The following is a 576,716-nucleotide window of genomic DNA, read 5'->3' as shown; positions in this document are numbered from 1 at the left end:
GTACTGGGATATTGAATTAAAGCCCCCTCAAAAATTATCCCTATGGAGGATAATTGGCCCAAAGACTTAGCCTTGATTAACGATAGCTTGAATGTTTTCTTAGTCATTTGACAGATGTATACCATAAAGTACAGAAAATTGTATATCAGGGAAGTGAAAATTATAAAGTTAATACAAAAATATGAAAAAGTTTTGCTTAATTATTGGACATTTCACCTAAGTCCATAGTAATCCAAAATGTTTGGTTATTACAAATATTTGGAATCTGTGTATGCATTTTGGTTGGCTATCTGATTATATTTTGTAGGAAGGCAAATAACTGCTGACAAACTAAGATTGACCTTTTTTTCCATAAAAATGTCTTAACTATTGGTCTGGGGTTTGACTGTGTTGTGAAGGTGAGTTTCAGTTGACTCCCTTACAGAAATTATAAATATACCTGTATGGCACTTCCCCCTGATCAAGGTATGAAATATATTGATTAATAGTATTGTTTTGTAACTGTGGGTCTGAGGATATTTGGAGTATTTTGTTCTGGCTTGTCAGTGTTTTTTATTGATGGCAGTGAGATTGATAATTTGAATTTGGTTTCAGTGAGATCTGCCTGGAGGAAAGTTTGGCCACTTAGGAATATGCCCACATTACCACTCTGGCTTCCTTGTTATGAGATGTTCTGTCGCATATCTTCTCTCTATTGACCATTGATGGTTTTCTTTTGCTGTAATGTTCTACATACTCGAAGCATAACCCTAGCATCTATTACAGTCCTTCCTTCAGACAAAATTTCTACCCATCCATAATTCAGTGTTTCCTAATCCTGTGGATCCATCTAATCTTGAGATCTTTAACTAGTGTAGCTCCTTTTATAAAGAAAAAATCATATTTCTCATAAAACTAACAACCATAGAGAACAAAACAAAGAACTTTCTCTCTTCTAAGTTTCCAACTGTCCATTTGAAAGAAACCCAAAACTGCTTAAAAGTATCTAGAACTGATCACCGTTGCCATTTTAAAGCAGCTATAGTACTATCACAAATCAGAACTTACAGATTTCTGTTAATTGGAGAAATATGTTTATCTGGAATTTTGGATCATATAATCAATACTGGAAGGGCCAGATTTATTGGTGTTTTCAGAGATATTGATGCTTCATCCTGTAACTAACATCTACAGTTAATTTTTTCTGTGTGGTATTCAAAAGATTGGTCTAAATTTTTATACCTTTGGACTTTATCAAAGTGCTCTAATAATAGTTTGACCTATTAATTAATTCAATAAATAACAGTGTTGTAACATTGGTTCCAATATGTTAAAGTTAACTTTGTTCTAACATCAGATGAATGTATCTCAATTCATGTGAAGGGGTCGTAAAATTGCTCTCATATCCTCAAAATATATTGAATTTAATTTTATCAAAATGAATATATATGTAAGAATATCTAAAAATCATGTTGGGAGTAAATTAATATAAATTATTCAAACAAATGAGAGATGTTTAAATTATGACAAACATTCTTAAGCTGAATAAAATGACAGAAATAAGTTGAATGATTTCATTAAAACAAGCTTAATTATTTCCTTTTGCTATATTTTACTCTCTATTTTTATTAGTTAAAACTTTTAGTAGTTTGATAAAAAAGCAAAATAATTCTTTCGAATTGTGTAATTTAAAATACATTTTCTTGATCAAATCTAAGGATTCAAATCAAATGTAAAGGATTCTTACTGAGGTTTTCAAAGGGAATTGATTCATAAAGTAGAGATTACAAAATAGTTTAGCTTTATTTCAAGTCACTCTTATGAATTAAATTATCTTTTGAAATTACATTTTTTCTTATATTTTTTGGGCTCTTCAAGTTTCTAAATTCTTAGTAATACCAGACTTTAAAAAATATGTCTTTATATATTTTTTAACTCTTTTTGGAAACTTACATCAAAGCCTATAATATAAATTGTGGCTTTCTGATTGACATTTCAAACAACCATATACCCAAAGCACAGGAAGTGCTTGTTAAAGAAATAAAGAAGAAAAAGAAAACAGAAAACAAGTGAGTACACATAAATCAAAGACTGTAAGGGAAGAACATTTTTGACGTTAAAGAGGACTGAAAAGGGAATTCCATATACCTGTATGCTATAACTAGTGTCAAATTCATTTCCTAAAAAATAAACCCATACATATCAATATAGTCTGAATTGCATATTGCACAATTGAAACCAATAATCCTCTAAAAGAAAATTATTTTTTCCCTTGCAGTTAATAAAATGGGCTCTATGGATTTAACACCTATTTGAACCCTCCAAAGAGAATGTCCCAGACTAACTCTTTCCTGATAATGTTATCAGATGAGAGAGAGATCTTCACACCACTCCCAGACAAGCAGACTTCCTAACTGAGAAATTGGTTTTGTAGAGATATATATCTTAGTATCAACAAAATGACTTATATATTTATCATTAAATGGAAATTTGATTCTCTCTACCACCAACTTACTGTGATCCTGGTCTTACCACTTAACTTTTTTGTATAAGAGAGCACTCATAATTTAAGTAAAATTCAAATAAAAATAACAGTATTATTTTTCTATAGCAGTAGCCTGAGCATTTAAGATAAGAAATTTATTAAATTGGTGATTATTTTAAGAAAAGCAATTTATATGAATAATAAGGTACAATTAAGACAACCTTGCAAATTTGCAATTTATAAAAATCCACATTTTGTATAATACAATGTTCATCATCTATATTAATTTAAGCTGAGAGGTGGTTATTGCAAATAACCCCGAATATTCAGACCATCTTTCCTTGATTTTGAAAAAGGTTATAATTGAATGGCTCTTGAAATATAATTATGTTACAAAGCATTTTTCCATATGCATAAGAAACAATGATTCATAGTGAAATCACTTATCCTTAGCCATGTGGCCATAAGTAGCTTGCAGCTGACTATGAATTTTACATTACAATCAGTAAGAGCCCATTTTTAAAACCTCAAGAGGGAAGTTCACTCATGATAAATCATATTTTTGTCATGCATCCAAATCTGTATCTAAGATAAGATGAAGCTTTCATCATATAAATATTACATATAGTACTCTTCAACATGTCTAACGACTAAGAGAAAAAGCTATTATTGAAACAGGGATGATTGAGGGAGAGTAGTAAAGAAAATAAAGTGCATCATAAAATGATTTCAACATTATAATTCATAGAGAAAATAGGTCCTATTTAAAATGTATGTCATCTTATATTCAGATATATCTTATGGTAATGAAAGACACAATGAAAAATTTTATTTTATTTTCTATTTCATTTATTTTATTATTTTTTAAAAAATTATTTTTATTTGGTTATTGTTTTGGCTTTGTTTTGGGGGAGGTTTTGGATTACAAAAGGGTTGCAGCTCTGGCAGGGGAGGATCACTGGTGCAGGTTGTCAGTGATGGAGGGATGTCTAGGGAAGGGTGCACTTGGGGCATGCCTTTATGGAATATGAATATGTTCAAAGGGTTATGTGGTATTATCTCAGTGGATAGAGACCCATACAATAGCTGAAATAATATTGAATTCACTTCCTGTGAAGTCCTGCTACATTCTCTAATAGAACAGCAAGAATCCCTAGAGTACATGGGCAGTATCTAGTGAATAAGGACTGACCAATATGCCAGGACTTGACATTGATGGTTATACTTATGAACCTTGTTTTGTGAAATTTAAACAGCCTAGTTTATATATTGCCTAAGAGTTATCTCCTCAAAGCCTCCTTGTTGCTCAAATATGGCCTCTCTTTTAAGCCAAACTCAGCATATAAACATCCTACCTTTCCCCTAGTGTGGGACATAACTCCTGGGATGAACCTCCCTGGTACCAAGGGATTATTACCAAGTGCCAACTATTTATGCACTGGGAAAAAGACCTTGGCCAAAAGGGGGCAATACTAACTACAAATGAGTTTTTATGGCTAAGAGATTTCAAAGTGAGTAGGGAGGTCATTCCAGATGTTAGGCTTATGGACATCTCAGGAAGATCTCATTGACTTCCACAGTAAACAGTGTCTCAAACAGGGGTCTCCTGAGAGCTCTAGAGACATCTATACACTATAGGCAAGGCAGACAACCCTAGGAAAGCAGCACCCTCTCAGTGAGCCTTACCTTGGAATACATGTTCCCCAATGTAACAGAGTTAGACTCATTTATAATTTCTCTATGCATGGCTCTTCTGCCCCTTTTATTTGAACCGAAGTTAGCACTATACTCATTAAATATATGTCCCAGAGACTTAAATCTTTGGTCTGCCCATATGGTGGTTGAGCCCTGTATCTCAGCAGAGTTTCAACACCTATTCTCCAGTTCATTGGACTCACCCAGGACAACTAGCAAAAGGATGATGATAGACAATGCCTATCCCAAAAAACAGAGTATCTGCAACTGCAAGCAAAACAATTTCATTCATATGCTCCATGGGATCTAAGCCCCTTCTCAATAAGAAACAGAGTGGGCATCACATCCCCAAATTCTCAGGATTGAGGAATGAATAAATAAAAGGGGGAAATGCAACTATGGACTAAAGTAGACATAGTATTATTCTAGCAATGTAAGAACTTATAACATTGATTTAAAGGCAGTGGTCACCAGAGGTTCTGAGGTGGGGGGAAGGAAGAAAAGGGGAGATATGGGGCATTTTTGGGACGTTGGAATCGCTCTGCATGACATTTCAATGATGTCATATATTTGTCAAAACCTATAGTTTACAAAGTGTAAACTATAATGTAAACTATAGAACATGGTTAGTATTAATGCTTCAATATGTGTTCATCAATTGTAACATATACCACACTAATGAAAGATGTTGTTAATGGGGAAAAATGTGGGGGTGGGGTATATGGGAATCCCCTTATATTTTCAATGGAACATTTATGTAATCTAAAGCTTCTTTAAAAAGAAGGATAAAATTTTAAAAATAAAATGTATGTGTATATATCTATATAAACCTTATTGTGTAGGTATAGATTATTGTTTTCCTAAAGGTGACATTCAATAATATATTTCAAGTAATGCTTGTGGCAAAGTACAGCTTTTTTCCTTATTGAAGGAACAGTACATAAATAAAAGTGCTATAATATTTATTTTCTTCTTCATGATAGGTTCCTAGAACTATTATGATTTAAAGAAAATGTTCTAAGTGGGGATTGGGTAGAGAAGGAGACAGTGGTGGTAGGAAGGAAAGAGATTAGAAGTGCCTGGAATTTTCTAAAACAAACACAAAAAACAGTTACAGCAATTTGCCAGATTATTTCATCAAGTGGGTATGTGTTTTGTTGTATATTACTGAGTTCAACTTCAAAATCTTAGTGATTTCTATAACTCTGTGCAATTTCAAAGTACATACACTAAAATAAGCCAACAAGTAACTAAAAAATATATTGAGTAATTAAGTTAGACAAAAAGACTTAAAGGAAATTTCTAGTTATACTGTTTTTGAACAGCTGTACGTGAATCAAGGCAAAAAGAGCTGTTTTTAGTATCATGTTGTTGATGGTAGTATTGGTTTTATTATTCTGAGACTTTATTGTGTTTGTTACAGAGAATAAAGTAAATGAATATTGTGGCAGTTTGAGATTATTTATGAACCCCTGAGAAGGGTTATGTTTGTAAACTGGTCTGTTACTCTGTTGATATCCTTTAATTGTATTAAATTCAAAGGTTTTATGTTTACTTGATTAAATTAATTTAGGGCCTTTGATTTGACCAAGTCAGTAAAATGTGACTCAGGTTAAGTCCCCACTCCATTGGTAGGCTGATACAAAGGAACACTCACATGGAAGAGGAGAGTACTCTGTCATGTTTGATCCTGGGGTGCTATAGAGAGCTGAGCCATTTGCCTGATAGTTAGCAATGAACAGTTGAGAAAGCCTGGAAAGAAATGAACCCTACGCCAGACTGATACAGATAGCCCTGAGAGATGAGACCTATACCAGCCTAGAGCTGAGATCAGAAAAAGCTGGGCCCGTGGAGCTTTAAGAGGAGAAGGAAGCAGAGACAAGTCAGAGATGGCCTGCCATCTTGCTTCAATGCATGGCAACTGACTGGCAAGAAAGCAGCCTTGTGTTGGACTCTTTAGGGCCTTGTAACTGTAAGCTTTTCCCTAAATAAATACTCTTTATAAAAGCCAACATATTTCTGGTACTTTGCATCAGCATCCCTTTGGCTGCTTAATACAAATATATTAGTGTCAAGGAGAAGGAGAATTTTTAGCATTGAAAGGAGGAAATATAAATATAAGATCATTAAGGTTGATTAAGAATAGTTCTGGTTTTGAATAGGAAGTGTCAATATACTTATCTTAAAAATTAAAGTATTTTCCCTAGTTCTACTAAAAAAAGTCCTTAAAACAATGATGAGCACAATAACAATGAGCATTCCTTGTGTCAAGATTGTGCTCTCTAAATACCATTTCTCACAAAAAAGATCCAGAACTCCAGGGATATATATATATATATATAGCTGATTCCATATCTGCCAGAGGAAATGTGCAAGCTAAGTTTAAAAAACTTTAGATAAGGAGTAAATTATAAAAGACTACCCACCCTTTAAAAGTACTCTTGGAGTTAACTTGAAGAGCCTTCCTATGAGTAAGTTTGAAACAATTTATGCATTATAAGATTAATAACTTTGATGGAATGAAACATATCCACTGTATATATGTGTTTATAATATGATTTAAAAAATAAATTCTCAGTGCTCAGCTATAGAAAGAATCCAGTGTTTTACAGCTTTCCTATATGAACTGAGTTTTAGGGTAAACAAACAATTGATTGAAAAAGTTTTTTAGAGAAGTATTTCAGCTAATAAAAGAAGAAGAATTCAAATAGCAGTAATTTATATCCCTAGTGAAGTAATAGATTTAGGCAATGATCATTAATGGCTACTAATAAAAAAAGAGAAGCAACAACTCATCGTGTACCCCCATAAAAACCATTTATGAAACAAATTTGCCATTAAATCAAACCTGATTCCAGATATAACTGAGAATTTAAAGAAAATAATGGAGTTAGAAAAACATTAAACACCACTCAGGGATACAACCAGCAAATTGCAGACTGTGGGAAACCTCCCAAGACAATCTAATTTCTTCAACAAGTGGATTATAAGATAACAAAATATACAAGTGGGAATTTTGGATCTAAAGATACCTAAGTGCTATATTAACAAATTGCAATATGTAGATTTTATTGAATATTGATTTGAACAAACAATATAAAATTATCTGACATTAAGGAATTGCTATCTTTTTTGGTGTGATAATGGTATTGTGTTCCATGTTATGAAAGGATCATTATATTTAAGGGACACAAATATTTATAGAGAACAGGATATGATATCTTGTATTACTTTCAACATAATTAAGGATTAAAGGGTGGATAGAGAAATATAAAAATTACCATGAATTTATAATTGTTGAAACAGGGAGATTTGTGTAGATGAAAGTTCATTATGCTACTCTCTCTACTTTTGTATATTTGCGTGTTTGAAATTTTCCATAAATGAGTTTTAAGAAGGAGCTCTAAAATGGAGTGATTAGTAATTCAAATCAATTTTAAAAATTGAATATAAATATTATTTTCAAAAGTTCTATTTTCCATATTAAGTTAAAATATTTATATAAATTCTCCTTCTAGAACAGAAAGTAAAAACAAGGTTTAAGTCACTTGTTCTTGATAGGTAAGAATCTCCTTGTTGACCTGTTAAATAAAAAATTAGTGGATGTAATGCATAGATTTAGTATCTATATTATATTTAAGTCAGGAGTTGGCAAATTTCTTTGAAGGACCAGATAATAAATATTATAGACTCTCCGGCTGGCCATGTAGTCTCCTGTCACAACTACCAAACTTTGACATTGTCGTGTAAAAGCAGTCATAGAGAATACATAAATGAAGAGTGTGGCTATGTTCCAATAAAATTTTCTTTACATAAATGGGCAGTGGGTCACATTTGCTTGTCAAATCGATTCTTTTCTTTTTAAGATATCAGTCATCACCAAACCAGTCCAATCTTCTTCCCTCTAGATGACTGTAATAGATAGCCGCCTTCCTCATGTATTGAGAGAGCATCTTTTTGAAATATATTAAGATGTTTTATTTTTAAATATCCCTGTATCCCTTCTTTCTGGTTAGGTAATGCCATATATATTTACTATGGAGTAAAAACAGAGTGGGAAGATTAAACTGTTAGGGTAGAAATGCAAAGAGAAAAAGAAGCAGTCAATACTAAGCTTTTATGATCAATGAAAACAAAGTTTTTTGTTTTTGTTTTTAATTCCCTAGTAAGATACTAATAGCCAGCTTGAAAGAGTTTTTCTAAATTTACAAATTTGTTATTAACAAATTATGAGCCAGACCTAGTGTGCTTGTATATCTATTTCACAGTGAACAAGTGGTACAGAGACCTCAAAATATCATGGGAGGGAATCCTTTCCTCAGATCAGAGTGAAGGACAAAGTGTTCAGCATCAACGTGCTCACTTCTAGACCTGGAAGGAGGAACCTCAAGGGTGTGTGTGTGTGTGCGTGCATATGTGTGGTTTTGGTGGGGATGGTGGTATTTCTGGGGATGCGGCAGAAACTTTCAAAAGGTAAGAGGGAGCATGAGAACACTGGAACTACCAGCCAAATTCCCTGGGTGAAATTCATCAGAGGCCCCATCTGGCCTGGGGCCATATCTGTAATAGTACCTATGAATGGAGGCAGTGGCTACACAGATGAATGTGAGGAACACAAGTGATTTCTTATGGGTCACTCATGTTCTGTAGAGGCTCCAGATGATTTCCTATTTCCCAGGTAGGGATGTGGGGGAGGAGATGTTGAGGCGAGAACACAGAGATGAAAGCAATATCTGTGGAATGAGGAACCACAGTGTTCAGGGCTTTCCTGCCAGAGATGGGTGTGTGGGACTATGGATTTAAGAGTGGTTTCTAGCATCATAGAACCATTTACCCCTTACGAGATACGAGGTCAGGGACTTATGAGGAAAAAAAAAAAGCATTCTGCTACAGAGACTGGAGGAGACTCAAAGGACAATGCGAAATCTTGAACCCAGAAACCCTCTGGAGAACAAGGGAAGGGCAAAGGAAACCAAAGAGTAGTCATTTAACCAGGAGAAGCTGTTTGAAAAGGAAAAGAGAAGCTATTAATTAGATAATTGCCAAACCAAAGCCCTCCCCTCTCCACACCCTCCTCCCACCCCACCTACATTGTGGGATATACCACACACTTAAATTATTATCCCTGTTATTGTATTCACTCTGGCTCCTCTCCTGTCATTCATTGCATTACAGTGAGAGCAGTCTTTTCAAATTGCAAAATACTCATGTCCCCTTCACACTTAAAATGCTTATGGTTTTCCAATTGCTCTTATGATAAAAACAAAAATTCTTCCTATTGCCTATTTGGCCCCACGAAGTCCAGCTCTTTCTTTTATACCCAGTTCCATTTTCACCTTGCTCAGCTCCTTCACAATAGTTACAATCAAGTGCTCTTTTCCTACTCCTGACAAGCGGTCTTGTCTGTGACATAATCTCAGTCTGGAATGTTCTTCCTTCTCTGTATGATTACTCATCCATTAAATCTTAATCTCAATCAGTTTAATTGCCCTGATATACAAATTTTATGCATTCTGGGCCATCTTAGTGTGACATGGCCCTGTAGCCCTATATAGCACTTCTAAGATTTGTTTTACTGTGTTTTTTAATTACTCATATTATTTTGTACTTAAAATCCTCCATTTAAATTAAATCAATTTTAGTTAATATACTTATTTCAAAAGGAACTGTTCAACTAATATGAAAAAGGAAAATTGATTAAGTCAAGTCATATCCAGGAAGAGTTTTACACTGTTAAAACCTATTGCAAAAATCTTAGCAATTTCTAGCTAAGACTGTCTCTTTTTATTAAAAAGGGAGACTAGGAAATATTAGAGCATACTAACATCAAACTATGAGTTTCTTCTTGGCATGACAAGAAGTTCTGAAATAAATAAAAGAAAGTTATTGTACTCTGAGGTTAATCAGTATTTAACTTAATAAAAACTTAAACTGTAATTTAATTATAATTTAATTTAAGGTCTATGTACCAAGTGTAATCATCTTCTGTACTTCCAAAAAGAACTTTTTAAAATCACTAACTGATAAAACCTATATAATTTTATTTACTACTTACTTTCCCTATTCATATGATAAATTTTGTAGCATGTATCACAGTTGTAGTTTTATATTTATTTGATGAAATACTATCTTCCTACTATAAACAGCATAATGATGGGGAAAATGTGGAGGGTTTAGCTCACTAAGGTGTCCTCAATTTTTAGCAAAGAATATTTACATAGAAAGCACTCATTATGTACTTGTTTAATTAATTATTGAATAAATTAATAACAGTCATTAGCTTAATCGAGAACAAAGATATAGAATATATAAAGAGTAGAGAAAATAGCTATTGATGGAAACTGGGGAAATTTAACATAAATTTGAGGAATTGTTAGAGAAATAAATGCTTGCAAAAGAAAAGGATCTTGGGATAAGAAAGAAAAATATTGACCAAGATAATGAAAAGGATGATTTCAGGAAAGCTAAGGTTTATGATGGTATAATATTATCTTACATGTTATGCTTACACTAATAATTTCCTTTGTGATATTCCAGACATAGGAGCAAACATTTTCTAAAAGTAAATTAATGGTATCAGGATGACATAGATTCTGAATAATATTTTTGATTAGTAGGTAAGAAGGAAATGCTGTTTTCCACGTATTTGATTTTTCATTTTTTCCAAAGAATTTCAATTAACTGAAGCCAATGAGATTTTAATTATGAATAATTCTGAACATTTAATAGTACCTGTGTATGGTTATTTAATTCTGTTATTCTTCCTGTTACCTGTTATCTCCACTATAACGCCTGACTAGCTCTCCCAGGCCAAAAGGACATTTGCCTTTCCATTTGGAGTTGACGAAGTTGCTGGTTTTTAAATTTTGCTTTCGTTTCTTGCAAATTAGGGAATTGCTTGGCTTTTGGCACTTTTGATTTTGGCTTTGGAAATTACATTATTTCCCAAAGGTTAATGCTGGAGAAGTCACAGACACACCTAGCAGCAATTTTCCAGCCATCATCTTTTTCTATTGTGCGCAAATGTTCTAATATGTTTTCTTTCCGCAGTCCACCCTCCCCACCAAGATGCTAATTCTAAAGAAAAGGCCTGACCTTACCTTAAACGCTAAACCAAAGAGGGGAACAAACAGTTCCAGCTGCGTATCAGGGCAGGAACAATCAATGTCAGGGTCTCTTCCACCTGGATTGTATAAATGCTCCACGCTTGGGCAGCACAGATTTCTCTCTCCTCTCTGATAGCAAGCGCGTAAGCGCAGCTGCCATGCATTGACCCTGACCTGAGTACTTAACGTTCCTGAAAACCGGTTATGATGAGATCTCCCCCCCTCCTCTTTTGGACCGTTTTTGCTGTGTAAGTAACAAAGCAGTCATTTGCTAAATGTCTTTGTTGTGTCTGAGCCTGTGTTCCCACAATGCACTGTGTAGCTAGCGACTCACTCCACAGTTAATGTTTTTGACTGATTCTTAACAATTTTCCTAATCAGTCATGTGCCACTCAAGTCTTTTTCTATATTAAGTTTTCATTCCCTTTAAATGGGTCTAAAATTAATGTTTTATTTGCTAAATAGAGATTTATTACAATAAATGCCTGTGCAGAAACATTTATTTTAAAAGAGATTTATCAAATTGTAAATTCAACTACTACTAGGATATTTAATTTTTAAATATTCAGTTAATATTTAAAGCCTTCTATATCACTTAATCTTCCTATCACTTCTATCAATCCATCCAAAAAAACACTTAGCTTCCGCTATGACCTAGGAACTGAGCTGGAAGCTAGAAATATAAACATATATTCCTTTGGGAGTTCGGAGTCTAACCCAGCACATGATAGGTGATCAGTAAATACTTTAGTCACAAATATTTTCTAATGTCCATTTGCCACTAGTGTAAATGAAAGCTCATTCTTCTCTCTGAATTATGGACAGTCTATATTTAAAAAAATAAATCAGCTTTTCCATTTTTTTTCTAATGGCTTTGACTAGTCAGGTCAGAAATTTAATAAAACCAGTTTAAAAATAGAGATAATCTCTATACGGAAGTAGCTGATACTAAAAAACATTTGAAAAATTATCAGGTTCAGCTGATACTGTTATTGGATTAAGGGTCAAGTGCACTAACTGTAGAAAATGAATCTCTTTTTACATAGTACTTATAAAGGCAATGAAAGCATGTAAAAAATTACCTTTTCTATAGTGAGAAGTTCTCCAATAAAAATTACATCATGGAACTGAAATAAATGATCATTTCAGGTGCAACATACTAATTTTTGTCAGGAAGTAAAAATAGAAGTAATCTGTTTATTATTTTAAACTATATAAAATTAACCCTCAATGATCAATTATGATATTTTTTTGCTTTTTAAATTATTTTAAATATATTTTAAACATTAATTTTTTATAGTTTCTAAATAAACAAATTTAATTTCTATTATTTAGCATGGTGGATCATGAATGTGATTAACTCTTATCTTTCTAGCAATGTAACTTTAATGGCCATGTCAGCTTACACTGTGTTTTAGTATGCCAGAGCTGTGATCACAAGTATTTCACAATGCATTGGCTTAAACAATGGGAAATTACTGAGGCTAGAAGTTCTCCAAAAATCTAGATATTGGCAAGGCTTGCTTTTCCCTGAGACTGTAGCATGCTGGCTCTAGTGCTAGCTGCCAGCAATCCTTGAGTTTCCTTGGCTTTCCTGTCACATGGCCATGTCCTCCCCTTTCTAGCTTCTGTAACTTCCTAGTTCTCTTTTTAAAGTCTTGGTAATGCAGATTAAGATCCAACCTCATTCAGTTGGGCCACACCTTAACTTAAAATAACATCTTTAAAATGTCCTATCTACAAATAAATTCATACCCATAGGAAAGTGGATTAAAAGTAAAAACGTGTTTGTTGGGGGTACATAATTCAACTTGCCACACACCATAAAAATAATATGCTCTTTGCCAAAATCTCTTTAGAAGGTATTATCTATTTCTAGTAGAAGCCAAGTCTCCAGGTGATGTTATCCTCCCATTCAGTTCTAACAAGTTGCTGCTAGCCATCTTATTTTTACACAGATTGAAACCAGATATATATAAATGTTTATCTATTTATTTATATAAACATTATTTTATCCACTTAATTTATGCAGAATTGTTTTTATTGCCTGTTGATTTTAAACAAGCAATGTTGTTCAGATCAATTCAGATCTAATAAATTGATTTAGTTTTATTGAGATTATGTGGTAAATACTGCTTTTAAAATGAAAGTGCCCAAAGTATTTTCATTATACTGAGACTCTATAAATATATTTGTACCAATGAACTTTAGCTTGTATTAAGACAACTAGGTTGGACAGTAGTAATGATAATGAAGAGAAAAATAATGGTGAAATGGATGAAGAATGTCAGTCTGATGGATAAAATATAGTAACCCACAACTTTAAGCAATATGATATTGCATTACTTGGGCATAAAACACAACAGGCCAACCTATGGAGTATACTAAGAAGAAAGTAATATCAACTCTTCTTCCATTTAGAAACACAAACCCATGCAAGTCATCCTAATAAATACCCTGGCCAAGAAACTCATTCCTCTTGCCACTGTAGTTATGTTAATTTACTTGCACAACTCCTATGAAATTATCACATGCAAGTTTTATTAATGATGTTTTTTGCCCTATTTTATTATATCTAATATAACACGTAGTTTATCTTTAGACCTCATATCTCATTTAGTGGTGAAGAACTGTAGATAACACAGTCATTAATAGGTATTTAGTTATTTTAAGTTAAAAAATAAAAATTGCTTTTAGTTTCAGATCTTTTTCAAAAGGGTAAGAAAGTTATTCAAGATAGTAAGAAAATACTGATATTCCTCTATTATTATCCTAACATATTTATATGTTTATAAGTTTATGTATATTTATCTCCCCCAATCATCTCACATGCATGGTGTCTGGAAAATAGTATGTGTTTAATAAACATACCCTTAATGAATTAAAGGCAAATTATTCCCGATTTAAATGGGAAATTTATGCGATGGTTGTTAAGATGACCAAAACAATTTCATGATAAGCAGAAATTATGTCATTCACACAAATGCATGTTAAAAAGAGAAATGATATTTTGAGGACATAATTATAACTGTGACAATACTGATCATACTGATTATTCAAAGTTCAATTTCTAATAACGTTTTCTTAATTTTAATATCATTATCACTCTAGTGACTAATCAACTCGAATTTCCCACATAATATGCATAGTTTTATTGATCAGGCATAATTCTTATTTTTAATAAAATCATACATAGCTAGGAAAATATTTCAGGAAATAATCTCCTGTAGATTGTTTTGTGAAGAAGTCTGATGAATGTCAATACCTTTCTCTTACCAGAAAAAAACAAAGTATTCTAGTAATCTACAGTGCAACCCACCCACTTTTTCATGAATTTTAGCCATAAAAATATTTTAAAAACCTACCTTTGGTAATAGTATAAATCAACATATTAAATGTACCTCCATAAAATCCATAAACACACTTATTATAATTAAACATACATCTTCAGGGACAGAGTTTATTAAATACAAATAGCATAATCTTTCAGTCTCTGTTTTTGTTTATATTTTTCTCTTGCATCATACCAACTTATATAATTATGCCAACACAGCCTTATGAACATATATTGTAAGTGTAATGGAATTTTAGAACATAAAACAAGAAAGATTTTTAAGACATATCACTCTTTAGTGTTAAAAGTATAAGAAACATAATTAGAAAATAAACACCTACTCTTTCATTAAACATTGAAAAAGAGCTTATTCTGAATACTAACTGATTTGTCTCAGAATAGCCCTAGAATGGATCATCCATGTAAACTCTAATTCCTTTTAAAGAAGCCAAATTGAAATAAATAAGTTATTTAAATGACTAAAAATTGAAATCATCTTAGCAATGTGGGTCTTCCTATAAATTCTAGAATTAAAAAAATATATATAATTTACAGAAAAGTTGTACGTGCAATGCAAAAGACTTTTCTCCTCTGAATCATTTGAGACTACATTGCAGAGCTCAACTCCATCATTCTGGAATACTTTCACACTTGCATTCCATTCAGGTCTCACCAAATGCCCCTGAAATGCTTTTTATATAAAAGGAAACCAGTTCAGAATCACAAATTGGCTTTAGTTTCCTATCTCTTTAATCTCATTCAGTCTGTTTCAATTCTTCCATCTTTTCTTGAATTCTTTTGACCTTGACATATTTAAAGATTAGTTTGTAGAGGTCTTTCTGTTGATATATATGTCTGATGTTTCCTCATGTGCGATTAGGTCATTAATCTTGGCAGGAATATTACAAAACTGATGTTATGGTTTCATTGTATCCTGTCAGCTGGCACAGGTTTTTATTTTTTCCACTAGAAATGATGCTGTTTTGATGGGAGTGGGCACTCTTGTCTCATCTTCAAGTTCAGAGCAAAATTTTGCAATATTTATTCATTATGTATGGTATTTGCCCTAGGATTTTGGGAACTGCATGATTTGATATCTTTGTAAGATTATGGAGTTTTCATACTATTGCCTGCATACTGAACTCTTTAATTATGAAAAGATACTGGAGTTTTTCAAAATAATTGTTTTGCATGTATTGAGTTCATCATATGATTCTGCTACTTTATTCTGCTGATATAATGAATGATATTGATCAACCTTTCAAATATTTAACAAGAAAAATTCCAAATGGGTTGTGATGCGTTAACCTGTTTTATGCATTATGAGCTGTGCTAAGAAACAAAGATATGACCCAGTCAAAAGAACAAAGTGGAAATTCAGAAGAAACATAGAATTTGGAATAACCACTGAAAGATGTTCAAACAAATCTAAATCAATTCAAGAAGATGAAGGAAAATATGGCTAAAATGATAAAGGATATTGAGAAGACAATGTGTGAACATCAAGAAGAATTTGGAAGTATAAAAAGAAAGATAACAAACGTTATGGGAATGAAAGGCACAATAGCAGAGATTAAAAATACAGTAGATGGGAAGTGGATGTGGCTAAAGTGATAAGGCCTCCGCCTACCTATGGGAGGACCCGGATTCAATCCCTGAGGCTACCTGGTGCAAAAGAAGTAGAGAAAGCATGCCTGTTTTGAACCAGTGCATACATGGCAAGCTGAGGGCGCGGTGAGCCAAGTGTCCACATGGTGAGCTCAGTGCCCATGCAGTGAACTGAGTGCCCATGTAGGTGCCCACACTGTGAGCCAAGTGTCTGTGCAGAGATCCCAGTGCCCATGTGAGTGCCCATGTGATGAGCCAGGTGCCCACATGAGTGCCTGTGTGGTGAGCCAATGCCAGCGCAAGTGAGTCATACAGCAAGATGATGCAACAAAAGAAAGATGAACGGGAGAGTCAAGGTGAAGTGCAGCAGAGACCAGAACTGAGGTGGCACAATTGACAGGGATCTTCTCTCCACATCAGAGGTCCCCAGGATTGAATTCTGGTGAATCTTAGAGGAGAAAGACTAGAAGAGAAGACCAAAAGAGAAATACAGAAGATCACACAGCAAATGGACACAGACAGCAAAAACAGCTGGGCAGGGGAGGTGGAGGGAGAAAAAATACATATAAAGAAAAACAAAACAAAAGACAAAAAAAGTATAGTAGAGGCATACAGTAGCAGATTTGAATAGGCAGAATAAAGAATCAGTGAACTAGAGACAAGACAAGTGGAATCTTATAGAAAGAAGGATAGGTAGAGAGAAGGAAAGAAAAAATTGAACAGTGTCTCAGGGATTTGAATGACAGAAAGAAACACACAAAAATATGTATCATGGGTGTACCAGAGGAGAAGAGACAGGAAAGGGGCAGAAAGAATATTTGAAGAAGTAGTAGCTGAAAATTTCCCAACTAAATACATATTCAGGAAGTGCAGCTTACTCCAAACAGAATAAATCCTAATAAATTTACTCTGATAAACATACTAATCAATGCCAAATTCCAAAGAAAAAGAGACATTTCTGAAAGAAGCATGAGAAAAGTGATTTATCACATACAAAGGATCTGCAGTAAGGCTAAGTGACAATTTCTTACAGAAACCATGGTGGTGAGAAGGCAGTGGTATGAAAGACTTCCAGCCAAAAATTCTTTATCCAGTACTTCAAAAATGAAGGAGAGTTTAAAATATTCACAGGTAAACAGAAACTGAGGGAGTTCATCAACAAGAGACCTGCCCTACAAGAAATATTAAAGGGGGTTCTGCAGGCTGAAAGGAAGACAGGAGAGAGAGGCTTGGAGTAGTGTGAAGAAATGATTATCATTAAGGATAACTAAAAGGGTAAAAATACAGAAAAAAAGAAAAGATGCAATATATATATATAAAAAAGGATAAAATGACTGAAGTGTAAGTACTGCCTTTAAAGTAATAATATTGAATGTCAATGGATTAAACTCCCCAATCAAAATGCACAGATTAACAGAGTGGCTAAAAAACATGATCTAACTTTATGATGTTTTCAGGCAAATCACCTTAGACCCAAAGATAAAAATGGGTTGAAAGTGAACGGTTGGAAAAAAAATATTCCATGCAAACAGTAATCAATAAAGAGCTGGGGGAGATATACTAATATCATACAAAATAGAACTTTAAATGCAAAATTGTTATTAGAGACAAAGAAGGACAAAATATAGCAATAAAAGAGTAATCTACCAAGAAGAAATAGCAATCATAAATATTTATGCTTTTAACCATGATACCTCAAAATACGTGAGACAAGCACTGGCAAAACTAAAGGGAGAAATAAGACACATGTACAACAAAAGTTGGAGGCTTCAATACACCACTTTCATAATTAGATAGAACATCTCAAAAGTGGATCAATAAGGAAACAGAATTTGAATAATATGACAAATTAAGTAGACCTAACGTACAGAACACTGCAACACAAAAAGCAGGATATACATTTTTCTCAAGTGCACATGGATCATTCTCCAAGATAGATCACATGTTGGGCAACAAAACAGACTTGATAAATTTTAAAAGATTGAAATTATGCAAAGCACTTTAACTATAATGGTATGAAGCAGAAAATTAATAACTTCCAAAATAACCTGGAAAATACACAAATATATGGAAGTTAAACAACACACTCTTTTGTAACTTTATTTTTAAAGAAGTTTGAGATTACAGAAAAGTTACATCAAAATAGAGGGGATTCTCATATACCCCACTCCCTCCCCCATCTCACATTTTCCCCTATTAATAACATCTCATATTATTACAGTACATTTGTTACAACTAATGATTAAATATTGATGCATTCCTGCCCACCATGTTCTATAGTTTACATTATGTTTTACACCTTGCATGGTAAAATTTTATAGGTTTTTACAAAATGTATAGGTCTGTAGCCATCATTGCTATATTATGCGGAACAATTCCAGTGCCCTAAAAATGCTCTATGTTCCACCTATTCCTACCTCTCCCTCTCCTCAAAACATCTGGTAACCACATCTTTGTATCAGTGCTACAAGTTCTTCCATTACTACAATAATAATAGTCTACTCTGGCCCATAGTTGCATTTCCCCCTTATGTTTGTTCATTCCTGAGTCCTGGGAATTTTGAAATGGTGATAACTGCCTGCTTCAGATTGAGAGGAGGCTTAGATCTATGGGGCAGAAGGATGGAACTTTTTTCCTTGAAGTTATAGGTAGTCTTTGCTTTTTGGGATGGGGATTGTCCATTATCATCATTTTATTACTTGTCCTGGCTGAGTCCAATGAACTGGAGAGGAGGTATTGGCTGCAACTCTGCTGATATTCAGGACTCAACTGACATATGAACACACCAAATATTTAAATCTCTGGGAAATATATTTAATGAATATAGTGCTAATTATAGGTTCAAATAAAAGGGGTAGAAGAATTATATGTAGGAAAATTATAAATGAGTTTAACTTTGTTACATTGGGGAAATAGGTTATCATATATTCCAAGGTAGGGCCCACTGACAGGGTTTTGGTTTTTTGGGGTTGTGTCCCTTGCTTATAGTGTCCAGATGTCTCTATAGGTTTTGTTTATTGTGGCAGATAGTGAGATCAATCTGAGACATGCATAAATATAATCTCTGGAATGAATCCCGACTCACTTTCAAATCTCTTACCATAAAAACTCTTTTGTATTTAATTTTTCCCCCTTTGGTCAAGGTTTTTTTCCAAATACATCACTAGTTGGTGCTTAGTAATAATCCCTTGGTGCCAGGGAGGCTCATCCCTGGGAGTTATGTCCCATACTTGGAGAAAGGTAGTGAGCTTATTTGCTGAGTTTGGCTTAGAGAGAGGCCACATTTGAGTAACAAGATTTTCAGGAGGTAACTCTTAGGCAATAGATATTATTAGACTAAGTTTCTATTTTCAAAGAATAAGGTTCATAAGTACAAAGAATAATAATGAAACTTGGGATATTGGTCTGTTTTCTTTTATTAGGCACTGCCTATGTACTCTAGAGATTCTTGCCACTCTATTAGAGAATATAGCAGGACTCTCCAGAATGGGAATTTAATATTTTGTTGGTTATTGTGTGTCTCCACCCACTAAGATAACACCCTGTGACCACATGAATATATTCATATTCCATGGAGTCATGCCCCAGATACAGTCTTTTCCATACATTCTTCCACCACTGACACCCTGCATCAGTGACCCTGTCCTGCCTGTGGTTGCCAAAAGAACACTCCCATAATTTTATTCTCAACCAGTCCTCTACCTCCCCAGAGTTCACCTGTTTCTTCCTCGAGCACCTCCCCTAACTTAATAGATACCCCCTCAACCCTGCTTGTGCTCTCATTCCAGCATTGCCGACCCTACTCACATTGCTGCATCACCATCACCCTTCTCCCTTATAATAAATTCTGCCCAGATTGAGCATTGGCTCACTACTTACTACTCCCTTTCTATCTCCTTGTAACCTATCTTCCAGACTCTACATCTTTGAGTCTGCTCAATATCTGTAGGTCATATCAGTGAGATCATGCAATATTTGCCCTTTTATGACTAGCTTACTTCACTCAACCTAAGATCTTTGAGATCCATCCATGTTGTCACATGTCAGTACTTCATTTTATACACAATATTTTGTTTATCCATTCATCGATTGATGGACACTAAGGTTTTTTCCAACTTTTGGAAAATGTGAATAATACTGTGATGATAATTGGTGTGCAAATGTGTGTTTATGTCTCTGCTTTCAGTTCTTCTAGGAATATCCCTAGTAGTGGGATTACCAGTCTCTTTGGATATTCTATACTTAGCTTACTGAGGTATTGCTAAACTACATTCCTACAGAGGCTGCATCATTCTACATTCCCTCCAGCAGGGAATGAGTGTACCTATTCTTCCTTATCCTCTGTTTTTTACTTAGCAGCCAGTCTAGTACATGTAAGATATCTCATTGCAGTTTTTTCTTTTTTAAAATATTTTTTATTGAAGTATATCACTCATATGTGAACATAAATAAACAATAAATGTTTACTGAAAGTTATGAACTTACAAAATAAACATGCATAACATCATACAGGGGTCCCATACATCACCCCTCCACCAACACCTTGCATTGTTGTGAAAAAAAAGCAACAAACTATGCAAGAGCATTGTCAAAATATTACTACTAACTATAGCCCATATCCTATATTTGGTGTATTTTCCCCCCAACCCTCCCTATTTTTAAAAAAATATGTTTTTATTTCAGTTTATGAACTAACAAAACAATCATGCACATGTGAGAATTCCCATACAACACCCATACAATACCATACCATGGTGGAATATTTGTTACAGATTACAAGATAATATCATCAGACTGTTATCACCAACCATGATCCGTAGCATACATTTGGTTTACTCTTTCTGTACTCCCCCATATCAACATAGTACATATTTGGCATTGATGTAAGAACCTTACAGTATTGCTGTTAACTACAGTCCATAGGTCACACCAATTGTATTTTTCCTATGCTTCTCTACATTCCCACCACCCTGCAATGGTGATGTATATATGCTCTAGCTCACAGGACTGACTCTCTTGCATCTGTATCATGAACCACATTCACATCCACCTCAGGATTCACTGTGTTATTTAGTTCCTAGATTATTCTCTAGCTTTCTTTCAATTGACATGTACATCCCTAAATAACCCTTTCAGCCACAATCCCAGCTGTTATATAAATCAGCTGCTACTCACTATAATGTAATGGTAACTCATTGTAGTTTTGGTTTACATTTGCCTAATAGGTAGTGATTTTGAGCATCTTTTCATGTTCTTTTTAGCCATGTGTACTTCCTCATTGGAAAAATGTCTATTTGAATCCCTTGCCTATTTTTTTAGTGGATTTTTAGCCTTTTTATTATTGAGATATAAGACTTCTTTATATAAGCTATTAGACCCTTATTGGATAAGTAGTTCCCTACTGTTTTCTCCCATTTAGTAGTCTCCCTTTTCACTTTCTTGTCAAACTCCTTTGAAACCCAAAAGTTTTTTAATTTGAAAAGGTCGCATTTATCTTTCTTTTTTGTTCACACTCCGCATGTAAAGTTTATGAACCATTTCCTATTATTAGATCTCATAGATGTTTCCCTACATTATCTTCTAGGAGCTTTATGGTCTTGGCTCTTGTATTTAGGTCTTTTATCCATCTTGAGTTAATTTTTAAAACTATACTTTTAATTTAAAAAAAGATATTTAGATTACATAGATGTTACATTAAAAATATAGAGGGCTCACAAATGTCCTGCTCCCTACCCCTCCCACATTTTCCCACATTAACAACACCCTTCATTATTGTGGTACATTTGTAACAGTTGATGAACATATTTTGGAGCATTGCCACTAAGCATGGATTATAGTTTACCTTGTAGTTTAGATTCTCTCCAGCACAATTTTGTAAGTTATGGCAAGATATATAATGGTCTGTTTATGTCATTGCAGTGTCAATCAGGACAATCTCAAGTTCCAAAAATATCACCATATTACACCTGTTTTTCCCTCTCTCTCTCCTCAGAACCCCCAGTGGCCACTGTCTCCACAACAGTGATATAAATTCTTCTACCAGTAAGTCTACTTAGGCATTCATTCATTCCCCAATCCTGAGGATTCCAGGATGGTGATACCCACTCCACCTCTAATTGAGAGGGGGCTTAGATCCCATGGGGCAGATGGATGAGACTATCTTGCTTGCAGACTCTATTTCTTGGGATGGTCATTGTCCATCATACCTCCTTGTTGTCCTGGGTGACTTGAATGAACTGTAGAGTAGGTGTTGCAATTCTGTTGACATTCAGGGCAAGCTGGCACATGGACAACCCAGAGATTTAAAAGTCTCTTGAACATATATCTATCAACTCTAATACTAGCCATAGGTTTGAATAGAATGGGAGGAAGAGTCATACATAGGGAAGCCACAACTGAGTCCAACTCTGTCACACTGGGGAGCATAAATTCTGAAGAAGGGCCCACTGGCAGGGCACCAAACTCCTGAGCTGTCTGCCCTACCTACAGTGTCTGGATGTCCCCAGAGCCCTCAGAAGCCCTGCTATTTGTGGCAATATTTACTTTGGCAGTCAGTGAGAGCTTGCTGAGACATGCATAAGGTCCTGAATGACCTCCTGACTCACCTGAAGTCTCTCAGTCATATAAACTCATTTGTTATTTACCTTTTCTCCTTTTTGGTCATGATCTTTTCCAGTTGCATTGCTACATGGTGCTTGGTAGTAATCCCTTGGTGCCAGGGACGCTCATCCCTGGGAGTCATGTCCCATGCTGGGAGGAAGGTAATGCATTTATATGCTGAGTTCAGCTTAGAGTGAGGCCACATTTGAGCAACTAGGAGGTTCTGATGAGATAACTCCTAGGCACCCTATAATACTATGCTAAGTATCAACTTCAAAAGTAAAGGTTCATAAGTACAGTCATTAATATCAAGGGCCTGCAAGTGGACCACCCCCCTTCACTAGTCACTGCCTCTGGGATTAATGGGATTCTGGCTGTCCCATTAGAGAATGTGGTAGAGCTCCCCAGGATGAGAATTTAATATTCTTTTGGTTATTGTGTGAATCTCCACTTACTGTGACAATGCCCCATAAACACTTGAATACATTTATATGCCTTATAGGTTTGCCCCAGGTGAACCTCCTCTCATGCATTCCCCCATCACTGACACCCCACACCAATGATCTTCCCCTATCACAGTTGTAACCCTTCTGTGGTCCAAAACTACTTCAAAAAATGAAGTCAAAATAACCAAATACAATTAATAAGAAAATGAAATAATTATGATAGTTTTTAAACTAAGAAATTAAAAAAATTTTTAAATTGGAAGATTATAAAATGAGAAAACTATTTAAAATAATTTTTGACATGGTCCTTTATCACTGTAAGATCTGTTGTATGTACAATGGCATTTTCTTCAGTTTATTCCTCAAGTGTCTTATTAATATTTTTTTCATTTTGTCTTAAAGAAGCTTTAGTTTATCGAAAAATGACATACAGAATATAGGGGAGTCCCATATATCCAAAATCCTCCCCCCTTTTCCATTTCTCCTATTAATATAATTATACATGTGGATGGGATCTTTGTCACAATTGATGTACAAATACTGAAACATTGATACTAACCATGGTCAATGATTTAAATTATGGTTTACATTTACACTTTAGACTCTACACTTTTATATATTTTGATGAAATTTAACTTGGCCTGTATCCATGATTGCAACATTATGTAGTACAATTCTGTCACCCCCCCCAAATGTCCCATGTTCTATCTATTCTAGTCCTTCCTCTCCCCTAAGGATCCATGGCAATCACCAAGCTTCACTCTTTAAAGAACAAGATTCATAATTACTTGCAACAATATTTAGGGCTTGACATACTGGCCTGTGCTCCCTTATTATGCACTGTCTATGCTCTTCTCAAGACTCCCACCCCTCTATTTGGAACATAGCAGAACTCCCCAGGATGGGAGTCTAGTACCTTCCCACTCATTTCGTGGATCTCTATCCAATGATACAACCCACTATGACAAGATGAACACCCACAAACTTCCTAAAGACCTGCCCCAGGTGCACCCTTTCCCACATGTCTTCCACATGTAACACTCTAAACCAGTAACCTTTCCCTGCCATATTTGCCAAAAGAACATTGCCAACATTATAGTTTCTGCCACATAATCACATTTCTCAAGTTCAACTGCTCCCTACCCCATCCTTCCTCCAGTTCCACGAACAGCCCACTGTCCCCACCCTATCCCCCTCACAAACCAGCACCACCCAACCCAATAGCATCACTGCACCACTGTCATGCCCATCCACTGCACAACTATATCCTTCCACCTTATCATAGATTTTGCCCATATGAGCATTGGCTCACAACCTTCTTCTCCCTTTCTGTCTCCTGTAAACCTATCTTCCAGACTCAAGATCTGTGAGTCTGCTCAATTTGCTTAACTCATATTGGTGAGGTCATGTAATTTTTGTCCTTCAGTGCATGGCCTACTTCACTCAATGTAAAGTCTTCAAAATTCATCCATGTTATCCTGCATGTTAATGCTTCATTCTTTCTTACAGCTCAGTAATATTTCACTGTATGCATATACCATAATTTGTTTACCCATTCATCTGTTGATGGACAGTTGGGTTGTTTCCAACTTTTGGCAATAGTGAATAATGCTACTATGAACATTGGTGTGCATATATCTGTTTATGTCCTGCTTTCAATTCTTCTGGGTATATATCCAGCAGTGGGATTGTGGGATCATGTGGCAATTTGATAGTTAGCTTCCTGAAGAACTGCCGAACTGTCCTCCACAATGGCTACACCATTCTACATTCCCCCCAGCAGTGGATAAGTGTTCCCATTTCTCAGCATCCTCTCCAACACTTGTAGTCCTCTGTTTTATTAATGGCCACCAGTCTAATGGGTATAAGATGATATCTCATTGTAGTTTTGAATTTGCCTTTCCCTAATAGCTAGTGATGTTGAGCATCTTTTCTTATGCTTTTTAGCCATTGTGTTTCTTCTTTGGAGAAGTGTCTATTCAAATCACTTGCCTATTTTTGAAATGGGTTGTCTTTTTATTTTCAAGATGTTGGATTTCTTTCTATATGCTGGATATTAGGCCCCTACCAGATATATGGTTACCAAATATTTTCTCGCATTGAGTAGGCTACCTTTTCACTTCTTGACAAACTTAAAAGTTTTTAATTTTGAGGAGGTCCCATTTATCTATTTTTTCTTTCATTGCTGTGCTTTGGCTGTGAAGTTCATGAAACCTTTTACTAATACAAGATTCTGTAGATGCTCTCCTACATTATCTTCCAAGTTCTTTATGGTTTTCGCTCTTATATTTAGATCTTTGATCCATCTTGAGTTAATTTTTGTATAAGGTGTGAGATGGCGTTCCTCTCATCCTTTTAAATATGGATATCCAGTTCTCCAAACACCATTTGTTAAAAAGGCCATTCTTTCCCAATTGAATGGGCTTGGTGGCCTTATTAAATATCAGTTGACTGTGGATGAGAGGATCTATATCAGAACTCTCAATTTGGTTCCATTTGTCAGTATGTCTATCTTTGTGGCAATACCATGCAGTTTTGACCACTGTAGCTTTGTGATATGTTTTAAAGTCAGGTAGTGCAATTCCTCTGATTCCATTTTTCTTTTTCATTATGTCTTTGGCTATATGGGGCCTTCTGCCCTTCCAAATAATTTCAATTAACATTTTCAGTTCAGTATAAAATGCTCTGGTAATTTTTATTGGGAGTGTTAAATATATAAATCAGTTTGGGTAGGGTAGACATCTTAATGATGTTTAGTTTTCCTATCCATGAACAAGGAATATTCTTCCATTTATTTAGGTCCTCTTTGATTTCCTTTAATAGTGTTGTATAATTTTCTGCATACAAGTCATTTACATTTTTAGTTAAATTTATTCCTAGGTATTTGATTCTTTAGTTGCTATTGTAAATGGGATTTTTTTTCTTGATTTCTTCCTCAGATTACTTAGTACAGGAATGCTACTGATTTTTGCACATTGATCTTATAACCTGCCACTTTATTGAACTCATTCATAATTTCTAGAAGCTTTGTCATAGATTTCTCAGGGCTTTTTATGTATAGGATCATGTCATCCACAAATAGTGAAATTTTTACTTCTTCCTTTCCAATGTGGAGGTCCTTTATATTTTTTTTCTTGTCTAAGTGCACAACCAAGTACTTCCAACACAATGTTAAATAAGAGTGACATCCTTGTCCTATTCCAGATCTTAGAGGGAAAGCTTTTAGGATTTCACCATTGAATATGATGTTAGCTGTGGGTTTTTCATATATACCCTTAATTATGTTGAGGAAGTTTCCTTCTATTCCTATCTTTTGTAGTGTTTTTATCAGGAAAGGGTGTTGTATTTTGTAAATGCTTTTTCTGCATCTATAGAGATGATCATTTGATTTTTTTCTTTTGATCTGTTTATGTGGTATATTACATTGATTGATTTTCTTATGTTGAATCATCCTTGCATACCAGGGATGAAACCCACTTGGTCATCATGTATAATTTATTTAATGTGTTGTTGAATATGATTAGCAAGTATTTTGTTGAGGATTTTAGCATCTAAGTTCATTAGAGAGATTGGTCATTAGTTTTCCTTTCTTGTGGGATCTTTGTTTGGCTTTGCTGTTAGGGTGATGTTGGAATGACAGAAGAGTTAGGCAATTTTCCCTCTACTTCTATTTTTCGGAAGAGTTTAAGCAGGATTGATGTTAGTTCTTGAGTTCATCAATTTCTTCTTTTGTCATTGTAGCCTGCTTGTGTGTTTCTAAGGATTTGTCCATTTTTTCTGTTATCCATCTTGTTGGCATGTAATTTTTCAAAGTATCCTCTCATTATACTCTTATTTTTGTGGGATGAGTGGTGATATCCCCTTCCTTGATTCTTATTTTATGTATTTGCATCTTCTCTCTTTTTTTCGTTGTTATTCTAGGTAAGGGTTTTCAATTTAATTAATCTTCTTGAAGAACCAGCTTTTGGCTTTATTATTTTTAGTGCTTTCTTACTTTCAATTTCATTTAATTCTGCTCTAATCTTTGTTATTTCCTTCTTTCTACTTCCTTTGGGGTTAATTTTTCTTTTTCTAATTTCTCCAGGTGTGCAGTTAGGTCCTTGATTTTAGCTCTGCATTCTTTTTTTTTTAAAGGCCCCTCAATACTTTTTTAAAAAGATTTATTTTTTATTTATTTCTCTCCCACCCTGCCCCCTCCAGCTGTCTGCTCTCTTTGTCCATTCACTGTGTGTTCTTCTGATTCTGCCTCTATTCTTGTCTGCAGCACAGGGAATCTATGTCTCTTTTTGTTGCTGCGTCGGCTCTCCATGTATGTGTCGCCACTCCTGGGCAGGCTGCACTTTCTTTCATGCTAGGCAGCTCTCATTGTGCATGGGGCTCCCCTATGTGTGGGACACCCCTGTGTGGCACGGCACTCCTTGAGCGCATCAACACTGCACATGGGACAACTCCACATGGGTCAAGGAGGCCCAGGATTTGAACTGTGGACCTCCCATGTGGTAGACGGACAGACGCCCTATCCACTGGGCCAAGTCCACTTCCCTACATTCTTTTTTAATGTAGGCATTTATGGCTATGAATTTCCTTCTCAGCACTGCTTTTGCTGCACCCCATAGGTTTTGTTTGATGTGGTGTGTTGTCATTTTTGTTTGTTTCAGGGTAGTTACTGATTTCTTTTGCAGTTTACTCCTTGAGCCACTGATTGTCTAAGAGTGTGTTTTTTAACTTCCATATCTTTGTGCCTAATCTGCTTCTCTGCCTCTTACTTATTTCTACCTTCATTTCATTGTGGTCAGAGAAATTACTTTATATAATTTCAGTCTTTCTGAATTTATTGAGTGTTGTTCTGTGGCCTATCATATGGTCTATCCTGGAGAATAATCCATGTGCATTCAAGAAGAATGTATATCCCACTCTATTTGGGTATGAAGTTCTGTATATGCCTATTAGTGCCAGACCCTCTAAGGTATTATTCGAGGTCTCTGTTTCTTTATTGATCCTGTGTCTAGATGTTCTGTCTAATTGTGATAATGGTGTATTAATGTCTCCCACTATAATTGTAGAGGCTTCTATTTCTCCAGTTAATTTTTCTAGTGTTTGCCTCATGTATTTTGAGGCACCCTGATTAGGTGCATAAATGTTTATGATTGGGAAACGGACTTTGGCCCAGTGGTTAGGGCGTCTGTCTACCATATGGGAGGTCCGCGGTTCAAACCCCGGGCCTCCTTGACCTGTGTGGAGCTGGCCATGCGCAGCGCTGATGCGCGCAAGGAGTGCTGTGCCACGCAAGGGTGTCCCCCGCGTGGGGGAGCCCCCACGCACAAGGAGTGCGCCCGTGAGGAAAGCTGCCCAGCGTGAAAAGAAAGTGCAGCCTGCCCAGGAATGGCGCCGCCCACACTTCCTGTGCCGCTGACGACAACAGAAGCGGACAAAGAAACAAAAGCAGACAAAGAAACAAGACGCAGCAAATAGACACCAAGAACAGACAACCAGGGGAGGGGGGGAAATTAAATAATAAATAAATAAATCTTTAAAAAAAAAAAAAAGAAAACAAGAATTAAAAAAAAAATGTTTATGATTGTTCTTTTCCTTGATTGATTACCCCTTTTATTAATATATAGTGTCCTTCTTTGTCTTTTAAAATAGTTATGCATTTAACCTCTATTTTGTCTGATATTAGTATAGCTACTCCTGCCCTTTTCTGATTATTTTTGCATATAAAATTGTTTTCCAACTGTAGCAGTTTGATATGGTTATGAATTCCAAAAATAGATATTGAGTTATGTTTCTAATCTGGTCTATTACTGGGCATGATTGAGTTATGACTAGGGCTTTGATTGTGTCACATCATTTTATCACAGATAAAAGTCATGGTAAAGGGCAGAGTTGGAGCTTTTGATGTAAGGGTTCTTTCTATTTATTTATTTATTTATTTTTTCTTTTGCGGTATCAGGGTTGGGGATTGAACTGGGACCTCATATGTGGGAAGCCAGCATTCAACCACTGAGCCACATTGCTCCCCTGCAAGGGTTCTTAATGTTGGAGTTTTGGTGTTGGAGTTTGATGCTGATGTGTTAAGCTGGAGCCTGGGGAAAGAGACAGAGCCATTCACCTGATAGTCTACAGCTGATCTTGTGGAGAGAGGCAAAGACTAGAGAGCCTCATAGTGTACAGCTGACCTTGTGGAGAAAACAGGAGCTGAGCCCAGAGGAACACAGGAAACCTGAACCCTTAAAGAATTTGGCAGTCATCTTGCTCCAACACTTGAAAATAGACTTGAGTGAGGGAGGTAACTTTTGCTTTATGGCCTGGTATCAGTAAGCTTCTACCCCAAATAAATACCTTTTATAAAAACCAACCAATTTCTGATATTTTGCATTAGCAACCCTTTGGTTAACTAATACACCAACTATTCACTTTCAGCCTCCTTGCGTCCTTGGGTCTAAGATGAGTTTTTCATAGACAGCATATAGATGGGTAATATTTCCTTATCCACTCTGCCAATCTGTGTCTCTTGATTGGAGACTTTAATCCATTAACATTTAATGTTATTACTGTCAAGGAATTACTTACTTTAACCATATTTCTTTAGGTTTATGTGTGCTATATGTCATTTTTATTTCTCTTTTTATCTGTTTAGTTATTCTGACACTCTCCTCCAATTCTCTCTCTCTTGCTTTTTCCTTTCAACTTGCAGAATTCCCTTTAGTATTTCTTGAAAGGCAGGTTACTTATTGACAAACTCTCTTAATTTCTTTTTATCTGGAAATATTTTGAACTCTCCCTCACTTTTGAATGCCAGCTTTGCTGGATACAGAATTCTTGACTGGAAGTTTTTCTTTTAACACCTTAACTATGTCATACCACTGTCTTCTTACTTCTATGGTTTCAGATGAGAAATCAGCATTTAATCTTATCATGTTTCCATTGTATGTGATGGATCTCTTTTCTCTTGCTGCTTTCAGTATTCTCTTTGTCTCAAGTATTAGATAATTTGAGAAGTATATATCTTGGAGTAGGCCTGTTAGGATTTATACTGTTTGGGGTGCACACTGTGCTTCTTGGACAAATGCATTCATGTCCCTCAATAGAGTTGGGAATTTTTCAGCCATTATTTCCTCCAGTACTCCTTCTGTCCCCTTTCCCTTCTCTTCTCCCTCTGGGATGCCTATAATGTGTAAGCTTATGTGTTTTGTGTTGTCATTCAAATTTCTATGTACCTGCTGAATTTTTTCTGTCTTTTTATCTATCTGTTCGTCAGCTGTTCTGTCTTTCCCATCACTGATTCTTTCCTTTGCCTGTTCAAATCTGCTGTTATGTGCTTCCAATGTATTTTTTATTTCTTGAGTTTTGCCATTTATTACCATCAGGTCTGTTATCTTTTTATGTATGTTCATAATTTCTTCAGTATGTTCCCCCAATGTCTTCTTAATATCTTTTATCTCTTCCTTCATTTCATTATGTTGATTCATATTTTTGGGGGCATCCTCTATTAATTGTTCCACATTCTGCAACTCCTCCTGTTTTTTTAGTTTGTTCATTAGAGTGGAACATGTCTTCCTGTTTCTTAGTATGGCTTGTAATTTTTTCTTGGTGTCTGGGCATCTGTTTATCTTGATGGGTTTATTTCTTAGGTTAGCTTCTCCCTCAACTCTAGGGTTTTATTTTGTTGTTTCTTTGTGTATGGTAAGGTTAATTTTTGATACTTGATTCCTCTTATTCTATATCTTTGCAGTTGTCTGTGTTCTCTTGAAAGAAAAATTAGGACCAGAGAAAAAGAAAGAGATAAGAAGAGAAAAAGAATAATAATAAAAACAACAATGCTAAAAGGTAGAGGAGAACTGTGCAAGAGCTAGGCAACTAAGTAATACATGTAAAAATCATAAAAAATACAAAGGAATAAGAATAAAGAAAGATGGAATAGAAAAAATAAAACAAGAAACAAAATTGAGAGTAAAAAAAGAATGAATTAAAAGTCCAGACAGATGAATAGAAAAAAAAACAATAAACAAAGTAGAAAAAAATATATAATGAATTAAAACCCTGTATGGATGAGAACAGAATCAAAGAAAAAAAAAGGAGAGAGAGAAAAAAAAGATAAAATGAAGACCAAACAAGAAGTGGTAGAATGGAAGAAAAACAACAGAAGTCAGAAAACATAAAAAATGAAGGAAAGAAGAGAAATAAAGTAGTTTGGAAAAATGAGCAAAAGAAAAAAAGGAATCAAAGAAAGGGAAAAAAACAAACAAGAAACAAAACAGTAACAGAGAAGTAACTCGGAAAAAACACCCTTCCCTCTTAGGCCTGTAGAGACCCTCTCAGGATGCTGGTGTTCATTAGTTAATCACCCTGCAGCCAGCCCTTCACAGGTGATGTATCCTGTTTTAATGAATAAAATAAAGGAAAAAGAAAAAAATCTGAAACAGTTGAAACTCAGACTATAAATTCCCTATCATAAGGTACTAGTTGCCTTATCTCTCCCTGGATCCTTTTTCATAGAAGGCACTGGTACTTGGACAGCAACCTTATACATGCACATCATGAATTCCCCCACTGCACTACAGCAGCTCTATAGGCTAAGGAGACTTTTGAAAGCTTATTGGGCTCTTCCTGTCCCTGTTTCCTTTAGGTGAGTCAGACTTTTATTAGTTTTCAGTGGCCAGTCTGGTTAATTGCCTGTCTCCATTCCCTCCCTGACCAAGTTTCTCTCTTCCAGGGTAGCTGGGTGTGATTGCTTGCCTCAGCAGATACCCCTCTCACTCTCCCCGGGGTCACCTCAGTGCTGGCAGATATTCTCCCCAAGATTCAAACAGTGCTCCATAGAAAGGGAACCAGTCTCTACCCATAGTCAGGCATTGCTTCCTCCCAGGGAATGCTCCCTCCCACTGAGCTGGCTGGTGACCTTGAAGTTGGGGCTTAGCCACCTAAGTTTCTAGCCACAGGGGCAAGCAACTCATGGTTTTCCCTTGGGTGCTTTATCTCTTTGACCAGCTCCCTCCAGATGGATGCCCTGAAGCTTCTTGCTCTGTGGATTCCCAAAACAGCTCCCTCAGGTGGGATTTTGCCCCTTCTCTGCCATTTTTTTGTGAAAGAGCTGGGCAGTGTCTACCTACATCAATGCCATTTTCCCCTGAGGTAATTTTTATATAAGGCATTAGATATTCATCGTCTTTCATTCTTTTGGATATGGATAACCAATTCTTCCAACACCTTGTTGAAGAGACTGTTCTGCCCCAGTTGAGTAGGCTTGGTGACCTTGTCAAATGTCAGTTGGCTGTACATGCATGGATCTATATCTGAACTCTCAATTCATTTCCATTGGTCAGCATGTCTATCTTTGTGCTAATATGCAATTTTGACCACTATAGCTTTGTATTATATTTTAAAGTCAGGTAGCATAATTCCTCCAATTTCGTTTTTCCTTTTGAAGTTGGCCTTCTTCCTTCCTTCCTTCCTTCCTCACTCCCTCCCTTTTCATGGCCTCTTATCCTTCCAAATAACTTTGAAAATTTGAAAATTTCTTTTTCCATTTCTGTGAAAAATGCTGTTGAACATTTATTAGGATTGCATTGACTCTAAATCAGTTTGTATAAGGTAGATATCTTAATGATATTTAGTCTTCCACTCCATGAACATGGAATATTCTTCCATTAATTTAGATCTACAACAAATTTACTAGAGCTACTAAAGAAATTCAGCACAATGGCAGGGTATAAGATTAACACCCAAAAATCAGTAGTGTTTCTATACACTAGTAATGAATACTCTGAGGAGAAAATCAAGGAAAAAAGGTACTTTTACAATATACACTAAAAGATCCAAATATCTAGGAATAAATTTAACCAAGAATATAAAGAAAGTAAACTCAGAAAACTAAAAATATTGCTAAAAGAAATCAAAATGACCCAAATAAATGGTAGGACATTCTATGTTCATGAATTGGAAGACTAAAAATCATTAGGATGTCAGTTCTACCCACTTTGATCTACATATTCAATGCAATCCCGATCATAATTCCAACAGCCTAATTTTCAGAAATGGAAAAGATAATTATCAAATTTATTTGGAAGTGTAAGGAGCCCTAAAAAGCCAAAAACTTATTGAAAAAGAAGAACTAAGTTGGAGAACTCACATTCCTTATTTTAAAGAATATTACAAAACTACAGTGGCCAAAACAGCATAGAACTGGCATTGATAGTTATATCTGACCATTGGAATTGAACTCAGAGTTCAGAAATAGATCCTCATATTTGTGTTCAATTGATATTTGACAATGCTGCCAAGTCCTCTCAACTAAGACAGAGTAGTCTCTTCAACAAATGGTCCTGAGAGAACTGGATATCCATATCCAAAAGAATGTAATATACCCCTATCTCATAGTTTATACACCGTATAACTCCAAATCGAGCAAAGACTTTAATGTAAGAGCCAGGACCATAAAACTCCTAGAAGAAAATGTAGGCACGCATCCTCAGGATCTTGTGTTAGGTAATGGTTTCTTAGGGTTTACACCCAAAGCACAAGTAGTGAAAGAAAAAATTGATACATGAGATCTCCTCAAAATTAAAACTCTTTTGTGCATCAAAGGACTTTATTATGAAAATGAAAAGACAACCTTCTTAATAGGATAGAATACTTGGAAACCATATATCTGATAAGGGTTTAATATCCAGAATATATGAAGAAATCCTACAACTCAACAATGAATATACAAACAAACCAATTTAAAAATGAGCAAAGGACTTGAATAAGCATTTCTACAAAGAGTAAATATAAATGCCTTAAAAGCACATGAAAAGATGCTTGATATCACTAACTATTAGAGAAATACAAATCAAAACCACAATGAGATATTTCACACCTACTAGACTGGCCATTATTTTTTAAAAAATCAACAAAACTATGAGTGTTGGAGGGGATTTAGAAAAATAGGTACACTCATTCATGGCTGGTGGGAATGTAAAATGGTGCATTCACTGTGGAAGACAGGTTGGCAGTACTCTAGGAAACTAAGTATAGAATTACCATAAGAGCTGGCATTCCCACTACTAGGTATATTCCTACAAGAACTGGAGGCAGCGACTCAATCAGATATTTGTGCACCGATGTTCTTAGTAGCATTATTCACAACTGCCAAAAGACAGAAGCAACCAAAGTATCAATCAACTAAAGATGGATAACAAAATGTGGTAATATGTACAATGGGATATTATTTAGCCATAAAAAAGGAATGAATTCCTGATGCATGTGACAACATGGATGAATTTTGAGGGCATTATGTTGAATGAAATAAGCCTGACACAAAAGGACAAATATTGTGTGATCTCACTATTATTAACTAATTAGAATACAGAAACTCATGGAGTTAGAAGCTAGACTATAGGATACCAAGAGATAAATTGGTGTTTGAGAATGGGGAATTAATGCTTAGCTTGTACAGAATTTCTGTTTAGGCTTACGGTTAAAGGTTTGGAAAGGGATTGTAGTACGTTATTGGGAATGTAATCAAAAGCAATGAACTATATTGGTGGATGTGGTTAGTAAGAAAAATTTCAGGATGTATATATTATAAGAATAAAAATTAAAAGATAAAACGTAGGACTGTACAACACAGTTAACCCTGCGTTGTAGATGATGGACTATAGTTAATAATACAAGTATAAGAATGTTCTTTCGTGACTTAAAACAAATGTATAACTCTAATACATGGTGTTAATAGTAGGATAGTATATGGGAAAAATACACCTAATGTAAATAATGGATAATAGATAGAACTATTTTATCTTTCATTGATTGTAACAAATTATGTTAAAAAATAGTACAATTATTAAAAAGTACTATCTCCAATTGTAACAAATATTCCACACCAATGTAAGATGGTGGTGATTGGGTGGCATATGGGAATCCAGCATTTTATACATAATTGTTTTGTAAACTCACAACTTCTCTAATTAAAAAAAAATTAAAATGGAATTCACCTCAGAATTGTCTGCCTGAGTCCCGGAAGTGAGAAATGTTCATTCATTAGCTTCTATGTACTCTTGGTCAGGTGTTGCCTGGTGAGATGTTAAATCTCTCACACTTGCACTTTTGGGCTATACAAACTTGTGGAGATATTCTGGTTTCTGCAGTGTCCCTAGATGCTATGTTAGAGAACCCTCAGGGTAGAAAGCAAGAGATGGGCTGTGTAGGTGCTTCTGGATGTTAATACCACACAGATGGGTGCAGATGATTAACATAGCAACATCTGTATTAAAGTTCAACCAAGAGTAGGTGATGCAGGACAAAGGGGTTTAAAACAAAGACTGTTCAGTTTTTCTATATCATCTTGTGTCAGTTGTGCTAAGGTAAACCCAAAGAATGAACTTATTTATTTATTTATTACACCCCCCACACCCACTTGCCACTTTGCTCCCTGAGTCCATTCACTGCGTGTTTTTCTGTTTGTTTGACTCTCTTTGTTGCATCATCCCACCGGGCCAGCTGTCTATGGGAGCGGGCTGTCAGTTCTCTGAGGGCACAGACCAGCCTGCCTTCACAAGGAGGCCCCAGGAATTGAACCCAGGGTCTCTCATATGGTAGACAGGAGTCCAGTCACCCGAACTGCATCCACCTCCCAAGAAAGGACTTTTTTTTCTCTTTCCTTCCATCCCCTCCCCCCATTGTCTGTTCTCTCTGTCCATTCGCTGTGTGTTCTTCTGTGTCCACTTGCATTCTTGTCAGTGGCACTGGGAATCTGTGTCTCTTTTTGCTGCATCATTTTGCTGTGTCTGCTTTCCATGTGTGCAGCACCACTCTTGAGTTGGCTGTGCTTTTTCGCATGGGGCAGCTCTCCTTATGGGGAGGCACTCCTTGCGCTTGGGGCTCCCCTATGTGGGGGCACCCCTGTGTGCCATGGCACTCCTTGTGCCTATCAGCGCTGCATGTGGGCCAGATCACCACATGGGTCAGGAGGCCCTGAGTTTGAACCCTGGTCCTCCCATATGGTATGCAAACACTCTATCAGTTGAGCCAAATCTGCTTCCCTAGAATGAACTTTTGATATTGTTCATTTTCTTGGTTGTATTGTACATATATTTGTCATTTCATTAATTTCTGCTATTATTATTTTATCCCTTCTATTTCTTAGTGTTTCCATTTTATTTTTATAAGGTCTTGAAATTGATGCTTAGATCTGATATTCACTTTCTGTTCTTTATAATGTAGTCAGTGTAGGTTATACAATTTACTTTTACCCTAAATTAGCGGCAAACTTTCTGTTTCAATGTGCACTGTTTTCACTACTGTTCTTTCAAAAACTTGCTATTTTCTATTGTAATTTCCTTATTGACCCGTGGCTGCATTTCTCAAAGTGCATAACTTAATGTACAACCATTTGGGTACTTTCTTTTTGTTTTTACGTTCTAGCTTCATACCACTGTGGTGACATAACATCCTCTGTACAATTTCATTTAACATCTGTTGAGGTTTGTATTCTTGCCCAAATTTTGGTCAGTTCCAGAGCTTTTGAAAAGAATATGCATTTTATATTGCTGGGTATAATGTTTTATATGTTGATTAAGTCAAATTGATTAATTTTTCTCAAACCTTTTATAACCTTATTAATTTTGATTCCATAAAAATGTGTTAATATATTCTAATATGAATGTGGGTTTTGGGGTTTTTCTGCTAATTGTAACTATTTTGGAAACTCAAAATCTCTTTGCTGCCTTAAAGGAGAAATAGACTATATATGATATTGATAAATATAGTATGATAGACAGGTGATAGATTTCATTGTTCTCAGGAGATCACTTTGAAACATTTATGCTATCCATGGACTTAGAAAAGGCATTTAAAAAATATTTTCCTTTAGACATATCCAACCCTCAAGGATTCAGTGCAATTCATTATATTGAGAAAATTGTTCAAATTGAATAAAACATTATTATAACTTAGATGTTGATGGACATGTATATTTGTAGGCTGTTATTTATTTTATGATTTACAATGACTGGTACATAATATATCACTGGACAAAGGGGACTATGATTTGATTTAAAGGAGTAAATAAAACATGAAGAAAACTATGATGTAGGGAGCCTGGATATAATCTTCAGTTTAGCAAAACATTGTCCTCTATTTTTGGGAAAGGCCATCTTTCTTGACCAAAAATAGCTTGTAAGGAATTGACTATAGTGAAAGGAAGGGGAGGCTAATCTACTCAGACAAAACAAATGGTAATACTCCTTGATAATTCTTTGCATATCGTTTGATAAAATTGCCTCATCTAATCTAATGGTTAAGATAGGAATTCAGGTTGAATTATTTGTTCAAAAGAGAAATGATGAAAATAAACCTGATGTGTATTGTGAATTATAAATGGATTCCTCATTTTTTTGTTTTATTTGATTACTATAAGGACTTCATTATCATTTTATTTTATTAGCTGCTCCACATCAAAGTGAACTTATCTCACTTAGTATAAAATATAAATGAACTTATATTTTTAATATGAAATCAGAATATACATTAGGTCCTGATCAGCTGGAAGAAAAATATAATCCCAAATTGTACATTATCTTTATGACGTAAATTCCAATTCAGGAATAATCTGCTTAAACTTATAGGTATTAACATTATATTTTACGCAAAGCTTTGCTTTTTAAATTTTCCCTTAAATAATTGAGGCCTAATAATATACCATGTAATAAAAAAAAGAAAGCAGATACTGGAAAAAATGGCCCTTTAAAATCACTTCTGCACCTGTGAATTCTTAGAAATGAAACCTGAATCTCCCCTCTAAACTCAATAAGCATTTTAAATTATTTTCCAAGCAAAATATGAACTCTTTCTAATTTTTTAACATGAAATCTCTTAGAGTTCTGATAAATATCTACATATTGAATCTGGATTCTTTTTAAGATTTGAATGGATTCTGACATATACATTAACAAGACAATAACAATGCAAGCAAATAAACAAGTGCTATACTGACTTCTATTGTAAAAAGTGGAAGTATCTTGGCAGATATAAAAGCAAACAAAATTATGGAAACAATAGCATTTTCTAAAAGGATGAAGAAGAAGAAGAAGAAGACAATATTGCTTCAAAAGATAATGGGTGGTCGCAAAAATTTTAGTAGCACCCATTAAAAAATTTGGCAGAAAGATGTATTATTTGGGAAGTGAGATAGGATTTCAAAAATTATCTTCCAAAATCTGTGTTGGATAAGTGATTGGTAAGGTGAATATTTGACCTCTTTCTGTTCTTTAAGTTTCCTTGTTCAGTGACAGTGATGTGGAAATTGTAATTAAACTAATCAAAAGGCAGTTTGGGATGATGAATTTTGTTTACAGAAAAACTAGTGAAGCTGCACTGGTCAGAAGATGAATCATTGTCTGCTACAAAATTAGTCAAATTATCAGACAAATTTGTCTTCCTTTTATGCAACACATCTTTCAATAATGAAATTTTCCTCCTTCCATTTCAGTAGATTTTACATATTCTGCCATCTGTTTAGAGTGGACATAGTATTGCTGTCTAATCAGCTAATGTACAATATTTTTCAAGTGTAGACCTTCCTGAGTCATAAAATGTCTTTGACCAACAGCATAAGAGGTCACTGGTGTTGATCAGACAGACTTCAGGATAAGTTCCCAGAAAAGAATTTGGTTACTTGTGGTTGTCATAATTGCTGTTAAACAAATATTTCCAGTGCTGCCACCCTGACCAGAAGCATGGTAGGATTGCATTCATGCCTGTTGTGTTTGGAAATGACTTGATACCTAATTCTGTCAAATAAGTCATAAGCATTTAGTTGCTAAAGCCAGATCTGGTAAAGTTACTTACTAGAGTAAGAACTCTTCATGTCTTCCCCTGTCCTCTGACATGGGAGTTAATATCATGTGCGATCTGGTCGTTCCATCATCCTGAGTCCCTAAGTAATTGCCACAAGCAAAGGTCCCCTGGTGGAGGAAAAGCATAAACAAGAAATAATCTATGTTGCTTAAAGCTTCTGAGATGCTGGGAGTTGTTTACCTCCACAAATAGCTCAAGCTCACATTGTCTATGATTTTAAAAGTGGGTTTCTAGGAAAGCAGATGTGGCTTCAGTGATTGGGCTCCCACCTACCACACGGGAGGTCAGTGGTTTGGTTCCTCGTGCCTCCTAAAAGAAGTCAGTGAGCTGGCTCAGTGGGCAGGCATGGCAAGCTGTGGGGAGCCACCCGCTGTAAAACCTATTTGCAGCCTCCTACAACATGGCGGATTTCACAACTACTACAGCCCTGCCCCGCCACTTCCTTCTTCTTCTTCTTCTTTGTTTCTTTGTTCTCCCCTTCCCGCCACAACTTTGGTAACCACAGCAGCACGTATGCACAAGGCGCAAAACTCTGCAAACCTGGCGCAAACTTTCAGCCAATCCCCTCCTTGGATGTCTGCCACCCACAAGACCGGCCTATCACCTATGGACACGTTCCCTTCCCTCAGTATAAATTCCCATGTTCTACCCCCAATAAACGAGGCTTGATCAGAATCCTGTCTTGCCTCCATTCTTCTCGTCTCCTGCCCCCACTTCTTCCCACAGGCCCCTGGAATCCACCCCCCCCCCCCCCCCCCGTTCGGACAGCAAGCTGGCACAACAAGATGATGTGACAAGAGACACAAGAAGAAAAGCATAATGAAAGACTCAACAAAGCAGGGAACAGAGATGGCTTAAGCAATTAGCCATCTCCCTCCCATATCAGAGGTCCTGGATTCAGTTCCCTAAAGAAACAAGATGAACAGACACAGCAAGTGCAAAATGATGAGGAGGTGGGGAGAAATAAATAAATAAATCTTTAAAAAGAAAAGTAGGTTTCTGTCTCTTGGAGTTTAGTGCTTTGTTTTGCAGAGACAGAGGGACATATTGTTTTGGTGGAGAGAGATTTTATGTCAAGGGTTCCAATTTCAGGTAAATTTACTGTTAAAAAAGGCACCTGTATATTTTATCGATTACTTCAGTTGCTTGTTTCCTCGCACCAAATGTGTTCATCAGTTGCAACGAATGTACCACGCTAATGAAAAAAGTTGTTAATGTGGGGAAGGGTGGGAAGTATGAGGAGTGGGGCAGATGGGAATCCCTTATATTTTTGTGTGTAGCAATTTGTGTAATCTAAGTATCTTTTAAAATATACATATTTTAAAAATAATAAAGTTATATGGTTGAATAATAGACTAAGAGCACTGTTGGTTTAAATGTGGCCTACCATCGGCAGCAGCACAGTTGAAGAGTTTGCTTGTTAAAATTGCTTATTTCCCCAAACATTACCTAGAACCTATGGAATCCGAATCACAGAAGAACTGGTTCAGTATAAAATATCAGCATTTTAAACATGTTCTTCAGCTGTTTCTATTATATATCAAAATTTGAACATCAAAGCCTTACAGATATGTTTTATATGAGAAAATTGTCACATTTATTTAGAAGACTAAATTATCAAACCAACTCATGCAATTTCCAGTAGTAAGAGTATTAATGGTTGACAAACATAAAACTGGGACAATAAACTGTATTTTGGATACCAAATGAGTAACCACTTTTTCATAATTCTGAAAGCTTGGAATACTTTTTTGTCTGATTTAAGCTTTTACTTACACACTAAATTGTTAAACAGTTGTTTCTGTGTCTTTTTATATCCAAAGTCTTCAAAACGGTGATTGAGGAGCATTTACATAAAAATACAATCAAATTTGTTATAGAGCCACAGATTCAGGTGTCATGCACCTGGAAGTTGTTAAATTCTCAAGACAATCCTACCATTTTCTTTGTATGAAATGCATCATAATAAGTTGTACCCCAACCTTCCATTCTTTGATGTATTTTAAGGACTACAGTTTGATGACATCACCAAATTGACAGTGGTCTAGCATGGCAAAGTCTGAAAAATTATTGCATTTCTTGAACAAATCAAGTTATGATTTTATCAGAATTCTATCATGCATTTAAAAACAAAATCCACATTTCTGGCACCATTGATATCTATTGCTCTTGTCATTATCAACTAGCATGAGATTGACCAGTGAAATTTTATTGGTGGAGAAAACAAAAGTTAGTACTGATATATTTTTGTAGTTTGGTTTGAATGCTGTGAAGGACACAGATAGTGTCTATTTACATTCATAATATATTGTCATTCTAGGACATTCTAAAAATGAGTAAACAATAACTAAGTAAGTGTACCAGTAAAAAAATCCATATCAATGACAGTGCTTCTGTAAACAGCCCCAAAATAGCCAGTCAGAAGATCCTACCATTATTTTTTTCTAATAAAATAACACTATGTTAACAAAGTTAACACTTTTAAAAATATGTAATAAGTGCTTTACATAGATGGTCTGATTTGTTCCTCATAATGGCTCTGTGAGGTAGGTAGAACCTCTATTTTATACATGGATAAACAGGCTCAGAGAGGCTAAATAAATTTCCCAATAAGTTTATTTTTTCACAATTCAACTTAGTGTGTAACTTTCCCTTGCTAGATTGTAAACTGAAAGAGGAATTATTCAACACCTAGATGATCACTCAAGATTTCCATTGGCAGCTTTAATATCAAGTTATATGCATTGAAACTATAGACCTTAGACACAAGAAAGCTTGCACAGATATATCTTAGATAAAAATAAGTCAAAAGTAATTTTGGCCATGTCCTAGAGGAATTGTGATCATTCAGTACTAATTTGGTGTTTTTTGATGATTTATGGATGATTTTTCTTAATCTTAAGCAAATACATATTGAGTTCCTTGTATGTGATGGGCAATTTTTATGTTTTTGAAATACATCAGTAAACAAAACAAAGATCCTCTTCTTCAAGGAGTTTACAGTTTAAAACGGCAGTGAAAAGTGAAGATAGACATTAACAGGCAGTATAAGTATTAACTTCTATTGAATATTACAAAGTGATAAGAACTAGGGAAAAGAAAAAAAGCAGGTCAGGGTAAACTGAATTGGGAATACTGTGGGGTTGAGGTGAGAACTGAAATTATAAATTAGAGTGCTTGGGGATGAACACTGAGCAAAGCTTGAAACAGGAGAAGAGGAATTAGTTATAGGAGATTTAAAAATATGTGGCCCTATATAAATTAGGAAAGTACATTTAAACATAATTTAAGTACTATTTTCTTTATTTCATTTATTCTCCAATGGACTTTTTTTTCATAATGTAACATAAAATGAGGTGATGTCCTACTAAAGGTTGTGGTTTGCAAGCTTACAATTCCCGTTAGTCAGGGGGAGGGTGGTGTCATAACATGATTGTATAAAAAATTTTGTTGACATTTCGTGATAATTTCAAGAGAACATGAAAGTAGAAATATTGATATGTGAATCTTATCCATGTGAGCTGGTATCACAGCACAGCAGACTGCTGCAGAGGCTCTGCAGGCAGCTAAAAGTGTTTCATTTCTGACTCTCACATTAGTTTGTTTTGGGTTCATTGGCAAGTTGTTTAACCTCTCTGATGTTTTCTTATCAGTAGAATAGAGCTACTAATAACACTTTTGCCATAAGGTTGATATGAGGATTACACTACTTATAGATGTAAAATACACTTTATAGTAAGGCTTTACAGGTGCTGGTTGGACGTGCCCTGTCCCCAAAGGCAAAATATAAAATTTTGCATCAAGCAGATTAGAATTGTGATCTTCTAAAAGTGTTTGCATTTCAACAAAACATCAGTTCTTATCACTGTCTTCTGATGATTTGGGAGATTTTTAGAGAGAAATTTTGTTTTCTGAAATTTCATTTTGGAATTATATGCTTTTATAATTTGTCTGTAGTACGTTTATTTAAAACTTTATGTCTACGCACCTTCTCTCCAAATTGATTGTTTCTTGAAGAAAGGACTGTACCAATGTCATCTGTGGCCTGAAGGATGCATAAAATAGGTACTCATAGCATAAGGTAGTATTTAAGAGGAAGAAAATATTTTATGATTAGAAAACAAAGGACTAGCTGAAAATAAGTTGAAATATTAAAGTCACTATAAAATAAGTGTGGGGAGCCACCCGCTGTAAAACCTATTTACAGCCTCCAACAACATGGCGGATTTCACAACCCTGCCCCACCATTTCCTCCTCCTCCTTCCTCTTTGTTTCTTTGTTCTCCCCTTCCCGCCACAAACTCTGGTGACCACAGCAATACGCATGCGCAAGGCGCGAAACTCTGCAGACCCGGCGTGAACTTTCAGCCAATTCCCTTCCTGGACGTCTGCCACACGCAAGACCAACCTATCACCTGTGGACACGTTCCCTTCCCTCAGTATATATTCCCGTGTTCTACCCCCAATAAACGAGGCTTGATCAGAAACCTGTCTTGCCTCCATTCTTCTTTTGTCCCCTGCCCCGCTCCTTCCCACAGGTCCTAGAACTCGCCCCCGCCGGATTGGGACAAATAAGGTATTTGAAACAAGAGAATAAAGATAAGTTAGGTGAACTTCCTTCTGTGACCTAGATGCAAATATATTTCCTTTAAATAATTCAACCCAAATTATATAAAGCAACTAGAAGATACTCTTGAGAGATTTCTCAATCTCTTAAGGTAGCTTTCATATTTGTGATTCTAAAAATGCATGAATTTCTTGATCAGTCTTGATATGAATCATGTTAAGCAGAATATGCAGGATCAAATTGTAAACTCAACACTAATTCAGATAAGCTGGTCAAATCCTTCTACATTGGTCCCTGTTGCTCTTATGTTATTTTGTCTTATAAAGTAATTTTGTGTATTACATTTACTTTTTGTTTAACCTTAGCTTGGCTACCAAATAGATTATCTAAGGATGCAAGAAGTCTCAGTATTTATAATAGATATTTATATATAGATTTATTTTTTAAAGCTATGATAAGAAAAATATTATTTACATTAGAATATGCCTGTTTGATTAACCACTCTATCTTATTTTATCATGCATCTTATACTTTTTTCTCAGAGAAATTGATAAATGCCTTTATCAGTTGACCATTAAGGGAAGAATTCCTATTGGGAAATTCACAGACATTATATAATAATACCTACATATTAAAAAATTATGCTATACGCTGACCAAGATTATAGTACATTATTTGATGTATTTAAAATGAAGGTAACTTTATTTATAACCTTTAATGCCTACTAGTTTCTGAAACAATAGTAGTTACTTTCAGTCTTAACAGTTAATAATATATACCTTTAACTAAAGGTGAAAATGTTACTCTTATTTCGCTTATATTTAAGATAAGAATTATTGAGCTGGAAAATAAAAGTAAAGGCCAACCAGTAGCAAGAATCTACAGTGAGTGAAAAATGTTTATAATACTTTTTTTAATTTCAAGGAAATAATACTCTCAGCATGACTGTATCAGTAATGGGAAGCTGTATTAGTCGGGATGGCTTGCATTATTTCTTAACCTGAGTGAGATGTCTTTGACAACCCATAAAAATAGAGTAAATAATAAAAGTCCTGAAGAGAGGTATCAGTACTAATTTTACTGATTAGTTTCACCTTATTATATTGTTTTCTCCCAATAAACAAACAGGTAGAATTTGTTACCTACAAAAGTGCCATGAACTATATTCATAAAACAATGCAAGTGATCACTGTATATGAAGTCTGTCTTAGTTTATGAAAATCTGATATGAAAATTATCAATTAGCAAACTGAAATAAGTTAAATTTTTAATTAACAACTTTTCTTTAAGTAAGTGATTTTCTCTTTCAACATTTAAATTAAGGGAAGTGGACTTGGCCCAATGGATAGGGTGTCCGTCAAACCCCGGGCCTCCTTGACCCGTGTGGAGCTGGCCCATGCGTAGTGCTGATGTGCACAAGGAGTCCCCTGCCATGCAGGGGTGTCTCACGCATAGGGGTGTCCCCCACATAGGGAGTCCCATGCACAAGGAGTGTGCCCCGTAAATAGAGCTGCCCAGCACGAAAGAAAGTGCAGCCTGCCCAAGAATGACACCGCACACACGTGGAGACCTGACGCGACAAAAATAAAACACAGATTCCTGGCGCCCACTGATAAGGATAGAGGCGGTCACAGAAGAACACACAGCAAATGGACACAGAGAACAGACAACTGGGGGTGGGGGGAGGGGAAGGGGAGAGAAATAAATAAATCTTTAAAAAAAAACTTTTAAATTAAAACTTATTCTTCCCACTTTCCCAAACCTACCTCAATCAGTTTCTATGCAAATGTTTAGGGACATAATGGATTTTATTAACCGATGTAGATTTCAGAAGCTAATACATGCAGATATAAAATGTAAGTTAAGATCTGATTTTTTTTCTGTTACTCATTAGAAATAACAACAATGAAAAATACATGAAGATTACAAAGTTGCCACAAAGATGCAGAAACCTTTAATAGAAACTTTGTTTCCATCTGACTTTACACAGAGTGCTAATGTAAAGTTTAAAAGCACTCAAAAAATTTAATTAGCCACAAATTTTTAAGATGAACAAAATGATATTTTAAGTGAATATTACAGAAGTACTTAAAAAACAACTTCAAGGGAGGAATTATTTTAAAAGAAAATTATACTATATGTAAATCATATTGAGCCTCAAAGCCTTCTCTATAGACCAATAAAATGTTTAAGCAATAGATTAAGGTTCTTAAAACTGAAGGAACTGGATTGAATTAGGGAGAAATCATAGGGATTTATCAGGGTGTTGAAATAAGAGCCTATGAAGAAAAATTACTCTGTTGTGATTATTCCAGATAAAATATTTGGAAGGTAAACTCTGAATGATATTTTAATATGGGATACAAAGATATATCAACAGTGCTAATTGCTCCATTTTCTTTTGTGGATTTAGTCCTGATACAACATGATTTAATAGTAATGTTTTGGGACTGCTTATGTAAGGACATAGGAGAAAGGAATTATTTATTGGAAGGATTACTGAAAGAAATTAAATCATGCCAGTGTAACTAGGATCCCATTTCAGGTGGTTCTGAAAGCAAGCTTGAGATCAAAATACCTCATTCCCTACAGTTGAAAATGTTAGGCATGGTCAGTAGTTCTAGATTTTAACCTTGAGTTCATGTCAGAGGGAACTTGAGAGATACTAGGTCAAATCTATGTGATACATCCTTCTTGCTGGCTCTGCAAGGAGTAGATATGGAAAACACATACATCATCTTTGAGAGATATTTCACGTAGAGAATATTCCCTGACACCTAATGAAACTATTTTATGTATGTATACACACAAAAGCACAAGAAAAAGTTATATGGGGATTGAACTTCAGTTTTTACTCACTTCATTTCTGCTTTGATTAAGTAATTATTGAATATTCATTTATTTGGTACCTGCTTGATAGGTGAGCCTATCTCTGTTCTGGAACTGAGTGAAATACCAGAAAAATAAAAAGCATGCTTCTGTTAAAAAGCATTTTAAGAGAGCGATATTAAAGAAAAAAATATACAAGAAAAAAAATTGAAAGCAAAATAAATATGAAATGTACAAACACTGCAAAGGTCAGAATAAGAAAGTCTGAGTAGTTTAAATAAGGAAGCAGCTCTATTGTGGTATTAGCAACCTGAATGAGAATTAGAGGAAGTATAAATGAGATGTAGAAGAGAGGAATTACCAGACAAAAAGAAGAGTATATTAAATGACCCATAGGTAGGAACAATCAAGATTTCAACATTAGGTGATAAGAAAATTGGTTGCTGGGGAGGGTAAAATTAGATAAATGATAAGCAGAGATCAAGTTAGATGCTTATATGTTATTGTGGGAGAAACAGCCTGTGGTTGGTTGTTTTCCATCAATATGCTTTCAGTAGTTAAGCATGGATGATTATGATTATGAGGGTGGTGACATGAAAAGGTAATATTAATGGAATTTTCAATTTAAGTTTGAGATTTGAGAAGCAAAATATATTTGGAAATAAAAGCATCAATAGTGTAGCAAGTTAATAGTTTGAGACTATTGCCTTTTAAGGTACTTTTTAATTTGCAGCTGCTAATGTAAGTCTTGATATTAGCAGAACAAGTGGTTAATTATCTTTGGTAAATATTTCTTAATGTTAAATACTACTACATGACAACATAAAATATGCAATGTTTCATAAGTAGAAAATCAGAGTAATACTATGTGTACAACTGAAAACAAGAAACTTATCTGAGGAGATCTTTTCAGAAAAAGGAATTAGTGTAAATGAATTACTAATGAAGTGTTCTTGATTCTTCACTTAAGTTCTGAAAAAATTTATCTAGTTTCTAAAATTCCTTTGGGGGCACAGTTTTTTATATGGAATAAATTAAATCAATAAGAATAAGTGATACTCACACATGTTAAAATAGGATGATATAATTTTATACATATAGGAAGAGCAAGGCAAAGAATATTGCTCAAGAAATCATTTATTTTCTAAATGTTCGTAATCACAGGTAAAGGAAAAAATTAAAATCCTGCTTTAAAGAAAGATACTATTTTTAAAAGGTGGACTAAAACTACTCAAAATACACTGAAGTACATTGTCCCGAAAAGATTACCTGAGATCAGTTGGATTCAAATTGTGTTTCTAGTGAAAGCAAGGATATTATACATTTATTATTAGATCGTATTTATATCTTTGTTCCTTCTCTTCAGGTCCCAAAGTATGAGTAACTGGGGATCCCCAGGATATACCTGGAATAGGCATTTTTAATTGTTAGTTCTGCTTTCATTACATTACAAAAACAGACATAACTTAGGCTACTTTAGATGGTGAGTCTTTATTTTAAGGATATTTGGGGACAGTTAGGAAATCTGGGAAAACATCTCACTGACATACTCTGTTCTCTCTCTCTCACGGCTCCTTCTCACCCCCCTGCTTCCCTTTACATCTGGCCTTCTGCTTGCTTTATTTTTCAGTATTGCTCTGCTTTTGGGGAGTAACTTCTATTAAAAAACTTCAAATATAGAGTGTTCCTTTTGTGCAGAATTATCCGTGCTTACCTAGCAAGCTGCCTTTGGATAAGGACCAATCCCTAGCCACAGCAATCATGCCCAAGCTGGCAGGGTCACAGAGTTCAAAGTCTGAGAGTCTTTAACGCCTGGGCAGTTATTCATAACCTCATGATTTGGTCAAATAGCAGCCCTGAAAGTTTTTTAAAACAAGGTGAATATAGATAAATGCCTCCCCTGTCAATGAAGAAAGTGATTACCAATTTCAGGTCAACAAAAATTGCAAGGAATTCATCATTTATAAATGAAGCAAACTAAAACGTGACATGGTTTTGAAAAATAGACTTTTGTGTAAGAAAGCACACTTTTTCTGTTGATATTTGTAGCACTATCCTTTGAATAAAAGGGTATTTTCTTTTCTTTGCGTTCAATCACATTATTTGGTACTACAATGGATATAATTTTCATTATCATTCAAAAAATGGCTAGTGTTTGTGTTAATATGAGTGGCTGCAAGTATCCTAGGATTTCCTTGGGTTGGATTTAGGCAGATTTCTACATTAACCTTAACAGCTAAAAGAACGGAAAAGCAGGTCTTTTACTTAATGGGCAGCTCTACCATAGGAAGACCAAATATGAATAAGACTAAAAGAAAAAAAAGGACAATTATTTAAATATGAATATCCAGTCATGTAATTATCATAGAGTAAATGAAATTATATTAATATTATATAAATTTTATACATTAAAGTTTATGAACTGTAAATTAAATGTGAATTTTTATTAAAATTTTATACAAAATGTATCTATATTCAGCATATTCACAAATATTTTTCTATTCAAAAGATGTCATATGATCCTATTTCTGTTTTTGGCCTAGTCATTTTTTTTCTTTTTCCAATAATTAATAATTGAAAAACACAATAATTATGGCAAAACAACATTTTATACATTAATCTTAAGAAAAATACTAACTTATTTTATATTTTAAAGTAAATATATTTATTGAACTTGTCAGAAAATATTAGGGCTATGTCGAATTAACATTACACTATTGTTCTACTTCAAATTATATTATAGGAGATCCAATAGAAGTCCAAAATATACAGAGGATCAAGCTGTGGTCAGAATGCTCACATTTTTATTGTCTCCTCTTGCTACAGTAAAGCATTCCATGTGTTTCAATGCTAGTCTAATAATGTTACCTAATGTTAGCTCCTTTAACAAAGCAAATGAAATGCCAATTTTCAAATTATGTTAAGGTCTGTCTTCCGTGAGGAAAAATAACTCACCATAAACAATGGCAATTTCAGGAGTAAAAAATATAAAAATATTTATTATACAAAATCATTTTAGAAGTGTTTTGAAATAAAATATTAATGAATCATAGCTGCTTTTTTCTGCCATCATTGTCTGGGACTGGATTGATAGTTAACTATTTTTGTAATTAAAATTTATAGTGAGTTAATTTCTTTATAATTCATACTATTGAGCTAATTATAATCTTGTAATTAAATTTAAAAATTAAATCAATATTTTGACTTTATACTTACCAAATATGTCACATTTGTATTGCTCTCTTCATTTCCAAGGCATTCCTGAATTTTCAGATGAGTAGTCATATTCATATAAATAATAAATATACTATTGGGAAAATAATATTTGAAATCACAGAAAATGTAATTATAGCCTGAATTACTTAATTTCTCATATTTATTTTAAACCCTAAAAAATAGTTATATAATATCAACTCTAAATCTACGATATCATTACCAGTATCTATAGAGAGCAATTTTTAAATTTTTTCTCAGTGGTAATTCTGTTTCTGATTTTTCTTCCACCAACCCTCAAGGTTGGTTATGGCCAGTTAGGTGGGCCTGAGGCTATTTTCCTGGCAGTACTGCAGGGATCCTTCTACCTCAGCAGCTTCCCTCTTCTATGTTCCTTTAATTTTTTTCTGTGGACACTTAATGGCACCAACTCTGTGCCAGACACCGTACTAGGAACAAGGGTTTCAGAGTAAAGAGATAATGAACTAGCAAACAACTAGATGAGATTACTTCAGATCCTTATGATTGCTGTTAGATACTAACTTCTGTCTTTGAGAAGACTATGGAGTAATGGGCTATAGAATGAATGTTGTGTTGAGGATCTTCTTTAGATAAGATTGTGCCTTTCTGAGCTGTTAATATTTAGGTCAAGACTTGATATTGGGAAACGGACTTTGGCCCAGTGGTTAGGGCGTCCGTCTACCACATGGGAGGTCCGCGGTTCAAACCCCGGGCCTCCTTGACCCGTGTGGAGCTGGCCATGCGCAGTGCTGATGCGCGCAAGGAGTGCCGTGCCACACAAGGGTGTCCCCCGCGTGCGGGAGCCCCACGCGCAAGGAGTGCGCCCGTGAGGAAAGCCGCCCAGCGTGAAAAGAAAGTGCAGCCTGCCCAGGAATGGCGCCGCCCACACTTCCTGTGCTGCTGACGACAACAGAAGCGGACAAAGAAACAATACGCAGCAAATAGACACCAAGAACAGACAACCAGGGGAGGGGGGGAAATTAAATAAATAAATAAATCTTAAAAAAAAAAAAAAAAAAAAAAGACTTGATATTGAAAAGGGACCAGATGAGAAGAGAGCATTCTAGCAGGAGAGAAAAAAGATAAAAAGCTTAAAGCAGAAATGAACTTTGTGGATATGATATTAAAAAAATGCTTTGTGGCTGGTTCACAGGAAAATATTTAGAGCTTTGCAAGTCTTGACTGTAGGAAAATCTTGATTCCTACTTGAACATATGATTCCCTGAAATTCCAGGGTATTTGCTGAGACAGTGATGGAAAGAAATCAATAAACTGGTCATGGATCTACATCCTTTAGTTGCAAGCATCTTCATTTTCCAGAGGAAACAATTACAGGGGCGCACACCACGTCAAGAAGTCTTGCTGATAGACCTTTAACACTGTACCTTCTGTGAGAAACGGTGAGATACTGAATTTGACAATTTAGTCAAATTATTTTCAGTCACAAAAATTACCTGCGGGAATGCCAATTATTTATGTTTCCTTTGTTTATCCCTGTGATTATTCTTCAGTCTGCCTTCTTGCTTGCCTATGATCATGAAACGGATTTTAGGCTTCAACCAAGAGGTTGACAGGGGCAGAAAGATGAAGTGCATTTCAAATTGCTACACTTAAAAAAAACAAAACCTCCTGGAGTCTCCATTAAAAGGTTAGATTGGGAAAGAGAGTTTGGTTATTTGCATAATGAAACATTTAGAATTTATTTTTAGATTCAAGCAGATGATGCTATCTTTGACCCAAATTAACATGACTAATCAAGAGTGGACTACATTCCTTGTACATATCACATTTTACTGACAGTCTTATAAATGACCAGTAGACATCAGTCACTGCCAATCATATTTCTTTGGACTTCAGTAGAAGGAAACTTTTCTTTTTGGCAAGTCCCATGAATTAGAGATATGCTTCTAAATATCGATAAACTGCAGTTGCTATGGAATTAGAGGGGGAGACCAGGAGTATTCAGGCAGTTGGCACCTCTGTGAGGTCTGTTTCTCAATTTCTTTGGTCAGTTCCTAAAAATGTGACTATAGACATTTCACACTAGCTGCACATCAGTGAGATGGACCTGTAAATTAAAACCCAACATACTCAATGATAATTAGGGAAATGCAGTTCTAAGGATGAGAGTATTTGTTTCCTCCATTCAGGAGACATCAAAATCCTGTTTGACTGAAGACTCACAAGGAAAGGGATCTGAAGTTGTTTAAATTGTTTCATTTGAAAATGGTGACACTCAGACTTATTCCTTTTCTTCTACAATGCCCATCTTTGTAGTATCCAGGACACATACGTTCATCAGTCCAGTTAGTGCCCATCACCCTTATGCTTTGCTGCACTAAGCACAAAAATAAATAGAAATTGATGTGCAAAAGAAAATTTCAATATTTTCCATTATCTATAGTTATCTTCTTAGTACAATTAAATTGTATGTTTAGTTTACAGATTATCACTTCATAATTATATTTTTGAATTTAGGATGATGTATATGTGTACAAACTCATGTATAATTTATAAAACTAGAAATACAGGAAATAGAATATGCAAAATCTAAATTCAAGTATATTTGATTTTGTGTGATCTATGTATCTTTAAAAAATAAAAATATTTTTAAAAATATGTAAAAATAAAGACAAAAACAAAAACAAAATGAAATGTATTTGAAATATTCATAACATTTGACATGTCAAAGTCAGCAAAATAAATCTGAGTAATTTTTTAAAAAGTTAATATAATTTAGTTATAATACTGACAAAAATACAATAGCAAAGGAATTATCTTAATAAATATAGCCAGTTTCTTTTCAAATGGAAATTAAAGAATACATTTCCACTTATATTTTCAGTTAAGAAGGAAAGAAAAACGAAAATAATAAAATACCTAAAGCTGAATTATTAGTACTAAATACCAAAGTATATAGAATGGACTAATACAGTTCTCAGAGAAAATATATATTCATAAATTTTATAAGCTTGAAAATAATAACCCAAAAAAGAAAAAAAAACACAAATTAGAAGGAAGGTAATAATAAAGATAAAGGTGACTGGTGATTTGAAAGCTGTGTGTATCCCATAAAAGTATGTTCTTAAAGTTAATCCATTCCTGTGGGTGTGAAGTAGGATCTTTTGATGAGGCTACTCCAGTTAAGGTGTGACCCACCTCAATCAGGAAGTGATTTTTTGTTATACTTATATAACTAAATATATATGTATGTATACACACATATGTATATAACTATCTCTGATATATTATGCATATCTGTTATATTTATATAAATCATATTTATACATATATCTTTATCTCTAGATCATTATATATCTATTACTCTATCTCATATTTTTATGTTTATATCCACCTTTCTTTCTCTGTTACATTTATATATATATATATCTCACTCTGTCTTATATTTATATATATCTCTCTCTCTTCCTCTCTGACATATATATTATTTTATATATACCACTCTCATATATATTTTAATAAAATTTTATTGTATATCATTCATACATAAACATACATAAACAATAAGTGTATAGTAGCATTTGTAGAATTTACAAAACAAACATGCATATCATCATACAAGGATCCCATACTTCTCCCCAGGCCCAACACCTTGCCCTGTTGTGAAACATTTGTTACAAACTGTGAAAGAGCATCTCAAAATATTACTACTAACTATATCTTACATTTGGTATATTTTTACCCCAACCCACCCAATTATTAGCACCCTGTATTAGTATTATATATTTATTATTGTTCATGAGAGAACATTCTCATATTATATGTCCTGTTATTCACAGTCCATCATCCACCTCTGGATTCCCTCAGTTATATAGTCCCATGCTTTGTATAATCCATTCAAAGTGTACATTTCCTTTTGGATTACCAAAACATTCTAAACTTGACTGAGGTGATGATTGCACACCTCTGTGATGAAAATGACTGCCACTGAGGATGGGTCTTAATTCTATCCTGGAGTTCTTTATAAAAGGGTGAAATTCAGACAAAGATGGAGAGGGTCACAGGAAACAAAAAGCTGAAAAGGAACCTGGAAGAGACTAGGTGAGGAACCATGTGCTTTGTCATGTGACAGAGGAACCAAGGATCACCAGCAGCCAGCCCCAGAAGGTTACAGTCTTCAGGGAGAAAGCATCTCTTTGATGAATTGGATACTTTCATAGCCTCAAAATCATGAGTGAATATATTCCTATCATTTAAATCAACCCATTTCATGGTATTTGCTTAAGCAACCTAGGAAACTAAAACAATTACCATTCATTTGCTAAAAGCTGCTGAAAGCTAAATACTAGAAATGGGTCAGCTTTTACAGTGGAATGCATTAGTTTGAAAGTGTACATTTCTGAGGCTGTGAATGTGTCCAAATCAAGGCATCATAAGGAGACCAGTCACCAGTCCTGGAGTCCTCTCTTATATGGCAAGGCACATGAAGACATCTTCTTCTCTTTCAGAATTGGTTGCTTCAGCTTCTGACTCCATATATGACTTCCTCTCTCTCATGTTACTCTCTCCCAGATTCCTTCTCTCCATATCTGTGTCTTTTTCTTTGTCTGCTGCTTTTATTCCTCCATTTATAAATGATTCCAGGAAGAAGATTAAGACCCACCCTGGGTCACACAATATAATCAAAGGCCCTTAACAGAAGTAATTTAATCAAGAGTGCCCACCTACAATAGGTTTACATGCACAGAATTAGCTCTAAGGACACGATCTTTTCTGGGGTCCAAGAAAGCTTCAAACTGTCACATTAACTAATAAAAAATATGGATATTCAATAAAACCAAATGACTGGCAATATTGTATTAACTATCTCAGCCAATACCAAAATTTGGTTGAAATGTTATTTTAAAAAGTTAGCATTCCCTGACACTAAAATCAGGTTAGCACAGCACATGAAAAATATAGACTAATCCCATTTCTGAATATAAAAACAGAAACTAGATGTATTATATGTGTGTATATTTGTGTGTGTACATCTGTGTATGTGCACCTCTGCATATGTGTATTATTAATTAATAAAAGCTATGTATTTAAAAATGGTAAAGTTAAAAGTAGTTGTATCAGTGACCTATATATACAGTAATACTGTGCAACTAACAACCACACATTCTTAGTGGCATACAAGAGGCATGTATTCTCAGATCTGCAGATTGGCTAAGGCTCAATTGACTTTGTGTAGGCTCAGATGGTCTGCTCTGATTTAGGCCATGGTGGCTGGGGTGATTCTGCTCCTCATTGCTAAATTGTGGATAATCTGATGTAACATAATCTTTATTCTCCTTGGAGAAACACGTTAGCCAGGCTGGGTCCCTCTCAAGGCAGAAGCACCTGGGACACTTCTTAAGGTCTATGCTCCAAATAGGCACAGAGTAAATCTACTCACATGCTATCGGTCAAAATTGTCTCATGCCCAGACTAAAGTCAAGAGGTGTAGAAGTACACTCCTCTGGTGAGGGGGCCAGGGCAACTGTGTGGATGTGAGGAGGATTAAAGGACCATGTCAATAATTCTGTTCATCTCAGAACCTTATCATTAGAAAATCTGTCAAGGGATTCCATTACATTAAGAGAGGAAAGTAGAACAGTATACAGCCACCTTAGTAAGTATTCAAAAAGCATATGCTAATCTTTACCATGAACTTATAAGAAAATTATTAAAACATTAAGAATATAACTGATGTGGAATGGGTATAACTCAGTGGTTGAACATGTTCTTCACATGCACAAGGTCCTGGGCTCAGTTGCTGATACCTCCTAAAAAAGAAACAGAACAGAAATATCTTAAATTGACAAATATTGCCTACTAAAAGCTTACTATAAATAAAATATTTTATTCAATGTTGGAATATTAGAAACATTCCTGTTAAAATCAAGATGAAATGGTGCCTGCTATCATGGCTTTTAAAATATTTTACCATGATTTATTACCATAAAAATAGAAAAAGTAAAGAGTTTATAGTATTTTTAAGGTACAGATTTAAAAAAATTTATTGTTAGAGTGGATGTGGTACAAATGGTTGAATGCTCACCTCCCACATTGGGAGGTCCTGGGTTTGGTTCTCGGTGCCTCCTGAAAAAACAAAAGACAGAAGAAAAGCAAAACAAATGAAAAAGCCAACTCAGGGAAGTCAACCTGGCTTAACTGAATGCCAGCTTCCCATGTATGAGGTCCCGGGTTCAATCCTTGGCCCCAGGTATCTAAAAAAAAATTCTCTTGATTTATCATAGAAACCTAACAGATTCAGAGCCAGAGACTATGCAACTTTTCAACACATAGGGTTTATTACAATATAGAGGTATATTATCTGTAATAGATATATAATACATATATAATTTCATGAGAAATTATAAATATTCAGAATATAAATTATGTATTTAATTTCTTGGTGAATCTATTTAGATAGTGTAAGAGAATTAAATGAGAAGTAAGTAATGACAACCTTTAAGAGAGAGTTCAGCAGATTCATTTTATAAATATGCACATCTACAAATAAAAAAGCTTTCCTTAATGCACACAGACATAGAAGATTTGTTAGGATATACAGTCTTTTCAAGATAGAAAAGGATACAAACTTTATGGAGAAAACTATAAAACTAAAAACTATACCAAAAACTTTAGTTAGAATCGTTTGCATTAAATAATAATCTGAGTGTTTTTCTTGCCAAAATCAATTTAGAGAGAAACTAGCCAGTTGAAACTTCAGTTGTGGAATAACTAAAATATAGCTATTATTAATTTCTGAATTTCCAGTTTCTTTTCAGAGACAGAGTATTCTATTATTTGGTCTGGTCTAGAATTAAAATACACTTCCAATTTTCAAATTTATAATCTTCCATATTATCTTCTTCCATTTTAGCACCAGGGGATAAAGGTCAAAAATCATTCAAGAGAGTGCTTTTTAATTAGCCTGAAGTTTGCGTGACTGCTCTTAGTTCAAAATTTTAAGTCTTCTTCCAAGTCACATTAACCCTCAGAGTAAAATATAAGTATAACCTGCTATCTCCTTGAGTAGTTTTCAACAGTCACCAGTGCATTCAATAGTCCGATAGACATTGCATTTATCAATAATGTGTCTAGGGCAACAGCCTAGTACTGACCTTATTCAACCTTGATGTTCCTGACTACTAGTTTCAAAAAACAGTTTATAGTAAACTTCCCTATGAAACAGATCTGGATATGGAATTAGGCAGTCTGAGTCCATATCCCTGCTCTGTTTCTTGGCTAACTCATAGAATCTATGCTTTATTTATATAAATCTGCGCAGTTCTAAAAAGCATTGTCAGTGGCCTACAAAAATATGCACAATAATAAGATAAACCAGAGGTTTAAATAGAACAAGGTTACAGTGATTATTGGAATTACCTTGGTTCCTGTCCCCCAAATAAGGGTTAAGACAAATAAAAGTAGAAGAGTAAGTGAGATTAAAGGAAAACCTAATACATAAAAATAATTTTAATTCATTACTACATTGTTAATGAACATGAAGAATGATGTCATTGAATCTTTCTGTGCCTTTTCAGTACAATTAAAGAAATGGAGAGGGTTATTTCTAGGCTTTCTTCCAACATTCTCGGATTTGTAAATATACACACACACATCCACACACTGTAGGATGATGTGAGAGAAGGTGTTAGATGAGGGAACAGAAAATTGTCCATAGGAGTAAATATACAAAAATTCAGGACAGGGAAGCTACTGATTCTTTCACCAAAAAAACCAAAACAAAACACAGGTGTGTCTTTGTGTAAATGTATATATGTGTATTATACCAGTCCAATTAGACTCTTATAATTTATAATTTAAGGGTATTAAACAAGAGAATATCTATGAATATGTTTCAGATTTCTTTGATGTGTAAATGCTTCTGTGCTAAGTTTTCCCTTTAAGCACTGAGTTGTAAATGATGGGGAGGAACAAAAAAACAAGAAGGTATATATTTTTTTCCATCTAAAAACTTATTAAAGAATATCATTCATATGTGAACATACATAAATAATAAGTGTATAGTAAAAGTTGTGAACCTACAAAGCAAACATGTGTAACATCATAGAGGGCTCCCATACCTCATCCCACCACCAATCCCTTGCAATGTTTTGAAACATTTGTAACAAGTTATGAAAGAACATCATCAGAGTATTACTACTAACTACAGTCCATATCTTACGTTTGCTGTATTTTCACCCTAAACCACCCTATTATTTTTTGTTCATAAACCATACAATTTACCTAAAATTTGTACTATCAGTAGCATTTGGTATAATCACAGAGTTGTGCATTTATCACTTCAATCAATATTTGAGTATTTTCATTACTTGAAAAAGGAAATAAACACACAACTATCATACCCATATGTTAGTTCTATTAATTACAAATCCGATGATGTGCTTTCACCATTTCATTTCATTTCCAAACATTCATTAACCACTTTTCACCAATTCTGTACAAATTAAGCCTCAGTTTTCAATTCTTTAACCACATTATATTCTCAGGTGACTTATATTCTAGCTATTAATTCATTAGTTTGCTCATTATATTTAGTTTGTAGTAGTGAAATCATACAATAATTGTCTTTTTGTGCCTGGCTCGCTTTACTCAACACAATGTCCTCTAGGTTCATTCACTTTGTCATATGCTCCATGACTTTATTTCTTCTGACAGCTACATAATATTCTAATTTTGTGTATGTGCCACAATTTGGTATTGCAGGGTCACATGTTAAATCTATATCTAACTTCCTTAGGAACTGCCAAACTGACTTCCACAATGGCTGTACCATTCCACATTCCCTCAAGCAGCAAATAAGCATTCCTATCTCTCACATCCTCTTGAAAACTTGCAATTTTCTGTTTTTTTTTAAACAAATCAATTTTATTGATATTTATTATTAAGGCATAAATATATCCAAAGAGTAAAATCTGTGGTATTCAGTGTAATTACATATTTGTACATTCATCACCCCAATTATTACCAAAGAACTTTCATTATTCCAATAATAAAATACACAAAAAGCAAACACAAACAAAACTCATTACCTCTCAATCTCTATATACCTTCCCTGCCATACATAGCTGCTATTATGTTTCCTTCTCTAATATGTTTGTATTTATATTTTGTAAAAACAGTCTTATATATGCAATATCACCCATATTCATGTTTTGCACGAAGTTGTACTATCTTATACAGTTCTATGTTGCAGTTTTACCTCTCCTTCTAGTAATATATGTGACCTTAGACCTTCCCTTTTAACCGCTGTTATACCCATGTAATAGGTCTGCTAGTTATAAGCACCATGATATGCTTTAACCGTATGGTGTTTTTTTTTTTTCCTTTCAGGCTGCAGCATCCCTTTAGTAGCTCTCGTAATTGTTTTTTTGGTAACATTCTATCAGTTTTTATTTGTCTGTGATGACTTTGAACTCACCCTCATTTTTGAAGGTCAGTTTTGCCAGATACAGAATTCTTGGCTGTTAGTTTTTTCTCTTTCAGTACCTTAAATATGTCATACCACTTTCTTCTCACCTCCATGGTTTATAATGAGAGGTTGGCACTTAACCTTTTTGAGTTTCCTTTGTATGTGATACCTTGCTTTTCTCTTGCAGCTTTCAGAATCCTCTCTTTAGATCTGATATTTGTCATTTTGAATAGTAGGTGTCTCAGGGTAGGTCTATTTTGATTTATTCTGTTCGGGGTGTGTTGTCCTTCTTGGATTTTGGTATTTATGTCTTTCATAAGGATTGGGAAGTTTTCAGTCATTATCTCCTCAAATATTCTTTCTGCCCTTTTCCCATTCTCTTCTCTTTTTGGGACACCAATAATGCAAATGTGTATTTTGCATTAATTCCCTGAAACTTTGTTCCATTTTTTCCAATCTCTTCCCTTTCTGTTCTCCTGTCTTTTCCAGTTCGGATATTCTGTCTTCAAAAATCACCAATTCTATCTTTGAGCAATTCAGATCTGCTCTTATGTGCCTTTAATGTATTTTTAACCTCATCCATTATATCTTTCATTCCCAGAAGGAATGAAATTTCACATTGTTCTTTATGCTTCCCCAGTGTCTTCTAAATATACTTTATTTCTTTAGTCTCATTTTCTTTAAATTCTTTGAAGTGATTTAGGAAAGTTATGTTATTATCACTGACTAATTTTATTACATCCTGTGTCTCTACAGGATATTTGGTTAGTTGTATTGTGTGGGCCATCTGTTCCTGTTTCCTAGTATGGCTTGAAATTTTTTGTTGATGTCTAGGCATTTGAATAAGTTGGCGAATTTACTCTGAAGGCCAGTTTCTCTCTCTATGACCTATTGATTTGTTTGTTTGTTTGTTTTTTCATTGCTCTTCTTTGATATTTGGTTCAACTTATTCTGTTCCTTAAAATTTCCCAGCATAAGTTATCCAAAATTGGGCTAGGGACTTACTAGTGGGGTACAGATTTTCTCCCAGGGGTAGGATACAAAGAGAACTGAGAATTTTTGTCAAGGCAATTTCCAGACCAGTCAGCAGCTGGTGCTCATCAGTGCACCTTTCCATGGAGGTGTTTCAGTTTGGGCTTTCCTGTGTTCCTGTGTTTGTTTGTTTGTTTCCCTGTGTTCCTGTGTTGAATCTTCAGAGTGGAGGTTCAGAGAAGGCTCTGCTGGCCAAATTCATTGAAGAAAAGCACCATGAGTCCCCTTCTATTTTCCCTTGAAACAGCTGACAGGGAGGAAGATACCTGTTTCCTTTTCGGTTGGCTGCAGTGAGCCAGGGATTTTATCCCAGCTTAATATCTTGGGGTGGGGGAGCCCTTCCCAGCTGCTGTGGGAGCTTGGTAACTCACCTTTGTTGTTTGGGCTTCTTGGTTTCTCTGTTCCTCATCTGCCTGGGAGTTGTGTAGCACTGTCCTGGTCTGCTGATCCCCAAAGCAGGTTCCCTGGACAGCTTTTGGCTTTTTCTCCATTGTTTTTGTGAGAACATTGAGCTCTGCCTGCTAGTTCAATGCCCAAGAAGGTATTTTGGTATTGCCCCAAAGTGTAAGCGTACACACACAGGCATATGTAGCTGCTTGCCAAAGCCCTTATTATTTTTAACTTAAAGAACTTGTGTTAGGGAAAATAATTTCTGGATCCAAGGACAACTTTGTGAAGCCTACTTTCAAATTAGATTCAGCTTTGTGAACAATTTTATTGGCACCAAAAATCCCAAATTCCTGGTAGATCAGCATTTTATCTGTCTTGATATTTCTAAAGGGCTTATGCATTAAGCTATAATTCAACTTGTGCCTACCAGTAATTAAAACGTTTTACCTCAGCCTTCTATCTGTCTATCTATCTATCCACCTATCTATCTATTTTTTATCTAATCTATCATCTATCTTCTATAATATATCCTCTACTATATCATATATCATCTATCAAGAGAATGAACTACTGGAATGTAAAATAAACTGTTGTAATAAAAGGAATGACCCTTTTTGTTTGCAACTTACCAGAAACCAAACTCTCTAGCTCAATAAAAAATAAAATACATTTCCATTGTAATAAATTGACAGAAGCACTGGAAAAAAACTTCACTACTGGACTCACTTGGTCCTTCATCTTTCTTCTCTCTACCTTTTTGCTTCCTTATTGGTGAGTATGGCCACAGAAAACAACATTATACTAACATCCTGAAAGCTCCCTTGCCAGAGAAGTGAAGGACCTCTATACCCAGCTATGGTGTGAAAAAGTTCATGAGTAGGATGCCAGTGTTCCAGCACTTGAAAGTCTTGGCCCAACTTTGTTGCCAAGGGTTTGTTATGAGAGGAAGGGAAGACTGTGTAATAATGGCTGTTTAAGGAATTGTTAAGCAATTTTCCTGTTATACATTTATAGTAGCTGAGCTAAACATCTCTAGGAACCAAAAAGGTGAGTGTTATGTCCATGCACAATAGTGTAGGGATATTACTAAGAATGAAATTTTTGCCATTTAAGAATGATATTTTTGATAAGTATAAACCATGACTACACTAGGAATGCATTCACCTTATAAATGACTGGAAGAGGTGATGATTGTTATGGAGAACTAAAGAAAACATGTTCCATCTCAAGGGACATTTACTCCAAAGCTTCAGCAAGGGCTCGATGTTATTAGATCTTCTAGCATAAAAACTGAAGATTTGATTTTTTATGTAATTCAATCATTTTATTGTTGAATACAGGAATTCCATTTTTTGTAATCAACACTGTGCTGTGTTGACAAATCTCCATTCAGGCTCTGAGCAAGAGATTTCCTATCCCTAATCTAATAAATCAAGCACAATTATTTGGAATATTTCACTGTCCTACTAACAAAAATATATAATATTCCTAGTACTCCTATCTCTATCCTATGTAAATTTCAACTTAAATCATAATGTGCATATTAACTTAATTCACAGTTAGCCATTTATTTATTTTGTAATAAAGCATTATGAAGGTGACATATCTAACAATGCAATTTCCTCCCTTCAGTCAAGCTGTGTTACATGTGCATTCTGAAATACATGAAGCTAAGTACGTATGCTTACAGTAGAGGGAAAGGAAGGTGTGGGCTTAAAACGATAAAGAGGCGGCTCTGATTATAGAAACAGTGGGCCCAAGGTTCCTGATCTTGAGCGCTGGTCTCATCTATCTTTGATGATATAACTGGAGTTGTGGCAATTGAGGAATAAATGAAAGAGAAGGGACTTCAGAATACATAGTCATCCCAGAAAAATATTTTAATTCTGAAGCCTTTAAAATAGCAAAGCATTGGACAAAGCTCTCTTTGTTTTATCCATGATTTGGCTCCTAGAGCAGGTCATTTCACACTCAAGTTAACTCTCAATTTTTCACTCTCAAGTAATAAATCTAACTGACATACTATAAAATATTCTGGAAGGGAAAAGTTAAAGTCCTTTTTATGGATGAGAGGGAGGAATTGAAGGAAGGCAAACCACATACATGGATCATTTCATGAGTTTTAGGAATAACTGTCAAAGCCCTAAGGCTATGGCCTCAAGATAGGAGAATGAGTCCATGAACTGATAAGGCCAAAAATGTTACTGTTGAATGAGAAATTTGTTAAGCATAAAGGGTGTAAATATCACCCATGCGTTAGCTTTTGAATTATGGTCTCTGTATACTTTGATGTATGTCCTCTATGTATTTTCCAAAGAAACAATTATTGCTGATAATAAAAGTTACTGGTATTTGTAGCTCACCTGCTGGTGACCTAGCCCACACTTGTAAGTATAATGTGAAATTCTACTATTTCTGCTACATCTGCTATTTCTGTAAATATAAGAAACTATTTAAAATATTTACATATTTTAGTTGCATGACTTAGTAAATTAAGAAAGTTTATTTTTATGACTATTTTTAGTAGAAATTAATTTTTTGTAATTTACTGTTATCTTTATATTTTTAGTTTTATGCTATATGCATGTAAAATAAACTATTTAAAATTTAGTTTCTATTCATTTGTTCATAGACATATTATGCATTTTGTCAACTTTTCTAACTTGTCTAATATTTAAATATTTTTTTAATTAAAATTATTTATTTTTACAAATTACATAATATTTAAATATTTAAATAGCTTCATTTCCATTTAAAGTGTTCAATTACTCACTGAGTTTCACAAGTTGGGTCTTGCCCATGAAATAACTTAAGTAAATCATGTGTACAATTTAGACTTTGTAGTGTCACACAGTTTTATGTTAATAGTATTAAGTAGAAGAAGAAAGATGGTGATGGATATGCTAAAAGGTGCTCAACACTTGGCTTGTGGTTTCTCTGCCTCAGCAAAGATTTTAGTACCTAAATTAGATGTAGGAACAACTGAATATGTAGACCTTGAGGGGTGTTGAGGACTAGGACAATGAATTTTTCCGAGGCAGCCAGTGATGATAAAGCCTGGATGGAGCTCCCTGAGTTTAGCTGTGATAGGAATTCTAGGAAACTTTTCACAGTTCTGGCCATAGTTGGGTAAGGAGCCCAAGTGAGATGGAGAAGGCATGAAGCATAAGAGTCAGAAATATTTTCCATAAAGGGGAGAAAGTAATGTGGCATTTCTTGCCTACCCAAGCTTGTGGAGTAAGCATCATGCCTTTTGTAATTTCCTGTACATATTTTCCTGAGAGTATCTCCTTTCAGTGTTTCTAATTGAACTTTTTTAGAAGTATGGAGAATTTTTGCTGTTATTTCCAAGCAGAAACGTGTTCTTTTGAAATACCCTGAGTTAAAAGCTACATAAGGGAATTTATAGACCCGGATGCCCAAAAGAAATGTAAAATTTTCAACAGTTTCTCTTTTAATTTAGATACCTCATATTTTTATTTACTCATTTTTTGGTTAACAGGCAAAGTCAGCTCTTTTTCACAAGAAGTAGTTCTCTGTGAAGAGTGCTAGCAAATGGATGATAACCTTAGAGTCACCTTAGCATTCTCAAAACTGATTGCTAACCATCCAAAATATAGTCTGTTCATTACTCAGGGTCACTGGCACTCTTCAATGTAATATTTGCCCTTATGCAGTCTTGCATTGCAATTACAAATGTTGTCACCAAGCTGAAGTAAGCTTTGTTTCTAGTTAGAATAAATACAGGAAGCAATTAGTATTAATTTTAAAGAGTCAGCCAGTTATGTATGAGTTAAATATATTCACTGAGGTTTTAACTAATTTAAAAGAAATTGGAGAAAGCCTGACTAGAGAGGCCTCAGGAGCTAGTGGGGAGAGAGGGGATAGAAAACAGGAATAAACAATATGCAAAGGGGGAAAGAATATTGCAAATATGTACTACACCATCAGGCTCATTTTCTGAACCATTTATGATGACCTTGCCTAACACACCTATTCACATTTTGCAAATGTCTTAATAGCATAAAGTAAGAAAAATAAATTGAAGTATGAAGTATAGAAGCCAAAGCTTAGTTTTAATCATCTTTATTCCCAGATTAATAATTATTTATTAAAAATCCCATAATCTACAAACCTAAAACTACTGAAACAATGACTGAAATAAGCAAGGTCTCTAATAGAAATTAAATATCAATCGTGATTCCATACATAAACAATGAATAATTGAAAATAATATTTAAAAATAATACTTAGACTAAAAGGACCAATGTAACAAAAGATGTGTTGAATGAAATTTTAAAAGACTTACATTAATGAAGAGATATTCTATATTCCTGAATTGGAAAACTCAATATTGTTATATTGACCATTCTCCACAAATTGATAATAGAATCAATGCATTTCTAAGTTCTAAAATGGAGAATAACAAGCTCTATTTTAGATATCAACAAGGTGATTTTAAATTTTATTTAAGGATATACAGGTGATAGAATAGCTAAAACCATCTTGAAAAAGAAGAACAAATTTGGAGAAATGATGCCACCTGATTTAATACTTATCATAAAATTATAGTAATCTAGACAGTGCGATATTAGTGTAAGGAAAGACAAATATACCAATGGAATAGAAGAGAGGCCAGAAACAGAATGTCTCATATATAGCCAATTCATATTCGACAAAGATGACAGAAAAATTCAATGGGAAAAATTCAATGAGAAATGGTTCTGGAACAAGTAGATTATCATCTGAGAAAAAAAAAAATCTTGATCACTACCTCATACCATACACAAAAAATTACACATTAAGAGGCATCATAATCTTAGATGTTAAATCTAAAACAATAAAACTTTTGTGAGAAAATATAGAAGACTATCTTTACGTCCTTGGGTAGGCAAAAATATCTTGGGAATGAAAATCACTAAGCACATTAAAAATCAGTAAGTTGTACTACATCAAATTGAAATTTCTCTTCATCATCAGAAGACCTTAGGAAAATGAAGGCATAGGTGAAATATCTATACAAACACATGTACATGTTTGCATATATACAAGTGTTTATCTGATGTCTACATATATGACAGATATAAATGTCAGTTTATATCTAGAATATATAATGATTCTTACAACTCAAAAAGAAAAGGACACAAAAAATGTACAAGAACACACACTCCACCAAAAAAAGATAAAAATGGCCCATAAGCACATGAAATGAGCTTCAACATTGTCAGTTGAAGGCTTTAAGAGAAAAAAATACATTTTCTCAGAGAAGTAATTCTACCTAAAGACTGCAGCATCATCTTCTGCCTAAGTTTCCAGTTTGCTGACCTGTATACAGATTTCAGACTTGCCAGTCTATACAATCATGTAAGCCAATTCCTTAAAAATCTCTCTCTCTCTCCCTGTCTCCCTGTCTCCATCTATCTGTTTTCTCTCCCTGCCTCCTCATCTATCTCTGTGTAATCTCCTTTTAATTCTGTTTCTCTGGAGAACCTGAACTGACACCATACCCAAAAACACTTAAATAAATATTTTCACAGCAGTCTTAATTGTATTAACCTCATTTTGGAAACAATCCAAATTTCTATCAGGAAGAGGCTGGATAAAGTTGTGATGTAGTCATACAAATCAAACATGACTCAATGATAAAAAGTAATATCCAATATATATAACAAAATGGATGATTCTCAAAAACATAATTTTGAGTGGAAAAAAGCAGACATGAAAGTATTTACTGTATGATTGCATTTATATCATATTCTAAAACAGTCCAACTTATCTAGGCTGATCAAAATTCTATCAGTGTTCAACAACGGTGGGGTTGGGGTGGGGACCTAGATTGAAAAGGGATATTAGGGAATATTTTTCAGTTGGAAGTATCCAATTTTGCTATAAATGTGGGTTACTCAAGTATATGCGTTTGTCCAGACTCATTATACTGGGAACAGAAAATATGTATATTTCATTGTCAATGCACTATCACTAAAATATAAAACTAATAATATCAACTAAAATATAAAAAATTACACTGAAAAGCATGATTCAGTTTTCATAGGTAATAGCCATTTAGAAATCCTATGCAACTAACCAAATAATAATTTTGTTAGACTTCACTGTCACTTTCCAAAATAATTTCTAACAAAACATAATAAACTTTTCTCATTAAAATTAGAAGTAACATATATCAAAAGTATCTATACTATATTATCAGTTACATCCACAACATCTGTTCAGCTTGATAATATATTCTTAAAGACAGAAATAGAAGCAAAATTTTAAAACAAATCCTTACAGTAACATCTGTTGTTAAAATTAACCATATTGTTTTAGTTAATTTACTACAATTTAATTACTTAAAATTTTTTCTTTAGAAGACCTGGATCTCAATATGTTAAATAAAATTGGTGATTCTCTCAGATATGAGGATAGAAATGTATTAAGATAACTTCCTGGACATTTTATGTTCTCCCATGGCCCACTGGGTGGACTGGGGGAGAGTGTAAACTATAATGTGGACCATTGACCATGTGGTGCAGCAGTGCTCAGAGATGTATTCACCAAGTGCAATGAATGTCCCATGATGTTGGAGGAGGTGGTTGTTATGGGAGGAGTGGGGTGAGGGGAGTGGAGGAGTATATGGGGACCTAATAGTTTTTGAATGTAACATTAAAAAAAAATAAAGACAAAGAAATGAAAAAAAAAAAAAAACCAGCATCCTATTTTAAAAAGTTTTCTATACTATGTTTTTAAAAAATTCTAATAAATTGTATTCAGTGCTTATTGCTTTGACCACTTCTCATGGTGTATTTAACAATCTTGCCTTGATAGAATTATTTAACTGGAAAATTCCTATTACAATTAGGTATATGATATAAATGCTCTTAATGTAAAGGAAGTCAACATAGTTCTCAATCATGGATGATATTTTATTATGAACTGGCTCTATGCGGTTGGTTTACACTATCCACTAAAAATAATTGCATTAAAATTAAGTATAATGATTGACACAGAAACATTTTCATTTTAAAACAAGAAATCTCTTAGATAAATGAAGCATTTATTGAAAAAGACAAGTGAACTAATACATTCATTTCAATATTAATAATTAAAACATTTCAATATTTTCAAATATAATGGTAGGCATACACTAATATAAATTAATTACATAATCATACTAACAAACTGACATGACTTTTCATTTTATGGGTCCATCAGCACATATATTCATAGAGCATTCATATTTTGAAATGCTTATAATATTTTAACTATAAACTTATAGCAGCCATATAACAAGATGTTCTTTTTATTATCAAAGTGCACATATGTGTGTGTATATGTGGGTACATGTATAAAACCTTATAGGTGAATGCAAAACTGTCTTAAAATATTGATGGAACTACATCAAGTGAATTATGTTACATTGGAAAAATGATTCTATATCAGAAGTCTCTGGTTCTAGTTCATGCTCTGCTTCATGCACATATAAATCTATCATATAAGCTCTCTGTGCCCTTTTTTGCTTTTTTACCTATAAACGAGGTTAATGACATTATTACAGGATTATTTGAACATTACATATTTTTAGGGTCACACAATAGAATGATTACATTGGTAAGAAGTTTATAAACTCTAATATACTGAATATATGTTAGGTATTATATCAGGTTATATCAGATATAAATAAAAATATGCAATAATGTTATATATGTGATCATAGAGGCAATCACCCTATTTGGTCATTATATATTTCATACTAGAATGAAAAAATGACAGCTATGACTTATTGACTATAAATAATGACAATAACTATAATTGAATGCATGTACCTTGTTAAGCACTATATATACTAAGTAGTTATTAACTAATTCAGACTTAGAAAGGATACTTATTTTATCCAGGGTCACACATCTTTAGTTATATCCTTACCTACAACAATATATACTGTACTGTATACTACAATCCCTTGATTTTCTATGTATCAGTTACAATTTCAAATGCATTTGTTGCAAAAAGATAATTAGCTAGTTTATATCAATTGGATTACTTAAAATATTTCAACTAAAACACCCTGATGCTTTTTCCTTTAATTTATTGAAAGAACCTATTCCTTATATTTCCTCTCCTGGGTTTAAGGTAAGATCAAAGAAATTTTAGTTCTTACTAATTTCTATAATACATCAAGATATTTTCAGTTATGTGAGGATGAACCAAGTGGTATTTGCATATTTTTACAGGAGAAAAGTATCTGCCTCTTTCATTTCTACAGGTCAAGTGTCTACAAATGAAAAAAGCACCAGAAACTCTAAAACCAGCCACAGTAAAGAAATCAATTAGAAAACATCTCAATGGTTGTCATGATGGAATAGCATGATCCAAATTTATCCTCTTACCTCAAACAACTAGAAAACCTGGTAAAATATATGGGAGAGGGGCTTTTCAGACATTGGATATCAAGCAGTACAGGATAATAATCCCAGATATACTAAAATTGAGAAAATCCGTAATCAGTGGGTCAATACTACAAGAACCATTAAAAAAAATTCTTCAGGTGGAAAGGGTAAAAGATGAGGTGAGCTCTATGATTGTACCTCATGACTGGCTATAAAGCCTTCAACAAAAAGGCAGGGAGGCAATTGGAGATTAAAGTTGGGTAAGTCCAAGGGGCTAGAATTTGTGGCAGAGTACTGAAAAGGAGGGAGTCTCAGTGGGAGAGAGAGAAAGAGTGCGCATGGTGGAGGGAGCAGAGAGGCTCCAGCGATTTGCAGAGGGTTCCCTTTGTCATTGGCCAGGGATTGACCAGCACATGCCTATGAGGAAACTGCTGAAGAAGGGGAAGAACAATCAGAAAGCTAATGACCTATCCATGTGAACTTGGAATAAGAAAGTCTTTCCTGCAGAAGGAAAACTATACCAGATAAAAGTTGGCATCGACTAAAAGAATGAAGTGCAATGGAAATTGTAAATATGTAGTAAATATGAAAGACTTGATTTCTACTTGTTTTGCTCTCTTTAAAGATGACTGTATAAAATTAAAAAGTTATATTGCTGGATTTCTAACATAGAAGTAAAGTATATGGCAGAAATAGCACAAAAGACGGAGGAGTGAATAGAGTGTATTTTTAGTAGTTTTTAAATATATGAAATGGTAGAATAGTAATTAATGGAAGACTGTGATAAGTTAAAAATATGTACTGTAAACCTCAGAACAACCACTATAACAAAACATACCAAAATAAGCAGGAATCTGTGACTTACTTCTAATAGAATATAACAGAAGTGATGGAATCTTACTCCCATGATTATATTATCTTCATAAGACTTCATCTTAGCAGGCTGGAGAGAGAGAGAGACTCTTCGGCAGACATTGAAGAAGTAAACTGCCATGTTTTGGAGAGGATCAAGTGACCAGGAACTGTGGGTGCACTCTAGCGGTTGAGGGCCTGTGTCCTGCAGTCACAAGCAGCTCAACTGTGTGAACAACAATATGAACTTGGAGGAAGTCCCAGAGCCTCAGAGACCTCCTTCAAGTTGCAACTGCATCTGACACTTCGATTGGAGCCTCCTGAAACCTGGAGCAAAGGACACAGCTTAGAGTTGTCTAGATACCTGATCAGTAGATACTGTGAGACAATTTATAAATGTGTTGTTTTAAACTACTAAGTTGGTGGTAATTTGTTTTGCAGCAAAAGAAAACTAACACAGACAACAAAAGATATATATAATGAATGTATTTTTTATAAAAAGAAAAAAGGATTCTTATTTGCAGATGACATGATCTATATAAGGAAAAAAATTTAAAGGCTATATAAAAAGCTACTAGAACTAATAAGTACATTTAGCAAGATTGTTCTGTATCCTAGTAACAAATAATTGAAATATGTAATTAAAGGAATAATATCATTTCGAGTAGTTTTTAAAAATATACGAGATACTTAGGCATAAACTTAATGAAATATATGCAAGACCTGTACACTGACAACTACAAAACATGGCTGAGAAAAATTAAAGAATACCTAAATAAATGGGGAAATAAACCATGTTCATATTTCAGAAGATTTACTGTAAAATATATATGGTGTATCATGTTTAGAGTCATTGGCATAGTAAATATATATTGGTTTATAATGTGAAATGAATTAGAGTTTTTTCTGGTCAGAAAGTCTAGTCTTAAAATTGAGTAATTAAATTCTCTACTAAAATTTTTTTAGAAGTTAATAAATGATGAAAGATGCTTGTCTGCCTCCTGTTCACCTAATAGTCTTGGGGAAGATGGAATAGGTAGAAATTAGCCCTGATCTAGTAATGGCCAGAATTAGGGAAAGGTAAGACCAAAACAGACCTTAACCTGGTCACAAATCAAGTCCCCTTCTCCATTATTGGATTTTTTTTTCTTGTAGGGAAACAGTAAGAAAGAATAGGATTTGGGAAAAACAAGTCTTTAAGGCTTCCCCCAACCTTCCTTTAATTCAAGACTTACTAGAGCATGTTCACATAATAATGTGAATGAAACAGGAGTGTGGGAGTATTGGGGGAGCAAAAGAGAGGGAACATAACTGTATGCTTGTAATCCTTGAAAAGGCAAGAAGGGGTGGAAGTCAGAGTACAAGGGTTTGACCTTAAATGAAGCAGGAAGAGTTCACCCATGTTAACAGGAGAAAGTCACGGAGAATGGGTATCGATTTGGGTAAGTTAACAAATTTGGTAAACCAAGGGAGTTTTTATATTATTGTTTTAAATTAAAGTATGAGGAAAGGTCTTCATCTGAGAGTGACAGTCTGAAGGGGTGTAGACACTAAGAGCAAATATATGATGAAATAGTCACTTTAGAGAGTTGGAGAGCAACCCTTATGAAAATGTATGTACAAACTTGAAATATATGGTCACCTATTTAAATCAGACTGATTACATTTCTGAGTTTTTCTCCCAGTTTCTGGGGTGTCTGTATAAGTGCAGAATATAAAAATACTTGTTTAATCTGTATTGATGCTTTGTGAAATGAATAATATGGAAGGCGAATGGGGCAAGAGTAGTGTAGGGTTTGAAAGATACTATTTGTGATGAGCCATGGACTGTCAGCTGGAAAAAAATATGTCAGTGCAGGCAGTGGCAATTGATCATTAAAAAGTTGCATCAGGCGGCGGACTTGGCCCAGTGGTTAGGGCGTCCGTCTGCCACATGGGAGGTCCGCGATTCAAACCCCGGGCCTCCTTGACCCGTGTGCAGCTGGCCCATGCGCAGTCCTGATGCGGGCAAGGAGTGCCCTGCCACGCAGGGATGTCCCCCGCGTAGGGGAGACCCACGCGCAAGGAGTGCGCCCAGTAAGGAGAGCCGCCCAGCACGAAAGAAAGTGCAGCCTGCCCAGGAATGGTGCTGCACACACGGAGAACTGACACAACAAGATGACGCAACAAAAGGAAACACAGATTCCCATGTCGCTGACAACAACAGAAGCGGACAAAGAAGACGACGCAGCAAAAAGACACAGAACAGACAACTGGAGTGGGGGCGGGGAGGGGAGAGAAATAACTAACTAAATCTTAAAAAAAAAAAGTTGCATCACACCTGAATAACAAACTGTATTCAAAGGTGTGAAAAGGTGTAAGAATTGCTGCAATGGTATTGAGGAATTGAGGAACTGAGCTAAAATAATAAAGTGATGGAGGTCAGAACACAGAATGCTTGCAGTCAGGGGGATGAAGGTAAAGTAGATCCTGGGCATAATAAGGTCAAGGTATAGCCAAGGAGTTGGATAACTGAGGTGGGATGAGTTGTTTAGGAATCATAGAAAGGTAGGATATCAGTGAATCATGTGGCCAGTGATTGGATGGATCATCCACTATGGATAGTTTCAGTGTAAGAGTGGAAAGGAAATTGGTGAATTCTGTACTAAAATCTCCAGAATGGATGTGGCTCCAGCAGTTGAGTGCCTGCTTCCCACATGGGAGGTCCCAGTTTGGTCCCTAGTGCCTCCTAAAAACAAAATGAAAAAACAAACAACAAGCAAACAAAGGAAAAACCAGGGGAACTTATGTGGCTCAACATTTAGTGCCAGCTTCCCACATAGGAGGTTCTGGGTTTAATCCCTGGCCCTGGTAAAGAAGCAGAGTAGTACGAGTTCAATGTATAACAATAAAAGGGACAATGGGTGGTAAAGCATGTGGCACGAAAGAACTTTTAAGCAGAAAATATGCATTTTAATGGTGGAGAGAATGAGCCCTATTAATTTTGCAGTCAAAAGATATGTAGACTTTTAAGTAACATTTATGTAATCTAAAGCTTCTTTAAAGATATAAAATAAAATGTGGTATACAAATTTTTAAAAAGATATGTAGAGACTAAGAGTAAAAAAGACTGTGAGAAGTGTGATGAAAGCACAAAGAATGAGAGTTTGGATGGGGATTATCAACTTCATTCAGTACTGTAAAGGGTGGAAAGAGCAAAAGTTTAAAAGAACAAAAGTAAAGTTGGATAGTCCTGCTCTCTGTGTTACATAAATATTCAAATAAAGACAGTCTAAAATTGCATATATATTTTGAATTTCTAACAAAATAAATATTGGGGAGAATCAATTTTAATGTTACTTTCCAAAAAATAACATTAATAAACATTTGAGTAAATATCTCTGTGACATAAATTCTAATTTCTCTCAAGTCATTGTTCAGTCTCACATTTGAATTCAGAAATATGGAACTGGCAGTTTATTTTTCAAAAAGAAGTTTATCACTGCTGACAGAGAGGAAAAATAACCAGAAGAGTATCAAATTATAAAAATAAATGAAAGTTTGGTAAAATATTTAATTAAAAGCATTTAAGGAACATCATCCCAGAAACTGACAAAGAAACATCACACCTTTAATCAACACTAAGTAAGATTATTGTACATCTTTGTTTTGCAATGATATTAAATTGATATTAAGACTTACAAACTCCATTCATCTGAAAGTGTTAGCAATGAGAGTTTAAATAAGCAAATGATAGCGGGAAAAGAAAAGAATGCATAGCCAAAGCCAAGCTTGTAGCAGCTTTGAGTGTTCATAGTGATATTTAATAGGCAATGGCTGTTAGAACATATATTTCATAAAGTTTTAGTATTGCTCTTTGAAGAGACTTCATTGTTGTGACATTACACTTTCTTTAATTCCTTCTTTTGTGCTATGAATGATTTAAATTGCTGTTGGGAATATCTGTACCAAACATGCAAATAAAGTCATGCACATGAAAATACTTACAACGGAGAAAAACTTGGCATACAATGGCATATTTTATAACATATATAAAAAGATGAAAAAATTTCATCTTTTTATTTCCACAATCCCTTTGAGTATTACAGATTAGCAGTTTGTCAAATATTACAAAGTGGTTTGTTTGTAGCAGCACTTTGATTAAGAACCTTCAGGAGCAAAGCTCAGTTTGGCAGTCAGGTCTGTGTATGCCATTTCATTTTCCTTTTGTTATAAAGATGTGTTTACTTATTTAATCCCTTGATCAAAAGTGACAGATTATTTAATATAGGCATTATTCAAATCTTCAATTAAAAACTTCTATTTTTTAATTGTTTTATTTCAAGATATTAAATACTTTAGAAAAACATGAAAGTACTAATTTTTAAAACCTACATACCAAGATTAAAACCCAACCAAGATTAAATATCCTATTAGCTTCAAATATCTTCTTTTAAAATTTAAATAAAAATATGGTTGATGATATAATTACATTTCCACCAGCATCTATCTCTTCCACCTCAGAAGTAGCAATAAGTCTTAAGTTGTTCGTGTAATTCTATTGTGGGTTGAACTGTGTCCCCCTAAAATTTACATTGAAGTCCCAGTCCCTAGTACCTGCTTGGAAATAGGATCATTGCAGATGGAATTAGATACATTAAAACGGGGTCACACTGGATTTGGTTGGTGCTTACTCCAACATGTTTGGTGTCCTTTTGAGAAGGGAGGGGAGACAGACAGTCTCAGAGAAGAGGATCATGTGGTATGGAGGCAGAGATTGCTTTAGGCCACAAGGAGCACCAAGGATTGTCAGCTACCGTCAGAAGTCAGGTGAGCAGTAGGAAACAGATTCTTTCCTACAGAATTCAGAGTGAGTAGGACCCTTCCAATGCCTTGATTTCAGTTATCTAGCTTGTGTAACTGTGAGGCAACAAATTTCCATTGTTTTAAACCACCCAGTTTGTGATACTTTCTTACGGCAGCCCAAGGAAACTAATGCAAATTTCATGCTTTTCCCCCCTAACTTTAAAACATACACACATACACATACACGTATATGATATAGGGTGTGTTTACAATTACATATATATCATACTTAATGTTTGCAACCTACTTTTAGTACTTAACAGTTTTGAGATTTATTCTTCTCAATATACATAAATCCATTTTTAAGTGCTGTAATTAATTCCTTTATAAAAAAACTTAAGTGTCTCCATTCCACTACTAAGGGACAGTTAAGTTTTTCTACTCATCATCATAAGCAGTGTTATAATTTACAGCCTTACAAATATCTCTTTGTGCACATGAGTGAGTTTCTCTGTGTGACATTTAGAAATGGAATTGTGGTATGTGTGCCTCTTCAACTTTATCAGACATTTATTTGCCTGATTGCTTTTCAAGATTTTCTAATTTATGCTTTCATCAGCAGTGTATGAGATTCTAGGCTTCAACGCTTAGTATGATTAGACTAATCCAAAGAGTGTAAAATACTTCATGTTTTATAATTAATTGCTGCCAAACCAATTATTTTCCTTTCCTTTCTCTTTCTCACTGTTTCATTCCCTTTAAGGAACGAGATTTGTTGGGAGTGTGTATTTTGGGGGGTGAGGGTTGAGCTTCTATAATTTCAGTAAAATGGACCTTAGAATGGGTTGATTTTTATTTCTCCTCCTTATGGCTTGTATTTCTTTTATTTGAGCACTTGTATCTTCCAACAAATCTGATGTATTTTTAGCTATTATTGCTTCAAATATCCTCCCTCTCTTCTTCTGGAATTATTAGTAAATGTATATTCAACCTTTGCATTTTACTCTCCATATCTTTTAATCTCTCCTTAAATTTCCTTAGGTCTATCTTCCAGTTCATTGATTTTATCTATCTAACCCTAGTTTAGTATCATAGATTAAATTCTAATCCAATGACTAAATTATGTTTAATTTCTAGATTTTTGCAAATTTGATTATAATTTCATTTATTTTTATGATTTTAATTTCTTTCCATATTTGATCGATTTAAATATATCTATTTTATTTTCTGTATTAGATTGTACTATTTTTTCTGAAAGTCTTGTGGTTTTAAACTTCCTTTTGTTTTTTTTTTAATATATTATTTTTTTAAAAGATACTTAGATTACATAAAATGTTACACACAAAAAATAAGGGATTCCCATATACTCCACTCCCCACACTTCCCATCCTTCCCCACATTAGCAACTTCTTTTATTAGTGTAGTACATTCATTTCAATTGATGAACACATTTGGAACATTACCACTAAGCATGGATTATAGCTTACATTATAGTTTACACTCTCTCCCACTCTATTCTGCAGGTTATGGCAGGATATATAATGGCCTGTATCTGTCATTGCAATGTCATTCAAGAGAATTCCAAGTCCTGAAAATGCCCCCGTATTAAACCTCTTTTTCCCTCTCCCTGCTTTCAGTACCACCAGTGGCCACTGTCTCCACATCAATTATATAATTTCTTCCATTGCTAGAATCACAATAAATCTATAGTAGAATACCAGTAAGTCCAGTTTAGGCCATATTTTATTCCCTAACCCTGAGGATTCTGGATGGTGATGCCCACTCCACCTCTAATTGAGAGGGGGCTTCAATCCCACAAGGCTGATGGAGGGGACTCTCTTTCTTGCAGTTGTAGACTCTCTCAGTTCCTTGATGTGATGGTTGTCCATCCTCACCTCCTTGTTAGATGTCCTGGGTGAGTCCAATGAACTGAAGTGTAAGTGTTGCAACTTCACTGAGGCTCAGGGCCCAGCTGACATATAGACTGCCCAAAGATTCAAGTCTCTTGAACCTACACTTACCAACTCCAGGACCAAAATTTTCCCTTGGGCTTTTTTTCTCTTTGTCCTGTTCCCTCCAGATCGATGCCCTGAAGCCTCCTGCTCTGTGGGTTCTCAAAACAGCTCATTCAGGCAGAATCTTGACTCTTCCCAGCTGTTTTTTTGCAAGAGAGGTGGTGAGTGCCCACTTAAACCAAGGGCCATCTTGCTTCTGGACTTCAACTTCCTTTTGGTTTGACTGCTGATTCTAATGGTAATTGTTACATATTTTGTAGTTTGAGAGATTATGAGTTCATCAAATGAAGTGTCTGGAGGAATTCTGTTCAGCTTTGTATAAGCTTGTTTTCTTTGAAAGTTGTATCTGGCATTTGCCCATTTTCACAGCCCAGGATGGTATAGAAAAGCGTCCCTGTCATTTTTCCATACCAGTAGGCTGCTTGTTTCTAGAATTCTGAGTATACAGCATTAAAGTTCCTGCCTATATATGGGATCTCATTTCCAATTTTCACCATGAATGGACCCAAGGATATTTCTCTTGTGACTGCATGGACCTGAAATGGCAAGTTCAGGGTCTATCAAGTAGAACAAGCACCTAAACACACTCACATACTCACATACACAAACACATATAGACATATACATAAACATGCTACTAAGGCAGCTAGAGTTTCACCTTCTAACTTGTTTCTGGCATCTGAATATAACACTTTATTTTTTTGTGAGTATGTTTTGATATATTTTAGCCAGTATTGTAAGAGTTTTTAAAGAAGAGTTTCCAGATTATTTAGTTCACCTAATTTCTATATTTGAAAAGTACGTATCAAGCAATGTTAAGTTTTAGTACCTGCTCTATCACTTCATGAACAGTTTCTAGTTAGTTCTATAAATATTAGGTGCACCTTATTTATAGTGATTCATCCACTTTTATTTGAGACTTGCAAAAGTTCTACTTTATTATATCAGTGGAGACTCTAGCTCTCATTTTTGGTTACAACGCGATTTTTTTCTCTTACCTCTCCAAAAGTAGACTAATTTGATTTGAGTTCTGTATTGTTGATTCATGCTTCTCTAAAACCCAATTAATGAAGTGTTTGTTATTTGAACTGAGACAAATTTGTAATTCCAAAGGGTGAAGTGATGTCTTTTCATTTGTTAAGTTATCTACAAGAAAGTAGATAAATTAGCAGGTGCAATAAATTTATACATATCTGATTTTGAGTAGAGCAGATGCTTCTTTTGAGTCAATTAGGATATGTCATGGTCTTATCAATGTTTTTACTTACTAATACAAACAATCATCGCTTTGTTTCCCTTTAACGATGCCAAGAAAGGATATTTTGTTAATATTTAATGATTTTTACTCCTATTTAGTGATTTAAATATGTGCTGTTTAGTTAGCATCCTGGACTACATTTCTATCCCTTTCAAATTATTCCTCCTTATCAACAAGAATTTCCAGAAAGAAAGTGGGCTATTTTGTAACATATCTCCTTTGTTCATATAGGGACTGCTGTGCTCTATTGATTTTATGTACTTTTCTTCAAGCATTTACACTACAAAATTAAATTTGCAAAATGCCCTTAGTCATTATAGTGTCACAGAACAGATTAATAGTAGCATTTCATGTTGTCAATGAGAGCAATAAAAGATTAACAAATTAATAGTATTCGCTCTGTATAATTTTCAGAGAGGTCAAGAACAGAGGTGGAACTTTTGATTTTTAAAAGTTGTATTACTTCATGGTATATGTCCTATTTGCCTACATTTGGAATATGTTTATTTCACATACACAGACTCATTACATATGCATATATATCTCCATATATATATATATCTCCACATATACATATCTCCACATGAATTATTGTTCCTCTAGCATAGTTCACAGCTACCCAGATGTTGGGAGAAGTTTTTCTAGTATTTTTCTAGAGAAATAAGAGACAGAAAGTTTCTCAGATACTCTCTAAGTTATTTTCAAGAAAGTGCATACCTGCATGAGCACTTTGCTTGTTTGCACGTCTCTGCTCTACATTATGGTTTATATTTCTTGCTTTTCCAATCAGTCTTCAAGGAGTAAATGGGGTAATCTTCCAAGCAGTAATCTGTGTGAAAGAAGGGTCTTTGCTTAGTGGCTCTAGTGACATTATTCTTCAACTAGTCTTCATACCTGTCAACTTTCCAAATTTAAATATATTCCTATGCAATTCTTCTTCCTTCATTGATCTATTTATATTCAGTTGATTTAAATATGTTTTAATTCTAATCTTTATTGCAATTAAGTATTTTCCATGGATTCTCATAGCTCTGTTTTGTAACCTTGGGCAGGTAACTCAAACTATGTCTCAATATCCTTATTTGTAAAATAGAATGTATTTCATAGAATTATGGAGGGGGTAAATTTTAACACATGTGATCACTTACAGCAGTTCCTCACACAGAGCAGTCACTCAATAGAAGTTATTATTATTTTATATTTGTTACAAAACTAATATCAAATACTTAATCACAGATTATTGTTAACTTCACAGCATCCCCAGTAATTAATGCATTATAGCCTGTCCATTTTATCTCTGCAAGGACTTTTACATCTGTCCTAGACATTTCTATCCCTAGGATCCCTAATTTAATTTAGGTCCTAACCTTTTGCATAGATCATTGCAATAGTTCTCAAAATTATTTTGTGCCTTTAGCCTCTTCTGGAAAGCCAATTATCCACATTACCACTATAATTTATATCTAAAACATGTATCAAATCACATTGTCACTCTCCCAAAATTTCAATGGATAGCTCCAATGATAAACACCAACATTCTTAGCAGGGCACACAGTTTTTAATTGTTTTGTATTAGAGAAATAATTCAAAATAATACCTTCTGCCAACCCCAGAAATCTTCTCCACATATGTGGAAAAGAAAGAATAGTTTTTATCATTGAATGAGCAGTAAACAAGATTGTGATGTACATCACAGGAAATCCAGAGAGGGATTGCAAAAGCAGAAGGAAGTCTTATACTTTTATATAGCCAGGCAGATACAACCAATTATATAGATATTCATTGTCTTTATTCAAAGGAAAAGTAGAACTTTTTGTATCTTTAAACAAGCAAGAAATTACAGCTTGCAGCCATCACCTAGGCTTAACCCCCAAGAGACAGGGAGACAGCATGCCATCCTCCTTGATGTTCACATTTCAAAGCAAGGTTCCCAAGGCCCCCAGAAAAAGCATTCCTTTCAGCAAAAGCCAGCTACAGTCCTATTTAGACATATTTTTATGTATACAGAAAGATCTGCGTACATCTCAAATAGACAAAGATTGGCAATTACAAGTTTTCTAAAGAAATACTCTAAGGAAAGAGAGTAGGAAGAAGTTCTCTTTCCCTTTCAGGATTAAAGAAAATTTAAAAGTTTTTAGATTTTTTTTTCACTCTTACTCTTGTCACAGTCTTCAATTTTAGCTTAATTTCCTGACAGTCCTTTAAACCTCCCTGAAGCACATTGTGTTTCTACTAATCCACACCATATACCAATTTCCCATACTTTTATGTCTTTCTTAATGCAACTTATTCCCTCATCCTGAGATGTCTTTTTTTTGTCTTTCTGAAAATCATCAAGGATCAGGTCAAACATCACTTTATGTATTACAGAAGTCAAAACATCACTGAATTTCATGGGAAATGTAAACAAATAAATAAATGAAAACATATGGTTTGCTAAACAGACATATACCACAACACAAGTAGCTCATTTCCTACAAAAGGGATAAGTTTGACTGTTTTTTTAATTGTGCATATTTTGAGCAAATAAAGTTAACGTGAATAGTTAAATGAGAAAGACATAGATTTTAACACTGATTTTTTTTTTTTTTTTCATTTGGACCTAATGACACTGCTAGTGAATATGCAGATATAATTTTCTGTGCCTTGATACAAGTTCAGGACTTAAGATAATTAGTTAAGTAGTCGCAGAAACAAAATAAGGGAAAATGATATATACATACGGTGTTGTCAATATGCTTCAAAACCTCTATAATTTGGAGGAGGAGAGAGAGTCATGAATCTATGTCAACTGTGAACACAAGAGCACAGGCAGCTGCTTCTAATCCCCACGGTGCCCTTCAAGTTTCCTGCTTCAGGGGCTTCATAAATATAGCAAGATGTATGATGTGGGGACTTTCCTGGTTTTTAGTGAGTCATTATAAAAATGTCTCTAAAATATAATCATAAATTATGGTAAATTTACTGGCAATTCACTTTACAACATAATTAGCTACCTTTTAGCACATACATCTTACTTAGACTTTTCTGGAGTCAATGATTGAAATTGAAGAATCATCATCTAACCTACCCTTCCCTTCAGCTTTAATTAGCATCACACCTAAGTCAGAAAATTGAGAAGAAACCCTAAAGTTAATGTCCTAAGAATAGGATTTCATTGCTTTGATAATATTCTTCAGTTTTTACCAATGTCTAAGAACCCCAGGTATTTAGTTTTTGAGCTCTATGTATGTTAGTAAGTATTAGTTGTTAGCATTTGTATTAGTCAGCCAAAGGTGAGCTGATGCAAAATACCAGAAGCCTGTTGGCATTTATAAAGGGTATTTATTTGGGGTAGGAGCTTACAGATACCAGGCTATAAAGCATAAGTTACTTCCCTCACCAAAGTCTATTTGGAGCAAGACGGCTGCCGACATCTACCAGGGTTCAGGCTTCCTTGGTTCCTTTCTTCCCAGGTCTTGCTTTTCTCTGGGTTCAGGTTTCCTCTCTTCCTGGAGTTCCACTTTAAGGCTTCAGCATCACACTCCAACATCAAAACTCCAACGTTAAAAACCCTCCAACTCTGTTCTTTGCCAACCTTTTATTTGTAAGTCCCCACTCACCAAGGGGCAGGAACTCAATGCCCTACTGACGTGGCCCAATCAAAACCCTAATCATAATTTAATCCATGCCTAGATACAGACCAGTTTATAAACATAATCCAATATCTACTTTTGGAATTCATAACTATATCAAACTGCTACAGCATCAAATGTTAAATTTAAACTGTGGCCAGGCCAAAACCAGATTGTGGGGGATGTCCTCTATTCTTTTAAACTTTACTTCTGAGCTTGTTTACTTGAAGGTCATATGGCCTTTCATGCACAGAAAAAGCTGTCTCTTGTCCTTTGGACAACTTTTGAGACACCAAGAACTGAGGTCTATTCCCTTAGAACAAAGATTACAAGGGCAGGGAGATATCAGAAACAGAACAAATGCAAAGAGAGGTCCTTCAATAAGGAAGATCCAGCCTAAAATCCAGTTTACCACAGATGGGCAACTCTATAATTAACTGATTGAATCATGCCAAGTAAAACCTCCCCCCTTCTGTCCTTATCTCTCACCCTCCATTTTCATAAAATCTTCCTTAGCACTCAGATTGGAGAGACAGATTTGAGCCTTGTCTCCTGTCTCCATACCAGTTGACCTTGAATTAAAGCTTTTGCTTTTCTCAAAATACTGATGTTGTAGTATTGGTCACTGTGCATGACACACAGCAAGCCCTTAGTAACAAAATTGCACATGTATTGCTTTGTATTCTTTCCTGAAGAATGAAACAAATACTTTGTCTTAAAAGACTTTTATAGAACATTGACAAGCAACTGAAAATATAATAATGAAGCAGTATATATAGATATAAAGTTTCAAATATTTGAGCCCAAGAATAAACTATAATATATTTTGGAACACCATAAACAAGGTTTTTAGTGGTTTGAGACTGTGACCTAATACTGAGCAGAAGAGAGAAAAAGGTAACATGTACTCTGAGCACAAAGAAATATGTGATCTGATAAGGTGGTGTGGGAGGACAGGAAGCATCTGTAGACCTGAGTCTAAATCAGGATCCAGCACTGATTACCTGCTTACCTGTGGATGTCCTAAATTTCATCCTTGGTGCACGTCCTCTGAGAAAAACTTGTCTTTAAGAATTGTAAAGAATTGAAATGAGATTGTATGTATCATGTGGTATCTCAATGCCTAGAATGCCTTAAGATATCTACCAAAGTTATTGTCATTTGTCCCTTTATCTGAACCTCCTGCTGGAAGCTAGAAACTTCTCTTGTACTTTGTGCTCTCACAACAGAACAAGGTGGATTTGTTTATGTGAGAACAAGTAGTGATAATATATAATATGGATGATCCATTTTTAATTAATTAGCTAAACTGCAGATTATCCACATTATATATAAAATAGGCCTAATTTCAAATTTTGGCTCTGTCACTGAGGAAGTTCCAATACAAACAGAGTAAAATATAAAGAAGATAAGAAGCAAATGAGTTAATACATATTAAAATAATAAGAGAATAGAATTCTAGTTTTAGAACTGGGATTTGACTGGGATTTGAGTGGGACTTTCATGCTGTTGATAATGACAATAATGATGGTGATGAGTATAGGATGTATTAGTCAGGGTTCTCTGGGGGAAGAGAACCAATAGGAGATATCTGTAAATATTATGAAATTTTATGGAATTGTCTCAGGCAACGTGGAGGTGCACAAGTCCAAGTTCTGTAGGACAGGCTGCAAGCCAGGTACTCTGATGAAGGTCCTTCCCCAGAAGAAGCTGGCTGGCTGAAATAGAAATAGAAATTCTCTCATTTGACTGCTGAAATCATCACTTCTCCTTTTAAAGTTTTCAACTGATTGAATGAAACATCTCTCATTGTTGAAGGCAATCTCCTCAGTTATTGTAGATGTAATCAGCCATAAATGAAATAAACTCATTGAGATTTAAGTCCACAAAACGTCCTCACAGTAACAATTAGGCCAGTGCTTGCTTGACTAAGCACCATTATCTGGTCAAGTTGACACATGAGCCTAACCATCACAGTTCACCCCTTTTTAACTTGGCAGTCACATACGTCTCATCAAACTATACTTGATCTCTTAAAAAAACAACAGATATATTTTTCACCTAACAATACTCAACTGTCCTGCGTACAACTGGATATCCAACTGGATATGCACTAAATCTCTCCAGAATAGGGTGCAAGTCCTTATGAAACTAATACAACTTAAGTGACATGATAAGGAGATAAATAGGGAAGAAAACAAAGATATTTTATGTACATTTACAAACATATTTATAACAAAACAAGGAAGAAATATTCAAAACCATTACAGTCCTCATTTCTGTAACTGGCCACATGGTTGGAGTTCATATTTATCACTACTGTCTTTCATTACCCTTCCAGTTTCCCTTTATCCTCAGCAAGCATTCACCTGGCCATGATTCTTTGCCTGATGGGGTGACCCAAACCTTCATTCCTGAACATTCTGGACCATTGGTAATCCTGCCTGGATTGGGTTGTTGGTTTTCCATTGACTGTAATTGCAGGGCATGGTAGTACTAAGGGACACCCTAGGGATGTCCTGTTTTCCAGGCAAACTCTTCAATACCTGCCTTGTGTAGGTGCAATCCTATTTCCCCTTGATAGTTAGGATCAGTCATCCTCACCAGTACAGTAATTTGCTTCTTTTCCTGTTGATTCAGAGGCCTGAGGAACCCAAAGTAGCCATATGACAGTCCTAAGTTCCAGTTCAATGGAATCATTGTTATGTCTCCTGTTAAAAGCACTCCTCCTTTCAGAACTAAAACCTGTAGGCCAGCAGAGTTTAAGGTTGCAGGGACAGGAAGCAAAAATATTTCTAGTGAATCAATAGGGCTAAAAGTATGCAGTGCCAGTCCCATCTCTACCCCTTGATTTCTGGGCTCATGAATCCTGACTATGGGAGAAACAGTACCAAAGATTGAATGCTGATTTAGATGTTCTCCTGGAGAACATTGCTCCAGCCAAGTAAAGTATAGCCACCTACCTGGCACTATGGTTGAGTCTTCAAAAGGCCATTCTATCATTCTATAATCCAGTTGCTTCAGGTTGATGGGGAGCATGGTGGGACCAATGAATTCCATGAGCATGTACCCATTCCTACACATTAGTTGCTGTGAAGTAGGTTCCTTGATCAGAAAAATGCTGAGTTAAATACCATGACTGTGGATAAGGTGTTCTGTAAATCCCTCAATGGTAGTTTTGGCAGAAGCATCATGTTCAGGGAAGTCAAACCTACATCTGGAGTATGCTTCAATTCCAGTTAGAAAAAAATCCTGCCTCTTGCATGATGGAAGTGGTCCAATGTAATCAACCTGCCACAGAACCTCAGGGAATGCTGCCATATTAGGGGCTGAGTGTGGGTCTCTGATGTTGGCAGGTTGGACATTCAGCAGTGGCTGCAGCCAGGTTGACTTTGGTGAGAAGTCCATGTTGCTGAACTTATGACTTTGTTCATGAGCCCATTGGGCAGTGATAGGGGTAGTTGGGGAAAGAGGGCAACTGGTATCCACAGAACAGGTCATCATATATACTTGATTATAAAATCTTCCTCTGCTGAAGTCACCCTCTAGTGAGCATTCACATGAAACAGAAATATCTTCATATTTTTTTGCTGACTCGGAAAAGTCTATTCATATGCCTCTTACCAAGACCTCTTTGTCATCTATTTTGCAATTATGTTCAAGTCCAGCCAAACCATTGGCAAGAGCCCATGAATCAGTGTACAAATTCACTTATGGCCATTTTTCCTTCCAAGCAAAGTGAACAACCAGGTGCACTGCTTGGAGCTCTGCCCACAGGGAAGATTTTCCACCACTCTCCTTCAGGGACACCCCATAAAGGTGCCAAAGATGTTGCCTCTACCCACTTTTGGATGATACCTACATTTCATGCAGCACCAACTATAAACCAAGCCCAAGTTCTCTCTTCCTCAGTCAACTAACTGTAAGGAACTTCCCAAAAGCCCATAACTATGGACTGGGAAAGAGAAGGCAGTGTAGCAGGAGTAGGGACCATGAGCATTTGGGCCACTTCCTCATGTAAATTACTAAAGTCTTCATGACCTGCTTGAGATGTATTTTGTATATGCTACTTCCATTGATGATGGACTGCTGCTGTTCACGCCCAGCTTTATGGTTGCTTGGTCAGAGAACACCCAGCTCATTATAGGCAATTCAGGTCTCCTGGTAATTTGGTGGACCATGGTTAAGCATTTGGTGTCTACTAAGGCCCATTAGTAGGCTAAAAGCGGTTTCTCAAAAAATGGAGTAGTTATCTGCAAAGGATGGCAGGACTTTGCTCCAAAATCCTAAGGGTTTGCATTGTGATTCTCTTACGGGGCTTGCCAGAGTCTCCAGACAGAATCTCTATTTGCTATTAACACTTCCAGCACCATTGAATCTGCTTGGTCATATGGTCTAAGTGGCAGTGCAGCTTGTATAGCAGACTGGATTTGCCCCAGAACCTTCTCTTGTACTGGTCCCCACTAAAAAGTAGCATCCTTTTCAGGTCACCCAGTAATTGGGCTGGAATAACACAACTAAATGAGAAATACGTTGTCTCCAAAATCCAAAGAGGCCAACTAGGCATTGTGCCTCTTTTATGGTTGCAGGAGGGGCTAGATGAAACAGCTTATCCTTCACTTTAGAAAGGATTTCTCAACATGCCCCACACCACTGGATACCTAGAAATTTCACGGAGGTAGAAAGCCTCTATATTTTTGTTGGGTTTATCTCCCATCCTCTGACACACAAATGCCCTACCAGTAAGTTTAGAATAGTTGCTATTTCTTGCTTACTATGTCCAATCAATGTGATATTATCAATTTAATTGGCCAGTGTGATGTCTTGTAGGTAGGAGAGATAATTGAAGTCCCTGTGGACAATAATATGACATAGGACAGGAGAATTGGTATAACCTTGGGGTAGGACAGTGAAGGTATATTTCTGGCCTTGCCAGCTGAATGCAAACTGTTTCTAGTTGTCCTTACTACCAACAATTGAGATAAAAGCATTTGCCAGATTAATAACTGCATGCCAGTTACCACGAGATGTGTTGATTTGCTAAAGCAATGATATCACATTGCAACAACAGTTGCAAATGGAAATAACACCTGGTTAAGAATACAATGATCCACTGGTATCCTACAAGATCCATCTATTTTCTGCACAGGACAAATTGAGAGTTGAATGGGGATGTGGTGGTAATCATCACTATTGAATCCTTCAAGACCTTGATGATAGCTCTGATGTCTTCAATCCCTCCAAGTATCTGGTTTTAGTTTTGATTTACTATTTTGCTAGGTAGGGGCAATTCTAGTGGCTTCCATTTGGCCTTTCCTAACATAAAAACCCTCACTTCATAAGTCAGGGAATCAGTGTGGGGATTCTGACAGTTAGTGAGTGTGTCTATTCCAATTATGCATTTGGACCTGGGGAAATAACCACCGAATGGGTCCAGGGAAACACTCAACCATTATGAGGCAGACCTGAGCTAAATTTCCATTGATTACCCGACCTCTGTAAGCCCCTATTCTGACTGGTGGAGCACAGTCATACTTTGGTCTCCTGGGATTAATTTCACTTCTGAGCCAGTATTTAATAATCGCCCATATGTCTGACTGTTTCCTTTTCCCCAAAGTAGTTACCCTGGTAAAAGGCTGTAGGTTTCTTTGGGGAAGACTGGGTGGAAGATTAACTGTATTAATTTTTGGCAGTGTAACACGGTCTTTCCCCTAGGGGCCCAACTTTCCCCTTATTCAAGGGGCTCTGGGTCTCTAAACTGTCTGAACTCTGGGAATTGATGAAAGGTCCGTGACCCTGTTTTCTGTAATTCAAGTTATATTTTTGTTCACTTGACCTAGAACTCTTCTGCTTATACAGATCAAGTAGGAACTTAGTAGACTGCCCATCTAGTTTATTCCTAAGTAACCCATGATCTATTAGCCAACACCATAAGTCTCTGTGACTCAGATGATTTTGACTGCTGCTTTGAATCTGCTGTTCTTTGTGGTAGGCACGCCCACCTTGTCTTTAATGATTAAGTGCTGCCATTTGGCTTCTACCAACCTGGAATAAGGTCATTCCCATTGTGAAAGTATCCCAGTTTGGTGACAGCAGTTATGGTATTATCTGGCATACAGAAAATAGCAACCACAGAACTGTTCAGGGAAAATGGAGTTAGTCTTACAAATTTATTCCTCACAGTCCTGGTGAAATGTGTATCCTCCGGATATTCCTGGGGTAGATGAGCAGGACTTACATGGAACATCTACTCTGCTATTCCAATTTCTCTAAGCCTATGGATCCCCTCACCTACAGAATACCAGGGCAGTTCTGGCATTTGGAGCTCAGGTAATATAGGCCATCTTTTGATCCATGTTTCAGCCAGTCACCTGAACAAAGTATTAGAGCCCTTTCTAACCTCTCAAGCTACAACACTGAATCCAGAATCTCTGCTTACTGGGCCCATACACAATAAATTCAACCTGATTCAACTTTATATTCCTTCTACCATTATTCCACACACTTAATATTAAATCTCACATATATTTCCTTGATTCTGTTTATATAAATTGGAAAACTCATGCATGTCTTTTGGAGTACAGTGTACTTCCACATGGCTCATACTTTATACCTCACCCTTGGGGCATGTTGGAGCTTTAGTTTAGTTATAGGTCTGGAAGAAAAGAGGGGTGGTGGGTGTGGGTAACAAGGATTTAAAGTTTTTGCAAACCAATTAACTCAGAGCATTCTTTTGAAGTTTCATGTTGTGAAAAGAGGATTAATCTCTTCAGGCCAAGGTTGAATGGCAAACTCCTTATGGCAAACTGGACATCTGGAAACTTTTTCCTCAGTGCTAGCAGCAGTATGAGTGGCTGTTTCCTCAGGAGAGACAATTACAGGCTTATCTGGCAAAGACTTATCAGAATTTAGGGTTTCAATATCCCCATTGACATAATTATCATCCCATAAGTCTCCATTCCAATTTTCAGGGTCCTATTCCTTTCTTTTTTTTTTTTTAATTTTTATTTTGAAATAATCAGGGCACTTGCAAAAATAATACAAAATCCATACAGAAAACTACAACATAACCCCATTCCATATATCAAGATTCACCAATTTTTAATATTTTGCTACTTTTGGCATATCCATCTATCTGTCTGTTTATTATCTATCCATTTATCTATCTAACTATCTCTATCTGTCTTCTGAACATATGTGAGCAGGATGTACATACTATAATCCTTGAACACAATACTTCCATGTACATTTCCTAAGAACAAAGATATCCACTTATGTAATCACCTTAAGTGCAGTTATCACATTCAAGCAATTTAACATTGATATAAAGCTCACATTCTCTATTACAAATTTTAATTTATTCTGATTAATTTTTTAATTTTTTAATTTTTAAAGAAGCTTTAGATTACATAAATGTTACATGAAAAAATATAGGGGATTTCCATATACCCTATTCTTTCCCCCTCCTACACGCTCCCATATTAACAACATCTTTCATTAGTGTGGTACATTTGTTATAATCAAAGAACATATATTGAAGCATTGTACTAACCAAGGACTATAGTTTACATTATACTTTACACTTTGTCCTAAACAATTTTATAAGTTTTGACAAAATGTAAAATGGCCTGTATCTGTCTTTGCAATGTCATGCGGGACAATTCCAATATTCCCAAAATACCCCCATGTTGTAACTCTTTTTCCTTCTTCCTCCCCTCTGAAACTTTGGTGGACACTAGCTTTATATCACTGATAAAAGTTCTTCCATTGCTAGTATAATCATATGTCTACTTTAGTCCATACTTGCTTTCTCTTTATTGATATTGTTCATTCCTGAATCTTGAGGATTTTGGAACGGTGATGCCCACCCTGTCTCCAACAGAAAGAAGGCTTAGATCCCATGGGGCAGATGGATGAAACTGTATTGCTTGCAGCTGCAGACACTCTTCCCTTCTTGGGATGAGTATTGTCCATTATCATTCTTTTGTTATTTTCCTGGGTGAGTCCAGTGAACTGGAGAGTAGGTGTTACATATCTGCTGAGATTCAGGGCTTAATGGCCATATGAACAGACTGAAGATTTAAGTCTCTGGGACATATATTTAACAAATACGGTGCTAATTATAGATCCAAATAAAAGGGGCAGAAGAGTCATGCGTAGGGAAATTATAAATAAGTCTAACTCTTTACTTATTTATTTGGGGAGCATATATAACAAAGTAAGGTCCATTGACAAATACTGAATTCCTGAGATTGTCTCCCCTGCTTGTAATATCTAGATGTCTCTATAGCCCTCAGGAACCCCACTATTTGAGGTACTGTTTACTGTGGCAGTCAAGGAGATCCTGCTGAGTTGTGCATAAGTGTAACCTCTGAAATAAGTTCTCAACTCTCTTTGAAGTCTCTTAGCCATAAAAACTCATTTGTATTTAATATTTCCCCCTTTTGGTCAAGGTCTTTTTCCAAATTCACTGCTAGTTGGTGCTTGATAATAACCCCTTGGTGCCAGGGAGGCTTATCCTGGGGAGTCATGTCCCACACTGGGGGGTAGGTAGTGCATTTATATGCTGAGCTTGGCTTAGAGAGATCCACGTTTGAGCAATAAGGAGGCCTTCAGGAGGTAACTCTTAGACAATATATAATACTAGTCTGTTTCAGTTTCACTAGAAAAGGTTCATAAGAACAACCATCAATATCAAGGCCTGGAGTAATGGTCTGTCATCCTTTGCTAGGCAACTGCCCATGAACTTGGGGGATTCTTGATACTCTATTAGAGATTGTAACAGGACATCCCAGGATGGAAATTAAATATTCATTTGGTTACTGTATGGGTTTCCACCCACAGAAACAATGTCCCATGACCACTTGAACATATTCATATGCCTTAGAGACATGTCCCAGGTGATGACCTTTCCCCACACTTCCCCCCATCACCAATACCCCACAGCAATGATCCTCCCCTGCCACAGTTGTGACCCTTCTGTGATCCAAAACATCCCCAAAAACAAAGCCAAAAAATAAAAAAATAAAAACAGTAATAAAATAAAATAATAATAAAATAATTTACATTGTGTCTTTTGTCACTCTATGTTATCTTTTATGTACAAGGACAATTTCTTCCCTATGTTCCCCCAGTGTCATATATTTTTTTGCTTTATCTTCAAAGAAGCTTTAAGTTACAGAAAAGTCGTCTAGAAAATATTGAGGATTCCCATATACCCAAACCCCTCCCACTCTCTCCCATTTATAACATAATACATGTTGTATTTGTTTCAGCTGATATACAAATATCAAAGCATTGTTACTCAATGCCCGTGATTTAGTAGCAGATGCCCTGCAAGTCTGAGATTTTAGTTTCTGTTTTAACTCTTACTACTTGCACAATGAGACTCTAGGTCTGGTTTTTCAGAGATCATAAGTCTGGGGCTACATGAAAGGTTTTCTTTCAGGGCACACAAAGGAACTTTCACATCCTTCATGTAATGCCTAAGTTCTAAATTTGAAGACTTCAGCTCATCCCCTTCTTTTATAACTGTATCCAGCATATTTAGGAATAACCAGCCAACATCATTATACTTTTTAACTCCTCAAAATTATATTAAGGTGTCAAAAACACTCTTACCCATAGTCTTGTCTCTGATAAACATCCAAGTAGCTGTATCCAGTCATGATATTTTATGCATCTCTATTGCAAAATCACACCATAGACTATCATTGGCATCTTGATTATTGGAAAAAGTGTCGTTAGTGCCTTTGAATCTAGTCAGAGTAGAGCATCTATTGCAGAAACCCCAGAACCAATTCAGAAATCCCATTTTTACTATTCTGATCCTCAAGGACCACTCCCAATACTAAACTGTATTTGTCAAGGTTCTCTAGGGAAATAGAACCAATTAGGGGATATCTGTAAATATTATGAGATCTTATAGAATTGTCTCATGTGACTATGGGGGTACACAAGTCCAAATTCCATAGGGCAGTCTGCAAGCCAGGAACTTAATGAATTCCCCAGGAGAAGCTGGCTGGCTAAAGCAGAGATAGAAATGATCTCTTCTGACTGCTGAAAACATCACTTTTCCTTTTAAGGTGTTGTCTCCATTGCTGAAGGCAAACTACTCAGTTGATTGTAGACATAGTCAAGCCATAGATGCAATCAACTTACTAATGATTTATGTCCACCAAATGTCCTCACAGTAAAAATTAGGACAGTGTTTGTTTTACCAAACAACCAGGCACCATAATTTGGCCAAGATGACACATGAACTTAACCATCACACATGATAATGAAGAAATTGTCTCGCTCTATATTTAGCACTGAAGCTTATTACAACCTCATTTTATGATGTGTTAACTCTTGCAGGAGTTAAAAAAGCATTTGATCATGTATAAACATTTACACATTTATTAAAGTATCTCAGCAGTTTGCCGTAAGATTCACTTTCTTTTTTATTTTTATGTGAATATAAACAACCCCCCTCTTATCAAGTAGATCAGGACTTTTTGTTGGTAGAGTTAACATGCATACTGAAACTTAGGAGCAAACATCTTCATTAAAAACATTAAATGGAGAAAATAACCTCAAGTGGGTATATTCAGCACTAGTTTTATGCTGCTGGAAAAATTGCTCTGTTTAATTGACTGTTGGGACAGAATGCTACTTATGCAATTTCACTAATAATGATTCCAGTGAAACCCAATGAGTTCTTGTATCATATTAACTCCTCCAAATCAACCCTGCCCCAGTTAACTTCTTTTCTGTTCTCTGGTACCTTTCATCATATTGCATAAAATGTATCTCCATGGAAACAAAAAACATTTCCCTTAGAAGACAAGAGGTGAAAGATTCTTGCCTAATCCTATCATTAATCTTCAGAGACTATTTTATTTTATTACAAGTGAAAAAGCTATAACAGCAGTCTGTACTCTGCAATTAAAAGCAGGGAAGTTTAATCCTTACAATAAGGCTGAACCAACAGCAGCTAAGGACTATTTTTATTAACTTCCTAAAGGATTTGTAGCTGTATAACATTAAAGTGTGCCCCACAGTAAACTAAGTTCCAGGGAACAAAGTATATTTCAACCACACATGAAATATCAGAAAAGTCCCTAAGAGGAAATGCAAAATGTGGTCTTCTTAAGTAGCTATCAACAAAGTGACACCATGTCATATCTATGTTTACTGCAGGCTGACTCTCTACAGCAGTTTCAAAGTTTTAAGATTGATTTTTAAGATTAATAACAATGCTGATAATGATTTATGACTTCAGATTGCTCTGTGCATAAGTTTTATGTATTGGGAGACCACAATCTCTCCTAAAATGCCTGAAACTTTTGCCCATTCCCATTTTCATATATCTCCATTAAAATTATAAATGGCTTAATCATCATGATATAAAATACTATGCTGCTATATCTGTATCCTTTAAATATTTTCATATTGCGGTAGGCTGAATTCTGTACCCACAAAGCACATGCTCTTAATCAGATCCTTGTCCCAGTGGGTGTGACTCCATTGTAAATAGGCTCTTTGAAAAACATTATTAGTTAAGGTGTGGTGAACTGAACCAAGATGAACCTTAATTCAGATTACTGGAGGTTTTATCACCGGAACCCAGAAGACAACGGAAACTAAAAGAAGAGAAGGGAGAGGACATTACATATGTTGGGAAACTATGAACACCCAAAGATTGCCAGCAGCCAGCACCAGATTGCTATAGACTTTGGGGGAGATAACATGGCCTTGCTGATGCCTCAATTTTGGACTTCTAACCTCAAAACTGTCAGTAAATAGATTCCTGTTGCTTAAACCAACCCATGTTGTGTGACATTTGTGGTAACTTTGGAAAGCTAATCCAGTTTTTGTTCTGGAAAGTGGAATGCTTCTACTACTACAAATACCTAAACATGGGGAATTGGTTTTTGAAGTGGATAATGGGTAGAGACTGAAAGAATTATGAAATGCTGGATAGAAAAAGCCTAGATTGCTTTAAAAAGACTATTAGTGGAAATATGAATGCTGAAAGTACTTCTGATAAGACCTTAGGATAAAAATGATGAATGTGTTATGGGAAACTGGAAGAAAAGTGATCCTTGTTATAAAGTGGCAGAGGACTTGGTGAAAGTGCATTGTGATATTGGATGGAAGGCAGAACTTGTAAACAATGACCTTGGAGATTTAGTGAGTGGACTACCAAGCTAAGTGTCTAAGGTGCAGCCCGGTTTCTCCTTGCTGCTTACAGTAAAATGAGAGAGGAACGAGATAAACTGAGGATTGAACTGTGAAGCACAAAAAAAAACAGCAATTGATGATTTGGAAAATTCTCAGGCTATAAGATATCACGTTCTGAGACTAGGACCATTAGTGGCTCTATCAGGATCCCCGGAAGTGAATTCCCAGAGCACAGGGCTTCTCATGTAACCTTGCTAAAGCCTTGGTTTAGGACTTCTAGCCTTAAAACCTTGAGTCAACAAATTCCTGTTGTTTAAGCCAACCCATTGTATGATTTTTATGATAGCATCTCTGGCAAACTAAGACATATACAAAAGTCACCAATGTCCTATTCCAGATACTTTACCAAAATACTTAAGGATTTCTGTTTTTCATAAGCAGTTGCCTATTTTCTGCCTTTCTTTATTGCCTCTTAATGTACAGATAGGTGCACAATATTTACGTTTTGCAGATGTGAGAAATTAAAATACATCCTATCAGAAATAAATCCATTAATGGTGGTTCTTCATGCATAAAGCCATCAAAAACTTCAGAAGATTGGAACATTAAAAAATTATAGTTTTAGAAAGATACAAAGGACTAAGAGTAGAGAAATATGTGATTGTGTACATACAAAGACTTATGTTGGATTAACAACTGATTAGCTACTTTTCTCTGGATTCATGTAATATGATAAATTTTTAATCAAAATTAGAAGGAAAATAACAAAGAAATATTTCTTTGGTTTCTTCCAGTGCAACCATCGGCAACTTAACATATTACATATTCTTATTTGGTAAAAGGAAGCTATTGTATAGCACTTTCTTTTACTTATTTAGTGTCTCAATTCTGTGGTTAGTATTTGTTTCCTCAAAAATCAAAAGTTCACAATCAAGAAAGATTTAAAAAATAAATGATTATAAACATGTGAAAGAACAGAGACTGCTACATTCTCCCTGTCTTCCTTTTGTAATGGAATTTTAAATTTTAGCTGCAAATGCGATCACCTTGAATAAACACTAGTATCCCTCAGTCTGTATTGCAGCAAGCTAAAGACTTGTGACTACTTCTGAACAACAGAGTGCTAATCAAGGTGATGAACACATGCTCTTGAAGTAAAGGGGTGTACCCACACAACGTCTTTTTTCCATTTTTCACTGGCTGGAACACAGCTTTGGTTAAGATGGCTTGTATACCATGTGGTTTTGAGTAAGACCATCTGAAGATGGCAGAGCAACAAATTAGAAGAAGCTGAAATCCCTGACATTTTGATACCTACTGTATCTGGACGTTAAACCTGTTTAAATCATATTTTTTCTGATTCTTTATCCTTTTATGTGGGTGCAAATATTCATTCATTCATTGATTTAACCAATACTTATTGAGAATCAACTATATGCAAGAGCAGATCATTTCATGGTACTAATGTTCTTGGTTAATATGCAGACAATAAGCAAACAAAATACAAATAATATGAAATTAAAAGTGGGTTGTAATAAGAAGGGACTCTTCTTGCCGAAGGCCATCAGAAACTTCACAGATTGGCAAATCATTCAAATGGAAATTTTAAAGATGCAAATGCCTTTAGGAGTAGTAAAGTGCTAATTCTTAATAATAATACATATGCTAGAAAATGGCATGTAAAACTTGAAGGGAAAGTTCTGAAGAGAAAATATTATCAGAAAAGAATACTCATAATGCAAAATGACTGAAGACGATCACCATGAAATAATGATTATAAACATTCAAAACACATTTATAAAAATATGTGACTAAATTTAAAAGGCATATTAGGAGGCAACAAATATATAGTGTAAATGCAAATTAAATCTGTTATATTATTTTAAAACAATAAGATATTCAATAATAAAAATTATTACAATATCAGAAAATATTTTCCTTAATGAAGGAAGGGGAAATTCAAACTAAATGGGCTAGAATGAATAGATATAGTTACTATGTTTTTTTTCTCCAAACTAATATCAAAAGAAGAAATAGAATATACTAAATTCTGATATGCAATACCAAAAATAACTTTTGTATATATCTGTTTAAAATCAATAAGTATCTATTTAATTTTAACTTTTTATTCTGTTCTCATTACCACATGTCATACTGCTTTTATGTAAATAGTGGCTTTATGACATAGATTTAAAAATGTATCTATTTTCTAGAAATATCTGCTTTAATCCTTTGGAAAATAATATATTTGACTGTTATGCCATGGAAAACCATGTGAATATTTTCTGGATCAATTCATAGTATGTACAAAATGCAAAAAATGTATTAAGCTCCTTATAAGAAGCAATAATTACTTTGAATAATAATTTTGATTCATTAATAAATCAGACATTCAGAAAACATATCATGAGTGCTTTCAAACTAAGTTCCTTTAATACCCAAGTATTTATAATTCATGATTTTATTATTATTTTTTTAGTGTAAAAGCACCTTTTTATCAAATTCTTCTCAGTCTAGATGCTGTGAATTGACTCCTTTAGTTTATTGGCAGAGTTCATTAAAAGGAACGTAAAGCAATTACAGACAGATCTGAAATCCAAGGACCTTTGATCAGCCTTATTTTAACTTATGGCCTTGATGAAAAGCAGTGCTCAGGGAAGAATTAAGGAATCCAGTAAAGGTTCAACAAGTATTTGTTGACAGTTATTTTAATGTGTGTGTTATGCCTAAGTATTGGACACAGTTTAATTATATTTACCTAAGTGCTAAATGTTAAGAGGTATGTTCTTGCTATCTTTATAAGGAATATGAGCAAAATATTTTATAGGCAGTTATCAAATTGCATTAAATTAGAATTTTGTTTTAATATATAGAAACCATATTTAAGACCTCTGGGTATACACTTCAATATAGAATTACAAAATACATCGTATAGAGTTTGATCTTATCTAAAGCCAGTCCCTTCACTTGATCACTAGATTCTATTCTGTCTTCCCTATCACAGGATTTTGCTTCTACAATTCTTCTCTCTCGTACATCATCAATTCTCCTTTCTCTGTTGCTTCATCCCCACTGGCATATAAACAGAATGTTATTCATTCCATCTTTAAAAAAAAAACAAAATTTCTTTGTTTCTCTTTGCAGCAAAAGTCCTCCAAATACTCACAGCCTTTATCATAATTTAGTTAAGTAAAGTAAAACCTCTGAATCTAATACAATCTAATATAGAGGTCAGTTTATAAATATACTCCAATATCTATTTTTGGAATTCATAAATAATACCAAACTGCTACATTCTCCCTTCAAGATATACCTCGAATCAGACCTTTTTATTTCCTCTGCTGCTTTGTCCAAGTCACCATCACCTCTTCTCTGAATTAGTTTATCAGCTTCCTTCATCCAGCCTTGACTCCTGCCTTGTATTTTCAATACAACACTCCAGGCAATCCTGATAAAATGTAAACCAGATGATATTATTTTTCTGCTCAAAAATCCTCCATTGGCTCTCTATTTTACTTGCTGCAAACATGGGAAGCCTACAAGGCCTTCAGGAGCCGGTCTCTTGCTTTCTCTCTCACCTCATCTTCTACGGCTCCCTCTGTTGCCCAGTCCTCTTCAGTAACACTGGTCACATTTTTCTTCTTCAAATACAGCAGGCACCCTACCAACTAAGGACCCTTGCTGTCATTGTTTCCCCTACCTACGATTCCCTTCCCTTCTCTGGATATAGTAAGATGATTTACTATCTTAACATATTGAAACTATTGCTCGATCACCTTCTAATTGAAGCATACCCTGGACATGTTATATACATGTGCTATCCAGTATCCCTCCCTCTACCACAATTTTGTCTCCCGTCACTGAACCATCTGAAGCAAAATGCAATAAATCAGAGCCTGCTGGCATCTATGTTATGGTATCCAAATATTCACTATTACTTAGGCTCTCTCTGCTATCTGGATATTGGATGGTTATCCTGCCTTGTTTGAAAATCTCATGAGGAAAGAAAGCTCACTGCCCTTCCATGGACGCCATTACATCTTGGGACTCAAATCTGTGTATTGTTCTATTTACTGACATTTATATCTGTGTGTATTAGTCAGCCAATAGGATACTGATGCACAATACCAGAAATCTGTTAACTTTTCTAAAGAGTATTGTATGTCCTCCCATGGCCCACTGGATGGAATGTGGGAGTGTGTGGGCTATGATGTGGACCATTGACCATGAGGTGCAGCAGTGCTCAGAGATGTATTCACCAAATCCAATGAATGTCTCATGATGATGGAGGAGATTGTTGCTATGGGGGAAGGAATGGGATGAAGGGGATGGGGGGCATATGGGGACCTAATATTTTTTGAATATTTAATTTAATATTAAAAAAATAAATAAAGACAAAAAAAGAGTGTTTATTTTGGATGGAAGCTTACAGTTACCAGGCCATAAAGCATAAATTACTTCCCTTACCAAAATCTATTGCCACATGTTGGGGCAAGATGGCTGCCAACATCTGCTAAGAGTTCAGGCTTCTTGGGTTCCTCTCTTCCTGGGGCTCTATTTCTTTGTGGGCTCAGCTACTGTGCTCTCTCTACAAGGCCAGCTATAAACTATCAGGTGAATGTCTCTTTCTCTCTCCCCAGGGCTTCTTCCATGTGTAAGGAGCTGTCTCTATTCCTCTACATTCTTCTCCTGGGTGTTCACTTCCTGGGCTCCAGCTCAAAACTCCCAACTCTGTCCTTTGCCATGTCTTTTCTCTGTGAGTGGTGTGCCAAAAGGGATGGGGAGTCAATGCCCTACTGACATGGCCCAGTCAAAGTCCTAATCATAATTTAATCAATTAAAAATTATTCCTCTGACAGACCAGTTTACAAACATAATCCAATAACTATTTTTGGAGTTCATAAACAATGCCAAACTTTTACACTGTGTATTATTCTGTTTACTGATATTCATATCACCCTTTGGGAGTTCACAGAATTTACTGACATTCATATCATCCTTTGGAAGTTCACAGAATAAGTCTAATCTCTCCTCCACATCAAAGCCTTGAAGTCTACTCCTCTGGACCCAATGAGTCCTGCCCGTACTCAACTTAAAAAACTCAAATTCTTAAAAAATTGGAGCAATTTGGTATAATTTAATGTCATTTTAATATTATCAACTGGGTATACAATGATGCATCATAATAAATGTACTTTCAGTCTACACTCCTACATTTTGTTCACAATGTTGTCATGGAAATCGCAAAGCTGATCTATGAAATACTTGAAATTTCTGCTTGATGCCACTTATAAAGAGATTATATCAAGCTGAGCGGCTATAATCATCTCCTTCAGCATTTAAGGAAGGGTCTTATTTCCATTACAGGGATTTAGGAGATCAAGATTTTAGCCTTGGGTTATATAAGGGATAACTGTATAACCTCAGGCAAAGAACTATAAAGTATATATCTTACACTTTTGAAATAGAAGAAATGCTTGCCCTGCAATTTTTATAGGGTGGTTGGAAATATTAAGAGAGATTTTTTTAAGGAGAATTTTATAAAGATATTCTTTAGTATGATAAATTATTATAATTAAGTAAATTATATATGTATTTTAGTTTTGATATTGGATTCTGATATGTTGATAATATTGGATTCTGATATATTGATACTTCTCTCTAAATTCAAATGTGTGTTATAACATTATTCAATAATGCTATGAAACTATGATTTATAAAACTTTAGGGACATAGTCTAATACAAAGTATTTTTTATAATCTCATGTAACTTTAAATGATTTTTTTCATCTGAAAATTCCATTTACACTGAACATTATCCCAAAATACAAAAGAAGTGAAGAAAATTTACTGTTAAATTCACTGAAAATGTGTTTATAATAAAAAATGAGTTTCTTTCATTGATACTACAGTAATAGAAAGAAAAACTTTTCATGTAAATTTTGTTTAGCTCTGATTTTAACAGCTATTATTTTAAGAATAGTTCTTGCTAGATTATCAAATGTTTAAATTATAAAATTAAAATGCTAAGGTTTATAATATGTAGTTATATAAACTACAGTTATATAGCCATAGTAATATATAGTTATATAATTTATAGTATCTGTATTTATATAAGTAAGCATAGGTATAATTATGTAGAATAATCTAAAGTCTATTCAACATTCAATATATAATTGTAGAATAATTTTCTACTAACATTTTACAGCAGTCTTCACAATTTCATACAAAGTATCTTTCTACATCCTAACAACTGTTTTTTAAAAAAGTATATATTAATCCTATTTTTTTGGATGAAGATTTTAGTACCATCTCATCGTAGCCAAGTTTATTGATTCTATATATATCCTATATATGTGTGTATATATATGTATATATATATAGTGATTCCTTATTTTTGCATCCTTTTTCATTTTATAAGATTTATATATGTGTTTGTGTTTGTGTGTTGTATATATGTATCTAATCTATATAATTTAGAAAATATATGTATACATATCACACACACTAAATTATTGACAATTATGAGGAAAAAAACTTACTAGTATAGCACTGATGATGAAATCATCAGAAGTATACTTCCACTACTTTTAAAGATTAGAATAAATAAGTAGCTTGTGGAATCTATTAAGAAAATAGGAAAATGTTAAATGAAAAACTATTTTAAACTGTAATATTATTAGAAGTCAAAATAGCATGATATGGTGGAAAGAATACATGTTTGACACCTGACCAATTTAAATTTAAATAATGATGCTACATTTCTAAGTCATGATTTTCTCATGAGCAAATTGAGAAAAATTGTATTTGCTCTATACACCTTTGTATTCTTTGAAAGAGCACATGGAAACTGTGATTGGATGTAATAGTGTAGTACCAAAATTATCATTGCATTATTGTCTTGATACCACACATACACCTCTATACACATGCCTTTACAATTTTCATACTTCTAGATTGTTTGAATGATGATGGCACTAGCTTTACTTTTTGAAATATATCTAAATTGTCAAAAATTGCATTTAACAAATATTTATCCCAAGCACATTTTCTTTGAAAATTGGAGTTTGACATATTTAACTTTCACCATGTTATTATATTTACTAGAACATTCAATTCCCAAAACATTTCAATTAATAGATAATTTTGTATCTTGTATGTTATCTTAAAACTGCATTTACATTTCTAATGTCATTTTTATCCTCAGTAGAACATGTAGGCAACATATTATAAATATCATTGTTAAATGTTACCAAATAGGTTTAAGAAATAGGATGATTTATTTGAGACAAATTATTTTTAATTAAACATTGTGTTCTATACCCTCTTAAATTAAAAAGCAAGTTTAAAAGCAAGGAAAAGATAAACACAGCTTAATAACAGAACTTAGATAATTTCTTTAGTCATTATTTGGTAAATCCAGAACTTCAATGAATTGACATTTCTTGTTAGTCAGATAGAAATAACATTTTTCATTACAAATTTTATGCCACAAATCTTAGCACAAGAGATTCACCTCAAGCTATTCTATTATTCTGTATTTACAGTCTCTTATACTATAAGTTGTGCTAGTAATGATGATATGGAAGTACTGCAGGGTCCTTAGTCATCAGAAATGCCCCAGAATGTTCCATGCAACTTATCCAATAAAGCAGAGATGTGGGGGCAGTCAATTAAATCATTCAACAACCAACTAAAAAGCAATGGATAATCAGATTTTGATTGCAAAAGGGACATTGGAATATTATAGAGATTATTTTAAATAGCAGAATTTCATGTAAAGATATTTTGGTGCATGTCCAAAATGACTCTAAAATAAAAATTGTTGATGCAGTATTTACTTTATAGATTTAGAATGAGGCCTTGTGTTGATGTTAGCGACAATCTATGCAAATAAAAATGGACATACATGGTCTGAAATAAATATAGGCTAGAGGAATGATCAACACCAAAGAAGAATGCAGTGGGAATTTTAGAGGTTATACTACATATTATTTACTAGTTTCTTTTAAAGAAGGACCAAGAACTAAATGAATTTAAAAAAAATCTTCTGCCCCCAATGGCATTACCATGTAGCTATCTCACCTTCAACAGTTTTGAAACATTATTGTGAAAATATTCCATTTCTTATATTTATAGTTTATATTACCTCTACATCAAGAAAGGAATTGAGGCCAATTAACATTATAAATTTAAAACACGTTAGGAGGAGAGGCAAGAAGCAAAGTATTAGCAGTTTGATTTTTATAAATTGTTATGCCTGAAATAATTTTTAAAATAAGAAACTATATATGTAATATTATATTTATGTGACCTTGTTGTAATTCATAAATTATACTGCTTAAAAATTTGCTGCATATAACATATAAAAATCACAATAAAATTTTACTTTTCCCTTTAAGTTTGCGTTTTCATTAAGGTAAAATATATTCACTTTCGTTTTACCATAAAGGAAATACAGGAAGTAAGATGCATAACCCAGATGTACTATATTACAAAATAGTATATCTCTAGGAAAGAGCTAAAATACAAATTCTGAAGCCTTTATCTTCTTTTCTTCATTTATTAGTTGAGTCTTAGAGCAAATTTTGTATACCTTCTAATCCTCAGTTTGCTCATCTGTAAAACCACAATATTGATATTACAACCATATATTAAAGTTCTTAGCCTGATATGTGCACAGGACAGCAACTTAATTTATCATTAATCATTCATTAATTCATAACATGGAGAATTTTGATATCTACATATAAGATTATTGTTCAGGATAAAATTATATGTGTGTGATAGCATTTGTAGAGTGTATATTAGTTCATATTTTAAAAAGTACTAGTATTATAGTTTAGAATATTTAAAACTTCAAATGTTTAATTAATAAAATCCTGTATAGTGAAAATAAAATCCAAAATAAAACTAGACCCATCCCTACATTTTAGTTTGGCATAATGTCAGCACAGCAGCCTAAAACTAAATTCCTCAATGCCACTTGGGACTAATTTAAAAAAGAATCTCAGTTTTTACTTTTACTCTATGCTGAATTAGGTTGTTCTTGTATTTCATATAGAAGCAAACATACTTTAACTGCTGTAAACCTTCAAAAATTAATAGAAATGAGATCATAATGGTTTCTTTCTTATTTTGATTGGAGGAATATTAAATAGCTGCATTTCATAGTAACCCGTTTACATGGCATTCTCAGTTTAGACTGCACAAGAAGAAATACATGTGGTGAAGTGTTAGAACCATTTCTCTCTTGGTCTCTGTTTAATGTTGAAAGGGTGAGCTAATAGGAGGCGATTTCACCTTTACTCCCTCATATCACCTCTACGCCTCTAGACTGTCAGTTTTAAGGATACAAATGCTTTTGCAAAGTCAACGGACTCTTGAAGACTTGGGCCAGTGCACTGTTTTTCTTCCATCTGTTTTGCAGATGGTATTTTGCCTACTGATTGGAAACCCTCAGTGTCAGTTGTTTTGACAAGGGTTCCCATAATCTTAGTCTACTAGAAACCAGTTTGGGATGTGTATGTTGGGGCTTCTGTGCTTTTTCTGGGATTGTAAGAAATATAAAATGCAACTTAAGTGGGAGAAAAAAAATAAAGAAAATATTATTAAATAATAATCATAAAACCTGTGGAGTGGGTATAGCTCAGTGGTTGAGTACTCACTTCACATGTACAAGGTTCCAGATTTAATCCAGTACCTCCTAAAAAATAAAAAAATAAAGCCTAACATTCATTGAATATCCAGAAAGCTAGGAAATTTTGAGAGTTTGTATGCATTATCTTATTCAAACACCAATATCTTTTATCTACTACCGGCTAGAATAGGTATTATTATTAGCTACATTTTACGTTTGAGGAAAATGTGGTCCAAAAATGTTATTTAACTTGCACAAGTTCATGTATCTAGTAGGTAGTGAAGTTTCTACTTGTCACTGATGCCCAGGAACATTCCTTTTGGATTTATTTAAGATTTCCAGTATCCTTATAATGATTCCCGTTCATGCCTAACCAATATATGTTGGTTTTGACCAGTGTCCAAAAGTACACAAATACATTGTGGGGTATTGCTTTTGAGTGGGTTCTGGAGTTTAAATTTACAAGAAACACATGTGATCAGGTTGCTTCAATAAATGGAGATACGGGGTATTTTAAAAGAAAGACCAGGAAATAAGGAAGATAAATTCTCATTCTATCCATCCAGAGCTAGGAGTTATGGAGAGGTGATGTCCCATTCATCCACATTCAGTGTACTCTTCAGATAGTATCTTTAGTGATCCATTCATAATACTAACATCTAATCAAGCCCCTTTTCATTTCTCAGGCAACTCACAGTAACATGGAAATAAAAACTGTCAATGTGTTTAAAGAATTACAATGTCTTATGGCTAGGCTACAAAATCAGGTGGAACATGACATTGTTTGCAGAAAGGAAAAAAAAACTGTTAAAGAGCTGTGGTTGGGGACACAAAAGGTGGGGACGAGCAGTGTAACTAGTAGGTTCTTACAAGACCAGTGTACTATTCTTCTTTTTGACTTCTCCTTTCTTAATCTGCCCTTTAAATACTAATATGCCCTTGCGTTCTATCCTTGGCACCACAGTATATCCACTATATCTGTATGATCACAGGCAATTACATAGCTTATATTATCATCTCAACACTGGCAGTTCTGAAATATGTATCCTCAGGTCAGTCTTCATCAGAGCTGTAGATCTATATATAAAATTTCCTATTGAGTATCTATACCTGGTTATCACATCATTGCAAATTTAATATACTTAATCTTGAGCTAATTCTTTTTAAAACCCAAACTCTTCCTCTTCTTGTATCTTCACCATTTATACAGTCACCACAGCTTGAAACCTGAGGAATATCATAGAAGTCTCCTCCTTCATTTGGGAATTAACAGTTAAGTCCTGTCATTTGAATGTCTCAGGCTTTCCAATCTGTCCACACCATTGCTTCCTGCCATAAGTGGACCTTTCCTTATTTCCCATTTAGGTAACTGAGAATCAATGCATATGGTTCTTAGGAGCGTCATCTCTGAGGCTGGACAAATGAGTTCTAGTTTCTACCTGTTACTTACTACTGCCATAACTTTCATGTCTCTGTGACTTAGTATTCTAGACCATAAAACAGGAAAAAACCACAATAATATGTATATCAAAAGGTCACTTTGACGACTAAAGTGAATATATATAAAATGTTTAGGACAGTGCCTGATGGTTGAGTACTTCTTTAAGTTTGATTTTTATTTTGCATTACTTTTCTCGATTCCATCTCCAGTCTCCCCAGGTCTTCTTCCACTTGCTGCTCTATTTATTAATCAAAGCCAACACCTAACCTTCCTAACACCCTTTAACTGATATCCTTTACATGTGAAACAATATCCTAATGCCATAGTAGCCCTCCATGATTTGGCCCATGCCTGCCAATCCAGCATCTTCTCACAAGAACTGACACTTAGGTATAATAATCTAAGGATTTTTGGATACCCATTGCTTTTTCTGACCTAGTGCTTTCACCTGAAACATTCTCTCCCTGTCTGTTAAATTTTTTCATAATATTGCTAATAAATTAGATTGATATATTTACTATCAATTACACTTTCTTCATTTATTCCTTTGATTTTGTGCTATCTCTTTCCTGAATGTCTGCCCCCAAAGAGGCCATATTCCAAGACTTCCTGGAGTAACTGATTTTTTAGTTTGAACTTGCCTTAGGATTTTGTATTGAGACAGGTCTCTGTAAATGAGAAGGGTTTTGTTTTTTGTTTTTCCCATCATGCTTAATCAGCAGGCAGTAACTGAAGGATTTAGAGCTGCAAAAAATCATAGGGAAATTAAATTTTAGGAAAACTTATCAAGGAAACTCAGAGGTTCCCAAACTTTTTCAGTGTCTCAGTAACTTTTCATGGTTCCTCTAGGCCAAAAGAATACCACATTAACAATTTCATCTATTAAGTAGTTTTTAAGTGTATTTGTTCCAAGCCACAGAATAGTAATAGTTCTTATGATGTCTAACCAGATGTCCCCATCTTTCCCTTGAAATTAAAAATAACCCGAGTACAACTCTGCTCACCTTCAGAATCATAAGGTCGGAAGTATGTAAATAGAAAAACTGGAGACAGGAAGACCATTTATAATAGGTATTGGCAAACTACAATACATGGGCCCAATCTGACCCACTGCCTGTCTTTGTAAATGAAGCTTTATTGGAACACAGCCATATTCATTAATTTATGTACTGCTTCCATGCTAGAGCAGCAGAGTTCAGTAGTTGAACAGAGACTTTTGGCCTGCAAAACTGAAAATATTAACCATCTGACCCTTTGCAGAAAAACCTTGCCAACCCCTGATTTAGAAAGCTTTATTTGATACCAGATTGTGAAATGATAAAGGTTTGAACAACAGAGGGAAGTTTGAAATTCAATATTACTACATTAAATTCACAAACATTTGAACATCCGTGATATGTCAGATACTAGGAAAAAGTATGGGAGATTTGTCGTTAAGATTTAAGTCCTATAGATTAAAAGTTGAAATGCTAACTTCAGGTGTTTTTTTTCCTTTTGCTGTGTTTTTAAAGCATCTTAGGAAATTATATTTTAGTTTCCTAGTTGTCAAATCTAATATGATGCAATTGATTGGTGTAAACAAAGGGAATTAATTGGCTCAGGATTTTGAGCTAGGAGAAGTCCACCGCCAAGGTGATATCAAGGTGCTGTTTTCTCTCAGAAGACTGGGACTGGGGCATTCTGGGGGCAGGCTGCTGGCAATCTTTGGTTCTTGACTTTTCTGTCACATGGCAATGCATGTGATGGCCTCTCCTGCTTTTCCTTTCTCTTCCACATACCATTGACTTTCAGCTTCTGGCTCCATCTGTGGCCTTCACTCTACTTATAAAGGATCCTAGTAATCTGGACTAATGGCGAGTCTGATTCGTTTGGGTCATACCTTCACTGAAGTAACATCTTGAAGTGACCTTATTTATAATGAGTCCATTCCCATAGAATGGATTAAGTTTAAGAACATGTTTTTCTGGGGTACATAGCTCTAAACCACCACATCCACCAAGAGTCAATTCCTTAATCTTTACCATCCTTTTTATAGTAGCTGAATAATGATGGCAATTTTGAAACCCAATCCTTTCAGATATTAAAAGAAAATTTGTGCTGATGTCTTTAGAAAACCTAGATTGTATCCCTCTTTTCACCAACATGATTACAATACAATTTAAAATAATTGCTATACAAAGGTAGCTCAAAATATTTTCTAAATGACTTGTTCCCTGAGCTGTCTGTCATGATATATTAATTATAACCTAGGAGAAATTATCTCTCTCTTTTCCATTAGGAAGTATGTTTACTCCCCATATTCAGGGCTAATTGAAATCATTCATTTTTCCATACTAAAGATAACTTTAGAGATTGCAGATAACAGAGTCGGCCCATAGAGCTGTCATTAGTCTTCTCCCAAAAAGCTTGTGCCATTTAACATTCATAGCTCATTCACCCTCATTTCAGGACTTCTAAGGTACTCTGCAAATACTACATCGAAACTCATAGGTTTAATTGTAGGGGTTTGTCTTTAATATTTTTGTAAAGTTAAGATGACACCTGAGTCAGACATAAATATAAATTAATTGACATGAGAAGAAAAATTCAAGTTTGAACCCTATTCTCTGTTTTGTGGGAAAAGTCTGCATTTGGTAATTGAGAGATATGTCAAAGGCAGATAGAAAACATTTTCTATGAAACTAAATAAAATGAACATTATATTGATTTACAATTTCAATAATTTACTTAAGAAATCAATGACCTCTCTTACAGCATTTTCAGCAAAATATTTTATAATAATTACATAAAGAAAATGTTGTCACTTGAAGGATTTTCTTTGCTTGTTTATTGTGGAATATTTTTTGAACAAATGCTTTAAACGTTGATTTCACCGACAAAAGAGTATTTTCATTTCTTAGGCTTATTAATGGGTACCGTAATACTTCTAAAATGATAACTGCAGTCCAATTACACAATTTCTTATGGGAAATTCCAATACTCCTGGCAAATTGATGGATGTAGGATTTTGAGTTTCTGGATGTCTTGGAGGAGCCAGTACCTCAAACTGCACAGGTACCTTTCTGTTGCCTCATTTCTACTTCTCTAGTCTTCTACATTCCCAGGACATTTTCATTTCTCCTTCCAGGGCAGTCCTGTGTTCTCCTTCCAGTTATTAACACTACCTTATAGGCAATTGTCCTTGCAATTTTCCCATTTCCTCCATCTCTCCAAACATTGAGATATTCAGGATAAATTGTGCCTTAGAATGCTACTTTTCAGCTACAATTGCTTCTTCAACCCCTGCCAGTAACTTTGTCAGCTGTGGTGTCTTTTCAGCATCCCCAAAGCCTTCTCAGCTCTCATTGCCATACCTCAGCCGCTAGGAATTCAACTTCCATTCCCTCTCTGCATCTTCCACCAATGCCCCCCTTTTGATAAATACAACAGAAAAGATCAGTCGTTTCTCTCATTTCCCAGATCCCCTTGGTTCCAGACATTCTTGAAGTTATTTAATTTTTTTTTAACACAGGAACTTATTAGGAAGATATTATATATAGTCTTTGAAGTTCAAGAAATCAGTAACATATGAGCAACAGTTTATATGCTAGGTCATTTCTTAAATATCTTCTGAGGACATACTGTTTGGTCCTAAATCGTAAATTAGTCATTCTTAAAATTGCTGAGTGCCTCTGTCAGTAATGCTCCATTACTATAAACTACATTACTCAATATTTTAAGAACAGACTAGCTAGTATTAAAACACATTTAATTAAAGAGCAAAGTTTCTGTTCAATGAATCATCTTGAAAATTCAGAGCTTTAAGTTTCAAATTAGTAAGTGACCTTGGGTTATATTTTATATGTAATCTATAATATATTTTCATTTAGAGTTCATGTCTTTGAATCAGAAAATTCTGGAATTACAAGATCATGGTACTTATATACCAAAGTAAAAACACTATTAGCTAAAAATTTGTTTCACTTACAAAATTATCTTTCATCTTTGATTCCACAAAATCATGTATTTCTTTAAACATATGGTTTGTAATTATTGTCCCTTTAGTATGGTTCTAAGACATTGATATATTAAAATATAATATGATACTTTTCTGAAAGAGAAAATGCTTTACTACTTTTTATTATATGAAATACATCTGAATTTCAATTTTCAAATGCATTTTAAGATAACTATGCAAATGTGACTGATTCTACTATAGTTGTAGCAGTAGCATCATTTGCAAAACTTCTCAACCAAATCTTTGAATGAAAGAAATGAATCATGACTTCTCTTTTGGGAATAGTTTTTTGATTCGTATTCTGATAGAAGAATGGTGATAGTTTCCACTGAAGTTGCTTGTACAAAATCACACCTGATATTTCTTTTTAGGATAAATCTTTTGAGTTTTTCTCTTTCTTTGCATTCTCTCTGCTGTCTTCCTATTTTTGGTCCCAATCTCTTTTTTACTGCAGTAGTACATCTAGTACATGCACATACTTGTGCACAGACATAAGCTTAACATTTTCTTTTCTAATTATTATAATTCCATGTTCACCGGACACTTTTCAGAGTAATAGAGGGAGCAGAGAGAAGTTGTACTTATTATATAACAAGGGAAATGGTCCTGATTTTAATTACAAAGTACTATCATTTATTATTATTAGGAGACTTCTCAGATACTTAGTTACAAGACTTTATTTACTATTCATTCCTTATTTTCCAGGTAATAAAGGAAAAAAATAGTTTCACAGGTTTGATCTGTCCAATGATTTGGAGAACATTTGCCTTGTATTTCATTTCTTAGAAGCTGTAAGAATGATCTAAACACAGAAATTGTTACTGTTATTATAGTCAGGTAGTATAAATCTGTAAGTCATTTCTAAAGAGAAATTGGCTTGTGCACCTGTTATCTGCTTTACTCTAGAATGATTCTGGATCCTGAACAGCTGAACAATGTCCTAAAGAGATATGAAAGACTTGGGTGATAAATGGGACCCCAAGCTTAGTTAGTCACCATATGCTGAGCTCTTCAAAGATAGATGGTATTTCTATTGTAACAAGTCCTTTTATATGAGAAGCAATTGCTATTGTTTTTCCTTAGTGGAAAAACCAATGATGCAGTAAATAGAATATCAGTCACTTTCTATTTATTTGCACACTTTCTCCCTTTTCTTTACAATTTACCATTCACTGTAATTTTCTTAAATTCTACATATGTCACCCCGCTGAACTCTTTAAGAGCTTTTGATGACTCTCCTTTGCTTATGGAATAATGTCAAAGCCCTTGGTTTAGCATTACAACTCTATGTCTTCAAATCTAAAATTCTTACTTCATAATTTTTCCTCACAAATCTTCTATAAAAATTCTCACTGCATCCAAATTGATCTCCCTTTGTTTTCTTCTAACATTTTATTTTGAAATACTTTAAAACTTACAAGATAGCCACAAAATCCCATACAAAGAATTCCAGCATACTTCTACCCACACTAAAATACCCAGATCAATGAATTTTTACATTTTGCCATATTTACTATATCTTTCTCTCTTCATCCATCTACTATCTACTCTTTTTCTTTCTATATATCATCTAGCTTACCTATTCTCCCCTCATTCCCTCCCTTCCTCCCTTGCTCCCTCTTTCCCTTCTGTCTATCTAGCTAACTAGCTATCCATTTTCTGATCCCTTGAGTGCAGGTTGTATAAATCATGTTTCTTGAACATTTTCTTAACACTGCCATGTGTATTTCCTAAGAACAAGGATATTCACTTACTAGCAACCTAAACTGCAGTTATCAAGGTCAAGAAATTTAACATTGGTATAGAGTTTCAGTCAATATTCCAATTTTCCATATCTACCAATAATGCCTTTTCGAGACTTTCTCCTACCTTTTTAGATCCTATCCAGGATCATATATTGCATTTAACTGTTGTCTCTTTAGTTGCTGTTTCATTTTTTTAAATTGTGAGAACATATGCATAATATAAACTTTCCCATCTTAACTACTCTCAATCGTACCGTTCAATGGAGTTAATTAAAAATATTGTGGTACCCACTCTACTTTCCATTACTAAAAGTTTCCCATCTTACCAAACAGAAAACCTACACCCAGTATGCATTAAAGCCCCACTCCCCCATCCCCCACTCATGGCAATGTCTACTCTAATTTGTTTCATACGAGGGAACCCACTGCTGTCTTGTCTCTATGCTTTCTAGTGAGAAATCTGCACTTAATCTTACCAAGGTTCCCTTGTATGAAAAACATTGCTCTTCCCTTACAGCTTTCATAATTTTATCTTTTGGCATTTGATAATTTGATTATAATATTCCGCAGTGTGGATCTATTTGCTCTTACCCTGTCCAGAGTTTGTTGTGCATCTTGGACGTGTATATTCATGGCTTTCGTTAAATTTGGGAAATTGTATGTCATTATTTCTCTTTTCTTTTTTATATTTTTAATTAATTTACTTTTATGAGTAGAAGAGTTGTGGGGTTACAGAACAATGATGCAAAAAAATACAGGCTACTCATAGACCACCTTATAATTAGCACCTTGCATTGGTGTGGAGAATTTATTAAAATTGATTACAACACATTTTTATAATTGTGCAATTAACTATAGTTCATGGTTTAACTTATTGTTCACTGTGTCGTACAAGTCCATGGATTTTTGTGTGTGTTAATTTTATTTCATTACCAATGTACCATACAAACTGACATTTCCCCTTTTAACCACAGTCAGATATATATTTCGGTGCTGTTGATTATACTTACAATGTTGTGTTACCATCACCACCATTCATTAGCAAAATATCATCATTCCAAATAGAAACCCTGCAAATTTTAAGTCTAAGGGCCCATTTCCTATCCCCAACTTGTCCCCTGGTAACCTACATTCTAGATTCTGACTCTATGAGATTGTTTATTCTAATTATTTCCTACCAGTGAGATCATAAAAAATATTTGTCTATTTGTTTCTGGCTTATTTCACTCAACATGATGTCTCCAGGTTTATCCATGTTGTCACAAGTATCAGAACTTCATTTTTATGGCTGCTTCTGTTGTACATATATACCACATTTTATTTATCCATCTGTTGATGGACACTTGGATTGTTTCTATTTTTTGGCAATTGTGCATAATGCCACTATGAACATCAGCATGCAAATATATGTTCAAGTCCCTACTTTCAATTCTATTGTGAATATACCTAGCAGTGGGATTGCTGGGACATATGATAATTCTATATTTAACTTTCTGAGGAACTGTCAAAATGTCTTCCTCAACAGCTAACAGAAAAATAGAATAATGTCTATTTAAGTCTTTTGCTTAATTTTTAATGGGGTTGTTTGCCTTTTTGTTGTTAAATGGAAGGATTTTTATATATTCTGGCTATTAAACCTTTACCAGATATGTAGTATCCAAATATTTTCTCCCATTCAAAAGGTTGTTTTACTTTCATGATAAATCCTTTTAATCTCAAAGGTTTTTAACTTTGATAAGGTCCCAATTATCTATTTTTTCTTTTGTTGCTTGTGCTTTAAATATAAATTTTAAGAAATCATTGCCTAACACAAGGTTTAATAGTCCTGGATCTTATATTTGTTGATCCATTTTGAGTTTATATTTGTATAAGTTATGAGATAGGGGTCCTCCTCCTTTTTTTTTTTTTAATGGAGTTCCTGGCGTTCCAGTTTTCCCATGACCTTTTGTTAAAGAGACTATTATATCCCAATTGAGTGGTCTTTGCCCTCTTGTAAAAAATGAGTTGGCAGTAAATGTGAGGGTTGATTTCTGAGCTCTCAGTTCAGTTGCTTTGGTCTATATGTCTGTCTTTGTGCCCATGTCATGCTGTTTTGATTACTGTAGATTTGTAATAAGTTTTAGGATTTTGATGCTTTACTCTTCCAACTTTTTTCTTCTTCTTCAAGATGGTTTTGGCTACTCAGGGCCCCTTACACTTCCATATAAATATGATGATTGGATTTTCCATTTCTGCACAGAAGGTTGTTGGAATTTTGACTGGGATTGCTTTGAATCTATAAATTGCTTTGGGTAGGAATGACATCTTAAAAATATTTATTCTTCCAATCCTTGAATAAGAGATAGCCTTCCATTTATTTAGCTCTTTTTAAAATTTTAATAGCAATTGTTTTGCAATTTTCTTTGTGTAAGTATAATCATTGATTAGATTTAGTCCTAGATATTAATATTGGATTCATTGAGCTGCTATTGTACCAGGAGTTTTCTTCCTGATTTCCTCTTCTGGTTGCTTATTGCTGTTATAAAGAAGCACTACTGACTTTTTTTTCATTGATCTAGTACCCTGCCACTTTGCTGAATTCATTTTAGTTTTAGGAGTTTTCTTGTGGATTTTTCAGGATTTTCTCTATATAGGATCATGTCATCTGCCAATAGTGAAAAGTATACTTCTTCCTTTCCAATTCGAATGTCTTTTATTTCCTTTTCTTTACTAACTGCTCTGACAAGAATATCTAGTACACTGTTGAATAACAGTGGTGACAGTGGCTATCCTTGTCTTGTTCCGGATCATAGAGGGAAAGCTTTCAGGCTTTCATCAATAAGAAGGATGTTAGAAGTGGACTTTTCATATATGCCCTTTACCATGTTGAGGAAGTTTCCTTCTATTTCTAATGTTCTATCAAGAAGGGGTGCTGAATTTTGTCAAATGTTTTTTTCATCAATTGAGATGAACATGTGCTTTCCCCCCCCACCATTCTGTTATTGTGGTATATTAGCTCAATTTATTTTCTTATGTTGAACCACCCATGCATACCAGGATAAATCCAACTTGATCAAGGTATATGTGTCTTTTAAGATGCTGTTGGATTCAGTTGGCTAGTATTTCATAAGAATTTTTGTATATATATATATTAACAAAAATATTATTCTGTATTTTCTTTTCTGTGGTCTCTTTTTCTGGCTTTGTATGAGGATAATGTTGGAGGGTGACATCCCTCCTCTTCAAGTATCTGGAAGAGTTTGAGAAGAACTGGTGTTGTGTTTGTAGAATGTTTCGTAAAATTCCTTTGTGAAGTCATCTGGTCCTGGGCCTTTCTTTGTTGGGAGGTTTTTGATTACTGATTCAATCTCTTAATTAGTATTTGTTGTGTTGAGAACTTCTATTTCTTCTTATGTCAGTATAGGCAATTTGTAACTTTCTAAGATTTTGTCCATTTCATCTAGGTTATCTAATTATTGGCATAAAGTTGTTCATAGTATACTCTGATAGTCCTTTCTATTTCAGCTAGGTCAGTAATAATCTCTTGCTTTACATTTCTGATTTTCACTATTTGTAGCCTCTCTTTTTTTGTCACTCTAGCAAAAGGTTTACCAATTTTATTGATCTTTTCAGAGAATCAACTTTTGCTTTTGTTTTCCCCCCCTCTATTCCATTTATCTCCGCTCTAATCTTTGTTATTTTCTTCTTTCTGCTAGCTTTGGCTTTAGTTTGCACTTCTTTTTCTAGTTTTCTCAATTTTGAGGTTAGGTCTCTGATTTGAAGTCTTCTTTTTAATGTAAGTATGAGCTAAAATTTGCCTCTCAGCACTGGCTGTGCTGCATTTCAGAAGTTTTGGCAGGCTGTATTTTCATTTTCATTTGCCTCTAGATATTTCCTAATTTCCCTTGTGATTTCCTCTTTAACCCATGGGTTGTTTAAGAGTATGTTTTTGATTTCCAGTTTCATTCTGTTCTGACAGAGAAGATACATCATATGGTTTCATAGCGGTCAAGCTTGTTTCTCCTGGGGGTGCTTTTCCAAGGATATTTGGGCTTTCTCCTGAGACTCACCATCCTGGGCTGCCGAAAGGTGAGCGACATGCAGATCTTTTTTTTTTGTGGCTGTGGATGCCTTTCAGTACTACCTTCTTGGCTTTCAAAGCTTTTGCTCTGGCTTTGATTTTGGGAGGGGCAGGCGCTTCCTTCTTCGTTTTCATCACCATCATTGTGAAAAGGCTCCCTGATAATTTTTAAGATAACTTTTTGAAAGTGTTTGTTTGGTATGTCCACATTCTGGTCTTCTTCCTTGATATTTTCTGACTTTTATCATTTTCTTTGAATTGGGCCATCATTTCCTATTTCTTTGTTTGTCTTTTACTGTTTTGTTATAAACTGTATATTTTAATAGTTTAAAATGTTAACTCTGGGTTTTATTCCCTGAGATGTCTGTTTCTTCATTTTTGTAACTGGCTGGTGATAAGCCAGATTTTCTTGAGCTTCAGCCCACCCAGGGGCTGAAAGTCTGCCCAAGGAAAATGTAGTGTGCAGAGTGCTTGATGTCTGGTCAGGGGCTTATAGTTGTTAGTTGGTTTGGAGTTCCCCTTTTTACAGGAGTTTGAATGTCCCCTCTATTTTCCAGAAGACAGGCCTCCCTTTCTCAGGTGTTTAACACAGGTAAACCTTTGCCCCAGACTGTCCTCCTCTATATTTCTTATACTTCTTTGTTGCCTGAAGCTGTTTTTTTCCTGAAGGGAAAATTCTGGTAGGGAAGCATGCCAGAGAGGAGTTTACTCAAGTCAGCCTTTTCTAGCCAAATACAGTGTCAGGGACCCATGAAGAGGGTACAGACTGGCTCCAAAGAGCCCTATGGAGGAGATAAGGTAGTGTGTCAAGAGCTTCTTTCATGGCTCCCCAAAGTTGTGCTTTCTTGATTTGCCCAGCAAACGCAGCACTTCAACCAGTTGTCTCCCACAGACCTCAGGAAGCCTAGCATCTTCAAGTCTTCCCCACTGTTGCCTTTGTCCAGTGTGGGTTGGAAAAATGGCTGTCTTCAGAGCCAGGCCCCCAGTGACCCGAAGTCAGTAATTAAAAGCGATGATCAATGATCAGCCGTGTCCACCTCTGAGTTTGGGAAAGAGGAATTTTGTGTCCTTCTCTGTCAGTAGTGAGCTAGTCAGGATCTGGACCCTTCTATGTCCTTCCAAGAGAGTGGGGGATGGGTGTCTCTTGGAAAGAGTAGTGCTTTACTGTATTTAGCAGTGTCTACCTCCCACTTTTCCCTGTAAGCTGTACAGTGTTCTACTGGCCTGTGGAGTTTTAAAATAGTTGTTTCAGATAGTTCCTTCCTGCTTAATACTTGCTCTAATGTAATGATTGAATCCTAGAGCTTCCCTGCACCACCATCTTCCCACAAAACTTGACACATTATTTTGAATAATTGCCAAGAGATGCTAAACATCATGTACAGTCAAACTCAACATGTGGCCAACTTCTGAAGAAAAAAATATGTAAAGAGGTAAATAGTAGTCTTCTAAATTGCAAGTCCTTCAACTTTACTTCTTGGGTAAGTGTTCTTTTGTTTATAATCAGAGGCCAAAAAATTCTTCTTGCTTAAAGATAAAATTAAGTAACTGACCTGGACTTAACCCTTCTTCATCTTCCCTCAATATAGAATGGACTGTGAAACACATACCATGCAGCAATTTGGTGAAATTTGTCACAAGAGCAGTTGGCTTGTTTTTTATAGGTTTTGGTGAATGTTGGAGACTTTTCCCCCCAGTATTTTATTTTGTTTGCATCTATGAATGCAGTAAAAGTTATATTGTGTTTTCAATAATTAAAAAACAGATGTTGAAATTCAATAATGGTTTATAGGCAATTAACAGCATTCATTTACATATGATTTCATTACATCTTCTTTATATACAATTATAGCCTTTAAAAAAGTGCCCATATCACCAAAATAGCTACTCTAATCAAATACTTACTTGAAATAGTACTTTAATATTTGTTTAAAAGAATTGTTTTCTGGTGAGAATATTGCAGTGTCAGGTTAAAAAGATATTAGAATACCTTCTCATTTACTTAAATAAAATTCATTTTTTCTAATGTACTTTAATTTCATGAATACCTCTCAGCTAGTTCCCTTCTTGCTCTTTTAAAAACAGAAGTGAGAATATAATAAATTTTGTTACTTTCTCTAGTCTCGATTATCAGATAAAATTTAGAGTGTCTACATTTGGAAATGAAAGTCCACTAATTGCAAATGATCCTAATTACAAATTTGACTTTCCAAAACATTCCGGGGGATTCTTTATAAAGGCACTGACACCAAATCCCTGCAAGGCAATTTAATCTGGATAAAGGCAGCTGAATTTGGACCCATTAACTTCAGTTGGAGTTGAACAGCCACCTTGGGAATGCTTGCCCAAGACAAAATGAGTATAGTCAAATTTAAATAAAAGTGTATAAGAAGATCTGAAAGTGTAATGTGATACAAAGTATTTCAGTGTTGCCTATTAGTTGCACCTAGAAGCCTGCTTTAAAAGTCTAGAGAGGACAATAAAAATAGCTATCAGAGAAAATGAAGAGAGATTCTGAATGCCACCAGAAATTTCTTTTGGTGGAGAAATGATTTAAACCATAAACCACCCCTTCTACTATCAAATAAATTTAGGATGGGTTAGTTTCTCTGGAGAAATCACATTTAAATATTTTCATTAAGAAATGTTGATATTATTCCTCAAAACCTTAGGGCTTTACCTTGTTTAGACAAAGGGCTATTTAAAAAGTGAACACATAGGCTCCTATTTTAAATACTCTAGGGGAGCTTGTTCTTCAAAGGGACTTTCCAGTATTTTGGAAACAAATTAGTTACTTCACATAAAAACTTCTACAAATCCAAAAGTTTTGTATAAATTTTATTTATTTTTCTTCTTTTTGCCAGAGGTGATACTTGCATTGGGAGATTATATAGCTGTTCCCCTGTATAGGCACGTGTTTATGTATGCATGTGCCTATTAATACATTCATCTTTTTGGGATTGAATCATGTCCCCACAAAAGGCATGTTCATGTCCCAAACCCTGGTTCCATGGTTGTGAACCCATTTGTAAATAGGTCCTTTGAAGATGTTATTAGTTAAGGTGTGCCCAAACTGAATGAGGGTGTGCCTTAATGTGAAATGGCTGATTCCTGATAAGCAAAAGAAATTGGGCACAGAAGAGAAAAATGGGAAGAAACTGGAAGTCACTGGAATCTGAAGTAGAAAAGAGAAGACAATGCCATGTACATTGCCATGTGACAGAAAAGCAAATGACCAAGGATCACCAGCAGTCAGCCCAAAATGCCACAGTCTGGAGGGAGAAAGCATTGCTTTGCTAATACCTCGATTTTGGACTTCTCCTAGTCTCAAATCTGTGAGCCAATAAATTCCCGTTGTTTAAGCCAAACTGTTGTAGCCAGGAATCTAATACCACCCATCTTTATTTGGGAACAAATTCTTAGAAAATATTAGTAGAATAGAAGCAATACTTCCATGCCTATAAACTCCATTTCCTGCCATGTAGTGACCTAGGTCACATCTGGTTCCTCTGCATGGTACAATAGACTCCCTTAGTACAGATTTATTTAACTTCCTTATTTCTACCAAACTCGAGCATATCCAGGACAAAGGGAAATATAATCTGAATCTTGCAGAGGCATGAAATTTAGCTACTTGTGCTATGAGGCTGGAATTTGGGGGCCAGTCTTATAATTGTGAATAAAGCTAACCAACTCTCTTTCATCAGCAGTTCCACCTAACTTGGTGTTTTCTATTTGTGTTTGGGAAAAAAGGACACTCCATGAAGATGAAACTACTGGGAAAACTGAGTGAGATTAGTTTGTGAGGTCAGACTAGGAACACAAAATTTATGGTTCTACCCTTCCTTAAGCTAAAGAATTATCTGGGCTATAAAATTAAGATATTTCAGGACCTATACTATCTATATACTTCATTAAAGGTATCACCTATTCCTCTGGGCCAGAGGGTGTGTGTCTGATACAGTAAGGAAGGTTCTAGGGAGATATCCTTCCTTGATGCCCTAGACATTTCCCTGTTTTGCTTGTGCCAGTTGATTATTTGTATCTTGGAAAGTACTGGTAAATCTTGATATTAAATAAGACTGCTGATTCATGGGATTTTTTTGACAGTTTAATCTTTGTTTTAGACCAATTTGAAATATGATCTAAATTTTTAAAGAGATAATATATTCTTAAACTACCCAATTAATAGTTGAACTCTTTGCGTTTAATTTTATGAAAAATTACTATCGAATATTTTTTCTTCTAATTTATTTGACAGTTGTGAAATAATGTAAACCAAACCTTAACTATTGAAAACAATTTAAAGATAAATTTTTGTGGTTTCATTGGAGAGATGAATCCAATTCCATAATATTAAAAATATTTTGAAATATATTTCAATATTCATGCTAAATAATTTGTCTAAATTTAGTGATATACAAATTATGGAAGATTCAATGTTAAAAAGAGTACAATTTAGGGGAATATTATGATTTTCTAAGATGTCTTATGTTTTGGAATAATGAAGAATTAGTGACTGTTTTCTCTTATGTTACTGAAGTTTAAAAATGCAATCTTTTAAATAAATGATTTGTTAAACACAAATCATATCTCTTATATGATACTATGGTATATGATCTATGAAGATATGTTATAAATTTTTCTAAATATAAAGAATGTGGTGGCATAAGTACTTAATTGGCAGAGTAAAGGTGGGGTGATGCTTTAGATTTTCCATAAGCACCATCATTCCCATCCTTCCTCAGGTATTTGTTGTGACATTTGATAGATATATATTTCAATCTGTTTACACAATGCAATGCAAATGCAGTTCCACAAAAATTCTTCCACTGCTTCTTTCAGTAAGTTTACTACTCCAAAATTCCTTTGGTGTTGAAATTCTTTGATAATTAATAAAAAATAATAGTAAATTGCTAGTTGCACAGTGAAGATGCTCAGAGACTAGTTACAATGAAGGACGACATCATAGATAACTGAAAAAGGAGTATTTCATGAGTCACAATTAGAAATGAAAGTTTTAGGAGAAATGAGAATGAAGCCTGCTAGGCAGCAAATAGGCAGAGGAGAACATATGTATTTGATATACATTTACTAGGACAAGTGAAAAAAATTTTGAATTCTAGCACGTATGATAATCAAACATCTAAAAACTAAATGATACTAAACTAATGAAATAGATAACCTTCCATATCTAATGCTTTAACATGCTGCATGTTATTTATAAAAAAACATAATGGTTTCAACAGCCCTTAATTGAGCTCCTTGGACAAACAGAGCCTTAATAAATATTCTAAATTAGTAGCTGTATTTTATGTGACTAAAATAAATTGGGACCAATATGTTTCATATAATTCCACATACATTTCCACATATGGGTTTTGAATCCTCAAGACATTACTTGCATTATGGAATTCTGGGAAATTTATATACTATGACTAATCATAGAATATTAATTGATTTTATATTCAGAGGAATATTAAATCAAAATTTGATTATTGAAGTTCTCTTTTAACATCCTAATGTGAGGCATATTCTTGGAGAAAATTCTGATACCTTAGATTTTCATAGCACGTTCACATCTAGCTGACTCTGAGGGACTGGCTTCCTATACTAGCATAGGGCTAAGTAAACTATGGCCTGTAGTCCAAATCCAGCTAGGTGTCTGTTTCTGTAGAAAAAGTTTTGTGGGAACACAGCCAACCCCATTCCTATGCCTATAGCTGCTTTCATGCTACAACAGAAGATTTGAATGATTAGGGCAGAGACCATACGGCCAAACCTAAAAAATTTGCTATCTGGTCTTTTCAGAAAATTTTGTGGAGCCCTGCACTATGCAGACACAAGATAAAAATATTCACCAATTAAAAATTTTTCTGCATGATATAGGAAAAAGGCCTAAAACGCCAAAACAAGTTTGCGTGGTATTAGGGTAAGACAGACAGATAAATATGCATTTATTTCTTGAGACACTCTATCCCTTTGAATTCAGAAACACTGCTTTTCTTTCTACCTTTATAACTGCTTCAATTTTGCAGGCTTAGTCTCCTTGCCTTTATATTCAACAAGTCCAGACCTGAACTCATGAGAAACCTGGCCCCATCACAAATTCAGTGTTCCCCATCTCAGTCAGAAGCACCCACATAACATGCTGAACAAATTAGAAATATAGATATCATTCTTGATACTTCCCTCTATCTCAGTTTCAATGGCAGTCTTTCACCAATTCCTATCTATTTTACCTCCTAAATATCTTTCTAATCCTCTCCACTACCATAAACTAGCAAGATCAAGCTACCATTATCTCTTATCCAAATTACTAGCTGTTTTGACTGAATCTTCCTATTGAAATATAAGTGATCTTTTCAAAACAATTTTTTTTTTGAGGTACTGGACCAGGAATTGAATCTGGGACCTGAAAAGTGTGAAGCTGGTGCTCAAGCACTGAGCCACCTTGGCTCTCCTGAGTTGGTTTTTTCATTTGTTTGTTGCTTTTGTTTTTTTAGGAGGCACTGGAACCAAACCCTGGATTTCCCATGTGGGAAGCAGTGCTCAAATGCTTGAGCCACATCTGCTCCCTCAAGCAAACTTTATCATCATTTATGCCCTTTCTTATTCTTAAACCTCTGCTGACTAAACAATAGCATAAGATAAAAATAAAAATATAGACATGGTTTACTGCTATGTATGTGTCCAGCTTTAATCCAAGCATGCTTTCCTTCACTTTCTCCAGTTCAGCATCATTAGTCTCTCTCTTCTTTTTTTTTGGATGCTTCTCCTTATCCCAGGAATTGTTCCTTTTGCTCCTCCAGATTCTGTGAAGATGCTGGAGAAAGGACAAACACATTCAAAAGCCATCTCCCAGCCCTCAGCTACTCCCGTCCTTTTCCCCTCTTGCTTTTTGCATGCTAGTGTTTGTTATGTTTCCGTTTGCACTTGTCTGCCTGCAGGTATTTGGTTTGTTTATATTTTGCAAGAGACTCCAGGTAGCCAGGGGAGACCATAAATTTTAACCAGCTCCAGCTGATTGCCAGGGCACAGGGGTTGCTCCTTGGCAGCCCCGCCCCTCCCCCAAGCCTCTGTAGTGTATAAAAGCCCAGGGGTCCCTTATCACTGATGCAGGGCATGCTGAGCTGCTCTTCATTGAACCTGAACGAAGCAGTTGAACTCCGAGGGAATCCACCATGGTAGATTCTTTTCCTCTGACGTTTTGAACACTTTGTGCTGCTTAAGTTTAAAGCGGTCATTTGTTGGGTGTTTCTGTTGCACCTGAGCTTGTGTTCCCACGGTGCGCCATATAGCAACGTGCTCCATAGAAGAGGAATAGGGCGAATGGTGATCTAGCTGGAGTGGCACATGGTGTTAGGTTTGTTTGCTTGTATTTCCTTCATTTATTAAAGCATGTGTATATGTTAATGAAAATGAGTTCTAGATAAGAGAAGAATTAAGATGCAGAAGAGACATGGTGGGTAACGGGTGCATGAACTCAAAGAGTAAGTTAGTGAATGGCGTTTAGGTAAAAAATTATGTTGGTTTTTGCAAAAAGAATTACTTCTTCCATTGTAACAAAAAAATGGACATAGGACTAAATTGTGGAAGATGGCAGGACAATAAGGTGGTATTTATTTTATTATATCTGTTTTCTTAATGAAATAATAGGAGTCTCATCAATTTCTCAATTGTCTTGCAAGTTTTGGTGTTAGAGATCTAAGGAGAAAAGAATATAAATACCTCCTTTAAAGTCTACTAAATAAAGGTATGTCTGAGTCATTTTTCTTGTTATCAGATTCAGTGCATGAATTTTAAATATTGTCAAATTGCAATGAAAAGATAGAACCTGACTCTGGTCCTGTCATTGTTATTCACTGCCTCACTTTAATCACTTGCTAGATAATCCACACCCTATAGAGACCTAATTTACTTGTTGGTGAAACCAAACATTTGGCCATATCAGTCTAATTCTTTTAAATCCTGTTATTTTCCTCAAAAAAAATTCTTATTCTTGGTAATCTTAAACTGTGTTCTAACAGACAGGAAACAAAAATCACTCAATACAAAGAGAAGTAAAATTACAAAGAAAAGATTACACATAAAATTTTCAGAGAATGGTGAATGGACCGAAGGTTAGTAAGGGCTGTACCATCTGCAAAATTATAGTTCAAAGCCTGGGTGAATTTGTAATAAAGCCTTTACTAGCCTGACAAGGAATCAGCCTAAGGGCATTTAATTAAAAGTAAAAATTTAATAAACAATTCTTTTACAATACTCTTTTGGCATGCACTGTGAATTTTCACTCAAAAGAGAATGGTTGAATTATCCCCTGAGTGTCCCCAAAGTGGTTAATCTTTGAGAACAAAAATAGCATAGCTGATAGAGCATACACTGAAATAACTACAAGATTTACTGGGTATCTATCCTTGTAATAATATTTCAAACACAATTATGCTCATGGAGGTCACATTTATTGATAAAATTAAAAAATCATGATTGCGAACTGTAAACAATTGTGACCATTTCCATAGGTCCCATCTTTGACAAGAACTCTTTCTCCAGATTTTTCTGGGTATTTTATTTCCAGAAAATCTGCAACTATAAGGTAGCTTAGAGCTCTGCCCAAGATGTGGCATCCAATGCACCATTATGGATAATGTAACATATGAAAAAACAGAGATGAAATTGTTTCTTATCAAGGAAACCACTTGTATGTCCCAGGCCCTCTGTACCATTGCTGAAAAAGATCTAAAACATAAAGATAAGTTAAGCCTCAGAGGAGTAATACTTATAGACAAATTAATAAAAAGTTTATTTCAGTTTTAGCAATTGAAATATTAATGCAGATGCTAACACTGAAACTGATTTTATATGAGTTTTTTTTGGTCTGCAATAAAACCTAATTTAGTGGAGTTTGAACTGAATGTATTATTTTGAAATTATTGTTTGATATGCTATGTTCTTCCACATGATACTTCCTGTATGAGATTACATATTTTTATATAATTTGACTACATGCAGTTGATGTACATACCTCTTTTGGACAGATGTAAATTGAGATAAATACATATTTCCTAAATTTTATAAGGAAATAAAAGGGAATAAAAAAGCATATATCATGTGTATTTTTAGAGATTCTATGCTTTAAACTTGCAAACAATATTATCTGAGAAATACATGGATGAGGATGATATGGAAGTTAATTTTGATAGCATCATACCATTCACTTATTGTTGTATGTGTAGAACACTATGTAAGGAAGTTTAAATGGGAATTTTAAAATACTGTATAAGAAAGCTGATGCAGTCCTTTAAAAAATGTCTTAGAAAACTTTATATTCTTATTTGGAAAACCGTATCTGGGAAACACTCAAAGCAGCCAGCTGTGAAGTTTTCCTCAGAAGAGCAAATATAAAATTTTCTTTTCAAATGATTTGAAAAGAATGTACATCCTGAATACTTATAAACCACATAACATTCTGAATACTTATAAACCAAATGGACCAGAAGTTTTAGAAATGTCTAAAATATGAATGTTACTTAAAATTATACTTAAATACTCAAATCTGAGAAAACCAGAGGCATCTGTAGGAATTTTTCCAGAGTCCATGGCTACTATACATCTCATTTTGTACATAAGTTGATATGAAAAATTTTTGGAGGTGCTCTCTAATATTGTACCTGCAATTTGATTTGGAATACATATGAATGCATTTTATATTAATACCTTTTAAAGGCAATGGCTCTATTAAAAATATGTAGGCATTATCTGCCCTTCAAATTTGTTTCTCTTTCATCAAGAAAAGACATAAATGTGATAGTTTTATTTCTAGTAGCACCTGAATAGTTCCATTATTCAGAAACTTCATTATTCATTTAAATCACAAAATAGTGCTTGCTTTCCAGCGTTTGAGAAAAATTACTTTGTAAAATGATTTTTCTCCAGGATATGAAGATATATATTAGGTAAGGTTATAGGATGCAATTAACTTGATAGTCCCTAACTCACTGACTATATCCCACTTTTTTAGTGTAGAAACTCATTTTTATTATAATTATACATAAAGAAATTCTCGATCTTAAATGCACCATGTAATCTATTTTCACAAAATTTTAAAAAATGCATATATTCACATAAATAACACCCCTCCTAGATACAGAAATTTCACCAGCCCAGAAAGTTTTTTTGATGCTTCTTGCCAATCAATCTCCCTACCAATATGATTATTTCAATACTGTCAAATTTAAGATAGACTACTTCTTGGTCTTTTGTCATATTGTCATACAACAGCATTACTAATAGTGATCCACTGGATAACTACTTTTCTGAAATAAGTATAATACAAACAATTCTAATACCAAAGACAAAGCATAAAGTTACAATTTGGTGTGTGGACCAAATGAAATATCTTGTTCAAACTCGATTTACCATTCTATGGAAATAAAGTATCCTTTTTAATGGTAGGATTGACTTGACTGAGAAGTATGATTGCTTTACAAATTTATGGCACACATGTGCACATGCATACACACACACACTTGAATAGGCTAAGTTTTTAAAGGAGGAGGAATTTAGAGACCATTTAGTTCCAAACCATTTCCTAATTCATGAAACCTTGGTACACTAGCAATCTACAACATCCCATATGTCCAGATTACTTCAATACCTCTATGATGTGTATCACCATCCAATAAGTCATTCCATTCAATTACTGGACTCTCAAAATGTTTAAGGTTTTTCTTTCTACTGAGCAGAAATAAGCCTGTTTCCAGTTTTTCTCCATTGATTTTCTTCTTGTCCTCTGGGGTCATACAGAATATTTCTACCCTTATTTCTCTCTATCAGGAAGCTGAAGACCGCTACAATGCTCCACACACCATGCATTTTCAATGTGTGATAATAAATTCAAAATTACTTCAAGCACTTTTTATATAAAACATTTTCAAATGCGCTTCACAACCTATTGCTTTTATTTGGAAATCAACACTCCTTTTAGGAGGTGGCCTCCCAAACTATGCCCATTGTCAAATGTTTGGTATAACTAGTGCAAGTTTACATACCACCCAGCACTCTATGCAGTAGTCCTTAATTTACTGAATATTTCAAATGAACTATAATATAGTGTACATCTCCCATTATTTAGCTGCTTATTTAATCAAAATAAAATTAAATGGGGAATGGATTGGGAAGGCCTGAAAACTTGCTATAATAATCTATGTGGAAAAAGACAGAAAGGGAAAATGGAAACTTGTTAATTAGTCTCTAAAGTTGTGGAGTCATCATAGACATGAACATGAACTGTAACAATAGGGCTTGATATGTGATTGGATGTGGTGATGGCACAGGGAAAGAATCAAGGAAGTTTAGAGTGTTACCACAGTACCAAATGCTGAGTTTTTATGTCACTGACTCTATTACCAACCACAGAATATTTAAGAAACATTTATGACATGCTCCAGAGCCTTTCATGTTCTCTATTTGAATCTATCATGTATGTTTTTAGCTCATACCACATTACCACAAATCAAAGAAAATTCTCTCTTGCATTATATTACTATATATATACAGTGTGTCTGTGTGTATATATATATACACACACACACATACTCTATATATTGTGTATAAACTATATAGTCTTTTCCCTGTCATCCACATTCTCATTCTCTTTCCTTTCATAAGCAATTAAACAATCACATTTTATCTATTTTGTTTTTTATATGTCTTTATAAATACATAGTGCCATTTGAATGTATATTTTAAATTTATATTAATAAAATTGTTCTAGAGGCCTTGTTCTGTTTCTCAGCTGTTGTTTTACTCAGCACCATTCTTTTTAGGATCTTTCCATGTTGTTCTTTGTACGTCTAGTTTATTGTTTCTAACTGCTGCTTATTATGATTTTTTAAATCTTCTCTTTTCTCATGAAGCAATACTTCTACAGGTTAGCAATCAGGAACCCAAATCCATCTTGGCCTTTCTCTTTGCTGCTCAGCATTTCTAAGTGAGTGATTTGTTCTAACAGTTCCAAGATGATTCTTCTACCTTTATATTTTGCACCTTCATTTCATGAAGGAATAACAGGAAATAGAAACTTAAATGTGCATTTGCTGACCTTTGCTATTTATCAAGAAAATTATAACTTTCTCAGAAAACTCAACCAGGAGCTTTCTACTTATGCCTCAATGGCCAGAACTATGTCACATTGCCATGTCTAGCTGCATGGAATCTGTGATGTTATCATAGACCCAGTCTCCTCCTAACTTCTTGCTCTGCCGTCCTTCACATGTGGATTCCATCTCTAAGTTCAAGACAACTTCTATAGCTCCAAACCATGCCCACATTTCCAGACAATAGGAAGGAGGAAAGAGGAATCTGAAGACAACCTTCTTAATGTTAGAGATACAAATTTGAAGTTGCTTTTACTTAAGAGTTTGAGAATTCTCACCTGGCTTTAGGACTCCCCATCTTGCCACACTTCTAACCTCTTTGTGGTTATACTGTGCCTAACATGCATAGCTCTTCCTATCTAAAACAAGCAATAAATTCAAGTTTGTATTTTTATTTCAAATACTGAGTGGTGGTATAATTATCCCTTGACAGTTCTGCAAGTTCCATTGGGATAATTTTAAAGACCCTTGTTTGGGATCATCCAGAGGATCCTTGGTTAAATAAGTGCACTCACTGGATCTCTTTTGCCCAAACCCTATTTGTTCTTTGGATTTGCTGCCAACTGATATGTTTCACTGAGCTCTCATTGCTTAATTTACTTTATTATCAAACTATTTATAACCTAATACGTCTTTGTATGAGGCAATCCAATCTCGTTTGGAGATCATCTATTTGGTAAATAACTGCATCTGGGACTTCTTCTAAGGTAATTAAACCTTTTGATTTACAGATAGACCATTTGGTAAATACATTTGCCTGTAACTGCTTATTTTATTGCTATTTGATTTGATTTAGCTTTTGTTTGTGTATCTGATCAAAGTCTTTTAGGTTTTGTTTGTACTGGACTGTCTTGTTTCTGGTGAATGTGTAAGAGTGTGGTTCATAGGGAATAGATGAAGGCTTAAGCCAAATAAATTCCCTAGCCAATCTAAGCCTGCCTTGTGATATTTTAAAAAAGATTTATTTATTTATTTATTGCTCTCCCCCACCCCCATTTTCTGCTGTGTCCTTTTGCAGTATGTTCTTCTATGTCTATATGTACTTTATTAGGTGGCTTCAGGAACAGATCCTGGGATTCTAGAGTGGGAGAGAAGTGATCATTTTCTTGTACCACCTCAGCTCCCTGATCTGCTGTGTCTCTTACTATCTCTTTTCTGTGTCTCTTTTTGTTGCATCATCTTGCTGTGCCAGCTCTTCACATAGGCCAGCACCCCTGCACGGGCCAGCACTCCTTCACAGGCCAGCACTCCACATGGGCCAGCTTGCTACATGGGCCAGCTTCCTTTCACCAAGAGGCCCTGGGCATCGAACCCTGAACCTCCTATATGGTAGATGGGAGCCCAATTTCTTGAGCCACATCTGCCTCCCTGCCTTGTGATTTAACAGCTGGAAGTCTATGAGACTTTTCAATTTGTGAAAAGTTGATTAATCAAACTTTGTACTGGATGGACTATAAAACCTTTGTGAACGGATTCCCCTATCTTGTTAATTTGTGAAAGAAATTCACTTTATTATGGGGTCACCACATGTCAGACTGCTGATCATTTAAAACACGTATTGTTGACTGAGGATAGTGGTCTCTCTTGATTGTCACAGGTTTTTCCACATCAAGTCCTCAACTTCCTCCTGGGAGAACTTCTTTTCATAAATAGTTCACACTATAGTCCTAACTCTTGCAGTTTTCCTTGGTAAATAATATAAAATATTGATTTAGAATAACAATGGGCATTTAAGAAAACTGTTAACATGTCAAATTAATAAACTACTATAAGAAAAACTAAAACATTAATAGACAATATATCAGGAGTTCAAAAGTCAACCTTTTTAATTTATATGGTATGGCCTCAAAAAAAAAACATTCTAAGATTTTTCTCTCTAAGGCTTTGAATCTCTATTTCTGTCTCGATTCAACTTTATCTGCATAGCTTACATATAATTCTTCTCTTCTATTGACTCCTTCCTTGACTTTGGAAATACGTTATCCTTTCTTCAGGGTTTTCTTGGAAAGAGAACAATCAAAAAACAATATTCCTAGATAAGTAGACATATGTATGGAAGCTGAATTCAGTTGATCTAGAGCTGAATTAGAGGTTATATTTAAGGATTTTTCCCCTCCTAAACACCTTGTAGAAAGATTTGTAAGAGAATTCTGGATTTTGCTATACTTATTTTCCTCAGCTCCCAGGTTTTCAACAATTACTTCACTTAGTTCTTTGCCTCTCAGATTAGAGAAAAATGGTTAAAAGCAGTGGGACAAGAAATAATATTTAAATACCCCAGCTATGATAAAATAATTAAATTGTCTTGAAGTCAAGGAAAATATGAAGTAAAATACATAAATTAATTTTAAAAGACTTTTCCTGAAGCTGTAGAAAAGAAAACAACACTGGAACAAAATAAAAATTAATCATTTGGCATTTTAAAAATTAAACTTTGGGAACTCTTCAAATACTATTCTGGAATAGAGCCAAAGACTGAAATAAAAAGAACTTTGTCTACTCTTTTTGGATGGATAGGACCAAACTAGAATTAAGGGATTTAGACAGAAGGAATAAAATGAAGGTTTAAATTGCCAAATTAGAAAATGGGCAATATGTGGTTAGACACTTTTAGAAATCCCCAAAAAGTGAACACCTAGAAATTAATATAAATTTTGGCTCCCAAGATTAAAAATAAGCTATTTTTTAAGATCAAAAGATCCTTTGTTCCCCAAACTTAAGAGTCTCTGGGTAAGGATACTTTGGGATATGGCAAATGGAAGAGTCACTGAAAACAGCAATGTCCAATATTGGCTAAGAAATAAGGATAAATACCCAACAACCATCCAATGATGCTTTTCTAAGGAAAACATTAGCAGACAGCAGTTTACTCTCCTTCTAAACTTTCAAGGAGAGTTATATGTAATTATAGATGGATAAGAGTTCAGCTTTTTTGATGATATTGATGCTATAATATCTACCACTAATCCCTTTACACAAAAACACTAATTCCTTTAGAGTACAGCTTTATAGTTATCTGAAAATTTAAAAAATGCAAAGTGACTTGTTACTTAAGTAAATAAAAGAATGAGTTGATGGATGTATGGATAGATAGTGATAGGGTAGGAAGGGTGGTGGGGGATAAGCAATAAGAGTCTGAGCATTTTGCCTTAAAAATAATTACTGATTGAAAAAAGAAAAGAAAAGGAAAACTTCAGAGTGACAGTAAGTAGTAGAAGGCTTGACAAGAAATGATATTTATTTGCCTTCGTTGATGAGAACCACTCAAGTAATGAATTTCTAACTATCCTAAATTTGTCATTTCAGATATTATATGTTTATCTCACCACCTTTGTCCCCCTTAACTAATCTATCTCTTGTCCTAGGTGTATTTCCTTTCTAACTGGAACTCTTCTAAGAGTGTTTACAAAGACTGACTTTGTGTGAGAAATTTCTGAAGCCTGAGAATTTATTGCATCCCAGATTTAAAAGATTATTTGGTTTTAAAAATATGTTTTTAAATGCTATTCCTCCAATATTTAAAAGTATCACTGCATTTTCTTTCACCTCTTGATAGAAATTTGCCTGCAAAACCTTTATTTGTTCTGTCTCCTTAAGCTCCTCTTGGTTGTAAGAAATTTAGACTTCACTTGTTTATGATGACTTTGGTAGTTTTGAGAAGTATTGGTTAGGTATTTTCTAGAATGTCTCTTATTGAAATCTGTGTGATATTTTTCTGATGATTATACTAAGCAATAATCATCAGTATAATCATGAGGAAGACCACAGAAGCAAAGTGTCATTCTTATCATATTATATCAGGAGTAGATCCTATTAACATGTTTTCATTTTGATGCTAATCTTGATAAACTGGCTGAGGTAGTGTCTAAGATTCTCTAATGTAATTTGTTCTTTTTCTCCTCCATTCCATTCTTTACTATTTTGAAAGAAGTTATTCTGCACAGTTCATAATTAAGGTGTGGGGAGTTATACTAAGTGCTACTTATGCTGCATCTTGCAAATTTTGCTAGGTTGTAGTTTCATTTCCATGTAGGTCAAAAAGATTTTAAATTTTATTTAAACATTTTCATTAATCCATGAGTTAGAAGTATGTTATACGATTTCTAAATATGTGGAGGTTTTCAAACTATGGTAGTTTGAGTCTTTTTTGAACCCCAGAAAATTACGTTTTTAAATTGGTCCCTTCTTGTGGGTGTGAACCTTTGATTAGGTTACATTTGATTAAGGGACATTGGATTAGATTACTCCAATAAGAAGGATTTTAATCTTCTTACTGGAGTCCTTTGTAAACTGGAATCGGTGGAGCTGCAGAAACAGAGAAATCCCTAGATTCTAAAAGAGAAGGCCCAGGGAGCCAGAAGCTGAAATCAGTGGAACACAGAAGCTGAAAGAAGGTCAGTGAAGCCAGAAGCTGAAAGCAACAAGGCCTGGAGAAGAGGTCAAAGACAAGCTGACACTGATCACCCATAGCTGCAGCACGAGGAGAAAGCATCTCCTGATGATGCCTTGGTGCAGACACTTTCATGGCCTCAGAATTTTATGCTTATAAGTTAATAAATCCCTATTGTGAAAGCCAATCCTATTTCTGGTATATTGGCTTGGCAGCCTCAGCAAATGAAAACTCCAGCTATCCGTCAATTATTGGTTTTTAGTATAATTTCTTTGTCATCTGAGAATTTAATTTGTATGATTTCTATTCTTCTCAATTTATGGTGTTTTATGGTCCAGAATTTGTGCTATTTAGTCAAGTCAATTAGATCAAATTGACTTCTTTACATCACAGAGTTGAAGCCAGAAGTCAACTTGATATAATTAACAGTTATAGAATATTCCATCAAAAAACCCAGAAGAATAAATATTCTTCTCAAGATCACATAAGGGCACCAAACAAATTGTATTATCAATAGTTGGAAAATCTCCCAAGTATTTGGAAATTAAACAGTATACTCCTAAATAACACATAGGTCAAAGAAGAATTCTGAGGAGAAATTTTTAAAGATTTTGAATTAATGAAAACAAAAATACAACTCATCAAAATTTATTGGATACAGTGAAAGCACTGCTTACAGAATAGTTTCTTTGTTGTGTCTTCCTAAATATGACTCTGCTGATTTCAGGGTTTACCCTGGAACCTCACTTCATTCATTACTCAAGTAAACCGTTGATTTTCAGATAGATCAGGATTTTCCTGTTATAAATACAAAAGGAATGACCTCCAAGACTTTACATGTTTGAGCTAAAACCAGAAGTTGTTTCATCTCTATATATTTTCCATTATTATGTTTCATATTCATTATTACCATTTTGTTTTACTTTTTGACTTCTTAATCTTAATTTTTCTTATTATGAATGTTTTATCTGCTTTGTCGAAATATTTATTATCCTTATTTAAATGTATTGATCTGCTTCATTGACTTTTTTTGGCAATATATGTATTTGTTTATTGTCATATTTCCATGGCAGTGATATAAAGAGGTTTGTCCAGGAACTTACTCTCCCTTTATTTAAGGTAAAACTGGGTATGTATTTCATGAGAAGATACTGAAGGTTTCCATTTAGTTTGTAGCCCTATATTGGAGAAAAGGTATGGGTTATGTCCTGGGAAAAAGTGATCTGGGTACTGACATGCCCAAATTGCTTCAACTCTATCATACAACTCCATCCCACAAAGAACTCTCTTAACCTTTAAAATGTATAGCTGTTGAAGGTGACAGTTTCTTTTTATCTGAATTGGCTAGCCCCAGGAACAGATGGATGAAGGAGAAAAAGGAAAGGAGCTTTCTGGTTCAACTCATCTACTTGTACTAGATAGGTACAGATTTTGGCTAGATTTTGGTGCTGTTCTGATGTTACCCCCAATAAAACTTTAATGCTTCATTGGTACAAAAATTCTGTTTGGGGTAATGGAAAAGTTTTGGTAAAGGATGGTGATGATGGCAGAGAAAAATTGTCAATGTAATTAACACTACTGAATTGTATATCTGAAAGTAGATAAATGGAAAAATTTAGGCTGAATACATGTTAACAGAATAATTTTTTTTAAAAAGCTATAGAACTGTACAACAGAGTGATTCCTAATGTAAACTATGGACTATATATAATAGTATAATCATAATACTGCTTCATCAATTATAACAAAGATACCACACTAGTACCAAATGTTAATAATAGGGAAAACTGTATGTGAGTGGGCACAGATGAGAAACTACTTTCCACATGATTTTTCTGTAAACTTAAGTGGTGGTTTTAAGCTACTCAAAATAAAATTACAACAAAACCTGGGTGGCTTGGGCTACAAAAATTGTCATATAGTGGCAAATGGTTAACAACAACAACAATAATAATAATCCCCAAGGCAAAGCAGGAGAAAGAAAGAAACAAGGCTCAAAAGCTGCACCCAGCCTTACTTCAGCGCTCCCCTGCTATAGATTGTCCTTTCTCCCTTATACTAGATCACGACTCACTTTTATTACCAGAAGGGTCTCTTAGTGTTTGGTGTTAATTTTTCAGAAAGCTTCTTTACTCTGTTTTTCTTCTCTACTTTTTCCAGAGTTGAGATTGTACACCTGTACCACATCTACCCCATGTGTCATCTTAAATTTATTGAAATAGAAACTAGACTCATCTAGTCATTCTCAAAAAGGAGCTTTTCCTCTTCTACCAATACTGATTTCTTTTTAAGGCTTTTCTACCTAAACAAAATACCCCTTCAATAACATAACCATATATTAAGGAGATGTCACCTTGCTGTGATAGCCTTTGCCTGATATAGAGAAATGGACAAGGTTCTCTCCAATGTTATCGGTAGGAACAAGTTCAATAATTCTTCCATAAAATAAAGGACAATATATTATAATAATGCTCATTTTAAAAATTATTGTCTTAGAATATTGCCTTCATTGTCCTGTAATGGTAAGTCTAAATTTAGATAATTTGTATGTCTGTTTTCTGATTTATTTCCTAAATATCATGGTATTTTTGAATTCAACATAGCTAATTGAATTCCTCTACTACTTAATATAAAGATTTTAACAAATACCATTTATATTACATTATTACATTAAGGATGTAATAAATTTTGTTTTCTATTGACAAAAATAAGATAAAATATCTCTTTGAATTTCGTAATGGCCTTAACAGTTTTTCAAAGTTTAAGACCCCATGCCCTTTTCATTTTTTACAACTTGTATATCACAACAGACCATAATTAAATATACTGTCACTAATAAATAAGATAAAAGACAACAATTTTACAAGATGTCTGGTATGTACATTTGCATATGTAGTGTTTTTATTGGTAACTAAAAGATGGTGGCCTTGTGATCTAATTCCTAATAATGTCACTATTTTTTTCTTCATTTTAAGATCTGCTGTTGGTCAGGAAATACAAATCTTCCAGTTAGTGGTGGAAAACTATCAAAACAGTCTTCTAAATTCAATAATGCATGAGAGCTACTGGATTAAAAAATTAGTACAGTATGTGAATATCATAGTTTACACATAACTTACAAAGATTTCTCACCTATTTTCTCAGAGCAAGAAACTTCAAAAAATAAATTCACTGCTAATTTTCCCTGACTCTCTGCCAAACTCACTGCTAAAAATATATTCAAGTGTGTCTTATAAATGATCTTACAATATCAAAGACTGATGAACAACTGGCTCATTATCTAACATATGTGAGATAATTTAACAGCTAATTTTCATAATTCAAAGAAGGACAGGTAAGAGAAAAGGAAATAATAATACCAGGGTATCAGAAAACTGTTTTTTTTTAATATAGCTTAATTTTCATGTCAGTAGCACAAAATGTCCACAACTTTCTACATATGAAATGTACACTGTAGATTAATTAGGCTCAATTTTTGTTGTCTTTATGAATTAGTGATAAAATAGATATTGCCTATGATCTTCATTCATCCCTTTTCTTTTCCTTCCCCATAAACATGTATCTATTGAGCTTCTACTGTCTCAGAAAAAGCCCTGGGAATTCAAAAATGAATAAGACAAAGATCTTGAGGTAGAGTGATGAAGGCAACTAAGCAATTGGATACTTGGGAACTAATTTTAACAAGGTGTATTTTATTTTCCTGACTGCTAAAACAAATGCCGTACAGGGGGGTTGGCTTAACAACAGAAGTACATTAACTCTTGGTTTCGGAGGCTAGAAGGCTTGCTTCCTCTGGGGTCAGTATCTTCTGACTGACTGGCAGTCTTTGGGTTTCCTTCGTTTTTCCATCACATGGCTGTGCATGTGGTGACATCTGTTTTCCAGATTCTGGTGACTTCTGGTTTCAATCTGTATCTGGTGTCTCCTCCATATGTGTGGGATTTCCTTTGCTTTTAAGGACTTAAAGCTATATTGGATTAAGACCCATACTCATTTAGTTTGCGCCACCTTCACTAACAACATCTTTAAAAGTCCTATTTACATCCACAGGACCAGGGATTGGGACCTGAACATGCCTTTTGAGGGAGACATGATTCAATCTCCAAAATATGGAGTATAGAAATAAAAATCTTCTCACCATTAATCAGGCTATGATAACTGACACTGAAAGCCAGATGAAAAGTTAACAGGAAAGAGAGAGTATTTCTCCAAAGTTCATGTTGTGACATTAAAAGTTCATGATTATCTTTTTTATTAAAGTGACTGCTACTTTCTTATTAATAACACCTCCAGTTGAACTTGAATAGTTCTCAGTCAAAATTAAGGACATACTCAATACTCACTACTAAGGTATTATGCCTTACCATGGCAACAAATTCAGACTTAATCTCTAAGTAGAACATTGATTGTCAGCCTAGCATTGACAAAAACCCAGATGCTCCATGGTTTTTCTGGTGAATAGTCTCCTTTATTGATACACATTGATAAACTTACTTTTTTGAAGATCCTGATGGTCTTTATTAGATGGGCTTTACTAAAATGCCTACAAAAGATTAAGTTATCTTTATCTCATGGTATTATCCTTTTTTGGGAGAAAATGTTGTTTAATAACATGGTTTGTATTTTATTTTTTTCTTATTTGTTATATATATTTTTAATTATTTTTAATTAATAAGCACACAAACAATACTTTATTGTATATTCCTTACCACGTAGTCAAAAATGCACTTAAATATTAGGAAAAGGAGCTATCTTAGAATGGTGAAAAAATTATTGATAAATGTAAACAGTATGTGAACCAGGAAATCAAAATATCTTTTATTGTTTATAATTCAAATACAGAGTAACTCATGATATTTAAAAGTTAGATACCAAATATAATTGTGACATGAGCAAAAGGAGAAATTAATCATAAACAACTTTTAGTATCTAATAAACATTTATTTTATAGTTTTTCTATTTATCAAAATTATTTACATTTCAGAGAGGCTTTTGTTATATTATGGAATTTTAGCAACTCCAAACTTCAGTAGGGCTGATGGGGCTGTCGTAGGGCATTTCTTCTTAGAAACACCTTCAGCCCTTGTTTGGGGTTCCCATTCTAGTCCAGTCCAACCTAACTTGTCCTGCTGGATTAACTCCTATAAAGTGTCACCTTAATGGTGTGGTGTTCTCTGGCTCAGAACTTATTCACACACAAGCTGTCAGAACACAGCCATGGTGTTCCCTTTAGATTTGAGAGGTTGACTTTTTTCTCCATGGATGGTAGCATCCATTTTTGGGGGTGAGTGAAAAAACTGGCAAATGGTGAAATGTTTTTTCTTAAGATTCCCATCATTTTATGAATTTATGCTTTGTTCTTTTTTCTAACATTTTTAAGCCCTTATTATATGTCAAATCATGACAGAAGCTGAGGATACAACTATGGGCAGTCTACAAATGGTCATAATTTAGTAGGGGGAACCAAGAAATTTTGCAGTACATGATTTTATAGAATACCGACTAGCCATACATGAGTGAGAGACAAATGTTTTTTGAAACTGTTGTGGGGGAAGTCTTTGCTAGTGGGTGATCTATCTAGCTATATTATGTAAAATAATAGTAACAGTGATAGAACTAGTGCTAACAACTGCCAGGTATCAAATGCTTACTCTTTGGCCTGCACTGTTAGATACAAAAAGAGTTTTTTAAAAAAGCATTACCTCATTAAATCCTCAAAGGAATCCTATAAGGCAGTTACTATTATGATAGCCTTTTTATGAATGAAGAAAATAAGGTTTTTATAAGTTAAATATTTGCTGAGTTTACAGAGGTACAGTCAGGTCTTTAAGGAAGCATTTCTCTAATTCCAGAGATACTGTTATTATCAAATTTAAAATACATCCTATCACTTTATCACCTAAAAGAAGCTTTACATTGCTGCATTTGAAAGAATATAGTATTAGTTTTAAAAGAAATTGGATGCTATAGATTTCCTGATCAAGAATGTAAAATTGAAAATGAGAAGATTTTCTTCTTAGTCATAGAAAAGGCTAAAATTACGAACTTCTTAATATAAAGTCTGGAAAAGACATGGAATGCTGAGCATAGGGGTCTAGTGAGGGGGTGTAAGTGTACCTGTATCTGAGTGCATGTGTGTTGCTGGAGGGTTTCATATGCTTTCCTAAGTAAGTTATCAAAACAAAATGAAGGAATAAATGTAACAGAATATCCTTATCTAGGGCAGCATTTCTGCAACTGGTTTCCCAGAATACTCATCCAATGAGATAATGGTTAGAGTGTGGCAAGGAAGTGAAGGTTTTTCTCGACAAATGTATTTGGAAAATCCTGTCAGATTTTTTAATCAGCTATCATAGCAATGCTTTAACAATTAATCTTTTAAAGCAAATTAAAAATAGAAAAATCTCAGCAAAAAATTGATGTATATATAAAACTCCCAAGTGGAAATTATAGATTTGAAAAGGCAAAATGATCAGGAAAACAAAACACAACTTGCTGAATAGTTTCAGTATTAGAGTAGAGACGAAAGAGGATAAGAATCAGGGGATGTGAGGATCAACAGAGTTTATTCAATCTGAACAACAGAGAGAAAACAGAAAAAAAACCGAAGCAAATGAGGAGAGCCTTAGGTATATGTGGGACAATAACAAAATATCATACATTTCTGTTATCAGAATCCCAAGTGGGGATGAGAAAGAAAGTGGGGCTGAAAGAGTATTTAAAAAAAATTGTAACTGAATATTTCTAGGAAAAAAGATATAAACCTACAGATTTGAGAAATCAAATGAACCCCCAAAATGGTTAATGTCAAAGACATACACACAAACACATCTTAATTAAACTTCTGAAGCTAAAGACAAAACGTTTGAGGAGAAACAACAGTTCAAGTAATATATTTCTCATCTGAAATCATGGGAGCCAGAAAAAGTGGCACCTTTTTCAAGTGCTGAAAAAAAAAAAATGGCATTAGTGCTTCTTATACATATTATGTATTAGTTTACAGCAAAACAAGGGTAGAAGAAGGGAAAGCAGTGAGAAGCCTGTTAAAATAATACAGGAGATAAATGGTGAGTCTGGAATCCAGGGTACTTATTTTATTTCTTTAGATCACTATTTTTACTTTTTTACTTTGTATCAACTTATAGATAACCATTAGAATGTGTATTCTTTATTTATTTTGCTTTACACACATAATTAAGGAAAAATAGCATATAAATAGCGACAGAAATGTTTGATATATATTTTAACAGAAAGTATACAAACTTTAGATTAAAGTGATATTCCCGGAAGCCTGAATAGTGAGTGGTTCAGAGAAAAATCATAGAGGCTATTGAATAAGAAGTAAGGATAATTACATCAAAACCTGAGGTAATATGGAAACACATACTTAGGAAGACAGTAGAATTTAGGTTTGTCCGAAATAATATGAAAAGTATTATAATTCTGAGTTAGCAGCCCTTTCTCTAGTTTTACCTAAAAGTAGAAATGTGGTGAGATTTAATGTTCCTAGAATGAAAAGGAGCTAAAATATTAAACTTGTGACAATTTCCTCTTGTGACAAGCTCCATGTGGATATAATATTCTAACACACAATCGAGGTTTTATATAACTTATTTCAAAATGACAAAGACCTAATTTGTTTAGATTTTTAAAATTATGAATAAGATATATTTGTGTCTTGTGTGATTCAGTTAATTCTGCAATTCTTTATTAGTTGAAGCTCTTAGTAACTTTCTGCCTTTAAATTTCCTTAGAAAATATGTACACATTGTTAATAAACAACAAAAACTATAGGGAATTATGGCTGGAGAAAGGATTGCATATTGAGATCATAGAATCATAGGATCCTAAAGGCTAGGAGTACGGTGGCCTATTTGGCTAATTCTTACTTTCAAACAGACAAGGCAATGAAGATGGAAAACTGTTTAGCCCATTTCCATAGACGTTAAGAGGTGAGATTTTGGCAAGTATATTCATGATAGATATTAATGTCCAAACTAAATTAGTAAAGATCCAAAACTAAATTAGTTGATGAATAGCATAATTAAATGTCAATAAGCCTTTGAATCCATCTCATGTTATAGCTCAATGATAAAACAGCTGTATGTCATGTCTCTTAATATGTAACAAAGAAGTATGTATATATGACAGTCTTTAAAGCAGATCACATTAAATTACCCTTACAGCATAGTTATGGAGTTTCAATTAGAATATTTTCTGGAATAATTGGGATAATGTATAAAGAATTGAAATAATTAATGATACATAAAGTGGAAACTATTTATTAAATATTTTACCACTCTTTTCAATTCAAACTAGAAAAGGATCTAATACTAGGTCAAAGGTCTAATGAGGGACAGACATTTATTATTCTGAATTCACATCGTTACTTCCCCTGCAATTTACATTTCTCTTCTACTTTTCTGAACTCGAAAGTCAGTTTAATGGAACTTCCACAATGATTTAAGACCTGCAAATTGTCTCTTATTAGGGAGATTTGAAACCATTCACTGAGTACACAGGTAGAGTTTAGTGCTGATAAAGAACAGTAATGTTTAGTTTTAATTAATTTATTTTTATTATTGTCTTTTCTTTTTTAAAGATAAATAGATCAGACAAAATGTTACATTAAAAAACATACGAGATTCCCATATACCCCACTCCCCAACCCACCCCTGCTCCTCCCACATCAACATCCCCTTCATCAGTAAGGCGCATTCATTGAATTTAGAAGAAATGTCGTTTTTGTCTTTATTTTACTTCTTGCTGTAAAACACATTCTATAATAATATAAAAGCCTTTTAAAAGTTGTTTTGCATTTATATGTAGTTTATAGAACACAAAATTACTATCAACACATTTTGCAATTATTTATGGAAATACTTATATGTGCATTCCATTAAGCATCTACCCAAGTCCATTAGAAACCTACATTAACATACTTTGTAATAATTAAAATTTGTTGTCATAGAATTCTTCTTTGCTTTTCCTACTTCATCAGTCTAATGCTTAAATGGAGAAAGGCTAAAGTTTACAGTATCTGCTACAGTGACTGGGGATTGAGGATGGGACTAAGAAATAATCATCACACAATAATTTGGTAATATTTTCTCAGTTGTCTAAATGTGTCCCTGTCTTTACTTTTTGATTTTTTGAGTATATATGTTGAACGAAAATGTTGTTTTACACTAAAAATGTGACTTTGAATTTCATGCAACTCAATATTTTATCTCATTACGGTCAATTTAGAGCTTTTTTTTTTTTTTAAGATAGAACTCTCTGTTCTCTCTGAGAAGAGAAAAATACTTTATAAGCTTATTTTCTATTATGGGCTGTCTCTTTTAAAATCTGAATCTCTTCACCTATAAGTCCCAGATAACTAAGAATAAAGGAATCATATTACAGAAATATTTAATAAAAATGTCCCCTGATAGTTGTTTTGTTGAAATACATTTGTTGTATGTGGAAGAAAGAAAATATAGGTGAGATCTCATTTATGATTCAATATCTTTTGATTGCATAGGAAAAACAAAACTAATAGGGCAAGATAAGTTAATCATTCATTGTAATTACAATGTCTTGAGTGCTAATACCATGTATTACATTCAATTTTGTGAAATGATGACAATTTTGACACTAATATTGCCCCAAGTACAGGATTTTAGTTTTATTATTGTCATTTTTGAATGACTGTTCTAAGTCCTATATAAATTTACCACAAAGAATATTCAAGAATATTAAAAGCTAATCTTATCTTTTTTAACCTAAAGAAATAAAAGGAAATGTGCTTGTCTCTTCATTAAAATTCACAATCATTAGATCTACCAACTTCACAACATTTCACTGGCCTTAGGCACATATACATGACCTACTATTATATTAACATGTACTAAAATTTCCCTCTTAATTTATATTCAGATGCAAAAATAGTCACAATTTGCTAACAGATTTTTTTTACCAGTAACAGAAAGAGAAATGTGAATGAAAAAAAACAGTCACAACTTGCAAATAGATTTTTTTTTACCAGTACCAGAAAGAGAAATGCAAATTAAAGGTAACTGATGTTACTGTCAGTCCCCAGCACTGACCAGACACCTGTTTCTCACTGGTTGAGTTCTCAACTGAACGGTAGTGACCACATTCTGATTGGTGCCTTCTCCTTGCCCTGGAGACTGTCTTCAGAAGGGAGAGAAAACAGGCTGCTCTTGGGTCGTAACCCAGCTTAGCCTTCTTCAGTTCCCAGAGCAAGAATGGTGTATAGGTTTTCATTTTAAGTGCCCATGTCAAAAACCTTTAATTCAGTTAATTCTCAGAAATCTGAGCATGTTCTACCTCAGTCCCAGATATATGTGAACTAAAGGTCTTATATGGTGATGGCCTAGGCATCCTGAGATAAAAGACTGTCAGCATTAGTGTTTTCCAAAATTAATGCCTTTTTAAATCTTATTTTCCCAAACTTAGTCATGGCAAGAGAATAATTTATGGTTCAAAATCATATACCCCCAGAAGAAAATTATATATTTTGTGTCTATTAATCACTTCCAGGTGTAGACATAAAAATGATTAACAAACACTAAAATATCAATTTGCTTCCTATTTTCCACAAATTTTAAGGGGAAAAAGTGAGTACTAAAATTCTACTTTACTTGGTAATTATTTGAACATAATCTATTCTATTGACATTCACAGATACATTGCAAAAGTATGTTGAATAATTATCAGATTCAACATCCAACTTAAAATTTTAGATAGTTGGAATGTTTTCCTCACACTATTCAATACAATAGTTAGTAAACATTAGAAATTAAATGATAATGGCAAAAGAGAAAAAAATAACCTAGCGCCATTTTTGTATCACTAATCACAATTAAAAACAAAATTATTTTTCTTTTTTGAAATTTTCTTTTTAATAGGAAACTTTTACTGTTTACTGTTCTCTTGAGAGATTAACAATTAATTGAAATTAACAATTTCAATGTCAATCTATTCATAGATATTATTTATGCAAACATACTTGGTTTAAATAGGAAAGTATTCTAACAAACTATTAGCAAGGATCAAAGAATTAAATTATTTACTTCAAAGAGATAATGTGCAATGTTGTTGATACTTTTGAATTCTGAGTATTGTGTTGTTATACTGGGATCTCTAACTTTACACACTGTGTTTATTATTGCTGCTGTAACAAATGACCACACATTTGGTGGCATAAACAATGTACATTTATTATCTTACAGTTCTGGAGATCAGAAGTAACAGTTCTCACTGGACTAAGAATTCATAGAGCTGAATTCTTCCTCAGATTCTGGGAAGAATCCATTTCCTTGCTTTTTCTAGACTAGAGGCCACCCATATTCTCTGGATGGAATCATATCCCCATCTTCTACGACAGCAACATAACATCTCTCTGACCCTGCTTCCATCAACACATTCTTTTTCTGTCCCTTCTTCTGCTTCCCATTTTCACTATTAAGGACCACTGTGATTGCATCGGTCTCATCTAGATATTCCAGGATAATCTTTCTATTTTGAAGTCAGCTGATTAGGAACATTAATTCACCATTGCCACATGACCTGACATATTTATAGGTCCTAGAGATTAGAATGTGGACATTTTTGGAAGCCATTATTCCACCATCATTTAAAGTTCTGATAGAGGAGAAAGGGGTATCTGTAAAATAAGTTAAAAAGAACTTATGAGGTAGTTTAGAAAGTCTCCCCAATAGATGTACAGATTCAACGAAATCTTAAAAATCTCAGTAATTTTGTGGAAAATGACAAGGTGACTTCAAAATTAACATGGAAATATTTTCCAATTAGAATAAAATAAAATGTTGTGTAACAAAATTGTTCAGCAAACTTAGATTACCTAAATATGTTTTTACTATGGTACAAAATAAACAGTTTTTGATATATATTATTCCATGTTCAATATTAAAATGTGGTAGTGTTAAATTTTATGTAACAGTCTGGCATCCATTTCTTTTCTATGAAAAGTAGCTTAATTTTGAATATATTTGCACTTATATACAAGTAATAATTCCTGTACAGAATCATAATCTTCTAGAACTGTGAAATGCATTACAGGTTATTGGTAACATTTTTCTTAGACTGTCCTGTCTGGCAGACTAGTATTATTTAGTGAAGTCTAATAATTGTTCAGTTTTAAGGTCAAATTTATTTAGGAAACAGTGAGTTAACAAAGTTCAATGATATTATTTAATGCAGGACTTTATTTCCTTAATCTGTGAATATGCATTTTACAATCCCAAGAGGGATAAATAATGTATAGTATTTTTGAAACTCATTTGACATTCAAGTATCATATGGATCTAATATTCTAACAACACAATTTGAGAAATGTTGCCTTGGATGGTGTCCAATAAAGCATTTTCATTATCCATTTGAAATTATTCTTCAGAGAAGTATAAAATCAGATTAGTGAGTGATTATTATCTCATCAGGACCTAGCAGAGAATGTAGGGTTGTACTTTCTGTGATACAGTCAAAGTGAGGAAAACTTGTGAAATGGAAAATGTGCCTACAGTATCATCAGTCTTTTCTAATAAGTCATATAAACCAAATACATAACTTTTCAAATCTATGTAACCACTATTAGTCTATTCTTATTATTATTTTTCTGTTTCACAGTCTCTGGTGTTCTTTCTCCTCTCTACTTACACTTTATTTCACACAAGAAATCTCTCATCTACTATATCTCATTACTTATTACAAAATACTTTTATCTCTTTGACCATTTGATTCTGGCTTTTTTATCTGCTATAATTCTGACAGTTGTCAGAAACATTTAGGGGACAGCATTGGGAAGAGCCCAAATCCCTAAGTCAAAAACCATGCCGGCAAAAAGATCTCCATTTACCAGGTAGAGCAGTTCTGCCTTGTTTCACTTCCTAAGTGCATCATTGTTCCCATGCATTTATTTGTTCTCAGGCATTGAACTATGCATTAGGAAGTCTGGTGCCTGTCACATAGTGCATAATAAATATTTGTTGATTGCTGAGTTATAGTAATTAAATTACAGCTGGTATTTCTTTTGGAGATAAGTGAATATACAGTGAAGAACAGACATTACTAATATCTCTTAGAGGCTAATGTCAGAACAATTTTAAACACTAAAGCAACCGAATGAAAAATTGGCATATTTCCCATTCATTTTAGAATGTTTTATAAGCTGCACAGCTTAAAAATGAAAGGATCATTCTGTTAGATACTAAAACTAAGAAACCACAAGTTCCAACAAACCTCCCTTAAGCTATTCAATTAAGACTATCTAAAGAAACAGTGGACATCATATATATTGTTGGCAAGAAATGGTATATACAGAAGAGCTTATCATAAAATTATATTTTCAAATAAAGCAGTGTTTCATGAATTTAACTTTTAAGATGCAGTTATGACATTCCATCAGCAATAATGTTCTTTGCAGGCTTTTAGCAAGTGCCCTGAGAATCTTTCAACATAGTTATTGAGAATTTTACTAATTTGATTCTAGAAGAATTTCTGGCCATTTAATGAGTATGTATTCAGTTTAAGTACAAACTTATTAACCAAGATTTATAAATATAATAATGTGAATTTCATGTTTGGAAAGTTGAAACAAGTTTGTGTCTAAGAAAGCCAAGTCTACTTTTAGAAGATATAAAATGATGACAGACATAATACATTAATTTCAGTTCTGCTATTTTAGGAAAATTATCTGGACTAGTGTATTAGTTTCTAACCAAAAGTTGTAATATATGTCCCAAGAGATTAAAACATCTCAAGTTGCCTATGTTTATATGCATAGAGAATTCTCCTCCATGAAACAAGGATATAACTCCAAAATTTCATGCTAGCTCATATTTTACCTTGCATTTACCTAAATATATATATTTATATATAAATAAATTTATAATCTAGCTAACAATTTCATGCAAATTACACAAAATAGAAAGTGAATGCTATAATATTTTAGATAATATATAATCACAGAATATCTCTTGTTCAATATTATAAATAAAAAATAATTATAGAAAATTTACCAACTATTCTGGAAAAATATGTTAGTCATTGAAGTTGTCAACCTGGGGGAAAAATAGTCCCTTTAAAGTTTAGTAAGCAATCCTAGAATATTATTTCCTTATTTACTATTTTTTGAAATTGGTATTTCTCAAAAAACTCTCATGAAGAATAAATAAAATTAATTCAAGTAAGGATGAACAGTAGATTCCAAAGTATGTATAGTTTCTTAGTAATAATTTTGATATTTTTTTCAATTATGAAAGTAATTAACATTCCAGAATGTGTTAATTTTTAAAATTCTTTCATTTTCATTATCTCAGTTATATGTCATGTAGTTATTTCCCCTCATTCTATGACATTGAAAATGAAGGTCACAGAATATGATTTTCTAAGAACTCACAGCTAGTAAATGGCAGATCTCTTATTACAATCTCTTGCCTATAACAATACATGCAGTTATACTAATTTGATAGCAAATATTTAAAATTTTTAAAAATAGTTTAGGTATTTTAGAAATAGTATATTTCAGTTTTTAAACCATTATTCTACATTTTCACCTAGGCTATAAAACACTGGAAAGAGTATCATGTTCTCCTTACTAAAAGAAAAAGCCAGATAATCTCTAAATCATAACTTATCTTGAATCCATCTGAGTATTGAAGTGCCAGGTTAAACAACTGGCCTGAAATTTAAGAAAAGACAAATATGTATAACGAGTGATGGAATCTGATTATTGATTCATCCAGCAGAGTACAGAAGGAAAATAGGGCGGCCGTAAAAATGGGCATGAATTCAACTATAATAAAATTTGCAATGGATTACTAAAAACTGAGGGTGGGCTAGTGTGAGTATAAAACCCTTAAGAGCTGCATGTAGGGGCAGAAGGCAGCCCAGGTATTTCATTCTTTCTCCACATTAAAGGGGAGTCCCACTGACAATGCCAAGCACGACTGGTGGTAAGCAGGAGCCCCACGACAAGTGACCAAGCTAAGTGCTCTTTTGTCTTTCAGGTTGGAGTCTTTCTCCCCCACCTAGAAAAACTGGGTGGGCTAGTGGCATCAGTAGGGCAGATCCCTACAAAACAAGTAACCTGGGCACAGAAAGGTACTCTCTGTCACCAGAAACTTCCCCTCTCTGAAGGCACTAAGTGAGTTAACCTGGGGGAGGTTTTACTCTCACAGGAGACAATAGTAGGGGTCAACAGGAGCTCTGGAGGCATCAGGTGAACAAAGTGGGACAAAATAGCACAACAAATGCTTTTAAAATTAAATAGTCATTGTAGACCCACAACCTCAAAAGTAGACCTGGATCTACCTGCAAAAAATAGACTATTTAAAGGGAACTAAGATTTCTGACCATAAAGAGTCAAAATTTCTAGTATTAAGGGAAAAAAATCCTTATTTTTCGTGCCAAGAACTAAGAAAATCACAACTTGAATTTTAAAAGTCAATAAACTAATGCAAACACCAGGATGAATCAGATGTTAGAATTCTTTAGCAAGGATTTTAGTGCAGCCATCATACAACATTTCAACAAAAAATGGCAACTTCTCTCACAAAAAATTATAAAATAGAGAATCTCAGCAAAAGAAAAAAATAGTTGCATAAAAGAGCCAAATGGAAATTACAGAAATGAAAATGCTATAACCGAAAAAGAGAACTTGCTGAACGGGCACAATAATAGACTGGAGAAAACAAGATAGAATTAGTTAATATATCAGTAGGATTTGTCCAAGCTCAAAGAGAAAAATGGATTGAAGGAAACTGGAACAGAGACTCAAGGAACTTTGGGACGATGACAAAAAATCCAAGATTTGTAGTATCAGAATCCCAAAGGAAAGATAAAGTGAGTGGGGCTGAAAGAGTATTTGACAAAATAATGGCTAAAAACTTCCCAAATGTGGCACAAAAACATAAACCTGCAAATTTAAGTAATTGACTAAATTCAACTAGGATAAATCCAAAGAAATGTAAACCAAGATAAATCATAATTAAACTTCTGAAAACTAAAAGAAAAAGTCCTGAAAGCAGCCAGAGAGAAACAATGTCTTACATGTAGGATAACACTAACTTCAATGACAGTGAATGTCTCACCTAAAACAGGAGAGGTCAGATGGAAGTAGCATGACATTCCTCAAGAGGTAACAGAAAAACCTGAAAGAGAAAACACTGGAAATTTTTAACCAGGTCAGGTTATCCTTCATGAATGAGGAGTAAATAAAGTATTTCTCAGGCTAAGGAAATCTCAGAGAATGTGCTGTCAGGAAAACTACCCTTAAGGAATAGCTAAAGAAAATTCTTCAAACAGAAAATAAATAATAAAGAAATAGAACATGGAACATCAGGAAGGAAGAACAATGGAAAGAGCAGAAATAAAAGTAATTACAGTAGACTCTTTCTCCTCATGATTTTAAAACCATATATGATGTTTGAAACAAATATATAGAGTACCACATGTGATGGTTTTATATGTAGGAAAAATACTCAATACAATGTAATCTGAAAAGCGAGAAGCTAAAGGAACCTATTGAAAGAATGATTTCCATACTTTCCTTGAAATAGTAAAATATCAATATCAGTAGATTAAGTTATAAGTTATGTATGTGTATTTTAATATCCAGAACGATCTCTAAGAATATTATCCAAATTGATTTACTCAAAAACATTATAAGGAAAGATAAAACAAAATATTCATGTAACCCACTGAAAGACAACAAAAGAAAAAAAAAAGAATAAGAAACAGGAAACAGAAGATAAATGAAAAATAGTGACCTTAAACCATAAATTATCAAAAAACATCTTAAATATAAATGGTATAACTACACAAATCAAAAGGCTTATATTGTCAATGTGCATAAAAATAATGATCCCACTATATGGTATCTATAAGAAACTTATTTCAAATACAATGAAATAAGTACTCTAAAGTAAATGACTGAAAAAAAGATATACCATGTACATATTAATTTTCTTTAAAAATGGGGAGAAATTAACCCCATTAGTTCATGCTACCTTGCTGCTTAAACCAGAAATCTACCATGTGAAATGTGAATTTTGATTTCTTCATATGTAATTATAGTACTTTTCACATTTTGAAAATATGGAATAAATCCTTGAATATATTAAAATCAGTAATGAATTATTTAAAGGAAACAAGGTGCAATGATTAAGAATATTGGGGTGATAAATGTGAGGGAACCAAGGACTCAGACAAGCAAATCCACAGTGAGCAATTAGAAAAAAAAAATGGTATGTATTTTGCATGGATAAAACATGAATTGCTGTTATATTTTAGCTAGTGTGAGATGTTATTATTAACCACTGTCACTTCAGATTAGATGTTGTCTCCTCATAAGAATCAAAGGTAATGGAAAATAAGAAAGAAAATTGTTTTATCAGAGGTGAAAAAAATCCCAACAGTGGAAAATTAAGAGGAAATATGTTGATTTGAGAAATGTGAGGATATAGGTCTGAATAAAGGAGGCTGGTACATAGATATGGAAAGATTGTAGGGTGGGTTTTTCTATTTGAGTGAAATAGAAATATTAATAACTAAAGGCTTGCTTCTTTCCAGAGTTTTGGCTGGCTGGCAGGCAATGCTTAGGTCTCTTGGTTTTTCTGTCATATAGCGATATCCTCTCTTTTATCTTCTTGGTGCCCACTGACTTCTCACTACTAGCTTCTCACCTGACCTTCTCTGACTATTTCTCAATTTATTCTGCTTATAATGGACTCCATGTAATGTGAATTAATGCCCAACCTCATCCATTTGAGCCACACCTTAACTAAAAATAGCTCTTTAAGAGGTCCTATTTATAAGGGGTTTTTACTCACATTAATCTACTTAATGTAAATGAAGACAAGTATGTGTGTGAATTGGAGGTACAAAACTCAACCCACCACAGGGATTGGCAAGTCTGAATTCTGGGCAGTGCCCAAGTTGGAAACTGAAGGTTTCGGTGAATTCCTCAGGAAACGCTGACTGACAGAAGTGAAAAATGGAAATTCTTCCTTCTGCCTGTTGAAATCATTAGTTCTCCTTTTAAGGTCTTCAACTGATTAAATGAAAATTCTCTCATTGCCGAACAGTCTCCTTTGCGTTAAGTATATACGTAATCAGTTACAGATGCAATCAACTAATGATTTAAATCCATGAAACGGGGCGCCCGCGGGCCTCACAGGGGCCTCAAGACGCGGGGCTCCCCCCCTCGGCTCCTGCGGGCCAGGCTGCGGGCCGGCCTGAGCGGGGCCTCGTCAACCGTAGCGCCGCCGTGGGGCGCCTGTGGCTGCTGGCGCTGCCCGCGCTGGCGGGGGAGGGCACTGCGTGGGCAGCCGCCGCTGGGAACGCCAGCCGAGGTCGTCTTGAATTTTTGGGGGGGGGAAATTTAAAGCTCAACAGGCCCTTTCCAGAGGAAGCCATTTTGCATCATATTTCGAACAATGTGACTTTTCTTATTTTCCAAATACACTCACAGTATCAGAATACAAGAGTTTCTTTTTGTAAGGCTCTTCTTCCCAGTAACTCAGAAACAGGCACTGACAAAGGACTGGCTTCATTCTTAGACCAGAATAGCGTATGTGTACTTGGTACTTGGAGGCTTCAGATGCTGAGCCTGTCCAAACTGTGGCTGTTTCACTCACTACTCAGAAAGAGATACTCTCCCTGGAGGCTGTAATTTGGAGTTTGATTTAGTTATTGATCCCAGCGTTTATCTGGAGTATAATTTCTTTGAAACGATGATCAAATTTGTCCCAGCAAACCTGGGCTATGCTAGAGGCGCAGACCCTCCGCCACGTGACGCTGGGGCAGGCCGGGGCTCCAGGTGGAGGCAGCAGTATGATGTCTGTCAGTGTTTTCTGCCTGAGAGTGACCTCACCGAGACGGTCTTGCCGGTGCATCTGCAGAGGATGGCTGAGGTGCCACAGGCGAAGGCCAGTGCCATCAAGGTGGCTCCTCTGACAGCTAATGATAGGACCAGCATGTACTTCCCCTCCTTGCGGGGACAAGGTGTAATTTATAAGGTCATTGTTTGGGATCCGTTGCTGAACACGTCTGCTGCTTACGTTCCTGCTCGCAGCTTCCAGGCATTGGAGGGCACTGTTCTTCCCTGGGAAGAGTGTCAACCAAAGCGTTCTTCACTTTTTTTGCCCTGCTTGGTCTCTTTGTTTGTTTCCTTGAACAGAGATTATGGAAAACAGAGTTATTCTTCACAGACTTTATCTTCATGGAAGTCTTCTTTTATATACTGATTATAAGACTGACACCAATTAAGTACGATGTTGCCTGATTCTAACAGCCATAGCTGGAAGCATCGGTGGAATCCTCCTGGTGGCCGCTTGGTGGCACTTTGGAGTCCTCGCGCTCTGCATGCCGTGGGTGGGCCTCCTCATCGCATCCGTGGCGTGCTTCACCCCGCTGGGAAACCTGAAGGTTTTTTTAACGATGGTGTTTTCTGGGTAACCTTCTCTTGTATAGCCGTTATTTTTCCAGTCTTTTTATGGGCTGCCTAAGAATACTGAACATACTGATTTGTGGAATCACTGGCTCCTATTTGCTGGTTTTGGCGATTGATAGTTTCCTATAAAAAAAAGCCTTCCCTACATCACTTTGAATGTACTCAAGAGAGCACTCAGCACAGATTTCTACAGAGCTTTCACAAATAAACCTTTTCAAACTGGTAAACTGTAAATGGAATTACATTATAGATTCAAAGAGAAAGAGGTCTACCAGTTTTCCCTTCCCAACCCATACAAGTTGTGGAAGCGAGAGAAAGAGCGCGCAGAGTAACCAGCCACCCTGGATCTTAGCGACCATGTCCCTCCACTGAGAGAGAGGCTCCATGGTCAATTAACCCAGATCAAAGGGCTCTTCCAGAAAAAACAGCCAGCTGGAGAAAGAACCACCCCCCTGCTTCTGTAGACGATCAAGGGCGTGGACAGCGGATCTCAGGGGACAACCTGAGCTGGTCTCTGCCACGGTAGCTGTGTCCAAACTGTTGCAGTAATCCCTGGCACAAGTCTGGTGAAAGGACAGTCTTCCCCGTCTGTGCTTTGCACAGGTCCAGGTCTCTGCTGCTGCCTGGTAAGTGCATGCCAGGGAAACTGTGGTGTGAGAGAGAGAACCAAGAAGGTAATGGTAGGGAAATTTCGCCTTATTTCCAAATACTTGAGAAATTACCTTTTGGTTTACAAATATATGATCAACTAAATATATTCTATTAAATAGATTTTAAAAAAACATTAAACATAATAATAAAAATAAATAAATCCATGAAATACCCTCGTAGTAAAAATTAGACCAGTGCTTACTTGACCAAACAACTAGACATCATGATCTAGTCAAATTGACATAAACTTAACCATCACAATTCAGGATTTGGAATAAATACAATTATCATTACAATTATTATTTTAACAAAAAGACATAAACAGGGAAGTGGATGTGGCTCAACAAATTGGGTTCCTGTCTACTATGTGGGAGGCCCTGAGTTTGCTTCCCAGGGCCTCCTTGTGAGGGCAAGCTGGCCCCCGCCAGCAGAGAGCTGGTGCAGCAAGATGATGCAACAAAGGGAGACAAGGAGACACAGAAGAACACACAGTGAATGGACACAGAGAGCAGACAGCAAGCAAGTGGCAAGGGCAGGGTATAAATAAATAAAATAAATCTTAGAGAAAAAAAAAGTGATGACAATAGCATGCTGTAAATGGAGTGATGTGAGCAACTAAATATCATTTTAATTAAATGTTTAAATATATTTTTAAAAATATGGACAAATTAATGATAATTAATAACATGATGTGATGCAGTTAAATCACTGACTATGGTGGTAGATAATATAAAGGTTGTACAAGCTCCCAATATTGAGTACAGCCCACATGTGCTTAGTACCAATTAATGATGGAATTTGAATAAGCAATTCTGAATTAAACCTAAACCTTGCATATATATTTATATCAGCATATATAAACTCATCAGAGAATGAGTTTTGAGAAGTCCTGAAGTAAGCAATATGCAATGTCAAAGGCAAACTACATATGTGAAAATTGAACAAAAAACCCAAATCTAACACTTTATTTAAAATCTTTGCTGAAGCAAAAGTATGCATCCTTCAAACCATCACTAAAGATCTAGACAAAGTTAAAGTTTGAATATTATTTACTCTGGTAAATTAAAAAAAGATCATGAGAGCTTTCATCATTAGCATGACCTATGTAGAAAAAGATCCATAATAAAAGGACAAGTGAAGAAAATTGAATATTTTCAAATGTACTAAAGTAGGGAATCCTAGCCAGAAAGATAAATATCTTCAATTTAGGATAATTCAATGAAGATTTAATAAAGGGACTATTTGCAAAGATATGACTAGGAAGTATTTATAAGATACCCTTTACACTAGAAGAGAGTATAATGGGGCAGTAATAACAGATATTAATAACAGGGCAGCTACAATCCCTACATCAGAAGGGTTAAGGGGAGGGGGTGATTACAATGGAGATGGCCACCTTAAAAGGGAATAATTTTTTTAGAATAAAATTTTAATTTAAAATTTTGAAAACAAATTGGATAACCATAGGTATAGGAAACTCTAAAAGAATTCCAAATGCTTACCTAGCTTAAATCTGTACAAATAAATTCAAATGAACTAGATGAAGACGATATTTTGGAAAACTGCATTCTGCTAAAATTGACCCCAAAAGAGAGAGAAAATCTAAATAGATCATTTCTTAAAAGAAAATTTAACTGGATGAATTATTCTTGGACAAAATGAGAAAGCTGTCAGTTTCAAGGTAATAAGTACCAGAATTCTCTTGTTTTAAATAAGCTAAGCAGAAGATAAACAAGATTTAAGAACAAGAATATCCAGTATTATTTAAATTTTTCCAAAGCAATTTGAAGAAAATGTTCTTATTAGCCAGAATATATAATAAAAATATAAAATAAAGATAAATATATAAGCAAATCACAGGATATGAAAAATAAATGTTAGAAATATGATTCTATAATGCTATTAAGGAATAGTACTCCATGGGAAATGGAATTCCTTTGCATGGATTTTTTCAAAACCAGATTTCCCTGCTGCTATCTTTACCATCTTGAATGAATTCTTTATACTGATTTAGGAGAAATGAAATTATCATCCCCCCAAAACCTTCAACAACTCTGTTTTCCTTTTAAAACAAAATCTAATCTTTTAAAAATTTCATGTGATATTTAAATATTGGCTATTTAAGATTATTTGTATCATTGATCTAATTAGCTTTTTTTCACACCTTTATATATTTAGACCCCTCTATTTTAAAACTAATTTTCCATTTTTTTTGCACTATGAGTGATGTTGCAATTACTTACATTTTCTTCCACTTTCTTCCACATCCTCAAGCATCTAGTTTAAAGAAATACTATTTCACTTCCAGTTAACACAAAGTAGTGAGCTTTTCTCCTATATATCTCTTCTTTCCTTTCTCTCTTTTGTGAGTTTTATTTTATCATCATTATTTATATATGTCCATCTATCTATAAAATATTGAAATATCTGATCGATTATATGTTCTCACAATTTAGTCTACATTGCCTCTTTGATCTCCATAGCTTAAGTTATTTGTACAGATAAAATTATTCACTGCCCATGAGCACTCCTTCTGCTGAAACTTCTTTAAACATTTCTTGACTGTTTGAAGGTGTTTCATGTAGATTGTGCTGAAAGCATTCATAGACAAAATATTCATGATTTATTGGATATTTACATACAGTAGCTTTTTAGTTTTCTCTGACCTAAAATTCAGTCTGTGCAGAAATAAAATTCATAGTTCATATTGTCTTTTCTTGTTTTTCTTAAATACATTTGCTCCATTGACTTTCAACATAAGCTGCAAATGTTGAAAAGATTAAGGTACACCTGGTTTTCTTTCCATTTTAAGTGACTTGCTCTTTATTTTTGCCTAAAATCTAAAGGCTATTTTTTCCCCCATAAAAACACAATAAATTTACAAAAATACATCTTCCTTTTACAGTATGGATCAATTTTCCTAACTGTTTCAAAACATAGGTTCAAGTATTCTTTAATTGAACAAGATCCTTAATTAGAATTAAAAAAATTTTTTTTTCTTTTCCCTTGTTCCCCCCTTTCAGGAATTTCAAGTTTGTGTGTTCATTCTTCCTTGCCTTCTTCTATATTCATTATTTTCTTTTTAATTATCTTTTTTATTTTCTGTTCAATTTTCTTTCTTTTTTTAAAAAAGATTTATTTTTTATTTATTTCTCTCCCATTCCCCCCCCCCCATTGGGTGCTTTCTGTGTCCATTCGCTGAGTGTTCTTCTGTGACCACTTCTATCCTTATCAGCAGCACTGGGAATCTGTGTTTCTTTTTGTTGCGTCATCTTGTTGTGTCAGCTCTCCATGTGTGCAGCGCCATTCTTGGGCAGGCTACACTTTCTTTCGCTCTGGGCAGCTCTCCTTACGGGGTGCACTCCTTGCGCGTGGGGCTCCCCTATGCGGGGGACACCCCTGTGTGGCAGGGCACTCTTTGGTTGCATCAGCATTGTGCATGGGCCAGCTCCACACGGGTCAAGGAGGCCCGGGATTTGAACCGGAGACCTCCCGTGTGGTAGGCGGACGCCCTATCCATTGGGCCAAGTCTGCTTCCCTCAATTTTCTTTTATTTCCTGCTTTCCATACTTTGTTTTCCATATTGCATGTTTGTAATTTTTCTTTTCCCTCATTGTTCCTGTGATTTTCATTTATGTCTAATTTTCCACCAAATTCTATCACTGTCTTTTTGAAGACTCCTTTTGTCTAATTATATCTTTTTAATACATTATGGTTTTCATTTCTGATCTGTTATTTCACAATTTTATCATTTAAAATTCTTGTAGCTACATTTTTATCTGCATTTTGTGGCCACTTATTATACTAGCGTGACTTCATTTTTTTGTCAGTTTTTCAGATTATACTTCTTTTACTATTTAAATAAACAAGGTTGACAGCAGTCCTTCTCTGTTGCTAATCTCTAAGTGATTTTCTGTTTTTCTTCTTGACTGTTAGAAGGAAATTTATACATAGGAAGTAGGAGTTGGTTAGGATGTGTGCCTTCCTTCATGGTTTTAATACTCCATTTTTTATTATGATTTTTTAAAAAATTAGGTCTTTGCTTCATAACTATGTAACATGTACTTTGAGGTCTGCTTCCTCAGGTCCCTTCTCTCACTTTTATCTGAATTTTTCTCCTTTTTTCAAAAGTTCTTGTTCTGCTCAATTTGAATTATTTCCCCACCAGATGTTCCCCCTTGTTACATTCTATAACATTCAAAAATTCTCCTGAAGAAGCATTTTTGGATATGTCTGGGATCCTATAGGTCTTATGCCACCCCAGCATCCTCTGATCTTCATGCAATCTTTCTGCATTCAATGCTAAATTAAATCCTGTGATTCACTTGGCTTTCGTCTATTGTCTATTATCCTTCCCTTTCTATCTCTAGAATGCTTTTTAGCACCTCTTATAGGACCAGGTGACATATTCCTTCACCTTTTTTTTTTTTTTTTTTTTTTTTTTTAATCTTTGAATGCCTTGCTTTCTCTCTCATTTTTAAAAAGTTTTGCCAGATATAGAACTCTTGGCTGGCAATATTTTGCTTTTGTACTTTAAATAAATCATACCACTGCCTTCCTGCCTCCATGGTTTTTAAATGTGTGTTTCTTTTATTTTGTCATATTTTCCTTCCTGTTTGAGGGACATTCAAAAACTATGCCATAATTGCCATGTTTCTTAACATGAAGCTGTATCTATATAGTAATGTTTTCTTTTCATGTAATAAAGGGATAGTTGTGAAAGTCAAACCAAGACTCACTATTTTCATCAATGTTTTTATCTGAAATATTACTGATGTCAAATTAACACTTCTAAATTCCTCAATTATTGGTTGAGAAATAATTTAATTATCAGTTCATATATTCAGAAGCAGATATTTGGGCAAATAAACTATTTTTTTTATTAAGTTTTGGGGAAGCAGATTTTCCTTAACATTCCTGTACACTAAGGCTTGGAGCTAAGTATCTTCAAAACCTAATAAAAAAAAAAAAAAGAGTTTCTGCAAAATGTAAACTTCTAAGAAGACACAAATGATGTAACATAAGTGATGTCAATCCATTATTTTCTATTGAAGTATTCTAAAAAGCAAATAAGTGAGTCCAAGCCTGGATCTTTAAAAACTTGTTTTTTTTCTTTTTGTGAGTCAAGATTTTAGGTTTGACAGAGTCCTGGGTAAGAGTCTGGAGATAAGTTAGTTAATTGTAACAGAGAAACTAACATTAAGGAACATGACCCAGATTTCTCTCTTGAGCATATGGATATATTTCGGGTGAGTTGTGGCATGCTAGTTTGTCTGGCATAAAAGAGCTAACCAGTAGTATATAATGTGTTGTAACTACAGAGAAGTTAGACTATAAAATGAAAATAAGCAGATACTTAGGGTAGTTATATGAAACAAAGAGAAATTTACTTCCACACAGTATCTTCCCTACCAAACAAAGAAAAACCACATTTTCTGACAATAGTGATGATTTTCATACCTGTATTTAATTTTAAAATTCCTGCAGGTAATACTAAAGTTCAAAATATTCTATTTACTTCAGAAACAGAAAACTCTGAAGATAATAGGATTAAGGACTATAAATTCTTAATTCAGTCCAGAATTCAACTTGTGAGATTTTTATTTAAAAAAGACGGTAGTTTATCATCAATGACATTTTTCTGCCCCAGCATTTTTTTTTACTAACTTACAGAGCAGTTATAAAAATAATACAAGCCCCCTACAGAGAACTCCAACATAGCCCTCTCCTGAGATACCCAGATACAGCAATTTTAACATTTGGCACATTTGCCATTTCATTCTATCCTTCTTATGAACACTTGAGTGTTGGTTGTATACATCATGCTGTTTGCTTTTGTTTTATTTTAAAAATTTATTTTTTATTTCTCCCCCTCCTCTCCCAGTTGTTTGCTCTCTGTGTCCATTCGCTGTGTGTTCTTCTGTGTCCACTTGTATTCTTGTCAGCAGCACTGGGAATCTGTGTCTCTTTTTGTTGCGTCATCTTGCTGCATCAGCTCTCCGTGTGTGCGGTGCCACTCCTGGGCAGGCTGCACTTTTTTCATGTGGGACGGCCTTCCTTACAGGGCGCACTCTTTGTGCACGGGGCTCCCCTATGTGAGGGACACCCCTGCGTGGCACGGCACTCCTTATACACATCAGCACTGCGTGTGGGCCAGCTTACCACATGGGTCAGGAGGCCCTAGGTTTGAACCTTGGACCTCCCATGTAGTAGGCAGATGCTCTATCCATTGGGTCAAATCTACTTCCCACATCATGTTCTTTGAACACTTAGTACTGCCATGTACATTTCCTACAAAAGAAGATATTTACTTATATAATCACCTTAAGTGCAGTTACCAAGGTCAAGACATTTAACATCAATATAAAGTTTACAGTCAATATTCTAGTTTATTCATGTCTCTAATGTCTTTTAGAGCCTTTTTTCTCCCTTATTAGATATCATCTAGTATTAAGTATTGCTTTTAATTGTCACTCTCTCTTTAGTTGTGTATATCTTCCCACAATTAAAGAAAAAGAACAATATAAACTTTCCGATCTTGACCACTCCCAAGCATACCATTCACTAGGAATAATCACATTCACAATGTTGCAGTACCCTCAACCAACTTCCATTACTAAAGCACTCCTATTTCTCCAAATAGACAATACACCCATTATTCATTAACACACACCTCCCATGCCCTAACCCTTGGTAACTTGTCCTCTATTTTGTATGCCTATGAGCTTGCACAGTCTCTGATGTTTTCTTTGTAGTTACTATTTAGCATAAATATAACATACTAACTCATTAACAATCTCATTTGCTATGATATCAACTTAACTTTAATAACATACAGACTATACTCCTACATCCTCTGTCCTCCCATGAAGTTTTTGTCAGAAATTACATGTTTATACATTATGAGTCCCAAAACACAGATTTATCATTACATTTTGTGTGCTAGATTTTTAGATCCCATAGAAGTAAAAAGTGAAGTTATAAGCCAAAAATACAGTTGTGCTGATATTTGTATTTACCTATGTTTTTATCCTTATAGGAGACCTTTCTTCACGCAGCTTTTATCTATTGTCTATTGTTCTTTCCTTTCAATCTGTGGAACTCTCTTTTGCATCTCTTGTAGGTGATGTAGAGGGAAGAACTCTGTCAGCTTTTGTTTATCTGGGAATATCTTGATTGCACCCTTATTTTTGAAAGACAGTTTTGCTTTACCTGATATATAATTCTGGTTGGAAATGGTTTGCTTTCAGTACTTGAAATATGTCATATCACTTCCTTATTTTTCTCCATGACTTCCCATAAAAAATCATCACTTAAACTTACTGAGACTCCCTTGTACATATGTTGTTACTTTTTTCTTGCAGCTTTCAGAATTCTCTTTCATATTAAACAATTTGCTTATAATATGCCATAGTCATAGTATGTGTCTATTTTAGTTTGTAGTATTTGGAGTTCATTGAGCTTTTGGATGTGTGTATTTATGTCTTTCATTAGATTTGGGAAGTTTTCAGCCATTATTTCTTTGAATATTCTTTCTGCCCCTCTCTCTTTCTTCTCCTCCTGGGACTCCCACAATGCATATATTGGTATGCTTCAGGCCTCTTCACTGTTCTTTATTCTTTCTTCTTACTCCTCAGACCAAATATCAGTAGTCATTTTTTTCAAGTTCTCTGATTTTTTTTCTTCTGTCACTTCCAATCTGGTGTTGAAGCCCCACTGAGGAATGTTTTATTTCTGTTAAAATGGCTTTCTTTCCATAGTTTTCATCTCTCTATCAATATATTATTTGTGTTCAACTATTTTTTCCTGATTTCCTTTAGTTCTTTGTCCACATTTTCCTTTAGCTCTTTTTTTAAAATGTTTTTATTTATTTATTTCCTCCCACACACCCTGCTGTTTTTGCTGTCTGTGTCCACTTGCTGTGTGATCTCCTATATCTATTTCTCTTTTTGTCTTCTCAACTTTTTTCCTCTAGTTCTTTCTTTGTCCACATTTTCCTTTAGTTCTTTTTTTTAATGTTTTTATTTTTTTCTCTCCCCCCCTCCCATCCCCTCCCCTTCCCACTCCTCCTCCCCCTTCCGGCCCTGCTGTTTTTGCTGTCTGAATCCATTTGCTGTGTGATCTTCTGTATCTTTTTCTCTTTTTGTTTTCTTTTCTTGTCTTTCTCCTCTAAAATTCACTGGGATTCGGTCCTGGGGATCTTTGGTATGTAGAGAGGTTTCCTGTCAATTGCGTCACCTCAGTTCCTGGTCTTTGCTGAGCTTTATTTTGACTCTTCCCTTCATTTCTCTTTTGTTGTGTTATCATTTTGCTGCATGACTCACTTGGGGAGGCACTGGCTCACCACATGGGCACTCAGCTGTGCTGCGTGGGCACTGGTTCACCATGCGGGCACTCATGTGGGCACTTGGCTCACTGCATGGGCACTGACTCACCATGCAGGCAAGCTTTGTCTTCTTCTTTTTCACCAGGAGGCCCCAGGGATTGAACCCAGGTCCTCCCATATGGTAGGTGGAGGCCTTATCACTGGAGCCACATCTGCTTCCCTTCCTTTAGTTGTTTGAGCACACTTAGTACCATTTTTAAAAATAAAAGTCTTTGGTATGCCCTAGGTTTTGTCCTGCTCATGTTTGGTTTCTAACACTTCAATCTTCCCTTTTGCCTAGGCCAACACTACCTATTTCATTGTATGTTTTGCAATTTGCAACCTTTTGTTCAAACCTGGACACTTTGAACATTTAAGGTGTTATCATTGGTATTTAGACTCTGAGGCATCTGTTTCTTAAGTTTATATCCAGCTAGTATTATCGCAGAGCTTTTCTGGAATGCCAGGAACTAACAAAAAAAAAAAAAAAGGAAAAAAGATAACACCTTTCCCAATCTTTGTAGATTGACCTGAGCAAGAGCTCTCCTTCATGTCTTCTCCATACTATGAGTTTAGAAAATAGCTCCAGGCTGATGTACAGGTGCCTCCCTGATTTCTTCTGTGCATTTGTCTTGTCTTAGACATGAGTGTGTGGTCCTAGGAATGTCCCCGTTATACAGTTCTAAATATTCCTTCTTCCCTAAGAAATAATTTCCTCACACTCCCAGGCACTCTATTATGTCTTATAGCAAGCAATCTCTTGCTCCAGGCTGTGTGACTTGGCTGCTTTCCCACAGAATTATATAGGAAAGGTCTGTGAGCTGCCTTTTACTTGCAGGCAGTTTCTGGGATGGTAAGTCCTTCAGGCCACCACCAGAAAGATGGGCCAGACATATGTTTCCAGTTTGAACATAGGGATACTCTGCTCCCTCTGGAACCAGAAAGAGGGACCTACCCTGGAAACGTGGACCAGCTCTGCACTGAGCTGGTGAGGGTTGGGACAATGGCCAGCCAGGGCACCAGGAGATGCTACCACTTTTAGGTATGCTTCTCCTTGGTTCAGTGCTTGCCCTGTTATTGCAGTCCTTTTTTAAGTAAGATGTTTCTGCCAGTTCTTGCTGTCTTTTAAAAACAATTTTTTTTTAAAAGAAGCTTTAGATTACATAAATGTTACATAAGAAATATAGGGGACCCCCATATGCTCCATCCCTTTCCCCTCCTACCCTTTCTCACATTAATAACATCTTTCATTGGTGTGGTACATTGGTTACAAAGTACGAACTCATTTGAAGCATTGCTACTGACTGTGGACTATAGTTTACCTTGGACTCACCCAGGACAAATCATAAGGGGATGACGATGGACAATGCCCATCCCAAGGAACAAAGAACATCTGCAACTGCAAGTAAGATAATTCCATCCATCTGCCCCATGGGATCAAAGCCCCCTCTCAATTAGAAATAGAGTGGGCATCACCATCCCCAAATCCTCAAGATCGGGGAATGAACAATGGACTAAAGTAGACATTATTATTCTATTATAGACATTATTATTCTAGCAATGGAAGAATTTTTATCTTGCTGTCTTTAAAATCTTCTGTGTGGGAGGGTAGAACCTTGTCATGCTTTATTCTTTCATCATGATTGAGGCAGGGCTCCTTCTTCTGTCCCTCTTCTTAATAAGCTGCTGTCCTCAATTTTCTTGTTAAAAAATGATTGCATTGCTTTTGCTGTAGGTGATAAAAAGGCATAAGTAAAGATGAGGAAAATGTGAAGGATGGCAGATGCAAATTAAGGGTTTCAGGAATGAATGGAACAGTAAAAGGAACAATAACTTAGTGTTAATGCTGTAAATTAGGAATAAAATAGGAAGCTCTGATAAATGATGGACATAAAAGATTTGTGAAAATACTCAAGGAAAATATTTTAAATGTTTTCTTCCATTTATTTTTCATTATAAAATAATGTTATTTACATTGAACTATATACCCAATTGAAAACTGTCAAACTACTGAATGTAGAATTAATTCCTGCATGTTTTACCTATTTACATTTGAGCCTTAAATGGTAAAAGTATCTTTTATAAAATTAAAATAATATACTTAATTACTTTTTGAATTATAGTTAAAAACAAAAGACTAAGCCTGAAAATATGCTTGAGTGTATAAAAGTTTGAAACATTTGTACAATAAATTTTACTGAACATCCGATGCTGTAAAAATGTACTGCAGTAGACTCCTGAGCACTCTAATATGAAAAAATTGTAGGAGAAATTGGTATAAAAATTTAGACTATAGAGACAGCCAAATCAGTTATTAGAAGGAGGAACTGGTCAACTGAGATTGTTAAGAAATATCTCAAATTACACTTTCTCTAGAAATAAGTCCTGAAGGGCAGATAGGTTTTCAGTCAAGAAAATACGTTTAATGTAGAAATAGGGTCCATTGAGGGCATAGAGGGAAATTAGTTTAAAATGTAAAATAAAGCCAGATAAGGAAGCTAAATTCAGAATATCAGGCAAAGAATTTATTTTTTACAGTAGAAGCATTTGAAAAAGTTCAAGTAGAATAACATGTTGAGCATGGTGCCAAATAAATTGCAGAGTGTGAATTGGAAGTACCTGAAGGCTGGATAATGCTGATGGAGAGATGTTGAAATAGTGCTAAAATATGGAATTGAGGGCTTAATATTGGGTGGCGGTTTAATACTTGCAACCTAAGAAAGAGTTGTGAAAAATAGTGAAAGAAACAATAAACACCTTGGGCAACTGACATTTGATGTTAGAGGAGGACTCAAGGTGTCAAATTTTAATGACGGAAAGAGAAAGCTTTTGTCATTTGAGAGATTTTGATTTGGGTAAGGATGAGAAGATGAATTAACTGTAAAACCCATTAAGTTTGAGTTGCCCAATCATTCCATGACACAAAATGGATTAGTCACACTTTAATACAAATCAAACCATAATATATATATGGCAGTGAAGTTGATGTGTCTGTTTAAAAATATAAATTGTTTCATACATTTTCAATAAAACAACTTGAAAATTACTGAAACATTGAAAGAAGTGAAATTTGTTTAAATCATCTCTTATTATTCTAAAATATTTCTGAGTAGCATGATTGAATGAGCTTACCCATGAAAATTAAGAAAACAGTGCTTTTTCCCACCATTGAAGAATCATTATACAGAATAAAACTTGTCCTTTTTCTTTAAGAAGTTAGGCCTTGCTTACCTAAATCCAGAAAAAGAGGAAGGTTTTTCTTTTGGTAGTTTTCTTTTGGCAGGGTAGAGTTGGTATTAGAAATTGTTTCAAGCCCATTTTTACCTATGCCATTGCTCAGGAGATATAATTTACATCAAGTATATATTAAACGTCAAAGAATGAAAGGAATAATATAAATTATGGAAATATGTTTTCCTGTAGATTTGAAAAAATAGTGAAATTCCAAAGAATAAACCTAGAGCATATTCCATTTTTACATTTTGAAATGTATGTATATATATATCTGAATGAGAAAGAAGATCATTTGTATAAGATAAAGAAAGAAAGAGATGACAGTCTGTGCTGGTGTTCTCTAGACTTTCACATAGATAAAGGCCACAGATGCAATATATGTTGCTGAGGAAATAATGACAGAAGCCAGAAAGTCTCTAGAAGTTCCATGAACTATTTTTTCCCACTACAAGTGGTAGGAAAAACTCTTCTGCAATTTGTCTATTTTTTATTCTGGTTAGCATATATATATATATACACACACACACACACACACACACATATATGTATATCACATTTCCCTTTTTAACCACCTTTAAGTGAATACTTCAGTGGTATTAATTATACTCATTATATTTGTTAGTCAGAAGAAGTGATACCTGAAGAGGTGTCAATCCACTCCAAAAAGATTTCAAATAGCTCTTGAAAGCAAGACTCATACAGACTCTGGTGGAAAGAGGTTCACTCACATAGAGAAGAAACAGGGCAAAGTATGCTTTACTATTGGGCTTTGGTTCCCCATATCCAGTGGGTCTCAATCTGTGGGCTGGCTGATGCAGGGAGAAATTCTTTGCACAGAACTTCTCTCTTGTATTCGTGTGCTGTCTGCCTCAGTGCAGGAACTCTACTCCCTTCTCACCATGGACAGAAATACCACCAGAGTTTGAGTTGGATGTCTTAAAACATGCCCACCAGAGTCAGACTATCTCCAGTGAAATTTAACATACACTCAGGATGATAGGGGAAGAAAAGTACCTGCAGTCCACTTATCTATTATCCTGCCAGGCTGACATACCTTGTCCTGGGCACAGGATATAATTGTGGATCCCAGGCAAAGGCAATATGTCATGTTAGGATTGTGCTACCACTGTCACCATCCATTACCAAGACTTTCTTATGACCCTATAGAGAAAATATATACCAATTAAGCAGTACCCTCCCCAAGATCAGAAAGGGCTGGAGAATATGCCTGCCAGTACTCATATAGCTGTTGGCAAGAAGCTTCAGTTCCTTGACATGTGGGCTTCTCCACAGGGTTGCTCATATGGCATGAAACCTAGCTTTCCTCAGAAAGAGAGGGAGAGGGAGAAAAGTCCCAGTACTCTATATGACTTGATCTCAGATTCATACACTGTCATTTCTGTCTTATTCTATTTAAAAGAAGCAAATCTCTAATTCTAACCCAAACTCAAGGGGAGGGGAATTAAATTTCTCTTGTTCAAGAAAGGAGTATCAGAATATATGGACACAATTTTGAAAACATTATACCCAGATTACCCAATATTAATTTTTATCCCATTTGTTTTATCATTCTCTCTCCCCTTATTTGCTGCATTTTAAAAAGTCATTTGAGAGTAAGTTGTAGAAATGATGCCTCTTTCCCTCTAAAAAGTCAGTGTTTAGCAAGTGTTTACTTGCTAAAAATAAGGAATTCTTCTATGTAACCACTGTGGAATTATCAAAATTACTAATTAACATTAACACTATATTATTGTCCCTTATACAGACCTTATTCAACTTTTTCCAGTTGTCCCACTAAGGTCCTTCACTAAAAGAAGGAAAGCAAGCCTGGTCTTGGACCCAAGATTAATCATTGCATTTATTTGTCATTGGCTTTTTTTTTTTTTTTTCCAGTTTCCTTAGTTTCTAATGTGCATTAGAACCTTAATCTATCCTATTTTCCACATCTTTGAAAAATAAAGCATATTTATTTTTTTAGATGTGCTTTAAATTTGGTTTGCCTGGCAGTCTTCATGATTTGATTCTGGCTATTTATTTTTTGGAAGTGTGATTCTATACGCTTTCTAGTGCATCATGGAAGCCACATGTCTATTTTTCCTATTATCAGTAACTTTAGCTTTGATCAGTTGGTTAAGGTATCGTTTGCCAGGTTCCTCTACTATTACTGTTTTTATCTGTGTGGTTAATAAGTGTCTTGTACAGAGATATTTTGAGATTATCTAAATAAACCATTTCTTATCAAGCTTTAACATGATTTTTGCCTGAGAGGTGGTAGCCAAATAATATTTGACTATTAACTGTAAGACTAAGTATCAAGGAATGGTAAACAAATATTGGATTCTAGTTAGGATTGTTTTCATTGTGGTATGAGTAGGCAATTCTGAAACTATGAGCATTCTAGGATGAGCAAACAGACAAAATCATGCCTAATTGGAGTCATGTTACTCATTTCAGAAAAGGGAATTGGAATGCAGGAAAGGAGGGAGGACCAAATGTGACCCATTTGTGTACATGTTTATACACACACATACATGTATTTCTTAGGTAAATCATCTTAGAGGACCTAGAATCAGTGATATCTCAGTAGCAATGAGGACATTAGCACCCATCCCACAGATGTGAATTCTAAACCAACAAAAAGTAACCAGGATTTCTTGGAGAAATTGCTCAGCTCAGGACTGAGGCAGAGTAAGTATCAGATGACTTGGAATTTTGCTGTGTCAGAAACAAGGAAATGCTCAAAGAATGATGAAAGTACATTAAAAAGACATAAGAGCAAGCTCGAAGGGCCTCCTGGTGGCCAAATTATAGGGATTTTGAGTGTCAAAATATATAAGAACAGATTATAACATATAAAGTGATTTGAGTCCTTGAATAGGTAAATGGAAAAATTGGGAAAGCTCTTCCTTATAAGAAACTGAGAACTAATAAATGCATAAGTTTTGAGGGAAAGAGAAAAATCCTTTCAGATTTTATTTAATAAACCCTAAAAATGCTGTTGGTAAATTAAGCAATTTAATGGTTTGTGTTCATTTCAGCTATTAATGGCACATTAGTCAAGGATCTGGCTGTAGCCTGGATAAAATTGGCTGCAGGCCTTAATGCGATTCCTACATTCAATAGCCGTATATGCATATAAGTAAAAAGGAAGCATTTACACAGATAACCTTTTCTTACCATAAATTATTTTATTATATATAATTCTCAAGTCCATACATAAATTATCAGTAGTAACATAAAACTTAAACACCTCACACAAGAATCCTTATACTATAAATAAGAACTTTAATCTAGATTTCTACTACAATTCTCATTCCACTTAAAGTAGAACATCTGATAAATGCTTGTATTTCCTTGCTGACAGTTTTAACTCTCTGAAGAGTAAGTAAAAGTTAAAAGAACTGCTCTTATTGATAATTCTCTCCCAAAGAAAAATGCTGGTAAGTTAAGTGGGAGTGATGGAAACATTTAGAGATACTAATCATATCATTAAACAGTTTGAAATAGCTGAGAAGGGTAATATCCATCATTGTCAGGCTTGCACAGAAAACTTTAGAAAGGAACATTCTAAGATTTTAAAAGAAAGTTTCAGTTTTATCCCATCACTGAAAATCTATGTTTCTAAAACATACATTTAGGAGTCTTGCCTTTAATTTTGCCAGGCTTACTATTTCCTACAAGATAGTCTGAAGCTCTTAACCAGGTACTTCAAGGACTTAATTTTCTGGTCTTGGTGAATATCATCCTTTCATCACTCATTACACCATTTAACCCATCACAATCCCTGTAAATACATACACACAACCACCACCCATATCCTACACATACATATACACACATTCAAAAAAAAAAATCGTGAATGTCTTTGTACAAGGATTTTGTATTTGTAAATTTCTAAATAGATCTTGCTCTGAAATCTCCATGCCTTTAGACACTTCCTCTGCCTGGAATATCTTCATATTCATAATCCAACTTATCTGCTTAGCAAATCCTATATTTTGCTTCAAGACTTGTAATTTTTCTGTCTCAATGCATTCTTCCTTGCTGTCTTAGATTCAGTCAGTCACTTCATCTCCCTTGCTCCCATTATACTTTCTGTAAACTTTTCTATCCCGGCGAAGGATCCTTGAGCACTTGGAAAGAATGTATATCCTCCTGCTTTGAGGTGCAATGCTCTAAAAATGTCTGTTAGGTCTAGTTCATTTATCATATTATTCAAGCTCACTGTATCCTTATTTACCCTCTGTCCAAATGTTCAATCCAAAGCTGAGAGAGTGTATTGAAATCTCCAGCTATTATTGTAGAGATGTTTACTTCTCCCTTCAGTTTTGCCAATGTTTGCCTCATATATGCTGGGACACCTGGGTTAGGTGCATAAATATTTATGATATTTATTTCTCCTTGGTGAATTTCCTCTTTTATTAATATATAATGACCTTCTTAATCTCTTGTAACAGTTACACATTTTAAATCTATTTTGTCCAATATTAGTATCATTACTCCAGTTCTTTTTTGGTAGCTATTTGCATGGAATACCTTTTTCCAACCTTTCACTTCTAACCTGGTTATATTCTTATGTCCGAGGTGGGTCTCTTGTAGGCATCATGTAGATGGCTTATTTTTTTTATTCATTGTCTCAGACTAAGTCTTTTGATTGGGGAATTCAAACCATTAACATTCAATGTTATTACTGTAAAGGCATTACTTACATCATCCATTTTGTTCTTTAGGTTTCCATTGACATATCTTACTATTGCCAGTCTGTTTATACTTTAATTTACCTTTCCTAATAATCTTCATTTTGTACACTCTTGTCTCTTACCCTTGTTTTTTCCTTTTAGGCTGCAGCTCTCCCTTTATCTCTTGTAATTCTGGTGGTTTAGTAACATACTCTATTTTTGTTTGTCTGTGAAAACTTTAAACTCACCTTAATTTTTTGAAGGACAGTTTTGCTAGATACGGAATTCTTGACTGACAGTTTTTCTCTTTCAGTACCATGAATGCATCATACCACTTTCTTCTTGCCTCTGTGGTTTCTGATGAGAGGTTGGCACTTAATCTTATTGTGCATCCCTTGTATGTGATGCTTTGCTTTTCTCTTGCTGCTTTCAAAATCCTCTATTTCTGATATTTGTTGTTCTGAATAATAGGAGTCTCCGAGTATATCTATTCAGATTTATTCTGTTTGGGGTGCGTTAACCTTTTTGGATATTTATATTTATGTCATTCCTAAGAGTTGGGAAGTTTTCAGTCATTATTTCTATTCTGGGATACTGATAACACATATGTTTGTGCATTTCTCATTGTCATTCAAATCCCTGGGACCCTGTCCCATTTTTCCAGTCTTTTCTCTTTCTGCTCTCTTGTCATTTCTGCTTCAGATGTTTTGTCCTTGATATCACTAATTCTGTCTTCCACCAATTCAAATCTATTGTTATATGCCTCTAATGTATTTTCTAACTTCATCCATTGTCTTTAATTCCCAAAAGCTCTGTTACTTTTCCTTTTCAAGTTGTTTACCCAGTGCTGTCTTGATGTCCTTTATCTCTTTAGTCATATTTTCCTTCAACTCCTTGAATTGATTTAAGATATTTTTGTGATTTTCACTGACTAGTTGTCTTAAATCCTGTCTCATCAGGATTTTTGGTTTGTTCCTTTGGTTGGGCCATATCTTCTTGTTTCTTTGGATGGACTGTAATTTTTTGCTGATGTCTAGAAATCGGAATATTTTGGTGAATTTACTCTGATGGTCAATTCCTCTCTCTTACCTAGCGGTTTTGTTTCACTGCTCTTCTTTGATTTTTGGTTTAACTTATTCTAAATATTTAAAATTGCCCAGCTTAACTTATCAAAATTGGACCAGGGACTCACTAATGGGATAAAGCTCGGCCCCCAGGAGTTTGGGACAAACTAAAAGTAGTTTTCTTCCTTGCAATTTCCTGGCTGACCAGCAGATGGTGCTCATCAGTGAGTCCAGAGCAGTGACTGTTGCAGTCTCCACTTGCCTATGATTCTGATCTGGCCAGAGCCAAGATTCAAAATTGGCTCTGCTGGCCAAATTCATTGAAAAGAAACTACTCTCTGCCCATTGCTGCACCATGCGTCATGAGTTTTATCCAGGCTGTTTTCCCTGAGGGTGGGAAATGGGTGCCATTCCCAGCTACCAGGGTTAGCAACTCATGGTTTTCACTTTGGCTTATTTATCTCTCTGTCCCTCACCCACCTCTGGGGTGAGCAGCATTCTCCTGGCCTACAGAGCCCCAAAGCAGGTCCCTCAGACAGCTTTTTACCCTTCCTCCATTGCCCTGCCCTCCTATTTCCATGCCATCTTCCTGGAAATCCTCTCTGTAAACATGTCTTAATAGATATCTAATAATGGATACAGGCCATGTTAAATTTCATAAAATTTTTTTAAAAGTGTATGGTCTGAAATGTAAACCATAATGTAAACCATTGACCATGGTTAGTAGCTATGTTTCAATATTTGTACATCAGTCGTAACAAATTTCTTGTCCACAAGTAAAAGGGTTATCAATAGGGAAGGGAGAACAAGGGGAGGGTATTGGATATATGGGAGTCCCCTATATTCTGTACATGACTTTACTGTGAACTAAAATTTCATTTAACATAAAATGGGGAAAAAGTAAGGCACTGGGGAAGAAATGGAAGAAAATGCCACTGTACATACAGGACAACAGATATTACAGTGATGAAAGACAAAACATCAAAAAAAATTTCCATGCCTTTAATACCCCAATTTTTAAACGTTATTTTAGCTTTAGTTTTAAAAATTATTATGTATTTTATTTCATATGTTTAAACCTATTATTATTTCATTTTCCTATTAATCGAATTTAGCTATATTCTTGGCTTCATTTTTGAAGAGGTTTTGGATCACAGAAGAGTTACAACTATGACAGGGGAGGATCCTTGGTGTGGGGTGTCAGTGATATGGGATACATGGGAGGGGGTTCACCTGGGCATACATATAATATTGAATTCCCATCCTAGGGAGCTCTGCCACATTTTCTAATGGAACAGCAACAATCCTCTAAGTACAGGGGCAATGACTAGTGAAGAAGGATGACCCATTGATGAGTCCTTTCTATTGATTACTATGCTTATGAACCCTTTGCTTTTGAATTTGCAACTCAGCCTAGTGTTGTAGGGTGCTTAAGAGTTACCTCCTGAGAGCCTCCATGTTACTCAAATGTGGCCTCTTTCTAAACCAAACTCAGCATATAAATGCATTACCTTCCCCCCAGCATGGGACATGACTCCCAGGGATAAGCCTCTCTGGCACTAAGGGATTACTAACAAGCACTGGCTGGTGATGCAACTGGAAAAAGACCTTGAATAAAAGGGGGAAAAGGTAAAGACACATGAGCTTATATGGCTAAGAGACTTTAAAATGAGCTGGGAGGTCTTCAGAGAGGTAATGCTTATGGACATCTCAGCAGGATCTGATAGATAGCCAAAGTAGATACTACCCCAAACAGTGGGGCTCCTGAGGGCTCCAGAGACACTCAGGTCCTATGGTCATGTGGATAACTCTGGAGTATGGTACCTTGTCATTGGGCCTTACTTTGGAATTTTTGCTCCCAAGTATGACAGAGTTGTACTCAGATGTGTCTTCTCTACACATGCCTCTTCTGTCACTTTTATTTGAACCTATAGTTGGTGCTGGAGTTGGTATGTGTATACTCAAGAGACTTGAATCTCTGGGATATCCGTGTGCCAGTTGGACCCTGAGCCTCAGCAGAGTTGCAATGCCTACTCTCCAGTTAATTGGACTTACCCAGGACAACTAACAAGGAGGTGAGGATGGACAACCACCACACCAAGAAACTGAGTGAGTCTACAACTGCAGGCAAGAGAGTCCCATCCATCAGACTGTGGAATAGAAGTTATTAATGTGGGGAAAAGTCAAAGGGGGCATATTGGAATCCCTTATATTTTTTAATGTAATATTTTATGTAATCTAAGTATATTTTAAAAATAAAAAATATATTTAAAAAATAGATATCCAATAATTTCAACATGTATGTCTCTGATATATTATGTGTTTCTTAACATTAGGGGCTGACTTTGTTCTTTGACTTCCGGTAGCACTCACATTGTGTTGCACAGGATTAATACATGTTTGAGTGTGAAAAACAAAAATTTACTCTCTGATCATATTATTACTAATATATAAACTTTATGAAGATATACAAAAGAGACTGGCACTCCATAGGTGATCAATAAACATTATTTAAATAAATACATGTTGACTCTTCAAAATGCTATCAAGAAGGAAGAAAAGAGATCAGATTTCTGCATGGAATGTTAGTGAGCTCATATTTTAAATGGTCCAATTCAGAAGGCATAGGATAGAAACAACTACTTGGGATAGAAATAGGTTGGTTACATAAGTTGTAAATATTTTGAGAGCAATTCTAATTCTAAAGGAAGTAAAATATAACAAATGTTATGAATAATTTTCCAGGTAAAGACCTAAAATGTTTATTATCTGTTCCATTGTCAAGACAGATACTGAGAGGCAAACTTCAGTTTGCTTTGAGAGTTGTGCTAGATATTGTTTTTCCTCTTAGGCATTGAGAGCTACAAAAGCAGTAGTTGAGAAACTATGAATCCACGTGCTTTTTATATGTTGCATGGGTCTGGGAAAACAAAAGTTGAAGTTCAGAGGGGCTCTGGGAAATATTGTCTTCACTTGGTGTCTTTGAACTGCTACACCTGGGTATAATATAATGTGGAATCAGACCAGTCCTCAAAAAAGACTAAAGCCTAGGGAAGTAGCTGTGGCTCAATTAGTTGGGCTCTTGTCTACCATATGGGAGTCCCTGGGATGCAAACCTTGTGAAGGCAGGCTCACCCGCTAGCACTGCAGAGAGCTGACTCAGCAAGGTGATGCAACAAAAAGGGAGACGAGCAAAAACACAGAAGAGCACACAGCGAATGGACACAGAGAGACAACAAGCAAGTCACAAGGGCTGGGGGGATAAATAAATACAGACACAGAAGAATGCACAGCAAATGGACACAGACAACAGACAGCAAGCAAGCAAAAATTCACAAAGGGGGGGCGGGGGATGAAAAAAAAAAAGACTAAAGCCTAGCTTTGAACCAGAGCAATCCCTGTTGCCAAAGAAAAAGTAAATCCTATACAGAAGACAACACAAAAAGCAGACTCAAATAAACTCTACAATTTTTTAAAAAGTAACATCCAGTATTCAATAAAAATAACTACATATGACTTAAATCTTTGGTCTGTTCAAGTGCTGGTTGAACTGAGCCCTGAATCTCAGCAGAATTGCAACACTTACTCTCCCATTCATTGGACTCACCCAAAACAACTAACAAGGAAATGATGAACAATACCATCCCAAGAAACAGAGTGTCTGCCACTGCAAACAAGACTGTTCTATCCATCTGTTCCATGAGATTTAAGCCTCCTCTCAGTTAGAGGCAGAGTAGGCATCACCATCCCAAAATCCTCAAGATTGGGGAATGAACAATGGACTAAAGTAGACTTATCATTCTATTATAGACTTATTATTCCAGCAGTGGAAGAATTTGTATCATTGATATAAAGGCATTGGCTACAAGAGGTTGTGAGGAGAGGGAGAGGGAAAAATAGGAGTAACGTGGGTGCATTTTTGGGCCATTGGAATTGTCCTGCATGACATTGCAGTGATGGATACAGGCCATTATATATTTTGTCAAAACCTATAAAATTGTGCAGAACAAAGTGTAAACTATAAATTATAGTCCACAGTTATTAGCAATGCTTCACTATGTGTTCACCAATTGTAACAAATATACCACACTAATGAAAGATACTGTTAATGTGGAAAAGGGTAGGAGGGGTAAAGGTTGCAGTATACTTTTGGATGTAGCATTTATGAAATCTAAAGGTTCTTTAAAAATAGAAAAATATTAATATAAAAGACAGGACGGATAAAAATCAATGAAAAGGAAACCATTGAAGGAGTTATCGGACGTGTAGTTTAAAATAATTGCAATGAATGTATTTAGCAAATGGCAGGATATATTTTAGGAGAGAAATGGAAATTTTAAAGGAATAATCAAATGGAAATTTAGAATAAATTAAATGTAGACTGAAGGATGAGAAAATAAAAACCTTGAAAGGAATAGCATTGACTGACAGTTGATTATTTTAAAAATAAAGGATGGAATCTAGAATAGAATCATAGCTTCAAGTGTTACAGAAAATATATCCCAACATAGATTTCTATGTTCAGTAAAATCATTCATCAAAATTTAAACAGAGTTCTATGCAGAAAAAATAACATTTAATATCAGGGCAACCACACTGAAGAAAATACTATAGGACAGGTTGCATAAAAAAAATATTTCCAGATGGACATATGACTGTTCAGAAAGAATGAGTAGTAGTAAATATGTGGGTAGATCCAAATACAGTGTAATTTCTAGTTTCAAATATATAAAGATTTAAGGTATGTGAAACTAATAGCACAATAGAGGGAAGTGTTAAAAGGAGTTTAAGAGTTTTAATATTTGTTTTGTCTATGATATGGACAAAGTATTCATTTGTATTACACTTTAATGATTCAAAGATTCATGTTATGATTTTATAGATGATCAAAATAAGAAAGTAAAAAAATTGTAAAAAAATGGGATAGATATGAAATAATAAATATAAATAATAAAGCAAGAATTAAGGAAAAAGGACATGGGAAAATAGAATATAGCAAGATATTAGAGGTACACCTAATTATATTAGCAATTACATATAAGGTAAATGGATATTAAAATAAAAATTTTGAGAAAAAATTGACTTAAATATGTTTAAAAGAAAAACAGATAACTTGAAAATAAAAGTATAAAGATATATTATGCATATTTACCAAAGAAATCTGTCCAGTAATACTTCTTATAGTAAGAAGTATTATTAGAGATTTATCATGTAATAATATAAGGGTCAATTCAACATGAAAACATCATTACCCCATGTTTCTTTTTTTTTCTTTTTTTTTTTAAGATTTATTTTATTTATTTCTCTCCCCTTACCCCTCCCCCACCTCAGTTGTTCTCTGTGTCTGTTTGCTCCATGTTCTTCTTTGTCTGCTTCTGTTGTCAGCGGCATGGGAATCTGTGTTTCTTTTTGTTGCATCATCTTGCTGCATCAGCTCTCTGTATGTGCGGTGCCATTCCTGGGCAGGCTGAACTTTCTTTTGCGCTGGGCGGCTCTCCTTACGGGGCGCATTCCTTGTGCGTAGGGCTCCCCTATGCAGGGGGCACCCCTGTGTGGCAGGGCACACCTTGCACATATCAGCTCCACACGAGGCAAGGAGGACCAGGGTTTGAACCACAGACCTCCCATGTGGTAGACGGACGCCCTATCCATTGGGCCAAGTCTGCTTCCCACCCCATGTTTCTTTAATGGAAGAATGGATAAAGAGTTTGAGATATTTTTATATTTTATAATAAAAAGATTAAATGCACTGCTATATACAACAACCCGAAAGAATTTCATAAACATAATAATGAGTTACAGAATTGATATCTCCCTTACTCCCTTACATGCAACAACATAGTTAACTATATTGTTAGAAATTGGGATATGGTGGAGATATGGGTGCCAGGAATGAAAAGAAAGAATATGGAGACTTCTGCAATGCTGGTAATATTTTGCTTCTCTTTCTAGGTGGTTCCTCTGCAGGTATGTTCCTTTTATGCTAACTCATGGAGCTATACATTTATGAATTATACTTAAGTACTTATGTCATACTTCAATAAAATATTTATTTTTGAAAAGTAAGTTGGGGGAAGTGGACTTGGCCCAATGGATGGGGCGTCTGCCTACCACATGGGAGGTTTGCCGTTCAAACTTCAGGCCTCCTTGACCCGTGTGGAGCTGGCCCATGTGCAGTGCTGATGCGTGCAGGAGTGCCGTGCCACTCAGAAGTGCCGAGCCACGCAGGGGTGTCCCCCACGTAGGGGAGCCCCATGCACAGGGAGTGTGCCCTGTAAGGAGAGCCACCCAGTGCAAAAGAAAGTGCAGCCTGCCCAGGAGTGGCGCTGCACACACGGAGAGCTGATGCAACAAGATGACGCAACAAAAGGAAACACAGATTCCCAGTGTCACCGATAAGGATAGAAGCGGTCACAGAAAAAAACACAGCAAATGGACATAGAAAGCAGACAACTGGGGGTGGGGGGGAAGGGGGATAAATTAAGAAAAAAAAAAGTAAGTTGGTATGAAAGTCATAAAAAAATTAAAAGGACTATTATGAAAGATAACAATGACAGAAGTAATGCTAACACATCACACAAAATAAATGCAATAAGAGTCTATATATTTGTGGAAATGGTGGTGAGCAAAAATTGACCTAAAACTTCCTAGCAACCAAAATAAAAAATGCAAGCATGGACAATTACATGATTACAGTGTTCATGAGTTACAGACAAACAGGACTCAAAGTAGCACAAAGTAGTTCAGAAACTGAGAGAAAAATTTTATTCATCCTCAAGAAAGAAAAATGTGCAATGTACTGAGTATTATCTTCAACAGTTTTATAGTAAATCTAGGAATGAGTCTGAAAAATAGCAAAAACAGCTCATAGCTCCATTCATAAAAACCAGAACTATATGGAAGGGTTATTTGGAGTGGGGGTGGATGGGAGAGGTCATGGTGGCAAAGTAGGTAAGTAAGATCCCATAACACTTTTTTAAAAATAAGTTTGATTTTGTTTTTTTTTTTTTTTTTGGTTTATCTGTTGAGAGAATTTAATATGTTGCTAAGGGAGAACATAGTGTTTCTTTTAACCCAACTTTTATCAGTCCTCCCTTTCAAGGTCACCATCCCTAACAAGAATTTGGAATGCAGCTATTCTGTGCTGCCAGTTAGTACAGGACCATATGCTGTAGCATCCTGACACAGGCAGTAAAATTAGCAGCTCCTGTGAAATGTGAGGAGCCTAATAAGGACAGGTGCCTGACCAGAAGGCCACCACATATTCACACAGAGGTGGACTGAGATTGTTCCTGCCAAGCTTCTCCTCTCAAAAAGTGAAAGCCTATGGTATGTTCCAGCATATAGATGAATGGGTGATAATGTCCCCAAAGTTATGTGGAAAAGGGTATGATTGCAGTTTGATCTGGAAATATTTCTGTAAATGCCACACCTCCAGTATTTCCTTTTCCCCCTTCTTCCATGTCATCAGAAGCCCCTAATGAATGCTTGTTACCTTGCTAACAGCTTGACATGTATTATCCATTTAGTAACCCAAGCAGTTCAATGGTAATGTCGATAATGATAGTCATTGAGTTCCAGGCACTGTGTTAAGATCTGTACAAAAACTTTATCTGATTTAATCCTCCCAGAACTTGAAGAATTACCTTAATAATATTATCTCTATTATACATGAGGAAAGTTATGTGTAGAAAGATTAATCATACAGAAAATACAAGAACTAAGATGTGAGCCCAGGTCCATATGATTAATTTTATACTCTTAATTTAAGTATTTAAACTGACAATATTGCTGTCACCATTTAATTGTTGAGAAAACTGAAGTTTATAAAGGTGGCATAAATAAACCAAAGTCGCATGCATTTAAAAAATTGTAAAATATTAATTTTAATTCCGTCTGTCTCGCAAAGGTTGACATCAAGAATATACAAGTCTTTTAATATGCAAATATAAATTGTAGGTTTCCAAGAGGGTGCTAGAATATGTATCATATTACAAATATTTTTTATAATGGAACCTTTTTTATTTTACTCTTTATAACATCTTTGGAAGTAATATATGTGGTATACACATATACATATACATACATGTACTATATTTCAGGGAATGCTTTAGTATGCCATGTATGTATAATTTAAAAATACATATTAATTGAGGAAGATTTAGAAAATAAAGAAAAGCAGAGGTTAGTAATAAAATCACCATTCTCTACCAACCAGTTCAATTTTATGAATATATTTATGTATGTCTGTACTATCTATTTTTTCTTCAATAATCTTATGGGTGGAAAAATGACAGAAGTCAAATGTAGATCAAATTTTTACCCCAATATTAAAGGATTAGAAAACCCAACTTATTCCTGAAGCGAAAGCAACACCCTGTTGTCATCTCCTCTTGGATTTGAAGACATCTGGGCTCTATTTAGCCTTCTGGTCACAGGCAGAAAGGCCAGAGGGCTCAAAGCCTGCTGAATCAGACATATGCTGTCTTTATCTGCCTAGTATTCCTTTCCTTTCCATTTGGTAACACTCTCAGGTAATAAACCTTTTTACAAATGGATACTCAGTGGTAATGTCTATCAGGATTGTTGACTTCCCAACTTCTTCAAGCTGCAAATTGGCTCATGAATGCAGATAGACACATTAGCCTTGGACACTGAATTTTGAACTGACTCAAGGCCAGAAAATAATTGGAGCTGAGTCATTCTAATGACAATCTCTGAAAATTCTCCAATAATTTCTCCTGCCTTATTTCCTAGAGTCATCCATATTCTTGAGAAACTTTCTATTACCACATCTGATTCCCCCCCCCCTTAAATTAGCTACAGTTTACTAAATCCAAGTGATTCTCTGTTGCAGTCATTATACCACTGGTATGACATCTAGTTCTGGGGACTACGTTTTATAAAGGAATGCTGTCAATAATGGTGATTTCTGAAAGTGACCATAATAATAAAATAACCCATTTCAAAAATGTTTTAAGGATGTGAATAATTATCCTTTTAAAAATTTGTAGGGTAAGATTGGATGCAAGAGAGTTTTTCCAGGACTATGTCAACCAAAGAAATTTAAAACTCAAATGTGTTACTTTTGGAGGTAGTGAATTCCTTGTTAGTGATGGTATTCTGTGGGTTTACAGAATTTTTAAACTCTTATTCATAGAATCATACTTAAAAGTACATCTTTAGAACCGGCAAGATGGCAGCAGAGTAAGGAGTTCCTAGAGTCAGCTCCTGCTACAGGGCAATTAGTAAACACCCAGAGCTCTCTGCAACTGGAATTGAAAGCTCCACTTCCCCAAAACGGGGGAGGAATAGACAGTTGGGCACCAATTTCAGCTATGATGAGAAAATTCAGTGGGCTACAGTATAATCCTGAGAACAGCTAAAGTTTGAGCCTGTTCAAGTCAGAATGAGGCTGGGAGCCACCATCTTAACTCTGCACCTGGCACGAGGGGAAGCGGGGCAGACTGAAAATCACAGTGCTGGTGGGGACCGGAGGCTTCTTTCCATCCAGATTTAGTTTCTCTTTAGTTTAGGGCTTCCTGCCCTCCATCAGATTGCAACTCTAGCCTAGGCCCCAGTGCCACGTTCAGCAGGAAGGAAGCTGTGGGGACCTGCACCAGCCTTTCCGGGAAATTACTGGCCAAGCCACGGAGGACGGTGATTATCCTACTCTGGTGGCATGAGCTGCCCCAGGAGTTATTCTGTGGCTGGAATTGGAAGTTCCATTTCCCAAAAACAGGGGAAGAGGAGACGGTTGGCTGCCGATTTTGGCTACTGCTTGGTATACTCTGCTGGCTAAGACAGGACCCTGGGAACAGCTGGGATATGAATCAGCCCAAATCAGAAAGAGGTCAGTGGCTGCCATTTTGACCCTGCCCCCAGCCTGAGGGAAAGCTGCACTGACCAAAAATCACAGTGATGGTAAGAACTGATTTCTTTCACCCAGTTCAGCCTGAAGCCCTAGCCTAGGCTTCATCCCACCTCTGGCAGGGAGGAGGCTGGCAGGCCCTGAACCAGCCTATCAGGTAGCTATACATACCTTTGGTTGGCACAGACTGAAAATTGCAAGTCTATGGGGCAACTGCAGTCACCTTGGACCCGCACTTCATAGACTGCTGCCCACACCTGCAGCTCCATCTCTGCCCCAAGCAGGGGAGAAAGGGGTGTGAAGATTCATTAGTCTCTCTGGGCAACTACAGTCTAGGCCTGCATGCTATGGATTATTCCACAGCTGTGACTCTCCCTATCCCTGGCGAAGGAGAAAGTTGGAAGAATCTTCATTGATTCCTGGGGCAATGAGGGCAGCTTGAGCCTCCACAGCTTACAGTACCAGCTACATGCTCAGCTTCTACTGCACAACCAGCAAGGGAGAAATGATAGGAAGCCCTAAACTAGAGAGAAAAACTGCACCCAGAATAAATACTCTAGTAATACAGATGCCAAGATACTAACAAAAAATTACAATCCACACCAAGAAACAGGAAGCTATGGCATAGTTAAAGGAAAAAGATAAGCCTCCAGATGACATAAAGGAGTTGAGATAACTAATCATAGATGTTCAAACACATCTCCTTAATAAACTCGATGAGATGGCGAAAGAGATTAAGGATATTAAGATGACACTGGATGAGCACAAAGAAGAATTTGAAAGCGTACATAGGAAAATAGCAGATTTTATGGTAATGAAAGATGCAACAAATGAAATTTTTAAAAAAAACACTGGACTCATATAATAGCAGATTTCAGGAGGCAGAAGAAAGAATTGGTGAGCTTGAAGAAATGGCCTCTGAAAGTGAACATACAAAAGAACAGACAAAGAAAAGAATGGAAAAAAGTGAACAAGGTCTCAGGGAAATAAATGACAGCAAAAGATGTGCAAACATATGTGTTATGGGTATCCCAGAAGGAGAAGAGAAGGGAAAAGGGGCAGAAGGAATATTTGAAGAAATAATGGTAGAAAATTTCCCAACCCTATTGAAGGACATAGATATCCATGTCCAAGATGCACAACATACTCCCATCTGAAAAATCCAAATAGACCAACTCTGAGACACATACTCATCAGAATGACAAATGCCAAAGACAGAGGATTCTGAGAACAGCAAGAGAAAAGCAATGCATAACATATAAGGGGTATCCAATAAGATTATGTGCTGATTTCTCACCAGAAACCATGGAGGCAAGAAGACAGTGGTCTGATGCGACGGCTTGCTCGGTCGGTAGAGGTGGGGTCTGGCTGCGGACGAGGGGTCGGTCCAGCTCTGGACGAGGGGTCGGTCCCGCTTGGGACGAGGGGTCGGTCCGGCAGCAGACAAGGGATCGGTCTCACAAAGGTTTGCGCGGTTCGGCTGATGGGGTCGCCCAGCGAAGCCGGCGACGAAGGGGTCGCCCGGAGAAGCAGGCGACGAACTGGGGACAAGGGAGGCCAGGCCCTTGTCGGGGGCTCTCAGGACTGGAGGGCGCACGGCAGAAGAACTACCGCGGAGACAAGGTAAACACGCAAGTCCACTTTACTGAGGGAGAGGCAACAGTTTTATAGGGGCTGGGGAAGGCTGATTGGTCGAAGCCACGCCCTGTTCTGATTGGTTGCCGGCGAAAGGTCAGTGGGCGGTACTGGACTTGGGAGGGGTGGTGGTTAGGGATTGGCTGTCGCTGTTGCTGGGGGAAGGGGCAGGGTTTAGGGATTGGTGGCTGCTGTTGCTGGGGTGGAGGGCAGACTGGAGTTTCCCGCCCACGCCTGGCTCTTGCTGCTGTCGGGGGAGGGGAAAAGGGCAGACTGGATTTTTCCGCCCACGCCTGGCTGTTGCTGCTGTCGGGGGAGGGGAAAAGGGCAGACTGGAATTTTCCGCCCTGCGCCTGCGCAGGGAGAAAGAAGAAGAAGGGTGCCGCCCCACAGGCATCGTGTGGCGCCATCCGGGAGGAGGGGCGGCCGCGGAAGCATGGCTGCCGAGAAGGGGAGACCCGAGGGCACTCTGTGCCCATGCCAAGCTTCCTTCAGGGGTGGCGGTGAGTCCGACCAGCCACCCTATTATGGGGGCAGCGGCTTGGCCTGCCGCAGCCGCTCCCCCGCCAGGCCAGCAAACCACACTTCAGCCCGAGGGGTGACCGCAGTCTGATATATTTAAGATACTACAAGAGAAAAACTTCCAGCCAAGATTCTTCTATCCAGCAAGACTGACTTTCAAGAATTAGGGCAAGATTAGAATATTCACAGATAAACAGAAACTGAGAGAATTTCTAAGCAACAGACCAGATGTTCAGGAAATACTAAAGGGTGTGCTAGAGCTGAAAACAAAAGACAGGAGAAAGAGGCCTGGAGGAGCATCTAGAAATGAAGATTATATCAATAAAAGTAACTAAAAATGTCAAAAGAGTGGTGAAAATAAAATATGACAGATAAAACTCAAATAGCCAGAAATAAACTTAATCAACAATGTAAAACACTTGTATTCAGAAAACTGTAAGTCAATGTTAAAAGAAATTTTAAAAAAGGTCTAAATAACTGGAAGAACATTCCACGCTCATGGATTGGAAGACTGAATATCATTAAGATGTAAATTCTACTCAACTTGATAAACAGATTCAATGCAATCCCGACAAAATTCCACCAGCATTAAAAAAAAGGAAACATGATCATCAAATTTATTTGGAAGGGTAAGTGGTCCTGAATAGCCAGAAACATCATCAAATGGAAAAGCAAACCCTCATCTCCAGACTTTAAATCATATTACCCAGCTATAGTGGTAAAAACAGCATGGTTCTGGCCTAAAGACAGACACATAGACCAATGGAACCAAACTGATGGTTCAGAAACAGACCTCACGTGTAGGGTCAAGTGATTTTGACTAGCCTGTCAAACCCACACAACTCAGGGAGAATAGTCCATTCAATAAATGGTGCTGAAAGAACTGGATATCCACAGCCAAAAGAAGGAAAGAGGATCCCTATCTCACACCTTCTCTAAAAATTTACTCAAAATGGTTCAAAATCCTAAAAATAAAAGCAAGAACCATAACATTTCTAGAAGAAAGTGTAGGAAAATATTTTCAAGACCTGGTGGTAGGTGGTAGATTCTTAAAGGAGATAAGAGGAGGACTGAGATGGACTATGGATGTTGAATATATGTAGAAGTTTTAATTAGCTTTACTGTAAAAGTGTGGAAATGTATAGAGTGGAATGTAACACATAGTGAGGAACAGCTAGTTTATAAATGGGGATGTGATTGAAAATGATAGTCTAGGTATGTAAATGCCAATTGACAGAATGCTAGAGAATAATCTAGGAACTGGATAGCATAGTAAACCCAGAGGTGGATGAGAATTGTGGTTGATGGTACAGATGCAAGAGTGTCCTTTGTGAGCTAAAGCAAATGTACGTCACTACTCCTGGGTGTTGAGAATGTGGAGAAGCATGGGAAAAATACAGCTGGAGTGACCTATGGGGTGTGGTGAACAATAATATAATATTCTTGCATATATGCAAAATATGTACTATGTTGATAATGAGGCAGTATAGAAAATGTGAGCCAAATGTACACTATGGGCATCATAAAAATCAGATGATATTACCTTATCTGTAGCAAATGTTCTACCACAGTGTGATGTGTTGATGGAGGGGTGTTGTTTGGAAATTCTGCACATGTACGTGATTGTTTTATAAGTTTACAACTTCTGTCATAAAAAATATATTTTAAAAATAATAATAGGGTGGGTTGGGGGGTAAAACACACCAAATGTAAGATAAGGACTATGATTTGAAGTAAGATTTTGACAATACTCTTTCATAATATGTAACAAACGTCTCATGACAGTGCAAGGTGTTGGTGGACAGTTGATGTGTGGGTCCCCTGTGTGATGTTATGCATGTTTGCTTTGTATGTTCACAACTTTTACTATACAATTGTTTATGTATGTTCATATGTAAATGATATAAAAATAACAATAGGGCTGGTTGGGGAAAAATACTTTGGTTAGTAGTAATATTTTGGCAATGCTCTTTAATCATTAGTTAAAAGTTAAACTTTAATGCAAGTTATTGGTGGTAGGGTAAGTTATGAGAGTCCTGCATGATGTTATATGTGTTTGTTTTGTTAAGTTCAGAACTACTATTATACAGTTATTGTTTATGCATGTTTATGTATGAGTGATATACTTCAATAAATTAATTTTTTAAAGTACATGATTATTATTGCTTTATTTTAAAAAGTAAAACATCAGTAACCTTACTCTACCACTTAGCAAACAATATGTGGAGTACCTATTGCTCTTTCAAGAGGGTTATGTACAAGAACACTTACATAGAATAGAAGGTATTTTACAATTTTAAATCTTTTCACTTTTTAAATCTGAAATCAGTGATAGTTAAATCCTAAGTGCTATCTCATGGCATGAAGGAAGAGGAAGGAAAGAATTCATTACTTCATGTGAGGTTGGAAATGATATAAAAATATCTTATTGGAGAATAGGAAAATATTGGTTTGTATTTATACAGATTGAGAACTTGGAACAATATTTGCACTGTGTAAGGCCTGCAAAGTTAATTGAATAGACTCTAAATAACTGAATCTTAAAGTAATTATGAAAGAAAAATGAGAGAATGTCCATTAGTACAAGGATTGATAATTACTGGAATGGGAGAGAGAAATACAATAGAAAGCAGTAAAATTTCCTTGCATTTAGAAAAATAGGTAGAGTGCTAAGCATAAATTTGTAAATACCATGAAAAAATGAGATTATGGAATGTTGAAATCTCTGACTCTGGCCTGTCAATCACTATAAAGAGGCACTCTGAATTAAAACTGCACTCTATAGTATCTAAACATAGCATCAACCTTACCAAGGTATTTGAGAACCTATATATTCAGATAAAATGATAGTGTTTACATATATGGCCTTGAACTTAGGAGATACTCTAGCTATACTTAGTTACTTGAAACAGGTAGGTCTTATAGAATGTGACAGTTATGAAGGGAGAGATTTGGATGAAAGTTACACAAGATGTAGAAAACAATTTATTTCTTCCACACACTTAATTTTCTGTCACTTACCCTTTCTGGACTTGCACAATGACAAAAGTGAGAAATGAAATAAAAGAATCCTATTTACCAATATATAGATAGCACATAAAGCAGTACTTTAGGAGTCCTTGGAGCACAGCACTATCTTCAGGTACTGGGAATAGGAACATAATCTTTGGGAGAGCTTGTAAATTATTTCTTGGAGTGAAAGAGTCCCCTTGGGTAATAATATAGAGCTGGAGAATACATGTTGGGTTATTTAAAACAGAACCTCAGATTTGAGATGGATATTTAGGTGCACAGACTGGGCAGTGTGCCTGGCTCTGTGATATTTCATGGAAGCCAACTATTTTCCTTGGAAGCTACAGTTAGGTCTTCAACCGTACACTGGTTCCTAATGTACCGATATTGCTATGAATGGGATATGTTTGCATGGATGAGCTTGTCATCACCTTTGGCATATAAGAAAAAGTAATAAGGAGGAATAAAATTTCATCTTCCATATACATAATAAGACATCTCAATAAGTAGTAGCAAGAAAAAGAACAATGTTTTGAGGAGGTAATAGGGGGTATTATGTTAGATTGGATTGCTGACTTTTCAAGAGAAATTAAAACTGAGACTTAAATGATGAATAGAAAGTATATGTGAAGAGTGAGGTGTTAAAGATTTCAGGCACAAGGAATAATGTGCATAAAAACCCTGGTGTGGGAAAGCACTCGGCATATTTAGGAATCTGAAAGAGACCACTGTGGATGAAACACAATCAGGTGGGGGTGGGGTGGGGGGGTGGCCTGAGAAATGTTTGGAGAACTTGGCAGGATTTGGAACATAGACTGTGTGGTGGGTAATTTAAAGAAACATGAATATTATTTTTGAATGGAAAAGGAAGCCATTGAGTAATGAAGCAATTTGTATTTTAAAATTATCACCTTGGTGGCTGTGTGGAAAGTGAAATGGAAAGTGGCAAAATCATTAAAGTTGAGAGACTGGGTAGATTTTTCATATTATTCCAGCAAAAAAATGACTGTGACCTGTGCAAGCAATAAGATGCATATTTTGCAAAGTAGTATCAAAATTAGAAGTGATAGATTGGATGTGGTAGTAAGGAGAGAAAGTGCCACAGGATTGACTTGTGTGATAGGCTATTTAGTAATTTGGGTAAGTCTCTGAAAGGAAGCTACTGTAAAGAGGCATGGAAAAAGCCTCAGCTTATTTACATGAGCTAACCAAGACAATTAGATATGCATGTGTAGCACTTAGAGGGGTGTGGCCTATTGAGAGAAAATTGGAAGGTATTTTCTTCTCTTATACCATCTCACATATTTCTAGACAATAATCTTCTAAGTATAATATATAATAAGATACATAATATAAATGTATCTATTATTCTTGCTCTTCTCATTGAAGTGTCATATTTTGATTATAATGTTCAACAAGGAAAGGACTAATAAGTAATGAGTACACATTTTTTGTTAAACACCATGATAACCATTTTATATTTTTTTCTTCTCAACACGTTGTACATTAAATCATTCACATTTCACATGTGGGAAGACTGAGGTTTAAAGAAGTTGTACAACATAAATCAGCTTAGAAGTGGCAGAACCAGGATTCATGCTATATTTTTTGCAATTAAAACCCATACCTTTTCTATCTTACCATGATATAAATGCATATTTTTTCTTTATTAAATGACAATTAACAAACAAGTAAATTATTTCCAGGATGGAGGCAAAAACAGATATGTTGCCATAAGAACATGCGTAACGACAGTTGTTATAATAATGCCCCTTCTCCTCAGGAGCTGCGATTATTTGAGTAGGGTCTATGAATATTTTATCTGAGCATTTGAAGAAAAGGGTATGGGTCAAGTTAGGTTTTTCATTTACTTTCAAACATGAGTACCTGACAATTTTTTAAAGTTCTAGTTTGTCTGCAATTTCGAAAATTGTAAGAAGTGTTCTATTACCATGGGGCGAGGTTAAAAAACAACCAAAAAAGCAAACAAAAACAACCAGGAACTGTACTTCATAGCCATTCATTATTTCCAACATAGAAAGACAGAAACTTGGTATTCTGGGAGCTTAAGATATTTCTTAAGGTAGGAATTACGTACTTGATCAAAATTCTGGTACTGTTTACCGTTAGAATTACCTTGGGGGCTGGTATTTGCTGTTCTTGCTATTTTTGACAGAGGGTAGAGATGGTGAGAAACACATCCTCCTGAGAGAAATTTTCCAAAATGTGACCACACAATTTTTTACAACATGAGGAGCTCTTTTCTGTTAGACAACATGATGCCATTTCATTTGGAATATGAAGTCATTTTTTCTCCCTATCATTTTCTGAGAACTTTTGGGAAGCAGGATTATGACATGAACATACTAGAGATATTCCTTTGTGTTCTTGCTGAAAAGTGAAAATATTTTATTATTTTTCTGATATGAATACAAAATACCTAAACATTCTCTTTAATATACTTTCACTTTGTGTAACCAAAAGAAATTGTTCTTTTGCATCTGTTTGTGATCTCTGCCCTTTCAAATTTCAATTAGCCTCAAGACTAGTAACAACAATGCTGAAGACGTTTTACACACCACAATTCATTTGAAATAAAATTCAGTTTTCTTTTTTATGACTATTCTAAAGTCATTTTGGAATATTAATATTTTAGAATTTTAAAATTATACAATATGAAGATGCTTCATTTTACTTTGAAAGAAAGAGAAAAAGGAGGGGGGATTAGGAAAACATATTTATTGCAAGATTAATACATGCCTTTGAGAGGTTACATGGATGGTGTTCAACACCCTTGAATTTAGCAATTACTTTTTTCCATTTTAAATATGATTAAAGCAGCATTCTTATAAAGGGGTCTGTGAACTTGAATTTTAATTCACAGAAACATTCTTGTAGGGACATGGTGGTGGGGGTGTGATATATTTATTAAATAGTACAGTATAGTGTGGAATTAGTAAGGGGTCCCTGATTTTCACCTGACTGGCAAAGAGGTCCATGGAACAAAAAAGAACCTCTGGATTAAAGTAACATTCAACAAGAAGAATTAGGGCAAACTGACATGATTAGTAAAGAAAAGGGTTGTGTAAATTTCATAATATATACTGTAATGAAATAGTTGTTGTATTTATAAATCACTGATAATAACTATCCTATGACTTGATTTTAGCATACTCTTAGAGACCTGCAACAATGCCAAAATGTATGAGATGAAGTAGAGAAAATGCATTCTGTAAAATAACTAGCACCAAGGTCATTTGACAAATAAACAGATTCAGCTAATCTGGTCCTGGTTCAATATCATTGAAATTTTAATATTGACTGGTAATTTATTGCTGAATGAACATTGTATAGAAATATCAGCATTTGTTTATCCATTCATTTTTTTTAAAACAAATCAATTTTATTGATACATATTATTAAAGCATACAATTCATCCAAAGGGTACAATCAGTGGTACTAGGTGTAAGCACATAGTTTTGCGTTCATCCCTTCATTCATTATTAGAGCATTTCCATTATTTCAATAAAAGTAATAAAATAGACAAGAAAATTCTTTACCTCTCTTGTATATCTTTTTCATCACATTAATTTCAACTAATCTGTATTCATTTGTGTAAACTATTTTTCTACCACACAAAATATTGTCATTTATTTGTTTAATCAACTCTGAGGAACCCAGGCTTTTCATCACTGGGTCATGTTTCCCAGAAGCAGAGCTTGATGTGGAATTATGGTACAATGATTTATTGAAGGAATGCTCTTAGGAGAAGCCTATAAGGAAATGAGAGAAACATAATAGAACCAGGGCAAGGAATTAATCAAAAATGTATTTTAGTTGATGATGAGTTTTAGATTGATCTCAGAAGAAGCTCTAAATCATGAAGGATGCCATACAGTTGTCCAAATTGAAGGAAGACAGCAAGTTATTTGTATTCCATATAATAAGTCATTGTCTGAAGGCCACCTCAGGTGAAGGTTGTAAGCTTTCCTGACTTTCTTGGCAAAGCAATTCTCCTTGGATGAGAGCAGTTTTCCAGAGAACGTGAAGCTGTGAACCATCAGACATGTATCCAAAGCACCTGGGGAATGGGTGCACTAGCCATAATGGGGATGGGGCCATAAAGGGCACCAACAACATCACTGTGGTCTAACATTTGCACTGCTCAAATCCCCTTACTCCTCACATTAGTTTATTCCATCTGGGCATGGTTGCTCTAGGATTCTTTAGACACAATTTCTAGAGAAAATTTTAAGAGAAGGGTTTTAGGAATATGCAATACCCCTGTAGGTAGTTGATTTGGAGGCTGTTACTAATACTCATCCTCTCCCTATTTTACCACCAATTCTAGATTCCTGTTCCCTTGAGGGAACATCTGTTGGTGGTTTGTCTGGCTGAGTAAACCACACTATCATACCTGAAGGGACTGAGTCCCCAATTTTCATTTCTGTATAGAGACATGGTTGCTCTCTTTGCCTATTTAAAGATAAAATTTGAAAGGAGAGTGTAACGAGATGGTCTAATTTATCACTTGAATACCAAATGTATTTGTTCTTGCCCCTATTACATAACAGTAGCCTACCATCTTATGACAATGAGAGTCAATGAACCTTGCCAGTATGTTAACCCCCTATCTTTGCCTGCTAGTAAAAAGGTGCAAGGAGCCCAATGGGAAACTGTACCAGTAGAAGTGTTCCACTTCTGGGAACCATATCCTCTAGAGGAACAGCGCCTAGTTACAGGGAAAGAAAGGAAAAATTCCCCGCGTAGTTTACCAGGAATGTTGGAGAGCAGAGCTATTACTTTCAACCCCCGTTTCCTTGACATATATATTCTACGTATTGGAAAACATGCTATATATTGAGTATTGGTTTGACATGTATATGGCACTCAGAAGGATAGTGTGTCATGTTTAAGTTGATGCTTAGATGTACATTTGAAAGACTGCTCCATTGCCCTCAGACCATAGTGATGTTCAAGACTTATATTTCCTTGTTGATCTTTTATCTAGTTGTTTATATAATAGTGAAGGTAGAATATTGAAGTCTCCAGCTATAATTGCTGAGTCATGTATTTCTCCCTTAAGTTCTGCGTTTTGCTGTGTTGGGGCTTTTCACTAGGGTTATATATGTTAATAATTGTTCATCCTTGATGAGTTGAGCATTTTATTATTATAAAATATCCCTCTTCATATATATTAATATTTCTTGTGTGAAGTGCATTTTTCTGATAGTATAGCTATTCCAGCTCTTTAGGCTATCATTTGCATAATGCCTCTTTTCTATCCTTTAACTTTTAATCTATTTCTATCTTTATACCTGAAGTGTGTTCTCTCTAGACAGCATTTGGTTGTATTTTATTTTTTTAATGTAATCTTATTATCTCTGCCTTTTAACTGAATTATTTAATCCACTCACATTCAGTGTTATTATCAATATGATTGCATTTACATTTGCAATATTGCTTTTTGTTTTTGTGTCTCATGTCATTTTTCTTCCTCTGTTTCTCTCTTACCATTTTCTTTTAAATTTAGAAGGCATTTTCTGGTGTAACATTTTAGTTGCTTTAATGATTTTTAATTATTCTTTAAATTGCTCTTACAGGTTGCTCTAGGGATGATGATATACATCTTAACATACCAAAATTAACTTCAGAAATACAGAAAATTTACCTCTTTATAGCCCCATCCCTTCCTTTTTGTGTAATTGTTGTACACATTTGTTCTCTATATATTACAAACTCAGTATATAACACATTGTTATAATTATTAAATTGTTATAATTTCTCAAAGAAATTAAATGAAATTGTCACTGTCTTTCCAGGTTTTTAAAAGTCTTTCTGTCAAGATGATTTTGGAAACTCATTTGCTATACATTTGATTTATATCAATTTTATTTTAGTTCTTTGCCCTTACTTTTTAAGTGGTTGTCCCTAAGAGATTTTTTTTTTTCCTTATGAAACATTTTTCTTTGTGTTAGAGTGGCTGCTATTCTACTAATTTCTTGGAAGCTCAAGCTAGTAAATAGAATTAAATATCTTTTTCTAGAACAATTTTATGGCATATCCTCATATATACTTGGTGGTAACTGGTATTTATTGAACATGAAGCGTCAAAGACAATTACCATAATTGTTACAATAGAATATTTCAGAAATCAGGTAAAATGTTAAACAGATTTTCTCCCCCTTACTATCACATTTATGAAGCTATACTCATTGAATTTCACAAATATGAAAAATAAAGAAAAACTAAAATTAACATCTTCAGATACAGAAGCTAGAAATATAGCTGTTTTATCAAATCTTGTAGTAATTAACTAAAAGACTGTCCTCATTATTTTAGCTGAAACTGTCCTACCACTTAATATAACTTCATTCATAATCTAAAGGAGTGAAATTAAAAGAACCTATGTTTTAGAATCTCTAGACATATACCTGGGATCAAGTATTAGATGTGTGACATGGGGTAATCATTTAGCCTACTTAACCTTTTTCCATTTGAAAATTTAGGTTAATGTTATCTACTTTCCAGGCTTGTAATAAAATTGTGTGAAGCGTGCTGCACGTATTTGCTCATACATTTAAGCTGTTATTTGTGAGTACCTAGTATTATACTGAAAGATATTTTCTTATACAGATCTTTGTTTTCATTCTAATACTCACTTATATATAACAATATTTACCTGTAATAATAAAAAGATACTTCTCCATCTTGTTCCAACTCTTACTTTCAAACATTATGAAGTAACACAGACTTGAATTAAAACTCATGAGCTATAAATGAAGTGAAAAATCGCATTAAAAAATGTGTCACCTTAACAGCATTTTTAAAGCTTAGCATTTTCAATTACATTCTACTTTGTATATCCCTTGGTAAGGTTCTCTGGGTTATGTGTGCTTTCTAAAACAGTGCTCAAATAGCTGCCAGAACTAAACTATGCAAAGGAAAGGTCAGACTTCAACAGATTATTCCTGTTTCCATGGAAACTAACTTAGTTTAGAAAGTGTTGTAAGTGCTTATAAATAATCACTGATTGAAAAACTTCATTGCCTACTTTTGACAGGTGTAGTAGTATAAATCTTACCTGAGAAAGAACCAGTTCATAGATTAGTCCTGACTCAGAGGTTCAAAAACTGCTACTAATTTGTCTTTAAAAGCCATCTGTTCATCTTATTCAGTGTCTCAGTCTTTCGAGTGAAAAAATGAAAAAGCCATCAAAACAAATTAGACATTTTCATCAAGGCAAATTACATGCCTATTACGTGTGTTTTTCCACCAGTGCTTACAAGCTTCCACTGCTTCTGCTGCATGGAAGAATGAGCAAGATACCAAATGGTTTAACCTTATAGCGTTCGGTATTTGTTTTTTTGAAGGAAACTATATATTAGGTATATTAGTCTTCTCTATAGCCTTCTCTAACATACGAAAATATCATTCATACTGATGCCATGTGCAGTCAAGGGAGAGCCACCTGAATGGGATCTATCATGAATAGAAATTATTTGGGGATGCATTATTTTACAGATCTATAAATTTGATAAAAAAGCACTAGTAGCAGCCAAGGAGGAGTTGGATTGCGGCCACTTTTCCAAATGATGAATACTATCTGGAGTAAATTAAGGCTGACTTTACCTATTTCTGCATTAAATTTTTTGGTTAATTTTAGATACATGTTGATAAGTCACTTGAAAAAACTGTAGGTGGAAATATTACTCTATTACCATTTTTCCCCTCTCACTATTTTTTCATATCTTCTTCCTTATATCTCCTAATTTTCTTTCTTTCTTAAATTTGTCAAATTATCTTAAGCATTTTACATTAATAAAAACTATTAATGATAGAAGTTTATGAAAACACCATATAAATTATTCAGAAATTTCCAAGTACATAGAATTTAGCTTTCATATGGCCTCAATGTTAGCTTTTGCTTGGTGATCTTTTTTTACCAAATGCCTATTAAAGTATCTTTCAAGCAAGCACTTATGCTGCTTACCTCCCAGAGACATTTGGTGAAGAAGGGGAAAAATACCTTTGAATGAATATTATTAGCACATTTAAAATGGAAATAGCTCTGAAAATATAAAATTTGTGTCAATCATTTTAAAGAGTCTAGGAAGAATTTCTACTAAAAATTGATGAGCTTTGTTTAACTGAGAATCCTAATTAGGTGCTTTATAACTGGAAATAGTTAAACATAGTCATGTGGGCAAAAAAAGGTAAAAATTCTTCCCAATGCTTATCCCTTGTTTCAGAGATTCCATTTTTGTACCAAGCAGGGAAAAAAGTAATTTCCTTTTCTGTTTCTTCTTTCCACCCTATTTTAGTTTCCTACTCTGCTCAAAGCAAACACCATGAAATGGGTTGGCTTAAACAAGGAAAATTTATTAGCTTATAGTTTTGAGGTTAAGAAAATGTCCAAATCAAGGATTCATCAAAGTGATACTTTATCCCCAAGTTTGTGGTGTTCTGGGCTGGCTGCTCGTGACCCTTGGTCCTTAGCTTGTCACATGCCAAGGCACATGACAGTGCCTGCTGGTTTCTCTTTTCTCTTCCTGGCTTGTCAATTTCATCTTCTTACTTCCTGTAGCTTTCTCTCTCTGTGTCTGAATTTCATTCTTTTATAAGGAACTCCAGTAAAAGGATTAAGACCCATTCTGATTGAGGTTGGGCACACCTTAAGTGAAATAACCACATCAAAAGGTCCTACTTAAAATGGGTTTACACCTACAGGAACAGACTATGTTTAAGAACATGTTTTTCTGGGGTATATACAGCTTCAAACCACCATATACCCTTATCAGAATATATATATCTTTGTTGTAGCGGTGATGGTTGTGGTGGTTTAAATTGATGGTCTCATCAAAGGTGTGGTCTTATATACCACAGTTACCCCTCTCTGGTGACTACAGATTAGATAAACTCTGGGAACAGGAATATACTAAATTGCAGATGCATAAGCCCAGAGGCATGGCTAATACTTATAATAGTATAGCAGTGCTCCAGTTGATAAATAATGAGCACCTGGACTAGTAGAGAAGTGAGTGATTAAAAAACAAGATGTTAAGGTAGACTCCTATAACGCAATTTTTTTTTTTTGCCATATACTAGTTGTCTTATAAAATCCAGCTAAAAATAAAAATTTTTTCATGAATTTGAAAGAATACATTACTTTCTTTTCTGTGCTTCCAAATTGCCGATATATCTCTTTTCAGAAGTTAGAGTTAGGTCCTCACACATTCAACTCTGTAGCCATAGTTTTTGCTATTGTATCTGTCAAAAAGTCAACACTCAGTACATGTTTGCCAAATTGAATTGACTTTCAGTTCTTTTTTCCCTTTAAATCCAGCATTTGGGGAATGAAAATGAAATATATAAAGATTAAAAGAATTGAGGTTAATTACAGCATGAGAAAGGGCCAATTATCAGACACATGTGTGACTTGATATTCTTTTATGTCTACCAAGGTCATTGCAAAATAGGTTTAAGCTATAAATAATAGCTTCAGATACTTATGACATGACTTTGAGAAAGTGTTCAGTTACTTTTTGAGGAGTATTTTTCTTATTATTTTTAATATAGCTAATTCTCATCTATAGGAACTACAGATCATCTTTACTCAATCCTATATTCTGCATTAAAAGGAGGAAATAACAATGTGATGCCTTCTCACACGAACTATTAATCTTAAAAAGATTCTTTTAGGTTTCATGTTTGTTGGCTTAACATTTTCCAATGTATCTACTAAAATTGTGACCAAATTTTATCATTCCTATTGTTTTAATAGTGAAAGCATCACAGAGATGTTATGGATTTGTGTCAACTTGGTGTGGAGTATGTTATTAAATGTAATGAATGCCATTATTAAAATCTATCTGCAACTTTCATTTTAGGTTATAGGCAGCTTTAACTGAGCAGGTAATATAGGAAGGGACATACATAAACTAAAGCTTTAATGCTTAAAATGATGCTCTTAACTTCAACAATTTGTACTTGAGATTTTGTTCTAAACTACAACTGGTACTTTAAAAAAGCATAATAAAACAATGATTTCTGTTTGGCTAAAACAATAACAAATAAGAGTTGGTACTAAAGTTAAAACAACACATACTCAATCACTCTTGGTGTCTATAACAGGTGTTAAGGGCATATTCAGCCTTAATGGGAAAAAAAAAGATTCACTAGTCAATTTTAGAATCCATATAAATAACTTTTCAATATTAAAAATGAAAAATCCATTTTTCCTTTTCTAATTTAAAAATAAATTTAAAAAATTTGATCCTTAAATAAGAATGATCTACTCAATAATCCATCTTGTTCTGGAAACTTCTAAAAATCATTCCAAGTTTAATAAGATATATGGATACATTCCATCGTATTTATACACATGTAAATCAACCAATCTCACTTCATTTATAGAAAGAGCACATAATCCATTTAGAACTATCTATCACACTTTTATCATTGCCCTATAGTTCAAGATGATGATATGTAAGTGGAACTATTACTGTGATTCTGTTCCTGCTGCCAGGATATCATGTACCAGACACAAAAAGAGATTCCCACACCAGGGAGAGCTTCGGAACTTTAACAATTGGTATGGAGAATATCACATCAGTATTCCAAAGTGAGATTATTAGTTACCAAGGAAAACAACTTCAGTGAGAAAGGAGAAAAGAAAATATTAAAAAAAAATTACACAGAAAGAAATAAATTGTAAATATTGGAAAATGAAACTTTTTAAACCGATTTTCTATGTTTAATTTTTTTCCAGTGAAGGAATATTGGTATTCAAAATATCAAAAAATTTAAATATATATATATAAAGCAAAAATGTCATCTATACCTGTCCATGATTCATACAGAATCTGCTGCTCTCTCCTCTTCTTCAGCATTTAATCTGATTGGTTTTTAATCATTCTTAATGTATGATGAAACATACATATATGTTTTTTCCTCCCCCTTTATACACATCATTCTACATCTTGTTAATTTTTTTTACTTATATAATATGCCAATATATATTTTTATATGTGCCACATGTAAAGAACTTGGGAGCCATCACCCCAATCCTGAAAACAAGAAAAATCTTTGAAAAAACTGAAAATCATGACTTGACTTGGACCACTCAGAAAATTGAAATTGCAAGGCAAACTTCTACACCAAACACTAAAGAGAAAGTCAAATAGAAAGAGTCATAGTCAAAAATTTGTTTAGTTGGAGTAGAAGCCTGAACCATCATAAACTGGTAGTAACACTGAAATGATCATTTTGATGAATTTTTGGAGGCTCAGTGTTGATTAGTGTGAGAGTGAGAAAATTCTGGGGCCACAGGGGATCCCAACATATTTTTAGGTTTTATTTCTAGAAAAGCCACCAGGTTCTTACAGTGAAGGTCCAAGAAAGAACTTCCTTGCTCTAGCAGAGAGGGGAAGAGTCATCCTTGGGAAATATGCACAGAACATTCTCTACAATGAAGTCATACTTTCCAGGGCAACAGAGTCTGATTTCAGCTGGCATCAAGACAAGGAAGTGGCAACAGTATTTTTTTTTTTTGCATGGTATTAGCAAAAAAATAGACACATTGGTCAATGAAACAGAGCAGCAAGCACTGAAGTAGACCCACACAAATATAGTCAACTATTCTTTAACAAAGGAACAAAGGTAATTCAATGGAGGGAGGGTAATCTTTTCAACAAGCGACACTGGAAAATTGAATGCCTATATGAAAAAAAAATTGATGTAGGCCTTAACTTTCATGAAAAATTTCTCAAAAGAGATTATAGACATAAAGATAAAATGTAATAATATAACACTTCTGGCAGAAAACATTGGAAAAAATATATGTTACCTTGAGTATAGGGATGAAGTTTTAGATACAATTCAGATACCAGGGCACTATCCATGACAGAAAAGCATTGATAACTGGGACTTGATTAAAATTAAAACCTCTGTAAAAGACACTATTGAGAGAATCAAAAGAAAAGCCAGACTTAGAGACACTTGCAAAAGATATATGTAATTGAGATTTGCATACAAAATATACCAAAAATAAGAAAACAAACAAAGCCCAATTGAAAAATGGGTAAAAGATCTGAAAAGATGCCTCACAAAACAAGATATACGTATGGTAAGTAAGGATATGAAAAGATGTTCTATACCACTTGTCATTAGGAAATTGCAAATTAAAACAAGATACCATTGCACACCTATTAGAATGGCTAAACTCCAAAAAATCCTGATAATACTAATTGCTGGGGAGGATACAGAGCAACAGGAACTGTCATTCATTGCACGTGCAAATGCAAAATTGTACAGCCCCTTTGGAAGACAGTTTGGCAATTTCTTACAAAGTTGAACAGTCTTACCATATGATGCAGTAATCACTCTCCTAGGTATTTACCTAACAGAAATGAAAAACGATGTCCACGTAACACTTTATGGAGAACTTTATATCAACTTTACTCATAATCATTGAAAAATGGAAGCAACCAAGATGTTCTTCAATGGATGAATGCATAAACACATCTACGCAATGGTATGTTATTAAGCAATAAAAAAAAAAGTGAGCTATTAAACCTCAAAAACATAGAGGAGCCTAAGATATATATTGCTGTGTGAAAGAAGCCAGTCTAACAAGGCTGCATACTGCATGACTCTAGTTATATAACATTCTGGGGCTGGCAAAAATGTAGAGATGATAAAAATATCAATGGTTGCCTGAGATTCAGGAGACCCAGAAGAAGGTTGAATAGATGAAGCACAGGGGATTTTTTAGGGTGATAAAACTATTCTGTATGATACTGTATGGTGGATACATAACACTATACATTTGTTGAATCCATAGAAATTTGCAACAAAAAGTGAATCTTAATGTATGAAAATTTAAAAAATAATTCATGTCAGGGATCCCAGGATATAATGCAAAATGTGACAAAACAATCTAACTGTATTGTGAATTTATGAAACAACCTCAGTAAAAGGAAGGCGGGAAAGGTGTTGTCTTGAGTAACTGAAAATGAAAGGAATATGTGTAACTAAAGGCAAAAGAAACTGTATAAATACTCTGTGGGGAAGGAATTATGATACTGATCTTCATGTATATTTGGATTAAATGATTAACTGAATGGATGGCAGATGGTGGGAGCCAGGTATCTCATTCTTTCCGTGGGAGGTTATAATAAGCAAGGGAGAAGACCAGGATGATCAATATGGCAATGGATTAGAGTTGGAGATATCATATCCACTCCTATTTAGGTTAAATGACACAAATGGTTACATATATAAATATTTATACATCTCTCTCTATACACAGGTTAGTATATAAGAGTATGTTTATCTGCTTTCTCAATTTAGAGGCCCTAGAAGTAATGGCACACCAGTAGCAATGAGCACGTCTGGCATCCAGATCTTGGTTCTAATACTCTTGTCCAATAAAAGAAACCAGGGCGCTTTGGAGAAATGACTGATTGTAGGACTAAGGCAGGAAATGTAGAAGGTGAGCCAGGAGGATCATAGGACCCTGTAGTTCTAGAAAGTAAGGGAGTATTTTTTAAAAATCATAATGATAGGGTTTGGCAAAGGAACTAACTGAAAGGAAAATCCATGAGACCTTACTGAAATAAATAAGTGATTTAATAAATTGGGAAAATAGACAAATCTCTATGCAGAAGAAGTTAAAAATTTGTGTATTTTCTCTGACCTCAAAGAGTTGAGCTTAACTCTCTAGTCCTTAATTTTGTTGTACAAAGTGAATTCCTTCCAAAATGAACAGTATGGAAATAGGGAAAACAGTACCTGTATAGTGAGAAATGTGACAATCACTACCTTAGCCAAGTGATCAAGGTTAACATCAATAATAGTCAAATCTGTAGTATGTGCCCTTGATATGTATAATGAAAATGGCACTTTACCTGTGTAATCTAAAACATAACTCCAATCTAATTATGATAAAAATAACAGAAAAATCACAATTGATGGATAGTCAACAAAATATCTGACCAATATTCCTCAAAACTCTCTAGGTCAAAGAAATTTTAGTTACCTACCAGAACCATCACTACCTAATTATTGCTTTTAATAAAATCCTTATCACATGAAAATAAAAAAATAAAGTATCTTGGAACGTGCTGAAATAATTTTTGCAAGAAATAAAAGAAAACAATAAAAGTCTTTGAAATTTACAGCCAAGAGAAGTTTAAGGAGACATGATGACCAAATGCAGTATATTATCATGGATTTTATCCTGGAACAGAAAAGAACATTAAGTAAAAACTAAGGGAAATTGAAGAAAGTATGGACTTAAATTAATAATATATCAAATCAATAATATATCATTCTTTCAATTTGTTCATATCATTACTACTCTGAATGTTAATATTGGAAACTGTCAGGTTTATGTGAAACATCTATACTTTCTTTTCAATTATTTCTGTAAATCTAAAACTGTGCTAAATTTAAAAGTTTATTAAAAATATGTATCCTGGACATAATTCTTTACCAGTGAATGATAAGATTTCTTCCCCCATCTCTATATTTTTCCATTATAGAGATGTTCCATTATAAGTATAAACAGTTTCCTATTAATGGACATTTAAATGGAATCAACTTTGGCTATTATATGAAATGACAAGGGAATAACATATATATCTATAGATATCTATGTCTCCCATACATGTAACTGCATCCAAATGATAAATCCCCCAAATAAAATGTATCAGAAAACATGTATATATATTTAATTGTCAAAAATACCTCTGATTTTGTTTGTAACAATTTATACCTCAATAATGTATGAAGTATTCATTTTCCTGCAACCACACTAATAGTTTTAGTAATTTTGGAATTTTTATGAAAATTATAGGTCAAATTTCCCTGCAGTATATTTTTGTCTGTTTATATATTTATTTTTCTTTCACCCTCCAAAATGATGATTTCTTTTTAAAATCATTGCCCAGTTTCAATTTTGTTCTTCATTTCTAGGAAGGTATATATATATATTTATATATGTACACACATATATATATGTAGCTGGGAAAATTTTTCATGGGACATAAATTCCAATTTTTTTTCCAAGGTTGTCATTTGTCTTTTAAAAAAATTAATATATTGAAGTATATCACTCATACATAAACATACATAAACAATAAATGTATAGCAATAGTTGTGAACTTACAAAACAGACATATAAAACATCATACAGGACTCTCATACCTCACTCTACCACCAATACTTTGCATTGTTGTTAAACCTTTTTAATTAATGATTAAAGAGCATTGTCAAAATATTACTACTAACCAAAGTATTTTTCTCCCAATCCACCCTATTATTATTATCTTTATAACAGTTATATATGAACATACATGAACAATTAAGTGTATAGTAAAAGTTGTGAATTTACAAAGCAAACATGGATAAAATCATACAGGGGTCCCACACATTAACCCTCCACCAACACCTTGCATTGTTGTGAGACATTTGTTACAAATTATGAAAGAATATTGTCAAAATCTTACTACTAATTATAGTCCTTATCCTACATTTGGTTTGGTATGTTTTTACTTTGTTTATGGCATGTTTGCCCTTCGGTTATTTTAATAATAGAATTCACCCATTCTTTCATTACCTTGTAGAAATGGAAAACAATTGGTAAGACATTCACTTCTTAGGTAGGAATACTCAACCTCATAGAGGCATGTCTTCTAAAATCAAATATAAATTTAATATAATCCAAACAAAAATATCATTGATAAGTGTTTGTAAAATAGAAAAAAAATTTTTCTAAACAATTAACATTAAATAAACAAGCAAGGTTGTCCAGATTTTAAAAAGAGCTGCCAAATATGTTAAAACACGTTATGAATCTTCAAAATTCAGCCAGTGTTGTACTGATGCATGACTGGAACAGAATAAAAATTCCAGAAAGAAATGATATGGAAATTTATAATATATGATACAAGGTATGCATATTACTAGTAGGGAAATAATATAATAAAAATGTGTTAAAATGAGAAAAAATTTAAAAATTCAATTAACTTCATACCATCTACATATGAAATTAAGCAGAGACATGAGATTTAAGTATAAAACAAGAAAGGGTAAGGAAAATTAGGATATAGTTCACCCTTACACTAAAAAAGGACCAAGGAAAAACTAAAATTGCTGAATAAGATATTTTTCTAACCTCTTAGAGTCAACAAAATACTAATTCCCAGACTAAACCAAAGAGAAAGATGAAGTTGAACAATAAAGCCAACTTTATCCCAGAAAAATTCAAATTTGGATAAAACTGAGTGTTGATTATGACAAACTTTTGGAATAAAAACTCAGGGTCTACTAATTTGGGGATGCAATTACAAGGCCCATTAAAGTGGGAAAGGAAAGAATAGGGTATTCTCTCCACATTAAACTGAGAACCAAAAGAGCTTGCACTGAAAGTAAGCATGAACCCAAACTGGGCCCATTATAATACCCCTTAAGAGTCTGTGGAAGGAATTGCTTTGGTAGTGAGCAAAATAAGGGATTTAAATAAACAACAAAAAAACCACAAGACACTGAAAAATATGCCTAAAAGGTATTTCTCAAGGGAATTTGCAACATAGATTCAAAATACCTATAAGGTGCAAATCTGAGCATCAAAATAACATTAATGGATTATAACTCTCTGAATAAAACAAGAATCTACAAGTCCATACTGATATATTAATAGATATACTCATGAATGCATTGAATATTTCATAAGGAGCAGTGACAGTACATAGTTTAAATGTACCTCTCTACAAAAACCTTATTAAAAAGGTTGAAAAAATGGGTAATTTCACAAAAGAAAAATATCAGATAAAGACTTCCTTAAGTGACCAAAGTAAACATAAGAAGTGGGACAAATCAAAATTGTGCTCAGCCTGACATATGCAATGAAAAGAACATGGCATCACTTCTATGCTATTCCAATCAAAGATGTAAAGCCTAAATTTAAGCATAAGGAACATCAGACAAACCTTCCAGACTGAAGACCAAAGACCTGGCAACTAAATGTAATGTGTGATGCTAAACTGGATCTTTTGGCTATAAAAAACATTTTCGGACAAGTGACCAAACTTTAATGGCCTCTGGGGTTGACTCTTACTAAAAGATGAATGTTAAGTTTCTGATTTTGATAGCCATGGTGTTGTTATGTAGGAAGATGCCCTTTTTTGTAGAAATACATACTACAGTGGTTGGGGCTGATAGGACACTACCTTGACAACTTATTCTCAAAAAATTGTTTGTATTGTATAATTGAAAACATAGTTTAATCTCACATATTCAACCATGAGCAAAAGAAGCAAATGAGGGAAAACGGACTTTGGCCCAGTGGTTAGGGTGTCCGTCTACCATATGGGAGGTCCGCGGTTCAAACCCCGAGCCTCCTTGACCCGTGTGGAGCTGGCCATGCGCAGTGCTGATGCGCGCAAGGAGTGCCGTGCCACGCAAGGGTGTCCCCCGCGTGGGGGAGCCCCACGCGCAAGGAGTGCGCCCGTAAGGAAAGCCGCCCACCGCGAAAGAAAGTGCAGCCTGCCCAGGAATGGCGCCGCCCACACTTCCCGTGCCGCTGATGACAACAGAAGCGGACAAAGAAACAAGACGCAGCAAACAGACACCAAGAACAGACAACCAGGGGAGGGGGAGAAATTAAATAAATAAATAAATCTTTAAAAAAAAAAAATTAAAAACTTAAAAAAAAAAGCAAATGAAAACAATCCATTCTGTATAATTTCACTTTGTAGAGTTTAAATACAGGGAAAACTAAGCTATGTTTTCTAGAAAACATGAGTGGTAATGAAAGTAAAAAGAAAACATGGAAAAGAGTACCATAAAAGTTGAGCGAAGGGGCTCACAAAAAGTTTTTAGTTTAGCACCTAACCAAATTTTCTTGGCTAGGATCATCAATACATGGGTGTATACTTTAGGCTATTTCATTGTACAGATGGGTTTTATTACCTTTTGTGTCAATTTTTTACAAAAATTAAAAACAAAAAATAGTGAAATTAGTTTGTATCCTTGGGAATAGAAAACTTTACTAACTACTGTATTTTCTAGCTTATGATACTATCAATTTTATGAACTACCAGTATTTTCTGCCTGGAAAAAATCTGCCAATTATAATGATAAGATCCATCTTAAAGTCAGACTTAATATGTAAAAGATTATCTCTTTCTCATGATAGCTACATAATAGTGAATATCTCAGTACAGTATCATTCATTCTTTCACCTTCTGAGTCCAAAATGAATTGAATTCTTTTGCAAAATTAATCCAAATATTGTGAACTGAGGACCTTTATTCTAACAGATATATTCTGAGTTACATGTTTATTTGCTATCCCAGTACCTCTAACAAAGTAAAATTGTCAGATAATTTCTAAATATGAAAGAATTTCTCGTAATTATTATAAGACAATAGAATGTGGGGAGAAAGTTTTTCTGAAAAATTTTCAAGAGGTATTTATAAATTTTAAAACAAGCCCTTATACACAAAATGTCATGACAAATTACTGTCACTTTTCTAAAATTCAAACTTGTCTCTTTTCATTTCTTTCCTCACTGAAATTCTCTCAGCAAGTACAGATACTACCTCCCTTAGGGGGGCTCTAAAATCGAAATTAATTTTGTTAATTATCTCATGCAGGCTGATCTAATGACATTTAATTAGTTGGCATTGTTAACTCTAAATATTTGCCTCTGGAGATTTTACCTTTTGGGTAAACTAGTAAAGAAGTCAAGAGTCTGCTTATCATAATGTTTAGGCAGCAATAATATAACATGTAGGTGTTCAAACGGGGTATGTGTGAATAGTCATCCAGCAATTGATATTCCTTCCAGTCAATGATTTTGACAAAATGTAAGTTTCTGGTAGAAATCTGCTAAGATAAATGTCAAGGCTTTTAACTAGTAATTGAATTCATCTATTTAGATCAGAGTCACAAAAAATCTAAATCATGATATATAATGTGATTAATACTCTGACTGAATAGAATGTTTTACATCCTTTTTAATTTTCTAATTATCCATGGGATGTTACTATTTTATACTTTGACTCATTCTTAGCTTCTGTGATACTTGGTTGCTGTCCTCACTGTTCCATTTCATGAGATATCATCTCAGCTGACTACAATTAATTGGTATCTACAAGGACTCTGCCCTTGTTTTACTTTTCTTTTCTCTTTAAGATTCTCCTAGGATGATTTCATTTACTGTAAAGGTGACTTTAATTACTGTGTTTGTACTGGAAAATGCTTAAATATTTTGCTTGCCGTGAACTTTATTTTGCTTTTCAGACATACACCCAACAACCTGCTCAACATATCAATATCTGTTACCAGTAGTTATCAAAAACTCAACATATCCAAAAATTGTACTTATTGTACTTATCACTTGTAACACTCTCATTGCCGTATTACAGGTCCAATCATTTCTCATTTGGACTATTTCAGTAATCTTCTTGTCTCTGGTCTTAATGCCCTCCCCTCCCTGTTTATTATCTCCTCTAACAGCTTCTATTAATTACCTGGCTTACTTAATTTGAAAGTGTAAACTTGTTTATGTCACTTTCTTCTCCTAATTTAAAATCCCCAAATCACCCTTCCTCATCTACAGAATAAAGTCTAAACTCCTCAGCAAGAGTCTCTGAGCTTTGGTTCCTATCTGGCCCTCATCTTCTAGCAAAGCACCATTTTAAAGACTTCCTAAACAGGATGTAGAAGGACAGAAATAACAATCAAGTATGATTAATCCAAAAATGCATGAGGAGAGTTAATTTCAAAGATGAAACAACATATTCATTACACAAACTGAAGAAAAGGAGGAAATCATTTGAACATCCTAATACATGTAGAGAAGGCATTTGGCAAAATTCAACAACTATCCATTCAAAGGGAGAAAAAACACTCAGCAAATGGGAATGAAGTTAACTTTTTTAATCTGATAGAATACCTCCAAATTGCCTTCATCAATATCATGCTTAATAGCAAGAAGATATATAACCAGCTATCATTGTATATTGGAATTCTATAGTAATTAAAACAGTGAGGTCTTGAAGCAAGGATAGAAAATAAATTTGGAGAAGAGAATTCAGAGTCTAGAAGCTGATTCTCACAGTCATCTGATTTATAACAAAGGCGATATTACTGTTTAGTAGGAAAGAATGGTCTTTTAATCAAATAGTGTTGAGTAGGCAAAGGGTTCTTAAACAGGACAAAAAGTGTTAAGCATAAAGTAAGAGACTGATAAACTGGACTTCATTAAAATTAAAAACTTCTTTTAAGACATCACTGAAAATGTGCAAAGTTAATACACAGTATGGAAGAGATGTTGCCTTACAAATATATATCTTCTAAAAAGGACCATATCCATACATGTAAACAACGTTGAATATATAAAAAGTAAAAATGAAAAAGACAAAAATGGGCAAAACAATTTGATACAACAAAATATCCATCAAAATGGCTAATATGAAAAAGACTGACAATATTGAGTTGGTTGACTCTTAGTAGGGCAACGTGGCTAGGCTAATCCCCACTTCCCAGGATTCACTTTTTTGCTTGCTTCTGAATAGTCTTGGCTACAGCAAGATTCTTGTGTGAGATTTGGGGGTAGAAATGAAGCAACAAACTTTGAGGCTTATATATATATTGTCACTGATCTGTTAATTCACCTAGACATCATAAACCAGTAAATCAGCCTGCAACTGCTTTGCCTCCACTGAATACACTCCTTGGTATAACCCATCAGAAATACATTTACATGTTCCCTAATAGACAGGTACAGAGTGTTCATAATAGACAAAACTGGAATTTACCTAAATATCCAAAAGTAGAATAGATAAAATAATTTGAGCTATTTTATCTATAGAGATAGAAATTACAAGAGTGGCTACTTTTGGGAAGTGACAATGATTAGAGCAGAGCCTGAGGGGGTTCTATGAAACTGGTAGTAGTCTTAAATTTTGTGCTATTAATATTTGCCTGAGTATGCTTAGTTTGTGAATAGTTATGTACCTGCACACTATAATTTATGGTGTTTGCTTACATACAAAGTTATATAATAATATAGGGGGAAATACATAAATGTATAGGTGTGTGGATGAAGGAAGTTATGGAGTCCAGATGCACAAGTGATCAGTGCAGGCTTCAAAATAAGGAACCTGCCTCTTCATTTAGTCTGAGGCAAAAAAATAAATTTTAGCTGACTTTTATAGTTGGAAGCTGGGAAAGGAGCCATATAAACCCTGAAGTGTCTTCTAATAAATACCAAGGAAGAAAACTCTTTGCTGCGTTGTAAATAAATAAACAAAAAATATAAGTAAAAGCAACACAGACCAGAAGAAGACTGGAAAAGCTCTAATTTCTTCAATACTGGGGGGGAGACTTTGGCACCTAGAAAAACAGTGTCATGAAATTGTTTTATATCTTTCCTAGATTTGAGTAGACAGTTGTGATCTCAAATGTTCTGTTCCACGGTAAGGCAGTCTCTTTGGAGAGCCTTGGAGACTATTTGAATCTAGCTGTGCAATCATGGGCAATTTGCATAATCTCCCTCTGTGAGAAGATGGAAAATGGAGTGGAGAGACACAGTTCACTTTTTATTTTACCATTTTCTGTACTATTTGAATTTTTTACACAAGTTTGAGTACGTCTGAAAAGCACAGGTCAATTCATTTTGTTATCTGTTCACAATTCCTTTCCCACAAAAATGTTAATTTTATGGAAATTCCATCTGTAGTATTTTTTTTAAAATTCTGATAAAAATAGGGGAATAGGGGAAGATTACAAATTTCTTGCTTCTGATTAATGTATAATTGGCTTTCATATTTATCAAGACTGAGGGATAAAATCCACTTACTTTGTCCCAAAATATACTTGTCAAAATACTGTAAGGATCATAAAATACCATGACTTTAAAATGCTGTTTGACCTAAAGTAAGGGGGAAATGGAAAGGAGAAATGAGTTTATATGGCTACGAGTTTCTAAAAAAGAGTCTGGAGGCTGGCAGAAGGTTTGCCCTCATGCACAACTGAGCAGAGTCAGAGAGACAGATAAAGCAGATACAACCCCCAGATATTGGTTCCTTTGAGGGCTAAAGAGACCCATGGGAGTTATGGTCATGGCCGATGGGGTTAACTACCAGGGCAGATGGCCCCTCTTTGGAAATGGTGTTTATGTGTGATGAATCTGGACTCAGATGGGATCTCCCTTCATAAGACTTTCATGCTAATGTGCTGGGGGTGCAGTTAATGTTGGGGTTTAAGATATATTTAGGGGATTTGAATCTCTGGACTGACAATGTGATAGCCAGATCCTGAGCCTCAACAGACTCCAGCACCTACATTCTGATTTATTGGACTTACCACACTCAGCTAAGATGGAGGTGAAGAAGGACAACCACCACACCATGGAGCCTAGAGTGATTACAACTGAAAATGGGAGGATTGCATCCAGCATCCAGGTGGAATCTGAGCCTCCTCTTGACATAAAGGTGCAATGGACACAACCAATCCAGTGTCCACATAGAAGAGGTGGCATTGGATTGGGAAAAGTGGACACAATGGACAAAGGGTATGGGGAAAGGCAGGAAGAGATGAGAGGTGGAGGCGTCTTCGGGACATGGAGCTGCCCTGGATGGTGCTTCAGAGGTAATCACCGGACATTGTAAATCCTCACAGGGCCTACATGATGGAATAGAGGAGAGTATGGGCCATGATGTGAACCAATGTATATGAGGTGCAGAGGTGCCCAAAGATGTACTTACCAAATCCAATGGATGTGTCATGATGATGGGAACGAGTGTTGTTGGGGGGGGGAGAGGGGGGGTGGGGGGGTGGGGTTGAATGGGACCTCACATATATATTTTTAATGTAATATTATTACAAAGTCAATAAAAAATTAAAAAAAAATACTGTAAGGATCAGAAACATTGTAGGAACAGATATTTTCGAATCTGACACCAATTAGGTATACATGTAGGAAAAGGTGTTTTTGAATCTGACATCAATCCGTTGTATCGCTTTGGTTACCTTGTTGTTTGCCTTTCTGGGCCAGCCTTCTTCAAATGGTAGTTCTCAAAATTGTGTGGGAAAGTGCCTTCCTGGTCAAGTAAAATTAAGAAATATTTTGTTAAATACAATAAGGGAGAAGATTCATTGCTAGAATGCTTTTAGCAATGCTAAAATACAATACCAAAATACAGAGAATCTTTTACATGCCAATTTGCAAAATGAACATCTACAAGAGGAATTTAGGATGCATCATCACCTAAACTTAAATGAACTCGAATTCCATTTTTCATGCAATGCATATTACCATTTGAAGAGGTTTCAGGGCGGTGAATTGAAAATACTGTTTTAGTACAAAGGCTGATCTCTAAAAAAAATCATTCTAAAAATATTTCCTGCATATGATTAAAAGCCCCAAGAAAGTAGGTCTCATAAAGCAAATTAGTCAACTAGATGAGGAATAAAACGTCATGTTATGTTTATTTTGCCATTTAAAGTGAATGTTAAATTTTATACAAAGACAACCAAAACAACTAGTTGTCAGTGGCATCAATGCATCACCATAAACAGTGACTAACTCTGAGAGAAAATACCAGTCAGTTCATCAATACCGAATTATTAATGAAAAAGTTGACAAGGCCCTTAATTATCTTAAGAGCTAAAGAGATTTGTCTACATTTTATGAATAAGTTTAAGTCATCGATTATCGAAGTTCATGTGGTCATATTAATTACCTGTTCAAAGTTTTATTTTCTCATATTATTTATGATGAGATTAATTGGCTTTATCATTAAATCAAAATGAGAAATGTATATAGATATATGTATGTGTGTGTGTGTGTGTATATATAGTAGTGTGCTTGAAGACCTTAAAGGCATATGCTTTGATTTAATAGTGGCAAATAAATTTTTATACTAATTCTAGATTAAGAAACTTTTAAAAGTGTATTTCATTTCATTTTCTTTTAATAATTTCTTGCACCAGGAAATAATGTTGAATATTTGTGATTTTAATTTAAGGAATAATGCCAATATTATTCTATGCTTGCTTGAGAAATAACAGATTAAAATTTATAAACTGGCAGCTTGTAGAACAAATACATCTCCTAGATGAGTTCTGACTGACCTTCATTTGTTCAATTTTTATATTAAGACAACTTTTAAAACTAGGTATATTTGAAATAAAGTGTGAGATCTGACCACCTTGGGCATGTATCACTAGTGGCAACAGTCAGCTGGAACTGAGGAGATGCCTTCTCTTTAGATGGGGATTAGCTTTCCAATTGTCACCATTCACATAATGCACACCCTCCCATTTTCGTTGTTCCTCTTCACTAAATTCTATTAAATTACTGGTCCCTCCAGGTCAGAGTTTTTGACTCCTGGTATAAATAATCTGAACAATAACAACATGCAAAATATATGTGCTATTACTGAAAATGAAACATACTATAGTGGAAACATCCTTGGAGAAGCAATAAGAGGAATTTGGTTTCAATCCCAGGTCTTCCTCTAAGTTACTCTGTGACAACTGTCAACTGATTGATGTTTTACTGGCCTCTTTACTCTTCTGTGAAGTGATGAAGTGATATCTTTTGGTTCTAAGAAGTCTGATTTCCTAATCAATAACATTTTTTTTAAAGAAAAAAATGCTCGATCATACTCATATCTCATAAAACTAAATCCCATATTCTTTTTTTAAATTAGTTAACAGCAATAAAATAATATTTTTGTAGCAAAGGCAAAAAATGTACTACATCAATACTAAAGGTCAAAAAATAATTTTTAAACTTAGTAGATTCAGCCTTAATTTAAAGTGATTTTTAAAACTCTTAACAGGTAAATGCTACCTTCATTAGAAACTGTCAGCATGTCAAAATGGTACCCCAGAAATTTCCATACAGATTAATTGCACATGCATTTACACTCTCTGTGAGCACAGTTGTTTTTATTGAGCTTAATTTACATGCTAAAATATTTTAGTGAGGAAAAATTAAAAGTGAGTTCCTAATGAAGACATGGAATACTTCTCATCTTATCTACTAGGTACCAAATATTATTATTTATGGAGTCTGGCTGGAGGTCATGGGCAGAGTTCTGTAATCCTTGGCAGAATATACAGGATTTCACAGGGGTAGGGATAGATTAATCTCTTTAATGATAAAACACATGTGAAACACAGAGACCACTCTTCTGATATTCTCAGGCAGAAGGAACATGACTTCATAAAATTAGGTTCAAAAATATTGCTTCTTAATCTATCTCTACCTCTGTTTATCCAGGGAAATCCTGATTTGACACTTCATTTGTTCTTTCACTTTATGCATATTTTACCCACCAGATTGTGATACCTCTTGATCTGTTTCCCTGATTCACATATTTCTTGCCTCAATTCTTTCACCTAAGTGTGATCCTCTCAGAATATTGTAGAGATTCATTGTTTTATTATTCACATCCTACATTTAAACATTCATTCTTATTTTGAACATCCTTTTATAAATTGTATGCATATGGGTAGAAGGTAGGATTAGTCCACCTTCTACCACAAAAGCTTAAAGTCCAAATACCTCTACTGCTTTCATCCCTTCTCTCTACTTGACACTAGGATGCAGGAATGTGGACTAAATGTGGCAAAGTCGATACTAGGTTGGGGGATTGAAACTCAAAGGAGTAATAAAAAAATGTGAGAATAACTTACATCCAGTGTTCTGTTTTGGTGGTGTTTATAACATAATAATCAATTTTTCATGAGGTATGATTTCTCTTTTGCTGCCCAGCCATCTTGCTTTTTGCCAATTTTCAACCAGATTCTTGAATTTTTCTACAGATTCTGGGATCTATTATATACTTTCTAACTTCTTATTTGCTTAATTTATACAAAATGTCTTTATATTGTTTGTAACTGAGAACTTTTATATCAAATATATTTTTGCAGACTAATAAAATTTGGCCTAACTTCAAAACTCCCCAAATATTTAAGCTTCCCTTAGGCCTGACCATATAAGTGCATGCTGTTCTTCATGTGTGTCCACCAAATAAATAGATATGTCAGAAGTTGTATTAGTCAGGGTTCTCTAGGGAACAGAATAGACAGGAGATATCTGTAAATATTATGAGATTCTATAAGATTCTCTCACATGACCATGGGGATGCACAAGTCCAGATTCTGCAGGTGGACTGCAAACCAAGGGCTCCAATGAAAGTCCAGTGAAGGTCCTTGATGAGTTTCTCGGAGACACCGGCTGTCCAAAGAGGAGCTGGGAAATTCTCTCTGAATACTGAAATCATTTCCCCTTTGAAGGCATTCAACTGATTGGATAAAATGTCACTAATTGCTGATGGCAATCTCCCTGGTTGATCATAGATATAATCAGCCATCTATGCAATAAAGTCACTGATGACTAAAGCCCATAAATGCCCTTGTGTTACAATTAGCCCAGTGCTTGCTTGACCAAACCACTGGGCACAATTACCTGAGCTGACACATTAGCCTAACTATCACAGAAGTTATATCTGAAATCTCAACAGTTGATGGAAAAATGCAAGAAAAATTTATTACCATATTGGTTAGCTTTTACTGTTTAGCAATCACACAATGTTGAGACAGAAAGAAATAAACTTTTGTTTCTTATGCATTTTTGTGTTTGTTAGGACATAGCTGATCTAAGCTGGCTGGCTTTGCTTCAAGCTGTGCGTTCAACAAGTTTTGTCAACCTTTTGTGGGTTGGTATCTGTTCTGTTTCACATTTATTAATTCTTGGGCTCAGGCTGAAGGGCAGCATATGTCCAGAGAAAGCTCTTCTTGTATCACAGGAAGAGACACAAGAGGGCAAGTGGAAACACCTGAGGCCTGAGCTGGAACTTCACTATTATTCCTTCTATCCAATTTCTACCATCAAAGGAAGTCACTTAGATTCTAAAGTCAAGGGGCTGGGAAGTATGTACAAACCACCTCTAGAAGAAAGACCTACCCAAGTAATCATCAGAGGGATTGTATACAGAGGGTAGTGAAGAATACACTGATACTTCAATGTACCATAATTACCTAAGGTACACATGAATTTGAAGGTCCAAGAATTGACCAAATAAGACAGGAGAGTCCATTGTATGAAATTAACAATGGATTTCCAGAATTGGATCATAGGGAGAAAGGGATTCTAAGACAACAAATGTGATATAAATGTAAGTAAGAAATGAAATTATTATGGAACTGGCTTTAAAGGAAGATGGTTAAGGGAGCTTCATCTTGATAAGTGGACAGCATATTTATAGCATGACAGATAGAAAGAGCCCTTGTATAACTGCTGTAGGACTTTTTATGTCTTCCTTGTCTAGGGTCAGAATTGGTCCTGGAGGCTAGGGAAAGACTACATGCAGTGTGCAAGTCAAAATTAGCACCATCTCCTGGGTTTAGAGAATTAATAATGGTGACTGATTATACATATAAAAAAAGTCAAATATTACCACAACGAAGTATTTAATAATCATCTACATTACCATGGTTCTCTGATGGCATTTAACCTCAAGACCTTGTTTATTTCAGATAAAGTATGAAATAAATTATTAATTAGTATTTCATCATTTGCTATGGAATATAATTCAATATAATGTAACCTCTTTCACTACATAAATCCGTAGCTTCTAACTGCTATGTATATGCCTGTACCATGTTTTGCTTTCTTATAGTAATAGATCTCCAATTATATCCAATTTCTGACTCCCATTGTATCAGTCAGCCAAAGAGGGGCTGATGCAAAATATCAGAAATCTGTTGGCTTTTATAAAGGGCATTTATTTGGGGTATTTGGGGTAGAAGCTTACAGTTACCAAGCCATGAAGTGTAAGTTACTTCCCTCACCAAAATCTGTTGCCACATGTTGGAGCAAGGTGGCTGCCGAGATCTGCAAGTGTTCAGGCTTCCTCTTCCTCTTGAGGATTTGTGGTCCCAGCTTCTTCCAATATCAGCTGTAGGCTGGGATAAGTCTTCCCTCTCTCTCTCTGGGCTCAGCTGCTCTGCTCTCTTCACAAGGCCCGCTGTAGACTATTGGGAGAACAGCTTGTCTCTCTTCACAGGGCCTCTGCTGAGTCTGGTGGAGCCTTCTTACATATTTGCTTCTCTGCGTGTTTACTTCCTGGGGAACCAGGATCAAAAAATCTCACTTACCTTCTCTGTGGTGCAGTTTCTCTGTGAGCCACCAAGGGGGCAGGGACTCAACATCCTATTGGCATGGCCCAATCAAAACCTTAATCATTATTTAATCAAGTAAAAGTGAAACCTCTGAATTCAATGTAAGGATATCACTAGCCCAGAGGAACAAAACAGTTTACAAATATAATCAGTATTACTTTTTGGAATCCATCAGTAATATCAAACTGTTACATCTATAAATAGTGAATATCCTTATACATACATTTTCTTAAGGATCTGTATGAGAATTTCACTAATATATATCCGGAAAAATATTGATGAAGAGTGGGCACAAGGTTAATTTCACTAAGTACTGCCAATGCAATCCTATTTATTCCTATAATTCCATTCATTTGCTTTGATAAAGCATACTCTTAAATCCTATTTCTTCCACAAGAATAACTATGCATAGCATCTATACCCCTAATATTTGTTCTCTGAACTTTATGCTCTGCACATATACTTGTATGTTCCCTAAACAATGTATTTGCAGTTTCTCAGACATTAAAGATTTCATTATAGGGTACCTTTTTGATTTAATAATCTATATAAATATTTTTTATAACTAAGAGAGGTAATAATGGATGGCAGAGACTTTGTAAGTTAAAATCTAATGAAATAAACATTTATCTTCAAATAGTATCTACAGTTTATCTCATTTAGACCATGAAAATATGTTTTCTTAAATTAGTTCTTAAATATAAATTTTGTAGAATTTTATAAATTTTCAAGAAATAAATATAATGGCATTTGTTTTGTTATTCCACTGGAAAGGCCAGTTGTGCTCTCTCTGAGGCATAATAACAAATTAACTAAATTATTTAGGATCTATGAGGTTAAAATGTGTTTTCCTTTGACATCTTAATTATATCTAGAAAAGTCAATAGCATTCTAATAATGCCTCAACATTTGAAAGTTAATTGTTTGTGTTATTTTTCCTCATTACATTCTTCCCCTGCAGGTATTTTGCTAATATAAATTGGAATTGAGAAACTTAGTTTCTGAAATGTTTAGAGGAAGCAAATATAATAAAATAAAAAGTATTAGTGTTTTAGTTTCCTAGGTTATCCCAGCAAATAGTATGAAATGGGTTGACTTATAGAATGGGAATTTATTAGCTTACTGTTTTGAGATTGGGAAAATGTCCAAAGCAAGACATCATCAAGGTAATGCTTTCTTCCCAGAGACTGGCTGCTGGTGATCTGTGGATCCTCTGTCGCATGGCAAGGCACATGGCAGAGTCTACTGGTCTCTTCCTTCTCTTCTGGGTTTTGTTGTTTTCAGCTTCTTGCTTACATAGATTTCTCTCTCTCATTCTGTATTCATTCCATTTATGAAGTATTCCTGTAATGGGATGAAGACCTATCCAAAATGAGTTAGGTCACACATCAACTGAATAGCCTCATCAAAAGTTCCTACTTACAATGGGCTCATACCCACAGGAATGGATTAACTTTAAGAACATGAGTTTCTGGGGTACATACAGCTTCATACAACCACATTCCATGCTCTGAACTCCAAAAAGATATCTTCTTTTCATATGCAAATACATTCGTCTATCAAAATATCCCCAAAGCCTTAAATCATTTCAGTAACACTACTAGGTACAGAGTCTCATAAAAATTGGTTATAGGTGTGGTCTATGTCTATCCTGGGGTACAATTCCTAGAGAACAAGTTATCTACTTCCAATATGCAATATAGGCATAGGATAAGCATTCTTATACCAAAGGGAGAAATTAGAAGGAAAACAGGGGTTCACAAACAATGCTGAATCCTTGCAGGGCATATTCCATTAGGTTTAAAGGTCTCAGAGTCATCTATAGAGTGATGTTTTGTCATCTCTCCTGGCCTAATGGAGAATCAGCCCTACTCTTTCAAGCGCTTGTGCAGCAGCCATGCTTTCCTCAAACACTGGGGTGAAGGCTACAACCTCTGCAAGCATTGGGGTGATGACCAGACTTGCCACAATCTTCAAGGCATCAGTTCCACCCCTGTCAGACATTTGGGAGGCAGTCAGAATTTCCATGATCTCTGGGACACAGGTTCCATCATCTTAGAATATTGGGCTGCCAGCACTCTTTCTGAAAAATGGGGCAGAAGCCCTACTCCCCTCCTTGCACCAGGGCAAACTCACACTTTCTAAACATTCTTGTAGCCCAAGAAGAACTTTTCATTCCAGTCCTCAGCTTCCATGGTTCTGACCTTGAAGTGATTTTTCCTACAATCTTTCCCTTTGCTATCCTTTTTAGTCCATGCTGGCAATGGTTCCATTCATACAGATCTTGCAAAAACTTGTACATGTAGTTCACAGCAGTCCAAAACATCAGACAAAAGAACTTTCCTAGATCCTTCCTGGATAGCTGCATTTCCAATCCTGAATTACACTGAACTGGCTGACTGGATCCATGTTCAAATAAACCCTCCCATGGAGCACTATATATAGGAACTCATTTTCTGGAAGCTCAGAATTTTCCAAACCATCAGTTTCTGGTTTCTTTGTGCCCAGTTCATTTCCCAGCTAAACTCTTTCCTCTTAAATTTTACTATAAGCGGCAAGGAGAAACCATGGAGCACTTTCTACACTTGGCTTGTAAATCTCCTCAGCTAAATATTCCAGCTCAGAGCTTGAAGTTTGGTCTTCTATCTGACATCAGAACTTAATTTTGCCAAGTTCTCTGCCTTTTTTTAAACAAGGATCACTTTTCCTCCACTTTCCAATAATGTATTCACCATTTTCTTCTATATCCTCATTGGAAGTTCCTTTAGCATCCATATTTTTACATACGGTTTCTTCAAAGCAATCTAGGCCTTTTCTATCAAGCATCTCTGAATTCTTTCAGCTTCTATTCATTACCCAATTTTGAAGCTGTTTCCATATTTTTGGTACTTGCAGTAGCAGCACCCCACTTTTCTGGTGTCAAAGCTGTACTAACCAGGTTCTTTAGGGAAACAGAACTGACAGGAGATACCTGTAAATATTATGAAACTTCTATAGGAATTGTCTTATGTGACTGGGATGTAGAAGTCCAAATTCTGTAGGGCAGGATGTAAGCTGGGAACTCCAATGAAGTTTTTCAATGAATTCCCCAGGAGAAGCTGTCTGGGCAAAGTAGAGACGGAAATTCTTTTTTGACTGCTGAAATTATCACTTCTCCTTTTAAAGCCCTCAACTGATTAGATATTGAGGCAATCTCCTCATTTGATTGTAGATGTAATCAACCATAGATGCAATAAACTTACTGATTATTTAAGTTCATGAAATGTCCTCACCATAACAATCAGGCCAATTCTTGCTTGACAAAAAAACTGGACACGGAAACCTGGCCATGATAACATATGAACTTAGCTATCAAATGTTTCTTCAATTTTTGACTTTTATGAATTCCAAAAGCTATACCACTTTCCAAAAAGTGATTAAAACAAACTCTTTTAATTCAATGGGGTAATGCATCTATACCTAATTACTTTGAAGAATAAATAAAAGTTTAAATAACAAATCATTAATTCATCTAAATAGAAAGTAGCAATCTTTTAAAGAAAGAAGTAGTTATACTCATCTTATAGCTCAGCACACTAATTGATTTTGCTAAGAATAACTATTAATCAGTTGGAAAATATGTGGGATTTTTTTTCCTAACGGAATTAAGCCATGCACATATTCTTCAATATAAATTTAATTCAGGGCAATATTTCATTTAGTAAATTTTTCATATGCTAAAAATTTAATTATGATTATACTTGGAAACATTTGTCTTTTCTTGATGTATAATATTTAATATGTATTCTTGGGAAAAACTGTTAAAACATACTACCAATTTTAAATTACTCAACTAAACTAGGAAGGGATGAAAGACAACATATTACTTTATATAAATGTTGGTGGATATCAAATCACATTTATATATATAATAGATAAAGATACCTAGACTTAATAATTTATATATTTAAATACATAAATTACTGTATAACATATAATGTATTTTATAGTTAATATATTTACATAATATATTTATATAAACAAATGCAATATTTTATTAAGTGTATATATATATTCCCCATTGCTCAAGAATAGTTGTATTAGGCATGAAAGTGCTATGCTACAAAAGGCCTGGAAATTTTATTTTTAAGCCAATACTACCAAAAGGCCAATACTTGGTGTGGCGGGGGGAGGGAGAAGGGTGTGTTTTGTGTGTATGTAATATTTATGTTTACACATATATTATACACATATACACACATACATGAATACATCATCTCCCACTGTATGAAGACTGACCTAGGGAAGAATGCATGCAAAAGTGCAATTGATTGATATCCAATGAAAGTGGAAATGAGAGCAATATATTAAAAGATTAACCAATCTGATAATTTTTAAATTTAATATATGCTGTTGAATGGAGGAAGGTATTTAACAGCAAGAAACAACTGTGGCTTCTGACTGATTAGAATGAAAGAAGAAATATAGTCAATGAGAAATACTCAAATTTAGTTTCTTTAGTTTGTAGTATGCTAATTATCTAGATAGCTGAGATTCCTTTTGTATCTCTTATTAGTAATTTCTTATGTAATAGGTGTTACAGACACTGTTGGTGATGTTCCCAGGCTACCTCATTTATAACATTTCTATATTCAATTTCTCCAGTTGCATGGTACTTTTGCCTCCCATGACCAGGTTGGCATTTTGACTATTTTTCTGAACACTGACAAAGCTGATGGAGCTGCTTTGCCTTCAAAGGCAGAGGGACTTAAACATGGCTAGGAGTTTATCCCCAATCCATCTGTCATCCAACTTTTGCTTTAGACTGGCTTGCGAGTATGGTTAACTTCTTTGCCTCAGATAGGGACAACTCTGAGGCACAATTTATACCCTGGGATTCCCTGTAAGATTAGGTTGAAGCAACCCCCCCCCCCAACCCGGGATTTTATCAGATATTGTACTCTTGCTTGGCTTTTCCTCCCTCCCCTGTCCTTCTGGTCACATTTTTCTTAGTTTGCTTGAGCAATTATCACAAATACCACAAACTGTTTAGCAAAACAACAGGAAATTTATTGCCTCATAGTTTTGAGTCTAGAAGAGGTCCCAAATCAAGATATTAGGAAGGTTTGCTTTCTCCCTGAAGACTATCATGTTCTGGTGCTAGCTGGTGACAATCCTTGGAGTTCCTTAGCTTGTCTTTTTCACTCCCAGCATGTGACAGTGTCTTCTCTCTTTTCTCACTACTGTGATTTCTAGGTTCCCTTATAAGGCCCCAGTAATCTGGATTAAGACCTATCTTAACCATATCTTAACTAAAAATAATATCTTTTTGCTCAAATGTGGCCAGTCTTGAAACCAAACTCAGCATGTAAATGCATTGCCTTCCCCCCAGCATGGGACATGACTCACAGGGATGAGCCTCCCTGGTGCCGAGGGATTACTACCAAGTACCAGCTGATGATGTAATTAGAAAATGACCTTGAATAAAAGGGTCAACTCAGACTAGCAGAATATCTCAGTTTACATATAATACCAGGAGTTAAAAATGCTTTTTGACCTGAATAAAAGGGGGAAATAGAAAGGACAAATGCGTTTATATGGCTATGAGTCTCCAAAAAGAGCTGGGAGGTTATCAGAGGGGTCACCCTTATGCACCCCTCAGCAGAGTCCTAGAGACAGATAAAGTAGATACAACCTCAGGTATTGGTTCTTCTGAGGCTACAGAGACTCACAGGTTCTATGGTCATGACAGATGGAGTTCAGTGCCATGTCAGTTGGCCCTACTTTGGAGTTTGTGTTTCTGTGTGATGGAGCTGGATTCAGATGTGATCTTTGTTCACAAGCCTCTCCTGTTACTTTCACCGGATCTGTAGTTGGTGCTGGGGTTTAGTGTATACCCAGGGGACCTGAATCTCTGGACTGACCATGTGATAGCCAGGCCCTGAGCCTCAACAGACTTGCAACTCCTACAGTCTGGCTTATTGGACTTACCCCACTCAGCTAACATGGAGGTGAAGAAGGTCAACCACCACACCAGGGAGCCAAGAATGCCTACAACTGCAAGCAGGAGAATTGCATCCAGCATCCATGTGGAATCTAAGCCCCCTCTTGATATAGATGTGGAGTGGACACAACCACTCCAGGGTCCACAGGATGGAGGAATAGAGTATGGATTAGAATGGATTTACGTATATTCTATTCATGAACTATTGTGATTAGTAATCGAAGAAAATGTGGTATTGGTATGGAGAAAGTGATCATGGAGGCTGCTGGCAGTAGGGAGTGGGAGGAAGAGATGTGATGTGGGGCATTTTCAGGGGTTGGAGTTGTCCTCGGTGGTGCTGCAGGGACAGTTACTGGACATTGTATGTACTCCCATGGCCCACTGGGTGGACTGTGGGAGAGTGTTGACTATGGTGTGGACCATTGACCATGAGGTGCAGCGGTGCTCAGAGATGTATTCACCAAGGGCAATGAATGCCTCATGATGATGGAGGAGGTTTTTGTTATGGGGGGAGGAATGGGTTGAGGGGGTTTGGGAGTATATGGGGATCTCATATTTTTTTAATGTAACATTAAAAAATAAAGACAAAACAAAACACAAAAAAATAAATAAATAAAAATAATATCTTTAAGAGCACCTATTTACATAATCACAGGGATGTAGATTAAGAGTACAACATGATTTCTTTTTTCCTGGGATACATAATTCATTCTACCACAATATTCTTCTCCCTAAAGTACCCTACAAGCACTTTAAAAATTAATCACTTGCCCAGAAATCCTTTCCTCAGAATATGGCTTGGCATGAGACATATTCTTTGACCTCAAGGAAATAAAGAGTGAAAGAAACCCAAAGCAACAGAAGGAATGACATAATAAAGAATAGAAATCAATTAAATTGTAAACAGAAAAATAGTGAAAATCAATGAAATAAAATGCTGAATGACTGACAGATCAATAACGTTGACAAACTTAGTAAATGGACAAACACAAAAAAGTAAGACACAAATTTTCAATAGCAGGAATAAAAGGATTTCATCTTAGAACTCACAGATTTTAAAAGGATAATAACAGAATACTATGACAACTCTTTGCATGTAAGTTTGAAAACTTACAAGAAATCAAATAATTCTTCAAAAAACACAGACTACCAAAACTCACCCAAGAAGAAATTGATAATTGGAGTAATCTGATAACTTTTAAAGACACTTAATTTAAAAGCTTCTGATAAAGAACACTACAGTCCCAGATGATTTCACTGGAGAATTCTAACAAATACTAATAGTTCATGAAAAATTAACAGCAATTCCACCCAACCTCTTTCAGAAAACAGAAAAGGAGGTCAAACTTCCCAAGTCACTTCATGAGACCCACATTACCCTAATACCCAAAACAGACAAAGACAATACAAAAAAAAAAAAAAAAAGAAAATGACAAATCAGTATCTCTCCGTACATAGGCATAAAAATCCTCAACAAATCATATAAAGCTACATATTCTTAGTGAAATAGAAATAGATCAGAGCTTCTTCAACCTGAGAAAGATCACCTATGGAAAACCTATAGTTAATATTATACTCAATGCTGAAACACTGAATGCTTTCCCCTTAAAACTGAGAACAAGTTAAGGCTGGGCTGTCTACTCTTACCATTTAATTTAATATAATACTGGGTGATCTAGCCAGTGCAATAAGGTGGGGAAAAAAAGGTCAATATACAAAAACTTGCATTTCTTTAGTTTAGCAATGAACTATTGGAAAAATTAGAAATGTAATACTAATAATCACTCAAAAATAAAATATTTATGATAAATCTAACTAAAGATGATGAATATCTATTTGTATGCTATGTGCAAGACAAGTTATTTTATATTTGGTAAAAGTCCAAGTAACTTATTTTCTTTATTTGGAGATGAAAAATTTTGATTTGAGGAGATGTGTATGGGTCCCAAGTTGGTGAAGGGTGAGGGTTATGGTGTCTAGTTGTTTGGTCAGGGAAGTTCTGGTCTGATTTTTACCCTCATTTCATAGATGGATTTACCTTTTTGGTCAGTTGATTGCATTTAGGGCTCATTGAATGTTGAGATGGATGAATGTATTTTGCATGTGAGGAAACATGTCTTTTTGGGGTCCAGAGGGCAAAACATATGGTAGATTAAGTTAAATACCTTAGGAAAACAAAAACACGCTTGTAATTGTAATCCACATTCCTGTGGGTAAGAACTCACTGTAAATAGGACCTCATGAAGATGTTATTTTTATATAGTTTATAGCACAACTGAATTAGATGGGTTTTAATCTGAATTACTGGAGGCATTATAAAGAGAATCCCAAAGTCTCAGAACCCAGAAAGGAGAGGACATCACCACATGATGATATGCAGATAAACAAACCGTGGGACTCCAAGGATTACCAGCAGCCAGAACCAGAATGCTGCTGGCCCCAGGAGAAAGTGTGTTTTTGCCAACACCTTCATTTGAACTTCTGACCTTTGAAATCATGAGCCAGTAAATGGTTGGTTAATGCAAACCAGTGTATGGTATTTGTGATAGCAGCTCAGGCAAACAAAGGCACCATCTTTGTTAATAAATTTTCATCTCAGAATATCTGTTGATATTAGAAATTCCTTAAAAATGAGGGTAAGAGTAAATGGAGTAAGGGTCTCTGATCATCAGACTGATATTTTCAGTAGAATTGATGGAACTATTTACCTTGCTAATTAAAAGCAACCATGTAACTTTCTTGTCCATGTGCAACATAGAAAGGGATTATTTTATTTCCCAGCTGCTAAAATAAATACCAGGCAATGAGTTGGATTAACAATGGGGATTAATAGGTCCACAGTTTCAGAAGCTAGAAGGCTTGCTTCCTCCCAGGGTTGGTATCTTCTGGCCAGCCATCTTTGGGGGTTCCCTGGTTTTTCCATCACATGGCATTGAACATGGTAATTTCTTTTCCTCTTTCTTCTGAGTTCCATTGATTTCCAGTTTCTGGCCACTCCCCATGTCTTCTCCCTCTTTGTCCAGTTTCCCCTGCTTATAAGGACACAGCCATATTGGATTGAGGCCCACCCTCATTTAGCTTAGCACACCTTAAGAAATAACATGTTCAAAGGTCCTGTTTACAAGTGGGTTCACACGCACAGGAAGACCGGAAATTGTAACCTGAACATGGCATTCGTGGGGAACATAATTCAATCTCCAACAGTGATAATAAGTGGTAAATCAGAATCTTGTCTATCTGGCAGTAGCCATGAGAATTTTTTTATAGTGTCTCAAAGTCCTGTGTTTCCAATGAGTCAATTAATCTCAAAATAAGTTAATAAATATTATGAGTTTTACCCAAAGTAACAAAATTTATCAGGTTTTGAAATTGAGATATAATTGTTTAGTAAGATTTGTAATACAGGCATCCTATCTTAATGTAGGAAGGGGAGAATCACTTTATATTAGGCTCATGTATGGTAATGGAAAGCCACTTGTGTTTATGCAAATAAGGTGGCAAATGTTTCTGAAAACATTTCACAGAAAAAATCCAAAAAAAGTTACTAGGACTAGCCCCTACCATGAATCAACTATTACTCTGATAAACAACAATCAAATTGTAAAACCCTCAAAGAAAAATAATGTCTACCCTTTTTTTTCTTTAATGTAAGTGGTGCATAGTAACTTAATAAATCTTAACTAAATTATGTATCTTAAGGGAAGAATAGATACATTTTGGACTTGATCACTGAATTTCAGTGACTTCATCAAGGTCTTAGCTACATTTTAGTTCTTACTCCAAATTACACATACTGTCTGAAATAATTTGCAGTTTCTTAAAATGATTTATATTTCCAATTCTTTCAACATAAAAAAACAACTATACCACTGCTAATAAAAAGCATAAATAAAATTTTAAAAGCAAATTGAAAAATAATTAAATATTTTTAAAACCAATTTTATGGCCTAGTAGACTATATTAACTTATTAAAATTGAAAGAAAAAAAAGAAATGACCAAGAAAGTGATTAATTTGGTTTATAGACTGAACTGGTTTACCAATTATGATTTTTATGTTTTTCTTAAGAACTCAAGCTAGTGCATAGAAAATAGGACATAATTTGAAGAAAGTCTCTGACTATAGCAGGAAACATTAAATAACTTGTTCTTTTTCTTTAATTTACTGTTTTGTAGTATAAGGAAAAATTAAAGTATCCCACATAATATTGATATAATTTTCCACAGAATTATGATGGAAAAATATTTTTACCTGAAATATATTTATGTGATATCAAAATATATTGAGTTTTACTCAATGCACAAATATTAAATCTGTATTCTGCATTCCACAAGAATTGCTTGCATTTGACAACTATAATTACTTATCTGACTTGTGACTTTAAAATGGTCTAGTGAATCTTAGCAAATTATCTTTCTAACTCAAAATGGAAACACAATCCATATATTTATCTGGAACATATGAATATATACAGAGTTTTTTTTTCATTTTTATGACAATATTAAATATTAACAATTTCAGAATGGAATTTTCTAAATTATCTATATAATAATCATCTGAGAAAAATAGCAATTTTCCATTCTGTGATAATGTCATAATATTAATGTTAATGCATATAAATATGGCTACAAAGACAAACAAATGTGACCAATACAAAGGTAAAGTGGATATATAGGCTACTTAGATAGCAAGAAGTCTACAGGCCTCCCATCTTCTTGATTTGAATATAAGGGGAAGTATAGACTTCTGGAGGATATTGATTCATTATGCAGAGAAATATACAAAAGTAGTATATATTCCTTGAGTATGCTAAGGTACAGCTCTATCGTGAAACTATAGAATATTAGAGCAAGTCAAGGTCATCCATTCAAACATTACTATGCTAAAGAAGAAACTAATGCCCAAAGATTTCAATTTTTTTTTTGGTGAATCTTTTTGCAGAAGAATTGCAAAGGAGTTTTCAAGGAACAGATAATGCAACCAAACCCTTTTATATATCCTTACATTAAACTACAGGATTCCCTTGTACTTCTTGCTTAAATATGCTGTTGAGATTCTCATAGGGCCAGCTATGGAAAGGTCTTAGCAAATTAATTTTTGTCTTTAATAGCGGGATGCTGGATAATTAGAGAAAGAGAAGTGAATTTAACAAGAAGTAATACTGATGAGCCCTGTGTGAGTCAGAAAAAGGTAGAATATCAGTCACATAACATTTCAAGGAGAGATTAGTGGTGGCAAAAGAGCTTTGAATGGCCTAAATACCAGGTATGTAATGTGGAAAGGGATGTTGGGAGGGTCTCCAAAAGAACACTTGAAGACTTACAAGTACATAAATGGTTTAGTTGTATATTTACATGAAGACAAATAGAGGCTTTTACTACTACCATCTAGAATTTCTTTAATAACTCTGATTGTATAAATTTGCGAAGGATGAGAACAAGTTACTGATAGGAAAATGCATGTGATGGTATGTGAGATTACATCAGTCAAAGGATGTATGGGAGAAAAGCATTATGAATATTGTTATATATTTATAAACAATAGTTATGTATGCTTTTTCGAAAGAAGTGAAGGTGAATTGGAGCAAGAAAGAATTGTTGTAAATATGTTAAGTATCTCAGGAAATCCACATGAAAAATTGAACCGTATGAAGTTGTGTGAGGGGAATACAATTTTCTTTTAGTTACTCTGATGGAGAAATGTGTCCCTGTTCTGAAGCAACTTATGTATTTCTAAGTGGCTAACTTTCCTTAGGGAATTCTTTAAAACTGCAATGAAATATGAAACTGAGATTCTCATTTTCCAAACAACTGCTTAAAAAGACTTGCTGGGAAAGTAGTCTTCTTATTCACATGAGGACAGTGCTTTCCCCTTCAGAAGAGAGGAACAGTCAGCTGGGATACCTAAATTCCTCCACCTCATATACACAATCATACAAATGCTATTCAGTAGTTTTATGTGTGTGCATAAAATTGTGTGTATGTAGGCATATATTTGTTCACACATAACCATAACATAATCTTTTTATTTTAAATATTTAAAGATCAAAACTGAATCAGAAATTAAAATTCTAGTAGAACACATGACCTATTAGCTGGTTGTTAGATTATAAACTCCTTTCTGTATTCTCAGCTGTTAGAACAATGTCTGCAATACAGGGGTATTATGGAAAAATCATAGCTAAAGAAAGCCACAAAACCCTCAAATCCCATTTTGGAATGCTACAGGACTTCTTTTTGTGATAGTTCCAACTTCTTGGTATGTCATTAAAATTTCCAAATAATCAAATCCAAAATCAAAGATTTATGTATCTAACTTTTCAACTATAATTTTTTTATCATTCCAACTTACCTACTCAAAAATACTCTTACGAAATATTTCTTTAATTTTACTGAAACTACCAATTCACTTCACCAACTTTTCAGTAATTAGATGATCCATGTTGTAATTGCTTCCCTCCTTTTCCATCTTAGATTTCATCATTCCTAGTCTCTGTTTGCTGATCTCTTATGATCATACTTGCCTGTAAAGACCAAAGCCCTGATATGCATTTATATTCCTTCACTGTTTCAGTATACAAAGAGCTAAGCATTGTTAAGAAAATCACAGAACCAGACAAACTAGCTTTCTGTGAAATTATAATCCCCAAACTCAGGGATATCCTCTAGTCTTGTCATCTTTCTTGTATATAAGAAAATATCAATGTAATTAGGTAGACAATTCCTCAATTTTCCTTTGCTAATTCAAAAAATTTACTTCTGTCTGCACATAGCAACTTCTCCTTTCATTGTTTACATGGAGAAGGTATGTCTCCTCTTCCAAAGGCCAAAACTTCCACATTTACTTATATCATGAAATATTTCACTGAAAATGATGCTTATAAAAAGGAGGTTTTAAATTTGCTTTTATATAAGTTGACACACCTGCATAAAATATCAGAATTATGTTTCCATATACCCATCGACTTTGCTGATAGGAGGACTTAAAATTCCAGTCCATTGTGGTAGAGTTATTGCCCTATGAATAATGCTTAAAATCCATAGCATAGATAGGAAAATATAATACATTTTTCCATTCATCTTCTCCTTTGAATGTTACTTATACTCACACCACTTCTTTAGTGTTGTTCTGTCAGGGAACTCAGACAATTTCAGAACTGAAATAGATTTTAGCAATCCTTTAGTCAAACCCAACATATCATCACAATCTTTAAAGGGGTCACACATGTAGATACTATTTACTAGGAAAAAAAACACATATTCACCAAAATTAAAAAAAAAACCTATAATCGTGACAATGTGTACTAATTTTAAATAAAAATAATTTTTTCTCAATGTTAATACAACCTTTTTACAAATGTAATACTAGGTACTTGCAGATTATGGTTTTTCAATAGCAGTATGTCATAGGTTATGGGCTTTAAATACCTAATAAGAAAACTTCTGAGAGAACACCCCCAGGGTAGAAATATGTATTCGTGATTATGATTCTGGATGGAAAAGGTTTTATTTATAAAAGTAAATATCATGAAAAACATGTGTAAGAATAGAAGACTTAAGAAAAAGAAAGTGTCTTTAAACTGAGTTATCATGTTGTGACAGTTTTGGCTTCATTCACTGAAATGCCTTGTTGTATTTTTCCTATTTGTAAAAAGAATTTTAAAAGATCACATGAGAAATGGCCAATGGCCAGTTATGCTGTTCTATTTAAGGAGATATTTAAGGAAATTGCCAAAACAAACAAAAATGTTCTTTTTTTTTTTTCAAATTTGTGGTCCCTCTTTAAATAAAATAAACCTTTTCCAAAGTCAGATTTTATTACACAGAGCTGACAAAATTTCTGTCCAAACAGATGCTATGATTTTAGAATCTAGCCAAATGAGCAGATCATTCATTCCTACACGCTACCCCTGTATGGGGCTGAGGAGGGTTGGGGGTGCCAGTGAAAGATCATGTAAGGACACGTTACATTTGATGAAACAAATTTACTGCTATGTTGAAGTTCATGTTCCCTGGAGGAAAACCACTGGAGCTTTCAAAATGAGTGTGAGGAATGCAAAGACTTGTTACCCTGTTTTTTAGGGTCAAGTCTGATTCTACAATTGAGTCACTTGGGAAGTCCTAAAAAAACCAAACATCCAGAATCCATCCTCAGATATCCTGATTTAATTTGTCCATGGTGGGGTCAGGGAATAAATATTTTAAAATTCACCAAGTATTTATAATATGCAATCAGGATTAAAAACAAAACATAAAATCCTACTTTAGAGGTACAGTTTCTCTGGTTTTATTCTTGACCAGTGAAATATCTGACACACCACCTTTATTTCTACCATCTCCAGGTTTTCTAAGTCATTCCTTAATGCCCTTTGGCAAATCACTTTAGTAAGGTCACAAAATCAACTCTCACACAATTTTCCACCTTGTTTGGGTAATATGTACAATAAAACTCAAAAGGTGCTGAGAGCACTGGAGCAATAACCTTATCCTGATGAAATAAAAATATTACAGAGGAATATAGCAACATACAACAACTCCTCCATCCCATCCCATCCCACTTTTTAAATTGGTTAATTGGTTTAAGCCTATCCAAGGCCTCAGAGGTCATATAACCATATTGTCTTTTGATAATTTCATACTACCCACTAAGTAGAGGCTTCATCACTCTTCATTTGGAAAGGTTGCACATTTTCATGGTGCATGGAAAATGGCTCCAAATTTAGATTGTCTGGCTTCAAATCTGAGCTAAAGGATTATTAGTTATATTATTTTAGGAAAGTCACTCAATGTCACTGTGCATCAGTTTATGTATAAAATAATCCTAAATATAATTCCTAGGGTGATTGTTAAGTTAATATACATAAACATTTAGCATATTACCTGCCACACAATCAGCACTTAATAACTTTTAACTACTTTTATCCCAGGATGTCTCCTAGCAGCCTGAATCTTCTCCCAGGTTATATAACATGGCAACACATTTCACTGCTCTTCAGTTTCTCATATTTATCTGGATGTTTCTAATCTTCCCCCAAGAAGTTCCACCCCAAAAGTAGGAAAATCTAGGACTTGGGCATTTCACCTTCATGCTTTCTCTCTTTTATTCCAATCTCACACACTTCTGGGACAAGAAGGGGTTTGTCACCTTACCTTATATCCTATCCCTAGTTCTCTCTACCTGTATGTTATGGATAAGTCTACCACAACTGTCTGTTGATAACTTAAGTGGGCTTAAGGAATTCACTTTAAAAATTTCTCTTTCAACAATGCCTTCCTTTCAAAATATTCCTTTGCTACAAAACCAGAAATATGTTTTTGAATGTCAGATACTGAATATTGAAACTCTTGCATTTGTAATATATACAGTCCTAAAGTACCCTGAGGTAATCACATATGATTATTCTTTGCCTTCTCAATAAAGGCAGCTTTGACCATTGACAGATTTAATGCTAAACACAGCTGTGAATAAAAAGCAGTAATAAGGTCATTACAGCCCCCAAATTTCTAGGAATGCTTCAGAAGAGATTCAGCTTGAAAAGATTCAACTGCTGCGACTTTGTCATTTCAGTAGTCTTTGTGTTCAGTAGACGTTTTCTTTTTTTTTTTGTTTTTTTTGTTTTTTTTTTTTTTAATTTTTTTATTTTTTATTGACTTTGTAATAATATTACATTAAAAATATATATGTGAGGTCCCATTCAACCCCACCCCCCCACCCCCCCTCTCCCCCCCCCCAACAACACTCGTTCCCATCATCATGACACATCCATTGGATTTGGTAAGTACATCTTTGGGCACCTCTGCACCTCATATACATTGGTTCACATCATGGCCCATACTCTCCTCTATTCCATCATGTAGGCCCTGTGAGGATTTACAATGTCCGGTGATTACCTCTGAAGCACCATCCAGGGCAGCTCCATGTCCCGAAGACGCCTCCACCTCTCATCTCTTCCTGCCTTTCCCCATACCCTTTGTCCATTATGTCCACTTTTCCCAATCCAATGCCACCTCTTCTATGTGGACACTGGATTGGTTGTGTCCATTGCACCTTTATAGTAGACGTTTTCTTAATCTTAACCCACATTCCTGTGGATGAGAATCCATTGTGAACAGAATCTCTGGGAGATGTTATTTTAAATTAAAGTATGGTCCAAATGAATGAGGTTGTGTCTTAACCTGAATTACTGGAGTCCTTGTAAAGAGAGAGAAACTAGAAGCAAGAGACAGACAAAGCTACAGGGGCAAGTTGGAAGCAGGGAGTCAGCGGGAATTCTGAAGAGAAAGGAAAGGGTATTGTTAAGTTCTGGGAAAGCCAAGGAACTCAAGGATTGCGGACCAGCCAGATCACTACTAGCACTGGGAAGAAGCAAGCTTTATAGCCAAGGCCTTTATTTGGAGATCTATATAGATCTCCAAATATATGTATTTTCAAGCATTGTTGTTTTTTGTTTGTTTTTTGTGTTTTGGTCTAAATTAATGGCATAACTTGCCCTCAGCACTAGAAGTAAGGAAGGGCAACACTTCTGAAAGGAAAAGTTGCATGATTACATAATACTAAAAATTAGAGCCATAATAATTAAAGCTTTTGTGAAATATTTCTATTAATACAAGGTAAGGAATTCTTGATTTGTAGCCTATAGACTGCCATTGTATGCATAGGAAAGATTCAGGGTACCTGTACGTTTCCATTCTTTTATATAATCCTTACATATATATTTGTATTGTCCTGAGGATAATATCCATAAATTTCGCTGTTTTGTCAAAGACTGGTGCAATCTAAAAATGACAAACGAAGTCTGATGTGGACTATTTCCCAGATTTTTGACATGTTAAAATATAAAACATGACAGAAAGTTTTTAAAGTTCTGTGATAAATTACAGTCGAGAAAATAAAATATGAATCATTATGTGTAAGATGGTCTATTCTAAGGAGAAGAACAACCTGAACTATTAGCTCACTAAATTAGGTGAGAAATGCTAACTTGGGTGAAAAATGCCAAATTTTGTGGCAAATGTAAAGTGCAACCACTTTCCCCTTCTGGTAGGCGGCTATATCCTACTTCTCGATAGTGAATATATAGCATTAATGACAATTACAATAATTATTTCTCTCATTGCTACTGGCTTAGTTTCCTAGGCTGCTCAAGCAAATACCATGAAATGTGTCAGGTTAAACAACGGAAATTTATTCCCTTATGGTTTAAGGCTGGGAAAAAGTCCAGATGAAGGTGTCAAGGTGATGTTTTTGTCCCAAAGACTGTAGCATTCTAGGGTTGGCTGCTGGCAATCTCAATCCTTCACTTGCCACATAATAAGTCACATGGTAGCCTTTTCTGGCCTGAATTCTGTTGAATTTCAGTTTTTTGCTTCTGTGGCTAGTAGAATTTCACTCCACTTACAAAGAACTCTAGTAACAGGATTAAGATTTATCCAGATTGAGGGGTGGAGTCACACTTTAACTCACGTAACCTCATCAACAGGTCTTGCTTACAATGGGTTCATACCCACAGGAATGGATTAAATTTCAGAGCATGTTTTTCTTGGGTACTTAGAGCTTCAAACCACTACAAGCATTCATCATATATTAACCACCGTGGCAAATATCTTAAATGTAGTTTCTCATTTCACTCTAAATATCCCCAATTATTAGGAATCTTTTCATCATTTTCATACAGAAAGTATCTTAGTCCAAATGAATTTGATCAATGAGTAAACTGTGCTGAGCAAGTTTTAAAAACTCCTTCAGTTCCCCCTCACCTAGTTATTAGAAAACCTGGTCTACAATCCAGGTCTTATGACAAGAGGCCTGTATTTTTTCTAATAATCAGTCTGACTGCCTCTCAAGAAATCCTTCTGGCTGCCCAAAATCTTAGGTAACTTACAATTTTGCACTAGTGTAATTTTAGTGTTAGGTTTAATTTTGACTAAGGTTTTCAAATTCTAGAGAAAAATTCAAGATTATAGTTTTTGAAAATGTAATTTTGCAAAGTTGGCAGATGCTGAGGCCTGATGATTTATATTACAAAAGCATTATGACTGGCCTTATGTAAAATATAAAACATCCCCTTTTTTATAACACTCTATAGGCCTCCATATGCCAGTAGAGAAGTCAGGCATCTGGCCTAATGCTGACACTTTCAACATTTTTTTGCTATAATTAAGAAAACAGTGTCTTACTTTAATATAGTCTTTACACAACTAACCAAAGTTGGTACTGTAAATTATATCATGCATTATGTTAAATAATTACATAAGCAATCTGCCAGAAAATTAAATGTTGAATATACTTCCATTTATTATATTAGCATACATTTTCATCTTAGAAACCTTCACAATATATTTTATTTCCAAGGTTTCATTTGACCAGGTTCTCTTTTTTTTTTAAAGATTTATTTTATTTATTTCTCTCCCTCTCCCCCCATTGTCTGCCCTCTGTCCATTTGCTGTGTGTTCTTCTGTGTCTGCTTGTCTCCGTGTCAGCAGCACCCGGAGTCTGTGTCTCTTTTTGTTGTGTCATCTTGCTGTGTCAGCTTTCCGTGTATGCGGCACCACTCTGGGTAGGCTGCACTTTTCTCGTGCAAGGTGGCTCTCCTTGTGTGTGGGGCTCCCCTACGTGGGGGACACCCCTGCGTGGCACGGCACTCCTTGCACACATCAGTGCTGCATGTGGGCCAGCTCATCACATGGGTCAGGAAGCCCTGTGTTTGAACCATGGACCTCCCATGTGGTAGGCGGACACTCTATCCACTGAGCCAAGTCCACTTCCCCAGATTCTCTTTTTTGTAGTCAATGGTATTACCTCATTCTCCTCACAGTAACTGTACTTTTTGGACAGAATAATAAATAAAAAGAAAGGAAAATACAAAAATCAATAGCATCTTTTGGACTTTTCAAACTTACAGAAAATCAATAACATGCTTTAAATAAGGAACTAAATATAAATCTCTATATCTTAACTATTTATCTATCTGCTTTAGTTTCATTGTTGCTAAACTAATGCCATATATTGGATTAAATTAACAACAGGAATTTATTAGCTCATGGTTTCAGAAGCTAGAAGGCTTGCTTACTCCCAGGGTCAGGACCAACAGTCTTTGGGGTTCCTTGGCTTTCCCCATCACATGGCATTGAACGTGATGATGTCTTTTCCTTTTTTCTCCAGATTCCATTGATTTCCATCTTCTGACCACTCCCCATGGCTTCTCCCAGTGTCCAGTCTCCTTTGTTTATAAGGACATCAACCATAATGGTTTAAGGCCCACCCTCATTTAGTTCGCAAACACCTTATTTTCAAAGGTCCTGTTTACAAATAGGTTCATACCAACAGGACCAGGGTTTGGGACCTGAACATGCCTTTTGTGGAGGACATAATTTAATCCCTAATTTTAGTGTGGGCGTGCTCTCTATCACATTGATTTATTATGTAAATTCTCAAACTAAACAAAAATGTAAAAGCAAGTTCAAGAATAATTTCCCACCACTTACAAGACTTGGCTAAATACAACAGAAAATTTTTCCTCTAAATTTTTGTCAATAGTTTTTCAAAATTTTTATAAATAATCAGAAGTTTAAAAACATCAAATTTCAAGAAGTTACATGTCAAGAAAATCATTTAAAATTGTAGGCAAAATAATTTTAGAAATGAGTAGGGTAACACTACTTTCAAGTTCTGAAATGCTGAACATGTACTTAGTAGAAGTTAAGTGGAAACTTCTCTATCTGCCATCTATCCAAATTTCAAGACTAGGACAATGACTTTTCTGTAGCATTCTGCCCCATAGCTTTTGACCATATTTTAATTACTCTGAAGTTAATTGAATAAATTAATTTAAAATCTATCTTTGGTCATATCAAAATTTGTATTGAACTCAGAAGAAGATAAAAAGAAATACTGTGAAAGCTAATTGTAATTTTTACATGTCTCTCTTTATAAGTGATTTTTTCAACACTATTGGTCTCTTGCAATTGAACCTTTTTATAATCCTTTCAGAGGAGGACATTTTCTTACTCAATCCACATATTGTTTTTTTTGTTTTTTTTTTTAAAGATTTATTTATTTATTTAATTTCCCCCCCTCCCCTGGTTGTCTGTTCTTGGTATCTATTTGCTGCGTCTTGTTTCTTTTGTCCACTTCTGTTGTCGTCAGCGGCACGGGAAGTGTGGGCGGCGCCATTCCTGGGCAGGCTGCTCTTTCTTTTCACACTGGGCGGCTCTCCTCACGGGCGCACTCCTTGCGCGTGGGGCTCCCCTACGCGGGGGACACCCTTGAGTGGCACGGCACTCCTTGCGTGCATCAGCGCTGCGCATGGTCAGCTCCACACGGGTCAAGGAGGCCCGGGGTTTGAACCGCGGACCTCCCACATGGTAGACGGACGCCCTAACCACTGGGCCAAAGTCCGTTTCCCCACACATATTCTTTTTAATCATTTACTATGCTCCAAGAACTGTTCAGGGCATCATTATAGGGTGAACAATACAGACATTCTATCCACCAAGAGAGTGTGCTATAGCCAGGGGAAGAAGACAACAAACAAATCCTTAAATAATAGATAGTCATTTGGATCTTCCTAAGAACCATGGTGAAAAATCGAACTGAATTTGTCTAATAGAGAGCTGGGGAGCTAGTTGGAAGTGTGATTGTATTAATATATATGGTAGTCAGAGAAGAGTTCACTGATGACTGACATTTGAGGTGGGGCCTGCAGGAAATAAAAGAGAGAGGATTGTGAATATCTGAGAAAAGAGTTTCCATATTGCCACCACTTTGTCAGCATCATCATGAGACTTGTTATTTCCAAGTGTGCTATCACTCTCCATTAAAGAAAACAAATGAGCAAGTGAGTTATTTGTTCATACCTTGCCATGCTGAGATACATTAAGAAAGATAAATTGACCACTTCTATCATATCTTAATAGGTGAAAATATTATATAATCTTGCTTTTAAACTGCCTCTTGTTTCTCTTCAAATCAAGTAAACTTAGTGACTATCCTTGGACCTCAATTTATGTTTGAGTAGGCAGAAATTGATTGTGTTTTTTCTTTGGAAGCCAAAAACTTGTAAACCTACTGTTCCAAGTTTTGACAGTAGTTGAAAACTCCTTGATTTTAAAATGACATTAAAATCCTCCAAATGTTTGCCAGTTGACAAAGGTTTGTAGAGGACATAAACTGAAAACAGTATCCTAAAAGATATGCACTTTGCATAACCTAAACCTTCCCAGTATACCTCTTATATAACTATGTCATTTTATTCCAATGGCAGGGGAGGGGCCCACAGATGTGTTGCATATTGTCATACATTTATTATTTGGGTAGTCTCCAGTCACACTTCTTTCTTTCTGTCCTTTTTTTAGTCAATTATCTAAGTAATCATTAATCTGTACCTGCCATGTATTAGGCTCTTAGTGGTAGTTGTCAGTCAGACATAGTTTGTGTCCTTATAAAACTTACAGATTAATGGAGAAAATTCACTAGAAAATAGGTAATAATTCCTTAATATAATAATTGCTTTGATGGTGGTAACATAGTGCATTGTGACATATCTACATAAAACACTCTCTTGGAAGGGGCCTGGGCAGAGAAGAGTTCCTAGAAGAAGGGACAGATAAATTATGATCTAAAGTACAGTAGAAGTTAACCAGGAGAAGCAGCAGAAAACATTTAGTTTTAGGGAGATAAAAGATAGCAGAGTATATTCAGACAAGTGTTAATTATAGAGAGGGGCTGGATGAGAAAGCGGCTAAGAGGTATGATGAAAAGCAGGGGTCAAATCGTAAAGGGGATTTAAATCCAAGGTGAAGATTTTATGTTATATACTGAAAGGAGGACCATTGAAGTTGTTGTGAGAGGAGAAAGAATAGGTAAATTTTGAATGCACTGAGTAGATTGGAGGAGGGCTAAGCAAAGTATTCCTTTAATAATATAGAAGAGAATAATGCTTGACTGATCTAGAAAGGTGTTTGGTGGTATTAAATAATAGAACTGACATATAGGTGATGGATTGAATGGAAAAGTAAAGGAAAAAAGGAGGCATTTTCACTTGAGATAAGAAATACAAATTAATCTTTGGACTTATTTGAAGAGCATGTGCTGCCAACAGAATTTTAGATATATGATACGAATGGAGGAGAGCGGTATGGGCTAAAACATAATAATTTAGAAAGGTAAATGGTAGTTGAAACAGTAAAGTTGTGGCAAATGTGACCAAAGAGAGACAGAAATTTTCTGAATGTAAGAAGGAAAGAAATTAAGAGAGGAAGGTAGGGAAGGGGAGAGCAGGAGAGATTGAGAAAGAGGCTTTCTGAGAAGCCTGGGCAAGACGGGACACAGTTCACAAGTAGAGGATGTAGTTTTGATAGTAGAAAGAACATTTCTTCCATTGTAATTGGAGGGAAGGAAAAAAGAATGATTGCAGAGATGTGTGTTGGGTGATATAAATAAGATGAGAAAGTCTTCTGTTTTCTCTGTGCAGGAAAATCTTTTCAGAATTTTGAAGAAAGAGCACTATAGGTTTGAAATGGTCACTGAGGAAAATGAGGGAAAGAGGTGACCAAGAAAACAGAAAAGATTTGCAAGAAATTATCGAGGGCCAAATTAAAGTTGGAGGAGAATATTTTTATTTGTCCTAAGGTGTGTTTTATTCAATATTTGTCCAGCATATATACTACTCTTGACACATGCACAGAAAGGCAAGACAGTTGTTAGGCAGGTGTAATGAAAAAATAAATTGAGGGTTTTGAAAAAAATGGTTGAAGTGTTTTTCCATGGAATCTGAGCAGGTTAAGAAAGAAAATTTAAAAATTACTTCCATCTTTTGATGGAAGTAAAGGGAACTAACAACAGAGGGCTCATTTAGGTCAAAATACATGTACAGTGGGTTAAACTAAAAGGATAGAAGCTTGTGCACACTGAAGGCTGTCAGAGTTTAAAATAGCAGCAGTGGTAGAGCAATATCAAGTAATGAGAATTCTTGGCATATAGCTGTGAGAGTGGGTTGCTGGAGAGGCTTTGAATTATAAGTCAGTGAAGATGAAGCTGTACATGAACTAGAATAAGACATTGAAAGGACTGTCCATGGACTTTTAAATTCTTCTAATTATGGCAGGAAAAGGGAGAAGAAAAATAATGCAAGTCAAGTGCTAAAGTCTGAAGGGAATGAAAAGGCATAATTTGAGAGCATACGAATACCAACAAATGATCAGATAAAATATGGGGAAGCAAATGGCATTAAATCCTCAGAATTAGAGATTTTTACCTTTTTGTATCTTTCCCTTAAATTTTCACTCTAGTGTTTTCTCAAGATATCATGATTTTTATTAACCAATGAGAAATATAACAGTGTACTTCAGTGTAAATGACCATTATTATTATTTTCTCTCCCTTTGCTATCTCATTATTTCTGTTTTGATAGTATTCAAGATAGTTATTTCATATGGAGTGCTAGTTTATGCTATGGAAGCATAGCTGTTATATGGTGTGGGTTGTATTCTCCAGGATAAGAGACTCTGTGGCAGTTTAGATTGCAAATTGCATATTATGGAATGTCCTTGGAATCAACACCCATGGCAGGAAGGAGAAAGAAGCAGCTTTAGGCACAGGGAGAACTCAAGCTGTGATGAAGACCATGGCAGACCCCAGGGGGCTCTGGACTTGAAAGTGTCCATCAAAGTTGCCCTTGCTTGGGCCGTTTATCCTTGTCAAGATCAGTCATTTAATATGAGTTTTAACCTGGCAGCAGTATAACATCAGACCTGGCAGATCTCGGTCTCTGTGGTGATCCTTGAAGGAGCTGATGGCTGAAGGCTGTCCACCAGTGGTACTCCCAGAAGCTGGGGCAAACAGTCCTCCTTGAAGAAGGATCTGTCAGCACAGAGGGATCATCAGAATGAATGATTAATATGTTTTGTACCTGCTGGCAGCCTTAGTCATTGTAAGTTCTCTCATATGTGGTTTGACTCATTATGCTGAGATATAAACACCTTATGTTAAATGCTGCATACACCAACATTATATGTTAAAGTAAAATTTTTAAAGACGTATTTGTTTTTCATGCCTATACTTAGTGAATTGGATTTGATTTGGGATTATTGATTTGTAGAAAACATACCATGGACAATGAGTAAAGATATTACACAGACTCTATAAAAATTATAAATTAAAATGAACCTAGGAAATTGATATAAGCAGTCCTATTCATTGATAATAAAGTACAAACAAGAGTTATAATTATGCTATTTTCAAATTTGTATCATCAAAAGATGTGCAACATTAACTTTATCTTCCCTATATTTCCCAAATGTAAAACTTTTAATCTACCAGTTAAGATATACTAATTATCTAAACAAAGAAGCAATTATCAACATACCAAAAAATAATTAAACAGTACAGTATGTCTCAAATTGTCATACTGAAGATTTATTTTCAATATGCAGTTTTTCTTTTATGAACTGGAACCAGACACTGATGAGTAAAAGTAATATTGATAATATTTATAATTAACTTATGTTGATAAAAATGCCAAACATTTTCTAATTTATTATGACATTTTCTAATTTATTATGATAAATTTATTATGATAAAGAATATCATTTCTAATTGGAATGAATGACTCTTACCAAATGCTTACCAAATGTATTGAAAGTAAGTATACTATGTAAAATGAACTTTGCAGTAATGAATTGAAATTCCAATGTAGATTATTTATGCAAACATGCAGGCCTGGACACTGATATTGAAAAAAAAGGAGGCCATACTTGGATTGCTTTTTTCCCTACTTGAATCAGTCTTACAGAGTCAAATAATCTTGAAAGGGTTCCTGATTTTATACTGATATTACTGTTTGTGGTGATCTGGAACTATATGTACCCCAGAAAATCATTTTCTTAAATTTAATCCATTCCTGTGGGTGTAAACCTATTGTAAGTAAAATCTTTTGTTGAAGTTGCTTCAGTTAAGGCATGGCCCAAGGTGGCTCTTAATGAAGTCCTTTATAAACTAGATGAATACAGAAAGGTAGAGAATGCCATAGAAGCAAGAAGCTGAAAGGAACGAAACTTGGAAGAAAAGGCAGAGACCAGCAGATCCCACTATGTGACTTGTCATGTGGGAGGGGAGCAAAGGATCACTGGCAGCCAGTTTTTGGAAAGAAAGCATAGCCATGATGATGCCTGCCTGGAGTTGGACATTTTTCTTGGTGTCAAAACTGTAAGCTAATACATTCTCATTGTTAAATGTCAAACCATTTTATGTGTCTGATTTCAGCAGCCTAGCAAATTAAACACTGTTCTAACTGAATATTTGTTCTCATCATCACATCTCCCCACTTGTTTTCTCTATCCCTATTCTTCACCTAGATGTCTTACATTTTCCATTTAATTTATTCCTTCACTCATTCATATGTTCAACAAGCATTAGTTGTGTATCTGTAGAGTCTCAGTTATATTCAAAGCTACACCATCTAATACAGTATCCACACATGGCTATTTAAATTTACATTAATTAAAAATTAAAATTACAATATCAGTTCCTTAGGCACACAGCTACATTGCAAATGCTTTATAGAACATTCTCATCATCATAGAAATTCCATTGGACAGCTCTTTTCTAGAGCCTATGGATGCAGAGATAAAAGTTGAAATCTTTTGCCATCATGGAGCTCACAGACAGAAGAAAATATGATAGAGATATCCTCAAAGTACTCTTGGAAAACAAAGATAGAACACCTGAACGAATATGGAGAAAGACATGGAAGCAAGAAAATGATGGCTAAATTGGATTTATTTAGGTGTGAGGCATTGAGAAGTTACTCCAGGCAGAGGGATTATTGTTTGCAACTGCTCAGAGACAAAAGATAAGGACAAATGAGTTTATATGGCTATGAGTCTCCAAAAAGAGTCGAGAGGTTATCAGAGGGGGGTGGGGAGTATATGGGTCCTCGTATTTTTTGAATGTACCATTAAAAAAATAAATAAAGACAAAAAAAGATAATAAAAAGTATGATAATTTCAGGGACATGCAAATAGTTTGCAATGCCTAGAAGAGAAAGTGATCTTGGAAAAGATTTTTTCTAAACAGGTCTCACTTTTTTTCACCTATAAAATGGGAGTAATGATAGTATCTAAGTCTTAGGTTTGATATTAAAATTGAAAAATGTTATATATGTGAAACACTTAGAATAGCTCCTGGCACTAATGAGTATTCATAAACATTAACAATTATTATTAGTATTATATTTACTATAATCTTTATCATTTCTAGAAGACTGGAAGTATGATCAGGTACTTACTATGGAGTCAGAAGTAGAGGCAACTTCTGATCAGAACTCTACACTCAGCAACAATTAGCAAAAACATTAAAGAAAAACTGCTGTGACTTTTCCCCTTTTATTACGTGAGAGTGATCAGGAAAGCTGGGCCTTGACAGAAATATGATTGGGGGGAAAATCACAAACCATAAGGGGTAATAAAAGAATGCTTAGAATACATAGAACCAGAATATTTCCTAATTTTTGCATGTGTGTTATTAGAATTATTATATTATACTTAAATATAATAAATCATTGAAAATAATAATTATAATATTTTCATTTTCTGAATTGGTAAGTGTTGGAGAAAATACGGCTCTTACTGGGTGGGACATGGAGACTGAAATGACTATAGACAAAGAAAGATTATTTGAGAAGCTCTCCCAATGGAGGGGGTCTGAAAAACAGACTTCAGCCTGCCCCCCTCCCCACCCAGCATGATGGGAGTCTGAAGAGAGAGTTCAGCCCACTTCTGGAAGCGGGGACTTGAATTTATACAGAACTTGAGTTTATACAGAACTTGAATTTATACAGAACTTTCCTAGGTGGGGAAATGATAATTGGTGGGAGAGGGTTGAGGGTCCCAGTGAAGTGCAGGGGCCAGTAGGAAGCCCTAGAGGTGTAACTTTTTTCTGACAGTGACTAGAAGCTAGTGAGTTAGGGAGTTATGGTTTCTTGGAATGCTGCAGGAGCAGATGTTTCTTTGTTCTGTAGGAATTTTATCTCCCTCTGATATGTAGGTAGGGAAGGTTTCCAATTCCCTTTACTCCCTTCTCTATGTGGTTTCTTTACTTAACCTGTGGGGAAGTGCTGTGCCCTTGGACGTGTAGGCTTACGGGGGATGGGGTTAGCCTTTCCCCAATGCATATCAGGGGAAACTGAGCTACAGCTTGTTAATAATTGTTGCAAACCTCTAGCAATAAGAAAATAATCAGAATTATGAAGCTATTGATAAAAGAAAACTCTCCTTGTACTATTTTTTGCTGGCACAGCAGATTCAATGTAAAAAAACAAAACAAAACCAACTGCCAAGAATATCCTAAGACAGACTGTTCTTTTAAGAATTCCAGTCGACTTTTGCAGACTTGAAAGTTTGGGGTGGTTTGGCTAAGAGTCAACCAAGAATAATACAACTTAAATATTTATTCAGACTGAACTTTTGAACTATTTTATGTTATTCTTTTACTACTATCCACTATAGAAGCCAATCCTGTTTTATAACTTAGATAAATAACATTTAGTTTAATTTTTAAACTAATGTTCTTTTCTTACATCAAATTATGAGTGCTCAGAGATTGTAAACTCACATAGAACTAGTTTTAAATTGATCATTGTAATTCTTTAAGCTATTTTGCTCAGTGATAGGGTGATAAAAACTATAGCAGGACGTAAAGCTGGGTCTCCTTCCTCAATGAACATATGAAAGTTGATTTTTTTTTGGTAATTAGTTTTAGTGAAGTAATAGATCTTATTTGTGATTGAATGAAAATATGAGGGTTATGATTTTACTTGCAAACTACTTTTAAAAGGCAAGAAAATAGTTTTCCATTTTCCTTTGGAATAAATCACTGGCAAAGACCATATATACATCAGAGTGTAGTTGAGGGTAGCCTGATCAATTGCTTTAGTCACAGTCACTCATGCCAAAGTCCAAAACTTCTAAATCAGAATCTGCAGGACATGGAACCTTGTTCTATGCATTTTATAAAAAAAAAAATTACAAGTAAAAGTGATGGGCACTCTCCAAGAGCAGATATTTTCAACTCAAACAGACTAACATCCTTTCAGGATGGCAAAGGGTAAATAAAAGCTATTTTTAAAAAATATGTATATATAAGACAAAATTGAAAAAAAGAGTTATATATGCCATAATTGTAATGTGATTTATGTAACAAAATAAAATATATTTCAGAATATAAATCTTAGTACCACATGAGATTGCATACTACATTAGTCAAATATTTGCATCTGTTTATAATAAGTTTGGATTTGAGAAAATCAGGACATTATTTAACTGAACAATGTTGATATTTTTCTTAGTTTTTAACATCTTAGAATAAAAACAAAATGAGAATAAATATAAACTAATTGTGAATATAATACTTTAAAATGCAGACTGAGATAGATTTGTCCTTATTCATTTTCCCAAGGCAGACTTACATCCATTTATTTTATTTTCCACAAAAAGTTCTGAATAAAATAAACAATTATTTCAGTTGATAATTATACACCTGAAAACTAGAAAATTTTTCCAAAATACTTTTTCATTGCATGTAAAATGGAGCTGCAGTTTTAAGTTATACTCTGATAATTATAAACTGATTTTACCTACAAGAATGTTGGCATGTTGTCATTTGAAACTACTGTGAAAAGTGAAATAATTATTTTGTGGAACTGTCTTGTGCATTGCAATTTACATCCTTGTTTTCAAATCTCTAAATGCCAGTGTTATTCCATACTACATCATTTATATTAACTGAAAAATTGCCCCCAGATATCCAAAATGTCCCATGAAACTGGTGGTGCCACCCTCTTTGAAACTTCTGCTACCTTAAAGGTAATCTGACAAGTGGCGGTCACATAAACTTTTTCCTAGTATTGGCACAAAGTCTTTATAGAATCCTGAAGATGCTTCTGCTCGTTTTGGAAGTGTCATACCAAATGACCTCCAGATGACAAATTTATTTGAGACAATGTAACTATTGCAGACAGAGTTTCCCCATACTCCTTGGCACCCACCATTCCCATATGTGCTGTAATGACCTTCTCTCTGTCTGAGACTTTTCTCTGGAATAATATACTGTATGGGCTGAAACACATACCCATGGGGATTGTCACTCATTTATTGAGAGCTAGGAATTGCCTTAGCTTTCTTGAAATTTGGATCAAAGAATTTGGGTATGTTCATTTCTGTCCTAGGAAAGTTTCCATCAAGTTGTAGCCCTGGGTGCCTTCAGTGGTGACCTAGCTAATTAAAATACCTTTACATAATTTTATTCCCCTCTCTCTTTTACTTCCCACTCATTTATTGATTCTTTCTACAGTTAACTTGCTTTTGAATTTTTTTCTTGGGGTATACATCAGGGAACTCAGTTTAAGACAAGGGTGAGGGATGGGATTCAAGTTGGATAACTTGCTGCCAAATTGTCAACAAGAGCCCCTTTGCTGGAGTGGTGATAATTCATGGCCTGCTGTTACTGTTTAGCAATTACTAAAGTGATTGGGATAGAACAGAGGTGGAAGGTTAACAGTGCCTTAATCTAATGCTTGAAAGAATATTTTGCTAATTTATAGATTGTGAAGTTGATTGATTTACAATCATAGAAGCCTTAAAAGGAAAAAAAGACGTAGATTAGCAAACTGAATTATTTAGAATACAACGTGAGACCCAGAAAGCTTCCTTAGAGCAGCATTTTAGGAAGACCTCCTCCCTCCATTTCCTGTTACTAGAGGTGATTGTGTCCTGCAAATTCGAGCTAATATTTAATTATAGAAGATGCAGAGAGACAAAGGAAGCTTAATTGACAGTAATAACAAGATTCCTGTGTTAAAGCTAGAGCCCTGATAAGGACAAAATGAGACCCTGAGGGAGAGGCAATTGGGTAGAGATGCCAGAGATCCCTGAACTCCTAGATTTTCCTGAATCCTCTAAGAAGACAGGGGAGATTTAATCCTCCTTGCAAGAGTAGCACAGTTTTCCGCTGCCTAGAGATTATGTAAAGGTGTCACATGAAGTTAATGCCTGGTAAAATGATGCTTGGTCATTGGTATGACTTCATATTCCTTCATTGCTTCTAGACTGGGTTTCTTAACCTTTTTTGTTCCACGGACCCCTTTGTCAGTCAGGTGAAAATCATGGAATTCTTACTAAGTCCACACTGTACTGTGTGTTATGTAATAAATATATCACACCTGCACCAACACGTCGCCACAGGAATAATGTTTTTTGAATTTCAATTCAAGCTCACGGACCCCTGATTAAGAACCCCTGTTCTAGGTCAATAGTTAGGGTGAAGTTTCACCATAGATCAAGAGAAAAGTACCATCCTGCTATGGAAGAAGATTATGCACCAAAGGACCTACAGGTTCTGCTTTATAAATACTCACAGGAATCTGTAGAACATAACCAGGCAATGACTCTTCAGGGTGCTGGGTAAAATACAAGTTGAATAGGATTTATTAATTCTGGGACTATCACTTCTAATTTAGAATTTAAAATAATGCATTCAGGAGATAGGGCTAATACATTTCAAGAACTGCTCCTTGAAGCTTGGAAAACATTAAGTAAATGAGGTAAAGATGTCAGAACTGTCTAGGAGTACTGAGAAAGCAGCCAGAAGACTCAGAAAAGACAGCATATTAATTCTGAAGGATTTGCATGGATTTCTTATGAGATCAGAGAAGCCACCTGCTGACAATATACCAGTGGGCACAAGGAACTCTCTTTACTGAGTAAGTTTTAAGTTAATAGAATGACATCATCATCTTTGAGAAAGCCAGTGGCAGCTGTTCTCTGTATCCTTTTCCTTTTAAAACAGGGGTTCTTAACCTTTCGTTCCATGGACTCCTTTGCCAGTCAGGTAAAAAACCGTGGACCCCTTACTAAGTCCACACTACATTGTGTATTATTTAATAAATATATCACACCTGCACCAACATGCCCCCACAAAAATAATGATTTTTTGAATTTTCAATTCAAGCTCACGGACCCCCTGAAATCTTTCCATGAACCCCCAGGGCCTGAGGATCCCTAATTAAGAACTCCTGTTTTAAAATGGGTATTTATGGCAATAAAATAGGTAGAAATCTACTGAGGTAAATTTGATGTAAATTAATGAATAGCTGGCTATTATCTAAGAAAAAATATTGAAATATCAGAAATGTTCTTGAAACATTTAAAAATCTACATCACCGAAGGGTTATTTCTTGATTCTTGATAAAATACTGAGTGTTAGGATGAATATTCAGGATAACTCAAATTAAAAATTTTAAATGATGCAAGTCAGTTATCTAAAAATACATTATAGGAAAGCAGACTTGGCCCAATGGATAGGGAGTCCGTCTACCACATGGGAGGTCCGCGGTTCAAACTCTGGGCCTCCTTGACCTGTGTGGAGCTGTCCCACACACAGTGCTGATGAGTGCAAGGAGTGCCGTGCCACGCAGGGGTGTCCACCGTGTAGGGGAGCCCCATGCGCAAGGAGTGCACCCTGTACGGAGAGCCGCCCAGTGTGAAAGGAAGTGCAGCCTGCCCAAGAATGGCGCTACACACACAGAGAGCTGACACAGCAAGATGACGCAACAAAAAGAAACACATATACCTGGTGCCGCTGATAAGGATAGAAGCAGTCACAGAAGAATACTCAGCGAATGGACACAGAGAGCAGACAACTGGGGGGGGGTGTCGAGGGAAGGGGAGAGGAATAAATTAAGAAATTAAAAAAAAATACATTATACCTTAGGCATATTTTCAGAAAATTAAAGCAATCTTAGGAGCAAAATAATTAAAATTTACAAAAGAGTTATAAGTAATATGAAATTAGGAAATTTTCCAAAATTTACTATTAAAAGATAAGTTAATTTTTGCAAATTAGATTTCTAAAATGTCTACATACATTATAACACATTCAAATTATATCTTAAACTTTCTCAACAAATTATAAATATCAATGATATTTTGAGCAATGATTTCTATATGTAATTTTGGGTAACTTTTTTCCATTAATAGAATAAGAATCTATTAATTATCTCTTGATCTGGCATCTCTCTGTTCAATACTAATATCTACTTACATATATAGAAATGCTTGTATGTGCTAGGTTCTTTGCTAAATTTTACATGGACTTCCTTATTTAATCCTTACGCTAACCCAAGGAGGTAGGCATTACTATTATGCTAAAAATTTAGATATAGGAAATGAGGCTAAAAGGGATAAAGATTAAATAGTCAGTTAGTGACCAAACTGGAAATTGAATTTATATAGTCTGACTTCAGAGTCATCACATTTAACATGGTTATAAAAGTACATGGTCTATGAGATAAAGCCATTGTATATATTATGTTTTCCAAATCACTAGAGTCTAAAAATTATTCAAGCAACAATGTCATACAATCCAGATGCTAGGTTTTCAACCTTTGTTTCAAATCACATAAATTTGACTTCCAGATTGTAACAAACAAATAAAAAATCAGGAGCCTAGAGGACCATTTGGAACCCCAACTGAGTGTTTTCTTCCCTATAATCGGTAATCAAAAAACCCCAGACCCTTCTGTTTCTAATCTTTGCTTTTCTACTTCTCAGTGGAAAATAAAATAGCCACAACTTGGTCTTTATTATATCTCAATTGCTTGGTTTATTGTAGTGCTAGCTCATCCCCTGAAATCCATTTCCCTTGCTTCAATCATTCATATCTATTAGAGCCAATGTTAGAAAATTACCACTATTTTATCCCATTGCTGTGATTGAAAATCACATGATTCTTCTGAAACCAGGGCACACTTCTGTCTGACTTAAAACACTTGGCAATCTAGCCTCACTCTTGTTCCCAACATACCCTGGCAAGCTTGGGAACAAGAGCACCACTCTTCTGCGCTTCTGCATGGATTTGCTCAAGTTGCTTTTCTTGCCTGCAAACCTCCCTTCTGTAAAATATTCAAATTCTCCCCTTTCTTTAGAATCTGATTCAAACCATCCCTGTAAAGATTCCTTATTTCACGTTAAACTACAGACTGTATTTTTTTCTCCCTAATTCATCTTATAATAAAATTTTATTTTAACTCTTTCATCATATGACTACAGATTCTTAGAGATGGATGGAATCTAAGGCCTTATTTAATTTGACATATGTTTCAGATGAGGAAACTGAGGTGCAGCAGAGTGATATTTAGGTTTGTATTTTTACACATTGCTCTCATTTCCAGATACATGTCTTCTTTTTCTTTCTTTCTTTCTTTTTTCCTTTTTACTTTCTGGGCAAATAGTTACCAGATTGTTAATGATTGATTAGTATTAGCTTAACTTATACGTAAATGTTTGCCTAGCCTAGTTATTCTCAAAATTTAGCATGTATCAGAATCATTTGAAGAATTTATGAAAGCATAGTTTGCTGGGCCCCACCTCCAGATTTTCTGACTCAGTGGATCTGGGAGAAAGCCTGAGATTTTGTCTTTCTGAAAGATTCCTAGGTGATGAAGCTGCTGATGCACTGGGAACAAATGGCCCATGATATAAGCTGATAAATACAGCAGTGTATCATGAATAGTATAACAGTTTTGCTCTTGGGTTTTCCTTCCCTTTGTACTCATTTATTTTTAAATTTAATATTGGTAAGTATTCTATTAGGGGAAAAATAAAACACATTTTCTTTGTGTAATTTTGATTTTATGTTACTTGATTCATTAAATATCAAATATCTTATTTTCCTTTTTTGTAAATAACTATTTCGATGATTTTACATACACCATTTTCATAATATAATGATTGAAGCACCTGAGTAAAACATATATATAAATATATATATACAAACACATACACACGCATATGTAAAAGAATATCTCCTACTTGAAAGAATCTTTCAGTAGACTATAATGGTATATCTGTCAGAGCTTTCTCAGTGGTACAAATACTGTTCACAGAAGTGCAGAAATGACCAGCTGAGCAAAAGTGACCTCAGGTAAGATTAAAGGAATGGCCTAACTCTGGAATTTTCCATGACTATATTCCAAATTCATAACATTCTGTCAGTTATTTTTATTAAAATTAAACTCATCAAATAAATATTTTGAAGTCCTCATATATCCCAAAAGAAAGCTCCTTGTCTTCAAACAGTAAAGCTATTTAGGCAGGTGACTAATGCATGCATTCTAACACTATTGCTAGAAAAGCTGTATCTGACATCTGCTATTTTTGTTTATTTTTATTTTCTTCATATGTTCAGATTGCTTTAGCTGTGATATTGAAAATACAGTGTCATTTTTTAAAAATTTTATTTTGTGTTAGAACACCTCCTGGAACAAGAAGGACCTGCTAAGTAAGCTGGCAAAATCAAAACCTGCATCTCCACAAACAATGTAGATCTGAGATTCATTCATCTATATATTTCATACATAATACATATTTAATCATAGAATAGGAAGAACTTTTTAAAGAGAGGTATAAGAAATCCATATGTAGTAATAATTCAACATCATTATAAAGCTATTCAAAGTCAAAATATTTGTTCAATGCTAGCTCCCCAAAATATCATCACAATCTATTGAAAAGACAAACCAGAATATTTTACAGATTGAAGTAAAGAATAGCACCGTTACCAAAATCTTAGTAGCATCTCAGAGGAAAAAGGGCAAAGTTGAGATATTTATTAAGATTTCGAAGTCCTGTTTAAAAGTGGGTCTTGCAGTATGGGGATTTGGTTAGAATTGAATAAGAAGCACAATACAATTTAGGATCAGTGGATATAGCAGAGTGAGGATTTTAGGCAGGGAGTCTAAGAGTCTTGAAGTGTAAACTCTTGTTTGGTACTTTTCTCTTGAAGTGTTGAGAAATCTTTCAGGAAATCCCTGGAGCACAATAATTTACTCTTTTTATCCTGGGCAAAAGTTTGCTGGAATATTAAAATCACATTGATGAAGAGAGTGGAATGCTAAATCATATTAATGGAGATTGTAAACTGTGAAGTTAGTTTTGATTCCCAAGTCACTGCAAAATGAAGATTATCCCCATTCTTGTAGATTTTTATTTATGAGCTGAAACTTTAGTTAAGCTTTATGAGTCTGTCTGCTTCTGGACAGTGCAGTATCAGGTATAATAGTGGATCCCAAGGTCATAGGCCCATTCCTGTAATTCACTTTTTTTGTGAAATGAGTCCTCTGATCAAATAGTATGTGGTCTGAGATTCTAGGTCTGTGGCTCAGACTTTCCATAATTCATGGATATTGGTGATGGCTGAGACTCTGCAGGGAAGAAAGACAAAGCCATATCAAGAAGATGTATCTATTCCCCGTTAGGACAAACCAGTGTCTTCCAGGACGGACAGACCCAATGTAGTTGACTTACCCCCCAAGTGGTCAAATTGATTTCCTTGAGGAAAGTTGCCATATTTGGAACTCAGCATCAGTTTTTGTTGCTGGTAGATTGGACATTCAGAGGCATCGATAGCTAGATCAGCTTTAGTAAGTGGGGGTCCTTTCTGTTAGGCTCATGTGCACCTTCCTTCTCTGCCAATGAGGTTAGTCTGTTCATGTAAGCGCCACACCAATTCCATGGTTAACATCAGTTGTTCAAGTCATTTTGCCTGTTTTGTTGTTCAGTGCCTCTATTGTGGTGGATCTATTTTAGTAGTTGTTAATGTATGATTAAAAAATTTTTTATTTACATTTTGTACTCACTCACATTTATTTATCCACATGTCTCTACTACAGAACTCCTTGTTTCCAGTTTCCCAGTCCCTTTTCTTCTAGACCTTTTGCCAAAGAGTCAGGCCATTGGCAACTTCTCTTTCCAAAATAAGAAGATAACCAGATGTACTGATTGCAACTCTTTCCACTGTCTATCCAGGACACCCATGAATGTGACTATAATGCAGCTGCCATCCATTTCCTGACTTGTACCCACATATCCACCAACCTATCTGTAATGCAAGTCAGACTTTTCCCTCCTCCTTCAGCTGGTTATGTAGAACTTCCATATGATAATAGTTGGGAGCTAGGGGAGCAAATCTGTTGTAACTGTAGTATGTAATTTTGGGTTTTGGGAAACCTCATGCACCTTATTTGTTCCTACAGATACTGCTTGCACTCGATCTTCTATGTACCATTTCCATCTTACAAGGGGCTGCTATTAAGCCTGTCTAGCTTTTTGACTTGGAGGTTACAACAAAACCCGACTTGTAATTGGAAGTTCCAGATTAGTGGTTAAGTATTTTGTCTCTTCAAATCCTAGTATAGGTCAGAAGCTGTTCCTTAGAATATATATAATCTCCCACTGTGGGTGGCTTGCCTTGTAACTCTCACTGGAGTTTTCCTTCAGTAATGCACAGCATTTTTCCCTCCACTAACTTGTCCACCATCATGGCCCTGGCAGGTCATATGGCCCTTTTGGTCTGGCACAGCAGGAACAATAGAGACTACCACTTGGTTGAGCTTGTGATGGTCTACAGTCATTCTTCAGCACATACCTGGTTTTTTCCATTGCTACCTGAAGAATTAAATGAAGATATGATTGGGACCATGATCTCTACATCCTTTAGATATTTATGAGTGACACTAATCTCTGCCATCCATCCCAGGATGCACTATTGATATATAATTGATGAACACACACACATTTACACACACGGATTTGGACTGGGGTGAGGGAGTGTTGGAATATCAGAGCTTTCTTTTGGCCTTACTCACTACTGTATCTCATAATCCAAAGGCCAAGGTCCCAATACGGCAAATAATTCCACTGGCAAGTATGCAAATCCTAATTATATACTTGGAGACTGAGGAAATAACCACTGGTCTCCCTTTGTTACCTGGCCTATATAAGTCTCTGCTTTAAGAGAGGGGCCCTTATGGGTATCAGAGTCAACTCAGACCTTTGTCTTTGAAATGTCTTGATATTCCTCTTTCCCCAGTGTACAGTTACCTAAGTAAATGGCCATAGGACATCTTTTGAGAAAGAATTGGGGCAATTACTATCATATACACTAGTTTGATGCTATAAGTTCCTTTCTCCTAGGGATCTGGTCGCCTCTTCAGTCCATGGTCTCAGATATGAAAATTCACTCAGGACCAGGAAGTGAGAGAGGAAATATAATTCTTTAGTTGTGAGACTTCCCTCAGCCTCCTATTCTTCCACTTTTTGCTTCTTCTGGAAATAAATGTTAAAATTGCCCTCCAGCCACCTGTTTGATATGGCCTGCCGATTAACCATCTAGACAACTCCCTATGATTCAAGCCCTCTCAGCTGCCCCCTTCCACAATAGCAGTTACAAAAAATTGTCTTCCCAGCAGTCAAGATCAATTGGAATTAATGCAACCATGCTTGTTCTTGTGGGAAGGAAGAATATGTTAAAGTTTCATCCTTAGTTATCTTTCTAATTCATTAACTTTGAGAGGGTGGTATCAAGAATGGTAATATAGTGAATAGTTGGGAGTCATTTTCCTTCAACCATGAAATAAATTTCAGTTAGATTGAGAATCCAAATTAGTAGTCTCAGGTAAAATATTCAATGTCTTCTTTCTATTCTCCTTAGTAATCCATTTTCCTTCCTTTATTTACAATCTTATTTAACCTTCATAATATTTTCTAATAATAACTGACATTGTTGTATATTGTGCTAAGAGCAAAAGGATTTTATTCTAGTATCAAATACCAATAAGACTGAGAATTTAAGAAGGTGACACTAACATACTCAATTTTTTTGTGATTTGAAACAGCATTTAATTTATATTCAAATTTAGTGAGGTGATCTTTAACGAGAAGAATCCTTTTAAAATTTTCTGTAAATTATATCCAATTTAACACATATTTGGCAAAAGGTTTTGTACTAAAGGCATTATTGATACTTCATTAGTTGTTATTAACCCTGGCTATCTAAATATTCTTAAGATGCAACCTAAATAGATTTTTTTAAAAAAACTTTGTAGAAAGGAATATGTTTCATTGCCTAAGGAAATTTTTGGATTGTAAGCCTGCAGATCTATAATAATAGCTCATATATGACTTTAATAGCTCATATATTTAATGATTTCAAGGGAACCTAATATGTGGTCCATTCTAAGAAACAAAGTAGTGAAAAAAATAAATATGAAAAACAGAAGAAAAAATATGAAAGCTGGTTACTCTGGTATAGCGAATGAATGAGTGAATAAATAAATAACAGTTTAGAGGAATTTATTTCCACTTTCATGTGAACAAAAGGAAAGGTAGCATTTATTTATTTTCTTATTTCAAATTGTAACTAGTATAGTTAAGAATAGTTTTCCTGCCCTGGCAAACATTAATATTTTAAACTTCATGCATATTAGATTTCATAAATAGTAACAATATTATTCTATAATACACCATTGTAAAGACTGGCTGCTTTTCACCAAATCCATTTCTTCTTTGGGAAGCAAAGTTCTATTTTTCCTACCCTTCCTTTTAGTTAGAAGCAGGCAAAAACTTAGTTCCAGCCAGTGGAATGCAGGCAGATATGTACCACTTCTAATACTTCAACATATGATCCTCTATACACTTTCCTCTTGATGCAGATAGGCAAAATGTCCTTGGAAGCCATATAGTGATGATGGTGGAGCAGCAAGATAGAAGGCATGCTTGAGTAATATCTTGAGTAATATCTTGGAGAATAATCACTGATAAGGACTTTATGAAAGCAAGAAATAAGTCACTATCTTGCTTAAGCCATTATATGCCTGTGTGTCATTGCAGCTAGTATTATACTCAATTAATTAATCTACAATTGTTGGCTTGAAATTTTAAAAATGTGCAACTGAAATAAGCATGCCTCCCATCTAAAACAAATTAGGTTGACACAATTGGCTATACTATGCATTTTTTCTCTGACTTGAAAAAAATATAGAGCATTTTCTTTGTTTTTCTAAAAATTGGTTCAGGTTAACAGACATTAATAATTTTCTGAGATAAAAAAAATATCTAAACTAATTGAACTAAGCAAACAGGGGGGGGGGGTTATAAGGGAGCATGACCAAGAGGAACAAAATAGTACAGACCAAAGTACTTTTACAAGTGGCCAGATGTTTGTAATACTTTATTAAGCAATAAACCAGACTAATAACTCTCTCAGACTGTTTATACACAAAGCCCAAAAGTGCACAAGCCTGAAGTTATTAATTTATAAAGTTCACCCTTCTGAACTCTCTTTCTCTTTTCAAATTAATTATTCCTAGAATCTTCCTGGCAGAACAACATTCTCCCAATATATAAGTAGATGTGGTCTACTTTATGTCAACATAGAAGACTGATTGTTTACCATGTTTCTAAATAGTGAGATAAAGACTTCTTGGCTTAATCTCAAATTTGTTTGAGATATTAGCTTGAGAAAAGGGATTTTCAGGAAGAACATTATATGTATTATATTTCCTAGCTTACACTGCAAATAACTTTGAAATATCACAGCTATGAATTGATGGACATTGAAGAAAGCCTCAGGCATTGTAAACACGCCTACCCAGAAAAAGCATGTACAATTCATCCCCCTATTATTTGGATAAAGCTTTTGTAAAAACTTATATATAGCACTAACAATTCTCTTGAGCTGTTTATAAGAGGGATCAACGTGATATAACATTGGTTTCAATTGCTGAAGTGGAAAAATTCTAGTTTCTAGTTTTGCCATTTATTTAATAGGTGCTAATAGGCTAATAGACATATTGAAAGAAAGAAGTGAATGATTTCCTATGGATTTTACAAAGTACTGATTTGGTCTTCCCTAAATTGCCATTAACAACTTTACTAGGGATATGTTAATCCCACTGTCTGGCAGATGGAATGCTAATGATTTGGCAATTGGCAGAGAAGGATCCTCAACAAATTGTTTGTTACTTCATTGTGATTTTGAAACATCCTCTGGAGAATAACTGTTGTTATACTCCTTAATGTTACATTATAAATCATAGACTCTGACACTGCTATTTAGCTGAAACAGCCGGCTATTAGCCAAACTGCTGTGAATGTTTTTATCTCTTGGAGAATTCCAGAAAGCAAATTGTTTAAGTAAATAAGCTACAGCATGAGGATACAGCCCATCCCTCTATTGATGGTAGACTCTTAGCTACAAACTTTGTTCTTTTGGTTTTGAAGATCAAATCATTCGACTTACCTTTAAGTATATTATGAGATATATATTTACCCAAATAGTGGTGCCAAGACACAACTTTGTAAACCATCTCCTGGCAAGTATCAACATCCTATGAGCTGATTATTCAGGAGAGGAAGCTGTTTAAATAGTCTAACAGCTCTAATTAGTTGATATGTGTGCATATGCTGGCTTCATACAGTATTAGCACATCCTGATTTCTCCACAATTACTAAAATCAATTATGAACACTGGGAATAGCAAAAAGAAGACATTATTGGCATTGGCACAGATCATAATTTGACAAGGTATTTAAGCATCCATTTTAATCCATTATTAAAAGTTAAATTATAAAAATGCACAATAAACAATTTGTTAAAATCAATAGTTACTACTTTTTAAATTATTTTAGTATACTTTACTATTATCTATGCTCTTGAAGTTATCTGTGTGTATTTTTTTAAGTTCTAGAAATACTATAAAATGGTGTATAAGTGTATTTCTTAACTAACTGTTCAGTAATGACCCATCGCATCCTGAAATTGGCTTGGTGTGTGGGTATACACCATGGAAATAGGCAAATGTTACAGATTTGGTAAAATTTAGATATATGAAGATATTAATCATACTCTTGAAAACCTACAAGTCTATTCCACACGTCTATAAGCAAACACAGAATCTATATACTAAATTCTGAATTGGTAAATACAGGAAACTCTCAGGTGTCACAAGTGGTATAACAGTCAATAGTTATATCACTGAATTTAACATATAAATTATTTCATAGGTTAATCAGGTAAATGGGGGTATATTTTGAATGCAAAAGCCAGGACTTTTCAGCTAGCTGGAATTTTATCAAATAACTATTATAAAATGACAGTCGTCCAATAAAAGGTAAAAGTACCTGTGTTACTGGATTTTATTTAGGGTTTTGGCTATGCTGCAGAAATGAATTTCAAGAGCATGCCAGGTGAGTTAGGCCAATAACTTATTTAGGTAGGGAGGGAAGAGAAGTGGGGGAAAATAGCAGAGTAGGGTCCCAGGTAGAGAGGAAGGGGCTAAAAAGTGATAAAGAGGGCTAATTTACAGACTACAATTCCCCACTGTAGGTTATAAATGCCCAGGTTTTACTTGTATGGCCACATGGCAGAGGAAAATGGCGAGAGTGGCACACAGAGGGCAGGAATGGGTCCAGATGCAAGAGAGCAGGGGTGCATGAGCTCAGGCCTCCCGGTCTGCTTTATAAACTATTAATTATTCCACCCCTTTGCTAATGGCAGGGGAGGAGTTCCAGCTATTTGCTGTTTTGATTGATCACCCCACCTTTCAATCCCCCAGTGAGAACCCAATAATAAAGTCCTTGGGGAATATCCGGGGCTTTTCCTTGATTCCAGAAGAAGTCTTTGTTCTGTATAGCAGAATCTTGGGGTGGGGGTCTCCAAGCAGCCATCTTGGGGGTTATTGACGTTTATGTGAACTCTCTGTTAGGTTCCAGATCTACTGATTTCCTATCTTACTAGCCTCCTTCACTTGGATACAAGATAAAAACTAACTGAATTTCACAAATGATAGTAGCACGAAACACTTGCTTTATAATGAAAAATATTCATTACAATGTAGTAGGATAATTTAATAGCTAATACTGATAATAAGAAAATATCATTTGGAAAATACTTCTCTAATAGACATACAAAAATTCTACGAACTACACTACTAAACATTATTTTTTCTTTTTCTAAACCTAATCATAGTTTTCAATTTTAAATTCTGCACACTTAGCCTATTCAAAAATTTAAATTTCTTCACAATTCTCCTAGAATATTATCCTAGTTTGATTTAGCTCAGTGATATTCTGTTGTAAGATTCTTAGCCATTGTCTTCTGTCTATAGGTAGGAAAGGGAGAACCGTATCTGCCACTAGCTGTTAAATTTAATTGAAAATCTGCTATGCAGAATTGCATTCCCTACTCCTTTCCTTGCAGTATAAAAGCCTCTTGTTAGGTAACTCTTCCACTCCGAAGAGCACTGTGACTTTCAACCTTCCTGTCTTGTTTTCCTACTACCAAACTGCAGAATCTTTCCTTAGCAGCACTTCCCTCTCTAGTCTGTTTGGTTCTCTTTAATTTCAAAATCAATTTTCAACTAACCTTGACAATGCTATGATGTTTATATCATCCATGATTTTTACCTCAATAACATATAAGAAAACAGGTACCTGCTTTATACATACAAAACTGTTCTTCTTTTGTTTGGTTATTATTTTAGTTTTCAAGCTGCCTTTACAATGCTACATAAAGGGTTGACATAACAGGAGTTCATTGGCTCATGGTTTCAGGTTACAAGGCATCTCCGGGGCGGGGCGGGGGGTTAGGATTTGGTTGACTAGAAATCCTTGGGTTCATTGGGCTTTCCCAGAACATAGTCATGTCCTCTCCTTTCTCTTCCGGGTTTCCACTGACTTCTGGCTTCTAGTTCCTTTCCACGACTTTCTCTCTCTATATCTGAATATCTTCTGCTTGCAAATACCCCACTTGTCCAAGTTAAGCCTTGCCTCATTCAGTTGGGCAACACCTTAACTAAACATTGTCAAGTGATCCTATTTCAGTGGGTTCAAGGATCAAGGAATGAGGATCAGGACCAAGAACTTATCTAAATCAAGGTACATAATTCAATCCAGCACAGTTATTAATAGAAATTTTATACACTTTTCAAAAATTTTCCATAAGCTTTTATTTTCATAAGCAAATGGAACACTAAAAAAAACTTTAAGAAGTCTAGGTTTTTTAAACATATAAAACAAAGAAAATATATTAGCCAGTTTTCAAACAAAAAATATAACATTGCCTTCTGAAAAGTCTTTTACAAATGGAATCAAAAACTACATATAGGTATTGTTCATATCCTTTCTAAGTAATCATTATAAATATGTTGTATATTAAAAACATTCTGAGGAGTGGATATGGCTCAAGCGGTTGTGTGCCTGCCTCCCACATGGGAGGTCCTGGGTTCAGTTCCCTGTGCCTCCTAAAATAACAACAAAAACAACAATAGGGAAGTGGATTTGGCCCAACAGATAGGGCATCCGCCTACCACATGGGAGGTCCAAGGTTCAAACCCAGGGCCTCCTGACCCATGTGTTGAGCTGGCCCATGCGCAGTGCTGATGTGTGCAAGGAGTGCCATGCCTTGCAGGGGTGTCCCCTGCGTAGGGGAGTCCTCCACACAAGGAGTGCACCCCATAAGGAGAGCTGCCCAGCACGAAAAAATTGCAGCCTGCCTAGGAATGGTGCCACACACACGGAGAGCTGACGCAGCAAGATGACTCAATGAAACAAGACACAGATTCCAGGTGCTGCTGACAAGAATACAAGCAGACACAGAAGAACACACAGCGAATGGAGACAGAGAGCAGACTACTGGGCAGGGGGCAGGGCAGGGAAGGGGAGAGAAATAAATAAGAAATAACTCTTTTAAAAAAACCAAAATAACAATAAAAACAACAAGCAAAACAAACAAAAAACCAACTTCGGGAAGGCAATGTGATTCAGTGGTTGAGCACCAGCTTCCCAAATACAAGGTCCCAGTTCAATCCCCAGCCCCTGGTACATTAAAAAAAATTCAGTATTTGCTTATTCGTTGACAATGAAAATGCCCTATGTCATCCTGCCCTTTTTTTTCTTTCAACTTAACACATTACAATATTCTACCCTTTAAAAAAACTACATTGTTTTAGTGCAGTGTTATTTTAAACTAGAAATAGGAATGCAAAACAAGGTTATTTAGAATTGAGTGTCAAAACAACATCTGGTTTTGACAGATTTTGCTTAAATTGCTGATTGTTCAGCATCTGAAAATACTTTCCTCTTGGTATTTTTATTTTATTTTTATTTTTTATACAAATATGAACTTTGCTGCTAAGACATATCAAAAATAAAATCCATTCTACCCTGGCCTATTTTAATGTGAATTAATAATAATAGTAATAATTTTAAAAACCTTAGAAGGAAACTAACTCTAGACGATAATCCTATTACATAAGGATCTAAATCCATCTTGGTTCCAAATTTGTAGATCACCTCTCATTTCCCACATGGATAAATCTAGTTAAGATGTATGTGTGGGTATACTACATACATACATACATGTATATATATGGCAATATTTTATATACATATTTATTAAAGAGAAATATCTGATATATATTATTGTATTTCAATACTATAGCTTTACTACTCAACACAATAACAAATAGATGTTGCTCACTGACAGTATACTATGGAAAATTTGTGTTTAATTCATTGAACCCATAAATGCATGAAGTTAATCAGTAGGCTTTGTTTTTGGTTTTTGTATTTTTTTCCATATGGACAGTAAAATTGATATGAAAAGAGCCACAGTAAAAAAGATCTTACTTGTTTCTACATGGAATTAAATGACTTCTACATTTATTTCCTAAAAAGCCATTTTTAGAAAATGTCTTGAATAAGTGCTTAGAACTTAGCATACAAGATGACCAATTCCTGTTCTCAAGAACAAACTCTTACTTTGAAGTGTTTTGAAATGTCCTTAAACTAAGTTTCTAAAGTAAAGGAAGCACCACCTAGCCCCACATGCTTTTCCTGAATTGTTGTTCCCTGTGAAAGTACCTATTAACTGATGTTATTTTCTCAGCATTTAAAAGGACCCCTGATGAAATTAGATTAGTAATTATGGAGGGCTGAAGAAGGAATGTTAATGGGTGTGGAGTCTTTCTTTTTGGAGTAATGAAATTGCTCTACCATTTTTGAGATGATGAATGTACAACATTGTGATTATGCTAAAAGCCATTGATTATACGCTTTGGATAGATCATATGGTATATGACTATATCTCAATAAAACTGCTTAATACTGAGTAAATAATTGTGCAAGAATAGCCAGAAATAGCTAGCTGTAAACAGAGAGAAACTGAGAAGTGAGGAATTTTCTTGTTTGTCTGTTTTATTGTTTATTATTGAAATATGAAAATGCTCTAATAATGATTGAAGGCTAAGACCTTTGTGCCTAAGGTAATCTTCACTAATAACCATTCAAATTCAGAATTTAAACTAAGGAACCAATTAAGAAGTTTGGAAGATATTTTATGCTCTAATAGTATAGTAAATCAATGGCCTCTAGAAATTAGTACCATGTGAAGTACATACGTTTATTCAGGGGCTCCCCCCCCTCTTTTTTAAACAAATCAATTTTACTGATACATATTAATAAAGCATTCAGTTCATCCAAAGTGAACAACCAATGGTATTTGGTATAATCATATAGTTGTTTTTTTATGTGTGTGTTTTATTTTTAGGAGGTACTGAACCTTGCTCCTTGTACATGGGAAGCAGGCACTTAACCACTTGAGCTACATCTACTCCCCCAGAAGTATACATTTTTAAGGCCTTTAAATGGTAATTTTGAAATGACACTGTATTGGCATCATTTAACATATATTCATAGGAACCCATAACTTGGATAAAATTTGAAAGGATATTTCATGCAAACAACAATGTGCAATTTTGTGGCTGAAAGTGATTTCCAATTTTCAATGACTGCCATTGTTAAATTCCATAATAATATTTATTGAAATAGCAATAAGCTTCTGGTTTTAACTCTGGTATATAAAAAGTTTGGAATTAATCACTCATCTTTAGAACAGGTAAAAGCTGGACAAATGAAAAAATCAATGGGTATTCTCGATATACCAAGGAAATGTGGTCACAGATCAAACCACCAGGCAAAATCTAGAAAGACAAGCATATCCAGAGAAATACAGAAGAGATCTGTTTATCTGGAGCAGATGCACCTGAGATAATAAACTAGGAAGAAGATTTCAATGGTAATTTTGATAAATTCTGAGATGAAGTCTCATAATGCAAATTCCTAGAGGCTGAGTGTGGGCTAGTAGGAAAGTGAGAAACTACTGGGTACCCACCAGTTTTATTGAGGAGACCCATACATTCATGGGTTTACCCCCAGGAATCTTACCAGGTTCTCACAGTGAAAATCCGTGAAAAATTTCCTCATTCCTCTGGCAGAGGAAAAGGGAGGATTTATTATTCTGAATCTTCTTTCCATAACAAAGACCTACTCTCCAAAGATAACATTACTAGAGCCTTATTCTAGCTGGAGATTTAGAATTCCTTCCATTCCAGCCCCTTCCGTCTTCTGGTCAAAAGGCGTCAGGACCTGAGAGCAACCCTTGAGTTAGGGAAGTAGAAAAAGGCTATCCCACTAAGTGAAACACTTGTATAAGTGACATCCCCTGAAAGACTGCTTTCAATGAAAACTTACAGGTCATGCCAAAATGTGAGATAAAATGGTTTCATAAGAAGCAAATGCAGATATGACAGACATTAGAATTATCAGACTGGGAATTTAATAGAACTATAATTAATATATTCAGGGTGCTAATGGAAAAAGTGGACAATATGCAAGAACAGGTGGGGAATGAGAGCAGAGAGATAGAAACTCTAAGAAAGAATCAAAAGGAAATTCTGAAAAGCAAAACCCCTGTAACAGAAATAAAGTATGCTTCAGTGGGCCCATCAGTAGATTCAACATAGCCAACAGTAAGCTTGAAGATAAGTCAGTAGCAGCATCTCAAACTTAAATGCAAAGAGAAGAAAGAATGAAAAAAAACCCCAAAACAAAACAGAATTCAAAGAACTGTGAAACAATTTGAAATGGTGTAACTTAGTTGTAATTGTACCAGAAGGATTGATAGCGAAAAGAGAAGAAATAATAATGGCTACTTTTTAAAATTAATCACAGACAACAAACCACAAGTGCAGGAACTTCAGAGAACACCAGGCAGTATAAAAATACCATAAATTCCACAGCTAGGTATATTATATTCGAACTGTAGAAAACTGAAGACAGAGACATTCTTGCAAGAAGCCAAAGATAAACTATATCTTACTTATACAGGTACATGGCTGAGAATAACAATGGACCTTTCATGAGAAACCATGCAAGCAAGAAGGGAATGGAATAAATATTTGAAGTGTTGAAACAATAATAAAGTCCCACTACATAAGAATTCTGAATTCAGAGAGAGTATCCTAAAAGTAAAGAAGAACTAAAAGTTTTTCACAAAAACAAGCTGAGGAAATTCAACTGAAGCAGACTTGTCTTGCAATAAATGTTAAAAGAAGTTCTTTAGACAGAAACAAAGTGATATCGGTCAGAAACTTGAATCTACATAAACAAAGCAAGAGTATTGGAGAAGAAATAAATAGAGATAACTTAAAAATTTTTTTTCTTATCCTTATTCGATAGAAAATAAACCTGTGCCTGGACAGGATTTTTAAATTTAATGCTTCCATAATTTGTTAAGCTGCCTTTTGTCTGTTTCATTTTTTGAAGTTGAAATTAAGTTTAAAAAAAATTAAAAACTTTAAAACAGTAATGGTAACAATATATTGGATGATTATAGCCTATGCATACATGAAATGAATGACAAAAATATCATAATGAATGAGGGAGGAATTGGCAATACTCTTTTATAAGGCATATGCAGTACACATGAAGTGGTATAGTATTATTTGAAGATGGATTTAGATTAGCTAAAAATATACATTGTAGACTCTAGGGCAACCTCTTCATTTGTTGATGTTTTTGCACTATAATGACAGAAGTCAGTAGTTGCAACAGAGATCACACAATGCATAAAGTTTATTATTCAGCCCTTTAAGTAAAAAGTTTGCCAAACTCTGCTGTAGACCAGAAGAAGCAGGAGAAGGGGAGGGAAAGAAGTAAAGGAAGAAAGTCAGTAATCATATAGCCCCAACTGATTTGAAAGTTCCTAAACATGAAGAACTTTGTTGTCCCATAGTCCTACATGCACCTGCTTAATCTCATTTGGGTTCAACCATAACAGGCCCCCGATACCCAGCAATGCTGGGCAGAGTTCTAGAGTGTGGCATAGGTAACTTAGCATCCCCCAACTCTTACTGCCCTTTCCTTAAGTTAAACTGCAAGTTACATTTAGCTGGTCACAAGACATGCCATCTGTATGAAGACATGTACTATAAAAGATTCTCTTGCTTTGTGGTGAGTGCAGACAATTGAGCTCAAAACTGTCATCTCTCTTCCCACTGCTGAGGATGAGGACTCCACACTGCCCCCTAAAAAACACTCACCATGCTGGACTTGTAGGAGTCATTCTTTGGTCTGATGTATCCCCCACAGTTTGGCAGGAAGCTATCATTTTATACAGCTCCTCACTGTACAAAGGATATAGAGAAACCCAAATGGTCCTCCAGGCAGTGTGAAACAGGAGATGTCTCATAAATAACCATCAATTAAGTATCCCAACTGGAAAGGTCTGATTTCTGAGGTTTTGTCTGTGACACAATTTTACCTGGTTTACCAGTCCCTCCATGGCTCTAAAATTGGCATGGAAATAAGTTCAAGGTCTTCAAAACCTTTCACGTCCCCTCAAAATATCTAGAATAAAATGGATTAAGCATAATTAGGAGTTTGGATTGGTGACATAGAAAATATACCTAAGTTTTGTGGAGGGCAAAAGCTGAGCTGGTTATGGACACAACAGTGTCACCAAGGATTTGCCTTGGATGATCTCAGTAGTTTAAGTTCAAAGAGGTGAAGACAGATATAGAACGGTAGCATTTTGTGGATTTCACATTCTGATGATATGAGGCCTGTGCCTGAGAATGGTCGTGGGGAAAAGGATAACCACTCTTACACCTAAGGGAACCACTTATTCAGCAGATATTTGCAATAGCTGCACTGGAAAGAGAACACAGGCATTGTAAACAGCAGGAGAGGCTTTTAGTCCAGTAGCTACCATTAAAAATGGCCATTGCTTATATATATTTTTTCAGGCACATTACCATCTACATTACAATGTAACTAGGATGATGCTACAGACATCTTGGACTGACATAAGCAATGCCCATATAGCTTCTTCACTGAGTGTCCTTGAGTCCCTGAACTTCTAGAGTATCATTTAGATACTCTAAATAGACTTCTGGCTCATGGATGCAAGAACAAGAGTGTCTACCTCCCAAGCTTTCAGACTCTCAACTCTAATTCCTCATCCACACTGTAAAATGAGATTTGATAATTCATCACGACTAAGCCTATCTGAGTAACAATAAAGAACCTATTCATCACGACTAAGCCTATCTGAGTAACAATAAAGAACCTGAGTGCTACATTTCTGAATGAATCCCAAAAAATTGCTAACATGTCCCTTTGTTAATGTCCTCAAATTGGCCATGTTTGGCAAAGACTGAGACCACAAGTTAGGCAACCCCTTTTGCTTTTAGTATGTTCTCTCACTCTGATTATACACCTTAAGTCTTCTCTGGCAGGATTTCATTACTCTGTAAACACTTTTAGTATTGTACTGATACTATAGCATTGAAAGATTTTTGCATATCTCTCTGGTCTCCCTGTTCAACAGACAGTGGGACCTTGAAGGCAATTTACATTCTGAGCACAGTCCTACACTACAGTATTTACAATATGAAACTAATTTGTGTCTACCCTTTCCTCTGCTAAAAGCTGTGAAGGAGTCTTTTTTTTTTTAATAAGGTACTGGGGATTGAACCAAGGACCTCATACATAGGAAGCAGGCGCTCAACCACTGAGCTACATCTGCTCCCCACTGAGAGTTGGTTTTTTCATTTGTTTAGTTTGTTTGTTTGTAGGAGGTACTGGAGATTGAACCCAGAACTTCATACATGGGAAGCAGGTGCTCAGCTGCTTGAGCTGCATCCATACCCCAGAGGCATAATATTTTTATCAATATTTGATTAATTTGGAAGAAAAATTTAAATCTATGTCATATTTTGTTAGTATTCTTATTTTTTTATGGTTTTAGAGAATCCAAATATAAAATTAATATTATATAAGTCTTCTTTTGACGTACGAAGATAGTAAATTTGAAAATGGGAAATTCTAAGCTAAGAAGTAGAAATAACCTCAAAACTGTCAAGATTCATTCACATTTTACTCTACATAACTATATGCATATATTTACTAACCTTCCCCTTTGTTAATTAAGTACTATTTGGCTATTTTATTTACATATCCTGTTTGTGAACTGAAAATTCATGTATATAATGAATAGCAAATATTAAGGAAAGTGAATTACTGAGCTTTTCAAACAGGAATAAATATATCTGAATAAAGATTGTCATTTCAAACGATATACTTAGGTGTTAGTATATTTCTCCGTCACTCAAAATGCTTTGAGTAAGCACTGCAACTGGCTATGATCAATACAAAAAATAAGACTGTTTATTGACTCTCTCACCACATTTTTGGTTTTTGGCTAAAGATCACACAACTCGCCATAAAGCTTAAATTATTCAAAAGACAAGTTTAAATGAAAGTAAATTTGGCTATCATAAAAGTGAATTTTTTTACACAGAACGATCTATCTGTATTAGAGACATTCAAAGGTACCACAACTTCTGAAGGCTAATCTAAAAAGTAAGTTGTGGAAGCAATCATATTAAAGTCTAAATAGGAGACAGCTTGGTGTTACTTGCTACATGTCTCTTGCATCTTCATTAATGGGCCCCCAAACATCAGGTTTGTACTATATAATGATGCCCCTTAATAAGAAATGATCACAGTAGAAATAGATTGGTACCTCATCTATGCTGGAATGAAACTGAAATTGTTATTCAGGTGGCTATATTCTACTGTGTGAAAGAGAAGCTGAGAAAGCAAAAAAACAAAACAAAAAAAAACAAACAGATAAAGAAAATGTACTTTGAGGTTTGTAAGTAGAACTTTCCAGTTCATTACTCCAGACCCTATCTTAGGCATGGCATTTCTTTATCCATAGGTTCCATGATACACCCCAGCGTACCATAAAAAATTCCCCCTTTATTGTTTTAAGTAGTTCAAGTATCAAGTTGTTGCCAAACTGTCTTCACTGAAGTGACTTAGATTATTGCTACTCCAAGTATAATCCCTAGACAGCTACTCATCCATGAAATATTTTTTAACATCAATGATGAGATAAGAAGCTTGCACAAGAATTTAAACCAATTACTTCACTAAGCATACTGTTTAGTTTGGTTGACTTTTTTTCCTGTAGAAAACTTTCTCAAAGTTATCTTTACTGCCTTAGTTTCCCAGAGTCACTGTAACCAAGTACCACAGAATAGATAAGCCACAGACTGGCTTAAACAACAGGAATTTATTGCTTCACGGTTTTGAAGGCTAAAAGTCCAAAATCAAGGTGTTGTAAAGATTATGCTTTCTCTGAAGTCTGTAGCATTCTGGTGGCTGTTTGGTAGCAATTCATAACTCAGTTTCTACCTCCATTATATGGCCATCCATCCATCCCCTTCTGCCTTCTACTTTTGAGATCACATTTTCTCTGCTTACCAGGACTCCTGTCATATTGGATTAAGTTCCACCCTGATTCAATTTGTCCTCACCTTAGCTTCTAAAATCTTACAAAGATCCTATTTGGGTTCAAATGCTAATGGATTCAGTTTTATATTAAAAGGCATCTAATAAAGATAATCACCTATTCTTATATCTAAAAAGCAACATAATTTTGCCACCAATAATAATACTTTGGATGAGACTGGTCTAGAATGAATGAAACATGATGGGAGTGGAAGTAAAACAAGCCATGAATACCTAATGCCCTTGTAGGAATATCCAAGAAGGTCTGATGATGATTACCAGAGATAAGAAAGTTTGAACTAAGTCTAGAATAAGAAAGCATTAGTCAAGTACATATAGAAGGAAGTTATTTTGCAGGAGAAGAAATAGAATGTGGGAAGGCACAGAGGTAACCATACTGCATCTAGACAACTCATATACCCACCAGCTCAAAAGGGTATTTGCAAACACTATTTTCATAGTCACACTACTGGACCCTCCTTGTGTGTTCCTTTTCATAGTCACACTACTGGACCCTCCTTGTGTGTTCCTTTTGGCTCCTGCTTTATAGTCTTTGGCTTATCTGTGAACTCTTGGTTCTATATTTCCTTGAGTCTAGGTATTAAAGTCACATTGTTTTCCCCATACTCCTCATCTTGGTCAAGGAATTTGTCTCCTCAGGTGCGAAACTCCAGCATTGTTTGGCATCCAATTAAAGCCGATACCAACACTCCCTGTGCAAAAGTGGTGGTAGTTTGAAGGAATGGAAGGGTGAGAGAACACTCTGGGAATTATGGGCAGAGCAGCATACTTTCCTGGCACAATGAGAAAATGGAGAAATATAGAGATGAAACTGGTAAAATAGACTAAAACAAGATACCAAATGTTATTAAGTTCATTAGATAGAATTTGAACTTAATTCTGAATGAAATATGGTTGCACTAGAGAGAAAAAAAGCACTTTATGTTTTATGCTGAGGAATAAAGTGATCAAACTTGTGTTTCTGCAAGATCACATGGTGAATGGTCATAAGGAAGAATAGTTAGGGGAAAAGAGTCTTTTGAGACAGACTGAGAAAACAAAGAGAGGATATAAACTAAAGAAAGTGCTTTTGTGTTTAGAGTAGGGGACTGAAATTTGGCATTGGTCTCATTTTCTGGAAAACTGGGATTCAGATTCTCTTTCTACTCATGTTATACATCCTATTTTTCTACCTATACCATGCTCTAGGTTCAGGGGATGTAAAATACTGTCTGTATGCAAATGTGAATTCCTAGTTTAAAATTCTGGCCTGTGTTCTTATCCAGTATATCTCCCTGGTAGACCCTGGGCTTGGCAACAGGGAACCTCAAGGAAGTCTTCTGCATTTTTCCCCTTAGTCTAAGGCAGGGGTTCTTAACCTTTTTTGTTTCCTGGACCCCTTTACCAATCAGGTGAAAACCAGAAACCTCTTACTAAGCCCACACTACATTGTGTATTATTTAGTAAATATATCATGCCTGCACCAACGCATCCCCACAAGAATATTTTTTTGAATTTGAATTCAAGCTCACAGACCCCTTGTTAAGAACTCCTGGTCTAAAATAATCACTAAAATATTAATATTAATAGCTTACATCTCTCATCTATACCTCCACCTATTCTTCTCTCTCAAATTTCCTTTCCTCTACATACCTACCTTGTTTTCCAGATTTTTAGAACTGAAGAACACTATTGATAACTGATCTTTTGCTTTATTCTTTCTATTTGTCTCACTAATGCTTCCATAACCTTTCGAGAAGGATATGTTGAAAGCAAACTGCTTAGATGTTTATATATCAAAATCTTCCCTCAAAAATTAGAATAAATTTAATCTATATTTAATATATTCTATGTGGTGGTGACTGATACCTAGCTGAGTTGTATTCATTACAGATAATCTTTTCTTTTCCCTCTGGATGATTTTAGGGTTTTCCTTTTTTACTTAGAGTTCTAAAATTTTATTGGGATTTGCATAGGTGTAAAACTTTAAAAGGATTAATCTAACTTGGTATTCTTCGTGGAATTTTAAATCAAAGGCTCATGTCTTTCATCTGTTCAAGATATATTTTATATATTTTTATTTGGTTTCTTCTTTGTAGCTATTAATTTTGTCCTTTTGGCATATCTATTAAATTCCTAGAACAATCCATGCCATCTAACATTTTTTTTCCATACTTTTCATCTTGTTCATATATTCTGGGAAAGTACCTCAGTTTATTCTTAGAGATCATTTATAATTTTCAGCAAGAAGAAGACAAATAATCTAAGTTTAGAAATCATCTACATGTGGAAGATCCCTGGTTTTAAAATTATCATTTTAATTTCAGGATTCTTGGTTACATTCAGTAAAATATACTTTTGCTGCCAGTGATAAGGAGAATAATGATTAATGGTCTTCATATAGTTTATAAGAAAACATAAATTTCTCATTAAATTTGTACATGCCCCATCACCTCTATAAACAAATAATAACTAAGGCACAATTAACTTTTCTGTCATAACTTTGGTTTTATTTTTGCAAATATATAACTCATTAGGAATATTACATACCTTTCAATTATTTTAAGAAATCTGATGTCTTTTTTAAGGTTTCAAAAGCTTTGATATTTTTCCTTTGAAATATCAAATTCCTTTGAAGTGAAATATAGTTTACTGGAAAACTTACACTTCCCAAAGTAAAAAACCTTACGAACCATAGAAAAATGATTGAACTGTCTACAGTTTGTGAAATAAATGCATTATAAGTGCAAAGGAAAAGTTATTTCCATCAGTAATAAGCACAATAAATAAAAGAATGAAACTGATTAAACAATAATTATAAGACATCCAAACTTTGAGAACTTGTGTTAATGAAGTAGAAAGGCAGAAATAAATTAAGCTACAAGTTTATTTGAGAAATAAATTGTTTATTCCAGACCCAACACTTTAATGACTCTGGAAAATCCCAAGTGTGTTTCTGAGTTAAGAGTAGAACCAATTGCAATGTTTGCAGAATTGCACAACATCTTTATATAGACTACGGCATCTAAATTTTATACTGAGAAATTTCAGCATAAGGGATGCCAAATCACTAAAAAAATATCTGAACTATAGGGCCTCTGAACTGTTTCTCAGGTTCTGTGATCCTGTAGAAAATTTTGTCAGTGGATTTTAGTCTTGAATATTTGGTAAATACCCCATTTGAGCAAATTTTACTTAAAAAAATCTACACTTTCTTAAATGTTAATTTCAACAAATTAATTTTTTCAGTAAATTATAAATATTTGTTGATGTTCTAAAACTTCTTCAATCTCAGTTGTATTTTCCTTATGTTAGAGACTTTTATTATGTAATTTATGACTCAATATTATCTTCACTACTGTAGAAGTTTGGTATTATTTATGAATTCCAAAAAAAAGGATTGGACTATTTTACCTATTTACCTATTGATCTAAGTTCCTCTGGGTGTATTAGATTGTATTAAATTCAGAGGTTTCATTTTTACTTGATTAAATAATGATTAAGCCTTTGATTGGGCCACATCAGTAGGATGTTGAGTAGTGGGGACTCACAGAGAAAACTACATGGCAGAGGAGCTAGTTGGAGGTTTTGGACACTGGAACCCTAGGAAGTAAACACACAGCAGAAGAACACAAAGGAATAGTGGTGGCTTCATAGAAAATGGCAGGTCCCAGGAAGAGAGAGTGAGACTGATACCCTGCAGCTGACCTTGTGGAGAGAACAGAACAGGTGAGCCTAGAGATGAATGAGCCCCAGGAAAGAGAGGAGACTTATCCCTACAGCTGATATTGGAAGCAGCTGGGACCACAGAGCCTTAAGAGGAAGAGGGAGGCTCAACCCTTGCAGACCCGGTAGCCATTTTGCTCCAACACAGGCAACAGTCTTTGGTGAGGGAAATAACTTTTGCTTTATGGCCTGGTAACTGTAAGCTTCTACCTCAAATAAATACCCTTTTATAAAAGTCAACAGATTTCTGGTATTTTGCATCAGCACCCCTGTGCCTGACTAATACAACTACCATAATAAGTGGCTTCAACAAACATATCTACCTACCACTCAGTTGATAGATAAAAAATTCTACAGGAAGTTTTGGGGATGATGCACAAAGAATCTGAAGAAAATGAATTATAAGGACCTTAGGTCAGTCACAGCAACTTGCAGTGACTCATTTTCCCACTGACTATAAAGGAGCTCTTTACAACTGAATTTACTTGTGAATAGAATTTTACAATAAATTCTATGCAAAGAAAAGTGTCCATGAAACCCATTTCATTTAACAGTGTTATAGTCTGTCTATTCAAACCTAATTTATAATGATTAAAAATCAAAGTGAAAATGTTTTATTGTCCTTGAACACTTAAACTACGTTTGTTTTTTGTAGTTAAGCATTAAAGTCTTATTAGGTATTATTAAATGCACCAGGCATCATACCACTAAGCAAGTGTCAGGCATAATGGGGAAATTGTGCTTCTGCCGGATTATTTTTCTGGTATTATTATTATTTGTCCATATTTGGGTTAAATGGGTATTTGTTTTTTAGGACAGTAAATATTTCAATTACACTCTTCATATTCTTTGAATAACTGAGATGAGCATGAGCACCTACCAGAGTTCCCAACTCAGTCATTCAGAGCTAACATATTTCTTTTACAATTACAGTCTTGGGTTACCTTTGCATTTTCCACCACTTTAAGACTGAAAGGAAAACACTCGAAGAGTAAGCTTAACTTCTCCAGAAATAGGAAGGAAGAGATAGAGATTTGAACTAGCATCTGAAAATAACTGACTTCCAGTCATTGTTTGCTAAAATGAGGAAAACCTGTCCTGATCTGCCGCTAGAAAGAGCCTCCCAGTTACCTTACAAGTTTTTAATTATCTGACTAAAACTGAGTAATATCAAAGACATCTGAAAGTGAACAGTCTTTGGGTAATAATGGCACATATTTAAATGTCAAACTCTAAATTAACCCTTTTATTGTGAAACAGGGAATAAATTTGAGACACAGGAAATGATTTAGCTACTCTTCTTGTAGGTGATCAGGAATAGAATATCCATGGAGGAACTGTATGTCCTTTTTTGCCTGGGGCAATCCAGGTTAATTGTTCTGTCCCAATGTACTTTATTAATATTGCCACTCTCACAAAAGTATCCCAAAACGGATGATAAATCTTGACCATACTAAGGGATACAGACCAACATGTCTTCTCCCTCCCTACTAACTGTCCCAAGATGTTTTCAATAATCCAATCCAGGGAGATGATCTATTCAGATAAGTTAAAAGTAAGAATGGGATATCATTTATATTTGATCTCCCACCCATTTGGTTCCATAGCAACCACATCACCCTCTATCTTAATCACCAGAAGATTGTAATGACCTATTGACTTATCTTTCCTACAATCAAATCTCAACCTCTGTGATGCTATCAGAAGTGTTATTAAATATTGTATCAACAGCATCTGGCACAAAGCCTGGAATAGAATATGATCTCAATGAATGTTTGATGAAAATATAAATGAAATAAATTGTACTTCTGGGCAAAATGTGTAATTATTTTTTACCTCATTGTTATACAAGTTACCAAACCATTATCTTATTTGTAGATATTCTCTTCAAGTAAATCTTTGCCTCATGTCCATGAATAGAAAGGTCAGTTGACTTTGAAATTTGTGTGCTATTTGCTTATTCTGCCAATGTTAGATAGATTTTTGAAGTCTCTTTGAAGTATTTGTTTTCAAAGCAGTTTCCTAAATATGCATAAATATCTAACCAGCCATTCTCTGTTTCTTCAAAAGATCTACTTAGATTCTTAAATATAATTTTTCTTAGAATGGGATAAAACATAGCTGCTTAGAAATATTCACTTATTATATCCAATTGCCAAGTGCAATCATTAGAATCTACATATGAAATTTAATTTATCCCATCTACACCTAAAAGGAAGCCACACATTGCTGTTTGCCACATGATTATGAGCTATATATCAGAGGAAAGTATGACACATGCAGACTAAAAATATTACTATATAAACAAACATAACTTTTATATGAAAGACATCTTCAAAACACATTTAGGAATATAGAAACTTTAATTCTGTCATAAAATGTAACTGAAAACAGAAAATAACATTACTGAATCAAAAAAAATTGATCACACATATATTAGTTACAAATTAAGGCAACATATTTTGTTTCATTAGCTTGAAAATGCTTTCAAAATAGCCAGACTTTTCTGCAACATTACCCAACCATCATAATGCTGTCAATTTCCTCTAAGTCTATAAAAACAAGTACTAGTCAATTTAAAAGTAAGAGTTTAATGCTGTAAGAATCATTTTCAACTCTCAAATCAGTGAATCCTTTGCATACTTCATCAAACTGTTTCATGAAGGCACTCTAGCAATATTATATATTGCATTTCTAATTTGTGTTTTGTTTCCTAATAGGACTCTGTGCTCTTTCACCTCGAGAGGTTTCAGTTGCAGAACTAAAAGCTAGAGCAGTTTGGAGATAATCTTGGCTGCTATCTTTAGTAAATGTAAAATACTGACGGTAGGCGGTGTATAACTTCCTAATGATTTATTTTACTTTTAAAAATTGTTAATGTGTTGCTAACATGTAAACACCAGAAAACCTCACAAAAAATATCTGGAGACTTGGACTGCAAAGAATCAGAAAACCCAGCAACACTTGGTCTATACTCTCAGAATATGTCTGGGTGAAGCAGAGTATCAATTTACCACAGTCCCCATTGGACCTACTTAAATCTTACATCTTGGAGCCCATCAGCACTTGAGGTTTCGAATATTGGCTTTAAATAATTTAAGATTTGTTCTGTATCTCAGAAGGGCATATTGCTTTTGGGGAATAGGCAGAAGAAGAGAAGGATAGCATTTTTCCCAAATCCAGGAAGAAAAGCGTGTTTTTCCTGTGGCAAATAATGTATATGAATTTATGTACATAAAGGTGAGATATTTTAAATTCTTCTAAAAGTATTTCTGGGGTAAGAATATTTTGCTGCAGTTAGTGATCCTACAATTGAAATATAAGAGATGGTGCTCTTCTGCAATCCTCAGATGCCACCCTGAGAACTCAAACAGAAAAAGCAGAATGGTAGTCAACGATAAAGTAAAACACATTTTAAAAGTGTTGACTGATTACAGAAAAGAAAGGACAAAGAAGGGAGAGGTGGTATTTGGGTATTGTACTGTTAGTATATGCTTGATGAACCATGACATTTTAGGGAGATATTGTTACAGTTGCAACTAGGAGGCTCCAAGCTTTGAGCGGACAATTTAATTATGGTGTTATCTATTATGCTTTCTCTGAAAACAGAACAGGTATAGAAGCCAGGCTGGAATCAGAATGAACAGTCAATTCACATAGTGCCTCTGTTTGATGTAATCAGTAGCCCTTTCTTGGCTAATTAAAAATAAATCCCCTTTGCATAGTAATGTTTTTAAAAAGAGGAAGAAAACCCTATCTTTATAAATGTAATTAATCTTGCAAGTCTGTTTCTTTCAACATCATGTCCCTAGAAACATGGAAACTTGAAGGGAGAAAGCTATCATACTCCATTGATTGAATTGGTAACAATTTGAACTTAAGTTCTGAGCTAATTGAATTGGCTCCTAGCACCAAGTAAATTTACAACTGTGACATCCTTTTCCTAATTTTAAGTCCTTTAAAAATGTAAGCTCAATAGAAGTTTTCAAAAAGCTAAAGAATGAAAAATTTTGAAGGGTCATTATTTGACATTGGGCTATATTTTAAAAGCCAAATATTAATACAGAAGAGGTACTGAAATTAAACCTTCAATCACTCAGAGAGCTTGAGAAAGTCTCATTGTGATGCTAAATGAAAATTTATACAAGATTTCCAAAAAAGAATATTCCTATATGGTACACCTCCCTAGGGATATTTGCATGCTCAGCATAGTTTGCCTCAGAGCAAGGAAACCTGTTACAATGTCATCTTTAGCTCAGCTTCTGCAAATGCATTTAATTCTACATATTGTTAGTCTTCTGTTGGAAAAAGATGATGCCTAGGATTTTCATAGCTAGAGAGGAGAAGTCAATACCTGGCTTCAAAGTTTCAAAGGACAAGCAGACTATCTTGTTAGGGGCTAAGGCAGCTGGTGACTTTAAGTTGAAGCCATTTTCATTTTTCATTCTAAAACCCCTAAGGCCCTTAAGAATGATGCTAAATCTATTCTGCCTGCACTCAAAAAATGGAATAACAAAGCCTGGAGGACAACACATCTGTTTGTATCATAATTTACTGAATCTTTCAAAATCTTATTGCTCATTGACAACATACCTCATTATCCCAGAGTTCTGATGGAGATGTACAATGAGATGAAAGTTGTTTTCATGCATGCGACCCAATGTGCATTCTGCAGCATACAAATCAAGGAATCATTTCAACTTTAAAGCCTTATTATGTAAGACATACATTCTACAAGACTCACGCAGCCATAGACGGCAATTCCTCTGATGTCTTCGGGCAAAGTAAAATGAGACAATTCTGGAAAGCATTCACCATTCCAGATGTCATTAGGAACATTTGTGATTCATGGAGGAGGTCAAAAAATCAACATTAGCAGGAGTTTGGAAGAAGTTGATTCCTACCCTCATATATGACTTTGAGGGGTTCATGGATGACTTTGAGGGGTTTAAGACTTCATTGAAGAAATAACTGCAGAAATGGCAGAAATAGTAAGAGAACTAGAATTAGAAGTGGAGCCTGAAGAGATGTGACTGAACTGCTGCAATCTCATGATGAAACTAATGGATGAGGAATTTCCTCTTATGAATGAGCAAAGAAACTAGTTTCTTGAGATGGAGTTTACTCCTGGTGAAGATGCTGTAAACATTGTTGGAATGACAACAACAAAAAAAGGATTTGAATATTACATTAACTTAGTTGATAAGTGGCAAGGTTTGAGAATATTGACTCCAATTTTGAAAGAAATTTTATTGTGTGTAAGACTGACGTAGAGACAGTGGCCACAGTAGTTGCTGAGGGCAGGGAAATGGAAGAAGAGATGTGATGTAGGGGCATTTTTGGGACTTGGAATTGTCCTAAATGATATTGTAGGGACAGATTTTGGACATTATATATTCTGCCATCACCCACTGAATGGACTGGGAGAGAGGGTAAACTACAATGTAAACTATAATCCATGCAGTGTAGCAGTGCTCCAAACTGTATTCACTAAAAGCAATGAATGTGCCAAAATTATGAAAGAGGTTGTTGATGTGGGAGGAGTGGGGGAGTGGGGGAGGTATATGGGAACTTCTTATATTTTTTAATGTAACATTTTTTGTCATCTATCTTTTTTTAAAAAAGACAATAAAAAATGTAAAAAAAAAGATGCAATCAAACTGTCCCATGCTGCTGAGAAAATTGTTATTAAGGGAAGAATCAATCAGTGTAGCAAACTTCATTGTTGTCTTATTAAGAAATTGCCACAGCCATCCCAGCCTTCAGCAGCCACCACCCTGATGAGTCAGCAGCCACCAACATCGAGGCAAAAACCTCCACCAGCAAAAAGATCACATTTCCCTGAAGCCTCAGAGGATGGTTAGCATTTTTTAGCAATAAACTACTTTTTCATTAAAGTATGTACATTGGTTTTTTAGACATGATGCTATTACACACAAAACAGACTACAGTATGTGCAAACATGACTTTTTTTATGCTCTGGAAAACCAAAATTCAGGTGATTCACGTTACTGTGATATTTACTTCATTGTGGTAGTCTGGAACCAAACCCACACTGTCTCTGAGGTATGCCTGTAAGGGGCAAAACATCACACACGTGTGCACACATATGCAAACAAACAACAATTTCAAGGCACAGAAGAATGATCAAAAGATGGCAGAAAAAAATTAGGAGTCAACCCCCTTTGAAAGCAGGGAACTGCACTAAGTCAAAGACACATTTATATGGGTTTTTTTTTAGAAAGCACTCCCTTTAGTACAGGGTTACTAGAAATGAAAGATGTAGTGCTAAAAAAGAAATTTACAGCTTTACTTATATTAGAAAAAATGTAAAAAATCAAAGACCTACGTTGTACCTTAAGAAGTCTGAAGACAATTAGCAAATTAAATCCAAAATAAGTAAGTGGAAGGAAATAATGAAGAGCAGATATCAAGAAATAAGAAATGGTCTAACAGCAGAAGAAATTAAGAAAGTCAGTGGTTCGTTTTTAAGAGAGTAATAAAATTGATAAAACACTAGGAAATCAAATTGACAAATAGGAGAACACCAATTATCAATATCAGGAATGAGAGAGAGGGTAGCCCTACAGATTCTGTAAATATCAAAAGAATAATGATGAAACATTTTAATGGAAACATACCATTTATTAAATTAGACATAATTAGAAAATTTGAATATCTCTGTAAATATTAAACTAAATTTATCATCAACTATTTAGAATTTCTGTAGGTAAATTCTAGTCACAAAATAATTTCCAGATGAATCACATCAAATATTTCAGAAAAAAATGCTAATCTTACACAAATAATGTCCAAAAATTGAGTGAATACTTCTTTATCTTTAATGAAGACAGCATCTCTCTGAAGCCAACACCTGACCAAGATAATGCAAGGAAAAAATTGCAGAATCATATCCCTCATCAACATAGATATAAAAATCCTTAACAAAATATTGGCAAAATTGAATTCAGTATTATGTGAAAAGGACAATTCATTTTGACCAAGTGGGTTTTATTCCAGGAATGCAAGATTGGTTTAACATTTGAAAATCAAACAGTATAATTAACCTTATTAACAGGTTAAAACCCATAAAATATTCTCAAAAAATACAGAAAAAGCTTTTGATAAAGTTCAATGCCTAGTCATGATATAAACGCTTAGCAAATAGAAAATAGAAGAAAATTGAAGGAAACTTTCTCAGTCTGATTAAAAGGTAGCATGGTTGACAAGCATGACAGACTGAACACTTTCTTCCTCAGAATGGGGAAAAGACAGGGAAGTGCAACCTTACCATTCTTAATAAACACTTTTTTTGAGGGCCTAATTAGTGCAATAAGAAAATAAAAAGCATAAAGATTGTGGAGGAAAAAGTAAAACTGTTTTGTTTGTAGATACCACAATTATTTATGTAGAAAATCCTAAGGAATCTAAAAAACATAAAATTGGGGGAACAATTAATTGAATTTACCCAGGTTGTAATACAAAGTCAATATACAAAACTCAGTTGAGTTTCTTTATTCGAGAAGCAAACAATGGAAAAAGAAAATAAAAATATTCATTTAAAATAGGATCAAAAATCATAAAATACATAGAAAAAGTTTTAACAAAATTGCTGAGAGATTTTAAAACACAACTAAATAAATGTAGATATAGGCCATGTTGAAGGATTGGAGATTCAATATTACCAAGATGTCAATGTCCATAAAATCGCATAGAGATTTAATGATATTCCAGTCATGATCTCAGCAGACATTTTTTATAAAGTAGAAGTTTTAAAGGTGATTCACAAAATGTATATGAAAATGAAAGGAACCTAAAATAGCCAAAATTGTAAAAAGAAGAAAAGAAAAAGACATATAACAAAGTTTCAAGAATTACTATACAGCTTCAGAAATCAGCACGATTTACAGCACGTATATCAGCACGAAATACAAAGTAGCTGGGCCCAAAAGCAAAGAGAGACCACTAATAAGGAACACATCTAGAGCAGGGGTGAGCTAGTTACAGCCCACTGGCCAAGTCTGGCCCACTCCTTGCTTTTGTATGGCCATGAGCTAAAAATGGTTTTTACACTCTACAATGGCAGGGAAAAAATTAAAAAGTAGAAGAAAATTTCAAGACCCATGAACATTATATGAAATTCATATTTCATTGTCCATAGTGTTTTATTGGAACACAGCCCCCTCATTCACTTATATCTTGTCTGTGGTTGTTTTTGTACTATAGTGGCAGACCTGAGAAGTTGTGTCAGTTATTATATGACTGGAAAAGTCTAAAATATCTACTACCTGGCCCTTTACAGAAAAAGTTTTCTGAACTCTGACTGAGAAACTAGATAGTGCTTTCTAAATAGCTTTCATTAAAAGAAATCACAAAACCTTATAGAAAGACTGATTTCAGTCCTGAGGCAGGAAAAATATAAGATGACCCTGGAATATCTTGTTGTGTTAGAAAGTAAGGAAATGCTTAAAGAATGATGGAGATATACCAAAATGATTCATGAGCCAGCTTGAAATGCCTCCCACTGGTCAAATCTGCATCAATTTGAACATCAAATTAAATAATGGTAGTCATACACTAAGACTTACTGAATAAAATATAATTCACCATTCCATCTGATGCAAATGAATGAATGAATGGATGGATGCAAAAGCAAAATCTCTTCCTTACATTTCAGTATTAATAAATACTGAAAGAATGATGGAGCTGGAATGCCATAAATGTGCTAATTTTGGTGATGAAATTTGATTAAGAATGGAATGTTTACATAGTCTCAATGAATATCCCCACAAATGATTAATTTTAAGATGAAGGAAATAACTTTGCAGTTGGGAAAAGAGGGGGGCACCATCCAGTCAATTGATCGAAGGTAATGCCAATGATATTGGGACATCAAGATCATTGGCTTTCTGACACGATATACTGAGGAATATACATCACTTCTGCAGCATATTCCTTCCAAGAGGGTATTATCTTTATCTAATCATGAACAAATATCAGAAAAATCCAAACTGGGAACATTCTATAACATAATTGGCTATAATCTTTTAAAATGACATGCGTAAGGAAGAAAATAAGACTGAAGAACTTTTCTAGATTAAAAAGAATAAAGAAACATGACAACTAAAAGCAAGGCATGATCATAGACTAGATCCTATATCAGGGAAAAGTTAGTCATAAAGGTCATTATTGTGACAATTGACTAAATTTGAATGCATGGACCATGGATTAGATAATAGTATTGCATCAATATTAAATATCCTGTTTATAATAACTTTGGTTAGATAAAAAGAATATTCTTATTTGTAGGAAAAGCACAATGAAATAATTAGGAATAAATGAGCAGGAAATCTCCAACTTACTCTCAAATAATTCAGGAGAAAGTGTGTGTGTGTGTCACATTTGGAATAGGGTCAAAAGAATATAGTTGGTAAATCTTGATTAAAGGCATATGAGAATTCCATGTAGTATTTTGCATCTCTTTTGTTTAAAATTCTATTAAAATAAAAATTTATTAACAAACATTTTTCCTAATCCATTCTGTAGCCATTAAGCCTCCACCTGATCTGGACACTGCCTTCCTCTCCTATATAATTCTTCCTCTTACTCATTATTGTTTAGCCACATTGACGTTGTCATTTCTTCACATTAAGCACATGCCTCCCTCCACGTTTTACTTGTCCCCCATTCTGTAATGCGCACGTGTCTCCTCCTTCAGGTGTCTGCTCAAATGTTACCTCCTCAGAGAAAACTGTCCTGACTTCCGTTTTTATTGTAGCTCTACCATCACTGTCTATCTTCTTAATGTCATTTTTCTTTGCAGTATTTGTTACTAACCAACATAATATTACCTGTTTATTTGCTTAGTGGCTTATTTACATTATTTGTCTTTCCCTGTAGATAGAATGTAAACTTTATGAGAGCAGGGACTATTTTTTCATTATCTCTAGTCCATAACAGTGACTGGTATGTATTCTGAAGGGCTGTAAATATTTGTAAACGAAATTGTTGTAGATAAAATATTTGTAGGTGAATTATTTGTAAATGAAATACATTTAAAAAAAATAATTCAAATTAACACTCCATAGATTTTCATGGAATCAATATTGGGGACCAGTGATATACTTAATTGTAATTCTGGATACTGTTTTGGTAAACTTACCAAACAACTCAAAGTGAAGAAAAAAATGAAATTACAGTGGAACTATAAATAAGTCACTAATATGCCACAGTATAAAATGGAGCACTGTCCCCAAACAACAGATTGCCAAAAACCTGTGGCCTTCAAAGTTTGATTCCATGCTACCTTGCAGCCTCCCCTTCTACTGTCTTGTCCAATGGGTCTCTACATAGTGGTACTTCTCAAACAGGTGAGCTTTTCCCTACCTGCTTGCTTTGGTCCACAAAATTAATTCTGCCAATTAATGTCTTTCTTCTAGTAGTGCAAACCCAACTGAAATACTGCTTACTCTGGGAAGTCATTCCTGAATCTGCCAGGTACATTAGATAGTCTGTCTTCAAAACTTACATGCTAATCTATGTACAACCTTTTTTGTAACAGAATATTATACTTTTAATTCTGTTTATATTGCTTTCTCCCACTGATTCAATATCCTTAAGGAGGGGGTCCATGCCTGATTGAACTTCATAAATGTCAATTTGTTATTTAGCCCACAGATCTTTACATATTACATACATGCTAGGCTGTTGTTTCAATTTTAAGAAAAAATATTGTATAAAACAATAAAATACTATGTCAGCTATTACTTATTAAGATATTTGGTAAGTTTATTATGCTTTAACATTTGGAAGGTATTCCCCTCCACTGGAGAGTCAGACACTAGTATCCAGAATCCACTTATACAAAAGTATCAACCATCCAGGTTGCCTTCAATAAGGAAGACACAATCAAAGAGAGCTTTGAGCTGCCTTCAGACATTTCACCAATTTTTTGATAAACAAATGTAATTTATTCATAGCAGAAACCTTTGTATCCCTAATTATATAAAACTATTTTGGAAAAAAATTCAATCACATTGATTTTACAATTTGAGAGTATAGAATCATTTAGAAAATGTAGAAGAGTTGCTAGAACCAGGTGGCTGTGTCTAGTTCTGATATCTAGCAACCTGAGAGAGAAGGGAAAGAAAGTAAAGCCATGAAAATAAATCTTAAAAATATATGAAGCACAGAATTTTTTAAAAAAGTGATTAGCTCCTGAGGTAATGAATTGAACATATTCTGCTTAAGAAGTGTAGAATATATTTTGGAAATAAGTCCAGGAGAAATGGAAAATGAAACTTATTTGTGCTTAGGGATACAAAACTTGTGCTTAGGAATTAAATTAGGAAGAAATTTAATGCATGCAAAATGTCCCATCTACTACATAATTCATTATGGTTGATAATATGAGATTAGCTGGATCTATAGTCCCTTAAAAAATGATGCTTTCGTTAAGTATTATAGGTTGATAATAATTTCCAGCAATATGAACTGACTTATATTTTCATAAAGCAAGAAATTCACTTTGAAATTAAGAGACCCTTGAAAGAAAAACAGTACAGTGAAACTAATGATTTCTGGGAATAGCACCTTACTTTAAAAGTATCTGTATGAACCTCACATTTCATGTCTTTGGAGGGGAGCATTTCAGGAAAATGATGTATGAAATAGCAACCGTTAATCTCTACCTAGTTTTAGTGCCAAAATTATATCCCCTGGGCATTTGATACTGTGAGGCAGCTACTAACCTACCCAGAGGAAGCAGTATTTTGGAAGGGTTTTTTTTTTTGTTTTTTTTTTTAAGATTTATTTATTTATTTAATTTCCCCCCCTTCCCCTGGTTGTCTGTTCTTGGTGTCTGTTTGCTGCGTCTTGTTTCTTTGTCCGCTTCTGTTGTTGTCAGCGGCACGGGAAGTGTGGGCGGCGCCATTCCTCGGCAGGCTGCACTTTCTTATCACGCTGGGCGGCTTTCCTCACGGGCGTACTCCTTGAGCGTGGGGCGCCCCCACGTGGGGGACACCCTTGTGTGGCACGGCACTCCTTGCGCGCATCAGCACTGCGCACGGCCAGCTCCACACGGGTCAAGGAGGCCCGGGGTTTGAACCGCAGACCTCCCATGTGGTAGACGGACGCCCTAACCATTGGCCAAAGTCCGTTTCCCTGGAAGGGTTTTTTGTTTTGTTTTGTTTTAATTTAGAAAAATGCTCTTCACTTAGTGATTTCAACTTTAAAATATGGCATTGAGAGGAAAGATCAAGCTCTTATATAGTGTACAATTTTCACATTTGTATTTTAAACCCACAGAAGTACACAAAATCAAGGAAAGCAAAGGCAAAATTAGTATTGTAGTAGCAGAGAGAAGTCAGTGGACGTAGTATTGAAGGTCAGGACATGAGAAATCTTTGAGAAGGAAGATTTATTTCAACCAGCTGGCCCTGGTGGACTTCTGTCCAAAAATACTGAGCCCCAAGCAATATTTCCAGGTCCTTTTATCCACAGGATTTAGGAGTGGGGGTCAGGCGATGCTTTGATGCAAAAAGGACTTTCCTTTTAGTTTCTTAGAGTTTAGGGGTTTGTTTGGTGTTATCAGTCTGTTTTCTGTACCTGCCATGAAATACGTAAAATACATAAAAGATGGGTGCTCATGCAAAATACCAGAAATTAGTTGGTTTTTATAAAGACTACTTATTTGGGGTAGGAGCTTACAGATACCAGGCCATAAAGCATAGTTACTTCCCTCACCAAAGTCTTTTTTCATGTGTTGGAGCAAGATGGCTGCCGACATCTGTAAGAGTTTAGGCTTCCTGGGTTCCTCCCTTCCAGGGTCTTGCTTCTCTTTGGGTTCAAGGTTCCTTTCTTCCCAGGGCTTGCTTCTTCCTGGGCTCAGTGTTCTTCTCTTCCTGGGACTGCTTTCTCTTTCCTCTGTGAGCTTACTTACTTGGGCTCCAGCTTAAGGCTTCAGCATCAAACTCCAACATCAATACTCCAACGTCAAAAACCCCCAGCATCAAAGAGCTTCAACTCTGTCCTTTGTCATGTCTTTTATCTGAGTCCCCACCCTCCAAGGGGTGGGGTCTCAATTCCCTAATTATGTGGCCCAATCAAAGCCCTAATCATAACTTAATCATGCCCAGGTACATTATAAACATAATCCAATATCTATTTTTGGAATTCATAACTATATCAAACTGCTATATTTGGATACCAGGTAAGCGTGGATTAGCATATCGCCCACATACCAGGTAAATATGCATTAACATATCTCCCACATTCTGTCTGGATGTAAGTTCGAATACACATTTAGTCTACATCCTTCCTGAATATTCAAAGCCTATAGAACCTTTATCACTTCATTGGCTTTCTGGAAACTAGGCAAACTTGGATACAGAATTAGATAATTTTGAATTCATGTACAGGCCATATTAGTATCACTGTCTCAAGCTCTGTGTTGAATGTTCTTTTAGGCTAACATTTTTAAATTAAATTTTTATTCTAATATATATTCATTTTCTTTAAACACATAGTTTAAGTTCTTTTTCACAGAAGTTGGAAATTGGGACTGCTTTTTAGTTTCTGTCATTACCTAGTTTGTGTTTTCTGTACCTGCCATGAAATTCATTAATTATAAATTCTAGAATTCAATATCATAAATAGATATTTGGATATCAGTTCTTTTAAGGGTAGGTATTGGATGTGTATTCCAAAAGAGCCAAATAAAAATTATTTAAACAAGATGACTTAGAAATGATGAAAAAAGCCAATTTTTATTGGGTTATTTGTCTGTCTGTGCTAGTTTCCTTTCTTTTCATCTGTCCTTCACCATTCTTTGCATCTCACTCCCAAACATTAGCACTTCGTTGGGGGAAAAAAAGTGAAATTAAGCATTTACTCATCCATGTTTCCATACTGATCTGATGCAAATGGGGTACATGCCCAAGAGTGTTTCTGCTGAGTCAGAAAGCATATAAAGGGCTTAGTCTCCACAGTGCTGCTGAAATGGCTGTAGCAATTTACCCTCCTCCCAGCAAAGCATCAGCATGTTTCCCCAGAGCTTTGCCAAACCATTGTATTATTCGATGATTTGCTGTTCAGAGACATGGTAATTTGGAGTGAATTTGTGTATATAATTTCATGGAAGGATTCAAATATATTTTTCTCTACTTATTTAGCTTTTTTCCCCAATATAGCTTTTCTATTGATTTGTGATAGCAACTTAATTATACATTAAATGTATATATTAAATGTTCAAGGAGCTTGTATACAACCTATATTCAAGTGTTCAGAAAATGGGTTATATTAATATTTAATTAGTAATTAAAATAATATTAAATAGAATGTTTCAGCAAATATAGCAAAAAGTTTTTCCCAGTCATGTCTGTCTAGGGCAATTACCTTCTGGTCACTGTTCCTGTGTGAACAAAAAACAAGCATGGTTTTTATTTCTACGGCTTTTCATTATATTATCATTTTTCTTTTCTATGAAATTTTTCTTTTCTACATGCATTTTAGAATAAAAATTTGCAATGTTCTCCCAAGTATTATGTATAGATTTTGTTGGGGAAATGAACTGAATTTATAGATATATTGGGGTGAATACACATGCTTAAAATGTTATCTTTTCCAGAAATGTGTTATTTCTCTTTATCGGTTCAGATCTTTATTATATCATTTAATATAACTAGAAAATTTCTCTCTAAAGATCATTTGCATTCCTTGGTAAAGTGGGTTTTATTGCCAGGTAAGGATGACTTCTTTTCTTTTTTTTATTATAACATATTTAAAACCTCAAGAGGTAGAATAATTGAATTAGCAGTCAGATACACAAACTTAGCTTTGCTAATGCAAACATTTTTATATTTACTGAATTTATTATTTCAAGAAAGAAAACATTAGTTGAAGTACGTTTAGGATTCTTCCCCAATCACTTCCCTTTTTCCTTCTCTCACCAGAGTTAACTAAGTTAAATTAAGTATTTTTCATTCCCATGTATATTTTAATATTTTTACTATATATATGCAGTCATTTTAAACATTTTAAAAATGTAACACACTGCTTTGAAATTTCATTGTTAAACCAAAAACCCAAATTTGTATAGAAAAAAGGAAAGGAAAAAATGAGTTCACTCAGCGTTTATTTTGTAGATGATTAATAACAGGTAAACTTTAGGGATGATCATTTTTCTCCTATACTGGGCATGTGTCTTGATTTCATGAAAATATTAAAAACATGTTTCTTAAACCTAAAGTCCAGTGAAACATCCTGCTTAGAATTTGTATATTTTGAAATGGTATAGAAAAATGTTTGAGCAGATGTGAGTAGGCGCTTATTTTCTTGGATCATGGATATTCAGGAGATTTAGAATGTGTCGAACCACAGGGAACAAAAAAAATCATAGCAAAATATAACCCAAGGGAGCAGATGTGGCTCAAGCAGTTGAGCACCCACCTCCTACATGGGAGGTTCTGGGTTCGGTTCCTGTTGCCTTCGGAAAAAGAAAACAAACCAAATATAAGCAAACCAAATGAAAAAACCAACTCAGGGAAGCCAATGTGGCTCAGTGGTTGTGCACCAGCTTCCCACATATGCGGTCCCAGGTTCAATCCCAAGCCCTCAGAACCTTAAAAAAAAGAGCAACCCAATTTGTAATTTGATCTTCACCTAAATATTACAAGAGATGAGCCTTGAAAATCACAAGTTATTGCAAATAATTCTGAAGCAAAGACAATTTACTACATGGCACTGGGATTGAAATTAAAATACTTCAAGATAGAGCTTCCTAATTTTAATTTTATTGCAGCTGTTGTTTTCTAAAAGGAGACACACATTTCTGATTTTGTGTGTTTTATTATCAACGAGTGGTTTATATTATTCTGTACCCATACCATTTTCAGTTACTTTGTTGAATGGTTATTTTTCTTTGTACCCTCTTAGTTATTAGTTATAGTATCTTTTGTTTAACAGGGGCCAAATCAATGCTAGTGCTTATTCACTAATTATCATGAAAATTGATTCCCCAAAGAGTCAGAAAACAGGGTAAGTCTGGTTTATTTGGTGAGGCTTTTCTCAATATATCTCAAATATCTATTCTATTTTCTTTCTCTGGCAAGCCGCAGTCTCTCTGGTAACCCTTATTGCTTCTTTTTCTTTCTCCTTTCTTTTCTTTTCTCCTAAAGAAAATATAAACAGGCAGCCAAAGGTCTGTGTATCTAATTCAAGCTACTGTATATTTCCAGTTAGTATGTACAATTTTATATGTTTCTGAATAAAAATAATTCTTACATACTTATATGTTTTTCAAAATAACATGCTAGGAATACCTGTGTGGTTGTGTGGGTATATAGCATCAAGGAGAGAGAATATTAAATTAGCAAAATCCCTCAGAGAAGCCCCTTTGATTCAGAAATTTTACTAGCCTGTGGTTTAATAATTCTATTAGAAATAGAAATTTACTTCTCAGTAAGTAAGCAAGGTAAAACGTGATTATGAACAGATGTAGCTATTTATAATCAGCCTCAATTGAGTTCTCTATCATTAGGCATAGTGAAATTTTAGTCTTGTATATAATAAGAAAGTAAAATAAATTCTATCCCAGAGAGGTGAGTTATCTTCCAACTGGTTTCTTTAAAAAAAATACAACTTTTTATTTTGAAATGCTTATAACTTACAGGACAGTTATAAAAATAATACACAAAACCCATATAGAGAACTCCAACAAACCCCTACCACCCTTCAGATACTCAGATCCACCATTTTTAACATTTTGCCACATTTGCAGTATCATTTTCTATCTATTCTTCTATCAGTCAATCCATTTTTGCAACTGCTTTAGTTTCCTAGGCTACATAAGCAAATACCATGAAGTGGGGTGGGTGGTTTAAACAATGGGAATTTATTTGCTCACAGTTTTGAGGGTGTCTGTGACATTCTGGTGCTGGCTGCTGGTGATGCTTGCTTCCTCTGTCACATGGCAAGGCACAGAGCAGTGTCTCCTGCTCTCTTCCTTCTTTCTGGGTTCTATTTTAGCTTCTTGCTTCCTGTGGATGTCTCTCTCTCTCTGTGTATTCATTTAATTTATAAAGGACTCAGGTAATAGGATTAAGAGCTATCCTGAATGAAGTGTGTTACACTTTAACTGAAGTAACCTCATGAAAAGTCCTATTTATAATAGGTTTATGCCCACAAGAATGGATTAAATTTAAGAACATATTTTTCTAGGGTACATATAGCTTCAAACCACCACAACACTTGGAGAGGTTGTATATGTCATGTCCCTGAACACTTAATACTGCCATATATGTTTCCTGAGAACCAGGAAATTCACTTATGCAACCACCTTAAGTGTAGTTATCAAGTTAAAATTTTTTAACATTGCCACAAAGCTTACAATCTGTATTCCAATATTTTTATGTCACATAATTACATTTAAGTATTTTTCTTCTCCACTGCAAATCCCATTCAGGATCATGTATTGACTTTAATTGTCATTGTCTATTTATTTGCTGCTGCTTCTTTTTTTTTTAATTTATTTTTGAAAATATTTTAGGTTTTTAAAAATGTTACATTGAAAGTATAGGGGATTCTCATTTAGCCATCCCCCCTCCCTCTCACATTTTCCCCTATTAATAACGTCTTACATGAGTGTGGTACATTTGTTACAATTGATAAATATTGAAGCATTGTACTAACCATGGTCTATAGTTTACATTATGGTTTAACATTTTGCACTTATGCAATTTCATAGGTTTTGAAGAAATGTATAATGGCCTGTATCCTCATTGCAAAATCATACAGAACAATTCCAGTGCCACAAAAATACCTTATTTTCCACCTATTCTCTCCCACTCCTCTCAGAACCTATGGTAACCACTATATTTATATCTATGTTACAAATTCTTCCAATACTACAATAATAACAAGTCTACTTTGGTCCACAGTTGCATTTCCCCTTATGTTTATTCATTACTAAGTCTTGGGGACTTTTGGATGGTGATGAACACTCTGCTTAGATTCCTTGGGGGCAGATGGAAGGAACTGTTTAGCTTGCAGTTGTAGATATTCTTTGCTTTTTGGGATGGGGGTTGTCCATCACCATCATTTAGTCATCCTGGGGAAGTCTGATGAATTACTGCTGAGATTCAGGGCTCAATTGTATATGAAATGACTAAAGACTTAAGCCTCTTAGACTTATATTTAATGAGTATAGGGCTAATTATAGGTTCAAATAAAGGGGTAAAAAGAGTCATGTGTAGAGAAATTATATTAATAATTGAACCTAACTCTGTTATAGTGGTGAAATAGGTTATCATATATTCTAAGGTAAGGTCTCTGATGGGGTGCTGATTTCATAGGGTTGTGTGCCTTGCCTATAGTGTCTGGATGTCTCTAGAGCCCTTGGAACACCCCTTTTTGAGGCTTTGTTTACTGTGGCAATTAGTGAGATCTGCCTGAGAGGTGCATAAATGTAACTTCTAGAATGACTTCCCAACTCACTCTGAAATCTCTTAGCTATAAAAACTCTTGTATTTAATTTTACATTCTTTTGGCCAAAGTCTTTTTCCAAATGTAACACTGGTTGGCACTTGGTAATAAGCATCTCAGTGCCAGGAGGGCTTATCCCAGGGAGTCATGTCCCATGCTGGAGGGAAAGTAGTGAGTTTATTTGCTGAGCTTGGCTTAGAAAGTGGCCACATTTGAGTAACAAGGAGGTTTTCAAGAGGTATCTTGTAGGAACAGATATTAGGCTAAGTTTCAATTTTACAATAATAAGGTTCATAAGTATAAGCATTAATATTGAAGGCTTGGTATATTGGTCTGTTTTCTTTTATTAGGCACTGCCTATGTACTCTAGAAATTCTTGTCCCTCTATTAAATAATGTGGTAGAACTCCCCAGGATGGGAATTTAATATTTTGTTGGTTATAGTGTGGGTCTCCACCCACTGAGATACCATCCTATGGCCATATGAATATATTCATATTCAATGGAGGCATGCTCCAGGTGCACCCTTCCCCACATATCCCCTACCACTGCCACTCTGCACTAGTGACCCTTCCCAGTCAAAGATGCCTAAAGAACACTCCCACAATTGTATTCTAAATCACAGTCCTCTACCTCCCCAGAGTTCACCTGTTCCTTCATCCAGCCCTCTGCCCAGCTCTATGGATAGCACAATCCCCCCAACCTCGCTCACACACTCCAGCATCATCAACCCCATTCACATTGCTGCACCATTATCATCCCCATCCACTGCCAAGTCTTCCCCATCCATTTTTTAAAGATTTATTTTATTTATTTATGCTCCCCCCCACCCCGCTTGCTTGCTGTCTGTGCTCTGTGTCCATTCACTGCATGTTCTCCTCTGTCTGCTTGTCTCCCTTTGTTACATCATCCAGCTGTGCCAGCTCTCTGTGGCCACAGGCCATTAGCTCTCTGTGGGCATGAGCTGTCAGCTCTCCGCAGATGCGGGCCATCAGCTCTCTGTGGGTGAAGGCCAGCTTGCCTTCACAAGGGGGCCCTGGGACGTGAACCCAGGGCCTCCTATATGGTAGACAGGAGCTCAATCAGTTAAGCTACATCTGCTTCCCTCCCCCATCCACTTTTCATAGATTCTACCCAGTTCAAGCATCAATTCAAAACTCTCTTCTTGCTTTTTATCTCCTGGTAACCTATTTTCCAGACTATACCTTTGTGACTCTGCTCAATATTGTTTGTTCATATTAATGAGATCATGCAATATTTGTCCTTTAGTGATTTGCCTTCTTCACTTAACATAATATCTTTGAGATTCATCCATATTGTTGCATGTGTCAATACTTTATTCCTTCTAACAGATGAATAATATACCATCATATATAAATATATATCACATTTTTTTTATCCATTCATTTGTTGAGGGACACTTGGGTTGCTTCCAGGCTTTGGAAATTGTTAATAATGCCATGATGGACATTAGTGTACATGTATTTTTTCACACACCTGCTTTCAATTTTGCATATATTCCTAGTAGTGTGATTGTGGATCATATGGCAATTTTATACTTAGCTTCCTGGGGAATCACCAAAGCATCCTCCACAGTGACTGCACCATTCTACATTCTCACCAGCAGTGGATGAGTGTTTCTATTCCTCCAGTTCCATTCCAACACTTGTAGTTTTCTGTTTTTTAAATAGCAGCCAATCTAAAAGGTGTAGGATGATATATTATTATAGTTTTGATTTGCATTTTCCTAATAGCTAGTGCTGTTGAACATTTTTTTCATGTGCCCTTTCTTTATCCATTTGCGTTGCTTCTTTGGAAATTCTCATGCCCATTCTTAAAAATGGGTTGTCTTTTTATTTTTGAGATGTAAGATTTCTTTATATATGCTGGATATTAAGCCCTTATCAGATAGATGGTTCCAAAATATTTTCTGTCTTTGAGTAGGCTGCCTTATTGCTTTCTTGACAAACTCCTTCAAAGCACAAAAAAGTTTTAAATTTTAAGGAGTTCTCATTTATTGATTTTTTTCTTTCTTTTGTAAATGTACCTTGGGTGTAAAGTTTATGAAAATGTTCCCTACTACAGATCTCATAGATGCTTCCCTAAATTATCTTCCAGGAGCTTCATGGTCTTGGCTCTTATAGTTAGGCCTTTAATTCATCCTGAGTTAATTTTTGTATAGGGCCTGACATGGTGATCGTCTTTGATTCTTTCAGATATGTATGGGTATCCAGTTCTCCAAACCCTGTTTTTTGAAGAGACTATTCTGTCCCAGCTGAGTGGGCTTGATGCCTTGTCAAATATCAGTTGGCTGAATATGCATGGGTCTATATCTGAACTCTCAGTTTGGTTCCATTGTCCAGTGTTCCTATCCTTGTGCCAATACCATGCAGTTTCGACCACTGTAGCTTGGTAGTCTTCTTTAAAGTCAGGTAGCATGATTCCTCGAATTTCATTTTTCCTTTTCAAGATGTGTTTGGTTATTTGGGGGCCTTACCCTTCCAAATAAATTTGATAATTGTTTTTTCCAGTTCAATGAAGTACACTGTTGGAAATTTTATTGGGACTGCATTGAATATATAGCTCAATTTGGGTAGGATAGACACCTTCAACGATGTTTCATCTTCTAATACATGAACATGGAATAGTCTTCCATTTATTTAGAACTTCTTTGATTTCCTTTAGCAATGTTTGTAGTTGTCTGTGTATAAGTCCTTTACATTCTTAGTTTATTCCCAGATTTGATTCTTGCAGTTGCTATTGTAAATGGAAATTTTTTTTTGTTTTCCTTCTCAGATTGCTCATATTAGTGTACAAAAATGATTCTGAATTTTGCATCTTGATCCTGTATTCTGACACTTTGCTGAACTCATTTATCAGGTCTAAAAGCTTTGTTGTAGATTTTTCAGTAATTTCTATGTATAAGATCATGTCATCTGCAAATGTTGAAAGGTTTATTTCTTCTTTTCCAATTTGGAGGTCTTTTACTTCTTTTTCTTGCCTAAGTGCTTGAGCACGTACTTCTAATACAAGATAAATAAGAGTGGTGACAGTGGACAAACTTGTCTTGTTTCAGATCTTAGTGGGAAAGCCTTTAGCCTTTCATCATTGAGTATGATGTTAGCTGTGGGCTCTTCATATATGTCCTTTATTGTACTGAGGAAGTTTCCTTCTAATCCTATCTCTTTTTTGTTTGGTTTGTTTTGTTTGCATTAATATATATTTTTTGTCTTTATTTATTTTTTTAATGTTACATTAAAAAAATATGAGGTCCCCTTATACCCCCCACCCCCCTCACCTCACTCCTCCCCCCATAACAACAACCTCCTCAATCATCATGAGACATTCATTGCATTTGGTGAATACATTCTAATCCTATCTCTTGAAGTGTTTTGTAAACAAAGGATGTTATATTTTGTCAAATGCCTTTTCTGTGTCAATAGAGATGATCATGTGGTTTTTTCATCTTGATGTGTTAATGTATTGTATTCATTATTGATTTTCTTTCTTTTTTTGTTGATTTCTTATGTTGAACTACCCTTGCATACCTGGGATAAAACCCACTTGATCATGGTGTATAATTTGTTTGATGTGTTATTGAATATGAGTAGCAAGTATTTTTTGAGGATTTTTGCATCTAAGTTCATTAGAGAGATTGGTCTGTGGTTTTCTTTTCTTGTGGCTTCTTTATGTGACTTTGGTATTAGGGTCATGTTGGCATCATAGAATGAGTTAAGTAATGTTCTCTCCTCTAAGTTTTTGGGAGAGATTGTGTAGGAATGGTATTTGTTCTTAACAGAATGACTGGTAAAATTTACTTGTGAAGCCATCTGGTCCTGGGATTTTCTTGGTTGGGAGGTTTTTGATAACTAGTTCAAAGTTGCTCCTTGTGATTGGCCTGATGAATTTTTCTATTTGTTCATTTATCAGTGAAGGCTGCTTGTGGGTTCCTAGAAATTCATGCATTTCCTCTAAATTGTCCATCTTATTTGAATACAGTTTTTTCAAAGTATCCTATGATACTCTTTACTTCTGTGGGTTCAGTGGTGATACCCCTTTCTCATTTCTGATTTTATTTGCATTTTCTCTCTTTTTTTCTTTGTTAATCTAGCTAAGGGTTTGTTAATTTTATTAATCTTTTCAAAGAACCAGATTTTGGTTTTGTTAATTCTTTCTACTTCTTTTTATAGTCAATTTCATTTGATTCTGCTTTAGTCTTTCCTTCTGCTTGCTTTAGGATTAGTTTGCTGTTCTTTTTTTAGGTCCTCCAGGTGTGCAGTTAGGTTGTTGATTTTAGCTCTTCTTTATTCTCTAATGCAGGTATGTAGGGCTATAAATTTTCCTTTCAACACTGTTTTAACATCCAATAATTTTGATATGCTGTGATCTCATTTTCATTTGTTTCAGTAGTAGTTACTGATTTGTCTGGTAATTTCCTCCTTTACCACTGATTATTCAAGAGTGGTCCATACCTTTTTACCTATTCCAATTCTCTATCCTTTATTGAATTCTAGTTTCATTCCATTGTGGTTAGAGAAAATGCTTTGTATAATTTCTATCTTTCTAAACTCCTTGAGACTTGTTCTGTGACCTAGCATGTGGTCTATCCTGGAGAATGATCCATGAGCACCGAGAAGAATGTATATCCTGCTGTTTCTGGGTGTAATGCTTTGTATAAGTCCATTAGGTCTAGTTCCTCTAAGTTATTATTCAAGGTCTCTGTTTCTTTATTGAGCATCCTTTGAGATGTTCTGTCTAATGGTGATAATGGTGTATTGATGTTCCCAACTATGATTGTAGAGGTATATATTTCTCCCCTTAGTTTTGCCAGTATTTGCCTCAAGTATTTTGTGGATCCCTGGTTATGTGCATAAATATTTGTGATTCTTTCTTTTCAGTTGAAACTCCTTTTATTAGTATATAATGCCCTTCTTTGTCTCTCACAAAAGTTTTACTTACATTTAAAATCTATTTTGTCTGATATTAATATATCTGCTCCTGCCCTTTTTTGGTTATTGTTTGCCTGTAAAATCATTTTCCAACCTTTTGCTTGAAACCTGTTTGTGTCCCTGGAACTAAGGTGAGTTTCTTGTAGATAGCATACAAATGGGTCATATTTCCTTATCCATTATGCCAATCCATGCCTTTTGATTAGAGAGTTTAATCCAACCAAAAGTATGTGATGAATCTCTTTTCTCTTGCTTCTTTCAGGACTCTGTTTTGGTCTTGAGCCTTTGACAATCTGATAAGTGTGTCTCAGGGTTGGTGTGCTAGGATTTATTGTGCTTGGAGTATGCTATGCTTCATGGACATATATATCCATGTCTATCACAAAAGCTGAGAAATTTTCAGTCATTATTTCCTCAACACTCCTACTGCCACTTTCTCCACTCTTCTCCCTTTGGGATTCCCATAATGTATATGTTTATGCATTTCATGTTGTCATTCAATTCCCTGAGTCCCTGTTGAAATGATTCCTTTTTAAAATCTTTTTTGGGACTGTCTCTTCTAATATCTGTGTGTTTTCAGATATCCTATCTTCAACATTGCTAATTCTTTCCTCTGCTGGTTCAAATCTGCTGCCATGTGCTTCTAATATATTTTTAATTTCTTGCATTGTGTCTTTCATCATCATAAAACCTGTGATTTTTAATGTATGTTTACAATTTATTCTGTAGGTTCCGCCAGTGTCTTCTTGCTATCTTTTTTTCTTTTCCATCATTTCGTTGAGTTATTTAAGGATATTTGGACAACCTTGATTAATTCTTCCATGTTGTGTGTCTCCTCTTGCTTTTTAGTTTGTTCTTTAGATGGGGCCATGACTTCCTGTTTTTGGTATAACTTGTAATTTTTTTCTCCCGATATAAAGGCATCTGTTTATTTTGGTGGGCTTCTTCAATTGGTTAGTTTCTCTTTCTAGTCTAGGGATTTATTTTTGTTTGGTTTTGTGTTAGGAGTTCTAAGTAAAGCTTTGTTCCACCTAGTCCATTCCTTGTAATTGCCCATGTTCAATGGAAAAAATAGAAAAGAGAAAAAAGGAAAAGAAATAAAAAGGAAGGAAGGATAAAGAAAAAAAAAGACAAAAATTAAATAAGAGGGAAAATAGTAAACAAGAATAAAAATTTTAAAAGTTGAAAAAAAGAAACAGGATAAAAAAACAAAATAAAATTTCTCTGAATATTCTCCCTACCCATTTATCATTCTCTTTTCCTTCTGGAACTCTCACAATCTATATATTGTTTGCTTGATGGTGTCCTACAGATTCATCAGGCTGGCTGTGTTTATTTTTCTTCATTCTTCTTCTCAGACTGAATGATTTCATTTGTCTAATCTTCAAGTAATCTGATTTTTAATTCTGCCAACCCTAACCTGCTGAGGTACCCTACTAGGGAACTTTTAATTTATGTTATTGTAGTCTTCAGCTCTGTTTGGTCCCTTTTCATAATTTCCATCCCTCTATTGATATTTTCCTTGTGTTCATCTATCATTTTCCTGATTTTCTTTAGTTCTTTATCCATGTTTTCTTTTATCTCTTTAAACATATTTAGGACCATTTTTCAAAAGTCATCACCTGGAGTTTCGCAGGACTGGTCCTCCTCATTGATAGATTCTAATGCTTTAATCTTCTATGCCTGGGCCATTGCCTCATGTTTCTTTAAATGTTTTGTTACTTTTCATTTAAATCTGATATTTTGGTGTGCTATTGCTGGAATTTAGACTCTGGGGTGCCTGTTTATAAAGCTTCTCTATACCTAGTGTTTTGACATTTTTTACTCTTTGTGGCCCTTTAGCCTTCCAAGGAAATTTGATAATTGGTTTTTCCATTTCTGTAAAATAAGCTGTTGTGATTTTTATGGGGATTGTGTTGAATCTGTAAATAAGATGTCATTTCTGGGAAGCGGACTTGGCCCAGTGGTTAGGGTGTCCATCTACCACATGGGAGGTCCACAGTTCAAACCCTGGGCCTCCTTGACCCGTGTGGAACTGGCCCACAAACAACACTGATGCATGCAAGGAGTGCCGTGCCTCACAGGGGTGTCCCCACGTAGGGGAGCCCCACGCACAAAGAGTGTGCCCCGTAAGGAGAGCCACCCAGCACGAAAGAAAGTTCAGCCTGCCCAGGAATGGCACTGCACACACGGACAGCTGACACAACAAGATGATGCAACAAAAAGGAATACAGATTCCTGTGCTGCTGACAACAACAGAATCGGACAAAGAAAAACATGCAGCAAATAGACACAGAGAACAGAAAACTGGGGCGGGGGGAAGGGGAGAGAAATTAAATAAATAAATAAATAAATAAATAAATAAATAAATAAATGTCTTTTCTATTAATCTTAACAATATTTAGTCTTCCAATCCATGAATATGTAATGTCCTTCCATTTATTTAGTTCTTTGGTTTCTTTTAGCAATGATTGTCATTTTCTTAATACAGGTCCTTTATGTCACTGGTTAAGTTTATTCCTAAATATTTGATTCTTTTACTATTATGCATAGTTTCCCCCCCAACTTCCTCCTCAGATTGCTCATGAGTAATGTGTAGAAATGCTAATGATTTTTGCATATTAATCTTGTTTCCTGCCACTTTGCTGAACTCTTTTATTAGTTCTAGATGAGTTGTGGATTTTTCAGGATTTGTTAGATATAGGATCAAATTAGCTGTGAATAGCAACAGTTTTACTTCTTCCTTTCTTATTTTTGTACCTTTTATTTCTCTTCGTTGCCTAATTGCTCTAACTAGAACTTCTAGCACAATATTGAACAACAGTGGTAACAGTGGGAATCCTTGTCTTGTTCCTGTTCTCCACAGGAAAGTTTTCTTCTATTCTTATTTTTGGAGTATTTTTATTAAGAAAGGATGCTGTATTTTCTCAAATGCCTTTCATGTGTAAATCAAAAGGATTACATCATTTTTATTCTTCAATTTATTAATGTGGTTTATTACACTAATTGATTTTCTTCTGTTGAACCACCCTTTCACACCTGGGATAAAACACACTTGATCATGGTATCTAATTCCTATAATTTGCTTTTGGGTTTGGTCTGCAAGTATTTTGCTGAGGATGTTTGCATTTATATTCATTAGAGAAACTGGTCTGTAATTTTCTTCTTTTGTAGTAATTTTATCTGGCTTTTGTATTAGGGTGATGTTGGCATCATAGAATGAGTTTGGTAGCATTACTTCCTGTTTTTTTGAAGAGCTTATATTAGTCAGCCAAAGGGGTGCTGATGAAAAACATCAGAAATTGGTTGGTTTTTATAAAAGGTATTTATTTGGGGTAGGAGCTAACGATACCAGGCCATCAAGCATAAGTTACTTCCCTCACCAAAGACTATTTTCATGTGTTGAAGCAGGATGGCTGCCAATATCTGCAAGGGTTCAGGCTTCCTGGGTTCCTCTCTTCCCAGGGCTTGCTTCTTTCCAGGCTTAGTGATCCTCTCTTCCTGGGGCTCCAGCTTAAGGCTTTCAGCATCAACTTCCAACATCAAAGCTCCAACATCAAAAACCCTTAACTCTGTCCTTTGCCATCCCTTCTGACACAAAAGGTTTCCATAATTACTTAATCAAGTAAACCTGTGAATCCAATATAATCTAATATACCCAGAGGAAAAGATCAGTTTATAAACATAATCCAATATTTCTTTTTGGAATTCATCAATAATATCAAATTGCTACAGAACTTGAGCAAGATTGGTATGAGTTCATTTTTGAATGAGTGATAAAATTCACCTGTGAAGACATCTGGTCTGGGCTTTTAATTTTAGGGATGTTCTTGATGACTGGTTTCAATCTCTTTAGTTGTGATTGATTTTTGAAATCTTCTATTTATTCCAGGGTCAGTGTAGGTTTTTCATGTATTTCTAGGAATTTGCCCATTTCATGTATGTTGTCTAGTTTGTTGGTGTGCAGTTATTCAGAGTATCATGCTATGATCTATCTTATTTCTGAGGATTCAGTAGTAATGTCCCCCTCTTATTTCATATTTGTATTTATTTGCATCTTCTCCCTTTTTTCTTTGTCAGTCTAGCTAAAGGTTTGCCAAATTTGACTTTCTCTAAGAACCAACTTTGGGTTTTGCTGATTATCTCTTTGTTGTTGTTGTTGTTGTTGTTCTTGGTTTCATTTAATTGTTCTGATCATCATTATTTCTTTCTTTCAGTTTAATTTTTGATTAGTTTGCTGTTCTTCTCCTAGTTCTTCCAGGTATGCATTTAGACCTTCAATTTAACTCTTTCTTCTTTAATGCAATGATTGAGGGCTATACATTTCCCTCTTAGCACTGCCTTTGCTGTATCCCATATATTTAGATATGTTGTGTCCTCATTTATATTCACATCAAGATATTTGCTGATTCTCTTGCAATTTTATTATCCCTATAAATCTGGTCTTTTGATAACATACTCTCTCCATTTGTGTTTATCAGTGAAGACTGTAAACTCACCCTCTTTGGCAGTTTGAAGTTCTTTTATGAATCCCAAAAAGATTATGTTCTTAATCTCATCTATTCCAATGGGTGTGATACCCTTTGATTGTATTACATTTGGTTGAGGGTCCTTTGATTAGATTATGTGATAAGTTTGCTTTAGTTTAATTGGACTATGTCAGTAAGGTGTGAATCATCTTGGGTCTCTGCCCTCTTCCTAGGTCTGATATAATGGAGACACAGAGAGAGACGACACACACATAGGAAAATGAAGTTACCATTTCAATTCAGCTATTTGAGAGGAAGTTCTCCAGGTTCACCGATAGCTGCAGAAAGGCAGAGAAGCCCCAAGAGAGAATGATAGAGGAGGCTCAGCAGAGACAAGTCCTATGCCTGGTTGCCTGCAGCTCAGCTCTGGGAGACAGTAGATTCTTGAGTGAAAGCAGAGAACGCCACAGAATCACCCAGCATATTCATTCATCCTGTGATGATATGCCAGAGTCAGCAGTAGCTGTCTTTGGGAGAAAGTATCTCTAATGGTACTCTGATTTGGACATTTCCTGTCCTAAGAACTGTAAGCTTTTACTCCAAATAAATTTCCCATTATAAAACCCAACCCATTTCTGGTACTTTGCATTGGCAGTCATTTGTAAAATTAAGATGTCATTTTTGAAGGACAGTATTGTGGGATAAATAATTCTTGGCTCACTTTCTATTTTAGTATCTTAAATACATCATACCACTTTCTTCTCATTTCCATGGTTTCTGATGAGAGATCAGCACTTAGTCTTACGAGCTTCCCTTTTAGGTGATAGATTGCTTTTCTATTGCTGCTTTCAGAATTCTCTCTTTATCTCTGATATTTGTCATTCTACATAGTAGATGTCTTGGAGTAGGTCTATTTGGATTTCTTATGTGTGGGATGTGTTGTCCTTCTTGAATATTGATAGTTATGTCTTTCATAAGAATTGGGAAGTTTTTGGTCATTATTTCTTCAAATATTCTTTCTGCCCCTTTTCCATTCTCTTCTCCTTCTGAGACGCTGATAAAACATATGTTGGTGTATATCAAGCTGTCATTCAATTCCTTGAGACTCTGTTTCTTTTTTTCTAATTTCTCTTTCTGTTCTGGTTTTTCAAGTTCAGATGCTCTGTCCTCCAATAATCCTGACTTCCATCAATTCAAATCAGGTTTTAAATGCTTCTTATGTATTTTTTAAACACTTTTTTAAAATTAAAGTTAATAGATCACATTACATTTAAAAAACATGAGTTTCCCAGATAATCCACTCCCCACCCCTCACTCCCATCATTTTTGTAAATTATATTTTTTGAAGATACAAACATCACAAAAATGGTTACATTATAATAAACATAAAAGGTTCCTGTATACCCCCCCCCCCACTCCTCCTACACCAACAACCTCCCCCATCATTGTGGCACACTCATTGCACTCAGTGAACACACTTTGGAGCACTGCTGCACCACATGGATAATAGTTTACTCTGTAGTTCACACTCTCCCGCGGTACATTCAGTGGGTTATGGAAGGATATATAATGTCCAACATCTGACCCTGCAATATCATTTAGGATAACTCCAAGTCCCAAAAATGCCCCTTCATCACATCTCTTCTTCCCTCTCCCTGCCCTCAGCAACTACTGTGGTCACTTCTCCACCTCAGTGCTACAATTTCTTCTAGTCACAGTCGTTTTATAGTAGAATATCAGTAAGTCCACTCTAATCCATATTTTATTCCTCCATTCTGTGGACCCTGGGATGGTGATGCCCACTCCACCTCTATATTGAGAGGGGCCTAGATTCCACATGGCTGATGGATACAATCTCCTGCTTCCAGTTGTAGGCACTCTTGGTTCCCTGGTGTGGCGGTTGACCATCTTCACCTCCCTGTTAGCTGTATTTTTATGTAAAAATAAATACTCTTATGTATTTTTAATCTCATCCATTGTGTCTTTCATTCCGATAATCTCTGTTACTTTTCTTTGCAGGGTTTCAAGTTTTTCTTTATGTGTTTTTAATAATCCTTTATCTCTTTAGTCATATTTTCCTTCAATGCCTTGAATTGATTTAGGGGATTTGTGTGATTATCATTGATCAATTGTCTTAAATCCTGTGTCTTGTCAGGATTTTTGGTTTGTTGTTTTGGCTGGGCCATCTCTTCCTGTTTCTTAGTATGGCTTGTAATTTTTTGCAGATATCTAGGTATCTGAATATGGTAGTGAATTTACTCTGATAGTCAATTTCTCTCTCTTGCTTAGTGGTTTTTTTTCCCATGGGTCTTGGTTCAACTTACTCTAAGTCTTTGAAATTGCCCAGCTTAAGTTATCAAAATAGGACCAGGAAAGGGGAGGTAAAAATGACCCCACTTCTCAAAAAGGGGACTGGATATGGAGGCCTCAGTTCTTTCTGGAATTAAGTTGACTCAGGCATAACCCAATATACCCAGCCAGGGTATGAATTTGTCATTCTAGTTCTCAACTGAGGCCAGATACAACTGTACTTGGTTAATCACTTTGGTTGTTAAGTTGTATTCTCTGACACAGGAGGTGAGCAAACTCATCTTGACCCCTGCCACACCAGCAAGCCTTGTACAGTCACTAACCAGGAGTGTGGGGTGGGTTTGAATTCTCAACAATAATTCCTAGAGAGGATTTTTAAGGAATTCCCAGAATCCCGAGTGACCTTTATTTCTCCTCCAGGTAGCTGGTATCAGTTCCTGGGTACCTACCACTCCTTTACCTGCACCCCTATATCATTTGGGGTAAAAAAAAAAAAAAAGGATTCAGGGATTCATTAATGGGGCATAGATCTGATCCATGGGGTCTGGAATGAGAGAATCAGTACTTGTCAGCAAATCTTTCCATGGTGATGTCTCTTTCAACCTCTACTTTTCTGTGATTCTGATCTGGCCAGAGCTGATACCCAAAATTCACTGAAGAGAAGCCACTGTCCACCTTCTGCCACAACCTCCTTCCCAGGTTGGAAGACATCTATTCTCCTCTCAAGTGTCTGCATTGAGCCTTGGATTTATCCTAGCTGTTTGCCTTGAGGGTGGAGGACGGGTGCTGTTCCTGGATGTGAGAGGCTTGTAACTCATGGTTTTCATGTCAGCTTCTTTGTCTCTCTATCCCTCACCCTCCTGGAGAATGCACCACACTCTTCTCATCTGCAGGTCCACCAAGCAACTCCTTTAGACAGTTTTTTGCCTTTCCTCCATTGTTTTTGTGAGTGAATTGCACCTTGCCTACAATCAATTAAGATTGCCTAACACTGAAGCTTGATACTTGTTTAATCTTCCCATGGGGAGCCAATACCCCCCTTTCTGTTGTAACAATGTTAAAACATAGTGGGGAGTGAAGATCCACTGCCTGAGTCTTGCTGACAATGAGTATATCATCTACACTTTGGAGGAGGAGTCCTTATCATAGCTGCACCCCTTTTAAACCTTTGGATAGGGCTTTTCCAAAATGGGTTGGGGCAATTTTAAAGCCTTGTGGCAGCACAGTCTGACAATACTGTTGCTTTAGCCCAGTGTCTTCTATTCAAAAACATAGATTTTGAGATTCCTTCTCTAAAGGAATACAATAAAAGACATCTTTTAATTCTAGGATTGTGAACCCAATGTAAGCATCAATAATATTAACAAGGAGCATGTGTGGATTGGGCACCACTGGGTAGATATTCTCCACTACCTGACTGATAGCTCTCAAATCTTGTACAAATCTACATTCCTGGGTACTAGGTTTAAGCACTGGCAGAATAGAGGTACTAAATTCTGACTGACAAAAAAAAAATCTGACTGACAGGGTTTAATTAGTCCTCACTTAAGAAATTTCTTGATTAGAGGTGACATGCTGACTGTATTAGTCAGGGTTCTTTACTGACAGGAGATACCTGTAAATAGTATGAGGTTTTATAAAATTGTCTCATGTGACAGTGGGTATGCACAAGTCCAAATTCCACAGGGCAGGCTGCAAACCAGGGACTCTGACGAAGGTCCTTAATCAGTTCCCAAGAGATGTTGGCTGTCAGAAGTAGAGATGGGAATACTCTCTCTGGATGCTGAAATCACTTCTCCTTTTAAGGCCTTCAAATGATTATATGACACATTACTCATAGCCGATGGCAATCTCCTTAGTTGATTATTGTTATAATGAGCCATCTATACAAACAACTTGCTGATGATTAATATATGTCCTTATATTAGAATCAGCCTGGTGCTTGCTTGACCAAACAACTGGGTACCAATACATGGCCAAGTTGAAACATTAGCCTAACCATCACACCAGTTATAGCCTCCAGTCTGAGTGGGATCGGTTTTAGATGTGGTAGACCGTTATTGGCCTCAGTCTTACCTTGACTTCCCATGCTTCAACTGCCTGTCCTGGGGGTCCCCTGGTAGCTCTTACCTCGGCTGGCACCTCTTGTTTTATTTCTTTGGGTACTCCAAAGCTTTCTGTGTTCTCAGCCAGACCTAGTAGGCCTGCTGTTAGGGCACAGGAATGGACATCTGGGACTTGTATATTCACCTCATTAGTGAACATACAGGAAAATTAAAATTAAAAAATGAAAATTAAAGTGAGGCTTTAATTTAAGGTGAGGCTTTAATATGGAGAGTAAGTCTCAACCAAGGAAGAGAATTGAGCATTCGGGCATTATGAAAGAATGAGTTAGTTGAATTCAAACAACCTGACATTATAGTAGTTGTAAGAATGGTTTGAGGCTGATGAAGTAGCTCCATATCCACCAAGAAGCCAACTAATTCTTAGCCACTTGAGATCAGACCGAACTTTCAGTGTGGGTGGTTACAAAAGTCTCCCTACTGGTGGAAGGTGCCTCGGGCCCTGTCACTCCAGTCACTGTCTTTATCCCCTGCTAACTATAGGAGTTGGGCTGCTGGGTGAGATGTCCTAGCCCCTCCCTTCCGGGTGAAACTCGGGCATTCCTGTTTTCAATGCCCTTCTTCCCTACAATAGACACATTTCTGAGAACCCAATGGTTTTCTGATGCCCCCTGGGGGTCTTACCCTTCGTTAAGAATCTCTTGCCTTCTTTTCTTGCCTCAGTATCTGATAATTCTGATAGCTGCTCCTATGAGGCTGGCTTTGTAGGCAGCTTGCTTTTTTGACTGCTGCTCACGGGTAGAGTCCCAGCTGTGAAAAACCTTAAAGGCACTCTCTACTAATTGTGGCATAGGAATGTCCCATCCCCATTCCAATTTATGGAATTTTCTCCTTATATTGGGAGTATTTTGACTGATCAAAGACAAGTTAATTGTGTGCAGGTTAATGGGGTCTAAATAGAAGATGGATTTTCTTCAGGGTCTTGAATTATTTCTTGAATTTTGTTAAGTCTTTTTAGTTTAAGTAACCCTTACTGAGGCCTGTGCTAATTAAGCTTTATAGTGATCTAATTTGGTTCTGGCTGAGTACTTATTTGGATTCTAATTTGGCTCAGCTTGGGAACCTTTTTGGTCACCTGGAATGTATACTGTATTGTTTAGATTATTGGTGCTCAGTGAATTGGCATGGTCATGAGCTTTTTCGAATACCATTCATCTCTCTACAGAGGCTAACATTACATTTATCAGGGACTGTCCACCCAACTAGGATTATGGGTTGCAAAAATGGAGTGGAACATGTTTTCCATTTTCTTATTAACCTCCCAATAAACTGAGACTTGATCCTTCTAGTTATACGAGCTGAGGTTGAGAATGGGGTAACAGCCTCGTGGCCAGCCTTGATCATCAATGCCAACTGGTTCTTGCCTTAATGGAAATTGCCCAGCTGGAAAGGGCACTCCCTGGCCAAATTCAGCACTGCTCTGGGTATGAGGTGGGGAGGCCATTTTTGGGGGATCTAAGGAAAGGTCTAGTCATCTCCTTTTCCTCCAGCCTCTACACCATCCTAATAAGGAGGTAGGGGAGCAAAGGGGGTTAAGAGCATATCAGCCCTTCATCAGAAGAGCTGGAGTCAGGAGGGGATTTCCTTCTGTTCTTTGGCTTTTGACCTGAACCTGGCCCTTGGGTAGCTAACATTACTCCATGTCCAAAACATTGATGTTGTAGTTTGGCATTGTTAGCTAAAGCTATAAAACATTGTACATAAGGTATTTTACCCCATTTGCCAAGTCTTTTACAATATAACTCTAACTATAAAATAGCATTATATTTGAGATATTTTTTGAAAGCTGTTCCCGAAAATCTTATAATTTGTACTACGGCCACATGGTTTGCAAAAAAATATTCTTTTTAGTCATTGGTTCATAATTATATTGTTCCCAGTGTTTCAAAGTAGAATCTAAAAGATAACATCTCTCTTTTACCTCAGAGCGGTTTATTACCCATATTTATGAACTTACCTCCTGTGTTCTATGAGAGAACTCAATATCCCTATACCACAACTATAACTAATTTATTAGACCAAGCTAAGTGGAGTTTCCTCTACCAGGGGGCTACACACCTGACATCGTAGGTGCCTCCAAAACCAGTAAATCAGGAGTGGCTGAGCTGCGTACAGCTCCAGCTTACACACAATTACTATTTAGGTAGATCTTTAATATACTCATTGAATTCAAGGAAGAAGTTCTCTTTTTTCCCTTGGTTATCTGCTGCTATCTGAACCAGTGGTGCCTGGGAGCTAAAGGGACCCAATTCTGGAGACAACAAGCTCTGGTGGCCATAGAGCCAAATGCAGGGAATATTCATCCCAGGGGACTGATGAGTCATTGGGCAGTGATCTTCTCAGAGACTTCAGGTTCCCACCTAGGGTGCCAAATTGAACAGATCCTCATGAATTTTCTGGGTTCCTACCCAGCACAGAGAATCAAAGTTCATACCAAGGTTCATCACACATGAGAAAGAGCTTTATTAAGCCAGCAGAGTTAGGAAAGTAAGTCTCAAATCTGCCTCACTGAACAGTGATAGTAGTAATATAGTATTGGGGATTAAAAACTGGAAATGTTTGTAGGTATCTAGATTTTTGTCATTAGCTTCTGACCATAGCTACTAACTGTATTCTATTCTAATCAGTTGTCTATTGCTGCAAGGCTAAGATGAGGAAGAGAGAAGTTGGGTGGGGGTACTTCCATCAAGTGGTCATTACAGTTCTGTATTAAAAGTGTATTTTCCCAACCCAAATAAGAACCCTCTTCACTTTTAGTGAAGACTCATCTTAGTTATATGAAACTAGCTCCAGCTTTTTCAGAGAAATGTTGATATGTGACCTGTGGTATATGCAGAATTTTTTAAATGGTGTTGCTATATCCATCCCTATCTGGACAATCCCTGCAACTGTCAAAGTTTTTTTCCAATGTTCTTTTTCCTTCATTTTATTCTCTACACTTTTGGTTAGGGTACATTTTCTGGGCATATTAGTCACACTCAATAGAAAGTAGTACTTGAGATTTAGGGAGAAAATTCTTCTGATGTTAATCACTTAGTATAGAGATGGGCTGTAGGAACATGTCACATGAATGAATTAGGCTGACAATAAAATATTACTCAAAGGCTGTCCTACTTTCCACTTGACTGTGTTTATTTTTCACCTATTTCTGGTGAGAGCTGGTCTTTCCTTTGCTGCATTTTCTCCTTCATTTGTTTCAACCTGAGATTTTTCTTGTTCTGGTTCTTCCATGTATTCAATCCTAGTTGTTTTCTCTCTTAAGGATTGCATAGTATCTAGTCTGTTGGAGAGCTGAAGGGAAAGATGGGAGATGTTTAAACTCTGCCTCCTCCTCTATTACCCAGACTAGAGTTCCACAAGTGGCCCCTAGCCTGTCCCTTGGGTCCAAGAACCTGATGTATAACTTGGGATATGTCCATCACTGGCCAACCTGACTCCCCTGCCAGTCACCATGGCAGTCACTCCCATAATATGGGAATCCCTAAGCAGGGAGGCTACAATGAACTTACTCAATTGCATCTCCCCAGAGGAAGTGCTGGGGTGAAAAGTAAATTAAACTTGTTTCTCCACTCAGACGGCCCCTTTCTAATAAAATCATCAATGACCTGGTTCAAAATGGGAAGAAATAGAATCTGATAAGGGGGCTTAATTACTCTGGATGAAGTAGAATATTCATGGCTGTGGCAGTTTGAGATTATTTATGAATCTCCAAAGAAGATTATGTTTGTAAACTGGCCAGTTCCTCTATGTGTGATCCCCTTTGATATATTAGATTCAAACTGACATGTTTTAATTAAATTACCTGTTAAGATTAGGACTTTGATTCAACCACATCAGTAGGGCATGACTCAGGGTTGAGTCCCCAACCCCTTGGTAGGCTGATATAAATGGGTACTCACTCAAGAAGACACACAGAAAGAGAGAGTTCCATAGATACCAGAGGAGAGAGAACTTAGTTTTGATCCTGGAGCCCAGGGAGAGATGATAGATTGCAGTTGAAGAGAACATAGTCTGGCATAGGGCTCATTTCTTTCCAGGCCTTGATATAGGAAGCCCTGAGAACAAAAGAAGCTGGGCCCATGGAGCCTTAAGAGGAAGAAGGAAGGAGAGACCAGGAGGAGATTGCCTGCCATCTTGCTTCAACACAAGGCAACAGACTTTGGTGAAAAAGCAGCCTTAAGTCGGACTCTTGAGGGCCTTGTAACTGTAAGCTTTTAGCCTAAATAAATACCCTTTATAAAAGCCAAGAGATTTCTGATACTTTGCTTCAGCATCCATTTGGCTAACAAATACAATGGCCAATACTCAAATGTCACAGCAGCATAATGACAATTTCTTCTCCTTATTCCTGAGGCTTAGCTGGAATTAGGGAGAAGTTGCCCAGAGTGTGGGGTATGCTCAGGACTCCCTTTAAGACTCAAACAAAGGTCCTTTTTCCCACTTCCTCCTATCAGTTCCAGCTGAGAGTCTGTTGGAGGGCAGGGTTGGACACATAGTAGCTGAGACTTCTTCATTCAGCCTGGTTCATCCAGGCACTCATCAATTCCAGACAACCATGATAGGAGGTCCTCTCCTTTCATCTTCCCTTACTGATCTTTCATATTCCAAGACTTCATCTCTGTAAAAGCTTGCACCTTTGTTTTCACCACTGGTTCCCCATCTTCAGCTATAATAGTTTCATGAATAACAACCAATCTCACAATAACCTAAGCATCAGTCTGGGTAGCCCAATTCACCAACTCCCTGGCATTCAAAATTCCATTTATCATTGCCTCTTCCCCAGCAAGCAGAGACAACACACCTTAGATACTCCAGCTATGGGTGTGTATACCTTTAAGCATGCTAGTAGGGCAGCAACAACCCCTCACTTTAGCCCACACAGCCCTGAGCCCTGTGTTACCCAAGATGCTCTTGTACAAAAGGAACACAAGAGCAATGAAAAGATCAACCAATAAATGAACCCATTCCATATATCCTCATGCACTCACTTGCTGTGCCAAAATCTGTGATGTGAATTACTACAATGGTTCATTATGGGAACAAAAGTTCAGGGCACAACAGAAATCTTCTACAAATGATCCCTTTATTGCACAGAATAAGGAGTTCAGAAAGAGCATATCTCCTTGTGACTTACATTGCAACAAAAGTCAAAAGAGTAGGGGAAAGAGTCCCTTCACATTTGCTCTCTTGGGGTGACTGAAACTGCTCCAGGTCAGGGCCAATAGATGGCAGCTCTGAATTCAGCATATGAAAGCAGTAACTTCCCCCCAGCATGGGACATGACTCCCAGGGATGAGCCTCTCTGGCACCAAGGGATTGCTACCAAGTACCAACAAGAAATGCATCTAGGAAAAAAAAAAAGGCCTTGACCAAAAGGGGGAAAAGCTAAAGACAAATGAGTGTTATGGCTAAGAGACTTCAAAGTGAGTCAGGATGCTACCTCAGAATTAGCATATATGCACATCTCACCAGGAGCACATTGACAGCCAAAGTAGATACTACCTCTAATAGCGAAGCTCCTAAGGGATATGGAGACATCCAGACACTAAAGTTAGAGTAGATAGCTCAGGAATTTGGCCCCTTATCTGTCGGCCCTGTTCTGGTATTTATGCTCCTCAGTGTGACAGAGTTAGACTCACTAGTGGTTTCCCTATGCATGACTCTTCTGTCCTTTTATTTGAATGAATAATTAGTACTGGAGTTGGTAGGTATATATCCAAGAGACTTAAAACTTTGGGCTGTCCATGTGCCAGCTGAGCCCTGAATCTCAATGGCATTGTAACACCTATTCATCAGTTCAATGGACTCACCCAGGACAACTAACAGTGAGGACATGATGGAAAAACAACATACCCATGGATATTCTGGGCTTAGGAAGAGGGAAAAACAGGAATAATAGGGGGGCATTTTTGGAACTTGAAAATCATCCTGAATGACATTACAATGACAGACACAGGCCATTATATATCTGGGCATAACTTACAAAGTTGAATGGGAGAGAGTGTAAAGAACAATGTAAACTATAATCCATGTTTAGTGGCAATGCTCCAAAATATATCAACTGCAATGAATGTACCACACTGATGAAAGATGTTGCTAATGTGGGAAAATGTGGGAAGGCAGGGAGTGGGGCATATGGGAATCCCCTATATATTCTCTGTAACATTTATGTAATCAAAGTATCTTTAAAAAAAAAAAAAGTGAAAAAAAAAATAGATGGCAGGTCTGCATACCCCACTTCATGCTGGAGAAGGCAAATCTATAGAGTGTAACTTTTGCCCACCTCAGAGACAGTGGGTCCTGCCACTGAGAATTCCTTTTCTGATAAGCATTTGGGGCAGCTTGTTTCCAGTTTGCAGGTTTAAGATCTGGCTGGGCCTTTTCATTAGACTTAACATCTCCCTTGGGTTGTGGAATGGGACACAATAGAAAAGGAGATGGGTGTAGAGGAAGGCTAGAGGATGGCTGCTTGTCTTGTGTTTGTGATTTCCTTAACCTAAGTGCTTTATTCTTCATTATGTGATGTTACTTAAATTTCATTGCGCATTTTCTTTTTACAAGGTAGGCTTTTCTAAATATAACATTGAAAAAAAAAGAAAAAGCTGACCTTTCATTGCTACTGTTCTCAAGTTGAAGAGCTTTCTTCTGATCTATAGAGAAAAGGCAAGACCCATCAAAGAGTTGTGCTTGTTAAAGAACAAAGAGAATGCTTCCAAATGAAATGGTACAGGGATAAAATTAAAATTATATCACTAGACCTTTGCTCCAGGCCTTGAGTTATCTTAGAATCACTATTCTTTTCATGATCATTTTTAATAATTAGAGCTCTTTAAGAGAAGGCTTTTTCATTTTTGAAGTAAAATCTAGAGATATCATGAAAAAATGCTGAGTAAGGAATTCTTGCTCTAGGGGTATTTGAATTATAGGATGAAGCCCACTGAGTGGGACAAGCTGATTTTACTTCTCACCCCAGCACTTGCCCTAGAGGAATGCAATTGAGCAATGCTTGGGGGATGGGCTCCTATACTATAGGAGTGGCTGCCTTGGTGGCTGGCAGGGGAGCCAGGTCAGCCAGTGATAGATACATGCCCAGTGTTGCAGCAGGCTTTTAGATAGATCCAGAGGACACGCGTGGGCCCACTTGTAGGACTGCTGTCTGGGTAGCAAAGGAGGAGGCAGAGTTTGCAGATCTCCCGCCTCTCCCTTGAGCCCAGCTGAGGAGTCTGACCTCTGGGAGGGACATCTGTACCCAGACCAGACTATATAAAAAATGTCCTACCTTGGGAACCGAAGGTCTTTTGCCCCAGTATGAGTGCAATTCACAGGGCATGAAAAAAACTTTATGTTGCTTTTGGACACAGGTGCCTGAGTCACTATCATTCTCTAAGATGCAGAGGAGAGGGGATGACAAATAATACTGGGAGATTTTAAGCCTTCCACATGGGTAAGGGGAGAGGAGGTTACTGCCACCCTTTGAGTTGGTATTTCTGCTGCTATGTTTTACTTCTCAGAATGCATTGTAGGAATTATTGTCCTGTGCGGCAACGCCTCTCAGCAGTGATTGTGGGGATGCACTCCCTTATCCCAACAGATTCTGGCCATCCTGTTTGGGCAAGTGACTGGTCATGCACCCCCAGTGCTCCTATCCCTGGGGGGGGAACGATATTACTGAACTCATAAAGGACCTTCTATCTGCAAGTGTGTTCTGCTCCACTATCTCTACCTATGATAGCCCAGTGTGGCCAGTGAAAAAGGTGAGCAGAGTGTGGTGGCTGACTATAGACTATTGAGGCTTACAAACACAAAGACTTCCTTTGGAACCCACAGTCCCAGACTTTGTGCTATTTGTACATTGGTCTCATCTAGGTATTCTCCTGGCACCTCTCTACTGGGTGATGGAGAAAACAGGTACTTTCCACTGGGGGATGGAAGAGAAGCAGGCCCTGCAGGAGGTACAGGTGGCCTTTCAGTCACCCTGTCACTAGGGCCTCTGGAGCCTCTACCTCCGTTTAAGTTACAGGTTTGTCCTACCGGACCCATACCAACTTACCAACTGTCCTCACTGGCAGAAGGAGGGTACAACAGGAATGTGCAGACCTCTGGGCTTCTGGACCAGGAGGTTTCCAGACACAGCCTAGTGCTACTACCTGTTCCTGAGGCAGCTTCTGGTATGCTGTTGGGCCTTAATGGAAGTGAAGGGGATCACAGAGCGCTCTCAGATCCTCCTGAGGTTACAAAACCTATCTTATGCTGGTTTCTGGGTATTCAGAATACTCACCAAGGCAGTGTCCAGCAACAGAGGAACATCAAATGTAAGTGACTGATTCAGGTTTTTTCTTACCCGGGCCCCTAGGGAGTAACATGTCTTCAAGAACAGGTGGCAGAGGTTTCCCCCTTCAGGGAACACCAGATAAAGGTCCTTTTCTCCCTGCATTGGCATCTTGGGGATCCTGATTCAAAGATGCCCTATGAAATGCTCAGTGCTGGTTCACTAATGGAGCAGCCAAGCGAAAGCCATCTACATTCCACAGGGCAACAGCCTCTATCTCTCTTGCCCCAGGCAGACTATATACCACCTCTGGCATTGGAAAAAGTACCCAATGGGTTGAACTGCAAGCAGTCCTCTTAGTCCTGGAACACTTGGGCCTAAGCATCACCATGTAACAGTTGATTGAGTCATGGGCTGTTGCCAATGGTTCAGCAGTCTGGTCAGGTTCATGGAAAGAATGTGATTGGAGAAGTAAAGTTTCCTTAGTATGGAGAAGTGGCCTTTGGAAACAATTAGCACCATAGAAAGGTAATACCTTTTTTACCCATGTTGATGCACGGTCTCATAGTACAATGAACATCACTGGAATGACCTAATTGATAAAGGAAGAACCAAGCAGCTTTTGGCATTTCTCAAGGCTGGAGATCTTCCTGGGAGAGAGGCAGAGGACAAACTATTCCTGGAGAATGAGGACAGAAAACTTACTGATGGTGACATCCATGTAATATCTGAGTTCCCCATGGATGTGTCTGCTGGTGGATAGATTCACCATTGAATTGAATATGGAAATTCTGACACTATGAAATTATGGGCCCAGAATCATAGAGTACCTCTTTCATTAAAAGAAGCTCAACCTGCCATTTCCCAATGTGAGAGAGGTCAACTACAAACCAGACCCCAATATGGGCATATAGGGGCTATTTCCAGAGGGGCTGCACTGGGCCAGACATGGCAAGTGGGTTATATTGGCCTTCTCCCATCATCCCAAGATAATGTTTTATGCCTTGGATATTGTGGACACCTTTCAAACTGTGGCCTTGTCTTTCCACTTTGTGGTGCAAATACAGTACATACATGAATAACTTGGAAAAGCAGCTGTGTTAACCCTTCAAATCTCCAAATACCATCTCCTCTGACCAAGGACCCCACTTTACTGCACAATCCATGCAATGATGGGCCCAGACCCATGAAATTAAATGGACTTTCCTTGATACCCACTACCAATAGGCAGCTGGCATTGTGAAGAATTTTAATGATGGCCTGAAAAAGGAACTTTGACACCTACACCTTGACCACTATCTTAGTGTACTTTTTGCCTTACTTAAGCCCTCTGGAAACTGAACTCAGCAGTCCTTCAGAAGGGAAATATGACTTTATCCCATATTTTAGCCTGGGGAAGGGATGAAGGTGGGAGAAGAACCCAAGTTTTCTGCAGACCCACTCTTACATCCATCAAAATGAGGAATAGCCCCAGAAGGAAGAATAAGGACACACTATTTTGACTTTCCTTTCCTGCCAGTGTCAGGAGATCATCTTGCTTCCCCACCCCCCATTACAATTCCCAGGATGGTGGGCTGTTAGGGCACCAAGTAGAGGGGTGGGATGGCAGAAGCAGGTCTGGAAGTGCTTCACACACATGGGGTGACAATCTAGTAGGTGGGACCCATGGAAATTGACACTCATATACTAGAGGTTAATGAGCAGCACCAACACCTGGTTGGGTTAACAGTCCCCTTGGGAAAAGTCATGAATACCTTGAGGAGTCCTGAGAACTCTCATCTATGAGGAAGAGGTGAAAGTGGGCTGGAAGATATGGGTAAGGCATTCAGATCTATAGCAAAGAGATGAAGTTATAGCTCAGGAAAAGAGAAATATGTTACTTATAACAGGCCAAGAGAAGTGTCTCCTACAGGAAGTGGTTGCACAACCACACTACCAGGAGTAGTTCCAATTCCCTTCTCTTGTTTTTTTCTATAGATTTAACCTGGCACTAACCTGGAAGAAAGATATCTTGGTGCAGCTGACCCAGAACATTGTGGTGACAAAGACCAGACCAACAGTTAGATTTTCCATCTGATCACTCATGCTCTCTTTCTTCTCTGCCAAGCCCATATTGACTATGAGGAGCTGACCTTCCCCACTTCAAGCTTGGAGTGGTACCAGAAAGTCCCTGTGACAAGGATAAATGGTAGGGCTTTTGGCTGTGCACTCTCCTGAAACCTGTCCAGATACTACAACTCTTGAAGCAAAGAAACTGATGAGTGGCTCAGTCATCTCTGTAGTTTGTTCACCAGTGGGCATATGATATACCTTGGTTGGAATTGCTGAGTTCACAGCACAAGCCCCTCAGGCTCAGCAAAACTCACTGGACTCTAGCCATAGTAGGAACTGATCATCGCATTGCCTTAGACTTTGTTCCAGCCCAACAAAGAGGCATATGTGCTATTGCTAATACCCGCCACCATACATGGCTTAGTGCCTCAGGGGAGGTAGAACAAGAGCTAACTAAAATCCAAAGGCAAGCTCACTGGCTACAGATCCTATGTGAGAATTCACTTGTCTCCCAGGAGCATGGGAGTAAGGATGCAACCATTACTTCAAACAGACCTGATCACCCTTCTTAGAATAATGATATGCATAAGTGAAGCTTTTCTACTATGCTACAGCTGCTGGTGTTCCCAAACATTTATTGTTAACATTGCTGAAGGTGATGGGCCAGAAGGCCCAACCTGTCTCTAACTTAGTGACTGAGATGGGAGGTAGGTTTATATTGTAGAAGATAATACAGAGGAGTGGGCTAAACCTGGTCTAAAGGCCAAAGGGTGGACTGTCAGGGAAGTCACTGACATCTGTTAAGCAGCCCTCAACCAGATCTCGCCTACTACCACCTCCTTTTCTATTGAGTGCCATTCCACAACCTGGGGGAGATTTTAAGTCTAATGAAAAGCCCAGCCAGATCCTAAACCCAGAAACTGGGAACAAAATCAGAACAGAAATTCTCAGGAGCTGGACTCCCTACTCCTGAGGAGGATAAAACTCAAAGAGTACAATGTAGATTGGTCTCTCTTCGGTGTTATAGGTTGAGCTGCCATCTACTGACCCCCAACCCAGAGCAGTTTTCTGCTGGGAGACTGACCATGATGGGATCTCTTCCCCTGCTCTTTTGTCACTTAAACAGTGACATGGATATTTGCTCTTTCTGGATTCATTATTCTGTACAATAAAGGGATCATTTGCGGAAAATTTCTGTTTTGCCCTGAACCTGTGTTCCTATGATGCACCACTGTAGCAACTCACCCCAAATACTACTCCCTTCTGAATTCCTGCACATTTGAAACCAGATTGCTTCCCAATTATACAGTCTCTAGCAATCAACCTATATAAGGATTTAGGTAACTTAGAAGACATTATTATTGTAATACAATGATATATCCCTTTCAAAAGAGTAGGTATACATGATTCAAGCAAATTTATATTGTTTCATGGGACCCAAATTTCCCAAGTGATAACTTTTGCTAAATAAGTAAGCATTTTAAGCTAAAACTAAACTCTCACAACTAGGATAGGATTGGTTGAAAGAATGATCTAGAGAACGCAGAAGTCCTGATGAGGCAGGATAGAATAGGGACCTCAGGAGCATTAGCCTGCTGAGTCACACAGGCTAGTTAAGAAGGGGCAGCTTACAAGTATACACACCTAAAGGCCGCATTATCAGAAGGCAGCACCCAAAGAGGGAAGAGGCGAGAGAGGCATCACTACCACCTAGTTTTTCAGGTTACTCCACAACTCATGGACAGTAATACCATACCTCATGGGCAGTAGCCAGAAGCCAGTCACCACTGGACAACACCCCCATACTCCTGGATATCTCACCCTAAGCCCTTCCTTACCAGTGCAGACCCTGGAGTCCTGTTACCTCAGAGCAGACCTTCACATTTTCTCCCTTGAAAATGCCTGTCTTTAACCATAAAAGGAGTATTTTCTTTTTTGTACTATACTCAGCAATAAACTCTCTGCCTGCCTAATTAATTTGTTGTTCATCCTTGACTTCTTTCTTGTAATGATGCCAAGAACCTAAACACTGACCACATCTCTGGTAACACTGATTCTTTGTCTTCATGATTCTGTCACTGGATGCTTGTGGGCTGGTAGGATATGTAGGGATCATGGTAATAATCAGATGATATTATTTTATCTGTAGCAAATGTTCCACCATTTGTATTGTGTTGATGGAGGAGTGTTGTTTGGGAATTCTGCCCATGTGCATGATTGTTTTATAAGTTTACAACTTCTGTCATAAAAAAATATATTTAAAAAATAATAATAGGGTGGTTTGAGGAAAAAACACAACAAATGTAAGATAAGGACTATGATTAACAGTAAGATTTTGGGAAGCGGACGGATAAGGCATTTGTCTACCACATGGGAGGTCCACAGTTCAAACCCTGGGCCTCCTTGACCCGTGTGGAGCTGGCCCATGTGCAGTGCTGATGCGCGCAAGGAGTGCCCTGCCACACAGGGGTGTCCCCCATGTAGGGGAGCCCCACGCTCAAGGAGTACACCCTGTAAGGAGAGCCGCCCAGTGCTAAAGAAAGTTCAGTCTGCCCAGGAATGGCGCTGCACACATAGAGAGCTGACACAAGATGATGCAACAAAAAGAAACACAGATTTCCGGTGCCGCTAAGAAGGATAGAAGTGGTCACAGAAGAACACACAGCAAATGGACACAGAGAGCAGACAACTGGGGGCGGGGAAGGAGAGAAATAAATAAATAATAAATCTTTAAAAAAAGTAAGATTTTGGCAATATTTTTTCATAATTTGTAACAAATGACAATGCTAGGTGTTGATGAAGGGTTGATGTGTGGGACCCCTGTATGATGTTATGCATATTTGCTTTGTAAGTTCATAACTTTTATTATACATTTAATTGTTTATGTATGTTCATATATAAATGATATAAATATAATAATATGGTTGGTTGGGGGAAAATACTTTGGTTAGTGGTAATATTTTGACAATGTTCTTTAATCATTAGTTAAAAAGGTTTAACAACAATGCAAGTTATTGGCAGTAGGGTAAGTTATGAGAGTCCTGTATGATGTTATCTATGTTTGTTTGTAAGTTCACAACTATTATTATACACTTATTGTTTGTGTATGTTTAAGTGATACTTCAATAAATTAATTTTTAAAAAGGAGAAAAAAGAAAAGAAAACCATAGGGAAGGGAGGCATAGGCCACTGTAATTTTGTAAAACTCTCTGAGTAACTCATACATTATCTCTTTCACATCCTACCTTACCTTGCAGACATGATGGTCCATCTCTGTCTTTCTTAATTTTAACCTTTATTTCTACTTCTTTATTGTTTAGGAAATTCAGTAAAGTTTCCATTGAGGATTTTTCTCTTACACTAAATCTGTACATGTTTCCAGGACTGTTTTCAGCCAAATGATATATTCAAATTAAAATAATTAATAAATGTGACTCATACATATGTGGGATTCACTCATTGAGTTCTGAGTAGTTTCATTTCTCATTAATGGTCACTGTGTGGCTGATTCAGAGCTTGTGAGCATGAAGTGACCAAACCATAACTTCTTTGAATTTATGCTTCTGGGGTTTGAGTGAGACATTACAATGTAATGTGATACCTTTAGTACTTCTATCAAAGAGAGAAGAAAAGAAGATGACTTTCAAGAGAGCTACAAAGCCATGGAAACAGATAGCAAAGTATCCAGACAGCAAGATTTTATGGTTTATTCTTAGACTAAAAGCATGTAGGAGTTGAGATACCTTTTGAATAGCAATTTATTTTCTTAAAAAGATTTTTTCCTTAATTTATACATGTAAATTATCCTTTATACATGTAAGCCCTCTCTTAAGGAAACTGAAAACAAAAAGTCTAAAGAGTTCACTCTTTAAAAATATTAAACAATCCTAGAACAAAGTATTGAGGACTATGATATAAAATTTTTCTCTATAGAATAACTACTAAACCAGAATTAGATGTAAAAATAATCTTAATAGTGTTTTTGCTAGTATTTTTAATTGTACTATCTAAAAGATCACATTATTACAGGTTGATGAAATATTAGTTATTCAGTTTTAATGAATTTTGTTAAACAATACATAATCATCCTTGACAGATAAGTGTATCACCTTATTTTACAAAAGCAATTTAATTCACCCATTATTACCTATATTAAGTATTCAGCTTTTTTCTTTACCCACATAAAAATTGGCTTATACTATGCTGATCAAAGACTGAAGTGGAGTAAGACTGGAAAAATTACACGTGATTACCATAGAATATATAATGGGCAAAAACTAAATTGTTTAGCAGAACTAAATGCCACTAAAGTATTTATAAAACAATGCATGTTTTAATATTCAATTATGTAAGCAGTTTCAACTGATACACTTTCTATAATACATTTCACTTCATTTCACTGATAAAAATTTACAAATTATTATGCCCTGGCATAGTCAGGTTTTTCATTTTTTGTTTTTCAGTAAAATAACTCAGTACTTCAGGAGATCATGTTTTCATGACTATTAATACATATTTATTAGGCACCTGTTTCCTAACTGGTTCTATATATAACATAAAAAGCATATTAATTTCTTCTACTTATTCTCATGTTTGTTTATCATTTAGTTGCATTCACTATAGCACAGAGCATTATTAAAATAATTTAAAAAATAAAATCAATAGGATTAATAAATTATATCTGGATACTAATTTAAATAAAATAAAAGCTAATATAAAATATAAATCTCAGGTTGTATATGAGGAGCTACATAGCTTTGCCATAATAAGTGGAATACTTTTAATAAAACACAGTTCCCATTTGTTTCATATAAATATTTGATGCACACACTATCAACTCACAGTTCAATTAAACTACTAAAATTTACATTACTTGTAATCATAAAATAATTTAAACTGAGAAATGATGTCCCTTTAATTCAAATAAATTTTAGATGAGAAATAATTAGACATTTGATCAGTTATTTTAAAATATTTCTAATATGCCAATGATGTAGCTAAAGGGACACAAAACAATTTAAGTTTCCAAATTTAGCAAAACAAAAATGGGTGCTTTATTCTCTATAAAGCTATGATATATAAATTGTATTGCCTATACTTTAGTGAATTGCATGTGCCTTTAAATGGCTATTCCTTAAGAATAATTTGAGTATTACAATTTAAGTCAAAATTACAATTACTCCATTAGCAGTAACAAACTAATTTTAAAGATTTTTCATTCTACATTTATAAAATAATTTGTTTTAACTAGCTTTTAAAAATTTCAGACCAAATTATATTTTTGGTTTGTTTTGTGCATCTTTGAAATACTGAGAGAAGATTTAAACCTTTTAAAAATTGTTTAAGAAGCAATAGGTCTGTTGAATGATGGTGGGCAGTTTGATATTATTTATGAATTTCCAAAAAGAGACATAGATTATATTTGTAAACTGGTCTGCTCCTCTCGGTGTGATAACCCCCTTTGATTTGTACTAGATTCAGCTGGGATATCTGCTTAAATTATGTTAAGAATAGGGTTTGATTCAACTCATTAGAGTGTGACTCAGCTTTGAGTCTCAGCCCCCTTGGGGGGCTGATAAAACAGACTCTCACATGGAAGTAGACACACAGTAAAAGGAAGAGTGACAGCTCCTTAGACATGACAGAAGCCCCAGCAAGAGAGATGAGCCTGATAGTCCACAGCTGACTTTTTTAAAAGAACAGAGCACCTGAGCCCAGAAAGAAATGAGCCCCTGGGAGAAAGATGAGCCTTATGCCAGCCTACAGCTGAAATCAGAAGAAACTGGGACCATGGAGCATTAGGAAGGAGGAAGGCTGAACCCTCATAGACATCTCTTGCTGTCGTGCCTCAACATGTGGCAAATGACTTTGGGAAAGAAGGTATCTCTTATGGTACCCTGAGTTGGACTTTTTAGGACCTCATGACTGTAAGCTTCTACCCCAAATAAATACTCTTTATTAAAGTCAACAGAGTTCTGGTACTTTGCATCAGCACCCCATTGGCTGACTAATACAGATGGTTTACTTGTATACATCACATGCATTTTGATGTGATTTTATGGTCAGAGTACTAAATCAGTATGGTCAGGCTTCTCAACAGGCTTGTATGCAGTGAAATGCCAAGAGACTAACCTAATTTAGGCTTCAGCCCCCTGCATTACTGCCAAATCTCAAAGGTATATTAACTCCAATTAGTTCAATTATCCAGATAACTCAATATAAGACTGCTGTTTGAATAGCAAAGTATATTCTGAAAGAATTACTTAATTACATCTGAAATGAGTACCTTGTTCTTTGGTCTAAACCAAAATTTGATTTTGGAGTATGTATCAAGGCAAAATTGTTGAAGTGAGATTCTCTGAAGGCAGCAATCACATCTTACCATGACCAGTTACTTCTCTGTTTGATTTCTACATTGAACACAGAGATATCTTTAAAATGGGAAGCATCCAGGTAATCATAGGAACAGAAATTAAGAAACTGATATTATAGGAAGAGGGTAATCAGAAATGTATAGAAAAAAATAGCTTTTTAAAGAACAATACCTTTAGGGAACAGTTGATCTGAGAGCTGTAGAAGCATAATTGCAATTTCTGGAACTCCCTTGAAAACCTAAATATATAAAAGAATAAGTATCAAATTTCCATAAATGATATTTAAACTAATTAGTCACCAAATTACAAATTAGTATTAAAAGTAATTGCTTTGACCAATATGGTTGCATAAAATGCTCCAGGGTATTTTTCTCCCACAGAATCTTTGAACAGCTAGCAAAAACTATCAAGGCCATCTTCCTCAATACTCTGGAATAACGTTAAAGGGTTGTAGTAATGGGTGAGTGCTGAATCTAGAAAACACAGCTTTTAAAATGGTGGGACTAGTACATGGTCCCTTTGCTGATCATTACTCCAACTTTCTATGATATGGAGTGTGGTCAGCCTCTGATTCATTTGAGGGTCTTTTGTCTCTTTTGTAAAGGGAGCTGCGTAACCTCCATGCACATAGTGGGGTGTCTGTGTGTAAGTGCCAATCTATTGGGCAACAGCCTGAAAAATTGAACCTGAGTAGTGATCTCTGGCTCACCCTCCCAAAACTTGCCCTACAGGCAGAAGGTTATGGATAACTAACTAAAGCAGTGCAAGAAACAATTAATCAAAGTGACCTGGGGTAAAAGATTACTCACTTTAAGAGATAAACACAGAAGGAGGGGAATTCCTAAGGCTATAGGTAGATGCAATCCAAGAACAAAATTCAAGAACAGAAAAGACAAAGAGGACCTGCACTTCACTTTCACCTAGTGCTGATCTTGATATGAGGGCTATATTCTAAAGAAGAACATGAGCCAATGAAAAGCTAATTTTCAATGCCTGTGAAAGTGGTTTATGCTTTGGTTTGCTTGTTTTTGTTAACTCCTGGCACTCAAGGAAATATCTATCATATTATTAGCTGGCAACAAATGTAAAAAACAGAAAGCTCAGGGATTAAATCTCAGAGTTTACACACTAAAATATTAAAATGTATACTATGAAACAAAAGATGGCAAGACAAACCAAGAAACAGGAAGTGATGGGCCATTCACAGGAACAGGATAAAAATTCAAAAAACATCAATGAAGAACACCAGACTCTGGACATATCAGAAAAAAAACACAAAATGTTTTCAATATGCTTAAGGAGATCAAGTAAAATACAGTGAAATAAACCTAAAGACTAGCCAAAAAATGATGCTTGAACATATGAGAATCATAAAAAAGAGATAGAAATTTTAAAAAGGAAGCAAACAAATACTGGAGTTGAAGACCACAATAACTGAAATGTACAATGCCCTGGAGGATTTTAAGAGCAGATCATATCCGGCAGAAGGAAAACTCCATGACCTCGAAGGTAGAATAATTGAAATGATTCAGTCAGAGGAGTAGAAAGAAAAAGAATGAAAAATTAAACATGAACAGAGATGAAGAAAACTGTGTGACACCATCAAACCAATTTACACATTATGAGGGTCCTAGAAGAAGAAGAAAAAGACAAAGGAGAAGGAAGAATATTCAAAAGAAATAATATCAGAAAACATCCCACAGTTAACATAAGATATGGATATACACATTCAAGAATCCCAATAGACCTCAAACAATATAAACTCAAAGACAACTGTGTACAGGCATATGGTAGTCAAACTGTCAAATGCCAGGGACAAAGAGTTCTGAAAGCCACAAGACAAAAATATCATGATATGTACAGGGGAACTCCAGTATGATTAAGTGCTGATTTCTCCTCAGAAAGCATGGAAGCAAGAAAGCAGTGGGAACAAATATTAAAAAGTGCTAAAATAAAAAACAAACAATTGTCAATGAAGAATTATGTATCTGATAAGACAGTCTTTCAAAAATGAGGGCAAGATTAAGACATTCCCAGATAAACAAAAGTTGAGGGAGTTCCTTACCACTAGACCGTCTCTATGAGACAGTCATTAAGTCTTGAAGAAAAGGACAGTAGACAGTAGTTTGAAGCAGCTTAAGGAAATAAAGACCTTTGATAAAGGTAACTGTATGGGTATCTGTAAATGCCAATAGTACTGTATTGGGTCTTTGGTATGTAATTTTACTTTTTACTTCCTACAGGTTCTAAAATGCAAATGCATAAAACATAACAAAACTATGGTTTTGGATATACAAATCTTTATATAACTTTATACTTTGACTTCAGTACACCATTTTTTAATAATGGATAGAATATTGAGACAGATGATTACTCAATAAACAGAAGAATTTAATGATAAAACAAATAGACCCAAGAGACAAATATAGAATCCTTTAATCAGCAACAGCAGAATACACACTGTTATCTAGTTCCCATGGGTCATTCTTTAGAATGGACCATATCTTAGGTCCTAAACAGGTCTCAATACATTTGAAAACATTTAAATCATACAATGTATCTTCTTTAACCACAAGGGAATGAAGCTAGAAATCAATAACAGAGAAAACGAGAAAATCTACAAATACATAGAAATTACACACTATACTCCAATGGGGCAAAGGAAAAAATCACAAGGGAAATTAGTTAATTATTTTGAGGTGAATGGAAACAAAAACACAATATACAAATGTGGGTTGCAGCAAAGGCAGTACTGAGAGGAAATTTATAACTTTAAATGCTTACATTAAAAAAGAAGAAAGATCTCAAATCTGAGATGTAACCTCACAACCAGAGGATCCAGAAAAAGGAGAGGAAACTAAATCTAAAGCAAGCAAAAGGAAAGAAATAGCAAAGATTAGAGAGGAAATCAATAAAATGGAGAATAAAATCAATAGCATCAACAAAACAAAAAGTTGATTCTTTGAAAAGACAAGAACGATTGAAAGGCCTTAATTAAAATGAATAAGAAATAGAGAGAACATGCATAACTAGAATCAGAAATGAAAGGGGAGAAATTACCATCCATCCTACAGAAATAAAAAGCATTATAAGAGGATACTATGAACAACTGTATGCCAACAAATTAGAAAACCTAGATGAAATGGAAAATTCCTAGAAACACTAAAATTACCGACACTAACTCAAGGAGAAATTGAACATCTCAACAGACCAATAACAAGGAGAAAGACCGAATCAGACAATAAAATCCTCCTAAAAAGAAAAGCTTAGGACTAAATGGCTTCACTGGTGAATTTTACCAAACATTCCAAGAAAAATGAACACCATTCCTGCTCAAACTTTTCCAAAAAGCTGAAAAGGAGGGAGTACTTCCTAACATTGCATGAGGCCATTACCCTAATACCAAAGCCAGATAAAGCTATCACAAGAAAAGAAAATTAAAGACCAATATCCCTTATGAATATAGGTTCAAAACTCAACAAAATATTAGTAAACTGATTCCAACAGTACATAAAAAAGTTCACACCATGATCAAGTGGGATTTATCCCATAGGTGCTAAGGGTGGTTTAGCATAAGAAAATTAATTAATGTACTATACCACATTAATAGAATGGAAAATCCACTTGATGATCTTAATTGATGCAGAAAAGGCATTTGACAAAATCCAGCACAACTTCCTGATAAAAAAATTTTTAAAAACCAGGAATAGAAGGAAATTCCCTCCACATGAAAAAAAGCATATATGAAAAAACCCACAGCTAACATTTCTGTCTTAGTTTGCTAAAAGTTGGTGGGCACAATATATAAGAAATGTGTTGGCTTTCATTAGGTTAAAAGCTTGCAGTTCTGAGTCTGTGAAAATGTCCAAATCAAGGCATCGTCAGAGAGGCTGTTTCACTGAAAGTTGGCTGCTAGTGATCCTGGACTCCTGCTGTATGGCAAGAAACAGTGGCAGTTCTGCTAATCTGGGTCTTTGCCTCCTCTTCCAGGCTTTGTTTTTCCCAGAGCTCAGCTGTGGGCAATCCAGGCATAAGGCTAGTCTCTCCCCTCTCCTCCCAGCCTCCTCTTCTCCAGTACCTTGGGATTTCTCTGTCTCTTTTGCATTTTCTATCACTGAAGCCATCCAAACAAAGGCCCCCCAATTGAACCAAATCCAATCAAAGTGTCCCACACCCACAGGAATAGATCAGCTCCAAGAACATGATCTTTTCTGGGGTCTACAAAATGCTTCAAATTTTAACAACATACTCTTCATGAAAGACTGAAATCTTTCCCTGTATGTTCAGGAACAAGACAAGGATGCCCACTGTCAATACTGTTATTCAACAATGTATTGGAAATTCTAGCTAGAGCAATTTGGCCAAAAAAGAATTAAAGACATCTAAGTGAGAAAAGAAGTAAAACATTCACTGTTTGCAGATACTATCACCTATCCGCAGAAAATCTGTTAAAACCCACAACAAAAATACTGGAACTAAAAAATGAATTAGACAAAGAGGTGGGGTATAAAAAATCAACATGTAAAATTCAGTAGTGTTTCCATAAACTAGTAAAAAGCAATCAGAAAAGGAAATAAAGAAAAAAATTCTATTTATAATGACAACTGAAAGAATCAAATATCTACAAATAAATTTAACCAAGGATATAAAGGAATTGTACATGGAAAACACAAATATTGCTAAAATAAATCAAAGAAGACATAAATAAGTTGAAAGACATTGCATATCCATGGATTGAAAGACTAATATTGTTAAGATGTCAACTCTACCCAAAGCAGTATACAGGTTCAATGCAATTCCAATCAAAATTCCAATAGCCTTCTTTGTAGAAATGGAAAAGTCAATTATTAAATAAATATGGAAGGGTGAGGGGCCCCAAATATCCAAAACCATCTCAAAAAAGAATCTCTCCTTACTCACTTTAAAACTTATTACAAAGCTACAATTATCAAAATAGCAAGGTACTGGAATGAGGACATACTTATAGGCTAATGGAATCAAATTGAGAATTCATAAATAGACCCTCACATCTATAGCAAATAGATTTTTGACAAGGGTACCAAGTATACTTAATAGGGGAAAATAGTCTTTTTAACAAATGATTCTGGGAAAATTGGATATACATATGCAAAAGAATGAAGCAGGCCCCTACCTCACACCATAAGCAAAAAGTAACTCAAATGCATCAAAGAGCTAAATATAATAACCAGATCTTTAAAATGAAACATAGGGAAGTATCTTCTGGACCTTGCCTTAGGCAATGGTTTCTTAGACTCTTCACCTAAAACATGAACACCATCAACTAAAAAGCTAAATGGCACTTCATCAATTTTAAAAGGTTTTATCCAAGGACTTTATCATGAAAGTAAAATTAAAACCTACACTATGAGAGAAAATAGTGGAAAATCATAAGTTCAATAAGAGCTTATATATAAGGCAATCCTTCAACTCAACAACAAAAGGACAAACATTCCAATCAATAAATGGGCAAAATACTTGAAGAGACCTTCTTAAAGAAGAAATACAAATGGCCAATAAGCCCATGAAAAAATGTTCAACATCATTAGCCATTAGGGAAATGCAAATCAAACTATAATGAAAGTTTCACACCCACAGGAATTGCCACTATTTAAAACAGAAAATAAATGTTGGAGAAGATATGGACAAATAAGAACACTTATTGGTGGGAATGTAAAATGGTATACCCATTGTGAAAAATATTTGTCAGTTCCTCAGAAATTTATATGTAGAATAACCAGATCCCCAGCATTTCCACTTCAGGTGTATACCCAAATGAATTGAAAGCAAGAACAGATATTTATACAGTTATATTCATAGTGACATTAATCACAATTGCCAAAAGATGGAAGCAACCCAAGATCCATCAACAAATGAATGGATAAACAAAATGTTTCATATGTATACAGTGGAATATTATTCAACCATAAAAAGAATAAAGTTATGAAATGTGCTACAAAATGGATGCTTCTTGAAGACATGTTGTATGAAATAAGCCAGGTGCAAAAGGTCAAATATTGTATGATCTCACTGATATGAAGTAATTAGTATAAGCAAATACATAGAGTCAAGCTATAATACAGGTTTCCAGGAGCTAGGATGTGGGAAGGGAATGGGGAGTTAATGTTTACTTGGTACAGAGTTTCTGTTTGTGGTGATGGAAAAATTTTGGTAATGGCAGTACAACTTTGTGAATGTAATTTATACTACTAAATTATATATTTGAATTATATATTTATGATTAAAAGGGGAAATTTTAGATTGTATTTTCCTGGAATACAGTAAAAAAACAGGACTGTACAGCACAGTGAACCCTAATATAAAATATGGACTGAAGTTAATTGTGTAGTTATAATAATGTTGTTTCATCAATTGTAACATAGGGACCACTCTAAGCCAAAGTGTTAATAATAGGGAAAACTACTTTTATGAGGGAGGCTATATAGGAACTTGTATTTGTGCATGATTTTTTTATATACCTATAGCTACTCTATTTATTTTTGAAGTAACTTGTATTAATATAGTGCTCAAAAGTGTTTGGTGAGCCCATTATATGCTTAGTGCTGAGGAAGACAAAAAAAAAAAATTCTTCTACAACATATGCCATAGTTTCTGCCATTGAAGAATTTGAAGTCAATTTAAAAAAAAAAAAAACATGATGCAGAGAATGGAATTCTTACTGTGTGAAGACAGAGATACAAAAATTACCAATAAAAAATAAAGTAAAATGAAAGTTCAAACTTGGTGATTGTTTTGTAAAACAGGCAACCTCATGTACTTTATTTTTTAAAAGGATATATGTTTATATAGAGTCTTGAAAATTCATTATTCAAAGAAGTAATTCCACTTTTAGGACTTTATTTCAAAGAAATTATTGGATGTGCTATGATAGATTTATGTTCTAAGAGGTTTCCCAAAATTATATATATAATAATTTAAAAATGAAATTTTCCAAGGGTCATATAATAGATTACTTAACAAAAGTATAGGACAATCTTGGAAAGAAATATCATGTACCTATTAAAATTGCATTTGAAAATGAATCATTTTTTCTATGTTCCCCTCCACCTCTACAGAGTCCTTCTCTACCCCCCTAAGAAAACCCTGCTACTTAAATATACAAAATTATCTTATAATAGAATTATAGCTTCTAGAGTGCCCCCTCCTACTATTGATGTCTTTAAATTTGACTTCAAAATGGACTTCTCATATTTTTAGCTTTGGCTTTAGCCAAAGCTGATCCCAGAAACTCAGCAAAAATCTGGAAAACTCATCTTCTTGAGTACTTCCAGTTTCCCCACACAGCTGATGATAGTAATGGTATTTTGCCCATCCAAAGTGAGATTTTTATAGGCTGCAAAAAGCCTTTTATCTTCCAATACTTTAATATAATTACCTGTAGGTCTTCCAAATTACCTTTAATATGTGTTCTGAGCATGTCTTGCTATGCTATTAGTGCCAAAATGACACGTCAACATCTTTTACAACAAGTCTGGGTTTCACAGAGTACATTGCAACTAACCAACGATGTCCATTAGTGTGCATATGCAGTTAGTTGTCTGTTCTAGTACAAGTATTGAATATAATTAAGCAAAAGAAGTCTGGCCATGGTCTACCACAGTGGAAAGTTTAAAGAGATGAATATTGAAGTTTGTGAGTGAACTCAATAAGAAGATAATCTATACCAGTACACCGAATTATGGTCCAAATATCAAAAGATGTCTTGATTCTGTATCTTACAAGAAGTTGAGAGAACTCATTCTTATCTATCCGTTCTTTTAAAGAATATATATAGCATTGAAAGTAATGTATAATCTGTCTCTGAATTTGGTTAGATATTTCACATGCAAAATCATAAAATATTGATCTTTTTGTGTCTGCCTTATTTCACTCATTATAATGTCTTCAAGGTTAATCCATGAAATGGTATATCCTGGGAAATTTAGAGCTTTATATGTTACTTCTATAAAAAGTTAAAGAAACAAACAAAAACCCCAAAGTAATGTATAAACAAGAAAGTAAAGGAAGTGAAAGTGTTCTTGAGCACTGTGTATATTGGAGGAATGTGTAGATGGGTGTGTGAATGAGACTGGGGGCGGGGGGGGGGGGGGGGGGGGGCGGCTAAAATAACTAGCACCTGGGGACTCTGGACCATTTTACTTTTAAATACCAGAGAAAGAGAAAAATCACCATTTATGTATGAGAAACCACAATGTTATGAAAGAATTGATAGAGGGTACATAACAGTAATTGTGACAATGGTTGAGTCAAGCATGAGAAGATTTAAGGCAGAAGTTCTTAACCTTTTTTGTTTCACAGACCCCTCTGTGCCAGTCAGGTGAAAACCATAGTCCGCTTACTAAATGCTCACTCTACTGTGCATTATTTAATAAATATATCACAACCACACCAGCACGTCCCCACAGGAATATTTTTTTAATTTAAATTCAAGCTCCTTGATGCCTTCTTAAGAATTCCTGATTTAAGGAGTCGATCATTTGGTCTGTGAAAATTCTAGTGTTTCAATATGAATGACACCTGGCAAGATCTGTTTTCCTTAGCTCACATCTGCCCTCCTGGCATTATCCTCACTTCAGTAGTATCTGATGGCACATGGTAACTAGGATGACACTGGCATCAGCAGAAACAGGCAGTTTTATTCTTCCTTTGTCTGCTAAGACTCGCTAGGGATTTTGAGAAAGTTGCATTGCAGGACACTTGGGGACCAGAACAAACTTTTCCTGGAATCCTCCTCCACTTTATACTGGAGAAGAACACAGAAGCAACCAGGGCCTCTTGTATTTGTGGGAATGGTTACTGGGCTGAGTGGAACACAACAGCCATCCTTCAGGCATTGACCTAGCGAGGGCTAACCTCAGGCTTCACCAGAGATAGCAGGGGCTAGGAAGTTCTCTCATCAGTGCCTCTGCTAGTGAGGATGGTCTCCAGCATCAAAGGATCAATCTGACTTCCCTATAATCCAGCAAATTTCAAGACTCAAAGATTATTTTGTAAATACATGTTTGTGTACCATGGAATGCTTTGGATATGAAATACAGAGCATCATAGAGAAAGACTGGACAGACTGGCTAAAATCATAGCTGGGGATCTGAAATTTGTACTCTGAGGTGACTACTGCCTTTGTACCCTTAGGCATCTGATGCCAGCCACATACTAATTGCATGCAGAATAATCTTTCCTCCAAGACAATTGTTAGTTGAGTAGGGTTACTAAGTCTTATTCATATATGGACTCCCAGAGTTTCATTATATTCATGAACACATAGTATATATTCAAAGTTTCTTTAAAAAGTACATTTTCAGTGAGTAGAACATAGTCCCAGAACTTAAATGCTTTCAAGCAGTCAACTAGATAATACAAATGTTACAATCTATGTGATGTAGTACAAGATGGAATGGTGAGAACTAGAGTCAACTTAGGGCATGCCATAGATATTGTTATATAACAAACCACTCCAAAATTTAGTGGGGTAAACAGAAATTATTTAAATAAATGATTCTGGACTTGGCTGGTTGGTTCTGCTGATGTGTTCTGGGCTTACTTGTGAAGCTGTAGTCTCTTGACAGGCAAGCTGGGAACTGGTGGTTCCTAGATGACCTCATACTTAAGTATGGTTCTTTGCTGGAACAAAGGGGCAACTGGATTATTTTTCTTTACTACACAATAGACTAATCTCAGCTGGATTCCAAAAGCAGCAAGAGTGAGCAGGTACCCCATACACATCTTGCCTTATGCTTGTTAATAATGCATTGGCGAATCTTATACAAGTGTATATCTTCTCCATCAATACTTTTAGCTGCTGAGGCTAGCTCAGCAATAGGTTTGCACAAAGGGAAGACCACGCAGAACTGAAGAAAGAAAAGGACAGAAAGAAAGACACAAGAGAGAAAATAAAGATGGGATCAGGCGACTCAATACCTTCTGGAACTGAGAGCCTCGACCCTAGTTCCCACATCGTATTTATTAGAAATTACAAAGCAGTAGTTATCTATGCTTATTTTCAAGGCTGCTTGTTATTAAAGCTGTAGCACCGGCAATGCTAGAGAGCAGGCCGTAACAAAGTTCAAACGTCTCCACATGCAAACAATTTTCATGCTGACCAGAGATCATTCTGTCTAGTCAAGGCCAGTGTTCCTAAGCCCACACTTCTTATCTGCATTATGGAAACGTTTCAACTTCAAGCCAGGTTCCCACATTCAAATTCAAGCTATTTTCCCACATCTAGCATTTGAGACTCCTCTGACATAATGTGGAGAAGGATACTAGGTATTTTCATAAATAAATTAATGAAGCCCTAAAGATAGAGCAGACATATAGAGAAACACATAAACAGGGTGGGGAAAAGTTTCCAAGAAACTTTTCTTCTTATGTTTTGTTACATGGGCACAGGATGAAATTGTATGACTTTAAGTACACTGACTATATGACAGTAATAGTAATCTCTGGTACTTTGCTGTATACTTTTAAGACATAAAAAAAGTAATGTGTTGGCTAAAGCAAGTAGACTTCAACTCTTGATATAAGAAACTGCAAATTCTGTGACCGTTATTTTCATTCTAACACAAAAGACGTGCAAATTTTAAAATGTTCTAGAAATTAAAACATTCTTCTGTTCAAATAAATCACATTTGTGATCACAATCAGCTTCGGATCACCAGTTTAAACCTCTGCTCTAAGTGACCATCATTTTTTGAAGAAACACTAACTGGAGAAAATTCTCTCCAATTTCAATCTCTTCTTGCTAAATATTGAATTGTGAGTGCACCATTTTTTCATGGGATTTTTATATTTCAGTAACAAAACCCCTAAATGAGATGCTCATGTCTTATTGCAAATTGTTCCCTTCATAGTGCCATGTGTTTAATGGTACCAGTAAATGTGACTTTCAGGCTTCTCCCACAGTTATTCTCCAATGCCATTTTTTGCCTTTTTAAAATGCACATTTGAAGTTCATGTGATTCATAATTACTATTAATAATTTACAGTTTTACCAAGCTAAAAAATCATTTGTTCAGTCACAAGCAGATATATACCTGGTAGAATGAATGACAGATCACATAATTAGGTGTCTATGCCCCTCCATAAAAATAGTGATGCATTCGGGATATATTCCAAGTTTTATCTAATCTGTTTGCAATTTCAAGGAATAATAATAAATAGCCTTGCATGATTTCATAGATTCTATGAAGTTATTTTAACTATTATATTCATCTCATTTTATATCAATGTACAAAACTGTGATGACATTTCAAAAGCTCCATTAACGAGGCAGGACTGAAAATGAAAATGATAAATTCAATAATATATATTTTCTTTAAAAAAATCCTGTTACACTGCCACTTATTAAAAAGATTCCTGTGAAGTATACATTGTTTCATTTTGAGTTTTAATTAAAGTTGACACATGAGGGATATTTAATAGGCTTTCAATGAAATTGTGATCAACTTAAAAATTTTTTGGAACATGCAGCACAACCTCTTTCTTAAGAAACAAGACTAGTAGATCCTTGGAGAAAACACCTGTGACTCTCCTGCAGGCCATAAATACCAGTTTCTGAAATGTTGTCATATATAACTATTCACAAATAAAATATATAAAACAAAGAATCCCACTGCACAATGGAACACTAAATGAGTGTTCTCTATTTGAAAAGGATCCATAACAAAAGGAACTATACAATCAAAGGGCCTCAAAGCAGTGACATTGATAACTAGGTATCATGGTAACTGAGACAAGAAGGGCTATGAATTTTAGGTAGATTTTACACTGTCTTAAATGGAGTGAAGGATTAGCTCAATTGAAGACAAGCAGGCACCACTCTCTAGGAAAGCTGCTTTCTGCTCTGCAAATGCTGAGGACCAATACAGTGATGGCAGAGTAAGCTATATCCTTCTGGAGTAGTTAACTGTTATGACACAATATGATTATTTGTTCTTTCCAAAAAGTGCTCTTTCTAACTCAAAATTTCTTTTAGAAAAATCGAAACATGTAGAATAATCTAAACTGAGTTTAAGGAATGAGCATTGTACTACTACCTAAAAAAATATTTTAATGATAAATATAAAAAGATGACTATAAATGAGGTTTATCCTAGTCCTAGTCACACTTACTAGAGTGAACCTTTTAATGGAGATTGACTTTCATAGTGTTTCTGTCCTTGTACTCTTTTTCATTTTCTTTTGTTATCATGGTCTGGATTATTTTCGATATTTCATGCTCTGTCATGTGACTTTATTGCTTCTTTTTATAGACTTAATATCCATAGCAAAGACTTCTCAGTAATTCACAAATCAGGCTAAAGAATTCAAATACTTCCTAACTGAAACATAAAGAATTAACCAATGGTATTTGTGTGTTTTCCCTATTTTGCTATATAAATTTGCAAAGTGGTAGGATTATTAGAGATATTATTTTATTTGCTGCTTGCTGAAGCCAATGCACTTTGTGAATGATTCTACAAAATACCTCTTATTGTTGCAGTTAGGGGAAAAGGGTGTTAGATGTTTCCGGGCTTTGATACAGTAAATGATATTTACAGGCTGTGCATTTAAAGTATAATTATTCTCAATATTTCCCCTTCCTCCACCTTCAAAGGAGGTAGTAGTGTATGTATATATTTATGTGTGAAGAAAACTGCTCTGTTTTTGACCCTTTTTAATGTTAATCAGAAAGAAAGGAAAGAGAGTGGGATAGTAAGCTGCCAAGAAAATATAAACTGTTTTGTATAGCAAGGACAAGGAGGTGTCCAAGAAAAAAAAAAAACCCAAAAGATCAGAAAGGTGGTATGATGGTTAGGCTAAGTGGTTCTTGAGAAACAGAATTTTAAAAATGGGATTTCTGAATTGGCTCTGGGGTTTTTTCAATTGGCTTGCTACTCCGATTAAATTCAAGGGCACTACTGACTGTTCTCAGTACTCAAGAGGCCACTTGCAGTCTGTGAGTTACAAATAGAGATGCCATCTGGAGCCTTTGACAGGCCTCTGTAGGAGAATCACAACATAGACCCTTAGGATTTTGGAACAAAACCCTACCATCCTCTGCAGATAACTACTTTTGAGAAACAGCTTCTCACTTGCTACTGGGCCTTAGTAGAGACTGAATGCTTAACCATGGGCCACCAAGTTACCATGAGACCTGAGTTTCTCATGACCTGGTTATTGTCTAGCCCACTGCATTAGTCAGCAAAAGTGGTGCTGATGCAAAATAGCAGAAATCTGTTGACTTTTATAAAGGGAATTTATCTGGGGTAGGAGCTTACAGTTACCAGGCCATAAATTATGTTACTTCTCTCACCAAAGTCTTTTAACACGTGTTGGGGTGGTTGATCCCGACTATCAATGGGAAATAGGACAGCACAAACACAATGGAGGTAAAGAAGAGTTTGCCTGGAATATAGAAGATCCTATAGAACATTTCTTTACCAAGCCCTGTGATTAAAGTCAATGGAAAATTGCAACAGCTCAATCCAGGCAGGACTAACAATAGCCCAGAATATTCAGGAATGAAGGTTTGGGTCACCTCCCCCCCTTCTCATATATTTACAGATATCTCCTGCCAGTTCTGTTCCAATAGAAAACCCTGACTAACACAGCTGAGAAAAGCTGAATGAAAGAAGGTGTGGAGAGTGAGCCTGGGAAATAGTATAGAGGTTTCTAGGAAGCTGTCACAGGTTGGATTCTCCTAAAAGCCGACTTTCAAATGGAAATTAGTGTGCCAGAGGTTTAGTAGTGAATGCACTTGGGATTCACACCTGTGGAAGAAAAGAAAAGAAAGACCGGGCAAAGATTAAGCTTCATAGGTTGGCCTCAGTCAACACCCTGGGGAATTCTGAAGCTGGAAGGAGACATTTGAGCTGGCTGAGTTGAGGTGATGATGTCAGAGTTACACCTTCATAGCTCTAGATGAGAGGTCTTTGGATGTCAGCCATCCTGGGAAGAGGACACAACACTGGGAAGGAGGGTCTCTTAAACCGACTTGACCCCAGAAGCACACTGTTAGCTTAGTGTCTTTGCTGGCAGTGCTTTCATCAGCTGTGCAAGTAAGTCTTTCATTCCTGAAGGAGAACCTGGGTGATGGGTGCATCACAGGGCCCTCCCCAGAAGAAAGATGGTGAGAGAATATTTGAGCAGCTGCTGAGTGGAAATATTAGAGAGAAGGTGAGATGCCTTTAAAAAAAAATCTAGTAAGTAACAGAGCCTGGAATCAAACTCAGCTACTGTGGCCCCCACATATTTTCAGTGGAACAAAAGTTCATATAATAGAATGTAGCAACTTATGAATACATGGGATGTATGCATATTTTTTATTTTACATGTAGGAAGTCTAACACATGCTTTAAACCTTTTAATACTTAAGAAATATTGTAACAACAGTTTATCCACTATTCTTTTGGATAAATTATTCTATTTACATTATATACAAAAAAGAAGCCAGTAATGTTCATCATCCTTCCTCTTTACTGTTAGGAAAATCAGACACCTTTCAGGCAGTCATCATCCAGACCTCACTACCCCCACTTCTCTCCCGGGAAGTTACAAGCACATGCTAAGTTGGTGTCCTCCAGCCTTCCTGGGAGAGAATTAAGTCTGATGAAAATGCCCAGCCAGATCTTAAACCCAGAAACCTAGAATAAGCAGTCCTTGATGCTAATGGAGACAGGAATTCTAAGTGGCAGGGCTACCTCCCTCATGCAGTGGATAAAAACCACACTCAAACGCCATAGATTTGCCTCTCTTCTCTTTTGCAAAATAGGGCATGAAGAGCCCACTCTCTACCCACCCTGACCTGGAGGAGTTTTTAACCACATGGGAGAGCAGCTGCAACAGGACTTCACCTGTTCTTATGGATTCTTTTTCTGTGTAAGGGACAAAGCCCTTTCTGGACTCTTTATACTGTGCAAGTAATAAAGGGATTATTTCCTGAAAGTTTCTGTTTTGCCGTGAACCTGTGTTCCCAGGATGCCCCATTGTAGCAACTTGCTCCACACCCATCTCAGCAGATTTCACCATGGATTTATGTTTACTTTTTATTCAGTAGGAGTCAGCCAGCATTTAAAATTACCTTTATCTTAATATTAATATTTCACCACCTCCAAATAAATTTTCATATTTAACGTATTTCCAAGGTCCTAGCCATATTTGGAAAGTAAGTCTGAAATATAGCTCTGGAGAGGCATCTATAGAGAGATTAGGAACACTGATTCTAGTTTTAGATTGCCTAAATCAAAATCACAGATTTAAAATTTACTAGCAGCATAACCTTGTGAAAGTTTTTTAATCTCTTTGTAACTTTATTTTCTCATCAGTAAAACAGGGATAACAATACTACTTACTTCATAGGTTGCTATGAGAATTGATTTAGTAAATATGTTAGTTATGTACTTAGAACAAGGGGTCTGTGAGCTTGAACTGAAATAAAAAAAAACATTATTCATGTGGGGGTATGTTGGTGTGGGTGTGATATATTTATTAAATAATACACAGGATAGTGTGGACTTAGTAAGGGCTCTGTAGTTTATACCTGACAGACAAAGGGGTCTGTAGAACATAAGAGGTTAAGAACCCCTGACCTAGAACAATGCTTGGCATATAATAAATACTGTAGAAATATTTGTTGTTATTACTGCTACTGTCATATAAACGGCTTGGGTTGGTGTATAATTCCCAACTTGTTAGTTGAAACCTTGGTCCTTCGTCACCAGTTGCAAAATCACAATTTCTAATGTCCTTTTTCTTATCTGCTAAAGTCTTGATAAATAAAGAAATAAATATATGCATTACTTTTTTCCAAACGTGAAAACAAGTAACTAACTTAATTAGTTTGAATTTTACCTTGCTCTTTATTCCAATTTTTATTTCATACAATCCAGCCTCCACAGGATTCCTTTCCTAAAGTATCACTTCACTGTCTTGTTCAGAATTCTTCAATGGTTCTTAGTTTCCTAAGAAACTAATAAAACCCAAACTGCTCTATTTTAATATTCAAGTTCTTCCAAATTATTTTTCAACCTAGATTTGGAGCCTGTGGTACCGCTATTTACTGTCATTTAGCTTATCTAGAGTCAAAGGGATTACTTTAGCTTCTCCAGGATGTCATTCTCTTACTTCTCTTCTTTTTTGTCTTCCCTTAATCCTCTTCACATATTTTTTTCATGGCCCAAATACTGTTTACTCTTGATACCCTCTCCACTACCCTTCCTCTTTTCTGATAGAAAAAGTAGTTCCTTCCTCCTCTAAAGTCAGCAAGGTGAAGTGATATGTTTGAATAGCATTTATAACCTCCTCCCTGTTACTGTGGTAATAAGCATATTTTCCTTTTCTTACTGAACTTGGAAGACGCTGAAAGGTGTATCCCTTTAGTATAATGTCTTTGTATAACAAGGAAGTAATAAAAATCTCCTAAGTGGGGAAGTAAAGAAGCACACAACTGCAGAATAAAGTGTTTCTCTGTACTTTTTTTCACTCATCCTCTCACTACCTTTCACATGTTTGGCTTGGAATTCTACATGGCATTCAGATTTGTTGTGTTGTCTCTCCAGCACCTAGGCTCCTTACCCAAGCTCTCCCCACTGACTCAAATGCAATCAAAACCTCCAATCCCTATGCTTCAATATTCACTTCAAATAAATATCTCAAAGGTGTGAATGTGGGTGATAGAAACCACGTGCAAGGAGTGCACCCCGTAAGGAGAGCCACCTAGCGTGAAAGAAAGTGCAGCCTGCCCAGGAATGGCACTGCACACACGGAGCTGACACAACAAGATGACGCAACAAAAAGAAACACGGATTTCTGGTGCTGCTGATAAGGAGAGAAGTGGTTACAGAAGAACACACAGCAAATGGACAAAGAGAGGTGACAACTGGGGGGAAGGGGAGAAAAAAAAAAAAGGCTAGGTGCTCCACGAATTATTTGCATAAAAAGGGTAGCTTGCCTTTCTAAATGCCCTTCTAATGGTGGAGTGAGAATGCATTTTATTTTACCTTCACATTCTGCCCTGGCCATGCTCACTTTCCTGGGTTGTAATGGTTTAGTATCCCTGAGATTTCATTCCGAATAAAAACAAAGTAGTTCCATGGAACATTTGTAGGAAATGAGTAGTAAACCTGAGACTAATGATTTTGGGCCTGAATGGAAATAGTTGTGTATAGACATAAATACATATGCATACTATAAAATACCTACATATGCATGCACATATACATAGCTGTACATGTGTGTATATAAATACACATAGAGAAAGAGAAAATTATACATATACACATGCATATCTATCTATATGCAGTACTGTCTTTAAATCTTTAATGCTGACCTATTATAGACTAGCACCTTTTTCTTTTTCAAGTATATTTGCTTCATATCTTGATTTACTTTAGGTCTTGCTCACTCAGGAGAACTGTTTCTCTCTCCCTGCCTCCAATCCTTTACTTAACAACCTCCACGTTTATCCGTTAATTATCAAGTTTCCAAGTGACACAATTCAAACCCTCTATGTAAAGTTCCAAATGTGTCTCCTTTTACAATATGTGTATTCCAGGATATCACAAATTTTTCCATGCATTCATCAATTTTCCAGTGACTCTTGAGAAATTCAATTTGATGAACAGCATATCTGCATTCACATGTTTTGCCCAAGAGGAATTTTCATCAATTCTCTTATGTGGAAAATAGGGGCAATAAAGAAGTAATGGTACCATATAAGCAAGAAAAAAATTAGCAAGAATAAAGATTAATTTGAAGTAGTAAATTAGTTAGATAAAATTCATTTACTTTTAAAATTCATTACCAATCTATGAATATTAATCATTTTAATGGTCTTATTTGAAATAAAAATGACATCAGTGATTTGCTGAACTACAGAAGGATATGGAAAAACTACTAGCATGCTGATTGAAAAGATAAAGATATTAACTCTTAATTTTAAAATAATTAAAGTAACTTTTTGAAGTGTAATTTACTTATGACAAGTGCATCGACATAACAGCTGCCATTTTATAGTACATTCCATAAAGTAACATATACTAGATTGTGTTCGATCATCAAAAAACCCTGTGAGATAAGTTTTATTGTTTCCATGGGATCCTGAGAAGTTAAGTGATTTGAGGTCACAAAGTAATTCTCAAAACTTAAAATCCTTTAAAAGATCATCAACTTTAAAATATAAGACATATCACAGCCATGAAAGGGGAATGTCTGTTTAGATTAAATGGGAAATAAGATAATTATTTCAAAAGGGAAAGTGATCTAAGTTTTTTGAATACCATGTATATAAGGCAGTGGGCTGGGTGTGCCAGTTTTCTATTTTATTTTTGAAGTGGGAGTAAATAATATAACATTGGTAAAAGAGTTACGCCTTCAATTCCTCTTTCTTTAAAGAATATTAAATTTGAAAATAAAAAAATGAAATTATCTTAAATAGTGCTAATACTTTGAAAATATAAATTTTCTCCACTTTTAATAAGTTCTTATTCTCAAAATTCAAAAGAGAAGCAACTGAAATAACAAAGATGCATTAAAAGAGTATGCCTGTAATCACTGTGACAATCACTGTGACTCACTATAATAATTACATAAAAATATATCTCTGTATTAAAAATAATTCAGCTCTAATCAGTTAACATGATTATGAAACAACAAAACCAACAATTCATTATGAAATAGTCTCACAACAGGTATTTTGTTATCTGCATTCAGGAATATGTGCTGACTTTTCCTACATTTCCTTGGAATAGCTAAATATTCCCACTTGCCCAATAAATGATATGTCTTAGAGTATCTTTGTAGCCTGATCAGTAAACATTTACAGAGAAACTAAACAGGAAGTCCTACCCATCCTGCTGTCCCCAAGTGAAAATAAACCTGTGAACATGAAATATAAACTACTAAACAGTTACCAGGAATAGGAATAAAAGTACATTTTCAGATTTCCTTTTTCCATTTTGCAGGAATAACCCATATGTTTGAAGAGGGTTAAGGAGAAGACAGAAAATACTAAGCAAATAGAGCCAAGTTTAATGTCAAAAAGCAAACTACACAGGATCGACAGTAGCTGACTTTGGTGAGAAAGCAAATTTGATGGTACCTCAGTTTGGACTTTTCCAGGCCTTACAATGATTATGTATCACTGTACCAGAAGAGTATACTTGTGTACTCCTAATTTCTCCCTCGGGAGAAAAAAGAAGTGAGGGAGAAGCAATCACCAAATTTCACTCCTCACAGATTTAAATTTTGAGTATCTTTTTAGCATTTTAATTTATATGTAATATAGTACAATTAAGAAAATAGACTTGGGAGAAGCAAACAAAGTGAGGGAAGAGTATGGTGCTCCAAGAGATAGCTCATTCTATAGGGCAGTGAGTAATAAGGCTATTTAAAATATTTGTTTGGGGGGCCCAGGACACCAAAAGAGAATCCTGTAACATCATTGAACGGGTGGAAGGAGACTGCCCATCTGCAGCGAAGATTTGTGAGTAGAGCACTCCTGGCCAGGAGGGCCAATGTCCATACTCCACTGCTAGCATAAGCTGCCTTGGGAGCTATTCTGTGGTTGGAGTTGGAAATGCCATTTCCCAAAAACTGGGAAGAAGGATGGTTGGGCACTGACTTCAGCTACTAATTAGTAAATGTGGCAGGCTGAAGTATACTTCTAAGACGAGCTAAAGTTTGAACCTGTCCAAGTTGGAAAGAGGCAGATAGCTGCCATTTTAACTCCACTCCCAGCACGAGGGGAAGAAGGGTTCACACTTATGGCAGGGACTGGCTTCTTTCCACCTAGATCAGTTTGCAGCCCTAGCCTAGATCCTAGCCCTACCTCTGACAGGGAAGAAGCTGTTGGGACCTGCCCCAGCCTCTCTGGGAAACTGTAAACACTTTTAGTCAGCAAATACTAGAGAGTAGGATACCTGGGGCACCTGCCCCCTAATAGAATAGGAGGGGAGTCATGTTTCCTGAACCTCTCTGGGCAACTGCAAGTGCTTTCAGCCCATGCATACTGGTTTGTTGAGCATCTAGGATTCCATCCTCCCCCCTCCCCATACCTCCACAAAGGATAGGAGGGGGGCTGGTATTTCTTTAGCCTCTCTGGACACTGCAGATACTTTTGGCCTACAAAAATTGGACTGTTGGGTGTCCATGACTCCACCCTTACCCCTGAAACGACAAAAAGGGGATGGTATTTCTCCAACTTCCCTGGGTATCTGCAGGTGTGTTCAGCCCACACAGACTGGTTTGTTAAGCACATCTGATTCCCTCCCCCCACAGGATAGAAGTAGGGTGGTGTTTCCTCAGCCTCTCTGGGAAACTGCAGGCACTTTCAGCCCACAGACTGGATACTTGGACACCTATAGCACCATCTCAGTAGGATAGGAGGGGAGATGTGTTTCCTCAGCCTCTCTGGGCAACTGCAGGTGATTTTGGTCTTCATGGACTGGTTGTTGAACCCCTGCAATTCCATCCCTGCTTCCCCATAGAATTGGAGGGAGCTGGTGTTTCTTCAGGCTCTCTGGGCAACTGCAGGCACTTTAGGCCTGTACAAACTGGATACTTGAACACCTATGGCTCCATCCCTGCATTCTAATAGGATAGAACAGGAGGGGAATTGTGTTTCCTCAGCTTCTCAGGGCAACTGTAGGCAATTTCAGTCCACTTTGATTAGATTTTTGGGTACTCTGGAGGGTCCATCCCCAACTCTGATGGAGGAAGAGGTGGATCAGAGCTACATTAGTCTACCTGGTCAGCAGCAGTCAGTTTTGAGCTGCACAGTTTACTTTGCTGCATAAACCATACACAAGGGAGGAAGGAGTATGAACCTTTATCAGTCTTTCCAGACAACTACAGGTGGTTTTGGCCTGCACAGCTTGGATTACTACATATGCCTGCAGCTCTGTCTATACTCCTGGCAGAGGAAAGAGGTAGCAGAAGCTTCACTAGTTCCTGGGGAAAAATAGGTAGCTTCAGACTCCACAGCTTGAAGTAACAACTACAACTCAGCTACTACTACACAACCAGCAAGGGAGAAATGGCAAGAAAACCTAAATGAGAGAAACTGTGCCAAGATTAATGACACTTAGTAAGCCAGATGCCAAGACACCAACAAAAAAATGACAATCCATACAAAGAAACAGGCCCCATGAAAGGAAAAAGATAAGCCTCCAAATGACATAAAGGAGCTGAGACAATGAATCATAGGTGTTCAAATATATCTCCTTAGCAAATTCAATGAGATGGCTAAAGAGATTAAGGATATTAAAAAGACACTGGGTAAGCACAAAGAAGAATTTGAAAGCATACATAGAAAAGTACCAGATCTTATGAGAATTAAAGGCACAATAAATGAAATTAAAATAATTGGAGATATATAACAGCAGATTTGAGGAGGAAGAAGAAAGGATTGGTGAGCTTGAAGATGTGGCCTCTGGAAAAAAACATACAGAAAAAGAAAAGAATGGAAAAAATTGAACTTGGTCTCAGGCAACTAAATGATGGCAAGAGATATGCATCCATACATGTCATGTATAGCTCAGAAGAAGAGAAAGGAATCAGGAGCAGAAGGAATATTTGAAGAAATAATGGTAGAAAATTCTCAAACTCTATTGAAGGACATAGATATCCCTGTCCAAGAAGTACAACATATTCCCACCTGAATAAATCTGAATAGACCTATGCTAAAACATTTACTAATTAGAATGTCAAATGACAAAGACAATGAGAATTCTGAGAGCAGCAATAGAAAAGCAAGGGACACCCAATAAGATTAAGTGCTTATTTCTCATCAGAAACCATGGAGCCAAGAGACAGTGGTATGATATATTTAAGATACTGCAAGATAAAAACTGCCAACAAAGAATCTTATATCCAGCAAGATTATCTTTCAAAAATGAGAGTGAATTTAGAATATTCACAGATAAATAGAACCTGAGAGTTTATAACCAAGAGAGAGACTTTGCAGGAAATTCTAAAAGGAGTGCTACAGCCTGAAAAGAAAGGTGGGAGAGCAAGGCTTGGAAGAGAGCATAAAAATGAAGATTATATCAATAAAAGTCACTACAAGTATAAAAATAATGGTGAAAACAAAATATGACAGACAAAACCCAAAGGTCAAAATGGGTGAAGTAGAACTGCCATTACAGTAATAACATTGAGTGTTAATGGATTAAACTCCCTAATCAAAAGACACAGACTGGTGGAATGGGTAAGAAAGTAGGAGCCATCCATATACAGTCTACAAATGACTCACCTTAGACCCAAGGATACCAAGAGATTGAAAATGAAATGCTGGAAATATAGTCCATGTATGCATAAACAAACAAAAAGTTGCAGTAGCTATACTTATATCAGATGAAAAAGACTTTAAAAGCAAAACTGTTACTAGAGACAAGGAAGGACAGTATTATTAATAAAAGGGGCAATTCACCAGGAAGAAATAAAAATCATAAATGTGAACACCTAACCAAGATGCCCCAGATTACATGATGCAAACACTGGCAAAACTGAAGGGAGAGATAGATGTTTCTACAATAATAGCTGGAGACTTCAATACACCACTCTCTTCACTCTCTGCATTGGATAGAACAACTGGGTAGAGGAGTAATAAAAAGACAGAGAGGATGAAAAATATGATAAATGGACAAAATCAAATACATATATACAGAATATTATACCCCAAAACAGCAGGATATACTTTCCTCTCAGGTGCTTATGAATCTTTCTCCAGGATAGACCATAAGTTGGGTCACAAAGCAGATCCCAATAAATTCAACAAAATCGAAATTAAACAAAGCACTTTCTTTGATCATAATGGAATAAAGCTGGAAATCAACAATGGGCAGAAAAAGGGAAAATTCACAAATATATGGAGAGTAAACAACACACTCTTAAATAATCAGTGAGTCAAAGAAGAAATTTTGAGGGAAATAAAAAAATATTTCAAGATGAATGAAAATGAAAACACAACATATCAGAACCTATGGGATGCAGTGAAGGCAATGTCAAAAGAGAAATTTATAGCCCTCAATGCTTATATTAAAAAAGAAGAGTTAGCTAAAATCAATGACCTAACTATACAGCTAGAGGAACTAGAAAAAGAACAGCAAACTCTTGCCAACGTAAACAGAAGGAATGAAATAACAAGGACCAGACAATAACAACAACAATAAATAATTGAGAGAATCAACAAAACCAAAAGTTGGTTATTCAAGAAGAGTAACAAAATTTACAAACACTTAACTAGACTGACAATGAAAAAAAGAGAGACGATGCAAATAAATAAAATACTAAATTAAATTGGGGCTATTTCTACTGATCCCACAGAAATAAAGGGAGATTATAGGAGGATACTATGAACAACTGTACACCAAAAAACTAGACAATGTAGATGAAATGGAAAAATTCATAGGAATTATATGAGCAACATACACTAACCCTAGAAGAAATAGAAGACACAAGTAAAGACATTGAAAGAGTCATCAAACAACTCCCTAAAATGAAAAGCCTGGAACCAGATGGTTTCACTGGTGAGTTCTACCATCCTTCAATAAACATTTAATACAAATCTTACTCAAAGTCTTCCAAAAAATAGAACAAGAAGGAATAATATGAAACTCATTCTATGTAGCCAATATCACCCTAATCGAAAGCCAGATAAAGATATTATGAAAAAAGAAAATTATTGACCAGTTTCCCTAATGAATATGGATGCAAAAATCCTCAAAGAAATGCTTGCTAATTAATCTAAATTATTCAACATGGTCAAGTGGTTAAAACCAGGCATGCAAGGGTGGTTTAACACAAAAAAATCATTCAGTGAAATACTGCAATAATAATCCAAAGAAACCTCACATGATTCTAGCAATTGATGCAGAAAGAAAAGGCATTTGACAATATACAGCATCTTTTTTTGATAAAAATACTACAAAAGATAGAAACTGAAGGAAACTTACTTAACATGATAAAGATCACACATGAAAAACCCACAGCTAACATTTTACTCAATGGTGGAAGACTGAAAGTTTTCCAATTGAGATTGCGAACAAGACAAGGATAGCCACTGTCACTACTGTTGTTCAGTATAGTGCTAGAGGTTCTGGCTAGAACAATCAGGCGAGAAAGAGATATAAAAGGCATCCAAATTGGAAAGGAAGAAATAAAACTATAGCTCTTCACAGATGATATGATCCTATATTTAGAAAGTAACAAAAAATCTGTAAGAAGATTGCTAGAGCTAATAAATGATTTTAGCAGAGTGGCAAGATACAAGATTATTTGCAAAAATCAATAGTGCTTCTACACACTAGTAATGTGCAATCTGAGAAGGAAATCAGAAAGTAAATTCCATTTACAATAGTGACTAAAATAATCAAATATTTAAGAATAAGCCTAGCCAAAGATGTAAAGCACTGTATTCAGAAAACTGCAATGCATTGCTAAAAAATAAAAATTAAAAGCAACCTAAATAAATAGAAGAACATTCCGTTCTCTTGGATTGAAAACTAAATAGCATTAAGATGTCAATTCTACCCAAATTGATATTGATTGATATAGATTCAATGCAATCCTAATAAAAATTCCACCAGCATTTTTTAAACAAATGGAAAATACAATTACCAAATTTATTTGGACTCCTTAGTGGCCCAAATAGCCAGAAACATGTTAAAAAGGAAAAGTGAAGTTAGAGGACTCTCACCTCCAGACTCTAAATCATATTACCCAGCTACAGAGGTAAAAACAGTATAGTACTGGCATAAATATAGACACATAGACCAATGGAACTGCATTGATGATTCAGAAACTGACCCTCTCATCTATGATCAAGTGATTTTTCACAAGGCTGTCAAACACACCCAGAAGGACCAGAACTATCTATTCAACAAACGCTGCTGGAAGAACTGGATATCTGTATCCAAAAGAAAGAATGAGAATTCCCATCTCACATCTTTTTTTTTTTTTTTTTTTTTGATGGCACAAGTCTGGTTTATTGCAGAATCCCATCTCACATCTTACACAAAACTTAACTCAACATAGATCAAAGACCTAAATTAAAATCAAGAACCATAAAGCTCCTAGAAGAAAATGTAGGGGATTATCTGCAAGATCTGGTGGTAAGTGATGGTTTCTTAAACCTTATACCAAAAGCATGAGCAACAAAAGAAAACATGGGTAAATTTGGGACCTCTCAAACTTAAACACTTCTGTGATTTGAAGAACTTTGTCAAGAAGGTGAAAAGGCAGCCCACTCAACGGGAGAAAATATTTGGAAATCACATATCTGATAAGGGTTTGATTTCCATTCTATATAAAGAGATCATACAACTGAACAATAAAAGAGCAAGCACTCCCAGTACAAAATGGGCAAAAGACTTAAGTAGACATTTCTCCAAAGAGAAAATAAAAATGGCCAAAAAAGCACATGAAAAGAATGTTCAATATCATTAGCTATTATGGAAATGCAAATCAAATAGACAATGAGATATCATCTCACATTGCATAGAATAGCCATTATTTAAAAAAATAGAAAACAGTAAATACTAGAGAGGACGTGGAGAAATAGAAACACTCCTTCACTGTTGGTGGGAATGTAAAATGGTGCAACTTCTGTGGAAGACAGTTTGGCAGCTCCTTAGGAAGCTAAATGCAGAACTTCCATATGATCCAGCAATTCCTCTACTAGAAATACATCCAGAAGAACTGGAAACTGACACAAACAGACATTTGCACATCAATGTTCACAGAAGCATTATTTACAACTGCCAAAAGATGGAAACAACCCAAGTATCCATCAACCAATGAATGAATAAACAAAATAGATATATACATACAGTGGAATACTATGCTATTATGAGAAGAAATGAAATTGGGACACATATGATAATATGGATGAACCTTGAAGATATTATGCTAAATAAAATAAGCCAGACACACAAGAACAAATATTGCATCGTTTCACTGACATGAACTAAATACAAAGAATAAATGCATGGCGTTAAAACCTAGAGTATAGATTATTAGGAGATAAGAGGAGGGCTGAGAAGGGGTATTGATACTTAATGTATGTAGAAGTTTTAAATAACTCAACTGTAAAAGTGTGGAAATGGATAGAGTTGATGGTAATACATTATAGTGGGTAGAACTAACACAGCTGGTTTATAAATAGGATTGTGGTTGAAAAGCATCTAATGGTACAAATACAAGAATGTCCTTCTATAAACTAGAACAGATGTACATTATTATTGCAAGGTGGTAGGAATGTAGAGAAGGATGGGAAAATATAATTAATATAGCATATGGACTATAATCAACATTAATACTGCAATATTCTTGCATCAGTGCCAAAGATATACTGTGTTAATAATCAGGGGGTATGGAAAAAATATACCAGATGTACGCTATAGGCCATAGTTAGTAGTAATTTTCTAATGATATTATCTCGTAATTTGTAATAAATGTTTCACAATAACACAGGTTATTGTATGGGAATTCCATACATGTGCATGGTTGTTTTGTAACTTCAAAACTTTAATAAAATATATTTTTTTAAAAAGTATGCACAAATGCTATTCTTCATACTTTGGAGAACCAGACAGGGTTTCAGGAGCTTCTAACGTTTTAAAATTATTTATTCAGATATATGAACTCTATTTTTCAATAATACTAAATTTATAATATGGAGCTAAAGTGAGTATAGTGCAACAGGTTAGAGACCAAGTTTAAATCCAAGCTGCAACATTTTGTCACTGTGCCCCTTTGAATAAGCTGCTATATGTCTCCTTAACATACAATCATACTCTTATAAAGTTAAGGGACCATGCGATCCCATTAGTACATAGAAACTACCGGAACTGAATCAGCAAAGTAAACAGTAGTATACATCCTCCTATGCAGTTAGCAAACATTGCTATTTTTAATTTGATTTTGCAAATCTTTCTCTGGTTTTATGATATTTTAATCATTAGAAAAAGCAAGCCATCCTGCATCAGTGTTACTGTTTTGACTTTAAGTTCAATTAAATAATGGTCTTTTAAACATATATGTGACTGGCTATTCCTTAAAATCAAAATCAAAATTATTATTTTGTTGATTAGGTTAACTGAAGCAAAAACAGATGTAACTTCTAAGAAAAATTTAGGAAATGTAAGAACACACTCAAATAATTAGGAACACTCAAAATTATAGCTAATCTGCAAATTACAGAATACCTGCTAGGTGCCAGCCTCTATTCTCAGTGCTTGGAATGGTGAATAAAACATTTATGAATCCTGTAATTGATGGTAAGTCATAAATTGAAATATGAGAAATAATTTGGCATTGATTATAATGATTTTGTATATTTTTGCTTTTTAATTATTTTAAATATTTTATCAGAAGTTTAGATTGATTGTGAATATAAAAATATTTAAATTTCCTGACTAAAATTTATTTAGCTATTATTTGTTACTTGAAAATAATACCTGGATTTAATTTGCTAACTTTTAAGGATTTTCGCATTAAAGTTTATGCATGAATTTGGTCATAGAGTATATTCTCTTATAATTACATTGTATTCTATAATTTCCTTCAATAAACTGCCTTTATTATTTCTGAGTATATAAATAAATTTGGAGTATATAAATAAATCAATTTTTATTTAAAAGAATAAGGAATGAAGAAGAAATCAGCTGAAATCATAACACCTTAAATCAACATTAATTTTCTTTTAAAGATTTATTTTTATTTATTTCTCTCCCCTTCCCCCCGCCCGGCACCCCCAGTTCTCTGTGTCCATTTGTTCTGTGTTCTTCTTTGTCTGCTTCTGCTCTTGTCAGCGGCATGGGAATCTGTGTCTCTTTTTGTTGCGTCATCTTGCTGTGTCAATTCTCCGTGTGTGCGGCGCCATTCCTGGGCAGGTTGAACTTTCTTTAGTGCTCGGTGGCTCTCCTTATGCGGTGCACTCCTTGCGTGTGGGGCTCCCCTACGCTGGGGACACCCCTGCGTAGCACAGCACTCTTGTGCACATCAGCACTGTGCGTGAGCCAGCTTCACATGGGTCAAGGAGGCCCGGGGTTTGAACCATGTAGTAGGCAGACGCCCTATCCATTGGGCCAAGTCCGCTTCCCAACATTAACTTTTTATTCACCATTATTTAATTTATTCCTTTATGCTCATGTGAACACACGCACAAACACATACACACACACACCAGTGTATACTTATATAAGCAAGTAAACAAATGTATATATATACTTTTACATGAGTAGGATCATTTCTTATTCAAAGTTATATGAGACATTGTAGCCAATACACTGACAGTATAAAACAGAATAATAGAAAGATAATAAACTACCATTTCCAAGTTATTACTGCCTAGCTAGAAAACCCAAAAAAACCAACTACAATATAAAAATAAAAACATTGAAACAAATTAATAGAGTTCAGAATTTGGGGTGGTTCCAAGATCAATATTCTATATCTATCTATCTATCTATCTATCTATCTATCTATCTATCTATCTATCTATCTATCTATCAACAATCCTATATTCCACAGTAGGCCCTAGGAACATCGAAAAAAAAGTAAGTGATGAGACATATTATGTTCCTAGGTAGGATGCTGCAATGCTGTACATAATTCTCCTCATCTTTATATAAATTTCAGTTCTAATCAAATCATCAACAGGATTTAATTTTAATGGACAAGTATATTCTATAATTTATTTGGAGGAATAAATAAGAGCAGACTTGAAAAAATGTCTTAAAGTATAACAATTCATAGGTTTTTCTCTGCAATATATCAGCTATAGCAATTAATTTTAAAAAGTTATTAAGTTTGCTTTCTGTGTTGGAACAAACAAATTGATCAAGCAGTAATTTAGGCAGATCTAAATTTATATTATATATAAAAAATGACATTTCAAATCATGAGGTATTAAAAAAAATTGGTCAAATATTTTTACCAAAACAAGGTTAGACTTGTATATCACTCCATATTTTAAATTTCAAATACAGTAATTAATGAACTAGAAAGATAAACTATAAATACTTGTAATCATTTAAGAAGTGAGGCACAATCTAGTTCTTCATTAAAAAGTTGAAGTAGTTTAATGATATTCTAAATTTTTAGCAACTGGTACAGCATAGGCACAAACTACATAGAAAGGATGTCTGGTGGGCAAGGACCAATCAGAATGGATGTCATAATAGGCAACCATACATGGCCATAACTGTTCTCACTAGCTGGCATGAAAAAACGTGAAAGACCTATTAACATAAAGGAATTTTTCATAGATCACTACACAGTGTGGAATAATTTATGTTAAGATATGTGAACAAACATGTTTATGTAAATATACAAAAAGGGAACTGAAAGGAATCCTAGTAAATTGTTGACAAAAGCCACCTCTGCTGATGGGAATTTAAGTAAGGGAGATTTTAAAGGGAAGCATCAGAAATTAGAAAGGTCTTCTTATGATTTGGTGAATTAGAAGTTTCTTTTCTAAAAAGTTTTAACATATTCCCAAAATAGTTTGGTAGAACTGCAGGCCATACACCTGAGGATCTTCTGGCTTATTTTTACTTTCCTTGCTTTTATACTGACATACCTCTTCTGAAAACATTCTTTGGTCAACCAAGTTAATGCTGATTAGTTTTTGCTCAATTTTTCTTACCATTTGACATTGCCACAGTAAAAGTCATAATGAAATATAAAATAAATTTATTATTGACATAGTTTGTTATAATCTATTTATGTTAGAAACATCCAAGTATTCACTACCTGTTTCTATTACAAACAACAGAAAATGGCATGGTATTTAACTTTTAAGAATTTTATTTATATTATGAGAGTGAAAGTAGAACTTATGTGTATAAATGATTTAAAATTGCCTTCTAAAATATTTGTCTAGCAATGAAGTATTTCAATCTCTTACCAATTACCTCCAAGTTCCAAATGTTCAAAAATGCACGTAGCTTGAGTTGGCAAGGAATCACATTATGGAATACCAGTCAAAAAACAAAAATATTTTAAAAGTAGGTTAAATCTTTATAGAAAATAATCGAAGAATGGCAAAAGGGGATTCCATTCATAATTAATTTAATCAGTCTAGCTCACCTTCTTTTTCTTACAAATAAAATAGTATCTACTCCCAAATCTTTCTCTTTTATTTTAAAACTTGGAAAATCTTCATCCAGGCCAGAGTGTCTGGGCTCACGTATTTTCAGTCTACCAATCCTTTTTTGATCCCTCTGCTACTAGCTCACACATTTTTTTATGTGAAATATTTATCATCTCTCTTGCTTCCCCAGACAACATCCAGGATGAATCTTTTGAAAGAGAAATCATGTCATATCGTTCCTCTGCTAGAAATCCTCCCTGTATTTTGGATCCCCTGACTTCTCCTGAAACTCCTTCCCTCATTCACTTAGCTCATCTATAAAAAGTGTGGAATTAGAATCCAGAGAAATAACAATTACCCTTGTCAACAAAAACAGGATTAGCAACCAAGAGCCTAAGTTTCAATTGCTTTATAAGATGCAACTAATTAAAATGCCCTAACCAAAAACTGATTGTTTGAAAATCCAAACCTTTTAAACTATGTGAGTGTGATGTTACTCTATTTTATTTTCAGTCTAAAAAGGATACTGGCTGGTCAAAATAAGAACATTGTAGTTCTAAGAAAGTATAAAATAAGAGAAAATACAGAAAATAAATCAATTGTACTGATATAAGCATTCTAATATACATATATTAATACAAGGTATAATCATTCTATTTGTCTGTTTATTAATTTAGATGTGTGAAGTATTTCAATTAGGCAGTCTTATAAGTATAGAATTGTCATGTAAATTATTAATATGAAATTAATCTAACTAGGGTTTAATCCTTTAAGAAAAATTAAATTTTGAAGTTTTGCCTAATAGCTGTATAAGAACAATAAGTTAAATGTGAAACAAAGTACAAGTATTAGTGTGTGTTATGCACTAAGTATCTGTCAGAAGTTTAAGTGGGAACAGTTCAAGCCATTGTTTACATGAACCACCATCCCTTTTCAGGATTGAATCAATGGACTATGGAAGGCTGGTAAAGGAATCAATACAAGTGACAAATGGTATGCTGTACCAAGACCATTGCCCCTTTCTGATCTCTATGATTTATCACTGAATCAGTCCAATACTGGATATATCTAAACCTCCCTGGTGAACAAAGTTTAAACTTATGCTAAACTCCCTGCTTCAAATAATTAATCTAGAGAAGTGTACAGTATAGATTAAAAGGAAAATCAATTGAAACTGACAAACAATACAGTTCTTCTCAAGCACTGTTTGGAAGAAATCTTTATCTCCCCATTTAACTTCTAGTATTATAGTGTTAGGGATCATACTTTATTCACCCTTGTATGTGTAATGTTACCTAGGACAATGACTCCTCATCTCTAAGTTTGAAAGACTGGAAAGCTGCCTGAATAATCTGTATTCTTATTTATCAAGTAAGTTTTCCTTCACTTTGAAAATTTTAGCTTTTTTTTTGCTCCAGTTTTCAGGCAAACAGGGATAAAGCAAATAGAAGAGACACATATACTAAATCGAACTTCATTTATTTTGATTGATTTAAATAGACTCAATCAAAAAATTTTCTATAACATAATAGAGTGTACACCAAGGACATTCTGACAGCACAATTATAAATCTTCAGGTGTTCCATTAGGAACCAGATATTCTTATATTATTTTAATAGTACCGTAATATTGAAATAGTTAAATTACATAGTTATACATTATACAATTATTCATTGTAAAATTTAAATGAAAAAATAATAGAATTTAAATAAAAAGTAATTCAAACCATTAACCAGCCAACTTTTCATTAAAAAAAGAGTAACCTTTGTCACTTTGGAATTTCTCTGAAAGTGGCCAAGACTTTTACTGAATTTCAACTATGCCATAAAATTCTCATATTTTCCAGGCAATCTGCCTTCCATAGAGGCCTCAAGTTGTGAGATACAATAAACCCATGTGAGATACAATAAAGCCATGTAATAGAAAGAATAGAGGATTGTTTGTGTTGAAGCACCAATCCTGTCATTGATTAACAAGAGAGAAGGCCTCCACTATCCTACTGGTGACAAGACTAGAACAGAATACCCGGACTTTGCAAATCAATAGCCATTAATTATAATCAAATGTTTTAAATTGTGATCTCTGTAGATAGGAATGGACAAGATGATATTTATGAGGCTCTAAATTACTTTAGTAAATAGGATTCATATCAGAAATATTAACACTTTGAAATGTTTGCTCATTTTAGAATGAGTTCTTAATGAATGAGAAACAATGTTGAACATGATTTTATCAGAGAGAAGGAGAGTCATGATTAATAGTTCACATTTTGAGGGAAATCTTTGGAAAATATATAAATTATACCAATGTACTGAGGACATTGTGACAATTAAAGACTTTCTCTAAATAAGGAAACTAGAAGCAGTAGCAATATTTTAAGCAAAATCATTTTGTTACTTCCCATTCAAATTATCTTATAAGAGATCTATCTTTATAATACTATTTAATTTACCCAATGCAAATGCTATTATCTGGGATAATAATCCTGGAATTCATTAAAGTTTTTCAAAGAAAAGTCACAGTTTATTAGTCAATCAATAAAAGATACTAGTGGGGAGCAGATGTGGCACAGTGGTTGAGTGCTAGCTTCCCACATATAAGGTCCCAGGTTCAATCCCTGGCCATGGTACCTCAAAAAAGTAATAAAAAGTAAAAATAAAATGAAAGAGACTAGTGAGTAGTGAACCAAGCTCAAGGACTTAAATATAAAGGCCCTTTTGAATAGTATAAAGTTCTAACATAATTCTTTTATAATAAGATTTGGATTAGTTCTGAAGATGACTATGACTAGAAAAAGGAGAGCAATGGTCTTCTCATTGACATAATTAAGGCAATTATACAGAAATCTGAGATGCTTAGAATATTTGTAAAATACTGTGCAAAACACAGGGAATGAGCCACAAGTTTTCTCATGTTGGAAGCAAGGGGATCTACTAAATAATGACTGTCTCATTTGTTACTCCAAATATTATGCTCTTCAAATATTAAAATAGAAAACATAGTAGAAAACATAGTTCCCCTTTTTCTACTTTTTGGATAAATTTGACAGCCGTTATAAATGCCTTTATACTTTAGTCTGACATTGATATAGGGTATTTTGCATATTCTTAAAGCCCACCATAAATTTCTCTGTCAATATAACATTTCTACCACAGATATTGATAGCAAGAAGGTCTTGCTAACATTCTATAGTAAGAATAAAATTAAATATAAAAAATTTAAGCTATTTGGGGAGGCTTTGGGGAAGATAGCAGAGTGAGAATTGCCAGGATTCAGTCCTCTCATCAAAACAACTATTAAACAGACAGGAGTTGTCTGAAACAACTATTCTGAAGCTCCAGAGGCCAGACAAACACTGTAAACATCCAAGGAAAAGTGGGAGAAGAGGCTGGTAAATTATGGTAAAGAACAGTAAATTACTCTTTCTATGCAGCATGTACCAGCACTCATCCTTCCACTCTTGTGGCAGGATGCCATAGGATTCAGACCCTGTCTAGCTGCCAGTAACAGAAAGGGACATAAAAATCCTTTTCCCCAAGACTAGGGGTGGGCACAGCTGATCACTGATCATTGCTTATGATTGGTGAATTTGGACTTCTGGGGGCATGGCTCTGAGGGCAGCCAACGTGTGAACCTGCCCTGGACAAAGATGGTGGCAGCCATTGTTTCAATGTGCACATACAAGGGCAGCAGCAGCCATTTTTTCAACCTGCTCTAGACAGGGGCAGTGTGGTGGAGACTTAAAGATGCTGTGCTTCTGAAGGGCTACGGGAGACAGTTAGCTGAAGGTGTGCATTTGCTGCACAGGCCAGGAAAGTTCAACTTTGAAAAATCCTTGGAGAAACTCTTGGCACCCTTCCTGATCCAATCCCAGGGAACTTTGGAAGTGGTCTCCATTGTTTGTTGCTGGCCCTGTTTTAGCTGAAAAAGACTGACTTGGAAAAGTCCTCTTACTGTGTCTTCCTCTGAGAATTTGTTCTACAGGCAAAAGCACATTGAGACAACAAAAGGAATATAAAAATTACAGAGGTGGACAATCTGAGACAAAGGTGTGCTGACTTCAAACATCTGGAAGATGGAGGTCTGTTTCCTGAGAAACAGAGAGAACAACCAAAGTTCTACAAACAAGGTAATTCCAAAACAATTAACAAACTAATGCCCAGGACAAGACCAAAGCCAAGAAAGACAGGGAAAACTTTACCCACTGCATTCACCTTGGGGAGACCTTCTTGATAGGAGGGCTGAAGCTCAAGAAAATCTCTGTCTAATCAGCAGGTGCTAACAAAACCAAGAAACAGATCTCAGGGAGGAAATCCTAGTTAAAGTTTTTAAATATTCAACATAACAGGTGGAACAACAAAAAAAAGTACAAGATGAACAAAGAAATAGGAAATGATAAGCCATCAAAAGGAAAAGAATAAAAAGAATAAAAGAAAAGAAAGTTCCCAGAAGACCAGAAAGTGGATATAATAAAACATTTAAAAATATGATCTTAAAAATGCTCAAGGAGATGAAGGAAAATACAGAGAAAGAATGAAAGGATATCATAAAAACAATGAATGAGCAACCTGAGAGTCTTAGTAAAGAGACAAATTTTAAAAGGAACAGAACAAAACTGCTGGAGTTGAACTACAGTAACTGAAATTAGAAATGACCAGAAAAGAAGGGTTTGAAGAGCATATTGGAGCAGGCAGAAGAAAGAATCAGTGAACTTGAAGATGAGAATTTGAAATGAATCAGGTGGAGGAAAAGAAAGAAATATTAAAAGCAAATTAGCCTAAGACCTTTCTGGGACACCATCAAGAACACCAATACATGCATGATAAGGTCCTAGAAAGAGAAGAAAGGGAGAAAGGGACAGAAGGAATAGTCAAATAATGGCAGAAAACTTCCCCAAATTAGAAAAAGCAAGACTATGCATACAAAAATATCCCAGAGAATACCACAAGGATAGACATGAAGAAAAATGCACCCTGTCATATTGAGCAGACTATAAAATGCAATAGGCAAGGAAAGATTTCTGAAAGCTGCAAAAGAATAGCAAACTGATACATACAAAGAAGTCCCAATTAGATTGAGTGCCAACTTCCCATCAGAAACCATGGAGGGAGTGGATGTGGCTCAAGACATTGAGCACTTGCTTCCCACATGGGTGGCCCCAGGTTCAATCCCTGGTGCTTCCTCAAAATAAAAACAAACAAACAACAAGAAAACAAATGATGGGAAGCGGACTTGGCCCAGTGGACACAGTTTCTGCCTACCACATGGGAGGTCCACAGTACAAACCCCAGGCCTCCTTGACCCGTGTGGAGCTAACCCATGTGCAGTGCTGATGCACGCAGAGAGTGCCATGCAGGGGTCCCTTGTATAGAGAAGCCCCACACGCAAGGACTGTGCCCTGTAAGGAGAGCTGCCCAACATGAGAGAAAGTGCAGCCTGCCTAGGAATTGTGCTGCACATGGAAAGCTGACACAACAAGATAACACAGCAGAAGGAAACATGGATTCCCGGTGCTGCTGGTAAGGATGGAAGTGGTCACAGAAGAACACACAGCAAATGGACACAGAGAGCAGACAACTGGGGGGGGGGGGGCAGGGGAGAGAAATAAATAAAAAATAAATAAATCTTTGAAAAAAAAAAAAGAAAACAAATGAAAAAATACAACTCAGGGGAGCTCAGTGGCTGAGCATTAGCTTCCTGCATACGAGATCCCAGGATCAATCCCCGGCACTTTTGCTTCAAAACAGCAAAACAAAACAAAACAAAACAACAAAAACATGGAGGCAAGAAGGCATGGTTGAAATACTTAAATTGCTGAAAGGAAACAGCTGCCATCTAAGAATTTTATATCCAGTGACACTTTCTGTCAAAAATAAGACAGCTAATTAGGACATTCTTGGATTAAAAAAAAAATTAGGGGATGTTCATCACCACATCCCCACTACACCTGTCCTACAAGCCATGTGAAAGGGAGTTATTCAGATTTAAAATAATGAACATAAGACAGTGGTTCAAAACAGCATAAAGAAATAAAGTCCAGCAGAAAGATAACCATTTGGGTAATTACATATGCCAGTATTATAGTAGTATAATGTTTGGTTTATAAATCTACTTTCTTACTTCCTAAAGGAGATAAAATGCAAAGGTATAAAAAGTAATGTTGAATCTGTGTCTTTGGATATATATTGTACAAGTAGATAAGTGGTAAAGAAATGTATATGTACATAGTATTGATATTAAGTTGATATCAAACCAAATATGATTGTTATATATTTAGAATGTTAAAATTTAACCCCAGGGTAACCAAAAATAAAATGGATAATAAATATATCCAGATAGAAATGAGAAGGCAGTCAATATGATATGACACAAAAAAATCTAATAAATATAAAAGTAGGCATTAGCAGAAGTGAGGGATAAAAAGGGTACAAGACTTACAAATGGTAAATAGTGAAGTGGCATAAGAACATCCTGTATTATCAATAGTGATTTTCAATGTAGATGGAATAAACCCTCCATTCAAAAGGCAGAATTGGCAGAATGGATAAAAGAGCATAACCCAACTCTATGCTATCCATAAGAGACTCACCTTAAAGTCAAAGATACAAGTAGGTAGGGCAAAGAATTAAAAATATATATATAGCATATAAGTAGTAACCAAAATAGAGATGGGGTAGCTATACTAATATTGAATAAAATAGAGTTTAAGTAAAAAACAGTTATGAGGGTCAAAGATAAAGGGGACAATTCAACATGAAGATTTAACAATTTAAATATGTATGTGGGAAGTGGATGTGGCTCAAGCAATTGGGCTCCTGTCTACCATATAGGAGGTCCCGGCTTTGGTTCCCAGGGCCTCCTGGTGAAGGTGAGTTGGCCCACACCACAGAGAGCTAGTCCACAATGCAAGCTGATGCAGCAAGATGATAGAACAAAAACAACAAATATATATGTGTGTGTGTGTGTGTGTACGTGTGTGCCTAGAGCAGAGCCCAAAATACTGACAAATTTGGAGGTAGAAACGGAAAGTTCTATATTAATGATAGTAGATTTGAATATACCATTTTCAGTGGTGGATAGAGTATCTAGTCAGAAGGTCAAAAAGGAAATATAAGACTTTACTGATACTCTAAACCAACTAGATATAACAGACATATACAGAATACTTCACCCAATGAAAAGTGAATACACATTCATCTCAAGTGCCCATGGATTATTCTCAAGGAAAGACCATATATTGAGTCACAAAGCAAGTCACAATAAATTAAAAAATATTGAAATCATACAATGCATATTCTTTGACCACAGTGCAATGCAGCTAGAAATCAATAACAGAGGGAAAAAGGGAAAATTCACAAATATGTGGAAATTAAACAATATACCCAAACAACCTATGGGTTAAAAATAAAATTAGAAGCAAAATTAGGAAATATATCGAGGCAAATGAAAATGAAAATACAACATAACAAAACTTATGGGATGCAGAAAAGGCAGGGTAGGAAAATTTATACCTCTAAATAATTACACTAAAAAACAAGAAAGGGGAAAGGATGTAGCTCAAGTAGTTGAATGACTGCTTCCCATGTTCAAGGTCCTGGGTTCAATCCCTGACACTGCCAAAAATAAATACAAACAAACAAACAAACAAAAACCAAACACACGAACAAAAGACAAGACTTCAAATCAGAGACCAACCTTCAAAACTGGGAGAAGTAGAAAAAGAAGAGCAAAAGAACATCCAAAGCAAGGAGAAGGAAGGAAATAGATTAGGGAAGAGAGAAAGAAAATAGAAAAAAAATAGGGAGAATCAGCAAAACCAAAAGTTAGTTCTTTGAGACTATCAATAATATTGACAAAACTTTAGTTAAAGTGATAAAGAAAAAAAGAAGTACGATGCAAGTAACTAAAATCAGAAATGAAAATGGGAAGATTATTATTGACCCTACTGAAATAAAAAGGACTATAAGAGAATACAATGAACTGCATGCCAATAAATTAGATAACCTAGATTAAATAGACAAATTCTTAGAAATACACAGGCTACCTGTATTGACTCAAGAAGAAATAGACAATCTCAATAAACCAATTGCTAGTAAAGAGATTGAATCAGTGTTCAAAAACATCCCCCAAAAAGAAAAGTCCAGGACCAGATGGCTTCATAGGGGAATTTTACCAATCATTCCAAGAAGCCTTAACTCTAATTCTGCTCAAACTCTTCCAAATAATTGAAGTGGAGTAAACACTCCCTAACTCATTCTTTTTTTTTTCTATGATCTCTTTGTCTTTTTTTTAATGTTATATTCAAAAAATATAAGAGGTTCCCATATACCCCCCACCCCACCCCACCCCACTCCTCCCACATCAACAACCTCTTTCATTATTATGGCACATTCATTGCATTTGGTGAATACATTTTGGAGCACTGCTGCACTGCATGGATAATAGTTTGCATTGTAGTTTACACTCTCCCCCCGTCCATTCAGTGAATTTTGGCAGGATATATAATGTCCAGCATCTGTCCCTACAATATCCAAGTCCCAAAAATGCCCCCACATCACATCTCTTCTTCTCTCTCCCTGCCCTCAGCAACTACCATAGCCACTTTCTCCTCATCAATGCTACAATTTCTTCCATTACTAGTCACAACACAAGGCAACATCACACTCATACCAAAGCCAGATAAAGATACTGAAACAAAACAAAACAAAACAAAACAAAACTACAGGCCAATATCTTATGAATGTAAAAGTAAAAATCCTCAGCAAAATACTAGCAAACAGAATCCAACAGCATATTAAAAGAATTATACAACATGACCAAGTATGATTTATCCCTGGTAGGCAAAGCTGGATTGACATAATAAAATCAATAAAAGTAACACACCTACATTAACAAAATGAAGGGGAAAACACTTGATCATCTCAATTGATGCAGAAAAGGCATGTGAAAATCCAGCATCTTTTCATGATAAAAACACATACTATACTAGGAATAGAAGGAAACTTCCTCACACTGCTAACATCCTACTTAATGGTGAAAGACTTACAACATTCCTCATAAGATGAAGATCAAGACAGGGAGTCCACTGTTATCATTGTTATCCAACATTATACTGGAAGTTCTTGCCAGGGCAATTAGGCAAGACAAAGAAATAAAAGACCTCAAAATTGGAGAGGAAAAAGTAAACTTCTCTATTTGTAGATAATATGATCCTCTGTATAGAACATCCTGAAAATCCACACCAATAAAAGCATACAGAGCTTATAAATGAATTCAGCAAATGCAGTACAAGATCAGTACCCCAAAACATGCAGAAAAGGCATTTGACAAAATGCAGCATCCTTTCTTGATAAAAGCACTTTGAAAGATAGGAATAGAAGGGAAATTCCTCAATATGATAAAGGGCATATGAAAAACCCACAGCCAATATTGTACTCAATGGGGAGAGATTGAAAGCTTTCCCTTTAAGAGCAGGAACAAGACAAGGATGTCCACTGTCACCCCAATTATTCAACATAGTGCTAGAAGTTCTCACTAGAGCAATTAGCAAGAAAAAAAATAAAAGACATTCAAATAGGGAAAGAGGAAGTAAAACTCTTTTGTGGATCACATGATCTTATTTTAGAAAATTCTGAAATGTCTATGACAAAGTTACTTGAGCTAAAAAATGAGCTCAACACACTGGCAAGATAAAAGATCAACAGACAAAAGTCAGTAATGTTTCTGTACACCAATATTGAACAATCTGAGGAGGACATCAGGGGAAAAATTCTATTTACAGACTCAAATACATAGAAATCAGTTTAACCAGACGTACAGGAGCTATATACAGAAAACTACAAAACAATGCTGAAAGAAATCAGTGAAGACCTGTATAAATGGAAAGACATTCCATGTTCATAGATTGGAAGACTAAATATTTTGAAGATGTCTATCCTACCCAAACCAATTTATAGATTAAACAAATACAAGTCAAAATTTTAACAGCCTACTTTACAGGAATAGAAAAGGCAATTACCAGATTCATTTGGAAGGGAAAGGGTACCAAAACAGACAAAAGCATTCTTAAAAAAAAAAAAAAGTGGGAGGAATTTCACTGCCTGACCTTGAAATATATTACAAAACTACACAGTGGTCCAAACAACATGGAGGGGAAGCAGACTTGGCCCAGTGGTTACAGGCCTCCTTGACCCGTGTGGAGCTGGCCCATGTGCAGTGCTGATGCACACAAGGAGTGCTGTGCCATGCAGGGGTGTCCCCCGTGTAGGGGAGCCCCACATGCAAGGAGTGCGCCCCGTAAGGAGAGCTGCCCAGTGTGAAAGAAAGTGCAGCCTGCCTAAGAATGGTGCCGCCCACACAGAGAGCTGACACAACAAGATGACGCAACTAAAAGAAGCACAGATTCCCATTCCGCTGACAACAACAGAAGCGGACAAAGATAATGCAGCAAATAGACACAGACAACCAGGATGTGGGGGTGGGGGAGAAGGGGCGAGAAGTATGTTAATAAACAAACAAACAAACAAACAAATAAATAGATAGATAAAACATGGAGGGGAGCAGATGTGACTCAAGCAATTGAGCTCAAATCTCCCACATGGGAGGTCCTGGGTTTGGTTCCTGGTGCCTCCTAAAGCCAACACAGCAAAACAAAACAGACAATGAGCAAAAACAATGAGCAGACAATGAGGAAAAAAAACAAAGCAAACAAACAATGAGCAGACAAGGAGAGGACAGATGAGGGAAAGCTGATGTGGCTCAGTGGTTGAATGCCAGCCTCCTGCATATGGGGTCCTAGGTTCAATCCCCAGTCCTGGTACCACAAAAAACAAACAAACAAACAAACAAGAAAACACTAAAAACCAGCATGATATTGGCATAAAGATAGATACACTGATTAGTGGAATTGAATGGAGAGTCCAGAAATAAATCCTCACCTCTACAGCAAACTGGTTTTTGACAAATCTACCAAAGTTGTAGTAATGGGACAAAACAGTCTCTTCAACAAATGGTGCTTGGAGAACTGTATATTCATAGCCAAAATAATGAAAGAGGATCCCTATCTCACTCCCTATACAGAATTCACTCAAAGTGGATCAAGGACCTAAATATAAATGTCAGGGCCATAAAACTACTAGATGAAAATGTAGGAAAATATATTAAAGACTTTGTGGTAGGCCTTAATTTCTTGGGCCTTACACCCAAAGCATAAGCAACAAAAGAAAAAAGAGATAAATGGGACCTCTTCAAAATTAAAAACTTTTACACCCCTAAGGACTGTGAAAAATGATGAAAAGGCAGCCAAAAAGGGCTGAATATACAGAATATATAAAGAAAGCTTGCATCTTAACAACAAGAAGACAAATAACCCTATTAAAAAAGGGACAAGAGTCTTGAATAGATATCTCTACTAAGAAGATATGCACATGACCAGAAAGCACATATAATGATGCTCAACATCATCAGCCATCAGGGAAATGTCAATCAAAATGACAATGTGATACCATTTCCCAACCCCTAGAATGCATGCTTTAAAAAAAATGCAAAAAAACAAGTGTTGGAGAGGATGTGGAGAAACAGGAACACTCATTCATTGCTGGTGGCAATATAAAATGATGCACCCATTATGGAAGTCAGTCTGCTGGTTCCTCAGAAAGCTACGTATAGAACTACCATATAACCCAGCAATCCTACTAGGTATATACCAAAAGAATTGAAAGCAAGTACTCAAGACAGTTATTTGGACACTGATGTTCATAGCCACATTATTCACAATTGTCAAAAGATGGAAGCAACCCAAGAGTCTATTAACTGACAAACGGATAAATAAAATCTGATATATAAATGCAATGGAATATTATTCAACCTTAAAAAGGAATGAAATCCTGAAATATTTGACAACACGATGAACCTTAAAGACATCATGTTGAGTGAACTAAGCCAGGCACAAAAGGACAAATGCTGCATGACCTCACTGATTTCAAACAATTAGAATAAGCAAACTCATATAGTTAGAACTTAGAATAGAGGTCACTAGGGAATGAGTTAGGGACAGGGGATGGGAAGTTAAGGCTTAAAATGTATAATGTTCCCACCTGGAATGTTGGAAATGTTTAGGTAATGGAAAGTGGTGAACTTTCCACAACATTGTGAACTCAATTAATTGCACTGAATGTGATCCAAAAGGGAACAGTTAGAATGTATATATATATATATGTGTGTGTGTGTGCATATATATGGTAACAGAATAAATGAATATGATCTGAATATGATCAAAATGGGAACTGTTAGAATGTGTGTGTGGTAACAGAAAATTTTTTATGGTAACAGAAAATTATTTTAAAAATCCGTGGAGCTACACCTACGCGAACCCCTACATTAGACCATGGATTTTAATTGTTAGTGCAACTATAAAAGTGTGCTTTCATCAATTGTAGTAATTGCTCCACACCAATGCAAGGTGCTGGTGGAAGGGTGGTGTATGGAAATCCTGAATTTTATACATGATTGTGTTCTGTGTACCCACAGCTTCTCTACTAAAAAAAAAAAAAGATCATAAAACATTTTTTAAATAATTAAACTATATGCTTGACCTCATTCTAGCAATTTTCTGAACACTAGCCAAAAGCAAACAAAAATTATTTTAAACTATTAAACCCAGAATTTATGCAATTGGAGGACAATCCCAAATGTATAAAGATATTTATAGTTTCTCACCTAGTGCTGGATTTGTATGAGAGCTTACAGAGTTAATTCCTTCAGCATAGTCATTGATCTTGTACACATGGTTTGACTCATGAGAATTACATCACCCGTCTTCTCCTATGAATCCACTTCACTGTCATTTTTACCATAACTCATCTCATTTCAAGCCAAGTTCTTAATATGGGAGATAGAAACAGATTTTGCTATCTTAAATATAAGAAAATTTACTGGAAGTTATGAAGAGGTAGGGGTAGGAGCAGGCCACACAATAAGTGGGAAGTTAGAAGAATGGAATAGAAGAAAATGGGAAGAATCAAGGGAATCTCCAGAGGGTTATACAGCACAGAACTTAGAAACACTCACATAGCAGATGGTCCACATGGATGCCTTGCCCCCACTGCCACAATGATGGCCTGGGACTCTCTAAACTTTGAGTGAACCAATGACTGAGAGAGAAAAACAGGCCTTTTCAACAACAGTAATATGGGATTTTTGTGATGAAATGTGATTTCCTGGGAGGAAGAGAGGAAGATAATAGAAAGGAAATTCGATGTTTGGTACAAGAAAACAACTTCTATCCACTGTATCTAGTTTGTATATCCAGCTCTGTGGTATGTCCTGCAATTTAAATTATTCAACTAACCACACAGAGTTTGGAAATTAAATTTGTTTGTCATATGCATAGTCTAACTGGTAAGTTTTTGTTCATATCAAATTATGAAATAAGAGAGCACTTTGAATTATATATTTGCAACATGTGAATTTAAGAAACTACTGACTTCTTAAATAAACAGGTTTTAAGAAACCATTGATTTTGTTCCACAGACCCCTTTGCCAGTCAGGTGAAAACCATGGACCCGTTACTAAGCCCACACTACACTGTATTATTTAATAAATATATCATACCTGCACCAACACGTCTTCACAAGAATGTGTTTTTAAATTTCAATTCAAGCTCATGGACCCCTTATTAAGAACCCCAGTTTAGAGTGTCCCAGGCCATCACTGTGGCAGTGGGGGAATGGCTCAGGAATTTGGCACCATGTCAGTGGGTCTTACTTTAGAATTTATGTTCCCCAGTTTAACAAACTTAGACTCATTTCTAGTTTCCCTACAGATTGCTCGTCTGTCCCTTATATTTGAACCTGTAATTAGCACCATACTTGTTAAATATATGCCCCAGAGACAGAATCTTTGGTCCATTCGAGCCGTGAATTTCAGCAGAGTTGTAACATCTACTCTCCAGTTCATTGGACTCACCCAGGACAGATAACAAGGAGATGATGATGGACAACACCCATCCCAATGAACAGAGAGTATCTGCACCTGCAAGCAAGACAGTTCTATCCATCTGCCTCCTGTGATCTAAACCCCCTCTCAAATAGAAACAAAGTGGTCATCACCACCCCAAAATCCTCAAGATTGGGGAATGAACCATGAACTAAAGTAGACTTATTATTATTCTATTTTAGATTTACTATTCTATTATAGACTTATTATTATTCTAACAATGGAAAAACTTTTATCACTGATAAAAATGTGGTGGTCAGCAGAGGTTCTGAGGGGAGGGAGAGGGAAGAATAGGTGTAAAATGGGGGCATTTTTGGGACATTGGAATTGTCCTGCATGACATTGCAATGACGGATACAGGCCATTATATATTTTGTCATAACCTACAAAATTGTGCAGGACAGACTATAAACTATAATGTAAACTATAGTCCATGTACTAGTAGCAATTCTTCAATATGTATTCATCAATTGTAACAAATGCACCTCACTAATGAAAGATGTTGTTAATGTAGGAAAGTGTGGGAGATAGAGGGGGTGGGGCATATTGGAATCCCCTATATTTTTTATGTAACAGTTACGTAATCTAAAGCTTCTTTTAAAATAAAAATGATTAATTAAAAAAAGAAACAATGTCTCACAAAAATTTGCCAATAAAAAACTATGCACTTATATACATTATAACATTTTGGATATTTGAAAACTGATTTGTCTTTAGGCAACATACTTATTATCGGAAAAGGAAAAATGGGGCAGAGCCCAGATATCTTAATTGGCCCTATTTTGTGCTAATTTAGAGTAAATTGCCTAGTTAGTACATAGGACAGGTAAATTTTGGTGAATTAGGAAAATAACATTAGGTCATGTCCATGGAAATCACCCATGAAAGGGTATCTTAATTGAAGCTTCACAGAAGGAAACTGAGAAAAAAAATGCTAATATTATTTATATGAGTAAGGAGTCACCAAATTTTGTGTTGACTTCCCCTAGAATCAGGGCATGTACTATTATTTTGCATTTTTGCTCTTACAATGTGATTTGGGACGGCTCTCTACTAGAAAATTTACTTAATTTATTGAAGGCTCAAAATGGGTTTCCGAGGATGATTCTAAGTCTATATTTTCCAGATCTCTTGAAATCTTATTGACCATCTTAGTTTATTGAAATAGTTAGCTTTCTAGTGGCACCTCTGAGTTCTTTCAGCACTTAGAAATACTTCTAGGGAAGCAACAATCTTCCATATCCCTTCTAGAATAAAAGCTCTTGTATTAAGGTATCAGACTGGAGAGCGTCTCTTTGTGCTAGTCCTCATGTCTATAATTCAAACAGCCTCAAAATGAGGAAAGAACATAGACAATCTCCAGGTATAGAATTTTTTGCCTTAAAAGTGATACTTCTTTGTCTTTTCCCACTTTTTTTTTTGCCTCTGAAGAAGCTGTAGTTCCCTGACTCCCTCTCAAGTATATGCTCCTCATTTTCATAATCTTAGATACTTTTTAATACCCCAGGAATATATGAGCATCAACCCCACCCCTCAATTATTCAAGGGCAATTTTCCCCCAATTTATTCCTGAATTATTTCTCACGAGGCAATGGGAGTATATAAACCAATTAGCTCTGATAGCAAATGGCATGTAAAAGGGTCACTGCACTCATACTATTAAATGGGTTACAGACCAAGCTCAGTCCAAGTAATTTAGGCCCTAGAATTCACTAATTAAAGGAATTCCAGGAGTTGGCATTTAAGAAGGTCAGAACTAATCCACTGACTCAACTATAAAGTTTAAAAATCAGCTTTAATGATTTCTGAGTAGGGAAAAGTTAATGTTCTGAACAAAAGGAAATGGAATCCACAAAGAAATACCAAACCCCATTCATGTGTGAACTTGGTAATATCACTAAATTCACAAAAATTATCCCCAGTAAGTTATGAATCTATGTTTCTGAACCTAAATAATATCTGCTAAATTTAAATAAAATTTAATCCATTATAATAATTCTTCATCTTGTTACTTTTATCTTATTATTTAGTCTTCAAGAGATGACTTTTTAGGGGGTATGTGTTGAAATGTTTACATTATTTACAAGTGATTGATTTTCTTGTTTGCCACTGTTTTGATAGATAAAGAACATTAGATGTATATATAGATATTTCCCCAGAAATGAGTAGAGTCACTTTCAATTTATCACATAGATATTTTGAAAATCATTTCTACTCATTTGAATGATTGTTATTACAATTTAAGTCAATAACTTTGCTTGAGAACATAGATTTTGGTTGGTCGCTTTGCTAATTTTTAGGACCCATAGTGATGTTTATTGGAGTTCCACGAAGCATAATGCTTCATTTGACTGATCACTAAAGATGAAATTGTTGATTTCTGTCTTCCTGAAAGACCTTAACAATGCTACATGGAATATTGTAGGGAAACAATAGAAAAGAAGTAAAACTTGTGATTCAGACAAGAAAATTTTCCAGAATAATACTATCCCATATTGTTCAAACATTTTGTTAGTAATTTTATTAAGGAGAAAGGAAAAAGGAATGAAAAGCCACTTTTTCATAAGTGAAAGAATATTAACCATGATACACATTGTTTACCTATCTGGAATTTATGTAATTAAGACAAATTTTTAAACTTCTGAATATCTTCAAAGTTTATAGATTTCAAGAAGTTGAATCAAAGTTCAGAATAGGGTAACTCCTGACTAATGTAACCAAAGTCACATTATCTTGTGGCCTGGATCCCACAGGGTTCTATTTTTCTTTAAATACAACCTCCTATTTCCCAAACTTGTACCTGTGCACATTAAAAAGACTGCTGAGTATACTACAGGTCTCAAAAATCTCTCTTGACATCTGCGGTGAAACTAAACAAGGGATCATAGTAAAACTTTTCTCCAACTTGGAGGCAAATCTCCTTTTCTAAAAAATTTATTTCCTAATAAAGGATAACCTGTAGAGATTTATGGGAAAACAGTGGAGTAGGAAGCTCTGAGAATCAGTCTCGCCACCAAAACAACTTTTGAACTGGCAGGAACTATTTGAATCAACCACCCTGAAACTCCAGAGACTAGGGGAACACTGTGCAGGATACAGAGAGGATCTGGAAGAAGACACTAGTAAATTGCAATAAAGATCCATGAGTTTCACCCTTCTTGCAGCAGCTACCATTCCCCTCTCCCATAGTCACCTATCAGGCAACAGTGTGGACTGGAGCTCCAGCTCCTTGTCCAGCTTGCTGGTACCAGGGTGGGACACAAAGAACTAGTACTCCAATACCAATACCAGTGATACAACACATTTCTACCAGAGTTCTACCTTTGATCAATTATTTCAGATTGCAGGGTGCCAGTGTTGAGAGTGGCCATTTTTACATTTTACCTCTGTAGCAAGGTGACAGAGGAATCTTAAAGACAGTAACTTTCCTCCAAACTACAGAAAACAGTTAAAGGCCTGCATTAACTGGGCAAGTGCTGAATTAAGAAAATGCAGCTTCAAAAGTTATAAAAGAAGCTCCTGGTGTCATTGCTGGCCCCTCCTCCACCCTGTCCACAACACAAGATGGAGGTGGTCAGCAATCCATTTGTGGGGGCCTGGCCTTGTTCCAGAGGGAAAAGAGTGACCCCTGTGTATGTACCAGGGTGAGTTTCTCCTAAGGGCAGAAAAGGTGCTTGCAGACAGCTGGGACACAGTGAGAAGCAATTAAATTGAAACAGCCTGGAACAAAGGACAACTTACACTAAATCACTGGAAAGAGCACTGAGGAGGGGGTGGAGCTCTGTTCCAAAGGGAGTATATGGAGTACCTACCCAAACTCCTGTGGACAGTAGACAGGGAATTTTGTGTACCTCGAGTGAACAAAGGCCCAGTGGAAGAAGCATGTTCCCTTGCTCAAGCTCTACACAGGCTCAAATAAAATAGAGAGGATCATACACTTCCCATTTTCTTTGGACTGATTTGCTTGATAGGAAAACTAAGCTCTGAAGGAGACCCCACCACCCCGCCCCCAGCCAATGCAGAGCCAATTTGCAAAGACAGTAAAAAAGGTGCTTTTAGGCTTTGTTGTTCTGATTAGATCCTGGCATTCCAGAAAATCTCTGTCATCACTGGCTGGATACAAAATAAAGGGACAGCCCAGGAATTAATCTCAGAGTAAATACTTTAAAATATTAAATGCATAGTGTGCAATAAAAGAAACAGGGAATGAATGACCCATCCAAAGGAACATAAAAATCTTGAATCCATCAATGAAGAGGAGCAGGCATTAGACTTACTGGACAGAGACTTGAAAATAATGACCACAACTATGCCCAGTGAGATAAAAGAAAACACAGAAAGAACTAAATGATATGAGGAAAACAATGAATGAACAATATGGGAACTTTTCCAGAGAAATACTGGAGTAGAACACAATAGCTGAAATGAAAAATACCCTAGACAGTTGAAACAACAGATTGGAAATGGCAGAAGAAACAATTAGTGAACTTGAAGACAAGACAAATGAAATGATTCAGGTTGAAATGCAGAAAGAGAAATTAATAAAAAAAAATAATTGAAAGAGCCTAAAGGTCCTGTGGAGCACCAGTATATGTATCATACCAGTATATGTATTATGGGAGTTCCAGATGGAGAAGAAAGAGAGAAAGGGGCAGAAAGAATATATAAAGAAATAATGGCAGAAAATTTCCCAAATTTAACAAAAGAAATGAATATGCACATTCAAAAAGACCAACAAACCTCAAACAGGATAAATGCAAAGAGAACCATACCCAGACACACAAATAAAATTTTCCAATGCAAAGGATAAAAAGAGTTTCGAAAGCTGCAAGAGAAATACAATGAGTTATGTACAAGGGATTCCATATTAGATTAATTGCTGATTTCTCATCAAAAATCATATAGGCATAAGGCAGAGTTATGAGATACATAAAATGCTTAAAAAAACACTTGTCAGCTAAGCATTTTCTATCCTGCAAGACTTTCTTTCAAATATGAGGGAGAGGAGAATTGAGGGAAAAGTATGAAGTAGGAAGTTCTAGGATTCAATTCTTCCACCAGAACAACTATTAAATGTGCAGAAAATTTCTGAAACAACTATTTTGAAACTCTGGGTCCAGTAAAAAACTGTACAGTATCCAGGCAAGAGCAGAAGGAAGAAACTGGTAAATTACCAAAAGGACTAGTAAATTGAATCTCTGCATGGCAGTTCTCAGTACACATTCCCTACTCTCACAGTGAACTGCCATGGGGTCCAACCCCTGGCAAAGACACTGGTGACAAAAAGGAACATAAAAATTCTCCCTAAGATCAGGAGTGGGGCATGGCTAATTGCTAATCACAGTTTTTGATTAGTGACTTTGAATCACAGATCCTGGCTCTGAGGGTGCCCATTGTTCCAATCAGTCCCGGACAAAGGAAGATGTAGAGACTTATAGATGCCATACTTCCTCAGGTTTGCATTTACTAGGTAGTTTAAGAAAGCACAACTTTGTGGGGCTTTGGAAGAAGCACTGTGCCCTTCCTGTTCCCTGTCCCCTGATAGTTTGAAGCCAGTCTGTGTCCCCATTGTGGGTGGGTCCCTGGCTTTGTTCTGGCTGGAAAAGATTGACTTGGGAAGACCATCTAAGATTGAACCCTTCCCAGAATCTGCCCTCCAGATAAAAGTCAAGAAACTGTTGAGGCAGATAACTTGCAGCAAAGCTTGCCTGCTATAAACACCCAGGAAAGGGGGATCTGTCTCCTGGAAAATAGAGAGAACATTCAAACTCTTATAAACATGGGCACTCCAGAACAACTAACAAACACAAGCACAGGCCAAGAAAAGAAAGGAAGACTTTGTACATGTATTTGCCTTACGCAGAGACAGACCTTCTTAATAGGAGAGCACAGTCAAAAAAATCTGTCTTATAACCAGCTGATAACAAAATCAAGTAAAAGACACTTCAAGGAATAAATCCCTGAATTAATGTCTTAAAGTATTAAAATGTACAATGTGCAACAAGAGTACAAGACAAATAAAGAAACAGAAAATGATGGTTTATTCAAAGGAAGAAGATAAGAAGATAAAAATCCAGAAAACAAGAAGAACAGAATGAAGACATACTGAGCAAACTCTTTTAAAGATGATCTTAAAATTGTTCAAAGAGAAAAAGGAGAGTACACAGAATGAACTAAAGGATATCAGGAAAACCTAATGGGCAATATGAAAATCACAGAAAAGAGAAAGAAGTTTTAAGAAGGAACCAAACAAAACTACTGGAGTTGAAGGCCACAAAAACTGAAATGAAAAATTCCCAGGAGAGGTTCATCAGCAGATTGGAATTGGCAGAAGAAAGAATCTGTCAACTTGAAGACAAGGGAATTGAAGTGAGCCAAGTTGAGGAACAGAAAGTGAAAAGAATTATAAAAAGCAAAACTAGTGTGAGACCTCTGGGATACCATCAAGATTACCAATATAAGGATTATGGGTTTCCCAGAAAGAGAAGAAAGAGAAAGGAGAAAAAGGAATATGAACAAAGAATATAGATTCAGGGTGGTAATAGGGAATGAGAAAAGCTTAGATTGTTCAAAGTTTCTATTTGGGTCAAATGTAAGTTTGGTAGTGAATGGTGGTGATGATAGTATAATATTATGAATATAATTAATAGCACTGAAGTATATGTGTGAATGTAGATAAAAGGGAAAGTTTTAGATTATATGTATGTTACTAGAAAAAATTATTTAAAAAAACAAATGTCCAGCACAAAGAGTGAACCCTATTGTAAACAATGGACTATAGTTAATAAAAAATTATAAAATGTTATTTCATGAATTGTAAAAAAGGTACCACATTAATATAGCGTATAATAGAGTGCTATATGAGAACCCTGTATTTTATTCATGATTTTTCTATAAACCTATAACTTCTTTAGTAAAAAATAATTTAAAAACAAAATAGAAACAAAACAAACAAAAAAGGATAAGCAGAATGGCCATTTAGCCCTTCATCAAGAACCATCAGAAGCACTATTTTTTTATTGAAACCTTAATTGAGCCTAAATAACTGAGTTTATTTACATTTAGTTCATACTTTAGCATTATTTCACAAATAACCAGACTTATTTTTCTGAATTTGGTTCTCAATTTAAGGATGGCTTGATTGATATCTCTAATTGTTTGAATGGGGAAGTATATTGCTAAATTTATGGCTAACTAAAGGTAGGGTAAGGTTTATTTGATCGGAAGCTATAGCTATTAAATATTAGAATAGTCAGAATTCCTGAGAGAGGCATTTATTATTTCCATCTGTGGAAATTATGGAGAAGAGAGTAAGTAAAGAGAAAGTGATAGTTTTCTGTTTGAAGTGATTCCAAAAATAGCAATATATTCTTCTCATATTCTAATGATGACTTTCAAAATACTATTCTGTGAAAGAATCTAAGGGTATAACTAGACTAGAGTCAATGGGAAAGAAAATACCATGATCTGTTAGCAAGGTCTCTCTTGGAAAGAAATGGGAGAATGGCAGGATGTGAGGTAGGTATAAAGTCAGATAATTATATGCCTGAAGAAATAGGGATGGGTCTTTAAAGGTTCTGATTTTGGGTTTTATATGAAAATTTCAACTAATTGGAGAATTATGTTGACACAAACTCATATAACTGAAAAATAAATTAACAAAAAAAAATAACTTCTAAATTGGCCAAAAGGTAGTTTACATCTGTGGTTAAAAACAGAAAATCTTGCAACCAGAACAATAGAGAATTCTGAAGGATTGTTTAAATTTTTGAAGTTATACTAGCAATCTCTCCATATAAATGCCATGACTCTAGGCAAACCAAGTTCATATACTTTAATTTGTTTAACTTAAAATAATAAAATGTAGCCTCTCTTTCATGATTCCATGTATAATATTTTATAAGAATATTTTGAAGTATGTATGTAGAACATTCATTCTATACAATATTAAAAGATGATATATAAAAAAGAAAAGTGCTTATCCATTATGTCTCATATGATTTTAACTGCTTTAGAATCTTTGAGAAAATGAAATGACAGGTGCAGATCAGATAATATCAACTCAAGGCGTTCTGTGAAAACTTAAGCGTGTAAACTGTAAGTGCTGTGGTGTTTATGAAAACCCCTCTGTCCATCAGGCCAGACTATGCTGAAAATCAGATATAGGGTATAAGTATAAGGGTTGGCATGTTACAAAGTATATGGAATTCACTGGTTCAACAGGTTTCAAATTTTAAGGTCAAAGCTTTGATAGGGAAAGAGTAAGACCCTGAGAATCTGAGGTGAGGAATTTGCAAGGACAGTTCTGAGAATATGAAAAACACTTATTTCACTGAATCCCTTACTTTCTGGACTTGTAGAAGCAGCTTCCTACCATTATAAGAAGAGAAGTTTCTCCCTTTTTGGGGGGACACTGAAGACAGCTCAGCTGAATCAGATGCCTTACAAGATGCTGTTGTGCTCCTCAATATCTTCTTCCCCATAGACTTTATCATCTACAGACTATTAAATAGAATTAAGCATAAGTACAACCTTAGAAGAAACTGATGGAAATAGCAACTCCCCTCTACCCAAGGAAACACAGGACCTAGATACTATATACTGGCAAGACCTAAAGTAAACATATTTGATTATATTTGGACTAGAAAGAACAGACTATGAGACTGGAAAATAAGAATTTTATCAACTTGCAAGCACTCACCCTTGACTCAGGGTTCAGTGACCTGGCAAGGACATTGGGAATTAATTCTAATACCATGCTGGGACTATTCCTTTGAAGTTTGCATGCAATGATAGGGTAGAGTAAATGAGGTAAAGATTCCAAAATATTGTTGGCAGAGTATTGAAGGAGCATAAGGCTCAGGAGTTGAAAGTGTAGGTATAGATTTATTATGAAAGACAAGAGAAACATCTATAGGGTATTTTCTTCATTAAAGCAGTATGGAATGCATTGATGATGTGCTGTGGTTATATGTGGGGAGCTGGGAGTGGTGGGTACACAGGCATCTTTTTGAAGATCAGTAGTGAATTCCAGTGCAGGCTGGAGTGAGCAGATGGAACTGGGCATCTCTCTCATAGAATTACAGAATGGTTGAGTGAGCTGGATGGCAGTACTTAACCATCATATGCAAAGTAAATATAATTTTACTAATGGAAAGCAAATTCAGAGTAGCAATCAGGGAGCCTTGGTTCTCAGGGATCATTGGGAGTGACTAAGAGATCATGATGTTCCAAATAGAGCTGATAGGGAGTTTTATTAAATTGCATAATAAAAAATACTAGTATGCTTTCAAGAAGAAAGCTGATAGCCACCAAAATGGAAAATCATAGTTTTTCAGCCAGATTCCAGACACTTTAAAGATCCAATGTCCACTGATTGAAGGGAATGTCTGGTTCCCCTGAGGAAGGACTCAGAAGTGCCACCAATAGTATATAAAACAAATATCCCCCTACTTTTCCACAAAATAATTCATGATTGACCATTTACTGGGATGTTATTAGATGTAGAATCTAAGCTGACACTAGTAATGTGCTATCTTGGACACCTATTTGAGTGGGGGTGATGGGAGCAAGTTGGTGAATGGTGTTCTGACCCAAGATCATCTCATACTAAGTCCAATGACGTGCTGACTTACCCAATTATCATTTTCCAGGTTTCTGAATCACACTTCATAAAAGATGGTAAATTGGGAAGTCCCAAAACTTGGGGGAAGTCCCACCATTCCTGGAGACCAATATGGTTATTATAAAGCAATACTCTATAGTAGATGAAATGGCAGAAATTAATGTGATGCTCAAATTCTTAAAGAATTCATGGATAGTGGTACCTACTATCCCCATATGATTCACTGCTCTGGCCCCACAACATCCAAACAGAATATGAAACATGATGGTGTGTTTCCATAATTTAAGTGAGTGGTAGCCTTAAAGCTCAGCTGCCAAGTTAGCTGTGATAATTACTAAAACAGATCAGCACAGTCTGGGTAATTTAATTTTGGAGCTTTTAATTTGAAAAGTGCATTCATCACAATTTCCATCAATAAGAAAGATCAAAACAGCTCACTTTTTCATAAAAGGACAGAAGTACATATTCAGTGTCCTAGAGCAAATTAACTCTCCTGCTGTCTGTCATAATATAATACACAGAGGCCTTGATCATCTTGACATTCAGCAGAAGATCACACTAGTCCTCTATTCAGTGGAGTGACTATGTCAATATCAGATACATTTTAACATAGAGTTTTGCCAAAGATAATTCATAATAATAATGGTATTAATTCACAAATATGCGTTAATATATAGGTGACTAGTAATAGAGCTTCAAAATATTACAAACAGAATTTGAGGGAATCTTAAACTCTCTCAGCAATTCATTGAATTACCCCCCAAAATAAGTAAATGCATTGATAATATGAGCCACATTACTAATCACCTATTCCTAATAAATATCTGTACAGCACTAAGGATTACAACTGAAGAATATACATTCATTCCAAATGAACACAATATATTCACCAAAATAGACATATGCAGTGCAATAAAAGAATTTTCAAAAAATTGTGAATGAGAGTTCTGGGAAGATGGCATCAGAGTAAGCATGCAGGGCTCAACTCTCACAAAAATAACAGAGAAAGTGCCAAAAGGTGTCTGAGGGTCCTGCTTTGGGGGTCAGCAGAACAGAATAGTGCTATACAACTCCCAGCATGGTAAGGCACAGAGAGATGAAGAAGTCAAAACAACAAACATGAGTTACCAAACTGCTGTGGTGGCTGGGATGGACTTCTTTCCCCCTCCCCCAAGATATTGAGCTAGGATAAAGCCCTTGGCTCATGGCAGTTGACTGAGAGAGGAACAGATGTCTTAAAGACTTAGAATAAATTGAACCAAATATCAAAGATCAAAGAAGAGCTGTGAAAAAAAAAAATAGGTGAGAGAAAGAGGAACTTGCCATCAGAGTAAATTCAGCAACAGGATGCCAAGATATCAGCAAAAAATTACAAGCCACAGTAGGAAACAGGAAGAGATGGCCCGGTGAAAGTAACAAATCAAATATTCTGAAGAGATACAGGAATTAAGACAATTAATCTATAATAATCAGATATTTTTTCTAAATCAATTCAAAGAATTGAAAGAAAAATGACTAACAAGATAAAGGATATTAAGAAGACACCAGGTGAGTATAAAACAACAATTTGAAAGCCCGGAAAGAAAGGTAACAGACATTATGGGAATGAAAGTCACAATGGATGAGATTAAAAATATATGAGAGGCAGATAAAAGCAAATTTAAATTACTTGAAGAAAGAATCAGTGATTTCAAAGACAGTACATCTGAACTGGTAAAGAGAGAATGGTAAAGGAGAATGGAAAGAGAATGAAAAAGAATGGAACAAGGTCTCAATGAGTTGAATTACAAAGCAAAATACACAAACATACACAGGAGTAGAGTCCCAAAGAAGAAGAGAATGGAAAAGAGGTAGAAAGAATATTTGAGGAAAAGAATTTTTGATCAAAAACTTCCCTACCCTCATGAAAGACATAAATATCAATATACAAGAAGGACAATACACCCCAAGTAGAATAAATCCGAACAGACATACCCAAAGACACCTGCTATTCAGAATGATAAATAGAGGATTCTGAAAGTAGCAAAAGAAAAGCAGTGCATTACAGACAAGGGAACTTCAATAAGATTAAGTGCCAATCTCTCCTCAGAAAAAATGGAGGTAAGAGAAAGTGGTATGATGTCTTTAAGGTGCTGAAAGAGAAAAACTGCCCACCAAGAATTCTATATCTGACAAAATTGGCCTTCGAAAATGAAGGTGAGTTCAAAGTCTTCACAGACAAAGAAAAACTGATAGAATATGTTACATAAAGACCAGAATTACAAGAAATACTAAAGGAAATGAGGCAGTCTGAAAGGGGAAAAAAAAAAGGGTGAGAGACTTGGAGAAGAGTTTAGAAATGAAGATTATTAAGAAGGGTAAATTAAAGGGTAAAAAAGACAGAAAATAGTAAGATGACAACTGAAAGCCAAAGGAAAAAACAGAAGAAGTAAGTAATGCCCTTACAGTAATAACATTGAATGTTAATGGCTTGAACTCCCTAATCAAAAGACATAGACTGACAGAATGGATAAAAACAAATATGAGCCATCTATATGCTTTTACAACAGACTCACCTCAGATATAAGGTGTCACTTTCAACCAGGTTTAAAGTGAAAGGCTGGAAAAAGATATTCCATGCAAATACCAACTGAAAATGAGCTGCTGTAGTAATACTAGTATTGGTTAAAATAGATTTTAAATGCAAAACTGATCTAAGGGATGAAGAAGGGCATTATATATTAATAAAAGGGGCAATTCAAGAAGAAGAAATAACTATACAAATATTTAGCCACCTAACCTGAGTGCTTCAAGAACTTGAGGCAAACACTGGCAAAACCAAAGTGAGAAACAGATGTCTCTACAGTAAGAGATGGAGATTTCAATATACCACTCTCACTATTGGATAGAACATCTGGACAGAGGATAATTAAAGAAATAGAGAGCTTGAATAATATGATAAATGAACTAGACCTAACAGAGATCTATAGAACATTGCACCCAAAAAACAGTGGGATATACAGTCATTTTAAGCATTTTTTGGATCGTTCTCCAGGATAGACCATATGCTGAGTCACAAGACAAGACTCAATAAATTTAAAAACATTGAAATTATATAAAACTCTTTCTCTGATCATAGTATAATATAGTTGGAAATCAAATGAAAAAGGAAAAATTCATAAATACATGGACATACATGGACATTAAGCAACACACTCAAATAATCAGTGGGTAAAAGAAGAAAATGTCTTGAGATGAATGAAAATGAGGATACAATATATCAAAATCTATGGTACACAGCAAAGGCAGTGCTTAGAAATATTTATAGTCCTCAATACTTACATTAAAAAAGAAGAACTAAAATTGAATATCTAACTGCACACCAGAGGAAATATTAATAGAAAAGGAACATCAAACTAATCCCAAACAAAGCCAAAGGAAAAAAAAAAACAGCAAAGATCAGAGGAGAAATAAAGGAAATCAAAAACAACAACAGAAAAAAATAAGAGAATCAACAACAAAAAAGAAAACTATAAAGCAATTTCTCTAATGCATATAGATGCAAAAATCCTCAAAAAATTACTTGCAAAGCAAATCCAAAAGCACCTTAAAATATTATACACCATGATCAAGTGGTTTTTAACCAAGGTACGCAAGGGTGCTTCAACATAAGAAAATCAACTATTGTATTAAACCATATTGATAAATTGAAGAAGATAAAGCACTTGATTTTCTCAGTTAATGCAGGTAAGGCATTTGACAAAATACAGCACTCTGTCTTTTTAAAAACTTTCTTAATATGGTAGTATACATATATGAAAAACTTATAGCTAGCATTGTACTTAATGGTGAAAGACTGAAAGCTTTCCTGCAACGATGCCCACTATCACCATGGTTTTTCAGTATTGTGCTACAAGTTCTAGCTTGAGCAATTAGACTAAACAAAGAAATAAAAGGCATTCAGATAGGAAAGAAAAAGTAAAACTTTCAATATTCACTGATGATATAATCCTATATCTAGAAAATCCTGAAAAATCCACAACAAAGCTACTAGAACTAATAGATAAATTCAGCAAAGTGGTGAGATACAAGATTAATACTCAAAAAATCAATAGCATTTCTATACAGTACTGATGTGCAATCTGAGGAGGAAATCAGAAAAAAAATCTATTTATAATGGAGATTAAAAGAATAAAATATTTAGGAATAAACTTAGCCAAGGACAAAAAGGATCAGTATTCAGGAAACTACAAAATATTGCTAAAAGTAACTGAAGATGACAAATAAAAAGAAGAACATTCCATGTCTATGGATGGAAGACTAAATATCATTGGGATGTTAATTCTAACGAAACTGGTTTGCAGATTCAACATAATCACAATAAAAATCCAAACAGCTTTTTCGGCAAAAATGAAAAAGCCAGTTATCAAATTTATTTGGAAGGATAAGGGGCCCTGAAAAGTCAAAAAAGCCTTTAAAAAGAATGAAGGACTTTCATATCCTAACTTTAAAGCGTATTACTTAGGTACAGTGGTAAAAACAGCATGGTTCTGAAATACAGACAGACAGACTGACCAGTTGAATTGAATGAGAACTCAAAAAAAGGCACATCTACAGTCAAGTGATTTTTGACAAGGTGGTCAAGCCCTCCCAGGAGGACCAAAACAGTCTATTCAACAAATGGTATTGGGAGAATTGGATAGCCATATCCAGAAGAAGGAAAGAGGACCCCTATCTCACACCTTATATAAAAAATAACTCGAAATGGATCAAGGACCTAAATATAAAAGCAACACCCATAATACTCCTAGAAGAAATATAGGAAAACATCTTTAAGATCTTGTGTTAGGCAGTAGTTTCTTAAACTTTACATGCAAAGCATGAGCAACAAAAAAGAAAATAGATAACTGGGGCCTCCTCAAAATTAAACACCTTTGCACCTCAAAGGCCTTTGTCAAAAGGATGAAAGGCAGCTGACTCAATGGGAGAAAATATTTGGCAATCACATATCTGATAAGAGTATAATATCCACGATATACTAAGAGATCATATAATTCAACAATAAAAAGATGAACTACCAAATTTAAAAATTGGCAAAAGGCTTGAAAAATAATTGCCCAAAAAAAGAAATACAAATAGTGAAGAAACACATGAAAAATGTTCCACATCACTAATGATAAGGAAACACCAGTCAAAATACAATGAGATATCATTTCACACCTATTAGACTGGTCACTATTAAAAAACTGGAAAATTGTAAATGTTGGAGAGGTTGTAGAAATAGGAATGCTTATTCACTGTCATTGGAAATGTAGAATGGTACAGCCATTGTGGAGGACTGTTTGCAGTTCCTAAGGAAGTTGAATGTAGACTTGCCATGTGACCTGGCAATACAATTACTAGGTAACAATATAAGGAGTGAAAAATTTATTACTACAGATTATAGAGGCATTCAATGAAGGATAAGAGAATAACATAGATAATTTTATAGCAACAAATTTGACAGCCTAAGTGAACTGGATATTTTTATGAAATTAACATTAAATCTGACACATGATGAAACAGAAAACATGAACACATCTAGATCTATTTTCAAAGTGTTTTCATTATCAAAAATTACACATGATGAAATTACCATACCCCATTGATTTCACAGTTGAATTCTATGAAATATATAAGGAAAAAGGAATGGTAATTTTATACAAACTCATTCATAAAAGAAACAAAAGGGAGCATTTTCCAAATAATTTTGAGGCCAGCAAAACTCATACCAAAACCTGGCAATGACTTTACGAATAAAATTACAGATCTAACTCCCTCATGAACACAGCTACAAAAATACTTAATTTTATATTACCAAGCAGAATCCAGCAATATATTATAAAGGTAATATATGGTGAAGAAGGAGTGTATGCCAGGAGTGCGAAGTTGTGATTGCCAAATATTTTCTCCCATTGAGTCAGCTGCCTTTCATCCTTTTGAGAGATTAAACAGGTACAAGCTGAAGGTTTAAAGGTGTGTGCTGATCATTAACAGCAGTTTTAAAGAGTGTCACAGAAGGGTTTGGTAGGAATTGCAGAGTGCGAGATTGTTTCAAAACTCTGAACTTTCAGTGATAAGATGACCAGAAAGGTCTAGGTTAAGGGACATGGTAAATTAGGGATGGCACAAAGCATGTGTGCAGACCCTCCAGCTGCCATCTCCCTACCTGCAGCTAGGATAGCATAGAGCACCAATCTTGGCAAAGAACTTCACAAAATGAATAAGAAATATGTATAAATATGCACTGTTGGTTCATAAATTTAGATACTTTTCATGCTAAATAAGATTAGCCATTTATCATTTAGAAAACAAAATCTAAAATAAAGAACATATTCAAGTAAGTCAATTATCATAAACCAAACTGACAATCAAAAAGTGCATCTAATTTGGAAGTTTAACACTAAAAATAATAATTTATTATATATTCCAAATGCAAATGTTAAGTTTGCACCATATTATTATTAAACATTTTCCTGTTTCTCACTTATTTGACTAAAATATTCTGGCCTCAATAAATTGCATAAAGTAAAATGTGGTAAAGTGTGGATAAAACTACAATGGCTAAAATATGGATAACAGTTGTAGCTACACAGATTTTGACATTAATGTAACACATAAGAAAAATTACTTTTTCTATAATTTTATTTAGACAAAATTTTACTTTTATTAGATTAAAATCAAGGAATACATCAAAATTTCTCTCACGTGCAGTATTCCTCACTATATATTTCTTTGAGACATTAAATTTACTATGCTGCCATTTGAATTATTGATGTTAATGATGAAACATATTGGTCTGTTACAGGAAATTGAATATTTATCATGTTTTATTTTTTAGTAAGACAAAATGATGTTACCAGAGTTACTTAACCACTAATTGAAATATTCCCCATAATTAAAGATTGAAAGTTATTCCTTTATATGGTTTAATTTAATAATTTTTGAAAAGAAATTTAAGTTTGAAATTAGGGTGAACATTTTTCCTGGTTTGTCTGGATTCATGCCCTTTTCCTCCACTGTCCTGCTGGTTAGTCCTCCTTTCACTCTAAATGTGTCTAAGATGAATGATAAATTGTCTTTATCCTCAGTAAAATTCTAAGGATAACTAAATTCTTAAAACATACCAAAAGGCATATATGGACTTTTGAAATAAACTTGTGGGTGACCTTTCCAAAGATGCCACTGTTCCCTCCCTCTTATGTTTCTGCCTCAAACATGCACACATGTCCAAACCACTTTGTAGTCACAATTGCTATAGACCGAGGTCTCTCTGAAGAGAGAAATTACACAGAAAACCTCTTTGGAAAATGCTGTGAGGATGGGAAATGAAGGCCTTTTTAGTGAGAGAGGCAGATGACAATCAGCAGAAAGGAAACAGAAGCAAAAATGCTATATGAATCAGAAAAAATGTTCAAGGTAATTTACACCAAGCACTGAGGTAATAAATAAAACACACTATCACTACATTCTTTCTTCATCCAGAGGAAACATTTTAACCTCTTAGACTAAGTACAATTTCTTCTCCTTCTTTTGATTATTGTACTATGGAAAAAGATAAAATTGCATAATAACCATTTTCCTCTCATTAAAATAATATTCTTACATCAAGATTTCATACAAAGGTTCATACCTAAAATATAATTGTGGTACATAGAATTATTCTTCAAAAGTTTTAGAATACATCACACAAATAATTACTTCATGCAGATATGCCTAAACTGGACATACAGTGATTATATTCACCTACCATGTTTCTTTTCCTTAGATTTTATAAACATTCTCGAGAAAAAAGAAATTATATCTGAAAAAGATATTTGAATGTTTATATCTCAAATCATACTATATTTCAACATGAATATGTTACTATGAGCTAACAAACTCCCAAATATTTATTTACCATTTTTAAAACAAAATAAAAATGTTATCTAACTAGATATATCACAATGCACTAAATAAGTCTGATTATAGACGTTTCTCTTCATAAAAGGAGTGAAATATCTTTATGACAATATTTTAGTGCATATCTTCTGTAAGTTATCTCAATGTATGTTTGTTGAGAGGCTTCCAGTTTATAATTATCCCAGGCATATTTTTCTGCCTTGTCCCACCAGGAAGCTTAATTGTGGAAATTGTCTATGTTCTTTTTCCTTCAAATACTTCCCCTCACACTTTTTTATAACCTATGTTTTATCCTACAATTTTTTTATTCTAGTAGCATATATACAACCTAAAGCTTTCCACCTTATAACCACATTCAGTGCTGTTAATTATACTCACAATTTGGAACTACCATCACCAACATCCATTTCCAAAACTTTATGGAGCAGTTTGACGTAGTTATGATTCCAAAAATAGATACTGAATTATGTTTGTAATCTGGTCTGTACCTGGGCATGATTGAGTTATGATTAGGGCTTTGACTGGGCCACATCATAAGGACATTGAGTCCCCATCTCCTGGTGGGTAGGGACTCACAGATAAAAGGCATGGCAAAGGACAGAGTTGAGGGCTTTTGATGTTAGAATTTGATGCTGAAGCCTTAAACTGGAATCCCGGGAAGTAAGCTCACAGAGGAAAGAGAAGCCAGCCCCAGGAAGAGAGGAACCCTGAGCCCAGGAAGAAGCAAGCCATGGGAAGAATGGAATGCTAAAACCAGAGAAAAGCAAGACCCTGGAAGGGAGGACCCAGAAAGGATGAACCCTCCCAGATCCATCTTGCTCCAACACGCGAAAATAGACTGTGGTGAGGGAAGTAACTTATGCTCTATGGCCTGGTATCTGTAAGCTCCTACCCCAAATAAATACCCTTTATAAAAATCAACCAATTTCTGGTATTTTGCTTCAGCACCCCTTTGGCTTACCAATACACTTTACAATCACCCTAAATAATAATTCTGTAATAATTAAGCAATTCTGTAACAATTAAACATTACATACCCATTTCCTACCCCCAATCCAGGCCCTGGTAATTTACATTCTATACTCTAACTCTGTGAGTTTACTTATTCTAATTGTTTCATATCAGTAAGATCATACAATATTTGCCCTTTGGTGTCTAGCTTATTTCACTCAATTTAATGTCTGAAAGGTTCATCCACGATGTCACATATATCAGGACTTCATTGCTATTGATGACTGAATAATATTCCATTGTGTGTGAATATCACATTTTATTTATCCTTCATCAGCTGATGGACATTTGGGTTGCATTCTCCTTTTGGCAATTGTGAATAGCATTGCCACTATGAACATTGGTGTACAAATATCTGTACAAGTACCTGTTTTCAATTATTTTCTGTAAATGTCCAGTAGAGAGATATAGCTAGATGATACAGTAATTCTATATTTAGCTTTCTGGGGAACCATCAATCTGGCTTCCACAGCAGTTGCTCCATTTAACCTTCCCACCGGCAATGAATGAATGTTCCTATTTCTGCCCATCCTCTATGACACCTGTAATTTTCTTTTTTTAATAGTAGCCATTCTAGTGGGTGTGAAGTGTTATCTCACTGTGGTTTTAATTTGCGTTTCCCTAATAGCTACTGATGTTGAGCATCTTTTCATATGCTTTTTAGCCATTTGTATATCCTCTTCAGAGAAGAGTCTTTTGCTCATTTTTTAATTGGGTCATTTGTCTTTTTATTGTTGAGTTGTAAGATTTCTTCATATATTCTGGATAGTAAACCTTTATTGGATATATGTTTTCCAAATATTTTCTTCCATTGAGTAGATTTTTTGTTTACTTTAATGGTAAAGTCTTTTGAAACACAATCTTTTTTTTAAATTGGGGTTCCATTTATCTGTTTTTTTCTTTTGTTCTTGTGCTATAGGTGTAAAGTCTAAGAAACTATTATATAGCACAAGATCTAGAAGATGCTTCCCTACATTTCTGCTAGGAATTCTATAGTTCTGGTTCTTACATATAGCTCTTTCATCAATTTTTAGTTTTTTTATATATGGTGTGAAATAGGGGTCTTCTTTTATTCTTTTTCTTATGGACAACTAATTCTCCCAGCACCATTTGCTAAAGAAAATATTCTTTCCAAACTGAGTGGACTTAGCAGTCTTGTCAAAAATCAATTGGCCATAGATGTGTCTATTTTTGAACTTTCAGTTCAATTCCATTAGTCTGTCTATCTTTATGCAATTACTATATTCTTTTGAGCAGTATAGCTTTGTAATAAACTCTAAAGTCAGGAACTGTGAGTACTCTAAATTTGGTTTACTATTTCAAGATTTTTTTTTTTTTTTTTTACTATTCATGGCCCATTACCCTTCAAAATAAATTTGATGATTGGCTTTTCCATTTTTGTAGAGAAGGTTTTTGGAATTTTGATTGGGATTGTGTTGAATCTGTAAATCATTTTGGGTAGAGTTGAGATCTTAACAATATTTAAGCTTGCAATTCATAAGTATGGAATGCCCTTCCATTTATTTGGTCTTCTTTCATTTCTTTTTTAGCAAAGTTTCTTAGTTTTCCTTGTATATGTTCTTTATAAATATGGCTAAATTTATTCCTAGATATCAATTCTATCATATTTTAGTTGCTCTTGTAAATGGAATTTTCTTGATTTCCTCCTAAGATTGCTCATTGCTACCATATACCAACACTAGTGATTTTTGCATGTTGAACTTGTATCTTGTTACTTTGCTTAATTCTAGGAGATTTGCTGTAGAATTTTTAGGACTTTCTATATATAAGACCATATCATCTGCAAATAGCAAAAGTTTTACTTCTTCCTTTCTAATTTGGCTATTTTTATTTATTCTTGCCTAACCGCTCTGGCTAGAACTTCTGGCAAATGCTAAATAACAGTGGTGATACTGGGCATCCTTGTCTTTTACCATATCTTGAAGGGAAGATTTTAGTCTTTCACCATTGAGTATGATATTAGCTGTGGGTTTTTCATATATGACCTTTATTTTATTGAGGAAGTTTCCTTTTATTTCTATTTTCCTAGGTGTTTTTATGAAGAAAGGATACTGGATTTTGCCAAATATCTTTTCTGCCTCAATTGAAATGATCATGTGCTTTTCCCCCTAGTCTTGTTATTTGCTGTATCACATTAATAGATTTTCTTATGTTGAACCACTCTTGAATACCTGGGATAAATATCCACTTGATCACAGTGAATGGTCCTTTGAATATGCTTTTGGATTTGATGAAGATTTTTGCATCTATTAAATATATTCATTAGAGAAATTGGTCTGTAAATTTCTATTCTTGTATCTTTATCTGACTTTGGTATAAGGGTGATACTGGCCTCATACAATGAGTTGGGTAGTATACCCTCCTTTTAAGAGATTGGAAGAGTTTGAGCAGGACTGGTAGTAATTCTCTCTGGAATAGATAGGCTATATTCAACTGTGAGGCCATCCAGTCCTGGGCTTTTCTTTGTTGGGAGGTTTTTGATGACTATTTCACACTCTATTTGCAATTGGTCTGTTGAGATCTTCTATTTCTTCTAGAATCAATGTAGGCTCATGTGTTTCTCAGAATTTGCTCTTCATCTAGATTTTCTTATTTGTTGGCATACAATTGTTTGGAGTATCCTTCTATTATCCTGTTTATTTTGGTGGAGTCAGAATTAATGTCACCCTTTTCATTTCTGATTTTAGTTATTTGTGTCCTCTTTCTTTTTTTGTCTGTTGAGCTAAGGTTTTGTCAATTTTATTGCTTTTTTCAAAGAATCAACTTTTGGTTTTGTTAATGCTCTGTTGTTTTTTTATTCTCAATTTCAATTATTTCAGCACTAATATTTATTATTTTTCTCCCTCTGCTTGCTTTGGGTTCAGTTTGCTGTTCTTTCTCTAGTTCGCCCTAGTGTGCATTTAGGTCTTTTATTTGAGCTCTTCCTTCTTTTTTAAATGTAAGTGTTTAGGGCTTGAAATATCCCTATCAGCACTGCCTTCAGTGCATCTCATAAGTTTTTATATGCTGTTTCTTGTTTTCATTCTTCTCAGGATGTTTACTAATTTCCCTTGTAATTTCTTCTTTGACCCACTGATTGTTTAAGTGTATATCATTTAACTTCCATATAATAGTGGATTTTCTAGGTCTCTGCTTGTTTTCTATTTCCAACTCCTTTCCCTTGTGGTCAGAGATGATGCTTTGTATAATTTCAATCTTTTTTAACTTATCGAGAATTGTTTTGTGAGCTAGCATGTAGTCTATCCTAGAAAATGATCCATGTATACTTGAGAAGAATGTGTATCCTGCTCTTTTGGGTAGAAATGTTTTGAATATATCTGATAGGTCTAACTCATCATATTATTCAAGTTCTCTGTTTCCTTATTGATATTCAGTCTAGATGTTCTATATATTTTTGTCTTTATTTTTTTAATGTTACAATAAAAAAATATGAGGTTCCAATATACCTCCCAGCCCCCTCATCCCACTCCTCCCATGTCAACAACCCCTTTCATCATCATGGGACATTAATTGCATTTGGTGAATATATTTTGGAGCACTGCTGCACCACATGGATAATGGTTTACGTTATAGTTTATACTTTCCCCCAGTCCACCCAGTGGGCCACGGCAGGACATACAATGTCCAGCAACTGTCCCTGCAGTACAACCCAGGACAACTCCAAGTCCTGAAAATGCTCCCACATCATTATCTTCTTTCTTCTCCCTACCATCAGCAGCTACCGTGGCCACTTCACGTCAATGCTACATTTTCTTCCATTACTAATCACAAGAGTTCCAGAATAGACTATCATTAAGTCCACTCTAATCCATACTCTATTCCTCCATTCTGTGGACCCTGGGATGGTTATGTCCACTCCACCTTTATATCGAGAGGGGGCTTAGATTCCACATGGATAATGGATGCAATTCTCCTGCTTGCAGTTGTAGGCACTCTTGGCTCCCTGGTATGGTGGTTGACCTTCTTCACCTCCCTGTTAACTGGCTTGGGTAAGTCCAATAAACCAGAGGGTAGGAGTTGCAAGTCTATTGAGGCTCAGGACCTGGCTATCACATGGACAGTCCAGAGATTCAGGTCCCCTGAGTATATATCAAACCCCAGCACCAACCACAGGTCCAGTAAAAGTAACAGGAGAGGCTTGTGAACAAAGATCACATCTGAGTCCAACTCCATCACACTCAGGAATACAATAGATGTTCTATCTATTGATGAGAGTGGTCTATTGAAGATACCAACTATTATTATAGAGGTGACTATTTCTCCCTTCAGGTTTGCCAGTGTTTGCCTTATGTATTTTGGGGCACTGGGGTTAGGTGCATAAATATTTATGATTGTTATTTCCTTTTGTTGGATTGTCCCTTTATTAATATATATTGTCCTTTTTTGTCTTATATCAACTTTTGACTTTAAGTCTATTCTGGCTAATATTAGTATAGCTATTAGAGGTATTTCTGGCTATCATTTACATGGAATATCTTGGCTAGTCTCTCATAAACAACATATAATTGAATTGTGCTTTTTAAAAAAAATCCATCTGCCAATCTGTGTCTTTCCATTGGGGAGTTTAATCCATTCAATGTGATTATTGAAAGGCAGTACTTAATTCAGTCATTTTGTCCTTTGGTTTTCATATGTCATATCTTCTTTCATTGCAACCTCCTTTTCTATATAGTTGATTTTTTGTGATGCATATGACCTTCTAATTACAGTTTATGCATATATTCTTAAATACTTCCTTGGTGGCTAGCCTGGGGTTTAGATTACACAACCTACATCTATAACCTACTAATATGAAAAGATACCAGATTAGCTTCAATAACATTCACATTCTCTGCCACCATATCCCTCTGTTCACCATCTTTATGTTCTTTTCCCACAATACTTTTTATATTTTGTGTGTCCATTATCAGAATTTATGCCTTTTTTCGTGTTCAATTGTATTCTGACTCTCATAGGAATTATAGTAGAAAGGTGTATTGAGGACACAATACTATTTGGTTTTGCTTTCACTATTTTAGTTACCATTGCTGAAGATCTTTATTTCTTCACACAGCACCAAGCTACTCTATCCTGTCTTTGCTTTTCAACCTGCAGAATTCCCTTTAGTAATTCTTGTAGGGCAGGTCTTTTGTTGAAGAACTCTCTCAAATTCTGATTATTTGTGAGTATTTTAAACTCACCATCATTTTGAAGGACATTTTTGCCAGATGAATTTTTGGCCAGAAGTGTTTTTTTCTTCATTACCTTAAATGTATCATACCACTGCCTCATGCCTCAATGGTTTCTGATGAGAAATCAGGACTTAGTCTTATTGAGGATACCTTTTATATGATGAATCATTTTTCTCTTGCTGCTTTCAAAATTCCCTTTTTATAGTGGTATTTGACATTCTGATTAGTATGCTTAAAGTGGGTCTATTATGATTTATTCTGTTTAGAATATGTTGTGCTTCCTGGACATGTATATTTATGTCTTTCATAAGAATTGGGAAAAATTTGGCCATTATTTCCTCAAATATTCTTTCTGCCCCTTTTCCCTTCTCTTCTTCTGGAAATCCTATGACATATATGTTTGTGTGTTTTCTGCTGTCATGCAAATCCTTAATACATTCCTGACTTTTTTCTGTTCTTTTCTCTAACAGTCCTTCTGACTATCTTGTAGTTTGCTGATTCTTTCTTCTCCCTGTATAAATCTGCTGTTACGTGCCTCTAGTGCATTTTTATCTCCATCTTTGTGAGTTTTATTCTCATAATTTGTTTTTTTTATACTTTCGAATCTTTCTTAAGCTCAGACTTTGTCTTCTTAACATCCTTTAGCACTATATACATATTTTCCTTCATCTCCTTGAATTGATTTAGGAGATTTGTGGGAATATCTTTGATTAATTTTTCCAACTTATGATTCTCCTCTGAAGTTTTAATTTGTTCCCTTGACTGAGCAATATCTTCCTGTTTCTTAGTTGACTTGTACACTTTTGCTGATGTCTGGTCACCTGATTATCTTAATGAGGTAACTCTGAAGGTCAGTTTCTTCCTCTTATCCAGGACTTACTGTTGATTGGCTTTGTGCTAAAGCTCTTCTTTGATGCTTGGTCTGACTTATTCTGACTCTTTAGAGTAGCCCATGTTTAACTGTACAGGTTTTCTCTGCTCTTCCATGTCTGATTCTTGCCTTGGATTTGTGCTACAATTTTTGAGACTGTCATTTTATTTGCAATTGTTTCACCTCCAGAAGAAAGCTTCCTCTCCTTTCTTCCTTCTTCTGATCTGTTGTTTGTTTCTATGCAGAATTTCCTCCCCAGCTCCTATGATTTGCTTAAATTCTCTTCCTCATACTTTTCAATTCTGGGATCCATCCTCTCTTACAACAGTTTAACACACCTCCCCCTTATATTTTTTTCTTTTCTGTCAGACTTTTTGCCTCTGATTTATTTCCCATTTGGGTATCCTATCCTAGAAATCCAGATGGGTCAATTTAGAAAGGCAGATCAATCCAGAGAAGTCCATTTTGTACTTAGGTGGTCCAGCCAACTGAAACTGCATCAATTGTGTGCAGTTCTTGCCTACAGTTCTGCCATGGTCTCTGTCTCTGTCTCTCTCTCTTTCTTTCATTTCCATGGGGGCCTTTCTGTATGCAGCATGACTTAGCAGCTTGTGTTCTGCCCTGGGTGTCTGTGGACTTGGGTCCCCGTACCTGGATATGTTTGGGGTTCTAACTCACTCATGTAAGGGGCTATCTTGTCTGTTTTCATGGTAGGAGGAACTTGGGCCATGCTGCCTCTGTGCAACTCCCATGCTGCATGGGACCCAGAAGGGAACGAATACAGCCTGGTGAAAATAAGATGGAAATTTCCTACCTGATCTTGCTGACTATTTTTCTTTTTTTTTTTTATTCAGCATTTGTGGAGTCCTTCTTCTGTCTCTATCATCCTCCTGAGTTCTAATTAAGTGGGATATTTCCTTTTATTTATTGATGCTCAGGGATCTGTGACATCACCATACTGATGATGTCATTATCTTCTCACAGTTTGAAAGAACATTAATATAATCTGTCAGAAATCTTTCAGTATAAACCATCAGAAATTCGTTAACATTAGCCATCCACCACTCCTATTTCAGATATATCAATATTTAGAGGAAGAAATCCAATTTCAAAGTGACTGGTAGAAGATTAGCTATTTATATTGTTTTCTTTATTCTCCTTTTTCCAAAGTCTACAATATAATGTTACTTTTGCTTTGCCTTAACATATATTTTGCCATTACTTGTAGGAAGTCAGAAGTATAAATTAATTAAAGGATCTAACATGTTGTTTTTATGTGTTTTTTGCTCATAGTAGTATTTATATTATTACTAAGCTGACATGCTCTACTTACATCATCTCATTTATTTCTTACCACAATACCAATTAGGGTTGTTTTCGCCATACCTGAAAATTTAAAAATTGATGATTCGAAAGGGTAACTGAGTCACCCAAAGTCATATATTCAGTGAATGCAAAAACTGGAATTCAAACTAATTCTTCCTTTTGCGTATTATGGTACTGTGCCCTTCACACTGTGGGAATGAAGATGGGAAACTAAGGACAATTAAATATCAGTTAGGGACTGGTTAAATAAATTACAAAATGGCATTAACAGAATGAATTTATATTCAACAGTTAAAACAAAAATTTGAGAAAAAGGAGAAAGAGAAAAAATAGACAAATACCAAAAGCCAATAATGTTGATCATTTCTAGGAAGGGGATTGGGGCAACCTGGAAGTGGCAGGCAAATAAAAACTTATTTTTGCTTTACATATATATTTAGATATGTATTTTATGTATTATTTTAATATGTATTTATTACTTTTATTATAAATTATTTTTAATAATTTATTTTATAATACATGCCATCTTTAAATTTTAGTATTAAAAAGTGAAAAGAAAATTCTTGTAAACTCAAAACAGGTCTGTTGGTTCCACAATCTTTCCTCTGTCCATTGAAACACAGTGCATCTAAATGCTGTTCTACCCCTTGATAAGCTATAAACAGTTCATACAAGGAAAGAAAAATGGTTCTGCTAATTTAGCCTGACAGTTGGCTCCAAGTATGACAGCAGTCAGGCTAGCCAGTGGACTTTCCTGACAACACATTAGCAAATGAAAATTGGTTCTTTTGCACTACAGGTGACTCATTCCTTCAATTTGGCCATAGTGTCACTTGTGCTGAAACTGCCTTAATAGAAGGGACATCTATTTTCTTTCACTTGATGCTAGTTACTCCAAATAATTAAAACCTAGGAAACTAAAAATCAATCATTATGATTTCTAGAAGATGGTATTTTTGTCTGACTCTTGTTAGTTGCTGTGGTTATGATAAACAGCCCCTTATTTCTAATTAGGAAGATTTAAACTGTATAGGCTATGTGCCTCACTTTAGATTCCACAGTTACCATCAAAATCAGACTTTATTGTATCATGTTCCCATTCCAAGTAAATGCTCAATGCTCTGACATAGTAATTGAGTTAGCAATTCACCTTGTTTTGGTATTTGGTTTGGAGAAGGTCAATTCAACACAAGCTGAAGAAATCTTTCTAGGCACAGAAGAGACAAACCACTAAAATTATATCAGAGAAGGAACTTAAATTTAAAGCAAAGAGAAAAAATATATATAGCTCATAGGTGATTGCAAAGTATTTCCAGTGATTTTCTAAAGTGACTTTGCTCCATTTATAGAAAATTCAAGTATTAAATATGGGTATAATTTAGATCTAGGGCACTAGTATTCAAAATAATATCTTACAAATTACAGCGTGCTGGTTGTGATCACCCCAGGAATTAAGCTTCCAGCTTGTTTCCTACCCACATTCCCATCCAGTCATAAGTCAACCTTCTTAGACTTGCTGGGGAAAGGGCAGACATAATGCCTTAGAAATGCTGTGAATCATGTATTTCCTCTCTTACCTGATGGGATACTGGGTTACATAGAAGTGTAAAGAAATCTCTTTTCCTCGTAAACTTTTTTCCCATATAATTAATTTTTCTTTTCTTAGAGAATTTATGAGTTTACAAAACAATCATGTATAATATGCAGAATTCCCACACATTACCTCATCACCAATACCTTGCATTATTGTGGAACATCTGTTACAGATTATTAAAGAACATCATGAAAATATTTTACTAACTATGGTCCAAATCTTACATTTGGTGTATTTTTCCAGATACCACCCTATTATTAACACCATGTATTTTTATTGTCCATTTGTCATAGTTCATGAGCAAATGCTCTCAAATTTGTACTGTTAAGTTCAGTCCCCTGTCTTGTATACTCCATCCAAAGTGTACACTCAGTGGCTCTCAGTTTCATCACAGATTTGTACTGTCATCTCAATTTTAGAACATTTTCTTTACTCCAATAGAAAAAAAATACCCTACTACTAACCCTTAGCACTGGTATAGTACCTACTTTGCCATTGACGTAAAACTATTCTAATATTGGTGTTAACTATTTTGTATATTACTTGTATTTTCCTATGCATCACCATAGTCTTAACACCTTGTAACAGTGACACGTTTGTTCCAGTTCATAGAAGAACATTTTTGTATTTGTGTATTTGTATTATTAACCACAATCCTCATCAACCACCAATTTCACTGTTACATAGTCCCTAGATTATTCTGTAGCTTTCTTTCAGTTGACGTTTATGTCCCTAGACTGCCCCTTTCAGCTATAATCACATTAGCTATGTTAGCTATACTCAATAAATGTGTTACTATCAACTCTATTCTGTTCCACACATTTACAAGCAACCTAATTAAAAATTCTACTTACATCAAGCATCAGCCTCCTAAACCTTTTGAGCACAGCAGCTCTTAGAGAAGCTTTCTTTTTCTTTTCCCCTTTCCTTAATACATAAGTACATCAAGTGTATATCACACCACTGTACCCATTAGCAAGATAAAAAACAGTGTGTGAGAAAGTTTGCTTTTATTATTTCTCTAACCACTTTAGTTAGGTAGCTCAACTCATTTTAAGTGTTACATCAATATTTTATTTTTACAGCAATTGTTACCAAATGTACTCCGTTTAACCACTATTCTTGGTAGGTATCTGGCTCCTTTAAAAAGAGCTCTGGGGAAGCAGACTTGGCCCAGTGGTTAGGGTGTCTGTCTACCACATGGGAGGTCCACGGTTCAAACCCTGGGCCTCCTTGACCCGTGTGGAGCTGGCCCATGCGCAGTGCTGATGCGCGCAAGGAGTGCCCTGCCACGCAGAAGTATCCCCTGCATAGGGGAGCCCCACGCACAAGGAGTGCACCCCGTGAGGAGAGCCGCCCAGAGCGGAACAAAGTGCAGCCTGCCCAGGAATGGTGCCGCACACACGGAGAGCTGACACAACAAGATGACGCAACAAAAAGAAACACAGATTCCTGTGCCACTGACAACAGAAGCAGACAAAGACAACGCAGCAAATAGACACAGAGAACAGACAACTTGGGGGGGGGGGAAGGGGAGAGAAAAAAATAAATAAATAAAATTTTTTAAAAAAACCTAACAAATAGGAGACTATAAGTGGTGGAGAGGATGTGGAGGAATGGAAACCCTCATCCACAGGTGGTCAGAATGTCGAAGAAACCTGCTATTCTGTAGGACAAATTGGTCAGTTCTCAAAAAAAAAAAAGAGCTCTGTCCAATTCCAAATTTTATATTCATGCTATATAGAAAAATCTTTTCCATTAAGTATTAGCTGTGTTCATTTAAACATGCAATTGTATTCCATTAAAGTGTCTTCTGCTACCTAGAGGACATAATCCTAACTTTGGTTTGTGAGGTACAGGCTAGGAGAGGTTGGGTTTGCTCTCTTGTTCTGTATTTCCCTGCACTTATCCTCTGTTGTTAGAGGAGAGAGGAGGGGAAAAAAACATAGATGCTGACTTCCATTATGGTCTATGGCAAGGTTTCAGTTTACTTTCTCCCTCCTTCCCTCCCTCCCACCCTCCAACCTCCTTCCTTTCTTTCCTTCCTCCCTCCCCTTCCCTTCCTTTCCTTTCTTTCTTTATTGTATTTTTTTGAAGATACATTGATTACAAAAAATGTTACATTAAAAAATATAAGAGGTTCCCATATACTCCACACCCCACCTCACCCACTCCTCCCAAATCAACAACCTCTTTCATCATTGTGGCACATTTGGTGAATACATTTTGGAGCACTGTTGCACTGCATGGATAATAGTGCACTGTAGTTCACACTCTTCCCCAGTACATTCAGTGGGTAAGGGCAGGATATATAATGTCCAGCATCTGTCCAAGTCCAAAAAATGCCCCCACATCACATCTCTTCTTCTCCTACCTGCCCTCAGCAACTACCGTGACCACTTTCTCCACATCAATGCTACAATTTCTTCCGTTACTAGTTATAATAGTTCTATAGTAGAATACCAGTAAGACCACTCTAATCCATATTATATTCCTCCATCCTGTGGACCCTGGGATGATGAGGTCCACTACACCTCTATATCGAGAGGGGGCTTAGATCCCACATGGTTGATGGATGAGATTCTCCTGCTTGTAGTTGTAGGCACTCTCAGATTCCTGGTGTGGTGGTTGACCATCCTCACCTCCCTGTTAGCTGACCTGGGTAAGTCCAATGAACTGGAGAGTAGGAGTTGCAACTCTGCTGAGGCTCAGGGCTTAGCTGGCACATGGCCAGTCCAGAGTATTTTCTTTTGGTCACCACTGCTGCTCATCTAGTTGGTATCTGTATTCTCTGGGTGGGCAGATGTTCACATCAAAAGCCAATGACAAAATGGGAAGCAGATTTGGCTCAATGGATAGGGCATCCATCTACCACATCGGAGGTCCAGGGTTCAAACCCAGGGCCTCCTAACCCATGTGATGAGCTGGCCCATGAGCAATGCTGATGTGTGCAAGGAGTGCCGTGCCACATAGGGGTATCCCCCACATAGGGGAACCCCACGCACAAGGAGTATATCCCATAAGGAGAGCTGCCCAGTGCAAAAAAAGTGCAGCCTACACATGAATGGTGCCACACAGATGGAGAGCTGACGCAACAAGATGATGCAACTAAAATACACACAGATTCCTGGTGCCACTGACAAGAATACAAGTGGACACAGAAGAACACACAGTGATTGGACATAGAGAACAGACAACTGGGGGGTGGGGCAGGGAAGGGGAGAGAAATAAATAATAATAAAAAAGAGCCAATGGCAAAGAACTTCCATCCTTTCTGGCCATTGAGCATTCTGGTAATATTCATTTGCTGACTCTCATCTTTGAACCCAGGATAAACTTGAGTATGTGGCTTCTCTTCCAAAATTGTAGAAATCTCTGGCTTCCCCACATCCCTCAGTATAATATTAGCATCATGGTCATCAGAGCTAAGTAATTGTGGGGACAGAAAGTCTCTTATTTGATTTAGTCCTTTCCACAATGGACCTTGTGATTCCACCACACCACTCTCTTCAAGACTTTTTGGCCATCTGGTAGAACCATAACAACTCAATACATCTGTGGTTAAGCATATATTCAATTCACCACTAAAGAACAATCTCTTCATTTTCACAAACACATCTGAACTCTTTGAGTGATTCTCTTGGTATCCTCCTCTTTTGGCTTTAAGAGGGAAAACTCGTGAAGATAAAGTTAAAAAAAATTTTTTTAAATAAACAATGCATGTCCCAATAAGTCAATCACCTTCTCTTTCCAATTCTCCTTTCAGAAGTCTTCAAAGTAAAGGCCAAAGGAGTCCTGCATCTTTTTCTTGCCTTTTAGGATCTTTTGAAAAATTCATTAAATGCTATTCCTTTGTGTATGTGAGTGTTTAATTAAGCATCTGTTATAATTTAATTTCTTCTGAAGGATATTTGGAAGAATGTTAAAAAAAATGTAAACATTTTGAGCCTGGAGTTTGTCTCATACGTAAACCAGGGAAGAAGTTTCTGAAAAATAAAGGCTTACTGATAACTTGAAGTCTGAGCATAAGTATTTATTCTCTCTCTCAGTAACCATGTGACATGATGGATTCCCAAAACACATGGAGATCCAGATTACTACTCATTACCGCCTTAACATTCCAAAGACCCAGGTTTACCCTGAGAATAAGCAGTATTTGAGGAACAGAACAAAGCAATTTTTAGATTTTGCTTTGCATCAGATATCAGTTTAGACACCACCACAAAGTTTGCTGTATTCCAAAAATGCTGAAATATGGAAGTTGTTATTAATATTTAAGCCACTGTTGTAAAAATAAAAAAAACTTTAAATATAAATCTTATAAGTGGCTCACAGTACTTTAATAAATCACTTATTCACTTTCATTAATGCTGCCATTACCCATTACATAAATGAGTAAAATTTAAGATCCTATTTTTATCATAAATTATTAGCATACCATGAGATCTTTGATGGCAGGAACAATGTATATTTCATCATTATATTACCAGAGATGAGCACAACTCATGGTAAAATACAGTCATACAATCATATGATTGTTGAGTTTAAAATTATGAATTGTAAATCAATGTTAATTGGTGTCTCACAAGCATGAATGCATACATAAGGCAAAAACATTTATCATCACTATTAAATTGAATTATTTTTTTGATTGTTAGCCTGCAATTAATTACAACTTTATAATATCAATAGCAACCTTATTGGTAATTTTTAATAGATTCATTTTATTTATTTCTCCCCCCCCCTCCCACCTTGTTTTTTGTGCTCGCTGTTTGCTCTCTGTGCCTGTTCGTTGTGTGCTCATCTTCTTTTTAGGAGGCACCAGGAACTGAACCCAGGTCTCCCATGTGGGAGGGAATCACCCAAAGGCTTGAGCCACCTCCATTCCCATTTATTGATAATTTTAACACCGGCTTCTTTTATCTTTAACTTCCTGTTAGCAAGTGAACAGATTATAAAGCTAAGGCTGAGTAATAGAGTTTTGGAAACTAAAGTCAGGCATCTCTGACTACAAAAATCCCTCCTTATCACCACTATGCCTCATGGTTGTAGACAAAGTTTAAACTATTATTAAATTTTCTAAATGAATCTCATAAAATAAAATATGTAATTTTAGAATGGAATTGTAATTTGAAATTATATACAATATTTTGATAAGTATCTAAATGCTTAAAGAAGTACAATTTGAGTCCCAATGTCAAAGAGATATTAAATGACAGAGTGAGAGAAAAAAAATTTGAACACATATTTTGGCTAGTTTTGGTTCACATTCCTTAAGAGATATGCATATAAGTATTTGAAATATTTTTATTTTCATCTCACACATATCCAATGTATTAATATAATACATATATTAACAAATAATTTTAATATATTAGTTTCATAATGAGTTTAAAACTAACCCAAGAGATGAAAAAGGTGTCTATACCTATCATTCACTTTACATTTTCAAGTAGAAATAATCTGGAAAATTCTGACTTCGATAGATCCATAGCCCTCATTCTTGGTCATAGCCTTACAAAATGTTTATGATAACTAGCTCTTATAAAGAATCAAGACAGAAAGTAATTTTAAATCCTAATTTTTATTCAGTATTGCTACAGTCTTCATGATATATGCCATAGACTGAAACAGCTTATTCACAGATGAATTTATGTAAATGTATAGCAGAAGAAGGTCATGTCAATCACACTCCCCAGCTACACTCTTATTATATATCCAGCACAACTTACATTGAGTTATGGATTCATCCTTTTGTTTAATTATGAGTGGCAGTAAATTAAGGACTTCTTTAAAAGAATTTCAGCTTTGAGTCTTTGAATATAAGCAAGGTAAAATTCAGAAAGTGTTACTTCCCCCTTGAGAAACGTCATTTGTGAAATGCTAGGTTGGAGTGTTAATAGTGCGTTTACCCAAAGTTCTCTTTTTGTAGAATTCCAGTGATTCACATGCAAAAATGACAAATTTTATGACTTTCAGAGACTCAGATGTTAGTTTTGGAGTTTTTAATCTACTGAAGATACTTAATGAACTTTCACTGATGTAAAAATTAGATTTTTATATTACTATTACAATATATTCATTTTATTTGGCAATCTTATGCTTCCACCATAAGACTGTGTGTTTCATGGTCTAAAGAAATAGACTTCCCATAAGGGAAAATTACAAGCTGATAATATATTACATTGTGCTATGTTATGTAACACTACATATATTAACATATTTGAATAACAGTAGCCAAGAAACTAGAAAATTATTTCACAGGATACAAATATTTTTTAAGTTAAGATAAAAAGATATATTTTACATGGCTATTGTGATGATCTAACATTTTCATGATTATGTTTCATAAGTACTAGTAAAGCTTTTGTTTCTATATTTATTTTAAACCCCTTTGCTGGTCGTGTTTTTCTAAATTACCTCTGGACTTCTGTCAAATTTGGCATGAAAAACTTCATGGCTTTATATCTCAGCATCTATGGTTTATCTGTTTCACAAATAATTACATTATAGACTCTTATAACAACTAAACTTTTTTCTTCTTCATGGAACATAGCATAAGAATTTTTTACTCTAATATATAAATTAGGGGAAAGAAAACAGGTAAAAGGCAAAGAGACATTTAATTAAAATCTTAGAGTTCTAGAAACGTTAAGATCTGAATTTAAAAGTATCTGTTGCACATTCTCTCATGAACTATAACAAATGTAAAATATTAATACAGGGTATTAATAATTGGGTGGGTTGGGGGAAAATACACCAAATATAAGATGTAGGATACAGTTAATAGTAATATTTTGATGATGCTCTTTCATAGTTTTTAACAAATGCTTCACAACTCAAAATGTTGGCATTGGGATGGTGTATGGGAGCCCTATATGATGATATGCATGTTTGTTTTGTAAGTTCACAAATTTTATTATATACTTATTGTTTATGTATGTTCTTATATAAATGGTATACTTCAATTAACAAACTGCTGATTTATAAATGTGATTATGGTTGAAAGGGGTAGTCTGTGGATGTAATATTTCAATTGAAAGGAAGCTAGAGAATAATGTAGGGACTGTGTAACAGTGATTTGGGTAGTGGATGAAGATTGTGGTTAATAGTGTAAGAATGTTCTTCCTTTACAAAGTGTTAAGTATATGTTAATACATGGTAAAATTGCAATTAATTTAATTTAAGGATTATAGTTAACAGTAATATAATAATTTGCAGCAATGGCAAAGAAGGTATTATATCAATTCTAAGGGACAACATTAAGGGAGTATAAGGAGGTATGGGATTTTTCCTTTCGGAGTAATGAAAACGTTCTAAAATTAATTTTAAAACATTTTCAGTGCTCCAAAACAAAATTGGTAGGAAAGGCAGGAGGCTCAGAGGTTTAAGGATTGTTGAGATTTAAGGATTGTTGGCCTCTATGAAGATCAGGAAAGAGCTAAATAGGGAAATATTGTAGAATTTGAAGCTAGCATTGAGAGCTCAGACCAAGTTGATTATAAACCTATAGTGGTGGTAATGTGTAAGGTCAGATGATTTTCCATGTCCTGGCTTTTTCTTTTAATCTGGAAGTGGGGACTGAGGAGATGGAGATTTGAATTCCTCAAGAATGTAGCTGCGTGATGAATGCCAATTCTGACTTGGAGAGGAAAATGGATAAACAGAGGCTGATTTAAAGCTAATGAAGCTGAAGCCGCAGGACCCCCTCCCTTGAATAGGCCACTCCTAAGGTCTTGCAAGGAATCCTGAAAATTTTGTATTTGTGATTTATAAATTCATATTTTTTCTTAAAGTGGGCCCTGCAAAGTTAACAAACATCAAATCCCATAATCAGAGTATAACCCCAAAGGAAGGAGAAAGTAATAATAGGTTGGAAAAAATAAGGGAGTCTGTGAAGTGGAGTTTCTGATAAGAATAAAACTGGAACAATAGAATTTTGTGTTTGGGAAGTGGAGTGAGTGAAATCATAATTGTACAGTTGAACTCTTTAAGGCAAACTTTAGATTTTTGCTCCCTGTTCTATCCTTAGATTTATTTTCAAAGTTAACTATAATAAATGGGTTTATAAAATCTATTTTTTTAATTATCAAATAAATACTTTATATGAACACCCAAATGAGTAATTTCTTCCTGGATTGACTTCCAAAAAGATATCCACAGAAGGACCAGGATACTTCTCCTTTCTGGTAGTAAGAACAATATAAGTAGGGAAGCAGATTTGCCTCAACAGATAGAGCATCTACTTACCACATGGGAGGTCCAGGGTTCAAACCCAGGGCCTCCTGACCCATGTGATGAGCTGTCCCACACACACAGTGCTGACGTGCACAAGGAGTGCTGTGCCATGCAGGGGTGTCCCCTGCATAGGGGAGCCCCATGCACAAGGAGTGCACCCTGTAAGGAGAGCCACCCAGCCTGAAAAAAGTGCGGTCTGCCCAGGAGTGGTGCTGCACACACGGAGGGCTGAGGCAGCAAGATGACACAACAGAAACACAGATTCCAGGTACCACTGACAAGAATGTAAGTGGACATAGAAGAACACACAGCCAATGGACACAGAAAGCAGACAACTGGGGGGTGGGGGGTGGGGAGGGAAGAGGAGAGAAATAAAAAATTAATAATAACAAAACAATATAACTACAATTTCCTTTTTTTGTAATCTCTAAAGTTCAAAACTAAATTTCAAGCTCAAAGGGATAACCTGGAAACATAAATATTTATTATTCATATTTTCTCCATTCTTTATTTTCTAGTACTTGTAATTACTTTTGCAAAAGGATTTAAGTTACTATTTGACAAAATAAGCTAATAAACATATAAAGAAACATAATGATCAATAAGCAGCATATCTTTATCATTCATATGAATAGATAATGCTAATTTTGCTAATTCAGTAAATGAATTTAAGTGAAATTTTACAGAGCTGAAAATGTAAATTTTTTTGATAGTTAAACAGAAAGAGTAATCATTTATAGAATTCAGGGAAAGGAATCTTGTTAGGAACACTACTTAATTGGTATTTATGCATAGATAATATCATTAGTGCTCCTACCGTTTTGACTTCTTGGATAACAAATCAAGCTATTATTCCAAGCAAAGTGAGAAGTATATTTCGGTTAAGCCATTGTTTTATAAAGATTTACACTAGCAAGAAACCTGTGAAGGAGAAAGGAGACTGGAAGAGAATTAATGTGACTTACTGCTCACTTTTCATTTAACCTTCTTCTGAGAATCAATTTAATTGAACAATTTATCAATTAGTGACATCAATGCAAAGCTTTAGTTCACAGGTTTTTGTGGGGCTTTTTTTTTTCAACATCAGAGTTAAAACAAAATGCTTACTGATAATTTTCCTATGTCTATTTTGCATGCTACATATAACAAAGTAAATATTTCAGAATTTTATCTAGGGCAAAAATCTATAATATATAATTGAATGTGAATGCAGAATATATAAAGTTTTCTAGTGAATAAATGATTGGATCAAATGTTTGAGATTGAAAATTCATCCTTCATTTTTTCAAAAGATTATTTGTATCAGGAATATAATTTCCTATGAATGAATACTACAGAAAAAATATGTTCTATAAGTGTTTTTTAATGGTCTGCCTGTTTAATTCAAAGAAATCTTTCTTAAATAGAGTATACTTGATATTAGGAATCATAAAGTATGACTAAATGAACTGAGTCTTTCTAAGTAAACTGCACATCATTCAATATTATGTCTTTTTTTTTTTTTTTGTCAGTAAGGTATCTGCAACTTGATATTATCTCCTTATGTGAAAGAAGTAATGCACTCTCTGGGCACATCATGAAGAATTCTGTTGGTATGTACTAGTATATATTTAAGGAAATGAAAATCAGATCATGTTATTCTCTCATCTAAAAATTTTTCAATGCACTTCTGTGGCGTAAAGGATGAAGACCAGCTTCCTAAGCTTGGCACTAAATGCTCAATCACAGCCTTTCTATCTAGCAAGCAATTTCTCTGGCCATTTCCCATTTTTTAGATTCCAAGATCTTAATCCCACCGCCCATCTTTTCATGCATTGATTAATTTTGTTCAGTTATGATCATTCTGCATTACAGTTACTTCCTCTTTTTCTTTTTACATTTTTATAATCATTTATCTCTCATATAACTATAAAATCCTAACAAACATTAAAAATATAGCAACATAATATTCCTTCAATACTATGTGTTTAATTGTTCCCCTTAGATTGTCTTCAGTTTCCTATCATTAATAAAACAATGATAAATATAATTGTGTCACAATTTTTTTTATATTTACCATTTTTATTAAAGAAATTGTGGGCTTATAGATTAATTGTGCATCAAATACAGGATTCCCGCATACCACACCACCACCAGACCTTGCATTGGTATGAAATATTTGTTACAGTTGATGACTGCACTTTGCATAAATTTTTTAACAGTAGTTTCCTTTGTTAAAATTAATGAAATATTCTTAAAAGAGTACTATTAACTCTCATGCATAGTTTACACTAGGTGTATTTGTACCTATAAACCACCCTATTATTAACACTTTGTATTAGTGTCATATATTTGTTATAATTCATCAAAGAACATCTTATAGTTGTACTATTAACTATAGTCATTGTCTGCAATAGCTTTTACCATGTTAAATGGTCTTATGTTTTGTCTTTTAATTTTTATTTGAGTGACATATGCAGCCTAAAGTTTCCCCTTTTAACCATATTCACCTATATAATTCAGTGCTGTTAATTACATTCACAATAATGTGGTACCATCACCACCATCCATTTCCAAACCTTTACAATAAACCTATATAAAAATTCTGTGAACAAATTAAGCACTCACTCCCCACTCTCTAACCCAAATCTATCCTCTAGTACCCTATATTCTAGATTCTAATTATATGAGTTTGCTTATTATAATTAGTTTATATCAGTGAGATCACACAATATTTTTCCTTTGGTGTCTGGCTTCATTCACTCAGCATAATGTTCTCAAGGTTCATCCATGTCGTCACATGTCTCAGCACTTCATTCCTATTTACAGCTGAATAACGTTCTATTCCATGTATACAGTACGTTTTGTTTATCCATTCATTGGTTGATGGACTCATGGGTTGCTTCCATCTTTTGGTAACTGTAAATAATGAGCTATGATCATCAGTGTGCAAATATCTTTTGAGTCCCTGCTTTCAATTCTTCTAGGTAGTACTAGACATCCTAGTAGCAGGATGTCTGTCATGATTCTATATCTAACTGCCTGAGGAACTGCCAAACTCTCTCCCAAAGTAGCTGTACCATTTTACATTCCCACCAGCAAAGAATGAGTATTCCTACTTCAATGCATCCTCCCGAACACATGTACTTTTCTTAATAGTAGGCATTCTAATAGGTGTGAAATGATATCTCATGCTTTTAATTTGCATCACCCATATACTTACTGATGTTGAGCATCTTTTCATATGCTTTTTAGTCATCTGAATATCCTCTTTGTAGAAATGTCTATTCAAGACTTTTGCCCATTTTAAAAATTGTTTGTCTTTCTGTTGTTGAGTTGTAGGGCTTCTTTATATATTGTGGACATTAAACACTTATTGGATATATGATTTCCAAATATTCCATTGAGAAGGTTTACTTTTCACTTTCATGGTAAAGTCCTTTTATGCACAATAGTTTTAAATATTGAAGAGGTTCCATTTATCCTTTTTTTTTTCTTCCATTGCTTGCGCTTTGAGTATAAAGTCTAAGAAACCATTGCCTAACACAAGATCCTGAAGATGCTGCCCCAGATTTTCTTGTAGGATTTTTATAGTTCTGGTTATTATTTTCAGGACTTTGATCCATTTTGTATAAGGTACAAGATAGGGGTTCTCTTTCACATTATTGCATAGGGATAACCAATTCTCCCAGCAACATTTGTTGAAGAGACTATTCTTTCCCAATTGAATGGACTTGGTAGTCTTGTCAAAAATCAATTGGCCATAGATGTGAAGGCCTATTTCTGAACTCTCAATTCAATTCCATTGGGCAATATATCTAACCTTGTGCTAGTACCATGCTGTGTTGAACACTGTAGCTTTGTAATATATTTTAAAGTCAGGAACTGAATCCTCCAACTTTGTTCTTATTTTTCAAGATGGATTTAGCTATTCACAACCTCTTCCCCTTCCATATAAATTTGATGATTGGCTTTTCCATGTCTGCAAAGTAAGTAGTTGGAATTTTTATGAGAATTGTGTTGAATCTGTAAATTATTTTGGGTAGAATTGACATCTTAATGATACTTAGTCTTCCAGTCCATGAACACAGAATATCCTTCCATTTATTTAGATATTCTTTGATTTCTTTTAGCAATGTTTTGTAGTTTTCTGTGTAAAAGTCCTTTACATTATTAGCTTAATTTATTCCTAGGTAATTGGTCCTTTTAGTTGCTATTGTAAATGGATTTTTTCCTTACTTTCCTCCTTGCTCATTACTAGTGTCATAGAAACACAACAGATTTTTGTGTGCTGATCTTGTATCCTGCCACTTTGTTGAAATTGCTTATTAGCTCTAGAAGCTTGGTTATAGATTTTTCAGGACTTTCTATATATAGGATCACGTCATTTGAAAATAGTGAAAGTTTTACTTTTTCCTTTCCAATTTGGGTGCCTTTTATTTCTTTTTCTTGTCTAACTGCTCTGGTTAGAACTTCTAGTACAGCAGGCATCCTTGTCTTGATATGGGCATCTAGCTTTTAGAGGGAAAGCTTTCAGCCTTTCCCCATTGCTTATGATGTTAGCTGTGGTTTTTTCATATATCCCCTTTATCATGTTCAGGAAATTTCCTTTTATTCCTATTTTTCTAAGTGTTTTTAATCATCCACCAAGCACTGTCACATATTCAGCTTTAGCTCATACTATCCCTTCTGCCTGTAAATGACTCACCCCAATTTGTTTATGTGGTGAGCTGCTAAACTTCATCAAATATCCACTCCAACATCACTTCCTCTGAATCAATTTTTTGGACTTGCTGAAGCAGAGTTCATCACTTCCTCCTGTGTTTCCATAGTATTTTGTGATATTCTCCTGTGTGCCTATCTTCCTCATTGCATTGGGAGCTGGTGCACTATAGTGGAGTCACAATTTAAATATATTTAACTCTAGATGGTATAGCTGGATCACAACCTAAGTATGATATTCAAACTCACTCTTTAATCCTCAAAACATCAACAAAAACATGTAAGTTTATGTTAGATTACAGAGATCCAATATTCAACAGAATGGAGGAAACTCTTGAGGGGGCATTAATCAGGAATCTGCTGCTCAGTATTTGACTTCCTTTAAAAGAGCTCTATGCTATCATTTTTGGGACTAATTCTCTCACTGCTGTAAATGGAGCTTAGCATTAGGGGCATTACCACCATTATCTCCCAATATAATCACCAACTGGAAATTAGTTTTGAATCTTAATTTTGTAAGACAAGGACACCAGGGCAGAATCATATGGTTGCAGAAGGGACAGTAGTTGCACTGGTATAGCATCACCAGGAGTGGCAGGGGCTGCCTATGTAGTGGCAGCTGGAGGATGAATTAATATAATTAGGATTGGATAGGCAAAATTTTAAAGCAGGTGATGTAGACATAAAAAGATAATTGAGAAATTGGTTACTTATAGGGTATTTATATTCACAAGTGTAGCATGACATTAGTAAACCTTGAAAAATATATAGTCTTAGTCATTTATAAAATAATAAAAGCCGAGACTTAATAAAAAGGAAGCTGAAGGAAATCTTTGATATATGGTTCAATCTGTTCTTCTGAAATATAAAAATCCTGAATACTAAGGAAGTAATATAATTTGCTCAAGGTCACACAGCCACACAAAAAACTAGACTAAAAACCAGGTCTTTTGAGGTGTAATTTAGTACCATATTTTATGGTGCCATGATGTTTTCCAAGTGATTTTATACCCATTTTTAACCCATTTTTATTTTCAGTATGATTTGAGAGTCGTTAGCATTTTTATTACTTAAGAAGAACTCTAATGAAGAAGATATTAAGAGCTTTGTGGATGTCACAGATGAATATCATCATTAAAGATAATCAAATTCTAGTTTTAATAGTTAAATAATCAGAAATATAGGATGTGTAGATTAATACACTTCATGTTGAAATAAAAGGATCTCAGTTTGAACCATGATTTGAAAACTTTGAAACTTCAATAATATACTTCCCTACACCTTCATGCATTTATTTGGAATCAAATTTTTCAAATAAGTTATGAAAGTTCAAAAATCATGAGACAGTAAAATTTACATATCTGTTATTTTATTACTTAACGCAGTCTGGATTCAGGTAAGCCAACATTTCCCCTATCTCTATATTATCTAATAATCTAAAATCATTTAAAGAATTTTGACAGGACCTCTTCTACAGCAAAATCACTATCACAAAAACAAATTAAAATTTCCCAACAGTGGGAGACATTAGTAAGCTCTCTAATTCCCTGCCTACACAGTTCCACTCCACCAGCAGTTCAATTCTAGCAGTCAGCCATAACACAGCTCTACTGAGTTGCCTTTTTACAAAATACATTATTTTGAGCTTAAGTAGGTGGTTTCTATTTCTAAACTCTTTCTCAGTTTACTCTTATTTACAATAAAGTTTGAAATATCCTAAAAGGTAACAACTGTGAAAGACTCATTTATAACAAAACAGGGAAAATTGCTTAAATTTTCCCATTGGTATGAGTGGCTAAAGGATAAAAATCAAAGGACTACGTGATTTCAGAGAAGTCTATAGGAATATATATGTATTTCTTCCAATGAATTTTTACATGAAGGTGCTAATGTCATTGTGTAGATTTCTGCTGAATTGGTTTTATAATCAAATTCTATAGGAAAAATAAAGTCAACTAGACAATTATGAAATTAGTAAATGTAATACCATGGGGGAGTATGTGTAGATCAGTGGCTGGGCACATGCTTCCCATGTACAAGGTCTCAGGTTTAATTCCCTGTACCGTCTAAAACCAACCAAACAACTAAATGCCATGGACTATTAATAAATAAGTAAATAAATAAGGTTTAAGACCATCAGAGTTAAGTTTAAGTATACTCTTCTACAAAGATTACTCATGGTAAGCAATGCAGCCATGGAACCATGTAATTTATAATACTAATGCATTTTATATACATTAGGATTAATTTTGAAACACATTCAACTACCTGTGTGCCTTTCCAGCAAGTCTGGAATTGGCCTGAGCTATTTTACTGAAATAAAAATTGTGCCTCCATAGCACAGAACTCTGATCAAAACATGAAACATGAAACTAAATCAATGACCCAATGACCTTAAAAAATAAAAAAAGGTCAAGAAGTACAGCTTATGAGTAAACTGCCAAATGCTTCAAACTAAAGTTAATATTCTATTTTTCAATTTCATAATTCAGCTTATACACTTAAGTAAATAGTTAAAGTTTTTCTGGTTTTCTTTAGAAACATTTAACATCCGTGCAAAATATATAACATCTATTTTTTTAATATACTTAAAATTTTTTTAAAGATACTTAGATTATATAAGTGTTACATAAAAAACACAGGGGATTCACATATGCCCCACTCCCTACCCCTTCCATACTTTTCCACATTAACAACATCCTTCATCAGTGTGGTACATTTATTACAACTGATGAACACATATTGGAGCATTGATACTTAGTGTGGATTATAGCTTAAATTGTAGTTTAAACTGCACAATTTTGTAAGTTATGACAAGATATATAATGGCCTGTATCTGTCATTGCAACATCTTCAGGACAATTCCAGTGTCCCAAAAATGCTCCCATATTACACCTATTTTTCCCTCTTCCTCTCCTCAGAACCTCCAGTGACCACTGCCTCCACACCAATGATAAAAGTTCTTCTATTGCTAGAATAACAATGTCTATAGTAGTTAATAGTAAGTCTACTTTGGTCCATTATTCATTCCCTAATCCTGAGGATTCGGGGATGGTGATGCCCACTCTGCCACTAATTGAACAGGGGCTTAGTTCCAATGGGGCACATGGATGGTACTATTTTGTTTGCAGTTATGGACTCTCTCTGTTTCTTGGATGGTCATTGTCCCTCATCATCTCCTTGTTAGTTGTCCTGGATGAGTCCAATGAACTGGAGAGTAAGTGTTAAAACTCTGTTGATATTTAGGACACAACAGGCATATGGAAAGGCCAAAGATTTAAGTCTCTTGGACATAAACCTATCAACTCTTGTACTGACTATAGATTCAAATAGAAGGTGCAGGAGAGCCATGTGTAGGGAAACCACAATTGAGTCCAACTTTGTCACACTGGGGAATATAAATTTGAAAGTAGAGCCCACTGGCAGGGCACCAAACCCCTGAGCTGTCAGCCCTATCATGTCTGGATATCTCCAGAGCCCACAAAAGTCCCGTTATTTGAGGCAGTATTTACTGTGGCAGTCAATGAGATACTGCTGAGACATGCGTTGCTTAAATGTGGCCTCTCTCTAAGCCAAACTCAGCATATAAATGCATTACCTTCCCCCCCAGCATGGGACATGACTCCCAGGGATAAACCTCCCTAGCATGGAGGGATTACTACCAAACACCAACTAACAATGCATCTGGAAATAGACCTTAACCAAAAGGGGGAAAAGGTAAAGATAAATGAGTTTATATGCCTATGAGACTTCAAAGTGAGTCAGGAGGTCAGTCCAGAGGTTACAAAATATATTTCATTTATATAACAAAAGATTATCAAAATATAGTAGCTAATAACATAGTTTAAGTCAAAGAATTTAAATTATTGGCACCAAATGCTTACTAAGATAACTGATGTAATTATCATTTCTCTTCCACTGATTTCCACAAAACAAGGTAAATCATATAATCCAATATGAATAATTTCTTGCTGTAGACACGCTATGTTACATGATTTTTAAAATATAGATAAATTTATTTTAAAGATGTTAAAGTTGCAGTCGTTCAACATTAAAATCTTACCCATTAGTTGAAGCTATTCAAATTTATACACTGCATGTAAGGAAAGCATGCAGATTTTTCATAAAATTTTAGAAAATTATTTGTTTCACCAGCAACTGCCAGTTTAATGATTTGTATTATATTGTATGAGAGGAATATAAAAATGTCATTTGTAGCTTAAAAACTATATATACACTACCAAAAGTGAGAGGATATTTTCACAAATAACAATGTGGTATAGAATGTTAGAGGTATGTAATACAGTAAGAAAGTAAAAACATGGGAACAAATTGGAGAGAGATTGCCTACAAAAAAAGAAGGGGTTAAGTAGCCATTTCCCTAACTTAGTCATCCTTAAAATCTTCAAATTAGTATTTTTTAAACTTTTTTCATTATGAAAATAAGTGAATACACACAACTAAATATTCAAAAGTTGTATATTTGAAAAAGGTTAAGATGGGAAATTTTAGGTTGCATATATGTTACTAGAGTAAACATTTAAAAACAAATGTAGAACTATACAACACTAAGAGTGAAACTTAATTTAAATTATGGGCTATAGTTAATAGTATAATTAAAATAACACTCCATCATCAATTGTAACAAAGTTACCATAAAATGAAAATGTTAACAATAGATAAAACTGTGTTAGGGGGAGCAGTATATGGGAACTCAATATTTTTTGCATGATTTTTTTAAATAAACACACAACTCTTCTAATATAAAAATGAGAATAAAAGTACAGAGGAGCTCAGGATATAGAACAATAGCTACCCCACCCTTCATCAACCCTATTCCCACTTTTTAGTCTTTCTCTTTGGGCCATTTATTAGTATATTTGGGTAATTATATCTAAAACTATACATATTCTTCTACTTTATTATTTATAAAGACATGCCTTTTGTCTTTCTATGAAGAATACTTACTTTACTTACACTAGTCTCTTCCCATCACCTATTCCCCACTATACAGAATATTTAAAAATCATTTTATATTTTGGATTATTTACTATTTTAAAAATTTTATATTTTTTACTTAAATCTCTAATTTAGTGTTCCATTCATCATCAACATTTCATATTGTAGTATAAAAACAGAATCAACGCTTTTCTTCATCTTGTCTGTTTTTTTGGTTGTCTGTGTCCAGTCGCTGTGTGATCTTCTGTATCTATTTCTCTTTCCTTTGTTTTCTCTTCTTGTCTTTCTCCTCTAGGATTCACTGGGATTTGATTCTGGGAACCTCTGATGTGGAGAGAGGTTCCCTGTCAATTGAACCACCACAGCTCCTGGTTTCTGCTGTGCTTCACCTTGACTCTTCCCTTCATCTCTCTTTTGTTGCATCATCATCTTGCTGCGTGACTCACTTGCATAGACAGGCACTGGCTTACAACGTGGGCACTCACATGGGTACTCAGCTCACCACACGGGCACTTGGATCCCCACGCAGGCACTCACATGGGCACTTGGCTCACTGTGTGGGCGCTTGACTCACCACGTGGGCACTGGCTCACTGAGCAGGCACGCTTTCTCTTCTTTTTCACCAAGAGGCCCCAGGGATCAAACCTGGGTTCTCCCATATGGTAGGCAGAGGCCTTATCACTTGAGCTATGTCTGCTTCCCAACTATGACCTTCTTATACAGTATTTTCTTCCTCCTTGAGTTTCTGATTGACATTTCCCCTTGCATAGTGTGACCTTTATCATATCTCTAAATTTTCAGTCATTTAATTTACATGATGTAGTCCTCTCCGGTAGACTGCTAATCTGACCTGGATGGCTTTCTCTTCAATCTTCTGCCTTATCAGTCAGCTTAGCCTTCTCTTTCCAGCCCTCCAGTATTTGATTTACTGTTTCTGGGCTCTTCAGTGGCTTTCTCCTTCAAGATACTTCATACAAAAGACATGTGAAAGATTTACTTGCTAAATCTCTACATGGCCTGAAATTATCTTTATTCCACTTTCATAATTTATTGAGTTTGGCTTGGTAAAAATTCTACATTTTTAATTCAGTTTCCTTCAGAAATGTAAATTTATTGTTACCTTGCTTTCTGGCATCCAGTCTTCATGATAATATACCTAAAGAAAAACAAAGAGATTGCTTCCCAATTCCCAGGAGCCATAAAAAAAGAACATTAAAAATCACAAATGGTACTAAAAAACTATATCAGGAAATGACAATAAGAACATGATTATATGCAGAAGTATGACCAGAGGGAATCAAAATTATCTGACCATATTGCTGAAAATAAATCTATTAATGGAAAAATTTCCAGATTTAAAGGATATTGCTGTGTAGCTATTTTAAACTTCTAGCAAAAGATGGTAAATTATCCAAACACATTTTTATATTTGTGTGGAGAGGTATAAAATAGCTACATAATCTCCATTATCAGGGATATTTGTTGTATATTGCTCTGTTTTCATGGACATATGATAAACAGTTAATCCAATCCATTTGGTAATTACTTATCCTAAAAGATTATTCTACAATCCTTTCAATTTTTGAAAATATATTATAACTAAATATATATTCTACAGTCTATACAAATTCCAGTTACTTACAGATTTAAAATTAAAGGAATTTCATGTGCTACTTTTAAAATTTTATTGAAATTTCACTCAGTTCCAGAATATGAGCTTTTTCTTAAAGAATATATTTAGTATTTAAGATAGTAAATGAATAATTAAGCCAGGTGTTGTAGAAAGAAATGGAAATTAATCCAACAAACAGCTCTACCAAGATCTATATATACCTCAGGGTTCAATTACAGATTGCTTCTATTTCATCCTGACTTCCTGCTTAACAGTCTAAAATTTGTGCCAAATCACCAAAGGTGTACCTTTAACAGTGATTAAGAGATGCAAGATAATTTTAATTTTTCCTTTTGGACATACGCAATCTTCAAATTAGTTTAACAAAGTCCTTATTTCATAATTTTTTAAAGTCTTTATGGTGTCTATGAATTTATAACTATTCTTACTTTTTTCTTTTTATAAGATGGAAACAATCAAAAACTTATGATTGCCTGACTCTATTATTTACTAATTGCTACTTGTCCTATTCTAGAATAGAACATTTTTCAAATTATTTTAAGATAATGAGTCACATCAATTATTTACCATTTTTTGACATTTGTATCACTTTATTTCACACTAATTAGATGTTTTTTAAAAGAGCATGTTAAAAAAATTTTGTCTAAGATGCATGTGTCAGGGTTGAGGCTGTGACTCATTAATTGCAATATGAACACTATTTGTTTCTAAGGCAGCCTGAAAATGCCTTCCTATTGTACTTTGACAATAAAACTAAGTGGCTTCCTTCTATAAAGATTTTAATATGTACTGGGATTTTTAATAGCTGGTAACTGTTCTAATTTTTGACAATTACTTTTTCTTGATTAATCTAATAGTGCTCTCTTAATTATTTTTCATTGACTTGTTTAAAACATTTTTGAGAGTACAATAAACATTAAGCCATATTAATTCATTTTCTAGAAGAAATTATATATGACTTATCTTTCCAAAGGAATGTTTGAGATATCACTTAATACACAGTATCAGCAATTATCATTTAAAGCATTAAGCAACAGGTTTCCTACCTTCTACCTCACCTTGTCCATAAAATCCCATCCTTGAATCTAACATAAATATGGTGCTGCAAAGCACTGTTTAATGGGGACACTAAAATTGTCTTCAATCTGAGCTGTGTCCACATTTCTAACTGGCAGTGCTTGCAGTTTGCTCTAGTCAGATTCCACTCCTATTCCCTCAGTAATTATCCTAAACATCCACCTTATCCTCATACTCCCAAATTCACAATTTCTCTTCTATCAGTTAAATGTAAATACTATTTGCTCCTACTTCACAGAGCCAAAAGAGGTCATCAAGTGATAACTACTGCAGTATCCTGCTTATTATGCCGTGTCCTTTGGTTGGCTTATGTTCCTCTTCTTGTTTCAGGGGAAAACTGGCTCTCCTCCTGTCTATGCCAATACTTCTTGAGCTCTCAATATTACTCCTCCTGACAATTCTCCTCATACTTCAAGAACTTCAAGTTTTCTTTTCCAGGCTCTTTTCCCTGAACATATGAACTTTAGAACAGTGGTTCTCTATAAAAGACTTCCCTGGGCTATAGTGCCTCAGTGAAGCTTGTTAGACAAACCTCTCACAGGTGACTCTATTTATAGCCTAACATCTTTTGTTTTAGGGTCAGAGTTCAGATCACCTACAGAATTAGAATCTGCAATTTAGCAGGTCCCTTCTGTGATTCACATGTACTTCAAAGTTTAGAAGTATTGACTTAGGAGAGTGGCTTTCAACACAGGCTCCATATTAGAATGTCCTAAAATCATTTCTAAAATTAATACCAATGCCCAGACTCCTTTCCAGACTACTTAATTCAGAGTCTCAAGAAATGGGGCCCACACATTGTTTCCTTTCCTTTCCCTTCCTCTCTTCCCTCTCACTCTTCCTTCTTTCTTCCCTTTTTAAAAGCTTCTTAGGGAGGGGGGAATCTAAAGCGAAGCCAGAGTGGAGAACAATTAGATGATTGATGATGGACATATGCAGGGTTTTCTACTCTGCTCTTTGCTACCAATGCCACCTGCACAATTTAGTTAATGTTTCTGGTTTTAATGGCTCTCTTAGTTTCCATGCTGCTATAACAAATACAACACAATGGGTTTTCCCAAATAATGGGAATTTTTTGGCTCATGGTATTGAAGGCTGGAAGACTTGCTTCCTCTGGGGTTGGTCGCATTCTAGTTAGCTGGCAATCCTTGGGTTCCTTGTCTTTCCTATCATATAGTGATGTCCTCTCCTTTCTCTTCTAGATTCCTGCTGACTTCTGGCTTCTGTCTCCTCCCTGCTGCTTTCTCTTAACTGTTCTCAAGAATAGCATTAATACCTGTTCATATTCAATTGGCCACACCTTAACTAAAAATAACATCTGCAGCATATCCTATTTACAGTGGGCTCATACCCTAGGGAATGGGATTAAGATTAAGAACATCTTTTCTTCTGGGGTACATAAATCTATCTACCATAATTACATCTTTTATTAAATTGAAATGATAATATGTACCTCAAAGACTTGTAGTTTTGTTTCAAACTCAAATAGCATGTCATAGAAATTGACTCTCAGAAAGTGGAAGCCACAATTATTGAAATTACATCATGCTTATTTATTGTTTGTGTCTGGTATACCTAAATAAGGAGATGGCCTCTGTTTTCTTCAGGCTTCAGGCTTTCCTCAATTTGATTTGGCTCCAAGATTCCAAGACTTGACGGAACCATGGTTCATACTCTCACGGGTTTAAAGGTTTGATCATATAGCTTTCTACATAGAAGCAGTTTGTATGTTGTTGTTTTTTCAGTTTTATCAGAAAGCATCTTATTGCGATTCTCTGGTAATCTCAGAAAACGGCTTTTCCTTTTAAAGGCTTTCCAACAACTCCTGCTCAATTTTCTGAGCTATAAGACTTTGTTTATCTCTACCCCCAGTATTTTAGGTTTTTTTGGGTTTTTTTTTGCATATCACAAATCTTTGGTAGGTGCATGGAAAAGATCCTGATGCAGTTGAAATTGTTATGTATATATTATACCCTCTTGTACAATTATAAAAACGTGTTTGGATAATTTACTACCTTTGCTAGAAGGTATCTATTGGGCAATATTCTTTAACTCCAGAAATTCTTCCGTTAATAGATTTAGTTTTGAGATTATAGTCAGTTAATTGTATTAATTTTATTTTTTTTCCCCTCTGGGGCATACTTCTAAATATAGTCATGTTCCTGCTGCCATTTTCAAATATAGTTTTGTGGTACATTTTATGATTTTTAATGTTATTTTTCTTTGGTTACTGGGAATTGAGAAGGAATCTCTTTGTTTCCATTGCCTAAAAGAGTACTCAGGAGTAAGAATAGTAAAAGCTCTAACACTAACCTTAAGCATGCTGTTTAAACACTTTATAAATCATTGGCTCCCCTGGCTACACCTTTATATTGTCTTAATGTGATGGTCTCCAATATACTAAATAATTTCTCAGATTTCCCATATCTTTTTTTCCTTTCTCTAAGGACCACATACATGTCATCAGTTATGTGGTATAGCTACCCAAATGAGCATTCTATATATCCTCTGGCCTGAGAAACTTCCTTGACTCATTTTGTACCTTTGCCCATATAGCCACCCCTGAGTGATGTGGCTCTATTACCCAAGGTATCTCTTCCAAGTCTTCACAGAGATGTTCAAAGTGTAAAGACACTAAAATCCCAGCCACATATTCCTGAAAATTGTACTCAAATCAAGTTTGCATTTTTCTCATTTCCACTTTATACTTATTCAATATATTGGTTGCTGAAAATCTGCATTAATCCACTGATAAAGAGGAACTTGAGTCAGAAGTTTTTTAAAACACTGCAAGAGCTATAGACCTACAAAACTATCATCTCTGAATAATCCCAAATACTCAGTGACAGATGTTATAGATATATGATAGGAATGTGCACACAATTCTGTGAGAATATAATAGAAAGAATAGGTAACTTCACCCATAGAGAGGATGATGTAAACTATATGAATATCCAAGTAAAAGTGTGAAAGGAAAGAAAAGAAGCAATAGTACTGTGGAACTGAGGACACTCTGCATGGTTAAATTGATATTTGGTTAGCAGAAGTTCACTGGAGTGCTAAAAGCTGAAATGAACATACTCAAACATAGGCCTCAATCAGTGTTTCCTTTGAAACTAGGATATGGTTAGGTGGATTTCAAGCAAGAGAGCTTCTACACTATATTGGACGGTAATATGGTTTTATGATGTGTTAACTATTAGATTTCTTGTCTCAAAGATGAATACTTTGACAGGTAACAAAAAGTTAAAATTGTTGAAGCATTATCCCCATACCCTTCATGACACTGAAATTACACCCTCACTTTTGAGACTTACACTCAACAATTGCCCAAGCAATTACATTATATTTTCAGGTGGTAGAAAAGGGACAAGAAGAATCAGAAAATCATCTAAAGTGATTCTGAAAGTCACAAAACAATAACAACAAAATGTCTTGAACATAGATTATAGCATTCTAATTTTTAAAACAAAGATTTTATTCAGACAGGAAAAGAAGATTGTGCCTTTCTTTCAATTGCTCTTAAGAAGACTCAATAAAATATGTAATAGATTTGTAGAACCAGTCAATATATTGTCAATTTTATCATAAGCATAATTCCAAGTTTGCAATTAATTTTTTCCAGTTTTTTTTTTTCTTTTTAAAATGAGAAGCAAATAATTACAAAAGTACAGGTATCTAGGGAATGGATGTGACTCAAGCGATTGAGCACCCACCTCCCACATGGAAGTTTCCTGTGCCTCCTGAAAAAATAAAAACAAACAACAAGCAAAACAAATGAAAAAACTAACTCAGGGAAGCTGATGTGGCTCAGTAGTTGAGTACCGGTTTCCCACATACATGATCCTGGGTTTAATCCCCAGCCCCCTGTACCTCAAAGAAAAAAGTACATAAAAAAGTACATTTATCTTATATATATCCTTTTATCTTTTCAGAAAATACCAGTAAATGAGCATGTATATTTTTTCACCCTAGTTAATAGGATAGTACCAGATGCCCTCAAGCTGCCCCTCTTTATCATATAATATTATCTCTCTTCCTAACCCATGAGAGAATTTTCTATTAATTATTTACTTTCCTTAATTGTTTTTTAAAAACATGTGAATTCCTAGGCAATCTATTGTTTTGGAATCCTAAAAAGGTAGTCCTCTGTGAATTTTTTCTTTTTGGTTCAGCTTTCTTAGATTCAACCAGTTGATGCAAACATCTGCAGATCTTTCTTTTATAATGTTCTGTATTATTCCACCATATAGCTATTCCATAATTTCTTTATTCTTCTGCTTAACATTTAAGTGTCAATATTTTTGCTATTAAAATAATACTACTAAAAAAAACAATGCTGCTATGGACATTGTTATACATGATTCAAGTATATGAACTTTCTACAGATAATATATTCATGAATCTGAGTGGAGTAGGCTATGCCGTGATAATAACCTCACAAATTCAAGTTAGACTTAATGAAAATATATCTCATTTACACTAAATTTCCATTTTCCAACATGAGTTGGAAGGAGGGCTCTATTCATTGTAGTCACTCAGAGACCTGTGCTGACAAATGTTTTCATGATTATTGAGACCAGGAAAGGAAACTTGGTAAATGACACACTAGCCCTTACAGCTTCTTTCCAGAAATAACATGTCACTCTGCTCATATTTCATTGTCTGAAATATATCACACAGCCATGCCTAACTTTAAAGAGAGAAAGCAAGGATAATCCTACGATATACCCAACGAAGAACCAGAAATGTTGTTTAAACAGCACTAATAGCCACAACATACTCTTACCAATAGAAGCCCTGGATCATTTAATATGTGCATATTTAACTTGATTAGGTAAACTATATTTCCAAAAGATCAATTTATACAAAAATTAGCTGAGCATCCCTCTCATTACACATCCTCGCCAATATTTTGCATTGATTTCTTAATATTCTCAATGTGTGTTTGAGAGAGGAAATATATATTTTTCTGCACTTTTAATTTGCATTTCACAAACAATGTACTTGAGTGTCTTTTTATATTTTGAATCATTTTTGTTTCATTTGCTGCCAAATGCATTTTTTCATTGGAATTTTATATTTTTCCCTTAGTATCTTATAAGAATACTGAGAGTCATAAAATAACAAAATATATTCAAACACATAGATTACAGCATTCTGTTTTGAAGTATAAAACATGTCTCTTAAATCCTGAAATGATTTCTTTTTCTTGAGTATCACTTCTGAGTTCAGTCAATCCATATTCCACATTATCCTGTCACACATAATCTGAAAGTTTATTTCAGAATGCAATGCAGAACTTTTAGTTTTTCTCTGTACTTTTTCTTTTTGGGGGGGAATCAGAGGACTGGGTCAGTAGAATTTGAATTAGCTTAAAAGCTACACCCACACCCACACCCACATACTTGTTACCATTAGAGCAAATAATTCTCAGCTTGAAGCTTATTTTTTACCTTCATCCTGAAAATATTTTCCTTTGTTAGGTTAATTGAACATATTTATGCTAGTAATATGAAAGATATATGTATTATAACACTAAGATTATTTTGTTAAATTTACTTTTTTTTCCCAATGTGGTCTAGTTTATTATTGCTTTTGATTTTTAGGATAGTTTATATTTTTATTATAATGAGTATTTTTATATTTAACACATTTATAATGCTTTTAGTCCCTCTTTTCCTTAGTTCACCTACTACTCTGGTTTATTTGCCTTAAATGGTAATTATTAATAATGTGGGAATAAATATACTTTTTGTACTTTCCTCTTTATTTCTTCATTCTTTTGCCATTTTGGTCATGTTATTTCTACTTTGGCAGAACATAAAATATTTAAATGTTATTATTCTATCATTGCTCTTACCTTAATTCTATTTCTAAAGCTAGCACTACATATATACATCTGCTCATTATCAGTCTTTTTGCCAAAATGGTTCCTGTCATTATTCAGATCAATAGAACCCACTATCTAATCAAATACCCTGATTTTGGCATGATTAAACCAGTTTTACTATACCCTTAATACTTCAAGGACAGTTTGACTGGATATAAAATTCTGGGGTCACATTTCTATACACACACACACACATACACACAATATAATTTTTTACACTTCTTGCATACTTATATCTTTTTTTTTAACTAATTCACTTGACCTCTATCTTTATTTAATTCATTCTTTTGGCTGTTATAATTCCTCTCTTAATGGTCCTGAAGTTTTCAGTTGATCTTCTAGGTGCGCATTTTAATATAGCTCTCAATCCTGAGATGTCTTTTATCATATATCTTTTTTGAGTTCAGTCACTTCATATTTCATAGCTTCTTGGTGTTCATACCTGCAAATTTAAAGCTAATTCAGGCCATAGATTATTTTCTATATTTATATTTTACCTGCTTCATTGGTTTCTCTTTTTTTTCCCCAACATGCCTTTGCTGGGATACTGCTGGTCCTTTGGTCAATTTTATTTTTGGTCTCTAGATAGCCCTTTTATAGCAAGTAATTCTATCGAAGCAGGATTTAGAGTTTTGGTTCGCTTACTGAGTTGCTTATTTCAAGAACATTCTCACTGATGGTATAGAGATATTCAGTTTACCTCAGGTGATAGGATTACTAAAAGACGCAAGCAAAGTAAGAGAATGAGAGAGTGGTACCTGACTTCAGAGGCCAGAATATTGCCTGGGACACACAATGACTTCAGTAGCCTCTTGGCTGCATTTAGTGACTTGATGGGAAATCTAGTATTCTTCTAGAAAAAGGCAGACTCTCAGTCTGGGTGGACTACTCCTGTACTCCCAAATAAAATAATTTCTTTACAATGTCTATATCTCATGGCTTCTTTTTTCTTATCCCCTTCACTTAATCATGGCATCTACTGTCTTTCTTCTCTCTATTTGGGTTTTGTCTTCTGCCTCCACTAACAAACTATGAGTGCATTTGTATGCTTTTGTTCAGTATCTCTTGGTACTGGTTCATTTTGTTCTCTTTGCCCAGCCCTGCTAGGCAGGGCTTTAGCACCAGGATATCTAAAGGCTGCTAGACTGGCTATAAATAGTTTTTCTTACATTAAATACCCATCCTCAAGCTAATGGGCAAGTGACAGGGGATGGAACCTTGTGACAAACTATAGGTGGCTCTGATCAGAGGAGGGATATAGGAAGGTAAGCAGCTGAGATCAAGCAGTGAAATAAGCAATCATTTGTTCAGTCCATCTAATCCATTTGCCATCAGAGAGATGACTTATTTACAAGGATCTCTTTCCTCAAACCCAGTATCTCTAAAGAAGGATGTAGGCACTGAGGAAGGAATGAAAGAAATTACCTTGCCACTGTACATAGAGGGCAACACCTATTACAGTGATGAAAGGAAAAATGTGAAAAAAAAGTTTTACGATATTTTTCATTTTTTAACACCCCAATTTATTTTTTACTTTTAGTTTTTCTAAATTAGTATGTATTCCATTTATAATCTTTAAACCTATAATCACTATTTCATTTTCCTATTAATTGAATTTGGCAATATATTAGGCTTCATTTTTGAAGAAGTTTTGGACCACAGAGGGGTTCAATTATGACAGGAGAGGAACACTGGTGTGGGGTGTTATTGATGGGGGACACATGGTTGGGAGGGAATTCTCCAGGGCATGTATGTAGGGTATATAAAAATGTTCAGATATTCGTTGGGTATTTTCATAGTAGTTGCAGTTACAAACAACAACTGAGGGAGTGCTGAGTTCCTAGCCAGGGGAGCTCTGTCACATTCCCCAATGGAATAGCAACAATCCCCCAAGTGCAAGGGTAAAGACCAGTGAAGAAGGATGGGCCAATGATGAGCCCTTGATACTGATTACTCTGCATATGAGCCTGTGTGCCTGAAATTTCAACTAGGCCTAGAGCTGCAGGGTGTCTATGAGTTACCACCTGAGAGCCTCCATGTTGCTCAAATGTGGCTATTCTCTAAGTCAAACTCATTGATTTTTTAAAATCATGTCTTTTCTCATTCTACTTTCAAGCCATTTATTTCATTTTCTGCTCTCTGATCATTTCTTTATTTCACCCCATCTGATTCAAAAATGTCTGACTCATTCTAATGTGTATTTTAATACTTCTTTGGTATATACCCTAGAGTAGCTATAGAATCTCACCTTATTCTTTGCACATTTCTTTATCATTTGAGGTTTTCCTAAGTTCTTGACATGCTGACAGAAGTTATTTTGTTATATTTTTGTCTGCATTATTTGATGTGTCCAAATTACCTTCACATATTGATATTTTAACTCTTTTTACTAACCCTCTTTAACAATATAGATAGATTCATGCACAAACACCTGACTATATTTTTAAAAAATGCTTTTATTCCAGAATGTCTGCCTCTATTGCTTATATCCCATTCATATTCTGGAATTTGTTTTATTATTAATTTCATTTATAGAATGTGTCATTTAATTTTTAAATTTCTAGAAGCTTAGGAATGGAGATAGAGTTGAAACTCAAAGAGATTCACAATATTGCTAATATATTGAAATAAACACCCTTATAACCCTATAAAATAATATAATAAAGTTTCTGTCTGGCAGCCATTGAATTCTATTTCGTATGAGCCAAATTAACTGGTCTTTTTTAGGTTATTTCTCTGAGACAGTTATTAAAAGTCACCCTATCTGACTTGTTTCAACTCTTTAATTCATGTATTATTACAAATATTTTGGAGAAACATCTTCAGATAACTGTTACCCTTCATTATTCTGATTTTTAAAATTTCAAAAACTGCCTTTTCCTTTACAACCAAAATTAAAAATATATATATCTGTTATCCAACTTAGAAAAATAAAATGTATGTGCTTTTATTTAGAATTTTATTTAGAATTCCAAATATTTTAGTTAGGTCCAGGAAATATTTTCTGCTTTATATTGTTTTTATTTTCCTTTTATTTTAAGAATGATATTCTATCCATAATACTCCTTTGGAAACAAATTGAAGATCATTAAATAAATACCTATTTGATTTTTGCCTAGAATTCTGTTTTAGTAAATCCTTCCTAGTTATCGTCAGGAGAAATTAATAGATTAGAATAGATTGTTTGAATGCTTGAAGTTGAAGGCATTTCTTATTCCACTTTACCAATTTTGACACAGTATCAAACAAATATCTATTGTTTAAAAATCTGGGTTTAGTAATGCCTCACTCACTAATTCTTAGTGAGGCTATATATTTTAATAATAGGTAACATCTTTAACAGATTTTTTAATATATTAAAGTTTATGGAATTTAATGAAACCATTTTCAAATATCTAGATATGGTTTCTTAAAGTTACTTTGTCATAAGATCAATTACTGTTTTAATAGACTTGTTCAGCTTCAGGATTTTTTATTTATTGATTAGGACAGTTTCATTAGCAAGTGACAAAATCTGATACAATATGACTTAAACAAATGGGAATTGTTATTAATAATAGCACAATTTATGAACTAACTTTGTGCTGGAAACTGGCCCAAGGACTTTCCAGGTGGAAATCATTCATTTAGTCACTCATTCAACATATACTTATTGAAGGCTTAACATTTAGAGGGAGAACTCTGTGCTAGGAGCTTAAAATACAGCAGTGAACAAAATGGATAACCCGCCACACATCTCACACTCATAGAACTTACATTCTGTTTGGTGAAACTGACCAAAAATCAAATAAGAAATATATGGTGGGTTATTTGAATAAAATACTGTAGAGAAAATTAATGTGGGGAATGGGAATATGGATTACAGGAGTGGAGTGGGCAGTGTAATTTACATACAGTGGTTAGTGATAAGGTGATTTTGAGCAAAGACCTTAAGGAGGTGAGGAGTGAGCCATAGGAGATGGAGGAAACGGCATTGCAGACAAATGGAACATATCTGGCATATTCAAGGATGATAGTGTGGCTAGAGCTGAACAGAGGTACTGAGGGTAAGAGAAGTAGAAATTGATGCTGAAGAGATAACAAAATGAAGGCCAGAGGAAGTTGACATATAGGACAGTAATCCTCAATACTGCCAGATTTAACACCTCTTTCTTTACAATGGTTACAAATGCAAGCAGAATTTTGTTGGCAACTTGGATACCACAGTGATGCAAGTTTCTAAAGTAGTAAATGTAACTTGTTAAATTACCAAACAGAACTAACTAATCTCTAAACCAAATGCTAGCAGCATTTCTGGAACATTCTGTATATATTAAAACTGTTGGAAAATTCTTCAATTGTTTGTAAATAGAATGAGTTTCTCAGCTCAAAATTATAAATTTTTTCACTTCTATGAAATTTTTACTCCATTTGAAAGCTAAAGGGACAGGGCAACTTGCTGTTCAGGAACAACCCACAGATTGTAGGACTTCTGGGATTCCTAGCTCTGGCTCTATAAATCCCTTCACTGACCAAACACCCCATACTTTCCCAGAATTTACCCGAGAGTACAGTGCCAAAGGTATAGCACCTTGACGGACATTTGGGTTTGTGTCTGATCTGACATATCTTAAAGGATTGTTAGACTATAACAAGATAAGAAGGGAGGCAGAGATCGGTTCTGAGGGTACTGTAGTGATCCAAGCAGGAGATGATGATGGTTTGGACCAGACAATAGAAAAGGACAGGCTGTAAAATGATTGGTGTTTAGATACATATCAAACAGAGTTGGCAGGACTTGCTGATAAATTACATATGAAGAATAAGAGGATAAGAGGAATCAACTTTGATATTTACTTGTCCTAAAATAACTGAAAGGATAGTTATTTATCGATATGGAGAAGTCTTCAACATGGTTGAGAGATGGAATTTTATGTTCTGTGCATTTTAGTCATTGAAAATAGGTATAGTTTTAATTTTCTGCACTCTTTTGTTCAATAGATGATATTTAATAATAGTATTTACATACAAATATAATTCTCACTGGCAATTGTGAATGGATTGCATAAGCATTGTCTGTTTTTCAAATGTTTATATGTAAAACAGTTTATTTTATTTAAATGATCGGGATCAATGAAAACTTTTCTACTACCACCCATGTATCTTATTTCTGATATTCATAAGCAAAAGTCAGCAGTTACTTCTAAAAGCTTAGCTTCTAAAATTCAGTTCCATCTGCTCCCTGAGATAAGTAACTTCTGGCATCAGATGCAACTACAACAGCTGTGATTTTGCTTGCAGTATGCTTGCTATACTATCAAGATTCCAAAATCCTAGGGTATCACCATGTTTCCAAGGCCAAATCTATTCATACCAAAGTCAGTAGAATATTCTCTAAGAATGAGGAAAAATAATAGTTTAGGAATGGATTATCCAGTTATTGTGAGGATCGACCATTGTTTTTGACTTTTGGATATTGAAATGAATCTTACAGTTTAATTATCAAATCTCAAACCAAGTAATGTAGCAAAAGTCAATTTAATAAGTGTGGATAACCAAAAAACGTCTTTTATGAAAATTTCCCCTTCCCTTTCTGATGGGTATGTGGCAGGTATGAAATTCATTCCTTTACTTCTATTTCTCTAAATTACAATATTTGTTCCATGCCACTGCCCATTCAACTATAGGCAAATTCAGTAAAATCATGTTTTATTGAGTCTCCTCTCTTGTTGGGTTTTAGATAGTTTAGAGTACCTGGTTTTGGATTAACACTGAATACCTCTTGTCTAAACTCACATGACTTGATTAATTTTTAAATTTATTTACAGAAACTTTAGATTACATAAAAGTTACATAAAAAATATAGGGGATTCCCATATGCCCCATTCCCTCCCCCTCAAACTTTCCCATATTACAACATCCTTCATTAGTGTGGTACATTTGTTACAACTGATGAACACATACTGAAACCTTGCTGCTAACCATGGATTATAGCTCACATTATAGTTTATACTCTGTCCTGCGCAGTGTTGCAAGTTACGACAAAATATATAATGGCCTGTTTCTGTCATTGCAATGTCATGCAAGACAATTCAATGTCCTGAAAATGCCCCCCATATCACACCTATTTTTTCCTCTCCCTTCTCTCAGAACCTCTGACTTCTTAAAGCTGGGTGTTTATGTTGCTGCTATGTCCAGCTTAAGCACAAAAATGCTTTAAATATTCTCCCCTATTCTTTCTATTTGTCCATCTCACCTGGTATTGTCTTGCCACCCATTCAGAGGTCAGTTATTTAAGAGTTCATAGAACACGTACCTCTGCCATTGGCAAACAATTTCATCAAATGCTCACCCCTTGTTCTCCAAACTAGTTTATTCAAACTATTACCGGTTACTTGCCAGATTCTTACAATATGATGAACCATAAGATTCTTTGAACTTTGTCCTCCTACAGCCTGGATCTATTCTTTCCTAAAACAAAATTCTGGTGGAAGCTCTCTTCTGAAAGTATTGTAACAATATTTTGAATTTAGTTTTGTTTTAAAATTTTTGAGTCAAAATGCTTCTGGGAATGGAAAAGACAGATCACCACCATTTTTCGTTCTATTGCAACAACACAAATACAAAGTAAACCACTTCTCATTTGTAGGTGTTCTCGCAGTGCAGGGAAAGTATAAAATGCTTTACAAAAAGGTTTATTTAAAAATATTTCCCTCCTCTTAAGAGGCATTTTATATCCTAAATTTTTTGATAGTATTACCTATGAGTACAGTTTGGATGATAAATTATATGGTTATATTATCTATGACTACTTAAATTTCCTTTTTTAGCTATGAATTCCTCAATTGTGAACCTTTACAATTTAACACTTTAACACTTAAGAATCACTTAAGAATAGGTAGAATCAACTATTTTTATGAAATCAAGAAATAAAAGTTGGGGCCTATTAGCCTACTTTAAAAGCTTAGGTGCAAGTGGTGGATGGAATCTTTTAGATCTTTAGATTTCAGAACACAGATGAACAAAGTTCAAGGAATTACATGACTTATATTGTAAGAATCTGTCTAGAAATCGGTAAAAACATGATTACCACATAAAAAAAGCAAACAACATTTTTTTCTGTTTCTTTTTAAATGTTACATTAAAAAAGTTTGAGGTCCCAGTATACCTCCCCACCCTACTCCTCCCACATCAACAATCTCTTTCTCATTTTTTTTTGCACTTTGAACAATTTCCATAGACTTAATTTTTTTTATTTATTTCTCTCCCCTCCCCCCCAGTTGTCTGCTCTCAGTCCATTCACTGTGTGTTCTTCTGTGACCACTTCTATCCTTATCAGTGGCACCAGGAATCTGTGTTTCTTTTTGTTGAGTCATCTTGTTGTATCAGCTCTCCGTGTGTGCGGCGCCATTCCTGGCAGTCTGCACTTTCTTTCACGCTGGGTGGCTCTCCCCACAGGGTGCACTCCTTGCACTGGAGGGGTTCCCCTACTCAGGGGACACCCCTGCGTGGCACAGCACTCCTTGCGCGCATCAGCACTGCGCATGGGCCAGCTCCACACGGGTCAAGGAGACCAGGGTTTGAACTGCGGGCCTCCCTTGTGGTAGGTGGCCGCCCTATCCATTGGGCCAAGTCCACTTCCTTCTATAGACTTTAAATGGTTGTTTTAAAAATAGTTTTGCCCAGCTTTTCTCCTCTTTCTCATTGAGGGACATTCATTGCATCGGTGAATACATTTTGGAGCACTGATGCACCACAAGGATAGTGGTTTACATTGTAGTTTACACTCTCCCCCAGTCCACCCAGTGGGCCATGGCAGGACATACAATGTCCAGCATCTGTCCCTGCATTACTACCCAGGACAACTCCAAGTCCTGAAAATGCCCCTACATCATATCTCTTCTTCCCTCTCCTTACCCTCAGCAGCTACTGTGCAGACTTTCTCCACATCAATGCTACAATTTCTTCCATTACTAATCACAATAGTTCCATAGTAGAATATCAGTAAGTCCACTCTAATCCATACTCTATTCCTCCATCCTGTGGACCCTGGGATGGTGATGTTCACTCCACCTCTATATCAAGAGGGGGCTTAGATTCCACTTAGATGATGGATGAAATTTTCCTGCTTGCAGTTGTAGGCACTCTTGGCTCCCTGGTGTGGTGGCAAACAACTTTTATATAATTATAATTAATTTATTGCCAGGCAATAGGACAGGCTTTAAAATATTGTAACATTAGATAAGACTTCAGTAAAAGTTCCTACACTGTAGATATTTAAAATTTTATCTGAAAAATAGGCCATTAGTATGTTCTAAACTTATTAGGGGAATTGAGTTTTAAGGTTTCTTTCTCATTCATTGTATCTTCTGGGAAAGAGAGTAAACAAGGAAGTTTTGCAAATAATTGGTGAATATTAAATGACAGAGATCAGTATTAATTCAGCCCAATTATTTTAATTATGTGCAATGGAAATGACATTATGCAGACTTAAATATCTATCAGTGATATGAATTCAGTTTAGATAGTGGGGAGAAATTTATTTTAAATGATTCTTCACATGGAAAAGTGCCTAACATTCTGAAAATTCACAATCCCCCAGTCTCTGTGGAAGGTTCTTTTCTCAGTCTGCATTACAAATAGATGCAATTGTTTTTAAAGATTGCACAAAAGTTTACAATTGGAATACCATCTCTTCTTTGAACCCCCTGGATCAAAATTCCAGAAGCTACAACAGCATTAATGACTCCAATCATTTTATTGTGTTCACTTCTTTCTTACTCTTTACCCCATTTAGTTAATAACAATATATTACTTCCCTATGTGATTTCATTGGCATGGTATCCTTTGTATAGAGATCTGCCAGAGCAGAAAAATACAAATACATTCTTATAACAGCAGTCAGAGAAAATTACTAAAGGCCTCTTGTAGAAAAATATCCATTATACTCTGTGAATCTCTGCTGAAGGCTTTCTCTGGTGTCAGATGGAATTATTTTAACTCATGCTGAGGATATTGGACAAATGGATCAAGTCTAACAATGATTTCCCTATAGTGAGGTGAGAAGATGGTGTAACTTCCAAAAATTCAAGAGCTTTTCTTTCTCAATTAAAAAGCCCTTCTTCATTGCAGGGATTTTGTCATACTTATATATCTACTCATTTATCCATATGTCATACAAATGGAAGTGTAATATGAAAGTGTCATAAAGAATATAGGGTGCTATTCATGAAATAAAATCAGACACATGGTCTGGTTATAAGTACCATACAAGCTAATCAGAGAGGTAAGAATTTCTACAAATATCTAATTCAAAGTAATATGTATGTGTGCATGTAGGTGGTACAAACTCAGTATCTAGAAGCATACATAAAAGGAATTAAACAACTCTGGCTAGGGTGATCAGAAGATACCTCACATGAAAAGATGAAGGGACTGAACTTTTATTTTGAAAAATTAGTGATCCAGATTAAGAGGAGCATGTAAAGAAGTGCAATTAACTCCTCCGGGGCAGAAATATTTGCCTTTTTTGACATATGATCAGTTTTATAAATTAGCTGAATGTATGGTAACTGTCTTGTTTTCCCAAGACTGAGGGATTTCTCTGGACAGGACTTTCAGTACTAAAACCAGGACAGTCCTAAGCAAACTGAGAATTTTGTTCACCATAGCTGAAATAGTTTTTACTACTGTCTACCTTTTCCCCCAATACTATTCCCATTTCTATCTTGTCTTCCAGCCTTATTCTGTAACTGCTTCAGAATAAGTCTGAAATTTTTTATACCCTGCATATTTGGAAGCAAGTACAAGGTCAAATAGTAGGTTTGTTTTTACTTTGCCTGTTTTTCTTTTAAATAGAAAATTAAGGGCATTAGAATTTGTAAAGACAGTAGAAGTTCAGAATAGAGGGGTCAATGAGGGAAGTTCTGAGAGAGGATCAGTAAGGGGTAACTTGAAGATTTTTCTTCTAACAATGGAGGAAAGGAGGTTAATGTTAGTATTTAACAGACTTTTGTAGGATAACCAGATGGATCAAACAGGATCCAGAGAATATAAGTGAGAAATCTCTCAATTTAGGTTAAATCATATGGCTTTTCTATATTTACATTCTTCAAAATTCCTTGTTTTCTATTAGTGAGGAAGAGAAAAAGGATAGATTAGCTTGATTTGAAAAGTTTCCTAGGATATACTACATAAAGTCAAGCTCCTTTCTTTCTCTGTAAACATTCTATCTCTTCCTTCATGAAACTCTTTATGAGTTAACATCTGGGCCACAGTCCATTTCTCTTTCCACCCCTCTCTCCCTGCTTTCCCAGTCTCCTTCCTTGCATCTTGTTGTACTTCCATCTAGCAAATTTTGGTGTGCTCCAGGGGTTGTCATATTACCACAGTCATTCATGACTCTTTCTCCCTCCCCAGCACTGTGATAATATCAAGTCATATTTTTGCTTCACATTAAATATTTCTTTAGTTAAAACACTAACAATAACAGAAATATAACCTATGATTTGTCAAAATTTGATTAGATGGTATATTTATAGCAGATTTTATTGCTATGCTTTTTAAATAGAAAAAATAATTGGTTATTTCTGAAAATGACTATTTTACTTTTTGGTAGGCAACAAACAATCCACTATTAGTTTACATCTACATGATAATTAAGCATCTAAAATATTCTACCTACTTAAATCTACGGTTTTAGTCATTTTAGCTGTTTATTCAAATTTCAATGTTCTCATTTTACAATTTTTTAAAACAGTGTTATGTAAATTATAAAATTTTACATATGGGTATTGCTGCTATTTTAAAGAGATGAAAAATGAGACCAAGCAGTAAAGTAAATATCTCCAAGTTACATAGCTTGTTAATATCACAGCCAGGACTAGATATTTATGTTTTTTTCCCTAATCATCTGGCCATATATTGTAATTCCTTGAATCTATCTTTTTTCTTGCCCTTCCCTTAATCTTTTCCATTTTAAAGGCAACTTTTTAAGTATATCATTCATACATGAACATAAACAATAAGTGTATCATAAAAGTTGTGAACTTACAAAACATGCATGTATAACATCACACAGGGATCCCATAATCACCCCACCACAAATAGCTTACATTTTTGTGAAACATTTGTAACAAATTATGAAAGAGTACCATCAAAGTATTATTACTAACTATAGTCTGTATCTTACATTTAACATGAGATTCTAACATTATCTTTCTTTTCCTCGTGTTCCCTCCAGGATGACCTCCTTCACTCCCATGGCTTTAAATACCATTTGTATGCTTATGGTTTTGGTAACCATCTCCATCCCAACTCTGTGTACTGAGCTCCAAACCCACATATCCTACAGACCACTGGACATCTCCACTTGGATCCCCACAGACTCCTCAAAACTTATATCTCCTCTCAAAAAGAAACTTTTCATTTCCTATGTTCCCAAACTTTTTCCTTTGAAATAAATCTCAGCGAATAGCCCATCATCTACCTTGTGCAAACCAGAAACACCAATACTTCTCCAATTCCCATACCTCTCGTGTACAATAAATCATGTAAATATGTCCACACCTTTTCATCAGCTCTTCAGTTTCCAAAATTCTTACTCTTGTCTCCTAGTTTTTGCATGTGGCAGTCCCTGAATTGGAAAATATATGAGCTATTTTATGTGTAATGTAACATCATTGTACTTTGGTCTAAAGTTATAAATAAGTTCTAGGAAAAGTGATTATTGCATGGGGTCAGTTCCCTCTCCACGTGTTCTAGCACCATTGCACTGCCAACTACCATGACATTTATTATGCTAGACAGTTAACCTATTTCCTTGTTTGTGTACAATTCCTGATTGCCTATTTGACACCTTACCCACCCAGTGTACATTCCTGATTTGTTTACCAATGTTTCCCTAGCACTTCTTGGAAGATGGAGATTATTTAAAAACTATTTGTGATATGAATGAATCCTGATCTACATGACTTTAATACAATTGCCATTCTCTTTTATTAGGATACTAATATTGTAGAAGTCACAAGGAAGAAAATTTATTAAAAAAACAGATTTTACTCCAGGTAGGGGATAACACATAGAAAAAACTGTATTTTCAAACTAGAAAGAAGGCTTTAGCAATAAAAATATATCTTTAATAATGTCTTGCATTATTTTCCCTAAACTTGAAAATCAAGGGATATAAACTAGCAAAAGCATCTCAGTTCATTTTATTTGTCATGCCACTTTTAACTTTAAGGTTCTGAAGAATTGATGCTCAAGAAACATGAAGACATTTAACAACATTAGAGTATGGTTATAAAAAATATGTGGATAACAGGAATAGTAACTCAAATCAAAATGTGAGAACCATAAATTATTTTTTTAATTCTTATGCTAATTAATGATAAAATGAAAGAGATAGAACCAGCCTGAAAAGTGGTTGCCTACTATTTTTAAGCCTATTAGCAATTCTGGCAGGTCAAATAGGCAAGAGAATTGTATGAATGAATCTATTACAGAAATGATCTGCAATCCGATCACTGATAGGCAGGGTAACAAGAATCCTTGGAGAAAACTCAGGTCAAATTTCTTCTGGGCTGTCTTAGCAATAACAGTGTGAAACTCTAAGGAATAAATACATAGGATAAAAATCAAGATATTGATATATAATCCTGGTATGTTTAGAAATGGGAAATATATCTTTAAAATGAATATTGTTCTAAACATATTTTCAGTGTCATGCAATGTTATATCTTAATATTTTAGATTTTATTAAAGCTTTATATTTTATCAAAAAGAAATGATAATACTGAGGCATCTGCCAAGAGCTGAGAGAAGATGTCTGTATCTTAGAGTAGAAAATTGAGAGTCAAAATAAGTATCAATATGTTCCCTTGTTTTTTATCTCATATTCTTCCCAAACCTTCCTTGGTAAGGGAAGAACTGAAAAGATGATAAGAAAGAGTCCTTTATGGCAGTATCCTTACAGTGAGAGATTTATCATTTATTTCTATACCAAAAAAAAATAATACATGTTGTTTGAATAAAAGCATGTTTATAATGCTTTGGGAGAAAAATGACTTTCTAAAGATAAAAAACAACAACAGAAAATATTAACAATTCATGTGTCTGATAAATCCTTGACCCAGGTAATACAAACTGCCATTATAAAGTGTCATTGTCATTGGTTTAGACCCTACCCAGAAATCTGGGATGTCTTCTCCAGTCCTCATAACCAAGATGCTGACTGGAGTGTAATAAAAGAATACCTCTTTTATTTAAGTAATAAGTCTCTCACTGACCATCCAAACACAATTTTGGCTTGAAATTGTTGAGCATAAATCAAGAAACTGCCAAATAATCTTTAGTTTTAAATGCATTTGGCAATTCTACGTTTATCTTCTACTCTGCCCAACTGATGGCAGAAGTTCTATTGGAGGCTCTCACCATCCCTCCTGGCCCTGTACTGGTGGTTTTGAACTCCTCTCCTGATTGGGTGAAGCTTCTGGGGGATGTTCTAGAGCCAACCATTCTAACTAATGCCTTGATTGTGGGTACTGAGAGCACTGCCCCCATGCTGTAGCCACAGGACATAATGATTTGTGTGTGTTAGGAGAGTGGGGGGAGAGTTATACATTCTTGGTGGTATTTGTATGCACTCTGGAAAAGTAGTTACTGAAAATCACCATTCTAACACGCAAAGGTTAGATTTTTTTCACATTAGCCATTTAAAAGCCTATTATAAGCTGATTGGCCTGAAGAGAGTTAAGTATAGGGTATATATAGTTCATTTACAAATATTCATATTTATATTTATAAATACTACAGGGGTTAGCCGCATTCTTTCCTAGGATATGAATCTCTAAAAAGCACCTTAATGTGTGTGTGTGAGAGTGTATTTCTGAAAAGTAATACCATCATATTATGAGGTCATAAGTTTAAAAATCAGTGAAATTCCATGAAGGGATTCAATAGGACTTCTCTGGACCTCATGGTTTCCATATCCACTGGCATCAAGTAAATTGGTACCACTTATGAAATTTTCATTGCCAGCCCAGTGGCTTTGGCTTGGAGAACTAAAAGCCAACCCCAACCTCCAGGAAATAATCTATGAGCACAGTAGAAGGACCCAGTCAATACATTTTCTTAATCATTAATTATAGGTTAACACAAAAGGAAAAAGTCTAAATTCTGAACAAAAGAGAAACAATATGGAAATGGAGGGACAGTACCTAGACTCTAAAACCTGGTTTTACAAGCAGCCTGCCCATTCCTTCTATATTTCTCAATATTGGCTCCCAACAGAGTTGCCACAAACACACACACACACACAAGCACACACAGAGTACCTGTCCACTCTCTCTGCTTATTCTTTCTGAGCCTTTGAGGATGACTCTAAGTGAAAAGGAGGAATCCATATATTATTTTAGTAGAAGGGAAGATAGCATACTTTTTACATGAACTTTGAAATAAATGTATTCATGTTGCTCTTTGAGAGTTAAATGATAAATCAGAGCAATAGCTCCTAGATGTACCAGTAGCAAGACTGAAACTACCCAAATAACTAAGGGAAGAAACTATCAATCACAAAACAGAAACCATGACAAAGGAGAGTTAACAAAGCCCTTGCAAGTCCTGACTACATCAATTCACATATCCTGTTATGGCAATTTATCTCTCTCTGGGGATAGAAGTATTAGGATATTTGGGTGTAATGCTATTAAGCATTAACATCATAAAATTCACTATTCTTGTTCTCATTTCAGGCTTACCCAAGCACGGGTCTGATGACAATACTTTGCTTCCTAGTTACCGTCCTAAAAAATTCGGTTAGGCCAGTCAAGACCCCATGAATACTGGAACCTGTGGACAGTGATATTTCTCATTTTAGTTTAAGATACTGGAATTCTTATTCATATAAATCACTACCCTGTGGTTGAATTTCTCTGAAATAAATAATTTTGGTATACTGGTAAAATAGCACTTCTGGGCCTGGTGCCTGAAGCCAGGCAAAGGATTAGGTAAATGTCACTTCATTTGGCTTCTTCATATCTGCACCTTCCCAGAAAACCTCTTGCCTCTGTGTACACCTAGCTTTGAAATTTCAAAAATCATTACTCTGTGGATTTGTTGTATATATTAAACAGTATTATGTACAAATCAACCTAGTCCAGTGCATTTCTATACTACTCATGTAATATTCCTTCTGTTTTGGAAATTGAGAGCTCATTCTACAACCAAGTTAATATTGTGGTGCAATGGCAGTGTAACTACTTCAACTGGAGAAATGTAATGCCCCAAGCTAAAGCTTAGTGAGCTTTCAGTGGAAATGCTCTTTTCTTGATTAAAAGTAAACAGCATATTTTTTAAAAATTCAGACATACAGAAAGCTATAAAGAGTGAAATTAAAGTCACTCATAACTGGTAGAACAATGGTAAATGTTTAAACCAATGGTTCATTGGGGCAAAATATGTTTTTACTCACATAATTTTTTATATATTTTAGAGACATACAAATGCTTAGTACTTTTATTTTAAATTCCATGTAACCCATGAATTCACAAAGAATGTTTGTACAGATTTTTGCTGCACTCTTTTACTTATATGTCTATATGACTGCAACTCAATCATGACTCAGCAAATAGTTATACCCTAATCATCTAGTTCATTTACCATAAAATTACTGCTATTAAATCTGATTTGTGATTTACCTTTAAACTATTTCTTACCCTCACACAGATAATATTCATTGAAATGAAACTTCTTTTAGCATCAGCACCAGAAATGGCATACCTTTAAGTTCAACTTACATTATTAACATCCTCTCCACTTTCTTAAGTGTAGATAACCAATCAGATAATGAACCAAGCCCTGATCTGTAGTATTTGCTGATGTCCATGGAGAACCAAAGCCTATTTCAAAGCACTAAAGTGGAGACACTGAAAACGAGTTGAGAAGAGACACACAGCATCATACTATATAATTTCTCAACCATAGAGATAAAGTAGACATAAACAACCTCAAGAGCACATATAATCAAAATTGTTTGCCTTGAAGACATTTTGTTTATTCTGAAGTAACTCCTAAAGAGGTATTTTTTTCCTAGATTATGTGAGTGCTAATTTCTCTGAGTCTTGGTGAATTAAAAATTTCATTATTTTGCTCTTACGTTTGAGTAAGAATTTAGTTGGGAGAGGAATCTAGCTTCAAAATTATGTCCACCCATAAAGTTAAGGTTATCGTGCCATTGATTTCTCCTATCAAATAACCCTGTTGTCCCCTTGTCAAAGAAGTACAATATCAGAGATTTTTCTTCCATGGAAAAATTTAGGAAGTTTTGTCTTTGGTTTTCTAATTTTTAAAATCAGAGTGTGTAATCTGTTTCATTTTTGTCCCAGTGTGTGTAGGATCAATTTAATTATACTTGCTTGATGTAAAATTGTGTCCATCTTTTTATTCTCTACTTCTAATATTACTATTAAACAAATTTTGGAGCTTCTGGATTTATTTTCACTGATGAATTACAAGTTGCTTTAGTTTCCTAGGTTGCTCCAGCAAATACCAGGTAATGTCCAAATCAAAGCATCATCAAGGCCATGGTTTCTTCCCCTGAAGTCTAGCTGCCAATGATCCTTGGCTCTTCTGCCACATGGCAAGGCACACAGTGGCATCTGCTGGTCTCTCCCTTTTCTTCTGGTTTCATTGATTTCAGCGTCTTGCTTCTTATGACTTTCTCTCTCTGTGTCTGAATTTCATTCTCTTAAAAAGGACTCCAGTAATAAGATTAAGACCCATCCTGACTGAAGTGGGAGACACTGTAACTGAAGTAACCTCATGAGAAGATCCTACTCATAATGGGTTCACACCTACAGGAATGGCTTAAAGAACAGGTTTTCTGGAGTACAGCTTCAAACCACCACAATGTTCATAATCTTTTTGTATTTTTCCCTTTATCTGTGAGATATCTTTGTTTTCACTTTAGAGGGGTTTGGGGGGCTATCCTATACAGAAACCAATATGTTAGGGGATGAAAGAAAGGCCTCTGATGTTCTCAAACACTCTAATTCTAGTTGTGACATGTCCTAAATTCTACCAGTTTTCCGTGTTCTTTTTTATCCTAGCAGTAATGTTATTTCCTTGTTTTCAATTCATATTCCTTTAATGACAACATTATTTATTACAATATTATTGACCCTCAAACTGCAGTACAATATTTTCTCAATCTCCTATCTCGAGCTTAGCAATTATTTTAAAAGGATATTTCTGGAGGAAAAAACCTGGTTAATTCTGGGTCAGTTATTTAGTTTTTCATCTTATTCTGTCTTCACTCAAACTTTTGTGATTCCTTGGTTTGGTAGAATCCACTCATATTTATAAATGTCGGAGGAGGTTGATTAACAGAGCTGTGGATTCCTTTGCTGTTGTGTATGGCTTTGTTCATGTATGGGAGGGTTCTTTGCTAGTTCTTTATGTGTGACAGGGCCTGCATCTTAATGAGCACACTTTCATTTAGATCATATAGAAAGAAAGAAGGCAGCTGCTAAAATATAAAACTCTTTTCTCTGGAAATGGAGCATTTTAGTTTATTTCACTCCAGAGTGGACCTAATTTTCTTTTCCATTCTTCTTCTTGTTCATTGTGATGATCTAGACTTATCTGCTATAAAGACATTTGTATTAAAATGTATTAAAAATGCAGTAAAATCCGTCAATATTATTTCTATTAATTGTGTCATTATTGTCACATATTGATTCTATTCCCTATATCAATATTCTTCCAGTTCTTTCATGGATATGTTTTTACATTCCTTAATGTGCTTTGTTTGCATTTTATATTGGAAGAAGGAAAAAAGTATAGTTGTATTTTTATATTTTTCTCCAGGCTATTAGCCTAAATACTATTTATTCAATAGGTCACTTTTCCCATTGACTTGAAATGCCACTTTAACATATGCTCAATTCCCTTATAGATATACTGGTCTATTTCTAGAATCTCTCCTCTTTAACAATTTTTATTGTACAAGAATAATTCTTTTAAATTACTATAATTTTAAAACCATTTTAACTCTTGAAACATCTGTGCACATTTTTATGAATTTTTTTTTTTTTTTACATTTTCCCATATGTTTATCTCCAGGCACAGAAAAAATATATGAAAACACACACCAAATAATTAAAGGTAGGGCCTTTGAAGAAAAGAGTATTGTGGAGGGATTAGATAAAGTGGCATCAGAACTTTCAATTTCACTCTAAACATTTTATATTCTTTGAAGTTTTAATAACAACTGTCACTTTTGTAACCATGAAGGTGAAAAAAAAAGAAAACTGATAAATGGTTGATGATCTACATTTATAAAACAGAGAGAGAAAGAGAAGAGAGCAGTTCACATACAAATAGAAAATGGTTCAATGATATAAACGGGTAATTAAAAAGTGAAAGAATACATATAGCAAATGATTAGATTAAAATAAGCAACAACTACAGTTGATTACAGTAAAAAAAAAAAGGAATTGATACTTTTTGCAAAACATTGGTAAAGATAAAGAATCAAAGTGCCCAAAGAAACTAATACAAAGACATTTTTTTTGCAGCATGGTTTATATCAACAGACATTTGGAACTCACTAAATGTAAACCAGCAGGAAATCATATAAATAAATTAAGCTACAGTCAAGCAATGAATAATAAAAGTCATGGAAAAGAAAAATGTGTATCTATATTGATTTATGGAGAGCATTTTTCATGATATTTAATTATAGGAAGAAACAAGTCACAAAACATGAACCATAGCTGAATGCTATCCTTATAAAAGTAAGTGTATGCATGTAAGTGCCTGACTATATGCACTCTGTGTATGAGAGGTTCTAAAATAGATGTTCAAAAGACTATAAGTCAAAATGGAATAAAAAAAATATTCAAGTAACTCACAAGTCAGGAAAAAGAAACGAAAATAAAGAAAATTAGAAAAAAAAAAGGTAAACATGAGCCTTAGCAAATTATTACATTAAATGTAAATAAATGGTGTAAATATAGCAATTAAAATAGAGATTGATAAAGTGAATTACAAAACATCAAACTGTATGCTGATACATGAAACTCACTTAAAATATAGGCAGTTTGAAAATCTAAGACAGCAAGAAGTATGTCATATAAACATTAATAAAATAAAGCACGTATGAGTATGTTGAAAACAGATAAAGTAGATTCTAGAGCAAAGAAAATTACTGGAGACAGAGGAACATTACAAAATGATAAAAGGGTCAATCTGTCAATGAGAAACAGCAGTCTTATGGCATGGGAATCTGTGTCTCTTTTTGCTGCGTCATCTTGCTGCATCAGTTCTCTGTGTGTGAGGCGCCATTCCTGGGCAGGCTGAACTTTCTTTCATGCTGGGCAACTCTCCTTATCAGGTGCACTCCTTAAGCGGGGGACACCCCTGCGTGACAGGGCACCCCTGTGTGGTGGGACACTCTTTACGCACATCAGCACTGTGTGGGGGCCAGCTCCACATGGGTCAAGGAGGCCAGGGGTTTGAACCACAGACCTCCCATGTGGTAGATGGATGCCCTATCCACTGGGCCAAGTCCGCTTTCCCAAGGATGTAGAAGTTTTTAGGGAATGTTCTGTAAATATTGATATAAATTACATCCTGGGACATAAAACAATTAAATTTCAAAAAAATTATAAAAAATGAAAATAATTGAAATAATACAGTGTTCTCTAGTCACATGGAATTAAGCTTGGATGAATAAGAAAAAAGAAAAGGAAAATCTCCATGCTCTTTGAAATATAACACACTTTTAAATAATCCATGGGCTAAAGAAAAATTTTCAAGGGGAATAAAAAAATACATTCACCTGAATGAAAATGAAAATACAACATACAACATTTTATAAGACAGTTAAGCAGAGCTGAGAGGGAAATTAATAGCACTCAATGCATACATTAAAAAGAAGAACACTCTCAAATCAATAATCTAAGCTCCCACCTCAAGAAACAAGAAAAAGAAACTTAAACTCAAGACAAGCAGAAGAAAGGAAATATTAAAGTTATGAGCAGAAATCAATGAAATTGAATACAGGAAAACAATACAGAAAAATCAGTAAAATGAGTGGTTCTATGTAAAGATCAGTAACATTTAGAAATCATTAGCAATTGACTATAGAAAGGAAGAGGGATGAACAGAAAGAGGGACAATCAATACCGATCTCAGGAACCTTAAAAGGATACTCAGTGCCCACACATTTGATAAATTAGATGAATGTGACTAATTCCTAGAAAGATACAAACTACCAAAACTTACCAGGAAATATAGAGATTCTGAATAGGCCTACATTAAAGATATTGAATCAGTCATTTAATAATCTTTTTAAAAGTAAAATGTTTAAAGAAAAATTAACACCAATTCTATATAGTCTCTTCCAGAAAATCGATGATGAGGGATCACTTCCCAATTCACATTATGAAGCAAGATTTTACCTTGACACCAAAACCAGATAAAGGTGGTGGTGGTGGTGGTGGTGGTGGTGGTGGTGGTGGTGGTGGTGGTGGTGGAGGTGGAGGTGGTGGTAGTGGCAGCAGCAATGTTGGAAGAGGAGGAGCAGAATGACAACTATAGACCAACTTCCCTCATAAATACAGATGCCAAAATCCTTTACAAAATATTATCAGAGTTCAGTAACTAACCTGTAAAAACAATTATACCATAGCCAAGTAGAGTTTATTTCAGAGAGAAGGCCAAATATTTCAATACTCAAAAGATCAATTTCACCCACCATATTAACAAGCTAAAGAAGGAAAACCATATGATTATATCAGTGGATACAGAAAAAGCAATTGATAAAAGTCAACATCCATTCAGGATGAAAACTCCCAGAAAAATACAAATAGACTAGAATTTCCTCAACCTGATAAAGAACAGCTGCAAAAACCCTACAGCTAGCACTATGTTTGATAGTGAAACTTCTAATTCTTCTCTCCTAAGACCAGAATGAAGGAAAGGATGTCTGCTCATTCTGTTCTTATTCAATATTTTGCTGGAGGTTCTAACTAGTGCACTAAGATAAGAGAAAGGAAATAAAAAGCATGCAGATCAGAAAGAAAAAATGAAACTATCCCGATTTTCAGATAACATAGTTGTCTATGTAAAAAATTCCAAGGACTCTAAGAAACCACTATAAACAATGAATGAGTTCAGAAAGGTTTAGGATATGAACTAAAATTTAAAAATCAATTCCCTTTCTATATACTAGCAATGAAAACATGAGCACATAAATTTGCAATCACTCAAAAATCAGGAAATACTTAGGTGCAAATCTAAAACAACATGTACATGAATTGTGTATCAGTCAGTGTTCTCCAGAGAAATAAAGCCAAAAGACCAACAGGATGTACATATATATATAAAGAGTTTATTATAAGGAATTGGCCCATGCAGTTGTGGAGGCTGGCAAGTCCAAATTCCATAAGGAAGGCACAACTGGGAATTCAAGTAAAACTGATTGTGAAGTCTTGAGGTAAAAATTCTTCTGACCTCTGGAAACTTAAAAAGACCTCCAACTGATTGGATAAGACTCATCCACATTTTGGAGGGTAATCTCTTAAGAGCAACTGATTGTAAATTCTATCTAATCTATGAAATGCCTTCATATGGACAACTTGGCCAGCATTTGACCAAACACTGGACACTATAACCTAGCCAAGGTGACACATAAAATTGGCCATTACAACTTATACCTTGAAAACTGCAAAATGCTGTGGAAAAAAATTTTTAGAAGATCTAAATAAATGGATATGTGTACTGTCTTCATAGATTGGAAGACTCAGCCTACTCTTGAATCTTCTAATCCAAAGATTTTCAATTCTCTTAAAATTATACAAGGGCTTATTGCAATTCCTATTAAAATCCTTGCAAAAATTTTGAAGATACTTACATTTTGAGAATATCTAAACCAATTTTGATAAAGAAAAATAAAGTGGGAGGAATCAGCATACATGATTTCAAGATGTATTATATAGCAATAATAACGAAGACTACGGTATTGGTGGAGAGAAAGACATATAGAATAATGGAACAGAATAGGGAACCCAGAAACAGACCAAAATAAATATGTATAAATGTTTTCAAAAAACGTGAAAAAACAATTCAATGAACAAAAGATAAACTTTTGAACATAGTGCTAAAGCAATTCAACAATAAAGTGGAATCCTGACTTAATTTTCATACATTATAAAAATTAATTAAAAATGAATTATAGACTTAACTGTAGAAGTATCAAACTTTGAGGGAAAAAAGTTGGAAAAACCTTCAAGATCTAGGGTTAGTCAGAGTTCTTAGATTTGTTGCCAACAGCAGGATCCATAAAAGGAAAATTTGAAAAATCAGACTTCATCAAATGAAAAACTTTTATTCTGTAAAAGACCCTGTTAACGTGAAAAATAAGGACTAGTAAAAAATATTTGCCAACCCCATATATTACAAAGGATTAGTTTCTATAATACATAAAGAACTCTCAAAACTCTACAAAAATAAAAATGAATAAAATCTATCTGCAGTAGTTTGATATAGTTATGAATTCCAAAAATATATATTGGGTTATGCTTGTAAACTGGTCTGTACCTGGGTATGATTAAATTATGTTAGAGCTTTGATTGGGCCATGTCAGTAGGGTGGGAACTCACAGATAAAAGACATAGAAAAGGACAGAGTTGGAGATTTTGATGCTGGAGTCTGATGCTAGAGTCTTGAGCTAGAGCCCTGGGAAGTAAGCACACAGAGGAGCATGGTTATGAGGAAAGAGAAGCAAGCCCCAGGAAGAGAGGAATCCTGAGCCCAGAAAGAAGCAAGCCCTGGGAAGAGAGGAACACTGAGCTCAGAGAGAAGCAAAATCTAGGAAGAGAGGAATCCAGGAAGCCTGAACCCTGGCAGACGTCAGCAGCCATCTTGCTCCAACATGTGGAAATAGGCTTTGGTGAGGGAAGTAATCTATGCTTTATGGCCTGGTATCTGTAAGCTCCTACCCCTTTGGGTGACTAATGCACTACCTAATTAGAAAATGAGCAAAATACATGAAGAATCTTGTCACACCAAAGAGGATATACATGTGCAAAATAAGCTCCCGAAAAGATACTCAACATCATTGGTCATTAGTGAGATGGAAATTAAAGTCATACTGAGATATCATACCTATTAGAATGGCTAAAAGTAGAAAAATAAATAATAAGTGACAATACTGAATGCTAGTAGGATGTGTAGAAACTAGTTAAGTCATACATTGCTGCTGGGAAGGTAAAATGGTACAGTGACTCTCGTAAACAGTTTGGCCCTTCCCTAAAAAATTAAACAGGCAATTATGCAATCTAACATTTGCACTCATAGGATAATCCCAGAGAAATAAAAACTGATGTGTACAAAACACTGTACACAGATGTTTAGAGATTTATTTATAAAAGCCAAAAACTGCACAGGCAAAGCAAAATGAAACAAAATATGAAACAAAGATTCCTTTCAATCAACAGATAAATGACTAAACAAAATGTAGTACACTGAAACATTAAAGACTACTCATAGAAATGAATCATACAAAGGAATGAACTATTGATACATGTAACCTCAATAAGTTTCCAGAGAATTGCGCAGAGTACAAAAAGCAACATCCCAAATGATTACATAATGTAGGATTCTATATTTATTATCCCCATAAAATGAAGATATTATAAAATGAAGAACATATTAATAGTTAGGGAGTAGGGAAGAGTGGGATATAGAAAAGTGGGTGTGGCTATAAAATGGGAACATGAGGGATGATTGGGGTGATGGAAGTGTTCTGTATTGTGACTCCATCAATATCAATATCCTAGTTGTGATCTAGTTTTGTAAGATGTTACCATTTGGGGAAACTGGATAGAGGGTACAAAGGGTCTTTAATATTATTTATTACAACTATATATGAATTTGCAATTTTCTTAAAATAAAAAAGTTTAATTAAAAATATTTGTTCAGAGAAGCAGATGTGGCTCATGCAGTTGTGCGCCCACCTACCACATGGGAGGCATCTCCTAAGAAGACAAGCAAAGGAAGAAGATGTGGCTCAAGCAATTGGGCTCCCATCTACCATATGGAAGGTCTGGGGTTCGATTCCCAAAGCCTCCTGGTAAAGACGAGCTGGCCCAAGTGGAGAACTGGCTCATGTGGAGTGCTGACCCAAATAGAGAGACGGTGCAGCAAGAAGATACAACAAAAAGAGACACAAAGGGGAGACAATAAGAGACTCAGCAGACCAGGATGCTGAGGGGTTGCAAGAGATTGAATATCTCTCTCCCACTCCATAAGGTTCTGGGATCAGTTCCTGGTACCACCTAAAGAGAAGACAATCAGACACAGAAGAACACACAGTGAATGGACACATAGAGTAGACAGTGGGGGGGAAGGTAAGGAATAAATATTTTTTAAAAAAAGAAGACAAGCAAGACAACAAGACAACAAGCTGATGGGAAGGTCTGGCAAGCTAATGCAAAGAGATGACACAATGAGGAGACACAATGAGAGTCACAACAAGCAGGGAACAGATATGGTTCTAGTGATTGGGTGCTTCCCTCCTACATGGGAGTCCCAGGTTTGGTTCCTGGTGCCTCCTAAAAAGAAGATGAGCAGACAGGAAGAGCACACAATGAACAGACACAGAGAGCAGAGAACAAGCACAAACAATGAGGGGGAAGAAATACATAAAAATAAATCTTTAAAAAAACATACATATATATATATATATATATATATATATATATATATATACACACACACACATATACTTACCTAAATATTAAGAAATTACAACTGAATGTTTAGATTTGGGAAAATATTTACAGTCTTATTAATATTTGTATTATTTGAATTTTCTCATTATGCATTAACTTCAGAATAGTAAGAAAATCAGATTTTTAATTGTAGAAAAACAAAATATCAAAGAAATATAAATACATAAAAAAATGGAAAATTCTTTGTGAATAAATTATAAATTTCAGGCTAGATAGGCTTACCATTGTATAATGTTTTTAAAAAGATAGATGAAATTTAAATAAAATCAAGAATAAAGTTGTCTTCACAGGGCTAAGGTGACTTGAAAAAAAAGTATTCTTAAAATCTATGAAAACATTTTTCCTTAAAAAGGGAAACTTGGGAGTATATATAACATTTTTAATAAGTTAAAAGTTGTGTCGACTTGCATACACTTTAGAAGATCTAACAGGAAAAAAGAAAAAAATTCATAAGGGATGAAGAAAAGCTCTGTTAGCTCTTAAGGACAATGGAAATCTAATCCTCCTAGAACTACTTGAGAAATTCTGGCCTTTAGAAAAGAAAAAGCCAAACATACAGATTACATCATAGAATAGCAGAAGCTGATATTAGAGAAGGCAAAATAGAGAATCACAACCACACTCCTATTATGGTATAGAGTCAATGCAATGAAGGCCTCCAGTTTTCATGCAGGAATGAGAGAACCTGGTTTCCACTGAGCAGCTCTGCAAAGAAGGTTCATAAGGTAAAAATGTCGCAGTATCCTTTGACCTTCCCTTTTGATCATGCAACTTAAGGTAGGGACTTTCAGTTCTACGTGAAGGAAGCCCAAATTAAAATAGTTTAAGCTAAGCATGGGACTGATTGGAAGGATACAAGAATAACTCAAATAATAAAGGAAGAGTTGCAGAAATCTATTATCTCCAGAAGACTCATAGACTGGGCCCAAAGGACTTGATGTTGTAAGAGTCATACCACTTCTCATAAGTCTCTTAGGCTTTATCACGTGGTAGACAACATGGTCCCTTGCTTAACACCAAGGAGAGAAGAGAGAAATTCTTCCTGCTAGGTTCACTTAGAAAAATTGCAGGGAAGGACTCTGTTTGTCCTAATTTGAGTCACATGAATGTTCCTGTACTAATTATTTGGCCAAATGGATGAGTACTGTGATTGACCAAGACTATGTCATATACTCAACTTATAGGAAGGAGAGAGAAATGGTCTGCGTACACCAAAACAATATGCACTACAGGGACACAATTATAAGCAGAATCATCAACAATGATCAGCATCAGAGGAAAATACCTGAACCAAGAGAATACCCTGACATGAGAAAAAAAATGAGCAAATAGGTAGGAGCCTTTCTTTTCCTTTCTTCCACACTTTTCCTCATACTCTATGCAAATAGTCAATCTCCTTTACTTATAAAATGCTAGTATTGGGAACTCATTGTAATTGGTCCAAATGTGTTAGCTGGAGAAGACTGCAGTGGACTTCTTTCCCCTGCACTTAATTACTAGAGCAAACATAGAAGCTAATTGGAATATTTTTTTTCAATATTGAAAAACAATAGAACATGCTAAAACCATAGTCTTTGATTACAAGCTGTGGAAAATTAGCCAAACAGTTATTCTTGTAACTCTTGAGTAACTAGTAGATTGATTGCAAAAGATGTGTGTATGTTTGTCTTTTGGTATTACTAATCACTCAACACAGGTAGAAGCATTCTTAACAAATAACTCCAGTACTATATGCATAAAAATAGTGAAAGATTGTTCAGAGAAAAGGAAGTTAAGAGATGTTTATTGGAAATGCCCAAAACAATTAGAAGAAATATTTCATTTGGCAAACTTTTTAACTATTAAAAAAAAACTACCATGCTTTGCTTTCCCCCTAAGAAAAACTACGTCATTTATTCACTGTATTTCTTTGAATTTAAAGAAATTTAAGTTTGGTAAACTTTTAATGTTTTGTAATTGGCAATAAACTTTAAGAATAAACCTTATATCCCTTGCTGTGGGCTATTGTGATTTAAGTATTAGTATCTGGAAACCTATTTTCACCCCTTTTAAAAGGTGTTAAAAAATAAATTTTCTAGACAGAAATATAGTCTCATGCTTAAATGAACTAAACTATCTTCTATACCTTGCAGGCACTGTAAATAATCCATTAAGAGTTTGGAGCTTCATTTCCACATACCTTATATTATCTAACACACAGCTGGTTTATTATATCACCCCAGGTTCTATAAGAAATGAAAACTTCAAGGTCTAGGTCAATGCCAATTCCATAATAGATTCAGAAAAAAGTTATTTGGGGCAGACAGTAATAACCTAGAGCTAGTTATTTCTTCATTATATTCATTCTGCTAATGTGTTTTTTGTATTGGACCATGTGCCTTCTGTTTAGAAAAATCAAAGCCCTTACTCTAAAATGTAAGAAAAATCTCATAGGTATTATTGTTATTTAAAATGACAACAGAAGGAGGAAAAAACAAAAACAAATAAACTTGTAGCAAAATAAAATACCTACCCAAATCTTTTCTTGATAATTGCATGATGATTATATAATGTAAGAAAACTACATTAAAGTATAAGTATTTTTTTAAAAAAATGACTCATTGATATAGCATTGTCAGTGATTATTTTCAGAATAGCACAAAGTGATATTCTATCCCTTTGTGAAAAGCAGGTAAAGAAGTTTGGGAAAGTCAAAACCAAACTTTGCCTAGGAAAAATTAAGTTAGTCTATAAATATAAATGTTTCCAGAGTTCCAAATACTGGTGCCCTTTTACTATCCTAATAGAAATATATTGTCTTATTTATGCTTTTTTAACTTATTTATAAGGTTACTTATACAGTAACCTCATAATAGCCCTAATGAGGTAATTAGGTAAAAAAAAAAAAGACATTATCACATCCATTTTAATCGAGAGAAAACTAAGAGAACTGTCACTGAAATGTAGCCTAGATCCCAAATATTTTTATTCTAAATCTAATGTTTTACATCTTATTCTATTCTTAAAATTTTAGCTGTAGAGAGAGGAATATGAGACAATAATATTCAGAAAGCTTAAATTTTGTCAGCCTGTGTTATATGTTTTTCACAAATTCTGTTTTATCCTATTCTCCATCAACCCCAAACACCTCTCTCATTTATGGGTAAATCACTGATAAGGAGTGGTATACAAATTTATAAAACATAAGATATCACTTAATAAGATGCTTTTACATAATATTTATTTCTTGGTTGATTTATTTCAGAAATTTTCTTGGAAATCAAGGTTTATAGCTGCTATAATATCCTTAATTAAATTATAAGGAATTAAATGAACACGAATCTTCAAAACAGAGCACACCCAGGCTCAGAGGTGTTAAGAAATATGTATTCATCAAATTTCAAAGTTTCTTTAAAATATTAATTTCATACCATGATTCCAAAACCCTTATTATCTAAGTTAATGTCAATGCTTTTTTCCCACATATCTTAGTGTTCTCAAGATAAGGATTTCAGTTATATTTACACATGTCAGTTTAGGTAAATGCTAAAATAAGCCTAGTCCATAAAATGTTATGAGAAGTTTCTTGTTTGTTTTTCTATTCCCAAGAATCCAAAACTGTATTTCCTTTAAAGAATTATGGGAGAAAGTAAAGTAGCATCAATTGCTTACCTACTAAGTATAAAACACTTTAAAAACTTTACTCATTTTAATCTCATTTAAACATTTCCCTGATACCAATCCACACACATGGAGCGCTAACACAGCAAGATGACGCAACAAAAAGAAACACAGATTCCCGGTGCCACCGATAAGGATAGAAGCAGTCATAGAAGAACACACAGTAAATGACACAGACAGCAGACAATGGGGGCGGAGAAGGGGAAAGAAATAAGTAAAAATAAATAAATCTTAAAAAAAAATAGACTACTGTACACCATCCAGGGAAGAGTGGAGGGAGGAGACTGACAATCTGCAGTAAAGAGTCATGAGTACATCTATCCACATTACAGAGACTAGTGCCCATCCCCCACTGGTGAGGCCAGCCACCTCAGGAGACATTCTCTGGCTGGAAACACAAGCTCCTCTCCCAAAAGCAGGGGAAGGGAAGCAGCCTGATACCAACTGCAGCTACTGTTTAGTGAATCCAGCTAGCTGGATTCCAATTCTGAGCACAGCTAAAGGTGAAACTCACACAAGTCACAAAGAAGTCAGCAGCCTTTGTTTTAACTCTACTTCCACAGGAGTGGAAAGAAGGTTGATTGAAAAGTGCACTGGACTCCAGGGAGAGTAGGGATCAGATTCAATATGCCCATGTTGGAGAGCCACCGGCAGCCAGGGCTTGGGGCCCCACACCAACAGTGCACTTTGATCAATTTCTCAGGGTAGAGTGGTCAGATTCACCCTGTCCACCTTAAAGCACCATAGCAATTCCCAAAGTACTGTGCTCCAGGCAGGAGTAGAAGAAGGACACAGTCTGAACACTCTCTCTTAAGGCAGTGTGGGCAGATTCACCCTAACTACCTTAAAGGACAACAATGATCCTGGCTCCAATGCTCTGAAGGAGGAGAGGAAATTGGGTGCTGTTTGAACACCTTCTTGGGGCAGAGTGAGCAGAGTCACCCTGTCCTCCTCAATGGCAGCAGCAGTCCCAAGTCCATCCCTACCCCAGGCTAGACAGGAAACTTGGCACAGTTTGAGCACTCTCTTAGGTCAGCTTGGGCAGAGTCACCATACCCATCTTTGGGGCCCCCACATAGATTGCGGCAGTTAATTACAGAACTCAATCTCCAGCACAGATTGTGGCAGTTGATTAGAGAACTCAGATCCCATGGGATCTGTGGAACAGTTTCATCCGAGTGAGGCTGGAAGCCTCAATCTCAATCGTGCCCCTGTCAGGGACCAAGTCAGCTGACAGTTAAAGAAATATCAACACTTTAGGGCAGTGGGGATGAGCTGAAAGGAGAGTACTATCTGCCAGGTACATTAGGAAACTGAAGATATGGGGAGATGTCAAAGAAAAGGTTGATGGTCCTTAGGCTGTCCTCCTGAAGGTACACTGGAATGATTATACCACTTTCCTTGGTCCCTGGGTCTGATGTGCCTGGGAAATCTCATTTGGGAAGGTTGTCTCTGGGGTGACACTGCTACTAAAATTAGGCTTATAGGTAATAGCAGCTAGAGAAAATGAAAGGACTAGTAAATACAGAGGGGGAAATAAAAAACAAACAGAAAAGATGAACATTTCCAAAGGGGGAACAGAGAAAAGAGAAGCTTTCTCCTATAGATGAAATAAGTTCACAAATAGTGCAATATCAAAAATTTTACTGTAAATATAGGGTAAAAATCAGATGAATAAGAGATGAAAAAATCTGATTTGTTAAGCATGAGCTACTATAAAGGTTCAATATAAATTGAACAAAAGGTTAAAGAGAAGCTTTAGAAAGAAGCCAACCAAGAAGAAAGCCAAAGGCTGAAGAGAGAAACTGAGTACAGAATAAACAAATAAAAAAACCAGATGCTGTGACACCAGCAAAGAATTATAAGTCATACTAAGAAACAGTATGAATAATTAAAAATACAGATCAAATACAGGATTTGAGGCAACTAATTATGGATGTTGAAATAAATTTCCTTAATAAATTCAATAGGATAGCTAAAGAGATTAAGGATATTAAGAAAGCACTGAGGGAATACAAAGAATTGGAAAGCATGCAAAGAAAATAACATTGTATGAGAATGAAAGGCACAATAAATGAAATAAAAAATATGCTGGAACATACAAAAGCAGATTTGAAGAGACAGAAGAAAGGATAAGCAAGTTAGAAGTTATGTCTTCTAAAATAGAACAGATGAAAGGATAGAGAAAAGAATGGAAAAATTTGATCAGGGTCTCAGGGAAGAGAATTACAGCACAAGGCACACAAACAAATCATGGGTGTACTATAAGGAGAAGAAAAGGAAATACAGGCAGAAATAATATTTGAGAAAATAGTGTTCAAATATTTCCAAACTCTTTTAAAAGACAGACATATTTGTCCAATAAGTGCAATATAATCCAAATAAATTTGAGTAGACCTACTCCAAGATACATACTAATCAGAATGTCAAATACCAAAGATAAAGAGTGAATTCTGAAAGCAGCAAGAGAAAAGTGATTCGTCACATACAAGGGATGCCCAATAAGACAAAGTGCTGATTTCTCATCAGAAATCATGGAGGCAAGAAGGCAGTGGTATGATATAGTAGATACTGAAAGAGAAAAACTGCCGGCCAAGAATACTATATATGACAAAACTGTCCTTCAAAAATGAGTGAGTTTGGATTATTCACATATAAACAGAAATTGAGAGAGTTTGTAACCAAGAGACTAGCTCTACAAGAAATATTAAAGGGAGTGCTGCAGCCTGGAAGGAAAGGACAGGAGTGAGAGGCTTGCAAGAGAGTCTAGAAATAAAGATTACCAATAAAAGTAAGTAAACTGTAAAAAGAGTTAAGAAAATAAGATATGATATATAAAACCAAAGGACAAGATGGGTGGAATCAGTTCTGCATTTACAGTAAAAACAGACACAGGGATGTGGATGTGGCTCAAATGATTGGGCTCCCATCTACCTATGGGAGGCCCTGGGTTTGCTTTCCAAGGCCTGCTTGTAAAGGCAAGCTGGCCTGCACCTGCAGAGAGTTGACAGCCCATGCATGCAGAGAGGTGATGGCCCACACCCATGGACAGCTGATGGCCTGTGCATGTGGAGAGCTGGCACAGCAAGATGACACAACAAAGGGAGACAAGTAGATACAGAAGAATGCACAGTGAATGGACTGAGAGAGCAGACAGCTAAAGCAAGCAGCAAGGGGGGGATACATTTTTAAAAAATCATTAATTTAAAAAATTTTTAAAAAACAGGCACAGATTGGCAGAATGGATTTTAAAATATGAGCCATATACATGCTCACTACAAGAGATTCACCTTAGCCTCAAGGATACAAGTAGGATGAAATTGAAATGCTGGAAAAAGATATTCTAAGCATTCAGTAACCAAATAATCTGAGGTAACTATACTAATATTAGACAAAAGGGACTTTAAAAGCAAAACTGATACAAGAGATACAGAAGGCTATTATATATTAATAAAAGGGGAAATAATCATAAATATCTATGCACCTAATAAGTGTGGTACAAAATACATGAGTCAAACACTAGAAAAACTGAAGGATGAAATAGACAATGCAACAATAATAGTTACAGACTTCAATATACCACTCACTTTAATAGATAGAACATCTAAATTAAGATCAGTAAGGAAATAGGAAACTTGAACGATTTGATAAATTAGACCAAATAGACATATATAGAACAATGTACACTAAAATAGCAGGATACACATTCTTCTCAAAAGCTTAAGGTCATTTTAATGATAGGTCTCTATATATTTTAAAAGATTGAAATAATATATATAAACTTCTCTGATCACAATGGAATGATGCTGGAAATCAATGAAAGGTAGAGGACTTGAAAATGCATGATTGTATGGAGATTGAACAACACACTTGAACATCAGTGGGTCAAAGAAGAAATTGCAAGATAAATTAATCTTGAGATGAATGAAAATAAGAACATAACATATCAAAACTTATGGGATGACACAAAGACAATACTGAGAGGGAAATTAATAAGAGCTTAAACTAGAGACCTAACCATGCACCTAAAGGAACTAGAAAAAGAACAGCAAACTAATCTCAATGCTAACAGAAGGAAAGAAATAAAAATTAGAGCACAAATAAATGAAATCAAGGGAGAAAAAACAATAGAATCGACAAAATCAGAAGTTCATTCTTTGAGATTAACAAAGCTGACAAGTCTTCACTAGACTCACAAGGAAAAAAAGAGAAGATTCAAATAAATAAAATCAGAAATGCAATGAGGCACTACTACTGACCCCACAGAAATACAAATATCATAAGAGGATACTATGAACAACTGTATGACAACAAACTAGACAACACAGATGGTATGGACAAATTCCTAGAAACACACAAACAACCTACCCTAACCTAGAAGAAACAGAAGACCTCAAAAACCAAACACAAGTAAAGATATTGAATCAGTCCTCAAAAACCTCCCCCCAAAAATGAAAAGCCTAGGACCAGATAGCCTCAAAGGTGAACATTACCATCATCAGATGAAAGATGATTTTATACCAATACTGCTCAAAGTCTTCCAAAAACTTGAACAGGAGGGAAAGCTACCAAACTGATTCTATGAAGCCAACAGTACCCTAATACCAAAGCCAGGTAGAGATACTACAAAAAAAGAAAACTAATTTCTCTGCAAAAATTCTCAGCAAAATACTTACTAATCAAATCCAATGCAAGATAAAAGAATTATACACCATTCTCAAGTAGATTTTTTCTCAAATATGCAGGGTGGTTCAACATAAGAAAATCTCTCAGTGTAATATACCACATTAATAAAGCAAAGTAGAAAAACCACATGACCATCTCAATTGACACAGAAAAGGCATGTGACAAAATCTAGCATCTTTTATTGATAAAAACACTCTGAAAAATAGTAATAGAAGGAAAATTACTAACATGATAAAGGGAGTATATTAAAAACCCACAGCTAATATGGTACTCAATGGTGAAAGACTGAAAGCTTTCCCACTGAGATCAGGAACAAGACAAGGATGCACATTGTCAACACTGGTACTCAATATTTTTATAGACATTCTAGTTAGAGAATTGGGCAAGAAAAAGAAATAAAAGGCATCAAGATTAGAAAGGAAGAAGTAAAATTTTCTATATTTACTGATGGTATGATCCTATATCTAGAATATCCAGAATATTCTACAGCTAAGCTACTAGAGCTAATAAACAAGTTCAGCAAAGTGGCAGATACAAGATTAATACACAAAAATCAGGAGTTTTTATACATTAATAATGAGCAATCTGAAGAAGGAATCAGAGAATAAGGTGCATTTAGGGTAGCAACTAATATAATCAAATACTTAGCAATAGACATAATGAAGGACATAAAGGACTTATGTTCAGAAAACTATAAAATATCACTAAAAGAAATCAAAGAAGACCTAAATAAATGGAAGGACATTTTGTGTGTATGGATTAGAAGACTAAATATTTTTAAGATGCCAGTTCACCAAAGTTGATTTACAGATTCAATGCAGTCTCAATGAAAATTTCAAAAGATTTTTTTTCAGAGATGGAAAAACTACCAAATTTATCTGGAAGGGCAAGGGATCCCAAATAACCAAAAACATCTTGGAGAGCCTTTAAAGCTTACTACATCTTTCAGCAATTGTGAAGAATGCCATTATGAACATTGGTGTGCAAATATTGGTTTGCATCTTTGCTCTCAGTTCTGAATATATTACTAGTTGTAGGTTTGTTGAATCATATGGCAGTTCTATATTTAGTTTCCTGAGGAAGTGCCAAATTGTCTTCCACAGAGGCTGCACCATTTTATACTCCCACCAACAGTGAAGAAGTATTCCTATTTCTCCACATCTTCTCCAGCACTTATAGTGTCCTGTGTTGTTGCTGTTATTTCTTATATTTTTTATCATCTTTTTTTAAAGATATATAAATCACATAAAATGTTACATTAAAAAATATAAGAGGTCACCATATACCCCATTCCCCCCCCCATCAAAAACTTCTTTCATTAGCATGGTACATTCATTGCATTTGATGAATACATTTTGGAACACTGCTACATAGCACGGATTATAGTTTACTTTGTAGTTTACATTCTCTCCCAGTTCATTCAGTGGATTATGGCAGGATATATAATGTCCTGCATCTGTCCCTGCAATATCATTCAGGACAACTCCAAGTCCCGAAAATGCCCCATGTCATACCTCTTTTTCCCTCTCCCTGCCTTCAGCAACTCCCATGGCCACCATCTCCACATGAATGATATAATTTCTTCCATTGCTAGAGTCACAGTAACTCTATAGTAGAATACCAGTAAATTCACTCTAACGCATATTTTTTTTTTTAAAGATTTTTTATTTATTTTTATTTATTTAATTCCCCTCCCCTCCCCCGGTTGTCTGTTTTCTGTGTCTTTTTGCTGCGTCTTGTTTCTTTGTCCGCTTCTGTTGTCGTCAGCGGCACGGGAAGTGTGGGCGGCGCCATTCCTCGGCAGGCTGCTCCCTCCTTCGCGCTGGGCGGCTCTCCTTATGGGTGCACTCCTTGCGCGTGGGGCTCCCCTGCGCGGGGGACACCCCTGTGTAGCAGGTCACTCCTTGCGCACATCAGCACTACACATGGGCCAGCTCCACACTAACGCATATTTTATTCCCCAATCCTGAGGACCCCGGAACAGAGATGCCCACTCCACCTCTAAACTGAGACGGGGCTTAGATCCTACAGGGCTGATGTATGGGATTCAGATGGAAACAGCTTAAATGTCCATCAACCAATGAATGGATGGATAAAGAAGATATCGTTGTGTATATGTGTGTGTATATATATATATGTATATGTATATATATGTGTATATATATACACTATGGAATACTGTTCAGCTGTAAGAAGAAATCAACTGGGGAAGCACATGGCAACATGGAGGAAACTTGAGAACATTATGCTGAGTGAAATAAGCCAGACATAAAGGGATGATATTGCATAGTCTGATATGATCGAAATACAATGATATACTTACGGAGATGGACTGTGGAGTATAGGTTTGTCGGACACAGAATGTGAGTTGAGAAGGGGGAGCTGATTATGTAGATGTATAATGTATGTAGAATGTTTAATAAGGTCAATTGTAAATATGTGGTAATAAATGGAATTGATGGCAGCACAGTATAATGAGTGTAACAGACACTGTATTTATGGATGTGATTGTGGCTGAAACAGGTAGCCTAGGGAGATTAATGCCTGCTGAAGAACATCTGGAGGATAATATGGGGAATGTAAAACAGTGATTTTGGTGGTAGATGAGGATTGTGGTTAATTATATAAATACATGAATGTTAATCTACTACAAGGTGTTAAGAATGAGGTGATACATGGGGAAAATAAAACTAATGTAACTTATAGACTATAGTTAACAATAATATTGTAATGTTTTCGTAGCAAAAGCAAAGAAGGTATAATATTAATGCCAAAGGTAAAAAAAAAAAAAAAGAAAATAGGTTTGGTTTTGTGAGATATGAATATGATTAAGCACTTTTTTCTTTTTCTTTTCTTCATTAACAAGGAGACCTTGACAAAGTTATTTAATGAATCTGTTTGCATCTGTGCATCTTTCTAAACACTGAAGGAACAATTGAGTTTGCTGTTAGGATTACATGAGGTAAAAGTGCCTGGACAGAACATTTTAGGAGCAATGATTCCATAATTTGTTGAGCTCCTTTTTGTCTGTTATTTTTTAAAATTTGAAATAGTTTGGATTTTAAAAAGGAAAATAAAAAGTTTACTACAAAAAAACAGCATGGTACTGACATAAAGATAGACATATTGACCAATGGAATCAAACTGAGAATTTCAAAATAGACCCTCACATTCGTGGTCAACTTATTTTTTACATGACTAGTAACTCCACCCATGTAGGTTGGAACAGTCTATTCAACAAATAGTGCTGGGAAAGCTGGATATCCATAACCAAATGAAAGAAAGTGGACCTCTACCTTACATTTTATACAAGTACTAACTAAAAACTGATCAAAGTCCTAAATATTAAACTACAACCATGAAAATCCTAGAAGTAAATGTAGGGAAACATCAAGATTTTATGGTTCGAGGTGGCTTCTTAAACTTTACACCCAAAGCATAAGCAATGAAAGAAAAAATGAGATAAATGGGACTTCCACAAAATTTAATACTTTGGGCTTCTAATAACTTTATCAAGAAGTTGAAAGAGTAGCCTAGTAAATGGGAAAAATATTTGGAACCCATGTATCTGATAAGGGCTTCATTTCTGTGATATATAAAGAAATGATACAACTCTATAATAAAGAGACACACAATCCAATTAAAACATGGGCCAATGACGTGAATAATCGTTTTTCCAAAGAAGAAATACAAATGGCTAAAAATCACATGAAGTAATGTATATCATCACTAGCTATTAGGGAGCTATAAATCAAATCCACAATGAGATATCATTTTAAAACTTACAGAATGGCCACTATTAAAAAACAAAACTGCAGGTTGGAAAGGTTATGGAGAAATAGGAACACTCCTTCTCTGTTGGTGGGAATGTAGAAACATGCAGCCACTAGGGAAGGCAGTTTGGTGGTTACTTAGGAAGATAAATATAGCACTGCTAGATGATCAAGCAATCCCACTAATAGGAATATATTCAGAAGAACTGAAAACAGAGATGCAAACTGACATCTCACTGACTTAACCCCCGGTTAAGAACCACTACTCCAGAAAAACAAGGAGGGAAGAGAATTATGGGCAAGGGCCACGGAGTTTGCCACAACATCATGGTGAATGGAAATAACATTCAAAGAATTGTTAGAAAAACCTGTCTTTAGAATGATCCAAATAATTCACTGAGTCACTCCACTTCCCCACTCTCTAATATTAGGGCTGTCTTTTTATTGACAACAGTAAGAATGCTTAAGTGTGTTAAGCAGGTTAATAGTAACAGGGATTTGGAAGATGCTCTCTGGGTGGGATATCCTAAAATAAATTGATGGTGCATTATAGGACTCAAAACGGTATTTCAAAGAAGCCTATCTATTCAGTTAACATCAGATATCAATATCCAACCACTGACACCTGGGTTCACTTGTTGCAACTCACCAGTTGCCCTTGACAAATGACTCCTCCTTTCTGTGTCAAAAACATACTTACAAATAAATCCATACCCATAGAATAAAGAGGGAAGAGACCTATATTTAGAGCACGGCTTTCCTTACCAATGTCATCAGAGTGAGATGGTTTAGTAGGAAATCTTCCATTTCCTTTACCTTGAGACACCTAAGTGGGCTTATCATAGGTCAAGCTCTTAGAATCATTCAAATTAAAAGGGCCCTTTTCCTTAGATGATTTAATTCCACCATATGGGGAAAGCTCCTTCTCCTTCATTCGATATGCCTAATTACCTGATGTGTCAGGTGTCATTACTATGTTAAACTGCAAGATTCACTTCTTTGTTTGATTAGGCTTTGCCTAAAGAAAACTACCTTTATGATCCCTATAGGTAGAAGAGAGATTTGTCATCAAATATGTTTGGGAAACATTGGTTTAACACTGTGTCTTAGTTTACCACAGGGCTGCAGATGCAAAGTACCAGAAATGGGTTGGTTTTTATAATGGGAATTTTATTAAGGAGATGTCTTATAGTTCCAAGGCTGTAAAATGTCCAAATCGAGGCACCATCAGAGATGCTTTCTCACCCAAGTCAGCTACTGGTGATCTTGGCACCCTGCCACATGGGCATGCCTCACAGCTGATCTCTCTGAGGTCCAGATTGATGGGCATACGGCAAAGCAGGAAAATGTGATCTATAGCCATTAAAAAATGCAATAAAGGAGAGCATCTAAAAATGACTCAGGTGTCATAATTAGCAGTTATTATATGTTCAAGAAGTAAAAGAAAATGTTTGTCATAATTAAAAATAGGAAATCTCAGCAGAGAAATCGAAACTATAAAAGTAAAACCAAATGATGATTCTAGAATTGAAAATTAAAATTTCTGAAGTGTAAAAATTAACAGTAGATTGGTAATGACAAAAGTAAGACTTAATGAGTCTGTTAATAGTATAATAGAAATGACCCCATTTATACAAAACGGAGAAAAATATTAGGAAATAATTAACAAGTTCTAAGGGACTTGTAGAATAAGATCAAGAGGTCTATTATAGATGTAATTGGAGTACCTAAGGAAGAAAAGAAAGAGAATAATGCAGAAGTAATATTAAAAGAAATGTGGGCCAAAATTTTCAAGTTTTTTTAAAATTTATCAATTGAAGAAGTTTAACAGGATATGTACAAAGAAAACTATTGGATACATATAGAAAACTGCTACGAACCAAGGATAAAGAGAATTTCATAGGCAGCCAGAGAAAAATGAGAAATTACATAGAATGGGACAACTGTATGAATGTTTGCCAATTTCACATTAGAATGATAAAAACTGTAAAACATGGAAAACATCTTAAAAGTACTGAGAGGAAAATCAACCAAACAAATAATAAGAACAACAAAAACAACTCTCAAAGAATTCTATATCCAGTGAAAACATCTTTCAAGAATAAAAGTGAAGACATTTCAGACAAAAATTAATGAAATTCAGTACAGCAGATTTATACTATAAATAATGCAGACACAGTACAAAGGAAGATCTTTGGGATGAAGGAAAATTATGCCAATTGGAAACTTCAATATTCAGGAAAAGATTAAGAAATTCAGAAGTGCTAAATATGTGCATGTTTTCAGCCACAGTGTAAAAATTTTTTTAAATACAAAAAAATTGATTAATATTTCAAGAAATCTACTATACTTGGAGATGGCAACATTTTGGGTTCTTGAATGTTTTGGATAGATTTATTCTCTACATTGATCAAATTCATCAGAAAATAGTTTATCTTGATGACTCATGTTTATATTACTTTGTGTTCTTTAATCTTTTGATTTTTGTCCCTTTCATTATTCTACTGCTCTACCCCCACAAACCTGTTAAAAAGAATCAAAATAAATATTTAAGGACCTCACATACAGAAAAACCTTTAAGTCATATGTAACAATCTTTGGGAGGTTACAAATTAATGATGCTGGATAAAGATCCTTGCTTGAGGGAAGCGGACTTGGCCCAGTGGTTAGGGCGTCTGTCTACCACATGGGAGGTCCACAGTTCAAACCCCGGGCCTCCTTGACCCATGTGGAGCTGGCCCATGAGCAGCGCTGATGCGCAAGGAGTGCTGTGCCACACAGGGGTGTCCCCGCGTAGGGGAGTCTGACATGCAAGGAGTGTGCCCCGTAAGGAGAGCCACCCAGCGTGAAAGAAGGTGCAGCCTGCCCAGGAATGGCGCTGCACACACGGAGAGCTGACACAACAAGATGATGCAACAAAAAGAAACACAGATTCCCATGCTACTGACAACAGAAGCAGACAAAGAAAACGCAGCAAAATAGACACAGAGAACAGACAACTGGGCGGGGGGGAGGGTAATAAAATAAATAAATAAATATTAAAAAAAAAAAGATCCTTGCTTGAATTTAAGTGTAGCCAAGTGACAAAAAGAGAAAAAAGAAAAAAGAAAAATATACATTGAATTAAATTTAATTTGTGGTACAGCTATATTTTCTTTTGCTCTTAATTTCAAGGGCTATATTTCCATGATTATTCAAAGCAAGCCAAAAATTTATACAATCCCATATCTCAAATGCTTAAACAAAAAAGTTGATCCAAATTTCAATGAACATGGTGCATCAAAAACCATTCAAATATAGCAATTTGAGATCAGCAGAAATAATACAATAAATAGAATATCTTCAGTAACAAAATGCTATTATACATGTTATTCAATATAATTCCCCTAAATTTACAGGAAAATCCATTATAAAAAAATAATTGATGGCAACTTGAAAATCCTAGTGAATTTTAAACTCTCTTCAGTTTTTTTCCTACTATTTAGTTTAAATATACCTGAGTTTCTAGTTGTCATAGCTTTAGAAAGGCAATAAATTTGAATTTTCAGGTTGAGAAAAGCAAACTCAATTTCATTATGGTATAGAACAGAAGAAATAAAGAGGAGAAAAAGGAAAGAGTAGTTGACATAATATTACTGTTCTAAGACTCAGAAAATCTTTCTTTTATCAACTAGACCACTGGTTACTTAGAGAAACCTCACAAATTCTGAATAAATTTGCTTATTCAAAAAACAGGCATAACGGTATTTTTCTGTCTACTTCATATGATTTTTCTGAATATCAGATGGATTTATATATAAGTGCTTAAATAATATAACCTTGATAATATTTTTAAAAGTATTTCTGTATTAACAATTTTGTGTGTACACAAACAGATATATATATATATTTACTTAATGTAAATGTATACTAAGTTGTAAATAGGTATTTATATAGTATAGGTTTGATTATATTTGATTAATTTAATTGTGGCTGCCATTTAGATTTTCTTTATAAAATAGAATCTGAATGGGTAGCTGCAAAAAAAATAATTAAATATAGATCCTATTACCTGGAGGGGCAGAGCAATAATCAAAACATATTGCAACAGATATTCTTATCTTAAAGGTCCATAGATAGCTAAAGGGGTCCATGGACCTTTGACATTGTACACAGAAATACTTATATCCATCCTGTGTTCATTTTTCTGAGATCTAACATAAAGTAACACAATTCTCAATGAGATTTTAGACACAATTTGTTTAAGAACTAAGAAAATGTATTGTTTCAATTTGTGGGTACTAGAAGTTATAAAAGCACCTTGAAAACTATAAATCACTATACAACGAAAAAATATCAATGACAGTGTCTTGCAACATGTCTTAAATGTATAGATACACATATGTGTGAGGATGAGTTAATCTTATGTAGGAAGCAAGTATGATTCCTTAAATACTTTCCCCACGATACATAATAACTTATACATGAATAGTTGTAGCACATGAGTTAGAGCTTCAGATTTAAGCTATATATTAAATAAAAGTCAGTTTTAATCTATATATTACAGCTTGCCTTTTCATTTGTAGCTATGTTTCTATTGACTAAAGTTGGATTTTAGTTAACTCGATTATTAATGCCTTTATTTCATATTCTAATAGCTCAATCACTCTCTGTATTAAGTGCTAGGAATGTATAAACAAGTTCTCTGTTTGCTTACCATAACCCAGTTGGAGCTAGAACCAAAGCTCTAACTTGCAATTACTTCCATTTCTTCATAAATATGCAAATGAACAAATTTATGAAAAGACTGAGTATACCATGAGCTTGTGCTCTGTCATCCCTATCAGAGAGTTACACAGCATGTAATTTGATGAGCAAGAGAGGAAAGTTGGACCTATTTCCATGTACATCTGTGTAAAACTCTTACTCTTGCATTCCATTCATTTGTTTGATGTTAAGAAGATACTACACTTGCCTCCTCAACTCAGATGTCCCAACTCCCCAGCCTAAGTGGGGCAAGAATCATAAATGGAGGTTCCAAAGCCCTAAAGAGCTCTGTGCTGTTCCTTCATCTTGACATGCTGTCTTCCATGCCAGACTGCACAATGAAATCAAGTCTCAATTCGAGCCGCATCTTACTCCCTGACCCCAGTCACGATCCTCGTGCTGGCCAGGCTCTGAGACCCGGACCTAACTTCCTCCTCAGCCTGATCATTTCTAATGCCCAACCCAGCCACTCTTTGATCAATAACAGTGAGAACTGGTATCAGGAAACACGAAAAGGAACATTAAAAAGAGTTTTGGTCAAATGGTTAAAAAATTATGCAGTTTTCATAAAAATAGCATATTCTGCAATCATTAAAATTAAGTGGTAAGTGATGGAAAGATGATTTAAATACATAAACTCCAAAAAGCAATTTAAGTATCGTGTACTTTTTGTAAAAAAAAAAAAGTGTGCAAGTGAAAGTTTGGAAGATTATACATGCAGATGCTTTCCTCAGCAATTATATCTAAGCAGTAGGAATTTGGGAATTTTGTTTTTAAATATTTTTTAGTGAATAGTTTTTTATTAATGTATTTACTTATTTTTAGGAAGAATAAGTGAAATAGGATCATTGTTCTTAAATCTTATTTCTTAACAAAAACATCATTAGAGTCAGAAGTAAGTCTGAGTAATAATTTTTTTTTTTACTGTTTGCAGACTAATCTTGGAAAACTCCTCCTAAAACATCCTACTTCAAACAATTAATGTCCAAACAACCCTGGCTTTAGTTATTAAAAGTTAATTTCCAATAATTAATTTTAATTCAACCCACTTTTGATGATCAATTTTAAGGCACATATAATTGGAAATTGATTTTAAATCTTTCATGTAATGTAAGATATATATTATTCATATTTATAAATTATTATACATTTCCATAGGTAATATATATGTATGTGTATAGATGCATATATGTGTATATACACCAAAATTTAACAAATAATGACATTTAAATCTGCTTATAAAGAAAAAAAAACTGGGTCAGAAAATAAATTAGATTATTTCCTTATTTATAATGTTAAGCATTCCTGACAGTCCTACATAGAATTAAGTAAAGTTATTCTTAGATCATTGATTTCGGTCACAGTGAATCAAACACTATTATTTCATGGCTGAGAGAAGCAAGGTAACTCATGGGAAAATTCCATGTAATCAGCTAGTAAATAGCACTTATTCTGAATTAGATCCAAGAAATTAAGTAGTGGTAAATCAAGTAAGTTTTACTATACTCAAATCACTGGGATTGATTTGTTCTAACTTAGCACACTGCGTAAACATTAGCACGTCTCCAAATTCAGATGTACAATGCCAACGGCTCTGTATTTGGTATTCTCCAGAATCATAGCCAACCCTCAGCAATAACAGGGAAATAGCTTTTCAAGAAAAAACTTCTAACAAGATTCCCACTCTTCCAGAAAACAGACTTCAGGGCTAAGAAGTCTGCTGTCATTTACAGATTTAACCAATGAGTGTACAAAAGCAACAGAAACAGGATGAGAAAGGAATATTCCTTCCCCATTAGTACTTTTAATACATATTCATGAACAGAATGTTGGTAGAGAAATGAATGTTAAAGTGTCTTCTGGTAAGAGCTCAGAGGGAACATGATATTTGAAATGGGGGAAAAGTGATCCTTGTAATACAGTGGCAGAAAACTTTTTTGTATTGCATCCTACAGTTGGGTGGAAAGCAGAACTTATAAGTGATGAGCTTGGAAATTTAGCTGAGGATATTTCCAAGCAAAGAGTTGAAGGAATGGTCTGGGGTTTTTTGCTTGTTTTTCTTGTTGTGTAAACTGTGAGATAAAATAGATAAATTGAGGCAAGCACTGTCAGGCAAAAAGAAGCCAGCATTTTGGTAATTTTGGAAATTCTCAGCCTATTCAGACTTAAAAGGATGCTAAAATTAGATTTACTCTTTGGAAAGCGTGCTTTGGAAAGAAGGGCAAGCATGTGGCTGGACACTCTTTTGCTGAAGAGATTTAGCATGTGACTCAGAGTCACTCAACTAACTCAGCAAAATCCAAGAACAGAGATGAGATTATCTGGGAAATCCTGGAAGATCCTCTTACCTAAGGGTGTGAATTCCCATGAGACGTTAGAGACCCACACAATTTTGGAGAATGGTCTATCAACAGAAATGGTCCATTTGGACTGAAAGAAACAGAGACAGGATGAAAGTGATAAAAGGTTGTTGAGCTTCCAAATTCTACAGGAAAGAAATGGGCAGCAACATGTTCTCACAAATGGAAGAATGACTGAGAGGAGCTAGCTGTGGGCACAGAGGTTACTAAAAGTGTGGGTACAGAGGACTGTGGAACTGTAAGGCAGAGGCAGAGGTCAGAGATACAAGCACAAGGCCAAAGGTACTGTGGTGCAGAAGCAGCCTTGAGCTACCGTGAGCAATAGTTACTTAAGGCTAGTAACTCTATTCCTTCTGATTCTCCCTTTTGGAATGGAAAAATTTTAACTGATATCCTGTCCCACCACTGTATCTTACTAGCAGATAACTTGTTTTCTAATTTCACAGGTCTACATGTGGAAGGAATTTTGTCCCAGGATGGATTATACCCAGTGTCTCACTCATATATGATTTAAGTGATTCAGATGATGATTTTGAGACTTTTGATGATATTCAGATGATATTTTAGACTTAAGATGTTTGAGACATCTGGGGATGTTATAATGGGGTAAATATATTTTGTATGTGGGGCAGACATGAATTTTGGGGGAACAGAGGGCAAGATGCACTGGGCTCAATGGTGGCCTCCAAAAAGATGTGTGCATTACTGTATCTCTAGAAGCTATCTGTGTTTCTTCATTTGGAAAAAGTGCCTTTACAGATGGAATTATGTTAAGGATCTTGAGATGAGAGATAATCCTGGATTATCTAGGTGGACCCTAAATCCTTATAAAAGGCACACAGATGAGAGACACAAGAAAAAGGACAGGTAGCAGTGTGACCACAGAAGCAGAGAGAAGAGTGATGTTGCAAGTGCCTGAAGCCACCAGAAGCTGCAAAAGGCAACAAACAGATTCTTCCCTGAAGCTTTTGGGAGGAGCATTCAGACTTCTGGCCTCTAGAATTCTGAGGGAATAAATTTCATTACATATATATATATTTTTTAAGCAATCAAGTTTGAGGTAGTTTATTAGAGCAGCTATAGAAGAATAATATAATTCTGTAGTCCTTACCTGGAAACTACAGGAGAAGCCCCGTTTTCTTGGCGATGCACTCCTGCTGAGAGGGGTAGGAGCTGATTGTCGCTCAAGTGTCACAGATTTCCTTTGCTCTTATGGAGATTCAGTAGATTTTCTTAAATAAGTGTTTCTTTATTTGCTATATGTCCTTATGAAAATTTCCAGATATTTTAAATATTTAAATGGTTGTTTTATTTATAATTTTCACCAGTTATGGCTGTTTGAGGGAGGAGCTGTTCTGCAGAGCAAACCCTGATGTTTCAGATAAAGATCTTTCCAAGATTGGCTTTTATCATTGCCTAATTCGGAGTAAAATTCGACAAGAAGGTGAAGTAGAGTTCAGTTAAAATATTGTGGTCTTTGGCTGCATAAGGTTATTTACCTACATAGTTTTGTAAAATCTAAGTGCCATACTAGGTGATTTAGTTGAAAATATGCAATTGTCCTTTGGAAAGTTATCTTGCATGGACAAAAGAATACGATGTACTCAAAATGAACATTCATCAGAGCTTTGTCAAGCATTTTTTTTAATGATATTTTGAGATAACGGGATATTCTTGGCCTCACAATCTTTCAGGGCCCTCATATTTTTCTGAGTATATGCAAAAGTGATTTTCCAGAAATACAAATAAACAAAAAAACCCCTCTTATCTCTACCTACCTTTTTATAGTCTTTAAAAACATAGAGTTGAATAATGCTCTAACAGGGCTAAAATATGTCAAGCTTTTAAATTTTAATAATCCCAACCAAAAAGATAAAAATCTACCTTGCCACCTCCTTGATTTTTTATGAAGAAAATGCACATATTTCAATCAACCGCCCAGAATTCTTGAATTTTAGGTTTCTTGAGGATATTAATATTTTATTGTCTTTTTCCAAGTCCTACACAGAGCTCCACAGAAATGACTGATATTCCGGAGAACTATAGTAAGAGCAAGCTACACTAACTATTCATTCATCTAGATTTTCAAAATCTTACAGTTCTGCTCTCAATTCAGATCTTGAAAAGATGCAAGCATGAAATACATATTACTCACAAAAATATTGGATCTATGCTTTCAACTTTCACTAACGGCTTTGAGAAGAAACAAACCTGAAAAATATCTTTACATTTTTGGTAACATATCCACTGGAAGAATATCTTTTTTCGCTGCTATAACAACTTCATTTTTATATAATAGTAAAATCTGTCAGGTTCTCAGAAACTTGGTTGTTCATGAGCTTTCTTAATTCTACTTCTTAATATTTAATTAGATCATAGAGCTGTTAAGATTTACTTCTAGTTGAAAATCATTTTGAATTTGAAGAGTGTCACAACAGATGAATCATTATTAATTTATATGGAGATATGCAAGACACCATGAAAGAATCTTGAACTCTTTCCAAGACCAGGTGCATTTAAACTTAAAAAATATATATATAAATACTATGGTAAAGTCAGGATTTCATAGGTTAGAAATATTCATTATTCTAACCTATGAAATTATGTTTCTTCCTCTAATAAAATATTTTGTTATTTTTTAAAAAGCTAAATTTTAATAATTAAGAGATATTTTTCAATACAGAACTTGATGTACAAGGCTTGGGCATACTTATATTTTGGGGGATCACAGGAAGGAATAATTATGTCTTCTAAATCTCTACTACAACTTTACATGTTATAAAAGGTATGGAGGGCAATGCAAATGTTTTCTTATTAAATAGCTGTGGGGTTTTTTAGAAGAAAATCTAAGGATTTTAATTGTAAATAATAAAATAATTAATTTCAAGATGAACCTGGACAAAGCTCATTTGAAAGTAACAGAGGTAAGATATTTCAACTGTCTACCTTAGAGATAACTTTCAGTTTTCTTTTGAGTTTCTGAGGAACTTCATCTCCTAAATAGTTGCCCTACGCTAATCATCTGTAGAATTTTAGTTCTAATTTCCTTTGTTTCTGGCATTGTTAATATGTAGAATTTCCTGAGAGCTGAAAAATGTATGCTTCATATCTTATTTGCATGGTCCTATGAAATATATTTGTTGTACAAGGCTAATCTGAGGTGGATAGAAACCTGGGCCACTTCTTTTTAGGATCCCAATATATTAAAAAACATGAAGATACCATTTAATCATGTTTAATTTAAGATAAATTTTAAATGTTTCTAAATAACAAGTTAACCCCTTTAGCTCATATACATTCACAAATACAACTATCTTATGCATTCAGAGAGAGAGTTAATAGTCTAAATTTGAGACCTTTTGTGAAAGTGAGGCTGGAACCAAATGGCTTTCTAGGCCACCATGAGTGACCCTTTTAGGCTGAATGAGGTCAGTGTGGCATTTGCAAGGTGAAAAAATGAAGTCAAGTGTTAGGAAAGAAATACTTACCTATTTACAGATTCAATCAAAGAGAAGTATTTTATTACTACCTATCAATGTTTCTTGTTTTTTCTAATTTTCATGAAGAAATGAAATTTGTATCTTGCTATATTTTATTCTGTGAAAAGACTGTGTCATAAATTTAACAAACTTTCTAAGCCTAGAACTCGTGCAGATTTAAGTATAAGTAAACTAATTTGAATAGTGTAATATTCCAGTTTATTTTATGCATGATATATAATTGAAAATTTTAAAATGCCTAGAAGAACCAGAGGGAAAAATAAGGGGAAAACACATGTATGGTATAATCCAATTTGAAATAAATTGCTAACTTCTACTTTTGGATGTGAAAGTTTTTGGTCTTCAACTGCTGTTTTAAAAGTATTCCCAATCCAATGCATTTTTCTGAGTTCTTAAATGGTAATGATCCATTTATGATTGTAAATACATTCACATATCCATATATATATATATGTATATATATGGATGAGTTATAAAATGAAAAAATAATTGCCAGTTGAATTTTTTATATAGTTTATGCTTTCAAATTCTGCTTGTGTAATAATTTCTCCACAAAGGATTTGTACCACAATCACATGCGCAAAGGCAGGCTTAATTCATGAAAATCAAGTTACCACTTGAAGCCAAGGCCAGTTAGATATTCAAAGATATTTTGCAATTGAATGAAATGATATTTTTAGGCAAAGCTGTCTTCATGCTATATTTGAAAGATTTTCAGAATTAATATTCCTTCTTTGTTGTAATTCTAACAGTATTCTTTATTACAAACACAGGAGGAAATCATAAATAAGTAATAAGTAGTGCTATGTTATTCATTTTGATATAATTTGTTATTTTCATGTGCAATTCTACTTTCCTGCAAAAAAACACAACACCACAAAAACAAATGAACAACAAATCCAAAATTCGAGACAAAATTCATTCTTGCCTCTTAAAGTTTTTAAACCAAATCTCAGGTAAATGAGCTCATGACTAATGCCTGAGAGTGTGATAGAAATGTCAATATACAAAAATCCAACAATATGCAGAAGTATATCATGCCTTATAAATGTTTTCATGCAGGTGTATTTATGTGTATTTTCTTGCTATATTATTAAACATCTAAGGGTCAAGATTATTTTTCCTTTATTATTAAAAAATTCTCACACTTACATATTTTAAAATACTATATTACAACTCTCCACTGATAAACAAACAGAATGTTTCTGAAGGTTAGTAAGAATTTGGTCAAAACTTAAGTCAGTATTATAATAATTAAAATAAAATGGAAGGTTTCTTTTATGGAAAGAAAAGGCAGTTACTAGGCGTTACTAGGCACTAATGCATAATAGCAGATTTAAATCATTAGAACACACTGCTTTACTATATGCACATTCACAGATTTCCTTTTCTTACACTTACTTAGGTATGGTTTATTTCTAGGCTATGCCTTCAGATAGGTATTAGAATTAGTTCCAATGTGTATACAGAGGAATATAAATTGATTTGAAATAGTATTTTAATAATGTTTATTTAGAGTGTTATCATTGTCATGGGAGCTGAATGAATGTTAAAATAGAGATCAAGTGGTATAAATTTCTATTTGAATTAACTACATAAGTAGGATCTATTCAAATCAAATTTCTCCTTTCAGATAAAACTTAGTAAAACAGAAAAGCCATAATTTGAACAAAATCATATAAAGAGGACTTTCCTTTTTAAGATGGAAATGCTATCAGTTATATCATTCAATCTGAACACAAACAGCAGTTAACTACCGTAGGTATATGTAGAAGTCAGAGGATAATTATTTCAATTTGTCTATCATTCCTGAGTGTTTACTGTAGATGCAGCAATGTTCAGAGATGGGTGATATAAAATATATAAAATGCATCCCCGAACCAAAGACCTGCACTTTCTAATAGTAATGGAAAATGTCTGGATAACCATGGAAGGTTTTATTGATAATCCCTAATCACTCAACAACTACTGCAATTTACTAAATATGCAGACATTGTAGGAACTCATAAATTTGCCTCACCTCTACTCTGCATACAACTGAAGAGTTCACAGACTAGGCATAATGATTTCCTGTCAAGAATCAATCTAGGTTAAAGAAGAGTAGGGAGAAAATGGGGATATTATCTATTTCACATTTACCTTTCTTACTTATAATTATTTATGTGGATCAACAGACTGAAGCATGTGGAACCAATACCTCCATTAGTTATTTAAAGGACAAAATAGAGGATTATTCCATTGGACTAGGTCAATACATTTATCTGTACATGTACAATCTTCTGATCAATTGCTTTCCTGTGATCACATACTAGACCATAAGCTTACAGAAGTCAGAGATGTCCTCAGTACTCTGTGTACATGGTAGGTTCTCAGAAATACCTGCTAGAAGAAATATCCTCTAAAAGAAAACATGCTTCATGGGTGAAGACTGGTATTCTTTGATTTAGGGCTCACTGAAGTGGGGTAGACTTCGTGACTACATTTTACACTATAAAATAATTCTAAGAACTGCCAATGATATTAAATGTCTACACTTATTGATCGATAACATCTATTTCCTGCAGTAACATTTCAACTTGTTTGTTGCCTATAGAGATAAAGAGGAGCACTGCATGATTTTTTTATACTTTTTAAATTAAAGTTAATAGATCACAAAGAACATTACATTAAAAAACATAAAAAGAAACATAAAAAACATAAGCGGTTCCCATATACCCCACTCCCCACCCCATCATTTTTTGCAAATTGTATTTTTTTCAAGATATATACATCACACACACAAAAAAAGTTACATTAAAAAATATAGCCCTTACCCCCCCACCCCATTCTTCCCATACCATCAACCTCCTCCATCATTGTGGTACATTCACCACACTAGGTGAACACATTTTGGAGCACTGCTGCACCACATAGATAATAGTTTACCCTGTAGCTCACACTCTCCCCCAGTACATTCAGTAGGTTATGGCAGGATATATAAAGTCCAGCATCTGACCCTGCAATATCATTTAGGACAACTCAAAGTCCCAAAAATGCCCCCACATCACATCTCTTCTTCCCTCTCCCTACCCTCAGCAACTACTGTGGTCACTTTCTCCACCTCAATGCTACAATTTCTTCTAGTCACAATAGTTGTATAGTAGAATATCAGTAAGTCAACTCTAATCCATATTTTATTCCTCCATTCTGTGGACCCTGGGGTGGTGATATCCACTCCGCCTCTAGATCAAGAGGGGGCTTAGATTCCACATGGATGATGGATGTAATTCCTCTGCTTATAGTTGGCACTCTTGATTCCCTGGTGAGGTGTTTGACCATCTTCATCTCCCTGTTAGCTGGCCTTGGTAAGTCCAATGAACCAGAGAGTAGGAGTCACAACTCTGCTTATGCTCAGGGCCCAGCTGGCACATGGGTAGGTTCAGAGATTCAAGTCCCCCGAGTATGCACCATCCCTAGCACCAATCACAGGTTCAGTAAAAGTGATAGAAGAGGCATGTGTAGGAAGGTCACATGAGTCCAGCTCCATCACACTCAGGAGCACAAATTGCAAAGTAGGGCCCTCTGTCATGGCACAGAACTCCAAATCCATCTGCCATGACCATATACCCTATGGATCTCCATAGCCTTCAGGAGAACCAGCTCCTAAGGTTGTATCTACTTTGGCTCTCTCTGGGGTCCTGTTGAAGTGTGCATAAGCATGACCCCTCTGATGATCTCCTGACTCTTTTTGGAAGACTCTCAGCTATATAAACTCACTTGTCTTTACCATTTCCCCCTTTTATTCAAGGTCAAAAAGCAGTTTTTAACACTTGATCAATATGTAGGCTGAGATATCCTACTGGTCTGAGTTGACCCTTTTATTCAAGGTCTCTTTCTAGTTGCATCACCTGCATGATTTTGTTATACAGTATAACCAAGATATTTTTGGTTTAAATAACATTCAACATGATGGACAATTCATGTCTGATTATCAAATTTTTAATTGTCTGTCAACTAAATTTTACTAACTTTTACTCATTTTCTTTTTTATTAGTATTTAATTATGATTCTCTAAATAAGCGAAGATATGCTACCTTAAAATATCCTCATATTATTGACATGAAAATTCTTATGAGGATAAACCTTGGTTACCTAATTTAAATGTGTGTTTTAAAGTGTCGTTAGCAACAAATGTATACACAATCTCTGAGGAAGTGGATTCGTTTTCAATTAACAGCAGTGCAGGCATTGCAACCTAATTAGGAGTAAAATTCTAAAAACAGAATATAATCCACTGATTGTGAATAGCCCACATTCTTTTTTTTTTTTTTGGCTAGACCCAAATAATATGTCTTTCATATGTAATTTTGTGTGCATAATATTTATGCACATGAACATTTGAATACTACTGATACTAGAATAAAAGGAAGAAGCAAAATGGAAGTCTGTGCAGATACCAGGGCTTCCAAATCTTCTAATAAGCATTAAATCTACAGTGGATAACAATGGAAGAGGCATATATAGATTATTAAAAAGGGTTCCAACAGACTGACCTTAACATTGAATCTCTATATAGTATACAGATAGCAGAATTTATGAAACTATCACATTTCTAGAGTAAGTGGGGGATGGATGGAGAAGTCTAAAGAGTTATGTGTCTTTTAAATGTATTCTGTCAATATTATTCTTGTTTCATCTTAGTAAATATTAATACAGTTTTTTAAGTTCTTGATGTTCCTTGAATATACCAGGTATATTCCACTTAGTGAACTGTTTTCTCTTCCTGAAATGTCCTTCCACGTTAATCTGCATGGTTCAATTTTTCATGTATTTCAGCTCAAATATTATTTGCCCAGGGAGACCTCCCATGACCTGCCTGTATAAAGTAGCAACCACTAGCCCTGCTATTTACATTCCTTGTTTTTTATACTTTGTCTACTCCATGGTAGAATTAAAACTTCATGAGGTCAGGAGTTGGCTTTTTGTTGACTGCTTATTTCTAGACACTAAAACAATGCCAGGAATACAGTAGGTTTTCATTATTTGCAGAATGAATGAATGAGTTTAAAATCAACTTGGACTAAACAACACAGAAATGGTGCAGGCGATAGGAATTTTATGAGCCCTTCTCTACTTCCATTAATTCTCATGTTTGTGCATACATGATCCTTTTATTCAGGTTTATTTCAGAGCATGATAGCATTTTATTTCCTCCTTCAAAATATGGTTTATTACTCTTCTTTTTAAACAAAGAACTATTATATGTCAATTTATTGTAGGACATACAAAAAGACACAAAAGAAACAATAGGAAAATGAAAAATACAGATAAATTTGTTTCTACCCAAAGTTGTTACTTCATTGTAATTACTCAGGGAATTTTACCAATTAAATAAATGTTTCAGTTCATTACTATTATTAATTTTTCAACTCTAGAGAGTATATTTGTATTATTAAAGAAAATAGTACATTTATATTTTCTATACCCCTTTTCCAATTCATATATATGCACGTGTATATATATACTTATATATATTTACATATTTTATTTTATTTTATAGAGAGAGTATTTATAAGACTTATATCTTGCTCTGTATTTGTAATTTCTCCCAACTTGATAACTGGCTGCTCAGGACTTCATATGTAGGTTAAATATTAACTACAAATCTTTCCTTTGAGTCTTGAGTTCTTGAGTTCTTTGATTCTCTTAGTTGCCTAGGTTTTATCCCCAGGAATTGTTTTCAAAACATATTGTGGGAATTGTGTTTTCTAAATATCCAGAGATTTCTGAAGTCTTTCTATTGCCTTTTTATACAATAAGAATGTAAATATATTCTTGGGCCTTTTTTCTTTTTCCTTAGAATTTTATAGAAATTATCCCACTGTCTTCAGGCATTAAATTTGCTGCGGTGACAGTGTGCCCAGCATAAATTGTCCTGCTTGTAGGCTTATTTGCCTTTTCTGCCTGAAAACTTATAGTATTCTTTCATTTTTCTTGAATATCAAACTTCAACCTGATATTTATGTTAAACTTTTTAAAACTGATTTTCCTGGAACAGTGTTGTCTTTTGAATTGCATACTCGAGTTTTCATTGATCTCCATATTTCATTAAAATTTCTATTATATCAGTTTTGTTCCATTTATTTTATTATCTTTTCTAAAAAAGGAAATTATGCACATGTTCCATTTCCCGTCTTCTGTACCTTATATCTTCCCTTTCATCTGATTTACAATGCTATTATTTGTAGATTCATTTCTGTGATTCAGATCACTCTTCCACACCATCAACTCTGTTTGATGGTTTTCAGAAGTATTAATACCTACTTATTCTAATATAGTTATTTTTGTAGTTGTCTTATTGTTATACTCCATTTTTCTAAACCCTACTAGTTCACTTTTGATCTTTTTGGTTGTCATTTTTTGTTTGTTTTGTATAGAAACAGTTTCATACAAGCCCCTTCTACATAACAGATCATGAATCAAACAGAGGAGGACTAGTGCATTGAGATAGTTTTTCTTTAAATCTAAAATAGTCTCAGAACTTTCTCACAAATCTCAGTTCTTTTTCTTGGGGATATCATCCTTCCAAATTCACTAAAGTGTAGACAAGTACATTGACTGATCTTATGTTTGTAGATTTAGAGTACATTTTTAATTGCTCGGATGACTCTGGCTTCAGAAAAAAAGGTGATTAAGATACTTGTATTTTTCACTAAGCATTCCACACAGGGTACTTCTCAGGTGTCAGGACCAGAAGCCTCTAAAGATGATCTGTCTGAATTGTTCCTTCTTTTTAGCTCTACATCTCTTGCAGTTCTATAGTGTGGAACTGGATGTCCATGGGAATATTCTGCACTTCTTTTTTCCAAACCCTTTCAAAACCCCAGTTATAGTCAGTGTAAGTAAAACAGCATTTATTGAGCCCTTATATGTCATATAACTTTCTTTTAGGGAACTTTGTAGCTGCTCCTGAAAAGCTTTAATTAGTTATTAATATCTCTATTGATTCAGCTGCAATTTCACTGTACTTGGCAAATAAAGGTGATGATTTTGGGAACAGTCCAACCATTTCCTGATTTCATTGTAGATGGTTTCCTTCTCTCTCTTTTTTGACATCTCTCTCCCTTTCTCCCTCCATCTCGCTTTCCACATCTCTCCTCCCTCTTTATTTTCCCTTAAAATCTGCTGTAACTTTTAAAGCAATTATCTAACATTAGGGAAGCCAGAAATTCACAATAAACCAAATATAGATGTCCTGTCTAAAAGGTTAACAGTGCCAAGAATTTATGAATATTTATTATTTCAGTTTAATTATAGTGAGAGATGGAATCTTTACCTCTGACAGTTTCCAGAAATTGAACTAATTTGTGGTTTTTTATTATTGTGACCCCTTTGTAGTTTTAGAACTACAAAGTGCCAAAGAAACAATATTGTTGTCTTTTAGTGACCAAGAGATAAAAATAGATCCAGATATATATTAATTTCCTTATAGTTTGTCCTTCCAAATACTTAGGAAGAGAGTGCAATGCAGTGGACAAAGAGCAAGTCCCTGTGAAAAAGAAATATGAATTCAAATTATTACATAGTGACAGTATGATCTTGGACAAGATGCTTGGAAAAACTTTTCTCATCTGTAAAATGGTAATATTACTTCTTACTTTGTCAGCTAGTTGAAAGAATTAAATGGCTTAGCATATGTAAAGTACCAAGTACTATTCATGATGTACTGTGGGTACTTGGTGGTAGATATAATTATTATAGAGAGAAGTTTCTCAGAAATTGCAGGTGTTCGGGAGCAGGACTTATTTTTCTTTTGTTGTTTGTTTGAGGGAAATACAAATTGAAATCAAAAATTTTAAGTAATAGGCATCTTTTGGTGATTAAATGAAATAAGTTTATATTGCCACAACAGATGACAAATAACAAATGATGTAGAAGGAACCTGCTTGTGAAGGTAAATAGAAAATATGTTCTCCCTGCTTAGCAAGCAAAACTCAGTGGTGAGAAGGAATCATATCGAGAGCTGTTCTCTGGACTGACATAGTACCCTAGCTGATATGGTTTTGTCAGGATTTTTCTACAGGGTTTAGTAACCCTCACTTTTCAACAGTTTTATTCTATTGTCTGTTCAAACTAGAGTTAAAAGATAATTGCTCTTCAAGTGCATAAAAGCCAATAAGAATGAAGACCATTTTATTACTTTAATTATGCTCTCATTAAATGAGTTCTTGGTCCATGTTAACCTCATACCTGCCTTTCTGTCTGAAAGGAGATGCTTAAACCACACCTATCATCTTAGCCCCACTCCTGATCTCCTTAAACTTGTCTCAAAATATTAACCACTGATTATGGATTAATAAATTTTACTACTTATATTTTAAGAAAAAAGGGTGGTTATAATATTAGACTTCTACCCTATCATCTATAAAATACCTAGTTCCCATTTTGAAAAATATTTAATTTTTGCTTATATCAAACAGTACATGATCTAGTTTTAAAAGTTAATAATATAGTAAGTATACAGTAGAAAACTTTAAATCATCTATAGTGTCTCTATAAAAATAATTACTGGATCCTAATATATCTTACCACTATTATCTTTATGGTACTATTTTCAAGCCTAGGTGTCAGGCTCATATTCCTTAAAGCAGTAAAAAAGGTAATAATCACACACATAGTGAGCAAGTGGGATTTATTCTAGGAATGCATGGTTGAATCAACTTCTGAAAATCAATTAATGGAATAAATATCATTAATAGAATAAAGGACCAAAAATCATATCAATCGAAACAAAGAAAGCATTTGACAAATCTGACACCCATTCACATAAAAACATCAACAAATTAGGAAAAGAAGAGAATTTTTCCAACCTGATAAAGGCATCTATGAACTACTTACAGTTGACCTACATAATATTAAAAGGCTGCTGCTTTCCACCTAATAGATAGGGACAAGACAAGGATGTGACACTTACCTTTTCTGTTCAATATTGTACTGGGAGTTCTAGCCAGGGCAATTAGGCAAAAATACAAAATTAAGTTAAAAGCGTCCAAAGTGGAAATGAAAAAGTAAAATATCTATTCCAAGATGGTATGATCTTGTATTTAGAAAATCCTATAGAATCCACTAAAAACCATTAGAACTTATAAAGGAACTTAACAAGTTGGAAGACTTTAAGAACAATATAATTTTTTAAAAAAACACCTGAAATTCTATACACTAGCAATGAACAATTCAAAATTGAAATTAAGGAAGCAATTGTATTTTAATAGCATAAAAGTGAATTAAAAGCTTAGAAATAAATTTAGGAAACCATAAACTTACACTGTGAAAACTATGTAATACTGTTGAAAGAATTTCAAGAAATTTTAATATATTTATATTATCCTGCTGCATCGACTACTTTATCACTAGAAAATAATATTTCTCTGTTTCTAATATTTTCTGTGTCTGACAGTTTCTTGCTGTTATAAGCCTTTTTGTTTGCACATTATATCTTAATTCAATCTTTTACTTTATTTGTGTCTTCGAATTTAAAGTATGTTTCTTGCAGACAACAGATCCTTAGGTTCCTAGCTGTCTGCCTTTTGAGTCTTTATTCCATTCACATTTTTTTTGTGATTATACATATGGATGGATTTATATCTATAATTTTGTTTGTTTTCTGTTTTCTCATTTCTTTTATGATCTGGTTCTTCACTACTACCTTTAATTTCCCACTTTTAAATCTATTTCTCTGTTAATTTTTAGTGCTTGCTCTAGGCATAATATACATTATTTATACTTAATACTGACTTACATTGAATACAGAAAGTTTGTATCAATTTCTCCTATCCTTTTTGCTCTTGTCAATTATATTACTTTTATCTTTGTAATAAGCAAAACAGTGTTATAATTTAAGTTTTAGCTTTGTTTCTAAAGAAATTGCAAAAGTAAAATATACTTTTAAATAAATATGCGTATGTTTACAGTATTTTATGATTATTCACAGATTTACCATTTCCTATGACTGTATTCCTTCCTGTGGATTTGAGATACCATCTGACTTGCCTCATACCCAAAGAGCTTTCTTTAACATTTTGTAGTGGAGTTCTTTTAGCAACAAATTCTCTTGGTTGATGGAGTGGTTTTTAATCAGCATTTTGAATATATAATTCCTGTATCTTTAAACTCCAAAGTATAAGAATCCAGCCATTAATCATGTCACTGTCCATTTATATTTATTTTTCTTCCTTGCAAGATCTTGCTTTGTTGTTGTTGTGTTTTGATGGCCTAACTCTGATGGGTCTGCATGTGGTTCTCTTCGGTTTATCCTAACTGTAATTATTGAATTTCTTGTATCTATAAGTTAATCAATTTCACAAATCCAGGAAGGTTTTGCAATTATTTCTTTCTTCTTTATACTATCTATCCTTTCCTTTTGTTAGAATCTTGATATTGTCCTACAGATCCCTGAGGCTCTGTTTATTTTCCTTTAGAGATGTTTCTCCATTCTACAGATAGCGTAATTCTATTGACCTATCTTAAATCTTACCATGTTTTTTTTCTGTTATCGTGTATCTGCTGTTTAGCTCATCTAGTGAATTTTTCACTTTAGTAGAGTGATTTTCAGTTCTAGATTTCCCAGTTGGTTCGTTTTAGTTTCCCTTTTTCTCTGTTGAGATTCCCTACTTTTTGACTCATTAGAAGCATATTTTTAATGAATTATTTGAATATATATTTTAAACTTTTAAAAAATGTATTTAAAGCAGCATCTTTGAATTCTTTGACTGCTAACTGCTACATCTAGATCCACTCAAAATTAGTTACCAATAAGTCCTTTATATCCCTAAATATGGAAAATATTTTCATGCTTTTTTTTTTTTTTTTACCTGTCTTGTAAATTTTGGTAGACAATTGGTCAATGTAGGTATTTTAGGTTGCTGGCTACTAAATCAAATATCATGTAATGGTTTGGCTTAAACAACAAGAATTTATTGGCTTATGGTTTTATGGCTAGAAGTCCAAAATCATGACATCATCAAGATGATGCTTTTTCCCCAGAAAACTATGGTGTTTTAGGGCTAGCTGCTGGGGAGCCTCGATCCTTGGCTTTTCTGTCACATGGCAATGCTCATGGCATCCTCTCCTGGCTTCTCCTTTCTTTTCCAGGTTCCATTAATTTCCAGCTACTGGCTACTCCCTGTAGCTTTCTCTCCATGTGTTTGAATTTTATTCTGCTTATAAAGGACACCAAAAACAGGATTAGACCATACTAATTCAGTTGGGCCACACCTTAACTGAAGCAACCTCATCAGAAAGTCCCATTTATAATATGCTCACACCTGTAGAGACAGATTAAGTTTAATAACATAATTTTCTTGGGTACATAACTCCAAGCCACCACAGTAGGTAATGCATTGTATCATCACTGGACTCTATTTTGATCATCTGAGGGTTGTTTTATTTTTATTTTAGATAATTAACATCCCCAGACTTAGGTTGTTGGTTCTGGGAAAAATTTTTTTTTAATGTTGTTTGTTTATTTAGCATCTCTTCTGAACCAGCATAATCAGCTTCTGTTATAGGAAAACAACTCAGATGTTGGTATGAAAGATAGACTGGAAAAACCCGAATGTAGCCACTGTGACAAACCAAACATAAGACACAACAATCTGTAACAGGGCTAAAAAGTAAATAATTTTGTCATTTAAAGTATCTTTTTGATTTATTTAAGAGAATGCTTCATATATATTAACCCAAGGAATCCATTTATGTAAATCCAACTAAAAGTTTCAACATTTTATTGAATTCATTATCATAAGGAACTCTGAGTTTCACAAATGAATGCTACTGGCTCAGTCTACAAGTGTGGGATGAATCAATCTTATTATAAACTGAATTCAACCTTCAAGTATATGTTATGTTTATAAACATGAAAATGACAGAAATTGGAAGTAAAAATTATTCCCAATGCTGGAGATAAGCTAACTACCTAAAACAACTTCCCATGAAGAACTGCCTAAGTGTCTAAATTTCACTCTTAAAAATAATTTTCTGAATGTGCTAAATCACTGTCATTTCCAGGAGATTCCATTATCAGTAATGGATATTATGAGGGAAATACATTAGCCATTATAAGTCAGAAATCAGAAACACTACAGTGTAGATTAGATTATCTAATTGTTTGAGAAAGAAGAATTCCACAAAGAGGAGACAAGTTTTATCAAAGATGAATTGAGAAGGATAAACACATAAATATGCTTAGTAATATTACAAGTCAAATTCCCTTAGTGGACATTATCTTTAGTCTTCCATGTATAGCCTCTGTAAGCATCTCATTCTATGTCTCTCAACAATTCTCATATGTACTTTCCTCTTCAGCTCAATGAATAATTTACAAATCCTTTAAAGAATCATGGCGTCTAACACTGCCATGCATTTCCACATGATGTACTGAAATGTACTGTTAGCACTTCTTCAGTCAAACAAATTTTCCTCCACTCAGGAATCTCCTGAAGCTTTCTGGGTTTATTGATTGTTTATTCATCCTTTTCCTGATATCCTTTAATTCTTTCTCTGTGTTTTTTCTGTTACCTGCTTGAATATATTGAATATCATTTTGAAAAATCTTTGTCCGGTATTTCTAAAAGTCTTATCTTCTTTGTTGATAGTTTCTGAATTTTTTATCTTTTTTGATTGGGTCATGATTTCCTGTTTGTCTGTCTTGTAAGTTATTGTCTCACACTGTACATTTTAATATTTTAAAGTGTTAACTCAGATTTAGTCCCTTAGCTCTCTATTCCTTATGTTTGTTTCCAGCCAGTGATAGAACAGGTTTTCTTGAGTGCCAGGAGCTAACAAAAGCAATTTTGAATCAATGTAAAAACATACCTTTCATAATATTTGCAAATTGGTTCTGCATTGGCTGGAGCTCTCCTTCAAAGTTTAAACCTACTATGGTGAAGATCTGCCTGAGGAAAAAGTATGGGGTCCTCTCAGTCTTTTCTGAGCCTGTACCTTATCCTGGGCTTGAACTAGTTGCTGGGTCATCGGAATGTCCCCTTTTCTTCCTATGAAGTAGACTTTCCCCTTATTCTCAGGTGCTTTAGTGTATGTCTTAAAGCTGTCAATCATTTGTTCCAGGCCATATTGACTTAGTTGTTTCTTTCACCGCTTTAGCTGTCTGCCAGCTGCTTCTGCCTGGGAGGGGGTGCCTGAGACAAATGTCCTGATTGTGATTTTCAGGCTGCCAACTAATTGGTTGGCACCAACATAAATGCACTTCAGTATGTGCATGTGGTTACACTGCTTCATCCAGAACAGGGACAGGGACCCACAATGGGAGCACAGGTTGGCTCCACAGCACCCAAGGGAGGGGTTGGAAGAAGGTCATCAAGAGGGCCTTGAGCTTCTTCTACCACTTTTAAAGTTGCTTTTCTCGGTTCAACATTCACTTGATTATTGCAATCCTTTAACTGTCTTCCAGAATTTTAAGGATGATGGCTATTCCACTTTTGCTAGATGTTCAAAGATTCTGTGAGAAATAGCAGCATGGAATATCTCATGGGAACATCTTGTTGACTGGAAATCCTGGTTTAACTTTCATGAAGAATCTTTTTTGGTCAGAGGATGATAAGAAGGAAGGTCCAACAATGAGCCCTTTATACTAAGGACTATGCTTGTGAGCCTGTGCAACTGAAATAAGAACAAGGCCTAGAGCTGCAGGGTGCCTAAGAGTTACCTCCTGAGAGCCTCTGTGTTGCTCAAATGTAGCCAGTCTCGAAGCCAAACTCAGCATGTTAATGTGCTGCCTTCTCCCCAGCATGGGACATGACTCCTGGGGATGAGCCTCCCTGGTGCCAAGGGATTACTACCAAGTACCAGCTGATGATGTAACTAGAAAATGACCTTGAATAAAAGGATCAACTCGGACTAGCAGAATATCTCAGTCTACACATAATACCAGGAGTTAAAAATGCTTTTTGACCTGAATAAAAGGGGGAAATGGAAAGGACAAATGAGTTTATATGGCTATGAGTCTCCAAAAAGAGCGGGGAGATTATCAAAGGGGTTGCCCTTATACACACCTGAGTAGAGTCCCAGAGACAGATAAAGTAGATACAACCCCAGGTATTGGTTCTTCTGAGGGCTATAGAGACCCACAGGTTCTATGGTCATGGCAGATGGAGTTCAGTGCCATGTCAGTTGACCCTACTTTGGAGTTTGTGTTTCTGTGTGATGGAGCTGGACTCAGATGTGATCTTTGTCCACAAGTCTCTCCTGTTACTTTTACTGGAACTGTAGTTGGTGCTGGGGCTTAATGTATACCCAGGGGACCTGAATCTCTGGACCAACCATGTAATAGCCAGGCCGTAAGCCTCAACAGACTTGAAACTCCTACACACTGGTTTATTGGACTTACCCCACTCAGCTAACATGGAGGTGAAGAAGGTCAACCACCACACCAGGAAGCCAAGAGTACCTACACCTGAAAACAGGAGAATTGCATCCAGCATCCATGTGGAATCTAAGCCCCCCTCTTGATATAGATGTGGAGTGCACACAACTATTCTAAGGTCCACAGGATGGAGGCATAGAGTATGGATTAGAATGGACTTACTGATACTCTATTCATGAACTATTGTGATTAGTAATCGAAGAAAATGTGGCACTGGTGTGGAGAAAGTGGCCATGGTGGCTGCTGGGGGTAGGGAGTGGAAGGAAGAGATGTGATGTGGGGGCATTTTCTGGGGTTGGAGTTGTCCTGGGTGGTGCTGCAGGGACAGTTACCGACATTGTATGTCCTCCCATGGCCCACTGGGTAAACTGTGGGAGAGTGTGGGCTATGATGTGGACCATTGACCATGAGGTGCAGTGGTGCTCAGAGATGTATCTACCAAATGCAATGAATGTCTCATGATGATTGAGGAGATTGTTGTTATGGGGGGAGGAGTGGAGTGAGGGGGGTGGGGGGTATATGGGGACCTCATTTTTTTTAATGTAACATTAAAAAAAAAGACAAAAAAATAAGTCTTGTCAATGAAACCAATTATCCACAAAATATTGGTTAGAACTGAACTCACAGCATGAAAAGAACTAGAGCATTCACAAATAACATGTAGGAATGGAGTGTAGGGAAAAGTCTCTGCCAATTTATTGTTGAGAAATTCCTAGAATATCAGTTATTACCTTCCAATATCTGTTAATATTTAATGTGCTTCAGAGAAAGAAAAATTAAGGTATTTTAGAAAGCACATCCCTTTCTATAGAACAACCACCAGAAGTACAATAACTACATGCTAGCCAAATACTTAATGATGCCAGAGAAAAGACGGAATGAACAAAGAGCCAACTTGGGACTGAGAATCCGTTATAAGGAATAAACACCCAGATGTGTATCATGAATAATGGATGAATAAATGAAAGAATGAAAAATGAACATGCACTAAATATCATCCTGTTGCCCAACTTCACCTTAGGCATTTTTACAAACATAATATCAATTACTTCTCTCAATAATTGTATGACTTAAGAATTATCTCCATTTTGTTGATAAAATCATTCAAGCTCAAAGAGTGATTCCACTGATATCACATTTTTCTGAAAACCGAACAGATCTTCTGATTGCAAATGCCGTTCTGTTTCCTTCATTTCTTTCTACCCCTATTCTCTCATTGGCTCTACTGAAAGGCACAAGCCTCCTTGGGGAATCATCACAGCTCTGAGGTGGCCAAGAGAAAAGTAACAAAGAATAATTTAGCTTGCATCTAAATTTAGTCTGAAGTAAAAGCCCAGTAAAAAAATATTCGGGGGAGTGCTTCTTGGAATAATCTGACTTCTGTATGTTTTAGAATAAACTTGGTTTTGTATCACACTCTAAGCTATTCAACTGTGAAAAGATGAAATTATTAGCATATGATAAAACATTTAATCTATAGCATCTTTTCAATTAATTGTTATGAATACAGCTCTCCAAGAAACTCAAAGTTAACTCAATATGCATAAGAGATAAATTATATAACATCAAACTTTAGCTTTCATTTATAGTTAGTTTGGGACTCTGAAACTGACACATATTCATAATATAGAAATATACTCATTGTGTGCTGAGTAAAAATAAACTGTTTATTTTTCTTCAGTACTTAGAAATAAGCCTAGATGTAAATATATCATATATATTCACTCTTAAAATATATTATATAAATGACAATTCAGAAGCATAAACACAATGTTAAATATTAAATATTAGCCTCAGAAATATTGACTGCAAAGAAAAATTTTAGTGTCGAAAGTAAAACACTAGTAGTAAAACATTGTTTGAAGTGAAATAATCAAGATCCTCTGTAGAAAATAAAATCTGTGAGTCCAAAAGTTAAAAGTTAAAACATAATAGAAAGACAAAATAACATTTAAAATGTATATTAAGGGAAAACATTATATACATATTTACTACCTCAGTTTATATCATTTTGATGAGGCTATATTTATTCTGATCTTTGAATTTACAAATAGATTAATCAAAACCATGTATTCAAAAGCATAGCAATTTGGATTTCTTTAAATCAGGGGTTTTTAACCTTTTTTTGTTCCATGGACCATTTTGAAAGACAGGTGAAAACCATGGGCCTCTAAGTCCACACTGTACTGCATATTATTTAATAAATATATCACACTCACACCAAAACAACCCCACAAGAATAATGATTTTTTGAATTTCAATTCAAGCTCATGGATCCTGGTTAAGAACCCCTGTTTAAATATAGTTAAGACAATTTTCCTTGCTATATTGTGAAAAATTTTCATATAGATTCCCATGAACTTTCAAAATGATGAAAGAAGTATTTAATCATGAATCAAAATAAGCAAATAGGTGCTTACTTAGTATTTTATTTTGTGCTATATAAATACTATATATTTCTTAAATGAAAGAACTTGGCAATTGGTAGTGATTAATCAAGTATATTAGGCAATAAAGATAATTTAATAAGCATAAGAAAAATAAAATGATTCCTTTATATGGTTTCTTTCTGTTCTGTGATATAGCAATTTATTTTAACTTTTAACTTTTTTTAAGATTCTTTATTGGATATTTAAATTTTTTAAGCTATATTTTTAGGTATTCTTAAGATATTTAAATGTAAAATATTTTAAAAATAGAATAAAAATATAATAAGAATTAAACACCTATTTCTTATATTTAATATAAAGGACAATGGTATGTTTCTTTCTGTCCTATGAGATAGTAAAATATTTTTCTCTTTCCTTTTCCAATACAATACTTTACTGAACTGCCTAAATTCACTTTGACTAGCAGCTCTAGTCTTCTCATGCCCATGTTACAGTGATTCCTGGTGTTAAATATGATGAAATTAAAATTATTCTCTCAACAAAAGTGTTTGAACAAGGATTGCTTAGGATTTCACTAACTAGCAACTGCAGATTTTTAAGCTTATAGGAATTCGTTTTGAGCTCTTCAAAAATGCCCTTCTACTATGTATCTGCAGGTTTGTATTATTTGGTCAAATGCCAGTCAGGCCCTGTGCATCTGTAAACTTATCATATAGGCTGTCCATGTCTAAACATTCCAAAGCACACTGGATGTTATCATAAGGTAACCTCTTTCTCAGGAAAAATGGTTTTAAAACACAGGGGTAATTTGAACTTGCAAAATTGAAGTTGGATTCTAAATGCACTACAGTGTCAGTTAAGAAATTGGTTGTTCTGTTTAACTTTATTGCATTTTTCTGGTTACCCTTTTTTGTTTTTTTTCCTATCCTAAAGCAGTTTTATTGCTAAAAATGAGTCATTTCACTGTAAGAACTTTTGTCACAATGTCCACATAACATTAAAAATTTTAGGTATTATCATTTTATCCTTTTTTAGGCTCTTTCTGGCCTCTTCAAAGATCAAACAGTTTTAGGGCAATAGAATATAAATTTCTGTTTTATTGTAGTTCTTTTATCCAGTCTCATCCTCAATATGTTTCCAAATTAAAGAAAGTTCTTTTTCTTATTCCACATTTTGGAAATATAATTTTATGTCAGGCAAACATTTTAATAATGTCTTCTCATATCTAGCAAAAATGATAGTCATTTTGTTGATACATGTCTAAGAAGGCTATTTCCTTCCATATTTATAAAGTAAAAAGTCTGATTATGTATTCCTTCATGTTTTGAGAAAACTGAAAAGTGACCAAAAAAGTTTGATTATAAAAGTCTCAATATCACATATAAGCAAATTGCCTTCCTTTTTTAGCAATGTGTCATACAAGGTGTGCAGGTCATTTAGCAGGTAAGCCCATTTCATTAAACACTGAGTGGAATTTGCCAAGATTTATATTTTCATTGTCTGCAGATAGAAATACAAAGCATTGTTTTTATTTGGATGAGATCATCTTTTGTTTTACCTTTTCTACCATTTCATTAAAGTCTTCACAGAAATTAAGACTACCTGAAACTTCATTTTTCAAATTGAAGTACCTAAGGCTCAAAACATTTTGTTGTTACTGTGATACTACACATCACTTGTCACACTGTAGAAAGTATAATCATTGGTAAGATCAAACAGAATCTACAATTTAGGAGGCTGAAGTGTCTGACAAAATCCTTCTTTTCTTTGCCCGCAGGACATTATAGTTCCAACTTCTGAATCTGTTAATGTAATTTTACATTTATACAGTTTCATGGAATAATCAAGGGAAAAATACAATAATATGTGTTCATTGTCCTGGCATGTCCAAGGTAATTCAGTGACAATTATTTTCAACTGATCATGGGTGTTTCATAGACAAAAAAAACTTGATTGATTTATAAGTATTTTCCTGTCTCATGACAGATTTCTGAAATTTAATCTGCATGCATACTTTCAAACCCCCTTCTCCACCATCTCCAATCCCAAATTCTTTTCTCCATATTGTGCAAAATGATATGATTTGGTTATTTATCTCCCTAAAGCAGTTGTATGTCTCCTTCATCTGCCATTAAAATAATTCAGTTGTTGAGACTTCTTTTTTGGTAATATTTGGGAAATACTGGTGTTAGTATTGTGAGTGTTCTTGTTTTCAGGTCTGAACTTTTAGAAAACATGTTCTTGATATTCATAATGTTAAAGAATTAAAGTAGCATGAGCCTGAATATACAAGCAGAAAAGGCCAGGCCATATAAAACAATGGAACTCTAACCGACAACCACTTCAGTAACCAGCCTGAGAAGCCAGAACACATTAGCAGCACGTAGCCCATCAGCCCAGAAGTATTAGGTCTTGGTCAATAACTGTTAGCTTTCCTAAATTTTGCCCTGCTTCCAAATCAGGACCAGCCAGAAAAAGCCAAATATACTCCGCAATCCAATCACACAGGACTCTCATCTTTCGGGTAACCTATGTCCATATCAACAACTGTCAAGTAGAGCATACCTTAACTTTCCCCACTTTTTTTCCACCTGCTATAAAGCTTTCCCACTCCTCTGCCTGCCTTTGAGTTTCTGTCAATACAAGTAATGGTGGCTGACTCCCTTACCATAGCAAGCTCAGACTAAATATCTTCTGTTTGTTTTCATTTGGGTTGTCATCATTTATTTCCACAAGTACTATCACAATGCAGAGCATAAGAGTTAATCAACAAAGTCTAAGACAGATTGTTAATGCTCATGATTACAAGGTACTAAAGTTTCGCATTTAATCTCATCCAACAAAGGAGTATCCATCACAGTGAAATGAAAATCATAGTTGTCAATATCAGTAGTCAGGAAAAAACAACAAAAGTGAAAGACAGATCATCTGTGCCGTACTTGTTTACACTAAAAACAGTTTTGACTTCATCCCTTTTTTCAGGTCTTCTTTATGGGATTAATATTTTCCCCACAAATTGTATGGTTCCAAAACCAAGGTTGTTGTACCCCAGGGAAGGGGTTTCCCAGGATGCAGGACTTTTAGTACTAAGACCAGGACAGTCTGGTCAAACCTGGAAAGCTGGTCACTTTATTATTTTGTCAAACTATCATCCAGCATTAATACAAGCTAGAAAAATCTATCAGACTTTCATGATTCCTGTTTCACTCATCATTCATATGCAACCAGTCTGCAAGGCCTCTTAATTTTAATCCCCAAAAGCTGGACCACTATAAAGCTAATGTACTGTAAACATGTGGCCTCTCACATGCAGGGACCTTGGAAGAAGCTTTGGGAGAAGTGCTAATAATGTGTTCATATGCTCACGTATTTATTTGTCAGCCAAAGGGGTGCTGATACAAAATACTAGAAATCTGTTGGCATTTATAAAGGGTATTTATTTGCGGTAGAAGCTTACGGTCACAAGGCCATAAAACGTAAGTTATTTCCCTCACCAGTCTGTTGCCACTTGTTGGAGCAAGATGGCTGCCAGTCTCTGCTAGTGTTCAGCCTTTCTCTTCCTCTTAAGGCTTTGTGGTCCCGGCTTCTTCCAATCTCAGCTGTAGGCTGGCATAAGGTTTTGTCTTTCTCTCCAGTGCTCCTTTCTTCCTGGGCTCAGCTGCTGTGTTCTCTCCACAAGGTAAGCCATACACGATCAGGCCCTCTCTCTTCCCAGGTACTCTACTGTGTCTACAGAGCTGTCTATTCCTCTTCGTTCTTCATCTCTGTATTTGCTTCTCAGGGCTCCAGCACCAAAACCTCAAACTCTCTCCTCTGCCATGTCTTTTTTTCTGAGTCCTCACACACCAAGGGGGCAGGGACTCAACATCCTACTGACATGGCCAAATCAAAGCCCTAATTTAAATTTCATCAAGTAAAAGTGAAACCTCTAAATTTAACACAATCTAATACTCCCAGACCAGTTTACAAACACAATCCAATATCTATTTTTGGAATTCATAAACAATACCAAACTGCTGTACCATGTATCTTGCAAAAGAAAGATACTTCAACGACCATGAGTTAGGATGGCCATCCCTAGCATGATTGTCCCCACACCACACTTCCCTTCTTGTTGGGTAGTATTAGGGTGGTTCAAAGCATGTTTGGAATATAACTAAGGAATGTGTGAGTTGAAAATACTTTGCCTTCAGTTTATTGAAATATACTGATGTGGCTTTCAGATGTTTCTATAAATGGTCACATGACCGCTAGCATTCCTGCTCTAGCAGTGGTTTCCTGAAGTATACCTACCACCCAATGTGCCTACCCATGCACCATTAGAGCACAAAGCTGAAGCGCCATTGTCCCATCACATTAAATATCCGCTGGCATCTGGCACTGGAACCATATGGTTAAAGAAGGTTTAACACGGACAAAATCAGAAGCTAATACATGGAAAATTCTTCCACTTACCAAACATAATTTTGAAAGAGTCTTTGGTTCCCATCAGTGCCTTATCAAAATATAAGTTATCTTCTGCTTTATAAGCATGTACAATTATAAACCCATGATACTCTTCTTTTTTGAAGGAAAAACATGCATGAAATGAAATCAATCAGAATTCCTGTTTGAAGGGCACAAATTTGTAGCAGTACTATAAATAGCAAATAAAACTGTGTAAGGCCACAAGTTCTTCTACACCCAAACTATCAAAAAATGTTGATCCATAATAAAGTTATAATTTCACCCTAATCTCTTCATAAAAAATATGGTTATAAAATTGTCAAATGAAGATAGTAAAGAGTACACAGCCAAAATGAATAAAGAAAAATATTATAGAGGTGTGTCAGGCAGGTAATTCATAAAAAATGTTGTTTTCTGGATTTCATGAAATTTTTGGTATTAATTAGCTTTTTAAAATTGTGTTTCATGATTCCTTTCCTCCTTTTAAATAAATGTTTACTTCCGTATCTGATTTGTAATTTTGAATGCTTTTTCTTAGAGGGAACCCCAAATTTGTTAAGTTCAAGTCTTATTAAACTGGCTCTTTCCCTGCTGTTCTTAAGCATCCTTGCCATGTCTCATTTTCACCCTCCTCGCTCCAGTTCAGGAATTTATTCTCTTACATTCAGACCAGACTCCAAATAAAATGTCTGACTCCCAGCTCTCTTCACTTCAATTACTCTTCTTTGATGCTGGTCAAGATTATTGTTTTAAAATATAAATTCAGGGGTCAGAGCAAGATGGCATTGATTTAAGTGCTCATTCATCACCTCTCTTGCAAAAAAAAAAAAAAAATGGCTGTGTGGGGGCAAGATGCTTCCCAAGGGAGCTGTTTTGGGACCCACAGAGCAAGAGGGTATTGATCTGGAGAGAACTGGACAAAGAGATAAATAGCTCAAGGTAAAACGCAGAGTTTCTAGCCTCTGTGGCTGGAAACTGCAGGACTGAAAAGCTAAGCCCCACCCTTAAGACAATAAACTGCTCCAAGCCTTGACTCCCTCCAGCCACCCAGTGGGAGGGAGCATTCTCCTAGCATTCTCAGAGTGGGAGGGTTCTGGTGAAGGGTAGAGAGGCCTTTCCTTTCTGTTGGTTTGTTTACCTGGACCGTTTTGAATTTTGATGAGCACACCAGCTGGCTCCAGGTAGCACCGGGAAGAGGGGAGACGTGAATCTGCTGGTGCAGCCTGATTTACCTAGCTGAGCTGGGAGAGAGGAACTTGGCCTGGGAGAAGGTGGAGTCAGGCAATTGAATAGTCCATGCTGAAAACTGTCAAAATATGGACTCCCCTAGGGGGGGGCAGGCAGTACAGAGAGTTAAATAAGCTTCCAAGAGCATATTTAAGGTCCCCTGGGAGGAGGGGGTGGTTTATAAGAGGATTGAGAGGCCATTTGAATTTCAAAAGGGAACTCAACCTGACCGATACAGGTGTGGGGGATTCCTTCCCACAGGCTCTTAAGTCCTGCTGCCCTGGCAGAGAAAGCAGCAAGAACAGAAAGAGGACAGGGATAAACCTGCCTGAGGGAGAGTGACAGGACAGCTACCTGAAGAGCTAAGTGACCCAAAGAGAAAGTTTAGCTCAGTGAGAGTTTCTACCTTGAATACATGATGTCCCTAGTTAAATTACCGGCTCCTCTTAGAGCAGTGCTCCACTGGGATATCAAACACCCAATTGATACTTTAGGATAAGGAAAACATAGACATTATATTTGTGCTAGTTTCTCTTGGGTCTCTTATTTTTCCTAAAAAAAAGGATACATTTTTTAAAAAATTTAACTTAGTTTACTCGCTAAAACCCACTTCAAAACCTGCAGAAGGAAGGGTGCAGGGTAATTGATCAATGAACACCAGCAGCCTGGAAGCCTTCAGGGGCCTAAGAGGGAAGGCTGTTATTCCTAAGTGTTCATGTGCTTGCTTGTGTGTTTTTATGTTCTTGTTTTTCTTTCCTTTTTCTCCCTACCTCTCCCTTTTGTTAAAATTTGGTACTTCTGGCTTGTTTCTTGTTTGCTGTGCTTCCTCCTCCGTGACTTCCCCATTTCCGTGCATACCAATTTTGTGTACCAAGTCTATCTCTTTTCCTTCATCATCTTCCTATCTTCCACTTTTAATTGTTATTCTTGCATTCCACCTCTGTTTAGTCCTCAATTTTTCTGGTTTATATTTCTAACTTGTCCATTCTGTTTTGTTTCTTTTATTAACTTTTCTTTTTTTCTTTTCTCTTTCCCTCTCTCCTCGTCATTCTGCCTTTTAATTCATTCTATATATTTCTCTCTATTTGGATTCTCATTTCATTATAGGTACTCCACTTCATGATTCCTATTACTCTACACTGCTTACATGAGATAAATATTCATTTTCCTAGGTCTTATATGGTTCCTCTTCTAACTCTTACTATTATTATTACTATTATCCTTTTTCTTTTATTACCTCTTTTGCTTTCTCTGGCCCTAATCTTTTTCCTTCAAGGGGACACAGAAATCAGCAAGGAAACAGAACAAGAAGAAAGAGTTTTCTCAAAGAGAAAACAACACACACACACACAAATATTAGCTAAATAAAACCCTAGAATAGAGAAGCTAATCAACAGAATAAACCCACCAAGATAAAAAGATTACCAGACAGCAACAAAAAATTACAAACCATACCAAGAATCAGAAAGATGTGGCCCTGTCTAATGAACAAACTGAAAACCAGGAAGAGATGCAGACCAACAAGGAACTAATCAAAGCTGTCCAAATAGGGTGGTGGACTTGGCCCAGTGGTTAGAGCATCCGTCTACCACATGGGAGGTCCGCGGTTCAAACCCCGGGCCTCCTTCACCCGTGTGGAGCTGGCCCATGTGCAGTGCTGATGCGCGGAAGGAGTGCCCTGCCACGCAGGGGTGTCCCCTGCATAGGGGAGCCCCACGTGCAAAGAGTGCGCCCTGTAAGGAGAGCCGCCCAGCGCAAAAGAAAGTGCAGCCTGCCCAGGAATGGTGCCGCACACACGGAGAACTGACACAACAAATGATGCAACAAAAAGAAACACAGATTCTTGTGCTGCTCACAACAACAGAAGTGAACAAAGATGACGAAGCAAGTAGACACAGAGAACAGACAAACAGAGTCGGGGGGAGGGAGAGAAGAGAAATAAATAAATAAATAAATAAATCTTTAAAAAAAAAAGAAAGCTACCCAAACAAATATGATGGACCAACTTAAGCAAGTGAAGTAAGAGATTAAGGATATTAAGCAGATGTGGCTCAAGTGATAGGTCCTCCACCTACCATATGGGAGGACCCGGGTTTGATCCCTGGGACCTCCTGGTGAAAAAGAAGAGAAAGCATGCCTGTGTGGTGAGCCAGTGCCCATGAGGCAAGTCAAGTGCCCATGTTGGTGCCCGTATGGTGAGCCAAGGGCCCATGTGAGTGCCTGCATGGTGAGTGAGTGCCCACATGGCCAGCTGAGTACCTGCACAGCAAGCCAGCACCCGTGAGGCAAGCCAGTGTCTGTGCAAGTGAGTCATGGAGCAAGATGATGATGCAAAAAGAGAGTGACGAAGGGGAGAGTCAAGGTGAAGCACAGCAGAGATCAGGAATGAGGGGCACAATTGACAGGGAAACTTTCTCCACATCAGAGGTCCCCAGGATCGAATCCCAGTGAATCCTAAGGAGAAAGACAAGAAGAGAATACAAAAAAAGAGAAATAGATACAGAAGATCACACAGTGAATGTAAACAGACAGCTAAAACAGCAGGGCAGGGGAGCAGGGAGGGAAGGGAAAAAAAGACACTGTGAGAACATACTGAAGAAACTGTAAACACGCATAAAAAGATAAAGGATATGATGGTGATGAAAGGTACAATCCAAGAAGTCAAGAATACTGTGCAAGCACATAACAGCAGATTTGAACAGGCAGAGTAAAGAATTAGTGATGTGAAAGACAGTACATCTGAAATCAAACAGAGAGTAGAAAAGATAGATAAAAAGATAGAAAAAAATCCAGCAGGGACATAGGAATTTGAACAACAACACAAAATACACAAACATATGCATTATAGGCATTCCAGAGGGAGAAGAGAAGGGAAGGAGACAGAAGGAGTATAGGAGGAAATAATGGCTGAAAACTTCCCAACCCTATTGAGAGGGATGGATGTACATTTCCAGGAATCACAACACACCACAAACAGTATAAATCCCAGCAGGTCTACTTCAAGACATATAATTGTCAAACTGTCCAATGCTCAAGACAAAGAGGGAATATAGAAGACAGCAAGAGAAAAGAGAACCATCACATACAAGGGAAGCTCAATAAGATTAAGTACTGATTTCTCATCTGAAACCATGCAAGCAAGAAGGCAGTGGTATGACATAATTAAGATACTAAAAGAAAAAACTTCCAGCCAAGAATTCGCTATCCAGCAAAGCTGGGATTCAAAAATGATGGAGCATTCAAAATATTCACAGATAAAAAGAAACTAAGAGAGTATGCCAATAAGAAACTTGCCCTCCAGGAAATACTAAAGGGAGTTCTGCAGGGTGAAAGGAAAAAAATAGGAGAGAGAAAGCTGGAGGAGAGTGTAAAAACATTTAAAAAGACAAAAAGAGAAATAAAAACAATATATGACCTACATAAGCCCAGAGAAAACATGGATAATGTAAGTAATTCCTTGAGAGTAATAACACTGATTGTTAATTAATTAAACTTAACAGTCAACAGATACAGACTGGCAGAATGGATAGGGAAATATGACCCATCTATATGCTGTCTACAAGAAACCCACCTTAGACCCAGGGATTCAAGGAAGATGAAAGTGAATGACTGGAAAACAATCCCACAAGAAAACAATAACCAAAGAGGGGTGGGAGTAGCTATATTCATATCAGGCAAAATAGACTTTAAATGCAAAACTATTATAAGAGATAAATAAAGACACTATATATTAGTAAAAGGGGTAATCTTTCAAGAAGAATGAACAATCATAAACATTTATGCACCTAAGCAGGCACCTTCAAAATACATGAGGCAAACACTGGAAAAACTAAGTGGAGAAGTAAATGCCTCTAAAATTATAGTGGGGGATTTTAATACACTATTATCACCATTAGCAAGAACATCTCAACAGAGAATCAATAAAGATACAAAGACTTTGAATAATACTTGAGGATCTGGACCTAATAGACATATACAGAGCATTGCATCCAAGTGCAGAGGGATGTGCATTCTTCTTGAGTGTACTTGGATCATTCTCTAGGTTGCACCATGTAATAGGTCACAAAAATATTCTCAATAAGCTCAGAAGGATTGAAATTATGCAAAGTAATTTCTCTGACCACAATGGAATGAAGCTGGAAATCAATAGAGGCCAGAGAACTAGATTAGGAACAATTATATGGCAGTTAAACAGCACACTCTTAGGCAAATAGTGGGTCAAGGAGGAAATTTCAAAAGAAATATGTAACTACCTTGAAATGAATGAAAATGACAACACAACATACCAAAAAACCTATGGGATGTAGCAAAAGCTGTACTGAGGGAAATTCATAGCCATAAATGCATGTATCAAAAAGAAGAGCCAAAATCAAACACTTAACTGCACACCTGGAGGAATTAGAAAAAGAACAACAAATTAACTACAAAGGAAGTAGAAAGAAGGAAATAACAAAGATTTGAACAGAACTAAATGAAATGGAAAGTAAGAAAGTACTAGAAAAAATAAACAAAACCAAAAGCTGGTTCTTTGATAAGATCAATAAAATTGACAAACCCTTAGCTAGAATAACATAGAAAAAAAAGAGAGAAGATGCAAATACACAAAATAAGAAATGAGGTAGGGGATATCACCATTGAGCCCACAGAATTAAAGAGTATCATAAGATGATGCTTGCATACTTATTTGCCAACAAGGACAATTTAGAGGAAATGGACAAATTCCTAGAAACACACAAGCAATCTACACTGATAAAAGAAGAAATTGATGAACTCAACAGACCAATCACAAGTAAAGAGATAGAATCAGTCATCAAAAACCTCCCAACAAAGAAAAGCCCTGGACCTGAGGGCTTCACAGGTAAATTCTACCAAACATTCCAGAAAGAATTAACACCAAACCTGCTTAAACTCTTCCAAAAAAGAGAAATAGAAGGAACACTGCCTAAGTCATTCTATGATGCCAACTTTACCCTAATACCAAAGCCAAACAAAGATGCCCCAAGAAAGGAAAATTATAGACCAATCTCTCTAAGGAACCTAGATGGTAAAATCCTCAACAAATACTTGCTAGTCATGTTCAGCAACACAGCAAACAAATTATACAACACAACCAAGTGGGTTTCATCCTAGGCATGCAAGGATGGTTCAACATAAGAAAATCAATCAATACAATACACCACATAAACAGATCAAAAGAAAAAAAATCACATGATCATCTCTATAGATGCAGAAAAAGCATTCAACAAAGCACAGCACACTTTCCTTATAAAACCACTGCAAAAGATCCAATAGGAGGAAACTTTCTGAATATGATAAAGGATATATATGAAAAACCCACAGGTAACATCATATACAATGATGAAATCCTAAATGCTTTCCCTCTAAGATCAGGAACAAGATAAGGATGCCCACTATCACCACTCATTTAATATTGTGTTAGAAGTACTTGTTCAAGCACTGAGGCAAGAAAAAGATATAAAAGGCATCCAAATTGGAAAGGAAGATGTAAAAATTTCACTATTTGCAGACAACATGACCCTGTACATAAAAAGCCCTGAGAAATCTACTGAACTCATACATTCTAAAAGCTTTGTTGTAAAGTCACAAGTTATAAGATCAATGCACAAAAATCAGCAGCATTACTGTTCACCAAAATATGAGCAATCTGAGAAGGAAATTAAGAAAAAAAATACCATTTACAATGAAATATGTAGGAATAAATTTAAAGACTTAAATGAGTTATACACAGAAAATGATACAACACTTTTAAATGAAATCAAAGAAGACTTAAATAAGTGGAAGAAAATTCCCTCTTCATGGATAGAGAGATTAAATATCATTAAGATGTCTATACTACCCAAACTAACCTACAGATTTAATGCAATCCCAATGAAAATCAACACAAAATTTTTAACTGGACTGGAAAAAATAACTATGAAATTTATTTTGAAGGGCAGGAGGCCCCGAATAGCCAAAGACATATCGTAAAAGAAAAATGAACTCAGAGGAATCACACTACCTGACTTTAAAATATACTACAAAGCTATAGTGGTCAAAACTGCATGATATTGGCACAAGAATAGACACACTGACCAATGGAACTGAATTGAAAGTTCTAATATAGATCCTTGCATATACAGTCATCTGATATCAATAAAACCACCAAGACCACTTAACTGGGAGAGAATGTCCTCTTCAACAAATGACACTTGGAGAAGTGGATATCCATATCCAAAAGAAAGAGAGGAACACCATCTCACACCTTATACAAAAATCAAATCAAAATGGATCAAAGATCTAAGTATAAAATCCAAGACCATAAAGACCTTGGAAGGTAATGTAGGGAAGCATCTACAGGACCTTGTAATAGGAAAAGTGTTCATAAACTTCACACTGAAAGCACAAGTAATGAAAGAAAAAAAAAATAGATAAATGCGACCTCCTCAAAATTAAAACCTTTTGCACCTCAAAGGAGTTTGGCAAGAGAGTGAAAAGACAGCCTACCCAATGGGAGAAAATATTTGATAACCATATATCTGATAGGAACTTAATATCTAGCATATATAAAGAAATCCTATATCTTGAAAACAAAAAGAGAAACAATCCATTTTAAAAATGGACAAGTGATTTGAACAGATACTTCTCCAAAGAAAAATACAAATCCTAAAAAGAACATGAAAAGATGCTCTACATCATTAGCCATTAGGGAAATGCAAATCAAAACTACAATGATATACCATCTTACACCCATTAGATTGGTGGACATTATAAAAAACAGAGGACTACAAGTTTTGGAGAGGATGTGGAGGAATAGGTACCCTCATCCGCTGCTGGTGGGAATGAATAATTGTCAAGCCATTGTGGAGAACAGTTTGGTGGTTACTCGAAAAACTAACTATAGATCTGCCATATGAACCAGCAATTCCATGGCTAGGTATATACCCAGAAGAATTGAAAGCAAAGACATGAACACACAGATCTATGCTTACCAATGTTCATAGCAGCATTATTCACTATTGCTAAAAGTTGTAATGGATAAACAAAATGTGATACATACATACAATGGAATATTACTGAGCCATAAGAAGGAATACAGTACTAATGCACGGGATAATGTGGATGAATCTTGAGGCCCTTATTTTGAGTGATGCAAGCCACGCATTTAAAGACATATTTTACATGATCTCTCTGATACCAATTAAGCAAATTGAGCCAAACCAGAGAGCTAGAGTGTGGAAGACAGGTTTATAGGAAATAGAAAGGGAGAAGAAGGTTGTGAGCCAGCGCCCACATGGGTGAAATCTATAAGGTGGAACTGAGTAGTTGTGCAGTGAAGGGATATGACAGGTATGTAATGATACATTGGCTTGGGTGGTGCAAGCTTGACAGGGGGGTAAGGGGGGGAGGATGGGTTGGACTGTCCATGGAACTGGGAGGAGGGCTGGGGGAGAGAAGAGGTGAACACTGGGGATTGGAGGGTACGTGGTTGAAACTACAACATTGAGAAAACTCTCTTGGCAATATGACAAGGAAGGGTTGCTGGTTTAGAGTGTTGGATGGGGGGGGGTAGCATATGGGACAGGGTGCACCTGGGACAGCCTTCTAGAGAATGTACAAGTGATCATTTTTTCATAGTGTGTTGTATTAGTGGGAGAAGACCCACATAATGAGAGGGAAGGAGTTGGACTCCCATACTGGGGAGGCCTGATATGTTCTCAAACAGAGGGGAGGGTGTCTCTTGAGAGCACAGGAAGTTCCTAAAGGGGGAAGACAGACTGGTATGTCAAGCCCTCCGCATTGTTGCAAGTTATCTTCAAATTTTGTTCTTCAAGGAGTGAAGACTGGTGGTTACTGTCGGCCCAGAAGGGAGGGGAAGGGTAGAATAGAATAGATGGAAGAGGGGATATTTAGAGGGTAATGGAAGTATTCAGCATGATCTTGCAATGATGGATACAGTACATGTTAAATTTCATCAAAAATTGTATAAAAGTGTATGGTCTACAGTATAAACCATAATGTAAAACATTGACTATGGTTGGTGGCTATGTATCAATATTTGTATACCAGTTGTGGCAAATGTGCCATCCACATGTAAAAAGGTTATTGATACAAGAGGGGGAAAAGGAGAGAGGATGTTGGGTATATGGGAGTTCCCTATATTCAGTATGTGACTTTACTGTGACTTAAAACTTCTTTGAAGACAAAATGAGAGAAAAAAAAAAAAGGAAGACACGGGGGAAGAAATAGAAGAAAATCCCACTGTAAATGCAGGTGAAAGATATTACAGTAATGAAAGGCAAAACATCAAAAAAATGTTTAATATTTTTTATTATTTTTTTATTTTAGTCTCAGTTTTTCTAAATTATTATTTCTTATGTTTAAACCAAATATTATTATTTAATTTTCCAAATAATTGTATTTGGTGATATTCTGGTCTTCATTTTTTAAGAAATTTTGGATCACAGAACGGTTACAACTATGGCAGGGGAGGATCACTGATGTGCTCAGTGATGTGGAATGTCAGTGGGGTGTCAGTGATGTGGAATACATGGGTGGAAGTTCACCTGGGCATACATATAAGGTATATAAATGTGTTTAAGTGTCTTGAGCCATTGCTGCAGTGGTTAGAGACTCACACAACTGAAAGAATATTGAATTCCCATCCTGGGGAGCTCTGCCACATTCTCTAATGGAACAGCAACAATCACCCAAATACAAGGGCAATGTTAGTGTCCATTGATGGGCCCTTGATATTTACAACTATCCTTATGAGCCTTTGGTTTTGAAGTTGAACATAGCCTAGTATTGTAAGATGCCTAAGTTACCTCCTGAGAGCCTCCCTGTTGCTCAAATATGGCCTCTCTCTAAGCCAAACTCAGCATATAAATGTAATACCTTCCCCCCAGCATGGGGTATGACTCCTGGGGATAAGCCACCCTGGCACCAAGGGATTACTACCATACACCAACGAGCAATGCAACTGGGAAAAGACCTTGAATAAAAGGGGGAAAAGGTAAAGACAAATGATTTTACATGTCTAAGAGACTTCAAAATGAGTCCTTATGTCTTCCCAGAGGTAACATTTATGCACAGCTCAGTATGATCTCATAGACAGCCAAAGTAGATAGTACCACAAATATTGGAACTCTTGAGGGCTCTGGAAACACCTAGGTTCTACGGTTATAGCAGATAACTCCAGAGGTTGGTGCCTTGCCAGTGGGCCCTATTTTGGAGTTTGTGCTCCCTAGTGTGAGAGATTTGGACTCAGATATGACTTCTTTATGCATGCCTCTTCTGTCCCCTTTATTTGACCCTATAGGTGGTACTGGAGTTGGTAGGTGTACATCCAAGAGACTTGAATCTCTGGGCTGTCCATATACCAGCTGGGCCCTAAGCCTCAGCAGAGTTGCAAAACCTATTCTCCAGTTCATTGGACTCACCCAGGACAACCAACGAGGAGGTGAGGATGGACCACCACCACACCAAAGAACCAAGAGAGTCTACAACTGCAAGCAAGAAAGTCCCTTCTATCAGCTGTATGGGACTGAAGCCCTCTCTCAATTAGAGGTGGAATGTGCATCATCATCCCAGAATCCTCAGGACTGGGGAATAAAATATGGACTAGAATGGACTTATTGGTATTCTACTATAAAATTATTGTGATTCTAGTAATGGAAGAAATTATATCATTGATATGGAGACAATGGCCACTGGACGTGCTGAAGTCAGGCAGAGGGACAAAGAAGTATAATATAGGCACAATTTCAGAATTTGGAATTGTTCTGACATTGCAACAACAGATATGGGTCATTATACACATGACCATAACCTACAGAATTGAGTGGAAGAGAGTGTAAATTACAATGTAAATTATAATCCATGATTAGTGGCAATGTTCCAAAATGTATTCTTCAGTTGCAATAAATGTACCACACTAATGAAAGAAATTGTTAACATGGGGAAAGGTGGGAGGAGTGGGGAGTGGGTCATATGGGAATCCATTTTATTTTTTTATATAACATGTTATATAATCTAAGTATCTTAAAAATAAATAATATACATATTAAAATTTTAAAAAGGATAATTTGTATGATTTCAGTTTTTTAAAATTTATTGAGTCTTGTTTGGTGACCTGGCATGGTTTGTCCTGAAGGGTGGTCCATGTGCACTTGAGAGGAGTGTGTATTCTGCTTGTTGTTGGCTGGAGTGTTCTATATATATCATATCATATAAGTGGTTTATGACATTGTTCAAGACCTCTACTTCCTTATTGATATTCTTTCTAGATGTTTTATCAATTATCCAAAGTGGGATATTGAAGACTCCAACTCTTGATGTAGGATTGTTTCTCCCTTAAATTCTATCAATTTTGTCTTAATGTATTTTGGGGCTCTGTTTTTATGTACATGTTTATGGTTGTTATATTTTAGGGCTCTGTTTTTATGTTTATGTTTATAGTTATTATATCTTGCTGAATTAAACCTTTTTTTAGTATATAAAAATAATAATGAAATATAAATTCAATTTATAAATTCTACACTTAACATTTTCTATCCCCAAATCACCAGACTCATGGTGCTTAGCAGCTGTAGCCCCACACAGAACTACCCACCAAGCTTTTGAGCATATTGTTCCTTTCTCCCTGTGAGGTAAGATATGACTTGCCCTTCAAGGTTCAGTACAAATATCACCTACTCAGTGAAGATTTGCTCAATTTATCCACCAGATACAAGTTTCCCCAACATCTTATGTACTTTTTCATTTCAGCACTTTTCACTGCATTGTCTTTTTGAGATATGTATCTCATGCTAATTATTGTTTTTCTTTCAAGTAGCATCTTTACCTTATCACTGTGTCTTGATTCATCCTGGTGCTCAAGTTAGCATTCATTCATGCATTTACTCATTCATCTTACATACAAATGGAGAACCTCCTACATGTGGAAGACATTCTTTGGGGTACTTGGGATAAAGCAAGCACTCAAATATTATTGGAAATTAATGAGTTGAACTTTCATTTTGTCATACATTTAGACAATATTTTGTTCCTTAGTTCTAATTCCTTCATGTAATTGAAAAGCACTAATAGCATAGAGCTGACAGACATTGTTTCCTCTTATGTTCAGAGGAGCAGCTGTGATATAAAAATAGGTCTGAACTAGGAGCAAAAGATCTGGATTTTAGTGTCTACGCTATATTTAATGCCTGAGGATCATGAGCAAGACATGTAAACATCTCTGGTAACAATGTTCTTCTCTTTAAAACAAAGAAAATATTTCATACCTCATAAACCTACTTTAAGAATTAAATGATCTAATATAGGGAGAAGGGTTTTGCTAACAATGGTTTGACATAGATGTTAAAGTGCTGTTGTTTCCAGATGAAAGTGTTATAGCTCTTCTTCATCTGGTAACATCTTTCATCAAGACTTTCAACAGCAGCAAATCACTGATTTACTACCCAGCAACTATCACTTGCTTCATCCAACTCACTTCTTAGAGATAATGAAATTGAATTAAACCTGAATACAAAGAATTTTTTACTAAATGATGGTCATGACTCAGCTAGTGAAGGTCAAAAGAGAACTATAACTTTGGGCATAGTAACTCATGTAGGATATTTTAACCAACACATTTATGCTCAGTATTTATCAGATAAAGGTTTGACTTCACAATTTTAGTAATTATAAAACCTGCCCAAATGCTTCTTTCTTTTTTTGGAGTACCCTTTGTTTTGGGAACCGTCGAGGTCCAGACCCAGGCCTATCATCTCCACTCGAGAAGCAAAGCACCTGAGAAGATACATACTCACAGTGGCCGGTATTTCTGTTCATCTGAGGAAAGAATAGAGATGTTCCTTTTTCATCTTTTAAACACAGGTCTATTCTATATAGTTATCATCCTAATATGGTTTAACAGAGATGAGGAATTCCCTGTGAAATTTGGAATAATTTATGACATGCTTAATGGACATATGGTTAGTTGAGAGCTAATCCAAAATTTTAGAGAATTTCAATCCATGTCTCCTTACCAACCACAAAAAAGTTACCATTTGTTCAACATAGAAAAAGAAAGTAAATACAACTTTATATGGTCTAGAATAATGAGAATCTTTTGTTCCCTCAACCTATCAATGCTCCTCCCCCTTTTTTTGCTGAGAAATCCCTGGCTCTTCTTTTAGGGAAATGGCTGTGCATGCACTTACACACATTTCACAGTGGAATTAACCTCACATCATATTTGCTGGGGTAGGCATGTTGATCATGTCAAAAGAGTCTCTATTTCAAATAAGAAATTAAAAATTAGAGTCCCTTCCTCTTTAGTGGTAAAGCTGAAAAAATATGGTGTAAGCCTTATAGCTACTGGTGGCAATGAATGCAGCTAAATTAAAAAAAAAAAAAAAAAAGAAAGCCACATAGAGAGATACAGGCAATAAATATGAAGAGAAACAGAAGGAAAACACTACAGATACTAGAGAGGTGATAAGGTAAGATATAGTGATCAAATTCTCCCTCATAGATTGAAATTTCAAAGCTAGCCACATGCACATAATAAAAACCATGACAGGAGACGGAAAGTTCAAACAATAAATCTACATAAATAAGAGACTTAGGAAAAAATATTAGATTAAGTAGCTGCTGGATCAGAAAATAGGTCCAGGGAAATAAAGTACACTCCAGGAGATGTGAAGATTTTGTGTATTTCTGTGATGCTAGCTATGTTGAATATTCAAGCCTTAAAGGTCAACCCGCTGTTCTGCTCAGTTCACCGTGAATCAACCACCAGACAATATAATGACTCCGTCCCTTACGGCATACGTTGCTTTGGCTCTATTTGAAAAAAAGTCATAGTTTCCCCTTTATCCTTCAAAAGTGGTGTGAATGTGAACATTCTCATGACCCTTGAATTCCTTACAGCCAAGGGAGATCACATGTCCCAATTATGACCAATAAGATATGTGTGGATTTCCCTGGTTGGAGGAAGAATTCTGGGAAAGATATTTAATGGGCCAGCTTCAGCTTACAAACTACTTCAGGCCCTTGCCCTTTGTACTTCCACGCTAGATTTATTGAGCCAAGTGAGTCTTTCTCCTTTTTTCCCCCACTCATTGCCACTGTATCATTAGCAGATTATCCTAAAAATTTCAAGAAAAGTCCTCTCCCTTCCAGGATCCACTGTCTTCCTAATATTTTGGTGGCAGGTAGAGGTGAGATAATTGTCATCTGTTTGTAGCCAGTTTTCCCTCTTTTGGAGTGACATATTTGGCCTTTCTGAACATTGTTAATGTTCATAATGTGTCAGTGAAATATTAAGGAATATGATTTAATTATACTTATTTGATAACTACTACATAATAAAAGGATTGTAAACCATTTTTATTACACCATTGAGAAAATTTAGCTTTCCCCATCTCTTTAACCTTAACATCTTGGTTTATTTAAAATCAGATAATTACAACTATTTCAAAATTAATTGTATTACATAAGTGAAAGGAGTATTGTCTTAGTCTCTCCAAGCTGCTAGCATAAATATCACACAACGGGTTGACTTAAATAATGGGAATTTATTGGCTCACTGTTTTGAGACTAGATTCCAAAATCAAAGTCAGGAAGGTGCTGCTTTCTCCTCAAAATCAGTAACATTCTGGTGGCTGTAAGTGAACCTTGGGGATTTTTAGCTTGAATCCCTGCCTCTTGTCAATACAGCTATGTCTTCTCCTTTCTCTTCTGGTTCCTTTGACTTCAGACTTCTGGCTTTTCCCTGTGGCTGTATCTCTGTAGAGTCTCCAGTAATCCAGATTAAGACCTACCTTCATTCACCTGGGCTATACCTTAACTAAAAATAATATCTTCCAGAGGTCCAATTTTGTAGGTTCTCAGATTAAGAGTAATAACATTTCTAAACTGGGGTATATAACCTACCACAAGCATGAATCTTCCCTTTTTTCCTTCCTTCCTTCCTTCCTTCCTTCCTTCCTTCCTTCCTTCCTTCCTTCCTTCCTTCCTTCCTTCCTTCCTTCCTTCCTTCCTTCCTTCCTTCCTTCCTTCCTTCCTTCCTTCCTTCCTTCCTTCCTTCCTTCCTTCCTTCCTTCCTTCCTTCCTTCCTTCCTTCCTTCCTTCCTTCCTTCCTTCCTTCCTTCCTTCCTTCCTTCCTTCCTTCCTTCCTTCCTTCCTTCCTTCCTTCCTTCCTTCCTTCCTTCCTTCCTTCCTTCCTTCCTTCCTTCCTTCCTTCCTTCCTTCCTTCCTTCCTTCCTTCCTTCCTTCCTTCCTTCCTTCCTTCCTTCCTTCCTTCCTTCCTTCCTTCCTTCCTTCCTTCCTTCCTTCCTTCCTTCCTTCCTCCCTCCCTCCCTCCCTCCCTCCCCTTCCTTCCTTCCTTCCTCCCTCCCTCCCTCCCTCCCTCTCTCCCTCCCTCTCTCCCTCCCTCCTTCTCTCCAAACACTCTATACCACCAAGGAGCAAAAACTTTCCCTCTTCCCTGAGAAAAGAATTCTTAAAGGTTGAATTTTTGGCCTTCTTCATATTATAACTGATCTAATATAAAATAGGATTAGAGCCTAAAACTGGCAGTAAAGATTCAGAAATCAAGTATAATTTAGAGGGAGTTTATTTCTATCACTTCTGTCACATAGGAATTAAATATTTGTTTTTAATTTAAAACAATGAACAAAACTATACTGTGATCTGCTTTCCTCTATTGAGTGTTTCTAAAAATGGTCAAGATATCTCAGAGTCTTCACATTATTATAGATATTATGGCATTAATTAACTTATCTTTGGATTACTAGCATAGCTTTCTTTCAATTTTCCTTCCTCAATCTTTCATACTGTGCATTATTACATAGGTATTATATTGATATTTAATTTTAATAACTTCAGATTTCTTTTTCATATAAAATTAAAATTACTGATAATAGACTCCTTCTTCATCTGCCCTCCATTATTATCACCATATTCTCAAAACAGATATATGACTACCTACATGATTAAAAAAAAATCATATGGACTTTTTCCACATAGGTATCCAGGCCTGAATTCACATAGTTCACATTTTTCTTCTTGTAAGTTAGGTCTGATCTTGTCAGCTAATATACTGTTCCATAAAAGCAAGTCACAATACATTTTTCCTCATTTCTCCTATTCCTTATCCTTTTCTGCTTTCATACTTTTTAGCAACCAATTATAGGTATATCTCTGTATAGGCTTTTTGGTTACATGAATTTGTATATTTATTATATGAAAAATCTGCATTTTTCCCTCTGTCTCATTTCCCAAATAATCTCTTTAATTCCTACCTATCTCCCAAAACCCAGCTCAATTGTCATATTGTTGCTTTCCCTACTGTTAATTGCAGGATATAAAAATATTAATATTTATTGCTTCAAATTACCTTTTAAAGCATATCAGTAATATTGCACTCATCCATAGTAAAGGGATTACATATTTGAAAGACGCTTCTGAACTTCCAGGAAGATGGAGGATTATGAGGCAAAGGGATCACTTTTCTTCCAGAAAAATAGATAAAAGTTAGGCAGAGACTGTCTTGAGAACAGCTGTGGGACTTAGGAGACCAAGGGACGGCTAGAAACCACTCAGAAGAGAGAGGAATGAAGGAAAGAAGTCTTGTCCAGCTGGAAAAATCCCAGCTAGTCCTTCAGTCTCAGATACAAATTTTGTGTGAACACCACTGTTTATGAAAGGAAAAGAAATGGTCATGCGTTCATTTTTTGTACCTGTCCCATTCTGTGCTTGTAGATGTTGTCTTTCTATGCTTAACTTAGAAAAGAATGTGTTTAAAACAAACCACTCTTTGTATTTAATTAGCTTTAATTAGCCACTTTAGATGTTTTCACAAGAAATCCCATTTATAATTAGAAGTGAAAATTGTCAGAAAGAGCAACTTCAAGGAATTGAACACGTAATGGAAAATCGAGGTTAAGTCAAGCCCTCATCAGGTGTTTGAGAAGGAACTGGATGATTTTAAATATTTTAGTTCTGGATGGCTCCAAGCTCCATTTCTCTGCCTTCCCCTGGCAATGAGTTTATTATCCACAATCTCCACAATAGTATGGCCAAACCTCTTTACTCAATTATCAAACTACAACATAACTTATATCTTGACTCTGAAATATGATGCATGATCTTGGGATTAGCACAATATGCTTGGATTTGAAGGAGATTAGTAAAAGCTGAATCTTAATGGAAATTCTGGGAACTTTCTAGGTAGCTTAACAGTTTGGTTTACCCAAAGGATGGACTGAAGATCCATGCTGGGGACAGTGGAAATGAACACAGTACACTTGGCACCCTGCCCCATGTGGAAACCCAGGCAAAGCTGTGCACCCAAATATGGTCAAGGGAAGCTTTCTGTGAACCGAAGTTCTCAGGCAAGGTCATGTACACCAAAATCAGTAAGGGCAAATGTCTATATCCTAACTGTACCTTGCATATGTGAGATGGAGTCTGGACTTCCTTGGTGTGAGGATGTGCAATTCATCAGCTGTTAGGGCATAGTGCCCTTGTCTCTCCACCATCAGAAACGGGGCATGCAGCCCATTTGAAGACATGTGAAGGGCCATCTGCCCTGGCACTGCTGGGCTCTTTGTGCTACCAAAGGAGCCAGGTATCCTGAGCACCCACTCTCAAGGACAATCTCCCCCTTTTACTGGCAGCTGCCCTTGAGCAGCAGCCAGCAGGGATTCTGGCTGGAGCACAAGAGGCTTTGGGAAGATACTCCTTCAGTGTGTGTGTGTTTATTTGCAGCACAGGTGAGTGTGCATGAGTGTGTGTGTGTGGCTCGTTTTCCAAGTGGGTTCCCTTAGGTTGTGTTGCTGATAAAGATCGTCCACTCTAGATGCAACACTTCTACAGATTAATTTCTCTGCCAATTCACTTGTCATCTTACGTATATATTCTACTCTTCCACACCTAATGTAATTACAAGGGATTTTCCTTGCGTGTGAATAACGTATTGTAATTCTGCTTCTTACAGAAGTATTACCAAACCACATTGCTTCCATCATTTTTGGTGTATTATACAAATTATTTTTTATATGCACTGGCCAGTCCCTTCTGTGCCAATCAGTGCCATCCAAAGAGGTTTCTCTCAAAAGGCTTCCCCCCAGAGCATCCGTGCAGCCTTGGCCTCCCCTCAGGGTCATTCCTGCTGCCTTGGCAGGCTCTTGTGGGAGGCTCAGTTCTTGGCAGCAAAGGTATTATTTTGGGCAGTGATTTTGACCCTGTCATCTCAAACCAAAGCCAAATGGAGCATTTATCATGACCTAGTATTGAAGTAACTCTGGGTTCCCAAAAACTCTTTTTTGGATTATATTAAATTGTTCTCCCCACATGGTGTAAGGTATGTTAAGTAAATCACAGTTATGCTGTACTTTTATTAATATTTAACACAATTAAATATGGATCCTATGAACTGAAATAATAATTAAAAAGACAGCTCCTCATTCAACTATCATATTTTCTCCTAAGTTCTTATAACTGTCTGGTACACAGTAGAATTACAATTAAATATATTTTAACTTTAATTTGATCATAATAGAATTGGGGGTTGGGACAGTCTTCTACTTTCTTTATAACCCAGAATATATTTAGCCCTGAAAAACAGAAAATAAGGCTAGGACTGAAATCTGTCCTTAAAATACATGAAACATTCACCTTCCCCTTCAGAAAAAGAAGGAGTAAGTATATCCCCTATTTTTTCTCCTGGAGGAATGTAAATTCTGGGAAATATAAACAAATTATCAGAGGACCTTGGAAGTTCAGCAAAGGAAGGTGAACTAGCTAGGGACTTTATGACTTGAGGAGCCATTTAGGTGAATTCCTGGGTCCTTTATTTTTGCCTCCTACATATTCCAACTTCAGTTGTTGTGGCTAGAGGGTCTACAAATTAGAAATGCAAATAGATACAGACAAAAAATCCCCACCTAAAGCATGTTTTCTCTACACAAAGCTTTTTAACTGCACCCTGTGCTACAGCCCTGGCACCTGTGGGTAGAATCCCATCTTCCATCTTCACCCTACACTATGGAGGCAACATCTCTCTCCTTCCCTACTGTGCACAGTGGTGACTGTATTTCAGAGCCCTGTTAACCATCCCCAAACTATACTAATGAGAGTGTAAGCAGATCCTCTTAGTTCTACACTGAGCATTGTGGATGCAGAGACTATGGAATGAAGAAGTTATGTGCATCATCCAAATCCAAACACTGTACTAATATCAGCAAAGAGGCAGCATACGATCCTTTCCCAGGAGGCACTGCAGAGTCTGTGAAGTGGAGCCCTGTTGACTATCTTCACTTTGTTTTAACTGAGAGACAAAGATAAAGCACCCCATTCCTCCCCTACTCAAATTAAAGTGTGGGGATGGGGGGGGGGGGGGTGGAGAATGAATAGGGAGAGGAGGGAACTTCAGAAAGAGTTCTTTAAATCTGAGTATGAAGTTCATGCAGGCCATGCATGAAAACAACCAGAACTAGCACAGCAAAATATTTGAGTACTGGTGTACTATACAGAATATCACCTAGGCTTCCGATTGGGACTGAGATGCTTATAAGCAAGACAAACCAGAACAGCTTTCCAAAGGCTGTAAAAACTCAACATATAAACTATGACCCACAAAAGTGAGCCCTGACAACACTCTGAACTCTAGCAGGCAGGCTATCTGCTAAAATGCAAGATTTAAATAGGAAAAAGAGTCTTATACTACTCAAAATGTCCAAGATATAATCCAAAATTACTCTTGTTACCAGGAATCAGAAAAATATCAATTTGAATGAGAAAAGGCAATCCACAGATGTTAAAAATAAGGTAAATCAGAAGTTGTAATTATATGATAAGGATTTTAAAACAACTATCATAAAAATACTCTAATGAAATTAGGAACACTCTTGAATCAAATGAAAAATACAGAGTTTTGGCAATGAAATAGAAGCTATAAAGAAAGAACTAAGGATAATTTTAGAATTAAAACTAGAATAACCATAATAAATAGAAAAACTTCACAAGATGTGTTTTATAACAGAATGACCTGACAGAGAAAAGTTTCAGCCTATTGGAAGAAAAATCAATAGATATTATCCAATTTGAATAACAGCAGGAAGAAATGAGTCATTTCTCAAAACCACAAACTCAAAACAAAGCTAAGATAAAGTAGATAATTAAAATAGTCATGTAACTATTAACATGGATTTCTAGTTAAAATATTCTGAAAAAGATATCTCCAGACCAGGTACATTCAGTGGTGAATTGAAGCAAACATTCAAATAAGAAATAACACCAATTCTACAAAATGCTTTCAGAAAATAGAAGATGAGGGAATACTTGCCAACTCACTTTAAGAGGCTAGCATTACCTTGATATTGTAACCAAAGTCTGTACAAAAAAAGAAAAGTATAAACCAATATTACCTATGACCAGAGAGGCAAAATTATTCAGCAAAATATTAGCAAATAGAAGCCAGCAATACATAAAAATAATTATTCATGATGAAGAATTGGGTTTATTACAGGAATCAAAAATGGATTCAGTATTTGAAAACCAATCAGTGTAAACTATCATATTAACAGAATAAAGAAGAAAATAAAACATGCTCTATCAAATGATGTAAAAAAAAAAAAAAGGCATTTACCAAGATGCAACAACAATTCATATAAAAATTCTCAGTAAAACAGAAATAGAATGGAATTCCCTCCACCTGACAAAGAGCAACAACATCATACCAGAAGTCTCAAAATTGAGGGTTGAACAAATCTAACCTGGAAATGCAACCACTGACTAAAGACTGATTAGTATTGTAGCAATGGAAGAACTTGCAACATTGATATAAAGATAGTGATTACAAGAAGTTCTAAGGGAAGGGAGAGGGAAGAATAGGGCATTTTAGGGGCACTTGAACTGGTTTGCATGATATTGCAACAATGGATATAGGCCATTATGCATTCTGTCAAAATCTATAAAACTGTACAATGCAAAATACAAACTGTAATGTAAACTGTAGGCCTTGGCTAGTAGTAATGCTTCAATATTTGTTCATCAATTGAAACAAATGTACCACTAATGTAAGATGTTATTGCTAGGGGAAAATGGGGGTGTGGGGGTTCATGGAAATCCCCTATACTTTCAATGTAACTTTACTGTAATCTAAAACTTCTCCAAAAGTAAAGTTTATTTTAAAAAACAAAGTAGAAAGTTAACATCACATTTACTGGTGAAAGACTGAATGCTTTCCCCCTAAAATAGGGATCAAAGTAAAGTTGTTGTCTCTTGCCATTCCTGTTCAACACAGTATTAGGAATTCTAGTCAGCAATAAGGCAGAAAAAGAAATTAAATACATAAAGACTGGAAAAGGAAGAACTATAATTATTCTTACTCACTGGTGGCATCACTATGTACAGAGAAAATTCCACAGACTATTAAAATAAAAAAACTCCCTTAGAATTAATGAGCTAAGCAAGACAACAGGATACAGGATCTTAGCAATAAATTGGAAGTATTTCTGCATAACAGTAATAGATCATTAGAATTTAAATTTTTTTTAAAAATGCCATTTATAATATCTCCAAAAAAATGAAATACTTTATAGATCTAACAAAACATGAGGAACATCTGTATGACAAACGGTGAAACACTAATGAAAGATGTCAAAAGTGACCTAAGTAAATGAAGATATATCCCAGGATCATTGATTAGAAGATGCAATATGATAAAGTCATCATTCTCCTGAAATTCATCTATAGACTTCTATCAATTTCCATTACAATCTTAACAGGATGGTTTTATAAATGTAGACAAGATTACTATAAAATTTACATGAAAAGGCAAAGGAACTAGTACAGCCAAAATAACTTTGAAAACAAAGAATAAAGTTGGATAAATCACTACTGTAGCTATAGAAAACCTTAAAATCTGGTAATCAAAACAGTTGTATGTATGAAAGTATTAACATTTGTATCAGTGAAGCAGAACCAAGAATCCAGAAACATTCCACACAAGTATCGCCAAGTGATTTTTCAAAAAAATTCAAAAGTTATAAAGTAGAGAGGTAGGCATCCTTAGGCAAAAATTGAGTTTTAACCTAAACATCAATGCTTATATAAAAATTAACTCAAAATGGACCACATATCTAAACGTAAAACTTTAAAACTATTAAAATTTTAGAAGAAAGCAGGAGAAAAAGCTTTGTTACCTTGGATTAGAAAACGAATTCTTAGATATGCCAACAAATGAATTCATTAAAGAATTGTCAAAATAATTAGATTTCTGTGAAAGACCCTGTTAAGAGGTGTATTAGTCAGCCAAAAGGGTGTTAATGCAAACTAACAGAAATCTGTTGGCTTTTATAAAGGGTATTTATTTGGGGTAAAAGTTTACAGTTAGTAGGCCTAAAGAGTTCAACTCCTAAAGAGTTCAAAGCAAGGTGGCTGGCGATCTCTGCCTAGTCTCTCCTTCCTTGTTCCTCTTAAGGCTCCTTGGGCCAGCTTCTTCCAATCTCAGCTGTAGGCTGGCAAAGCGCTCATCTCTCTGGGCTTCCTACATCAGTCTGGCATAGGGCTTATTTCTTTCCGGGCCTTATCAATTGCTCAGTTGGTCTGTTCTCCTTAGCTGCAAGCTATCAGGTGAATGGATCATCTTTCCCCAGGGCTTTAGCTGTTTGAGCCTATTCCTTTCTGTCACATGGCAGGACTGAACTGACCAAGTTCTCTCCTCTTCCATGCCTGTGGAACTCACTCTTCCTTTGTGAGTAACTGCTTAAATCAGCCCACCGAGGAGGCAGAAACTCAATCCTGAGTCATGCATTACTGACGTGGTTGAATCAAACCCTAATCTTTTACCAAGTAAACTTAAAAACCTTTGAATTTTATACAGCAAAAGGGTATCACACCCAGAGGAACCAATCAGTTTACACATATAATTTTTCTTTTTGGAGATTCATACGTAATATCAAATTTCCACAAGATGTTAAAAAGCCAGAAACTGGGAGAAAATATTTGCAAATCACCTATCTTATGAAGAACTTGTATCCAGGATACATAAATAATCTTCTAAACTTAACAGTAAAAAACAAAGAATAAAGTTAGAGAATGGGCTAAAGTCTTGAATAGACACTTCTTCAAAAACCATCTACAAAGGCAATCACAGGAAAAGATGTTCACTATCATTAGCCATTAGGGGAAGGTAAAGTATGGCTATGATGAAACTCTACCATACACTTATTACAATGGCTAAATTAATAAGAACTGACAATATCAAGTACTAGTGAGGATGCAGATCAACTGGATGTTTCATACATTGTTTCTAGGAATATAAACTGCTACAGTGGTTTGAAAAGTGTTTGAATTTGTACTATGCTTATGTATGAAGTTATCATTAGGGGAAGTTGAGTGAAAGTGTACATATGAACTTTCTGTATTAATTTTAAAACTTCTCACAGGTCCTCAACTACTTCAAAATAAAGTTTAAACAAAAGAATCTCTAACATTACATACTTCATGATTTATATAATTTATCAAAATAAGAATTTCAGTGCTAGAGAACAGAACAGTGTTTGCCAGGGGATAGGGAGATTATATATGATGGCATGGGAGAGTTTCTTTGGGTTGCTCGATCAGTTTTCTATTCTGATTTTGGTGGGGATTATACAAATCTGCACAAGTGATAAAAATTTCATAGAATTATGCATCAATAAACAAAATGAAAGGAAACATCAGTGTTACATAAAAACTGATGAAATTTGGGTAAACTCTGTAGTTCAGTTAATAATATTGTTATCAATGTCTATTTCCTGGTTTTGATAATTGCTCTATGGTTATGTAAGATGCTGTCATTGGGGGAAACTGGGCAAAGGATACACAGAAACTCTCTATACCTTTCTTGAGCCTTACTTATTTGAGTCTAAAGTTATTTCACTTTCAAAAAATTGACAACTTTGAACAACAGATTTGTATTATTTGGTGTGAATTCTTATCTCTGAAGTCTTTTTCCTGCTCCTATGCTATGTTGCCTATGGCCTAAAAACCTCATCTCTCATTGAGAAGCATTACAATGGAAATGTGCCACTGAATTACTTCCACTGACCATAAAGCAATCATATTATGCTTGGCAACAACCCAGGGTTATAGACAAGCAGTTACTGAGAAAAAAGCTCAAGTGGAGTTTTGTTTGAAATTTTCTCTGTAACAGCAGAATTTTCATCAACATAGGATAGAGGCATCCTCGTTTGATATGCATAAAAGCATACAATTTCACAGAAATCCAGGATTTTTTGGTCAAGCTTCCAAGAAAAATACTAAAATCACTTTCTGAAGCATTTGATTAATATTTAATCAATATATAAACAGGTCAAATTTAAGCAAGCACCATAAAATCATTCCGTAAGCAAGCTACTGTTTTGTTTTAACTGAGGAAATAGTTATATTTGGTGATAATGGGTTCTAACGGTGATTTGTAAAACTCTGAATTCTACCTATATAAATAAAACAAAGAAAAACATAAAATGTGAAAATTACCAAAGCAGTGTTTCCTTCCACCACATATACAAAACAAATGACTTCATATTCCTGCTAATCCCAGATAAAGTTAAATATGTTCTCATAAAATTAACCTTTTTAAACCTTTCTTTCATTCATACATTTTGAAAAATCAAATTGTGGCTCTGTTTTGGGGACAACTCTGGGAAGAAGTATTAAACACAGTTTAATTGGTCATAATTAAAACAAATATACTACGTCAAGAATTTGGAACTCACATGTCAAACTGACAATGTTGAACTTTATCTGAGCCCTATGCTCTAAGAAATCAATCATGTAAGAAATGCCCCCAGGCTTTTATTTTCCAGAATACCACCATTTTGTGTTCCAAAAAATGACGTACAATTAAAAAAAAAACATGCCTTCCTCAAATAAGTTACATAAGACTCACTGTCCACTCCTTTTCATGACTCCCTAAGACTCACAGATGACTCCCTTAAATACCTGTGACCTAGCCAAACACAGCCCCTACAAATTCCCATTCTTCATCTCAAGAATGATTACCTTATATTAAAAATTTTTGTCTCCCTGAAACTAGGTAGACACAGAGACAAATACTTTCTGTTCAGCTAACTTACTGAGACTTCTGATTGCAAAATAACCCCAACTATAAATCACCTCAACTGTGCCTTGTCTACTACTCCTTAGAAAACTGTAAGGCAAAAGCACCCTGTGGAGACATTGTGATCATCAGATATGGGATGCTTTCCCCACTGCAATAGCCTCAATAAAAACTCTCCTTAATTTTCCAGTGCATTTTGCCTTTGACAAAATAAAATGCAACAAGGTATTTTAATATATTGCCTAATGATATGCTGTTCTAAATTGCAAATGATCTCAATGCAAGATTTAAATTTAATCAACTCCTAAACTATTAGCAAGGTTTCTTATTAATAGACCTTAGAAATGTTGCAAGGTAGAACCTATATGTGTAAGACTGCATGTCAGTTTGAACACACTAATGATATAAGTTCAGTAAAGCCAGTTTAGATTTCAAGAAGCCATTCTTAGGTAAATAGAATGTGTTATCAGAGAGTAGGTTCATAGATTGGGCAAGCAAGAGCGAGATTTTCCCCCCAATATAAGACTACACAGTTGTCCTAGTTTGCTGGGAATGCCATAACAAGTTATCACAAACTAGATGCCTTAAAACAATAGCAACTTATCGCCTCATAGTTTTAGAGCCTACAAGTCCCAAATCAAGGTGTCAGCAGTGCCATGTTCCCTCTAAAGTCTGTAGAGTTGTGGCTGTGGTTTGCTGGTAATCCATGGCATAATAACTCAATCTCTGCCTTGGTCACATGGCTGTCTTTTCTCTGCCTATCTCCTCCTGACTGTGTCCAAATATACTTTCCTTGTAAAGACATCAGTCATATTGAATTAAGATCTAATCCATTTTGGCCACATCTTAACTAATAGTATCTTCAAAGATCCTATTTCCAATAGGATCATATACACAGGACTGGGGATTAGGATTGAACATATCTTCTTTGGAGACACAATTCGTAAAACATTTAATTGCTGGGAAAGTCAGGGACACAACTGCAGGCTATCTCCCAACCCTTGCCTACCACCTTCCCTTTCTATTTTGGGCAGATGTTTCAATATGTTTCCCTTCTGTAAACTGGGGGAATTGATAGGTCTAATGCAACATTCTGACAATATCTTAAACTTAAATAGAAACCAGGAACAAGCAGTTCTAGCTGCTTCTCAGGGCAGGAATTCTCAATTGCAGGGCTCTCTCCTCCTGGATTGTTTAAATAAACTGCTTTTGAGATGAGTTTCTCCTCTCCAACATGAAGTAGAATAAGTGGAGCTGCCATCCACGGACCCTGACCTGAGCAGCTGGCCTCCCTAGGAGACCTGCCACAATGAAATCTTTCCCTGCACTATTGAACCCTTTGTTCTGTGTAAGTAATAAAATGGTCATTTGTTAAAAATTTCTGTTGTTCCTGAGCTTCTGTTCCCATAATATACTGTACAATAACTCACCCAAAAAATAAATTATAGTTAATACTAATATTGAATTTGCAATTCTACAATAATTATTCCAGGTATAAATGGTATAGATTAAGTCTATCATATCAGCCAGACTGGTATTTGGGAGAAGAGAAAAAAACTATTTCAGCCTTCCTTCTCTACATGCAGTGAATATATGAAAGATTCTGCTATTGAAGGTTCTTATTTGCTTGATTTTTCAAAAACAAAAACGAATAAGCAAACAAAGCTGGTGGGTAATCTGAGACAGGTGTGGGGAAGAACTGAAAAGAACCGAGAAAGGTCTCCAAACGGCAAGATAGATTGGAAAATAGATCAAAATGAAAATTTAGAAAATAAAACAAAATCTAAAGCATAGAACAAAAAGATCAGACTAGAAATAGAGAACTAGGAAAAAAGATTTTAATATATTAACATTAAAAACCATGAAAATGTAAAATTTTTCAGTATTTCCCAGATACAAATATGCTCACTGAAATAGGGTTTGTTTTGTTTTGTGTTGTTTTTGCTTTTTGCTTTTTTTCCTCATACAGTATAGTTCAGAGTTTCACCAGGGAAAGAGCAGAACATTAGATCCCTTTTTTTCAAATTCTATCTAAGACCATAAATCACCAAGTCCAGAAATTAAATATTCATGGAGGGAAGCAGATTTGGCCCAATGGATAGGGTGTCCGCCTACCACATGGGAGGTCCAAGATTCAAACTCAGGGCCTCCTGGCCCGTGTGATGAGCTGGCCCATGCACAGTGCTGATGCATGCAAGGAGTGCTGTGCCACAAAGGGGTGTCCCCTGCATAGAGGAGCCCCATGCGCAAGGAGTGTGCCCCATATGGAGAACCGCAAAAAGTGCAGCCTGCCCAGGAATGGCGCCACATATATGGAGAGCTGACGCAGCAAGATGACGCAACAAAGAGAGACACAGATTCCCAGTGCTGCTGACAAGAATACAAATGGACATAGACAACACAAAGTGAATGGACATAAGAAAGCAGACAATTGGGGGTGGCGGGGAAGGGGAGAGAAATAAAAAAAGAATCTTAAAAAAAAAATACTCATGGAGAAATTTCAGCAGTTACCTTCATAGCTGATAGGGTGAAAAGAATATCAAAATGAAGCTTTAATAAATTGTTTATTACATGTTTAAAACTTCATTTGAATATCTGAAATATGAAATCCCATGCTACAAAATAAAGCAAAAAATCTCTGTCACTTTATGACACTGATTGTCATAAAGTGAGGGTGTGCTTATGGAGCTACATTGGTGCCTAGTATTTTCCTGGAATAGAGGAAACTGATTGTTTCTGGAATATGGATTAATCTCTTCAACTGAAATATATATAATTATTTTTCAACTCAACAGCAAAGAGAAAAACAAACCAAATAAAAAATGGGCACAAGATTTGAATAGATATTTCTTCAAAGAAGATAAACAAATGGCCAAAAAAAACACATGCAAAGATGCTTGGCATCAGTAAGTTATTAGGCAAATACAAATCAAAACCACAATGAGATACCATTTCATACCCACTAGAATGATTATTAGTAAAACAAAAAAACAAAAAAAACAAAAAACAGCAGAACATGTAAGTGTTGGACAGGATGACGAAAAATAGGAGCATTCATTTATTGCTGGTGGGAATGAAAAATTGTGCATCTGCTGTGGAAGATAGTTTGACATTTCTTCAGAAAGTTAAGAACAGAATTATTCACAGTTGTTTGAAGATGTAAGCAACCCAAGTGTCCATCAACTGAAAATGGATAAATAAAATACGGTGTATACATACAATGGAATATTATTCAGTCATAGTAAGAAGTGAAGGTCTGATACATGCAACAACATGGATCAACCTTGAAGACATCATGTTGCGTGAAATAAACCAGACACAAAAGGATAAATATTGGATGACCTCACACCATGAAATACTTAGAATAAGCAAACTCATAGAGTCAGAATCTAGAATATAGGTTACTGGGGACCAGGATGGGGGTAAGAAATAGGGTTTTAATGTTTAAATTGCAGTTTCTATTTGGGTTGAAAATAAAGTTTTGGAAATGGATGATGGTAATAGTAGCACAATGTTGTGAATGTAATTAATAGCACTGATTTATATTTGTGAATGTGGTTAAAAGGAGGAATTTTAGGTTTCATATATGTTATTAGAATTTTTTTTAATAAAAGAATTGTACAACACAGCCTGTGAACACTATTGTAAACAATGGACATAGTTAATAATACAGTTCTAAACATTGAATATTTGCTACAAAGTATTAATAATAGGGTAGCATATAGAAATTCTGTATTTTATGTATAATTTATCTGTAAACCTACAATTTCTGTAAGGAATATATATATTTATAATATACATACATTTATGTTACGTATTATATACATACATGTGTATATACGAATAAAAATGTATATTTATTTAAAAAAAGAAGTGGTAGTCAGTGACACAGAAGGGAAATCAGAAGAGTTCAGAATTTTTTGATGAGACAGAAAAATAAAGCAATAAAATAAAGAAGTAAATCAAATAATAAAAAGGACTAATTTTAATATCTGCCAAATTAAAATATATATTGTATTGTTATTGCTTTAATTTTTATCTTTGCTCACCTATAAAGTGATTTAATTGATAAATTCTGATGGAGACTTATATTTCACAAAACTGGAATTAAAGAAAGACCTGGGTAATTTTATGAAGGAGAAATATTTATGACAACCTCTTCTTCCAAGCAGTATTGCTATTCTTATGGTAAATATATGAACCATAAATTGAAGTAATAATTTTTTGAAAACACTTTTAAAATACAAATCAAATCCAAAATCTTAGGGACTCCTATTTAATCATATTGCACTCATTCATCAATTTAATTGCATTCCTGGACAGGTGTTCAAAGTCCAGGACATAATCAGAACAAATATTAAAATTCATACAATTTTCCAGGAATTTAACAGAGTTGGACCATTAATGTAAAAGGATAAAACTGGTATTCATGGAATAGGTTAAAAAATAAATACTATATGTTTCAAGCAAAGCTTAGGCAACTAGGAGAATGAAAGCCATGAAAGCATTTAGGTAAATGATATGTTTGTTCCCCTTACTGAAATAAACAAATTGTAGCTTCCTAAAGGAATAAAGACAATTATTAGTTCCTGAAACAAAGTGCTCAATTTACTCACTTTTTTTTAGAATGCATTGACAAAAGAATAGAGGAGCAATTTAGAAAATGTCGCCTTTTTCCCATTTACTTCTTTTCCTCTTCAGAGGATTTGCACAACCACTTCCACTTATTGACAATTACTAAACAAACACAAAGATACAGGTCAAGCAAAAGTAGAAGGTTTTAAGAAGTTTGAATTGTCACACCTGGTCACAACCATGAAGAGATCACACATGTATAAAATTTTGCTGCTTCTGTACAAACTTCATTCAAGAAATATATGTCATTCTCAAGTTTCAATGGAAATAGGGAGATTTCCTTAGTTTTTCTGAAATGGAGTCAGTAACTGATTTGGAGTAGTTGAAATAATATAAAATATGATTTAAATTCTAGTAAAACAGAACTAATGACCAATTCGGAGTAGTTGAAATAACATAGAATACAACATATACCAGCAAATTAAGAACAGACCAACACACCAAGTCAAAATTCTCATTTTTGAGATTTAAAAGTTGGTGATTGTACCAACTTTTCTGCATTTGTAAAAGAATACCAGTTTTCAGGCTCTTCATAGGTAGGAATTGCCATGGATAAAGCAGATACTCAAGGTGAACATAAGATATCAGTGTAGTGAAATCACCTTAATTCCTATGACTGAAGTTGTATGAATAAAAATGTTTCAGTTCTCACTGATGGTTTAATTTTACAACTTTTATCAAGATGTGTCTCAACACTTCCCCTGTTGTGAAACAACAGCAGTCAACTAGGAGTAAGTCCACTAGGGACATTCCTTTTTCAGGCACTATTACTCAACAGGTGAATTTGTAACTGATGGTAAGAACATTTAAAGGAACTCCCGGCTAAGTCTAAGTTTTGGATAGATGGTTGCTTGAGTACAGTTGCATCTGGTTTACAGTATGTGGAGGATATCTTTCACTTGGAACATCACAATGCAGTGATTTAGAGTACACAACCTCTGGTGACAAACTCCTTGGTTCAAACCAGGCTCTACTGCTTTCAAGCTGTGACGCAAGTAACCTAACACCTCTACACTATTTTTTAACATTCTATAAAAGGAAAATAACAGTAATGCCTAGAAGGTCAGGAACTTGTGATGACTGAGGGAATTGCTGTATGGCAGAGAAAATATTGTTCCTAACAAAGACTCAACAAATGTTAATAATTTTAGAAAAGGAAAACAAGATTATATAGGTTTACTAAAAAAATAATTTGAGCAAATATGTAACAAATTTTAATTGTATTAATCCCATTTCAACCTCACTTAACTTTCAATTCTTGACAGTTCTGACTTTTTCTGGTTACCATATCTTTCTATGGTAATTGTCTTTTTTTCCTGCACATAGTCATATCCCTAGAATTCTGCTGGTAACAAAGGGATCTTAAATATTCTATGAATTCACCTGTCATGATTGAAAGGTATGAAATTTTCTGCTTTAACTTGTATACCTGATAAGTTTCATTTCATTTTGTTTTGCTTTTGCTTGTTACCATATCTAACCTTGCTTTACCCCATGACTGAAAGAGAGATACTTGTCTAAGTAATGAACCATGCATGGTTCTTTACCTTGATTACACTTGGTCGTTGAGAACAGTCTAAATTTGCACTGTTTAATTTCCCTCTAGTGTGCCCCTCATATATTCTCTGCCTTCTCTGGTATTTGCATATACTTCTTTTTGCCTTGAAAGACAATTGTTGGGGGCTTCAACTATATGAGGAAATCCTTTGTGGTAGGCAGTCTTTATGATGGCTCCTTTCGGTTAATACCTTCTGGTATTAATATCCTTTGTAAGGCCCTCTCTTTGAGTGTGGGCTCTATTTAGTGACCTATTTGCAATGAATAAATCCCTATCTCTGGGAATACAAGCTGCAATATGGTAAGCAGCACTATGGAGACCCATATCGTAAGCAATTTATCTCCAATCACCAGCCAGGAGGCCTTGAATCCTATTGATAGCCATGTGAGCGAGTTTAGATGTATAGATGTCAGCAGTCCAATGGTAGACACTTTGGGTAATTGTGTAAGCACCTGAGCCAGTTACCCTAAAACCCACTCCACTCCATAATTTGAATGAAATGGACTCTGTGTAAGTGTGAAAAGTTGGAAAAGGCATATTTTATATAATGAAGGAGAAATTTTTGTCTCCAGATGTTGGGGGGAATAGAAACACTGGCCAAGCATTGCCAGTGACTTTCTCAAGAGAAGCCAAATAAACTTATAGGGAATTTTTTTTGTGATTTTTTTTTCAAAAGACTACAACTAATTAAATTTCTTAAAAGACTGAGATTGTTTTAAGTGAATTGGTTTAAGTGGTGACCTATACTGAAATAGGCTTGATTATACTAATGATAATAAAGCCCAAGGGAAAAGGAAATTCAAGAACAGAGTTGGATTATCCAGACATCTTGGAAGATATACTGACCAACTATCACAATGATCAGGTAGGAAGTATAGACAGTATTATATTGCCTTATAGCCCTTGAATCTTTTCCAATTCTTGGAACATAATGATTTATCTGACTTCTCTTAGGCTTTTCAGCTATTCTTTCCCATCCAAATCTATGGTCTTTCCTTTATCCCCTCTCAAAAGTATTTTTAAGCAGATCTCCTTTTTAAACAGGTCTAAAATAAAATGGCCATGCAAAATGTTCCTCTAATTCAAACTGCTTGTACTACAGAAGTCCAATACTGATATTTAAATTTTTAACTACTTTCACAGATAATGTAAGCAACATATGAGTTGTTCATGAAATGAAAATTCCACCACAACCACCTTCCAATTTATCAACAACGTAAGGAAACAAATTTTCCTGGCCTTATGTTTAAAAAGTTAGATTGTAGTAGAAACATAATTATGAGAACATATTACTTTCAGCCTCCTTTATAGTTAAAAATGAGACTGGAAAATATGCTTACTATTTGGGAATTTTTAATTAGCCAATTCTAAATATGTCTATCCATAATTTAATAAATATAGAGGTCATAGACTTATTTTTGCCTATTGACTCAAACATATTTAAAGAAAAATTATATTTATCATTCAATCATAAGAAATTTCAGGAATTGATATTTTCTCATCCTAGTTATTCATGGTTTAGAAAAATAATTCCGGGACAAATATTTTATCACAGTCCTACAATATTTTATCTCAGAATTGTTTGCTACCCCTCATATTTGTCATTTTATTTAATTACTATTTCAAAAGCATAGCCTATAAAAAAGTTTTATAATTTTAGACTTAAAATAAGAGATATTCAATACAACTAATATGAGAGGTATGAAGAGAGATTATTAATATATTTAAATATCAATGTTATTACATTTCAGCTACAAAAAGATGTAATCAGATTTTTTTTTAAGTAGAAAAAAGCTAAAATTCTCCTTATACATGTTACAGAATAGCATCTCCTGTATGTAAGACGTTTTGGTGATACAATTCCTGACACATCACATTTAATGTTTGTAACCTTTCAAGGGAAGCATTACTATCCCCATATTTTGTGGTAGATTAAGAAGTGGATTTATAAGGAACAATTATAAGTAGACTCTAGTTTAGCTCTTTCAACTCAGGGTTGTGGTTGTTTACACCATATGAGAAGGCAATCAATAAAAATTAAATGGCAGTATCAGACAGGATATGAGTAGAAGCCAGACAAAAAGTGTGAAGTAGTATGGATCAGACATATTTTGCATAAATATTGACTATTTGGTATAAGTTTCTAAAAGTTATGATTAGTTCCAATGAGAAATAATTTCAAAAATTAAAACTAGTCTTGAGTATTAAAAAAGAGAGGAGCCTTAAAAGCACAAACAAAAAAAATGCATAAACAAATATATTTATTCTGGAAATACATAATATTTTCTGAAGAGAAAATTAATAGAAGACAGAAAGTTAAATATAAACATACAAAGATAAATATATACACACTAATGGGAGCTTAGATAAACCTAATTCTTTATGTATAAGAAAAGAAGTATGAAGAAAAGTTTCAAGGTCTTTGTGTGCATGGTGTTATTAATACCAAAGACTTTAACCAATTATTAGTCACAATTTCTGAAAAGAAATAAAAAATGTGTCAAGACGCAATAATGGAGAAATTTTTTTAAAAAATAAGAAATAATACATGAATAGGAATTGGTAGATTACAAAGTTTTTGAAAACTGAACTCCTTTGGTTAAAGATGATATGGCGGTATGGTGGGCCTAAAATAAATCCAGCCTGCTTGTTGGGGAAAAGTAGCTTTTTCTTTTCCCTATATTCTCTAACTTTCTTTCAGATTTCCCTTAAACTAAGTCCTAGTGTCCTCACAAAATACTTTTTTTAAAAAAGATGTTATTTATTTCTTCCCCAGCCCTGACTTCATTGTCTGCTCTCTGTGTCCATTCACTGTGCCTTCTTTGTCTGCTTGTCTTCTCTATAGGTGACACTGGAAACCAATCCTGGGATCTTCTGGAGTGAGACAGAGGTGCTCAATCTCTTATGCCACCTCAGCTTCCTGGGCTGCTGTGTCTCTGATCATCTCTCCTCTGTGCCTTTTTGTTGCATCATCTTGCTGCACCACTCGCCATGTAGGCCAGCATTCCTGAGTGGGTCAGCACTCCACTCAGGCCAGGTTGCCTTCACCAGGAGGCCCTGGGAATTGAACCCTGGACCTCCCATGTGGTAGACAGGAGCCCAATTGAGCCACATCTGCTTCCTACAATACACCTTTAAATGGGAACACAAACAGCCATACAGTTAAAGCCCAATCAAAAGTGAGTTAGAGGGATGAGAGAGACACAGGACTCACTTCCCTCCCAGGAAAATAGCTAGAGGACAGGCAGAAACAGCCTGGAGAAAAGTGTTAAGGTTTATTATGCCAGGGGAAGGCTGGACACCATCCAGAAGAGAGAGGGTCAAAGGAAAAGAATCTTTACAGGGAAAACTCTGAGTAAATGCTGCAGCTACAAGTGCTGGTACCCATTCCCCCACCCTCAGAAAGACAGTTTTGACCAGTAGCTACAGACAGAGGGGGCCATATGTGTCCACCTTCTCAGAAAAGGGAAGATAGAGGGATACAACCAAAGGCTAATTCAGCATTTGGCCAACAAGTTTGGGCTCCTGTGCCCCACAAACCTTTCTGCTGTGTGGGGTCTCGCCATTATTTTCCCTGCAGCCTAGCAGGGGATAAAAGAGATCCAACCCTCTTGAACAGCCTCCCTACTGACTGGGACTGGTTGTTGAGGATGCAGAATATTGGAATTATTTCCTACTTGGGAAAAGGTAGGGGGCTGCTAGAAAAGATTGGGAAACAACCTCTGAGAAAGTTTGGGCTATTCAGAATCTCACAAATCAGAGGCAGGATCCTCTGTCCCATTGTTCTGGTCAGTTGCAGCAAACACATTCTGACCAGGGTTTGAATGAGAGGTCTTCCAAAGAGTACCTTCTGCTGGCAGACCAAGAAAGTTCCTGCAAGGAAACTAAAAGTAAACAAATATGAGGCATTTTGAGTCTTTACAGCCGCCATCCCCAAGGCCCTTGAAAGTAGTTCTCCAACCCATTAATGGGTTCATGGCCTGTATTTGAGCTACTAAACAGGGCAATCCTAAAGAGCTAGAACAGGTTGAACCAAAAATCAAAGAATAGCAGTAACACACAAAGTCCCACCACTAAATCCCTACATGAGAGAGAGAAATTAAGCATTGGAGTAAATCAGCAAATAATTACAAGCCTTACTAAGAAAATGGAAGATATGACCCAAGCAAAGGGGTATATCAAAGATCCACATGAAACACAGGAGTTGAGACAATTAATCAGAGAGGTTCATAAAAATCTCTTAAATCAAATCAATGAGTTGGCTAAAGTGATAAAGGACATCAAGAGGATACTAGGTGAGCACAAAGAACAGTTCAATTCAATTTGAAAACCTGAATAGAAAAATAACAACTTTTGGTAATGGAAGACAATAGGTGAGATCAAAAACACATTAGAGGCATGCAACAGCAAACTCAAAATGAGAGAAGAAAGAATAAGTAATGCAGAAGACAGAACAGCTGAAATTAAAGAGAAAGAAGAACAGAGAGAAAAGAATGGAAAAAATTGAGTAGGGACTTAGGATGCTGAAAGATAAAATGAAGTGCAACAACATACATGTCACAGGAGTTCCAGATGGAAAAGAGAAGGGAAAAGGGGCAGAAAGAGTATTTGAGGATATAACAGCTGAAGATTTCCCGACTCTCCTGAAATAAATGAATTTACATGTCCAAGAACTGCAGTGTACCCCAATCAGAATAAATCTGAATAAACCTATACCAAGACACATACTACTCAGAATGTCAAAACACCAGATAAAGAGAAAATTCTGAGAGCAGCAGGGGGAAGAAAACCATCACATACAAGAGACACCCAGTAAGACTTAGTGTGGATTTTTCATCAGAAACTATGGAGGCAAGATAGTGATATGATACAATTAGAACACTAAAAGAGAAAAATTGCCAGGTGATAATTCTTTATCCAGCAAAACTGTCATTCAAATTAGAAGGTGAGATTAAAATATTCACAAAGAAACAGAAACTAAGGGTTCAAAAAAGGAATCTACCTTTACAGGAAACATTAAAGGGAGCCTAACAACCCAAAAGAAAAGACAGGAGAGAGGCTTGGAGGAGAGTATAGAAGTAAAAACAAGTAGAAAAGATAACCAAAAGAGTAAAAAGATGGGAAAAATAAGATATGACTGCATGAAAGCCAAAGAACAAAATAGTGCAAGGAAAGAATTCATTTACAGTAGTATCACTGAATGGATTAAACTCCAATCAAAAGATATAGGTTGACAGAATGAATTAAAACACACACACACACAAACAAACATGAACCATCCAAATGCTATCTATAAGAGATTCACCTTATATCCAGGGATACAAATCAGCTAAAAAGTGAAAGGATGGAAAAAAAGATATTCTACACGACCAGTAACAAAATAGAAAAGAAAGAAAAAAACAGAGGTAGCTATACTAATATTGGTCAAAAAAAGACTTTAAATGAAAAAAAAGTTATGAGATATAGAAGGTTAGTATATAATAATAAAAGGAAGAATTCACCAGGAAGAAATAACAGTCATAAACACTCATGCTCCTAACTAGGGTGCCCCAAATGCATGAGGCAAACTCTAGCAAAACTGAAGGGAGAAACAGACATCTCTACAATAATAGTTGGAGACTTCAACACACCACACACATCATTAGACAGAACTAGACAGAAGATCAACATGGAAACAGAAACTTGAACAACATGATAAGTGAGCTAGACCTAACAGACTGTATATACAGAATGTTGCATCCAAAATCAGTGGATTATACATTCTTCTCAAGTGCTCATGACTCTTTCTACAGGAGATACCACATGTTGGGTCCAAACAGGATTTATTAATATACAAAGATTGAAATCATACCAAAGTACATACTCAGATCATAATGGAATGAAGCTGGAATCAATACTAGTTGGAAGAGGGGAAGATTTGCAAATGTGTAGAGGCTAAACAACAGACTCCTAAACAATCAGTGCGTCAAAGAAGAAATTATAAGAAAACTAGGAAATATCTTGAGATGAATCAAAACAAGAGTACAACTTATAAAAACCTCAAATCAATCCCAAAGCAAGTAGAAGGAAAGAAATAAGATTAGAGAAGAAATAAATGAAATTTATTCATTTATAAATTTATAAAGAAGCAATAGAGAAAAATCAACAAAACCAAAAACTGGTTCTTTGAGAAGATCAATAAAATTGATACCCCTTAGCTAGATTAACAAAGAAAAGAAAGAAGATGTAAATAAATAAAATCAGGAGTGAGATGGGGGCATTATGACTGACCCCACAGAAATAAAAAGGATTATAAAAGGATATTATGAGAAACTGTATGCAAACAAATTAGACAACATAGATGAAATGCACAAATTCCTAAAAGTGCACAAACAACCTACATCGACTGTAGAAGAAATACAAGAGTTTGACAAACCAATCATGTTTAAAGAGACTGAATCAATCAAAAATCTCCCAAAGAAAAGTTGAGGACCAGGTAGATTCACAGGCGAATGCTACAAAGCATTATGAGAGGAATTAATACCAATCCTGTTTAAAGAATTCCAAATATTGAAGAGGAGGGAAAATTACCCAGCACAGTCTATGAAGCCAACATCACCCTAATACCAAAGCCAGGTATAAACACTAGTGCGAGAAAAGAAAATTACATACCAATCTCTAAGGAACATAGATGCAAAAATTCTCAACAAAATACTTGCAAATAGAATCAACAGCATATCAGAAGAATTAAACACCAGGACCAAGTGGGATTCACTCCTGATATGCAAGGGTGTTTCAACACAAGAAATTAACATAATATACCACATTAAGAAAGTGAAGGGAAAAAAAACACATGATCATCTTGATCCATGCAGAAAAGGCATTTGACAAAATACATTATTCTTTCATCATAAAAATGCTTTAAAAGATAGGAATAGAAGGAAAGTTCCTCAATATGATAAAGTGCATATATGAAAAACCCACAGCCAATATCATACTGAATGAGGAAAGGATGAAAAACTTCCCCTCTAAGGTCAGGGACAAGACAAGGATGCCCTTTGTCACAACTGTTGACATGATCCTATATTTGAAAATTTATTTATTAGCTCAGCACATGGCAGGATACAAGATCAACATGAAAAAACCAGGAATGTTTCTACACACTTGTATTAAAATGTCTGAGGAGTAAATCAGGAAAAAAAGTTCCATTTACAGTAACAAAAACTCAGATACCTAGGAATCAATTTAACCAAAGACATACAGTAACTATATTCAGAATACTACAAAATACTACTAAAAGAAATCAAAGAAGACTTAAATGAATGGAAATACATTCATGTTCATGGATTGGAAGACTAAATATTGTGAGGATATCAATCACACCTAAACTGATTTATCGATTCAATGCAATACCAATCAAAATTCCAACGGCCCACTTTATAGAAATAGAAAATGCAATTACCAAATTTATTTGGAAGGGAAAGGCACTGAGTCACCAAAAAAATCCTATAATATAAAAGGAATGTGGAAGAACTCTCACTGTCTTACTTTGGAACATATTACAAAGCTACAGTGGTCAAAACAGAATGGTATGATCCAGCAAAATGGCTATAAAGTAAGGAGCACCTAGAGTCAGCTCCTGCTACAGGGTAGTTAGTAAGCACCTAGAGCTATCTGGAGCTAGCTGCAGCTCCTGTTTCAGGGCTCCAGGAGGGAAGAAGAGCATCCTGTCACATCCTTGAAGGAATGAAAGGAGGAGACTGCCCATCTGCAGAGAAGATTCATAAGTAGATGCTCCATGCCAAAAGGCTGGTGTCTATCCTCCACTGGAAGCACAACCCACCTCAGGAGCTGTTCTGTAGCTGAAATTAAAAGCTCCACTTCCCAAAAATGGGGGAGGAAGAGATAGTTGGGCACCAAATCCAGCTACTGATGAGTAAATTCAGCAGGCTAAAGTATAATCCAGAGAACAGCAGAAGTTTGACCTATGTCAGAAAGAGGCTGGTAGCCACCATCTTAACTCTGAGCCTGGCACTAAGGGAAGTGGGGAGGACTGAAAATCACAGTGCTAATAGGGACCAGCTTCTTTCCATCCAGATCAGATTGCAGGTCTATCCTAAGCCCTAGCCCCACCTCTGGGAGGGAGGAAGCTGGGGGATCTGTGCTAGCCTCTTTGGAAAATTACCAGCCAAGCCTCAGAGACTGGTGATTGTCCTACTTTGGCAGCACAAACTGCCCCAGGAGCTATTCTGTGGCTAGAATTGGAAGCTCTACTTTCCAAAAACAGGGGAAGAGGAGATAGTTGGCCACTGATTTTGGCTACTGATCAGTAGACTCAGCTGACTAAGATATAACCCTTGGGAGAGAGAGTATGAATCTGTCCAAGTCAGAAAGAAGCTGGTAACCATGATTTACACTCCACCCCCAGGCTGAGGGGAAGCCAGGACCAAAAATCACAGTGATGGTAGGAACCGGTTTCTTTTACACAGATTGGCCTACAGCCCTAGCCTAGGCTTCAGCCCCAACTCTGGCAGGGAGGAGGCTGGCAGGCCCTGCACCAGCCTATCCAGTTAACTGCAGTTACCTTTGGCTGGCACAGACTGAATAATTGGAAGTCTACCAGGGCAACTGTGGTCATCTTGGACCCGCACTGCATAGATTGCTGCCCACACTTGCAACTCCATCCTTGCCCCAGGCAGGGGAGAAAGGGGCATGAAGTCTCATCAGTCTCTCTGGGCAACTACAGTCTAGGCCTGCATGACTTAGATTATTCCACACAGCTGTGACTCTGTCCTAGCCCTGGCAAAGGAGAAAGTTTGGAGAAGATTCATTGGTCCGTGGGGCAACGAAGGCATCTTGAGCTTGCACAGCTTATACCACAGCTTATTGGGCTCCTAAAGCACAACCAGCAAGGGAGAATGGGCAGGAAGCCCTAAACTAGAGACAAACTGCACCCAGAATAAATAGTAATCCTGATGCCAAGACACCAACCAAAAATTACAAGCCACAGGAAGCTATGTCCCAGTTGAAGGAATAAGATAAGCCTCCAGATGACATAACAGAGTTGAGAAACTAATCATAGATGTTCAAACAAATCTCCTCAGTAAATTGAAAGAGATGGCTAAAGAGATTAAGGATATTAAGAAGACGTTGGATGAGCACAAAGGAGAAATTTGAAAGTATACATAGAAAAATAGCAGATCTTATGGGAATGAAAGGCACAATAAATGAAATTTTAAAAACTTGGAAATCATAATAGCAGATTTGAGGAGGTAGAAGAAAGGATTGGTGAGCCTAAAGAAATGGCCTCTGAAAGTGAACATACCAAAAAAAAAAAAAAAAACAGATGAAGAAAGAATGGAAAAAAATTGAACAAGGTCTCAGGGAACTTAAAGACGGCAAAAGAGCAAAAGACATGCAAACATACATGCCATGGGTTTCCCAAAAGGAGAAAAGAAGGAAAGAGGGGGAGAAGGAATATTTGAAGAAATAACATTGGAAAATTTCCCGACTCTACTGAAGGACGTAGATACCTATGTCCAAGAAGCACAATATATTGCCATCTGAAAAAAATCCAAATAGACCCACTCTGAGATACATACTAATCAGAATGTCAGATTCCAAAAACAAAGAGAGGATTCTGAGAACAGCAAGAGAAAAGCAATGCATAACATATAAGGGATACCAATAAGATTAAGTGTTGATTTCTCACCAGAAACCATGAAGGCAAGAAGACAGTGGTCTGATATATTTAAGAAACTGCAAGAGAAAAGCTTCCAGGCAAGAATCTTAGATCTGGCAAGATTAGAATATTCACAGATAAACAGAAACAGAGAATTTCTAACAGAGACCAGATTTTCAAGAAATGCTAAAGGGTGTGCTAGAGTCTAAAAAGAGAAGACAGGCAAGAAAGCCCTGGAAGAGAGTCTAGAAATGAAGATTATATCAATAAAAGTAACTAAAAATGCCAAAAAGAGTGGTGAAAATAAAATACAACAGATAAAATTCAAATAGGAATAAACTTAGCCATCAATGTAAAACACTTGTATTCAGAAAACTGCAACTCAATGTTAAAAGAATTCAAAAAAGGCCTAAATAACTGGAAGAACATTCCATGCTCATGGATTGGAAGATTTAATATCATTAAGGTGTCAGTTCTACTCAAATTGATATACAGATTCAATGCAATCACAAAAAAATTCCACCAGCATTAAAAAAAATTGAAAACAGGATCATTGAATTTATTTGGAAGGGTAAGGAGTCCTGAATAGCCAGAAACATCATAAAAAGGAAAAGCGAACCCCCATCTCCAGACTTTAAATCATATTATCTAGCTATAGTGGTAAAAACATCATGGTACTGGCCTAAAGACAGACACATAGACCAATGGAAACAAACTGATGGTTCAGAAACAGACCCTCACAGGTATGGTCAAGGGATTTTTGACTAGCCTGTCAAATTCACACAGCTCAGGCAGAAGGATCCATTCAACAAATGGTGCTGAAAGAACTTTATATCCATAGCCAAAAGAAAGAAAGAGGACCCCTATCTCACACCTTATCCAAAATTTAACTCATAATGGATCAAAAACCTAAATATAAAAGCAAGAACCATAAAGCTTCTAGAAGAAATTGTAAAAAAATATCTTCAAGCTTTGGTGCTAGGTGGTGTGTTCTTAAAGGAGATAAGAGGAGGACTGAGATGGACTATTGATGGTTAATGCCTATAGAAGTCTTAATTAGCTTTAATGTAAAAGTGTGGAAATGTATATAGAGTGTAAGGTAACAAATACTAACAGCTAGTTTATAAATGGGGATGTGGTTGAAAATGGTAGTCTAGGGATGTAAATGCCAATTGACAGAATGCTAGAGAATAATCTAGGAACTGAATAGCATGCAAACCAAAAGGTGGATGGAAACTGTGGTTTATGGTACAGATGCAGGAGTGTCCTTTGTGAGCTAGGGCAAATGTACATCATTACTTCAGGGTGGTGGGAATGTGGAGAAGCATGGGAAAAACACAACTGAAGTTATCTATAGACTGTGATTAGCAGTAATAATGTAATATGCTTGTATCTATGCCAAAGATATACTGTGTTGATAATGGGGCATTATGGAGAATGTGAGCCAAATGTACACTATGGATGTGGTAACAATCAGATCATATTATTTTATGTTACAAATGTTCTACCACAGTGTGGTGTGTTGACAGATGGATGTTGTTTGGGAATCCTGCACATGTTCATGATTGTTTTATAATTTTACAACTTCTGTCATAAAAAATACATTTAAAAAATAATATTAGGGTGGGTTAGGGAAAAATATACCAAATATAAGATAAGAACTATTATTAGTAGTAAGATTTTGACTATATTCTTTCATAATTTGTAACAAATGTCTCACAACATTGCAAGGTGTTGGAGGGTTGATGTGTGGGACCCCTGTTTAATGTTATGCATGTTTGCTTTGTAAGTCCACAACTTTTACTATATACTTATTGTTTATGTATGTTCATATATAAATGATATAAAGATAATAATAATAGGGTGGGTTGGGGAAAATACTTTGGTTAGTAGTAATATTTTGACAATACTCTTTAATTAGCTTAAAATGTTGAACAACAATGCAAGATATTCGTGGTAGGGTGAGTTATGAGAGTTCTGCATGATGCTATGCATGTTTGTTTTGTAAGTTCACAACTATTACTATATGTTTATTGTTGGAAAAAAAAAAAAAAACCAGCACTCTATGGGCATAAAGATAGACACATTGATCAGTGGGATAGAATTCAAAGTCCAGAAATAGACCCTAACCTCTACAGCCAAATGTTTTTTGACAAAACTACCAAGTCCATGTTATTGGGACAAACAGTGCCTTCAACAAATTGTGCTAAGAGTATCAAACATCCATAACCAAAAGAGTGAAAGAGGATCCCTATCTTACTTCTGATACAAGAATCAACTAAAAATGCATTAAAAAAAACAATCTCAAAACCTAAATGTAAAAGCCAGGACCATAAAACTACTAGAAGCAAATGTAGGAAAACATCTTAAAGTTATTGTGGTAAGTGGTGATCTCTTGGACCTTACACCCAAAGCACAAACAACAAATGAAAAAATAGATAAATGGGACCTCATAAAAATTAAACACTTTTACACCTGAAATTACTCTGTCAAAATGGTGGAAAAGCAACTGACTCAATTGGAGAATATATTTGGAAATCACATATCTGATAAGGATTTACTATCCAAGATATATAAAGAGATGCTATAATTCAGCAATAAAAAGACAAATAACCTGATTAAAAATGGGCAAAAGACTCGAATAGATATTTGTCCAAAGAAGAAATACAAATGGTAAAAAAAACACGTGAAAAAATGTTCAACATACTAGTGATTAGGGAAATGCAAATCAAAGGTACAATGAGATATCATTTCACACCAATTAGAATGACCACTGTTAAACATTTGTAAGGTTACAAGTGTTGGAAAGAATGTGGAAAGATAGGAATGCTTATTCACCATTGTTGGGAATATAGAATGGTACAGCCACCTTGGAGAATGGCTTGAAAGTTCCTAAGGAAATCGAACACAAATTTGCTATGGACTTAGCAATACCATGACTAGGTATATTCTCAGAAGAACTGAGAATAGTGACACAAACAGACATCTGTACAACAATGTTCATAGCAGTGTTATTCACAGTTGCCAAAAGATGGACACTCAGGTGTCCATCAACTGATGAAATGATAAACAAATTGTGGTGTATACACATGATGGGATATTATGCAACTGCAAGAAGAAATGAAATTGAAAAACATGACAACTTTGATGACCCTGGAGGGCATTATGTTGAATGACGTAAGCAAGATACACAAGGACTTATACTGCATGATTGCACTATTATGAACTAAATATATTGTATAGGTCATCAGAAGATAGAATGAGGTTAGAGAATGGAAAGCTGAGGGTTAATCTGTACAGAATTGGTAAAAATGCTGTTCATAAATCTTTGGAAATGAATAGAAATGGTGAAAGCACATCATAGTATTTGTAACTAGCAATGCTGATACATGGTGTGATGGTTAGGCTAATGTGTCAACTCAGCCAAATATTGGTGCCCAGCTGTTTGCTCAAGCAAGCATTGGGCTAATTTTAATAAAGTGCATTTCATGGACTTTAATCATCAGTGAGATGACTGAATAGATGGCTGGTTACATGTATGATCAACAGAGGAGATTGTTATCAGCAATGAGCGACATCTCATGCCATCAGTTGAAGGCCTTAAAATGAGAAGTGATTTCAGCATTCAGAGAGAGAGTTCCCATTTCTGCTTCAGATTGTCAGTCTGTTCTGGGGAACTCAACGAGGACCTTCATTGGAGTCCCTGGGTTGCTGGCTGCCCTGCAAAATTTGGACTTGTATATCCACATCCATGTGAGACAATTTTATAAAACCTCAATCTATTTACAGATATCTCTGGTTCATTCTGTTTCCCTAGAGAACCCTGACTAATACATACGGGTATGACAGTGGTTGAAAGGGAAAGTCTAAAGTCATGTAAATTAATAGAAGGAAAGCTGAAAAATGTAACACGGGACTTTGTATCATAGGAAAACCTCATGTGAAATACAAGTATCAGCAATATTGCATATATAAAAATGTTTTTCTTTGAAACTGAACAAATATATGTTAAAGTTACAAGATGTTAATAGGCAAAATATAATCAAAGAAATCTTTGGACAGTAACAAATAGTAATATATTAACAACCTTCAATTAAGGATAAGAAAAAGGATGCATACTAAGTGAAAGAAACTAGAGAAAAAGGTAATACATATTGTTTGACTTCATTTATACAAAATATATATACAAATAAGCCTGAGAGACAGAAACAGAATAGCAGCTATGTATGGCAGGGGAAACAGAGATTTAGAGGTAATTAAGGGGTAGTTTTTTTTTAACTATTATTAGAATAATGAAAATGCTTTAATAATAATCAAAATGATGAGTGCACAACTATGTGACTATACCAAATACCATTGATTGTACACTTCGGATGGATTGTATGCTTTATTAATATGCATCAATAAAATTTATTTCTTTTAAAAAAGTGAATTAGAATTTTCCCCCTCTGAAAGCAAGTAACTTCTACATTGTATCCTAAAGAAGTTAAGGTTTATGTTAGCCTTCAGAGTGGTTATAAAACATAGCCATGATCATTCTGCTTTAGCCAACATGGAGTAACAAAGACTGGATTTGCTTTCCCAAAAGAAGAAACTAAAATCCCTGTTAAAACATATGAATAGTTTGTAGAATATTGGACATCAGGAAATGAAGGACAAGGATCCCAGGGAGATGGAAAATAAATGAGGTAGCTCTACAATTGGCCCACATTATTATCTAGTGAAAGTGTACTGACTGCCATACAAAACAAGGAGAGTCTATGGAGGCCAAGAAAATGAGAGTTTGCAGGTCAGAGTACTGGAAGTGTGAGAGCAGTACAGAAAGAGAATTCCAAATATCTAGAGGATGCTCTTTAGATGACCAAGTACTAATCAGTGAATGCATGTGAAGAAACTACAGGAGGCAGAGGAAATAACCAATTGAAAAGAATTGTGAAAACAAAAGAATTGAGGAAACAATCTTGGTTATTCACACAGAGTCAAGAATTAAGTTTCCCACCCCAAACCATGGTTAGAAAACTTCACAATTCAGAGTATCATCTAGAGTACTCAGAAGGGTTATGTCTTAACAGTGGGGAAAAATTAAGCCAATACTGAATGCTGTTCTGGAATTAAATAATAAAGCTTAAAAGTGAGCCCTGAAAGAATCAAACATTAAAAATAACCACATCCCAAAATAAAGCTCAAGAACAACAGTAGGAAAAACAAAAAACAAGTTAAAAAAAATAAGAATAATGATAGAAATACAAAATTACCCAGCATCTGAAAAAATTACAATGTTTGGTATCCACAAAAAAATTATCAGACATATTAAAAAAGACAAATATAATCCAAAATGAGTAGAAAAGTTAATCAATTGAAACTGACCCTGAAAATACACAAATGATAAAGTTAGTAGACAACAACATTGAAAGAGTTTTAATAACTGTAATCCATAGGTTCAAGATGCTAGGGGAAATAATGAATTTATGTAGAGGTATACAGAGTAGAAAAAACACAAACTGAACATATAGATTAAAATACATAATATCTGAGTTGAAAAATGCACTGATTAATATGAAAGACCAGTTAGACATTACAGAACGAAAATGTACCAGATGATTCTACACAAAAAATGAAAAGTAGAAGTGGACTATGTTGCTAACTATACATATATATATATATGTATATATATGTGTGTATATATATATATTTAAAATATCTCTAACAGATAATTGGTTTGAAAGTAAAAATAATAGCAATATGTTGTGGGGTTTATAAAATATTCAAAACTAAATAACATACTTATAAATAACCATGGGTACAATAAGAAATCAGAGGGAAATAGAAAACATTTTGAACTGAATGAAAATAAAATGTAAAATAACAAATTTTATGGGATGCTGCCAAAAAAGTATGTAGAAAGAATTTTATAACACAGTAATACCAACATTAGTAAAGAAAAAAATGGCTCAAAGCAATGACATTGAATTTCACAGTAGGAAACTAGAAAACTAGAGCACTGAAAATACAAGTGGAAGTCGATTAAATACAAAACCGATAATGAATAGAGAAAAATCAATAAAACCAACTCTGGTTCATTGAGAGGGATAATTAAAATTAGTAAACTTCTACCCAGAAAGAAAAACATGACAAGGCACAAATTACCAACACAAGATATGAGAGCAGTGAACTAAATATAAGTTTGAGGATATTAAATTAATATTAGAGAATATTAAAAGCAATGTTATGGAGGATTCAACATGGCAGAGTACAGAAAAGTAGGCTGTACTCTTCCTCTAGAAATGGGGTAAGTTGGTAGGCTCGACAGGTATAAGAGAAGCTGGGGTATTGAGAGGGTGTTAGAAGTGGATGGCTGTAGGGCAGGGGGACACTGCCCAGCTAGCCCCAGGGGAGTGAGTAAACAATGTGGTGCAAATAGAGGATATCCAAATAAATATCCTTAATTGACTCAATGACACAAAGGAAGAGATTATCAAGACGACACTGGGAGAACAAAAAAAAAATGTAAATCTGTATAAAAGGTAACAGATCTTACAGTGATGAAAGCCACAATACAAGGAATTAAAATATCTCAGAAGCTCATAGCAGCAGATTTGAGCAGGCTGAGGAAAGAATTAGTGATGTTGAATATAGGACATCCAAAAAATCAGTGTTAGATGAATAAAGGGCCCTAATAGCCAAAACATCTTAAAAAGGAAAAATGAAATTATAGGAATCACACTACCTAACTGCAAAGCTACAATGGTCAGACTGCATGGTATTGGCACAAGGATAGACATACTGCCCAATGGAACTAAAGTGAGAGTTCTGACACAGACCTGCACATATTTGGCCAACTGATACTTGACAAGGCCACAGTACCCAATCAACTGGGAGAGAATAGTCTGTTCAATAAATGGGGCTTGGAGAACTGGATATCCATATCCAAAAGAATGAAAGAGGATCACCATCTCATACCCCACATAAAAATTAAGTCAAGATGTATTAAGGATCTAAATATAAGAGTCAAGAACATAAAGCTCCCAGAAGATAATGTGGTGAAATATCTACAAGATCTGGTAATAGGAAATGTTTTCTTAAATTTTACACCCAAAGTGCAAGCAATGAAAGAAAATAGATAAATGGGACCTCCTCAAAATTAAAAACTTTTGTGCTTCAAAGGGAGTTCGTAAAGAAAGTTAAAATGTTAAAAAATAAAAATAAAAAATACATTTAAAAAAAATTACAACACTTATCCTTTTGCACCAGGCAAGACTATTTTAGGATTTTGTCTTACTAATTTATTCTCACACAAGACAAATAATATTATATATAGTGACCTTGTTTATGTGCAGAGTATGTGTTTATCTGTAGATATTATCATCTGTATTAATAATACATACAAGAGAAAATATTGTGTGTAAAGTATGTTACCATGGTGTTATAAAGAAATAAAAAGACCATATATGTGCAAAAAAAGAAAAAGAAAAGAAAAAATGCAGCTCACTCAATGGGTGAAAATATTTGGAAACCACCTATCTGATAAGGGTCTAATATCCAGCATATGTAAGGAAATCCTACATCTCAAAAGTGAAAAGAAAAACAGCCCATTTGAAAAATGGGAAAGAGATTTGAACAGACACTTTTCCAAAGAAGAAATGTAAATGGCTAAAAACACATGAAAATATGCTCAACAGCATCTCTATTAGGGAACTGCAAAACAAAACTACAATGAGATATCATCTTACGTCTATTAAACTGCTGCTATTAAAAAGAAAAACAGAACTACAAGTGTTGGAGAGGATGTGGAGGAATAGGAACACTCATCCACTGCTAATGGGAATGTGGAATGGTACAGCCACTGTGGAAGATGGTTTGATGGTTCCTCAGGAAGCTAAATATAGAACTGCCATATTATCCAGCAATACCTCTACTAGGAATATACCCAGAAGTATTGAAAACAGGAACACAAATAGATATATGAACACCAATTTTCATGGCAGCATTACTCGCAATTGCTAAAAGTTGGAAGCAACTTTTGTTTCATATACATATGATGGAATATTACTCAGCTGTAAGAAGGAATGAAGTTTTGACACATGCAACAGCATGGGTGAATCTCAACCTTATGTTGAGTGAAGTAAGCCAATCACTAAAAGACAAATATTTCATTATCTCACTGACATGATCTAAGAATACTGAAGAGAGTGACAAAGGTAGAGTCTAGAAGGTAGGTTACCAGGGGATAAAAAGCTAGTAAAGAGTGATGAGCCAATCTGGGTAGAACCTATGAATAATATCAAAATGCTCCAAAAAAAAAAAAAGGAAGGGAGGAAATATATATCAACTTATTCTATGAGGCTAGCAGTAATTTGACTCCAAAGTCAGGAAAGAAAATAAAATAACCCTTATGAACATAAATTTAAAAGATTCTTTTAAAAACTTTAGCAAATCAATCCAACAATATCGTGGTCAAGTTGAATTAAACCTGGTAATACAAGCTTTAACATTTAAAAATCTATCAATGTAATCATCATATGGACACACTAAAACATCATATAGTCATCTCAATAATTTTTAAAAATTAAAATCCAATATTCCTGATTTAAAAAAAACAACTCTAAGCTAGCTAGAAATGGAAGGAAACACCCTTTACCTGATCAAAAAATCCACAAAAAACTAACATCATATTTAAATGGTACAAGTATGCTTTCCCCAATATCAGGAACAAGGCAACAGTATCAGCTCTCATCTGTTCAATACTGTATTGAAGGTTCTTATCAATAAAATTAGCGAAGTAGAAGAAATAAAATCATGCCAATGGGAAAAGAAAACCTAAAATTCCTTTAATACAAGGTAACGTGGTTTTCTATGTAGGAAATCATATGGAATATACAAAAAGAAAAAGCTACTATAACCAAAAAAACAAAATACTGTTAGCCAATTTGTAGTATATAAAAATGTACAAAAACCAATTGAATAATTATACCTAGCAACCAAAACCAGATATAAAAATAAAAAATACCTTTTACAGTAGCATACACATCTTAAATACTTAGGGATAAATCTGAAAAAATATGTGGAGAGCTTGCATACTAATTCCATAACATTGTTCTTGATAATAGAAATACATAAAATTTATACATAGACTTTTATAAGATGTTCATAAATCAGAAGACTCAATACTGCTAAGGTGCTAATTTTCCTAAATTCAGAGTAGATTTTAATGCAATTCCAATCAAAATTCAAGCAGACTTTTAAAAATTAGAAATATACTAGCAGATTCTAAAATTTTGCTTTGAAAAAAAGAACAGATTGAGATCTGCCTGTGGATGAGGCCGGTGAGAGGGTTAAGGAAGAATGATTACCAAGGACACAAAGAAACTTGATTGTAGTGATAGTTTTACAGATGTATACATGTTAAAACTTATCAAATTACACTGTTTCTTATACATTTTATTGTATGATATACCTCAATAATGCTGCAAAAATAAAAAGTCCAGAAATTATTTGACACTTCACCATCAAAGAATCTAAGTCCCTGCTCCTTGATTATCAGCCAGTTTTAATTATATAACCACAGAATGCAAGAGATTTGTAGCTTCATGTCTATCAAGGCTTGATTTGAAAAGGTGATGCTGCTTCCGACTGCCGCCTGTCCCCCGTTCATTTCATGATGCCCTTCCTTAGAACTCAGCCACCATTTTGTGAGCATGCCCAAGGCACATAGAAAGACAGTGTTTAGGTGTTCTGTCCAATAGCTCCAGCTAAAACCCTAGTAAACAGCCAGCATCAATCACCAGGCATGAGTAAACAAGATGCTGGATGACTCCAGTTCCCAGCCTTTGAGCTGCCCCAGGTGACATTCAGTGGAACAGTAATGGGTAGTCCCTACAGAATCTTGCTCAAATTGCAGATTCATGAACAAAATAAACAAGGTTTGGTTTTATCCACCTTTCTCTGTCATCTGTTGATATAAGACTATCAATGACTTTTCCTAAGCATGTATGTGTCTATTTATGTTTATGTAGTTGTGTATGTATAACTGTACATATATACATACACACATGAGAAAAAGAGAAGATATAGAAAATTTAAAATATACCAAAGAACAGATTTATAAAATCCCTATATGCCCTTTGATATGAAGATTTCATGGAAATCATCTTTCAGGCTTTTATTTCAAACACCTGGTTCACTTTTAGGATAAATTTTATGAGATATTACTAAGTTTGAATTCTAATAAAAATAAAGCAGGATAATTTATATCTGCACTGGATTTAATCAGTAACAAGGATTCCCTCTAATCTTCTAGGTTTAAAATAAATTTAGAACACTTTTTTGGTATTCCATGTATTTTATGCTAATCTCTGCTTGTCTATAAATACTGAATTCTCATGAAAATTAGTGTTTTCTCCCACTTTCATTTTTGAAAACTGATATTTGTGATTCTTATGACAAAGAGATTATTTTGAGGTTGGTTTGCATTTCAAGTCAATTTAATTGCAAAGATACTTATCAATTATCACTTGATCTAATAAGTTGAATTTAATTTCTAGAGTCATTCCTCTTATTATCATGTCTAGAATTAGCTGGCCCTTACTATAATCACTTTTTATGGTGACCACTCACATCAACTAAACTCAGTATCTGAACTCAGACTTTAAAATGGTGGCATTTCCTACAATCACTTCAGTTGCATTGATATCAATGTCATCAGGAGAGCGTTCTTATAAGCCATGGCATTAAAGTACACAGGACATGTGCATTTTAAGTGGTTATAATATTTTATTAGCTATTTTCTTAGCCATATGAGACCATGACATTTTGTAGGGCAAAAATGATTAAATAATGCTAATTTCATATAGTTCTACATTTATTACATAAAATAATGAAAGCCTCCCTAGTGAGAGTAAAGGTCTAAGGAAAAGGAAAAGTGTGAGAAAGCTTTGAGAAATAAGAAATAAAAGTTTAAGAATTAAGTGTTTAAGAAATAGGAGAAATGTGTCATGTTATACATTATCATAGAAATGTCTCTGATTTAGCATTTTAAGAAACTGTCAGAGTTGGTTCAATAGGAACTAAAGGACATCCAGACAAGTGAAACTATAAAGGTTACTTCTATTCCTGAAATAATTATACCCAATGACAGGCAAATTTAAGAATATAAGCATGAGTAGGAATGACTAAACCGTGACATTTAGGAGCATAAAAGTATGTATTGATAAATGACTATGGATGTCCGCAGTCATTTATCAAGCATTAGTATGTACAAAGTGCTATCCTACATTTGATTTTTTTAAACATTATAGTATGGATGATGACAGCCTTTCCATAGACAGTACAGAAGAACCATCTCAGATTTTTCAGACAGGTATCTAAGATGATAAGATAGAAGGAAATCCCCAGGTGTCATGTCCCACGCTGGGGGGAAGGTATTGCATTTACATGCTGAGTTTGGCTTCGAGACTAGCCACATTTGAGTAACATGAAGGCTGTCAGGAAGAAATTCCTAGGCACAGTGCTGCTCTAGGCCTTGTTCTTATTTCAGGCATATAGGCTCACAAGCATAGTCATTAGTATCATGGTCTCACTGTTGGATCCTCATTCCTTCCTGGTCCTTACTATTGCACCTGGGGGACTGCCGCTGCTCCCCTAGGGACCACGACAGAGCACCCCCGGCCAGGAACCCAGTACCCCCCCAGCTGTAGTTTTTAATTGTTGCCACTATGAGTATATCCAAACATTACCATGCACCCTGGACATATGCCCTGTATAGCTCCCTGTCAGCCATATATCACCTGTCAATAGTATCCTATACCAGTATTCCTCCGCTGCCATTGTTGAACCACTCTGTGATCCAGAACTTCCTGAAAAGTGAAGCCCAATATAATGTCAGGATCCCTTACTAGTAAAATGGAATATAGCGATGGGTTTAAAGGTTAGATATAGAATATGTGTTGATTTGGAAAAATTCTACATCCTATCTTTTTCTTTTCTTTTTTCCTAATTATTGAACTTCTCTTCACAAGAGCCCTAGACCACAGTAATTCATATATACAACATACAGTACTCCCACACATCTACCATAAAACCTTTTCCCTTCCACAGAGATATTCTTATAACTTATTCATATCATATTTACTTAAACTGATGTACAGACTCTGAGACAATAGCTTTCAAACAAGTTGACATCTGTGCTTACATTGTGGTCCATACTTTAGGATATACAGTTTTCTAAATTTTTAGTTATCCTATGTTTTACATTATGGTTTACATTATTAGTCTGTCATCCCCTATATGTTTACGGTGTAATATTACATGTTTTATATCCATCCTCGTGTACTCTCGCGAAACTCACTACCAAGTACCAACTGATGATGCAACTAGAAAATGACCTTGAATTAAAGGTTCAATGAGGATCAGCAGAATATCCCTGTCTACATATAATAACATGACTTTAAAATGCTGTTTGACCTAATGTAAGGGGGAAATGGAAAGGAGAAATGAGTTTATATGGCTACGAGTCTCTAAAAAAGAATCTGGAGGTTGTCAGAAGGATTGCCCTTATGCACAACTGAGCAGAGTCTAAGAGACAGATAAAGTAGATACAACCCCAGGTATTGGTTCCTTTGAGGGCTAAAGAGACCCACGGGTTCTATGGTCATGGCAGATGGGGTTCACTGCCATGTCAGAAGACCCTTCTTTGGGGCTGGTGTTTCTGCGTGGTGGAGCTGGACTCAGATGGGATCTCTTTTCACAAGACTTTCATGGTACTTTACTGGAATTGTAGTCGGTGCTGGGGTTTAAGATATATTTAGGGGATTTGAATCTCTGGACTGACAATATGATAGCCAGGCCCTGAGCCTCAACAGACTTCAGCTCCTATACTCTGATTTATTGGACTCACCTCACTCAGCTAAGATGGAGTTGAAGAAGGACAACCACCACACCATGGAGCCTAGAGTGCCTACAACTGAAAGCAGGAGGATTGCATCCAGTATCCATGTGGAATCTGAGCCTTCTCTTGACACAGAGGTGCAACAGACACAACCAATCCAAGGTCCACAGAGAAAAGGTGGCATTGGAGTGGGAAAAGTGGCCATGGTGGCTGATGGGTATGGGGAATGGCAGGAAGAGATGAGATGTGGAGGCATTTTTGGGACTTGGAGTTTTCCTGGATGGTGCTTCAGGGGCAATCACCAGACATTGTAAATCCTCCTAGGGCCCACTGGATGGAATGTGGGAGAGTATGGGCTATGATGTGGACCATTGACCATGAGGTGCAGAGATGCCCAGAGATGTACTTATCAAATGCAATGGATGTGTCATGATGATGGGAGTGAGTGTTGCTTGGCGGGGGGAGTGGTGGTGTGGGGGTGGTGGGGTTGAATGGGATCACATATTTTTTGAATGTAATATTTTTACAAAATGAATAAAATTTAAAAAAAAAAAAAACCGGAGAGGAATGAGCCAAGAGAAAAAAAAAAGATAGAAGGAAAGATTGACAGACAAATTAAATAGGTGTCATATCATTGATGGTAGATAAAATATAGATAACTGATAGAAAGTTAGAGCCTAAATGATAGAAATGTACTTGACACACACATGCAAACATAAGATATAGCAAATGAGTCACCACCATTCAGACATATGCAAACATGAAGCTTCCTTTATCTTACTTGGATCTAAATATCTATTCTTACTCCGCAAGTTGTAACCTAAATTTAGTTCCTTCAGGCAGACACCATCCCATCAAAAATATTTCAGTCTAGAGAGAAAATTAAAATTTCAGCAATTTCTTCAAAGGGTCCTATTTATAAAAATGATCAGCAACATCGATTAAGAACTTGTCCTTTGAAGGAGTACATAATTTACCTTTGAAGGAGTACATAATTTAACCTACCGCAGACGGGGAGAATTCGTGTAAACAACCCAACTCCTAGCTACTTTCCTAACCTTTTTCTCATCCCCACTGGGATAGGAATCCTAGGTCTACCACTTGTGTGGCCACAGAGAGGTGACTTGTCCTCTTTGTGACCCAGTTTGGTTATTACGCATAATTTTGAGCTGAACAATGTTTCACTATGGTTTCAACCTTGATCTCTCACCAGAAAAATGTAATACGTCCTGTTAACCATAGCAGGAAGCATAGGGGAAAGGAGGTTAAAAACAAAAGACATTAGGAATAGCTTTGCAGAGTCAGCACTGCACAGCATTAGCATTTGTAGTATTTCTGGAAAAGATGAAGTTTATGAATCTTATCTGTACTAGCATGAGGTCAAGTAGAGCATTCTATTCTTCTCTAGGAGACCAAAGAGATGAATAGCATGGGTTCTGAGCTGAATGTCCTAGAAGTAAATCCTGCTCTGCTTTCAGTGTGTCCTTAGGCAAAAAACAATTTCTCTGTGACTCAATTTCCTCATCTGTATAGTGTGTTTAATATTGGTGCCTTCAATAAGGTTATTGTGTGGATTAAAAAAGTTAATTCATGTAAAATGCTTAGAAGAATGCCTAGCACAGAAAATACTTAAACAAATATTCTTTCTACAGTAAATAACTAAGGAAAATAAATATTTTCATTAATTATACAGAACATTTTCAAAACGATCTGATGGAAAATTAAAAGCACAAACTGAGAATTACTTAACTTGAAGTAGGCAACATACATTAATATAACATTAAGTTTCACACTAAAGTGAATGTCTTTATTTATTAAGTCTAGAAACAAAACTTATTTGGTATGCGTCCAAGGAGAACTAAAATTGTAGCTTAGGGTGTTTTGTGAATTATGGACACTTGAATGTAGATGACTTTATTACTAATAACCAATTTAGTATTAGTACTTGCTCCTTGGACTACATATCAGATATAATGTGAAAATTCAAGATTCACGTACACACTTGAACTTGAGAGGAATTAAATTTATATTTGAGTTAAAAGGTTTATTTCCCAATGAAGCAAATATGGATTTTGTAAAAGTAATGTGTAAAACTCCATCATAAATTAAATGTGAGGGAAATGGACTTGATCCAGTGGTTAGGGCGTCCATCTGCCACATGGGAGGTCCGCAGTTCAAATCCCGGGCCTCCTTGACCCGTGTGGAGCTGGCCCATGCGCAGTGCTGATGCGCACAAGGAGTGCCCTGCCACGCAGGGATGTTCCCGGCGTAGGGGAGCTCCACGTGCAAGGAGTGCGCCCATAAGGAGAGCCGCCCAGCGCGAAAGAAAGTGCAGCCTGCCCAGGAATGGAGCTGCACACACTTCCCGTGCTGCTGACGACAACAGAAGCTGACAAAGAAACAAGATGCAGCAAATAGACACAGAGAACAGACAACCGGGGGAGGGGGTGATTTAAATAAATAAATCTTAAAAAAATAAATTAATTAATTAAATGTGAGAAATTTCATTCTAGAGAAGCCTGATTTTCTACAAACATTTGAAAGAAATGAAAGGATGGAAGGAAGAATAATATTAAGGAGCAGTAAATTTTTCCTTCAGCTCTATTTTTTATCTCTAAGGCAATAGTAGAATTGCATATTGGCTTCAAGATATGATTATATTCAAATACATTATTTGTACCTGCTAAGCAATATATTAATAATTAACATTTAGTTACCAATACATTAGGTTGAGTCCTGGGCAAACTCTTCATTATCCTTTTTGGTGAAGATTTAAATTAAAAAACAGCCAGGACAATTCTAACAGAATCTACCCAGGAGAAAGAGCTTATAAAATGCAACACAATTCCCCACAGTTTATTATTCTGGAAGGGATTATGTATGTCAAAATTCTCACTGAATTCCTGATGTTGAGAAATAGAAATGAAGTTGTATTTCTGGCATGAAAGGATTTGGGAATATATAAAACACAATATTTTATGTTTCAAGTTTTGCATTGTTAAAGCATAAGCTTACCCATTCTCTTCACATTAAACACATAGTCACTAAATAGTATGCATTCTATGAAATTGATTAAATATTACCTCAAACCTGAGGTTGTTGACATTCTGGAAGTATTTCCTGAACAGTTGAATTACCTTTATAAAAGGAGGTTTTAGGGAAGCGGATGTGGCTCAAGAATTGGGCTTCTGCCTACCATATGGGAGAACCCAGGTTTGATTCCTGGGGCCTCCTAGTGAAAAAGAAGAGAAGGCATGCCGGTGCAGTGAGCCAGTGCCCGTGTGGTGAGCCAGTGCCTGTGCAGTGAATGAGTGCCCATGCAAGTGAGTCATGCAGGAAGATGATGACGCAACAAAACAGAGACTTAGGGGAGAGTCAAGTTGAAGTACAGCAGAAACTAGAACTGAGGTGGCTCAGCTAACAGGGAAACTCTCTCCACATCAGAGGTCCCCAGGATTGAATCCCTATGAATATTAGAGGAGAAAAAATGAGAATAGAATACAAAAAGAAAAACAGATACAGAAGATCACACAGCGAATGGATACAGACAGCAAAAACAGCAGGGTGGGGGAAGGGTGGGGGAAGGGAGGGAATTAAATAAATAAATCTTTAGAAAAATAAAAGGAGATTTTAAAAAAGAACCCACTGTTTTATAAGTAGTAGTGATTGCATCATAAACATGCAGATTTAATTATATCTGAAGAAAATTTGTCTTAAGGAACATGTTTTTAATACATTTTACAAGTTTTAATACATTTTAAAATGGAGACATCAAGTTAGTTAAGAGGTAGCTGACTCAATTGCAGAAGGAAACAAGTAAACTAAATTAATGAAGAAGCCCATTGTTTGGGGGAAAGAAAAGTGATTGCTTCCTTTGAGTGAAGCAGCATCCTCTCAATTCCAAAGGGCTGTCATTGTACGGAGTTGTTGGAATGTGGGACCCAAGTAAATAAACATTCACTTTTTCATAAGAAACTGGAAAACCAGAGTTTCCCTGCTTTTTTTAATGTTGGCAACAATTCCAAAGTATTTTAATTATGATTCAGGCCAAATAAAACATTCCTGAAGGCTGGACAACAGTTGCTGAGTTCACATCAACACTCATCATATTTTCTTCCCTCTGCAGTTTTGCTCATAACCTTCACTCAGCAGAGAATGTGCTCCCAGCTCAGATTCACATATGTGAATCTTCCCAGTGAAACACACACTGTTGGCATGAGTTCTTTTTTATGTTACAACTGGAAATAATGCCTACTTCCTTCATGCTTATCTAATAATTTGTACCACTTATAACATAATGTTATAAGTGAAAATGATTGTCTTGTAACTGTGCCTGATTCTAAGATTATAAACACAGAAGTGATTTCTTAATAAATTTTGATATTCTACACTTATTTAACACAATAACTTGTAAATAATAAAGGCTAAATACACAGTGAATGCATGAACTTCAGCATTAATCTCTTTGAAATGAACTAGAGTGGTGGATATTAAATGGAAATAATCATCGATATTAAAAAATACTTGCACAGTATGAAAGACTTATACTTTTAAATTAAACTGAATTCACAGGGTTAGGATATTGGGGCAATGGAGTGTATGTGAGCATATAAAAATAGAAATTTAAGCTTCAGTCATGTTTAAGAATTGCCAGAAACAATTCTTATTTAGAGTAATCCTTTAAATTAATGCAAATACGTATAATACCCAGAATAAAATTTTTTATAAAATTAAAATCTGAATAGAAATCTCAAATGACACACTTGTGTACTGTTACTCTCACATGATGTTAATAATCTCATGTGATGTTAATACAAATGACATAGTTGTGTTCCAATAGCAGTCTCAAATTCCATGGCTCATTGCCTTCCTGTGAATTTATTATTGGTCTTCAATTGGACAATGACACCTATTCATTTTATGAGCTTTGAGATGGAAAATCTTTTATTGGGCAAGAGTCCTACCTCTGTCCTTTCTCATTGCGCTACATTTCAAACCTCACTGAAAGAATAAAGATACAAGAATAAGTGCTAAAATCCCCTGCAAAAAAGAGATATGTAATATGGTTATCAAGAGTACTTTACCAGTAAAAAGTTTATTGAAATAAGACATAATAAATTTAGTAAACTACACATGGCATACATTTATGAAGGCAAGTCTTCAAGAGTCCATGGGCAATGAAACTTTGTAAGTTCTAAATATTAATGCAGGGAGCTCAGGTGACTGGTTGAATTTTAACAAATAGCAAGCAATGGAGATAGGGCAAGGTCCCAGGTCTCCCGGCAGCACCTTTAGTGTTCTTTCCGCTACCCCTTTACCTTGTCACAGAACATCATCGTAGAGTTTATTAATATGCCATTACTGCAAAGGGGATTATCTTGTCTCTATTTTCAGTTAGACAGCACTTTACTAAAATTACCGAAGAGAAACTAAAGTTCATTTCTGCCTCACAGGACCTGGATGGGGAATTTAGTGGTATTTTCTTTGTATCTTCTCTAAGTCTTCCAACAGCTCCAGATTTCTATTTGGGGAACTAAATTTCTTTTTGGCAAGACAATCTTCTCAGCTCCATTTTTGGAGCAAGTGACCTGAGCTAAGCCAATCAGTCCTCCCTTTCTGGTTTCCAGTGACTGCTTGTTTGAGATGACCTATGCTGGTCCAATCAAAGTGAAACCAAGGGATTTTCTTGAATTATGGACAAATTCACTTTCCATGCTATCCCAAGTATAACTGAAGAAAAATGTATCCCTGGAAGCTGCTGCCAACAACCTTGGAAACAGTATGAAAACAAAGTTTAAAATGTAGCCAAAACCTTGTCAGGTATATCAGAGACAGAAATAAACTGGGCCCTTTGACCTATTTCAGTTACATGAGCCAGGAAATTATTTAAGCAATTTCAAGTCAGGTTTTCAGTTTTTGGCAACCAAAAACATTCTAATTGTCAAGGAATTTAACAGCTCTGCACTGAAAGTAGTAACAGTCTTTCTCAGTGGTTTATTCTTAAATTTCACTGAAACAGCTCTGAGATATGACCAAAATCCCGATGCTAATGGCAAGGAGTATGTGATACTTATTGAACTTTTATTGTGTACTGATTCTGATAGAAGTCTTAACTTGCTGTTGAATCTTCAGCAATGTCACAACCACTGCCTATCAGCTCTGTAGAAGGAATCTTGGTTTAGTTCTTAATTCACACTCCAGTCTCCGTTCTTCCAAATAAATAATCACAATCTGTTGTGGGGTTTTTGCCCCTTAGGGCTTATTTTCAAACCTTTATCTATCTTTATAGGTTTACTCTGATCTCTCTCTAATATATCCACATCATTATTAAATAGACCATATAAATGGACAAAATACAAATTTTGAAATCTGAAATTTTGGACAAAATAAATTGAGAAAAGCTGTATATGTTCAATAATATACTTGTTAGTGAGGAAATTAACTTTTCTGCTATCATATTATTTGAAATAAAGTTTCTTTATATTTACTTAACTGAACATTTCACAATAATAGTCCTTACTTAAAATAGTGACTTGTTCCTATATTGCAAGACATAATAAATTCCTTGGACCTTGTCTCATACTTTTTTTCTTGCCCCACATTCCACATAATGCATTGATTAAAAGATTCTCAATAGGCATTTTTTCCATGACTCACCAAATGCTCTTAATGGTCAGCACAGTCCTTGATATAGGATAAGCAAAGGAAGATTTTTAGAAACAACACATGACTGGAAAACATTTTGTGATGTCAATCATGGTATATAAATAAGTACCTATAATTTTCCTGAAGTGCAGAGCTCTTAGGAACAATAAAAAAAATAACCAAATGATAGCCACTACTAACTGGGGACTCCTCATGAGCCAGGTATTGTTCTAAGTGTGTTATATTTATTAGCAATTCATTTAATGTTTACAACTACCCTATGAAGCACACAATATCATTAGGCCCATTTCACAGTAAGAAAACTGAGGCATAGAAACCTAACATGTTAAGACACTTGACCCTGGGTTACACAACTAGTGAGTAGCCACATCAGGATCTGAATTCTGATGGCCCACAGAAGATACTGTGAACATATACCAGTGACATTCAATGGGAAGCACAGAAGGTTGAAAGTAAAAGTGATGTGTATTCATATTAAATAAGTGCCTACAAAACTCATTGTATACTGAATTTTTCTGCCTCCTCTCCACATATAGTCTCCACTAACCTAACTCCTCAAAAATCATGCTTTCCTATTACCATTCTCCCTAAAAGTGCTTGTATCATCTGTATTTTTTATATTGCCCTGGCTTACGATCTTCTATTTTATCTCCTCACTCGTGGACTTTTTCCTTTTCTCTGTCATCGAAAACACATGGATTATCTAGTAATCTGATTTACTTGAAAGCTCTGGTAGCCTGGTACTCTCCCACCCTCCTTTTTATGACACTACCTCCCCCATGGAGTTTTGCAAGGAATACCATGATTCTCCTGTGAGGTCTCCATATCCCAAACCACTAGACCTTAAGGTTAGCTCTAGTTTGAAAGGTTCTTGGTTTCTGGGGTTTGAAATTTACCATGAGGTTATTATAATGTTAGGTAGGTCCTTCCTCCCCTTTCAGAGACATAGAATAAGGAATATGGAGAAGGAAATGGAACAACAGACATTGAGTGCTAATTATTTGAAAGAAACTAGATATTGTACATTTAATTTCATTCTCTTTGAGGGGCAGAATATTATGACTGTTCTGGGGTAATCTGGAACATCAGCAGTAGGTATGGTGATGAATTCTTAGCTTTGCCCAGTTCTTCAGCTATTCACAGAATTACCACAATAGTTTTTATTGAGGTCTTCAAATGGGGGAGTTTGCAATCAGAACATACCTTAAGTCCAGGATTAGCTGGCACAAAGATGCTGGCTAGACTCCAGAATTTCCAAAATTTCCCTCCTCCCACTTTGAGAGACTTCACTTGTTAAGCACAAATTTGGAAGTGAATTAAAACCTTTAAGTTTCATTGCTACCTATTTTAAATTCAACATAATTAGACTTTGTTGAAATTTGCAATGTTTATTGAATTGTTTCAGGAATGGTCTTACTCACTGTAATTGTATGGCGGTGTTGCAATGTTATTCGTTCAGCTACTTGGTTTTGAATTCTGGAAAGGCTGAACAGAAAACAAATGATCTAACTGAAAGCAGGATTTGGTTCATTTAGTTTATCTGGGCCTTGCATTTTTATGCCCATTGGAATTCCTTTGTAAATATGTTTACCTGATAGCTGTACTTTTTAACATCTAGGAAGTATATGATCATGAATGTCTTTAAAAGAACAGACTATCAAGGTTACTCTTAGCATATGACTGTCAACTTTTAAAATGATTGAGGTTTACTTGACATCTCAATGCTTTATCTCAGAACTTCTAAAACTGTAAAGTGACTAGATCCTTAATGCTAGACACAATTCCAGTGTGATTTTTCTGTGGGATAACAAGAGTCAGTTTAATAATGACCTATTATCATACTAATTAAAATACATTCATTTGGCCAACTGGCAAGATAGCAACCAAAAAAAAAAAAAATCAACCAAGACAGACTTTTGGTTTAAAATTACATAAAACTCTATTTGCTCAAATGTTTCCCTTGCACTTATAATGACCCCTATTAACACCATTATGAAAAAAATTCAAAAAAATTTTCTTCCTACATAATTTTCACCCACACTACTTTGATTATATGCTTTCAGATAATAACCACAGTTGCTCAGAAAGGATTAGGGATTTTATAAACATCAATCAATGTCCGAGTTAGAAGTAAATGAATCAAAGGATATAGCAATAAATCTTGAAGTGCCTTCCTCTTAACACTTGTCAGTTATTTCATTAAGGAACATTTTAGATTAAAGTAAAATGCACTGCATCTTTATTATTACAGACAAAATTATACTGATGATCTGAAATTAAAAAAATGATGGCAAGAGAAAGGGAAAAGATAGTGATACTTCAATATCTTATATATAAGGAGATTTAGCTGTAACCTGAATTCCCTCCTCTTCCACTTCTGGGCAAATGACCACAGAGCTTGGGATCTAACTCTTGTGAACTGAAACAGGTAACACAGAAGAATTATGAGTCTTCTTGCCTGTAGATTGGAAGCAGGTGGAACTGTTTGCTCCATAATGTGCTATTCTTAGGCCCTACCTTAATTCCTACTTGCTTTAATGCATGGAGTGAGGTGGAAGAGCTGCTGTTCTGGTTTCTTGCCCTCTCCAAGAAGGATTATTAGTGCAGGAGTCACAGGACAAGAACCATAGGACTGGAGAGAGAAGGCACACAAATTGAAAGAAGGTTTTTTTCAAGAGACAATCCAAAGAGGATGACCCATGAGGACAATAATGATTTTATTTGTCCCTCCCACTACAAGTCCAGACCTTAGAAGAATGACTCAAATGTATCCTTGATTCACATCAGAAATGCAGTGAGCAGAAGACCTTTGAACTCCCTGCAGTCGTTCAAGTGTGCCATTAGTTTCCTACATCTACATCGGAGGCACTGAATCTGAAACATAGATGTTTCTTATTGAGAAAAACAACACAGTGAAGTTTCTGGAGGTAAAATAGCCCTTCCTGTGGAATCTCTAGATTACCTTAAATGCCCCTCTATCAGCTCCTGTGTACTTTTGAATCTCTATAGCTCAGAGTTACTTGTGACACTACAAAACTCATGAAGTAAGCCGACACATTTTTGAGGGAGCATTCTAAGAGATAGCATATTTGTTTTAAGCTTTCAATATTTGCTTCAAGAAAGGAAGCCAGTGCTGCAATACAGGGCACTATAGACCCAGCTGCTGCCCTAGAGCTCTCTCTTAGCTCAGTTTCAGCTTTCATACTCCACAGACCATTATGTAAAATATTTTTAGCATAAACTCTCCGTACAACAAAGGTTGCAATGGAGACCCAATCATTTCTTGCAGCATAGTCAAAATATGCTAACCCCCTTGATGAAACAAAAACATGCCTCTCACAGTCGTCTCCCAACAAGGTAAATAGGCCATCATATAGTGTGAACATTCCAAGAGAAGATAACTCAAAAGAGAGGACTGGATGGCATACAGTATGTTTCTGTAACCTGGGCACGGAGTCCTATTTTCTCTGAGTCAGTGTTCCATAGTTAATGGACTGCCATACCTCAAATTTACCTAGCATGGTGTGGACTTAGATACTTCTATATGACATGATGAATTCCCCAAAATATCCATATTTTCAAATGTCTCATCCTACTCAAAACTCTAGGTTTAAATATCAGGAAGAAAAAGAAAAAAATTATCAATACTGAAAATGATGATTTTTATATAACTGTTAGGATCTTCATAAGCAATTCAAAATAATTAAAACTCATTGTTTCATAATAGATTTCAAAGGGAGTTTTTGGATTCAAACTCCAGAGCCAATATTCCATTTGGAAACAATTAAAGCTCTTGCTCACAATAAAGACTTGTTCCCTTGATGATTAGATGAAGAATTTCACCCAAGTTGATGGTTTCGGGAAGCTCTCTTTGAATTTTTATTTCTGGAATTCTGATCATTTCAACTACTGTAAAATGAGTAATCTTCTTAAACTGAAAAGTCAAATGAGGGAACTCTTGCCATTACAATTTTTATATCCTTCCCTGAATGGTGAATTCCAATCCTTAAACTATTTGCTATAGAAACTCTTAAAACAGTCTCTAAATACAGTTTACTTTTATTTTGTTTAAATAAGTCCATATTCCCCCAGATTATAAACACAATTTTATGTTAACTATCAGTTTAATATTATATTTAAAGCTTCTTTTTCAACAGATTATAAGAACTCACTCAATATATATTTTGGGAGAAGCAAGCCGGTTTTAAATACAATTATACCACTGCTATCTCTATGCTCTTTCATCTTATCAAGAAAATGACTAATAATAGAATAAGTTCTTCACTGTGCTCATTGATCTTGCCTTGATTCCACAAATAGATTTTGATTGTCCCAGAAGATACAATCTTGATATAGAACTTATACTATAAACGCAAAAGCCTTTACAATGATTCTACTCTAAGACTCAGAATCAGTGAGAAACTCCTGGAAACACAAAATTTTCTTATTGCATGCTATAGTGCAGGAATAGTCCCATCCCTGTTTTTAAAATGCCTAAATAATTTACAGACGATATAAGATTTATATACTGCAGCAAATAGACACAAGAAAGCATTCTTTTTATTATCAAAAAACTAAGACTCAGTACGAAAAACAAATTAATTGGTTGAATAATTATTGCCAGAAAGAACTTGTATAATACTAAATTCCTCTTTCCAACAGATAATTAATTCTACCATCTTGGGATATTTTATTATAGTCTATCCTGAAAGCTCAACCAGTATGCACCCCATCCCCCCTCTCCCAAAAGGCAGATATGTGTAGATGTTAATGAACAAAGTGATCAAACAATAATGGTATATCTTAAGATGAAACGCCATGTCACAATCAGCTTGCTTTATGTTGCAGTATATTGAAAATTTGCCCAAAGAACATGACAGTGAAAAAGTGTTCTTTTGAAAGTAAAAATGGCCCTGCCCACAAGTTCTGCTTCAACTCTCTTTGAAAATAAAATGGTTCTTTACCAATTCTCCTCGTTCTGTTAGGTGGCTAGGACAAATACCTCACAATGGGTTGACTTAAACAATGGGAATTCATTGTCTTACCGGAGGCTGGAAGACATGCTTCTTCCTGGGTTCCACAGCGTGCTGGCTGGCAATCCTTTTTTCCTTGGTCATGTCCTCTCCTCTCACTTCTAGAGTCCGTCCGACTTCCAGGTTTCTCTTGACTTCCTGCTTCCAGCTCCTCCCCATGGCTTTCCCTTTATAAGGCCTCCAGGAGGAGCATTAAGGCCCATCCTGGAGGTCCACAGTTCAAACCCGCGGCCTCCTTGAGCTGTGTGGAGCAGGGCCACGCTCAGTGCTAACGCGAGCAAGGAGTTCCCTGCCACGCAGGGGTGTCCCCCGAGTGGGGGAGCCCCATGCGCAAGGAGTGCGCCCGTAAGGAGAGCCGCCCAGCGCAAAACAAAGCATAGCCTGCCCAGGAATGGCACCACTCACACGGAGAGCTGATGCAGTGGGATGATGCAACAAAAAAAAAGAAACACAGATTCCCGTGCCGCTGACAACAACAGAAGCGGACAAAGAAGATGCAGCAAATAAACACAGAGAACAGATAACTGGGGTCGGGGTGGGGAGAGAAATTAATAAATAAATCTTTAAAAAAAAAAACGCCCATCCTGATTCAACTGGTCACACCTGAACTAAAATAACATCTTCAAAAGGTCCTATTTACAGTGGATTCATACCCTCAAGAATGATAAAGATTAAGAACATGTTTTTTTTTCTGGGATATATAACTCAATCTGTAATACCAATTTATTAAAATTCTTTATAATTACTATTTCATTCTTTGCATTATCAATATAATCTGGTATTTTTGAGGAGAATTATCTTGCTTATTTTATAGTCCAGATCTATTCATTTCTCTGCTTCATTTAATAATAGGATATTAAGTGTTTCATCGTTTTCATAGCTGCTCTTTTTAACCCCTGTCTGACTAGTTTTCCTGAGGAATGTATTTTCTCTTGGGAGTATCAGGGGATTTTTTTTGTTGCTTATGTTAATCTTGGGGAAAATGTCAAACCCAGGAACATATTTTCCCACATATTGGAGCTCACATCCACATTTGTCACCTGCTGACCTTGGTTATAGATTTCCATCTTATGTACTGCTCTTATCTAAGATTTTTTTCCTCCCTTGAAGGTTATTGCCTAACCCTTGATATTAACAGAAAAGAAGGCAGAGGAATGCCCAGGGGCTGCTTTCAACTGCATGGGCAAGTGTGGACTTCTCACTTCAGTTAAGATCTAGCACCTTTCTGTTGTAATCTTTCTGCTTCTATGGTACTGGACTAGTACTTTTTGAAATGTATTTTATTTTATTAATATGTATCTATATTTTATATATGTATATATGTATATAATTACATAATGTATTTTTGTCTCTCTCTTCATGGAAAGGCTATAACCTACCCAGGACAATGTTGTGGGAAGAAAAAAGCATAATTAGAAAGCTTTCTCCAACCTACTCCTGAAATGTGTCACCCAGGGTCCCCCTACTCTGAGCTCCCATTGCAAGGTCACACCAGGCCTGAACACCCACTGTAACCCTGGCAGTTTCTAGCAGGACTGCATTTCTAAGGAATATGAATATTTCCCTCAGTTCAGGGGCAGCTCCACGTTTGGTCTGAGAAGACAGACAATAGACTTGCAAATTTGCCGTTGTGTTAGCTCCTTATCATTTATATGATGAAATATTGAGTCACTTTAAATATAGTTTAAAGTTAGACATGTTCTAATTGCTATCTTATAAATGAGGGAAATGATGTTTAACACCTGTTCCCAACCGCTTCATATTATACCACTTTTGGGTCCCATCTCCATTCTCATCTCGACCATGGGAGCCTAAATTAGCAGCGTCTGACTCCTCGTCACTTAAGTTGATTGTTTACTAAAAACAACTGCTTTCCCCTTTATGTTCTCTCTTTTGTTCAGAGTAAAAGTCCTACTTCAGATTCAAGTCATCTATAAGTCAAAAGACTTATAAATTATGGCCAAATTAAATGGCTTTGTTTCCAGGCAAAAGGGGGAGGAAAAAAATGTTTTATTATATACCAATCACAGTAAGAATCTGAATTTACCTTATTTAGAAATTTTCCCAGGTAGTGTTATAATATGAAAATGCCCTTGTTTTAGTGATATTTTGAAATTTTAAAGGTATTTGTATTGCATGACTAATGAGATTTCAAATGTCATTTTGGCTGAATTATTTGCTCATAAATTGTCTATTGGAGTCGCGTTTCTAAACAGCAGCTGTTCAGACTACGTTAAGGAACAATGAGCTCACTAGGTGAGATCAAATTGTTTATCTCTTGCTTCTAGTAAAATATCCACTGATTATTTATATAACTTTTCAAAAAATATGTGCTCAGATTATCCTTCATCTTTTCAAAAATTATTTATATTTATAGTAATCACCTTTTATTTAATCTAAAATAACCAGTTTGACTTCTTTTGAAATATGTGCAAATCTATTTCCAAGAAAAATTGGCATGTATTATTTCTAAGAAAAGCACTAAAAAACTAAAAGATTTTTCTGCAGTGTCTTAACATTACATATTTTTTGTGTTTGTGTTTATTTGTTGCCTACTGCTCTCCTACTGCTGGTTTTACATACAACCCTTATATAGAAGAATTTCAGTATGCAAAGTCAGTCATCACTTTACTTGGCAAACATTTCTTGAACATCAACTATGTGCTTGATATTATTCTAGTGACAAGGAATACTGAGGCACTTGGGAAGAAACATACAAATGTAAACCTTATAATAAAGTAAACAGGCAGACTATGGTCCATTTTTAATGAAACGCTTTCAATGCACAATTTAACATGAACTATATAACAAATATCTATGTAGCCATTACCCAGCTTTAATATAACTTAAAACTTTGATGCATTTGTTTCATATTTTTAAAATTAAATCATTAAAGATAAAATTGAAGCCCTTTGTACAATCTATTTCCTCTCCTTTCCTCAGAAGTAAATACTATCTTGCATTTCTGTTAATTATTGTCATGCATGATTTTACACTTTAAATAAATATGGGCCCAGAAACAAAGCATAGCATTGATTTGCATACACTTATACTTTTTGTAAATGGCATCTTACGTTATATACCTTCAGTTAATTTATTTCTCATATCAATATCATGCATTTGTGAATTATCTACATGCAATGATTTCCAAATAAAATCAATTATTTTTGCATACATTTCCCTGTTAATACGTGAAAGCATTTATCTGTGGTGGCTTCCAAGAAATGGAATGCTCAATAGCGTATAAGGTAAATTTACTCAGAACCCTCTCCAGAGGGGTGGTACATTGTTATACATCAACGTGGTATAAATGTTCATGTTTCTTTGCATTGCATCTTTGGCAACTCTTGTGTTTTCAGATTCCTTCTTTTTTTTTTCACCAAGCTGATGAGAATGAATGCAGTAACATTGTTTTGATTATGGGCTTTTTCATTTTCCATTTACATAGCTTTATCATTTGATAAATGATAATGGGCTTTTTCATTTTCCATTTACATAGCTTTATCATTTGATTTTCCTTTTGTGTGTATATTACTAGTTCATATTCACAGTGTTCTAGTTTACTGTCAGGAGTTTTAAGAGATTTTCCTCATATTTTAAATACAGAGGTGCCCACTGATATCAGCTGAAGCACCACGGTAGAGTGTATTAGTCAGCCAAAGGAGTGCCTATGCAAAGTATCAAAAATCTGTTGCCTTTTACAAAAGGTATTTATTTGGGTAAAAGCTTACATTCCCAAGGCTATGGAAAGTTCAACTCAAAGTATCATAGGAACTACTTTCTCACCAAAGTCACCTGCCGTGTGTTGGGCCATCTCTGCTGGGTTTCAGTCTTTCCCTCTGGGCTTCCTCTTCCCCTTGAGACTGTGGGCCCAACTTCTTCCTGATCTTGGCTGCAGGCTGGCAGACGGCTTGTCTCTCAGGGCATCCTATGTCAGGCTCAGCTCTCTTTCCAAGATCAGCTGTAAGTTATCAGTCAAATGGTCCGTCTCTCCCTCAGACTACAGCTGTTTGAGCCTTCTCCTTTCTGTCACATGGCAAGATCAAATATGATGTGTGTCCTCTTGTTTCCATTTGTCCCTGTGAGTGTCCATTTATATCAGACCCACCAAGGGGGTGGGGATTCAACCTGAGTCAAGTCTAACTGACTTGGCCGAATCAAAAAAGCCCTAATCTTAACAGGTAATTTAATCAAAGTCACCTCAGCTGACTTTAATACAATCAAAGGATATCACACCCAGAGGACTAGATTAGTTTACAAACATATTCTTTCTCTTTTTGGTATTCACAAAATAATTTCAAACTGCCACATAGAGTAATTCAGAAAAGCCCCTATTGTCATGAGAACAATCAGTTAAAATATTAAAGAATTCAGAAAGCTTATGCCCACAATAGCACCAGCCACTATTATCATAATCATTATCATTTATCCCATCGTCATCTTCATCATCATCTCATCCTCATCTTTATTGTTATTATCATTATTTTATCTCAAACTACCATGTATCAGTGAGTCTGTTTCAGACTCCACAGCAAATCACCAATTTTCCCGTGATTAATAGACTGCTGGTGGGTGTTTTCCATTCTTTTACTGTAAATTCTCTGTGATTTTACATATATTTTTCTATCAACATTAATCATTATTATATTTCCCTCCTTAAGACAGGAGTTGAGTTTGCTTTCATTACTTATTGAATAGTTCTTCAATTTTGATATTTTTATGTGTAATTTTATTAATATTTTAGTTAACATAAAAAATTTTAGTTTTTCCATCAAAGGTTGATTTTATTAAAATATATTACCAATTTCTATGCTCATTATTTTTTTATTCCACACCTTTCTGCTGGATTCTTATTTAGTACATCTGTAAATAGCTCTTTTCATGAAAGTTTTTGGATGATAGCCACTCTTTAACTTCTTATTTCTGGAAATGTCTGTCACTCTCATACTTGAATGATGGTTTCATTAGCTACATAATTCTAGATTAACAGTTGACTTTCCTCAGTACTTAGAAGACATGCCTTTACTCTCTCCTGGTACTTGTTACTGTATAGAAAGAGACTGAACTCAGTGTATTTTTATCCCTTTGTAGGTAACATGTATTTTCTCTACTATTGCTTAAACATTTTTCTCTTATATTGAAATCCTATATTTCACCATCTAGGATATGGACTTATTTTTAAGTTTCTTAATATTCAGACTTCATTTTTTATCAATCTTATCTTTCTTCAGTGTGGGGAATTCTCAGCTATTATCCCTTCATTATAGTTTCTCCATCATTCATACTAGATATACCTTGGAAATATTTAATCTAACCTCTGTATTTCTTAATTGAACTTTTCTCACTGAACTGCTTTTGGGCTGAACTCATCTGTGCTCCAGTTTACTAATTCTTCATTCAAATATGTCCAACACAAAGTTTGTGTCTATTGATTTTTTAAAAATTCCAATTAGCATATTGCTGCTTTTCTAAGAGTTCTACTTTCTTCTTCACAACCAATGTCTTTGTTTTATTCCTTCCTGTTTTAATTTCATAATATTTTGTTTTCATTGACCTGATATTCTTTCATTTGTCTCTTAAAACATGCTAAATATATGTAAATAAAATTAGCATATTGTTTTATAAAATTGATTTCCTCCTCTGGAATTATTGCTTATCTATTCACTGATTTTGCTGGCTAGTCTCATCCATATTAGATTTGATTTATTTGTTTCTAAATTTAGATTTTAAGACTTGTTGGTGGTGGGTATTTGGGGTTTATTATATTTTCTTTCCTATCCCCACCCCCCATTTCTTTTTGTATAGCTGGTAGTTCTTAGGGTGGCACTTAGCTCAATTTATGGACTCAAAGTTGTGTTAGCTCTCTCCTTTCCATTCCCCACTCTGATTCTGTCTCTTTAGGCTGCAGCTCCCATTGCAGAATTTATTAGTCCTTTTTGTAGCCTTATCTTACAAAAAGAATACCTGAGCTGCAAGCAATGAACATGGCTTCGATCACTGCCAACCCTCATGTCTTGTTAAAGTTTTCATACCCATTTACCAAAAGGGGCCAAATCAAAGGAAGTTTCTGATGCTTTCTGCACCCAGAGTTCTTGACCCTGTGGCTTCAGCCTCACTTACTCCTTTGTATTTCTGCTTATGTTCCAAGTTCACAGACATATCCATCTTATTTTTGAGCCTAGTAAATCTTTTGGATGTGTTCATGTTTTATTTACCTATCATTGCTGTGGGGTTTGACACAGGAATATCCTGTGCCATTGTTAGCATAAGCATTGAACTGTTTCCTTTAAATCTGTTATACTTAAAATACAAATTTGATACTGAGAAAAAAAACTATATCTTATACTTTATTTTAGGTACTCACACAGTATGAAACTGTAAGGGGTTAAAGGAGGGCTTGTGATAAAAATCCAAAATAGATGACCAACAAACAGTTGTTAATTAATTGTGTGGATGTTATCAAGATTATTATTTTGTGAAAGAGCAAGATGTTTACATATTATTTAAAAGATACTAATTAAATCATGTAATGCCTATGGATATTTGTTTATGTGATGACAAAAAAATATTTCTTCTTTTTACTATATTAAATTTCAATTCAATTTTTAAAAATCAGTTTGAAAAATGCATTCTTGCCTTACATTAACTTATCACAGATACGTAGTTGCTCAGCATCACTAGTGAATTGTGAAACAGCAATGATTAGATGAAAAAATGAAGAGAGACTCTATGCTATTCTACCTACTTTAAGTATAATTACTACTTTGACCATGTAACAACATTTCATTTTAGTCCAGGCCATATATTTATGATGGTTTTTTCTTATTTCTAAAATCAGATACAAAATTTTCTTTTCAAATCTACAACTACTACTACAATTTAAATTTATTCAACTTCTTTTAAAATATAGATTTAATTTAATTACTTTTTGAGGCAACAAGTCTGCTACTTGTTAATAATGGACTCGTTCTCATAACTCTTTTTTATGTTTTTATATAATGTCTACTCATTAGGCATAGCTGCTGGATTTAGAAGTTATTAAAATAATTTACATAGGTTTCACCCTTTGTTCAGAACACTTTCACACACATCACCTTATTAAATTCTCAAAACACTGTGAAAGAGGAAAAGTCTAAATATTCTCTTCCCCACAGTTTATACATTAAGGGCAGTGCTCTCAGATAGTTATATGTCTACTCACATAACAAAAATAGAAAATAACATCCAGATAATTTGGCTCAAAAATGTTTCCTTTCTCAAATTACAAATTATTGAAGCAAAAGACAAATGACAACAGCTAGGAAGGTATGATTCCGAATTACAATAGAGATCATGAATTACTTAATTAAATGAAAAAGTAGAAAAAAACTTTAGGAAATTAAAAGGATGAATGTTTTACAGAGAAAAAAAATAGAATTTATATAGTCCTCTACCGAGAACATTGGTTATCAATTTGAGGTAAGAGAGTAGATGAGTTTTCTAAACATTTATTTGGATAGGGAAAATTTCTATCAATAGAAACAGATAAACAAATTTACTTACTTGAGTTAGTTTAGCAGCAGTTTGGACAATGGTCAGATCATATATTACATGTATAATATTGGACGGTGGGCAAAGTAAAAGTGGATATACCTTTGAAACCTAGAATGAATAAATACATGTATTTATGTGCATACCATATATGATATATATGATGCATATGTTTGCAAAGTTGGTGACACTTGAAAAAACAAAAATGGGAGGTCAAACCAACTAATTCCTACCCAAGTTAGGCAATTGTTTAAGAGTGGCAAGGGGCAGGTATTTGAAAATATATAAGGTAAGGAAAAGATTTTGGGGTGTCTTTCATAGTATTAATTATTTCATACTATGTGTAACACAGATTTAACGTATAATTGGCTGTTCATATATTTTGAGGTATTATAAAATTAATCAAATCACTTAGTCATATGTGAAAATTTTCAAGTCAAAACTGTTCAATATTGAATATAGTTCAAAATCTCTTTTTCCTTTATGGGCTGATATTTACTTTTAAGGCTATATGGTTGTCTTTCAGGCATTATTGTCTTCCATTAATTTATCTCTTAGTCATTATTGCTTTCCATCTATTATAGAGGGTAAATGCAGAAAAAGCTTAACATAATAAGATATATTAAATATAAGATATACCTGAGCACATAATATTGATCAGAGCCTCTGTCAGAATGAATATTAAAATAACAATGCTACTTTGGTAAGTATATGGAGATAATTTTCTATTAGGTTTGTCATCAATGACAGATAATTTAACTGACCTTATAAGGTTTCTGGAAGGATAACTAATAAACTGTTGAAAGTTCTATTCAAATGTAAAGTTCTTCAAAACTATATTATAATCAGGGAAATTGTCAAAAACGATCAAAAATGAACCTGATTTCTTGAGAAAATTAAATATAGCAAAGATAAAAACAAATAGTCTATGCATTGTTTGGTTTTTTAAATAACGGCCTAGCTTACCTGTTAATAACTGCTCAGGCCACATTCTCTGTAAGAGGTTGGGCATGAATAGATGTAAGGGCAGAGACTGAGTCAACAAAAACAACTGCAGCAATTATCATTAATTCACCATCATCATTAAAGTTGAAACAATTTGAAACTTCAAGTAAAAATTGAAGCGTTACAAGTATCAAATGGTTCTATGGCTAAAAATGTTCACTGCTTAGCCTTTAAAAAATGTAATTAGCATGTCTCATCCCAGCCTCAAGAGCCTTGTCAACATCCTATTTTGCCTATAATGTAGGAGTAAGAAAGAAAAGATCATTAATCAAATTGGTATCATGAATATGTATGTCTAAATGACAAATGAGTGTACAAGGGAATTTTGAATGGATATGCAGGTAAGATCTAGATAAAAAAATGTGAAGGAAACCCTGAAGCAACACTGAAAATTTTAGCCCTTTAAAAATTCAAAGGATGACTTTTAAAAGGTAACTCCCCCATTTAGCTTTTAGAGAAAATAAATCAAACATTAAAATCTAATCATGGGGAGTGGATGTGGCTTAAGCAGTTGAGCACCTACTTCCCACATGGGAGGTCCTGAGTTTGGTTCCCAGTGCCTCCTAAAAACAAAACAAAACAAAAAAACAAGTGAAACAAACCAAAAAACCAACTCAGGGGAGCTGATGTGACTCAGCGGTTGAGCACCAACTTCCCACAAAAAAGGTCCCAGTTCTAATCCCAGGTCTCACTCATTACCTAAAAAAAAAAAAAAATCTTGTCATGTTAGTACTAAACAAACAAAACTATTGGTATTGAAGCTCCTCCTTTCTTAATGGAAAATGGTAAAAAAAAATGATTTCGATTAAAGGTATAAGTGGAAAATCATTCTATCTAATAAATAAAGAATATCCTACTACCTTAATAGTCAATTAATATCAATTTCTTAATAGTCAATTAATGTGACATTTTCATTTTCTTCAATTTTTTAAATTTCAAATACCCGTGATCCTGAAATTAAAATCATTTTGTTAAAATTCTTTTGAATATCTTGATCTTGTGACATATAATGTCCATTCCTTTTGCCACCTTTAACAGTCTGGGACAACCACTATGTTCCTTTGTCAACTATAATCAGGAATACAATAACTGAAATAGAAGCAGATTGTCATTAGCCAGCTCTAGAATTTTGCCTGGCTGTTTTCTTACTGAAATCCACCAGCTGTTGTATCTTGATTTACTTTTTTTTTGTTTTTCACATTCTTCTTCTGAATGTGTTTTTTGTTTTATTTTATTTTATTTGGGGACCTAAGCTAACACCACAGCTAAGAGCAAAATATACTTTCATTCACACTTTCATCAACTCCATATTATCTCCAAAATGGGTGCTTCTCTTCTACCAACAATTCAGCCCCCAAAATTTTGTGGAGAAGAGTTTGTGACAGAAATAGAGACCAATGCAAGGTTTTGCTGGAGTCTAGGAGAGAGATGATTATGGCTGTGACTAGCTTGGTGAAAAATATATTTGGAAATATTATAAAGCTGTGTTTCTAACGTTTTGTCTTTCATCACTGTAACAGGTGTTGCTCTGTATATACAGTGGCAAGACACTTTCATTTCTTCCTCAGTGTCTACATCCTTTCTTTTTTTTTTTTCTAATTTTTAATTTTGTCTTCAAAAAAGTTTGAGATAATAGTAATTCACATGCACAGTATAGGGGACACCCAGATATCCAACATCAAACCCTTTTCCCCTTTCCCTAGCAATGATCTCTTTACATGTTCATGTTATATTTGCTGCAACTGATGTACAAATTTTGAAACATAGCTATCAAACATGGTTCCATTTTGGTTTACATTATTGTTTATATTTTAGACTATACAAGTTTCTAAATTTTTACTTTCCTTGTGTTTTACATTATGGTTTAAATTTTAGTTTATAGACTTTTATACACTTTAGATGAAAGTTGACATGTCCATCATTGCCTGATCTTGTGGAGCACTTCCATTGCCCCCAGTTCCCTGCTTTCATCCATTCTATATCTATCTCCCCTCCCCTCAGGGCACACCATGACAATCTTTACTACTTGAGGAACCAGAGTTACAGATACTGCAACAAAGCTGAGGGTTTGACATACTACATTGCCCTAACTAACTGGGAGCCAGCGATCCTCTGGAAAGAAACAATTCCCTCTCTTTGGGAACATCAGAATAATTGAAAGTATATTCTTATAGATCAAAATGTGGGAATTAGGAAAGGAAAGATTTATGGATAACTCCTAGGTTTAAAAGAATTATACCTACATTTAGACATAGTGAATAACATGAACTATTATTTTCCCTATAAAAAAGTAATGATAGAAGCAGTCAAGCCCTAATGTCACAGCTTTACAGATCATCTTGACCCTGAAAACAGTGGGAACCTCTTCTCAATTCTAAGGATTAAGTTTATTTTTAGATCCAAAGAACAGCCACTTATTGAGTATAAGTTTGGATATATCACAGGATTATCCTTTCCCACTGACTGCCATGATTTATTTCTGTATAATTTATTTCTATATAATCTGAAATGTCCATCAGAGAGAAAATGACATTTATTCATCCAAACATATATTTGGAAAAATACATATTATATTTAGAAATACATGTGTATAAATAATATACATTATTTGAAAGTAGAGAACAATCTTGGCAAACTTGTATGGTTTCTTCCTATACTGAAATATTTCCCAAAGTGTTTTATTTGATATGTCAATAGTTACATAAAAATAAGTTTCAATACCAAATAATTTTTGGAAAATAAGCTAATTTCTTTAGTATAGAAGCTCTTATTGCTTTACTATGTTATGTGGCTCTTGAAAAGGTAGGTAACATTTCCCAAACATTTAGAAATTACTGTTTTGAGATGTGCATCCTTCTATGATGCCAGAAAAGTAAGGCATTCAGGAGAAAGATAAAAGATAAAGTGAGACAGAAGGGCAGTGTTATTTTCTTCTGGGGGAAGGGTCAATCTTCATCAATTTCTTGGGTCCTGTCTACTTTGGGGCAGTCTCATCTTTATGGGCTAAAAATATTATATAGTACTTCTCATTTTTCACCCACATAAATGGTGAGCTGAGACCAACAGGGCTGTTGTTCTGCCTAGGTGGTACCCTGGACTGGGAAAGCCTGGGATGAGAAGTTCTAGGTGTTATTGGTGTTGGAGCAAATTATGTGACTTCTCATGCTCATTTGCCTGTTTTATACCAACTAAACTGACTTTTCTCATCAGAGAACAGATTAGTGGATCTGAGACAAAAACAGATTTAGATAATATCTAAATAATACCTGGACTATTGTAAGCACTATAAATAATAAATTGTTAAATATTTTCTAACCCCATCAAAGTCCAGTTCAAATGAATCTTCCAGTCTAAAGTTATCTTCCACATAGTGATAATACATATCAAATAGTTGCATAATATAACTCAATTTAAGGACCAGTCTCAGCTTTGAGGTATGAATTTGTGGCATAGGTATAACTTTCTTTCACTGTTCTCAAGAAATATGCTTAATATTGTCTTAGTTTTGCTAGGTTTCAATACCACAAACTGACTTTGACTTAGGAAATTATTGGCTCATGGTTGTTGAGGCTAGAAAGCTTGCTTCTTTCCAGGGTCAGTAGAGTTCTGGCTGGCCAGCAATAGAGCTGGTTGGCAATCCTTGGGTTCCTTGGCTTTCCTGTCACAGGACAATGTCCTCTCCTTTTTCTTTGAGTTTCCATTGATTATGCCATCCTCATTGCTTTCCCTCTCTATGTCTGAATTTCTTCTGTTTAATAAAGCACTTCAGTAATCTGGATTAAGGCTTCATCTCACTCAGTTGGGCCACACTTTAACTAAAAATAACATCAAGAGATGCAGTTTGCAATGTCTTCACACCCACAAGAGAGATCCTGTTTGCAATGTCTTCATAACCACAAGGGACGCATTTCCTTGTCTCCTATATTATACAGGAATGCAGATCAAACCAAGAGCATGTCTGAATTGGGGTACAGAATTCAATCTCCCACAAATACTATAGGATATAATTAGATCCTTGCAATCCTTTTCTTCCCACACCTTGCAAAGTTGTGGTTTGAAAATGGAACTCTAGTCCACAGCACCTCATGTGATCATTGAACTGTCTCTGTTAAGCTTAAATGTTTGCTCTTATTTATTAGACAAAGATGGTGCTCCTAGAATTGATGTGGGCTATGGGTGGGAGGCTCTTTGTCTCTTCAGAGATAACCCAAGCTGTCTGACTTGTGGGTGTGAGACGGTAAGAGGCTGCAGTCCTGCCCTTGGTGACCATGGTAATGACTCCAGTCCCAGGAAACAGTTTAACAATGCAAGGTCTATAAACTTTAAGTATTCAGGGGAGATGCAAACCAAAATATGCTAAAAGCTTATCTAGAATATATGAAGTCCATGCTAAAAGCTTACCTAAGTTGTGTAAGATATATATGCTAATTCAAGCCTATTGAGAACTGAAACAAAGGGACCATTTAACCTTTCCTCTCTGTATAAAAGAAACTCTAAAGTTTTGTTCGGGGCTCGGGATTGAAACAAAAAGCTCTCGAGTCTGGCCCGCCATCAATGAACCATTTTTCCTTCTCAAAATCATTCCTTAGTCCTGACCTCTCTATACGCAAATAATTGAACCTCTCTCAAATTCTACAACAGAATGAATAATTATTTTATTAAATTGCCACAGTTATTTAAACTAAATGAATATCTGGAATGAAATGTTTAATTTACTAGTTAAAAGAATTGATTACTTGAACTAAAGCACTGTCAATTAAAGGAGAATATGGACTTTAATATAATTGTTTAAGATTTATAAATGACTAATTAAACCTTATGTGTAATAGTATTGATGATTAGCCTTATGAGTCAACTTAGCTAGGCTATAGTGATAGCTGGAAATTGTGTTTATTAGAAATTTATTTTCTTAAACAACTCTGAAAAATTTAAATACCTTCCCCAGATCTAGTTAAACTGTTTTCTATTAACCTAATCTTAGTAGGTTACTCTGCTTTTAGTTCCTAGAAGGACAATAAGCAGACCTTCCCAGTTCTACTCCCAGGAAAATCAGGAATAAGATAATATCTACAGATAACATTTACAGATAAAATCAGAAATAAGATAACACCTATAGAATGGAGCTAGGAGCTCCGAATAGCCTAGGAGATCTGTAACTTCTCTCAGGGACAAAAGGCTGTAAACAGGGACTTCAAACAGAAGTTTTGCGTATAGGAGATAATACTGGATTAAGAAATTTGCCCACATCCCCCTCAGGAAACCTTGTAAAAAATTCGAGTCATCTCCCATGTAGCAGGAATGTATCACACAGTCATCACTTGATCCTCAACCTCTAGTCCCCCTATAAAAACTCTAGACCCCCTTTTCACTTGGAACTGGTTTTGGGGAAGATTCCCCCAGTTCCTTGCTTATGCACTTGCAATAAATCACCTTCTCACTTTGAGATTTGTTTCTCCTTTGTAGGGCAGTATCTGGCAGGCCTTTCTATAGGAAATAGCCTTGCTTATGGTAACAACAGTACCTAGATATTTAATCAAACACTAATCTAAATGTTGCTATTAAGGTATTTTGTAGATTTGTTCAGCATCTACAATCAATTGATTTTAAGTAAAGGAGATTCCCCTTGAAAATGTTGGTGGGCCTTATCAGCTGCCAGCCTTAATGGCAAAAACTGAAGTTTCCCACAGAAGAAATTCTATCTCAAGACTGCAGAATAAAATTCTGCTGAGTTTCCAGGTTGTCAAATATTTTATACAAATTTCAGACTTCCCTCCACAGTCACTTAAAATAATGCCCCTTGTCTCTCTGTCTCTCTCTGTGTATATATACTGCTCGTTGCTTCTGTTTCTCTCTCTGGAGAACCCTAATTGATACAGTAATCAAGTCTCTTTATTCTAAGGGAACATTTGTTTATAACAAATGCTTACGTTCCAATGCCATTAATCTTTAGAAAGGTGAAAATAAAATGGTACAATATATAACAGATACATATATATATATATATATATATATATATATATAAAGCAAGCTGTAGTAATGGATAAAAAGATGTTTTAATGCAGAACTAATCCCCTTTATGCCCTGTAGTAATCAGTGTGTGGACTCTGACTTTCTCTTTCATATTATCAGTACTCCTTGGAAAAATAATATTATTTCCTCTTTTAGGTAATAATATTGGGATGGTATTTCATTGTCCAGAAACATGTCTAGGCTTTTATACCTCATAGACATAGAGTCTTAACTCATTTCCATATCCAATTTAGGACCCCACTGGTTGACTGAAAAAATGTATTCTTATACGATAGAAGAATGAACAGGAATCTTAAAAGATAGAATATCAGTGGATAAGAGAGTAAAAATTTCGATCTGGTATAGGTATAGGATATCAGTTCTTTTAAAAATGAAAATATCATATCAGTAGATCTAGTCAGTGTTTTGTTATCATTGTTATCAGAGCTCTCTGGGTTGTCTAGGTTTTTGGCTATACCGCAAGAAAGAATTAAGAGATGTGCCGGTTTAATGAGGCCAGAAAAAAGTGTTTATTGAGAAAAGAGAGAAGAGAATTATTATGCACCCAAGGTGTGAGTGAGGGCATCCTCCAGGCACAGGGTGTCCATGGGTTGCCTTTACTGAAGCCTCTTCCCTCCTCCCCTACCTCATGTTAGGGTGGGACCCTACCTGTTTGATGTTCTGATTGGTTGCCTTTCTATCCTTACCTGTTAGCTTCCAGGGTCCAATGGGGAGGACTTTCTGTCTGGAGTTATTCAGGACCTCTTTTGAGCCTGGGAGTTTCAAACAAGACCTCATGGCCGGGCTCCTGGAGAGCTTTTCAGATGTAATGGTTGTGGCTTTGTTCTCAGGCAGCTGCTTCTCTTTGGAGGGTTTCCAGGCATAGTCTCAAGGCCATGTCCTCTGCAGGGCCAGCTGTGAATACCTTCCCTTGTTTCCTATACTACCTGCCTCATTATTTAAAAAAAGAAACAAACAAGCTCTGATTTTAGTTAAAATCAGCAGAAAAGTGGAAACATCATAGGGAAACTCGACAGCAAGACAGGAGTCAAGGCTGTGACAGGAGCCAGACGCAGATTGCACAGGACTACACTGTTCTCCAACTGGATGCTCAATGATTCCAGCACTGGCATTGCAAACATTTGACTTGGCCAACATATAGCTGGACACCACTAGACACTCTCCACTGCCATAGTATAAGATCTCCAACTGGCCCTACTCCAAACAATTCTAAATTAAAACGTATTCTTCTAAGATTTCTTTATTTTAAAGGTTGTGTTTCACTTGTTGAAAGTAAACATGTTTCACTTCTGCAAGTGAATTACATACCATTCCAATAGACTTTTGTGAATTTTTAATTAAATATTACATTTGCAAATACTGTTCAGTATGTGTGTAGATTTGTTTTAAGAGTTCCCCAATTTCACAATATGTAGCGAGAGAACCTAAAGAAGATAATCCAAGGGTAAAAAGTAATGATATTTCATTCGAGTTTATGTTTCTATAGGGAACAGTCAAAAATTCAGGGAAGGATACAACCAATAATCATGTAGGTCAAATCAACTCTTAAACATATAAATTACATGTAAAGATATAAATAGATCCCATATAAAGAGCAGTTACATTTGATAAACACGAAGTCTTAAAAAGAAACCAATGGGTTTAATTTTAGAGAAGTTATTTGGGAATAATGATATACTTTTCATATCAATGAGACATGCATTTTGAATTTTTTTCCACTAATGATAAGATATTTCGATTAACTGATCTGAAGATCTCCTTTCGTGATGAAGGGGAAACATGCTAGCTGACAGCTGAGTTGGGAAGGTAACCTACACAATTTAACAGCAAAGCTGAAAGTAGCCCTCACAGATGAGGACCTGGTGATTTTGCTCTCTGTTTCACAGAGCCCAGGCCCACTCAACTCAAAGCTCATATACAGGCAGTGGTGTGGTTCTAAATGTTTAATAATTACCTTTCTGAGTATAGTTCCAACATGAATATTGACTGAAATTTTCACTTACATTAACAAGTAAGATGTAAGTAAAACAACAAAGACATATAAAAGACCTTCAGTAGTTTGCCAATAATGTGAATGAACTTTATGTTTAATTGGGTAACTGTTTTTAAACATTGGAAGAATAATTCCTCCGTTTTATGCTATTTACATTGTAACATCTACAGAAAAAAATCCTTTCAAGTTTATACTGCATTATTAACATTTTAACCCATTATATGTAATTTGAGAACTTACATCAATTTATCAAGATATTTCTAGTAGATGTATGTAATTACTTTACACATGTATTATTAAAATTATTATTTCAATTTTACTTCATCTTGTACCAAAGAAACAAATGAATATAATTATATGCAAGATATGGCATATATTTAGGTACAAGATAACATTTTCAATAATTAGGTAAGCTATCATTTTGTTAAAATTTATTTTATTTAGTAGTAAATATAAAATATAAAATATAAAATAAGAAGCCAATATAAAATTACTAAAGCTATGGGTCTGGATTTCTTGCTGGTCAGGGTTTCTCTGAAAATCTAATGAATATATAGATATACATGCAACATTTTGCATTAAATATCTAGGGTTCAATACTCCCAGGATTTTAAAAGTGCACATAAACATACACTGCACTTAATTTCATATTAACTTATTTACTAAATAGCAAAATACATGCCAAGTTCCTTTTCCATAGCCCAAATGGGTAAAGCTTCAAATAAATGAAAAGTTCAGTTTTTCTCATTCTAAACTAATACAATTTAAAGTTGCTATAATTTCCCAACAAATTAAACAAAAGTATCTAATCAGTCCAATGTTCTTAAATGTAATAAACCTGTTTTACTTATAGCCTTTTTTCTTTAAAGTATGGCTTGGTGCAAATGTGGCTCATTAAAAGCTGTGATAAACACTACCAATAAAATTTAGCAGACTGAACTTTAGAAACAGGTAATTACATTAATATATGACACACACAAAAAACCTGAAAATTCCATTTTGAACTTCTAATCAATCCCATCCAAAAAGTAAGATAAATATTTGAAGCCAAATGGTATTTTGAGGATGCACACATGTGATTAAAATAATATGCCAAGTTTCTTCATGATTTTAGCCCATGTAATACCATTAAAAGTCAACTCACAGAGGAAAATTTTCTCTTACATTTTGAAGAAGACATTCATTCTGAAACAAGAATCACATTAATAGCATTGCCCAAAAACAAATTTTTGCCTAAAAATTGGGATGATAGCACACAAGGAGAATACTACGAATACGTTTCTTAATTCCTAGGTCACTATCTAAAAAAGTGACAAAAAGCTAGAGAGCAAATGTAGTATACATATGTTTGGATTTTTTTTTAAAAGATTTATTTATTTAATTCCCCTCCCCTCCCCCGGTTGTCTGTTCTTGGTGTCTATTTGCTGCGTCTTGTTTCTTTGTCCGCTTCTGTTCTCCTCAGCGGCACGGGAAGTGTGGGCGGCGCCATTCCTGGGCAGGCTGCACTTTCTTTCGGGCTGGGCGGCTCTCCCTATGGGTGCACTCCTTGCGCGTGGGGCTCCCCTACGCGGGGATACCCCTGCGTGGCAGGGCACTCCTTGAGTGCATCAGCGCTGCGCATGGCCAGCTCCACACGGGTCAAGGAGGCCCGGGGTTTGAACCGCGGACCTCCCATGTGACGGACACCCTAACCACTGGGCCAAGTCTGTTTCCCTGTTTGGATTTTTAATCACCAGTACTTGAACATCCTTCCAATTTTGTGGGAATCCTCCATCATTTGAACATTCACAGGAGGTAGCATTCAGAAAGCCAAGGAGGCAGTGCCTCTCTTATTTCTCTACAGTTATTCACATGATTTATGCTAAGGTAATTGGTGTGCATACTAGTAATTTTGATGGTGAGGTGAAGATTTGGACACAGCTGGGAAGTCACTCACAGTGCAATCAGTGAGAGTCCAGTTGCTTGATCCTTCTGTGGCTGTGAAAGTGCCAGTGTCCTGGCCAAATTTTTCTTGCTTCATAAACATGGCTATGTGTATTAGTTTCCTAGGCTTCTGAAGCAAATACCATGAAATGGGTTGGGTTAAACTATGGGAATTTATTCACTCATGGTTTTGAGATTTTCTTTCTTCACAAAGGTGGTGATCTTCTGCGGCTGGCTACCAGTGAGCCTTGGCTTCTTTGTCAAAAGGCGACGCACATGGCCGCCTTTCCTGGCCTCTCCATTCTCTTCCAGGTTCTGATGAATTTCAGTTTCTTACTTCCATGGCTTTCTCTCTGTTTAAATTTCATTCCTCTTAAAAAGGACTCCATATTAGGGTTAAGACCCAGTCTGACTGAGGAGGGCCACACCTTGACAGAAGAAATCTCATCAAAGGGTCCTACTTATCCTATTTAGGATGGGTTCACACCCACAGGAATGGATTAAATTTAAGGACATGTTTTTTCTGGAGCACGTACAGCTTTAAGGCACTACACTATGGCTCCTGCTATCCTGCCCATTATTATCTGCCAGTATTCCAAGTCTAATTCTCTAGATGGTTTGTTGGTTCTGAAAATTTCTAAATAGCCATAAAGAATTTCATTTGAGGCTTAAGTTAAAGATGTTTTCTGTTGCTTAAAATCAAACATTTTTACTGTCAAGCATATACAACAGGAAAAGAGTAAAAAATGTGTGGCAATTGTATGAAAGATAATGATAAGAGTATGCTATATCAAAATAAAGAGTAACATGTTTCCAGGATAGAAGATAAAGATAAATAAATAGAAAAAAATTTGGGAGAAATAGCCTTACAAAAAGTACCTTGTAGGAAGCGGACATGGCTCAATTGATAGAGCATCCATCTACCATATGGAGGGTCCAGGGTTCCATCCCCAGGGCCTCTTGACCATGTGATAAGCTGGTCCACATGCAGTGCTGCCACGTGCAAGGAGAGCCATGCCATGCAGGGGCGCCCCTGTGTAAGGGTGTCCCACATGCAAGGTTTGCACCCCACAAAGAGAGCCACCCTGCATTAAAAAAGCACAGCCAGCCCAGGAATGGCGCAGCACACATGGAGAGCTGGCCCAGCAAGATGATGCAATAAAAAAGAGACACAGATTCCGAGTGCAGCCTGATAACGCAAGTGGACACAGAAGAACACACTGTGAATGGACACAGAGAGCAGGCAACAGGGTGGGGAGGAAGAGGAAAGAAATAAATAAAATAAAATTTTTTAAAAAGTTCCTCGCTCATAATAAATTAAGCAAGGTGACTGACTCTTTTATCATCAATCCAGAAAAAATTTCTGAAATAAATGAAATAATATTAGTACTATATAAGGAGAGGGAAAAGAAAAATAGATAATTTAGTAGTCCTCACAGGAAAAGTAATTCTAGGCATGTGGCATTGCTTTCAAGAGAAAGAAGGAAAAAAACCTTTATAGGTAGGATTAGAGCAAAACTGAACTTAGGCTTTCTGGAAATAGGTTCAGAAAATTGTTAGGGCACAGAAAGAGAAGGGGAAGTAATTACTTAGTAGAAGGGTTTAATGCACAGAATGTGGACCTGAGATCTGACCAATAGTGTGGGGGTGATATGTTCAAAATAACCCCTGCTAGAGCAGTATGAAATGAAGGTAGGTTGTAGGGGCACAGCCTCAATAGATGAGAAGAACAATATTGAAAGATATCTCGTGAAATGACAGCCACAGAAGTAGTTCTAGAAAAATGACAACTAGAACAGCGCTGAGGGTAATGCAAGAACAGCATCTGGGAGGAGTTATATGAAGAAGCAGGATTTTACTGAAAATCACTTTCTTCCCATTTTTTATTAGCAGAGAAATGTCACCTTTTCATCCAGTTATTGGAATGTTATACAAGTAGGAAAAAGTCAATAAAAATGAGGGGAATCATCTTTACCAGGTATAACTGAAGTTGACAACAGATCATCCAATCAAATTTGAAGTCCAAACAGATGTTTTAGAAAACTGGGCAAAAAATATAAGCATAAGGTGGAGGGGATAGGTTAAAATTTATCACTAAATCAACACAATTGAATTTTATGATATGATGATTGTTGATCTCTCAGGTTTCAAGATCCCCTGCTGTACCATTAAATATAGCATATATTCTCTTAGGGAAGGTAGGGAGAAAACAACAATCTCAAAGTTGAAATCAGAAGAATTAACTCATCAAGCTGATCATTTGAAGAATAAAGACTTTTGAAAATTAAAACCTGTTTGTTCTATCTGAAAGTTGAAGAAAGAAAATAATTACTTCCTTTTATTTCCAGTAAAAGATTCTGTGCCAAGCACGTTGTTTTTAAAGAGTGCTACTTAATACATAAAATCCTTGACAAAATTTCACTGTGTCTCCTGACCGAATATTTTAGCTTGCCTTTTTAGTACAGAAAGTCAGCTTTGGATACCACTTGCAAAAGCATCCAATGTACTTGGTGATCAAAATTTTAAGAAAAAACATTTAATAAAATAGAGAAAAATTACTTTCTGTAACACCAAGAAGCCTCCCTCTTAGACAGTTAAAATAAATTTTTCAGATAATATGGTGAGGGCACCATCTTCAAAGTTTAAGATGAACCTTTAAAAGAATTTGTTTGCTTTTCAAATTGCATTCTGTGTGTAACTGGAGTTAAAATCTTAAGAGTGTGTAGAAGAAAATATCTAAGAAACTGGTAGGGCAATAGGAAAGGCCCTAACAAAGAAGTGTTTTATATTGGTTTGTCAAGGAATTATCTTTAAAAGTATTACAATAAGCTGTGACCTAAAAAATGATTAGGATCTGACCAAGCAAACAGGGCAAATGGACATCCCATATGATCAAAATGATTACATATAAAAGCTTCAAGGAACAAAGTGCTGGAAGTCAGCTGAAAATTCATAGAGGGTTAGAGAACAATGAACAAGGAGAAAAAGTGACATTAGAAAAATATTTAGGGATAATGCCTTCTAGATCATGTTTAGGATTTGAATCACATGCCTAATATAAGGTAAAGCCATTGAAAGGTCTAAAACAGATTATACATTGTTAAAAGACAAGCCTGGTTGTTGTGTAAAATATGATAATAAAGACCAAAAATGGAAGCAGGGAAACCAAGAAACCCATTACCATGGTCCAGGAAAGATAATGGGGGATTGGATTGGGTACTGGAAGTGAAGAGTAAAAGAAGTGGACAGATTAATGAAAAATGACTTACTGGAAGGTTTAATGTGAGAGTTCAAGGTAAGGGAAAAACAATGGAGGAAAATTGCAAGACTTCTGGGCTGAGCAAATAAATGATGCAGGAGTGGTGATAAAAAATGGATATCAAGATTTCAGGATTGATTGTGGGGGATTTTAGTTGCTTGTAACATAGAAAAGCAGTGGTATAAGTGGATAGCTGGATATAGAGGACTGGACATGAAGAAATAGATGTGCTAGAGAAATAATTTTGGCAGCAGGCATCTGAAAGGTTTGAAAGCTAGTGGGAGTAGATAGTGTGAAAGTGTAAAATGCAAAGAAAGTGTAAAATGCGTTGAGGTTGAGTCCCAACGTCATGGGAGATTGATAAAGAAAGGTCAGTGATGTTGTCAAAAAAGCAGGAGAATGTACTATCAATCTCATTTTTTTGCTTTTTTGTTTTATTTATTTTATTTCATCCCCACCCCCACCCTGCTCCAATGACTCCCTCATCTGTCTGTCAGGAGGTACTAGGAACCGAACCCATGACTTCCCATGTGGCAGGCAAGTGTCCAACCACTTGAGCCATTTCCACTTGTGACTCTTTGTGGCTTATCTTCTTTAGCAGGCACCAGGAACCAAACTTGGGACCTCCCATGTGGGAAGTGGGTGCCCAATTTCTTGAGCCACATCCTCTCCTCTCAAACCTCTTTTAATGAATAAATAGAAGGTTTCTAAAATAGTTTTTAGGTCACAAGGAAAGCCCCAATAAATAATAAAATGTAGAAAGGATAAATTAATAAATTGATGTAAGATATAAATTAAGATCAAGAAAGAAACATGAAAGTCATCTTCTTTGGTATGTTACCCCAATAATGCACCAATACATTCATTTTCTTTTGGCAAATCTATTTTGTGGTTGGGTTTGTGCCAATACTAGTTGATACTAGGACTTTAGGTTATAAAGAATCTTTTTTTTTTTTTTTAAAGATTTATTTTTATTTATTTAATTCCCCTCCCCTCCCCCGGTTGTCTGTTTTCTGTGTCTTTTTGCTGTGTCTTGTTTCTTTGTCCGCTTCTGTTGTCGTCAGTGGCACAGGAAGTGTGGGCGGCGCCATTCCTCCGCAGGCTACTCCCTCCTTCGCGCTGGGCGGCTCTCCTTATGGGTGCACTCCTTGTGCGTGGGGCTCCCCTACGTGGGGGACACCCCTGTGTAGCACGGCACTCCTTGCACGCATCAGCACTGCGCATGGGCCAGCTCCACACGGGTCAAGGAGGCCCGGGGCTTGAACCGCGGGCCTCCCATGTGGTAGACTGACGCCCTAACCACTGGGCCAAAGTCCATTTCCCTATAAAGAATCTTAATGACCCTACAGGAGATAAATCTTGTTCTGATCAACAACATGCCTTTACCAATGGAGGAAAGAATTTTTGTGGGGTAGAAAGAAGCACTTAGCCATAAAGTGCCCTAGATTGAATATTTTTATTTATGTACTCTTCAATTAAAATAACTCCTAGAGTTGGTTAAATTTGCATTTGGCCTGCCTAGAAAAACTTTCAGCAAGGGTTCATTTCTCTGTATCAATTGTAAAATAAAAAGAGGTCTCTCCCAATATTTTTTCTCCAGGGGTAATACCATATGAACACAGAAGGGATTTTAAATTTAAAATTAAAGGGGGTTTGGAGGGTACTCTCATTTGTGGACCAGAGATGATAAAACTCCTGCAATGCCTGAAACAGTCCATCAGAAATGACTATTTCCTTTAATTATTAGCTCCACTTAAGGAACACCATCTTTTATGGCACTGATCAATATTAAATGTAGGATTTTTACTAAATATCTAAGTTTCAACTGAAAATCAGGCCTTTATTTTCAAAGTTTTTCTTCTAAAACAACAAGAACAACAAAGAAAATGCAAAAGGTGTTCTTTGAGGGAAAAAATAAATAAATTCCATAGCTAAAATCAAAACTCTCATCAATACTTAAAATCAGTTAACCATTAAGAGAAGAAATGGCCTAAGGTACTTAGGAGAAAGGAGTTACCTAGAATCTATTCTCATCTTCTTCTATTCTTTCAAGTTTGATTCCTTTGCAATGCAAACACTTAAGCCTTATCCTGATAAATGAGCATAGTGCCTAGATAAGAAACACCTTACAAAGAGTGCAATGGGGCTGGATGAAGAAGACAAATAAATGGAGGGATCAATTTGTGGTTTCATGGAAGCAAGCTCTTGTATTAAATCCTTTCCTATAATCAAGAGAGTAAATATTACATTAAAATAAATGTAAGTGGAGATTTACAGTTTCAGCACTGACATGTAAAGGGCTTAAAAGGTGTCATTCCCAGACTGACAAGAAGAAATACTGCACAAATTAATCTCAATAACTTTTCATGAATCCATCAGAGAACTGAGGTTGCAGGGCAAACTGCCAACTTGTGTCAGGACAGAACCAAATACAGAAATTTACAGTTGGTATCTGCTTACATGAGTAGAACCCACTGGGGTCATACATTGCTAGGAACACTTAAAGATTAATCTTGAAGAATTGCTGGAGACTGAATGTAGGCTAAGATGAGAGTGAGAAACTACTGGAACTGAATACTTAGGAAAGTCCCCATACTTTCCTGGTTTTTGCCTCCAGGGACCCTAACAGGCATATGGTGAAGATCAAGAAAGGTCTCCTCTTGGCTCTGGCAGGGAGAGAGGAAAAGTAATGATTTGAACAGTGCCCAAAGCTTCCTCCATAACAAAGGCTTACTTTTATTTACAAAGGCCTTTCTTTTCCAAGAAAAAAGGCTTTACTATACTCTTATACAGAAGGAGGAAGGGTATTAGTCCCACTTTAGGCTTCTCCAAACTATTGTCTTATTTATGGTAGACAATAAAGCTATACTACTGGAGAAACGCTTATAAAACCCACAGCCCAGAGACAGAGGCCCACTAAAAGACTAAGGTTTAACTGTAAGATTATAGAATGCTCCCCCTCTCCCATACCCTACCACTACACAAACAGGACTTCATTAAATTAACAGTGAATTATAGCCAAAAGAGCTGTAAGAGTCAGAAATCTCTGAAAAGAAGTGCTTAGGGAAACTCAAAGTTTAAAAAGGAAACAAAAACATGGACACTAAAGGAATTAGAAGCTTCTGGCACCTACAACTACAGCAAACATTAAAAGCAGTCCAACTCCTAGCGAGATTTCCAAAAACCCTCATACTGAAGATCTATTTACCTTAGTTTATAATGCATGATACAAAACATCCAATTTTTAACACATATTACAGGTATTGCCCAAAGACAAGAAAAGAATGAAAAAAAGAATAGTCTGAAGAAACAAAACAATCATCACAACTTACTGATATGACAAAGGTTGGAATTAGTAGACGGGAATTTAAAGTAACTATGGTTACTATGTTAAAGGCTTAAGTGCAGAAAGTAGGAGACATGCAAGAATATTTGGATAATTTAGGCAGAGAGATGGAACTATAAGGCAGAAACACAGATTCCTGGTGCCATTGGTAAGGATAGAAGCGGTCACAGAAGAACACACAGTGAATGGACACAGAGAGCAGACAACTGGGGGAGGGGGGGGAGAAATAAATAAATAAATAAATAAAAAGAGAAACAAGTATAAGAACTATAGCAAATTTTTCATCAGAAAACTTACCAGCAAGAAAAGAGAGTGTTAAATATTTAAAGTGATAAAAGGAGAATGGAGGGTGCCAGCTGGGCCCTGAGCCTCAGTAGAGTTGCAGCATGTACTCTCTAGTTCATTGGACTTACCTGAGTAAGGTGACAGAGAGGTGAGGGTGGACAACCACCGCACCACAGAACTGAGTCTACAGATGTAGAAAGGAGAGTCCCATCCATCGGCCTGTGGGATTGAAGACCCTCTCAATTGAGAGGTGGAGTAGGCATTGCCATCCCAGGGTCCTCAGTATTGGGGAATAAAATATGGACTAGAGTCAACTTACTGGTATTCTACTATAGAATAATTGTGACTCTAGTAATGGAAGAAATTATATCATTGATGTGGAGACAGTGGCCACTGGAGTTGCTGAAGGCAGGGAGAGGGAAAAGGAGGTGTGATATGGGGCATTTTAGGGACTTGGAGTTGTCTTGAATGATATTGCAGGGACAGATGCAGGACATTATATATTGTGCCAAAACCAACTGAATGGACTGGAAGAGAGTGTAAACTATAATGTAAACTATAATCCATGCTGTGTAGCAGTGCTCCAAAATATATTCATCAAATGCAATGAATGTGCCACACTGATGAAAGAAGTTTTGATGGGGGAAGAATGAGGGGGTATGGGGTGTGGGGCATATGGGAAACTTCTATACTTTTTAATGTAACATTTTGTATGATCACATATCTTTTAAAAATAAATTTTTCAAAAAGGAGAATGGAGATAAAAGGAGGTAAAAGGACAAAAAAAAAAGCAATAAATAGAAAAAATTACAAACATGGTAAATATAATGTAACAAGACAAATAATCACTCTAAATGTAGATGGTCTAAATATAGTAATTGAAACAAAGGTATATTCAAAGTAGATTAAAAAAATAAGATCGAATTAAACTAAATTACATGCTGTCTATAAGAAACTGACTTCATTCCCCCCTATGTTTCTTCATTTCTCATTCTTGAGGATTTGGGGATTGTGATGCCCATCCTGCTTTGGATTGCAAGGGAGCTTACACATGATTGGGCAGATGGAAGGAACTGTTTTGCTGGGAGTTGTAGATACTTAATTTTTGGGATGGGCATTGTCCATCAGCATCATTTTGTTAGTTGTCTTGGGCAAGTCCAGTGAATTGGAGAATAGGTGTTGGCTGCAACTCTGCTGAGATTCAGGGCTCAACCAGCATATGAACAAACCAAAGATTTAAGTCTCTGGCACATATATTCAATGGGTATAGTGCTAATTATAGGTTCAAATTAAAAGGGTAGAAGACTCTTGTGTAGAGAAATTATAAATGAACCTAACTCTGTTGTAGTGGGGAAATAGGTTATCATATTTTCTGAGGTAAAGCCCACTGACGTGGTGCTGATTTCATGGAGTTGTGGGTCTTGCATATAGTGTCCAGAAGTCTCTAGGGCCCTTGGTAGCACCCCTGTTTGAGGCTTAGTTTACTGTGGCAGTCAATGAGATTCATCTGAGACATGCATAAGCGCTATCTCTGGAATGACTTCCCCATTTATTTTGAAATATCTTAGCCATAAAAACTCTTTTGTATTTAATTTTTCTCCCTTCTGGTCAAGGTCTTTTTCCAAATGCATCACTGGTTGGTACTTTGTAATAATGCCTTGGTGCCAGGGAGACTCATCCCCAGGAGTCATGTCCTATGATGGGGTAGTGCATTTATTTGCTGGGTTTGGCTTAGAGAGAGGCCACATTTGAGTAACAAGGAGGTTTTCAGGAGGTAAGTCTCAGGCAATAGATATTATTAGGTTAAGTTTCAGACTTCCAAAAATAAGGTTCATAAGTACAAGCATTAATATGGAGGCCTTGGTGTATCAGTCTGTTTTCTTTTATTAGTCAGTGCTTATGTACTTTAGAGAGCATTGCCACTCTTAGAGAATGTATCAGGACTCCCTAGGATGGAAATTTAGTATTTTGTTGAGTGTGTGGGTCTCCACTCACTGAGATAAAACTCTATGACTGCATGAACACATTCATATTCCAAAGTGTCATGTCCAAGGTGCACCCTTCCCCACACATCTCCCTACCACTGACAACCTGCAGCAGTCACTGTACCTGCCACAGCTGCCAAAGGAACATTCCCACAATTGTATTCTCAGTCACAGTCTTCTGTCTTTACAGAGCTCATCTGTTCATTTCTCCAGCCCTCCTACCCAACTCTATGGATAGCCCAACCAATCCCCCCACCAACCCTGCTCACTCTCATACTACAGCATCATTAACCCCATTCATATCGCTGCACCAACATCACCACATCCACTGCCAAATCTCCCCCACCCACCTTGTCACAGATGCAGGCCATTATATGTTTTGTCAAAACCTATAAAATTATATGGTGTAAATTATATGGAAATCCCATTTATTTTCAATGTAAATTTCTGTAATCTAAAACTTCTTTAGGGAAGTGGATGTGACTCAAATGATAGGGCTTCCACCTTCCACATGGGAGGACCCAGGTTAGATCCCTGGGGCCTCCTGGTGAAAAAGAAGGAGAGAAAGCATGCTTGCATGGTGAGCCAGTGCCCATTTTGTGAGCCAAGTACCCACATGGCAAG

At 35.3% G+C, this 576,716-nt stretch overlaps 1 pseudogene; it reads left to right on the top strand.

The window, feature by feature from the left end:
• The first annotated feature begins 146,900 nt into the window (after positions 1 to 146,900).
• LOC101446363 (transmembrane 7 superfamily member 3 pseudogene) lies at positions 146,901 to 151,025 on the top strand (annotated as a pseudogene).
• Positions 151,026 to 576,716: the final 425,691 nt, after the last annotated feature.

This window comes from Dasypus novemcinctus, chromosome 7 (genome assembly GCF_030445035.2).
Source record: "Dasypus novemcinctus isolate mDasNov1 chromosome 7, mDasNov1.1.hap2, whole genome shotgun sequence".
Classification (NCBI taxonomy): domain Eukaryota; kingdom Metazoa; phylum Chordata; class Mammalia; order Cingulata; family Dasypodidae; genus Dasypus; species Dasypus novemcinctus.
Note: the sequence above shows the minus strand (reverse complement) of the source record. Positions and strands in the feature narration are given on the sequence as shown.